At 39.3% G+C, this 576,716-nt stretch overlaps 13 protein-coding genes and 3 long non-coding RNA genes across 33 annotated transcripts; 7 read left to right on the forward strand and 9 right to left on the reverse strand.

The window, feature by feature from the left end:
- Nucleotides 1–59: 59 nt before the first annotated feature.
- Nucleotides 60–4,461, forward strand: slc47a3 (solute carrier family 47 member 3). The gene is made up of 17 exons (XM_056756023.1): nucleotides 60–182; nucleotides 313–414; nucleotides 499–567; nucleotides 648–796; nucleotides 1,096–1,138; nucleotides 1,310–1,354; nucleotides 1,428–1,525; nucleotides 1,625–1,722; nucleotides 1,944–2,057; nucleotides 2,212–2,279; nucleotides 2,352–2,460; nucleotides 2,558–2,633; nucleotides 2,912–2,981; nucleotides 3,203–3,335; nucleotides 3,417–3,511; nucleotides 4,035–4,077; nucleotides 4,156–4,461. Exons 1-17 carry the CDS (start codon nucleotides 60–62, stop codon nucleotides 4,341–4,343), a joined length of 1,623 nt encoding a protein of 540 aa, XP_056612001.1. The 3' UTR covers nucleotides 4,344–4,461.
- A 2,370-nt stretch (nucleotides 4,462–6,831) lies between these two features.
- slc47a4 (solute carrier family 47 member 4) lies at nucleotides 6,832–12,122 on the reverse strand. The gene is made up of 17 exons (XM_056757339.1): nucleotides 11,628–12,122; nucleotides 11,091–11,192; nucleotides 10,898–10,966; nucleotides 10,635–10,783; nucleotides 10,479–10,521; nucleotides 10,331–10,375; nucleotides 10,135–10,232; nucleotides 9,958–10,055; nucleotides 9,470–9,583; nucleotides 9,310–9,377; nucleotides 8,761–8,869; nucleotides 8,601–8,676; nucleotides 8,362–8,431; nucleotides 8,122–8,254; nucleotides 7,939–8,033; nucleotides 7,764–7,847; nucleotides 6,832–7,654 (listed from the first exon to the last, which is right to left on the reverse strand). The coding sequence occupies exons 1-17, from the start codon at nucleotides 11,766–11,768 to the stop codon at nucleotides 7,358–7,360; spliced, it is 1,791 nt and encodes a 596-aa protein (XP_056613317.1). The 5' UTR covers nucleotides 11,769–12,122; the 3' UTR covers nucleotides 6,832–7,357.
- Nucleotides 12,123–13,097: 975 nt separating this feature from the next.
- Nucleotides 13,098–20,336, reverse strand: LOC130429002 (multidrug and toxin extrusion protein 1). Of its 2 annotated transcripts, none has more exons than XM_056757337.1 (17): nucleotides 20,152–20,336; nucleotides 19,810–19,983; nucleotides 19,651–19,719; nucleotides 18,450–18,598; nucleotides 17,694–17,736; nucleotides 17,519–17,563; nucleotides 17,247–17,344; nucleotides 17,012–17,109; nucleotides 16,262–16,375; nucleotides 15,904–15,971; nucleotides 15,690–15,798; nucleotides 15,480–15,555; nucleotides 15,333–15,402; nucleotides 15,030–15,162; nucleotides 14,664–14,758; nucleotides 14,404–14,463; nucleotides 13,098–14,338 (listed from the first exon to the last, which is right to left on the reverse strand). In XM_056757337.1, exons 1-17 carry the CDS (start codon nucleotides 20,287–20,289, stop codon nucleotides 14,036–14,038), a joined length of 1,842 nt encoding a protein of 613 aa, XP_056613315.1. In that variant the 5' UTR covers nucleotides 20,290–20,336; the 3' UTR covers nucleotides 13,098–14,035. The 2 variants fall into 2 exon arrangements, with proteins under 2 accessions (XP_056613315.1, XP_056613316.1); XM_056757338.1 differs by having other exon boundaries at nucleotides 19,882–19,983; nucleotides 20,152–20,334.
- A 6,930-nt stretch (nucleotides 20,337–27,266) lies between these two features.
- pitpnm3 (PITPNM family member 3) lies at nucleotides 27,267–116,514 on the reverse strand. Of its 3 annotated transcripts, none has more exons than XM_056757012.1 (20): nucleotides 116,067–116,514; nucleotides 99,251–99,346; nucleotides 83,277–83,381; nucleotides 70,548–70,618; nucleotides 68,672–68,892; nucleotides 61,351–61,540; nucleotides 58,840–58,962; nucleotides 57,964–58,127; nucleotides 55,213–55,370; nucleotides 54,905–55,075; nucleotides 49,848–50,048; nucleotides 48,832–48,980; nucleotides 38,849–38,965; nucleotides 35,261–35,377; nucleotides 34,281–34,429; nucleotides 33,895–34,044; nucleotides 33,345–33,528; nucleotides 32,148–32,276; nucleotides 31,672–32,051; nucleotides 27,267–30,657 (listed from the first exon to the last, which is right to left on the reverse strand). In XM_056757012.1, the coding sequence occupies exons 1-19, from the start codon at nucleotides 116,089–116,091 to the stop codon at nucleotides 31,731–31,733; spliced, it is 2,841 nt and encodes a 946-aa protein (XP_056612990.1). In that variant the 5' UTR covers nucleotides 116,092–116,514; the 3' UTR covers nucleotides 27,267–30,657; nucleotides 31,672–31,730. The 3 variants fall into 3 exon arrangements, with proteins under 3 accessions (XP_056612990.1, XP_056612991.1, XP_056612989.1); XM_056757013.1 differs by having other exon boundaries at nucleotides 27,267–29,068; nucleotides 68,672–68,889; nucleotides 116,067–116,513; XM_056757011.1 differs by having other exon boundaries at nucleotides 27,267–29,068; nucleotides 116,067–116,513.
- Nucleotides 116,515–118,962: 2,448 nt separating this feature from the next.
- On the reverse strand, nucleotides 118,963–135,175 carry kiaa0753 (KIAA0753 ortholog). Of its 2 annotated transcripts, none has more exons than XM_056757642.1 (18): nucleotides 135,043–135,175; nucleotides 134,280–134,585; nucleotides 133,971–134,196; nucleotides 133,779–133,885; nucleotides 133,589–133,651; nucleotides 133,289–133,510; nucleotides 132,995–133,190; nucleotides 132,745–132,914; nucleotides 131,202–131,317; nucleotides 130,934–131,080; nucleotides 130,473–130,562; nucleotides 129,675–129,762; nucleotides 129,445–129,501; nucleotides 129,184–129,354; nucleotides 128,878–128,953; nucleotides 128,562–128,682; nucleotides 121,788–122,009; nucleotides 118,963–120,224 (listed from the first exon to the last, which is right to left on the reverse strand). In XM_056757642.1, exons 1-18 carry the CDS (start codon nucleotides 135,157–135,159, stop codon nucleotides 120,086–120,088), a joined length of 2,634 nt encoding a protein of 877 aa, XP_056613620.1. In that variant the 5' UTR covers nucleotides 135,160–135,175; the 3' UTR covers nucleotides 118,963–120,085. The 2 variants fall into 2 exon arrangements, with proteins under 2 accessions (XP_056613620.1, XP_056613619.1); XM_056757641.1 differs by having other exon boundaries at nucleotides 131,202–131,332.
- A 413-nt stretch (nucleotides 135,176–135,588) lies between these two features.
- Nucleotides 135,589–137,547, forward strand: LOC130429202 (uncharacterized). The gene is made up of 3 exons (XM_056757643.1): nucleotides 135,589–136,168; nucleotides 136,255–136,384; nucleotides 136,479–137,547. The coding sequence occupies exons 1-3, from the start codon at nucleotides 135,612–135,614 to the stop codon at nucleotides 137,232–137,234; spliced, it is 1,443 nt and encodes a 480-aa protein (XP_056613621.1). The 5' UTR covers nucleotides 135,589–135,611; the 3' UTR covers nucleotides 137,235–137,547.
- A 4,070-nt stretch (nucleotides 137,548–141,617) lies between these two features.
- On the reverse strand, nucleotides 141,618–155,901 carry ccdc9 (coiled-coil domain containing 9). Of its 4 annotated transcripts, XM_056756737.1 has the most exons (16): nucleotides 155,636–155,901; nucleotides 154,009–154,064; nucleotides 153,546–153,650; nucleotides 153,220–153,366; nucleotides 151,522–151,830; nucleotides 151,290–151,373; nucleotides 151,042–151,209; nucleotides 150,583–150,764; nucleotides 150,414–150,475; nucleotides 149,875–149,922; nucleotides 147,869–147,983; nucleotides 147,545–147,686; nucleotides 146,837–147,332; nucleotides 146,234–146,362; nucleotides 145,995–146,093; nucleotides 141,618–143,231 (listed from the first exon to the last, which is right to left on the reverse strand). In XM_056756737.1, exons 1-16 carry the CDS (start codon nucleotides 155,790–155,792, stop codon nucleotides 143,227–143,229), a joined length of 2,304 nt encoding a protein of 767 aa, XP_056612715.1. In that variant the 5' UTR covers nucleotides 155,793–155,901; the 3' UTR covers nucleotides 141,618–143,226. The 4 variants fall into 4 exon arrangements, with proteins under 4 accessions (XP_056612715.1, XP_056612713.1, XP_056612716.1 ...); XM_056756735.1 differs by lacking the exon at nucleotides 141,618–143,231 and having other exon boundaries at nucleotides 143,239–146,093; XM_056756738.1 differs by lacking the exons at nucleotides 141,618–143,231; nucleotides 155,636–155,901 and adding an exon at nucleotides 154,534–154,616 and having other exon boundaries at nucleotides 143,239–146,093.
- A 56-nt stretch (nucleotides 155,902–155,957) lies between these two features.
- ppm1da (protein phosphatase, Mg2+/Mn2+ dependent, 1Da) lies at nucleotides 155,958–159,873 on the forward strand. Its single transcript, XM_056756739.1, has 6 exons — nucleotides 155,958–156,083; nucleotides 156,571–156,799; nucleotides 157,093–157,217; nucleotides 158,142–158,323; nucleotides 158,428–158,652; nucleotides 158,844–159,873. The coding sequence occupies exons 2-6, from the start codon at nucleotides 156,651–156,653 to the stop codon at nucleotides 159,246–159,248; spliced, it is 1,086 nt and encodes a 361-aa protein (XP_056612717.1). The 5' UTR covers nucleotides 155,958–156,083; nucleotides 156,571–156,650; the 3' UTR covers nucleotides 159,249–159,873.
- Nucleotides 159,874–160,743: 870 nt separating this feature from the next.
- bcas3 (BCAS3 microtubule associated cell migration factor) lies at nucleotides 160,744–357,292 on the forward strand. 3 transcript variants are annotated; one of them, XM_056757181.1, is made up of 24 exons: nucleotides 160,744–160,815; nucleotides 161,506–161,594; nucleotides 161,755–161,809; nucleotides 162,003–162,078; nucleotides 162,660–162,766; nucleotides 167,053–167,134; nucleotides 170,894–170,966; nucleotides 183,995–184,102; nucleotides 184,222–184,298; nucleotides 185,988–186,064; nucleotides 186,586–186,669; nucleotides 190,209–190,379; nucleotides 192,649–192,742; nucleotides 203,258–203,391; nucleotides 207,999–208,263; nucleotides 219,808–219,958; nucleotides 231,846–231,970; nucleotides 232,359–232,524; nucleotides 232,996–233,096; nucleotides 242,097–242,197; nucleotides 243,795–243,991; nucleotides 244,391–244,488; nucleotides 343,412–343,579; nucleotides 355,719–357,292. In XM_056757181.1, exons 2-24 carry the CDS (start codon nucleotides 161,524–161,526, stop codon nucleotides 355,865–355,867), a joined length of 2,730 nt encoding a protein of 909 aa, XP_056613159.1. In that variant the 5' UTR covers nucleotides 160,744–160,815; nucleotides 161,506–161,523; the 3' UTR covers nucleotides 355,868–357,292. The 3 variants fall into 3 exon arrangements, with proteins under 3 accessions (XP_056613159.1, XP_056613161.1, XP_056613162.1); XM_056757183.1 differs by lacking the exons at nucleotides 343,412–343,579; nucleotides 355,719–357,292 and adding an exon at nucleotides 297,989–298,050; XM_056757184.1 differs by lacking the exons at nucleotides 343,412–343,579; nucleotides 355,719–357,292 and adding an exon at nucleotides 283,825–285,289.
- LOC130428893 (uncharacterized) lies at nucleotides 198,901–201,028 on the reverse strand. Its single transcript, XR_008907510.1, has 2 exons — nucleotides 200,461–201,028; nucleotides 198,901–200,335 (listed from the first exon to the last, which is right to left on the reverse strand). It is a non-coding gene; the product is annotated as an uncharacterized LOC130428893 (long non-coding RNA).
- A 245-nt stretch (nucleotides 357,293–357,537) lies between the features above and the next one.
- On the reverse strand, nucleotides 357,538–363,969 carry LOC130428892 (uncharacterized). Its single transcript, XR_008907509.1, has 2 exons — nucleotides 363,413–363,969; nucleotides 357,538–357,877 (listed from the first exon to the last, which is right to left on the reverse strand). It is a non-coding gene; the product is annotated as an uncharacterized LOC130428892 (long non-coding RNA).
- Nucleotides 363,970–364,223: 254 nt separating this feature from the next.
- tbx2b (T-box transcription factor 2b) lies at nucleotides 364,224–371,907 on the forward strand. Its single transcript, XM_056757185.1, has 7 exons — nucleotides 364,224–365,019; nucleotides 365,793–366,060; nucleotides 367,139–367,285; nucleotides 368,240–368,316; nucleotides 368,503–368,669; nucleotides 369,339–369,943; nucleotides 370,446–371,907. Exons 1-7 carry the CDS (start codon nucleotides 364,658–364,660, stop codon nucleotides 370,887–370,889), a joined length of 2,070 nt encoding a protein of 689 aa, XP_056613163.1. The 5' UTR covers nucleotides 364,224–364,657; the 3' UTR covers nucleotides 370,890–371,907.
- Nucleotides 371,908–374,731: 2,824 nt separating this feature from the next.
- Nucleotides 374,732–449,707, reverse strand: brip1 (BRCA1 interacting helicase 1). 8 transcript variants are annotated; one of them, XM_056757677.1, is made up of 24 exons: nucleotides 449,572–449,707; nucleotides 449,108–449,228; nucleotides 448,391–448,502; nucleotides 448,117–448,305; nucleotides 447,738–447,880; nucleotides 447,542–447,661; nucleotides 442,497–442,799; nucleotides 439,652–439,873; nucleotides 439,314–439,513; nucleotides 438,956–439,088; nucleotides 438,721–438,875; nucleotides 437,928–438,096; nucleotides 436,866–437,006; nucleotides 436,491–436,652; nucleotides 428,503–428,674; nucleotides 428,303–428,424; nucleotides 425,355–425,467; nucleotides 424,923–425,005; nucleotides 424,356–424,628; nucleotides 422,684–423,406; nucleotides 420,544–421,017; nucleotides 420,361–420,451; nucleotides 420,231–420,288; nucleotides 374,732–375,109 (listed from the first exon to the last, which is right to left on the reverse strand). In XM_056757677.1, the coding sequence occupies exons 2-23, from the start codon at nucleotides 449,198–449,200 to the stop codon at nucleotides 420,261–420,263; spliced, it is 4,221 nt and encodes a 1,406-aa protein (XP_056613655.1). In that variant the 5' UTR covers nucleotides 449,201–449,228; nucleotides 449,572–449,707; the 3' UTR covers nucleotides 374,732–375,109; nucleotides 420,231–420,260. The 8 variants fall into 8 exon arrangements, with proteins under 8 accessions (XP_056613655.1, XP_056613658.1, XP_056613656.1 ...); XM_056757678.1 differs by lacking the exon at nucleotides 374,732–375,109 and adding an exon at nucleotides 392,469–392,613 and having other exon boundaries at nucleotides 420,544–421,014; XM_056757673.1 differs by lacking the exon at nucleotides 374,732–375,109 and adding an exon at nucleotides 392,469–392,613.
- On the forward strand, nucleotides 381,934–395,497 carry tbx4 (T-box transcription factor 4). The gene is made up of 9 exons (XM_056757682.1): nucleotides 381,934–381,992; nucleotides 385,133–385,278; nucleotides 385,624–385,718; nucleotides 389,376–389,495; nucleotides 391,783–391,930; nucleotides 393,669–393,821; nucleotides 394,349–394,437; nucleotides 394,514–394,749; nucleotides 394,854–395,497. Exons 2-9 carry the CDS (start codon nucleotides 385,135–385,137, stop codon nucleotides 395,495–395,497), a joined length of 1,629 nt encoding a protein of 542 aa, XP_056613660.1. The 5' UTR covers nucleotides 381,934–381,992; nucleotides 385,133–385,134.
- Nucleotides 449,708–451,021: 1,314 nt separating the features above from the next.
- Nucleotides 451,022–455,868, forward strand: LOC130429220 (uncharacterized). Of its 2 annotated transcripts, none has more exons than XR_008907552.1 (3): nucleotides 451,022–451,102; nucleotides 452,915–453,026; nucleotides 455,465–455,868. It is a non-coding gene; the product is annotated as an uncharacterized LOC130429220 (long non-coding RNA). The 2 variants fall into 2 exon arrangements; XR_008907551.1 differs by lacking the exon at nucleotides 451,022–451,102 and adding an exon at nucleotides 451,166–451,329.
- Nucleotides 455,869–533,184: 77,316 nt separating this feature from the next.
- On the reverse strand, nucleotides 533,185–540,595 carry lhx1a (LIM homeobox 1a). Its single transcript, XM_056756138.1, is given in 6 exon segments — nucleotides 533,185–534,955; nucleotides 535,749–535,841; nucleotides 535,844–535,913; nucleotides 537,382–537,659; nucleotides 538,221–538,444; nucleotides 539,737–540,595. Coding segments are annotated over 6 exon segments (1,215 nt in total). The 5' UTR covers nucleotides 539,907–540,595; the 3' UTR covers nucleotides 533,185–534,575.
- Nucleotides 540,596–576,716: the final 36,121 nt, after the last annotated feature.

Raw genomic sequence — 576,716 nt, forward strand, 5'->3', positions numbered from 1 at the left:
AGCAAACCGAATGTGTTTCAAAGAAAGATTACAAATAAGTCATCAAACGAGACAACAGAATGAATATAGAAGAAAATACACCACAATCCACATGTCAAGGGTGTTTAAGAGTTCTGCAAAGCTTTTTACCAGTGAACTTTAAAACAGAAATTGTAGACTTGTGTTTTCTCGCTCTCCCTGTGGTAAGCTTATATCTGTTTTCTTTTTTTCACCTGTAAATAATGCCGTTTGTCTGGATATGTTGAAGAATATTATGTTTGAATCACAATGTGTGAATGTGAATTGAGCTGTTTTGTTTTTGTTTTTTGCTAGTTTTTGTCCTATCTGTCGGACTATTTATTAGGTTTTGTAAGCACTGTGTTCTGCGGTCACCTGGGTAGAATAGAACTTGATGGTGTTACTCTTGCCACATCTGTGAGTGACCCACAATTAAGTTATCACTTCAAAATATTTGGGCAGTGAGATATGAGATGAACGATGATGGGATGTCACCAACAGGTCATCAATGTTATGGGGATTGGCATTGGCCATGGCTTGGCAGCAGCTTGTGACACGCTCATTTCTCAGGTAGTACAGACTGTTTGAATTCTGTGCATTTATACACAATGCTGGTTTTTGTCTCTTAAACTTCTGCAATGTCTTTACAGGCATTTGGAAGTGGGAACTTACGTCAAGTTGGTGTTGTAATACAGAGAGCAATTTTGATCCTATTACTCGCGTGTCTGCCATGCTGCGCCCTGCTTATCAATACAGAGTCCATGTTACTGCTTGTGGGTCAAAGCCCAGAGGTTGCCAAGTGAGTGTTGTGGAAGTGATGTGTAAATGTGATAAGAAACCAAAGCTGGTGACATTAAAGACAATAGGCAGACATGAACGTACTGAGTTAAAATATGTGAAATACAGGTAAAAATCTAACAAATACAGTTTGCCATCAAAGTCACTCTTTGCTCAATTGGTGACTGTGATCTTTCCTTAAAACAAAAACTAAAAAACAAATCTGTTTTTCTAATTGATTATACAGTATTATATATTTGTATTGAACGGAGACAATTTAGTTATAAGTTTATACCTTCACAACTGTTTGTTCTATTTTAGGGTCTCTCAGCTCTATGTGAACATATTTTTGCCTGGTCTTCCGGTATGTACTTCTGTTTACACACATATACATCTCTTTTTATAATTCAGGTCTGATTCGGAGTTCTATCTAAAAGAAGATTTTTGGTTACTCGACACACAAGTCGAACCCATTTTTATTATCACCCGTACTTAAAATGCAATCTAAAATAATACAGCCATTTCTGCTTTACAGGCTTCATTTATGTACATTACTGAAGCCAAATATCTACAGAATCAGGTAGGAAAAAACATTAAAAAGACATTCTCAGAGAAATTGTGATTCTGAAACCTAATGAAATCTCTTTCTGCAGGGAATAGTATGGCCCCTGGTCATTACTGGGATGGCAGCAAATGCTCTTAATGTGATCATCAACTATGTTCTCCTCTTTGTCCTGGATTTTGGAGTTGCGTGAGTTTCCATGTCTGGTGCTTTTAAACAAGTGCACAGAAAGTATTACGAACTTATTTAGCGGTTTAACACTAATGACTGTGAGTATTTTATCTGCAGAGGATCAGCAGCTGCCAACACCATCTCACAGTATGCTCTGGCTGTCTCATTGCTCGTGTTCATCCGCTGGAAAGGTCTCTATAAGGACACCTGGACAGGTTAGTTTACTGAGGTATAGAAAATCTCAGTGTTTTTTTTTCATTTCAAATATTTATTCGTATTCTGCATAAATCACAATTCGAGAAATACATATGAATTGAACTATTTTAATTCAATAAAGCACTTGTGGGATGTGATCATTCATACACTAGATGTTGTAAAATGCTACTTCTGACCGTATTTCATTGAGAAATGCATTAGCGTCTTTGTCATTGTATAGGCTGGTCGATGGACTGTTTAAAGGAGTGGGAGTCTTTTATCCATCTGGCTATTCCAAGCATGCTTATGCTTTGTGCAGAATGGTGGACTTATGAAATTGGAGGACTTCTGTCAGGTCAGGGAGCATATTTTATGATTTTGAAAACATGTTGGATGTTTGTATTATATCCGTAATTTTATTTGAGAATTTGTTTTATTGTCGACATTTACATTTGTAGCAAATCTATATCAAAATGTACATTTTGTAATGTCTGCTCTTTCTATGCCAGGTCTGATAAGTGAAGTGGAGCTTGGCGCTCAGTCAGTTGTCTATGGACTTGCAAATATTGCATACATGGTACGAATGAGTTTTTTAAGCGTTTCAGTTCAACATCGTTCGAATGTTTAAGACAAAATTGTCTGTGTGTAGTTTCCATTAGGTTTCAGTGTAGCAGGCAGTGTGAGAGTGGGAAATGCCATAGGAGCAGGAGATGTTACCCAAGCCAAGACCTCTGCCAAACTCTCTCTGATGTGTGCAGGTTAAACTAACATATAACAAATCTTTAGAGCTATTTTGAAAGTCGTTTTAACAACAAGGGAATGTTATTACAACAAACATTATAATTCATTTTGCAGTATCTGTTGCAGTGGTTTTGGCAGCCATCATTGGTTCTACAAAGGATGTAGTTGCTTATATCTTCACAAATGATGAGTGAGTGCTTACATTTACTGAAAATAAAGAATACAAAGAGGACAATTCATGAAAACCCTCTCTTACTCACTCATGACACTTAAACACATGGTATGATGCATGTTTTGCAATCGATATTTTATTTCTGTAATTAGACATTTCTTTAATTCATTATAACTCTTAAATTCTCCGTCTTTTAGGTATGAACATTAAAGCATGGAAGTGCCACTTGATAACAGCGTTTTTAAAACAAAAATGAGGGGGTAATATTGGGGCAATTGTTCTCCTTCCTCCCACAGAGACATTATAATGAGGGTTGCCACAGTAATGGCTTTTTATGCTCCTTTCCATCTTCTCGACGCAACAGCGGTAAGTCATTAGTAGAGTTGTGTCAGCGCACTTAAAATCTTCATTAGTGTTAGAACCACCAGTGATCTAAGAGTTGAGTTCAAACCTTACTAATGGGATTATGACTATCTGACCAGACTGCTATCTGTCCCTCTATTCACAAATCAAACCAAGGCTAGGCTTGATGGGTTTATTTTGGGGGAAATGTGAAGCTGGTTTTGTTGCTGCTTTACTTCAATCAGGCAGCAGGTGGCAGTATAGTAAGAGGTTTAGGCAGGCAGAAGCTCGGCGCAATCTGCAACCTCTTGGGATACTTCGGCGTCGGGTGTCCTATTGGAATATCCTTGATGTTTGCTGCTAAGCTGGGAATTGTAGGTAATGTAGGTATTGTAGGTAATGGTGTTTCGTTTAAAAATGACCTGTGTCTATCCAACTCACATCCTTCTTCTCCTGAAGGTCTGTGGACTGGCCTGTTAATATCAGTCCTTCTTCAGTCAGTTTTCCTTATTGTCCTCCTCGTCAAACTGGACTGGGAAAAAGCCTCACAAGAGGTGAGAAATGAAGATTTTCCAGTTACTCAAGGAATATTTAAAGTGATGGTTCACACAAAATGAAATTATAGGCCATGATTTACTCAACCTCCTGCCCTTCCAAACCTGCATTTCTCTTTTTTACTTAAAGTAACTCCACGTAAATATAGTGCAGATATATTCATGCAATATCTTTCATTCATTAATGTATAGCCTTCACTTTTTTCTGAGCAACACTACTGTAAATATAATTGAACAATTCACCCCAAAATGAAAATTCTGTCTTCCTTTACTCACCCTTGAGTTGTTTCAAATCTGTATACATGTCTAGAAAGATATTTGGGAGAATGCTTGTAACCAAACAGTTCTTTGCCAACATTGACTACCAAAGTGGGACAAATTACAATGGTAGTCAAAAGTGCCGCAGAACTGTTTGTCATCTTTTGTGTTCAACACAACATAGAAATGTATAAAGCAATTCATACAATTGTGCGTGCTTTTTTACGTCATATCCTTTTTAATGATGTATATATTCGCTTTCAAGGCACAGATCAGGGCTGGTGTGCAGACAAGACCGACAGATATTGGTAATATGTTTGTTACATTATGAAGAATGAAAGAGCATTTCAATTGGCAGATCAGTAGACACATTGTTTTCTTGACAGATGCACAAGAAGATAGTGGTAATACTGAGAGCTATGGTGAGAATACTGCTACAGATGTGGACCAGCTAGTCATGGAGCCTAGTGTCGAGCTGACGTCAGGGATGTTTCTGCGTAGGGGACTGGCTCTGGCAGCTATGCTTGCTTTACTTGCTGCTGGTCTCGTGACTAATGTCTTTCTAAGCAGTTGATATTATAACAACTCATGAGGATCGTATGATACTTGGACAATGTATGCCTTCAAGCAGGCAGAGGGACATCTCTTATAGGGCTCACGCCACTATCAAAATGGAGGTTTGGGTCATCTACAGGATGCTAACATTCTAAGCAGTGCTTTATTTTTATGAAAATAAAAAAGCCACAGACATAAGATGTTCATGCAATTAAAAATGCCCAAAAGGAAAAGTGTGTCCTTTACCATATCTAAAGATTACTGTGTCAGCCTACTGGGGGGACTTTCTGTTCTTTGGTACAGTATATAACTACCCACTACATAGTATAGACATGTGTTTTATATTTGCTTTGTTTAAAGGTCCAGTATATAAACTTTAGCGGCATCTAGCGGTAAGGTTGCAAATTGCAACTAACAGCTCATTGCACCGATCACCCGTCGAAGAACTACAGTGGCTGAAAGAGGACTAAGATGACGTCATGTTTTCACTTCCTTGCCGAAGTATATAACGTATATATAAAACACGTTCTGTAGAGCAGTTTGTCCGTTTATGGCTACTGTGGAAACAACATGACAAATTCTATGAAAGGAGAATGTAGATAGAAATAAGTCATTCTAAGGTCATAAAAACATAACACTTCATTATGTAAGGTCTTTATACACCTCTGAAGACATAGTTATGTGTATTATTGCATTTCTGTAAATAGATCCACTGGAAAATGAAACACTGGACCTATAAAGGATTTTTTCAACAGTCAGTTTGAATCAAGCTGCCACTGCCTTCTTCAGTTCAAAGAAAAATAACCCCCACCACAAACAACACTTGTCGCCCCTGCAGCCGAATTAATCCTTGCACACATGACAGTCCCTTAACACAATCTGATAACAGCCCCAAGACCACAGTCACAACACTACAGTCACATCAGCTTCACCTTCAGCGACTGCAAAATGCATTTTTTATGTGTTAGCCCATGTCATAGGTGTATTACATCCACAAAATATAAAAGCAGTTCTTGAAAGATACATGTTAACTAACAACTGTACTGTATTTGTATACATTTTAAACAGGTTTTGGATTTGCATTGGGATTCTGGACAAACAAAAGATGAAATGAAAGAATAATGTACTGGTTAAAACATTCAAGGCATGCTCAAAACACACACTTGTTGTTGTCTTGAAAATGAAATAAAGTAATACATTTATTTCAATATCTAATGGATGTCCGGCAAAAGATCTTCTGACCAAAGAAATCAGGGCTGTAGTCAAGTCCACCTTTGTCAAGTCCAAGTCAAATCCAAATAGGTTCGAGTCCAAGTCAAGACCGAGTCCAAAAATGAGACGGTCACGACAGTGGCAGAAAAAAGAATCCTCTTCAAGACCACATACTTTATTTGTAATGATCAAACAGCGGATCAAATTAGGTCAATTTATTTACTCTAGGTTTAGCAATTTCACATAAAGCCAAAGTGCAACTTCAGATTTTCAGTCTTTTATTGTAGTGTAACAATTACATTCTGGGCTGTCAATGGAAAATTCTCAGCTTGTTGACTTGAATCAATATCACTTTTGCAACCGCAATTAATGCTGAAAAGATGTAGAAGTTTCAACAAACCATCATTATTTTGATCAGTATTTGCTTAAGTTGGGCTCTTGATTCTTGTGGTTACAATAGTGCGCTAAAATTCAATTGTTGAGGCAATGAAAACTAAGATCCACTGGGATCAGATGATAATGATTGCAGTCTTTGTGCAGTTACCTAAATAATTGCTCATGAGGGCATTGTGTCATTGAATTATGAGTATTGTTTGATACCACAGTGTGAGATCAAAGTAGTGCTATGCCTTATTATACTGTCATACTGTAATATATAGACAGAAAATACACACACAAAAAAATGAATTTGTGAATCAATCGAACATCAAGAATCTGTGTATGAAACTCAACAATAGTGAAAATCAACTAAAGAAGGCTTCATGCTGCAAGGCATACTGGGTAACATCATAGTACAAAACTCATTCATGACTCCCAGCATGCATTGCAGTTCATCTGTTTATCTGAATTGGTTTGATGTTTGTCACCATTGTTGAGGTTTGTATGATGAAAGAATTTATTTGCTATGTTCAGTTTCTTAGCGTCGTGAGCCAGAGCACCCAAATCAGTCATCAACTTTGTTTAGTATTTATCATTTTTTTACAGCTTGACACCCATCACAAAAAAGTAACCTACTCCAAGAGGAAAGAGAATTAACTTAATGAAAGTCGGACTGAAACAAACATAAATGCTTCATCAATGTTTTTTTTGGGAAGGAGAATAAAATCATGGGACTTGGTCAAGACCAAATAGAACATTTGGCGAGTCCAATGACAAAGTCAGAGTGCAGATACCAACGAGTCCAAGACAAGTCCAAGTTTACCGAAAAACGTCTTGAGTCCGGACACAACAATAGACATAACCTTTAAGTTTAAAGCAAACTGATTTGGATAAAATAAATGTAGACTTTCCTGCCATGTTGTAAAAGACTTTTATGTGCAATAAAAGTGTGGAAAGACAGAATTATTATTATTGTTTAGAAATTGCTTTCAAAACTCACTTGGCTGTAAAGTGTCAAAAAGTCTAAGTGGCCAAGTGTCAGTTTGAGTGACTGTGACACTTATGTGTGTTTCTCAATATGACAGCAGATTTTGTGAAATGTCTCATTTTTGGCAGGATTTCTCCAACAGTAACATGAATAAAATTGTCAACTCGAGACATTACTCGACAGACACTGGTGAACAGAAAGATCTGCAAAAGCCTTGTCTTCAAAGCTTTAATACACCTTATGTTTGTGAACAAAGCAAATAGATCTGAGACAAAACCGTTTTTCAACTTGATCCTGATAATATGTGCAGAACTTACTTTAAATATCTGGTATATTTATTCACAAATACTAAAATAAAAGGTTTTAATAACAATACTGGAATACCAAATACCAAAATATTGAACAGATTGAAGAAATGTTCCACAGACTACAAATATAAAACATTCATAGTGTGTTTAAATGATGATGGTGGAATAGACGGGTGTGGTGGCTGTAAGATTTGAGTACAGAGTATAGTTTGCCACATAAGTGACTTCTGGTAAAGGGACTTTGAGATGAACAACTACCCCCGCAGCCAGGATAAAAAGAGCAACCAGGGTGATCAAACCCCTCCTTAGAATGAGCTGAGAGGTAGACAGCAGCTCTGTGGGCTTCTCTTCTTCAGGACTGACTCTTGACCAGTTCTCTACAACAGTATTGGTTTGTTCAGCATCCCGATCTTGAGAGCTTACAACCATATATCCATTTCCATTCTAAAGGAAAATAAATATCATGATTATATGTGATTTGGTTGTTTAAAATTGAAACTGTACAAAGACAACATGTTTTATATAGTAGGTTATTACGTTCATAAAAAAATACCTCTGCATTGAGGACCACCTGGTAGAAGCTGTTGCGGGTGGAGGTCGGTGCTCCGTTTGCACGCTTGCCTGTTCGCTCAATTGCCTTGCAAAGAGAAGTCAAGGATTAATTACATGGTCATAAGCATTATAATAAGTAGCAAAGTGCGTTCTAATTCAATATCTAAAGGGCCTACCTCCTCTGTCATTTTCTTCCAGTTTAATCTGAAGATTGCCACTATGAAGAAAATCGCTAGTAAAAAGACAGCAATGAGGAGCCCCAACCAAAAGCCTGGAAAAGACAATATGTGCAAGTTTCTTATCGTGGAAATGTATTCTCATTTCTGTTATTCAACACTGGTAACGATAACTGAACAAACCAGCAACTTGAAGGTTGGCGGTGAACATCAAAACAATGCACAACGGGAGCCCAATGCAGTAGTAACCGAACAGGTTAGCAATAGCAGCGATCTTCTGTTGCCCGGTGCCAATCAGAATGCCCATGCCAACACACTGGAAGAACAAAACACTTAAGAAAATAAATGGACAGATCTTTAATATATATAACGTGTAAAAACTAGAACCGAAGTTTTTAAACAAGAATTTATGTCCAAACTCACCAAAAGTCCGTTGAAGAACTGAAGAGGGCAGTAGATGTTCAGAAGCTCAGACACAAGCTCTACTATATTTCTAACAAATTGCATAAAATGGAAATGTGAAAAACAGCTGTTGTTTACAATTCTTGTTTTAAATCTCAGCGTGAAACAATAGATTCAAGCGATCACTGATTGGTTAAAGTGTAGATATGCCAACAAACAGTTTGTTTTCGGTGTTTGAAACAATGAGATAAGTGTCTTACTCATCTGACGTGAACATAAAGCCAATGAATGTTTTTGTGGAGCCCAAAATAAGACCTTGAAAGATTGCCAGTACAGCTGGAAACAAAATATGTTAAGAGGACAGTAAGTGACAACACTGGTGATGAGTCATATAAAATAAAATAAGTAGAATTCAATTACCTGCACAGATAAGGGACACCTTGCTGGTGAGGATGGCTGCGGCGGTTTCCCCTGCACCGAGTGCGTTTCCAACACGAATACACGCTGCACCTTGCATACCTAATGGGATCTGGAATATCAAAAAAGGAAGTTAATAAAAAAAGTCAGCCTATGTTAAGACATCTGTTTTGGTTCAAGGGGTCCGGGTTTGGCTTTTAGGAAGTTCCAGTTACCCCCTGCTATAACAAAACCGTTCTACATTAGCTGATATATAAAAGTAGTTGTGTATTCAGATTTTTATGACTGTACGCGTGTACAGTTCATGTGTTCATGTGGTGCCATTAGCCAGTCTGTAATGTCAAGGTTTCATTTTCCTCTCTAAAGTGATCAGTCACATCATAGCCACGTATACAACTCCAACAACCAACTGATTGGTGTTCACATGCCATCGGAGAAATCCATACAAATCAATGGGAATGCTTTCAGATAAGATTTCTCTTGTTATTATAGACCCTCCTGATTTGGTTGCAGTTTTTATAACGTGTGAATGAATATAGAATATACACACACCATGTAGTTGATGTATGCCAGCATTATAACAACATGTTGAGCAGCCAGATCCTCTTCACTCAACATTCCTGTCAGAAAGAACACAGTCATGAGATCATTCAGCAACAAAAGCAATAATCTAGTGTGGTACATTTACAGATGCTTCACACCATTCATGTACCTGCCAAAAATCCTCCAACTTCATAGATCCACCATTCAAAACAGGTCATGAGGGTGCTAGGAATGGCCAGCTTCATGTAAGACCCCCAGTCCTGCAGGGCCTCAGATGACCACCCTGTTAGAAAGAAAAGAAGAAATTAGAAAAGGTTTACAATTGTCCAACGATTTTCTTAAGCGCTACGAAAAGAGACCAATGGTGTGGGTTAGTAAATAAGTAAACGTACGATTATAATACCATTTTATTCACATGGCTGGGAGTATTGTCCTAAATAGACCTGTCATAACTTGAGTGGATGGTTCATGTTAATAACTAAATTTGAAAATAATTTGCTCATTTGAGCACCTTAGAGCATTGAAGATTTTTTTATGGTGAAATATCTAATGCTGGTCATGATTCATATGTATTTGACTCAGTTATAAAAGAGATAAAAATTGAATTAAATGCTTTTAAATTACAAATTCACATATGTATTCTCAAAGCTAACTCACCTCCCCAGGTTTTCTCATGCAGCTTCCTCCAACGAATAAAACAAAACAGGGAAAAGCAGCTAAAAACTTGAGCGAAGGTGTTTGCTGCAGCAGACCCACTGAAAACAATAACATATTATAAAAATGATGAAAATAAGATAGTTAAAAAAGGTGAAGAAAGTAGATTTGTATACTCACTAAACGCCAAAATCCCACCAGTAGAGCAAGATATAGTTTAATAAAACATTGGCACCATTGGTGAGAGCTGATGCATACATCTGAGGCATGATCACACCCTGTACGCATGGATTAATAACAATTACAAAGTTTCAATGACGGAAAAAAAAAACAGAAAAGAAAGAGATTTTGAAGTTATTCTTTTTTATTAAAACACCTGGTTCTGAAGATATGACAGCTGCAGTTGATACAGAAACATGGCCTGTTGAACAAAGATGAAGAGTAATATATATAAAATGCATTATTTCATCTACAATGATCTGTCTGGGTAATGCAATTCATGAATGTCTATAAGTGGATCTTACCGGAATTGCTGGCAGAAACATAACCACATAAATCTGAGCTATCCTGAGATAGATAAAGTTAAACATTAGTTACCTGTCACTCGTGACAAATCACTGTTTACTTCATTTGAAATTTCAAAAGATAAAACATATTTATTCAGTGAGTGTATTGTTCACCTGGCCACCTCGGGGTCTTGCCCCAGCAGAAGGAGGAGGGGCTGCGTGTTCACCAGTAAAGCCCAGCAGGGCAAACTGAATAGCGTCAGAATCAAGACACCCCTCTGCAGGATGACGCCTACACGGAAAAGGTTCTTACCCCCAAAGGTCTGAGGGCAAGATGCCAGACCCAATCAAAACAACAGTCACTTTAATCTACAAGTTAGATCACTTGTCTGTTTTTCATTGAATTTGGGGGTTATTTATTTGAAAAGAAAACATACCTGTGATACCAATGTGTCACAAGCCAAAGCTAGTCCTAACCCTGTTGCTGCAGCTGTTACGTTGATGGTCTGAAAACAATTTTTTTATAAAAATAAATATTGAATTAAATGAAACAATGTTTGCCTGTTAATACAGAAAAAAGACAAACTGTGGCAGAGCGATAGAGAAGAATTTGGGGTTAAGCAGACTTACAGCTGAAGCCATGGCATAGCCTGCAAGCACAGTGTTCCCCAGGCGTCCACAGAACATTGTCACCACAAAGAAAAGGAGGAAATTCAAGAACCGACACACAAGCTAAAAATACAAAAAAATAAATATTTAGCAGACCTGGAGATGAAAGTTATGGGCTCACATGGATTACAGTTAAGAAAATTCACAGCATGGACGGAAAACAACATACATTCATGGAGCCTCATGGAAAATTGTTAGAAAGATATGTTTATTTTCCATAAAGCATGATTATTTGAAAACTTGCTTATGAAGAAAATAAACTTGGCATATTTAAAGTTTGTTTGGTAAAAAAGATATCACACAGTGTTATGTCATTTAACAAACATCTACTGATTTTTAAACATGAATGCAAAGATATTTCAAAACATGCCTGAAACTAATTCAGAAAAGCATTTGCTGAGCTTAATTCATGCAGGCACAGTTTCTCTGTTAGTTTCTCATTCTTCATATACAAAAGCAGAGCAAATTATATCCTTATGCGTATAACAGAAATCTTACCAGGGGTCCAGTCATGCGCAGAATGTGGTAGAGTTCTTCTCTATAGACCAGGGGTATAAAACGCCTCACAAATTGACAGCAAAACAGCTTGGCACTGGGCTCCATTGATGGGGCTTCAGTTCTGGGACTGGAGACATCCATGATCCTCTGAGTTCTGGTACCGAATGAGTCCGAAAACACGGCAAGGGGCCTGATCCGGTTTCACAGGCTGTGAGGGGCCCATCTAGAGATTTGCATTCACCCATCTTTAAAGGCTTAACGATTACATGAGGTGAGACAATGAGAAGCTTTGATTTAATCTACAGGATGGGAGGAGATTGTTTGTAGTGTACTTCTGTTAAAGAGTTGATAGTGAAGATTGTTTTCCAAGATCAATCAGTTATGTTAAAAAAACTATTTTTGAATTGATTTAAATCACTTTATTTTGTAATCGGAATTGAAATATTTTTGGTAGTGAGATAATAACAGAGTCAGATATTTACAGTAAATATGTAACAGAAGAAGTCCACCTCTTACTGTAACCTTTGGCATTATTGCAACCCGTCTAGTTCTACCAATAACAATGAAGGTACATTTAGTGCACATTGCTGTGCACATTGCACTTCTGGTTAGACCTAAACTACATTTCGTTACACTGTACTTGTATATGTGTAATGACAATAAAGTTGAATCTAATCTAATCTAATAACTTTCTGCACTGAGTAATGTATCTGCTTTTTGATTTTCAACAGAGACACAAAATATGATTGAAATACTTCAAAGCTAAGATTTGTTGAGTTACCTTGCTGGTTATGTCACTGTAATTGTAGATCTGTTTTGGGTAAAGTAAAGCTCAAGCCATGTGAACATTTACAAACAAATCAGTGAAGCGTCAATCTGCTTCCAAGAATAACTTTCATGAGTGACTAATATCTGTTAAACTATCTGAATTTTTTTTTTATTCAGTGGAATATGTGGGACACATGAGTGTCCACTCTCAGGATTTGATTTTAGTCCATTTTGGTACATTTAATGCTACAAAAAACACAAGAACAAAACATTAAAATACATTGAATACTTTTTACTTTTACACCAGAGACTAAAAAAGCAAATAATAGCTGAAAGTGTATCATTTCTAATACTGCAAACTATTTTTTAGAATCATGTTATCTGATTAATCATCTTTTCATTCATTCAGTGCCCATTTCTTAAACCTAGTGATGTGTTGCACAGGTTTCTGATGTGATGTGAGAAAAAGCATTACTTGTGAGAGCACATCATTCTCAAGTCATGTTAAAAAACACTTCCCATTTTTTGTATCTTGTCATTTGAAAACAACCTTTGAACTAGATCTTCACATATCCAAAAGAAATAAAAGGTTTTCGAGAAAAAAAGAAATACAGACAGAAAAATAGAGACGATGTGTTGAAACAGCTGCACTGTGTTTTTAATCAAGCTGGGTCTCTTGAGTTGAAGTATTCTGTGACGGAATCATTGTTTATTTTTATTCTCCTTTAATTCAATGTTTTCGAAAACAATTCATGTAAAACAAGATTCCCGTAAGACAAAAATCCTTCAAATGTTATCTGTAAATGTAATAATATATTGCTGCAAGTTACGCAACACTGAGACATATAAATCACTGTAAAAGATGCTTTGTACTGTAATAATTTCATTATTAATTGAAAGGACTACTTATGCCAAAAACTTAGTGTACCACCAGTCGCAGGTAAAATAATGGAAGGCTTCGAATCCCTGATTTTTACAGGCAGACAGAGATTTGATTATTCAAGGTGACCACAAAATGATTTTCTGCTTCACAATTCTCAAAAGGGGAGAGGAAGATAACAATTATTTCACTGCCAATGATTCCCTGACAATCATTGTCAAATATGTCAAAACATCATTAGCAATAATTACAATTGCAATGATTGTTAATAATAATGCAACAATACCACATAACAACAGCCACAGAAAAAGTAAGACTAAGACAAGTAAGACTTCTATTCTTTATCGGTGCATGTTTAAGTAGAATTATCATTTTTGTTTCATTCTACAATGACGCAATGTTTGCATTTATGGATTTATCTTTATCTGATATTGCAACCAATTTTTAATAGTATGGATATAAACAAAATAATATAACTCTATAAAACAAAGGATTGATCATTTTGTTTAACAAGAGTTTAATGGAAATGCTCGAGTTCAGATTGAAATGTCAGAATATTCATTACGTATTTTGTTATCTTGTCAAATATGATCACAGTTTGGAATATTGTTAAGATTTGTAAATCTAGAAGAGACACATGTGATATTACTAGGGTCTTTACTAAAGACATTTCTCATTTGTTCTCAATAGCTCTCAACTGAGGTACTGCAGTGATCATTACAAGCAACATGAACACTTTTACATTAACAGTGTTCTGGTGTCAAACTGATACTGAAGCTGAACGCATGATGGGTGAAGTTGTGGTAATGTTTGAGTCCAGAGTCGCATTTGCTCCATAAGACACTTTCGGTAAGGGCACATTGAGATGAACAGCAATCCCAGCAGCTAGGATGAGAAGAGCAGCCAGGGTAGTCAGACCCCTCCTTAGGATGATCTGAGAAATCGGGAGCAGACCTGTGGGTTCTTCCTTTTCCTGAATCACTCCCGGACCCCCATGTACGACAGAACTGCTGTGTCTTTCATCCTCATCTCGAGAACTAACAGCAATGTAGTCATCCCCATTCTGAGGGAAGACAAGAGATCCAGTTAAGATCAAAGATGCTGTGGTAAGTAAGTAAACAGACTTACCTCACTGTGTCTCGCTGTTGTCACGTCCGAGACTTTACTCTTTCTGGCCCGTTCAACTGCCTGAAATGACACGAACGTATAACACTGCGCTACCACACAGATACCATATACCATGTAAATGCGTCGGCTATAGATAATTAAATAAATGCAACAATGATATACAGTACATGCAGTTATATGGAACTTTTTTAAGAAAAATTATTATAATTCAACAAGAATAAGAAAACAATGATGGCAAATTAGATTTAGTGTTACAATACCTCTTTTGTCACTCTCTCCCAGTTAAGTTTAAAAATGACTGCGATGAAAAAGCTGGACTGCACACAGACGCAGATGAGCAGCCCGAGCCAAAAGCCTGTAAAAGCGAGAGAGGGCGCTTCTGTAGGACAGCTGTTGTCTCATTACAGACATTTTTTTAATGAATTCTGTTCTTGTTGCCCGTAACACATTTATGCAATTATGCAGTGACCTGTGCCGTTTCTGTAAATGTTCTCTACATGGTTCAACCTTACAAAATGGTGATTTGTAAAGCAGGTGGTTACACTGTGGCCAGAGAGGCTGAACGACAATCTATTTGAATTCCTATGGTGGTCACAGAATGCAAAAATAAAGAATGACGAACAAACCAATGACTTCTAATTTTGCCGCAAACATGAGAGAAATGCCGAGTGGAAGTCCGATGCAGTAATATCCAAAGAAGTTAGCTATAGCTGCGATCTTCTGCTGTCCAGAGCCGAGCAGAATACCCATGCTGACACACTTGGAGAGAAAATACAAGAATGCATTTTAATAAATAGAGGTTTCTTTGTCAACTGTACCTTCTGTACTTCCTACTTTTCTGATGAATAACATATGTTTATAGCCCACAGCTTTCGTAGACCAGCCTAAACCAGCATAAACCAACCAAGACCAGCATAAAAACCGCTTACAACAAGGCCATCAAAAAACTGAAGTATGCAGTAGATGTTCAGGAGTTTGGAAACAAGTGCCACAATATGCCTACAAATCAGACACATTCATCATTAGTACAAGAAGGTGATTTGTTGAAAATCTGTTTAAAGATAATAAGTATTTACCTGTCTGATGTAAATAAGAAACCAATCACTGTTTTTGTGGATACTAATACAAGACCTTGCAAAACAGCCAAAGCAGCTGCAATGACAAAAAAACTGACATTACAAACTATTAAAGGCCACCTAATTAATATTCATGAGCCAAGGTTTGGGACAGGCTCCGCCCACCCCCATTTTGTATCTATGCCACTGTCAATGAAACGGTTTATAAACCTGTGCAGGTGAGGGACACTTTGCAGGTGCGGATTGCTCTAGCAGTATCTCCAGCTCCAAGCGCGTTACCTACACGAACACATGCAGCACCTTGAATCCCAAGCGGAAACTGCATGTGTACATGTTAGGAAAACGTGTTAGCAGATTAGAAACTTCACATTTTAATGTTCCTTGGGGAATTTTATAGTAAGGAAAATACTGTGCATTAAATTACCATGTAGTTTATAAAAGCCAGCATAATGACTGCATGTTGAGCCGCAAGATCCGACTCGCTCAGCATGCCTGAAATAGAATAACACAAATGAATGTGTTTGATTGCATATTAATGTAACGTTCAAATGGCCTTTCACTATTTAAACCTACAATAGATTTTTCCTATGGTCCTGTAGCAATCATGCATGAAAAGCTAATAAACTACAACCAAGTTAAGCACTCCAAGAAAAGACAACATTTGTATAATTGCAGGACATTCTTCTTGTCTGTAGAGAAAATACAATGCCTACTACAAAGCAGAGTTTTCAGTCTATTGATATAATAAATGAGGGTTTTGTGCTGTGGTTTGTAAAAAGCACCTGCTAAAAATCCTCCAACTTCATAAATCCACCACTCAAAGCACATCATCATTGTACTGGGGATGGCCAGTTTCATGTATCCATCCCACTCCTGCAGCGAGTCACATGACCAGCCTGCGACGGAGAGAGTAAAAGATCACAGATATGCAATATTTAATATTTTAATAACTGGAATTTGTTAAAGACAATGTGTTGTGCACATAATCTGCTTTAGTTAGTACTTGCCACTTTCTGTTCAGTTACACAACCATTAGAACAAAGTACATGCAAAAGAAATAAAACTTGGTTAAAAATTCCAGTGTATTGCAACCAATGCCTTATTCCACCACGCCCGTCTCCCTTTCAAAGCACTACGGTGGCTGACAAAGAGCTAAGATGTTGAAGGTTTACATTTCTTTGCTGAAGGAGATAGCTTATTTACGCAACATGTTGTGCAGAGCAGTTTGTCCAGTTAGGGCTACCGTAGATACAACATGGCGAATTCCATGCAAGTAGACTGTATGTAGATAGAAAATCCTCATTCTAAGGTAATCAAACCATACTCATTATGTAAGGTCTACCTCTGAGAATGTGTATATTATGTGTCAATAGATCCTCCAAAAAGTACCTATTGGACCTTTAATTATAGGCCTGCATGTGAAAAACAACGAAACAGTAAGTGCATTTGGACCAGTGCTGTTTACATCATGCAAAGTGCTCTCCAATTGTTTTGTTGTTTGAGAGCAAGATGGTTAGTTAACCTGAGCTCACCTCCCCACGTGTAGATGTGCAGCTTCTTCCAGTACATATATAAAAACAGGAAAGCACAAATATAGATCTGTGAGATGGTGTTAGCAGCAGCGGAGCCACTGAAAGACAGAAAGGAAAGCTCTCTCAGCTGTAATACTGGACTGGGGCTGAATGGATGGACACTGATCAAACCCTGGTTATCTACAAGCATACAGTGTGTAAATCAGTGACCAGAATAAAAATTCCTCAGACTTACTATAATCCAAGGTCTAACCAGTTAAGAAGGATGTAGTTTGTCAACACATTGGCAATGTTGGCTGCAATGGCTGCATACATCTGAGGCAGAATCACACCCTGCAGGCCCAAAACAGCCAATAGTCAAACATTTTAATTGAAAGATGACAAATGACAACGCACAATGCCCTGCACAAATGACAATACACATATTCATTCACATTGTATAGTGATAAAGATCAAAATGGAGCAATTGGAGAACGGCTGTGATTATACAGTAGGTCTTGAGATCACCTGGTTTTGGAGATAGGCCACTTGCAACTGATGTAAAAACATAGCCTGTGTAAAAAAAAAGATTTCTTCTTTTCAACCTTATGTGTCATATATAGGTATCGTAAATCATGTTATATAAAGTAAATAATATCATTTTGCAGACTTATATCAAATTACGATATTTAGTATGACTCACGGGAACTGCTGGCAGGTAAAAGACCACATAGAGTTGAGCTATCCTGAGAATGAACACATTTGTCACTATGAAAATGTACACAAGGTACTGGAAATGAATTTCAAGAGAATCTTGTAAATGATAAACCGGCAGGATAAATTATAGTTTCATTTCATCCTGCTGTACTGTGAATCAAGTATGATGTGCGCATTAAAGTGCCTCATTTACTTGCAACATCGCACTTGCGTCTCATCAATTCAGGAAAAGAAGATATATGCTAGAGATGTGATTCTCATTCCTATAGAGAGGTTTGTCTTCCCTGTGCTAATAAAAACAATAAAGGTGTTACCAACGGATATTTTACATACTTGAAAATCTTCTAAAGAAATCACTGTTACAAATATTATAATTTTTTGTGGTTTTATTCCATAAAGATTTTGCATTTATTGGATGTGTATGCAAGCAAGTAGTCATACGACACACCCATAAAGAGAAACAATGTATACAATCTCATTTGGTTCTCTCACACAACAATACCATTTAATGGAGTTTTGTGAGTTCTCTGGGCGGTATTATATAACATATTTCTGTTCAAATGATTCAGTAATTTTATGAGAAACATCTGATAAATGAGTTACTTTCATTAATTATAATAAGACCTCTGTTATGTGTCTTGAGCTATGAAAGTGACACTATTTTAACTGTACATATTTCTCTAAATTTGCAACTCCCTCCCACTAACTAAATCATTGGTAGGGTGAGCAAAGAAAGATGTACCTGGCCACTTCCGGGTCCTGTCCCAGCAGCAGAAGAATGGGATGGGTGTTGATGAGTAAAGCCCAACAGGGCAGACAGAAGAGCAGGAGAATCAACACACTTCTCTGCAGGATCACACCAACATGCAGCAGGTTCTTCCCACCAAACGTCTGAAAAGAACATGGGGTCAAATGCATGTACTGTTGCGTAAAAGTTTAGGGTCACTTTCTTATTCTGTATTTTTCCAAATTTTATAATAATTTTAAACTCTAAATAAATATATGGAATAGCACTCATGTAAAAATGGGGATATGAAAATGAATTAACATTTAAGGATCTATAACGTAATAATATTGTCTTTAATTTGCAGAAACGTGTTTTTATTTTATCAAGTGGTCACATTGAGAAAATTTATAAACAGTATTGATCGAGTTTCATTGAGGGGTCTTATTGGCTGCTTTGTCCTTGTTATTTGGTCATTCATTTAAAAAACTTTTCTCATTTAAATGTATTAGAAATGAAAAAAGAACCTTGTGTGGAGAAAAACTCATTCCCTTCAGAACAGGTTTTTAAGATCATGAGAAATATTTTACTCAAGTGACATTAAATGTTTGAACACTGGTGTATATATACATGCATATAACATGAGTCAAAGAATTTAAGATGTCCCTATCAAAAGAAATGTACATACATGATTTTGCGTCCATAGAAAGCCCATTAAATGTAAGTATAATGTCTACTTTGTGGTTTCTACTAAGTTTTTGTAGATCAATATGTAAACATTTGGTTGAAATAATGTTATACTGTCATTCAATGTAACATAATATTTATGTACAAATTCAAAGAATATGCTTGACATGTACATATTAAAATATATAAAAGAATAAGGGAACACATTACATTTCATTGTGCTTTAAATGAGTAAAAAATCTTATTGACAAATGGGCAGATAGTGGCAAATTTGAAAAGAACTTTTCAAAATGATTTTTGTTGTAAATATGCCTGAAAAGATTGTTACACTGAATGAAATTTTAGGGAGCGTCTTGTGTAAATCAGGGGAAATGTTTGATATGTACTTTTGCTCAGAAAATCAAAAACAAAAATTAAATGAAATTAAACCAAAACCTTAAAAAAAATTGGAACAATTTAAAACAGTATTACAATTATTGTTTTTATGCTTAAACCATATTTCATCTTTGACCCACATATATAATTTCTTTACCTGTGAGATAAGAGTATCAGCTGCTAATGCTAGACCTCCTCCCGTAGCTGCTGTTGTGATGTTTATCGTCTGAAATTTACAATAACAAACATCCTTAACTTCTCAGCTACGCTCATGGTATGAACATTCTGACACTGAGCTTACAATTACATTACATACACCAATGCTTTGATTTTCTTTACGGGGGTATGTAACACTGCAGCGGAGGATAAATGCCTGAAACAAACTCACAGCTGAGGCCATTCCATAACCAGCCAGCACACTGTTTCCCAAGCGACCACAGAACATTGTTATGACAAACGGCAGAAGATAATTCAGAATGCGCGAAGCAACCTGCAATGACAAACTGAGAATTTTAAATGGTCGGAAGTATACAGAGTAACCGAGCCAAATGAAACTCTCTCTTTCAAGCTTTTTTCAATTTGTTAATCTCAAAATATGTACACATCATTATATCATGTTTGAGCTATACATGTGTCAGAAAAAAGAAACGGTTCATACCAGGGGTCCGGTCATGCGCAGGATGTGGTAGAGCTCTTCTCTGTACCCCGGAGAGATCAGCCTCATGGATCTACAGCAAAACCGTTTGGAAGTGGTCTCCATTGACACAACTACGGTCCTGGGACCGGGAACGTCCATTATCTCCTTACACCTGATCTGAAGTGACTCCCCAGCCACAGTTGTGCTTCTAACAGGTCACTGTGCCAAGTTTCACCATCCTAAAAGCTTACTGATTAGATAATGTCTGACAACGTTCGGTTTGAGCGAACATCTAAAATCGTGCTATTATTACAGGAAAAAACAATATTAGAGACCACCTATGGATACCTCCTGAGACAACAAAGTCAATTATGTTTGGAGTCAACAACTGCAAGCCAGTCTAATGTGAGATAATCTATTGCTTAGGGAGCTCTGAATACATTAAGTGCTGATTTTCTACATAATTGTACTTTTATTAAATAATGTTTAGATGTGATCAACACAATATACTTGTGTATAATACAATCAAATTAAAATATCTTCAAATACCACGTGCGTAATAAGACTCAAGATCTAAAAAATCTAGAAAAAAATCACGATGCTAAATCAGGCTCATTGACGTTTGTTCGTCTGTGAACTTTTCTAATTGTTTTTAATATGACATTTACATATGCTTAATTCTGCAGATTAAATTTTTCACATCCTATTCAGTGTATCATCAAGGTGTGAACATTCAGTAATTAGGGATGCAGCAAGGAGAGGATGTGGGGTCTCCATGGTAACTGTTGGATTATCATGCTGCATAATGTGATTTATGACAAAACCAAAATGCATGAAATACGCAGATACGGCGTGGACCGCGGTGTTGTATTGTTAATATTTATTAGATTCATTTATCATAACATATCTGAAGTAGGCTTACAGAAGCATTTCAGGTAGTTAAAGAGCAGTTTTTCCTATTCTGAGCAGTGTGTTGTTGAAGCTCTTCAATGACAAGAGTATTTTTTCAGTATACTGTCCACAGAGACATCTAGATATTACCAGACAGCTCAACCAAATTGCTTTGGAGGGAAGAGAAGGTGGCAGACAATGATATAGCAAGTCTATTGCAGCTAACTCAATTCTGCCCATTACGTTGATGCTTCGTCATCATTATTTGTTGCGTATTTATTTCTTTGTTTTGCTGGTATCAGCCCACATTAGCTGTGCAGATCGATACTGCTTCACTGCACACAGTTCAGCTTTTTATGTGACTTATCTGTCAGTTGTTTGTTTTTTTCCTGGTGCTTTATACAGAAGTGGACTCTCTCTGCCCACTGTTGGCTATTTCTGTCATATTGGAGCTGGGAGTCAGCAATGAAAATAAACCAAATGTAGACAAGCTGTCACCTTCTCCAGTGATTTCGGCTGCACAATAGATAAATAAACAAAATCATTTTTGTAGTTGTAGTACATATATTGCAATACAAAAATTGACAAATTGTTAGAAACTAAGATCGATGCAGAGATTAAGCTAAATGAAAAATCTGGGTAATTGTCAGATAAACTATCTGAAGGTTTAAGTCCAAGACAAACATAGGCAGTAATAGTAGAATAAAGATCAAACAGCAGAAAGATCCTAATGACATCAGGAATAAAATTACATCAGGCTGGTTTCTTTTCTTTTTTACTTTTGTTACCTTGTCTAAATTAAGTAAATGGGAAATTACAATAACAGACAAAGACAACCATAACGGGAAAGAGAAGTTATGTACTTTAGGTAAACGCAGATGCCCTGGTGCGCAGATGTGAGGGTTTGAACAGACTAAACTCGGAAAATAACAAGCTAATAATGAAAGGAAAACATAAGGCTGAGAAGGAAAAATAAACATTGTGTCCTGTTCATGCATTCGAGATTCTTTAGGCTTGTTATACTGACATGGATACTGGTGAAATTTAAGAAATTAAAAGTTCTGCTTAAACAAAAGGTTTAAGTAAGTTGTTTTGAATGTATGAGCATGTCAATGAAGTATTTGAATTGTCAACGAAAGGCGTGAAAATTTTAGATCATGTGTGGTTCGGGAAAGAACAATAATAAAAGGATATTGGAATGAGTTCATCATAAGAAAGGCAAAAGATAAGATGCCTGAAGGTCTTAAAGATTATGCTTAACAACTCAGGTACTTAAAATATCTACAATTTTCAATTTTGCTAACTAGGGAATTACGGTTTGTGACTTTCCAGAATGACTGAGAAAGTGGAGAGAGATTGTACAGATTCCAAATGGATGAAAACTGGAAAAATGGACTAAATTCAAATTCTGATTAGATTTTGTAAACCGTTTCATCTTTTGTGAACACAGAGAAATGCAAGGATGATATGTTCTGTATTTACATTTTTAATGTGAATTGTCATTTTCTAAACAGATGTGTAATTCTTTTATGTAGTGCATATGACTTTTGAGCATGTCATTGCACAATTGTTTCAGGTGACAAATAGGGAGGCTCGGAGATGACCTATTTCTGTATGCAAAACCCAGAGGCGAGTTAGCATTTTAGGATTTCCGGTTCCATGTTCCAATGTCAATGTTTTTTTTTAATGTTTTTTTGTTAAATCGCCCGAAATAAGGTCTGTGGTAAACAAAACTTCTAAATATTTTCACGTTTTATTCTATGACATAAAACACAAATATATAACTCGCTTGTGATTTTTTTAAAGCCATATTGTGTCTTAAAAACGGCGGTTGCTAACACGTCGCTAAAAGTGACTACTTCCTTTGGCGTCATCGCGCATATAAAGATCACAAATAATGCAACATGGGCACAATTCTTTTAAAACGTAGTTGTGGATTCATTCATGTAGTATTAACTCAGCAGGGAACACATTTTTAATAAAGTTTGAAAGACTTGTCGGAGGCCTAGTGGTGGTCACGTTGATTTAGAGCGACCTTAACTGTAGTCTGTTGATAGCATTGTGTCAGCTTTTTACTTCTGCCGACTGTATTTCGGCTTCAAAAGTAACAAATATGGTGTCAACTTGTAAACATTATCTTGATGGAGAAAAAGTGTCATAAACATTTGTTAAACACAGAGCTTATTTTTTGCGATTTTTAAAAAGTCTATGGGAAAAGAGCATAGGCTCTTTTAGGATCAAGGGAACCTGAGCGCCACCAACTTCCAGGTTGGCATACAAAAACACGTCATCTCTTTTGGGTCCTTATAGATTCAAAATCAATGCTCCTTTGAGAGATACGGATGATGAGTGAATTGTAAATTTTCAGGTGATTATTGGACAGTTCAAAAATGTATAATAGTTTTAAACCTCCTTGCTTCTTATCTGGTCACACAGATACACAGTGTGAGATGTTATTGTCTTTCTAAATTGCTTACAGTATATGCTTAAAACAGCATGACATGTGAAAAACACATGAAAATGGATTGATGGGGATGACATGCTTTGCGTGATTCTGTTAATTAGCTAAACCCATAGGACAAAGTTCTTTGTGAGGTTAACCCAGGCAGTGATGTTGTCAGGGACTTTGGAAACCGGTTCAGGAAGCTTGAAAATTGACCCAAGAGAAAGGATTGTGCCAGTGCAAAAGGGCTTTTTGTAGTTTTATTTTGTTTATCCCTTCTGAATGAAATTATCAGGCAAGACTAAATTAACAAATATTACTTTAAATTAGCTCACACAGACGTGCTCAACAAAAACACGTTCCCCTCCACAAAAAATGCAAAATTTTCTCTGAAATAACTTGAAACGGACAAAAGTAATTGGCATCGACCATTGTTTATTCCATATTAAATAGAAATCAGACTTCGCTTTTGATTTTTTATTCATTATAATATTGTAAACAAATGAAAACGTCATGGACAAAAATGATGGGACCACTGGCAACCACTGCAAGCAAACGTTTTCTGTAGTTCTCAATGAGACTTCTGCACCTGTTAACAGTTTGGCCTACTCTTCCTGATGTTTGGTTTGATGGGTGCCTTCTCCAGACTGCAAGTTTCAGCTCTTTCCATAGATGTTCGATAGGATTCAGATTAGGACTCATAGAAGGCCACTTCAAAATAGTACAATGTTTTGTTCTTATCCTTTCATGGGTGATATTAGCTGTGTGTTTTATCCTGTTATCCTCTTGGAGGACCCATGACCTGCGACTCAAACAGAGCTTTCTGACACTGGGAAGTATGTTTCGCTCCAGAATGCCTTGATAGACTTAAGTTTTTATTCCAGGCACCCAGTGCCAGATGCAGCAATGCAGCTTCATAACATAACCGAGCCTCCTCTATGTTTCACTATAGGTGTGGGGCTCTTCTGTTTTTGCCAAGTGGTTGATATCCTTAGGACAACATCATGTTGACCCTGGGACAACATTTAAATCAACCAATCAGATATCATAAATAAGTTTACAGCATTTAGGTGTTATCTTCCAACCAAGTGCTTCTAGACCATTGTTTTTCACTTATCTCCCTCAGATGTTAGGAGCAAGTTATGGTAAGGGTTGGGGTGTGGTGTGGGTTTAGGTTTATTTATAAAATAAAATATGTTATCAACCACTTGGCAAAATCAGTCCGAAGGTAGGTGTGGTGTTCACTTCTCTGAAAGCTTGATTTTTTTGTCTATGAACACAGAACTGATGTGATTTGCCAAAAAGCTCCAGTTTGACTCATCCGACCAAAGGACATTCTCCCAGAAGGATTATGACTTGTCAATGTGAATTTTAGCACCCAGGGAGGTTGGCAACAATTCCATAGACCGTTAACTTCTTAATAATATTTGCAACTGTTGTCACAGGAACAGAGAGCTGCTTGGAGATGGTCTTGTAGCCTTTACCTTTAGCATCCTTGTCTATTATTTTCATTCTGAGCTCCTCAGACAACTCTATCGTTTGTTTTCTCTTGTCCATGTTCAGTGTGGTGCACACAATGACGCCACACAGCATAGTGACTGGTTATATTGTTACAGCTGTGAGACGCCAGAACGTTGCTGTTACTAGTGTGTCAATCATCACAAATGCAGACATGGAACTGTCTTTATAATGATTAAACAGGAAAGCTATGTTATTCTCTACATCTGCTATCATTTATGTTTTCTTTCTAAAAGGGGAGATGAATTTTTTTGTCAATGTTGTCAATTTATGATTCCTTTTATGTCTTAATTCATTAGGTAATATGCACTTTTTTAAATTGTTAAATAAATAATTCTACATGATAAATAGAAGGCTGTGATCGGTAATCCATTAAGCACATCATTCTCCACCCGGGATGGGCATGGGCCCTTTGTGCCTCTTTACATTAGAGCAGAGATGTACAGTAGTGAAGTATTTTCACTTTTACTTTCATAAATATGTTATGGTTTTGTTCAATACAATAAAACACATGCAATTCAACACTGATCGGGGAAAAAGCAGTACTAGCCGGGTCGGGATCTGCCGATGCTTACAATTCAGGTATCGGATCTGTAAAGGAAAAACTTGTATCGGCCCACCCCTACTATGAATGAGCCACAAAATAATACTTTCTAGACAATAATAACAGTTAGTGAACATTTCCACAGTGCCTTCATAGCAGCTACTAAAGACAGTGCACATGACTTTCCCTTGAACAACAGTGACTGGAAAGCGAATCCCTCGGGGGTTTGTAGTGTTGACCCTGCAGCTGAAGAATGTTGTGTAGCAGGATATGACTATTGGCTGCTCGGCTTGTCAGTTAAACTCTACTCTTCACGAAACAGTTCTGAAAGTGACTGAACCATAAACTGTAAAGTACAATATTACAACATTTGTGTGCCTAAAAAAAGAAATGGAATGTTGGTTCATTCATGTTCAATATTAAAAGAGCAGTGGAAGTGCTCTTCAGGGCCTCTTCACTGGAATCACATCTATACTATATAGAGTATTTCATTGCCTTTTATAAAAGAGATAGAAAAACACAGCAAGTAAATTATGGTGCTGTTCTGGGACCAATCCATCTGACAAGAAAGAGACTAATGTGTAATTATTCATTATTAAATCCACCGAGTCAAAGCTATTTTATGCTCTTTTGTGAGAGCTCAAATGCGGTAACGTATGGGGACGGAGGGGAGGCTTGGGCTGCTCAGACGGACGTATTATAAATGCAATGCATGCAACGCAAATGCAGAAGACACATATGCATGCCCCCCCAATCGACATACCCGAGCATGCACCACACATCCACCAACCCGCCCCCCGTCGACAGAATTGGTGAAGGGCGGATGCGGGCCAAAAAAGCCAGGACTTATTTGTCTTCCCAGTCCAGCCCTGCTCAGAAGGTTTTCTTCATGAAGTTACATAGTGATGCCAATAACATACAGTTCTTTGGAAAAGATTCAACAATTAATGTGGCTTTAAACAAGCAATTATCTACTATATACTATTGATATATATTATACGATATACTAAAGACAGTGTATGTTAAGTGGCATGTTTAAATAACATGTTAAAAAAAGATTTACTGGGTGGCATGCTGAGAGCGATAGATGACGGGGAGGGGGCTCGTCAATAATCCTAATAACATGTTCACACATTTTCAGCGCATGTCTAGAACATTCATCAGTTAAAGCGTGTGAACTGTGATTAAAGAGCCATTTCCAGAGCACACAGAGAGAAGGGTACATGCATTAACAGTGACAGCTACCCAGAGCATTTGTTCAACTGACTCGCCATCAATATCCTTTGAGGGGAAAGTGTCCCTTGAGGCATAAGGTAAAAGTGAATGTTATTCGGATGTTAAACGAATGTAATTCTTGTTCGGTTTAGACTACTCAACACTGTGACGCATACAATTGAGTGGTGGAGTTCTTGAAATTGCTAAATATAAGGGAGGTGGAGCAGAGTGGAATCACTCAAACAGCATTTACACAGCAGAACAGCGATCACAGAGGACGATTAGCTTTGCATTTGCATACAGATGAATAAGAGTTTATCTAAAGTCTGACAGATTAATTAAAATGAGCTGCCTTCCCTTACAGTGTGAAAGAATATAGAGCTGTACTCACCTTTCAGATCGGTCGGAGAAAAGGTCACGCACACACATTTTTCTCCTTTTTTATTTATACGTCGATTTTCCCAAAAGCCGTTGTCTAACCAGAGAGCTAAAGTTTACACAAATATATCAGACAAGCTTTAAACGTTGAGTTACTAGCTGGTTTATTGAAGTGCGAATGAAATATATTTGTTTCGACAGCTCGGTATACAGGTCCAACAAAACACAGCCACTAAAATAGACCAAATGGTTTTGTTTGCCATTGGCACAGTTGTGTCTTGCACAACGTTTCAATACGAATACCATACATTTGACAACATTGTGAAAATACAAATACTTGATCACATCTGAGAGTATAGATACTGTATAAGACAAATGAATATACATATTGGTAAGGTTATATGCGTATTGTCAATTCAGCAATGACTTCAACACTGCTCGACATTGTTTAAATGATCACACACACAAAAGAATAAAAATAGAGTCTGCCTACTGTATAAAATCTCCATGGTCGTGACACAAATTACAGGCTCAGTTTATAACTTTAAACGTCAGAGGATCCTTGTGGGGAAACCAAAGGCCACTAGCACGATCTCTGCATTACAAATATATACATTGAATAGAAAAGCTCTCCAAACGTACACTCCCCTTTTGAAATATGCATATTTATGTATAAATACAGCCTCACACGGACACTCATGCCTAACCACTTTCACACAATCTTAAGAGTACTATAAACATTTACAGTTAAATATACAAGAATACAATTCCATAAATACTTTTGTTGTCGAATGACAATTTTCAATAGACAGCCCAATACAAAATACCAAAAGTCAGCAACTAGAAAAGGAAAACATGACATTACAAGAACTACAGACAGTGTCATTGTGATTTAAATACAGCACTGTGAGACAACCAGTATATCATAGTGCCAGATAGTCCATATGTTTATTGTAACACAAAGATTAAAAGTATAAGATACTAATATAGTAGGTACTTCAACAAGACCCTAGTGTGCACTCTGTCAGATAGAGTAACATGTAAACAATATCAGGGTCTGTCGTCATACCGCTAAACTGTTTAATGTAACAAGACGGCATACTTGACAAGCACATTTACTATACAATACAATACAAACTTAAAACAATTATTTGGTCTATAAAGAGGAAATGGAGAGAAAGCATTATTTTTACAGTGTGTCCCAGAAAATAAACCCTTAAAACATTTACTTGAGTGGGTAAATTGCATATGAGATTTGTCTCAAGAGAAAACGCTGCATTTTTTCCTCTCAAATAAACTGATCATGTTTTAAAGTGATAGTTCACCCCAAAATGAAAATTCGATCATCATTTAGTTACTCATCCTCATGTCATTTCAAACCGGTATGACTTACTTTCTTCTGCAGAGCACAAAAGAAGATACTTTGAAGAATGTTGTTGGCCCCATTCCCTTGCACTGGTTTTGTGTCCATACAATAGAAGTGACTTTCTTCAAAAGAAAGTCATTAGAGGTTTGAAATGACAAGAGGGCGAGTAAATGATGACAGAATAATAATTTTTGGGTGCACTATCCCTTTAAGGATTTTTAGATTTTTTTTATTAGTAAACAAGACAAAAACGTTGCAGTATTTTTGCAGTCAGCTATCGCCACAAGCAAATACATCAAACATACTCGAGGCACAAGTAAAACCATTGACGGTTATAAATATTCTGAAGTTACAGTCAGCGTATTTGAGACCTGTGAACCGTGACGGGAGCCGGGGCGGAGTTCAGGTGCGGTGGCGTTTCAGGACAGGGCCGTTTCTGTCAGGTTCTGTTGTGGGTGAACAGAAGCAGTGGTAACAAAGTTGACGTGAGGTCGCCACACTGCACAAAAGGTTAATGTACAGTTTGCAAGTCCGTCTGGTCACAAGCGGCCTGCTGACAGCCGTCCAGAGAGCAGAAAAATGCCTGGAAAATTACAACAGAGGGATTATTGCAGGAGTCAGCATCAGCGCCTGTCTCATCAGCAGGTTCCTCACTGTCCTGTGTAGTGCTCGTGTATTGCTCAGAGAAAACTTGATCGGATATCTTTTTCCTCTTGAGGGAATGTGAGACACCTTAAATTGTGCCCCAAAATAGGATAAGACCACCTGACTGACAGTTGGCATTGCAGTCGTTGGTAAACAGGATGAAGAGTGAAAAATGCCTTTAGACTGGATTCAATATTTCCATCTAATGTACAGGGTTTTCCATAGTCGGAAAACAACATTCAAAATACAATTTCTGCTTGTGGAAATATAGTTTCTACAAGACTTTCTACTGTAGTTTACCATAAGTGCATCTGAAAAACTCTTCCTCAAAAGTGCTCACTACATCAGCTTGGTGCAATGTAAACAAGCAGACATTTCAGATAGAGAATGTGAAGATGACGTCACGCCCCTTCGTTTTATGAAGCAGTTCCGCCGGCTGTTCCGGCATCTTGGGAGGCTCATACTCCGCTGTTATTATGGTTTTGATATGTACCGTAACTTGTTTTGTTTGACATATGGAGACATCGAAAGTGAAACTACCAGGGCCTTTTCAAGAACGACTCCGCGTAATTGTATTGTAGTTTTTAATACAGCAAGACCGACCTACCATAGTTATATTACTTAATGGGGTTATTTGACGTGGCTAAAACGTGGCTTATTGTTTGCTTTAGATGTAATACAATGTGTATACACAATTTAAGGTAAAAAAACGCTGTATTTTCCACATAGCACGCATGTTTGTATCTCCTCTTTGCTCCGCCTCTCTGAAACGCGCTATAATTTTAAAAAGCGAGGTGTGCTATGATTGGCCAGTTCACTAGTGCGTAGTGATTGTTCGAATACTGCACGGTACAATGAGATTTACAAGACCACCAACCTTACTTGCGTTTAGATTTGGGCGGTCTAAGTCAAATCGTGTAACGAACTGACGTAGATTCACCGGGGTGTTGTTACACAAAGCGCTTCAGGCAGGTCAGGGTGAGCATTTGCTTCTAGATAAAATACATCTTTTGTTCCGACACTTAAATTTAGCAATTTTACGTGTCTAATACATGCATGGGCAACTTATAACACACCAGAGACAAAGAAAAACACGTATTTCCGGCGAATCACCCCTTTAATAAAACAAAATAGTCAATACGCAATAGCAGCCTGGCTCCCAACATTGTGGAACTTTCAACACGGCGTGACGTCGATTGACAAGCTCTATATCCATCTGAGGGTCTGTGAATGAACCGTTAGCCAAATGAGGCTGAGATTAGAAGTTCATAATAGATACAATGTTTACATCTCCAGAGCATCAGAATTGGTTGAAAAAAACCTCATGAAAATAATTTCAGTAACAATATCATAAATTCTCTTGTGTTCCCGGTGTTCAAACAGAGAGCTCGTGCATTGAGTCAGGATTCACGCAACGTTAGATCCATAACAGATCCCTGCAGAGCAGGCCCTTTGTTGAGCAGTTTATTTTACATCATTGTCTCATGTAGTCAAACATCAGCAGAGGCCGGAAAGGATGCAAAAATGCTGTGGAGTCGAGAAAAAGGAGAAGTTGTGAATTAAAGAATGCTTCACACAGCAGTCGCACTGGAATAAACACCCACAAAAACATCCATTTCATTACAATAACCATTTGAGCAAAGTATAAGCAGTTTCCTGAAGAACCTAGCGGGCTGCGTTGGGCGTCTTTGTTATCAGGCAAACAATATTTGCCGATGGGAAAGAGCTGGATTTGAGGCATGTCCGGACACTCTATTCGTGGATCATTGGGCCCAGCTGCGGAGCCCCTCAATTGCACATTTGCATTCAGATTTAAGTGGCGGTTTTGGTGGGAGGCCGGGTCTCTATTAATAATCCCAAAGCCAATTCTACAGCGCTGATTATAAATGATCCTGCACTTGGGGGGTACCCTGATTTAACCAGAGGGTTCAGACGGATTTCTCGCTACTAATACCGTCTCTTATAACTTTTTGATATTTGACAGAACAAAACCCCTAAATCACTCAGGCAGCTCGAACAATACACAGAGGTCTTTCTGGGGTCTGAATATAAATTTGGGTTTGTGAATTCGGCGATGCTGAGATCCAATTTAAGTATATTTTACTGCAGCCAGAGTTGTGATGTGCTGGACTAGCGGTGAGAATATTAGATTTGTGCTCGACGGGGTCTCTTCATTTGAAATTTAAATTGAATTCAAATCTGAAATACAGACCTGCCGTATCTTACAAAATAGAGATCATTAAAGTGTTGGACCACCTCAGCACAAATATACAGTGAAATAAAGCTATTTCTGGAGCATTTAAATGAAATTATTGCAAGAACAATTGCAATTCTATGCAAATGGAATTATAAAACACACAGTATTCACAAAAGTAAATGCCGTTTGCTTTTCTCAATTAATTCTGTATTAGTTCCACCTGAGAAGAGCATGTTGTAAACTGATTTTGATTTATACATGTCTGTCTACATTTTCTGGGGATAATAGCAGCAGTAATTCATCAAATGATGTAATGACAGGAAATAGAATAAACTAAATCTCACCTGGTTTCTGTCCACCAAGTCGTTTCCAGCTCTCCTCTTTCCATTATGCTTCTCCTTGGTCAGGGAGTAGTGTCGCCACGGTGCATGGACCCCCGCGCCCACACGCCATGACCCACTCCCCCTCCGCCCCCGGGATCCTTGTCCGACTCGGGTTGGCTCTGAGCTCGCTCCGGTTTAGGGTTGGCCGTCATGGGAGGGTCAGGCTGCTGGACAGACATGGTGCGACGGAGGTGCGTGCGCTTGCACAGGAAGTCCGGTTTGGCGGACAGACCAAAGGAGCCCTTTCGCAGCACCATCCGCACCGAGGAGGTCTTCTTGGGTCGGGCTCTGTGGCTGAACTGCAGGGAGGAGAGGTGCACAGCATAGCCTTCGCTAAGGAACTGTGGGATCATAGAAAGAAGATGAGATCAGATATAAAGACAATAATATCAACGTAAGAAAAATGAAAGTCAGAGATGAATTTAACTCAAGTTCACCTGGCACTGGTTCTGGTATTTTTTCGATGGCCGTCCCACGATATATATCTGGTTGGGGCTGAGGCCCAGCATGCTGTAGACGGAAATGTCCTTCATGGAGCCGTAGGCGCAGTTGATTTTAATGTGACACTGCCGACATGAGAAAACGGCAAAGTGTGAGAGACAGCCCGAGGTTATGATATGAGAACGTGAGTACTCTTGTGTGAGAAAGAATGTTAGCGTGATAGAAATGGAGAACGAGAAGCACTAGTAAGGAACAAAAAATGTCAAAATGGCAATGTGGGTTATAAAGTCTTCTATAAAGCACAACAAAATCTAATCTCAACAATTTAAAACTAAAACAAAATTGCATTCCAGCTATGAAATTACAACTGTTACGCTATCAGAGTTTCACAACCCGATTATCAGAGTGAATTCCAAATTACAATATTATCATGATATCTAGTGAAATAAATAATCATATCAGTCCAATTTATCTTTCACTTTCTTTGTTTGTGTATTCTCTATTTTGGCAATGAATTCAAGGTCCAAGTAGTAGTTTTTTGGACAGAAATGCAATATTATATACATAATGCTTAATTATGTAAGGTCTTTATACATCTCTCAAGACATAGTTTTGATTTTAATATCTTATGAGCTCTTTCTATCTACATACACTGCGGGTCCCTTTAAATTGTATTCGTAATGTTGTTTCTACAGTGTTCTCAAATGGACAAACTGCTCTACAGAACACGTTTCGTAATTATGTTATCTCCTTTGGCAAAGAAGTGAAAACATGACGACCTCTAAGTCCTCTTTCAGACGCTGTAATGTTTTTAAAGTGAGGGGGGAGTGAGCCGTAGGCTGCAATTTGCAATCTCACCACTAGATGCCGCAAAATTTCATAAACAGGACGTTTAAAGTCCAAATATGAATGTAAGGCGGCAGAGAGAGAAACTTTGTAACCACTGTGGCTATTAAGTCACGATTTTAATTCGTGCTGAATTATTAATTAAATTATCATGTGTTGTATTAACTTGATAATGATAATCACGTTTTTTCACTGTTGTTGTTAACAACAGGTATATTGTGAACCTATGTAAAATGCTAACGAAAACAATGGTAAATAGAATCATTTCCACAAGTGGTCTCCAGGTTTTGGACCCCGCTGTATGTGAATTAAACATAAAACATATAACCCTGTGAGATGGGATATACCTCTTGCACCAGATTCCTAAGGAAGATGGCTTTCTGACGAAGTGGGTCGTGCACCAGCCCCTCCGAAAAGAAGATCATTCCCTGTGGGAAGTTGTGTTGAGAAAGCCAGGAGACCACCCTCTGCTTCTGCATGTCCGGACGGCCGGTGATGTAAATGATCAGGTATCCCAGGTCCTGCCAGTGTCTACACACAAAATACTAATAATTTAACCACTGTACAATCTTATGATGCTTGGTGAGAAACATTTGGGGACCGATTTTCAGATACCGATTCCGCCCAATCCTCCAACAACAGATTGCAATCGACAGGCCGGTAAATTTGCCCAAGGACAGTCTGGGAAACCTCCCAAGATTTTCCATTTGTGAATACTAAAGCCCATCTGATATGTGATATCAGCATTTTGCTATCGCTCTATTAAATGAAATCCAATTGTGCTTCACTGGCAGAGCGGTTCTTTTCAATATTGCTATTGTATCAAGAGATTCTCTCCATCTCACAGAAAAACACACACACACACGAATAAACAAAGCCACGCTGAGAATCTGTTACCTGACCACATCCACGGCTCCAGGTCGCACTTTAGGGTCACTGCCCATAATGGAGACGCTAGCTGCGAACGAACCGTCGATGCTAAAGACGACACACTCCATTCCCCGCGGCAAAACCGTCAGAAAAGCCTCTGCGCTAGTCTGGTCTCCCCTGTGGGAAAAAAGGGAAGATTTAGCTCTTGATGAAGCTGAAGATGCAGCACGTGGCCCGAGATCAGGTTATCACAGAGTTGTTCTCCTTTAGCCCTGAGGGTGGGAGTTTTATGAGTGCCAATTGAACTCGCTTTGGTATCCTCACAAATGATCCCTGCTGAGAGCGGCCGTTTTGGATACATTACGAGTAATCTTCAGGGACCCAGAATAAAGCCCCCTTGGTCTTCGACTTACTTGACGACCATTTTGATAGGATAGACTCCCAGCACCAGCTTTTTGGTCTTGGGGATGGTGTAGGTCACCCTGCCACTGCTGTTGGTGACCTCAGTGTCAAAATTTTCCCAGCGACCTGACTGTGGCTGGGTCATTACAAACACATCCACCTGACAGAGAGAGTAAAGAGGAGGATAACTAATGTTGCCACGATAACAGGAATCCTTTATTATGAATATCGTTATTAAGTAGTAGTACTCTAAATATTCAAAGGTCCAGTGTGTCAATTTTTGGAGGATGTATTGACAGAAATGCAATATAATATACATAACTATGTCTTCAGAGGTGTATAAAGACATAATATAATGAAGTGTTATGTTTTTATTACACTAGAATGAGCTTTTTTTATCTACATACACCGCGGGTCCCCTTACATGGAATTCACCATGCTGTTTCTACAGAAGCTGCTCTAACTGCTCTAAAGAGCATGTTTTATAAATACGTTATCTCCTTCGGCAGGCAAAAACGTGACAACATCTTAGTTCTGTGTCAGCCACCGTAGTGCTTTGAAAGGGAGGGATGGAGTTAGCCATTGGTTGCAATTCACAACCTCACCGCTAGATGCCGCTAGAATCATACACTGGACCTTTCAGTAAACAGTCTGGATATTTAAAACAGAAATTATGGGTTTTCTCTTTATTGTAATTTTAAATAATATTCAACACATGCAGGTCTACTAAGTAACATCACACATATGTAAACATAAACATACTGAATTATTATCATAACACATTACTGACAGTGTAAATATAACACCTTGACAAGTTCAAGAGTTTTTTTCCACACAGCATGTCTATGTACACACTACACTATACTAATGATTTCAAGTAGCAAAGTATGGCTTATTTGATATCTTTAAGATATCTTAAAAACACATATCATGTTTTAATGCGTGTTTTAATAAGTGTGTGTGTGTGTGTGTGTGTGTACAACTCTCTTACCTTTTCACCAGTTAGAGAAACCATATCAAGGGGACCATACATAAAGCGACCAACCAGAGTCTGGGGCCCATCCTCGGTCGTGATGACATCATTAACTCTGTGGTTGGCTGTGACATTCTGCAGATAGAAATACGGAATTCGATTTTCTATCATTCTCCTGCCACATAAGCATCTGGTACAAAAATATTGATATAATGTAAATTACATTATGGTGAGAAATGGAACGTGGGCGCATGACACAGATAATAACACTATGCTTCATATCTGACAGGTGAAAAATGAGAAAGAGGGGGAGGGGGCGGTTTTATACATATGCAGTACAAAGTCCATCCAAAAGAGGGTGTCACACTCAAACGCTTTAGACATCCAGTACATTTCATTTAAGTGACATAGGTGTTGGACACCGAGAGCCCGGCGAAGATAAACTCCACGGTACCTGCTGAGACAGCTGAACTTTAATGGGAAATTAAAGCAACCTCGACACAGAGCTATGCAAATTCTGAGAATAACTTCCCAAAGTCACCTTCATGCCGGCGAAGCGAGCAGACAAATGCAGAAAGATAAAACCCTAAGGGTTCAGAGAGCTTGAATGTAAAAAGAATTATCCCATAAACCCAACTTGTATAAGTCTCTCTCATACAATCTACTACGGTGAAGAAATCTAACAGGATACTCTGGTTTATCTGAACTGGGTTAGGTCTTATCCTGTAAGGATTCGTAACAGTTACCTTTGCATCACCAAAAATCCATCATGTCACTTCACGTCTTCTAAAACTCACGTTTGCTTCCGTTCGCTTTGTCACTGCTGAGGTGCTAAGTGCTTTGACATTGTTAATGTCCTGCTATCATGTTAGCATAGCAGCGTAGGAAAACCCATCCATAGCTGTGCAGCCCCATAAATCATTTGCGCACACAAACAAATTCGCTTGATTGCGTAGATTTGTCATTTAATGAAGCAGTTAAACATTTCCCAGTTTGCAGTGATTTGCATATTGATTAAGTCAGTCAATAACTCATCCTGGCGTGAGACCATACATGACTGTCACATGACGGGCTTCCAAACAAGCGCACGTACCCACGCACGGGCAGGACGCAGTGCACTGCCATTTGTGCATTGACAGCGCACAGCTGCACACCTGAGTGGATCCACAGATATTCATCGGCTATGACAGATCACAGCCAGGAGAATGTACCAGATGACAGGTGGAGAGAAATGTCGCTCATGCAAGTGTGCGCTGTGGCATTCCACAACACCGCTCCATACACAGAAGCACGATGCTGTGTAATAAAAGCATGGATGACCGTGGGATGGAGCAAACCCATGCTATAATAGAACAAACCACAGGGGCAGATAATTGTTAATGGGTGAGATACAGCAAACCTGTGGTTTGATTGGTGGCCAAAAGTGATCTCCAACTTTGGACCATTTACATTTCTGCTCTTTTATCAAATATTTGATTATTGATGCATAAAGAAATAAAAAGACGTTGAAATAAACAGATATTGTAGTTTAAAAATTGTCATTTTTTTCCCATGTATTTTCTGATAAGCAGTGGTTTGCCAATAAATTTAAGTGAAGAATACCTTTAAAGTGTTTTGTCCATTTCATACTGTTTTATTTAACATAAGGGGGCATTAAACCCAATATTGCCACCCCAGACATCACTTTTAGCCACCAATGTGCTTTTGCAGATTAAGAAAATCACACAAGAATCATGGCGTATCTAGTTATGGTTCTGAATATTCTAAATGATTCTCATGAACGACTATTGGAATGCTTTTAACTCATTCGCTGCCAGCCATTTAAAAAAAAGTTGCCAGCCTACGCCAGCGCTTTTTTACATTTTCACCCAACTTTAATGGCTCACAGTAAATTTTCTGTAAAGAATATATGGACAAACAATATGTCAAATGAAAGAATAGAGTCTCAGCTTTTAAACAAAACTGTATTCTTCTATCTTCATTTGTTCTTTTTTTATCACTCCTTAGATGTGGGTAGGTTTCTTCAAAAATGCATCACTTTGATTAAACAGCGGAGATAATTAACGTTTTTTTGTCAAAGATTTCGCCCAGCTTACACACCGCTAAAACATATACGTTCTAGGTTCTTGGATTCTGTACTTTTTCCCAAAGGTGTGTAATAGCGCCACCTGCTGTACAACAGTACAAACACTGATTGCCGTAAAAACTCGTTTTTGGCGGGGAAGCGTTTTTTTTTAAATGACGAGATAACTTGTTAATGGCTGTGAAAGAGTTAAGGAAGCAATATTTGGAAGCACCCTTACCTTTACCGTGTCTCCACCTGACGTGACAGGCGCGACACGACGTAAAGACATAAGAACCCAATATATTTTTTTATTTAGTCCATACTGGATTCGGCACAGCGTGACAAACCCATTAAGAACAAGCAGGTTGCCAAGTCGCGTTGCGTCGGTCGCGTCCTGTAGAGACACGATGTCAGAGAAAAACCACCATTTTCACATCTGACGTTGTCAAATGAACTTTAGAGGACAAGAGAAATAATTTAAATATAATTTTCAGGGAACATAAGTGCATTCCAAACTATATACTGTAAATGTATATATATACATTGAGTCTGAAAAAGTCCATTGAGTGAACGGAGTCTTTGGAAAACACATGTGAATGAAACCGCCTTTGATTTAAAAGGCTTGCAAGCACTCTGATCAAACGCTTCTAAGGCCATCAGCGCATTCAAAGCGGCTCCACATGCACAAGAAATAACTTTGATTTTAACATCAAGGTGTCGGCTGATGAAAATACCATTCGCTCTTAAAAGAGAAGGCAGCGATGGCCACACTGAAGTGTTTCAAGGTGGGCTATACTTAACTTCGATGAAGGACAGGGCACAGTTTTTCTTCATCATTGGGTTTTTTATAAAGTGAGCGCTGAAATAAACCTGCACAGGCAGATTTTAGCTGCACCTTTAGCTAATTGTGTTGCTGTGACTAAGCAGTGAATCAAGGTCAAACACGATGGTTATTTTAATAAAGAGCAGGTTTCTGCCCACACATGCTGAGCTATTGTGGCTCATGTGAAAAACTCAAAGCCCTGGCAGAGCGGGATATTTTTAGTTCCTCTACAATGTCAGGTCTCTTCTGCAATCCACACTTTTGCTTGACTGATGTGTGTGCGTGAGTCTGTTGAGATGCTATCTTGTATCACACTGATGGCTAACATTAGTGAGCAAATCTCATGCACAGAGAGCTACAAATAATGACTGAAATGTCATCATTAACATTAAATTGTCTATTAGCTTCATCTATTTCCTAGTGTACTCCTAGACATCAACAAAATTAACCTTCAACTGATACATCCGTCTAAAATGTACAGTCATATTAATCTGGGAAAATAGAGCGACGTTTATGATGACTCATCATTCATGGCACGGACTTTTTCTTCCAATCAAAAGCTCTCTAGAATGAAGATGCCAAAACCCCCTGCCAATGACTAGCGATGAGATAAATCGCTGTGATGTAACGGCTTGTTGAATAGGAAATGTTCCTTCCAAACTTCCTGTTTAATAAACATGCATGCAAAATTGTGTGTGGGTGTATGCGATGTGCTCACCCTAAGCTTGACGTGTGTGCGTCTGCGTAGCCACTTCTCTCTCGAACTCGAAGGTGAGAAGGGGGCGGAGTCAGTGTTGTACTTCTCTTGGGTTTTCACAAAGTCACAGTGCATCACCTGACAAACAATCATGTATAAATATCACTATTCTTACATTGCGGCACTGTAAGTCATTTTAAAGTCTTAATTAAATTCACATTTATTTATATAGCACTTTTTGCAATGGTGCATTGTTTCAAAGCAGCTTCACATGAACAAATCACAAAAAAATAAGAAAATGATTAGATGAAGTGGGTGTTTCTTACAATATACACCAAACAAAATTACAATGAATACTAATGATAGTGTCCAAGCACTAATGCATCATAAGATAATGCAAAAAATAAGTTTTGCCCAAAACACATTATTGGTTGTGCCAATATTGGTGTCAGCTGGTGAGGACTCACAAACAAATAACTTAATGTTTTAATAATGTTGTAACATATCTCAATAAAAGGGAAGGAAGGAGGCGGGAACGGCAGACATTAAACACAAAATTTTAATATAAATAATAACAGCCGGCGGCCCCTCACGGACGACCGCCGGCGAAATAACATAAACAACAAATATAAATATAAATACAAACGTAAAACAAGTTCGGGCCCGGTCCTCTCTCTTCGACGGTCCGGTCGCTCGTTCCTTTACTATGCTCCCATCTCCTATGTGATTCGAGGCCGGTGTGCGCTAATTCACAATTACTCACCGGACTCGAACCACGGTCTCGCCCCGCCTACTCTACTACATACCCCCATCACCCCTGACAGGCCGGGGGTACCCCCGCGACTGTGCAAGCTCCCTCCCCCTCCTTCGGGGGGGGTGGGGTGGGGGGTATGCAGCGACGAGACGAGACAATGGAGACGGGAGCCCTCGGAGCGACCGGAAAGAGAGAGGGGAGAGAGGAAAAAAAAAATTATAGTCCGGTTCCCTGACATGCTGCCGCTTGTTCCTCAACCAGCCGGAGTACTCTTTCGCGGTGCCTTGCGGAGGCCCTGGGGCTTCGGTGGACCGCTCGACCGTCCGCCCCCTGGTGGCCGGCGGTGGCTCCTCCTTAATCTGGGAGTCGGGGCGGGTTCCCCGTCCCCTGCTCCGCCCCCTTGGGCGGACGGACGCAGGCTCCGGCCTCTGGCGGGCGGTGGCCGCACTCGGCGCTTACGCCCCCTACTCCTCCCCCTCGGGTGACGGACGCAGGCTCCGGCCTCTGGCGGACGGCGGCAACTCCCCCGCTCCCGCTTGGACGAAAGCCACCCCACCTCGACCCAGGGGCGCGGCAGCAAAGGTCGCCGTTCCACCGAAGGTTTGACGGTGGCCGCACTGTGCACTTCCGTTTCCCAGAGCCACCGCTTCGGGCAGCCACTGGCGGACACCCTTCGTCCGCGCTGCCCGAACTCTCCGGCACCGCGAGGCCACTCGGCGGCGAGGACTCTCCGACAGCATGTCTCTCCTTCCTCCCGGGTTTCGGCACCACTGTAACATATCTCAATAAAAGGGAAGGAAGGAGGCGGGAACCGGCAGACATTAAACACAATATTTTAATATAAATAATAACAGCCGGCGGCCCCTCACGGACGACCGCCGGCGAAATAACATAAACAACAAATATAAATATAAATACAAACGTAAAACAAGTTCGGGCCCGGTCCTCTCTCTTCGACGGTCCGGTCGCTCGTTCCTTTTATATGCTACCATCTCCTACGTGATTCGAGGCCGGTGTGCGCTAATTCACAATTACTCACCGGACTCGAACCACGGTCTCGCCTCGCCTACTCTACTACAAATGTACAGTACACTTTTGATGGACTTAACTAAAAGATGAAATATGGCCTTTTAACAGTTGCTTCGGCATGTATAAACAGCCCATAAAAGTATACACATCACCTTTAAAAGATTGAAAAGACAAGCTGGAATCGTTTTTCATCCAAGGAAGCTAAGAATAAAAGCCACTTTCTGAAGGATAAACCTCTCTAGAAAAAAACACATACTGTAATTCTTTGAAAGCTGCTGTTTTACAGGACTGTGCAATTCTACCGATAACTTTTGCGACTATAAACACATAAAACATATTGTCTTATAAACCCGAGGTGAAAATTCAAATGCAGCGAAAATCTCTGTGATCGGTTTTCATGCTGCCGTATAAAGCACTGCTGTGAGAAACACGCAGATGAATGGTAGATGGATTTCATAACCCGTGACATTTGAACACATCACTCTTGTTCACTCTGTGGATTCAGGTGCATATGAGACTTTCTTGCTGTAACATGAGGCGGATCAAGAGGATAGTGTTCATTCGTCTTTCATATTACTCAAAAGGGTTGAGGGTTTTCTGAAAGTGAGGCCTGATGCACTTCAGGATTTTGCTATATCACATCAATGTTTCCTAGATAAAGGTGTTTGTCGAGCATGCGGACTATCTGTAGAGGCTCTAACTCATAGTACATACGCCCCGGTTTGAGCACTTGCGCTCACAAAAATTAAAGGGACAGTTCACCCCAAAATAAAAATTCTGTCATGGTTTACTCACCATCCCAAATCCGGATACATTTCTTTGTCGTGATGAACACAGAGAAAGACATTTGGGAGAATGCTTGTAACCAAACAGTTCTTGGCCACCATTGACTACCACAGCAGGAAAAATGACATTGGCAATTTTCCTACAATGTCAACTGAATAGATAAAACTGAAATTATAGCCTACTGAAAGACACCTGGCATGTTGGTAAAGACATTTTTAAAGGAACCGCATTCAGAATCACTGATAGCTTGGTCAAAACATATTTTCCAAAAGTGACTCCTCTTGTGCTGCTGCCTTTCAAGAATGAATGCAATAAAAGGTGCCCTTTGAATACGGCACTCCAGCGTGAGGCCTGTGTACATCTGCATTGATAACTACATCAGGGATTTGATCTTAAAATGTCTCTGACAATGAGGCTAAAGAGCCTTTTAATGGATGTGTCACATTTATTTGTTTCCTGACAGAGGTACGACTGATATGAATTAAAGGGCATATTAGAGCAGATATTCTTCTGCTCTGCATGAATTTAAATTTATAGCACAAAAGAAGGATTGGGAGGAAGTGGAGAGATAGGATCATATCAGGAAGAGCAGGCCAAAAGAAAGAAACGGAGCCAGACTTTTGATTGAGGACAGATAGAGGTTGTGAGTAAATGAACATCCAGAATCTTTATGTGATAAGTCAAGTCGTGCAGTCCTGGCACTTAACACTAATTTAATTCCTCTGGCATAACACAAGCAATCGTCATTAAGATGACTGCTTTGTTTTTTCCTTTAAAAAGCACAATAAAAAGGACGATTACATATTTCAAAATTATGGGAAGTGGTTATTTCTTGTGCAAAACGTCTTGGTTACGTATGTTACCTCAGTTCCCTGATGGAGGGAACGAGACGTTGTGTCGAGAACGACAGATGGGGTTCGCCCTTGAGAACCAATCAACTCTGACTACTATAGAAAAGGCCAATGAAATTTGGCGAATGCAATTTGCATGCCGGGCTCCGCCCCCGGAAAATTCGGTATAAAAGGAGGCCGGCGTGCAGCATTCACTTACCTTTGTTCTGAAGAGCCTGAGACCTCTCAAACTGCAGCAGAATACGATACGTGTTCGTGGCATAAGGGACACAACGTCTCGTTCCCTCCATCAGGGAACTGAGGTTACATACGTAACCAAGACATTCCCTTTCTGTCGGTCTCTCGACGTTGTGTCGAGAACGACAGATGGGGTTGCCTATGGAAAACGCCACAACGCTGTATCGCGTCACAATCTCTAGCGAAGCGACGGTAACAAGCCTGGGCGGGTCATCTCGAAGCTTTCGTGAGACTGTAACCTTCCAGTGTGGTGGTCGGGGGGTTCCAGAGCTTTCTTGGAGAAAGATGGGTACAGCCCTGACCGGTAACTTTCACGGACGGGGCCTTAGCTCTCTATAGGCGAGAGGCCGTCCAGATCAGTTTACACCGGGTAAGCGCGACTCTTAATCAGAGAAGCGCTACAGAGGCCACCTCCTACCCGTGGGGAGGAATATGGTGGATATAGGTATGGTCTCGTCCTTGGAGGAGAACGCATGGAACGTGCGGACTGAGTAGTTAACCGCGAGGTGGAGGCCCACCTGGGGAAGCTCATGGGTTACCAGGAGTGGGAACCATTCTCATGAGGATACATCAGACGGAACAGCCCACGGAGGGGGTGTTACAGACGTCCGGTAGCACTGGGTCCGGTTAGAGCTATCTGTGATAGCTCACATGGTATCCCAGCCTAAGGGGGAAGGCTGCTCTGCCCAGCCAGCCCCCAGGGGGTGCTTGTTTGGTGATGGATGGAATGCCTATTCTTAACCAGTGTCTGGGTAAGAAGGGAGGCTGGTGAGGTACCAGTTTCTTAGCGATGTGTTCGGGTAAGAAGAAAAGGTAAATAGCACACTGACCCAACCTGTTAGAGGGTGGAAAGGTGCTTTCGCAGGCATACGCCCCCCCGGATGCCAGTCCTACATGTCGCCACGCAGGACGTGGGCTGACACCGGGTTTACGCGAAGGTTGTTAACCCTTGCGAAGGTGTTTGGGCATAGCCCAACCCGCAGCTCTACAGATGTCTGCTAGAGAGGCGCTTCTGCCAGTGTCCAGGAGGTGGCTAAACTCCGTGTGGAGTGAGCCCTCACTGTCAATGGGCATGGGAGATTCTGAGATCGGAATGCCGCCGTAACGGCGTCCACGACTCAGTGCGCCAGCCTCTGTTTGGAGACAGCCTTCCCCTTCTGCTGTCCTCCAACAGACACGGAGCTGGTCAGAGCTTCAGAGTTCTGCGTGCGGTCCAGTACGTACTGGACACAACACTAATCGGGTTGGGTCTTCCTCCCCTATGGGGAGCGCCTGCAAGTTCACCACTTGGCCCCGGAGGGAGTAGTGGGAACTTCTTGGGCACGCATCCGGGCCTGGGTCTCAAGATAACGTGAGAGTTTCCAGGGCCGAGTTTAAGGCAATCCAGGGACACGGAGGATGCTCGGTGGTCCCCTACCCTCTTGAAGGAAGTGAGCGCCGTCAGGAGGGCCGTCTTACTCTATGAGGAAGATCGGAACCTCCGAGGGGCTCTTTGGGGGGCCCTGAGGCTCCCCAGGACCACTTAGGGTCCCAAGAGGGTATGGAGCGGAGATGAGGCGGATTCCGCCCTCTCGCTGCTTAGGAACCTGGTGACCAGGTCGTGTTGCCCTAGAAACTTTCCACCGACTGAGTCGTGATGAGTGGCAATAGCGACTACATACACTTTCAGTGTGGAAGGGAGATGTTAGTCTCCAGTCTCGTGAGAAGGGGAACACAATCCTGATCAAGCACCTCAGTGGGTCTTTCTCGTTGAGAAAGACACCAGGACGAGAAGAGGCACCGTCTAGAGGCGTGTAACCGCCTAGTAGATGGGGCCCTAGCCTGGGTGATGGTCTCAGCCGTATAGGGGGAGTAGCCATCTTAGGATCTTCTCGTCCCGTCTAGAGACCAGACATGGGTGTTCCAGAGGTCTGATCTGGGATGCCAGAACGTGTCCTTCCCCTGAGAGAGCAGGTCCTCTGTAAGGGGAATGGTTCAGGGGGAGTCGCTGTCCAGAGCATCGGCTCTGAGGCCAAGTGCGGTTAGACCGGTGTGGTGTAACCAATAACACTTGGTGCTCCTGCTCCCTGACCTTGCACAGAGTCTGTACAAGAAGGCTCCTGGGGGGGGGAGGTGTGCTTCCGCCCATCCCGCGGCCAGCTGTGCGCAAGGATATCCGTGCCGAGGGCAGGGACTATCAAGCGGGCAAATGGTGGTGTTACGGGAGGTGAACAGGTTTTACCTGGGCCTACCCGAACAGCCTCCAAATGAGCTGGAATGCACGGGGGTGGAGTCGCCACTCTCCACGAGGCATAAACTGGCGAGAAAGCACGTCGGCTGTCTAGTTCAGTTTGCCCGGGGTGTGTAGCCTGCAGGGAACGAGCGTCGAGCAAGTTGTGTTTAGCTGCTGTGTGCGAACGCCACCCTGACGATCTGTATTCGCTACAGCTATAGTGCTGTCCTCGGAACAGCACGTGCATGTCTCGCACGAGAGGCCGTAGCCTGCTCAGTGCAAGTAGCATAGCCCACAACTCTTGGCAATTGATATGCCAGCGCAGGCGGGGGTTCGTCCAACACCCCACCTGCGTGCCCGTTGCACACTACACCGCACCCCTGCAGGGAGACTTCAGTCGTCACCACGACCTGCCTCATAACCTGCTCAGAGGGACCTGAGTCCGTCGAAAAAGTCATAAAGACTAGGGGTTATGGTGCGTCGGCAGCAGGGCGGCATCACCATGCGCCTGCTGCCGGTGTGCCACGCTCTCCTCGGAACTCAACTCTGAAACCAGTGTTGGAGCGGTGTCATGTGCATCAACTCGAGGGGTATTAACCCGCGAGGACGCCATGTGTCCCAGGAGCCTCTGAATTGTTTCAGGGGGACCGCTGTCTGCTGCGGACAGGTGCGCCGACATGGTGACAGAGTTGAGTTCCATACCGAGAAAGAGGATGCTCTGCACTGGGGAGAGCTTGCCCCTCTCTTGGTTGACCTGGAGTCCCAATCGACCTAGGTGCCGGAGCACCAGGTCCCTTTGTGTACATAACAGATCTCGCGAGTGTGCCAAGATAGGCCAGTCGCTGAGATAGTTTAGTACCCGCTCGCCTTCCTCCTCTCAGGGAGAAAGGGCGGTCAGGGACAGACCGAAAGGGAGGACTCTGTACTGATATGCCCGCCTCTCGCACGCGAACCGTGGGAACGGCCGGTGTCGAGGAGGATCGAGACATGAAAGTAAGCGTCCTTCAGGTCGATTGCCACAAACCAATCCTGACACCTCATAGATGTCAGGACGCGCCTCTGTGTGAGCACCCTGAATGGCAGCTTGTGAAGGTGCTCTGTTCAGGGTACGCAGCCTTTGGGGGCAACCCGCCGTCTTTCTTGGGAACGATGAAGTGCGGGTGGTGACCCACTGAACATCTTGGTTTTGAGGGACGAACTCGATGCCTGTTTTGCCAGAAGGGTGGTGACCTCTACCCGAAGTACGGAGGCGTCCCTGCCTCTGACAGAGGGAGAGATGATGCCCCGAGACTTGGGTGAGTCTCTGGCGAACTGGATCGAGTAACCAAGACGGACCGCCCTCATTAGCCAGCGAGACAGTGTGGGCAGCTCTCGAGCTCCCAGGGACTGTGACAGGGTGACCAAGGGGACGGTCTGCTTCATCATTCCCACGGGGGGTGGTTCGTCGGCTGGCGGAGCTAACCATGTCGTGGGGAGTCCCCGGAGGGAAGGTTTGCTCCGCCTACTTACCTGCCTGGCGAGACAACGGCACGCACTGTCGGTTTGAGAGTGGTGACGGCTGTCGTATGTGTACGACCTCACGCCTCGCCAGGGTGTGAGGTCGGTTCGCCGAGCACAGTCCAGTGGAGTGTGCGATCGGCTGCAAGTAAACCCGGGGAGAACAGAAAACTCAGTGAGTAAGTGGGGCCAAGCCCTAACAAGGGCCCGGCTTTGGTGACGAGGCAGGAGTCGTCCCGTACCGACCGATCAGAGCCGTGGCTGTGAAGGTTCGGGCCCGATGTTGTTCTCCCTGGGGTCTTCCCGTCAGTGTCCCTTCTCGCGAGGAGGTTGCTGACGGGGTGGAGGTTTCCCCCTCGACCTCTGCTTCCGGGGTGCCGCCTGTGGGGGCACAGGAACCGGAGCCGATGTCGAAAGGGTCCTGGGTTGCAGGGAAGCAGACGTCACGTGAGATCTCGGAGGCCTGTAGGCGGCCGAGTCGCGGCGTGAAAAAAATGTGGTTAATTGCCACTGTCTGCTTCGCCGTCAAAAAACTGCTGAGCGCAGTCCTCGACGGTGTTACCAACAACCCACCCTGCGAGATGAGTGCATCAAGAAAGCGGACTTCCTTGCTGTCACTCTTCTGCACAAGGTATAGCCGGGGGTGTCTCTCCTGGACCACTACCGTGGACATCGTCCGACCCAGGGCCCGTGCCGCCGCCTTAGTCGCCCGTAGAGCGCTGTCAGCGGTGGCACGGAGATCCTGCATTATACCCGGGTCGGCCTTACCCTCGTGGAGCCCTCTCAACGCCCTGGCCTGGCGGACCTGCAGGATGGCCAAGGCATAGAGAGAGGAGGCAGCCTGGCCCGCAACATCGCAAGCTTTCGACACCAGTGATGCCGAAGTCTTACGTGCTTTGGACGGTAGGAGTGGTCGATCCCCCCCCAGGTGGTAGCCGTCCGCGGCACAGGTGCACCGCAGGCGGACGTTCCGACCGGGGGATCTCGAGGCAGTCCTTGGCTGCCTCACCATCGAGGGAAGTAAGGGAGCCAGAGCTGGTTTCACTGGAACGGTCCGTGAGTGGAGCGTTCCAAGTTTTACACAGCTCCTCATGCACCTCCGGGAAAAACATTGCACCCGGGGTGGGCGCGGTTTGCACCGCGCACCGACCTCGGGAACCACGCATCCCCGGGTTAGCACGGATGACATCACTTCTGCTTCCTCCTGAACTCGACCGCTGCGGGTGGAGTTTGGATTCGGCAGAGTCGGATGCCAGTCTCCCTCCGATGCTGCGAGCGACATCTCATCTACATCACACATCGTTTCCGAGTGTGTGCGTGAGGATCCGGACGGTATGCCACCGCCGGTTGGGGAACGTTCAGAAGAGCGAATCGGGGTGCGATCGGCCCGTGAGCACTTGGCTGGCGGGTTTACGTTCGCAGAGTTCCCCATATCACTAACGCTGCTAACGTGGGTGGTCATCGGGGCCGTAGCCACAGATGTCACAGCCCGGGTAGCAGACGAAATGGTGGCTGGTTCCCGTAGGAAGACAGCCACCCGTGACCGCAACTTCTGAATGACAATCTGCCCGCAGTGCAGGCAGATGTGTCAACGAACGCTGCTTCAGTGTGCTGGACGCCCAGACACCTAATGCAGCGATCTTGTCCATCCCCCTCCTCAATGAGGGTGCCGCACCCAAGAGAACAGCGGGACATGCCGCGCTGGAGAATGCTCAGTCAGTCCTGAAAAGGACTTTTAGAAAAAATCTCTAACACCTCAGGAACCGCCGAGACGCCCAGGGGAAGGTCGCTGCAGGAAGGGACGATCCGCTGTAACACGTCATAGCACCAGTGTGTAGTTGTAGAGGATTGAATCCTGAGTTGTACTCATGAGCGATGGCTCTGAAGAACAAAAGGTAAGTGAATGCTGCACGCCGGCCTCCTTTTATACCGGATTTCCGGGGGCGGAGCCCGGCATGCAAATTGCATTCGCCAAATTTCATTGGCCTTTTCTATAGTAGTCAGAGTTGATTGGTTCTCAAGGGCGAACCCCATCTGTCGTTCTCGACACAACGTCGAGAGACCGACAGAAAGGGAACTGCCCATCACAATGTTATAATGTCTAGACATTCACATGCTGGGGATGTTGCTGTGTGTTGGCTGAGGTCTTTTAAATGATTGTTTAATGCGGAACTATGTATTTGCCCGAAGGTTTTGACTGGTTGTAAGATAGTTTGTAGAGCAAAAAATACAGCCCTCATGATTCCCATCATGCTTTCCTGTAGCTCACTGGTTAGAGCACGGCGCTAGCAACGCAAGGGTCATGGGTTTCGATCCCAGGGGATTGCACATGCTCAGATACAAATATATAGTATAATGCAACGTGATTCACTTTGGATAAAACCGTCTGGCAAATGCATAAATGTAAATGTATTTTTTTATTTAAGTCCCTAGATGTTTCTGCCACCTCCCTCAATTTTAGTCCACTGTATGTTTTTCTTGAAATAATTTGCCTAGTAGGAGAAAATCCCAAAACTGCTTGCTAACCAAATTAGGCCTGTTTAAACTTTTCAAGTAAGGAAATGATAGTTACTATTGGAAGTTGTTGTAACTGGAGACACATTAAAACTGAGAGAGTGTGCAAAGGCTCTGAATGTACCTGTCGCAGAAGGAAGGCAACCACATCGGTGGACTCCCAGTAAGAAGCGTGAAACAGGTGAGGAAGAGCCACTGTGGGGAAAGTTGTCAGGACATCTGGACAGTACAGAGCATAATCCAACCGCTTAGATCCCCACCAGCTGCTGGTGACTGTAACATGCATATAAAACACGTCATACATCATAATTTATCATATTATATCATAATATCATATCATATCAATATCTCATCATATCATCATAGCATATCATATCATATCATCTCATCACATCAGATCACATCATCTCATCTATGGCAAGCCAAATTAAGTTTTAATCAGTCTCAGGATAGGAATTTTTGATGTCAACCATTCAATTTTTTCTAGTAACAATTATAATTCTTGATATCAAGAATAGAATTTCTACTAGTAACAATTACTATATTTGATATCCGTAATAACATTTTCACAAGTAAAAATGTGAATTCTTGATATCAACAATGACGCCATCACTCGCAGAAATGTGTATTCTTGATATCAAATTTTTTATTTCATTTCTTATCATTTCATCTCATATCGAACAATACATGGAAGTATGACCATATACTGTATGTCAAAAATGTGTATCCTGAGAATGATTAAAAGCTAATTTGGCTTGCCATACTCATATATCATATCTCACATATCATATCATACTTTACAATACGTGGAAGTATCACCATACACTGTATGTCTAATTAGAGACGGATAAGTCTTAAAATTAAAACCAAATGTCAATAAAACTGCAAGCTTTATACTAATCACTGTCCTTGTGGCCCTTCGCTGTGCTGTATAGAGATATGATCTAGTTTAACAGAGATAAATGCATTGCGGCAGGTTTTTGGCAGCGCTGAGAGCCTCCAACACTGGACCGCTGGTCAGAGAGCAAAAAGCATCACTAATTATGAGATTGCGCAGCACGGTGTAAAGAGCAAATCTCAAGAAAGATCAAAGAGAAAAACTAGCGGTGGTTGAAGCTCGCCCACCCGCTGCTTACTCACTGTTGGCGATGGTGCTGCTAAGTCTGCTTTCCGAGCAGCCCGACAACTGACTGTCCATGCTGGTCAAACTGGACCTGCGGACCTCGCCACCCACCCGGCCTCCTGCACTCTGTTCTGTCTGAGAAGAGGAGGAAGGAGGGGCGACCGGTGGAACCGCAGTGCCGTGCAAGAACACGTCGGGGTAGCTGTGGATGTCATTGACTGGAGGGGAAACAAAAAGCATGTTTAGACAAATACAGGCAATACCATGCAAATGTCATCCTTAAAGGTCCAGTTTGTCATTTTTTGGAGGATCTATTGACAGAAATGCCATATACTATAGATAACTATCAGAGGTGTATAAAGATCTTATTTTATAAAGTCTTTTGTTCTCCCATGTGAAAGCTATCAGCATGAGCAGCACTGCATTTATGCTCTGCAATGAATGCAATGCATTCAGTGAAACTATTTTTCTAATATGTTGGATGAGTCAAGAAGAGAGAGAGAGAGAGAGAGAGAGAGAGAGAAGAAAAGAAAGCCAACAAAAAATTATAGCCTACACCACATCTTGTCTTCAGAGATTTCCGCTTAAACCATTGCACAACCAAGACAACAAAAGCCCCCCTTTCACTCTCAATATAAATCCCCAGCATGTCAAACTATATTTGTGCAACAACCCTAAATGATTTCTGACAGAGATCAAGTGCTTTTCTATCCTCCATCTCTGAAAAGACAGAAAGACAAGCAGGCAGAAATTCTCTAAGCAATGGCCTCTGCTAATCTGTCTTTTTACAAGCCTTGTGCACGCACAGCCTGTTATTTCTGACAGGGCCAAATTGAATGAGCTTTCATTAGTCTGGCAGTCTTTGTAGACAACATCCCATTAGTCTGGACCACATACATGTGAGTGTTACCCTGGCCTCTGTTCACTACGAAGTGCACCTAATATCATTCCAGCAAATTCATGTATCTCATTTCCCAGTTTCAGTCACTGGAATGATGAGGGGTGTGGAAGATTGGATGTCTATAATAGGGGTCTGTAGAGTGGAAATGGAGGACTGGGACATGATGGAGGTGGGAAAACAGGATGTGAATTCTAATAGGGGCAGCTTTATCATTGCTGGTCATCAGACTGAGCCTACGATTTTATTGCCTTTCAGTCACGGCGTCTTCTCTGAGGCGTGGTCTGAATGCGCTTATGCCCGTCCTAACCACGTCCAGAATAAGCAAAACCTGTCTGGGTTCGGTTTTGCAGCATTAACCCCAGTAGTCTCTCTGCTTGACCTTTTCCTTGGAGTTTTTGCCCAGGCGCAGGACGCATGGCTGAGCCGTTTAATTTCTCCTGTCACTGAAGGCGCCCGAGCCAACCGCAGAATGCTAATTCTCAGGAGCTCTCGCTTTTCAAAGCGTGGCCTGGAATCAGACAGCGCTATTACTCGAGCCCTGGTTGAACATGGGAGAAGACTGCGCTTTATGCAGAAGCGCTGATCAAACTTTCAATCCAGAGGTTATAGAAGCATATAAAGCTACCGAACGTAATTCGCAGCATAAACATTTGTAAGTGATATTAGGTAAAAGTAGACTCGGATCATTTAGGATTAGTTCAGACATTGAGCATATTTAACATGATCCACTCATGTACGTTCTTTACAATACATTTCAATCTAAATGTTTAATCCAAGGATTAATTGTTTACATAATATATATGTCTGTATATCGGGCATACTGATTCTGAATTTAGTAACAAACATTAATAAACATTTATGTATAATTTCAATTATATGTTAATATAAATTAATACATGTAAATATTTCATTAAATATATATAAATGTGTCTTTTGGTGTTTAGAAATACATATTAATACAAAATTAATATGCACAGTACACAGACATATGTGACCCTGGATCATATGGTCTTAAGTAGAACCGGAACATTTGTAGTAAAAGTAAAAATACATTGTGTGGGTCAAAATTATCGTTAAGCTATTAAGTAAAAATCATGTTACAAGAAGATATTTTGCAAATTTCCTACCTTATATAAATAAAAACTATTTTTTTGTGAGTGGATGGCCTGCCACAGTGTCCCTGATTAACAACTTTAAAGGTAATTTTCTCTATATTTCCATTTATTCGCACCCTCAGATTCCTGAGTTTTAAACGGTTGTGTATAAGTCAAATACTGTCACATTATATCTCATACATCAATAGACAGTTTATTTATTCAGCTTTCAGATGTTGTAAAATCTCAATTTCAAAAAATTGACCCATAATACTGGTCACATATATTATGCAAACACAATTTTTTATTCTGGATGTGATTAAGCAGTCTGAATGGATAATATCCAAAGAAGCATTTTGTCATTTGGGTCATGATGCTTATGTAACACCATACAAAGTGAACAATATCATCTGGAGCAAAGTCTAGAACTGAGCTTCTCTCATCTTCAGTCTCTCGCCATGGTGCTTACATCATTACATCATCATTGTATTATTGCTCCTGTATGACACATCGCTTATTGCTCCCTACACTCTTTGTAAGTCGCTTTGGATAAAAGCATCTGCTTAATTATTAAATGTAAATGTTATGTTCTATGGCAAGCATCGTACATACACCGGACATTGAGAACATTGCCTGACCGAATGGATTTCATCATCTACAACATGGCTGAGCAGAAAGTCAGTCCTAAAGATTGGGTTTGAAAACCAAATTGAATTTGCGTGCAGTGTGAACAAAGCCATAGTGTTCAGAGAGAGACCACGGAGGCAGCGCAAATACATCAAAGTAGATAACTTAAAACACAAATAAATAGCCACTTCCAACGTTCTTAAGTCATCCATTCAATCCTGATTGAAACTAGAGATGAGCAAGAGAGAAAGTGACTGAGGGGACAGAAGGAAGAAATAACGCATGGACCGCAGGAATATTACAGTACAAGGAGAAAAACATCGAATGTCGAATGTAACCCGAATGTCAACAAAAAAACAAAAACGGAGTAAAATAAAATAATGTACAAAATGAATATTTATTTGCGTCGTCAGAGCATTCATCACATGATGACCTGTGCATCTGTGTTGGAAAAGACATCCCACCCGCAGATGGACATATGACGTGTGACGACAAAGATGAACAAATGAAAATTGAAGCAGCCATTTCATGTGACTATGAAGCACAGTGAGTCTAATAAACCGTGTTTTTCAACCGTGATTCATGAGAAACCTTTTACCACAAATGTCTTGTTATTTTAAATTAACTCACATTACGGTCAAGGAGAAACTGAGATTAAAAATCTTTCCTAAGTGCTTTTAAAAATACAAAATAAACATGAGCACACTAGAAGAAAAGGGAGCTTAATAGATCGCTTCAAAAATCCCGGCTTAGTGTGACTTTAAGATGACTGGGCAATCCTGACAAAATTGTAGTCCAAGTCACAGCAGGCTAAAGCATTTACCACAGCACTGTAGAAAAACAAGAGGACTTTGAGACGAGGATGAGAAAGTATATGAGCTCTGAGCACGAGGGGCCGACGGCAACTCGGAGATGAGAGGAAGAGAGAGTTGAGCAGAAAGTGAGAAACGGGCCGAAATGAGAAAAAGAACTACGTGATGTGGATCCACACATTGGTACAGGGGACGCATGCGGTCCCCGGCTTCAGGCCACTTGAAATAAAGGGCTCTGGATTTTCAGCCGGTTGCCAAATGAAATAAATGTATTGGAATTCAGGGGAAAGCGAAAACTAGAACAGAGATGGATATCAGAAACATTTCTCACATTAAAGGCCCGTTGGGTAAATCTATAATGACTCATAAAAGCAGAACTCTACACATGGGAGGCCGCTCCAAAGATACTTCATTAGGTTGACAATTATTAGCTGCTGCATTAAAACCGTGCATGTGTGTGCGTCAGTGTGCACATGCATCAAATTAGAAACATCCACGCTTCACTATCTAACGCATATTTTGACATTTTCTCCCTTTGATCGGCGGAGTGAGACTTGACATAATTAATAGTATGGGAGACAGATTCAGTAACTGTGAAAGTATTACTAATACTATAGTAGAATGGGAAGCGGTGACCTGACACAACTTCACTACAAAATTTCAAATGCTATTAGATTTTTAATGATAATCTTAAATCTATAATTTACCTTATTAGTAAGATTATTTATTTCTTTATTTAGCCTTGTCGTGCAAGCACTGTGGAGCTTGTGCATAGGCAGCAGCTTTTGCCAGAGGGGAACTGGAATCCCCCGGTTGGGCCCGGTTTCTCCTGAGGTTTTTTTTGGGTTCCAAAAAAATTTGCATACTGTTTTGCACTATTTGCCAGGCTGGGGGGGCTGCTTTAGAATTCAAAAGTTTTACATAATTAACATTGCATATAGAAATGTATAGTCTGTTTAATATTTGACCTGTGTTTCTCTCTCATCCATTTTAAATGTGTGCTTTCACTGTGAGTGCGTGCGTGTCCGTGTGTCTATGTCGATTTGTGTAAATATCTGTGCATATTGTGTGTGTGGAGCGTTTGTATGTGGGTATGTCTTTCTTCTGTGTTTTGACATTTTTCTTGTTTTTACAGGTATATGACTTTAGTTGTTTTGCTTAAAGTCAATATGTCTCATGTACAGCTGCTTTGTAACAATGGAAATTGTAAAAAGCGCTATATAAATAAAGTTGAGTTGAGAGTTGAGTTGAGTACAGAGGACACGAATTGTCAAAATTTTATCTTAAGAGAATACAGATTTAAAAACACTTTTAAATGTCAAAAAATACTGATTTACACTAGCATTGCTTAAGAAGTGCATAAGCACAAAAAGCATGTTTTTGTATTTAATTATATATTTATATTACATAATAAACTTAATCACATTTTCCCCGTTCTAAACTTATAATATAAGACAGGCAAAAAATGGTTGAAATAAGTTAAATATGTTGGCGAATATGCTAAATAAGCAGCCATATCATGTGCAGAAAACAAAAGAAGATATTTTGAAGAATGTCGGTAACCCATTGACTTCCGTTGTACAACGAGACATTTATCAAAATAAACTTTTTTTGTTCTACAGGCATTAAAATTTACTCACCAACAAGGTTGGAGCGACCATCACCCAGTGGGTAGCGCTGGTATCGGGATACAGGGAAGGGAGGCAGTTTGTGGAACTGGGAATGTAACAGGGGCTCGAGTCTAGAAGCCGAAGGGTCAGACGGGTAAAACAGGTTGAAGATTTGAGAACACGCAGGCCGGAGCTGAGACACTGCAGGTAAAAGGAAAGATGTAATTTTGGTTAAATTGATGTTACCTATTGCAATGGCAAAATTTGCCTCCGTTGACGTGCTAATTATTAAAGATTTGCCAAAATGGTGTAAATTGGAGTGTGTGAGTTACACTTACCCTGGATGGCAGGAAGTACGGTGCGTCTCATGGCCAGCACCAATCCAAGAGGACAGCCGAGCAGAAAACAGTCGGACACCTCAAAGTCAAAGCGACCTGGATTCAACACTAGACTGGTGCTGCTGCCTGGTCTCAGATCAGTTCCGTCCTGTGTCAGACTGCAAACACACAAAAGAACAAATTACATTTTCTGACAAAATAAGTCCACAGCGTTTCTGGCTGTAGAGGACTGCGGACATTTCAAGAAAGGTTATTACTTTCCTTCTGAGCGTGACTACCCTGCTGAAAGTACGTCAGCATGACAGTCTGATGTTCTGACTGACTCAATTTGCTTTTAAGCTAACAAAACTCAGCAAGGTCAACAAGCTTTGCTAGAAATGAATGTGCTATCATTCATGAGATTATGACAATCTTAATCTATTGCTACAGCAAGACACAAACCTAGTCATGCAGATATATATACACTGGTCTTAACTGCAAGTCTTTGAAGCAGGATAACTGGAATATATTTCATGTGCATCAAATGTGACCAATTACTTGTTGTCATGAACCATTTAAACAGCCAATTGTGTTTCACGAACGAGGCCCATTGACAGTAAGTAAGTTTGAAACAGAGTTCGAAATCTCCACTCTCTTTTTGCACTTGTGCACATTTTTACTATCACGCTGAAAGCGCTGACAGAAAACTCTTAGCAGCTAAAGACTCTGGCTATCTCACATCAGTCGGTGTGTGAAAAGGATGAGTTGTACAGGGACCGATGACTGGGAGAAGCAGGAGAGTTAAGGTGAAATCAGTGATAAGTTTCCCTCAGTACCAGAGCTATCGTTTCTGCGTGGCAATCTGTGCTTTAATCCAGCACCCTTTACAGCAGCCCTAGTGACTGCATAAAAGCCCAAAATATAATACATCCACATGACAAGAGTCAAGTCATAGGTGCCTATAAACTCTAGATTCCTCCAGGTTTACGGTCACTTTACAAAAAGCAGGGAAAACATGTACAGTAAGTGTCACTGTAAGTGAATAATATGTATATCTGCAATTTCATGAAATGCAAATTTTGTAAAGCTGATAAAAGAATGAAAGCAAATAAAATAGGTTTTTAAAATAAAAAATTCCTCCACTAAAAGGAAATGATCGAAGACCTTTACTACAAATTTGTGTTTTACAGAAGCTACATCCATCTCAAAAAGTCAAGAAAACAATGTGGATTAGCAGTTCATTGTAATCTGGAATGAGGCAAAAATGGCAGTTTAGTAAAGCCCTTTGTGCAATTTTTCTTTGTTCTGTTGGGAATTTAAAGGAACAGTTCACCAAAAGTGAAAATTCTCTCATCATTTACTCACCATCAAATTGTTCCAAACCACTATGCTAAACACAAACATTTATATTTCTAGGCCATTTTCTTACTACATTACATATATCAGTATTATGAATATTAAAGCTTTCCTTGATTTGTTTTATTATGTGAATAACATGAAAAAAAGTGAACAAGAAACATTTTACCAGTAGCTCCTCACCTCGCAGAATGCAACATCCAGGGGGCAAGGTTGGATCTATTGTGATTGGTCAAAAGTAGGTCCAGGCTCTTTTCACTGCCTATTGATTGGTCAGAATATTTCTTCAGCAGTTTTGCCACAACGCATGTCATACTCGTGTAGTTGCTACCATTTCCGCATTGAGTCGTAACTAAAGTTATTCTATTGAGGGAAAGCAAATTTGCTCAAGACAAACTTTATTTATTTAGATATTTTTAATAACGTATTTTATTTTGTTTAGGGTAAGGGTTTGGGTAAACAAATACTTAAAGGTGATCATTACATACAGGCGTACACTAAATTATGACATTGATAAGAGCAAACGTTGGCGACCCCAAGTTGCTACTTACCTGCTTAGTATATAAAGTGGGAGGAGTTGGATCTGGATCCAACCTCGCCCCCTGGATCTTGTGTTCTGTAGTGAGGACCATCTCCCTTTTACCCTTAAAATAGGTTGAGTAGTGTATTAACACCACTTTTACAAGTTTATTTATCTCGCACAAGGATTCTTTTACTTTCAGTTGACACTAGACACTCTGAATTATAATTAAACCTTTAGGCTTCTTATTAATTTCTCTTTGACTACAAGACAACACATCTTACCCCCTCCCTCTAACTTATTCATTCAGGATAAACGTGTCTGCTATGATTTTGTACAACTGTGCAATGACACAATCAATTGATAGCTCTAAAAGATGGCAAAGAAATGAAATGCTTCTCTACACAGGGAGTCTAGAAACTTCAATAAAGCAGCTCTGTTGGAGGCCTTTGACGAGAGCCATACCGAGAAATCACACTCGCCACATCCTTAAAAGGAATCATTTAAAAGATCAGACGAGGGTTGTTTGGTTCTCGATGCCACCACTGTGTTATTGAGAAATTTCTGCTTAAAACGCTTTATTCTGGCAGTGCCTATTCGTGAACATGCAGACTGACAAGGACTGAGACTATAAATAGCACTGCAGAGAGACAGGCAGGCAGACGCGACATGCCATCACGCAGCCAATATTGATAAACAGAGACGCAAGGAAGCGTGACAGATTTATGGATGGCGTGGCCAGGAGGACACATCTGGCTAATCTTGTTCTGGCTTCTTATTGCGAAAAAACAAAGACAAAATACATGAATAAGCAAGCATTGAAATAAAGAGGCTATGGATGCCAACATGGTTTAAGCAGCTATTAGTTCTCTCTGTTCTCTGAAGGCAAACGGTACCTGCTCAAGAACGTGTGGTGCTGACTGTCTCCATCGAGGGAGTCGCTCTGTTTGCGCCTGAGAGGGGCTTTCCTGCTGCCGGATTCGCTAGGGGCAGAGAGGTCTACGTTGCTTCTGCTGAGACGCTTGCTGGAGTTCAGTCTCGGACTGACCTCAGCGTTGTCCTGAACGTGTGGGAACAGTGTCAGTTAATGTATATGTAAATAAGCAAATATACCTGATTTCCCATGTTGAGAGAGTTAAGAGCATAACATATAATAAAATCTGGGTCATGTGCATCGTGGCACAGTTTATATAGTATGTGCTTTGTAATAAATTATAGATCAAAATTTGTGTTGCTCAGAAATTCATCATTTAATAGCTCCAAATAATGATAATTCTCAGACGCAAATGTCAATCTTACAATGTTTTTACCAAAGGTTTTCATCAAGCTGATAGGACAGATGTCAGTATTTGGTTGTTTAAATACACCTGTGAAGTCTCTTTTAAAGTTTTTAAAGCATAGTTTCCCATAGTCAGGGAAGTGAATTGTGAATAAAACTTCATATTCATAATAAATGTTTATATAAAAATCAAATTTAAATAACTATTTTATGTTCTCTGAAGAGTTATCCCTTTTCCGTTTGTTTGGTATTATTGTGTCTGGTTTGTACATTTTAATTCACAGAAATCCTACAAAGTATATTATCTCTCAAAAACATTTGATTGTTTGTCACTTCCATAAAGCATGAATTTTCCTCAATTTTAAAATAGAAAACTCATGCAAATGTATCTGATGTCTGGACTGAAAATGTCACATCCATAACACGGGATTTGCCTAGATGCATTTTCAAAAGAGTGGAAGAGAAGAGAACGATTCAGTATTTGTCTACATACCTTTAAACTTTCCATGCTGTTATGTCTGCTGTTGTGGACTGGGCTGCTGTGCCGTGGGCTGTTACTGAAGCAGAGAGCATCAAAACACAACACACCTCCCACACAATCACCCAATAGACACACCTGGAAATCACAAACACACATAGAAAGTGAGAAAGAATCAGATCATTACAGCGTGCAATCATCACAGTCAGACACATCTCAGGATTGCAACAGCACGTTCTGAGTCAACAACACTTTTAATAAGTGATACAGAAACAACACAGCTGCAACTCTTCTCTTTTTTATGTTATGTTTGATGATTATCTTTTCCCTACAGTGAGCTCAAATCACAAACAAACGAATCCACATGTGTAACTATCTTTCAACAACAGATGAGGCTGTGCCACACTGGATTTCTGGCCCAATTAAATGCCAAAATCAGAGGTATAATATGCAGGTGCTATTTGAATGGTCAGACTCCCCAGAGCATCACCACTTGACACACAGCTCATAAACAGCGGTCATCACAATAGGAAATCATTGTGCCTTCTAAATAGACAGGAGTGCGTTATTGGATTAATTATATGAGATTATACGAGCAAAAGACCCCCCCACACACACATTTTCATTTTAGAATGACTCATCATTGGTGACTCACACACCCTGTTAGAGACCCAAACACCCTTCCTGTTACCGCTCAGGATGGTGTTTGTCTTTGCAATAGTTCACCAAAAAATGAGCCTTGTCATTATTTGCTCACCCTCATGCCCTTCCTGACCATAATGACTTTCTATCCTCAATAGAACACTGAAGAAAAGTTTGCCAAGAATTATAATGCACCTTTAAAAACAACGTGCTAAATAATAACATACTTATATTTAACACATTAATGTGTTTCTTTAAAGGTCCAACGTATGAAATTTAGCGGCATCTAGCGGTGTGGTTTCGAATTTAAACCAATGGCTAACTCCCTCCATTCTCCCTTTCAAAGCACTACGTTGGCAGACACAGGGAGATGTCGTCACATTTTCGCTTCTTTGTTGAAGTACATAATGTATTTATGAAACGCACTTTGTAGAGCAGTTTGTCCGTTAAGGGCTACTGTAGAAACAACATGGTGATTTCCATGTGAGGGGACCCGCTGTGTATGTAGATAGAAATACTGTAGCTCATTCGAAGGTCATAAAAACATAACGCTTCATTCTGTAAGGTCTTTTATACACATCTGAAGATATAGTTATGTATATAATATTGCATTTCTGACAAAAGATTAGGGATGAGCGACTACAGCATTATCTGTATCTGTATCTGTATCTGTATCTGTTAACCATATGAATTATCTGTATCCGTATCTGTACTCGGACTGGGCGGGGCCTAACCAGGAAGTGGGCGGAATTTAACCCGGAAATTGGGTCGGGTTGTCTTGAGATGGGCGCCCCGCCCCGCTTTAACCGGTATGTTATTTTAAGCATGCAATTGATATGGGTTGATCAGAAATTGTTATATTTAATGCTGATTAGAAAAATATTTACATGACAGCATCAGCATTGAGCTTCAGATCAATGGTTTTGATCACGATGACAAACGAACTATAAACAGAATAAGTTTTGCAACAATGAATACAACACATGCGGTTGCAATTATGAAGTAAAATGTAATGAACAAGAGTTTTCATGTCAACATAAGTTTATTTTTTTAACTTTTAATTAAAAATTGGTTAGAGCCAGCTGACGGTTTAAAAAAGACAGGCAGAGACGCAACGCGAGTCGCATTCTACCAAGCACCACGTCTGAACAAACCCCACGTTTACCAAACTCTACTGGTTAATAATTAAGTACTACAAACCGAAATAAAAAAACAAACCTGAAGCTGAAGAAACCCTAAACGTTAACGGAAAAGACCCGCGAACCTGAGTGACTGAGGGAGAGACGGAGAGAGAGCTGCAGACACAGTCAGCAATACAATACATCTGTATATGTGTAGGGGAGGGGCGCCGTGACTATCACAGAACGCAGACACAGTCAGCTACCCAATGAGGATTTTTATTCAATCCGAGCACAGATATTGACTCGTATTACTCGTATGATACTCGTACTCGGCAAAAGTGCTTTATCCGTACCGGATACTCGTTTCAGCCGAGTATCCGGCTCAACTCTACAAAAGATGTTAAGTAACCTACCATTTTATGCATCAAACAAAGATGATATAGAGAAAAAGGTTACAGACTGCATGTTCCTCATGATTTATATTGGAAATCATCTAATGTTATAACATTTTTATGTGAAGTGGTACAAAATTATAATTAGTATTAGTGATTCTTGTGAAAGCCATAAGGACCAGTTTTTATAAAAGGAGAGCCTTGTGGTGGGTGAGAAATCATTAAATAATTGTTTCCTACTGAACTGTTTCATTAATAATGATGTAGAACCAGCCTCACCCGCACATGGTCAATACGAGTTCAGTGCAAAAAGCAAAACAGTGATTAAGATTTTAGGCCAAGAGTGGTTGTTTTGGCATTCATTAACTCACCCGCCCAGTGAACCCTTGACCTTCTGGAGACTGCAGAAAGCTGTGGTACACCTGGTTGGTGCGGGCGATAACGGTTGCCACGGCATCTTGATAGTGTGGAGAAGCAATTGCAAGCAGAGGTAAGGCTGCCAATGGGAGATGGTCAACACTGCTGGACACGCAACTCTCATCATAGCTGTAAGGATTCAGACTGTGGAAGAGAACATCAAGTGAGCATCTAGTCTTCTGACCCCACCGACAAGTCGATAAACATTGAAACAGCATATGATTTAATCCATTGGAACAGCATCACATTTTTTAAAGAATTGTTAAAACTTGCTTCCACAGAGACACAAATGTGCTTTATCACAGCACAGTGCATGAGTATGCATTCATGTGTGCATGAGTCCACACACACAAAAAAAAAGAAGTGAAAGATGGTCTTGCCCCCACTGTTGTCTCCTTGAACAGCTGTGCTAACCTCAGAGCTATCGATCAAGCATAGCAATTAGCGACCTGACGGCTCTGACAGACAGCGGAGTTCAGGGCGGGACTGAAGGATGATGGAAGAGGTACATCCTCCTTACAGCCCGAGCCAGGACTTGGGCAACAGCTCTGGGATAACTCTACCAGTCTAAAAAAAAAAGCCACCAAGTGTTGTGTGAGCGAAACAAAATGGACATATGGAGTGAATCTATGGCACTGCTGCTTGGTAATAAATTGACTGTTGAAACGGTGCCACCAGGTCCCAAATTCAACGAACAAGTGGAATGCAACCAAGTGCCTTCTGTCTGAGGAAACCGCACAGGTCTGACGAGAACACGTGGCGTCGCTTCTCTGATTATAATGACAACCTATAAGCTCATGCTAATCAGTTATCAGTGACATCACCCGCTGCTACACAAAAGCAGTTCCAATTTACATTAACAGGCTCCTTTTTTGACTCATCTGTGGTATATAACAGCGTTCTCCATCCTAAAATACCCCAAATTTTCATTCTGTCCTGCCACTCCTGACAAGGGCGAGACTATGACCCCATGTGAACAACATTTCCTGTCATGTTTACATGAACTTAACTGGCTGAAAAAGGACACAGCCATTACAGTAACAAGCCAGCAGACCAAGGGCCAGTCCAATTAGACACGGTTCACAGCGGGAGAGGGTTCAAAGAGCACCTCCAAACTGCTCAGTATGCCCCTTCACCCTGGATTCATTATTTATTTATAGTCATCTAATTAATTTTTGCTCTGTCCTAGCAGCTGGTGCATTTGCCAAGGCTTCTGTACCTCCTGGAAAGGGCTGAACTAATACGACTGGCTAGAAAATTGGCAATGAAGTTCAATTTAAAATGAGTCGAGTATTGGCAAACCACTTATTTGAAGTAATGAGGATCCTCTCTTAAAGGAACAGTTTAAAATGAAAATTCTGTCTTCATTTAGTCACCCTCAAGTTTTTTCAAACCTTTATACATTTAGGATATCTGAAAGGATGCTTGTAACCAAACAGTTCTTTGCCACCATTCACTACCCTGGTACACTCAAAATAAAATAAATGATTTCTTTAAAGTTGTTTGTTTTTCATAAACAATATAGTTTGATATAACACTTTTGTATTGGTTTCTTGTTCAAGCACAATTTCAATGTGCAACAGTGACATAAATATACTCTTTGACATTGCTTAGTCCATTTGTGTTTGGGAAAATCATTTTCATTGACTAACTGAAACTACACAGCGGATTGTGTTCCCAGAATGCTTTGCTCTTGACTGGATTTAGATTTAAAATAGTTTAAGTACTATTGTATTTGTGGTTTTGGGCAGATAAGGAGACGTGTAAGTGTTTAATGTTCTATAATGTTAAAATTCAGAAGATTTTCTGTTGTCTGTGATTTTTGGGGGATTACCATAGTGGTGAAGAGTAAAGGTTTTAATTAGGTTGGGGACGAGCACCTTTATGCCATAACACTTATCCAGCTTTACTCAGTGAGTAAATACTGCAAATGCAGCAAACCCTCTGCTGCTTCCTGCTAGCACTATACATAATATGTGGTATAAATAAAGATGTTGATTTGAAAAATACTGTGACACTGAAGAATTCATATTTTTTGGCTTACCCATTCATCTGAAATAAATAAATTAACTTGATCAATTTAAGATTTACTTGTCTGTACAATTCACCCAGTTTAAGTTCAGATAAACCATTTCAATTGTGTGAAAATATGTGTCATAATAAAAAACAATGAATCCAACAACGAATATTATGAGTGTAGGAAAAATTGCTTAATCCTAATCGTTGTTCTGTTGAACACAAAAGATAACTGAAGAATGTGGGAAAGCAAACAGTTCTGGGGCACTTTTGATCATTGTTTTCTAATATGGTAGTCAATGGTGGGGTAAGCATTCTTGTTTAAGCATTCTCACGAATACATTTCTCGGTTTTCATCAGAACAAAGACATTTATACAGATTTGGTAAAACTCGAGGGTGAGTAAATGATGGCAGATTTGCTTTGGGTTGAACTGTCCCTTTACGTTCCCTACGATGTTATTGCTCTCTCACTAACCTTGAAGCTTCACATTCAAATGGCTTGACAATGATTCTACATTTTTTATCATTCGTAGGAGACAATCTATGTCACAAAATGTAAACAAAGGGCAAACTAGTTTCTCAGTAAATGTGAGACAGAAGCAAACTAATTCTAGTTTTTCTGAAGAGACGAGTATGAGCAATAATAAAATGGATGGTTGCCATAGCAAATTGTGCCACAATGGAAACAGTAGACGTATTCTGGGTAGGAATGAGCACTTTAAACTTTTCTGTCTGGTGAGGTGAGGTGCTATGGAGCGAAAAAGAGTGTAGACGTGTTTAAGCCAATCCATCAACTAACCAGATTTTATCAGTTAAATCGCCATTTTCTAATTAAAACTTTGAGCATCTATGAGAATGCCTAAGTCTAAATCTACAAGAGTTGAAAAAAATGGATAAACTGGCAGAGAAACAGGATGAGTTGCAAGAAGATCAGGCCTCAGTCAGTCAGCCAGGCGACTCGTCAAACCTTGTGAAGACTGCCGAGGGAGTCATCGAAATGTCTGGTAATCCTTCTACAGGGAATATTATGGCAGCTATCACAAAGCTTCATGGGAATGTGGATGCCAAATTTAACAACATGGCACCTCAATGCGAGATCTGAAGAACTCGCTTGAGGCAACTAGCAGGAAAGTTCGCAAAGTTGAGGAGGCTGTGAATGTACACGAGGAAATGATTGTGAACTTGGAAAATAAGTAGAAACTTCTTCAAGCCAAGGTGGATAGCCAACGGAAGTCACTAGACTAGTTGGAATCGCGGAGCAGGCATCAGAATATCGATTCTAGCGATTCCAGAGGACTCTGAGAAACTTTTCTGTCCGTCATAAAATTGGCCTACGGATGCTGGTGTTTGTCTGGTTTCCTTACCTAACGCTGTGAATGATAAAATGATAAATGCATGCAAACATTAATCCTTCTCAAGAATGCCAGTAACTGAAACAACGGCGGTACCCATTCACTTCTATTGTATGGACACAAAACCAATGCAAGTCAATGGGTATTGCCGCTCTTCAGTTACCAACATTCTTCAATATAACTAAATTTGTGTTCTGTAGAAGAAAGACAGTCCTACAGGTTTGAAATGACATAAGGGGGAGCAAATAATGACGGAATTTTCAATTATGGGTGAACTAGCCCTTCAAGAGGCTTCAAAACAATTATTCTTTAACAAAGAATATTAAGGTTACCAAGAAGACATGCAAACATGACTACAGAGACACACAAAAACCAACACGAAAACATACATTCAAACATATACCTTACATCCCATTACCTATCACCATTAGCAGTGTTTATATGACTCATACGGATATGACCCTTGAGATACGGATGTGACCCTAGAGATCTCTCAGAAACAAAACCTTCTTATCTCCCTGCCTACACAGATGAAGACCCCTGTACTCCCTGCTAGCCTGCTCCACAGGTGATGGCTGCCGGGTCTCGAAATAGCCAAGCTCAAGCTGAGAAGAGGCAGAGGACAGATTTCTGATCAATAATACACCTTTAGACTGCCAAAAAGCTTGTGGACAAACACAAGCATGAGCTGAAATCTAAGGGCCCTTTCACAAATACAGCCGCTTGTTTAAAATCTAATTTGCGGAGAAGCTTGTTATAAACCTTATTTGTGCTCCCTTCTGAGCAATAGGAGTCCGATAAAAATATATTTATCTGGATTCAGTGACTCAATCAACTTAACCTTGGAAATGGCAAATTTTTCCCTTTCCTTTCTATGATGTCAGCGGACAAACAAGACAGGCTGGGCATAAACAAGTCCATCAGCTTCAACAGCTGCACGCTAGTGTTTAAGGTAAAATATGCCCATGATAAAAATCTTTCTTCTCTCCCGGTTTGATTTTCAGATTGATAAGTGTTACCATTGTGAGCCCCTTAAAAACTATTATTTGAGCATAATAATGTGGACAAAATATGACATCAGAATTTTTGGTTTGGAACAACTAATATCAAATCCATCAAGTATGCCCAATTGACCGAAATTATGACCGAAAAGGGCCACATTTTTTACTAGCTAATAAAGATAACAAGGACCTAAATGTTGCCAGGAGAAACATTGAGCAGACCACCGACACTCGCAAGTGGTCCTGGAGAGACAAATTAGTATCCAACTTCTCCCTATCAGAGTCGACACAGACCCCTGGAATCACGTATCGAATTGACTTGCCCACCATGTTTTGGTGATAGAAAATCAATGTGGAAGCTTTTTTGTCACAGTTGCTAATTGGAAATGCTGTGTGGAGGTGGCAAACAAAGGTTTATAACAATTCCTCCCTTCATTCCCCCCATAAGCACTAATGAGTGCGTGTGGGGGTCCGTGTGTGTGTTCCTTTGCTTCAGACCACAATTATACACAAACAGGTGTGGTGAAGAGCCACATCTGTAAGAGCATCTCATTAAAAGAGTAAAGTCATTATCAGCGGTAAAGAATTGGCAGGACAGTCTCTGCTCACACAGGCAAATCCCAAAGCTCTTACACTGAGGATACGGAAACAAACATGTATGAAAGCTTTATTGACCGAAGATGTGTGTGCATGCTGAGGAGCTCGGGAACACATAGAACTGTTTACATATGTGCTGTCTGTCAATGATTCAAGATTCAATTCAAGATTTTTGTCACATACAGTTATATACAGTAGGTATACGCACAGAAGTGAAATTAAATCTGGCCAAGTCTCTATAGCGAAAATTATAAAATATAAGATAAAAAAAAATATCCGCTTAAGTTTACGATTAAGCAAAAGATATAGTACAGATTAAAATACAAGTTAGACTATAGACAGATTCAGCAGCAACAAACAAAAAACTTTATGTGGCCCAAACTTAACCTCTCCAAAGAATCTGTTGAATAGTTGTTGTGTAATTTAACACAGGTAATATACAATAAAATATTAATATAAAATATATATAAGTAAATATACAATAAGTAAATAAGATGTAATAAATAAGATATTGTAAAGCAAAACGTGTAGCATTGAAAAAACTATTTGAAAAGAAGACTAAAACATAGGTTTAACATTAAAACTAAAAATATGAAATGTATGGAGTGGGAGGAAATAATAGAAAGTAAATGAAATAAAATGAGTGCAGAGAGCTGACTAAAATAATTTTCTAGCCGAATATATTTTTATGACAAAAAGCATAATTTCCTTATTCTGAAAACGATATGTTCCTTCATACAAAGAATTCTGCTTAATTTTGAATGCCGTACTATGAGAGGTAAATAAATCATGTTTGTAATTTTCACGACAATTGTGTCACAAAGCAAATAATTCATTTTCTTTTAAAAAATCGTATTTCTTTTCAAAGGATGAAATATAACGGACGTGTACTTGACAGCATTTGTGAGAATCAATCTTTTCTTACTGCTAATGTCAAGCAGACTGAGCCTTTCAGGAGATCAAATCAAGCACACTAAAGCCTCCTAATGTTGCCTTGGCAAGTGCCGGTTCTACTCAAGTCAACTGATCGTCTAAGCCTTTATTATGGTGTGTTGGAAATAAAAACATAGAAAACAACATGTGATTCTGAGGTTTGGTAGCAGTGTGTATGATCACAAGAAAGAATGTGTGTTTATGTGCATCTCGGAATCACAATAATGATATTTTTTCTTAAATTTTTTATGATCTTGTTCTTTATTATATTATAGTATATATCTGTTTTTTGTACTTGGCTCACGGCTTCTGAATCTATCTTTCCTAAGCATTAAACCATAAAACCATTCCAGAAGAACAAACACAGTATGTATGTCACCTCTGAACAGGGTTTATCACGTTGATCTCCGTGGTACCCGAGTGATTGACATTTTTTATTAGACACGGTGTGGGAGAAGGCAGAGATTGCCATCATGTGATCAAAATAGCTCTTCATATTTTCTGTTTGCCCTGCTCCACTCAGTGACTTGAAGGCGCTCCATCGTCACCGCTTCACCGAGGTGATGAAAAAGTACAAGAAAAGACACAAAAGACCTAAAGCTACAGAAGAAATCCGCTGAAGTCCTTCGAGCAACGGAGCTCTCGAAGCGTTGGATCCGCTTTCACGGCTTAAAGGAAGTCTATTCATCGTGAAGTTTGATTTTCACGGAAAGCATCAGCGTTACGTGCTTGTGGCTGTCTTCTTTCCTCTTATTTGTTTTATTTCTCCTAAACGAATAAGAACGTCAAAGCTGACGAAACTCATTAGGTCTTGTTAGGCAAACAATTCAGGCTAAACTGGAGCTTTTTCTCTTAGATGCTCTCTGGATCCTGTTCTTACTCAATGGGATAAAAGATGTTATGTGAAGAGCAAAGCAATTTATAGATTACTTATGAATTCAGCTTCTATTATGAATTCAGCACAAATATGTTTTTCATCCATCCATCATCATGTACAATGTATTCATTGGGCTTGTCATTTCACAGTGGATATGCACAATAGAACAGCCATAACAGTCCAACCCTTACAAACAATTAAAACAATAAATAACTCCATGGTGCTTACAAAGGCTTATAATACTCTTATTTCAGTGTGTCTTTCACGTCTCTCATATAACTCCACTATCCACTTTCACCACATGGCTCTCACATTATCATTCAATCTCAAATCAATATTTAATTTACATTCAAGTGTATTTACTTGTGTGGTAAGCAGGAAAACAAATCTCTTTACACAAGCCCCTGAGCGCTGTGGGTTTATTTAGCGATAAAGACCAGCTGGACATTAGCCATTACATGTAGGATTGTGTATTCATAGTTTTACAGCAGGACTCACTTGGACACGAGGGAGAAGGCCTCGGCGCACACGGCAGGACAAGGCACCAACTTGATGACCACGTGCTGAGCAGCAGCTTGGTAATGCGCTTCAGATACTTTGTCCAGCACTGACGACAGTGTGTTCACATCTGCAGCTTTTGCACTCGGATCTCCACCAGCCGGGTCCAGTATGTTGCCACCATGCACCACCAACACCAGCACATGAGTCTGACACTTCTTCTGGAACACAGATACGCAGATCAAAACAAAATTTCACAATGGATTCCTGTAAGTGAAAGTACAAGAAGTTTTCTAATTATTGAAATTGATCAAATTACATTCTCTGCAGAGGAATTTGAGAAAAAGAACCCATTTAAACAATTATTGAATGTCATTCAGCTGCTTTACTGAAAGCGTGCACTTGAACTGGGATAACCCCACATGTTAATAATTCACATTGTTTTCCCAGCGTGATTTGAAAATGTTCCAAATGCACTGTGTGCTTTATTCTGCTTGTTAAGTCTGACGCACCATCACTTCCAGATCCAAACACTCTATCAGCAACAAAAATGTTAATATTTGCTTGTGCTGGAAAACTGCCAAAAATCCTTGATCCTAACCTTCAAGGGGGCATCCAATGGTGTATTATGCATTCAGACTTATTAACATGGTGAAACAGGGGGTTTCTGCCAATCCCATATTAATCTTGAGTACCTATAGAGTAGTATTGCATACTTCGTATCTTTGAAGAGTATTTAGTTTGATCACGTTTATAAAAGATAGATACAGCTGTAAGATTGTTTCCGAAAACATACGGCGCGTACGGGGGGATGGGTAGGCTGAACCAAAGCACTTGCGCACCCATTGTCAACAAAACACAGACAGTGTTTCACTGACTGAAATGCAAATCAATTTATAACCTTTATATAAAAAAATTCTCCTGATTTTTTTATATGCTTTCTCTATTAGTTCAAATAAACCTACCATAAAAAGTATAGACCCTTCATTTCTTTGTAAGCAGGCAAACTTACAAAATCAGTAGGAAATGCAAAATGGAGCGGTCCCAGCGCTAAAAGATGCTGGATATCTATCGAACGGGGTAAGTGAAAGGGAGTCATACGTCTGTGTTTTGTTGGTTCCAGCCCCCTATTCCCCCCCCCTGAACACATGGTATGTTGTAAGAAATAATTGCACAACTGTGTATTTTATAAATGTGATCAAACTAAAGACTTTACGGATATTTGTAGGGTGTGATACAATACTGTAAGGACTCAAGATTAACATGAAATAAGCAGAAACTGTCTGAGTTATGGCAACTTTAATCTCCATATCAAAATCCCAGATGTTCGATTCATTATGGTGATTTTTATAAATATTGATGTCGGAGATTCCGTGAGCGTGGAGACTATAGTGTACATTGTGAGTTTATGAACGTTTAGCTTAAATATGAGATATAAATAAATAGTGCTCATAAATGGCTGTTTAAACATTATCCTTGATTGAGATGGATGAATGTTTTGACTCGGGAACTGCTAAATCACATAAATATCACACATTACAGTAAATATTACCAATTACAAAAATATTAATGTAATAGTAACACTGATATAAAAAATTAAGCAGTGCTTTATATTTAATATATGCAATTTATTTTTATTTTATTTTCATTCTATGATTGTTTTAAAAAGTATTGTCTATTTCCAGATTTAAATTAAGACATTAAATTTTGGAATTTCCATGTCGTCGCAGGCTTTTAAATTAAAATGGAATTTTAAGACCAACAAGAAAAGAAAAAAAAATATTCAGACTTTGTTTAGTTCAACACTAATGTAACGAAGTTTGAAAGTAGAATCGAGCTGAATTTCACACTCTACAACATTGAAATAACATCTTACCTCAGTTTCTTCTAGACCATCAATGCTTGTTTGAGGAAGAAATTTCGTCCGTCTGAGATGGTAGAGGCTCTCTATAGATGAGACAAAAAGAGAGATACAGAGAGACATTGAAGCCCGGTTGCACAGATAAACAACAAACTGAAGCACATTACTGATCACATGAAGCTCCACTTTTCAATAATGCAGAGTAATCAAAGCGTATAACTAAAATATACTCCAAAAACCCATACACGCATGTTCATACTTCAAATGAAGTGAATAATGAAGCAACAGAGCTTTTGATTCGCCTCAAACCACTTTATTTCACCTCACATGTTGTCACAAAAACTAACAAAGCCATATAATAAATTTCAGGATGTAAATAGGGAAAACTCACACCCTTCGAGTTTCATCAAACCTTCTCTGGCCTATAGTCAAAATCACCTTCACCATTCCACACCAGTTTCTACCTTTCTATAGTCTCCACTCTGCTCTTCAGTTTCATTTTCACACTAATTTTCAGCCCCTCTGTCAGCATGAAGCTGGAGCCCATGTCCCCTTCACCATCTTGAACCACTAATCTGCTTTCAGACGTGAAATGTTGGATATTTGCACACCACATGGTTTTCATTCGATGAAGGTCGTAAAAAATGTCTGTTTGCTCATTAATTTGTTTCTAAACAGCCCAGCAGCAGCAGCATGAAGATAAAGAACTTCTTTCTAGCACATAAAACAGAGCCGATTGATGAAATGAATCATGTGAAACCTTAAAAAGCTGTGCTTCAAAGTTACAGCACCCACTCATATTTGAAAACCACAGCAGCCATGCAGATTTTTGTTTATCTGAACTATTGTACTTTTCAAAGACGTTTTGGTGCTTGCCCAGAATCCAATCCTGTAATTTTGGAATGAGAACACGCCGGTTTGTTCAAACAAACACAGAGTTGATTTGGTTTCCCATCCAGATAAACACTTGTATGTGGGGGAACGCATTTGGACCGCCATGATGATGTCATGACACCCCGAGCTGGTATGACATCACATAGACTGTGCCCATGATAGACCAGGCAGAGTCCCTTAATGACATCTTCACTCAGTGCCAAATCACTGAGTCTCCAAGGAGCAATTGTGTTCATGAAAAGCCATACCCGACTGCAGGAAACCCTTCCTTTGAGTCTAAGCTCATCCCAGCTGCAGGCTTCCATTCACAGTGAAGAAAACAGGCAGGGAGCAGAGCTGTTTTCTTCAGTGCTCAACACTGTACACACTGCACATGAGATGCTCTGCTAGCAAGCTCAGTGCCACTTTCCCACTGTCTGCTAACATTCAAAGTAATTCAGCTTCACACATCAATGTAAGTGATGTTCATGGAGGGTCTCACCCTAGTGCAACTGCATCTGGCGCCACATACGGTAGAACAGTGGTAAAAAAGACCGATTTACAGACAGACAGAAATACAGCCAGGCAGATAGACGGACAGACATCTACTATACAAATACAATATTGTTGAGAAATGTTTCTCATGCTCTTACAATTTAATCTCTTTTGCAATCTTTAATCTCAGGAAGGTGTATGTTAATAGCAACACTTTGTCGTTTTTCGACCTTAAAAAAATGTCTTGAAAATTATTTCAGTGCTAGAGAAACTCTTAACAGGACAATTTCTACACCTGCTGCTACCTGAGCAGCCTCATAGTGTCAGAAAAAGTAAGGACTCAGATGCAGGAATTGAAAAAAAACATGAAAACAAAAAACATGAAACAAAAATAATCCAGAAACAAAATAGGCTATTCCAGCTGGGCGACACATGCCGATAACCACAAGGGTAGAGAGAATGAAATGGCGAACGGAAGAAAAGGTCCAAACCGGCTCTCTCAAAAGAGAGATGCGGAGAATAAATCCTGGTTGCAAATACTACGTAGAGAGAACAAACATCAGTAATCCAAATGTGAGAAACAAACACTACATCGCCACGCTGAGTAAAGGAAAGCAATGGTGTAAATATACGGAGGCAGAGAAATGAGGAACATGTGTGTGTTATTACCAATGCTGATGTGAGAAGCTTAACCCAGGACCAGGCGGGAGGGAGTTAAAGGGAACAAACCAAAAAATAATAAAAAATAGAGACAGGGCCTGACACATAGCAGCTACAACTACACTGTTAATTCTGTGTTAATTCTGTCCCATCCCCTGCCTGTGGAAGAGCTTCCAAACGACGTTTCTAGATTCGTTCCATCATATCTGTTTCAACAGCTTAGTAAACAAATTCACATGTATTGCGCTGCACACGGGGAAGCTTATACAGCAACAGTTATGACACTAATAATAGACAATTGCGCTTTTCAACCACATGGGCAAACCCGTGAGCAAATGTTCCATATTGTTACTTTACGTACCTGTATAGAAATATCTTTCTTTACAATACTAAAATAAAAAATAAAACAAATTTAAATAATGAAGGAAAAGCAGCCCAGAAATAATGCGATAGCTGTTCAATACTGTTTGGATGAAACCTCAAGAGTTGCTTGATAAAATGCCAACATTTATGCAAATTCTAGGCAAAAGGTGACTACATTGAAGATGATGAAATATATTTTTTATTCTATTTTTGTTGTTAGAAAATATTATAATCTTTAATTTACATATTTTCTTATGTGGAACACATAAATAGAGTACAAAGAATATTCAATTAAATTAATTCAATTTACAGCAATTAAATTTGCTTTGTCAGTAGTTACTATAATAAAGCAACATAAATATGAAAAAGAAAACTTAAGCCAGAATAGATGGTATTATAAAAACATATATTATTATTTTCCATACTATAGCAGTAAGATCTATTTGCTTACTGACATTCTTCTAAAGACCTTCCTTTCTGTTTAGCAGAACAAAGAAATTTATACAGTTTGAAACAATCTGAGGTTGATTAAATAATGAAAGAATTGAAAAAACATTTTGGGCTGAACTATCCCTTTAAATGAAAGAAATACTAGAAATACAAGATTTCTTCACCCGAAACCAATTCTAAATGAATATTTCTTAACTTTCTGAATGTTAATTCATGTAATGACGATTAATGTTGAACATCAATCTGGTGGTGTCTCTTAACATTTTCCATACACAAACTCATTGTGTTTTCTTGTCCTCTATAGATTGACAGAATAAATCACCCCTGATCATCGGCTGTTTTTAAACTATCGGTCGTGAGCTGAATCCAAATTACTTTTATTCTCCGATACAGATTATTGTCCGATATATCTGTGCATCTCTAATATTATTCTGTTGATTGTTAAACTGCAGTATTTCGATGTTGTAGTATTAACAAAAATCAGTAATCATCCGAATATAAATAAACATTAGGGCCAAAAAAAGGAAAAAATGCGTAGTCTGATTAATAACATGATGTTATGTCTTAATCACATTTGGGGCCAAAATATAATTAAAGCTATAATGAGACAATACAGATGTTCAGAAGCCAAAACAGTTTAAAGACCAAAACAGTTTGGTTACTAACATTCCTAAGAAATATCTTCCTTTTCCCCAAAGAAATAGTAGTTCAAGTTTGAAACGAAAGGCTAAGTAAAAGTAAATAAGCTGAATTTGTTTGGGGCAAACTATCCACTATTTATAAGGATAATTAGGAAAACAGAAAATGTTGTCTATTTAATATGTAACTTAAAATAAGTTTCTTGTTTAATTAACTGTTGTATAAAACAGACATGTGCACTTGTAGTTTCCTGAACAAAATAGCACTGCTATGATATTGCGCTTGTGTGATTGCATAATTAATAATGTATGAGTCAAATTTTTGCACAGATATCTTTAATTTTAGGTTATTTCTAACCGTATTCTGTACGTTATATATCACGCAGTCAGTTGTTGCCAGCATCATATTTGTCACCAGTCAACTGTATGATATGTAAGGTGAGCTACTTATGTCTGGGCCGGGGCGGGTGTGTTAAATGCGTTAAAATTTGTTATAGATAATTATATTTAACGTGTTAAATGCACAGCACTAATAAACTAATACACTTACATACATGTGTACTATATAGATAGACAGACACTACAAGACAGACAGACAATAGTTAATAATCTTCTTGTACACATCAGTAGGCACTTTGAGACCTTCTGTACTGGATCTACTTAAAACAAAATTCTGTGTTTATTCTTAGCATAGAGCTGTACTTTAGTGAATTTCATGTGAAATGAAAGGAAATTCCACAACAGGGGCTTAATACCAGAGCTGAGAGGACTCCGCAGAGAACTGCTGCTGCTTAGTTTCAAATGGCTCAAAGGGTGAGAATGTTACTGGAAAGAAATGGAGAGAAAAGGATGAAAAGAAATAACGACAGGACAATGAAATGACAAGGTGGGTGCAGAGCCAAACGAAAGGCAGAGTATTGATCCGACCCCGCCATCCGCACTGCCTCTGCTAAAGAATGTCACTCCTTCATAAATTCAATGAGAACATTGTGTTCTGATTCACTCTGCTCTGGAGTTGCCTGTCAGTCCTGCTTTACCTCATGTCCCCCATTTCCCACCACCAGCCCAGTCACCTAGAACTGTCCCCTGCTGATTTATGACATCCTGTAAGGAGAAACAGTAGTGAGAAGATGAGGGACAGAGCAAATAGAAACAGAGAGAAACTGAGGAAAAGCATGTGATGGAGAGACAGGACAGACGATCCAATAAAGGAAAAGCTACTGTAAAACTGCAGCTCTAAAAGCAAACTAACAAATATATTTCAAAATTGGGTCAACCAAAGTGCTATTGTGCAAGATGTTGAAACACACCCCCCCTGGCTGTAAGAAGTGCAGACACAAAACTTTAAGTGTGTCTCTCTTTCTGCGTCACAACCAGATGTAAAAAATCATACGAGTTTGCCATCGAAAAATTGCACAGCTTAAAAAAATAGAAAACAAACAAATCATCCAAGCACACCCACTCGAAGACATTGAGTGTTTCTCAATGGACATCAAATCGCCAACAAGTTGACAATAAGAAGACCTGCATGCATTTTTAGAAAAAAAAAGATATATAAACCCCTCTAGGTAAATTGTGTATCTATCAACCCAATGCACTACTTTCCCAAACACACAGTTAAACAAAACATCGATCTCTGCCAGGATAACCTGTACAAACCATGAAAACACAGTTAAACATTCATGGTGTTGATGGTGTTTGTTGGATCAGTGTGATTATCCTTTTATCTGTAAATAGGTTTGTATTATTAAGAAATCCTAAAAACTCCATATACATCTACAGAAAAGGAGAAAAGCTTGTCTGATAATACTGCACATAGCAACAGTAGGATTGGAAAGTAACATTTAAGGTGGGGCTTACTGGATCAACAGAGATAACAAATCTGCTTTTTTTAAAAGAATTTAAGAGAGATTGAAAGACATTAAACAGGAAGCATGTCTATGAAATGCATTCATGCGGTAAACATCAATGTGTTGCCAAAAATACAACCTGGGCTAACAGATCTGTTTTAGTAATGCAGAGACTGAAAGGAGCATCGAACAGTCAAATGTAGAGATTACATCATCACATACATCTAACCCTGACGTACATGCAGTCGTTCAGCAATCTTATAGCAGAGAGAGGAACCGTCGACGTGAATACACTAGTCCAAAAAAGAAGCTGTATTTATAACATGTCAGTCAAACTCAACTAAGAAAGGTTTGAAAATTACATGATCGTAGTCTGATCCCTAAACCATGCATGAGGTTATTCAAGTCATGTGAACATTTGAGTCCAAATTGTTCTGCACCTCCATATGCAACAGAAGTCAAAGAACAAAATCACCTGCGATTATAGAAGAATGAAGATATCTGAAAAAAAGACACACCCAACCTCTCATATCAACATGAAAACCAGCACTCTCAGTCCTCCTCAATTATAAATCAATTTAAATTGGCTTTAATGCAACACTCCAATCTCCATCAGACTAAACCAACCTCATATGAGCACATTAATGGAGTACCTCAGAGAAGACGCATTTTTGTATGCAAACTCCGAAAGCGAGTTAGCATTTTAGGACTTCCGGTTCCATCGTTCCAAGTTTATTTAAATGTTTTTTTTGTTGTAAAATTTGACCTTAAATAAGGTCTGTGGATAAACATATATTTTCACGTTCTAATAAAACACACAAGTTATAACCTCCTTGTGATTTTTTTAAACCTTTATTGTGTCTGTATAACGATGGTTTCTAACAAGGTGCTAAAAGCGTCTACTACCTTTAGCGGGGACATTAGATGTCATCACGCATATAAATCTCACAAATAATGCAACATGGGCACAAATGTGTAAAATCATTGTTGGGGATTAATTAACAGAGCAATTACTTACAAGGAACACGTTTTTAATAAAGTTTGAAAAAGTTGTTGAGGCTAGATGGCCATGACGTTGCTTTCGAGTGATCATAGTGTAGTCTGTTTAAAGCCTCTTGTTAGCTTTTTACACCTGTCAATTTTATTTACGTGTAAACATCATTTGTTAATCACAGATCTTATTATTTGTTATCTCCAAAATGTAAAATTCATAGGCTTTTGATCGAAGGATTCAGCGTGGCGCTAACTTCCAGGTTGGCCTACGTAAATACGTCATCTCTGAGGAAATCAATCATCTTGTACCAGGCTTAAGGTCTGCAACCTTTTGAAAAGTAAAATGTTTCACTGAGCACTGCACCACATCAACCCAATAAAATATTTTGATGTTCCTCTTTTCTGTGGTGCTGGATGCTGTTTTCTTTGCAGAATGAATAAATCATGCAAATTACAATCTCACTGTTTACAGTTTACAGCTTTATTTGCCCTGCCGTTGTCATGCATGTTTGACATACACATCGTGTGGTGATAACTTGGCACACTCATTCCCTTAATGATGCCTTTTCGGATGTCACCGTCATTGTGTTTTGCATGTCAAACTCAAAGTAGTGATTTTTTAATGACAACATGTTCTTGAAAAGATTCCACTCCATATAAATCCAACATAATCTAAAAACAACAAAAAGCATCACAGCTGTGTGTGTAAGGGCAGAGCATTTGAAGCGTTTACTTATATTAGGGTTGTGACTTACAGTACACTTGTGACCTCTGGATTATTAAGATAATTAAGCTGGAAGTCAACAGTAAAGGATTTGACACGGTGTGACATTTATTAAACAGGTGGAGCCTGTCACTATCACTATGATATTGGCCTTACTGTGACATGGGAAAGGTTTGTGATTTCAAGAAGGGCACGGTAGACATTCGCGACCATCTGCTTGCCAGCCATCACACCTGGTTGAAGCAAATCCCAGGTGCAGAATGTTTAAAATAGCAGCTTACAACTTATCATATTTACCATGGACAGAAATATGCTCTTTGGAAACATCCTCAACATATCCACAACGTTATCGCACACAGACACACAGACAAACCACCAAACTGCATCTATCCACAAATTCACTGGAAATGCACATATAAGCTAAATTCAACCTGAAGTCTCATGTGACTGAAGCAGAGGAGTGAGCACATTGTCCCGGTGTGTTAAGACAAGTCCATGCCTTCTCACTACAGGATAGATGAGTTCAGGTCTAACACCTGTCCACCGGGGTCCTCACCTCTACGCCTCCACATCCTCACAGAACCCAAATGCATAAAACAGGGAAGACACGCCACAACAGGGTCTGCCTGCAATGCTGATTCAAAACAAGCTCATTTCTTTAGGATACAGAATGCATTTTAATAGCATCTACCTTCCATTGACAAATGATGCCCTTCAGCTACCTTTCTGAAGTAGTGTTGTCTCTTTTATCAGAGATTGTTTACTCTCTGTTCCAGCACAGGATAATCCATCATAACAGACTGGCTTCTTTGAATTTATGCAGTGGCATATATACATGCAATGTGTATGGAATAATAAAATAAAATATTCAATATGATATAAAATACTGTATATACACATAATATAGTGCCTGTACGCTACATCATATGCATATTTTGGTTTTATGACTCCCTTCTCCACTATTATTTTTCTTGGTGGTTTCATTTCATTGTTCCTAGCTTCCCTTCTCTTCAGTTTTCCCTGCTTGGGGCACTCTACATTTAGACGGAGAAAGAAAAGCAAAGAAAAGTAATTAAACGGGAATTAGCGTGTGAGGGAGATTGTGCCTGCAAGAGGCATATGTCAAAAAACGTTGAGGCGGGAGCTCGTGTGGGGCAGAATACAAATGAGGCTCGGCCGCTGTGAGGAACCGGCAGTGACGGCCGCGGCTGCTCTGATAAGCTGAGCAGATAATGTGTGTGATTGGATCAGGGGTCTTACTTTCTGCTTTAATCACTATTCTGTGCTAATATATTCTGCCTGAGCTCTAATCACAAGCCGGACGGCATGTCAGACAGCATTTGTTTTTGCAACAATGCCATCGACTAGGTGATTTACATTTGAAAACTTGAGTAAAATGTTAAGGGGAAGAGAAAATTGAATAGGTTTTTGTTATTATGCAACAAAACAAATCAAAAGGCAATACACTCTTGTTTTAATTAACGTGACTGTGAAAGCCAGATGAGATTTGGTACTTCCTGTTCCTCTTATCAGTGGAGGCTCTTATGCTACAAAACAAATCAACCGCTCAAATCTTTTGAAATCCGCACCACTAATTTTGAATGTAGATGCGCAACAAACGCACTCATATAGGCACGAAATGTGAATCGCCCCTTAATTTCTTTGTTCTGATTAACACAGACAGAGAATGCTTGTGACCAAACCGTTTTTGTCCACTAATGACAACCATGGAAGGAAAAATGACAATGGTAGTCAAAAGTGGCCAAGAGCTTTTTGCTTTCAGACATGCTTCAGAATATCTTTCTCTGTGCTCATCAAAACAAAGAAATTGTTTAAATTTGGAACTTTATTATGAGTAAATGAAGACAGAAGTTTAATATTTGGGTGAACAGCTCATTTAAATGTATTTTCTGTATATCTGTTGCTTTGATGGACATGCTCACCCCTACTTGCAAGCAATACTAAAAAATCACTGTTGGATCACTGAAAACACAAAAATGTTACTTAGCTTTTTTTGGCAAGTCTAGTCTATTGCATTGTTTTCAGAGTTCCAGCACAGTGGCAGCTTTTGGAGAAAGAAACAGAGCTGTCCAATATTTTCCAACAGGGTTGACACAACAGGAAGGAAAGTAGGGAGGGAAATGAGCAAAGCCGGAGCCAGAGATAAAAGACAGAGCTAAAACATCATGCAGTTTAAATGGACTCTCGAACAAGGCTTCGCCAATGGACGTCCACACGGTTCTGTTTCACAGGGACTGTCCTCCAACAACCACCTGTACTCTTATAAACAAGCATCACAATGGCTACACAATGGCCATAGACAGCTACAGCAAATTAACACTTGAATCAAAATGATTGAGCAATGCCATTGATTGAAACGTAATTACATGAACTAGCAAATGTATAAAAAGAGAACCTTCACCCTAAACAGGGATGCGCAGTTTTCCAAGACTGTGATTACAGATCCCCGAACTGTATGACTATCAGGCTTCAGTTGTCATGATTCCTAAAATAATCAGGTCATCAATGAGGTCATCAAACAGTACTTTGAGAAGCTCCAGACTGATGAGATTTGAACTTGTAAGGAAGTGCAATTAACTAAAACGTCTACTTAAAAAGTCCTTAACAGCCATCGTTACATTGATTTATTGAACCGTTAAAATCGAGCAATGAGAAATGGTAGAATAGACGATATAAATCAGATTATCGAAGCACCTGCTGCTTTGAAAGAGGAAGAATAGATGGAATAAGAGCAATCCCTCAACCTCTGTGCCTTTACAAGCCAGTCAAGTACAGAAGGATACAATGAGCTTGTTTGACTGATAAAAAGCTAGACAGCGACACACAAGTAAAAAGTCTTATGTAACCGTCTGTATTACTGATTTTATAACATTTGAGATCAATGGACATGCGGGTGGTACCACCTAGTCTTTGGCTATTTTTGAGGCTTTGATTATGTTTTTGGGGTGTTTAACAATGGATGTTCATGTTGCTAATTTAAAAAACACTTTATATTTCACATATTTCAAGTCTTTTGTGCATCGCTGTGCCACTTCTACCAAAACGACTGGACTTCTGGTCTATATAAAGTCCCTCCTTCCGAAACGCTCTGATTGGTAAAGCTGACCAGGTCTTTCTGGATTGGCTTCTGTTTCTCGGGCTGTTGTGAGTGGTGGTCCCCCTCTCAGTGCACGTGTATTCAAAAACTTTAAGCAAAAAACGATAACAATGGCGTCAACTTCACTTTATCAGTTTAAAACATGCGGATTGATTGTGTAAAGGAGGTCTGCTAGTGCATGAGCAAACGTCAATCTTTGTTAGACATCGCAAAATGTTTTCCTACTATGGCGAGGGGAATGACACTGAACCGAATGGCATCAGACCGGTTATATTAATTAACAGTAATAACAGAAGCGTTAGTTTTGCTTTTTTCACTCAAATGTTTAACATCTCTGCTAACCAAACACTACTCCAGCGGCTCTTCCTCTTCTCTAAGGAAGACCTTGCCGATATTTTGCCGTATTCCTTTGGGCGAAGGTTATTAAAGGCAGTCGGAATAGTGACATCATGTTCTCGGGAAGTAGGGGGTTGTAGTCCAATTCCAGTCGTTCTTTGTAGTCCTTAAAAAGCTTATTCTGTTGAAGACAATATCTCGCTTGGCACTGAACTTTGAGCTTTATCATTTTGCAGGTATTATTTATGCTCTTACAGCAACAATACACACTAACTAAAGGTTAAAAATGGGATCACTGGTCACATGCTTTTTAAGGCTACGATGCTTTTGGAAAACACAGTCTAGATTATTTTAAGTCTCTTTGCAGTGTATTGTACTGCTCTTGTGGACTAGGTTTAGAAGGCTGAGTCTCTAATGAATGAAATCTTGCTCAAACCTACTGAAGGTGGAGCAGTGTAAGTGAAGTTTTTGTAATGAAAGTGTTTATTTTTTTCCAGGATTTTTTGAGTAATCTGAAGTACACATGTATTTGGCTGTAGGATTCTCAGAAGGCCATGATTGTCAGTTATTAGACCTAGTTTGTGTGATACCAGTCACCTATATGATATAACTGAATGTCTACTATATTGGTAAACCTTTTAAGTAACGTGTTTACATCAAAAGTAGTAAAAAGGGATTGGAGTGAATCAGTTGTATTCTTATGTTTCTGTAGTTCTATTAGCAATGCGCCAGCAACTCATAAAACATTGGTTCTATCCCAGGGAACATACATACTGATTAACGCGACGCGAATTGAGAATTTCTGGCGTTTGACAAGCGAGTTGAACAATCTGAACTTTGGCGAAATTTTGCGCCTCGTTAACCAATCAGGAGCTTGTTCTAGTAGTGCGGTGATAGCGAGCAGAGGCAAAAATCCAATACAACAATGGAGGACAAAATCATCGTTGATGTATGTGGATACCCGGAGCTGTACGATACATCTTAGTTTATCAAAACAGGATTAAAACGGATCTTGCTTGGAAGAAATTGAGTGAGCAGGTTGGACAATCTGTTAAATTGTAAAAAAAACGCTCTTTACGCGCGAATGAATCGAGTAAACTAAAAATAACTTCAATAACTCATGTACTGCACTGTACCTTTAATAACCGCACCAACTCATCTACTGCACTGTAACTTTAATAGCTAATGTCTGTAACTAATGCACACTCAAGTCACTTGCACTATTGTATAGTCTATATTGTTATCTGTTCATAACCACCTGTACATTAATGTTCACAGTATATAGCCTTCTGTCTATATTGTTCATAGTACATACAGACTGTCACATTTTCATAGTACATGGCCATTGTATAGTATTTTCCTAATATTGTATTCTGTATTTATTCACACTGTATATCCTGCACTTGCTAATTGCACTTCTGGTTAGACCTAAACTACATTTCGTTACACTGTACTTGTATATGTGTAATGACAATAAAGTTGAATCTAATCTAATCTAATCTAATCTAAAAAAGTAAATCAATACGTAATTGTTGTCACTGCATCTGCCACAAGCAATAAATCACAGGAGAAGTTCACGATCAATCCTTAAAGAAGTTTCACTGAGATGGTGAAAAATAACACACCATTTACAAACAAACACAACATTACATAGCAGAACATCCAATGAAAATATAGTGGTTTATATCAAAGCTCACAAATCACATGGGACATAAAAGCAATATCACAATAGGATGTTATGGTCAAATATCAGCGTGACTTTGATTCACCCAGACACAAAACCGTAGGTAATTATCATCATTATGAATTTGATATTGAGTTAATAAGGGTGCATAAGTAAAACTAAAGCTTGGAAACAAAAAGATTGCTGTTGCTAGCATCAAGAAAGAAACACTGACTCATACTACAAAGACTAAGAAAAATCAATTGAGACAGCTGAGAGCTAATGCCGTTTAATGCTTTTTGATGTTTGTTTCCTCTATTTTCACGGTTAATGAAAATGTCTGTTTGAAAACCAGGGGGTTGAACAATATTTGTGACATGGAGTTTAATGTCAAACATGATGAGAAGTGTTTTGAAATGTCATTTCAGATTAGAGTCTCCCTTGTACTTGAGGTTAAGTGGTAGGATTTTGGACATTTTGTTATGTACGTGACAGATTAATTAGATTCATTCAACATTTTCAGTGGCTTCATGTACATAAACATCATTTCATAAGCATAAATGATGAGTTTAAGTTCTCACCTTGAGTCTGGTCGATGTGGCCCAGTGTTTCTATCTGTTCGACGAGATCATTCGAGTTCCACTGACTCATCCCCAAAAGCATGGCCGTTTTACCCTCCAGCACCTCTGGAAAAACAACACACATACATACACAGCAAGTGAGACATGAGCAGAAACAAGCGTCAGTCAGTCATTTAGATCACGGTCAGAAAGATCGAGACAATGTCATTGGATTCTAAACTAAGCTCATTTCCGATCGGAAATTTCATGTGGAGCTCAGCGGTGCATCAAAGTCCATTAAGATTCATCAAATTATCTTTAAATACAGACACAGTTATGAAGTGATGTCTGGGTAATGGACACAGAGTGAGTGATCAGCCACTCTGCAGGTCCTTGTGAGAAAGCCCCCGAGTTCTTGATTGAGGCCTGGACGAAGATGTAGGCTTTACGATTCAGTGTGTCGCAGAATGTTGTGCGTCTAATGTTTTGTCAGTGTGAAAGAGGGGCAGCGACAGGATTCCGTCAGGCCTGCTCAACTGCATCACACACCCAAACCATCGTTTGTCTCAGGATGCTTGCACGACTGTCAGGTGAAAATCTTGTTAATTTAAAGCTGCAATCACGATCCGATCGTATCTCAATGTGGTAAAACAAGTCCCACCCTACATTTATTTTCTAATTTCAGAAGCCATTTCACTCATATATGTCAGGATACGGAAAAGAATACCATAGTTACTTCTGGTTCATGTCCACTTTAAAATAGTATTTAATATTTATAGAGAAACCCCAATTCATCAACATTCAGAAGGATCTAAAACATATTTGCATGTGTAAAGGCACCTAGTATATCTGGCGGAAATGTTGCAGACTCTTTGCACCCACATGCAGTAAGAACACTAGTCTGCATGAGATCTTATAGGATCTGAGGTCTTTCAGCTGAAAGGGTTTCAAATCATAATCCAAATACTGGGAGTTACTGAGACATGTCAAACGAAACGATTGTTGGAGGGAGCGGGAAGAACATAGATCTTGTGAATGCTGAAATGTGCTTAGAGCAAAAATGAGGAACTACAGCAGGTTGGTACCTGAAATAGACACAACCTCCTATTTGAGGAAATAAAGCAATACAAGATAACACACAAATGTTATTGCAAGAGTGTGCATTGAAAGGTGGGAGTTAAAAAGAAAACTCTATGGACGAGAGAAAACAGAATCATGTAAAACTGTGCAACCATGCTTTCAAACAGCTTGATGGGAACGGTAAGGAAAGCAAAATATGTCATTTTAGTGGGTTTATAATCTGTACTGCTGTGTAGTAAAAAACTTGTGTAACTCTTACAGTGCTCAATTCTCTTACAGAAAGTACAGTACTGCAGCTGTACGTGTAAGTGAAGAACAGGAGCTGGAGAAATCCTTTTGAAAGGATAAAAGACAGAAAAATAAAAGGGTTTTGAAAAGAATATGAACCTGAATTCTGAGAATCCTTAGAAAATCCAGCAGCTAATGAGTTCACAGAGGAATACAATTGATCCATTAACATTCTTGAACTCTTCTTTTACCCATAAAGGAGCAATGTGGAATTTTAGCAGGATCTATTGACCGAAATGCAATATAATATACAAAACTATTTCTTTGGATGTATAAAGACCTTACGTAATGAACCATTATGTTTGCACTACCTTAGAATAAGCTATTTCTATCTACATACAGAGTGGGCCTTCATACATTGAATTCGCGGCCATGTTTTATACAGTAGCCCTAAATGGACAAACAACTCTAGAAATCGAGTTTCCGCTCTTCCTTTCCTCTTTAGTTAAACATAGATTTTCACTGACAGCCAAAATTCAGCCTACTTTTAGCCTAGACCCATATTCACTGTATATTAGGGGCCCTTTATACTGTCAGTGTAATGTAACCCAATTCCGATTTTTTGCTTTTAAGTGACATTCGGATATTTCGAGATTGGTTTCAGGCCACATTCATATGTGGATATAAATCAGATATGTGCCAATGTGACTCATGTAAACGGGCTGATCGGATATTCACCCATCAATGCGAGTCGTACATAATTAATACCTTCCACACAGAGATGATCCCGGGAATATTGCCATGTTTTTGCCAGAAAACAAAAGTTAAGCTAGTTCGCCAGTTATTCTAAACTATAAAAAATTGTATTTAGCTTCATCGTGCATCAAACCTCCTAATCATCAAACTGAAACTCAAGACAAGAAAATAGGGCTGTCTGCTTAAATACAGTTTTAGGGCCCTATTTTAACGATCTGAAACGCAAGTGTCAAAGCGCGAAGCGCAAGTAACTTTGTGGGCGGGTCTCGGCGCTGTGGCTATTTTCCTGGCGGGATAAATGGCTCTTGTGCCCGGCGCAAATCTAAAATGGGTTGGTCTGATGTAGCTTCATTATTCATAGGTGTGGTTTGGGCCTAACGTGAAATAAACCAATCAGAGCGTCATCCAACATTATGGTAAAGGTGATTTCACAGTCTTTTTTTTCAGTCTTTCAGTTTTTTCAGTTTTTCAGTCGATTTTATTTTCCTGGTTCTTGACGGACAAACCAATTTGTCAGATGTCCTTATATACATATATGTCTTGCCACTATTGGGCAAAAAGGTCTGATCCTTAATTACTACAATTAGCCTGAATAATTTGTAAGCTAGATTTATGCCTATTTTTTCACATCTTCGTGGCACACCACAATGATTTCCGTCATCTCATGTGTTAATATTTTTTTAGTGTAACAATTTATGATTTGCAAAAATAACTGTTGCATCTGTGTAGATTACATGAGCAAAGTGTATGCGCGTTGTGCACGCTATACATCATGGTCAAGCATGCGCCCTTAAAATAGCATAATGAACAACGCGCAACGCGCCACTGACTTTAGACTAGGTTTTTTCTGGTCAGTGGCGCAATTGTTTAATGTAAAAGCAAAATAGCACCAGGGATTGTTTGCGGCGGAACACGCCTCCTTTTTTGCGCTGAACCGCCCCGGGAGCGCAAGTTCATTCACTAGTTTAGCGACGTGCTTCTGTGGAGGGAAAAGCGCGCTCTGCGCGGGTGCAAAATAGGAATGACACATGCGTCGGTGTACAAAGTCAATTGCGCTGGGTGCAAGAAAGGGCCCTTAAAGTTTGAAATTTCAAAATCTAAATTCATCACAATATCAAAATGATCAACAAAAATACAAATCGCTTCAATAAACATGATCGCTAAGCAAACTTAAACAGTTTGCTGAACTGTAAACCCACATGTTACATAATCAAGAAGATTAAGTCATGTTAACTTCATTTTCTAAAAAGCTTTTTTTAATTAGCCTAAAAAATGTATTAACAATTTTTTTACTAAAACTACTTAATTTCATAAATGGATAAATAAGATATTTAAGTCGCACTTTCTAAGATTTGGTAAGAACTTTAAATTAACAGTAATCAAAATTTGAAAGTTATGCATACTTAAACCAAGAACCTATTAAACTCAAAATGTTTGAGTAGTGCCCACTTTTCCGGGTTAACAGTGTGTTCCACCTAGCATAGAGGCTCGAGTTGTTCTACAGATACCTGCTTAACTTTTAAGAAGATAAATACTTTACCCAGCATTTACTTACTTTTTTCCTTTAAAAAAACATCAAACAACATAAACATGATTAACATATACCATGTTAATGTTAATTTATGATCTTTGTAATGTCATTTGCATGCTGCTTTATTGACAGGTTTTTCCTTCGGTCTGCACCTTGTTTAAATAATCTAATTAATAAAAAAACTTTTTTAAACAAAGATTGAGAAAGTACAAGTTGCATTTTTGAGCTCATATTGTTTTGTACGTCAAATACCTGTGCAGTTTATATTGTATTTTTTTTTTTTAGTTTGTTATAACTCCGCTGCGTTGTTTTAATTTGCACTACACATGTATAAACAATTTGCTTTTAGTTATTTTCATATGAATATTTATCTTATATGTAGCATACACTGGAAGAATGTAAGCTTCTGTTCTTGTTGTTGGTCGTTGTTCTGCATTTACCAATAAATAAATAAAAAGTATTTAATTAAACATTTAATAAACAACAAATGCTACATAATAATAAACCATGAACATAGCTTATTTAGATGTATTTGGCACTGATAATATAAAAGTTGTAATAAAACCAATCCGCACAATTGAGCCACCTAAAAACACAGCAGGAAAATTGCTTTACAGTGACAGCTACATTCCCGATTAAAATAAACAACATTTCATTACAGTAGCCTAACGTCACGTGTCTTAATGTGTATATGCACACAGAGGAACAAATCCCTGCACACATTATGCCTGCATTTTCCAAAATCTCTGTGTAATGGCCAGAGCTTGAAGTGAAAAAAAGGTTCTGGTACTCTCTTGTGCACTTTGACTATATGCAAACTATTTCCACATTATATTTGGACATATTGCTGGTACAACATATTTATTTACTCAAGGAAGCATTTTCCAAACAACTAATTTTCAATAAAAAATGTAATTTCATTACCCTTAATAGTTCTGCAGTGTATTTAAAAAATAAGTTATGGTGGTTAATGACGTTTCTTCTTTTCTTGTCAGTTGTTTTCTCTGAGTATAGTGTAAATGCAGATATCTGAAACGGGTCACTTTTAAAATAAGGTGTAAACGGTTGATCGAACAATTTGATATGCAGGTACATCTAAAAAATGTGAAAATCATGAAAAAGGTCAATATCTTTTGTCACTCATTTCAGAAAGTGAAACCCATATATTATATAGATTCATTAGACAGAGTGAAATATTTCAAGCCTTTATTTCTTGAAATTGTGATGATTATTTGAGGATTAAGACCCAAATTCAGTTCCTCTGAAAATTTGAATATAACATAAGATCAATAAAAAAGGATATTTTAAACAGGAATGTCGGGCTTCTGAAAAGTATGTTCATTTCTATGCACTCAATATTTGGTTGGGCCTCCTTTAGCATGAATTGAAGATGTGAGATGGTGGTCTAGTGGGTTAAACCACTGAACTGGTAAATCAAAAGGTTGCTGGTTCGATCCCAGCAGCCACCACCAGTGTGTCCTTGAGCAAGACACTTTACTCCACGTTGCTCCAGGGGGATTGTCCCTGTAATAAGTGCACTGAAAGCGTCTGCCAAATGACTAAAAAATGTAAAAAAAATGTAAATTACAGCATCAATGTGGTGTGGCATGAAGGCAATCAGTCTGTGGCACTGCTCAGGTGAAATGGAAGCCCAGGTTGCTTTGATAGCGGCCTTAAAGTCATCTACATTGTCTGGTGTCTCTCATCTTCCTCTTGATAATAGGTCAGGCGGGTTTTCTGGCCAATCGAGCACAGTGCTACCATTTGGTACCTTTGGCAGTGTGGGCAAGGACCAGGGACATTTTTAGAGAATCTTTGAGTAGTAATCTCCGTAGATATCTATGAGTATCTCTGGTAAATGCCTTAGTTTGTCCGGAGCATCCGTTAACACCTCCCCTTCAACTGTCAGTCTGCTGCCATCATTTCAAAATCAATGTAACAGCTGGTTCTACACATCCAATCAATTCGCAGTGAGAAATGCAAGCCACTTATTTTCTCCTATGAAATTCCTTTTCGCTCGGAAGTAAAAACGATCGCAACTTCCAGTTCACAGGGACTTTAAAATCCACAGACACTTTGTATGTAATAAATATTAGATATAGCTCTTTCTACAGTCTGTATATGCACGCATGATCTCTTCCCTGCATAAACATGAGAAGACACGCTGTCTCAGCCGTTGACATCTTTTTGTACTTTGGTGGCCACCGGTTGTGTTTGGACTGAGATTTGTTGCAATTCTCAAAGTCACCGCTGGTGGCCGCTAAAAATCCCAATCTAGAGCTTTAAATATAAGAGGAATCAAAGACAGGCGAGGGTCATAGGACCATGCTGATAGGAGGTGGGTAAAACAACTGGTGGTTATGTGATAATCCTATGAAGAACAACCATAGATAAGCGTGTAGAAAAAAATATCTTGTTGTTTATCTAATTGTTTTCACTGTAACATGTTTGAGAGAAGTATCAAATCATTGAGAGAAAAAAACGAATGGTCTTTTCATTTTATATTAAAATTAAACATTTTGAGTTTTTATAAATGATCCAACATAACCATATAAAAAGAACACAAGACAAGTTTTTGTGTCACACACTCAGCATAACATGTTCTCCCTGGATTATCTTCAAAAGGTCCATTTATAACAATCACATGCTCAATCCACTGGCATTTGGCAGCACAGAGCTAATGATATAAACAACTTGATTTTGGGATTCAACTAAACTTCATCATGACCCCTAGACCTAACTTATTTGCCCTCTGGGTTCTCAAATCAGCCTATACGGACATAGATGTATGTAAATGGAAGGCAAAGCTGAAAATACACTCAACTTCATGTTGAAGACGGGAAGTCTGACAGGAGAGCAGCTCTCAGATGTCTCTAGACATACATAATTACAAGCTGCTGATGCAAATCAAGCAACTCACCCCTAATGCAGAGAGGCGACAACAGAATAGATATTAAAACTGTAAGACAATGTGAGTAGGCAATACATTATAATTTGATACAAGTAATAAATGCCTCATTCCTTAGCTGATTCATCTAGGTGATTATGGACATTGTGCGCTAAAAGCCCTGGGCTAGTATCCAACTATAAAGAAAGTAGAACAGTCAACACTCCAAAAAGCAAAGCAAGAGTAAATACAGCACAAATAACTACAGCAACCCGTCTCGAGCAGAAATTTATCACAGTTTCAAATGTGAGCCCATCTAATTTTAGGCTGAACAAATGTGGTCGATTTAGACACACTGACAAATCCTATTACTCACACGCGCTCCAATAACAGATCTGAATTAGCAGGATCAGAAATTTGTCAACATGTCAGTTTTAAAAAATCTGAAAGGGTTGGAGTAAGCTTGAATTATTTTGAACACAGTCTGCAGTTAATGGCTATTAAAGGCATCATTCACTCTTCTTCGAGTTTTCCAAATCTGTATAAACTGTTCTGGTGAACACAGAGAAAGTGTTACTCTATTTGGAAGAATGCTTGTAACCAAACAGATCTGGGACCCCAATGACTACAATAGTAGGAAAAATTACTTTATAATTGTTCTTGTTCTGTAGAACACAAAATAATACTTGTAGGATAGCAAACAGTTCTTGGGCACTTTTGACTATCAGTGTAATTTTTCCTACTATGGTAGTCAATGGGGTCCAATAACTGTTTAGTTACAAACATTCTTCTGAATATCTTTCTGTGTTTAATTGTGGCTTTTTATACAGGTTTGGAACAACTAGAGAGTTGGTCATTCATTACCAAATTTTCAATTTTTGGGAGAACTTAATCTGTAAATGGCTTTATTTGCTGTGTTGGTGCATTTCCTGCTGGAGCAAAAGTCATAGAGAAAAAGAAAACGTTGATCCTAAGCTGCTAGTATTCTTATAATAATCTTCTAAATACATTTTGTAGTTCACAAGTTATCTCAAGTGACAAATGCATACTTTATTTATATAATTCAGTTTTGCCTGTATTTTTTCATTTGCTCTCTCTTCTCAAGAGAAGCCCCAATACACATAACAGTTATTGACTCAAAAAAGACTGACCCGACGGTATGAGAGGTTTAGCAGGGTGTAAAACATGGCGAGTATGAGTTTGATACATATGAAAAGGGCTCGTGTGTCAGGCAGGCTTCGATTCCCCTGCAGCTCTCCGCTCCGATCAACCGCACACCAGACTGACTGACAGGGGTCAATCTCACAGGTCAGTGGAGATGAGTCAACAATAGCCAGCCAGAGAGAATATCCACACAGACCCAAAGACAAGTCACATACACCTTCACACACATAGAAAGCCATCCAGCAATCCTAAGCCAAAATGCGTGACGATAGGTCTTTTGAGAGGTAATAGCCACATACACATAATTGTATATGTGTGATGTACACATTGTTGGATACTTTAGATTAAAAAGAAGATGAAAATGAAAAGTGTACAAAGCTTAGAGTCAAGTCAACTATATTTACATTATTATATTTTTTTACAATTTTCAATGTTACAAAGCAGCTGTACATGAAACATTGACTATAAACCAAACATTAAAGTTAACAAAGGGAACACACACAGAATATAGACATGCACACAGGTTTAAACACACCCACATGCATAAAACACAACTCCACACGCCTTGAGCACAATATACACAAGCACTGACACACACAAGCACGAGCACACGTGTATACAGCATGGTTATCTCAGAGAAGCACACATTTAAGATAAAAGAGAGAAACACATTTAAAGGGGTCATATGGTGCGAAAACGTGTTTTTGTGTGTCTTTGGTGTGCTATAAGTTACCCATCCATGTATTAGACACAAAAATTTCAAAAATCGAGCCGAACAAAAGATGCATTCTCTCTAAAAGCGAATGCTCACCCAGACCTGCCTGAAACGCCTCGTGTAACCATACACCCACGAATCTACGTCATTTCGTGGTATGACTTGACTAAGACTGTCCATATCTATACGCAAGTAAGGAGGCGAACTTGAAAATATTATTGTATCATCGCCGCCGCAGGCGTTTCGTTGCGTAAAGAAAGCCTCTTTGTTTGTCCATCCAAAAGATGTGAAAACTAAAAACGATTGGTAACATTTTATTTAAAATGCTGTTCCCAAACTGTACAGTCCAAATATTCAAGTGTGTGCAGCGCATTTCCCAGATGAGTTGAGTTTGTTGTGTGTTTGTAGCGCATGTTGTTTCTTTGTGTGATCGTGCAACGTGAAAAAAGACAACATAAGTCCTAATAAGCAGTAAAGTTCCAACTAGAGGCAACAAATTTCATGTTACAATTGGGTTTGTTGTCTTTGAGTCTCAACGAGACATGGCATTACACTGGTTGATCACGAACGGCAAATCTTTATAACGTCGTATATAAAAGGTAAAACAGGAAGCTTTAGTTTTTCACTATTTAACATAATATTTTTACTAAAAACCTTATCAATCCTTAACATCCTGCTCAAGTCCCGGTGGCAAAGTTGATGTATCGGCTTGATCACCTTCATTTTGCGGATCAGATTTGGGCTCGAATTGATAAGGAAAGTACCGATGACATTCTATCACCTGTCAGTACAATTGCTGCTTGGGAACAAAGAGGCCTTTCCGTCGCTAGCTTGCAGTATTCGACCAATCACTACGCACTGGTTAACTGGCCAATCATAGCACACCTTGCTTTTCAGAGCGATGAGCTTTGTAAAAAATCCCCACGTTTCAGAGAGGGTGGGGCAAGGAGGAGATACAAACATGCACAGTAGAGGAAAATACAGAATTTTCACATTTTGTACAGCATTAGTGTGGATTGTATGACGGTTTAATCCTGGCAGCCAAAATAAACCATTGAGGTTCATTCGGATGCGTCTCAAGAAAATAAAGTCTTGTATCATTCATATTTTTGCTAAAAGTCTCTACTTGAACAAATCCAATCACAACAATCCAGTGTTAACTAAATAGTACAGTGTGGCTCTTAAGGTAAAATGTTAAACAGTGGAATGCCATTAGTATATACCATCAGTAGAAATGACGAGTCGACATACAGAGAGGATGTGCGGAGGCTAATAGACTGTTGTAGTGTCAACAACCAGTCTCTAAACATTGACAAAACTAAAAGAGATGGTTGTTGACATCAGGGAGACAAAGATTGATCACTCTCCGCTGTACATCAACGGCTCCTCAGTGGAGATCGCACATATACAACATCCAGTTTTCACATTGGCACCAATAACTGCCCTACTTGCATATTTTTGCACTAACACTATATGTAAACGTTTAACGAGTAATTAGCAGCACAGTAGTATGATTACATCGACAATATTTCACAACTTCTTTGCCCTCTGATGTTGAATGCGGTCTACTGTGGTTTATTTGTATCACGTTTTTGCCCTAAATGTCTGTTGGTTTGTTTTTTCTTTCTTTTGCGCTTAATGTGCAGATGTGCACATCATGCAGTCTGTGTGTTTATGTCGTAAGTATGTATAGCACCTGAGGGTATGTTGTTTCGTTTCAAAGTATGCTGCACTGTATATTGTTGAAATGTGAGGCACTGCTTTCCTCAATCCTGAAAGTCTTCCAATGACCTTCAGATGACCTTTAGCCAATGATGCTGACAACAGCAAGACAAATATAAAGTTCCTCTTAACAAAGCCCAAATTTTTAAATGCAAAAAACCACCAGCGAACGCATTAAGATATAAGTATCTGGCACTCCATTCTACAGTAACATCTGGTCTTTAATTGAGGTTCTTTGGTGTGGCTCATTAAAAATGAATACGAAGTGTGTCTCATGAAATATAGATGTGGAAAGATGCAGGTTACTGATTACATTATACATCTCCAACAATCTAATCTGAACACGCACTCAAACTCTCACTCATGTGTGGGACAGCAAAACTGCACACACACACACAATATAGGTATGGATTAAAGAACTACTCCGATTAGAAGGACATTTCATCAAAAATAAAAATTCTGTCTTCATTTATTCACCTTCGTGTTGTTCCAAAAATGTATATTTCTTTATTCGGTTGAACACAGAGAAAGATATTTGGAAGAATGTTTGTAACTAAACAGTTCATGGCCACCACTGACTACCATAGCAGGAAATATGACAAGGTAGTCAAAAGTGCCCCATAACGGTTTGCTTTCCTAAATTCCTTCCATTACCTTTCTCAGTGTTTATAAGAACACTGAAGGGTGAGTAAATGAGACAGAATTTTTAAGTTTCGGATGAACTGTTCCTTTAAGCACGGACAACTTTATGCTGATTTAACAGGTGATAGGGAGCCAAGGAGATGAAATATTTTTGTATGCAAAACCTGGAAGCGAGTTAGCATTTTTGGAATTCCGGTTCCATCACTCCAAATTCTATGTTTTTTTTTTAATGGGTTTATGGTCAATCAGCCGAAGTAAGGTCTGTGGTAAAAAATAAAACTATTATAATATTTATTATTATTTATTATAAAAACTACTAGAGGGGGGCACGGTGGCTTAGTGGTTAGCACGTTCGCCTCACACCTCCAGGGTTGGGGGTTCGATTCCCGCTTCCGACTTGTGTGTGTGTGGAGTTTGCATGTTCTCCCCGTGCCTCGGGGGTTTCCTCCGGGTACTCCGGTTTCCTCCCCTGGTCCAAAGACATGCATGGTAGGTTGATTGGCATCTCTGGAAAAATTGTCCGTAGGGTGTGAGTGCGTGAGTGAATGAGTGAGTGTGTGTGCCCTGCAATGGGTTGGCACTCCATCCAGGGTGTATCCTGCCTTGATGCCCGATGACTCCTGAGATAGGCACAGGCTCCCCGTGACCCGAGGTAGTTCGGATAAGCGGTAGAAAATGGAATGGAATGGAATAAAAACTACTAATATTTTCACATTTTATTCTATGACATGAAACACACCAATGATAACCCACTTGTGATTTTTTAAAGCCTTATTGTGTCTTTAAACGGCGGTTGATAACAAGTTGCTAAATGCGACTACTTACTACTTCGTCATCGCGCATATAAAGCTCACAATTAATTCAACATGGGCAGAGATCTCTTAAAACGTAGAAGCGGATTTATTCACAGAGTAATTACTTACAAGGGAACACATTTTTAATTTTGGTTTGTGGTGGTGACGTTGATTTATTGAGCCACCTTAAGTGTAGTCCGATTATAACATTGTATTAGCTATTTCCTTCTGCCGATTATATTTCGGCTTCAAAAAAGTAGCAAATTTTGTGTAATTAGTAAAGATTATCTTGATAGACAAAACGTGAACACATCAAAAACCTTAGTTAATCACAGAACTTATTTTTTGCGATATTCCAAAATGCATAGGCTTTCGGTCGAGAAAACCAGCAGGGCACTTACTTCCGGGTAAGTTTTCAAAAATACATCATCTCTGAGCCGCTCCATTCTGAAAGCCAAACTCTTAACAGTATCTAAATTTTAGATACAAGGCAAACAGCTCTGTATCTTCTCCAAATAAATTCAGATGGGAATTAAAAAATGAGATTAAAAGCGTGACTGTGCAGTTCTGAATGACCCAGAGGGAATATGATATTACACCTCTAATAGAGAATCACTTGTTTTAATCACACTGACCAAATGTTAGCTCGACTCGGCAGCAACACACGGCACATAGAATTGATCAATAAACCACCAGGCCTAACTGCACATTTATATTACAACCATTACAACCTTTTAAGTGCTTGGTATTCATTGGCAAGCAAGACCCTTTTGTTTGTCCTGGAACTACATGATGAAAATGTCAAACAATCCAAACCCCTTCAGAGAAAATGACTGGTCGATTAGTATGTTGGTCAAATTTCATGGCCTACAAGGTTGTTCTCATCGCTTTCTGAAAATCAGTCAATTTGCTTGGGGAGATGGAGCAGGTGCCTAGTGGAAACATACAGACGTGCTCAAATTTGTTGGCTCCTCTCCACAAAAAACAAAGAATGCACAATTTTCTCTGAAATAACTTGAAACAGACAAAAGTAATTGGCACCCACGTCATGGACAAAAATGATGGGACCACAACCTTTAGAGGCAACCACTGCATTCAAACGATTCCTGTAGTTCTCAATGAGACTTCTGCACCTGTTAACAGTTTGGCCTACTCTTCCTGATGTTTGGTTTGATGGGTGCCTTCTCCAGACTGCAAGTTTCAGCTCTTTCCATAGATGTTCGATAGGATTCAGATAAGGACTCATAGAAGGCCACTTCAAAATAGTACAATGTTTTGTTCTTATCCTTTCATGGGAGATATTAGCTGTGTGTTTTTGGTCATTATCCTGTTGGAGGACCCATGACCTGCGACTGAGACACAGCTTTCTGACACTAGCCAGTTCATTTGCCATATTCTTGAGATTGCATTGTGCACTGCACAGTTCAAGGCACTCTGTGCCAGATGCAGCAAAGCAGCCCCATAACATAACCGAGCCTCCTCCATGTTTCACTGTAGGTATAGTGTTCACTTCTTTGAAAGCTTGATTTTTTTCTGTGAACAGAACTGATGTGACTTGCCAAAAAGCTCCAGTTTTGACTCATCTGTCCAAAGGACATTCACCCAGAAGGATTGTGGCTTGTCAATATGAATTTTAGCAAATGGTATTCTTCCATGGAGTCTACTTTTGCTCAAAAAACGATGGCTGGTGCGATCAGAAACTGACATACTATCACCATGGAGTTCAGCTCGTATCTCTTGGGCAGTTCTCCATAGTTCTTTTTCTACCATTCGCACTATCCTTCTGTTCAATCTGGGGTTGATTTTCCTCTTGCGGCCGCACCCAGGGAGGTTGGCTACAATTCCATGGACCTTAAACTTCTTAATAATATTTGCAACTGTTGTCACAGGAACATCGAGCTGCCTGGAGATGGTCTTGGAGCCTTTACCTTTACCATCCTTGTCTATTATTTTCAATCTGAGCTCCTCAGACTTTGTTTTCTCTTGTCCATGTTCAGTGTGGTGCACACAATGACGCCAAACAGCATTGCGACTACATTTAAATAGGCTGAATGACTGGTTACAAATTTGGATACATGTGTGATGATAATTAAAGAACTAATTAGTTTGAAATATCACTATAATCCAATTATGTATTATTTTTCTAAGGGGTGCTAACAAATGTGTCCAGGTCATTTTAGAATATCTTTGCAGAATTAACAATAATTCATCTCTTTCCACAGCTTATTTGTTTTATTCTATGACATACCAAGGGCATGCAAGTATACAGTACAGTACATGATACAACAGCTTTTAATTTCATCACACTTCAGGAGGAATGAAGCATTATTTCAATCAGCTCTAAGGGTACCAACAAATTTGAGCACGTCTGTATCTTGGCTAGTAGCTAAAAGACTGTACACAAGAAGAAAAGGTTCAAAAATGAACCTTTTGAGGTTCCTGGAGATTGCAACTGTGGGCGAACCTTAAAGGTTCTTAAGGTTTTGCATGTTGTGCCTTGAAGAGATACACACTTTGGCTATTAACTTTGCAGTTCAACGTTAAATAAATAACCTTTTTTACATTCAGTACTTACGCTCTAATTGTTGTCCATATTGTGTTGCTAGAAATGCGGTTCATCCATTTTGCAGGTGCATTGTAACCTGCGTCTTAGCATCTTACCCCCTTTCAGTGATATATCTTTATCGTTTTCTCTACTTAAAAGAAAGTAAGGTGGTGTAATTATTAATACAAAATGGTGCCTTTGTAGTCCTTTATATCTCTCTTAATAACTTTTCACAGTCCTAAATAGAAAAGGTAACTTAACTAACAGCTTTAGTCTGTATATTAATGTGCAACAACCATGTCTTTACTTTAATGTTACATTTCGTTTGCTTTATTTTCATGTTTTGATAAAGGTCATAGTTGTTTTGTTAAGGCTTACACAAGATATTAAAGCATTTCCTCTCAGTTCTGCACTCGCAAAGCAGAATTTGTAACAGTTTTGTTCTGTGCCACGGACGCCAGAGACATTTGAACGCAAGACTTCGTTCGAGGCGAAGTCGAGATGAAACCTCCCACTTCCTGACCTCACAGTATTCCAGTCAAAAATTTTACATTTTCTTAACGTTTAGCATAAGTTAGTTCCGCGCGAATCTTACTGCAAGCATTTTGGATGGGACACGTCTCCCAGCGCTCGGGCTTGATTGATCTGCCCTGAGTTCACATGTCGTATGTCCGACTGTGAGCGCAGATTCCGATGTTATTTCCAAGTAGTATATGGAAGAAGCATTCAGAGTTTGCTTGAATGTAGCACTGGGTCTGGAAATCATACATCTATGTCATTTTAGCTAAACGATTGGAGATGTTTTTCTCTGTGTTTTTCATGAGGAAATTACATGTTTCTTGTTTGTGATGGTGGTGTCCTACTCTCATTGTTTATGCATTTTAATTTTGTATACATTCATCTTTATAAATATCTAATTTAAATGTAAACTAAAGTAGGCTAAAATAAAATGAATAATAATAATAGCAACAACAAAGCAGAAATTCTAGTCCATATAGTCCAAGTCAATCTTTGAAAAGGTTCAGGGAACATTGGTAACAGGCCAGGTTCTAATTTGAACCTTTTTGCCACAATAGAGGTTCTTGAAAATAACTTCCAACAGTATGGCAAATAACAAAGGGATACTTATACAACTTATAATCATTTTGATCATTAGAAGTTCATATTTGAATTTTAAAGTTCATTTTCTAACTCTAAAGGTTAAATCGCTTCTCAGAGTGCAGGTTTGAATCCCACAAAAGCTGATCCCTGAACCCCAGACGATAAGCCACTTATCCTCCGGCTACCGCAGGCGATTGGCTATGTAATATGTGGAAAGAAAACTGTAAGTTGCTTTGGATAAAAACATCAGGGAAGGGAATGCTGAGGCAGCAATCGTGGAAGCAAAGCCAGGTCTAGGATTGGGGATTTTGAGTAATGATGAAATTTAGCTGGAAAGGCAAATCTTAAGCTATTTAGTCTCCAAGACTCGCTCGGCTTGCTGGTGCAGGAACACTTATAGCTGACAAGCACATATGGCTGCCAATTTTCATCATTCTGATAGGAAAGGCTTCTTATTTAGTATTTCTCTGCAAACAACAGTGTTTTTGTGATCTAACATTAGGAATTATGGCTTGCCACTTTCTAGTTGCTTGAAGGGCAGATGTGTCTACACTGTTCAATCATTACAGCAATCATATCAAACCACAACAATCCACACTAACAGAAAGCCACAATTTAGCGTTTGCTTTTTATTTCACAAAAAAGGCCTGCAAGTGTTTTTTGTGTGAGTTTGAAAGTGTTTTAGTGCATACTTCCATGATGATGTGTGGCGCTTGTAATTTACAACGCTTGATAGACATGGAGAGAGTGAGAGAATATTGTAGGACCCAGATGCTGAGGAGCTGAAGCCATCAGGTTATTATAAAGGGTGGGAAATAAGTGACACTTACCTCGGGCATCAAAAAACTCATCATCAGAGCTGTCAACAGATTCTTGGGCGATGTTCTGCATGCGCCAGTGTGAAGCGCTGAGCTTTCGTAGGGTCGCTGTGGGGAAAAGATGATAAAGAGATGATCAAACCAAAGGTCACGAGCGCCGCGTGGAATTAATGAATATTGTGTGACTAATTGGTTAGACATGCGTGATGACAGCGTTACTTAATACTGCTACATAGAAGACAGCCAATGGAATAGTGGTGAGGAACTAATTGAAAGCATGTGTTTTAATTAAGAACGACAAGTGTAACAATTGTGGACGAGGGAATAAAAACGACGAGAGTCCACTTTTTTTCACAGGACACTTGACTGAGTTTATGTTTTGGATGAATTATTTTCCTGCTCTTTTCTATACAAGGATATTAAATGGGGGAGTGGGAACAGCAGTGGACTAAATCTCCGGTCACACTAAAAACCTTATAACTACATACAATAAAAATTGCCCCATTTAACTTAAAAGCAGTCTGTCATGATTCCGCTATCATGTCATGTTTATTCTTATTCTTGCAGCGGAGTCATGACTAAGTCTAGGGTTTTGTGTGGGAAGGACATGGCATGGCTTAGATATTGGCTGTCATGCTCCTTCTCGTGTCTCGTCTATGGCCCCCTCCCTCTCGTCTCCTCGTTAGCTTCCCTTGAGTGTTTCATTACCCACACCTGCCTATTGTTAATTATCCTTTGTTCGTCTCCCTATTTAATGCCCTTGTATTCTCTGTCCTGTGCTCATTTGTTCTTGTACATACTTGAAAACTTTGATGTCCGTTTGCTGTTCTGAACTCTTGTTCCAAGGAGTTATCCATACGCTGTGTCCCAGCGTTCATTTCCAGTGCTCTGTTCCTGTTTTTGGATCCTTTTGATTTTTGTTACAGTTTGTTACCCTACGTGAGTTTTTCGTTCCTGTTTGGCAGTCTTGGTTTATCCCCTGTATTTTACCCCATTGTGGGTTTTGTTTTGTGTTTTATAAAGATATTTTGTTACCCCGTACTGCTGCCTGCATTTGGGTTCTTCTTTATCACCACACGTTTCGTGACACAGTCTTAAGTAAAATCAAACTTTAAATTATTTTTGAGTAAACTATCCCTTTATCATTCATCACCCTCTTGTCATTTCAAACCTGTATGACCTTTTTTCGCAGAACACAAAAGATGATATTTTGAAGAAAGTCGGTGACCAAACACAAGCTGAACCTTTTACTTCTATTGTATTGACACAAAATCAATGCAAGAGAATGGGTGTTCGGTCAACAACATTCTATAAAGCATCTTCTTTTGTGTTCTGCAGAAGAAAGAAAGTCATACAGGTTTGAAATGACAACAAAATGTTTTTTTTGGATGATCTATCACATTAAATTATGTTAATCTGATTTAAAAGATCTAACTGCATTCCATATAACGTTTAAAATGAAGCTGATATTGGTTAAACTAGAATTTTTGGTTATGCTAAATGCAGCTAGATTTGAAGAGTTTAATGATTATTTTAAGAGTTTTCAATAATTTAAATCGAAGTGGCCTATAACACCAATTTGATTGATCTTAATAACTAGTTAAAAAATTGCCTTAAATTTTGAAGTAGAGCTGTCAAATGATTTATCGTATCTAGAATAAATGTTTGTGTTTACATAACACATGTCTGTGTACTCTGCATAATAATTTTGTACTTATAAACGTATAGATATTTAGGAATTATTTGCAACATGTATTACAACTAATATTATATATAAATGTTTAATAATTTTTATATTTTTCTTGAATATATGCAAGTATGTGTATATTTTTGTAGATACAAAATTGCATATGAAGAGCACACAGACATAGATTATGTAGAGACAACTCTGGATGCGATTAATCACTTGACAGCCCATTTTGATGTTGAATTTTAGTACCAGCAGCCTAGGTTTGCCGATTCAGGCAACACAAATTCTTCATTTTACAAATTCCCATCAGTTTATTCATACAGCTAGTATATTTTTTCCAACATTGTTCTGCACAGCTGGTTAGTACAAAAGGCAACAACATTTTTTACCGAATTATTTCCAACCACTGATTTGTGCAGGAATAATCTGTGATTGCATTTTGAAAACTGTCGGAACGACATATTAATCACTAATCCAATAATCACTTTGGCTCTGGGCTGTTCCAATCTAAAGTTATTAACTTTTCTAATCCAATGACAGATACCAGCAATAACATTAATTACAAATCAGCACAAGTCAAACAAAAGTTATCCACTCAAATCATATAAAGTGGTTCATGATTTAATAATTACAGATCTGCATCAGCGCGAGTTAACATATAGGAAGAATTATTTTTGACATAATACAGCTGAACCAATAGACTCGGTCACTTCTGCATTAAAGGACCCAGTCTTTTGATCCTTTTGCGGCTTTGATTATGTTTTTTGGTGTTTAACAATGGTTCATGTTTCTCATTTCAAAAAAACGCTTTATATTTCACATATTTCAAGTCTATTGTTCATCGCCGTGCCTCTTCTAAGAAAACGAGTGGATTTCTTCCAGTCTATATATATAAATCCCTCCCTCCGAAACCCTCTGATTGGTAAAGCTGACATGCTCTTTCGTAATTGGCTTCCGCTTCTCAGGCGGTTGTGATTGGTCGGTGTCCCTCTCACGTGTATTCATAAACTTTGGCTTTTAGCAAAAAACAGTAAAAATGGCGTCAACTTCACTTTATCAGTTAAAAACATGCGGATCGATTGAAGTGTAACGGAGGTCTGCTAGTGCATGAGCAAACGTCAATCTTTGTTTTCCTACTATGGGAAGGGAAATGACACTGGACCAAATGGCGTCAGACCGGTTATATTTATTAACACTAATAACATTACATTACATTTGGGCATTTTGTGGACGCTTTTATCTAAAGCGATTTACATTGCTTTATCCTATACATTTTTACATAGGTATTTACATCCCTGGATGTAGGCTATGCGCACACACAAACACACACACACACAATATCAGTGTAATACACAGAACAGCTTTCACAGCCAATGTTTAAGTCATGGAAGCTGTTATTTGACTGTGGTTATCTTAGAATGTTTGTAGCTGAATTTTTATTACCAGCTGTAGGCCTGTGTTGAAATAGAAAGTAGTTTAGCGCGTAGCTCAGTCAAATGTTTACGATCTTTGATAAACGAACATTACTCTTCCTCTTTTTCAGGGAAGGACTCGCCCCTTTTTTTGGCGAATTCCTGTGAGGTTATTAAAAACACTCTGAATGCTGACATCATGTACCCGAGTAGAAGGCTGTAAACCTTGAAAAGTTAATTCTGTTAAAGACAATATCTCGCTGGGCACTGAACTTTGAGCTTTATCATTTCGGGTATTATTTATGCTCTAACAGCAACATTACTCACTAACAAAAGGTTGCAAAAATGGGATCGTGGGGAACATGGCCTTTAACGCTAATGGTGCGAGATATCAACCACTGCCCAAACTCAGCATTGTGAGAATGTCAGCTGCCCCCTGTCTAGCAAAACGGAGAAGTACTTTAAACCATATGTTTAAAAATTCATGGACAGCTTGGATGCTATTAGCATCTAGCACATAATGTTAAGGCTGGATAACACTAAATGACTTCATCTTTACACAGACTTTATCACCAATTTTCACCATAAATACCTTTACCTTTAAACAACAAATTAGTATGAATCTGACCAGATATCAATAACAGTTCCCGGTAAGTCACATTTGTTAACATCTGTCATATGGCTCGGATATGGAGCTTTGCTGAAAAGAAACAGACATTGCTTGGCTTTTAAAATGTATTAATTTTGTAAAAATACTGAATCGGTTCTTAATTTATTTTGTAACATAATTCACCTAAAAGTTGATGACCGTAACTTAAAATTTTGATGTTTTTTCATAAATGTTAACATTCTCTCTCAAACCTCCCATTGTTATGTTACGAGTGCGATTTTCCGATCATAAATACAAGGCTATATGTATTTTTTCAGATCCCAGTCAGGATTAGATGACAGAGGAGATCAGCGAGAGGACGACATGATTCAGAATTATGATGAACCCAGAGAAGACACAAAGTTTAGTAGCAGGACACACCAAAGGATTGCTGTGACTAAGCGAAGTAATGAGAAGAACAGAGACATCTTTTGAAGGATAATTTTTACTGTGTATTGTGTAAATTTCATATAGATTATTAAATGGTATCATATGGCATGAATACATGTTTTTTTGTGTCTTTGGTGTGGTATAAGTTGCCCATGCATGTATTACACATGTCAAATTGCAAAAATTAAAAGTGTCGGCACAAATTTTTGCATTCTATCTAAAAGCGAATGCTCTTCCAGGCCTGCCTGAAACGCCTCATGTAACCACACCCTCACAAATCCATGTCAGTTGACTAGGACCGCCCAAATGTATAAGCAAGTAAGGTGGGCGTACCTGTCAGTATAATTGCTTTGGAACCTGATGTTTGCTACCAACAATAATAGAATATCTTTATTGTCATGTCACAGCTGCATACAACGAAGAAAAAGTAAACACTAAGAACAAAGATGTATAGCTTCAGCGCAAGTTCTACCAGGAAGACTCAATTCTGCATCACTCACTACCAATCAATACCTAACCAATCACCTTCCAACATGGAACATAAAAGATCGCCACTTACCCCTTTCTACGTCCGCAGTCGAAGCAACAGTGATTCGGTGCTTAATTATGAGTGCGAGTACATGAGCTTAGTATTGGGCCGATACCGATACTGGTATCGGTGCATACCTAATTTTAACAATACGTAATTTTCACTAATCTATATTACAAGTAAATTCCCCCCAAAATGAGCGCTTGTAAAGCACATTTGATAAGCTTTTCCGCCCCCTTAGATTTTACCGGAAATACATAGGCAGCCTGTTGACTCTTTCCTCAAAGCAATTAAATATGTTCCATTATAAGCAAGGAAAATCAAGCAGTTCCTCCTCGCCAGCCTTAGCAAACAAAAAAATTGCATATGGCTAAAAATTAAATAACCACTGAACCAAACGCATTACAATTGTATAATACAATGCAATTTAAGTCACTTTGGAATAAAGCCACTAACAAATGCATAAATGTAAATGTCATGTAAATTGGACAATTTTTTATTTATTTACAGAATTTCAGTTATTCAGTGAGCAGATGCAATTTCCAAATACAAATACGAGTGATTAAACAAAGATACACAAACCACACAATAAAAGTATTTTTGTCATATCATTATTGTGGAAGAATTGTGTGTGACCTAAGCTGTCACTTCCTCTTCTCCCTGCTATCTTGTGCCTGGACCTCCGCACAGTCCTGTTCACCCTGCTGAAACAATGAGGTCTCAACTTCTATTAATGGGGCTCAGTGCGGTTCCACTGTTTTCATTCTCCCCCTCTGGCTTTTCAGCTGCTGAACCCTGCAACACCATCATGTTGGATTTAATGAGCTTTTCATCTCTCTCACAATGCCAGGAGATCAAAAGCTGACACTATTAATGTCCCCCATGGAGATTAGTATCCCAACCTTCAAATATTTCTATTAAAATCACAACGTGTTTGACAGTTGCATCAACAGCAATCTGCTTTTGCTCCTGAGGCTTTTGTCCGGACCTTACCGGGACCACGGCACCTTCCAAGCTCTGCCAAACAATGTCTGGTGTAAAAGGAGCAATGTGGAGATTTTAGCACCATCTAGTGGTGAGGTTGCAGGTTACAACCAACGGCTCACTCCACCACTCCCCCGTCAAAGCAGATAACATATTTACGAAACGCACTTTGTAGAGCAGTTTTTACGTTTAGGGCTACTGTAGAAACAATATGATGAATTCCTTGTAAGGGTGTGTGGATAGAAACTCTCATTCTAATGTAGTAATAAAAAACGCTTCACTGTGTAAGGTCTTTATTCACCTCTGAAGACATAGATATGCATATTATATTGAGCATTTAAAACTTCAATGACAAGCGACCACAGAACTTTATTTTCATGAAGCGTTTTGTGTTAAATACATGAACTATTACTTTATTACACGCAAGAAAACTCAGTACTAGAAACCTATTTCATCATAGAAAGGGCAATTCAGACTTTAATTAAATAGCACTTTATCATTTGAGCATTAAAGTAGGTACTTTTAACTGTAACAAGATTCAGTCTGAAAGTTTCTATTATGTGTATGTAAATCTCATAGAAAAGGAACGATTGTAAGATCATAATGGTGTATAACGGAAAGAGGTTTATCAACTCTATCTTGTATAAGTGAAGGTAACCAAATAACACTTACAGTATTTTGTTGGAAGCATTTAGATGAAGATTAAATGCTTTCCCATTGGGATGCAGGGGAACAAATCGGACCGTGTCATTAATGCAGTCTAAACATTGAGAGATGGCTTTTAAAGCTTTAGGTAAATAGATTTACAAAGGAGATAAAGAGGTGATTTAGATGAGTCTGAATGTGGGAGTCCAGCGAGGTTTGTCTCCATTGAGGATGGATATCTCCTCCTGCACTAAAGCATGTCTAATTGAGCCTATTCAGCAACCCCCAATTCCACATATAATCGCATTCTTCCATAATTCACCCTGGAACGAAGACTGAGAATGGGGAAGGATTCCTGAGGAATAAATCCGAAACCAGGAATGGCTTAAACCAGCGGAAATAGCTGTGGTATTGCAAGCTATAATCAAAGTAATATTATAAATCATTGCCGAATTGAAAAGAGTTGGATTTTTTTACAGTAGTCATTGTTTGGCTGGCTGCAGTATCATGTAGGCAATGCTTTTGCACTAAACCAGGAACACAATAAATCAACATGAGGTGGTATTTCAGCCATGAAATTGGAACCGTCTCCTGAATTATACATCTTTGAAAACCAACAAACTTCCTTTTCTCTAAAAGCCAAGGAACCAATCACTTGACCAACTTCCTGCAAGCTCAGCACGTGCACTTTTCTATTTAATTGCTTTTTTCCTAAGGAGGGATTGAGTGAAATTTAATGCGTACTGAAGAGAAAGTAGTCATTTAAATACACTCCGCTGCTCTCTCAAATTGAGCTCTTGAGGTTTGACTATAATATACAATTCAACTCACAACATTTGTGGTGTTGTTCAGCAAGCAAGCCATAACCAGTGCATGGTCATATAATATACACAACACAAATATACTGCGGAATCAAATGCTTATGTTCAGTTGTGTCATCATTTACTCACCCTCTTGTGATTTCAAAGCTGTATGACTTTCATTTTTCCACAGAACACAAAAGAATATATTTTGAAGAATGTTGTTAACTGGCCACAATTCACTTTAATTGGTTTTGTGTCCATAAATAGAAGTGAATGGCGCCAGTTAACAACATTCTTCAAAATATCTTATTTTGTGTTCTGCAGAAGAAAGAAAGCCATGCAGCTTTGAATTCACAAGAGGGTGAGTAATTGATGACACAATTTTCTTTATTGTTTGAACCATTCTTTCATTTTCTCTGTCATTGGGTTTCCGAGCTCAGAGCTGACCCTTTAGCCCTCGACGCACCATATAACCACCAAGCCCACACTAATGCATCGAACACTACTATCAAACACAAAGCTGAAGAATATGCACCATGACCTGTGAAAATCCAAGTCTTTAATTCTCAGATGGAGTTAGATATGATTTCAAGTCTCATGAGTGCTGTGGTAGGGCCTGTCATTAGGGTCGATATAGAGTTGTGATATGTCCCCTCTCCAAGGAGGCAGCACGGTACAAAAATGGCATTTTCTTCAAAGCACTCATGACACGACTAACAGAGAGACTGGCTCTTAATCAAAAATATAATCTTTTCTAGATAGAGCCGCTTTCCCCCAGCAATCTCGCTGTTCTCTTTCTGTAATCTCTATATCTCACCCTCCCTCTCTCCTTGCACTCTCTCGTTCTTTTTCATCCGTCTTTCCGTAACTTCAATTCACTCGTGTTCTTCAAGCCCATGCTGTCATCCGAACACTCGAGAATCTTCTCCGTCACTTCATTCATTTCCTCATCAGCCTCAATGTAAAATCCATCCTCAGGAAAGCAACGAGATAAAGGCTATTTTGACATAAGGAGTCTATTGGTTTACTGCACTACTTTAAATGTTCTGTGAAGGTGGCCATGACAACCGCATCACATCGGTGGTAAAGTGCCATGACTGTGGTGAGCTGCCACCGGCGGTAGTGCACGTCACTGTGACAAATAGAAGTGTAATAAAAATTATAGTTGCGATCAGGATTGCTATTTGTAGCCTTTCAGTTGTAGATGGTTTTATTTAAAATATTTCACATTAACGGAGAAATTATTGGCATACGTTTCCGTTGGTGCGTTCTAGCGCGGGCCTGCAAGGCAAAAACCCAGGTTATTCTTCGGTTTCTGCAATGGATCTTGTTGTGAAATGAAAAGATACATAAAGCGCAGGTTTTGCCGCGGTTGCGGAGCGACATGTATTTGTTTGTGCTCCTGTGCACATCATCTGAGCAGCTGTAAACATTTTAATCTAGACAATATCAATATGTACGTTTATGGCGATCTGAGGAAGCCTAGGTAGGTTTAAACAGTTTGTTAAATGAAATTGTTAAGGACTGTAAGGGTTAATACGCAACTGACTGAAGTTGTTACTGCAACAAGAGATTTTTTTTTTTAATATTTAACTTTCTCATATCAATTAAGTTTTTATTATTTACCGATATTTATTTAAATGTTTTATATGAGGTATTGTGCCGTTTCACTAATGGATTCACGCATTAAACATGGACGTACAATTTCAAGTATTGAACAATTTCAAGTATTTTAATAAGGTCCATATTTCTCTTCCACTCGTCATGTGGTTGCTACACGCATATGTAATAACATGAATATTATTTATATAAATAATATATATATCCCACTGCACCACCACTGTTGATTTGTCCATTACCACCGCGGTGGTAAAAAACTGCCACCGTCAAAGCCCTAATTCTGTGATCTGATTGGTCGAGGTTAGCATGGACCACTACCAACATGTGAATTTGAAGGGAGCAAAACTTAAATGGATTCTTTCAAGAAGCATTTATAATCAGTTCATCAAAATGATCAATCAACAGCTGATGCAGCTCATCCAATCAGAATTCAGATCTGTTTTAAAATTTAAAAAAGGTTTCCCTAGAGAAAAACGCTTTGCATGTCAACATTTATCATATTTTCATGTTTTTTAACAATCTCACCAAGCTCCACCTATCCTACGTATTCTATACCGCCACAAATTTCATTCTAACAACATTGAACAACTGACCCTTGTTCGAGGTCTCCCTTTCTCAAGAAACGAGTAATTAACCTTCAATTTGTGATTGCAAAAATTACTCCAAGGAAAATTCCTTCCTTCTTTGCATAAAAGAAGGAATATGTGCATGCATGTAATCCAGCAGCATATGTGTCGTGCAGCAAGTAAACACCTCCGTTTGGCAGCTTGACACGGCGCGCCGCACACGCTGTGAAACAGCACATATGTCACAATTGCACAAGAAACACTGTGATAGATAACTTGGAGTTTGTCTGACACTATCACGGTTCTGCTTTGTAACACAAAGGCTGATGTTGCCAGATCATACACAGTATACGGAGTAATTGTTTTAAACTTTCCCTAGATTTTAATCTTTATTTTCTTTTTGCATTTTTGTTTTTACTTTCAGATTAGTTTTGGTTTTTTTGTATTATACGAATGTGCACCAGAAATATCATTCTTGTAGAAATAGTATAAAATGTCTGCAGACGCTTGTAAAGCGACTTCAGTCTGTATTGAACCAATGACCATTGGTTGCAAACACAAGGCTCTATCAGTGGTCAGTGTTTAAACATTTCGTTGAAAGCACAACAACAACAAGCACTGAGATACTTGCGGTAAATAAAATGTGTTACAATGCGACACAAAATGTGCAAAGGTGAATCTCGATTGACTGCAGTATGGGAGACTGCAGTGGCTGAACCGTCTCATGCAGAGTCAGAGCATCAAGAGGGGATTGAGACTAAAGCTGCAGCGCAGGAACAGAGCCACTTGACTGGGTGTTCTTAGGTTTAGTGTCCTCACTAAATGAAACGATTCTTCAAAATGCATGAGCGCAGAAAGCGGACATTGATTGTGCCTTTACGGATTTTGCATTTGCGTTTCCTCTGTTATGTAATGATATGTTATGTTAATGAAACAGCGTTGCAATCTTGCTCGCGAGCTCTGATCAGTTTTCAGATTCTCATCTCTAATAGGGCAAGGCTGTGCAGCAAAGCACATCTGCACACAACTCTCAAGACGTAAAATCTCAGAGGAAATCAAAGCCTTTCTGTAAAATAATCAACCATAACTTGTTTTTTATTTTTAAACTCAGAAACCTGACCATCAAGACGCATGAACATCGTCTGAACCAATAGCATGAGTATGGGTCAGGATGATTGGTCTATGACAAAAAACTCATAGTTTTATGGCCTGCTATGTTTTGTGAGCTAGGTGTGCAAAACAACATATTTTCCAAGTCTTAAAAGTTCTAGATGAAATAACACAGATCAGGTCTTGGGGTATGTTTACGTAAGGCGTGTTATTGTGTTCAAGAACTACACAGTGCTGTGAAACAGAACAGAATGCAGAGGTCTCAGGATGCCTTTTAAAAAGCTGGACTGTTTGCAACTTGACAGCCAATCTTAAAAACACAACATCTTTAATGGAATGATGTGACGCAACATCCAGAGAAGTCTGTCTAAACATGTATGGCAGTAGACGCTGTGCTTCCGAGAGGATGAATTCAAAGCACAAAGAGGGGATTTTGGAAAATGGTGCTAGACACATCGACAGTCATGAGTTTGATTCCCAGGGTACACACAAACAATACAATTCGAATGAACTATATACATAGTCTCAAAATCTGATTAGTCATCTCACACATATATCTCAATTGCATCAAAAAAAGCCCTGAAACTGAATAGTCTGAAAACATAGACAAGAGCCAAACTGCAGCATTACAGACGGTCATGAAAGGCTGTCATTCTTTCTCAAACAGGACTGCAGGGTAGCAGCGAGTCTGTCGCTGCCTCTCGTGCACGGCTATTTTTAGCACAGCGCTCTATCCAAATCATTGTGCAAGTTCGCTGGAACACAGTCATTACGAATGTGATATCTGCATTGAATTGCTACATTTGTAACAGAGTGTCAGGTAGTCCGTGACAATTTAATAAATACCTAAGGCTACGAACATGAGCAACACACAAGTGAGACGTTTCCTTGTTTCTCTGGAGAATTGCCAAGAATGGGAACATCATCTCTAATTGGTTGAAAAAGAAGGATGACAGATATCAGGCAGGTTTCCACCTGTTGGGATTAAAATGCTTCAGTCTTTTACTAACTCGCCCAAGATAAAAATACTGTAGTTTTACAGTTCAACCATTCAAAGTGAACATGCACAAAAATATTTCATTAGCCAAGAATGTCATGATTCATTAGTTATTATAATACACCAACATTTTTTTATTTAAGCTTTAAAATTTAATTAAATCACCTACATAATTTAAATATTTCTAGCTGTGAGACCTGAAACATAAAAGGCCACCAGTTGGGAAAGGCTGATCTACAACACAAACACATACTGTATTGGGCTCTCATTAGTATACCAAAGGATTTCTGTTAAAGAACTGCTGAGTGCACGTCTAGTTAGTCAACGGTTGTAAAAACAAATAACTGTAGAGTTGAACTTCGTCATCTCATTACAAAAGACAAATCTTTTAAGCATCTAAACCCAACAACTAGCCTTCGCCAACATGAAGTAAGTGTTAGTTAATGTTCTTCTTCCATTCATTAGACATCTATTAAATAACACAGTATACAGTACCCTGTGCAGAACAGCCTTGAAGTTATAAAAAAATATAAAGTAAGGCTACCATTTTATCATTTGCCTAGTCTAGCAGTGCAACTCACAAGCCACGTTTCAATGCTTTAAACAAGCACAAAACGGCGTGGGTGTCGCAAACGCTGAATAACAAGGTTTGTGGATGAAAATAGACCTTCATTTCTCAGTCAAAAACTATGGTAAATACAAAGCTCTGTTTGGGAAGATCTAATGCTTGATCATCCGAGTCTTTCCATTTGACATCCGCAGATATAGTGAGCACTATTGACTAAAATGCCATTACACTGTCACGCTGTCAGCACGGCTTCAATCAAACCCCCATAAAAACAGATCAGTGGAAACAAAAAGAACAACAAAAACAGACGCAAACAAATGCTTTATTCATTTGGATGTACATCTCCAGTAAGGAAAAAACACCTTGAATGAGGGGTGACGTTAATTGGTTTGGCAAAAACAAGCAAACCCGCAATTCAATCTTGCTGCTGCGAACAACACAATCAGTATTCCCAGTTTTATTACTCATCTCTACCAAAACCAGAAAAACAAGCTTCTTGAGAACAAAAAATGCTACTCGCTTATCAGCCACTAAAAGGTCACTTCCTGAGTGGCCAACACTAAATATATATCATTGAAGGACAGACTCGTGACCTCTGCATGTCTACAGAAACATGAAACATGCAACAGCAGAGCTACTTATCGAATCATTTCCACTTCAGCATTTTAAACGTCTATTCAAACTCTCCGTTCAGACTTTGCATACCATCATCTGTCTTCCCATTCATTGTAATTATTTACAATATTCAGCTTTGAATTCTTTTCATCAGTTTCCAGAGAGCCTATTCTTTTATAAAGCCAAAGCAGATGGGACAAGCGCACAGTGAAATGAATTTCGTGCAGTGGGGATTCACATCCCTTAATAGCTTCAAGAACAAGCAAAGCTACACTTGAGGCAAACATGGCATTATGGTTTTTGGTTGAATTTCAGGTTAGTGGCTGCTCTGCTGCAGTCATATAAAGTCCCTTTAGGGCACGTTAGTTCACTTGAAAATATTAAACAGTAATTCTTGAATTATAAATGCACAACCTAGTTTAGATTCATAAGATAAGCCTGACATCATATGACCCCACTGTCCCATCACTTAAAGGAACAGTTCACCCAACAATGAAAACTGTCTTTTACTCATTTTACTTAAAAGAGCTTCATTTACTCAAAATTGAAAAATTGCTTTATACATTTCTTTGTTCTGTTGAGTACAAAAGAAGATATTTTGAAGAATGTAGGAAAGCAAACTGCTCTGGGGCATTTTTGTGTCAAGATACTGACAAGAAAGCACCCAGATGCAGATAGCAAATGAACAAAATACTTTATTTAAACAACAGAAAAACCCACAAGGGGGCAAACAGGAAAACAAGAACCAAGGGTAGATAAAAGAGACTCAAACAAAATAAGTCCCATGAGGGGGCAAAACAAGGACTAAACCAAAAATAAACAAGGCTCTCTTCTTGAGGGGGAACAAGAGAGGAACTTGGCAGACATGGATTCGGGGTGAGAGTCAAAACGAACCAGCACAGGACTGAAGAGAAGAGGGCCATAAATAGGGGAAACTAACAAGACATAATTGTACTAGGCAGGTGAGGGGAGTGAAATGCTAATGGGAAGATTATGGGAAACAATGGGGCGGGGCCAAGAGAAGAGACAGGAGAGCACATGACGCAAAGTGACAAAGGCCATGTGTTTCCACACAAAACACAACTAGCACAAAAGACATGGTTATGTCACTTTTTGGGTACAAGCATATTTCCAAATTTCTGTTAGGTTTCAAGCATTTTTCCAAATATCATTCTCTGTGTTCATCGGAACGAAGACATTTGGAACAAATTGAGGGTAAATAAATGACAGATTTTTTGGGGGGTTAACTGTCCCTTTAAAAAATAAAGTGACGTAAACACAATTTCTCTTTTAAGGCCTATAACTGATAAAAGACTGTATTTTATTTGAACGCCACTTCTAATTAACATGTTCATATTTTCCAGTAATTACAACCAAAACTAATATTAATGTTATACCATACAAATGCCATATTAAAGAAGTTTGTTTCCATCTATATTGCAACAGTTTTGAAAGGGCTTTTTTCTTTATTATTAACCTATTTCTTTTGAGGTTTATCTCCTCATTTACTCTTCCTTTACTGTTATTAAATAATCAGTGGCTCTTCCTCTGGACAATCCCAAATGGCAAGATAAATATTTATACTGTTAGCATTCTGAATGTGCACTGGTATGAGGGGGCTGGTTTTACAAAAAATTCTTAAGCAGAAATTTATGCTTTGCCATTTTTCTCTTAATTTTGAATTTAAAGGAAAAATTCACCTCAGAATCAAAATGGAGTTATTTTTTACTCGCCCACATGCCATTCACATGTTTTAAGACCTCCCGGCATCTTCAGAACACAACTAAAGATATTTCAGGTGACATCCGAGAGATTTCCAGGCCTCCTCATAGACATCATGTTTATAGTAATCAAGGTCCAGAATGTTCTAAAGACATCGTTAAATTGGTCCATCCGCTCATAGTGGCTCAATTGAATTTGAAGACACCGGGAGGTCTTAAAACATGTTGTCATCTGGGTGTGTAAAAAAATAAAACAATTTTGATTTTGAGGTGAACTTTTCCTTTAAGAAAAAAGTAAGGAATATTTTGTATTCCCGAAAAAAACCTCTTAAGACGTCTTACTTTTTTTCCCCCTGAGATTGATTAACAAAGCATATGTCATTTTATTCTTGTGAAAAAAGTGAAGCAGTTCTTAAGAAAATATTACAAAACTTCTTAAGGAACATTCTTACGAACTTCCTATAATTGATCTTAAGAACAATCCTATATGTTTGTCTTAAGAACAGTTTAGTGAGTCCGGACCATGATCATTAGTTAATGTCCATAATATATAAATGATTACCAGCTATTACCTGAATGATTTGTTGTGGAGCTGTGCACAGGGGTAATAACAAATCTGTTTTAAAATTAAAATGACTGTTATATGCCATCAACATTTTGATGATGTAAAAAATGATGTCCAATTCCTGCCTGTCCAAATCAGCAAACTCTTTGATCTGCTGCAGATATGACGTACTTAAACTACACACTAGGGAAGCAATTGTATAATTGGCAACAGACCAACATCTCTTATCCAGTGACTCAGAAACCTCTGTAAAATAAGTAACTAAACCAAAGAAATTCATAACATTAACAACCACTGCTTTCCACATTTCCCACACAGCAAATAACTTTTTGCTGATCTGGGAAGAATATACGGGAGGAGATAAGAAAGAGGAGCTTATTAGCAGTCTCAAGATATTACCTCCCTTACCCAACATATGGAAACTGCTCTAACTACATAAAATAAATGCACAGCACAGCTGTCACACAAAGTGAGCTCTATTATTTCAGACATTCAGAATGTGTGTGTATATGAAGAAAGAGGCCACATGCTGAGAAATGCAGATGTTGGAAATGAAACCCAAAATAAACTTATTTTACCAATTCCTCATCCATGTGCATGACTTTCTTCAGCAGAACACAAAGATATGAAAAACATTGGGAACCAAACAACATTGGACTTCCACTGTATGGTCACATTTCTCAAAATATCTTTTGTGTTTCACAAAACAAAGAGTCGGATGTGAACAACATGAGGCAGAACAAATGATGACAATATTTTGGGCTAAATTATCCATTTAACAAACCACGTTAAAAGCAAAAAATCTTGTGATCATAATATTTTCGAAATTCAACAGCATAAATTGTAAGATAGCACTCAAAGAAACCATAACCTTGAATCTTTGATGACATACTCCTCACTTAAGTCCTGAACAAAACCACTTTCTAAACATCACCATAACAGTTTGCATCACATGCAGAATGTGGTGCAGACCATACAAGGAAAACATTTATCTTTGGAAGTGGATTATCAATGGCTTTTTAAAGATGACATTTCATTGTAATTGCGTCCCATTATTAAACGGATACTTCAATGATGAACACAGAGAAAGATTTTTGGAAGAATGATTGTAACCAAACAGATCTTTCCCCCCATTGACTCCCCTGGTATGAAGACTTACTTTATATATATTTTTCTTCTGTTGAACACAAAATAAGACATTTTGAAGAATGAGGACAGCAAACTGGGGCACTTTTGACTACAATTGTATTGTTTTCCTACTATGGTAGTCAATGGGGGGGCAAAATCGGTCAGCCAAATGCCTAAATATAAATGTATAAGCATTCTTCCAAATATCTTTCTCTGTGTTCATCAGAACAAAGAAATGTATATAGATTTAGTAAATGATGACAGACTTTTTATTTTTATCACCCAACTAATTATAATTATCTTCATTAAAGCCTATTTTGAACAATAAGGATTTTCATTATTGACCAGGACTCTAATGAAATATAATGTAAGATGACTTGAACATGCAGCCTCAAGTAACAAATTACAAAAATCACATGTATGGCCATAGATGCAATTTATAAGAATACCCAGAGAAACATAAAGTAAAACGTCCTAATTTCTTTAAATGATTTACTCATCTTATATTCATATGACACTATTCACTAAACCCCAAATCATTCCCTGTCATCCTAAAACATCTCGACCACTTTGTGAACTGATGTCTGCTTAAAAACATGTCTCATTGAAGAGTGTTCATGACAGCGAGAAAACACTGCCAAGTGAGCTCTCTACCTGTAAAGGATTTATACGGTCAAAAGCTGAAACATGTTGTCTAGGTGAACAACCAACTAGGTTTCGAGACACATCCCTGGACCGTCACGCGCATTCCAACAGATTGACGCGCAACGTGAACACAGTAAACTGACTCTGAATGCTGATACAATGTCACATCCAAACACGCAAATATCTCTTACCCTTTCCTCTGGTTTCTTTAGACATGTTGTCCAATGCGCTTTAGACGCCCGGTGCGTGTTTGCTGTTAGTTTGGACAGTAGGGACGCAGTCTCTTCTCTCTGTCCTTGTCTGCGCGCGGGGAGGCTGGACGCGGGAGAAGCTGTTTAAAGCCTACGGGTGTTTCATGTTGAAGGATACCGCGGAAATGACATGCGATGGTGGGAATATCCATGAACGCTTAGGTGGATCCTTGTGTTGAAGTAACCACTGTTTGTGTGTGTGCAGACTTTGCTGTTGTCCTCTCTCCTCCTCCTCCTGTTGAGCTCGAGGTTCGACTGCCTCCAGCGGCTCTGCGCGAGCCGTGTGATACAACGTTGCAAGGAACTCAAGTACTTGGAAAACGCCAAGTGCATCATGCAGACTTCAGAGCAGCCGCCGTCACTAGTAGCCTATTTATTTACGTCACGCAATATTTGTCGTGCAATAACAACTAGCCTTTATTTTCCTGATGTGAATAGCAGTTCTTTTATTTTTAGGCGTCAGTTCTGTGAAGAACTATAATATTCTGAAGTTAACTTACAGTGGCTAAAACAAAGGAAAACATTCAAACTTATTAGCGTTTCTCTGTTTTACGAGTATGATGCATGCTTATGCTCGAAATATGCATGCGCACTGCATTATGCACGCATGAAGGCATCACTCACGATTTGAATACTAGTCACTCGCAACAATCAACTGATTTTGGGTTAAATATATTAACGTCTTTTATATTATAGTATGGCAATCTAATATTAACGTTATTAGAGTGTTTCTGCATCTTCCAGGTGGTTGTAATATAACAATTTATTTTATATCAACTGTACATTAGTATTTCTTTTCATTCATATTTTATTGTATATTAATTATATTTAATTGAATTAAAACTACTTAACAGTTATTGACTCTTTGCAGAGGTCTACTGAAAGTTAAAGATTCGATTTCTGACAATTTCATATTAATCTACAGTAGTATCATAACCACCTGTACATTAATGTTCACAGTATATAGCCTTCTGTATATATTGTTCATAGTGCAAGCCGACTGTCATATTGTCATAGAACATTCCTTCTGTGAAGTATTAGTACATGCCCATTGTATAGTATTTTCCTAATATTGTATTCTGTATTTATTCACACTGTATATCCTGCACTTGCTAATTGCACTTCTGGTTAGACCTAAACTACATTTCGTTACACTGTACTTGTATATGTGAAATGACAATAAAGTTGAATCTAATCTAATCATCTATTGGATACGTCGTGTCTTCAAAGAGTATTTCTTTACATCAAATTCATAAAAGAGAGATACAGCTGTAAGAGTATTTCCGGAAAAACAGGAGCTGCTGGAGGCAGTGGGACAGAGCTACAGCACGAGCACACCACACAACATTAATACCTTTGTGTTTTTGTATTATGCTTGTGAACACCGATCGCCAACCAAGAACAAACACATGACTTAGTTTGACTTACTGCGTGCAGTTCATGTCCGGCATCTTTTAACACTGGGACCGCACCATCTATAAGTTTCAAATGATCCAAATCCAGCGTTGCATCCACTGTTTATATAACGTCCATCACTGAAATGCCGTGTACAAACAGACACACCCAAACTTCACTATCACAAGAGTAACAAGCTGCAGCTGCAGGCCCACAGCGCAGACAATCTTGATGGTATGCGGGTCTCGTTTGTCGGTTTGGGTGTGGGTGGGCTCTTTCTTTCGCCTTGCCGTGCTTTTCCGGAATTTCCAGAATTGCCCAATACTAGGAATAGGATCCCAGTTACGAAACAGGGATCCAGACATTTAAAAAACTTTCCGAAACATTTTAGAGTGCTGGGGGAGTGTATCAAGCACAGAAATACCACGTCACACATCCAGCTCATTTTTTAACAAGTTGACCATGTTAAGCAAGTCAACAGTGAAAAGAAGTCAGAATGCATGGTATAGCGCCTATACGTTTGGGCCACATAACGTTTGTTTATGTTGTTGCAGCAGAAACTGTATAAAGCAGTGTGATTCTTTAAGGATCACACAAGTTGTGGTCAAAGACAAGTTAATTTCTAAATAAATGAGCAAAGTTTAGTAGTGTGTAGTTAACCTAAACGTGGCTTGATATCTCTTATCTCCAGTGGTGAGGTGACTGTGCAGAAAGTAAAGTGTTCATAAATCATAATGTCACGTTCAATCCTCAAGACTTTGAATAACTAACTCTGTCACAGTACATCTAACAGCAGTTCAGCTGATTAATGTAAGGTTGTGATCACCATGAAAAATGGTAACAGCAACGCTCTTTAATATGGTCTCATATGTGCATATACTATTATTCAACACAAATATTTATTATGTAATTATTCAATATGCACCCCACCCTGCCACACACACATACCACCACCACTAAATTTGTATTTGATTTTCAGCCCAGTCTGACTTCAGCTGTAGAATAACAGTAAGTACCCGCCGAGCAGTAAATCACAATGTGTTCTATTGATAGAGGGGAAGTAAGGAAACAGTTCTTAAATGCCTGGGAACTGCCCATGCTTTAACCCACTCCTTCAGGGACTAGGCCTATTTGTATCAGTCAGGAAACCTAGCGAAAAAAAAACTTCGGACTCAAAACATTGCAACATTGCATTGGGATTCTGGTATGAGCAGCAACAGAAACCGCCTACAGGCATGACAAGCAGAAAGATAGGTAACAATGATTACAACAGCTGGTCACTGAAAAAAATGCCAATTCTATTTATTTTGACTTATCCTTTAAAAGCAATTTCATCCACAGCAATGAGGACAACAAACGCCAGAAAGAAATCCAATAATTGTATTTGCACACATCTGTAGGTCCTTTCAAAACATTTATTTTCATTGTAACTTATTCATACGAAAGAATAAATATTGTACAGGTTCGATTTCTTTAAACGGCACAAAAATCAAGCAAACATTGTATGTCACAGCATTCGTTATAGTGCAATAAAGTTTGAAAATGATTGGCGAATGCAGTTATTTCTGCGGTTACATTGCTTATGGCACTTCTGACAAATAAGTAGGTTTTTGAAACATGAGGGAGTTACCTGCAATAGACTCGCATCTTCAACAAACAACTGTCGCTTTAAGACCAACAGGGAGAAATTAAACCTGACATCTGTTCACTGAATTCACACTAAAATAATTCATGAAATATGGAAACAACTGATACGTTTAAACAGTCACACAATATTACACGGGTCCTAATTTCATATGCGTAAACACATGACTATACCCCTTTCTGATGATTAGTCTTACTTGGTTATATAAAGGGTGTGGGCGTGCACATTTCCACACACAGCCTTTGTGGAAAGAATTCAACACATTTGTTAAGACTAGTGCCTGTGTCCTGTCAGAGCACATTCCTAAACTAACATCTGAAGTCCTGCCCTTTCCTTTACCGACACAAACTAAACACACATAATTCTAAATACATCACCTGATCCGATCATCACATTGAGCATTTAGGACAACACCTGGAGAGATTAGTGAATTTAAAAGTAGGCTTGGAGACAATTAGCTCAGAGAAAAAAACAAGGGTGAGAAATAAGTATACGAAAGAGCCAACAGATTAATGCTTATTCACCAGGGAGATGTTTTTAGGAAAAGTCTAAAAGCTTATAATGCATTGACATAGTAGCTTCTCTAAAAGCTTTGTCAACACAGCATAGCAATAGCCTAATGCATAAGGCACTGTATGGATTTTGGCACATGATGTCACATTTGTTACCTGTACAGCATCTGTTTGCGTTTCATAGTCTGCACACACAAAGGAATTGTGTTTTAAAAGAAATGATATTTTTCAGACAAAGGTAGGCTCTAAACAGTGGCTTGTTTTATTTTATTTATTTTTATTGTTTTATTTTAATTTCCCTGATTCCCTTCAACATTGATAAAAAATATATAAAAAAATACAACATATATAAATATAAACTACAATGTCATATAAAATGGAGCTGGCTGCAGTTTTTCTTTTAGTAACTATGACACTGATGCAGTGGGGGACTGGACAGGCTGGAGGAATTCTGAAGTGAAAACAGCTTCCGCATACTCCTCACAAACATCCTGGAATTCTGCTGCCACATCAGCCAGAGCCTCATCCATCAGTTCTTCAGCCAGACTGAGAGAGACAACGGAAGACAGAATTACATCATCACACATCACTCACTCTTCACTTTACTTTAAAAGAAATGAAAACTTGAGAATCTTCACATAGATTTTCTATAAATTAGTTCAGAGTGAGTGCAAAACGTAATATACTATGTTTTTTAAAGGTGTGTCATTTTTTGTAGGATCTACTGACAGAAATGCTTTGTTCAGTAAATATGTCATATCCTTCAGCAAAGAAGTGAAACATGATGCCATCTTAGCCCTGTGTCAGCCGCCGTAGTGCTTTGTGTAATTCATAACCTTACCAATAGATGCTGCTAAATTTAATAGACTGGACCTTTAATATCATACTATCATATACTTTTGATGACATTTTTTTTTGAAGTCGACATGACAATGTATGGTCACTTTGTCCATAAGGAAAATATCTGGAAAGATTCCTTAAAAGTCTATAACAAAAATCTCCTTTAATGTGCTGAAATGATTTTGTTTTTAGTCTCATAACTAGTGCTAAAAATGACTTTTCGCTACTCTGAATTGGTGTACTTCTTAGGACAGTAATGGGACAAGAATACCCAAGAAACCTAGCTCATCCCAATTCATAGCCGCTCTAAATCCCTCCTTGGAGGCAGAATTACACTACCTCTGTGTAAAAAAGCAGCGCTATCTGGAATCCACTACATTTCATTTCACTCAAGGCATCGACTGCCTCCAAGGCTTTTATTACCCACAATGAACCGTAGACTGACAGGTGCCCACACCCATTCCCAGCAGCAGCACTAATTGCCGTGACATTTCAGATCTTCTCTAATTCTCTAGAATAATAACCATCCACAGTCTCTATGGTGCTACGTTGCCCTCTTGTTTGTCCATAACTCAATCCTCCAGGTTCATTTCTCTCCTTATTTTCAAACAATATTTTCGCTTTGGATTCCTCACTTTGGTAAATGATTTCTGCAACAATCCTTCTGTTTGCCACCTACACAGCCCATGGTGAGAGGATCAAGTCCTTGGCGCCAGGATGGCGTGGAGCTTCTCTGTTCCCCTTTTGCACTTTTTTTAAAAGTGTTCTCTGCACAGAGGGGTTAATAAATATCCACCGCACTGCACCAACTTAAAAATTCTCTTAAGTATGTTAATGGCAGGGTGGGCGTGCAGGAGTGGCAGCAAAACAACAAAGATGCTCATTTGCACAGAGCACGCTCCACATTAGCACCCATCAAAAAACAGAGCTAATATTTACATTTAAAATGGCAATGTGTGCGAGGATCATAATAGCCGCCAGGCAGTAAACAATATCAACTCCTACTCGCTCGCTGTGAGAATCGTGGTGGGGCTTATGACTAATCTGTAATTGGTTGTGGTGCCAACAGAAAAGCTTTAGTTTTACTATGTGAACATCCGTGAAGGTGTCTTCAGCACAAACTAAATCAATGTAGATACGACAGGAAACTCTAGAATGATTGGCACCAAATTAAAGAGATTTAACGTTTGTTAACATATTTGGTAACATCCCTACTGCAGTAAAAGAATTAAACAGCATAAAATAATAAAGTCATCATCAGACTCTAACCTGTCTGCTATGGCCCAGGGGTTGAAGTTCCCCACAGCCTCGTGTGAGAGCAGCTGCAGGAAGGCATCGTGGTTTTCTCTGTACTTCTGAATGCTCCTCTGCATGCTGGGCGGCACACTCAGGTAAAGCCCTCCAGTCCTCTTTACTCCTGGTGTGACTGCATGACTGGGGTCATTAAATACAGAAGAATCTTCATCCAGCACTGATGTCTCTGATACCGCTCTGCAAATAAAGCAAAAGAACTGTTACCAGGCAAATCTAGTCCAAGTGTTCACTATAGAGGGGCCATTAGTTAAAAAGGTAGTTAAAGGTCCAGCATGTAACTCTTTGGAAGATCTATTGACAAAATCCAATATAATATACATTAGACATACTCTATGTCTATGAGATGTATACATAATGAAGTGTCATGTTTTTATTACCATAGAATGAGTTATTTCTATCTATATACACCGCAGGTTCCCTTACATGGAATTCGCCATATTGTTTCTACAGTAGCCCTAAACAGACAAACTGCTCTACATCTCTTGAATACGTTGACGTAACGTGACGACATGTTTGTCCTGGGTCAGTTGCCGTAGTGTTTCGAAAGGGGAGGGGTGGAGAAAGCTGTTGGTTGCAATACGCAAGCTTACCACTAAATGCCGCTATAATCTTCACATTGCTCCTTTAAGAAAGGTTAACTCTTGCCCTGTAGCATCCGAAGTTTTGTCTTAAATGAATTATGGTGTATTCTTTTGATTTTGCCAGAGCTTGAATTAGGCTGCAAAAATTCAACCTTTTAATTTGTAATTTTGTCACTTTTTAGTCCAAATATCTAAGAATTTGTAAATCATGATACATTTACTTGACAAGGAAAGTGACCTATGATTTTAAGAAAGTTGAAAATAAGCTACACATGTCTTATGGTCGAACAGCAAACATTTGCAAAACAAACTGTTGATAATATTTATTTTATTTTAATATATATTTCATATATATTAGCATAATTTATCCCAACGACAGATTTATCTCAATTGTTAGTTTTTTCCCAACAGTTTTGCTTCCACACCATAGGACAGATCAAAAGTTTACTTGTCAGCTACCCAATAACTCTTTGATGTCAGAAAATAAGTAAAAAAATGAAGTATGATTATGTTAACATACTAAAAAAATGACATTGGGGTTAAGAAAAATAAGCTTGAAGTACTTATAAAGGTCAAAGCGATTCATAAGTAAGAAATTCATTTTTGCAATGTTAATGTCTTTTTAAACAGTCATATCGTCGCTGTCCTTCTGATATCCTCCCATGTCAAATTTGCTATTTTTCAGAAAACGATTGCATAAGTTGACAAGCACTTTTTAATACTTTTAATTGGTTAGATATTTGCAAAACCCAGTGACAAAGAGCTGACTAATAATAATTGTTATTATAATTATTATTTACTGCAAAAACTATTCACGAAATATGGAGATACAAGGTTTGAGAAGGACAGCGGCAATATCATCTTACTACATATATATAATTAAAATCTTTTTCAATATTTATTATCTTGCTGATAACAGTAATAAAAAGACTTCTAAAACAGGGTAACTGTATAGAATTTCAATCCCCTATAAATCAGCACCTGTTGTGCTTCAGATGTTTATATGAACTTCAATTAATGGAATAAATGACAGTGAGGCAGCGCTGATCCAAACACAATAATAACAAATTAAAGCTCTCAATTGATATGTCCATCTATTACACTGCTGCCTTTTAAGTGAGGCTAAATCTGGAATCAAAAGCAATCGCGTAAACAAACCGGCATCATCCCTCACACGGTTCCTAGGGAGAAAAAAGCCTCCATGTGTCCTCAAAGCACCGAGCGAGGTTTATTTGCACCAGTCCTCTGACATAATCAGCTCCTGTGAGGCACAAGCACTCTTCAAGCTCACATTTAGCACATGAACCGCAACAGAAGCACATTCGCCAAGACAGACCTCACACTCCATTCCAGGTCCCTCGCAAACGCAGTCTATACACTTAATGTCCAAGGCCGCCAACCGCGTACAAGGGCCATTTATTCTCTAATGGAACATTATGGGGGCCGGCGCTGCTATTGTGCAATCACTTCCCCTTCACCATTCCCGCAAGGCACCTTTGTCCAGCTAATAGAAAACTGCTCCGGCTAACAGCTAATCCAAGTGTTTCAGATCGCCGGAAGTGCGGAATTCTCTCAAATCTTTGAGTGGCTTCACAATGGCAACAATTAAAGAAACGAAGAAGGCAAGAACCGCTGGAAGGACGGTCAAGGTAAGCGTTTAATTTAAGAATGCAAATTGGGAGGCGGGTACTTGGGTAATTTAATTCTGAAACAAGTAAGGTCACATGAGGTGTAGAAACAAATTAGCATATCAGGGTCATATATCTGCAAGATGTAAAGGTGACTAGACGTGTGCATAATGAAATGCCAAAGGCTCACTTTCTTCTGTCCAAACATGCCGACAGAAGAGCCAAAAAATACAGGGCACAATTTCTCCTCTGCCTCACAATCAAGAAACACACTCTTAAAGCTCAACATGGAATTTATATGAGACGGCACAGTGACGTGCTTGTGCATACAATCCAGTGTGTCTGCGAACGTGAGTGCCCAACAATTTCAAATCAAGTTTTCCATCGTTTTTCCACAACCGAGCAACTATTGAGATGAGATCTTTCAATCTCAGTCCTCGCCATTCAGAAGTGAGGCAGCTACAATTACCTTGTGCAAACAGACGATACGTGTGAAGAGTCTGGCCGACCATCAATATTCAGAAGGACAGATCAAAAACGATAAAGCTTTAGAGGTCCAGATTTATTTGATTTATCTGGTGGGAGCCCATCACCAGCTACAAGGTTACGGTCAAAAGGCCAGATTGAACTGAACATGTGGATGGGGAGAAAGAAAGAGAATGATGGAGATGTGACATTAAAGGCTAAAGAACAGAGAATGAGGATCAAACTGAAGACAGACTTCACCATGGGCTCTCCATTGATCTCTTAGAGCTTTAAATGAGTGCTGGGCATCAGAGACTGGCTCAGATGTGCCGGACACTCTTTCTGTGGAGACCTCCCACTCTTATAGCCTCTCTGAAAGGTCACAGATCATCAGCCGACACTCTTGAGAAGGGTTCCTGTTCTTAATCCTGCGTTCAACAACGGTTTGTGGTATTTTGTTATTGGCTTGAATGGTTCTGTATGTTCATGACACCTCAATGTCTTAACAAGAAATTGAGGTAGACTCCATTTACCTTCTTTAACTCTTCCCCTGCCAATGTCTTTAAAAAAGTTGACGGCCATCGGTCTAAATCTATCTATCTATCTATCTATCTATCTATCTATCTATCTATCTATCTATCTATCTATCTATCTATCTATCTATCTATCTATCTATCTATCTATCTATCTATACATCCATCTAAACATGCAATGGACTGTACCATAACTTTGGTTTGAAAAGCTTAAATTGTCCTTAAATTGCCTTTTTAAAGTCGCTTCAGCCATTGTGCATTCATACAAACACCTCAAAAGACCTCACTTTTTAAATAATAGATAAAAGTGTGTGCTAAATGTTCAAATGTAATCTTTCCAAAGTCAAATGTTTTTATTGTTTAACAAAAATACTTAATGTAAATCTAAACTGCAATTGATTTTTCCAAGTCTAAACAGACCTAGATCTTTCATCACACCAAAACGCCTCTTAGAATAAAACCATTTAAAACAAACACATTCATTACAACCTTCTAGCAAAATCCCTGCTCTGTTTGCTCAGGTGTATATTTGTGTGCGCCGTTTACGAACTCTGCAGTGTTTCCTTGTCAAACAGCGTGCAGTCTGTACAGGTAATCAGAGAATACACAACAAATAATAAACTGAATGCACTAATCAGCATCAATCCTGAAATCACTTCCTGTGAGCTCCTGCTACACTGATGCAAAGCTTCGAGACTCCGCCCCCTCCAGTTGCACATTTCACACACAAATAAACATTTACTTGCTTCCTGTCATAAATCCTCTGTCCGTTGGCCTTGAGCTGCCGCACTTAAATCCGAGGTCATTACCATAATGCTTTGAATAATTCATTTTTCACGAGTTTTATCTTTCGCTCCCTCATCCGCCTTTAATCGTCCATTCTGATGTAAATAGGCCAGAGAAATGGACGTAAATGCAGAACGAGAGTTTGATTGAGCCATTAGGATGATTCTAAATTACCAGTTCAATGTATAATGCAGAGAAATAATGATGGATTCCCATTAAGGGAAAGTGGATGATTGGATAGACTGTAACCAGGGATGAAATTAACTTTTTGACACACAAGGGGCAATATCTTGATCGAGCAGCAACGACTAATCTGTAATCACACACAGTAAGCAGCATAAATGGAGATCTGCTTCAAACGTTGCCTCTGGATGGATTAGTTGAGATACGTTTAGCGGCGTCCATGTCCTTCGTCAATTAAATAAAACATAAGTTGACCAGCTGGCAACTTTTCCACAGTAGGTGTCGATCCTGAAGTGAGGAATAAAGTAGGTACAGATAAGGAAAAGGTTCGTTAGATGTGCCTCACGATGAATGGACTGTCCTCATATTGCCGTATAGTTGCTATGCAAAAAGGCATCTACAACGTGCAAACTAGCAGCATCTATACACTTCTAAGTTTTAAGCACAATAGGTGTTTATGCAAATATATCACAATGGAAATGTGCACCTAATAAAGTTGTTCTCTCTTGAATGACGTCCAGCATAGCTGATCCTCTGCATTTTACTATCAGACACAGAGCAGATCTTGGGATTTCTCCAACTTAATCAAAGCGTCAGTCACTGTTCATGCACCAGCACAGGCTTAAGAGAGACTGAAGAGAAGTATCCGGGTGCCTTGACATTTAAGAGCCAGTTTTTTCTGTCAGCGTAAGTGACTGGATGAAGGAAAATAAATAAAAAAGCTGGTTCAAAGCAACCATGACTCTCAGAAGCCAATGACATCCATGTTTGCCTTTATGCCAGTTGTGTGCTGAAATAATGAACGAATACATGAGAGAAAGAGAGAGGTACTTCTCAAAAACAGGCAAGAAATAAGCCCTAACACGCTTCAAAATAGCTAATTTAGCTTGCTTAATAGGACGGTTCACCCAAAAATAGCAATTCTATCATCATTTACTCACTTTAGAGTTGTTTCAAATCTGTATAAATTTCTTTGTTCTGATGAACATAGAAAGATAATTGGAAGAGTGCATGTAACAAAACAGGTCTTGGACGCCATTGACTACCATAGTAGGAAAAATAATTTTATATACATGTTTTGTTGAACACAAAAGAAGATATTTTGAAGAATGTAGGACAGAAAACAGTTCTGGGGCACTTTTGACTACCATTGTCATTTTTCCAACTATGGTAGTAAATGGGGTCCGAGAACTGTCGGGTTACAAACATTCATCCAAATATCTTTGTGTTCAACCAAACAAAGAAATTCATACAGATTTGGAACAACTAGAGAGAGTAATTCATGGCCGAATTTTCATTTTTGGGTGAACTGTCCCTTTAAAGAGATGGAAGGAGTCAAACGAACAGCATGTGCACTGTTAGGAATGCACAAACTGACCTAATTTTGACTCCGCTAACTCAAGGTTAAGACACTGAGATACATAAACTTGTGGTTGAGTTTCCAGCCAAATCTTCTTCCTGGGACGGCCACCTGTCAAACCACCAATGTTGCTGAACTATGTTTACACCCAGAGACGTGGTAACAAAAATATTATTCTAAAAGGATTACACCATGTCATCCTTATTATCTGGAAATCCATTTCTTATTTTGATGCATGAAACAGACTGCCAACCGGCAAAAATGCACAGCCACTGAAGCATGGTGCCCACTGACCTGAGACCAGTGAACAAATGCAGCAACCCAACCCTGCATGCAGCAATTCCAGAGATCCTATTGGCATCCACTACAGGAAAACAATAGGCTCTCATAACAATGACTAAGCACCACAATAATCATCTTGTCTTCAGTGGGCCTGATGCTCCAAACTCCTCATTAGGTTTGTAGAGGATACCAGAAATAAGTATGCACAAGTCAGACTTCTGACCATCACTTACTAACTAAAAATGAGCTAAAAGCTGTAAAAGCTATACAAAATGTAGCAGACAGAATGTATGATGCGACGGTTTGTAACTACTCAATTTAAAGCCCTGAGATCAGTCATGTGATGTGCTGTGCTTTGAAGTCTGTGTCGACATAGTGCTCCTACACTGAGAGCGAACGAGAGGGCGCGGAGATTGAAAGTTTACACTGCGCTCACACCGAGCTTGGACCTCATTGTGGCGAAGAGAAGAAACAATTTTAATCATCTAATGTATCTATTGAACCTGTTCCACTAAATTTCCCATCATGCCTCTCTTCCTTTAGACAACTCATATGCCCTTAAGACTGTCCCTTTTCATTCTTTCATTTTCCTCATTAATTTAGTGAGCAAATGCTGTTGCCAAATCGTTCGGAGAGAGAAACCCGTCTCCTGCTCTGTCTTGGCACAACTATGCAAGTAGGGGGAGGAAGAGAAGAGACTGGTATATTGCTGGCAGATATTTTGGAATTTATTTGATATTCTTTTGGCTGCTGTTGAATATACCTTAAATAAACAAACATTACAGTGCAAATAAACAAAAGGGTCTGGCAAAAGTGCTGTACCTCTGGCAAATACATTGGAGACTAATTTGACTGATCCAAAGGTATCTGTCAATACTCTATAAAATCAATCAGAGCCGATAACCACTCACCCCGTCTCCACTGGCTCCTGCAGGAAGATGTCAGCTGTGCTGGGAGCATTTAAGACTGGCTTTGTCAGTTGTATCGGTTGAGGAGAGGCTGGTCTAGAGCTAGACATCTTCCTGTGAGTATCTGCAACAAAAAGGAAGTTTGACACTGCTGCCATCTGGTGGAAACCATTGTACATTTACAGCTCCATAAAATCCAGAGCATATATTTTGTTGAGACTGACCTCACAACACCCTGAAGGACAACTGATAACTCAGAATTCTCTGTTCTAAGAATAAGTGACAAATGTGAATGGTCTATCTGGGTGGTGTGTCTCACCTTTGCTTTTATCCCATGTGTAAGGATCGGAGTATGAGATCATGCCAAAACGTCTGCGTACTTCCTCCTGGTCTCTCTGGGAAACAAAACATTAAAGATAATTAGCATGAATTTATTTTATCCATTTCTGTTTTCAAAGGCAGATTTTGTATGTGTGCATGTTTGTGCCTTCAAACATGATCTGGAAACCAAAGCGACGTAATACCATCACTACAATGATGTCTAGAAATGCTTATGGCAATAATGCCATAATCGTCCCACACATCTTTTCACACATCTGCGCTTTTCACCGCAGCCCAAACTGACCTCCATCTCCTCCATCCTCAGCAGCATGCTCTCTAGCGTAGGTCCCTGTAGCCGTCTCTCAGCCTCAGTCTCAGCCACCTGTTGCCTCTCAGTGGTCCACAGAGCTCGAGCCGCATCCTCCAGAAGATCATCAAGCACAGCCTCGCTCAATACGTCTGCACTAGCCTCAGGCTGCAGTTATTTACAACATAGCACAGTGCCATCAATAAATAAAAGATGGAGTCTTGAATGTAAGAGTGAAGAAAAGTGCGAGTTCCTTACCTTAACTGCAGTCTTAAGCCGTTGTCTGAGAGCATCACTTTCTGCGCCAGCCACCTGCTGTATAAGACACAGAAAGAAACTGTAAACCTAGAGACAGACTGTGTATTCTCGTCCATGCCAACGTTTACACACAGAACAGCTGTTCAAAGCATGCCTGAAGGGGGATCATACAAATACAATGAGAAAACAAAAAATCTAGTTTTGTGGGAACATCAGATGCATGTGTTTACCTGTGCTTGATCCAACGAAGGTTGAGTTCTCTCTCGGGCGACCCGTTCAGCCTTTTCTGCCCATTGTGTGGAAGAGCCTACAGTGGTCCTACCATGCAAATAGATATACAGAAATAAAACACTATTAACCCTAACATTTGACATGAAGTTGAAAAGGAATGAGGAGGATTTGAACTTGATGTTACATTATTGAAACTCTCTAAAGAATTATAGTGTGTGTTTGGCCAACAAACTTTCTTTAAGCTATCCTAATACATTTACATTTAGTCATTTAGCAGACGCTTTTATCCAAAGCAACTTACAGAGAGTTCAGGGAGCAATAAGCGATATGTCATACAGGAGCAATAATACAATAGATGCCAATACAAAGTTACTAGTTTCAACAAAAGCTAGACCACTACCTGTTGAGAGAAAGAGAGAGGGTTTGTGTGTTTTTTTTGTCTGTTAAGTATTCACAGATGAGATGGGTTTTAAGTAGTTTTTTTAATGTGGTTGACCAGACGGAGTTAGGAAGAATGTTCCACCAGGAAGGAGTTGTGAAGCAGAAGGAGCGGGAAAGCGATTTGCTTCCCTTTTGAGAAGGCAATACAAGACACTGCTGGTTCACTGAATGCAGGCTTCTTGATGGGGTGTAGGGTGTGAAAGTATGCCGGTGCAGAACCATTGATACAGTACAATTGGATCATGTAAATATCATTTTTACAGACTGACCTCATTTTAGTTAGTAACGTATTATTGAGTGTACAGTTCTGCTTGGCTATAATAATAATAATAATAATGAGGGTGGTGCTGTCCTACCGGAGTTTATTAATGCGTTCTGCTTCCTCTTCACTCAGACGATTCAATTCTGTCAATCTCTCAGCAGTCATCCGCTCCAGCCAGGCCTGCCTGTTAAACGCACACAAACCTATTCAGTTCTACTGTCTTCACACACACACACAATAACTGAGGAATGTCGCCTTCAGCACCAAACGTCTATGTTGTAAATGAGGATCAAAGTGACAATCGTTATGTCATAAAGAGACGACCGGTACTGGTTTAGTTAGAGAGAGCTTAGCCATTGAATTGAATCACTTAAAAGAGCACAATAAAATGTGAAAAATGTAAGCCTGTAGCTAAGGCTCTCTCCAAATTAATTTTTCAAATTACCAAACCGCAAGTTTCATTTTCTAACAATAACCAATATCTACTACAGTCACCCGAGGAAATTGAAAGAGTAGGATCTGATGATCACTATACAAGACATAATAACAGCAGACCTGAGAGCCTCATTCTGGACTTGTTTCCTGTCATGTGATGAGGGGCTGAGCTGTGTGTTGTCTACAGACTTGACTTGCGGCTGTTGCTTTTCAGGGCTCTTTACAGAAGAGAACAGACATCTGGGTTCTGGCCTACTAGCCACAACACTACACACACACACACATACTGATATTAGTAAAACATGAACACAGAAATACATCAAACAGTGAGGGAAATACGTGAAGAGAAAAAATATAACAGTGTAGTAGAATGAACAAGTTCACTAACCGCTGTCGCGAAGGGGAGTGTGGAGATGTTGGTATCCAGGGCACAGTGGTCTCTCTCTCTGGGAACTGATTCTCCCTCATCCGGGATGAGACGGTGGGCTGCTGGAAATTGCAATCCTGAACATGACCGGCCTGATTAATGAAGAGTAATGTATAATTTTTCATCAACTTTATGCTTACTTACTCAACATTCTGAATGTAACAGCAGACTGAACAAGCTAAATTGTATTGCTGAGGATATGTATGGTCACAAAACGAAACTTTGTATAACTAGCATATATTACGAGAATAGTACATCAGATTTTGTTTTATGCCTTTTATCTGTTATATGACCATTTTGTGTAGATGTGTATATGTTGTCTTAAAAGTAGAGATGCACTGATTGCAATTTTCTTTGCCGATTCCAGTTTTACGATTTTATTACAAGTGAAACTTGCCGATTCTGATTTTCTATCCACAAACTATAATTGACAGTATACTATATATATAATCATATTACTTTTCTTCAATGCACTTTTTTTATTACATAAATGATTGAACATTAAAATTTCCCCAAATGCAGTTCTCCAAGCTGCATTAAATTACAGAATCTCTATGACTAAAAAGAAGTACAAATAATAAAATATTACTGAACTAAACATGTCACTTAATTTACCTTTTTCATTTTTGTACTCATCATGACAAAAGTCTAAGATAACAATAAAATACTTCAACTTTATTCTTGTCTTTATCTTGGGTCTGTAGTATTAAAAGAAGTGGGTTGATTTCAGATGCAACTTCAATGAAAAAGTAAAAAAATCTGAATTCTACTTTAAAGATGTATATGTATTTGCAGTTTTTTGTGTTAGTAAAGAACTCAATCAAATATACATCACATATATTGGTTGATTTTTTTTAACACAAGTAGAAGTCGTGTTGAATGTCATTTTATCTAGGTGAATTTACCACAGCTTAAACGTAAGACATGCAGTCAGGTTGAATGGAATTTATGTTTGTATTACACAGATTGAACGAGTTCAACATGAGTTTAGCATGTGCCAGAGTTTAGCATCACTGTTAGCAAGCATACATACCCCATATAGAAGAAGAAATAAGAGATGAACTTCAGTGCACCTTTTTGTCGGTACAGTACATGATGCGTGTGTACGCGGGTGCAGTCAGCGGATATGAGAGATGCACGTCAGTCAGCAGCATGCGGTGGACCCACATGCGAGTACAGTATTAACGAGCCGTGAAAGACAGGCTGTGTGCACACATGTTGACATGTTTCCTTGCGGCTTTGAGTGTACTGACGGCTGTGATGTTATTGCCTGCATCACGGGCAAAAAAAGATTGGCTTGCTATCGACGAGAAGTGATGCATACGAAAAACCGTCCGATTCCGGTGTCTGGCCGGTCAATCAGTGCCCCTCTACTTATAATGACTGAAGGCAATATTTCATGTCCTTAAAAATGATATTACCATGGTTTTCAATTACCATAATTCGAAATGACTTAATTCAACTATTTCCATAACTTCTTAGAAAAATATGAGCACCTTCTCACCTTAACATAGGCTGGGTTGATGGCGCTGATGTTTTTCTTGGGTCTTTGTGGTTCAATCTCTCTCTTGTGTTTATTATGCATAAGGCTCTCAAGCCCTGCCTTCAGAACTTCATTACGTTCCTTCACTAATAACTGTGAGGTCCTGTGGGGCTTCCCAGCCATTCTGCTTCCTGTATACACATACAAAATATGTACTTATGTTAGTTTTTGGGATTGCAACAAGACGACAACAGAAAGCTAGGGAACACACCAGCTGTTTTCACAGTAGTGGGTTTAGGGGGAGGTCCTCTCCGTGAGGTCCTCTTGGTTGGGCCTTTTACGGGATGAGGAGGGGACGTGCTGCGAGACACAACTTTCGCAGAAGTCTTTTCTGCAGGGTTGATATTCTGTAAGTCTGGGTCTCTCTCTATTGGTTTCTCCTGCTTACTAAGTGCTGATTCAAGGGTCTAAGCAACAACAATCAAAACATTAGTAATCGCCAATTAAATTTTTGTAACATACTGCATTTATATACAGAGCACATATGTATTTGATCCAACAGCACCTCTAGCTTCTGCAGGATGTCGAGGGCCGTCTCGGGGACAGAGGATCCTTGCCGCACCTCTACTTTTGCAGAACAGAGAGAGAGCTGGCGAATCAGCTGGCCCAGCTCTTTGCAGTAGGTGGGCACTTTGCTCTCCGCAGGGTCAGACAGCTGGTTGATGAAAACTTGCATGGCTCTTGTAGCTCCCCTGTGAGCAGCTGCTAGTCTGTCCACTGTCACAAACTTCAAAGGATCACAGAAATAAAATAAAACTCTTATGCCAGGTGCATGTTCAAAGTCTAGCTAGAAAACGTTGGGTACCTTCTTGGTTTGTTTGGTATTCTGAGAATGTAGCTTGTCTAGATCCTCTTGGATTTCTTTGACCTGCACAACAAGACAGTTTGATTATGGTTCTCTAAAGTCTACTTATAGCACATACACAATATCGTCTTCTTCATCTCGTAGATTCAATTACATTACTTTGGGTACATAAACTGCAGTGTTTACAGACCTGTTTTTGCAATACGTAGATTATTCGTGCCGACCGAGCTGCCTGTTCCTGCCGACGGATTTCCATCCTGCGCTTCACATCTGGCTCCAGAAGTTCCACCACACGACCTGCCAGTCCAGAAATTCCACATTTAAACAAAGCACAGCAGAGACACTTTCTATTTCAGAGGGCTTAGATTAGAAACAGCCATACCTTTATTAGTCAGCTGCTGTATTCTTTGAACATATGTGCTCAGTTCCTTCTGTAATTTGCGAATCTCCTGACTGAGCTGTTGTTCATGACTGAGGTCTTTGGTGGGTGGCGTCCGGCCCGGTCTAGGCTGACCGCTGGGTTTCGGAGGCGAGCATACCATCACCTGAGCACCAGGTTTTGTATGGTTCTTCTGACCTGACATCTTTGGTGTTCCTCCTGAAGATACCTTATTTTTAGGAGGCACACAAAGTTCTTAAGCAATGACAATCCTCCAAAAAAGAACACAATTAAATCTGTTTTTGTAATCACCTGAAAACTGTGATCCGTGTTGTTTTTCTGAGGGCTGGTATTCTGTGATCTCTCCATAGGATGTTCAACGGACAAACGGCTGATGGATTCCTGACGTTTTCTGCGCAGGTCTTTTTTAGCCAGCATGACCGCAGCCTGCAGTCTGTCTTCTGAGAGGACTGAGAGACGCAAGGAACTGGTGCAGCTCTCCGCATCATCCCGTCCCTCTGCCCTATGCACAAGTTTCTCTATCAGGATAGGGGAAGGGGGTCCGACACGGGTCGCTCGGTTGAGAACACTGGGTGCCACTGTGTCATTAAATTGAAGCTGGGATGATAACAATCAAACAAATTGCTTGTTCATTAATATTTCTTTTTATTAAAAATAAAATCAATCTCAATCAACTTTTGTGTCTTAAATAGTCTTATATATAGACATATACATATATTGTGCATACCACACTCCTGCTGATAAAAAAATAATGTATTGGATCCCAGTACAAACACGATTATGAGCCTTCAGGTGTTCACTATCGAGATCACTCAAAGTGTTCTTTATGTTGTGTTAAAGTAGGATTTAAAGTTGTGTTGTTGATTCATTTCTGCCAGAACCCATCATATCACCAGAGACAAGAATCCCAGAGACTATTATAACTTCCATTCAAACTAATACAATTCCCACAATGAGCATAAAATCCATTAGAAAATTTGTATTTTGTTCAGCATTTTGTTAAAGATAGACATTCAATCATACACTTCAATACATCATTGTACGCAACAGTTACCTGAGATTGCAGACCATAGATCTGAAACACAGATGGGCGTTTTTGAATCCATTCCCGGTTAACATAGCCCAGTTCCCCAATAGTCACAGGAGATCCTCTTTGGAAGTCAGAAATCATGCTGATAAAATTCGTTGCAACTATCCGCACAGTTTGAATAATCCGCCTCGCTTCCGTTTCTCACATTACGTAAACACGGCGCATTAAACGAACAGCCCGCGAGTAAACACGGCATTTGCTCGGTATAATGTGCTCATATGACAGCCTGTCGTTAACCAAAACCAAAAGCCTCGTTTGTTTATAGAAAAGTCAGACGGTTTAAAACACCGCCATGACAACAAAACACTTCTTCGTGTCTTTTTTAGAGGTGATGCCGTTTAGTTCACGTCACGCTTGGTCTCCCTCTTCAGGTTTGAATGAACAACTGAACTCAATACGCTGCTGACGTATTTCCGGGAAAATCTCAGCCAGCATATTTGCTTCCTCGTCGCGTTTGTTGCAAAACTCTTGCACTGGAATAATTTTACAGCGATTTATAATTCAAGTAACGTTATAATATATGTTTAAGCCTTATGGCTTCCAGAAAATTTAAATATCAACGGCGAGAAGATAGCAAAGCTGCGGAACATTGTTGCGTCCCGTTATGCGCAGCCTCCTCACGGTTCAACTCAGTACTGAGCTTCCACACTTTTCCTACGGACGAGGAAAAACGGAGAAAGTGGATTCACAACATTCGACGCGAGAAATTAAACATTACATCTCACACAAGAGTGTGCAGTCGACACTTTACCAGTGATTACCTGATCGAGCCATCGAAACCTAGTGGGCGTCGCTTGTTGAGGAAGGGGGCTGTGCCCACCTTATTCACCTGGAACGGCTTCTCCGTTGTAGAAACAGAGCAAAAGGATGTTAACAACCAGAATCCTGTGCCAGTGGAAGTCCGTCGTGTGGAACATGATTATTGTGCAGTTCCCAAACCCGCGGCAGCTGATAATGCGCAGGACCAGACAGAAGAACTCCGTAAAGAGGTGGAGCGACTGAGAAGACAGGTGGAGGAGTTGTCTGTGGGTCAAAGATTTTCTTTGGGGCGATTTGCTGCTTCTGACGATGATATAAGGTTCTACACTAGGTACGACCCTTAAATGACTGTTATATATGTATATGCAATTCATTTCTATTTGTGAATAATTTAAACATGTCCTATATCTACTTTAGATTTTTAACTCACAGCCATCTAATGGCTTTCTGGAAACTCATTGAACCTGCATCGCACAACATGATTCATGTGTCAAGAGTTAGAGCAACCACAATGAAGAGTGAAGCCGGAACAATGTGCAGTGCATTGGTAAATATAGAAATAGGAGAATAGAGCTTAATTTTACATTTTAAGTGCCTAACCCACACATTACATGCATGTGCAAACCTTGTTATTTTTACAGGGTCAGCCCCTGCAGCCTATTGATGAGTTCTTTCTATTCATGGTCTACCTCTCACTTGGCCTTGAGCATCGGGATCTGGCCCACAGATTCAACGTCCATCAGTCTACTGTGAGCCGAATTATTACAACCTGGGCCAATTTTTTGTACACAATTCTTGGGTCTGTCCGCATCTGGATGTCTGAGGAGGCGGTCAAGGCTCATCTACCCATTGAGTTTCAGGACTACTCGGACACACAAGTGGTGATGGATTGCACAGAACTGCGTTGCCAAACACAATCTTCACTCCTGCTTCAAAGTGAAGTCTTCTCCGCTTACACATCCCACTGCACCTTCAAGGGATTAATAGGCATGGCACCACATGGTGCAATCACCTTTGTGTCATCCTTGTATGCAGATTCTGTCACTGACAAGGAGCTTTTTGAGCAATCTGGAATTGCATCGCTGCTCAAACCCGGAATGGCCATTATGGTTGATAAAGTATTTCTTGTTGATGACTGTGTCCCATGCAAGTTTTACAGAATTGCTTACCTGTCAAAGAGGGAACATATGTCAGCTGATGAGGTGAGGGAGACACAGTCCATGGCTGGGCTTCTGGTCCACCTTGAGCGTCTCAACAATAGGGTGAAACAAAACAAGGTGTTTGACACAGTCATCCCTCTGTCCATTACAGGGAGCATCAACGAGCTGTACACAGTTGCTTGCCTCCTCGTAAATTATCAGAATGGCCCTTTAGTAAAAGCATCGGTGACGAATTAAAGAAAATATAACACTTGATGGGGATTGATGAGTTTGAATTTATTGTTCAATTTATAAATAATATAAACATATTTATAATGAACTTGTATACCATGTTGACTGCACTTCTCCAGTTTGGAGGACTGAGAGATCAGACAATTCAGCATGACACGTTTACAAAGTGGCTCCTGAAATGAACAAAATACCTTTTTAAACAAAAAGTACATTTGTGCGTTTTAATTGTATACTATATTCATCGTTTTTAGTATGAGCTGAAGAATTTGACAAAAATGTATGAGTTAATTTGAGTCTTTTGCATGATTAAAAACATGCTCTTACAATGCTCTAAAGTTCCATTAAATATCAGCTCCAGGAAAATACTGCTTCTTGTTACATGACTTTCCGGAATACTTGAGTTGAGGTTTTAATCTCTGAAAACAATTTAAATTGTTATCTTAATTTTCTCAATCAACTCTTGTGTCTTATATATATATTTACATTTACGTATTTGGCAGACGCTTTTATCGAAAGCGACTTACATTGCATTATCCTATACATTTATACTTAGGTATGTGCAATCCCCTGGGATCAAACCCACAACCTTGTTTAAGCAAGGCTCTGACCACTGAGCTACGTGAAAGCCCATACATATTTATATTGTGCATACCACAATCCTGATAGAAAAAATATATTGGATGCCATTACAAACACGATTAGAAGCCATCAGTTGTTTATTATTGAGATTACTCAAAAAATTATTTGTTAAAGTACATTTACATTTAGTCATTTAGCAAACGCTTTTATCCAAAGCGACTTACAAAGAGTTTAGGAGCAATAAGCGATATGTCATAGAGGAGCCATAATACATTAGGTGCCAATACAAAGTTACTGGTTTCAACAAAAGCTAGACCACTACCTGTTTTTTTTAAGTAGGATTTAAAGTTGTTTTGTTGAATCATTTCTACCAGAGACAAGAATCCCAGAGACTATTATAACTTAAATAATATTTAAAATAATATACTTCAAATAAATAATATAGTTGATAGATCTGATAGATTCTACTATCTTGTTATTGATCCAAAATGATACCAGTGTTGTTACATCATGTTCATTCGCCAAAACTGATACTAGATCTACTATTCTGCAGACCGGGATGTCTGAGGGGAAGAACAGCAGCCTTGAGATAAAGTGATGTTATAATAAAATGAACAAAGTTTATTGTTGAGAGAAAACATATTTGCATTCAGATGATTGTTCTAACTCTGCCTAGAACTTGAGTTCTTTCTATCTCCGTCAAACTTTGTCCGACTTCATCTGACTAGAAGCACATTGAGCAGGTGTTATTATACCAACATAGACAGTGGAAAATTACTTATCATGAACCTTGAGAATGAGACAAACACATCTATTGTGAAGACGATACAAATGCAGCACCCAATAGAATGTAGAATAAAGTATTAAGAAAAGTCATATAATAACTAGATAGAAATGAATATAATCAATAACCAATAAAGTAAATATAAAGCAAAATAATGCTTAATATTAAAGATTAAGTAAATAAGCAATTAAATACAACACAAAAATGTATGTCTCAAGTCAGAATTTCCTCATCTTTAGGAAATACACACACATGCAAACAATTATACCATTTATTTTAATACCTTACAATGTCTTTATTTATTCATCTATTACTATATTACTACTTTTTTATTTAAAATGTATATAAAGCTGCTTTGCAACAATGAAAATTGTGAGTTCGCGATATAATAAAAAAATGAATCGAAGAAGTACCGTCACAAAACAATTTCGCCCCAAAAAGCTTAATCTAAAATTTGTATCATGGCTAAACTTTAAAGTCTGGAAAGATTGTGACATTTGTACCATTTATATAACATCTTTTTTTAACTTTAAACTGACTGGACAGTTCCGTAACTCGACGACACTACCGGTGCTGGAGGCATCAACACATACAAAACAAATCTCGTGTGACATCTTTCAGATCTGTTGAATTATTATAGTGAAAAATATCTCCAGAACAGAAGATTCTTTCTTTGACCAAAGGAAACATTTGCAAATACTTAAAATAGATGTTATCAAGATCCCGACAAGTTGATAAATCAATTTCTCATCTTGTCAAAATCTTCTCAACTCTTCCACATACTGATTCAACGATCATTCAGGCTAATTGTATGTTGCTTCAGTCGGTACATTCAATGTAGTGGACATGTCAAACAAATCAAACACAAAACATGAATTGACACAAATATTAGAGAAGATTTCAAACAAATCGTGTACCGTTTAACCGGGCTGTTGGTTAATGGTCAAATATAATGTTTACATGTCTGTAAATAAGAGCAAATTTCTGCCTAATTTTAAAGCAACTCCAACCTGTACAAAAACGACCAGACGCATTACTGTTCATATATTTTCTGACACTTTATAGTGCTTTATTATTGCTATTTCATAATAAGCCAGAGAAAAAAATAAACCACAAATTATATAATCTAATATAATAAAATAGGCTATATGACATAAAAAATGCTCGATTATTACGTGTAAATAAGTCAGTGCAGCAAAAGAAAGCGTCGATAAATGAGCTGCAAGTTCAAGTTAATAAGTGATAGGCCTATGACGCGCGTATGACGGGACAACACGCACAGTGCATCAGAAACATGTGTAAAACATCTGTCTTCAAATCTCCCGTGTTGTTCACGTGCGAGTGAATCTCCAGCGACGCGTGTCATTGTCCGTGCCCTCTATCCCTGCAGGCACGAGCGGTTTGACGTCCTCGTGCTGTTGTGACTGGACGCATCTGGGGTCCAGAAGAGCACGTAGTAGATCGCTAAAAAGAACGCAGCGATTGAAACGCACAGAAAGTAAGCGATGCCCATCGCCACTTTTATCCATATCTTCGTGCCTCTGCTCGCCTGCTTCACCCTCTGGTCACCGGGATAACTCGTTATCCTCTCCGTTCCCTCGTTGGTCCTGGCAGTGCTTGCGGGTTTGTTTTCTTTCATTGCGAGATGGCTGAGAGATGTTCCTTAGAATCGGATGTGATGTTAATAGGTGCCTGAATTCCTGCAGCTGCATCCGACCCGCGCTTCATCCATGCGTTTTACATGCTTCATAGAGATGCGCCCTAGTTTTAAATGAAACACTGGGCGGAGTTTAATCTTCCCCGCGAGCTTTAGGTCCTGCCTCTTTATCCCCATCACAAATACAGACTTTTAACATCACACAAAGTCTATTATTATCAAAAGCCTCTGTGGAAAAAGGGCTGGGTATTATTATTAGTTAGATAATAAAATGACAATAGGAAAGCAACGTTGTTATATTAAAATGAACAATAAACCGGTTAAGTTAATATAGGATTTAAGGCTAAATTACACAGGATTTATGCTCATATTTTCATTTTTTTGTTGCAGAAAGTCTGTGTCAGTTCGCAGATTTGATCAGTTAGTGTGTTCGACTTTTTCTAAAAGTCTTTGATGTCCAGTTTAAAAAGAATCTGTTCCGATAATGTTTCCCAGTTGTGTTTCAAGTGTTATTGTAATATTGGTGCATTTATTCTGGGACTGTGATATGATCAAGGCGGCGAACTGGAAAGTGATACTGGTCAAGAAGATCATTTCCCTTTATCCACAAGTATCTACCTCATTGGTAAAGCTGAATTACATCTCAGCCAGGGTCTAGAATATATTTGACATCTTATCTGTACCTATTTGGCAAGAAAATGTATTATTTTATTGTGCTCAACTCCACATGTTGCTTCTGTTAATGTGGTTGAGTCAAATTGCTACTTTCCTACACAATACAAGTAAGGGATAATATGTCATCCGGTTTGTTATCGTAGAAATAAACCCCGGCTGTGTGCGATCAGGACCCGACGTGAAGACACTGAAGGGTTTTATTTTTCGATCAGCCGACTGATTGTATTCCTACAGTAGGACTATATTATCCCGCTTATTAAACCGTACTTCCACATAAGAAAAAAACTGGATCTGTTATGTGAATATGAAATATTTTTACTGATTCCAGACCTTCCGCAAGGAAAAGACTTTCAGACGTCACGGACAGGCAATTTGGTTTAATCATTTGTCAATATAACGTCAGAAAACCTGTTAAAAATGATTTTTCTGCATACGGGTTCCGTGCGTTATTAGCTTGAGAGGTTATCTGGGAATATTTGACCTGCAAATATCGCGAGTCTATCAGAATCAAGCATGATAGGTGTAATAATAGCAAGTCATATATCAATATATTTTTACTGAGATAAAATTTGAGGGCAGCGGAAATTAATTAAACTGTTAAAATGTAGGTTAGGCTTTTTGCTTAATGTGGCAAGCACGAAAGAAGACAATAAATACAACACAAGACTTTTGTTTATATAGGTCAACTAGTGCATAAGGCAAAAATGTATTTTATTCGCTATGACAGCTTTAGTACAGAAACAAATGCGATTATTGTTCACACATCATATTAGGGTGATAAAAGCAACCAAAAGTTCTCCAGTAAGTTAAAACAAATGAACCAAAAAATGGACTGGATGTAGTCTAAACTAAAAAACTTTATAAGAAAATCTAAACATTTCGGTATCATGCTACATGCACCGCTGACAAGCCAAACTAAACTTCAAGAGAAGCAATCAAATTCAATATTTACATCTTCTACCGCTAACAGGAAGACACTTTGTCTGCAGGGCGATGCAGGTACAATACAATCACAATGTCATGATTCTTTCTGCTCCACAAGCTAAACTGAAAAACAAGGAAACAATGCACGAGAGTGGAGCACTCACACAATGCATTGGAATGTCTGTCATTTAAGATCTATACATAATGCAAGTTTTCAAGCTCCAACTAAATTCATTTATATAACGGAAAACTTGACAGAAAACACACAAATATATCAATAATCTGCTGTAAATGCATTAAAAATTACTTAACATAAGCATGAAGTCAAACCAATGTTAGAACTGAGGTACAAATTCTCTGTTGCCTCAATTGTTTAAAGGGATAGTTCACCCAAAAATGAAAATTTTGCCATTCATTTACTCACCCACAGGTTGTTCCAAACTTGTATAAATGTCTTTGTTTTGCTGAACACAAAGGAAGATATGTCAGTGACCAAACAGATCTCATCCATTTACTGCCATAGTAGGGAAAACAAATACTATATGTGTCAAATGGGGATGAGATCAGTATTGGTTAATGACATTCTTCCTAAATATCTTCCCTTAAACAAAGACATTTAGACAGGTTTGGAACAGTGATGACAGCGTTTTCATTTTCTAGTAAACTATCCATTTAATTCAAACGCATCATGATCTTTGGTCAGTGCATGTGTTCATTACATAGGGCACCAATCATTTGTGGCAAAATCAACATCTATACATGTATATATTTTTTGAAAATTTCATGTTCACATGATAAGCTTTAAGCAGTACACCTGATTTTTTTTTTAAATGCCCTAGTTTACCAAGGGATTACAATTCAAGATAAGCATGACTTCTTAGACATAGACAGCAGTACAATTTATGCTAATCAACTATGCAGAAGAGTTCAATTTAGTGCTCAAATATTGGGTCCGATTGAATCAATAATTCTTTAACAAAAGATTTATATATTTTTGTGATCTAGGTGGGCTGGGTCAAAAATAATCAATGTCATAATGTTGATGATAAAGAGCTGGCAATTACACCTCTCCATGTTAAAAACCTTCATCTCATGTTCTGTGTGTAGCATGCTTTACAGAGTAATCCCAAGGTAAATGTCTGTCCTGGATACTGATCCAAGAAAGAGAAGCACAGCTTGATAACAGTATAGCCCCAACCAATGAGGGATAAGTAAACAATACAGCGGGCAGTTTGGATGAAATGGTGGTGAGGTTCGGGGAGATCTTAACCCCATTAATGTAAAGTCACCAGTCGCCACCTGATGTCTTCTCTTGCCTCTGCTTGCCTCCTCTCATGGACCGTAGACCACAGAGAAGTTTCACCTAGTGCTCTTAGCCCTCATTCTGTGAACAGAAATATAGCAAGGAGATCAAAAGATTAACAAAGATAAAACCCAAAAAACAAATCTGCATTCTTAGATTTAAATGGACCGTTCAAACAAAAAATAATAAGAGAAATGATTTCCTCCAACTTACTCATTCTGTATCAAACCCATATGGTTTACTTTCTTCTGTGCAACACAAGGTAAGGTAATAAGAATGCTAGCGACTCAAAGTCTCAGTCACTATTCACTCTTCACTATTGTATGGAAAAAAAATCAATGAAAGTAAATGGTGACCAAGGCTGACAGAGCCTAACTTTCTGCAGAGTAATGATCGAATATTTGTTGTTAGGTGAACGATTATTACAAAAACTTAAAAGTATGGGTTGTAATTGTTGCGTTTCCTTATGACTTTACAAACTCCGCAATTAATGTGTTCCTAATGTGAAACCCATCGAAGACAATGAGTTAATTTAATTTCCTCTGAGTTTCATTACCATCCTCTGATCTTCAAGTCCACTTCTAGTTTCCTCATAAAAGCTTTTCAGTAATGAAAAAAGGTTTTTGTCCATTAAACAGGCTAAATGCAGGAAAGTAATCCAATTTTAAGACATACAAGAATCATGTTGCTCAGGCAAACATTCTGCTAATAAGCCATTAGCTTTTGTGTTGATTTCAAGGGCACATGTGCACATTGGTTTAAAAAGATTGCAATTCAAATCGAGGAATTAGTTAGAAAAATAGATTTCAATCTTTCCTCTCATTAGCTCCAATTATTGACATAATAAAGGACTTGTGTGATGTCATGACAAAAATTATGAGCGGGAGGGTGAAGGAGGACAGTGACCCCAAATGACTGATTGGGGATGGAGCCCCTTGAAAGTGACATTACAAAACACAAGCATCGATTCTACTCGACTCAAATGGATGAAAGGGACATGCAGACATACAATCATACGAGTAACAAGCAGCACATTATTTATTTGCCAGCAACTTGCCCAATGTGACAACAGTACAAACTAAAAATTCAACACTCCTGTCACAACATTAAGATGTGTAAAAAACATCAAACACTGGCTGGTTTATACAGGCTCAAAGGTTAATTAAAAGGGAAAAAGAATAGAGACTAAAGAAAACACTACAGCTGTTAATCCAGCATGATGACGGCCTTTCTCTGGCTAGATTTTAATGGGACAGTTTACCGAAAAATTCTGTCATTTTTACTCAACCTCTTGTCATTTCAAACCTGTATGACTTTCTTCAAAATATCTTCTTTCGTGTTCTGCAGAATAATGTTGGTACCCGAACAACAGCGGTACCCATTCACCTCTATTGCATGGACACAAAACAAATGCAAATTGTTAGGTCCCGTCAGTGTTTGGTAAACCCAAAACTGATTTTCTATAATAAAACTATGGTGGATTTTGCCAAGGGTCCTTGTTTGAGGTTAATGCAGCACAATGCAACAACTATAAAACAAGGAATCAGGTATAGTAATCTGACAGCAATTTTGTAGCATAATTTAGAACCAATTGCATATTAAGATCCTGGTGTGATCAAATGTGACCCCAGACATCAAAACCAGTCTTATGGTCAAAATTGCAATTTTTACATCATCTGAAAGCTGAATAATTAAGCTTTCTATGGATGTATGGTTTGTTAGGATAAGACAATATCTGGCGGAGATGAAACAGTTTGAAACTTACTATGGGAGCAAAAAAAAAGAAATATTGAGAAAATGTCCTTTGAAGTTGTTAATCAGAGGTGCTGTAGCAGGCCATCCACTCGCAAAAACAAATTTTTATATATTTAAGGAAGAAATGTACAAAATATCTAAATATTTATTTATTTTATTTTAACTAAATATTCGAATGACTTTTGGCATAGAAGAAAAATCGATCAATTTGACCCATACAATGTATTTTTGTCTTTAATTAAAAATGTTCCCGTGCTACTTAAATGTACTGTATAACTTGTAGAGCAGTGGAATAATGTTTTGCTACGGAAAAGATATCTAGACGCAAAGTCTAAAAACATACAAGAACATTAAAATGACAATAAAAGAGCCTGTTTATAAATACATTTGGTCTACCCTGTGTAATATAAAGACCTACAATCCAAAGCAGTAGTTCTGGTAGAACAGCCAAGCATCTCATGCACAATAATAATGATCCTAAGCATATGAGATACTCTTGGGTAGATGTTAATAAATGAGTCAAATGTTTAAAGTTCCCTTTTGCACACAAAATGACATACAAACATGCGTTTGCACTTACAAAATTACATTCAGTTCGAGCAGCCAAAATAATTTGCTCAAGCAGTTCATAACATGCATGAAAGGGGAAAACACAAAACCCACATTCAATCATCATCCGGGGAGAGGTGCAAAAAAATCAAAGGGGTTCATGAGAGGGATCCGGGAATATTAGTGGTGCAGGAGGAGGTGTGCAAGGTTCACAGAGGAGAGAATGACAGCCAGTGTGAAGCCACAGACGGGTGCAATCAGTCCCAGAGGAAGTGAGAAGTGTCACAGCCTGAGGAGTTAAGTGCTGCATTCCCATTTGTCAAAGACCAAAGAGATAAAGCCAACAGCAGAGACGCCATGTCATGCCATGTGAGAGTTGAACACGGGGACGTACAAGAAGACATGACATTGGGGAGCAGGATAGATAGAGACTCAAGATTGCAGAAACAAGGGAGATGTTGGTTAATTGTTAGCCGTCAGCCAAAGTAAGAGACTTCTTTCGAAAAGCCACAGTCTCGAAGCTGGTAATAAGAACAGCACCTGAGAACGCTTGCTCTGATTGGTCCGCTGTCACGTCCTCATTAGTCTTTGATTCAGGCTGGCTCTGATCTGGCTCTACAGCCGGGGCTTCACTGTCTTCTGTATCAGAGTACAAAGAAAAGTAATGAATGCTTAAAAAAAGATTACAGGATATATTACAATTTTCTCTTATATGGTTGTAAACATAGCTGAATGATTAAACAAACAACTGGATGATTGAATATATTGTTTGAATTTACCAGTCTGTCTTGTGATGTCTGGGGTGGGCGGCACAGCTGGCTCTGCTGTGTCTTGGTTTGAGGGGGCATTTTCTGTGGATTTAGCTGGTACTTCCTCTTGTTGGGTTTCACAGGTAGTTGATTCCATCACTAAATATGAAAACACAACCGTGTTGGATTTCTGAGATAGCTAAGCTTCTCTTAAAGGGATACTTCACCGAAAAATTATTTCACCTTCGAGTTGTTTCAAATCTGTATACATTTCTTTATTCTGATGATATTTTATAACCAGACAGATTTTTCCTCCCGTTGACTACCATAGTAAAAAAAATACAATGGTAGTCAAAAGTGCCCAACAACTGTTTGCTGTCCTACATGCTTCAAAATGTCTTATATTGTGTTCAACAGAAGAAAAAAATTATAAAGTAATTTTTCCTACTATGGTAGTCAATGGGGACAAGATCTGTTTCGATACAAGCATTCTTCCAAATATCTTCCCCTGTATGCATCAGAAAACAAAGACATTTATTTGGAACAACTTTTCATTTTTGGGTGAAGTATCCCTTTATATGCTGAAATTTGACGAAAGTTAAACATAATAAACAAAGACCATCATCATCTTACCTGTAGATGTATTTTCACTTTTTTCTGGCTCTTCTGCATGGCTCGGGCTGCTAGTCGTATTATGTTCGGCCTTCGACTGGGCTGGACTGTTTTCACTACTGCTTGGCCTCAGAGGGCTCTCTCCAAGACTACTTTTAGGAGACAACATCTCCATTTCCTCACCCCAGTCTGACACTGGTTGGTGGCTGTCCAGCGGAAAGAAAGGACTGAGAGGTTTGGGACCCTCGGGTGTGCTGAGAGCTTCTTGTGGGGATGGAATATGGACTTTAGGTCTCGGAGCTCTCTGTTCCTTTGGGCTAGGAGTAGATGGTCCAGAAGAGGTAGATGACTTTTCTGTTGGTTTAGTATCTTTTGGGGATTCTTTTTCTTCTTCCTCATGCTCTGTTTTTTCGAGCTCTTCCTCTCCCTCTCCCTCTTCCTCACCCTCATCCACCTCACCATCACTGGCATCTTCCCATTCCTCTTCATCATCTTCAGCAAGTCCTCCATCATCTGTCTGTTACACAGAAGGCAAGTGTTTAAAAGAACCCGGAAGATATAATATATATTTTAAATATTCGATGTAACCCCAAACATTTTTGAAAAATGTTAATAGCCGGATAATGGCGGTAACCATTGACTACAGAGTTCACAAAACTTTAATATTAGTCTATTTAAATAATGAAGAATGAGACTTTATGAAACATTTTGATCAGTAACTGCATTTACCTTCTCTGATGGTAGAGCTTTGACCTTTTCAACTTTCTTTTCGTTTTCCGTCTCTTTATCTTTCTCCCCCTTCTCCTTTTCTTGTTCCTCTTTCCTCCCTTTCTCCTCTTCATGTTCTCCATCCCAGCGATTATCATGCATGCTTTAAAAAATAATTAATTTTTATGTTCAATGAAGTTGATTCTTAACATGAAAATACAGTTGGCTGAACATAGATCCATAACCTGTAGCAAACAGTGTAAAAATGCAACAAAAACTGTCATCCAAATCGGTGCAGTTAAATAAAATGAATCTTTCTCAACAGCGAGAAGCATTATTGCATACCTGTAGCTCTTGCCTTGACCCCGACCCTTCCCTCTGCCACGTCCTCCCGGTCTGGTTTTGCCCTGTCCTAAGAAGTCCCCTAAGGATGGTATCTTTGGTGGTCTCTTGGTATCTTCTGCAGAAGAGAGATAAGAGTTATATTTATCCTTAAACTATGTCAAGGGCCCAAGCAAGACCTTGAAATCAATAGAGCGTATGAAATTAACAGTGGAAAGAGATGATCCTGGGCAGACAGTAACAGATGGCCCGTTGTCATTCTGATAGATTGCTCCTCTATGCATCTTTCTTCATGCTAGGGGGAGGGGAATGGATGAGACACAACATAAATATGCCCTTGATTTGACAGCACTGTGATGAGATTTGCCTTGACGGTTATGAGGGTTTGTTAAACATTTAAAGGAAACGCATCAGCAAAGGAGCGTGTGTGCCAGAAATAGCAAGTCTTCATTTAATGTTACAGATGTCCACTGAATTAAGACTGACAGCTTCAAAATATTAAGGCTGGTGGCAAGATAAGAATTGCAACCCGAGAGCAAAAGTGATGTTAGTTAGAGCAGTGTTTCTTAAACTATTTTGTTGTAAGGCCCCCCTCGAGTAGGGTCACATCACTTTGCGGCCCCCCAAATAAAGGCTTCTTAAACTTAAAAGATGAATTAAACCGAAAATATATTCAGCAATACAATGCTGGAACATCAGTTCTTTTGGTTGGAGTGCTTATTTTTCCGATGTTTGTTTGGATAAAATTTATGATAAATGTCTATATTTCCTTAAATGCCACAAAATCGGCTCCCAAGTTGAGTTAGAGGACTGTGTCACTGCAGGGAACAGCATAAGTATCAAACAACTGACAGTAACTACCCTGAGAGGTCTAGTTTTAACCAAGACAAATGTTTACAACATTTACAGAACCACAACACATTCAACACAGGAACCCCTAAAGTTTTTTTTATATAGCTCTGTTTATCTTAAATAAAATAAGTCGTTAACACTTTACAATAAGGTTGTAAAACAGGTCTCATCTGCTTGTTGGAAAAAGTATTAACAGCAGTATTAACTATCAGTGATATCTATGGATTTTTATGTAATCAGCAAATCTAGCTAGCCGTTTACATTTTTATGCGTTTTATTCTTTTCTATTCAAATTTCTGTGAGAAGAAAAAAATATTTTATTTATCAGTCTGTTTATGTGATCCATTTTGATCATCTTTGGTAGCTCATTTAAAGGCTTTTTGAGAAAAACGGCTGGCTCTTATGTAATGAAGAGCATACAAAAAGACATAAAGGGATAAAGCCTATGACACAAGATTAGTGTTTTATAAAGTTTTGTACTGTCCTAATGTATTACTATAACTTATAAATGTACAAACTGAAAAGTGGCCTTATTTAAAAGTATGAAGGTTTCTGTGTTACAAAAGCAAATCCCAAGCTTCGCCCCTCTGTTCTGCGGTTCGGAAACTGCTGGAGGAGCTGCGGTTCTCCAGATGGATACTATTGAAAAACCAGAGGTTTAAGAGATACTGGAAGAATACTTATACGTATCTGGTATTGTTGACAAACTAGCATTTAGGGCTTCTTTGTCACCAGGAAATTTATTTTTCTATTACTGTTTGCATTTGTGCTAATGGTGATATTGACAATCCATTTTAAAGAGGAAAAAGGTCAAGAAAACTATAATTTGAGAATAAAATGAATGACCGGATGCATATTTTAAAGACTGAGATACAAGATTGAATAATGACTGGGCAATGAGCAGAAGGCAATGATCAGGAAATGTTACAGGATTATCCTCTCATCTATCCAGACAGAGATCTGCATTATCGACGACAGATAATGCAATCAAGCTAAACACACACCCACTGTAACTTATTTTAAAGGAGTGGAAAACAATTAGAAGCTATCATCGCTGTAATAGCCACAGGCTTGCACTCAGACTCGGGCAAATGTGAATTACGGAAAAGAGACACGCGTTGCACACACATGCACATAGTCCCATGCCTTAAGCTGACCTGAAAGTCCACTGCGTTGCTGTACATGGGCATTGCGCCCCCTAGATGCTGAGAGACCACACAGCACAGAACATCACCAAAGAGCCAGAGAGAAGTTTTTAAAAACAGAACTGCAATAAAACATCTAATAATAAGTGTAAATATCTATGGGGTCATAGAGCTTGTTAATCTACTTCACGCCGCGTTGAATGTTGCACCATCTTGGAAGGCTGGCTGCCTGCTAGTGCGTTTAATGCAGTGTTTTGTTTTTCTTGTTTGATGAGGAAACATAGCTACAGTAGGTCGGTCTTGGTGTGTTAGAAAATTGCAATAGCATTACGCAGAGTCGTCTAGGAAAAGCTCATGGTTCTTTCACTTTCGATTTCTCCATATATCAAACAAAACAAGTAACGGTACATATCAAAACAATAATAGCAATGGAGTATTATCCTCCCATGATGGCAGCACCACCACAACATGCAACATAGGGCGTGACGTCAGCTTCACATTCTCTTTTGACTGGCTGTATGGTGGTGTGGAAGCATATTGTTTTAACTTACCTCTCCTGTTGCTTTGATCTGGTGTTCCCTCTACTTCCACAGCTGGAGAGTCCTCCTTAAACCTGGGAAAACACCCCCAGGGTCACTAATCCACCAAATACCGTTCTTCACACAAACCTAAGCAGATACCAACATATTCATAATTACAGCAGCATGTATGTATGCTCACATTGTATCTGTTTTCTGGGCGTCCCACTCTCGTCTCCACTGGCCGGTGGCGTTACGGTGACGAGCCAATCGTTCCTCGTCAATCTGCTCGCGCTCCTTTTTCCAGCGCAGATACTCAGCTCTCTCGCGGCCCGTCATAGACAGAGTCATATCCCCTGAACCTCTGCCACTTGGCCTACGATTCTGTTACAAGAACAAAGGGGGCAAAATGTAGGATCACATTTTTTGATAATAGTACCCCTGATAGTCGATGGCATCTTATTTTGATTGACTTTACATATGCCTGATGAAGACCGTACGACTGATCTATAACTAAAAAAAATCCCTTTCCTAATATAACCATATAATTTGATTAATCAAAAGTTAAACTAACCATTTGAATTTCCGTTACATTTCATATAAATAACTCTAATGAAGAGTGTCTCATTTTACGGTGCACTAAACAAATAAGAATCTGTACCGTCCATTCTTTCTCAACCTCGGCTCCTGTCTTCACATTGTCAAATTCAACTCCACCCCAGTTGCGCATGTGACGTCGGCTTCCCTCCTTGCGGTCAACCTCTGGGACTGGTCCACTACGTCGCGGGTCATCCAGGAAGTTCCTAATGGGGTACTTCTCTCCATCAGCCTGCAAAAAAGTGTTATATGAAACAGAGACGTGACTGATGGTGTACTGGTAGATAAAAGGCTGTGCTCACCAGAACTTACCTGTTGACCGCTCTCGTATTCTGCAATCTTTTCCATCTCTTCATTCATTTTCTCTATGTTCTGCCTTCTCTTCTCCTCCCACTCCTGAAATAGGACACCAGCCGAGATTCAAAGAGCTTGTCACATACAACCTACATCAACGACACTAGCAGGTATACCAGTTGTGCTCTATTGTCTGCACTCTTACTGGTAGTCAAATATATTGGCCATTTAAAGAATGACTGACAATTACTTTTGATTTCCTGTCTGAGGCTCCTGGCGTTCCTCCGCCGCCTCTTCCTCCTCTGCGTCCTCCCCTGGGGGTGCGTTCTGCAAAGATAGGCCCATCTCCGCCTTCATCATCCTGAGATTTCCTGTCTGGCCATGGTTCACCTCTGTTCGGACGAGGTTCTCTTCTGCCCCCGCGGTGGAACCCTCTGCTCAGCCGACCAGAGGCGGTTCTGTTGGGGGGGCTTTCACCGTGAGGCCGACTGGACTCTCCTTCTTCAGGACCATCACCACGGTTACTAGTTGGTTTTCTGTCATTCACCACACGCTTCTCCTAGAAAGCAAGAGGTTTGAGCAGTTCTTAGTCTGTCCCCCTTCAATATTAAAGAAAATCTTTCAGAAATTATAAAAGTGTAGATTAAAGCCGCAAGTATGGTCCGCCATCCGCGTTCATACAACAGTACATGCGCTGGAAAAGTGCACCAGTCAACTAGGGGTCAATACATACACAGAAAGATTTTGAATACAGCCTTGGTGTTAGCTTGGATTGTTTGCAATGGCGAATGACTTCCTCTATCATTAATTTGCAGTAGGTCCGTGAATGACGTGACTCAGCGCTGCCCTCTGACGGTCTGGTTAGATCACACATACTCATTTGTATTGCGCGTGTGTCGAACTCAGACATCCGCGCTTAATCAATAATGATTATGCTCAAGAAGCTGTGCGGACAGGTTTGTTCGCGAGACGGACACAGATGTGGAAAGTCAAGTATACCCGCGGCTTAAGACACAGGTTCTTAGACGGGTGGGCCACTTGTGTTACTTGGACATCTGAAAGTCTGCACTGAATCTGGAATCCTGGAAAGGGTCTCGTAAATGATCCTACAACCAGTTGTATACACTTGACTTCATTAGACACACCAGCATCTGCAATACTTGGGAATCAGAATGAATGGATGGAGACTGGTCTCGTGTCTGTCTCGTTTCTGAAAGATTATAGTGGAGATGGTGGTCTAGTGGGTTAAACCACTGAACTGGTAAATCAAAAGGTTGCTGGTTCGATCCCAGCATCCACCACCAGTGTGTCCTTGAGCAAGACACTTTACTCCATGTTGCTCCAGGGGGATTGTCCCTGTAATAAGTGCACTGTAAGTCGCTTTGGATAAAAGCGTCTGCCAAATGACTAAATATAAAATATATTAATATAAAGAGCTACTGTACATTTCTGTAAAACTCACTTATCTCTTATTTTTCAGATAATAAGAGGTGTGACCTTCAAAGACAACGATGGGAGGCCCAATCACAGCTGCATACGCCATCTGTGTTCTAATGAATATCTACAGGTATTGATGAAAATACTCTCCAGCTTGTCTCAGTCTACCCCAGGTGGGAAATTAAAATCTCAGAGCTGCGAATAATGGGAGTGGCAGTTTGGCCTGGAGTTGTACAGGTTACACAAGGATACGCAAAGTTACACTGATTGTAAAGCTTAAAATTCTGTGGGCTAGGTTCAAGATGCATGACACCAGAACTAGTCAATCCAATGTGCACAAAGTCCCTTTTAGTATTTTGGACTCTTCCGATTCATGGGATGAGTATGTTTGTTTTGTAGAATGAATGATATGTAACGTGCTCAAAATAAATAATGGAAAAAAAGTCAAATTACGAAAATGGAAATCAGTAAACTGGTTTTCCGTGTGCATCATGGAAATATTATGCGTTACCCCAGCCACCCCAGACTCGTCAATCACTGTCAAATTTTCCTTATCAGTCTTTCTTCGTTCTGACTCAGGCTCATGGGTGCGAGGTTTGCGAGGTGTTGTCACTGCGATGCCCTCCTGCTCAGCCTTCTTCTTATCTTCCTGTATTTCCTAGCAAAAGACAAGTATGTCAAATGAATAAATTAAACTGGAACAGTTGTCCAATAACCATTATAATATGTTTATGTAATAGTGACTCAAAGCCAACGCTTTGAGGCAAAATATATGTGAGATAAAAGACAACCAGGAAGATCTATAGTAGTGCATCAAACTCCTGCAGCCAATTTTACCTGATATCTCTTGACCAAAGCTTCATTCTTCTTCCGTAGAGCTTCAATCCTTTTGTCCAGCTCAGCATCCTTCTCTTCCTTCGTCTTTAGATCCACCGCAGAAGACTATGGATGTGCACACAATAACACATGAAACACCGAAAAAGCACACACTAATGTATCTAACTGCCATACTGTAGCTTTATGCTAATCTAAATGTAATGCAATGATAAAATCAAATGGGCTATGCACACAGACATGTTACACTTTGCAGGACCTCATTATACTTAAACAACACGCAACAAATTTTCCAATAATTCATAAAAAATGATCTTATGTCCATTCTGATTGGATCCTCCTTTAACATGTGAAATCAGACATCTATGTTTAGCATGACAACAGCAGGTATTCTCAAACAGTGTTGTTCACTCCCTATCGAAGTTACTTAACTCCAAAGAAAACAATTAATGTAAGTGAGCCTCACCATGGCTGGAAGCCTGTCATAAAACAGTGGCGGTGAAAAGTTACTCTGCCTCGTACCTACAAGGCAAAGATAAGACAAATACAAAAAAAAATTGTAACAAAGACAAGCAGTGCCGTCAGAATGGAAACTATTAATCTGCACAGATTGGCACACAGAAAAAATAAATAAACGACCACTACAATAGAGCAAAACTACAATACATTAGTGGAGAGATTTGCATCATTATAAACCCTTTTACGACAGTGCAAAATCTTGCATAAGCTATTAGATCATCTTACTACAAACACTGGAGAGGGTTGAAGCACAACCCTCAATATACAGTATGTTGATTGTCTCATGATACTGAATGTAGCATTATCATCATAGGAGCCGCCAAGACAAAGATACATTGGATGTAGGGGTCGATTTGGGATCGCAAAATGAAACTAGTCAAAATAAGAAACACTTGAACACTTATTGAACTTAATCAATATATACATATATATAAAAAGTAATGCATTTTTTTGTAAAGAATACATGATTTACCTCAAACGAAGCCCAGCGCACCTTAAAGTGACTTGTAATTGCACTCGCTAAACGGCCGCATCAACTCAGCATATACTTCCGTCGCTTCTACTTCCGGTTAAAAGCTTTACAAACACACGCTTTAAAATAAAGGTCCCTAGTTTTGAAGTGAAAATAATGTTCCAACAGAAATATCTTAAATAATATAATGTGTTACGTACTATTACTATTTTTATAATAAGATATTACCGTTTTTAATGATTTTCTACAGTTCCATGTGTTAAATCTAAACCATGTTCATTCTAATGAATCAGTTTTTATTGTGTAGTAAAATACAAGAAAGCAGGCTCAGAACTGACCTTGAATTGCAAAACAACAACATCGACAAACAAGGCATTCTTACCATACATTTTGCTATCTAGGTGTGGGACTTTTATGTTTAAAAAAATGATTAAAACACAGCTCACAGCACCATCTGCTGGACAGATGATTTTCAAAACAAATTTTCAAAACTTGACACACTTTGAAATGTAATAATAAAATAATGCCTTGTACAAACGGAGTATAATTTATTAGCCTGCCATTTCAGGTTGCATTTAAACCCAAACCATATTTTCTATCTACTTTAGTTATTTGTACATAAATAACATGGTAAAACAAACAAGAAACAAGTTGTTATGCATGCCTATTGACCTTTTTATAGAAATATTAACATTTATTTTACTTTCATTGTTTTTCATACTTTCAGGCTCCATCAAATGAAAGGTCAAACAACTTAAGGATTCCATTGACCCCTTTGAATTCGTCATGGTGTTTCTGCGCATGCTCACAACATCACAGGTAAACAAAGAGGAAAGCACGCACCCGGCCTGAGTCCTACATCTGTTCAAACATAAAAACCTCTGTCGGCCTTTTTCCAGATCAGACGATGGATGGGATATTTTCATGCCGAGCAAGCCTTTATTATGATCAAGGCGGCAGGAAATACATGGAGGACGTCCTGACGATGAAGCACGAGGATGAACCGAGTGAGGATGAATTGATCGCACAAGACCTTTCTGCTGGCCAAAACCGGGACGCCTTAATACAAAACTCCATCCCTGGATCTATAACGGTTACTTACGTTCAGGACGATGAGCGTAGCTCAACTCTCCGACAGACCTCGATTCCCTCGAACCGCCACGCGAAACCCCGTAACGGTCCACCGCGGCCTGTGGCTCTTTTTCGCCGTGTTCGACGGTCACGGGGGTCCGGATGCGGCGCGCTTCGCTCGCACCCATTTATGGAATCACATCAAAAAACAAAGAGGCTTTTGGTCCCATGACGACGATGAAGTGTGTGCCGCTTTGCGAAAGGGATTCGTGTCTTGTCATCATGCCATGTGGAAGAAATTACGTAAGTTATATCATTGACAATTAGCTGAACATGTACGTGTTGTAGTTAATGGTGTTTTTTCATTGTTTATAGAAAAGCAAGCCGAACCGATGGCTCGGGTTAGAGCAGTTTAACGGTGCGATATTTTAGAGGAAAACCTAGTCTTTAATAACGGATCTGAAAGGCAGTCAGCACAGGTGATGTTTTTGAATGAGCACTCATGTGGTTAAAGACATTAGATGCATCCCGCCAACAAAAGCGAAGTTGTGCATGCGCAGGCCACGCTCAGCTGTTACAAACTTGGAGTAATGTTATGCAAATCAAGAGCTCACCCCCAAAAACTGAATTAAGTGTGAGAGAGAGAGCGCAAATAGAAACCTAAAAACCATGACAAAATCATAAAGTATTACATTTTTTATTATAAGACTGGACTGATAATGTGTTGGTTTCCATTGGTGCTATTTTAACTGCCAGATGTAAACCAACAGAACACCATTATATCCCATATACAGTACATTACATTTTAAAATGTTAAACAGTTGATGGCTCATAGTGATAACCATTAGGTTCTATATTTTTCAGCAGAAGTATATACTGTGTCTGTCATTGATTCTTGTTCTTAAAACGGTAACTTATCACAGATGTGTTTTAAAAACTACCTAATCTGCTTTCTGATACATGCAGCGGAATGGCCAAAGACCGCCACAGGGCTTCCCAGCACCTCAGGCACTACTGCCAGTATTGTTGTGATACGACGGGACCGTATGTATGTGGCTCATGTTGGGGACTCTGGTGTGGTGTTGGGGGTGCAGGATCACCCCTCTGATGAATTCATACAAGCTGTTGAAGTGACGCAGGACCACAAACCCGACCTCCCGAAGGAAAGAGAAAGAATTGAGGGTCTGGGTGGCAGGTGAGTTGTTTCAACAGTGTAAAACACACACAGCTAGTCTGAACACACTGGAGACACCTCACAGATAAACACATTTAGTGGCCAGACTGGTTTTTGTTTTGCACCATAAGCATAAGCATAAGTAGGACAGCATAACCAAACACACAGGCATTTGTCTTCATTTACATAATTAATAGCTGGGAAGGTTTTTTTGTGTGTGTTTTATCAGTTGAAAATCTATAACAAACAGCATTCCAACATGAGTTTTAATAAGGCTATGATAAGCTCTGATCATTGTCTAATCTTTTTTTTAGTGTAATTAAAAAGTCTGGAGTCAATAGGGTGGTGTGGAAACGACCAAGACTCACCCACAATGGACCAGTAAGGAGGAGCACTGTCATTGACCAAATCCCTTTTCTCGCTGTGGCTAGAGCTCTCGGTAAGGGACAATATAATAGAAATATACTGCAATGTGCACAAAGAAAATATAAATAGCTACTGTTTAATTGCTGTGAAAGAAATGCATACAAATGAATAGATTAGCTTTTGTTTTGAGAATGTTTCTTTCTAGCTCTGAAGATAATGTGAGCACGACTTAAGGTTAGCCAAACTTGCATCATACCCCTATGATAAACTGTTTTGTAGCAACAGTTAACAAAGCGTGACACTGCAGCACTCTCTGGTTTAATGTTACTCAGAGTTCAAGGAGGTTGTTGATTAGTGCCGTAAATGCTTAGTCCCGAGTCTCCCGACTAAACTTATGCAAAAAAAAGTTTCTGTTTACATAATATATGTGTTTGTACTGTGTATTAAGTACACACATGGATGTATATATTTCCTAATATTTACATATGTATATACATTTTTATTTATAAACAATAATACATATTTATTTACTATATAAATATATATGCTTATTCTAAAATTATACATTCATTTGTATACTGTATATACATAATTGTACACACATATTAGGTGAAAAAAAAACATTATTTTGAATGCGATTTGTCGAGTTAAGCGTTTTTGCAGCCCTATTGTAGATTACATTTGAGTTTGCTTATTTGCCAGATGCTTTCATTTATAGCAACTCTAGCTGCCAGTGGGCTACAATAACACCCCACAATCGAAGAAAAACAATTAGGTTTGCTATTGAACAATCAAGCATTTATAAATGATGGCTTAATATTTAAAAGAACATACAATGGCATCCAACTTACTAAATATGTCCAGTGCTTGTTTATTAAAATCAATTTGGATACAACTGCATTTACAATTTTATTCAATAGGACAACACGGTAGGAATAGACGATCACATATTTATATTATTCACATATATATTTAAAGAACACCTATGTTTCCTCAGGTGATCTGTGGAGTTACGACTTTTACAGTGGAGAGTTTGTCGTTTCACCTGAACCTGATACTGCTGTTATCAAGCTGGATTTAAAGAAGCACCGTTATGTCATCTTGGGCAGTGATGGTTTATGGAACATGGTATCACCACAGGAGGCTGTGTCTATCTGTCAGGAGAATGACAAGGCCACGGTATGAAGAATGTGACTAGAGTATATATATATATATATATATATATTTTTTAAGGAGAGGTCACAGTTGGTTTCAATAAAGTTGCTTGCATTTAATTCCCACAGGAAAATAACCCAGAAGAATATGTTTCTAATGCAATTTTGCTGGTGAACCATGCCTTGCTGAGATGGCGTCAACGCATGCTCCGTGCTGATAACACCAGTGCCATAGTTGTCAGTTTCGAGCCATACCAGCCATCTTCAGAAATCTTTCCAGAATATGAGGTTGTGTATAATCTACAGGGACCAAAGTATGGTTCTCTTCCTCAATCAAGCTCTTTGCACACTCAGGTTAGGATAGCAACAGATGTTCTGTTGCTCTTTTAATACAATTCCTAAAAAGTCAAATTTGATGGTTTGCTTAACTGCACAGTTTAAATGCATTTAGGTCTGAATACTTTAACAAAACTGTTAATATTTTATTTGAAATCAGTTTAAAAAACATCACTCTCAAAGTTCACATATAGTTTCTTTTAATTTAGGTTTCACCTCAAGATGCACCTGCTAGTGAAGTACAGCCTGTTCCAGAGGAGCAAAACGGCAGCTGTGACTCGAGCAGTTGTGGAATTCTTGATTCATCACCCAAAAGCCTTACAAACTCTGAGGACCTGCCTTGCACAGACCTTCATAATATCTCTTTGGAGAATGAGATCAATTGCGACCAGGTGCCTGCAGGGAAACGGGTGCTAGATGATTCCTCCACACCTGCGGTGAAGAAACTCCGCTGTAGTTCACCACAGTCCCCTCATAAAGAGTCCTCATGTATATCCCCACAAAAACAGAGCCAGCAGCCCTCGTCGAGGAGCAGTGACAAGGGTCAGAAACAGTCTGAAAACGTTCAAGCTCTGTTTCAGCAGCACGGCAAGACTACTGTATGTGTTTGCTGACATTGGTGTTTTTATTATGATGCAAGCTGTACATTTATGTTGAAGTTTATATAAGCTACTGAGAAACCAAAACCTGAAGCAAGTAACAATGTAAAAAAAATCACTCACTTCCATTCTGTTTTTATTTTTAAAGGAGTTTAAGTGTTTCCTCCATTGAGTGTTCACATTTAAGTGAAATTACTGTTTCCAGTTTTAAATGCTTTTGTTGGGCCAACTTTGGGGATTTTGCACTTTGAGTTGCATTGGTGCTGTCTCTGTAGACCTGTGTATTTGTGGGGCACTGTGGAAAAAGAAATGAAAAACAATAGATGGGGGAAAGAAACCATATCTTCTGAGAAGATCTTTGCCTGCAGCTTACACGTCTCCTGTTTTAAAGGTTGTTTGTCTAAAAGGATTTCACTTAAAGCAACAGTATACGTATTTTTGTATGTTGTTTAATGGTACATCATTTGTAGTGTTCACTGGTGTCAAATCTTAACCCTATGTTGATGTTACGCATGATTTAATGAATTTTTTAGACTGTTGTTTTAATGTTTTCATTAACATATTAATGTTTTTCCTTGATGGGAGAACTAAAGGTGCTGCTATGCGTAAACAGGTCAATTAAAAACGGCTTTTACAATGATGTTTCAGTGTTACACATTTTCTAGTTGATGGGTCAAACCTAAAAATGTTTTTCATGTAACAGTTATATGGTATGGTGTTTATTGATTATATTTGGACTTTTTATAATGCCTAAACTGACTACTACACGTCTTGCCAAATGAGTGTAGTATCTTGTTCAGGGATCCATGGGGGGGTGATGCAGCCTTCCAGTTATCCTGGAGTCAAGTTTTAAAGTAAAAGTAGATAAAACAAAAAACTATATAAATATAAATGACAAGTTTGTCATAGAATTATGCCTTTTATATATGTCTTCAAAATATTAACAGTTGAAACATGTTTTTCTTTTGTGTGGCTTCATGTCTAAATTATCGTAAATCGTACAGTCTCATAAATGTTATTATATTGTACAATGTAAAAATGAACAATCAAAACACGTTTACAAACTATATGGTTATCTTACATTATACTTGACGTTTTGCCTCGAATCTAGCTGTCCAATCGGTGGCCTTTTCCGAAAAAAGACGATGCTGAACGAACTGGCTCGGCTGGGGATCACGTGATACTTCGATGTAAACAAACACATCAGCGTGACGTGACAGGCATGTTTCCCAGGCTGTTGTCGCTAACGATCCAATTGTCCGCACATGGATGTGCTCAAATGAGCGTCAGCAAAGTAATTATTGCGTATATGATCCTCCACCACGCCGTAGCTTTCCTTTTAAACGACACGCCAATTTCGTTTCAGTGACAACTAAAACCCAAACAGCTTTCTTCAGCTCTAATTGGTCGTGTGTTTTCCAAGTACCCGCCTTTTGCGTAATTCTATTGGCGAGTTGTTCTAAATGCTATTCTCTGATTGGCCAAAGCGTCTGTTGTTTCCGCTGCATGTCCAGCGTCGCAGTGTACTGTGGCATTCTGTGAGGACCTTCGTTGATCCGCAATTAAAAACTCAAAGCCTTGGGTTCGTACCAATGTCACTTTGTGAAAAAATCAACTGTATCTTTGTGTCAAATTGTGTTCACACTTTTCTCGAGCAGTCGTGTATGTTTCTGTCACTGCTGGGGTTGTTTTCTTTGAAGCGTTATGGTGGCAGATAGCGGTAACGTTACTGGCTAAGCTAACCGACAGACAGACTGTGCAAATAGTTATTAGGTTGAAATGTTTATAGGGGATTGAAACAGCCAATCTTCTCTCAAAAGCGAGAATAACTCTTTTTTTACAATGTTGGCAATGTATTTTAAAATATATCAAATTGAATGAATAGTGACATTGTTTAGGTGGTAGAGGAACCATTTACATACGTAGTACTACAGTTAACAAGTCTGGTTACGAGTGGGTTTATGATTATAAGTGTTTTGTTTTCTCAGATGTTTATGTTGTCTTGTATAGATCGTTTACAGGATCAATAATTAATAGGAATGTGTTTATGCTGCAAATTGAACTGAACCAGGCAAGCTGTAGGCAGTTCATGTGTAACTTACATTAAGTAGTTTTGTGAACTGATGACATGTCAGCTGGTCTGTTAAGGTTATTACATAGGTCAGAATGCTCCAAACTAACCAGCACTTTCTAGATGAGACATCTTTTCAAAGCTGTCAAGTGTTGTGTAATGATCATGTAAAAATCATCATCTGCTTTTGATTTAATGCAGGACACTGAGTGGTTGGCAATGGCGTCCGACTCCCCGCGCAGACCAAGCCGCTGTGCTGGTGGGGTTGTGGTTCGAGCACAGGCAGCAACGTAAGAGCTTGAGTCATTTCTTGTTACTATAGCTTAATGACATTTATATTTGAAACTGTAAAACAAATCCCAAATAAAGACATCAGTGATAATTAAGAAAAGGAGTGAACATTTGATAAGTGTTGATCAAGTGTTATGAAACAATTCTTCTGTTTTGCAGGGAGCAGTCTTACATGGAAAGTGTTGTCACGTTCTTGCAGGATGTAGTCCCTCAGGTAAACTATATGTGTATTTATTATCTCACTGTTGCTAAATTCATTCGTTTTTATGTTGGTAAGGTAAACAAAATAATCAAAGCAAGTTTGAAGATACACTTTAAATGTATAATTGATTGGTAGTGAAAGAAAGAGAAATATAAGTTTTGGTCTTTAAAAATACTTGTTTCTGTCTCTTTTGTTGAAATTATAGGCATACACTGGGACACCTCCAAATGACGAAAAAGAAAAGATAGTGTGGGTCCGTTTTGAAAAAGCAGACATCAATGGTAGGTTTAACTCATCTGGATAATGTTTTGTTTGATGTCGCATTCCTTCTTCTGAGGCAAACCAAGTTTGTGTTTTTAGGCCTTGATAAAAGTTTTTAAGTGCACTTATGGGGTATAACGTGGTTCTTTGTATAGATACAGAGAGTCATATTCACTATGATATAAATGACTGATGAAGCTGGCTTATAGGTCTGCTGTGAAACATTATAGTCACTTGCGTAAAAGTTATTGTGTGTTGTGTATATATGGAAAGAAACAGGGCGAGGGAGTTGCTCCCAGTGGCCATATACAAAGCTTTATCATTTATTAGACATGGAGGAGCATTACAAAAACACACATTCAAGAATCACTCAATCAATAAAGTCCGGTGCTACAAGCAGAAACGGCAGTGAGATGGGATGTACTGTAACACAAATCTTAAATGTGGTCGTAATCGTTGATCGGATGTCAGACGTTTGAAGCTCTAGCAAAGTCTTTCACACACAAAAATTCCCACACTTATTTTTAATGTAATAAAATGTAATTACTCATTTGCATATTAACTAAGTTATTTGTCTTGTTGTGCCTTGCCATGTGTACAGATGTGGCCCGCTTACCAGAGTTTCAGGAGATGCACGGCAGCAGCAGTGACCCACCTCTTTGTCTGATGATTGGCTACACCGATGGAATGCAGATCTGGAGCATATCGGCAAGTTCTCTGTCGGACTGTGCTTGAGCCTTTGTGTATTTCTGTGTTAGTCTTTCTGTATGATTGTGTTAGTATTACAGTAATTGCCTGGTGGGCTTCTGAGATGTCCAGTTTATCACTGCCATGTCAAATTAGATTATTAAAGGGACAGTGAATGCAAAATTGAAAATTCTGGCTACAGTTACTTACACTCAAGTTGTTCCAAATCTTTATAAATTTCTTTGTTCTGCTGGACACAAAGTCGGGTGAGTAAATAATGACAGAATTTTCAGTTTTGGGCGAACCATCCCTTTAAGGTTAGTATTGCGAACTATCACATTTATTATGGGACACAACATTTCACACAGTGTGCCTGGGTTTTAATACTGGTTATAGTGGCCAAAGGATGTTGCTTGGGTATTTCACTTTTAGCCTTTCTAGATTGCCTTATGTCTTTTCTGTAAATGAATGCTTGTCATTTTCATACAAGGAAGTTATACATGGTTGTTGTCCATCAATTTGATGTTTTGTCTGTATTAAAAATAACTCACTTGGCTGAAGTGACTTACTATCTGCTCAATTGTTTTGCTGTTTAGAGGATGACATTCTTCAAAGACCCGTGTTGTTTCTTCCTTATTGCATACTTTAGCTCCAGTCCTGGTCTAGATTTAGATATATTACTGCATTTGGCAGACTTTATTTCTATTGCAACTTACAGTACATTCAAGCTATATACTTTGTGAGTGCATGTGCTTTCCCTGGGAATCAAATTCATGACCTTGTCTGTGCTAGTGACATGCTCGGCCAGATGAGTTACAATTATTGCAGACTTGTTTTTATTGTTTGGCTGCTGTGTAATGCTTTAATCCTCTTTCACCACTTGGTGTCACCATAGACAAAGGCATGATCTTGTTTTTCAATAGAGACTTTTTGACAATTGAGTCAAATAATGTGAAGACCAAAGAGTGCGAACTAAATATTTTTTACAATTTAGGTTTTCACAGACTCCATGAAGAAACATAGATAACGTTTTTGGATCAGATTCTTTAAGATGTCTGACCCTGACCCATTTGGTATAGATTGATTGTTTAACATAATGTTAAAGAAATGATGAATGTGCTGACAGTTATCTCCTCGAAAGGGTTGCTTAACATTGTAATGACATCATGATTTTGGCTGTTGATTCTCATTACAGTTTGTGGATAAATAAATCTCTCACTTTTTTTAATGTGTTGAAAGCGTCACAGTGTCTGGCTATGAGTTGACTGAAAAGTGTTTGTGACAGTTGCTTAGCCAACACCCTGAGTGTAATTGAAGGTAGGAGGAAGACAGTGTCCTTGTTCCTATGCATGTACTTCTCAGTAGACCAGAATCTTTTCCAGAGGTGTTGCTGGCTGGCAGCAGATAGCAGACAGATTAGATGGGGCTAATTGAAGTGGTGTTGGAGGGGAGGGATGACAGAGAGAGCACTGGAGGTGTCTACTCTGCTGTTATTAATAAAGCAGCCCATTAGGTGAGGAACTGTGAGGATGGGTTTTGTCTGGTTGGATTTGCCATACTTAAAGGTGAGGTGTGTAAACGTAGTGGCTCTGTGGAGTTTTCTTTCTGTAGCCTTCCTAGTGGCCCGACATGGACAAATTTGCCTAACCAATGGCATACAATGTTGCATCTCCCCTTTAACTTCCGGTACACATCTGCAAAGATTAGTCTGCGTAGATTATTTTTGATAACAAGCAAAAGTAAATAAAATTAGAAAATCACATTAGATAGCAAGGTAAAAGTATGTCTAGCTAATATTATTTTGGGTTACCGGTAGAAAAAACGTTACTATGCAAACCTTTAATGGGAAAAAGTTAAACCACGATTTATCAATTTGTTTATTCAATAAAATGAACACATAATACAATTCAACAATCCAATAAAATATATTTAATATTTATATATATAAAATAAAGTAAAATATTGCCGGACCAATAAACAAACTCAGGCCGGAAGTTCTTCGATCAGGTGCATGTGTCCGATGAAACAGTCTATACATTTAATAGAGCTTAATTTTTGTATTATTTTGTTTTCCTTTTAATTGCATTGTTGTTCTTACTGTATTTATTTATTATATCATTTGCGCTTTGGGTGGTAGAAAGACTCCTTGAATAAAAGTAATTATTATTGTTATGTCTCTAATACAGTATGTCCGAATTGTTGTTCTTCACTGTCTCGTTTTTTACAGATTTTAAATAGGCTAAATAGTTTTTTTATGAATCAGATCAGAGGATGGTTTCTGTTATAATACATCCGTCTTATTATCTCTATTATATCAAGAACCAAACAGATCATTCACAAATCTGTATCTGCCAATATGATATGGAGAGGGCATTGTCCTTTGATAATTATACTTTGTGTTCTTTGCTGTCTAAGAACACACGCAGAGATTCACTGAGAATCATTTTCTGGCCAGCCTACATCATATCCATGAGAATGAAATTAGAAACTGGGGGAAAAAACAACAAAGCCTCAATTTTGCATATTGCTGTGATAAGTAGTAATGTAATAGCTCAGTGGTTGGTGATGGATGCCACCAGTAAAGCCGTGTAAAGCAAGGATGAACAGTCAATGCACAATGATGCTCGCATTAATATAAACCTCAAAATCCGCTAAATTCCATTATTCTTCTGCCCCATTTACCAGCTGGGGATTTTGTTGTGCGGCCTTACTCTACAAGGTGGCCTGCGTGCATTTCCTCTCTCTCGCTCTTTTCTTTTCTCCCATTATCTCACCTCAAATGAACCGTTTTGTAAATGCCGTATTAATCTCCCACTTGGCAGCTACAAAGTCTGAACGCTTTTAATAAAAACACGACTCTGATCCTTCGTTTTGGAAAAGCTACTAATTGTCCAAAAGAGTGATCATCCTCTGTGGGCTTATCTGCTTAAAACACATGGATTACGGCTAGTAACTTGATAAAGGACATTTTCTGTAATTTAACACACGTAGAGTACAAAACACTTAGTCAAAATCACCTGGGGCTTAATTCTTTAAACAAAAACTAGAATAATGGACGGTAGGATTTGGGCGGCAATCGAAATATTACGGCAAGCGTAATGCGATTTGCCACTTCCAGCTTTGGTTTCAGAGATCTCTGGGTTTCCATCAGCTTAAGAATGACATGACGTTATTGAGAAGACTAATTTGATTTGTAAAATTTGCATCTCAATCAAATGAAGCTGGTCATTCTGGTTACTGGATATTGGAGTTGAACAGTTGTCACGGACAGGCTGTTGTGAGGGTGCGTTTATGGGGTGCAGGGTAACTTTTGTGTTGCGGTCTAGTTGTTGGACTAAGCCAACCTCCGTCTTCGCCTCTGTCAGTTTCTCCCATTTGGCATTGATTATTTGTCCTACAGTGTGAACAAATCTTTCTTTGTTTGCATCCCATTGTTTTTTCACTTCCCCGACCACGTTTTTGCCCCCAAATGACAAAAAGTTTATCAGCATTTCTTATTTGTCCAGCTTACAGTCACAGTGCATGTGTATGTGTATAAAAATGTCTACTAGCACTACCCAAAACCAGAGACTTTCATAAAGTCATCTATCCTGCAAAAAGGCTTAAAACATGTAATTTGTTGTGCTGCTGCTAACATCACCACAGAATTGTTTTCCCAGTCTGTCATTGGTTGAGGACGCCTCAAATTCCTGCAATTGGTTGAGGTAACATTGCTATGTCGGGTTGGTTGGGGTTTTCAAGCAAACAGCAATATTATTTCAATGCCACCATGTTTACACAATGTTTTGTGGAAATAAACCTACAATTGACATGCTAATCTGTATATTAAGCTAGGATAAGGGGAAAGTAAACCAAATAATGAACTAAATTACACACTTCAGCTTTAAACAGCATGGGTAACGTTTTAGTTAATTCGTTTTGTGGCTTTAGTCTTTTTTCCTGTCTGCTCATATCCTAGACTCCCATAACATAACATGGCTGTGTTGTGTTTTTTTTAAGTGGCTCACTTTGGTTTGTCCACAGATGTCTGATGTTTATCTTTTAGTTGTTGGGTGACTCATTATCAAACCACATCACACCCACTGCAGACCAAACAGACCATTGTGTGATTCACAGTCCAGTGTACCTATGTATGCCTTACGAATAAAAGATGTCACTTGCCATAGACACCTGCAAGTTTTATGCATAATCACTCGCACATCTGGTTTTGAATCTCATACCCGCCATCAGCTGTTGTGTTTCTTGAACTGTGACCCACTTCACTGTCAGCTGTCTTAAACAAGCCTGTTTGTTTTTGCTCAATGCAGATTAATGGTGAGGCACAGGAGCTGTTCTCAGTGCGGCACGGACCTGTAAGGACAGCTAGGATTCTACCCGCCCCTCATATAAGTAAGTATCAGTGACCCTAAATAAAGTAACCTTTCCCTCTTTATCTGTATGCTTCCACAGAGTCACTATATATACAGTCGCTGAAAAAGCAAAGACTATTATTATTTCTAGATAGATCTTGGTCGTTCCAGGCTGGTGTCTTTTGAATTTGAACAAAATAAAACCTCAGTCATCCAACAGCAATTTGAAAGACTGACATCGTGGCAATACGCATGAAAACTATGATACAAGGTTTTCACAAAAAAAACTTTATTTTCAACTTTTACTAAATACATGCACAAATATTACTGTTGTATTGCTTAAAAGTGAATATGAGCTTACTGAATTTTCCATTTTTTTGCAAATAAATGGGAATAACATTTTAGTTTTAAATTTGGGAGAATAATTGTTAGTTGTCTTTGAAATGGTCTCTTCATTTTTTTCTGCGACTGTTTATACGTTACACCGTGTCTACAACGGACAGTTGCATGACAAATGAAAAAAGAAAGTTGAGAACTAGGGCAGTCAAAGAATCCAGAATAAGTTTGTGTTTACATAACATATGTCTGTGTACTGTGCATATTAAATTTGTATTTATAAACACAAAAGCATACACATGCATTCCATTTTTTTTAATGAAATATTTAGATGTATTTATTTATATTTTCCAATAATTCTTATTATATATAAATGTTAATTAGTTTTTAATTATTTCTTAAATATATACGTGTATGTTAATGTTTTTATAAATACAAAATGAATACGCACAATACCCAGACATATACTGTATTATGTAAACACAAACTTTTATCATGGATGAGATTAGTCGTGTCGTGTTGGTCGTGTGTGGTTTAGACACGGTGTTAGAAATGTTTTATTTAATTTAACATATTTTAGTCCCAAACAGCATAAAAACGCCAAAGTCTATTTGATGTTGCATAAACGGTAGAACTGGCAGCCATGGAACAAACATGTCAATCATATGGAACAAATGATGGGAAAATTGTTTAATCATTAGGTGTATTACCAAATATCTATTATAAAGACAATTGACATGCTTGTGTCATCAAAAAAAAAGAGATTGGGAATGTTTACTCCTTTAAAAAGTAAAAAAAAAAACGTATTTACGTGCATAATAATGTAGTTAGACTGTTTATTATTTGCGTTGTTCAGCATTAGAACAGACCTGCAGTTCATTTCAGATTTTTTACATGGTTTTGTTTCCAATACTGTATGTACAACTGCTGCTGTGAATCATTATTACAACTTCCACATTCCAGTGACATCTTCATTTTCAGCTTGTCAGGCCTAAGCGTCCACCCCCGTATTGAAATATATGTTGACAGAGCGGGATCTCCTACAATGCTCAGATTAATAAACGGCACATCATTTTTATGTCATGTTTGCCACTGCCATTTGTTTCGAAAGTAAAATCAGTTTTCAGCAGTTACACGCTTTTTTTGAATCAAGTTAAACCAAGATGTGGCACAATTTATAAAGTTCCACGTCCTTCTTCCTCACTGGCTTTTCCATATATCATGTTTAAATTAAAGACTACCTCCTGTTTCTTAATAGTGCGGAGAGCTGGCCAGAGCCCCCCTGTTTTCCCATCCTAATATTAAAATCAGCCCTTCACGATTATGTTGGCATGCTTTCCGCCGGCTGGCCAGACTTTTAGCAGCGCTCTGGCAGAGACTATCTGAGATTTTTTCCTTTTCTTTCATCACGGCTCACTCATTCGCCGTCACATGCCTCCGATTGGTAAAAGACAAAAAAGTAGAACTCACGCTATGTCTTGCTAAACTAAAATATACAAAGCTTGATTAGGTGTTCCCGTTTTTATTTCTATTCCTTGTTTTTTGGAGATTTATCTGTATTTAATATCGTAGCTGAAATTATAAAATGAATATTGAAAAGTGGAAATAATATTTTAGTGCCTTTTTATTTTTGGGCATACTTAATATGATATATGGTAGGAAAAGTATACATGTAAATATATATATAAATAAAAGTAGATGTAGTTTGTAATGATTTACAAAAAACACAATTACAAAAAACATTATATACAGTTTGAATAAACACAGTTGATGCCTTCTGTATTATTCTGACTTTAGTTCATGACTGACGTTCTTTTGGCTTTTAGGTAATATTGAATATGTAAAAGACACACACACTGAGTAAGAAATGCAATGAATGGTATTGCGGTGTGACATTTATGCTCAGAATTTGTATTCTGTCCTTTCGGCAGATTTCAACAATGCACAATAAAGGCATTGAATGCGGCTGGATTGGGATAAAAGAGAATTGTCATAATAAGAAGCAGCAGACGGCCGACGCATGAGGAGAGCGATTCTCTGCTAAATCAAATGAATTGCACTAGTGGGGAAACTGATTGCAATCTGTTTGCAGCACACAGTGTCATACTGTAGTTGGGTTTAAAAGAGTAATTGTTTTCGCTGGGTGGCCGGATTTGAAAAGTCCTGAAATAGGTGTCAGTTTTAATAAGGCGATGTCTTTCCCAGAATAAAGGAGGAAGTTCCGCTTTCTCCGATTTTATGCATCCGTTCTGTATTTGACCGCTGGCAATGTTATTGTAGTGATTAATGTCCAGGTGATAGATACAGGCTGTTAAATGTACAACATTCTCTTCCTCTTGGCGTACATTTATCTCTTTGTTGAAAGCGGGCACCTAAATGGCCCTCCTCAGTAAATATATTATTTACTGAAATGGAGGAAATTTGTTTTGTCTTACAGAAAACAATTCCCTCAATATTTTGCGGCATAAATTGAAAGCAGGTTTATTTTTTTAAAGCGAAACACAAATGAAAACCACTCGTCTCGACGTCCAGTCGTTTTTTTGTTTTCGAAGCCGAGGCGCTACGGGCAGAGAGTAGCTAAAGTGAATTTCTTCCTCTCAACTGTACTTGTAAATAGAAGGCAGCTGTTGTGTTTTAGGGCGCCGTCGTATTTGCATTATGATTGGATGTCGTGACCAGTTCGTATGACAGAGAAGTGAAGATGAAGAAGAGGCTCTGTTAAGTGTTAAGGGTTAGAGAATGACACATTTGCGCTCACGCCATGCCACAGGGACCGTGCGGTCCTGGAGACGATTAGCTTCGTGGCACCCCAATTACAGCTTCACAAAAGCTAACGTCTTCTAGCTGGACGCGAATGGAAGTTTCCGCCTTCTCTTTAAAATCAAGAGAATTAGATAAATATGGGATCTGTAAACTTAATGCGACATGTCTTTTCCACCAAGTATATGCCTACCGGCCTTTTGCCATTCTGTAATTCCACAGAACCCCCAAAATTAAAGCCAGTCAGACAAAAGACTCCTCCTAAAGCTTTGAAGGCTTTCTCCAGGAGAGACGGTTTGTGTTTGACACGTTTTGCCGAGTGCCGTTTCTGTTTTCTGTCTCCAGTTAATGTCTCGCATGCTGGTATTTTAATTTCATTTGATCCCTGTAAGTTTCTGTGCGGATCGGGGCATTATTCTGCGGTCGGGGTGGGCATGCACATTCGCATGTAGAAACTGACAGGAAAAGGGAGCCTGCTTTTTCGTATTTTGTTTTATGCTCATTTTCGAGGCGTAATTTGATTACGGAGCATCTGTTGTAATGCAACCAACACGCTTCCTGTTGCGGTAGCTGCGTTTTAGGCTCGGGGTCAGTTGGTGGCTCTGGCAGAGAGACAACAGGCCTCACGTGCGGGTGGCTAATGAATGTCCATCTTTATGTGGGTCAGCGGTTAACGTTCCCTTTTCTGTTCCTACGTCTGCAGGTTCCCTCAAGACTGACAGCTTTGCAGAGAAACGACCCCTCCTCGGTGTGTGCAAGAGCTCGGGTTCTTCAGGGTGAGTGTATAACCACGACATCACATCCAGCATGGACTAGCGTTCATCACATGGTGCCTGGATTTCATTTGTGTTCTGGTTGTATTCCAGCTACACGTACATTTTAACACAATGTCTTTTCCCTTGCATGTCATTTGCAAATTGCTGATAATTTTTTTTATTTAAGTGCTGTCAGTCTAATGCAGTACTACTAAAAATACTATTCATCCATAAACTATATGCAATAAATATTCTGTAGTGAGGCTTTTTAACTTTGTACAATTTAATTCAGATTTTGATTGCTATATAGACCACTTTTTAAGATGTAAACACCGGTCCAGCAGCACTGCTGATTTCAGTTTTTCTTTATTTAATTGTATTTTTCTATTTATATTACATATATAATGAAATATTAAAGATCTTGTTTAACATTTTGATGTGGTTTGTAAATGTTCTGTTCGTTTTATTCTGTTCAAACATTTGTGTTGTGTTGTGTTAAAAACACTGGAGCAGCAATGAACTAGACTTTTTTTGGTCTTTCGAAGTGGTCTATAGTGTAATGTTCAATAAATAAAGCAAACAATACCCAAATATTACACAATACATTCACATTACTTACATCATTTTTTTACCTCTTATTCAGTAGATCTGTGGCAAATATGTTTTATTTTTTGATGAATTGTCATATGATTTATTTTAAGGGACAGTCCACCCAAAAATCTATATTTTGTGAACCCTCCCGTTGATCTAAATCTGTAATTTCTTTGTTCTGATTGTACATTTTTGGGTGAACTGATTAAAATGTTTAATCGTTCACAGCCTGAATCTATTTAATAATTTTTATCCTGCTTGACTGCACTTGGTTTGGAGAATACGTTCAATAGCTAAAACAAATCTGTGTATTAAACTTAAAACCTTTTATATTATATATTTGACAGACCAGTTGAGGTTGTATACAGGTCAAGATGTTTTGGTTTTTATAAAGATATAACAGGCTTCCATCCATCTCTTTGCACGCACAGCATGAGTGGAAATATCTAAAAGGTGAAGTCTACGTGTCATCTGGTTTATGCCGTTTTCCCATTTTAAATGCGGTCTAAAGCCCGAACCGCAGTGTGTACGTGTGTGTGACATTTCAGCGTTATGAGGTACAAATCCTAAGTACATTTGAAAACCTGTAATTTGTTATACATAACAACCTGCTTCAAAGGCCTCGACTGAGGGGCCAAGGAGTGGACTGCAGACAGACAGCCAAAGCCTGAACGACCGACTTGACCGGCTCCGTAGATCGACCCCTTGACAGAAGCACTTCTTCCTATGAGAAGTATGTCCCCTTAAGGAGAAAAAGAGAGCAGAGCGCATCAGTTACTGGCTCCTCTTCTCCCTTCAGCTACGTCTGCCACCTCTAAAACTAACGCAGCAAATCTTAACTCAATATTTCCTCCCGAGGAAATAAAATAAGGAAGTCTGTCTTCTGCACACTTTGATGACGACCACCGTTCCAAGCTTTCCAGGACCGGAGCTTTGCTCTGGTTTTCCAAATGCAGCCAAACTCAGCGTGTCCTCCCCGACGCAGAGACAGACTCTGATGGTTTGGCTTTGTGTTGGACTAATGCTGAAAACATGCCTAGTGTTGAAAACCATAAGCGTTCGCCTCCGGGTGAACGGTGTTGCCGCTGCTACGTTCCAGTAGAAGTGTTTGGTAAATAGACTTGCTCTGTATTTTCCCTCTTCTTTTTTTTGCATAGCTGCCGTGCGCTGGGTTCTTTCCCCTTACTGAAATAGTTCGTAAACTTACCAAAGTCCTCACACGATTTTTAGTATGTAATCATTTCGAAATAACAGCTTTTGTCAACCACCAGTGTGGATGCTGTCCTGACACTCAAATGGAAAACAGATTGCAGTCTTGGCCGATACAGCGCTGCTGGTTTAGAAGTCAGTTCACTCAGCTTTAGGCTTAGATTACAAGATTTGCAAATTAAAGGAAAACCAGAAAGAGGAAAAAGCATGTGTGCTAAATCCTTCGTTGCGGAATTCCAGCCAGACACACTCGACGTAATTTTGTCAATAGGGAGGATTATGTCTTAACTCCAAACAATGTATGGATCTTGTGATTTTCCAGAGCACATACGCTACCCTTCGTGCGGTGTTACAGAGTCGGTAGGCTTTCCAAATTAGCAAGGAATGCACATGCTATTCCATCCACCTTCAGCCCCCACTTTAGAAAGGATTTGATTTTCCACAGTACCTTCCTTATTATTTTCTTTTACTTATAATTAGGGCTGCAGGTATTAAATGTATTTTTGTTTCTGTTCTCTCTCATACAGAATGCGTTTTGAAGCGTCAGGTCTTGTTTATTAACAAAGCACATTTAAAGTTAACAGAAGTTGACTGATTTTAAATGAACTAAAATTTAATTTTGAATTAGGGATTTTTAAAGTCCTTGCTAAATTAAAACCATGGGTTGAAAATATAAACAATATGAATAGATAAAAACAAGCTCATATAAAGGCATAGTTCACCCAAAAATAATAATCTGCCATCAATTATTTACACATGTTTGACTTTTATTCTTCTGCAGAACACAAAAGTGATATTTTGAAGAATGATGGTAACCATACAACATTGGCCCCATTGACTTCCACCATGTGGACACAGAACTGCAAAAACATTTCTTAAAATACCTTCTTTTGTGTTCTGCAGAATATACAGGCTTTGAATGACATTGAACTCTCCTTTTAAGTACGATGGAGTGAACAGAAAATCTGTTGACTTAAAACAGAGTGTTCGGCACAACCTCAGACAGCATTACAAGCTAAGAAATTGGGTCTTACAAGATGTATTTAAGTGTTGTGTTTAACCATTTGTGAGAGAAAAAAGGGAATATTTTTGCAGAGGGTAAAAGTTCAGCTCTCAAGAGCCCTGCTTTTGTTCTCTGGGTTGTGGAGAAATTAAGTTGTTGACCAGGCAGAAAATAGTGCCCTCTCTTCCTTCCCCTCAGATTTCCAGATCTCCATGGAGAGGCTGAGGATGTGTGTGTGTGTTTTTTTGCAGTCCTCTAATGCAATCCCCTGTGCGTGTTGTTGAGATTACAGCTGGACTGCTGTCAGGGGCAGACGCACAAGGTTCAGTCCAGTCCTCCTAGCCTTAAGCCATTTTTACTTTTGAGACTACATCACAGTCTTGGAGGATTTTTTGGAGGATCTATTGACAGAAAGCAATGAAATATAGTAAAACTATGTTTTAAGAGGTGTATAAAGACCTTACATAATTAAGCGTTGTGTTTTTATTACCTTCGAATGAGCTATTTCTAGCTTGTCCCCTTGCATGGAATTCGTCATGTTGTTTCTACAGTAGCCCTAAACAGACAAACTGCTCTAGAGCCCATTTACTACCTTACTTAGTTACTACTACACAAGTGATGACGTCTTAATCGCCATTGAACTACGAGAGGAGGGTGGAGTGAGCCTTTGGTTGCAATTCCCAACCTCACCACTAGATGATGCTCAAATCACCACATTACTCCTTTAATGTAATTGACAATTCTGCTGAATTATTAAAAACATTGAGAGACACTAATAGTCATTTAGACAGAAGCACAGTGCTTATTGTTTATCTCTATTTCACATTTATTATTTGGCAAATGTTTTATCCAAATAATCTCATTGTGTTTATTGTATAACACATTTACGATTTTAGGTTGTAATTGTTTTTAACCATGACCCGGCTTGTTCTTTGCTAAATCTGTATCCATTTACTGTAAAGTCCTGCTGGCACACACTATCTGCTTATTAATTACACAATAGCTGGGAGGAGCGGAAAACCAGTTCTCTCCAGTGACTATTTTTAAAGCGATTTAGCTAAAGCCAACTGTGCTATTAAGCTGTTCTTTTCATTGCATTTTATCGAGATGCGAGGGATCCCGCTTAAGTGTATTAAATGATAAATCTCAGTGCATTTGTATTGGATGCTGGATTAAAGGGGATTGGGAAGTGATGCTTTTAGAGCCTTTGAGCTTGTTACTCTTCTGCCATCACACCCGGAACTGTGAGGTCTTTTGACTTGGTTAGAGCAGTCATACAGAGATGATTCTTATATTGGATATTGTTATAATTTGTGAATGTGTTACAACTCCCAATTTTTAGCTATGGCTTACCCAAAATGGTACGTTTAGTCAAAGTTGAGTTTCTTTGGTGGATTGTTAATAGAGATAAAGAAAGATAACGTCAGAGACAAGTCAAAGCTGTTCTGTTTGAAGGTCAAATGTGTAATCTGTTAGAGGATCTATTGACAGAAATGCAATATAGTATAGACAGTTTCATCTTATCCAAAATAAACAAACATTACTGCGCATGCGCTCTTTTGTGACCCCAATTTATTTCTGTTACACATTCACAAACAATGGAGTGTCTGTAGATTATTTCTAATAACAATCCAAAGAAACAGAGAACAACCGTTACTTGGCTAAACTTGTCTCTCTAATATTTTGAATTTAGTCTCTGATACCAAGCTTACCCGCTATATGTCAATGTATCAAACGGTTTGTTTGAATGCGTTAAAACTGCAGTATCCATTCAACAAATTGTATTCAATACAATTATTAGACAATAAAATTAGGGATGTCCTCGACTAAGGATTTACATAGTTGAATCAGAATTGTCACGTCTTGGCTATAGTCGACTGGTAGTCGAATCGCACACACGTAATAATGTTACAGCGCAAAGTGCAGATCAGCATTGATGCATCAAAAAACAATCAAAATGAATGAACAGAATTTGTTAAGAACATAATATTCCTTTATAATAAATAAAAATAAAACACGAAATAAGCCAGATTTAAGTCACAATCTGCTTACTTCATCTTTAAGCAAAATAATATGGGATGAGTATAAGGTTTCATTTTTGGTTGAACTAGTCATGGAATATGGGAGGTTCAAGTGGTTAAAATGTCTGTGTTTGTCTTTCTGTACCTGTGTTAACATAAGGCTACTTATGTAGACCTCAAAAAAGATAAGATGAAATAAAACATCTTTATTGTCTTCTGAGATGCCTAATTCTTTATTTTGGAAGTTGAGGGACGAACGCAATGTTCAAAGGTTAGTGGTCCCCACACGCACGCTCTGCTTCGTTCACTTTCTCATTACACATTTGTCTTATTTTACCATAGATACATTATATTTCGCTTTGTTTCAGTGTAATTTGAGGTATAGGCCTTATGATCCGCTGATAGATTTGACAGACACGATCTTCAGTCTAACAGTCAGGTTGCAGATGAATGCATTTCCTTCCCATGATGGATCCTCCACCCTTCAAGTTATTTGGAAAGTTCAGGCCAGGTGCATGATTGGCTCTCGGATCATCCCTGTGTGCTCTTTCATGATCACTGGATGGCCACATAACTCACGTCCTCAGAGGATGGGAATCTCGTGGCTTTGAAGTTTTCCCCCGTTTTTCAAGGGCACTTGTCTCTGATGGCTTTTCCATGAGCGTAAAGCTCCTTATCTTTCCGATTAATTGCAGAGGAGCCACACGGTCATGTAACATTATCCTTTACATGATGGTGCAAATTTAAGAGTAATGTGCAAGCTGGATTCTTAAAGAAAACAAAGTTTTTGTGCTTGCTTTCTTTTGGCTTTTTTTACATTTTTATTGGTATGTTACGTCCTGCAGTGTGATTGTAAAATTGATCTCACATTACATCATTGCTAATTTTGTTATTATTCTTATGCATGCTTTAAAAATATTTGGTCACATCTCAAGACTACTTTATTTACTACATTTTTAAGGTTATTATTTGCTAGAAAAAGTGTCATGTTTCCATTCATTTGACTTTTAAAGGTCTGTTTAAACGCACAGCAGGGCTTGACTTTAAGGATTGTCATGTGGTTGTCCTTCGGACAAGTAAATTTGGCATTCACTTGTCTGAGTACAAATATTACTCATCCAAAGATAAAAAAATTACATTACATTTCATTTGATTTCTCAATATAATTGTTTCGGATTTAGATTGGACAAGTTTGTTTCTAAGCATCTTAAATAGTGTGCGCTTAGGCCGCCTGATCTCTGTGACCGCTGTAGATCAACGCCAGTAGTAATTATTATGTTAAGGCTGTAAATTAACTTTTTTGTAACTTTTATATTATAACATTGGAGCTAGAGCTTTAAAGTTTGGTACCACAGGCCTAACAGTAGGAGCATAAGTATAAATCATCTCGCTTTGGATATAAGGATCTGCTAAATGTAATGTAAATTTCGTCTGTTGTCATCATTAAAAAAATCATAAATAGGCAGTTAACTGAAAAATTACATTGTCACATACAGATGGATAAATTAGGGCCATATCAGTTTTAGTTTACCTAAAAATTCTCTCTTTTTCATTTTTTACTAAACAATAGTATATTACAGTAATTTATCTGGACAAACATACAGCTATAGTATTTACTATATTAAACTGCAGTAAAATTCTTAGATACTATAGTGTAACTGTAGTATACAGTGTTTAGCAATTTACTACAAGGGCACTACAATTTTCAATTGCAAATACTATAGTACACTACACTACACTGGCAGTGTTCAGTTTGGCAGGACTTTCATTTTGACTAGTCTTCAGGAGGATGCATGAGTTGTAGTGATTTTACAGATAGCTTCACTCAAACAGTAAAACACTCAGAGCGATTTTGGACATGAAGTTCTTGTGTTCATATCCTTATACAGTGCAGACACAGCTAAATCCTCGACTACTCGCGTTGTATATTAAACTGTGCACATAATCCACTCAGACACGCAGAACAGCCAGATGACATTTAAATAACACGATTCTGCTCCGCATCTAGTTAACGTACATGGACGCGGTGCGGTGCACTATAGATTATTGTCACACACAAACTAGCACAACCATGCAGGTCTGTCTAATGCACCTGTTCTTATTATTCTACATCTATGTTGGGCTATTGTTATGTTTTTCAAGTTACTTGTCCAGTCGAGCAAGTAAAATTCTCTCTCACTTGCCCATACAAGGACAAGTAACTTGAAAAATGTTGAGCACTGCGCAGTTTATGACAATCTCATATTTATCTTGAGTACCTATAGAGCAGTACTGTGTACTTCGTATCTTGGAAGAGTATATAGTTTGATCACATATATAAAAGATAGATACAGCTGTATGATCATTTCCGAAAACAGACAACCTCCTGGGTGTGTGCGAGGGGTTGGAACTAGCACACAATACATCATCACATTATCCCGGCATTACTGTTGATTCACGATAAGTTTGTGTTGTTAACATAACGCATGTACGCGCCGATTCCCAACAAAACACAGACGTATGACTTAGATTCGCTTGTGGTTCATGTCCGGCATCTTTTTGCGCTGGGACCGCTCCATTTACCACTTTCAAACGATCTGCAAATCCAACGTTGTATCCACCGTTTATATAACATCCATCACTGAAATACTGTGAACAACAAACATACCTCAACTTCTCTCACTATCGCAAAAGTAACGAGCTGCAGGCCCACAGCACAGCCAATCTTGACACAGCGCAGCCAATCTTTATGGTAAGCGGGTCTTCCTATTGCTCGTCAATTCATGCGGGGGCAGGCTATTTCTTTCGCCTTGCAGTCTATGTGCTTTTCCGGGAGAATTGAACAATAATGGACTAAAAAAAATAGTTACGTAACTGTTTTTCAAGTTCGAAAACACTTTCCGAAACCTACACGAACCTTGGTGGAGAATATCGAGCACAGAAATACTACGTCATACGTCCAATTCTTTTTTTGACAAGTTGACCATGAGAAGCCAGCATGTTTAACATTGTAAAGAAAGTCAGAATGCATGAAACGGGGTTAAATAACCCCTTCAAGCTTTAAAGAAAGAGTTCACCCGAAAATGAAAAAAACTCATCGTTTATTGTTCCAAATCTCTATAAATGTCTTTGTACTGATGAACACAGAAATATTTTTGTAAGAATGCTTGTAACCAAACAGTTCTTGGCCAACATAAACTACCATAGTTTGAAAAATTGCTTTAGAAATTTGTTGTTCTGTTGAACACAAAAGAAGATATTATGAAGAATGTAGGAAGGCAAACAGTTATGGGGAATTTTTGACAACCATTGTATACATTCTCCTACTATAGTAGTCAATGGTGTCATATCCCTACATATGATGCCTATTGGAAATAGCCCAGACTACCAAACTAAATAAAGGAAGATAAGCATTTATTCTCCTAATGTCAATCATTTAATGCATTTGACCTTTTTGGTAAATATAGAGTAAAGGCTTTGGTTAGCATCTTGTCAAAACAAAATCCTGTTTACCCACAGACATCTATGATCCATCAGGAAATTTGAGAGAAGCCGCTCTCAGACCTGTCTGTTACTCTGACCTGCACAGTCAAACAGCGTCTGTTTCATCCTTTAGTAATTAAACGCTGTAAACACCAGTACACCAGCACCAGGGCCCCTGCAACAGGCTCCTCGTTTCAATGTGTTTCCAATATGCATGTGAATCTGCGGAGAGCCCAGTGAAAGGGGAGGAAATGTATTTCTGGCAGCGCTGCAGACATAGAGCTGCGGTTGAACTTTTTACCCTAATTACTTTCCCGCTAATGCCCACGGCGTGCTGGAATCAAAGGGCCCCCTCAGGCCCCAAGAAGCCTGTGATGTGGCCAGCGTTTGTTGTGTGTTGAAGCTCGGCTTGAGAAAGACAGGGGCAGAGAGAGAGGGAGAGAGGGCGCAAAATTGTGACAGATTTTTTTCTTCTCGACAATGTCTCAGTTACCACCCACCTCACTTGTTGCCTACAAAAATAGAGTAATTGTTTTCATCTGTGTTTTTACATTGCCGTACTTGGAAATAGCTGTTATAAATCAATACGAGGCTGGCTCGAGGGACCCGGCATTGTCCAGAGATCATAGCTGTGATTTGTCTGTTTTTTCATTTTTCTCAAACACCTTTTGAAAAGAAGTATCTCACACTTATAGCATCTGTTCTCCATGTTTCTCAAATGATAACGGAGCGCCTGTGAAAGGGTTTTGCCTTATCTAATTGAGTGTCACACCGGGTGGGATCATTGCAATTTAAAGCGTTAAAAACTCTAATCCGCTACAAATATATATTTATTCCCGTTTTAAGTTATGACACATTTATAGGGTTTAGTTAGTGAATTAAGCTCATTATGTTTTGTGGTAGTTTTCACAGAAGGACAGCTGGCTTTCTGGTTGAAGGCTTTATTTGTTTTAGCATGTAATTGTCTGTTCGTATTCGGAAAGCTTGTAAAGTCAGTGCAGCCGAAACGTGATGACGTCGCCTTGTAAATAGATTTATGTGCTGACACTACTCTTCATTTCCAGATTTCCTATTTTATTGGTGCTTCCTCTTGACAGTTTCCGTTCAGGTTAGTGAAATGATTTAAACATCATGATTCGAAAAGCGCCAAATGGTTGTCTTATGGGCTTCAGAGCCACGCTAAAATATAGACATCAAAAAGTTTACAAGATTATAAAAGTGATGAGTTGGCCAGCCTGTGAAATAATGATGTAATGCGTGTAATTGTAGCAACACATGTTTACAGTGATAATTAAATAAAACCTAAACCGTAGAACTGTTAATCTTTCACTTGAGAGAGTGACTTTTCCAATCTGGTCTCTGTGTCAGATGAGGGAGGAAGAGTCCAGAAAAATATTTTTTTATTGTCTTGCCATGCCGTGGGGAGATGGATTTTGCAGGTGCGCCTATTGGAAATTTTGTGAGATTTTACCCAGCTGTTAAATGGGTAATTGAGATTGTGGATATTCGTGTTTGAAGCACTGCGAGCTTGTCACTCCAAATGAAGGGTGTTGAATTTTTCAAACATGAACCTGTGAGCAAAGGTCGGTAAGGTTCATTATGTGAAGTTGCTATTACGGAGGTGGTTAAAATTAAATAAAAATATCTTTCTTTTAGTAGATGTGACTTTAAAATGGTGTTTTCGCAAGAAATAACTTGGTTTCTTCAACAATTTTTTTATTCTATTCTTTTTATGCTTTTGAAAACTATGCAAGAACTTTATTTGACCTTATCTCAATTAAACTTGATCTAGAAATATTAACTTGCCCTTTCCTAACAAAATTGTCGGAAATTTAGTGACGGAGACGAAACGGCACGTCAGAAAGTCACCGGAGAGGTCCTGATATCTGTGCTCAATATCACCTAAAAGTGTGCCGTGCCGAAACTCTGATATGATTTTATAACGATAATTGAAATTTACTGACGCTTTCAAATCGAACTCTCGATTTTCAGCGAGAGGAAATTCTATTATGTCGAACGTGTGCAGCGTCCATTAGAAGCAGGCCATTAGTTACAATGCAAAAAGCCCAACAATTGAAGTAGCCAATTTGATGATTCTTTTTTCAAGGCTATCATTGTCCCATGAATCAATCCGGGAGCATATCATTTGTGTCACATTGGCTCTAAAACGCTTTAAATTGGATTGATCTGACCCAGATTATATTGAAATCAATGAATAGTGGCTCTGAGACAAGTTTGAGAAGTTAAATGCCCCTATTAATCTCCGCGTCTGAATCCAGAGGGGTTTTTAGCTGGGCTGATAATCTCTTTTGTAGATAGTCATGTCTCTCTCACTGTGACATTAGGGATGCATGGCTGTGAAAGGTCAACGTCTGCAAATACAAATGCAGACTAATAGCTTTTACAGATTTTTGCTGTACTTTTACTGTAGAGGATTCAAATACACTGTCTGCCTCTGTTTGTTTTTAATAACACTTCAGTAGACCGTCCAGTGTTGGGTGTTGTCGCAGATGGCACGTATTCAAGTGTGCGGTGGCCGCTACATCTTACTGGATTTGGACATTTATGCACACGCTGTACTATAGCCCTGTCTAAACCTGAACACTCAATATCCCACAGGAAGATGCTCGGTTCTGAGCAGTATAAAGCGATCGCAGACCAACCACAGGTCAGTTTTGCCACGCAGCCCTACCTCTGTTGCTTTGCAGCATGAGCCGCCAAATGGCAGGACTTGTGGGAAGACACCATCAATCAGCGACGGATCTCAGACACTGAGCCGCAGCTGCAGGCTTGACCCCAGGCCTTTTACATGCGCTGCTGTGTGAAGACGGGACGTCCACCACACACAGCAAGCCTTCTGCTCCAAGACATTATCATGCAGCCTTAAAAACATTATGTGCAATCTGTCCATCCTGACCTCAAGCCACAGTACAGAGGAGAAGTGGCTCATATGGCAGCTGTCTGGGCACAATCTCAAAGAAGAGGCTGGATTGGAAATCGTCACGGTTTCGCTCCGAGATCACTCACTGTCTGTGAAAGTAATGACAAATTAAAACCGTTTCTGGCTCTTCATCACTCGGAATCAAAACGCTGAAGTATTGAAGGGTTTGACCCGCCACAGCTTTATTCATTTATGGTTTAAATACTTCCATGTCCTACAATTTGTGGTTCGATGTCTTGGCTTGTTTGTAAAAACTGATATGTGAATGTTTGAGGGGAAAAGTAGTTTCCTCAACACACTCCTCAACATGTTTTCTTCGGTGCTTGCATGCATTTGAATTAAGGATGAAAAAATGAAAAGGGACGATTTATGAAATTGACAAATTAGATTTTTAAGCAGTAAGTTTGAAAATGTATATTCACAATATGGAATGAAAATATGGAGTGTGCTGTTATTACTTTTATGGGAATATTGCTGCATAATAGACACAATAAAGTGATAGTTCATCCAAAACGGAAAATTACCTCATCATATCACGTCATTCATTCATTCATTCATCATCATTTACTTTATTCCGCAAAAGAAGATATTTTGAAGAATGTTGTTAACTGGCCCCCGTTCACTTGCATTAGTTTTGTGTCCATACATTAAAAGTAAATTGGTGCCAGCGCTGTTCAGTAACCAACTTTCTTCAAAATATCTTCTTTTGTGTTCTGTGGAAGGATGTCATACAGGTTTGATCATTTGATCATTTTCATTTTTGGGTGAACTATCACTTAAAAAAAAGAATGTAAACATTTTAATAATGAAATCACGTTAAATGCAGAATGACTTGGTACACTAAAGTTAATTGTTCAAAAGTTCAGTTGAAAGCTGTGTGCAAGGTGCCTTCTGTCATATCTGTCTTTGTAAGGAGTATTTAGCAATGTGGCTTTATTGACATCAGAATACAGGACCAGAAGCCATCTCATTTTATAATGACCCTTTTTGTCACCAGTCAGAAGACAATAGTGAAACCTTGCTTTTACCAGAGCTGTGCTGCATTAGAAGCACATTGAGAACTTTAACAGCACTATAATGTTGCACATGTTATTGCCAAATGCTAATCCATGATGCATGATAATATTCACTCCTTGTGAAGCGGCAGACAGTCGGTCGAATTAAGCGTCAGACACAGCGAAATCATTAGTGGTTGCTTCCAAAGCCAATTGTTTTGTCAATAAGGAACGGGCTATTGATCATCTTCATTTACACGGAGTGCTCGATCAGCTCAGAGCCGGTGTCAATAACCCTGTCTGTTCAGTTGTAACTTACTCTGTAGCTAGACCCATAACATCTTCCCTGTGTACTTGTTAGTACACCTCCGTATGTACACTAAGCCACGGCGCCCACTAGACATCTGACTTGTGGTGTTGCGATCCAGTTCGATCGGGTTGGGCAATGATGTTGTACATATAGAAAAATCCACAAGAGTGATCTCAAGTGGAAAGTGCCCTGCATAGCGTCTTACAGGAAGCTTTAGGTTAAGATGGTTAAGATGCTTGAGGAACACCTAACGAAGATTAATATCGTTTTCTTTCAACGGCACCACTTTCACTTAGCTCCCATATTCCTTTATAATCCTGCACAAATATCTCTGCGCCGTACTGATGAGGGATTCAATGCACCACCTGGAAAACAATAGATATGGATTGGATTAATACCCACATATCCTAAATGAACAAGTCACAGCTCCAACTGTCGTCCTTGATTTTGTGATGAACGTTCTCATTTAATATGGTTGTTTAGTCTAACAAATCACTGTTTTTAATGCGTTTTGCAGGACAAGTCCTCCTTATTGTTGTGTGGACCTTTATTCTCTGAGGACTGGAGAGATGGTGAAGTCGATACAGTTTAAAACGCCAATCTATGACATACATTGCAACAAAAGGTGTGTCTCATATTTTCCGTACTGTTATTTGATGTCTGTGCTCTTTGCTGTATAAACATCGATGCTTTTTCCTTTTTCATATTTTCCCATTAACTCGATCTCTATCTCTTTGGACGCAGGATCCTTGTCGTCAGTCTTCAAGAAAAGATCGCTGCGTTTGACAGCTGCACCTTCATGAAAAAGTTCTTTGTCACTAGTAAGTACTTCACGTTATAGATGTGTCTGCTGAACTTGACCCTTCTTGACCTTCTTTAGTCTCCGACGAACTTTACCTCTTTGATCTACAGCCTCGCAAAACGGGAAACCCAGTCTTGATTAATCCCCTTAACACACTGGTTTCATTAAAGCTGCAGAACCCCAAAGAAACCCCATCATATATCGATACGTGCTGTCACACCAACGCCGTGTCATTTCACATGGCTATTCAATATCAAAGCTCATCCGCAACTCCACGGGCTTGCTTGTTTATACAGACAGCCTATGTTTAACAATGTGTCAAATCAACACATTACAAGGAACGCTCTGTGTCGATGTGCCATCACGCTGTGCAAACGATAACAAACAAATGCGTTATGTTACACATGAAAAAAACGCCACTTCCTCTCCTCCAATTTCCTGTTTAGTGTACTAAATGTATGTACTTTGACCTATGACCTCAAAGCAAGAGTGAAAACAAAATGAGCTTTCATCATAAGTGTTGAGTATTTGTATATCCTGCTTGACATAAACGCTCCAGTCAGATTTGGAAGCGGTGCACGTTTCAGCAGGACCCCCGTTTTCCCTGTTCTCCTGTACACGATCATTCCTCACGGTTTCTGAGAGATTCATAAATACAAACAAGCCATGTCACCATGTGAAACCAGGCCCATGCTGCCCACTTAAGCAATCGTCTGTTGTAAATTGCCATTAGTGTTGTTTTAATGGCTCTCATTGTCTATCCGACTTCCCCGTCAACGTCTGCGCCACAGGAAACGGGCGCGGTCAATAACCCTTTACATCATTAATCGCTTCTCTAAAGCTTCCTCGACATTAAAAGACCAGGACTAGACCTATTTCTTCAAGTGACAGAGAGCAGGCATTGAAAAATACAAGCTGGGAAGTCCGTCTCCCCGGAGGCATTGTGCCAAGCATGAGTTCCGCCGGCCTGTTTGTTGTTTCTCATCACTTTCATGTTTCTTGAGGGTTTCGAGGGCAGCGTTGAGTGAGGTCTTCTCTTTCTAGCTGGAAGTAAGTGTGAGGTCGCGGAACAATGGTGAAAATCCCCCGGCCCTACACACAGGATGTGTTAAACATACGTTATCTCACTGCATTGGCTCCCTCAGCTTGGAAAGACACAAAAGGCTTTTGCATTGCTGCGTTTGCGGCTTACCTCAAGCCCCATTCACCCTCAGTTTCAGATCCTGACTGTACAACCTAAATTACCGTCTGCGTATATTTTATATTCACTCCGCGCTATAAATTGCTGTCAGCGCGCTTCACACTGTGATGTGCACTCGCGTAACCTTTCCATGTGTGGACAGAGAAAGAGTGATGTTTCAGAGCTTACTTAATAAGTGTATTATGTCCTTCTATTTTTTTGTGTAAATGGGTCTTACAAGTGAATTGACTGCATCATTATACTGTTCTCATTCTGTACTGATTTTATGGGTGTATTGCTCTCATGGGCCGGTATGTCTGGTAGGTAATAAGCCGAGGAGCCATCCTGTGTCACAAAATGCCATAACCCCTGCTTAGCCTCTGGTGTTATTGTTAACCCAAAGCACTAAAACGCTAGACTGTAAAAGAGCATCTATACCTTCCTAGGGAGGATGCAGAGGTGATGGATTACTTGTGAGCTGTTATTTAGTTTACCTCCACTTACTGTCTGTTCTCTTTTGTTTTGTAGGCTGCTATCCCTGTACCGGGCCGAACCTCAACCCTATAGCCTTGGGAGGACGGTGGTTGGCGTACGCAGAGAACAAGGTAGCACAAACACCCAGTTTTTTAAACGACACCAGATGCAGCCAAAACACGACTCGAGCGACCCAAATGATTTTCATTACATATTGCACAGATCGTCATTCAGGCAATCTATGTTAAATGCACAGGGAATAACAATGTAATGTGACATATTATTATTAAGTACTTTTTTAATTTGCCATCGTTCATGGTAATGGGTGCGGTCTGCCTGCCTCTGAGAGCCAAGTTGTTGCCTAATAATGGACATATGGGATGTTGTGCATCTGGGTAAGGGTAATGAGTTTCTGGCCAATGGCAAGCGAAGTGTTGAATAGGTCTGGGACTGAGACCCTAGAGAGCGTGCGTCGTAGAATGGGCTTGAAGGACTGTTTGTAGTCCTAATGGCATCCTCTTACTCACCGTGCCCGCCTGCAGACGTCCTGGCGCGGCCTGTGACAGTCCTCTGTGGGTTAATGAGTGCTTGGGAGTTGAAAGGTTCTGGATGATAATGTGACTCTGTTCTGTCTCTGTTTGTGTGTGTGTAGCTGATCCGGTGTCATCAGTCCCGTGGTGGGGCCTGTGGAGATAATGCCCAGTCCTACACTGCCACTGTCATCAGTGCTGCTAAAGTGAGTATCACTCCATAGACACACTCCGCAATACTGGTTACAGTCACCTCACAACCACACTTTATGAGCAGGATTTTTATTCAGAAATCATTAGTAATAAAGGTTGCAGTATAAAATAATAATCAACTTTAAAAATAAACACCATGGATTGGGATGCTTTATATTTTTTAAGCTTGATTACCTAACCTGTTGTTTCTCAATTGGGGCACCAAAAGGAGAAACCAATATGAACTTTACAGATTAAATATTTATTTTATTTTACAGATTTTTTTTTTTTTAATATTTATTTTATTAGTATTATTTGTTTAAATATTAGATTTTTTTGTTTAAATATATATATTTTTCAATTACATTATTTATGTAACTAATTCTTATTATTACTATTATTATATTTTTAATTACTTTAGCAATTTTTGATATATCAGTGAAGAATAATAAGAAGCGTGATGAGATCAGGGATTGAATTGGGTCCCTCACATATCCACGAAGCACAGTTATTACCAAGCATAATAGATAATATCTATAATAAATTAGCATTATTTTAGATGAAAATATTTTTGGTCAGTTTTTGACCACTTATTTGATAAAATATTTGACAATATTTTTGTTTGGCAAGTGTTCTTCTTGAGCCCTGACTTAATATTATGTATTTCTGCAAAAAGTCTTAAATGATCTTGATTGATCATAATTTGTTTGAAGATACTGCTTATATTACAAACTTTCAGATATTTGGTTATATGCAATAAAATGAATAGATGTTTGCTTGAATTATGTTTCCAACGGCTTTTTGTTACCCTTTTGTAACACACTGGCACACAAAGACACAGTCTTTTGTACTCACTTTGTCCTACACATGCTTTGTCCCCACTTGCGGCAAGATTTTCGCACAAACGATTTCACGCATGTCTTGCTGACAGTCTTCACATTCATATGAACATTATTACTTTTGTTTTATAAAGATTAAAGCCAGACATTCTTCGGTAAGATCTGACATTTATAACTGTGCGCGGTTTGCATGTTGGTCCAAGAATGGCACTGGCGTAGCATCCCCACCGAGTGTAAAAATCGTTCAACATGGCGATGAAATGATCCATTCATTTTAGCATCTTGTTCGTGCATTTGTAAAGCACTGAATACAATATTTAAAAAGAATGTTTGTTTTTGTTCCACCAATTATTGGTCTAGTAATCCATACATTTCGCGAGTTGACTTTTCACATGAATGTATAGAAAACATGTTTTAAAGAACCTTACTTAGCAACATTGATGTAAAATGCTCCAAAGTTTATTAGATAGCGCAAGAACACAGACCGACCATACACCATCCCTCTGTTAAGATGCATGATTTTGGATCTCATGGTAGCCAACTTATGTAATTGCATTTTGCGCATTTGCTTGTGTACATTCCGTCATGCTTTCTTTCCCGTTGGCGCTAAATGAAGCTCATAATCCGAACCGCGCTCCCCGTATCAGCTTCAGAGTACCAGAGAGGTCTCAGGGTAGGGATTCTAAGACCCACTAGAGTTCATTTAGTGGTGCCAGAACCTCAGTGCTTAACCTTTCATATGGTTCCAGTCTCCTCTCTCGCTTGCTTAATTGATTTATTAGCCCCACATCTGTATTCCCTGGCCGCCGGCCTGATCACCGGCTAACAAGCGCTAACGGCTTACGTGAGAGAAGTGCCATTAGCCTTAATGGCGGTATACATCAAAAGGAGCACAGCAAAGGTTAGCGGGGAGCAAAACAAGGTTAAAAAAGCCTCGATACGCAGACAGGCCGTCTGCAGACGGGACTGTGATTTATAACCATCTCCTCCGCTCTGACACACGGTCCCTGTGCTGAGTGGCTCTGAGTGCGGCCGTCTGGGCGCTGGAGGGAGGGGGGCATCTCCCATCAATCCGGTAACCCAATCACAAAAAAGGGGGAGGGAGGCTTTTGGAAAATTGAATTCTTGCATGGCACCGATTGTGTAAATGAGCGGGATGCGACCAAAAAAAGAGACGTCGCAGGGTCGGCTGCGAGTCTGCTTAGGTGCCCCAGGGCTCTGTTTCCAAACCTGTGCAGTTGTGAACTATGTTTGAGGTAAGTAGATAGCACAGCTTAAGCGGGGCCTCCTCGGGTTCTCACTTAATGGAGTGAGCGGCGTGTGTGCGGGTAAGTGTTTGTATGCGTTTAGGAGTGTGTGTACGCTCGTCTGTCTGCCAAGACCCCGGAGAGCTTAATCAGGCATTCAGGCCGAGCGGCAGCATCAATACCTCGTGGCGCCTGTGTTTGTTGGACCCTTTGGAGAATGCTCTGACAAGCCCACTAACTGACTGTGTGTAAATTGCCTTGCCCCATCAATTATTAAGAGAAGCGTTTGCCTCCTAATTGATCAACACTAATGTGTTTTCTAATCACTGCAGTTAGAGTTTTTAGTGCTAATCCAAACAGTCCCCATTGATCAGGGGAGGCGCGGGGAGGGGGCGGCCGGTTGGTGGCAGACACTGTACCGACCGAGTCTGATTCCAGACTCCTCATGTGCCAAGTCTCGGGCTTCTCATCACAGTTCATATCGCTGAGTAAACATGGACATGGACGCTCAAACATTTTATATTAGGATGCGTGTCTTTCACACACCTGTTTGTTGACGTTGCCTCATGTGACATCAAAATCAAACATGTTTTTCCTCTAACTGCTCAACAAAATCTCTGGATGTGGGAACCTTTGTGTGCGGTATCGATTGCAGTGTTGCAATAACACTTGGGATTGGTTCGATTTGGTTGGCACAAATGGTTTTTTACTGCTAATTGAACTTTTACCCATAAACGCAACATTTGCTGTTAACGTTTATGTATATAGACACATAAATGTTTAACAAAAAAATAAATAAACAAAGAACAACAGCCAAAACAAAGAGAAAATGCACAAATGTTTTATTAATTCATGTGTTTTATAAATATAAATAAGGGCTGTCAAATGAATCGTGATTAATCCATTCCAAAATAAATGTTTGTGTTTATATAATATTTATGTGTGTGTTGTGCATATTTATATATAAATACGCAAACTAACATGCAAATATTTAGGACATTTGTATCATATATATACACATTTATTTCTTTAAATAATTCATATTTATGTAAATATTTGGTGTATATTCATGCATGTCTGTGCATTTATAAATACATATAAATATACACGCCACACACACATATATTATATGAACACAAACATTTATTTTAGAATCAATTAATTGCGATTAATTAACATAAATCGTTATATTTTAAACCTATTTAAGTTCTTTGTATTGTGATGCACTTTTCTCCCCCTTGCTGAAATTTGAAAAATATAATTCTTCATTACTGTAATACAATAGTAAATTGATTTATTTATTTATATTAAAACAACCATTATTTAAGTTGAATAAATCACACATTCTCATTTTCTGTAATGCAATATTAGATTTACCAAAAAACGAATTATAACATTCATAAATAATTAAAATGAAAGCTTTTTTGTTGTGAATTTCTCTCATTTGTTTCTCTTGCTTTCCGTCAGACATTGAAGACAGGCCTGACCATGGTGGGCAAGGTCGTGACTCAGCTCGCTGGTACTCTGCCTTCTGGGGTGCCCGAGGAGGAGGGCACGACCCACAGCGGCACCCGTCGTAGCCCTCACCAACCTGGTGTGATCACCATTATTGACACGCACACTGTGGGAGAAGGACAGGTATGAAACACTCATTATACATCATAATACACTTCAGATCAGGGCTTCAGATAACATAATGATCGTGAATGATCGAACACAAAACCTATAGCAGAAACCTCTTGCTCTGTTTACATTACACGCTTCTCACGTTTGACCTTCATCCGAAGAGTCCAGATTCATTCCCCTTCTCCTCCGAGATGAATAATCCAGTAATCCCATTTATAACTCATTCAGTATTAGAGCTTCTCATAGCCCAGAGTGTTTTGTCATCACCTTGTCATAAGAGCACATGCTCCACCATTTACTCACAGACTCCGTGCCAGGCCACAGTCTCCTGATCTCATGATTTAGACACTTCCTGTGGCTGTTTCCCTGTTGGCTGGCACAACTGTAGCCTTCTAGCACGAGATCACAGGGAGGTCATTGGAAGAGCACTGAGGCCTGAATATGTGTAAAATGTGTTTTTTTAAGATCTGCTGTTAGGGCCGAGCTGAAAACCTTTTTTAGGCATATGATCGCTTTAATAGAGCATTATGTTTAAAGGCCAGCTTTATTATTTGTAGTTCTCCCGTTCAAGGATTTTTACTTGGAGAGAGGTTAAGTTGGAACAGGTTTCGCTATCCTTTTTTCCAGTATTGACGCTGACCCATGTAAATGGATCCTCACATTTTACGGGCTGTTAAAGTTTGATGCTTAAACCCTCTGTTCCCCAACGGGTCTACCATGAGCTAACCCGCATGATACACACATTCAGAGGTGTGCCTCTCCTGCTCTATTTTATTTTAAAATGCCCTGAGTTTCCTGCGTTCATACCTCCCATTTCCAAAAGCTTGTCGCACCAGAGCAAACCTCACAGGAAACTCCGCTCTTCCCAAAGCAGACTCTGTCTTATTTGTAGCCCTTACACAAAATAACTTCATCAAATTTACTGTCAACGCTATTTTCTCCAGCAACGGTCTCTGGTGTTTTATTTTATTTCCCATCTCCCCCCTCTCACATTGTCAGGGGACACGCCCCTACCCCTCATCATCTTCCACCTCACACAGCTATTTGTTTCTCGTAAAAAAATTCATTTGCACTTTGGAGCTATGCACGCACGAGTACTTTTCCAAAGCGATACTATATTCCCCTACAGAACAACATTGTCTGTTTTTGCCCCCAATAAAAGCGATCTGGTTTGTGTCACGGATGCATTTTTTGCAGTCTGAAATACGTGTCTGGGTTTCAGAGCGAGGCTGTTTTCTGTTTGGACTGGATCCTATTAAAAAGCTGCCTTGCTCCTTAATGCAACACTCTGCTAGATTTATCACTCTTCTCTCCGGCTGTCTCATGTCTGGGCTTAGTTATAATCTCTTTCATGAGCACATCTAACAGAGAGAAACTGACCAGAGAATAGCCCCTTGTGGAGCATTGCTCTTCACTTTCATTCACTCTTTATCTGGTTTTTCTTTCTTTGTGTAAAAAATGATACAATGTAGAATAAAGTTTTAAAGGAGTAGTTCACTTGAAAATCCGACCCCATTCACTTTCCGTAGTCATTTTTTCAAAGGGGGCTAATTTTTGAAGTGAACTACTCATTTAACAAATACACGGTAATGATACATAAAGGGTAGATTTACATATTCATGTAGACACTTTTAGCTTTTAACAGACAAGATAGAGTTTCCTCATGGTGTGTGTGTGTTTTACCTCCTTTCTCATCCTGTCTGATGATGAGCTGTTGCATTATGGAGTTTGGCATAACATGCACATTGAGCAAATTGGAAATGTGAATTTGTTTTGATTTCTTTGAAGCAATGTTCCTAAAACACACATATTTGCAGACATTATTTAAAGACTGAATTGTACTGAAAACCAAAATCAATGTATTTTACGGACCATGAGCGATTTAATGCTAAAATCATCTGTGGTAGATTAAAGTAGATGCAAGGATAGTTGTTAAGCACCCGCAAGTGGCAAAATGTTTAGGGGTGAACGGCACACTGGAGGTGGAATGGATGACGATCATAAAAAATGTTTAAAATGGAAAACGTTTCGTCCCATTTTTGGTCAATACAGTGGAACACGACTTGGAGCAGGCGTTGTTTAAACAAAACGCCAAAACACATCTGCGTTACTGTGATTACATCGTGTGTAACTGTGAAGATCAGATTGCCCAGGCCGTAGTTATGCCAATGACCAGCTATGTGTTTTAAACACTGAGACTTGAGGTAAACAAGAAGTCAGCCTTTATTTGTGCAGATCCGTCAAGTTGCTATAATCGTAATGTGTGTTTTTTATGTTTTAGGTTCTGGTTAGCGAGGATTCTGATGGAGAGGGAGTGATTGCACATTTTCCAGCACATGATAAGCCGATATCCTGCATGGCGTTTAATCCAAGCGGTAAGTGAACACCTAACAGCGACGCCTCAGTGAGTCCTACCAAAGCACAAAACTCCAGACACTTGGGCGGCAGACATTTCCATGCTGTGTAACACTGTTGTAATGGTTGTTAAAGGGGACATACAGTACGGGAGAGTCTTAAGGGATAGTTTACCCCAAAATGACAATTCTGTCATCATTTATTCACCCTCAAGTTGTTATAAACCTGTATACATTTCTTTGTTCTGCTTGACGCAAAGAAAGATATAATTTTTTTTTTTAGCAATTTTTACCTCTGGGACAACATTGACTACAATAGTAGGGAGAATTAAAATGGTGACCTCATCATCTTTCCCAAGAGTCACTGTCTGCTCACTTGAGAAGAAGTCTGTTTTATCTGCTGGTGAACCTGCCCCGGAGCAGACTCCGTTGTCATTTTAACTCTCAGTCGTCTGTTCTTCTTTTTCATCTGGTCTCACGTTAACACATAGGGACTCTTCTGAGCTCATTGATCTTGTTCGTGTCTCTCTCCCCTGAAGTGTTTTGGAGATTCACAAAGCTCTCAAAATACCTAGAGGACTGAACAGGTACGGTTTCAACCCACAAATAGGAGACGTTCTCACTCTTTTCAGAAGGTGTGGAATAGATTCATAAATCATAAATTGAACATTTAGTCAGCAATGTCACAACATTCTTTAGTTATATTCGGGGATGTTATACATCACCTGCGAGTAAAGTGACATTGAAATATGTGTTCTGAGTTTGTCACACAACAGAAAAGTGTGTTTTACCACCCAGCCAAATTTGAACATGGAAAAAACATCCAAGTTAAATAAAATAAGTTGTTTCACAAACAAGCAGGACTTTCTGCTCACAAACGCTGTGGACGTGTCTGCTGTTGGTGCTGAAGCCACGCCCACTCTAATCGATCAACCTGAGTCCCCAGCCCAGTAGGCTGTATGTGAATTATGTGAATACGTTTTATGGGAGGATTTGAATACACACACGCGCGATTTTCATCCATAGATAATTCACAAGCAGGTTAAAAGCTATACGTATTTGCGCGTTGTGGTAACAAATAGCAGCCGGCAATGTTCACAGATAGCATTTATGCACGGAGGCAGCTTAGAGAGACAGGCTTCATGGCAGCGGAAGTCTATTTGAATTATAAACAGAGAGCGTCTTTGTTATGACCAATCAGATATCTAAAATAAACAATACTAATTTCTCTCTAGAAATGCAATCAAAAGTAATCGAAAGTGAAAGTTAAACCTACATTTATACAAAACTATGCTCCAACCGGGGTTTCGGCCACCATTAAAAATTTTTGAGCTTGACCCTTCTCGTCCAATCAAGTTCCTCGCATGTTGTTATGGAAACGACAGGTCTACACTCCGTCATTGGTTAGCTGTGAAAAGGTTCTTGACATGGACTTTTTTCTGAAAAGTTAAACTTTTTTCCAATCTCAAAAGACGCTTTGTGTTGCAGGAAAAGACGCTGGCTGCAGGCGTTTTAAAAAAGCGATCCGGCCTTTTTTTGGAAAAACGGTTTACTCCATAGGATAATAATTTAAAACAGACGCTAGCAGCTTCTATAAAGAAGAAGTCAAGTGTGAACACAGACAGCTCTGTCTATTTGTAGTGGTTCAATCTTGATGTGATAAGGTAGATGCTGTGATTGCTGATAGCGGGTGGATTATCTGCTGGTGCTCGTCTCAAAATTTGTTATTTTAACATCATTCACTGAACCACTTTACAGTAACGAGCAGTAATCCTCCGTCCATTGGCGTCTGCGTTACCATTTGCTTATTTGGCGTGAGATTTGTTTAGTGATTTGTTTCGCTCTAATGATAGGGGAGGGGCTATGCATGCTCGAACAATCCATTGCGTCATCAATCCCCCGCTTTAGCACTGCCCCAAAAAATCCTGAACATACAATCTGAGAAAAACGGTTTAAATCCACAATTCAGTACTACATACTTCTCAGTCTTGTGTTTCAGCAATACATTTAATACTATAATGTGTTTAGAAACAATTCTCAGAATTCTCTTTACCCGGACTTTAAGCAACAGTGCCTCTTGCATTAGTGAGTACTAAGATACTGCATTGACCATTGGATTTCATGGAAGATGAAAAACCAAGACTGGATTCCTCCTTAACCTGACCTTGAACGAACGTCCGTGCCCATTTTGACGAGACCGTTATCTGATCACTTTTCAATTTTAAATGTAGTCATGTTTGTTTCTCCGGATATGCAGTACGGTCACAATGGCTCATTGTGAGGCGTTTGTCACAGGTCCTCATAATAAGAACGTGCTGAAAGCTACTGATAGCCATGGCACATGTCTTTCAGTTACTTGTCCTTTTAAATGTACAGTACATTATGGCAGACCACATTGAAGATGAACCAGGAAAATACATTTTTCTTTAGTTTCCTGGTTCTCAACTCATTTACAGTTAGTCATGTAGCAGACGCTTTTATCCAAACTGACAAATGAGGTAAACAATGGAAGCTATTGGGACAACATAAGGACAACACAAAGCATAAGTGCAATAAAACTGGTCTCATATAGCCAACCACAGTATACAAGCTACGTTTTTGTTTAAGGATAGAAAGAGTAGAAAAGTGATAGAAGTCAGAACTAATCGGTAAGGTGCTGACGGAAGAGATGTGTTTTCAGCCGAATCTTAAAGATGGTTTCAGAATCTGCTGATCTTGTAGCAGCGGGCAGGTCATTCCACAAATGTTGAACAGATCCAGAGAAGGTACGTGAGAGTTGCCAACACAAGACGTCGTTCATTTGCATTCGTAGGGATCTGGAGGGTACATAAGTCTGTATTTGCAAGTGAACATATGGGGGTACCAAACCAGTGGTGGTCTTGTAGGCCAAGAGCAGAGCTTTGAATTGGATGCGAGCGACTATAGGGAGCCAATGTTACTTAATGAAGAGAGGAGTGACGTGTGCTCAACTTCAATCTGTGAGCTTTAAATACTGGACTTGTTAGTCCTTTTAGTTTTATATTCGTTTTTCAGGATTACTGAACAAGGTTTGGTGTTGTAAAGCACCTGTATTGAACCTGCAAGTGAGTCAAATCTGGAGAATCAGACAACAATAGTCTTGGCTTTGGACGGAACATGTTTGTCTCTAGGTGGCGCTATTGGTTAACCTTCAGACCTCAGAGCAGCAAGCAACCTTTGGCCCAAGAGCATGTGTGAGGCAGACCTGTAGTTTGAATGTGAAGTCAATGTGTGTTTACCACTGTCACCTGCATTGGGGCCGTATTTTTTGATAGAAAACTGCAGTGGAATGAAAAACATGGCAAACACACTTTCAACAATCAAGGTCTAACACTAAAAGAGATCAGGGACATTAGTTAAATAAATATTGGTGCAAATCTCTGTGTGTTTTTCTTAGATCTTACCGAGTTGAAGGTCTGAATAGAAACTGATAGCAAATACATGTCCTATCGATCTAAATTGCTGCTGAGTGTCACTAGCGAATCACATGATCACAATACGGATGGCCCAGTTTCAGTGTGATGGGACTGTCACTCACCCTAACAGACCAGTGCTGAATCCTGCATTGTGAAGTCTTAGAATGGAAACTTTAAAACAAATCACCATTTTAGATAACAGCAGGGTGCTGTATACTTCAAACAATTTAACAGTACACCTGTCAACTTCAAAATAATGGGATGTGTCTGTTATCACCTCATTTTCTCAGGCATGAATCTAGAGATTTTAAAGTGATAGTTCACCTAAAAATGAAAATTCTTACATCACTTACTCACCCTTCTGTCATTTCTAACCTGTATGACTTTCTTTCTTACGTAGAACACACAAGAAGATCGTTTAAAAAATGTTGTTGACCAAACAGCGATGGCAGCCATTCACTCACATTTGTTTTGTGTCCACACAATGGAAGTCAACGGGTGCCACCGCTGCTCGGTTATCAACATTCTTCAAAATATCTTCTTTTGTGTTCTGCAAAAAGTAAAATTCTTGTTTTGAGTTACTGTATTAAATAGTTTGGCACCAAATAGGCTGGAGAAAATCTCCTTGGTCCTTGGCTCCTTGATACAGAAAACTGGTTAAGCGTTCCCTCAAGAATTTACATCTTTGTTATTTACATTCCTGAAATCATTACACACATTATCAAAAACAGGTCTCTTAGATTTGCAAGAAATGCCATATAAGCACTCTCAGGGAATGTACGCAGCTTGATTTTAACTAGGGGCACATTTAACCTCTGTTACTCGGCTGTACTTGTCCTAAATGAACTTTTAAAGCCACAGGAGAAAGTTTCGCACCAGCCTCGGGCAACCACAGAATGTTCATGGAGGGAAAAGGCTGAAATGACTATGTGGCGACGGGACATTGACTGAAACGTACGGAACACCACCAAAAGACGAAAAGCAGTTATGTAAGAAATCCAACCCAACAGTGTGTTTTGGACAAACAACAGAAAGTGAGGGTAGAAAATGGTGGCCCGTCTGCGTCCCGGCGCTTCTGCTGTGGTGTTGGAGGTTCTATTCATAGATGTGTAATGAAAGGATGTTGCTTCGAGCGGCGGTGCTCTGGACTCACTGTAACCAGAGTGTCCGATAATCACTCCTTGTTCTTTTTTTGAAGTAAAAAGTCGATAGTCGAGTGAGAAATTGGTGTAAGGAACCGTCACATGTAGCTTGAGGGTGGAAAGATCTCACAGCCGTTGAGACTCACTGTAATTGAACTGATAAGCATCAATGAAGCCGCTCTCGCGAGACAGCTTGGTTTAGCGCTGTTCATTTTTTGGCTTGTAGACCCACTAAGGGGGTTATGATCTGAAGTTTGTCTGTTGCTGATGATTTCTTGACCAAAGCTAAACTTACAGTGGGGTCCGCAAATCTGTTTCCAATTTTAAGGAACAGTGTAATAACAATGTAATGAGCAATTGTTCTAGGTCACTCATCGAAACTAAGTATATGTAGATATGGTCATATTTTTTCCCTTTTTTAAAGCACTCGAGGTGCTCTTTGGAACATTATCATGTTATGCAGGGATAACATACATCATCTGTGCATTCCAGCTCATTTGTCTGCTGTCTTAAAAGGACATACCAGTGAAATAATCTAACTTATCACTTATAATGTTGACAATGTCAATTGTAATGAAAAATAATGACAAATATAATCAAAAAAAATGTTGTCCCCCACTGTACATTTAACTTGAACATCCTATTGTTTCCCTTTGTCTTTATATTTTTTCTTCATTGAAACAATCTTCACTCAGAGGTAGCAGTTTAAATGTCCAGTGCGTAGTTTTTGAAGGATCTATTGGCAGAAATGCAATAGAATATACACATAACTATGTCTTCAGAGGTGTATAAAGACCTAACATAATTCAGCGCTATGTTATAATGACCTTAGAATGAGCTCTTTCTATCAACATACACCCAGGGTCCCCTTACATGGAATTCACCATGTTTTTTCTACGTTAGCCCTAAACAAACAAACCGCTCTTTTTGTAAATGCATGATCTCCAAAGAAGCAAACACTTGAAGACATCTTAGTCCTGTGTGAGCCACCGTAGTGCTTCAAACGGGAGGTGGGAGGGGTGGACTGAGCCGTTGGTTGCAATTCACAACCTCGCCCTAGATGCTGCTAAATTTCACTCACTGAACCTTTAAGAATGGATCTGAGCTCCTCTGATGCTTTGAAATGCTTGTTGGTGGGGTTTAATAGATGTTGATGTTTTGTGGGGTTCAAAGGTGTCAAGATTCACACTCTGTGTGTTTTAATGGAGCTGTGACAGTATATCAGATTTCTTTTGTTCCGTGTCCAAGCACAGAGGGACAGTCAGGAGGGGATTAAAGACCCAGCCTGCGATGTAACACTTTAATGCACATTGCAAGCAAAGAGCGGGCATTAGTGGAATATGCCTGGAGCATGAGCTCTACTTTATAATGGCATTATAAAAGCTGGTGATGTGCGTATTTATTTTTGTAATGTTCCTTTTCCCACTTAAGCTTCGGCATACTTTTTTCCAGATATCGAAATATTGCACAATAGCTGTTAAAATCCCAGCTCATATAAATTATCCGGCCAACCTCCCACCCCCTTCTTTTGTGTTGTTATTTTTTCAGAAGATGTATACTGATTTGTCTATTTTTTATCTGCATGCAGTCATGTGTTGAAACATACATTTTGGGGTTTTTACTTTTTTAAGAGTCAATATTTTACAGGAGATACAGAATATACAAAATATTCAGTTCTAGACATATCAACATAGGCATTTTAGTACAACAATAACATTGTCTGCCGCTGGCTGCGTTTTTAATGATGTTTCCAAAAGGTGATAAAAGCAGTGTCATGGGAAGTCCGTCTCTCAGTTTGTAGCTGTAAAATTCTGGTCAGATGCTTTTTTTCGGATGCTTTGGTTTCAATGGAAACATCCTCTCAAATCCCCCCTTCATTCCTCTTTGCAGATTCCTGGTCCGAGGCTCCTTCTCTGGGTCACCACCAGTGTCTAGTTTGTTTTTGTAGGAAGGATTGCCTGTGTGGACCACATTTTTGCTGACAGCTTTATGCTTTTAAACTTTTCAACGCTTGTGTTAGTTTACCGAGCCAGTCGGTTTTAGCCTTAAAAGTTCCCCCAGATTTGCAAAAAGGATCCAGGGCTTCTTTCCCAAACACCTTGGGTGTGATGAATCGTGCATTGTCCTGAGAAACTCTTAAGCTTGTTTGACAAATGAACCGCATTTACTTAAGCACAGCATAAATAATTGTGAAACTTGGTTTGATATGGTGAGTGTTTCATAGGATTAATTAGCCAGCGAAAGCCTTTAAAATGAAAGAGAGCAGAGAAAGGAACAGGAATTATAAGAAAGGATTAACTTCTTGCTTCCTACAGTCTGTATCTTATCTAGAGATTGCGATTTAACTAATTTGTCTGGTGCTTTTACATAAAGCACATCTGCTTTAGGCTGACCGAGCTTTAAAAAGAGACGTATTTTCCACATCTGAGTGTGAAACAGGTTTCACTGTACTTTTAGGCATCATCTAAATTAACAAAGGCGGTTTGTTTCTAAAAAATTGAGAGAGATCTGAGAGACCGGACTAATCTCAGAAGTTTATTCCACCTACATTTTTATATTTTAACAATTGGTTTGGTGTTTACTTGTGAGTGTTCGCTGTGCTGCTATTGTGTTTTTATGTGGTTGCAGTGTTTTTTCATTCCTTGAGATGAAATTGTCACTTAAAAATCACTAACTCAGGTTTGAGAGCTTTATTTCTTAGACGTAGTGTTCGAAGAAATGCTCTTAGGATTTTCGAAGAATTCTCCCAAGTATTATTAATTGTTTTATAAGTTTCCTGCTTCTTCATTTGTTTATTGCATACATTGGTTAATTTGTTACGGTTTTCAGCTTATTTCACACATTTGACTATATTTAACTCTTTCCACAGATTCATTCTACTCTCAGCATTAGATATGTGTGTGGGTACCGCGTGGGCCTAGTAATAGCGTGCTGTTCCATCCTTATTGTATGGACGTGACCTCGTGGTCACCTTGGTTACACCGATTCCATAGAAGCCGAATTTCGTTGAAGTGTTGTATTAAAGCAATGATTGCCTCCTGCCGAGAAAAGGCCTTTATGATCTATTAATATTCAAGCGCTTACAGGTGGTTTGGCTGTAAAGCAAATACATAAACATTCTCCTTCGTTAGGCTTGAATGCGGATCAAATGAAGCGTGGGCACCTTTTCCTCCTCCCACTTTTTTATTTTTCCCCTCCCGTCCTCGAAGCTCTCAATTGAATTGTGGATGTGGTTTTGTAGCTAAGAGCGTTGAGTGCCACTCCAAGCCAGCATGGCCACAGGAGCAGTCTGCCATGTTTAAAGAGCATATCCTCTGTACCGTCGTGCCTAGATAAACAGCGTCCGTGGCCGCAAGACGCTGCGAGACGTGCTCGTAACTAAGCCCCTTCTGGAATCCGCAGCAGTCATCCCTGCAACCCAGAGAAATGGAAGCCGCCATTACTTCTCGCCTGGCTCACCGTTCCAGGCCTCGGTACGCCGCCCGCCCCATCCTAAGCTCCACGCACACACGCACAAAAGCAGCCTCCAGGTTGGGATCAAACAGCCCAGCTTTTAGAAGTTCCCACTTAGTCTGTAAAAGATTAACAAGTTATTGACTGCATGTTGACCCATGCAGGTCTCCTCCTCTGCTTAGTACTGTTATCTGATGGTTGGAGTGAGGGTGGCCTCTGGACTAAGTGAGTGTTGCTTGCTCCGGGCTTGAGTGGGTGGCTTTGATGTGAGATGTGCAACCTTCTGTGTGTGTGTGTGTGTGTGTATGTATGCGTGTGTTCCACAGCTTTTTATAAACACCTCCGTAATGGCCGCATGACGAGAGAGGCCGTCCAGCAAAAACACGCGCAAGCATTCGATCGAGGGTCGTGCATTTACGACTGACGCAGGCAGCCGCAAGGACAAAGCGCAGTGATTGAAATGTTTATTTGTTCCTTCTTTCACGTTAAATTGTGTAAAGTTCTCATCATTGGTTGTAGAGTGTCCCGATTCCCAGCATCCTCCCCTTTAAGGTTTATCCACATGTTTATAATTTGAGATTTCCTCTTTTTCAAAGGTCTTTGGCAAGTGTTGTTCATTTGAAAGGGATACTTTTCCGACTTTGCCAAGTCGGAGGGCCTCTGTGTTCACTTTTCAGGCTGCTGAGATCATCGAGTCAGTCGGCTCGGACACTTTTAAAATAACTTTGATGTGAATTCGCAGATTGCTTTCTTGTTCAGGGGAAACCGACAAAACACAGCAGGAATGAAAATAGAAGCCGGCGCATTCATAGTCTCATGATATTTGTAGGAATTGATTCGTGTGGAGGGACGGATTTATCTCACACGCAGGGAAACCGTGCGGTTTTCGCTCACATTCCTTGCTTAAGGTCATAAATAATGCATTTGTCTTGGAGACGAGGCGTTATAAATAGGACGTGTCAAAAATCGCGGGTTCCTTAAATGTATGGCAGCTCACCAGCACCGAGAGGCTCTCTTTTTAATTTAGCTTCCCGCAGGATAACCAACTGACGCCTCTCAGCGAGGTCCTGTATTTCAACAAGGCCGCAATAGCCCCAGAGCTGGGTTTCCAGTCTCGGCTGGCTTTTGGAGAACAGAGTGTACCATCAGCAAACTCGCGTCCCGGCCAAGCCTCATCCGTCAAAGCCAGGGTGAGGAGCGAGCGGGCGGGCGGCAGGCGAGAGAGAGGAAGCTCCCAGATAAACATACCGCAGCGCCTAAACTCCTAATCACTCCGCGCTTCCGTTTGTAGCCTCTATAATTAGAAGGCACTCTTTTCCATGTATTCCCAGTTGACGCAAATGCTTCTTGTGGCTTGGCACCTCATTTGGGGCGTGGGTTACTTTATGGCCAGGCCGTAACTTGGTTTAGTCTTCTGATACAGCATAAATAGCTAACCGCTGTCTAATTCACTGGCCGACTGTGTTTTTCTTTCTCGTAGGCGCAATCTCGGCGGGACCCTTCCTTCGCCCACCGCATCGCTTCCCCCTCGCTTCCTGTCCTGCCGCTCGCTTAGATGACAAAGCCTCACCTTGAGCAGATGTTAATTTCGAGTGTCAAATCTAAAACGCAACATGGGTAAAAATAGAGTGGATGAGCTCATCCAGGACGTCCTTTGTCATCCTATTTTTCGCACACGTCGGCAGGCGTTTCTTCTGATCTTCCTACAAGCTTTTCAGATTTGTCAGACCACCCAATAAAGACGCAACTGAAACCCCTCTGTTTTAAAGATCCAACATCGGAAAATCGCTAATTATTGTCATGTTAAATTACAGCAGGCAGATTGCTAGGCAGATGCTAAATCCATTTTAATCCCAGTCTCGAAGAAAGTTTCCAAAGCAGCAGTGACCTGACTTTCATGTGTGTGGAAAAAATAGCCTATAGTCCCGTCACACTGCTTTTAGGAATAAGTGTGTGGAGTTGCGTTTTCACGGAGGTTAGATTTGGTTTTTTTCTGGTGCGGTTTAGTAAACGTGTTGTTTACAGTAAGAACTTCTACTTTGTGTAGTTTTTCTGACTTCAAAGAAAGTGGGAAAATGAGAGGCTGTGTCATCAGAGGTTCCACTTGGGTTCTCCTGCGGTTGTGTTTAAAACGGATCCGCGTACTCTCCGGCCCTGACAGCTGGAGGAAGATCTCGGCATGTAGTTAATTCTAGAGCACAAATTGCAGTGGAAATGCTATGGAACATGTTTGCCCTTTACAACCCTGTAAACGTGTCTCATTAAATGTTTAGTTCTTGAAGGCAGCCACGGTGCCATCTTTTTGCAACTTATGTTCTTCTCGGTCAAGTTTAAGTCCGGAGTTGTTTTTTGGGGAATGACACAAGCCAGATGCAACAGAAGCACCAGGTGTTCTAACCACAAGTCAAAGTTGGGACAGATTTTGAAAGCTCAGATTTATCACATTTGATTGCTCATCAAGTTTCGATAATGATTTGAAACATAAGTTGTTTTTTTCTCTCTTTCAGGTATGTTGCTGGTGACTGCAGACACACTTGGCCACGACTTCCATGTTTTTCAAATCTTGACTCACCCATGGGCGTCCTCCCAGAGCGCAGTTCACCATCTGTACACTCTTCACAGAGGAGAGACTGAAGCTAAGGTAAATCTGTAGAGGGTGTGCACGTGACTTTCCCACGAGAACACCACGTGAACACCATTTTAACACGGCAAAACACGCTCCCTTGAGTGGGAAATTTCTCGGTGAAATGGCTGCTTACAATGATATGTTGCGTGGAATAGCGTTTCCTGATAGTGTCCGATAGCACCTGGTTCCTTTGTAAGTCGTAAGGATCACGTCGAGTCCAACTGCTTTTAATTTCATCAAATAATTGCATGTTTTAGTCCAGGTTTCTTTGTTCTAGTCCGTGTTTTATCACTCATTGGAACGTATCCTGGCACTCATGTCATTCCAAATCTTTGTGACTTTCTTTCTTCTAAGAACAATAAAGATGATATTTTGAAGAACTTTGGTAAAGAAACGACATTGACCCTCATTGGCCTCCATTGTATGGACAACCACTGAGACATTTCTCAAAATATCTTCTTTTGTGTTTCACAGAATAAAGAGCCATAGACAGGTTTTAAATGACATGAAGGTGAATAAATGATATCATCATTTTTATACTTGGATGAACTATCCCTATAGTTTACAAATAACCCGTACCTCATGTTTTATGGTGTGACCACAAAAAAGTAGAAAACAAACACAATTATTTTATATTATTTATATTTATCATATACATTTGCGTAATGTATTTTCATTGTTCTTCTTCTTTTAAATGTTTGTGTGCCATAGGACACATTTCTCAACTACCCTTATTATTTCGTCAATGCCACACTGTCTGGTATACTGAAAACTTCATTACACATACACATACTGAAACACAAACTCACATCCTCTAAATGGCGGCTATATCAATAAAAAACTTGGATTTGCAAGTAATGCATGGACAGTGTGGGATATGAATCACACTTCAAAGCTCACACACACACACATGTAAACGCGTGCTTTGTGGGGAGTTATAGGGATGAAATATTGCCTTTCCGGGCTCTTTTAATCATTAGCATAATCATTTAAAGTCTTTGTGGGCCACCCACAACTGTTTACGGTTGCCTCCACTTGTACGTCTCTGGAAATTTGCAATTCAAACATGCTTTTCATCGTCCGTGAATCCCTGCGTGTTATCTAAATACTGTCAAGAGACATGTACCATCGAGCTTCACACAGAGGAGAACACGGCGCTTCTCTGCCGGTTCTGCTGTATGTAGACCAGCATTTATTTTGCAGGTGTAAGTGCAGGTAAAGCATGAAAGTAACCCCCAAGGTTTTTTCTGCAAGACCTAGTTGCTATTCAAATGTCTGCCAACTAATGGGTAAGAACATCAGGGCTTGTTTTTGTGTAATGAGATCTTTCACCCCCAGCTCAAAACAATATTACGTGGTTCCATGTGTAATATTTCTGCTCTTGGCAGTTGGTCTTTTGTAATTTTCCGTGGTCGCCGAATCCAGTCTTCTACACTCTGGAATCCAATGTCCTGATGTAGTTCGTGTTGTCAATGTGTTTTCAATCACTAGGACTGTTCAAGAAAAGTTGCTAAAAATACCTCAGACAGATGTTGAGAGCTTAGATTGTGCTCCTGACTGGAGTTTTTACTGTTGCACCTCAGGGTCAAGCTTCAAGCTTATAACACCTAGGATATCTTGGGACGTGAGGTCGTAGTCAGGGGACATTCTCACTGCGCTGTCGTGGTTCAACATCAGCTCCTGGACTTTTCTTTAGTCATTGTTAATAGACCGTTGGTAGTGCCGAAGAGCTTCTTTAATTTTGTCGTTCTAGCTCAGCGTTATAAATCCAGAAGCAACTTTTAAACACACTAAATTTCGATTTTTTTATTTGGAACGTGAGCAAGATATATGCTTTCAGTTGTGTACTTTCAAACCCGGCCCATTAGCCTAAATTTAAAATACAATTGAGACCGTTTTCTCATAACATAACAAGGTGTAGTGTGTCTAAACCTCTGATTTTTTCATATCCGTTTTTTTCCTTTAGGAATGATCTTAGTAGTCATTTTTAAAAGTTAATAGCCGTCTAGAAGAGTAGACGGCATGTTTTATTTCTATAATTATTGTTCGGGTTGAATAGTTAAAGGGGACATCTGAGGACATGGTCTGGTCATTTGCATCTGCCAAGGCTTGGTAATCTATCTGGGCGCTTTAAAGTTTAATTTACTTAACTTGTGATCTATTAGACGATTGCACAAATCAGTTTGGGAATTAAATCCAGTGATTTCGTTTTCTTCTTTCCCAAATGCTGTTTCATCTGTTTAGCCTTGCAGCTGCTCCACCACAATATCTTCTCTAGTTGGCAAATTGTAAGGTTTTATTTGCTTAACTTAAACTAATATTTATCCCGAAAGGGCTTAGACCCTTACTTGCTCAGCTAGTGTCATGTTTGGAAACGCACACAAACCTGCTCTCTGCTCCGCTTCCTAGAACTTACGCTCGCACCGTCCCACTGACACTTTCTGTCACAGCCTGCTTTCTAAAAGCATGCCAGACATATTTGTCCCTTTTAAATCCTTTTTACATGACAAATATTAACACTTCATTCAAATGAACACTGTTTTAATATTTTATGTGCATTTAAATGTGCTGTGTAACTCGGTTAAGCAAAGTCAGGTGTTGTCTGTAGGCAACACTTGTAGTTTTCAACTTGCATTGCCCTTTCTACATTACGTTAGTGATGTATTAAAGGAAAAGTTCACACAAATATAGAAATTCCGAATTAAAGTTAATTCATCCTCACATTGTACAAAACCAGTATATGATCCTTTCTTCTGGAACACAAAAGAACATATTTTGAGAAATGTCCATGCAATTGAAGTCAAAGGGGTCTAATTTTGCATGGTTACAATTCTTTTTTCTGCAGAACACAAAATAAGATATATATAAAAAAACAAAGTCAAACAGGTCTGAATTAACACTTCTTATTCCAAAATTGCATTTGTCCCTTTGCCCTTCAAGTGGATTCCACGCCGGGTCAAATATGCTGAACTGCAAGCAGTGTTCTTGCCTGTGGGTGACATTCAAAGTTCTTAATTCTGCTCCTTTTGTTGAGGCGTCATTACCTTACCCAGCACCTCCAGGCATGGCAGAGAGCGTGTAAAACATTCTCATTTCGCCTTCTCTGTGAGCACGGGGCCGAGGTGGCCCGCAGCTCCTCTGAGATGGAAGAGGTGGTTAATGTGTCACCGGCTCATGCCAGGTTTGCTGCCTGGCCATGCGTTGGCTTTGATCTGGCATTGTAAACAGCTCAAACTGCAGAAAGCAAGCACCCTCCGAGACGCATTATCTTTAGCAGAACAAATAAAAGAGACGATAATGCCTCGTGGGCGGACGCAGGTACCCGGCCTTATCTGGCTGTGCTTGTTCTGACTACCAGGAACGACCTCAGTGTGCGTGAAGGTAAATAACTCGCTGCTGATGGCCGGCGTTGCCCGAGGCCGTACACAGTTTTAGATGTTCGGAGCAGCACATGACTGACCAAATAGCTCATTTGATTTGTTGCCCCTCTTGTGTCTGGTTAACTATTTTAAAGTACTGCTTTGGTCACCTGAAAAAATGCACTAACAGAGCTGTAAAATGAAACAATGGAATGGCATTGCTAGGTCACTGGTCCTGAGTCATCGCTGATCTCTTGATTGGCATCTTCACCGTAAGACTGATGTGAGACAGATAGAGCAGAATGGCCTAAAATCAGACGGATCGCCAGACAGATGCATTCCAGAAACTGATGGCTATCCATAAAAGTGTTGTAGAAGAGCATTAGGTGTGTCTTGCCGATGACAGAGCAAGTAGGGTAAGGACAAGTGTAAAATTGCTGGAAATTTCTCTTGAGGAAGGAGGTTCACACAGGACATGGTCTTGTGTTTAAACATATTGCTAGATTTTCAAAATTTAAAGGGATACTCCACCCAAAAAAAAAAATTCTGTCATCCTTAACTGGACCTCAAGTTGTTCCTAACATTTCTTTGTTCTGATGAACACAAATAAAGATATTTGGAAATAGATATACGTGACATTTCTGAGACATAATAGACTACCATAGTAGTTTTTGAAGAATGTAGGAAAGCAAATAGTTCTAGGGCACCCTTGACTACCATTTTTTTCTACTATGGTACATTTAAATATATGCATTTTGGAAGATGCTTTTATCCAAAGTGACTATTTTTGCATTTGTTTCTAAGTATGTGTAATCCTTGGGATCATACCCATGACCTTGCCGTTGCTAACGCCATGCTCTTACCACTGAGCTACAGGAAAACTTGGCAGTCCGTGATGTCAAAAAGTTGCTTTCCAAATATCTTTCTTTGTGTATCTTTCCTGCCAGTAACTTAAATCTTTTGATCAGCGTCAACACCTTGGCGTGATTCATTCCTTTCGGTCTTCCCGTGACACACTTTTGAGAGATTTTATCTATGCCTCTTAACTAGAAACTCTTATGTCACTTACAAGTTAAAATACATGAAATACCAATTGCCACATAAGGCAGTCTTAAATTGTGAAAGGCATTGCTTTAAAGTATTGTATAGAATACAAGCCTCTTCTTTCAGATTCAAATTATAAATCAAATCGATGACAGGCTGTTGTAAACAATCAAAGCTAAACCCCACAATGTGTTGAGCGTGTCCTGTTTGTTCTCCTAGGTGCAGGACATCTGTTTCAGCCATGACTGCCGTTGGGTGGTGATCAGTACTCTTCGTGGCACCTCGCACGTCTTTCCCATTAATCCGTACGGTGGAGCGCCATGCGCCCGCACCCACATGTTTCCACGCGTGGTCAATCGCATGAGCCGCTTCCAGAAGAGCGCTGGGCTGGAGGAGATCGAGCAGGAGCTGAGCAGTAAACAGGGCGGCAGGTGTAGCCCCATTCCTGGACTTTCTAGTAGCCCGTCTGGATCACCGCTACATGGTGAGCAAACACATGCTGTTTTGAGAAAATAAGTGGTGTGTATTGTGACAGGTTTTACCAAGACATCTCAATCTTATATTAGGATGCTACAGGGATCGTGCTCATTTAAAAAAATACTGTCATATGCACATTCTCTCTCTCTCTTTCCCTCTGTCTCTGAATACATACACGTCTCTGTATATATACAGCCGTGGAAAAAATTAAGAGACCATTCCAAATTGTCTTTTAATGAGCTTTTCTAGATGTATTGTGGCCATTCCAGTCCAGTGTCTGTTAAATTTCAACAAAATCAAACCTCAGGAGTGACATCAAACAGCAATGTGAAAGACAACATGACAAGTCAAATGAAAACTGTGATACAAATCCAGGTTTACACATGTAAAAACTTTTGCTAAAAACATGTACAAATATTACTATTCCTTAAAAAAAGAATATTAACTAAAATTTAATAATAATACAATTTTTTTTACACTGTATTTGAGGTCTGTAAAAATACAGAGCAGCTTTTGTGTTTTTTTGACCTATTTCTCCAGTTTTTATTTTCTGCCAATAAATGCAAATGGGAACAATATTTTTGTTTGAGATTTAGGGGAAAATTGTTAGAAGTTGGCAGAATAAATCCAAAAATAGAAAAATATAAATAATAACATCTGAAAACAATTTATAAAAGGTCTCTTAATTTTTTTCCATGGGTATATGTACAGTTCAGAAGTTTAGGGTCACTTGAATATTTTTTTTTCATGATTTAAGAAAATGAAACAATTTGAATTCGAAGACATACGGAAGAAATTATTAATATAAATTATGTAGAGAAAAATGTCATTTATATATAACATTATTGTGTTATAATTTTTTGTTTTGCAATAAGAAAACTATGTAAAAAGCTTTGAAATTAGATCACTAGGACTAAACAATAAAAATGCAGCCAATAATGGTCTAGAATAGATGGGAGCTGTTGTTTAAAATTTAAGCAAATTCTAGGCAAAGGTGGTCTACTTTAAATATGTTAAAACAATGTAGTTTTTAACTAACAAATAATTTCCATTAGTACATTTGTGTCTTTCCGTCATTTTAATGAGAAGTAAATAAGTGACCCTAAATGTTTCTGGCCATTTAGGGGTTAATGAAGTCACCCCAGCAGACCTTGTGGTTTTGCCCATTCACCTATGTCACAATACCGTGTGATGTTTGTCAAACACTGTCCCTGGCTGCAAACATACTCACACTGACCACATCTGACCGTACGTACACGCACACACACACTTCTCATGTCTGTGCTGATTTCCACAGGAGCTGGCTTGCCGGTCAGTGATGTTTGTTTATCAGCACTCCTCAGTCCACAAAACAGAGGTCTTCTGATAAATCAATAGCCTGACCTGTACCTGTTGCTTATATACACACTGGAGGCTTCAGTCAGTCATGGGGTGTTTACAAAACTTCACAAGTTCAACAGAGGCTCACTTACTCTGTCACTCAAAGTCATTTGTCAAAGTACACCACACTGACCACTTTTACACAGACAACAATAATCCGATATTAACACGATTAGGACAATACTCTGTTTAAGAATGGACCATGTAAACAGAGCTTTTTGATTAGCTTAATCCGTTTAAACTCATATTTTAGTTGCAGTATCGAAGTGCGATATAGACATGTACACAGCTTAATCGCACTATTACCGGCGCGTACGAACTTTCGCGGCACTTTGCGACAGGTTACACACACGCACGGCAGTAGACAGCCATTTCGTTTTACGCCAAACAACATGGCTTCAAGCAAGAAAGCACATTTTTGGTCTGAACGGAATACAAGAAAGATGCCAACAATTCTAGAAAATAAAAATGAAAAGCAAAAAGTGTATGTGGTACCATGGCGAAGACGAACTGTTTGTTGATGGATGAAATTATGGAGGGAACGTCGAACGGCATCGCTTAGGGACGTTATAACGTATGCCATTAATCAAACTATGTAGTGTAACATGTAAAACGGAAACATGAAAGGAATATTCTTAAAGCAACTCATGTAAACACCTTTATAGTAATATTAGCCTACTCAGAATAAGGCAAATCATTTGATAACTGATGTAAACGTGGATGCTGTGTCTAAGCCAACATTACATTACTTGTCTTTGGTAAAAATCAATTTTAAATATAATAAAAACGATTGTTTTTGGGTGCTAAAAATTTATTTTTTATAGTTGAACTTCTTGTGACTTGACACCTTGTATTTAAAAAGTGCTTTCATACGCTATTTATGACGCTATAAAAGTAAGATGTGACTCAGCGCCCAAAGATGTTTGTTTGACACATAGACCAGTGGAAACTGAATGCTGCAGATGTACTATAAAATAATTTTGTTTGGGGGTGTGAACTGCCCCTCGGTTTAGTTAATCTGATCATTTGCGATTTAATTTGATTTAGTTAACGGGCAATATTAATGTCATTCTTAATCATTTGACTCATCTTTTTTGTGCCTGTCTAACAAAAATCTATAAAGTTTTGTCTGTTTCCACTTTGAGCCGAGCAAGGCTGTGACATCACAGTGCCGGAATGCACAGCGTTTGGTGTAGGGCCGGTTACCAGCAGCCGTGAAAGTGGGCCTCTGAAGCCCTGTCGTAAATCAGACTCACTTTTCAAAGCCCGGCATTAGAAGCACCTGTCAACAATTAGTCCTATCAGCTTTAGCCCGCTGAGCCACGGTGACAACGGGGTTCTGAGGTGACATTTTTTGGACTGGGAACAGGACGGGAAAGTCGAAGAAACAGCAGGCCACAGTGGCGTGCAGTTTATGTGTCTTGAAGGCAACCTTTGACCATCCGGATTTTATAACCTCAAGGATTATTCCTAAATTTCTTAAACTTGTAGATGGAAGGTTAGGAGGATGTGGCTTCGAAATTAAGATGAAATGCTATGGAGTGAGTGAGTGAGTGAGTGAGTGAGTGAGTCAGCGAAAAGTGGCATCCACTTACTTCAAAATTTTCCCTAACTAATAATTTTTTAGTAACTATATAACTTGGTTTAATTACCTTGTTTTTATTTATGAATTATTTTTTATGATTGTTTACAACTACTATCACTTGCTTTTAATATGAAACTCATAATAGGAATAACAACTGAACAATAGGACTTGAACATTTAAGAATGTTTGTGAATTGCACACAATCTGTAATTCCTTATTCTTCATTCACACTCTTAAACTTGATTTTCTAAAAATCATAATGAAGACAGAATTTCAACAGTTCAAAACAAATCCTTTCTAGGAAACATTTTGCGGCATAAATAAGTTTTTTTTGTTGTTTGTTGCAATTCTGAATCCTTTTCCACAAATTTTGCTGCAGAGATTAGATACGAGACACAAAACTTTCCGCTTGCTTTTCCGTTTGTTTTGTACAATTTGGGGAGTGTGAAAGGAGGCGGCAGGAATAAATGATGGATAACCGAAGCTGCCGTGCACTAGCCACAACAGTGGACCCGCGATTGTCTCCTGTGACAACTCATTGATTTAAGGAAGGAACTAGAACCGTACACATCCTTCAAACCTGGCACTCTGTAAAAATAGAAACTTCTGTCCCAGTTTAAGTGAGGATTTTTTCTATTTTAGAGAGCACATTCCCCTGCCTTTGGTTCATTGTTAGATAATTCGACAGGACCTTCTTTGTTCAGTCCTAACAGAAAGTGTTAGTAACACTTGGTGCTATTTTTGGTAAATTGTTCTGTATGTATAGACTACCTATAAAGTGCATGAAAGCTGGAGCTAAATCATTTTTTTAGGCGTCACTTGTTCTATGGCTTCCTTTCATTCTGGGCTAGCTTTGTTTAAGACATACTCCGTCGCTTTTGGTCGACGTTTAGCTTGTTGTTGGCTGTGTGCGAGGATGTGAGAAGTGCAATGGAAAGCTGGTTCTTTCTCCTGCGGTGGTCACCATTAACTTCCTTGCTACAGTACATAAAATCTATTATAAGTTGTTACAACTTTGTGATCTTTTTGTGGATTTTATAAACAAGGCGCAACAGGAAACAATTAAATCACTGTTATTGAATGAAGGATAAAAGGATGCTTCCTTTGAGTCATTTAATGTCAATGCACAGCTTGCTTGTGTCTAACACTCATTTTATCAGTAACGTCTTGTTTGTGTCATCCATCATTGTAAAGTAAAACACAGACAAACATAGATGCTTTTATAAAGCAGATGACACAATATTTAGAGCAAAGCGATGTGGAAATTTCAGCGCCGTGGCTTCGAAACTCGACGCCAATTTATTCTGCACGCCATCCAACATGGGAAACTCTGCTTTTGCAGCCAAATCCGTACAGTTGCGTGAAGGGTGTTACACAGTTTTGTTCATTTTTTGTGTTAAATGTTCAAGGCAGATATTAAACAAATTTTCTTGTGTGATCTAGCAGTTGTTGTCTTGTCAGAGATGTGGCTTTATAGCACTATAGAAGTCCTCAGTTTGTGTCACACTCGGTGTGTCCTGTACTGAATCATTTACAATCAACAAATCACTTTTGTTTACTTCTGTGTGTTTGTGTGTGTGTTGGACATCTAGCCAGATGAGCAGATCTGATCTGGACAGGCAGGGCCGGCAAACACACTGTCTGTAATCACAGTCTGCCTCCTCCCCGGTTTGTGCCGCACACACTCTCAAATTCCATCTTAGGAACACCTAGTCAACGTACTGCAACACCCTGACTACTAAAGATAAAGCGGAGCTCCGCTCACCAAAAAACAAGTCTACAATCAGCCGGGGATCAAAGAGCCGCTCTTGTTTTAACATACCACAGCCTGGCATCATTCATCCTAAAGATTTATTATTCTGGTTACTGTTTTACTTGTGAACGCAGTACCTTTCCAGGCCTCTGTGTGGCGCTATGTTCTCAGATTTTTCTCGCAGCCCACTATTAAATGGGACTTCCTTATTCCACACCACTGACAGAGAGGGAAAATACTTAAGGCTGAATCATGCACACTACCTTCTTCTGTCTTGATATGAATCTAATTCAGCAGAAGGGCTGGAAGTTAGTCTATAATTTGTTCTGAGTTGTATGAATGGCCTCCTCTTAAAAGCAAACGCTAGTGTTCACTTCCGGACCCTCCCTTAAAGATGCATGGTTTTTATCATTTGTCTGACAAGATTTTTTTTAGTAGCAGTAGTGGTTATAGTAGTAATAATAATTATAATCATTATTATTATTGTTGTTGTTGTTAAAATAGCTTTTAAAAATGGTCAATAATCTTTATCAAGTGATTATTTATTTAATAATTAAATTATATTGTATTGTATTATATTAGTAATAACACTGAAGAGGGTTAAATGATAATAATAATAATAGTAATAGTAATAAAACACCAGCAGCAATGAAAAAAAAATATTATTCTTAGTTAATAAATAAATAATTATTTTTTATTAAAACAATGTGATATGTGATTCTTTTTATTTGTATTATGTCCACGTAATGTTGTTCTACCCCTGGCACAGTGGTTATAAACATCCATTGAGGTTGTGCTTCTGTTTGGCCTGGGTGGCCTGGTATGTTTCTTTTGTGGGTCTCGCTCTCATGTGAAAACTTTTCGAGTGGGCTGGTGCGTCTTTATTAGACAAGAGTGAGCCACGATGATACACTGCCCTTTCCCACTGTGAGGAAATGTGATTTTGACACTTCTCATGACCTAAGTCCTTGTACTGTCCCACACTGAATCTGTACCATGATGCAACTCAGCATTCCCCTTCTCCATACCAGCAGAAGTCTGATATGATTCTGTGCATATTTAGTTCAAAATTAATACTTGAATAGTGTTTCAGTAATATATTATTTAAAGCTTGTACAACCAAAACCGCAAGAGCCACTTTTAATTTTAAGGTTTGCAAACAGATGGATTGTGTTACTTTATGGCCAGAAAAGCTGGTGGATATGCAGGTTTTTGTAGAAATAACACAATTGTGACTTGTGTTAAATGTCTTATTGTAGTCAAAACCACCTTTGTTTTTAGATTTTGGCAGATCTGCCGGATAGATGTTGAAGTTGGACACTGGATATTTTAATGTTAGAAAATAGTCATTGGTCCAGGCAGGTTAAAATTATCACTTTGGCATGTGTTTGGAAACATAATAGAGCAATTAAGTTCTAGGAAAATGTGATTAGTTTAACGTTCTGGTTCTTGGAACAATGTTTTAAATAATTATTGAAGGAAACCTCATTTGTCAATGCGGGTTAACACGTTTGAGACACATGAACAGGGCATTTTGCTCCGTTTTCTTTTTATTTGGTTGCTGTGGTACTGTGCTGTAGTCATACTGCTCTTACAGTCTAAACCAATGTTTGTTACTTACTAAATCATATTAACATTAATAGAGTAAATTCAGGTTGACTAAGACACTTTTCAACATTATACCTATAGATGTTCATATTGAGATACTGTATACCAGTCTGTGAAAACCAGCTTCATTTTATGTGATTTACTGTTTCTACTTAAAATATAATGTTGATATCTTAAATATTGACTGAGTAATGTCAAAGATTGAAATCATAGGAATGAAATCAATTTTGAAATCAGTTTTGATGCTCATCATCTCATTTTTGGACTAAAGCGTGCTTAAACCACATATATGGGTCACATATATAATTTTATATATACAGTGTAAAATGCATTATTGTAAATAAAATATTATTTGCATTTTTATTCTTACATTATTGTTAGTGAAATTCAGCCGAAAGATGATATATTCTAGTATATACTACCCTTTACAATGTCTCTTATATGTTATTATCCCCCATGTTCTGTACAATAGTCTTTTATTTTAAATGATTATTTTAGATTCTTTAAGACTGTAAATCTTATTATATTGTATTGTTATTGTGTTGAATGTCTGTACTAGAAGCTTCCAACACCAAAGAAAATTCCTTGTGTATGCAGCACACTTGGCTATAAAGCTCTTCTGATTCTGATTCAGAAAAATCTGAAAGATTTAAACCCATATTTACCAATATCGCCAGCAGCATGGTGCTTTGAATTGAACTTGTTCTGTAAAACATGCCTGTTTTGTGGATGGAGCAGCATAGGGTTTCATTCAGACGTCTGTGAAATGACACTGCAGCGTTCATGACTGGGAGCAGAGAATATGGTCCTCACTTACCCATAAGTACATTGACATGATCGAATTACGTGCTCCTGATCAGAGCCACATGCTGAGGTGCATTGATTGAGTCTGCAAATGCCTTCCTGTTCATCTTCTCATGCGCCGCTCGCAAAGTCTGCTCGTCTGAGGTGAAACATCCAGAGCTTCCTCATCACACACACACACACACACACACACACACACGCAGTGGCCTTGCAAACAAACATGCTCACATATGGTTTCAGTAAGGATGTTATCGGAGTCAAAGAAGAGTGTAGATTCCCACTGTCACCAAGGTGCTTCTCTGATGAGCTGTAAATGTTGACTTGTTGTAAAATATTGGATCGGATTTCAGACAGCCTCATAGCGGGCACATTTGAACACACTTTAATAAATGATGTGCCTGAATGCCTTTAGTGCTTTTTCTGCCGCTGTACCGCATTGTGCGATCAGGCAATTATTTATGTCATGATGTAATGACTTGTAATCAGATGGCAACTGCAATGAAACCAGTATATGGAATGAGGCAAATAGAAAACATACCAGTTTTAATGTGGTCTGAAGTCTGCCGTCGTTACAGTCACACGGTGCAGAGTCTGGTAATAGTCAGGAAGTTTCATATAATGTTTCTTCTCATTAAAGCGGATGGCGTACATCAGGAAGAGAGCGTATTGCAACCCCAAAACTTTGCAGGGGAAAAAACCCTCCGCTGTCACTTTAAAAGCGCTCTCATTCACCCCTGGTTGGGGAAAAATGGTGGTTTGTAATTTTCTCATAAGCTGGTTTGACCCCACCAAGAGCCTGAAAATAGCAGCGAGGAGATGATGCTGTGAAAGAGGCAAACGCACTTCACCAGACACGGCTACTGATGGCTTTTCCACCGATGTATCATTCTTCTGAAAACAGTAAATCTTGTAAAGTTTCTTTTCTTTGCAGCATCTGCGTTTTATAATGGTTCTTTTAATTTGTTTTCACTGCGTCCACCGGGATTGCTTTTATCCGGCGTTTTTTGGCCTCTTCTTTTTCTTTCCTTTTTTCCCATTGCACTTGTAGCGCTCCTCCTATAAAAGTGTGTGTTTTATAAATGATAGCTTTGGGAATTGGCGTAGACCTGACATGACAACGGCGTCCCCCTGAGTGCGGCGGTACCATCATTGTTCCTTCTCCTCTTCACCGTTCCCTCCTCCCCTCCCTTTTTAATCCCTGCCTCCTGTGAACTACTCTCGGTGTGTCTGGGAAACCTGGTCGAGCACAGAACGGATGAATGGATGAAACCGAATATATCAAAGTATTCCCCGTTTGGGAAAACACAAGTTTTCTAGGAATGCAAGTCTTCCTGGAGATGTTCTGTCAGAATTGAGGCCTGGCACTTTCTCAATGTTTGACACCGGAGTTGAGAACCAAGAACCGGTTCTGAATAAAAAATTTGTATTAAAAATATCATCACATAATTTCCATGATTTTCTGTTAATATTTCCTTGTTCGACTGATTCAGTAGACTGAAGTACGCTTTAAAAAAAACAGTTTGTTTCTACGCACAAAACTAGTCTTGATTCCTCAACAAATCATTATTAACTGTTTCTGTCACATATTTATATTTATAAAATATGATTATAAATCAGTTTACATCATTTATAAATCAATTAAAGCGGCATTCCATAACTTTTGCCTCTTTGTCGCCATCTCTGTTTGATACATAAAATTGCAGCATAGTTTTCATACGGATGAAAATATGTCTACTTTACGTTGCTTATAAAAAGTGACATTTCCCAATGCAACCCCACAGCTCAAATTATAAATATTTATTATTGTGAATCAGAGTTAGGAGACAGTTTTGAACACTGATTTTTTTTAAATTCATCAGTAACAGTTTTTTGTCTTTACTTAAACCAAAAATGGGTTACAGATTGCAGCTTTAAAGAAACAATTCACCCGAAAAATAAAATTGGTCATCATCTACTCAGCCTTGAATTGTTCCAAATCTGCATACATTTTTTTGTTCCGATGAACACAGAGAAAGATATTTGGAAGAATGCTTGTAACCAGTTCTTGGCCACAGTTGACTCCCATAGTAGGAAAAATTTAAATGGCAGTCAAAAGAGTTTGCTTTCCTACATTCTTCAAAACTTATTTTGTGTTCGAAAGAACAAAAAAATGTATAAAGCAATTTTTCCTACTCTGGTAGTCAGTGGTGGCCCAGAACTGTTCGGTTACAAGCACTCTTCCAAATATCTTTCTCTGTGTTCATCAGAACCAAAAAAGTGTACAAATTTGAGTAAATTAAGAAAGAATATTTGTATTAACTGTTTCTTTAAAGCAGTTATTTCTTATTTTATTTCATTATTTTGCTGTATTGTTTTAATATTTGTTTTAAATATGTATAGTTAATGCCTTTATAGATTGCATTCATGATGCCTCTGACATATAAAAAAAATGTAAATATGTTTTTTTCTCTGGCAGTAGAATGATACAGTAGCTTTTTTCCTTAAATTTACAGAAAGAATCATTAATGGCGACATTAGGCAAACAGAATGAGAATCATTCAATTCTCTACCGTTCCCATTCGATAATTAGAAAAGCCAGTTGGCAGCACATTGGCGACGGTCAAGATTACTATTGCAATTCAGGTCAATGTTTATGTGATTTAAAAAGCGCTGGTGGTTTTCGTATATCTGCGTTTTGACTTTTTCTGCGAAACGTCCAAATCGTCTTTAAACAAATGGACAACTTTACATTTAGATGGATGGGTTGTGTTCATTGCTTTATTCGATGCAAATAGAACAGCTTGGGAGAGAAAAACAAGATATCAGTGACAGGGAGCCCAGGTCTGTGCCATTAGAAGAAAATGCAAATGGGGCGGAGTGAGCTTGAACAGAGGGGTCAGGTGACAGGGTGACCCAGCTGTCCCCTTGGAGTTAAACATGCGAAGGCTATGGATTAACATTGATAGATCTTCTTTCCATTGGCTTGTCGTGTATCACTGCGCTGGCCATCACACATGAGTCATTAATCAAATGACGGATACAAAGGCAGCGTCGATTTGACTGGCCAGGCGCCTTGCCTCTCTCTGACGTGCCAAATTCGGGGCTTTCCGCCAGGCCCTGCCACATTCGGGTTTCGTCATTCCGCGCCTGAGTTTCACATCACCCGCAGTGTCCGAACAGCGTCCGAGCGGCATCCGAGTGAGGCGTCTGCTCGTCGAGAAATTTAATCTCGGCCGCCGTAATGCCGTTTGCGAACGTTTACCGGGTCAAGGATTTAGTGGGGGTTAAAAAGTGCAGACCAAGAGAGTGTGTCCTTCTTAGAAAGATGCTAAATTCATTAAGATTTTTCTTCCTCTACTTCTCGTCTTTGTCCGTCAGAAGCACCATTATGGGTTTTCAGGCTGCTTCCTGTTCAAATTCCTTTTTTTTTCGGCCGCTCTCGCACACAAAAGGTGGCTGCGCTTGGGGTGTAGTGGTTTTGAAATGTGAAGGGCTCTTGAGATCCGGGCCCCGTGTGGAATGGCTCAGGGGTTTGTGTAATGTCTCCAGCCAAAGCAAGCCTTTATCGAGGGCCATGAGGCCTAAATGGCCTCTCTTTGGTTAAGCACAAAGACAGCGTTTCTCGGTATTAGAGAGAGACAGAGAGGCTGGCTAATGATCTAAAACCCCTACAACACTGTGGCACGGCTGCACTCAGTGCTTTTGCCCTCAGATAATCATTGTTTTGTGTCTCAGGTATTTCTGCAACCTTCTGAATACCCTCTTCCCTGTGATATTACAATGGAAGCAAGGAAAATGTTCACAGAGATTATTTCGTAGGGCCAAAAATTGTGTGTTGAAAGGAAAAAGAATAATGGAGTTAGAAAAACAAAAAGCAGTACTTATTATTTCTGTGTGTTGAGTGTGCGTAGCATGTGCACTATATGGATTTTGGGGTTTCGCGTTCTGAAAGTAAATCCAAGTTCGGATCTAAGATCTTTATCTGATGATGGATAAACAGTCGTGTTTGTTTCTCTCAAAAAAAAGCAATTTATTACATTGAATGTATCTGTGCTTTCCTGAAACCTCTATATTTCGTAACCATTTTTTTTTTGCCATAAATCCTTATGATTAGTCATCCTTTAGGTTTTGTCACTAGGTTTCCGAAATATCTAACCAATATTAAAGTATTAAAAAAAGATTAAAAAGTGCATGTCATTTTTGACAACACAGTATTTATAAAAAAAACAGTAGTTTTTTCCATTTTCTGAAAAACATCGAATTTGGACATCCAAGGCTTCACAAAAACAGCGACGACATGCATGCGTGTTATAACCTTTATTGTTGACTAAACACCGTTTTTATTTAAATACTGAGAAATACCCTACATAGATTTTTTAAAGTCTGTATAAAAATAATAATTTGACTGTATTAATGTCTTACTTTTCTCTATTCTTTTGCAGCCAAACTTACCAGTCAAGAATCCTATAACAACTTCACCAACAACAACATGGGTAACCCACGTCTGTCTCCGCTGCCCAGTTTGACCGTCGTGCTTCCTCTGGCTCAGATCAAACAGCCAATGACCTTGGGCACCATCACCAAACGTACCGGGTGAGTGTTTTTTTTTTACACACCCTGGATCACTTCAAAGTGACCTGACGCAGACCACAGTTCATTTTAATAGCACTATTTGCAATACAAATCGTTATTTTAAACTATAAATATTGTACTGTTTTCTAAATAATACCGGAACTCCTATTTATTTATTTGTTTACTACTCAACAGAATGAGCACAGAAATAAATTCCTCGATACGCGAAGGCAGGTGATCTGTGCAGGTTTGAAACTGGAAAGACCTGCTGCCTTCATTCTTACTGCCACTGTATTCTGCCCATTGTCTCTTACACATTGTTCAAAACAATAAGATATAATCCCTCTATTAAGGACTATTAATATTACAGCCGTTGCGGACGAAAGCGTTCATCCATGTCTCATTTGCGGGAACAGTGTTGGATATTGAAACGCACTGGATTTTGCATGAACTCTTGACTTGCGCCGGACTTAAGTGCCATCAAACCGTCATTTGCCAGATGATTGCCTGAATTTACACAAACATGCAAACCTGGTTTCACCCGCATATGGAACTTCGCTGTACGCGGTCCAATTATTCCAAAGCCAGATGCATTACATTTACTGGACGTAGCATGCGGTCTCTATGTAACATGAAGACGGCGGTAAAGACTGGTTGTCGTATCAATGACTGCAGTGGGCATTTACATACTGACTAAACATAATTATGACTTATTCCAATTGTTTATTTTTATTTAAATACAAAGTTTGAATAGGAAATTCGCTAACGAAACACTGGAAGGTCGGGTCATTGACTTCCAATGGGCAGATGTGATAGATGCCCTGGTTCTCGTTGTCACGGTTGTTGTCATTTTCACAGTCTTGTTTTAGAACGTTGTGAATCAAAAGTGTCTTAAGCGCCTCAAAAGTCCATCAGTTTGGAGTCTGAATCATTCAAAGCGCTTATTGACTTGATTCCTGGGCTTGAAAACCTCACATGCTCTAAGTCCCAGTTCTGCTCGCATGCTGAACCCAAGACTGCGTGTTTCACGCTGACATGTCGGACGTCAGAGTGGTCTTCTGTCCTCACGTTGCAGTCCCAGTTCAACCCTGATTTATCTCTGAGTCTGTCTTTCCTCCGTTAGCTGAGGCTAGCATATGCCGTGGCTGATGAGAGAAGGCCTACGTTGCGCTCTGTCGTCTATGTATGTCAGCTATTTTCCTCTACCCTCCTGTCTTTGCTCATATCCTCCTTGCCCGTCAACATGCCCCGAAAACTCTGCCATTCCCCAGCCACAGCTCTGAGTGCTGTTGATCTGAGGGTAGACGGCCTGGCCACCACCTGGGAGGCCTCCCACCTTACAAACAGAGCGTCTGTATTAATGCAATTGGACGTTTGGCGTTGCAGCTGAATCAGACTGCCAGCGTGATGTGGGGAATGCATTTTACCTGCGTGTGAGCTACATTTTGTTAAATTGATTGTATACGAATGTACACTAGTGTAGATGTACATTTTGTATAGTACACTCACCCTCATGTCATTTCAAACCTATATGACTTTCTTCTGCAGAACACAGAAGAACATTTTGAAGAATGTTTAGCGGCATCAGCTCACTCCACCCCTATATTTCGAAGCAGTTTGGCAGCTTACGCAGAACTAATATCTTGTCACGTTTTTGCTTCTTTGCCAATGGAGTGACATATTTACGAAACGCGCTCTGTAGAGCAGTTTGTCCGTTTAGGGCTACTGTAGAAAAAACATGGCGAATTCCATAAAATATGACCCGCTGTGTGTGTAGATACAAATAGCTCTAAGGTCATAAAAACATAACGCTTCATCATATAAGGTCTTTACACACCTCTTAAGACCTCTTATAGTTATGTATATTACATTGCATTTCTATCAACAGATACTCCTAAAAATGACACGCTGGACCTTTAATCTGAACTCAAATCTGAATTGTAAGTCAAGCACACAGAGAATGTTTCGGTTTGTTATCATCCAGACTTTTAGATATATTATTTATGTGTCATTCAGTACAAATTGTAATCTATATATCAAGCTTGAATATTAGTGGTTAGGCTCTTGGGTGAGTGTAACAGTGTCTGATTCAATTGCTTATTTAGAAGCTCAATGTGTGACCTTTTTTCTGAGAAGCACTTTAGCTGTTCCCCTGATTTCAGCTGTCAAATCTGTCAGTGTATAGAGATCTCTGGCTCTGATAGGAGCCCTGATGGCATCACCGCTGCTTTCCATGTGTCTGCTAAATGACACGTATCCTTTCTGATTTACTTTAGAATCACTTCATCAGTCAGTGCAATAGCTCCTCCAGCCCTCATGCCTACTGATGTATTTAGTATAAATAAGTCTGCGGCGTTAAGGTCTTTCCACATACAGTCCGAAATTTTCGTATGCGTTTTTTCGTATCTGGCTCTCATTCGTACGGTGTCTCTGAATTGTTACAAAAGGCCACTCAAAATGCTTGACGGATGCGGAAAACGCAGAAAATCGAATCCGGTCCGAATTTTTTTATGACAGACGAAAATATTGGAGGCAGTGTGTCAATGTGATTCGTATTTATTTTTTAACGTGCTGAAATTTCGGATGCAAACTTCGGACTCAATGTGCAATGGGCTCTAGTGCTAAAATGACATGAATAACAAATCTTTGAATGTGAATAAGTCTTTCTGTATTACTGGTTGCATTTTGCATTTGGCATATCGCTTCTCTCCTTCTGAAACCTTGTCCCTCCGTATTTTGTGATTTTTATAAATCATAATTATTAGTCACCCTTAATGTTTATCACTGGGTTTTGGACATATCTAATCAATAAAAAGCATTAAAAAGTGCTTTTCAACTTTGACAACATAGTATGTAATCATTTAAAAAGTACAAAGTTTTTTCCAATTCCTGAAGATTTGGACAGCCGAAGTTTCGGAAAAACAGCGACGATTGAGAAATGATATTAAGACTCTTGTGGTGTAATAATGTAATCTACAGAAAAGGTTAATATATGAATATATGAACCTGAAGGATCATTTTGGTGGAAATGTTCTCTCTATAACAGCAGTTTGTGTATTATTGTATGGTTTGGATCAGTCACAAGTGTACAGCGGCTTCCTCTGACCTCACAGATGTTGAGAGGCTTAGTGTAATATGGGAATTGAGCTGCTTTTAGGCCATTGTCTCAGTGCAGTAATGACTGTCTGAATAGCTTAAAGCTACGGGACCATGTGAAATGTCACCGTGTAAACCATTCACGCAGATCACCTCATTTTAATGGCTTTGGAAGTGCGACACTGGCCATGCAAGCAAAGAGATAAACCTGTGAAAGATTATTCGCTAGAAGTGCGGATGTTGCCCTTGGCGACCACCAGCTGTCATCATGCGACTTTTTTCTTCTTAATAGACGTACTATGTGATCGTCGTGTCCCTGTAAACATTTCGCAGTAAGAGACACTCATAACACTCTACGGATTTAAATGAAATCTGCTTTTTGGCTTGCTTTTAAGGTATTGTCGAGTCACCTCTCAGACTGTTTAATGTGTGTTAGATAATACAGTGGTGTTCTACTTTTTTTGTTCTTTATTTTCTATAGATACTTTATGGATATTTCATCTCACAATCACACTAACACCAATTGACCATCAGTGATGCTTAACGCACATGAAATAAAGTGTCTCCATGGAAACACATTCATTTAACTCTGGCGTCCATTTATCGTCACAGCTGGATATTTACAGAGTTCATTTAGCTGAAGTGTCTCGCTCAAAGATACAACCGTAATTTGCCACTTGATGCAACCAAGCAACCTGCCGGGTTTATAGCTTAGCTTGGCCACAAGTATTTTAAGCCCTGTGTGGATGGTTCTCCCATAATTTTAAATTCTGTCATTTACTCACCATCATGTCAAATTTTGTTCTCTGAAATAACTTTTGTATTCAAACATGCAAAAATACAATCTACTATGGTAGTCAATGGGGCCCCAGAACTGTGTAGTTTCCCATGTTCTTTAAAATATTGTATTTTGTGTTCAACAGAACAAAGAAATTTATACAGGTTTGAAACAACTTGATGGTGATTACTGACACTGTTCCTTTAAGTGTATAATGTTGAAATCAATGGGGAAAATATAAGATTCATTTGCCCATAATGTTAGGCTAGGTTTGTTTGGTCTGGGGAATTCTTTATGATATATGAGCTGTGTTTGCCAATGAAACATAGGAAAGATTCAATGTCTATGTAAAACAAGGTTTTCAGCCCTGCTGAATAGTAAACTCAATCAATGGACCGTCATATGTTCACTTTCTTCTGCCAGAGGGCAACAAAGTTAGATTTCTCATTTTATTGCTACTGGGAAACACCATTGGCTGTAAAATGTTTACGGTCATTCATTGGCCTGGCTGGTGATTCACTTTCCGTCTGCTTTGTAATACCGTAACATTTAATATTAAATAACATCTCTTTAAAAGATGAGCTTTTCATTGAATTCCTCTATTGAAATATCAGATGGCTCTTGAGTAGATGACCAAATGAGTTTTGATAAAATAGACGTATGTTGATCATTATGTTCATTTGTACGTTTTTATTATGTTGATATGATCTGGAAATAAAAGATGCATTAAAATTCTTCTGGCTTTTTAGGTTGTGTGTTCAGTCGAATCAATAATAATGCTTTTTCCATCTATCTCTGTGTATCTGTTCCGTCATGAAGACCCTACCTGTTTGGGGCTGGATGTTTTTCCATTAAAACTCCATGGTGAGTTTTTCCAATTCGCTCCCAGCATGCTCTGTCCTCGCTTCAGCCAACGACTGCGTTCATTCCATCTTTCATTGATTTCCACGAACCTTTTCTTGCTTTATTTTCAGTTCATTCTAGCACGCTGTGGGAGGAATCGTAAGATGTGCTTTTTATCGTTCCTTTTTTTTTTCCATTTCTTTATGTGGATTTGCTGTTTGACTGTTTGACATTTTTTATGGCCACACAAGCTTTTGTGTATTTTTCATTGCTAACCTAATTTGTTTGAATTGAAAAGGTTGTCTGTTAAATGGCACTGTAATGCAAGTTAAAAGAGCAAATTTTCTATTAAATGACAAAGCAGAAACATTAGCGAATTACATAAATGCATTTGTTGGTCGTAAGGGAAGATCTAAGGCTTCGGCCTGTCATTTTAGTTAGAGTAGTCTGCTTTGGTGTCATTGATTTCGAGGCAGGGAGAAAAGAGTTTTTTGTTCTCGAGTTCATCACAAAATATTGTGTTTTGCTATGTTAGACAACATCAGAGCTGTGTTTGTCAGGCCGTCCTGCAGTTTAAACGAAGCTTCCCTTCAAAGCGATCGTGCTTTTCCTTGCTTCAATTTTCCCAAACAAAGATTGTTTATCCAAAAATTCCTTTGTGTTCACATTCACGTTGTTGTCATTATGATTGTATTTGGTTGGTGACATTTAGAATAAGGCTGAAAAGATGATCGGTAAACTCTTGATGGTGGCCGCGTCAGATGTGTTACATTCATCTGTTTTGCGCTGTTTTTCATGCGAGTCTTTATTTAAATAATACTATAGTCTCAGTATTGACAGTTTTTGAAGTCAACACAGATGTGCTTTTTTGGTTTTAATAGATAGTTTGTGTACTTGTGAAAATATGCATACACAATACATTAATGTAAACAAAATAAAAGAGAGGAAATGTAAGGGACTAGAGTGAACTAGATTGAACTTGGACACACCGATTTACAGTTCTTTTTTTAATTTTGCTGTTTTAAGGCAGCGAAGATGCTTTTAAGCTGAATAGTTTTGTTTTCATACAGCATATAATTCACTCAACTTGAATAATCATATTTATCACAATGTTTTTTTCTGCAGTCTTTTGAAATCAGATGCTTGGTGCTATTCTGAAATATCCTTTTAGATTAAGCTTTAAAAAATCTTGGCAGAATGGACTTCCTTTTGTGGACTAGCCCCTGTATCCTTTATCCAAAACAGATGAATCACATGTGCTCCTGTCCTTACGCACCATACAGTATACAGTTCCTCCCGCTCAGGTTTCAACTTTTTGTTGTGGTGTCCTCACATACGTTTTAATTAGATCTTTTTTCCTGTCCTGCTCCACTGTGATCTCAGAGGACGGATGCGTTTCAAAGCCTCGTCATTGACGTGATAAATCTTGATATTCCCTATGGGTTCCTTTTGAGTGAGGGGAGCACAGTAATGTAAAGCACAGTGATGTGAGATGCAACTCGAACTCGGCTTCTCATTCGAATCGCACGATTGACCAAACTAAATCATCCGAATGTTGATTGATGTTGTATTGAATGTCAATTAGCATTCTACATCAATTAGCATTTGGATGTAGAAAAGAGACAGTAAACACTACTGAATGTTTGGTTTCAAATACACAAGGGTGAGTAAAGCATATATGGTCAATGAGGGAAAAATTGAGAATGAAATTCATTTGTAAAAGATGCCCATGATGAAAATATGGGGGAAACATAAAGCTTTATCATATACAGACTTGACCAAAAAGTATGTACTATTGTCAAGTACCTCTAAGCAACAGTTCACCCAAAAAATTTAACTTCGGTCCTCGTTTAATTACCCTCAAGTTGTTCCAAATCTGTATAGATTTCCTTGTTGTGATGCACACAGAGAAAGAGTTTTGAAGTCTTCGCCAGCATTGACTATACCAGAGCAGGAAATTTTTTAAAAAAAATTCTTTGTTCTGTTAAACACAAAAGAAGATATTTTGAAAAATGTAGTAAAGCAAACAGTTCTGCGACACTTTTGACTACTTTGCGGCTCAATGGTTTGGTTACAAGCATTCTTTCAAATATCTTTCTCTGTGTTCATCAGAACAAAGACATTTGTACAGATTTGGAACAGCTCGCCTCGATGGCGAGTAAATGATTTAAATTTTTGGGTGTACTGTCCCTTTAATTCAGTAACATCAGGTTATGGTTGATTTCATTTGTTGTCATGATGATCATATTAATAAGTAAAACAAAAAATACACAAATCTCTGAACATGTTGGTTTGTAAAACGTACAGACCGCTGGATAACACATATTTACTGGCGTGCCTCTAAGGCAGTGGTTCTCAAACTTTTTTGGTGTAAGTACCCCTTTTTATGATTCTTTCAAGTACCTCTTGACAACAACATTTTACTTTAAAATACAGTGAAATGAGACTCAAACCGTTATTATATCTAAATGTATTAATTATTTTTTTATGCATCTTTGTGTAGTCTTAATTTCATATACAAATACTATTATCATAATTTATTGATTTTCATTATTTATTCCTAAATGTCAGTTTCTCTCACGAACCCCCTGCAGTACCCCTGCAGTACCCCTGGTGGTACGCGTACCCCCTTTTGAGAACCACTGCTCTAAGGAAATGGAGACTCATGCCGAATCAGGCACCTTCTTCAACAATATCTCAATGAGGTGGAACACTGGAAATGGAGGGGAAAGTTTCTGTTCCTCTTTTGGTTTTTGATGTTGGCCCATTCCGAATGGCTGTTATTAGTGTGTGTGCGCTGCGACCGCGTTCCCTTATCCCCATATCCGAGGATAAGCTGCTGTAAGAAAATAAATGTGACGTTGAGAGATATGTCTGCGTTCTGTGTGACCCTTTCAAGAATGCTGTAATACAGATCTCACTGCCTGATGTACACTGACCATATGGTCAAGTGTGTAGAGTTTTCCCTGCATTCCTTACAAACTGCGTGCGGGCCTACGCATCGTAATGTTTCTTTATAAAAATGACCGTTGTCCCCTAATAAGTTGGAATTAGATCAATACGCTCCCATAAAAGACAAAATTCGAGCGAAAGCGCGTTGATGTATTTGTTTGTTGCGAGCTATGAAAACAAATGGAGGCTGTAACCCCCCAACCCATCTTCAATGGCGCCTCGTCTGTGAGTAGGACAGTAATGCGAATGGGCTTTGATGGTGGACATCACAGATTGAATTATGCCCTTGAGGAAAAGCTATTAGCTCAAGTCAAGATTCCTCGTATGTTTAATTTAAAGTGGAAATGACATGCAAGAAGTCTTTTCGGTGAATTAGTTAGAGAGCGAGAGGGAAAAAGATTCAAAGGCTCTTGAAAAGCAAGGAAAATGCCAGTGTGGTGTGGGAAGGGAGGGGTGCGTTATGAACGAATCTGACTTCTCTTTAATAACGTCTCCTCTAAATAACTAAATATGTTTATGCTTCAAAATTGATCGATTTTCGGATGTGCTTTTTGTAAACTGCTCGCCGTGCCAATATTTATCTCGAATAATCTGTTCAGTTAAATGACCTGCTGAATGGCTGAATCTTGAGTCATGTTCTTAAGCCACTTTAAGTGAGACCGAAAAGAAAAGAGTGATTTTAAAACACAGACAAACCAACGCCGCGGTTTCTCTGAAGAGTTTCAGATGCAGTTCAAAAAACACCATCCATCTTCATAGTGCACTTAAATAAGAACATGTTGACCAAATCGTCATTTGACCAAAGCCTCTTCAAAGAGCGTTACCCATACTTGGCCAGCTTCAGAACTCCACTGGAAGATGAGCTATCAGATTTTTTGGCTAAGAGGCCTGAATCTATGCCTGGCTTTTAGCTGAGAATGTTTTTGGTCTCATCATCATTACTGGCAAGATTTTATATACCTTGAAATGTATATTAAGAATAATGTTATTTCCAGATTTGTTATGCAAAGCACTTAGTACTAAAAAAAGAACGCATTGAGCAAAGTATATGAAGTTTGTGGCGAACAGTGATTTCGTAGAAAAGAACGTTTAGTCGCACTGAAGTTGCGTTGATTTTGTTATTAAAACCATCTGTGAGCACATCTTGATGTCAAATTTAAGCACCATCCAGACTAGTAATTTAAGTATTTAAAGGGACAGTTCACCCAAAAATGAAAATTCGGTCAACATCTATTCACCCTCTTGTCATTTTAAACCTGTATGACTTTCTTCTGCAGGACACAAAAGAAGATATTTCGAAGCATGTTGGTAACCGAACAACAGCGGCACCCAAACGGTTATATTGTATGAGCACAAAACCAATGCAAGTCAATAGGTACCACCATCGTTCAGTTACCTACATTCTTTAAAATGTCATCTTTTGTGTTCTGCGGAAGAAAGAAAGTCATACAGGTTTGAAATGACAAGAGGGTGAGTAAATGGTGACAGAGTTTTCTTTTTTGGGTGAACTATGCCTTTAAATACTATAAACGTGTAAAAATAATCTGCATTTTCTATTTGAAATATCATCTTTTCACCAGCATTGCAGTCTGTTAAGCTCATTCGCTCTCCCTGTTACCTTGAACTCTGTGGTGGGCAGGACGGATTTAAAGTCTTTTTTGAGCTAGTCCTCACTGTTATTCCCCTAGGGTCAGTAATGGCCAGGACAAAGGAAGGACTTTTCAAACAGGTTAGTTTGTGATATCTGACATCAGAAAAGTCTGCTGTCTCATTATTATATCAGGCACGCTTGGGAATGCTGCTTTTATTAGAGGGAGAAAAAGAAAACTTTGTGTTTTGCTGTACTCAAATCTTCACATCATCCGGCGGTTCTGTGTGTTTTCTTAGGACAATATCTCCTTTTCTACACTGAAAGACGGGGTGAACCGTGGTTACTCCGGCCATCGCCGTCGCACACATATTTGCGTCCAACACCAATAAACGCATGCCAATATCTCTCCCAATATTTCTATATGTTGTCTTTGCAGACAACCCTCGGTTGGTGTCGGTTAAATGAAGATGTCAGCATCACTCCTCGTCCTAAATGTAATTTACGACTTGATGACAGTTTTAAAGGAAGTTACGGACTGAGATTGCAGCTAAGCAACAGGTCACTCAACACCTATTAGCGTAATGCAAGGCTGGAGAGTCCCGGTTCAAACGCTGGACAATCCATTCACATTAACTCTCAGTCCAGACTTCACGCTCTAGAAAAAAAAGGATTTCATTACAATCGACAGTTTTCGCTGGCAGCTGTATGTCGCTTTATAAACTTCAGGACGGGGATGAGGAGTTTTCTTAAGGTCTTGGGATGATGCATATGCTTTTGTAACGGGAGGTTTGAACGAGACCGTATTGAAGATTTTTAAGGGTTCGTTTATCTAAAAATATAATAATTGTTATTCTCTGTCATGTTGTTTGAAGCCCCTTTGATTTCTTTCTTTGTCAGAATGTTACTGCCTGACTCGGTCAACATTTAGTTTTATTGTAAAAAAAATGTATACAGGGTTCAGGTTTTACTTTGTAAATGCAGGAGTCACACTAATACTTCTCTGCTACTGTTCTAGGATGAATTCCATATGTTAGCCCTTATCACTGCCTGCAACCACTTTCTCTCTTTGCTTCATCCCTATGTTGCTGCCGTTAATAATAATTCAATAGGCCCTAATCATTTTTTTAAATGTCAAGTCGGAGCGAGGCCTTACGAAGCAGCTTAAGAGCCTCCATTTGAAGCAGATTTATCAACAAATGACAGCCATTATGTGGTGTCTGCACCGTCTAGACGCCTACCGTGTGTGTGTTTAGCTTCAACAGCACCATTATACACGCTAAACAGAAATGTAAAACAAGAGCTGACATTGATGCAGTGAGGTTGTGTTTTCAGATCTTGTCAACTGTGGGTGAAGTTCCAAAGTAAATTGTAAAGTATTTTAGGGAAACTATTATAACAAAAAAACCTTAGAGTTAACATTTCTTGATTTTTAAGGTCTAGCAAAACGTAGGTGGGGACTATGTGTAGTGACGTAAATCTGCGGCGGTTTGCGAATCGGGCTAGGGGACTCGGGCGTGATTCAGAGTCGTCTCCCTTTTTTTCAAACCAATAACCTTTTTCATTCACATTCAGCTTACATTCATAGACGGAAACATTATACACTGCATCAAATGTAATTTACATGATTTCGTAATATGTATTTAAATATGTGCGCATAAAAACTCTACAGACTATAAAATGCCATGTCCGTTAATTACCAATATTACTTTAGGCTTGTTTTTTGTCTTTGTTTTTTTGTCAAGTACTACCATTATCATTATTATTAATCATTTTTGAATTATGATGTAAGGAAAGCTTCTTTGCGACACTAAATAAAGTGTGAAAGGCCCTATATAAATAAAATTGAGTTGAATTTTATTGTTTTAAAGGGACAGTTCACCCAAAGATAAAAATTCTGTCTTTCATTTACTCACCCTCAAGTTGAACAGAAAGATATTTGGAAAAATGATTGTAACCAAACAGTTATTGGCCACCATTGATTATAGTAGGAAAAAATGCTTTGCAAATTAATTTTCCTGTTTAACACAAAATAAGATATTTCGAAGAATGTAGGAAGCGAACCGTTCTGGGGCACTTTTCCCTACTATAAATACGAGCAGTTTTTTTGGCTTGTTTCTAGATTCACACAGTTATGTATTTAGGCTTTTTAGTTCTTGGAATGTACAAGTGCATCATACTGTACTTAGACCGGAAACATATTTAGTTTGGTTTATCGATTGCACCTGTACTGACAATCTCTATATGCTGATGGATTCTAAACTTGCAGCAACATGAAATGTTATAAAACACATTTGATTCATGCCTTGGTATTTGGACAATAAGTCTGTATTCAAACTTCTGCTTTAATCTTGGACCATGAACTGTGGAAATCATAAGATAACCTGCATGAAATATGAATATGTGACGTATTGTGTTCATTATTTACTGTATTATGTTATTGCTATATTTTGTTTGCGGATGTGCAATTTTTGTGTGAAACTCTTGAGAGATGGCTTTTATGTGTTGGAAATCTTGCCTTGACTTTTACATCCCAACTGTATGTCTGTTCTGGTCAGTGATGTGACTTTTTTCCCCCTATTTTTAATTCTAGATGTCATCTCTCTCTCTCTCTCTCTCTCTCTGATTTGTATCTGTTTTTGTTCTTACAGCAAAGCAAAGCCGCCTCCCCAGATCTCACCCAGTAAGTCCAGTGGTGGGGAGTTCTGTGTGGCTGCAGTCTTCTCCTCCTCCCGTTCCTGGTTCATTACCAACCCCAGTATGAAGCGAGAGAAAGGTATGACAAGGTCTAGATCAGAATGCATACATAAAACTTTATGATTTCGACTCTTTATGTTTGTTGAAGCTGCAAACTCCAAATTGAATTGCAAAATTCCTAATACCCAACCCCAAACTTACACCGTTGCGTGAGTCACCCGGGGCGTGTACTGTGTGCTGTGTTGGGCTGAACAGGATTTTCAAATAAACACGGCAATGTTTTTATAACGCCACAGTGTTTACATGTGCTGGGAATATATTTGTCTCTCCACTTTAAGCTGTGATATTTTTAGCTGTTTTTAGAAAATACCATTTAAAGAAATAACTAAAAAATCTATATCGCTGGGCTTTGAAACTAATGCAGTATTACTAGTATTCATTTGTTCTTGTCTTTTCCTCCCGGACAGATCACTCTCGGCAGGCAGTCGTCGAATCACTCTACATCCTGAGTTGCTACGGAAACCTGGTGGAGCACGTCCTAGAGCCTCGGCCAATCAGCACGGCGCAAAAGATAGGCGACGACACGCCCCTGGAGTTAAACACCTGTCCGAGAGCCTGCTGGAATCTAGCCAGGTCTTGCCTCGAGGCTATTTTACCACACCTATTCACCTGCCTCTATACTTCACCTTCAGCCAGACAGAAGCACCTGACAAGCCACTGTCATCATATCATTTACATAAAACAGCTCAAACTGCCCCCTAATGAGGGCACGTTAACGGCAAGCAAATGATTAACGTCACGTCATGTCACCGACCCAGACGCCGAGCGCAGTGCTATAATGCAATAACGCATGTGCATGAAATGGAAACAGGCAGAAAGACACAGGGGTTGCTCTTAGAATGGCTTTCTGATCTAATTGTAAATGTTAAGTGATTCTATGGAGTGAGCTGTATAGCCCGTACTGCCCACATGAGACAAAAAATGGAAGCTCCGCCGGGCTGCAGGGAGCTCGGTCCATTATAGGCTCAGCTGGTGACTGTTATATACATCTGGCTCTTTGATATGCACTTCCTAAATTGATTTCTCTGTGTTTGTTTTGAGTAGGACACCGCAGTGGAATGAGCTACAACCACCTTTCAACAGCAATCACCCCTTGGTGCTGGCCTCAGACTTTGTGCAGTGCTATCAATACTATCTGGCTGGCTGTAAGTATATGCGTGTACGAGAGATGTACTGAGCATGTCGCTCGTAAAAAGTTTAGTGTAACATAGCATGACGTGTGATTGATGCTGTCTGTCTCACCGGAGACGTTCGGTTTCGACATTATTGGTGCCGCATGCTGTGCGGGACAGTCCATTAAAACATTTTTGTTTAAAGACACACCACAACACAAGAAACACGCACAGCAACTTACAATCTCTCCCTTCTGCCTGGTCTCGCAACGTTTTTTTTATAAAGGTCATGGGAGATAAACCTCACGTTTTTCTGTCTCCGATGGTGTCTTGAATCGGGGCTTTGTCGCCCCGTCCTTACCCAGAAACTCGTCATCATAGCGGCAAATTAACCCGGTACTCAAATTAAACCAATTAGTGTGGTTTTAAACCCATGTAATTTAATAATAAGCGTATAGAGAAAGGGAGCTCTTTGGGTTGACGTATGAAAGGCAGGAGAACGCAACTCGAGGGCAGAAGGCTCACGGATGGCTACACATTTAATATATCTTGAATAAGTGAGCATTGTTGCGTTCGCTGGATAATCATAAACATTAATGAGTAATTAGCTGTCTGAGTCCTTCGGGCCAAGCTTCACATTTGTTCTCGGCCACTAAAGCTGAACAGCTCAAGGCCTAACGGGTAGAATATTCTCAGGAAGTTGCTCTAATCGCCGCGCATGTGTCAGAGCGATGAAACGGCCGGCCGTGAGCGGCCGTGGCAGCAAGGCGTGGATGCCACCCACCCGGGGGAAAACAAAGGAATAATGAACTTGTTCAGTGCGTAAACATTAATGTCAAATTAAAAAAGCCAAAGATCTTTGTTCTGTGTTCTTTGCTGTTACAGCAGCATCAAGCCAAACTGATAGTCTAGTGTCGCAGGAGAGTTTGCGCGTATGCGTGTTGCGTTTTTGGCCAACGCCTCTGGCCCACGACTTGCCACCTTCGATTCCTCCCTGCATTGTGTCACGCATGTGTGAGCATTAACCATAGTCATATGCAAAGTGAGTGCAGAGTGGAAGTGGTCCAGGCGGCGTCTCGGATGTGGAGAGAAGCGGCCTTGCTTTAATTCAACAACTCGAGTTCAGTTTCATATGTAGTGGGGTGAATTTGGAGACATTATTTTAAGACATTGTGCATTCAGAAACAGCTGTGTTCAGTTAGAGACAACACACAAAATATCTTGTCTTTAACTGAACACATATTTGTGTTATTTCTGGGACAACACATTTTGTTACTTCTTACCCAGCTTGTGTTGTCCCTTTCATTTATTTAACACAAAATCAACACAAAATTATTTAAAAGGATACACAGTAAAAACTGTAATATTACAATCAATTTTAATTTTTTAAATGCTGTAAAAATGTTAAATTACAGAAATACGTTGATAAAAATATATGCTATAATATTACAGAAAAATGTAAAAGTTTGGTATTAAAATCATACAATGTTAGTTTACAAAAAGATTTTTTTTCCCTTAACTGCTGGAATATTATCGTTTTTTATGTGTTTCTTTGTACACTAGAGGCTTCTCTCATTTTGGCCAAATTCTGGCAATCCCAGAATGCGTTGTGGCAAGCTCTGTGAAAAAAACAAACTTGACAATTTAATTAACCTGTCGGAACCCAGACACATTTCCCCTAAATGGAAAAAAAGAGAATAATAAATGAGGGATGTACTGTAAAACACACCAAATGAACCACATAGAACCCCTTTCCTGCAATTATTTTAGAAACGCAGTTTCTGCTGTTTTAAAGCTTACATTCCAGTGTAACACATCATCACAATATTTTCCTAACTTGTTTAATGTCAGTATATTTAAGAATCATTGTCAAGCCAGGTTAAATGTCTTCGGTGCATTAGCTCTGTGGTTAGTTCACCGACATATAGTGCCAGTGCACGTGCGGCACGACGAGTTCGATTCCCATCCCGAGCGTCCTTTGCCGGTCCCACTCCCCTGTCTCTATACTGTCTTTTCTCCACAGTCCTATCAAATAGAAGCAAAAAGAACGGTAAAGTGTAATACAGGACATGTTATTAAAACATTAAAATTCTCAAGTGGGTTGAAGGGACTTCATGCGGTTAAAGTGAAGGATAAATCTTAAAAAATTCTTACATGAATCCACATTTGTACATTTGTTCACATTGGAGTTTCACGTTCCTCTTGCAGTGCCTGTTTTTGTAAAAAAATTGTCACATCTCTGTGTTTTCTGTACTTCATATATCATTCATTAGGGTGGCTCCTCTTAAAAGGCTCCCTATGTAGGGTTTCAGAAACGAGTGAAAGAATAAAACCAGATCTTTGTCACTGGTGTTAATGTTATCAGTCTGCCATTGACTTCCTTTGTAATTACTTTGTAAATGCCCATTCTGAAGAGAGGAGAAGAATAAGAAAGATGGCGAAAGAGAGCTTAAGATAGCGGTGGGGCATCGGTAGCGGAGGGTTCCCAGGCTCTATGGACTCGGAAATGGGCGGATGTTCGCCTACCGTGGAGGCTCGCAGCATCAGGGTGGTTTGATTGACAGCTCTGGTCTTGCTTCTAGATAGGATGACCTGGCTGATTAAAAATGCAGCATGCGGACGGTAGGGTCAGAGAAGCTGGAGCCTGCGCGACTGGTGATAAAAGCAACCGTGGCGCCACTTCTTGGTCACTATCTCCACCTGTCCATCTGCTCAGGCTTTGGCAGCGCTCGGGAAGGGGAGCATTACCCGGCCTCTGCTGATGATACCCAGATGATGGGCAGATAACAAGGACGCACTGGGCCAGTGATGTTGCTCCTTTCCTTCCGACAGCGCTGAGGGAATCCTCAGCTCGCGACATTAGCTGCCGTTTAGCAGAGAGCTCGACGGCTGAGAGTCTGAGAGCTCTCTGATGAATGAAACTGGATTTTTTAAGGAAAGGTGCGAGGGTTTCATTCATAGCTCCAGGAAGATACAGGCAGCCTGGCTTTTGATCAGGGTTTCCGTGACCTTTCTAGCTTTTAGCACACCTTGTTTATTTACCGTAATTGTAGTTTTGGAGAATTAGATAGAGAATAGCTGTGAGCTGAATTTACCCGACACCTCTACCAGTGTTAGCTAAGCTGTTTTCAAGGTGCGCTTAGACACCTTTGCAGAGTTTATTCTTAGGCTTTATTTCATTCCTCATTCTGTCAGCCCTCTGCGTGTACTTGTTCTCCTTTGTTAAGCCTTTTCTGCTTGCTGTCTGTCACCTTGAAAAGAAACTCAAATTGAATACAAGGTTTTATAAACCAAACACGGAGGCCATGATTCTTCACAAGACTGTGTTTATTAAAAATGTTGTAAATATGGATCTTTTAAAGATACTTTGCTGCGGTTTGACAGAAGTTAATAAAAACATTTAATTAGGTTTCACAGCTCTGTCACTTAAGCTGTAAGTTAATTTGTAACCCAACGGTTTTCCTAACCATGGATCGAAACAATACAGTATTGTTATAAAAGTTTTAATATTTTAAGGATATTGATGTTATTAACCGTGCAACACTGCAAAAACAAAATGGCTAATGAGTTAAATGCATATACGCAATATACTGTTTGTATATTTATATATATATACATACTGTACACAAAAAGTTAATTGTCATTTATTAGTAAAAAAAACTGAAACGACTAAATAATATGAATAGTCTTTATTCGTGTTTTTATACCAAAATTTAAGTCAGCACTTCTTTCAGAAGACAGAAATGAGAGTAATAAAGATTAGCGTTAGGATTAGGGTTTGGTTTAGGGTTAGTTACATGTAATTATGCATAATTTATAGTAAAAACTATAGTAAATATATGTAACTTGTGTAACAAGGGCACCGTAAAATAAAGTGTCACCAAAATCTTTCTTTCTACTAAGGACTGCAAGTTAATAACTGGAATTGGGCATCTGAATAATAAATGATAAAGTCCTTGCCTGTCATGTAAAACAGTACTTTTGAAAATTCATGGATAACAATTTTATTTTAGCATTAGAAATACTACTATGACTAGGTAATTTGGTCTGGAGTCGTTGGACTGGTTTTGGGATGGTTTTGATTGGCCGTTGGGCTGGTTTTGGAACCCTGAAGTTTACACATATTGTTGGATTAACTGTTACAGAAACCAAAAACAATATTTGTTTTCACTAGTACTGTTTGGGGCAGTTGTGGCACAAACCTTATACTTGGTGATGGTAGTGTAATAGATGTGTTATATATATATAAACATATATACTTTCTATTCTATTTTGTAGATGGAGCTCAAAATCTAATGAAAAAATTATTTAACAGATACAGGTTAATTTTTTATCACTTTGTTGTTTTAGAAGTTGCGGAATGAAACCCTATATCAGTCATCTAGGAATTGAATTGTGAGATACTCTGTTAAAGAGTTTTCCTATTCATGTACCCTAAGTAAATGCATACGATTTTTGACTTGTATTGTATCACCATTTTGTAACCCTTGTGGTTGTCCTCTTAATAATTGACTATCTTACATTTTCTTTTTAGTGGCATAAGTATATTAAAATTGAGTTTTTATGCCATTTTTTTGTTATTTTTATTCTTTCATGTTTTGTTAAAGGACAATTCCATTTTTTTATATAGCGCTTTTCACAATGTGCATTGTTCCAAAGCAGCTGTAGAGGAGCAAATAAGAAAACAGAAAAACACAGAAAGGTAAAACACAGCACAGTGCATGGTGTTTATAGAACAAGCAAGATCATTCTAATAAATAATATTGAATTAATAAATAGATGCAGTCTCCATTAAAAACAATATTTAATAAAAAAAGAAGTAGTGGAGTGAGAATGAAATGAACTACTGACCACCATTGATTCTGTTGCAGATGTAAACGCACACACCGTTATGCACCTGAACAAACATCATTTAACTGAAAGTTCATTTGTACATGGTTTGTGTGTCGGTGGCCAAAGCAAATTTGTAACCAGGTTGTCAATTCAGGTTCATGCGGTCGGTGCTTGTTTCCTGCTCGGATGTTTCGGGGACTCTCAATGGTAGCCGATAACTTGCTCTTAACAGTCCAGCAGGCCTCGACCTCTCAAGCCAGGCCATTATGAAGCCAGTGTAACCTGATCTACAGAGCCAGCTACTGTTCTTATGCTTCAATTATTTATTAGTCAACACTTATTGTTCCCTTGGGCCTTAGGAAGGGGGGGGGGGCGTCAGAGAGAGCTCGTGTTTAAGAGGTAACGTGGTCCGGCTCTGTTCAGACCCATCAGAGGTCAGTAAGTCATTTTACGATTTATAGCTGCATAATGGAGCATGCTGGGATAGTGCAGGAGGATCTCTTGGAGTGGTGCATTTTCTCTTTCGAGTGAAGGTGTCTGTGTATCTGTTACTCGCACAGTAGCTATCGTGTCATAAACCTGGCAGGAACAACTCAAGTGTTTCTGAACACCTGGCGTGTGAGTATGCGTGTCTGCAAGACAGACAAGAAGAAGAGGGAGCGAGAATGAAGGGCCCATGTGTGTGTCTTCCAGATGAGGGCTTGACAACTTTATTATTCGCTGCTGTATTATGTACATGGATAACAAAAGCATGTGTTTGCCTGGAGGTGGGAAGGGAAACCACTGATTGTGCACATTAGTCTGAATACTTGGCACCTGCTTAGCACAGCCTCCGAGTGCTCCATCTGTCTCTGTCTGTGCTGTCTCTGCTGTTGACAGTCTTTATCTGTCTCTCTCTCCCTCGCACATACTAACCCAAACATACACATTTGGTTTCCCCAAATGCTATTTATAAATTGAACGTTTTTAAAGGTTGTATTTTGAATATCTTACAGTGCAATGTGCTTATTACAAAGACTCAACACGGAGCAAACGGAGGTTTAGTACTTTGCTTAACGGAACAAACTTATGGATCAACCTCAATAAATGGGTTTTGAACCTACAACCTTTCAAAGACCAGGGCAGAGCTTTAACTAAAGGCGACACCACCTTGCATTTATTCTTTACTGTTATCTTAGTCAATAGCGTGTGTTGACAAGCCCGTACCAAGACATATATTAAGTAATGACAGACTGATAATATGTGTCGGGTTTCAGTGTGTTTTGTGTCTTAAATTATAATACTAAAGAACATTAATAAATAAATAACTGTAATTAAAAATAACAAATAGTTTTTAAATATATTTTTTAATATTTATCTGTTACTATTGATAGACGGACAATTTCTGTTTCTTATGACTTAAATAATAACAAAAATCACAATAATAAATAAACAGCACTAATAATTATAATAAATGTTGTTTTTAAGTATATTTTTAATATCTGTTATTTTGGGTCAGTTATGATAGACAGTAATATTTGTAAATAGACGTAAATAATTATAGTAAATCTCCAAAATTAATATAAATTGATATAATGTATTATTAATAACAACAGCTATATATAATGAAATAATAAGTTAAATAATAAGATACTTCAAAGTAGTTTATATATATATATATATATATATATTAATATATTTAAAAAATTTGGAACATTGTTTGAATAAATTTTGTAGTGAACAAACTAGTGGTGGGCATAGATTAATTTTTTTAATCTAGATTAATCTAGATTAATTCCAAAATTAATCTAGATTAATCTAGATTAAAATGGCTCATTTGAATTCTGCCGAAGGCATTCAGAATATGTGTGCTACCCAAATAATGACTAAAAGTAAGTCTTTGAGAACGGGTTTCTCAAGCCAGGTGGCGCATTAGACCAGGGGCTCATCTCCTGTTTCCAAAATGCATCACAAACTGCTTGAGAAAGCTGTTCTACTATGATAATTGGTGATGAAAATTAAATTATGTTCAATAAGATGAACTTGTGTTTACTTCCGCATTAGCTAAGGGATGATTTGCGTTTAGGTGGTACTTGAGACTGGAAGAGCTCCTACAGTACATCTACATTTAGTCATTTAGCAGACGCTTTTATCCAAAGCGACTTACAAAGAGTGAGGGAGCAACAAGCGATATGTCATACAGGAGCCATAATACATTAGATCTCAATACAAAGTTACTGGTTTCGGTAACACTTTATAATAACTGCACGCTATGAATCATTAGTTAAGCATCAGTACATAGTTAATTAATCATTTATGAAGCATTGGCCCCACATTAATAGACATTAGTAAGCAGTTTATAAATACAGCTATAAATGCTTTGTTCTTGATTTATAAGCATGTATATAATATGCTTAATAATCAAATTTTCATACTTTATTAAGGATGAATTCATCATTTCTAAATTAAGGATTACATTACTTACAAACCAGTTAGTTAGGAGTTGTCAGTGGTCCATGAGATCATTTAGAAAGTGTAAGTAAATGATTAATAAACTCTTTTAATGCACATTTATACATCTTATTATTCTGACATATAGTAACAGTTACTTAATTTGTTAATAAATGCTCTTCTAACACACATTCCTGCTGTAATTCATGATTACTTAAGGTAGTTATAAAACATTTACTAGTTGTTAGTTAACTTTTTTTGTGAGCTCATCTAAAGTGAGGACTATGTATGCCTTTTAAAGCATTTAAAAATGAGAGTTGCATATCACTTCACAGTTATATTTTTCCTGGAGGTTTGCAGGAATTAAACTTTTTTCAGAAGTTTATTTTTCATTTTATATCAATTCATTTAATGTTAATTTATATATTCGGTTGTACAATTTTAATTTTGCAGAGGTTTTTTTTTTTTTTTTTCATTAATATGTACAGTTGTACCGTTTAATTTCTTTTGCATCTTGAAATAAATATTTATATGTTCTGTATCCCTCTGTGTTGTGTTTTCCTATTTCTGTTTAGAAGATAACTGAGCCTTTAACTCTCATTTGTAAATGCTTTACAAGGCATACATAGTCCTCACTTTAGATGAGCTCACAAAAATAGTTAACTGACAACTAGTAAATGTTTTATAACTACCTTAATTAATCATGAATTACAGCAGGAATGTGTGTTAGAAGAGCATTTATTAACAAATTAAGTAACTGTTATGTCAGATTAATAAGATGTATAAATGTGCATTAAAAGAGTTTATTAATCATTTACTTACACTTTCTAAATGATCTCATGGACCACTGACAACTCCTAATTAACTGGTTTGTAAGTAATGTAATCCTTAATTTAGAAATGATGAATTCATCCTTAATAAAGTATGAAAATTTGATTATTAAGCATATTATATACATGCTTATAAATCAAGAACAAAGCATTTATAGCTGTATTTATAAACTGCTTACTAATGTCTATTAATGTGGGGCCAATGCTTCATAAATGATTAATTAACTATGTACTGATGCTTAACTAATGATTCATAGCGTGCAGTTATTATAAAGTGTTACCCTGGTTTCAACTAAAGCTAGACCAGAACCTGTTGAGAGAAAGTTTTTTTTTTAAACCAATTCCGCATTGCACAAGGTGCAAACAACCTTAGTCTTGTAGATGTTTCTATTGGGAAGCTTCTTAAAAATTAATATTCCCTGAAGCAAACGCGGCGGCTTCATAGCTGCATCCATGTTAGCACGTCACGTTTGATGCGGTAATTTCACAGTAACGTTATGTTGTGTTCAGACCAAACGCGAATGGTGTGTCAAGCGCGAGTGATTTATATGTTAATGCAAAGAGCCAATAGACCTACTTGCTGCGCGAATCGCGCGAATGAAGCCCTGGATATGAGATGATGAGGCGGCTTCTGCTTCCGCGAATGACACGAATCACGCGAGTTGAAAAATCTCGTTCTCGCCCCGTACAGTGCAGTTAAGCTGGTATACATCCGCGCTAAAATATCAAGGTGAAAGTCATCATAGCTTGCGTAGTATAGACCCAGCTCCCAACCCAACTTTGAGAATAGATTAACGGCGACATTTTTTTTATCGCGCGATAAGAGTCTCACTGCAACGCCGTTAACGGCCCACCACTAGAACAAACACATTGTTATCGCTCGCCCATCTAGTAAACTGTATACTGTCGCACCTTAATAGTCTTTCTATGTCTGTTACAGTGGTACCACCTGGCAGCCCTGGCCCCATCACTCGGCACGAGTCATACGACAGCCTGGCGTCCGATCACAGCGGTCAGGAGGATGAGGAATGGCTCTCACAGGTAGAAACCTCCTACATCCTCCATTTGCATTAGCTTAACATCATCGTTAATATACAACACTCAAGCCACACACGCGTCACACATTTCAGGGAAACACTTTGAGTGGTAATGCATCACCCTGCGATTCTTCTCGAGAGAAGCTCCCGGCAGAAGTCATGAATAATTTCTAGCCCCATTATTAACTGTGTTAAGTCTGACCTGACACGGATGCTTTTAGTCCTTTCTTCTGCCTTACTGTTGCCATCCAAACTGAAACAGCATGTGTTATCCACTTAAAAAGAAATAAATATGTTGATTTTGTATTTGGCTTTGAATGTGATTGATTACATAGGTCATGTATGTTTTATGATTCAGTATTCTAAATAATGCAGATGCCGCCAGTCCAGCATGCACGTGACTAGCAATCCAGGCCTGTGCGTCCCAGCCAAAGGTCTTAAACCTTAAGGTTGTTAATGCACCAGCATTAGTGACCGCATACATCCCCCATCACATCCCGCCTGCCTGTAATGGCACCATTAACACATGCCAGGGCAGCTATTGGTTAAACACAGGCTCACATTGCTCTATTTATCTGCTTTATCGCAATTACTCTGCGTTCTAGGAACATAACATATAAAAAACAGGGTCCCCTCCGAGCTGCAAGGGCAATTTGCTGGGCTCAAGGCAAAGTGCGGTAGGAGTGTAGATGGGGGCAACATCTGGCCCAGCGCTAGTGTCCCATCTGTTTGTCTCAGGGCTGCGCGACACTGACGGTGTTAACTACGGACAAAACACACACACCCTGGCCTCATTTATACAGATGTGACAGGAGGAGGGCAGAGGAGTTGACCCCACGCCATGCTTTTTCAGAGATGATGATGCTGCGAGGATGGATGGGCTACTCCTCTGTTCCTCCTCATGTCTCACTTGATACTACGCGATGTTGGTGATGGAATATCTTTCTGTGCCACATTCATGCGGTCCACTGGGAAGAAAGAGTGGCGTGTGGCTGACACACATGTAATGCCCCATCTTCTCCCATGTGCACACACGTTCTGTTATACAGACTGACATGGCTGGTCCAAAGAAGACACTTGTCTATGTTAGCTTGTGTGCGTGCGTGTTAGGGTGGCATGGTTTGATGTAATATACAATGTAGGGGTGGAACTGTTTCAGTCAATAATCGTTTATGCCCCATTATAATTGCCCAGCAATTTAAAAAAATCTAACATTTTACGTTTTTAATTGTCTTCTGTCAAAATGTAAACATTTTCTGCTGGCAAAATAATATTGGCCAATATAATAGCTTGTAATAATGATAATAATTAATCATGGAGAAACAAAGTTTGTGTTTACATAGTAATATATGTATATATACTGTGCATATACTTTTGTACGCATACACATATATGTGCACATATTAGGAAATATTTAAATGTATTTATTTCATTTACATTGTATATAAATGTGAAATAATTTTAAAATATATGCATGTATGTGTTTATAAATATAAAATAATATGCACAGTACACAGATATGTAAGCACATAACATATTCTGGATGTGATTAATCCTTTGACAACCCTAGTCATGTTGTCCACATGTCATGTATTTTAAAGGTGGAGATTGTGACCCACACCGGCCCTCACAGAAGATTGTGGATGGGCCCTCAGTTTCAGTTCAAAACCATCCATCCGTCAGGACAGACCACAGTCATCTCTTCCAGCTCCTCTGTACTGCAGTCCCATGGGCCCAGCGACACCCAGCAGCCTCTGCTTGATTTCGACACGGATGACCTGGACCTCCACAGCCTTAGGTGTCGATGCCAAACATGCGTTCACGCACATTTGTGCTGAATTTACGATCCGACTCGCGTTACTAACCACAGCACAGAAATACACTCTCACCACACGCTCTTTGTATATTAATATGCCAGGCAACGATTCTTGTAACTCTAAGCAGCATACGGTTAGAATAATAAACTTGCTCAGCAGAAGCATTGTTTATTAATATTAATAAATGCAATTATTGAACCTCAGCGTGTTTTATCGTATTGATGTTGCCACTTTTAAACCACAATGACATGCGTGTTTAACAGCTTCACGTTTTGATACACATTTCACACACTCGCATTACTGTTTTAGGACATAGTAGTAATGTATTGTAGTGGAACCTGAATTAAAGTCTCTTGATATTTCTCATCCTTGTTTTGCAGGATCCAGCCAGTGCGCTCGGAGCCGGTCAGCATGCCTGGATCCTCACGCCTGGTGGCCGACCGTAGAGGACAGTCCACAGTTATAGATACTGGCTCGGGTAAGATCATTGGCCAATGTTTTGCTTTCTCAACAGAATGGGGCCGTTTTTAGTGTAATAAATGTGTTCAACTATTTATTCAACTTTTGCTTGCAGATTTGAGTCATGCAAATGCTCTGTCAGGAGTTCAGATATCAATTTGATATGCTTAAGGTTGTCAGAATACCACCAGTTTGGTCAGTAAGTGTTTTATGTGGATTAGATCGATGTTGTGTAATGCATTTACAGCGTTGTAATAGTCCGAAACACGGTCAAGTTTGCACTTCCAAAAAAATTTTTTCATTGTGTAGATGAAGAAACAGTCTGAACAAATCAATTTTATGGACTCAAAGTACACTGCATTGTTTGCTCTTTTGCACTCGCACCGAGTGCTGTTTTGCTGCGTGTGCTCGCACGTCCACTGCATGCGTGTCGTAGTCCTTCATGTCTCATTGAAATCAAAGCATATCCGGCCGGCCGCGTTTGTCGAGCTGGGAAACGCAGTTTGTCAGTGGAAGGTACTTTGTGTCGACTGTCGTGATGTTTAGCGCAAGCATTAACCCCATCTCACTGTCAGTAGTTCTCATCTTTAAGATAGCACTGACTCTTAGCCGCGTCTCCAAACGTACCTGCTGTTCTTTTGCATCTTGCAACTTCCCGTCATAAAAAGCGTCTCATCAGCAGCTCCTCCCCTAACCCTCACCTCCAAAAGAAAGAAAGTAACCAGCTTTATCGCACAACACGCACCACTTCCTCGTCGTCTTCACCTCCCCTCTGTCTCTTTTTCTCCTGGCCGTCTGGTGAAGAGCTCCAGGAGTCAGTTTTATGAGCCGATGCTTATCTGTCTGTGTGATTGCTCAGCTCTCAGGGCTGCGAGCAGTGTGGCGCCTCATCTTATCAGCGCTCATCGCTTTGTCTTTGTGCCTTCAAAAGGCTGTGCGGTCCTGTTTGTCCCGCGAAGCCTAGATGCACCTCCACTGCCGTGATCTCTCCCGCTGTCCCTCTTCAGTTCGGGCTGTCCTCATCTGATACCGCTTTACAGGATAGTGTTCTTGTTTTGCTTGCTGTTTAGGTTTAAAGTCCACATAAAATTAAAGGTGTCTGTTTACTTTCTTAATAAATTTAGTAGGTCATTTGAGATTAACAAGGAAGAAGTTTGTACTGTATCTTGTGATATAAACAAGAACTACTTGAGACTAAAACTTAAGATTCTTGAAGGGATAGTTCACAAATTCGACCTATATTTATTCACTCTCATGTTGTTCAAAACCTGTACCCGACTCTTTTGATAAATTGGTTTTGTGTAGAGTACATACAATGGAAGTGAATGGGGGCCAATGTTGTTTGGTTACCAGCGTTCTTCAAACCATTCAGGTTTGGAATGACACGAATGTCAGTTTTGTTGTTTTTATATTGAAAGCTTCCAAATCTTAAGTCACCTATAAGGTTTAAGGAATGTACGATGCCACCAATGTATGCAGCAAGGCAGTTTCGGATCACACTGTGGTCATTACAAAGAAGTGCATAAGACAGATCTGCTGAAGGTGTCGCAGCTTTACTGGATGTTATCTTTTAATAATTGTTTCTCCACGCTGTGTTTGTGTGGCGTCTTGTGTGTGTTATATGCCACCCCTAAGGGAATCAGGGCTCTCTGTGACCCTCTCTACCGGATACTGACACTAAACCCTTCATAAGCAAAACGCATCTGCTTGACACACAGTATCAGGAGGCAGTGTCTCAGCTTCCCAAAATCAATCGGACATGTAGCCGGCATTATCGATACACCTATCTGGTCCCAGAAGCGTCACCGAGTCCCCACTAGACTACACAGCTCATTGTGTGAGAAAAGACAGCAGCCGCATAATCTATTTGAACCCATGATAAAGCAAGCAGAAACACAAGTCTCTTTTGATTGTATTTTGTTATGACTCAGTGGCAGAAACACCCTGTCATTTTTTAAGGGTGAGCACTTTTCCTTCCTTGGCCGGTTGTTATGTGTGTGGCGTCGGAGATCGCGTGATGAGTGGGCGACAGTGCACGAAAGATGTAGACCTGTTGTGAGTTCGCTATCATGTCCTGGAAGAAGCTTTGCTGATAGCTGTTAGTGCGTCTTGTATCGGAGGTGAAGACGCATGTTTTTGTTTGCGCTCATCTGTGTGTGTGTTTGTTTGTTCTTGTGGGGTAATGCAAGTAAGCCAGTGTTTAGATTTAACAAAGGTCAGACAACAGAGCAATAGATATAAGGCGAGACTTTTGCACTGCTGTAGATTGTAAGTTTATTATTAACGTCATGATCCATTTTTCCAAAATATGATATTCATTCATCATCAGAATTAAACATTTTCACTTAGATTTCAAGGCATTTATTGTTTTTTTATTTAACTATAATTTATTTTGTCTCTTTTTTTTGTAAAATAAAGAAATTATATAAATGAACTGCCGTAATTAAATTTAGAAATGAATTTTGTGAGCATTTACTACCAAAATCCCCCGGTTGCAATAAGACGATTATAATAATGATTTATAAATTTGACATTATTTGACTTAAACCAATGAAAACATTGAAGAATTTTAGGTTTCAAATAGAGGCAAACGTTCTGGATTGCAGCCTTTAATGAATTAAATCTTATCTATTTTTAAAATATATTATATAAAAATATATAAAAATTGTAATATATATAAGAAATACATTGGTCCGGAATAACTTCTGGTTTCAGTTTTATAGCACTAGACAAATGTCAGAACAAAATACATTTACAACCAAATCAAAATGTTAAACAAATATCTTTAAAATTTCATTATGTATGTAAGATAAAAAAAGAATAATAAATAAACAAATGAAAACTTTAACCGGAAGTGCTTCTGGATAAGTCTTATGTGTATATATATATATATATATATATACAGTATATATGTTTAAAATCCTAAATGAATCCAAAGAGTTTTAAAAATGGGAAAGGGGGTCAGATCTGTCTAGAGAGTCACCTCTTAAAGGGGCAGTATTCTTAAACCTGCTGCTGTGACTCCTGTCAATCAAAGAAACAAAAGAAAAGAGCAATTCAATGTGTTTTTATCTAATACCTTCAAACAGCTCTCAAGTCAGGTGCAGAATGTATGCGTTTGTGAGTGAGTGACAAAACAAAGCCATCTCTGTGTGTTGTAGTATAGTATACTCCTGTGTGCTGGAATTGCCTTGAGGCTTGTAAGCCAGGCCTGAGCGCTCCCCTGGTTTCCTCTCCCAGCATGGCTGAGCGCTCAGAGAGCAGGCACCTGGACTCTACCTGCGTCCAGCAGTAATGGATCCTCACCCGTAGTCTGTAATTACCTGGATGGGCATAAAGGTGGCTTGTTGTCAGAGATACTGCGCACATTCAGGCCAGAAGGATCCTGACGCGGTTCGAGGAGGAGCCCGTGCCACATGATCTCCTCCAACAATGAGAGGTGTTTTTGAGACGCCTATAGATAGGGGGACCGTTCCCGTGACCCAGCGCTCTCCTTGCCGCCCTTGCCTGTCTCTTTCAATAGCGGCCCGCCACCTGCCCCGGGCCCCCTCTCCACCACACTCACTGACTCTATTCTTCTGCCACTGACCTGGAAGTCCCCGCCACAATACAGAGGCTGCCACGGACGCCTGGCCAGATTTGCAGATCTGACTGTGAAAGATGCCATTCTTATCATCAACCTACAGTCTGAGAATCAGAGGTCCAATGCACTTATCTTGCACTTCCATCTACCCCTCCTATTCCTCTCTCTCTCTCTCTCTCTCTCTGCATTTAAACTTTTTGACATAATTATACATACTATATAATTCTATTTTATTCTATTCTGTTTTATTCTGTGCTTTATTCAGTTCAACTTTGTTCTTTAAAGAAAAAGAAATCACAAAAAGAGGAAAATTATTACATGAACAGAATACATGAGAATAAAAAAAAAATTGAATTGTGAAAATTGAATTTTATAAAGTACGATAGTAATTAAATTAAACTAAATTAAAGCTATTATATTTTATTTTAGCGTTTTCAGTGTAGACCAAATGTTTCTCTCAGGTTCTTAAGGGTTCACCTTGGCATGATTTGAAGTAGCATTGAAGGAGTTCTGGATTCTCATTGGCTGCTTTTTCGTTATTATATAGTTGAAGTCAACATTTCAAAAACAGTGTTTTTATTTATAAAGTCGCTGAAAAAATAAATGATACCAAAAAAGATGTTAAACAATACAGTGATGAACATTAATAGTATTCTAGTTTCTCATATTCATTTCTTTCCTCTGCGAAGGTGAAGCATTCAGCATTTGCTCTCTCTTGTGTAATATTTGTGTCTTGCTTGAAGTCCTATTTTGAACCGGAAGATTTAAGCAGTTTTTGTAGTGTACAGTACAATGAACATGCTCATTACCGCTGCGGACTTTCTGCCTGGTCTAGTTTTGCATGTGCCTGTGTGTATATCGCAGTTGTTTTGTGTGTTGATTTGTTTAAGTGCCTTCTAACCCAAATATTTTTGGGTTTGCTATCCCTAGCAATCATGCATTTTCTTCCGAAAATGTAAAAATCTATTTGTATAGCTGTCACTTTGACCCTCTACTGTATGTGAAAACTGAGGGCAGCGTTGTGTGTGTGTGTGTAGTGCCAGAGGCGGGAGCAGCTGCTCTTTAAAGCATCCGAATGGACAGCAATGTGTCACGCATCTGCTGTGTACTCTCAAAGCTTTTACTTCTGCTGCGAGCAACCATACAGTCCACACATGAACCCATAAACCACTGCTGCTCTGAGTTGTGATTTGAAGAGTCTTTTGGATGGTTTCCAACCACTTTTGTTTGCTTGAACACTCTATCTGTGGCCAGGGGGTTTGTGTGTGTTTTAGGGCGTTATCGGGGCACATCTGGTCAAGTGGGGTTAGATGTTGGAGGGTGATCAGGTGACGTGCAGACATTGGCACTTCATGTGCCATTAGGAACCTTACAGCCATCACGGCAAACAGAAGAGAATGAGCTGTAGATCCTAAATTCAGTATTCCACAACACGTGGCACAGCTTGTGGTAGCATGTAAATCTCTGCATACATGTTTACAAAACAAACATAAGATTGGCCTTCCTGTGATAAGATAAAGTTGCGTTCCAGCCCATTATTGCACAAACTAGAGCTTGACCTTTGCTGTTTTTCGTTGTTTTTCTTGTTTAAAGCTGACGTGACCGTGTTGAACGATTCAAATCAAATACATCCAAATGCTCGCTGCTAAAAAAACAGTGTCTGTCATGACTCGTGTGTCTTCTAAAAACTTTTACCTGGTGTTTATCTAGGGTGCATAAAGTGATTCTGTTCTGTTGAAATAGGGACAGATAAGGTTAAAGGGATGGTTCACCCAAAAATAAAAATTCTGTCATCATTTACTCACCCTAATGTCTTTATGACTTTGTTTCTTTAAAGAATATTGGTAACCAAACAACACTGGCCCTCATTGACTTCAATTGTGTGACACAAAACCAAAGAGACATTTCTGAAAATAGATAGAAAGTCATACAGATTTTAAATGACACAAGGGTGAACAAACGATATATGACAGAATTTTTATTTTGGGTGAACACATTTTGAGTTATCTATATGAATGGACAGTCCTTAGGTGTGACAATAATTTTGAAACCTGTACATCTCATGGTCCTAAAATGTTTCCCATTCCTCTCACAGTAGTTAGTACACCACAGCCTGTGAAAGTACCTACTTGCTTGAGGCACAGTGTGTTCTGTCTCCATCTTCCCCACTGTATTTTTGTTGTTGCGTGTGTGTGCGTGCGTGTGTCCCGCTGTCCCTGCCTGCCACATCCGAGTGTACAGGGGGTACAAAGTGGGGCCACAATTAAAAGCTATGAACAAAAGCTCTCTGTACTGAAGTGTTGGCCTCAGCGACTCTGCATATGCCTGTCGCTCCCAGCACACCCCTGGAGACGCTAATGAAGTCTGACAACGTCTCCGTACGAGGCTGCATTATCTTCTCCCAGCATGCACTTTCACTCCATAATGTATCGATCGGGCAGCTGCGATGGTATTTTTTACACCTCAGAGCCGGCGCCTGTTCACCGCTTCATGAGTCGTTGCGCCAAGCGTTCGGCAGCAAGCAGAAAGAGCTGTTAAAAATGAATAGCGGATGAAAATTGAGAAAGCACTCCAACTCTTCCTCGGCGCTTTTAAGATAGGAGACAGCATGTCTGTCGCATTTGTTTTGCATTTTAAACAGCCGAGTGTGTGCGATTAATGTTTGTTTATATTTCTCACATTTCACAGTAATGTTTAGAGATTTCTTACAATGTTTTATATGTTAACATTTGAACGCAGTAGATACACAAACTAACAATAAATTATACTTTTGCAGCATTTTTTACTTTAGTTTATGAGTAGATTTACACCGTTAAAAGTTTTATACAGTCCATTAGTCATTATGTTATGAACCAACATTTTTATTATAAAATATTGAATTATAACCAAATTTTTTATGATGTAATAATATATACAACTATTATGTTTTTTAATCATAAAATATTTAATTATAACCTATTTTTATAATTTATTAATATATACAACTTTAGTGTATTTCTGTTTATTTTGTATTATCGGATATTTAATTATAACCTTATTTTTCATTATATATTAAGATATACAGCTTTTGTGTATTTTGTGCATTTATTTATTATAAAGGGAAAGTGTAAGAATAAGTATTTTTGAAATACTTTTTGTCATTTCTTTAACTATTAAACAGAATAGGTACTGTTTATTTTGCTTCTCGAATGTGATATTGACCTCAGTTTTATCCCTAGTGGGCGTGTGTGTGTGTCCGTGTGCGTGCGTATGTGTGTGGAATGAGCTGCTGTTGAAGGATGACTGGAGGCCTGTTGACAGATGTGAGAGGAGAGTTCCTCTTCTGGAGGTGAGGTAATGTGACATGGTCAGATTGTCCTGGACAGCCCCTCCCTTCTCCAGGTGTGTAGGTGAGGTGCTGCGGGTCATTTCCTGTGCAGATGAGTTTCAGTGTGGGAAGATGATTTGAACTCACCTGCCCACAGAGACATCCTTTGTTTATTCATTTAGCGCCGCAGATTAACCCCCGCCGGCGGGCCTTCCTGGAAACCGAATCCACGAGACAGTGAAGAGGTGAGGAGCCTCTGCCTCTCTCTCTCCTCACCTGAAAATAAACGTCTGGTCATTTAGCCCTGTGTGTTTCCAATCAGCCAGGAACGTCTGAAATGTCTTGGATGGAATCTGCCGGAGCTTCCTCTAAGTGAACCCTATGAGATACGCGGCTCTGACCGCTCATGCATTACTGTTTAACATAGCTGAAAATCAGACAATTATTTAAATGAGTCTTTTTAGGGTTTACTGCCATCACCAGTTACTGGGACAGTTCACCAAAAAATGAAAATTCTTTCATCCTTTACTCACCCTCATTTAAAACCTGTACGACTTTATTTCTTCTTTAGAACAGAAAAGAATATATTTTGAGAAATGCTTTCCTGTAGCTTAGTGTTAAGAGCATTGCGTTAACAACGCAAGGTTGTGGGATCGATCCCAGGGGATTGCACATACCTAAGTATAAATGTATAGGATAATGCAATGTAAGTCGCTTTGGATAAAAGTGTCTGCCAAATGCGTAAATGTAAATGTCTCTGTGGTTTTGTGTCCATACAATGAAATTCAATGGAGGCTAATGTTGTTTGGTTACCAACTTTCTTCAAAATATCTTCTGTTGTGTTCTGTGGAAAAAGAAAGTCATACACGTTTAAAAAGACACACGGGAGTAAATGTGGAAAGAGTGTTCATTTTTTGGTGAACTATCTCTTTAACAATTATACTTATGGTGGTGAGTTTTGCACGAGCAAGTCCACACTCACGTTTCTTCAGAAAATGTAAGCAAGCTCTTTGTTAGATATTCTGTCTGGCCTGTCCTTTCTCTTTTCCATATGTCTGTTCTGTGTTGTTCTCAATGAGCTGAGGTGCGCTGGCATCATCGGCAGAGAGAGCAGGCGAGGCAGAAAGTGCACACCTCACACGTTTGATTCACAATCGGTTTTGGCAGGCCGGGCAAGCAGGAGATGCGTCTTCGTAGCATCGAAAAGGTCTTGACAGTTTTCTTAGTGAGCTTTTCTTTTTGTCTAAAGGTATTCGTTCTGTGGGCTAAATTAAGGCAGATTTGTTTGAAACATTTGTGTGTCAGCATTGGTGTGTGTAGCTACAGAGGAGAGACGTTTGCTGTCCGCTGCTGTGCAGACTTCAGAAGACTCTGTGCCTCCCTTTCCCTCGGGAATGTTATCAGTAGAACAGGAAGCACGAGTTATCACATTCTTGCTCCGCACGGCTTTAGAAGAATCCATTAATTTGATGACAAGAGTGCAGGACCAGATGTGAAAATCTCGCTTGATTTGAACTTTGCCCAGATCTTATCACGGTAATTTATACCTCATTGTCTCAGTACAGGGCTGGAAAGCATCATTTCCAGATCATTCTAATGCATTTCTTTCCCCGCACCCTCCCCTCCTTGTTTAAGAGGCATAGAGAACCCAAGTTCGTGTTAAATTATGAAAAATGCATTCATTAATATTCCTCCTTTTCTCTGAAACGGACTCCGCATGTGGACTGTCCTCCCTTCCGTGCGCCCCCATGCGTGACGCTATTCAAACGAACTCGAAATGCGTCCCTCCTCGGGCCACAGGGCCCGTTGCCAGCTACACCCGGGCTCCTTGAATTCCTGCACACGTCAGTGTGAACTGTCTGTGCACGGAGACGTGCACACCGGGATGAGTGGAGCATGTTGCCACGTACTTATGTTTTACTGACTGACTCACGTCCACTGCGGTCAAACAAATGCACCACTCTTGTTAGATCCACTGCTGTGCCAGTATTGAACCCATTCGGTTGCGTTTAACTTTGCCAGCCGTAACGAAGTCGCATGGGAGCGGAAATGTATTCAGGAGCGGCGAAACACGCAAAGCGGTCTTTCCCAGAAACATGTGTTTTCAATGAACTCCCCAAACTGCTCGCATGTAAGCGGTGGTCAGGCATACAGAATAATTTATTCTGCTCTGGATAGACTTGTCATATTAATTATAGCCCCGTCAAGAAAAGCTGGCTGGCAGGTTGGAGTCACCTCAGTTATTTTTGGAAGCCTTGAGAAGGTAGCGCAGTCTTTCTTTGCCTGACTTGTGGAAATGGTTTAGCAGTCAACACTCGGCCTGGACTGTGTACTGCACTCCTGTACAACCAATGCCTTTGAAGTCACGGTTGAACCCCCTCGGGCCCAGTGAAGGTCTCAGGCCGCTTTCTTGTCGTGCGGGGCTGGAGTGCACAAGCATTAATGTGAACCCATCTGCAATGCAAATGTGCTCGCGATCTTGCGCTGTTCATTTAGATTAGATTACGTTCAACTTCGTTTTCGTTGTGCACAGTTCAAGTACAGAGCCAATGAAGTAAAGTTAATCTTATCAGAAGTGCAGAAATAGTATGAATATCACAGTATGAATGTGTTATGTTGTTGTGCTTTATTATTTTTCATAATTTTTGCAAATTGCAAAAAAGGAACACAATAATAGTAAGCTCATTAAAAATATGAATTAGCACAAATTTTACTTCAAATGTGGTGTTGTAATCCAAAATCAATCAATTGTTTTTTATTTCTGCCTATTCACTATAGTCACCCTTTGCCAAAATATGTATTCGTATTCTATTGGAACTTTAGATGTGATGTATAACAATAGAAAAATGTCAATAACATTTTAAATATGTTAGCACAGTTACATTTTGTCTACAAAACTAGTTTCAGAGCATACAACTTCCATACTGTATAGAAGGCTAAATTAAGTATGATTCATGAAACATGAATAGTATGGCAAAAATACAGTAGGAGGGTCTACTTCTCAGCTGATATTTGTGAATGTGCATGGGATAGACACTACTCTATCCCATGATGACACGGGAGCTGGGCAATGGTGAAATTACAAAAGTAAATTAAATATAAAATTGCGGAAAACTTTCAGACGGATGTCCTTTTAAATAACGATAAAATAATTTCTTGTGACTAAACATCAATACTAGAACATACAGGTCACATGACTATTAAATAGGGCGGATGCAGTATCCGATATTTATTCATCCCACTCATACTACATAGAACCAGTAGCGTTGTTAACCACCACGCAGATGCGTAGGGCCCCGCAAGCTTGGGGGTCCAGTAGTGTCTACAAGCGGTAAAATCATTTGTATAGATATACGCAAAGAAGCAAAAACGAAAGCAAAAGAAATGTAGCACTAATTTTAGCAGAACAATGTAATGAAAAGAAGAATCTTGCACCTTTTACTTTCTTATACGGTAGCTAAAAAGCATTCTGTATTATTCTGAATGTTTATTCTTATAACAAACTGTAGAGAATTTTGTTCTGTTATGTGGTTCAATGTAAAATAAATCCAGTTTATATTTGTATGTTTTTATGTCTCATTAATTACATGTACTCAATACTGCAATTCAAACAAAAATGTTAGGCAATGTGTGGAGGGCCTCAGGTCTTGACTTGGCTTAGGGCCTCCAAAACGGTAAACCCGCCCCTGCATAGAACAATTGATAGGTATTTACTTATTTATATTCAGTACGTACCGTCACAGTTTGCCATTTCGGATGCAGCTACTGTCATGTTTTTGAGAAAAATGTGAAGTTATAAGAAAGTAGAGACCAAATGACAAGAAGTATTATACTGAGAAGTGACATTTATTTATGTATTACTCTTGGAAGCTATGTTTAATGCAAGGTGCTGTTTGTGCCCGCCAGGCTTATTTCGCTGGCATCTCAAAAACCCCCCTGGTGCTGCTGGTGCCACTCAACTACTAAAGGAGGTCAAAGCTGCACCTCAATTGTCTTAAGCAGTAGGAAGATACAGTAATGAAACCAGTCCCTGGGTCTGAAGCCTTGGGCAGAGAGTGCGTCTCTCCATACTTCTGTCGCCCCAAACTGAGTGCTAAGCGGAACATAATCCAGTAAATTATTTGGAGTAAACACCACACTGACCCCCACAGCCAATCAGAAAACAGAAAGAAGAAAAAAAGCAAGAGACATTGAGCAAAAAATGTCAAAACAGTTGTGAGTCAAGCTCTACAAATACGTATAAATGATTCTTATTCTATTTCTACCAGCAAAGCGTCAGCTGGAACATCTAATGCATCGTCCTGCCTGCAGTCGTTTTGGTTTTAGCTTTATTTGTGCATCCATTTGTTCATGTGCAACGCAGTCACTTCGATCAGGAAAAACGTTGTCTAGTGTCTTGAAATGACCACTGGAAATATTTCCAATGAGGCTTGGTTGTGAATTCTAGTAAACACAATGACTCGAATTAAGCGGCGAGCATTTCGAGTCATTTTAATAAATTAGCTGCACATGTTCCTCTCGCAGAACTAACACACATTCAAGTGGCACACCAACATCTGAAGGTTCATCTCTAGGATCAACACCTTCTGCTCAAATGACATAGATTCTGATTGTTGTTGTCTGTACTGTAAAATCCCAGATCTAGCCTCTTCACTTTCATAGATCTGGAGGATAATGTCTCAATGCCAGTCATAGTGTAATTCAGAATTTTTAAAGCATGTTGTTTTTTCAAACTCTAATATTTTATCTATTTAGATTCGTTTAAATGTATATTTGTAAAATTACTGAACATTTTTTGAAAATTCACAAAACCATAGAAAGCCTTTACAAACCATCCAATTTGAATAATCACTCATGACTTTAGAAAAATGCAGATAGCGTGCATGCTTAGTTTCACAGGTTACATAAAATGTACTCAACCCACCATGAATACCTTTCAAGTTTGCCAAGGATACTTTTGTAAACCTGCAAGCAAACCAACGTAAATGCATTGAGATTCTTCCCAGTAAAATTTTTGGTTTCTGGACTATTTAAAAAGCAAGCACTGAAAATGATGATGCTCGAGTGAATGTAAACAAGTGATATGCTAGAAAACAAAGCTGTTAAATTCCTGCAAATTTAAATATAAAAATGTTTGTTTTTCACAGTTCTTCCCATTTTATTTGGGGGTAAACCATTTCTTCCATATTGATTCAATCATGTTATTTAATAAGTGATAATTGTAATGCACGTTTTACTATTTTGAAAAACGTTTCAATTCCTCGATGTTTCGCCAGATCTTGTTCCACAGGAACTCACGAGATTTAAACGTGACAAGATTTCTCGTCAAAGTGGAAAGCTATTATATTTGTAAGTGTAATATAAGTGTAAACGACATTCATTACGAGCCGATCTCAATATGCACCTACATTTTTTGCATGAAGTGATTTTCAGTTGAATCAAAGACCATTTTGTGATATACTTCATCATTGACAATTTATTTGTGTAAAAATCTTGTTCTCATGGACCCAATCTCGTGTCTTATCTCGTGGGGTGTCACACTCCTATCAATCCCCCCTCTACATTAAACCTGAGGTCAGGTCAGCATAATGTTGCAAGTGCACCATTGCGTCATTCTAAATAATTTCTCGCCATTTACAGTCAATGAAGATAACGCTATGACCCTTAAAAGCTGAGGGAATTGTAAAACTATCTTATATGAATTAATTCGATTAGTCCAAATTTGTCTACAAACTTCCCAAGTTTTGAGATAAACAAAACATGCTCTGATATAGTACAACGTTTTTTTCATTTTGTGGAAGTCATTGGGGTCCCAAAACTGTTACTATCATACTTCAGAATACATTTTAGTGGGTTACTTCTTGACCCACCCATTATTAGTGGTCAATGAGAAAAAGGTTTAGTTTATGAGCACGACATAAATGACAGCTTCCTTTGTTTAGGCTTTATTTCCGCTTAAATTGTATTAAAAAAAAACTCATACAATTGAACTAATTGGATCGGGCTTGTTGTGCAGCTGATAATATTTAAACCATAAACATACCATTTATTAAAAAAATTCGAATAGTTTTCACAATTAACAGATTTAGATTGAATCTAAGCGATCTGACTACATACATTTTGAAAAATAATTATTTAAATCAAATCAAAAGGATACAAATACATAATTACAAACTATGCCATGATTGTTTTTTTTTTAAAGGCCACCCTCCAACTTGCTCAGGCAGCTGGGCAGGAAAATCAGGATACAATTTGGCACTTAAGGAGACTAAACGATTTCCTTCTCGCTGATGATTTCTACTGGGAAATGTGTCCGCGCACTGAAAATTACATCCGGGAGAATGTTTATGTAGCTTTTTTTACCAATTTCAAAAGAATGAATATTCTTCTAACCTTTAACACACTGCACAATGCCTCTCTCTCTCTCTACACCCATTAACCCCCTTTCCTAGCTGTGAGCTCCGCTGGCATTTTTACACAACTCTGTCACTGCCTTCTTGGCACATGCATTTTCTTCAGGAAGTTGGCAATACTCCCATAGAAAACTCTGAAAATGTGGCCTTTAAAGAGCACTTTTTTCTAACCTTGTGCCTGAGATTCATCATGCTGAGCTCTGTCACCCCAGCCCTTTGCAGATGTAAACAGAGCGCATTGCCTATTCTTTAATTTTGGCGTCTCGCACCCAATTGCACCCACTTTTAACCCCACTGGCATTTTAATGCAGTCTGCAGGGAAACCTGAGCTCTGTCCCAGACAAATCCAAAGTGAAGGTATTTGAAGTTGCATTTTGTTCCACTATACCAGTTAAACATAATGAAGTTTTTGCTCACTTATATTATGTCATAATATGGCAGACTAGGCCCTCCACCTAGAACTCAAGCTCTTTCTCACATTGTTTTTGTTTCCTGTTCCTCTCTTTTTCCTCTCCATTCATCATAAAACTCCAGTTGTACACATCCAACTGCAGAACACCGCAACCCGCTGTCTGGAAACAAAGAATTTAAGGTCGAAACCATTGGGCTGTTAAAGCTTTTAACAGGGCTGACAGGAAAGACGCAGATAAACTGAAGTCTTGTGTGAAAGATTCTCACCCATCTTGTCTACCTCAGACTGATCACACGGTTTCCGGATCTTTGATTTTCTTCTTAAATCATTGCGCAATTAGAGCTTTGTGGTCCTAATGTGAAGCAAGTTGAGGATTCTGGGCTGAGTTTTCTCAGATTTCTGATTCATTTGCTATAAATAAGCCCAGGGGGAGCCAGAGGTGTTGGGTCACTTACTGTAATGGCTGAGGAAATGGAGGAATGCTTGAAGAATGACTTCACTTTTGTTACATTTTATGTGAGTCCTTCACACAACACTTTTAAAAACACAGGCATAAGCAATTATTGCTACTTGCAAGCATCACTGTTACTATAACACTTGCTCATGCTTTGGATTAGAGATTTTTAGAGATCAAACCCCCAGGAGCATATGAACCTTAAAGGTATACTTCAACCAAACATTCTGTCATCATTTACTCACTTTCGATTTGTTCCAAATCTGTATAAATGTCTTTGTTCTTATGAACACAGATAAAGATATTTGGAAGAATGCTTTTAACCAGACATATGTTGCCCCCTATTGACTACCATAGTATTAAAAAATACTTTATTTTGTGTTGAACACAAAAGAAGACGTGTTGAAGAATGTTGGACAGCAAACAGTTCGGGGCACTTTTGACTAGCATTGTATTTTTCCTACTATGGTAGTCAATGGGGGGCAAGATCTTTTTGGTTATAAGTATTATTCCAAATATCTTTCCCTGTGTTCATCAGAACAAGGAAATGTATTCAGATTTGAACTTGAAGGTGAGTAAATTATGACAGAATTTTCTTTATTGAGTGAAGTACCCCTTTAACACTAGGTCTTTTGACTAAGTAAGCAACATTCTAGAAACCATCTGTAACATATATCGAAATCATTTTTAAATAATTCAGTGTTTTTGCACATGCTGTATCGCAATTGTTTGTAATAATTAAATGATTTTTATTGTTAAAACAGTCGAATATATTAAATGACTCGTGTGACTGAGAGACTGATGCTTTTCAGTGTTTGTAAGTAATTTTTTTTATAATTTTAATTGACGACAAAATTAAGTTTTTAATAGTAATTTTGTAACATACAAATTACTTGCATAGTTTTTTTATTTATTTTATCTTGTCAAACATTGCGTGTCATTTTTTAGCATCTATTTACAGAAATGCGGAAAAACTGCTCTTCAGAGTGCGTTCTGTAAATACGTTTTCTCCTTCGGCAAAGAAGGAGAAAACATGTGACAACATCTCAGCCCTGTGAGAGCCGCTGTAGTGCTTCGAATGGAAGGGGGAGGGGTGGAGTGAGCCGTTGGTTACAATTTGAAACCTTACCACTAGATGTCGCTATATTTCATACACTGGACTTTAATATCTGAATATCGGAAGCAAGGAAATGCATAATTGCTGTGTAAAGCGTGACTGTGTGTGTGTCGTGTTGTGTACATGCATGTTTGTGTGTTTTCTTCTGAGAAATTCCCAGCGGAGCATTTGGTCTGTGCTCTGTGCATTTCAGACATATGGAAGTCAGCACGGCCCCACTCCCTTCACAACAGGCTAGTGCTTTCACTTGATTATATTATCTGTTAAACATTTTTCGTTTTTTCCTTCAGCGCTTTTTAAAGGGGTGCGGTATGTGACCCTTTCTCTGCTGAGAGGTCAAGTGGTGATTGCTGATGTTGTCTGCTCTAAACACATGTTTAGCTCCGCGCCGCTCGCCCGGTTCCCCAAAACGTTTGGTAACCATTAAGTTACTTCCTAAGTCAGTTCCGGAGTCAGGCCTCTGTGGACTGGGCATGAGGAGAACTGTGAACCTGTGTGTGTTTAGGAGTGTGTGGGTGTTGAGCATATTTGTTTGGTTGTCCTGCTTTTTTGTAGCTGCACAGAACAACATTAATGTTTGTTTTATGTGTTATTGGAACACGTTTGTCTGCTTGGATGTTTAGCCACTTATTCTTTTTACACAGCTGAATATGTGTCTGGCGTCCGTGTGAGACGTGGCATTGCTCACGCGATCCTGCCCCAGACAGGAAGTGCCATGGTAAGCTCTGTTATGATAGTAGATCAGCCAATAAGAGGAAGAGCAGTGAATTTCACATGGGAGCAGAGCCGTTGAGTCTGAGCGTAGCTGCCACCTCAGGGCCCAGCGGCCCGGCAGGAAATGAAAGGATCATTTAGCTTGTGGCAGATGAGCAGGAGGGGAAAGGGAGGGACGTGTGAAGAAGAGACACAGACGCCCGATTTTAAACCTTCAGAGATTTTCTTGTAGCTCTGTTGGACGGTCAAGGGTTCAATCAAAGAAACAAACTTAATGTATTCCTTTAACCTGCTGTTTGGTTAAAGCATATACCAAATGCATAAATGACCACAGAAAAGGAGGAGAAAGCTGTAAGCTTGACTTAGAGGTTGTGAGCCCAATAGTTACGTGTTGGGATATAAGAACAGAACAGTTGGCTGAGATTTTTGCCAAGTCAGACCAAAGGTGGCTAGCTTTCCTGGCCTCCGCAGTGAATGTTTTTACTATTTTGACACCTCACCCTGAACCCAGGGCATAGCCTCGCTGCACTTTAACATTAGCTAAGGCAAGCATTACTGTTAAAGTGATAGTTCACCAAAAAATGTTATTTCTGTCGCCATTTACTTGCCCTCTTGTCATTTCAAACCTGTATGACTTTCTTTCTTCACAAAAGAAGATTTTTTGAAGAGATTCATATTTTAAACTGATGCGCAACACCTGCTGTTCGTAGCTGCACTTAACCAGGCGAAGCTTATTTCACGTCGTAAAAAAAGAGCGCTTCACACACGGATCTAAAGTTATGACGGACTGCTCCTGTGAGGAACTGTTGAGTTTTTCAAGGCCATCTTCAAAACGTGGACCGCTTATCTCAAGCAAATAGATAACAGACATTAAACATCACTTAGACTTAATGTGCTCATAGTTTAAAAAGAGTTTGCAGTTTTAAAAGGGAGTTTTTTCATCAAATAGATTTATGTCATCATCAACACACTGTATGGTCTTCAATAAAAACGTGAGGCAGTAAACTGGATTTACAACGATTCTTTGTTGTTTTTTACCGACGTGTTGTCAGAATCGTTTGAATATACCACATCATGTGGACTCCATTTCTCATCTGAAATGCTTGATGTAAAGTAGGCATTTCTTCCACTTATCGTCTTTTTAACAAATTGTAGAGAGAATGTTAAAAAAGGTCAAACGGCAGCATTTGCATGTGATCTTTAGTATACTGTTTATCAGATTAATGGCCTGCTTTAATATATGTGCACGCGGCCCGTGCAACCCTTTGCAGTTATTTTTTAAATACAAAAAACTGATTTACAACATCTTCAAATAGCACACAATCGACATCATGTAAAGATATTGAAAACCCCCCATGGTTTTCAAATTGCTCGTTGGTTTACGGTCACAACAACAGAATCAATAAAGTTGCAAAATATCCGTCATAAAATCATTATCTTTTTCTATAAAGTAGTGGACAGTATGCTGATCTAGTTTGTAAGTGCCGTCAGTGTGTAAGTTCACATTCTGATAAACGAATGACTTGAAATGCATTGAACTGGAAGTTTCTCCCGTCTATTGCGCAAACATCATGGGGCGTCGGAATAAGGTGGATTGTATTGACACAAAACTTATGCAAGTCAATGGGTACCGCTGATGTTCGGTTACCATCATTCTTCAAATTATCTTTAGTGTTCTGTGGAAGAGCCTTGATGCCCGATGACTCCTGAGATAGGCACAGGCTCCCCGTGACCCGAGGTAGTTCGGATAAGCGGTAGAAAATGGAATGGAATGGATTGGTTCTGTGGAAGAAAGAATGTCATTCATGTTTGCAATGACAAGAGGGTGAGTAAATTATGACAGAATTTTCATTTTGGCCTTATGTATTCCTTTTAAATAAATGACTGAAATGAATGTCTCACTGTTAAAGAGCATCCCAGGATGAGACCTCAAGAAGTAAACTTCCAAAAGTGCCGTTTTGCAAATTTTAGCCAAAGGAAGGCTACTTATCTTTATAATGGCCTTTTCATGCAGAGTACTATTTGTGTTATCCTATAGTATTGTTGAGTTCAAATTTATAAAAAAAATGAGTAAGTGACCCTAAGCTTTTGAGCAGTAGTGTAGTCACATTTAGAGAGAGAGAATGTACATCATTGCTCATGCATCGCTGCTTTGTCGAGCTGTGCTCAGGTAAAACCGCAACGAGGCTGTTTCCAAAGTAAAAGGGTAAAAGGCTTAAGTGTTGTCACTTGCAAGAAACACCTTGCTACTCCAGAACTGCGCTGCAGCAGGCGCCAGGCAAGATGAGATGACGTGCTGTCGTCCACGGCGACACGGGGCGCAAGAAGCATGTAATTTCCCCGAACAAGCTGTCTTTTGAGTGAGCCCTGCACATTTTCAAAGGGTTTGTAGGAAATAGTACAGCGGAAGCCTCTCATTGGCCATCACCTGTCTGAAAGAGACTTTGAGCTTGAAATCAATGTAGCAGCATCATAGCGAGTACATCTGTCTAAATGTTTACAGAAACCAATGAAATGCGGACGGCCAAAGCAAACAAAGATACTGCAGAATCCACGAAACAAAAGATGTTGGTAAGGTTATCCTATTGTATGGCCCATTGTTCACTGGCTGGAAGTGGTACACAGATTGGAGATTGGAGCTGAATGGGTGAGATGACCTGAGGCTCACTGCTCAGAGAAGAAAAAAAGACTCTGTGTGCCATTAAAGGAGTGATTAGGATGCCTGCTGTGACCCTAGGCTGATGACGGCCCCTGGACTAAACAGGCCTTTACGCTGACTGGTTTTCTGGATTCGTGTCCCCTGTCTGCCCACAGCGCTCCACTTCTAACTCCTTATGGAACCATTGAGCAAGCACAAGAGAAGGTGCCAGGTCCAAAGTGCGTCTGCGTGTGTTCGCATGAGTAAACGTGTGAGAGCTCCTACAGTGTGAACAGCGAGACGACGTCCAGATTATAGGCGTGACCGGTCTTTGGAAAGGATGATACTGAGGCCAAAGTAAATATTCTTTTCGCTGGTTTATTTCTTATGACACTGCTGGAATGTCCCAGTGCATCCTGGGTGTTCCACTCTCTCACTTGTTAACAGCTTTCACACAGGGTACCAATTAACCTCTCACATCCTGTTCCCCAACAAGTTTTTTTCATTTCACCAAACTTCCCCGGCTTCTACTCCTAGTGACCCTTTTAACGGAAACGGCTTCTCAGCATGTCCAAGTCCTCACACAACATCTCCATTAAACTCTACGTCCTCAATCTGATTCTCTTGACCTTTTGACAAAGGCCAACGGCGGTTTCGATTCAGTTCGCTGCACTTTGGTTTCACACTGTGGTAACCTATTTAGAGGAGCAAACACATTGGAAGGCGTCAACGATGATATAATGGTGGCGTGAAAAGGCACATATCGCACAACCAACATGACGTTTACTCACTGCGCACCCGTATATTTTGCGGCCGATTGCACCTTTGATGAATGTGTGGAGTGTGAGATGTAGAGCATGTAACGTTCAGATAAAGACAAGCGCACCATTCTGTGACTGAGTACAATAGCACCACATCACTTTGTGCCGTTGAAAGTAAAGAAATCAGGTCACAGGAGAGCCTCGCAGTCAACTTCTAATTGGTTCTCTTGCTTTTGGCGTCCATTTTGCCCATGGCACAAACCATAACTCGTGTACCCTTTTGTGCGTAGGCCTGCTTGTGTGTCTTTGTTCAGACTTCACTCAGCCATTGTCGAGGCGGACACCCCACGCTTCTCTCCTCCCCGGAGCCTCGGATGTAATTACGGAGCTTGTCTCCTGGCACTTGCGGTCGGAAAAAGTCACCAACAGCCGAAAAGAAAGTGTCCATTAAGGCTCGTCTGACTCGACCCCGGTGTTTGCAAGGGGGTGAAGCGAGGCGCAAGAACGTGGCGCGGGCAAGTAGCAAACACGCCTGTTTACTGGAGCATGCTGCAGCCTTCCAGCTCCCGCTGCCTGAACCAAGAATCTACCATGGGTGTGGGAGAATTTGTTTTTTGGCGCTGCCTCTTGTGAGTCAGTCCACATCAATATCAGCCGGCCGTTAATTACAATGAGGTTTAGCGTAGCATTAGGTAAATGTCACTTCACAAGAGCAGCTCGAGCAGAGAAAGGGCTTCTTCAAACGGCTTTTACGCACCATGTGTGTCCCTGTCAGCTGGTGGAGATGCGTTTGGGAAACACGTCTTAGTAGGTATGCCAGACTGGCCCTCACACTTGCAGGAATCATATGGCTTTAGAAGGCATTTCATTGGACAAAAACTGGTGTAGTGCAGGATGTGTCGTCACGTCTTTAAATCTTTTTTCTCCAGATAGAGAAGCTGTAATGCATGGACTGTTGTGTAAAGTTCAACCAAAAATTAAAATTATGACATCATTTACTCGCCCTCTTGTCACTTCAAGCCTGTGTGACTTTTTTTATTTTGAAGAACAATTGGTTACTGAACAACAGTGGGACCCATTGACTTGCATTGGTTTTGTCATTGGTTTTGTGTCTATACAGTGAAAATGAATGGGTACCATTATCCCTCAGTTTAATTTTCCAAACGTCTTCCATCGCTTTAAAACAAATATCATAATGATAATCAATTAGACCACAGAACCGTCCTCTCTATGAGGGTATTTACAACAGCAACAACAGTGCAATTGGCTTTTAAATCATTTGCGAATGACTGAGCTCAAAGCATATGCCCTTGGTGTCTAAGGGGCACATACACGCTACAGTTAACCATGTATAAGGGAGCACTGCAAATCCTTTGAATTTATTGAAGATCGCAACTGAGAACATGGAGAAATAATGCAAGGGTTGGTGTTTCAGCAGTGGGGAGAAGACTTGTTGACCACCAACAATTATTTTTGATTTAAGTAATGTTACCGTGTAATTAACAGTTATCAAAGTTTTATAAAAAATATATTTCGCATTTACAGACTTGAGGGATGATCTTAAAACATTTAAAGGGATAGGTCACCCAAAAATAACAACTCTGTGATCATTTATTCACCCTCATGTCATACAATACCTGTATATTACTCTCTTTTGTGGAACACCAAAGAAGATATTTTGAGCTGTCTCTGTGTGTCCATACAATGGACGTTAATGGGGGCCAGTGTAGTTTTGTTACTAACATTCTTCAAAATATCTTTTTTTGTGTTGTGCCGAAGGAAGAAAGTCCTACAGGTTTCAAATTGCAAATGGGAATGATGAAATAATTAAATTAACATTTTTGGGAGAACTATTCTTTAAGTGCAGTCCAGGGCCTATCCTGCACATCAATTTAATATTTTCTTGGATGAAATTTTCTAATTTTAGGAAGAACATGATGTTTCTTTTCACAAGCGTGGATTCTGTTTTAGTGCCACATTGGGTGAAATTCACTCCTGTCACAGCGGATAATGGACAGCTGACAGGCTGGTATAGAAACGCGGCTCGGGGCAGTTTCGGTGGTCACATCACACGAACTCCCACCATGCTAGTTTATTCCCATTGTAATCCACACTCATAAACTCACCACGGCAGACATTGATCACCACTGTCAGTCGCCAGCCATGTCGTGATGAGTTTAAATCCAGATGCTAGGCATGCAAATGCCGTGGCGTGACATTAATAGTCATTTTGCGTTTGCATGGTTGTGTGTCTGCCTGGCAGTCTCATATCTCAATCCTGCACTGAAGAAAAATATAGAGAAAGTGCACAGCTGGACGTGTACAGTTTGCCAAAGCAGTGTTTGTTTGTTATGCCAAATTACACACTTTCCTTTTGTTCTTTGACAATAAATTAACCATAACATGATATAAGTGTTTTTCTGTTAAAAAAACAGCCTCACACTCCCTACATGGGCTTGTCTTGTTTTTGCTTTAAAGCACACTCGGAGGAGTGGCCCATACCGTTTTTGGAGGGGTTCACAGCTGGCAAAACGATGCATGCGTTTGTTTGGTGTTTTAAGGAGCAAACATCTGACACTGCTCGGACACCCCAGGAATAGCTTCCTGAAAGCCATCTGCCGTGCGGAACGCAGAGGCTTAATAAAATAACGTATTATCTGTGTTCAGTAGAACCTGAATTTGACATCATTTCCTGAACCCTCAGCTTTGCCGGAGTTGTTCTTGTTGCTGTGGATCTCTGGTAGGATGTTTGTAATGGGCTACAGATGTTTCTTGAGCACCTTGGCCAGACTGTTATTCTTGCCTATGCTGAGTACTTATTTTACCCTCCTCATTTCATGCTGCACTCATTTAAAACTTTCCCAGAATTCCAAGCGCTGATCCAGTTTTAGGTGCTATTTAGTTGTGCAAAGACGGAAATGTGATGTTCTAAAGGGGACTGACCGTTTTTTAATAAATGTGTATTTCTTCTATGTAATACAGGGAAATTTTTTTATTAACAAGTGTGCTTAGGTTTCTTTTTAATATTCATTAACTAGCCGTGTAACAACTTTGAACAAGATACTTATATTTATTCATTCGGCAGACGCTTTTTTAATGAATCTTTAATGAGAATTTTTTTAGGGGAACAAAGGAAATTTTAAGGGTCACCCTGCTGACACAATCTGTGTGTCTCTTTCAGAACACAAAAGAAGATATTTTGAAGAATGCTGGCATCCGAAAAGCGGTTGTACCCATTGACTTGCATTGGTTTTTTGTCCATACAATAGAAGTGAACGGGTACCGCTCTTGTTCAGTTACAAACATACTTGAAAATATTTTCTTTTGTGTTCTGCAGAAGAAATAAAGTCATTCAGATTTGAAATGACAAGAATATGAGTAAATGACAGAGTTTTCATTTTTGGGTGAACTATCACTTTAAGCTTTGCATGAAAGTCATTTGTTGATGTTTTGGATTGTCAACTAGTTGACCTGTGAGAACATACTTGCACATTGTTCTGAATGTGAGCTAGATGAATTTGCAAATGTTGTGGTCTGAATAAGGGCTTAGCATTGCACCTCTGCATTATTAAATAGGATCATGTCCCATCCAATCTCCTGCTACAGATATCGCGATTTATCGGCGCTCTCTAGAGAACACAGCTAGTAATGTAATTCTGATGCGGACAGCCGCAGTACAGTCACGTCTACAATTAAAATAAAAATACCCCCTGCCCCCGAAGGGCTTTGGCGGAATTTCACAGTACCAATGTAACCAAGCTCAGTAGTTTGATCCAGTGTGAACGTTTTCAATTATGCTGAATCGAAGAACTCGCTGTGATGTGCGGTAAAACGGGCAGAACTTTCTGTTGCTCAATCATAGATGGATTAATTCAAGAGAACTTTCTGACTTTTGACTTGATGCTGTCAACCTGACACCGTGTGATTATGTGACAGACAGAGTCTCCGAACAGTCAGCGTCATCTAAAACTACTCAGTAGTGAGTATTGAAATAATCCACCAGCCGTCCTCTCGCAGTCCAGCTAGCTTGTTGGTAGCAATGTGAACTGAACGACACATTGTGAATTCTGTTTTCATCAAAGTTAAATCAGTGCTTCTTTTAAGTGGTTTCTAACGGTTCAAATTGGAAGTGGCCTTTTTCGAACCTAATATATAGAAGACTCTCAAGGCCATGTGTTTGTGGGCATGCGGCGTGCCTTCCTTTAAGGTCACACACTGCGCTGCCTGTCGATGAGTCACATGGTAAAAGCCGCAGTTCACAAACCTCATGAGCTCATCTTCAAGCTGTTGCACCTGACCAGCATTCAAATTCGGTGGAGATGAAGTTGAAGCCTAAGGAGGAAGGTACAGCGCTGTCGTTTAGTTTTCAGCGAGGCAGTGAAGACTTCATCTAGTTGAAGTTGGTCTAACTGTAATTAGTCTGTTCTGTCAGTATTTATAGTTTTACCTCTGGATTGCCTGGAGAGTACATGGGAGCAATCTGTGATTGGCAGAGGTCCACATATGGAGCTGGTCTACAGACGGTTGTTTGATGCTACTTGCCGACCTCCATATTGAAGAGATTTCCAATGGCAGCATCACCCTTCTCTTTAAAGCGTGCCGTGTCACATAGCATTGCATTCAGTGCTGAGTTCAGTAGAAATTAAGGTCAAGTCTTTTACAGATTTAGTAAAAGTGGTTTCATTTTATTTACTGTGGCTGGCATGTTGATGTCACATGAAGTTGAACCAGTTTTAACATAATTTTTGTGATTTTCATAAAAACAGGTTCGTAGATAGATCTACATTCTTAAGAATAAAGGTGTGTCACGATGCCATAGAAGAGCCTTTTTTGTCTGAATGGTTCCATAAAGAACCTCTATCACCCAAAGAACCTTTCTGTCTTTTGTGGTGAAAAAGGTTCTTCAGATTATAAAAAAGTAAGAAAGAGATGGTTACTTAATGAACCTTTGTAATGAATGGTTCTCTGTGGAACCAAAAATGGTTGTTCTTTGGAATCGCTGAACCTTTTAAGGTTTTGTTTCTTTTACTGGAAAAGACAACCACACAAAAATCACACCATTATTATCTACGATATGAAGCTGTCTTGTAATTTCTTACCAAGCTGGAAACATTCCCATTGTCCCTATATATTCATACTCCTGGCATACAATTCAGTATCTCTGTCATTTGTACATTGATAAATAAGACGTGGTCTACCGTAATCACTGCCAAGATGTAATAATGTCCAAGTGTGCGTCAATTTGAGCGTGGCTCGAAGTAAGGAGGTGCAAACAGCTATTTCTTTTATTCTACATTTTCTCCACTTTAGAGGATGTTTGCGGTGGGTTGAGTGGAACATTAAAAGTTTATTTCGCCAAATGTAACCAATTTTTAGATTAAGTTTTAACATCTGGGACAACCAACCACATAACACAACCAGTGCATATTGTGAACCGTTTTTGAGAACGCCGGAGCCCAGTACTGTGAAGGTTTCTGCCAGTGAGGCTGGGTTCTTACAAACATGACTACTTGGCTAAATGAGGACATAGCTTCAAAGCTTCAAAAGCTCTTTTATGAAGCTAATCATCATACTGTATAGATTTTTTGGGTAAATGCCGCATTTAATTTGGCATAAATTATAAAGAAACAAAAATTCCTAGACCTGCATAAAAAACACACATTCAGACTCCAAGACATACAAAAGTTGATTTATTGAAACTTACAGCTATCCTCATTTTCATTCACGTGAATTGCAGCTCACTCCACCCCTCCCTTTCAAAGCACTGCGATGGCTGACACAGGACTAAGATGTTGTCACGTTTTCGCTTCTTTGCTGCGCTCTTTAGAGCAGTACATTTAGTGCTACTGTAGTAACAACATGGCGAATTCCATGTATGGGGACCCGCGGAGAATGTAGGTAGAAATAACTCATTCTATGGTAATAAAATCACAACACTTCATAAAGTAAATTCTTTATACACCTCTGAAGACATAGTTATGAATGTATATTAGATTTCTATCAATAGATCCTCCAAAAAAATTACACATTGGACCTTCGAAGAACAAGTTTTGTCAGATATAAAAAGTACAAATTTAAAATACAGCCTTGGCTTTACAGTATCAGTGAAGTGAACACACACATGTACACTATTGTATATAAAACACATCTTGTTCTTCTTTTGTCATTCTAGATGATGGTTATCTTTTGATTCTGTTACAAAATCTTCCCTTTTGCATCACCTGGGTTTTCTTTTCCCGTCCTCTCTCTTGCTGACTGCCGATTGAGCATTTCATCACAAATAGTCTCAACCAGTCAGTCAGTCTTCCTCTTCGTTCTCTGCTCTTTGCTGGGCCGTCTTCACCTTTCCTGACAGCTCTGCTCTTCATCACCAGCTATGTAAAGTGACAGTTCACATCCTGAAGCTGCATCGGGGGTTGAATCGCTGAAAAAGAGCAGCGGAGCATTCACACACCCTAACAAACCCCCCCTACACCCATCCAGACTCTCATTCTCTCTCTTTAACACACACACGCATTTACACCCGCTCACTTCCACTCAGACCCCAGTATGAATTCATAAATGCATTTGCTCCAGTTCACTCTTGGTGCTGCGGGGGCATCCGTGGGTCTGCGGCGATATGCTGGGAGGGGGCGCCCGAAAATGCTTTGCACGTTGCTGAAGCGCACACAGCCGGCTGTCGGATGAGAAACAGACGGCCACAGACACGTACAGTGAGTGTTCAGCTGCACGGACGCTTCAATGGAGTGTGCTTCTGTTTGAGAGCCGCAGTTGGACTTTCAATGTGCTCGGAGAGGCCTGAAGGTGTAGAATGAGCTGTTAATCAAATGCTGTTATATTATATAAACTACACAAGTTAAAACGTGGATTTTGAAATGGACAGAGCTGAAAACTCATGCCTGTGAGCTCATGTGGGATAGTTTGAATATGGCTTGCAACATCATGATCTTGTTACCATCTCTCCCTCTCTCTCTCTCTCTCTCTCTCTCTCTCTCAGCAAAGTGTTCTTCACAGCAGTGGCATTAAAATATCAATTTTTGGTTCTCCAGTGGGAGTTATTCTTTGCTGTACTGTACAGTCAACTTTGCTTTGCAAGTAATTTTAACATACTTTTTTGGCCAGTTGTGAGTTTATATAACTGAGGAACAAGTAAAGCCAAGTTAATTCAACTTAAAAATGTAAGGTTCTTTTATAGATCCATACAGCTAAAAATGTTACTTCTATGACATCATTTAGCACCTTTATTTTTACAGAATGTTGTCACCGGCCTTCTGAAACCTCAGATGTCCTGTTTTTAAGGAAACTGTGCATTTTAAATGATTAAAAACGTTGTCGGCAAAGTGAACAAGCACCTTTGAATATTTTTTATTGGTTAGATATTTGCTAAACCCAGTGACAAACATAAAGGGGGAGTAATGAGGATTTACGGCAAAAAATAAAAATCCCAAAATATGGGGATACGTTTCAGCAGCGATAAACAAATTTAATAGCAATTTATTTAAAAGCTTGATAAAAATGCTATACAAGGCTGATCAGAATTAAGTTCTTGTAATGTAATGATTTTAAATTCCAAGTTTTTTCGCTGTAGATTTTCTGTATTTTTTACCCCGAGCCTGAGATTTGTAATATATAACCAAGTCTGGCAGCAAGCCTGGCTCTAGACTCAGCAGAGAACAAAGTTGAAAGTGTCTTGGGATCTCATGAAAATCAAAAACAAATCTTCAGGAGCACCAAGGTTAAACCGACAGGCCCAGTGGCCCTTTGAAGTGGAGAGCAGTATTGTTAATTGTCGGAGCCGGCTAAGCGAAAGGTGGTAACAATTTAACAAGAGTGCAGGGCAGCAGGGCGCTGGATGTGTATCAGGTGTTTGCAGATGTTGTGCGCAGAACGGGAGAGGGCGATTCGGAGATGAGAGGCCAACCTAACAACCAATAAGTCTTTGTTTGCGCTGCCAATCGCACTGTAATTGGCCAGGGAGAGAGAGCGGCCCTACAATTGGACGGTTGGACGGGTTGCTGCGGCTATTTTTACAGTATGCTATCAGACAGACGTTAGCAATTATACCTCTGACATCTATCTGCTCCGTACACACGCTGTTCTGTGCACAGTCGATTAGAGGAGAGCTCTCTCTCTCACCCAGCAACAGGTTTCAAATGTAGCGTGGAGGATGAATGAGTCTCATTGGCTGCGGCGTTCTGTGAACAGTCATAACAGGCTGGGAAACTTTCTCCTCGGCTCTTTGTCAGATTGGCGCCCCGAGACGCAGGTTTGGGACACCGGTGACATTTACGGTCGCTCGCCTCCCATTTGAAACTGTGCCTGTTGTTATGTTTTATGTTTGCCAAGTTTGTGTCTGGTTTGACTGGACTGTTTCCACATGTTAGAAATTAACAACACCTGCATTTCTCGTTGCTGTTAAAGGCTTGTTTTGAAATACATGTACAGTTTATGTTTTTCAAAAGTCTGTGGATTTTAACAGGCCTAGCATATGGGTGGTAAAGTATGAACATTAACATTTTTAAATAAATATCAATATTTGGGCTGTCAAACGATTAATCGCATTCAGAATACAGGTTTGTTTACATAATATGGCTGTGCACTGTGCATATTAATTGTGTATATATATAAACACATACACGTACACATGTATATTTAGTTAGGAAATATTTACATGTATTTATTTATATTTAGCAAAAAATGTAAGTATATATAAATCTTTATTAATGTTTATGTTAAATTTTTCTTAAATATATACATGTATGTGTATGTTTTTAAAAATACAATTATTTTATTATTTTATATTAATTATATTCATTTTATTATAATTTTTAGTAATGAATTACTAAGCACGGTATATAATGTGTATATTAGTCGTATATTATGTGAACACAAACTTTTATTCTGGATACGATTAATCACGATGCTGTTCTTTTGAAACCTTGTATCTCCATATTTTTTTTTTCATAAATCATTGTTATTAGTCTCCATTTATGTTAGTCATAAAAACACTTCTTGTATTACAATTACACGAGAATTCAAAAATGTTTACAGCAGTTTTAGGTTTTGTGAAGTATGTCACATTGACATTGCATGTCATGTCAACAACCTGCATATAGTAATAGCAGTTTAGAACCTGAGAAGTACTATAGGGCTTTGCTGCATTTCGGATCATGATTGTATGCGCGTGTGTGTGTAGAAATTATTATGTTGAAACATCATGTCACACTAATTGCTTCTGGAATCTCTACAAAGCAGCAGAGAGGCTCATAGCTGCTCCTGTTCACTAAGAAATTACAGAACTCATAGTTAAAGGCTCTTTTGCAGGACTCTTGCAACAGCTGTGACTGAAATAATCTCCAATGCACACGAGTATCTGTAGTTAAAATTCATTTGACTTCATTCACAGTACACAGTCGGGAGGCTGCTAGAGTAAAATATGGATTTTAAATTAGATGTTGGATTTTAGGCCTCTGACAACGCTGGTTTGAGGCTCTCTGCTCGTCTTGTTTGTCCTTCGCAAAGGAAGGGGGTTTTAGTGAGAAACAGTAAGGTCATGTGGGTGTGTGTTGGGCTCATTAGTGGTTCAGAGTGTGCTGGATTTGACTGGGTTGCAGACTTCGGACTGGACTAAAGACAAAAGCGGCGACAGAGAGGCGCAGAACCCCCAGTGAGCAACACACACACAGAGTGTTGATGCTCAAACAGAACTGACACGCACAACAATCTCTTTATTTTCTTCTCTCGCTGTCTCGTCTCGGCTTCCAATTCACCTTTATGGTGGTGGGCAAGTGCAGTTAAAAGGCTTTTATTTTGTACTGTCCTTGTTTAGGACAGCATTTTTAACAAGGACAAGATATATTTGCACTGCAGTGAAACGTGAAAAACATGAATTCTAGAAATTCTTGCTGTTAATCTTAAATGTATGATTTATACATTTATTTATTGCATACTTTTTTAAACCATCAAATGTTTATTTTTTTAGTTAAGTTCGATTTTTAAACTCTGTTTTTAAGATGGACTCTTGCAGCTGTCCTCTGTTATTTATTTTTCTCATATTTAATGTTTAGTCCATACTACCCTGACAAGAACCAACATACATTTTTGAAAGTGGGACACCTGGAACTTCGTATCCGGACAATAATTCATTTTATTTTGTATTTTAATTATTATTATTAATAATAATTGGTTAGAATCGTATATATATATATAGCGTACGTTTTGTATCATTTATTTGTATTATTTTACTATAATCTTGTGCGGTATTAGTTTTATCTAATCAGATTAAGGGAATATTTCTTCATTTTGATTTTCATAATACCGTGTTATCTCTAATCTCATATAAATTATATCAACCAGCCCTTTGATTTGTACTTTATGCTTTGCTTTGTTTTAAAGAAATAGATCACTTCCTCCTCTGTGCTCATCCTTTTCTCCACTGTGTTTGTCTTTCTCTCTATCTCTTTCTCCCCCCGCTCTTCCTTTTCCCAGTGGGGGTGTTGTTTATAGAGCATTATAATTTATAACTGAACAGAGTGGATTTAATTTCAGCGCAGAGCCTCGCCAGCAGGGCGCCAGGCTGCAATCAGAGGAATCAGTGCGCTGCGAGCCCTGTTGAATGGAAAGTATTATCACCGGCCACAAACGGACACTGTTTCTCCTTAAACAACTCCCTCGATGCTCCACGGGTCCGGCTTCTCTTTCACTCCAATTCCTGTTCCTGTTAACCACCCTCCCTCTTATTGTCCTTCAGTGCCACTTCCCCTGCTCTCTGTGTCTCTCTGTCATCTCACTTCCTTTACGTTGTGTTTTTCTTCGGTGTTTGATGAGCTGTTCGGACAGCCTTCCTCTTTTAGCTGATCCGTGTCAATAGTTATTATGCTGCATTACTGAATATATCCAGGCCGCTCTGGCACTCGAGTTGTTTATACCTCATAATTTCCCCTCTGGTACGCAGATTGAACGGTTTCTCTCACTCACACACATACATGAACAAACACATGTACACACATTAAAGGGATAGATTGTCTGTTTCTGACCAGGGGTACTATATTAAAACAAAAAAATGATATTCAAAATCTGAAAAATAAAGATAAAGTTGCACTATATTAGACAAACATTATTTTCCTACTATTGTTGTTTTTTAACAGAATAGCTTGTTTAATTTGTCCTTTATTTATTTATTAAAAATCGGTTTTATACATAAATATCCCATGTTAATTGTCTAAGAGGTTGACACAGCTTTTTAATCTTTCTCTCTCTCTGTACTGTACTCCCACTGTTCTCTCTTTGCTGTCCACACTCAGCAGGGCTCGATTATGCTGATCATATTTTAAAAAGAGCGCAGCAGCCTGCTCTCTCTCTCCTTCTATTCAGCATAATTAATACCTCGCATTTACACCGACTTAGATGAACTCCCGCCTTTTTCTGTTTCCTTAAACCCAAACCGTGATCGCGAAAGGTTTGAAAAGCTTTATGGACTTCGAAGAATAACACACCAGTTTAAGAAAGGGAGAGACCGAATGAGAGGGGGTGACATCAAAAGCCACAATTAGCTCATTACTTTACTTGAAGTTTAGAGACCACATGAAATAAAAGGAAAGTCATTTCTTTTCCTGGATTTTTTAGAGGGAAGTTAGCAGGACGGGTTCATAGGAAGGGCTTGTCTAGTAAAGTCGTACAGTATGAGCGTTTTTATTGTCAAATCTCTTTTAATAGTAGTTATTCTGTTGCCTGTTTTTGCAGTTGGTCTGTGGTGTTCTTTAACTTCTCTCGCAACCTCATGATTCCACGTTATGTTCTGTACATGAGCTAACATTTTTCTTTTAGATCTTCCATGTAGGATGATTGCTAGAAAATGCTTTATGTACATTTCCAGGTGAAAAAAATACTGTAGTTAAGAGCATTATTTAAGGCGACTTCTTTTCCTCCCTCAGCATCAATCCAGCACGTCTTTGTTCATTTTACGCTGTAATTTTCCCCCTCTTTTTTCTATGTCCAGTCCACTGCGGTTATTACTAGGAACTCAGAAGAAACAACCAGCCTGTTCCAGAGTCTAATTGCGACCGCCCCTTCTCGCTGCATTAGGACTGAAGAACGTCCAGCCTTAATCAAAAGTTAACTATTCAGTGTAGGAGGTGCCCTGGGTGATATTAGGGCGCTTCATTATTGCTAGTGTGTGTGGGTAATTTGCAGAACGGCCCGAGTCAATGGGAGTTTGCTTTGCTGGCGCTGGATGGGGGAACACATGGGATGTGCCTGAAAGATCAAAACACACACTTGATGAATGTGAGAGCGGAGCCTGGCAGAGGAGGGGAATGCCCTCTAATCCCAGCTTTGAATCACTGATCAAGGTCGTTCTCAGTTCATTAAATTCTGCTGAGAAGCTTGGCCTGACTAAGCAGCGCGCAAGTACACAATGCACGTCCTCGCAAACACTTGCATGCAACGGTCAACCCTGCTGCATTGAAGTCATTTTCACCTGCGTTTGGCCGGAGATCAGTGGGCTTTTCGCGAAGCGTAAATTATGATTTGTGAGCGTGTCGGGGTTTATAAATTAGTTGCAATGTTTCCCAAGGTCCGAGACATTCAAAACTGATTAATAGTTTACAGATAAGCTGAACCCGATGAGAGAGCGAGCCGAACCCCCACCCTCAAGTCATAAGTCCGCTTTACGCATGACGTGCTCCACCTTTCTGCCCATCTGTCCATGGATGGAGATACGGAGGTGTGGGGGGAGCAGTTGGGGTGGAATTGCTGGCTGTCACGCGGTCAGGAAAGTGCAGGGCATCTGGCCATGGCCTCAGGACTTGGGCAGATCTTGAGTGTAAAGTCTTGTCATCTCCCGTATGGCTGAGCCCTGGGTAACAGAGATGTGAGAGTATGGGGGAAACCGTCTGTTTGTGTTGAGTGTAATGTACTCTGCTTGTGCAAGCATGTAAACGTAATGCAACGTACATGCCGGGGTATTGACACATGCAGCAAACCGTGTGGTCCCGTCACTGTAAAGCAAACCAGGAGCAAAGGGGTCAGTAATTCAATTAATGCATTTTATTTTCAATTAAAATGGTTGTTTCAGATCTCCTGTGCTGATGCTTGGAACAGACAAACAGAATTCATGCCTCTGGTTGGCGAGTCTCGTTCAGTCTCTAATAATAATAATAACAATAATATTTGTTACATCTATATGGATGTTCCATATAACATCTAGATGTTCTAGAGTTTATTTCTTGAATTCAGTAGTGTTTCGAAGTTTAGAATCACTCGACTGAAATGTTTATCATCATCTCAAAACCCTTCATTTAAAAGCTTATTGCTTAAATTATAAAATGAAATTGTTGAAAATGTATTTAATCAGCTTTTTTAATTAGTTTACTCCTTTAATCGCAAAACTAATTGTTTATAAAAAATATGAAATGGGTGAATCAGAAAATATGTATATTTATATAAATAATAAATAAATTATTTATTTAAAGAAAATATATTATTTTACTATTTATAAAATATGTATTACTTAAATACATTTAAAAATACTAATATTGTTGCTGTCAGGTAGAAACCTTATATCTCCAAAAACTTTTCATTTTTTTTAAATAATTAAATACTGTGCTGTCAAACTAGTTGACAAGCCATTTTTAATACTTTTCAATAGTTTAATATTTGCAAAGCCCACAAACAAACATAATGGGTGATTTATGAAAAAAATGATATGGAGAAGTTTTTTTAAGTTTACAATACGAAGGATTTTAAAATATCATACTAAAAAAGTATGTATATATTTTAAAGTCAAAGTTTTGTGTATTATTCTGTTTCCACTCCTGAGTGATTCAGATTTCCTTAAAAATCTCTCCTGCCTCTTAAATATGGGCTCCGGGGTCGGATGCTTTGCCAGGGAAGCCTGATGGTACAGTTAAACGACAATCTCACGAGCTGGAAAATAAGGAGCGGACATTTTTCACAATAAAACTATCATAGCATGATTTATAAAAAAAATGATATGGAGAAGTTTTTATAAGTTTACAATACGAAGGATTTTAAAATATCATACCAAAAAAAGTATGTATATATTTTAAAGTCAAAGTTTTGTGTATTATTCCATAGCTTTGATGAGTTTACTTCTATGCTAAAGTGTGGCAAAAGTATGTAAAAACAATTAGTGAAGTAATATAATAAAAAAGTTATCCTAAACTTTTTATCAGTGGAGTATTTTTGTTACATTGGGGTTGACTGTGGTACTTTTGGTTCATTTAAAGGGTTTAGTTCACTCAAAAATGAAAATTCTGTCATCATATACTTACACTCATTTCATTCATTTCACAGCTGTATAGTGAAGTCTCTTGTGCAGAGCACAAGAGAAGAAGTGAACCCACTGTTCAAAATATCTTCTTTTACGTTCTGAGGAATAAAGTTATTTAAACATGAACTCACCCTCATAAAATGACACAAGGGTGATTAAACGATGACAGAATGTTACTTTTTGGTTGAACTATCCCTCTATCCATTCAGCAGAATCTCCACCTAAAACACTACAGAACAGGCAAAAAAAGTTCACAGCTTTGGACCTGCACGTGAGTCACATTTATCTCAGCAGCAAGCTTTGATTGGAAGAGTCTGGGAAGCAGAGCGTTATCTGCCTGAACTGCAGAGGCGAAGCACGCTCTTTAAACCACATTTGGAGCGAACATGAGTTTACATCAAATCTCTGATCTTCCTGCAGGCGCATGGTAAGAGGGGGAAGTTGTTTTAAGTGCGGAAATGGCTTAACTTGATTTAACTAACAGCTTCCACATAGTCCGCTGTTAAAGATGCGAGGCTGTCTTAATGCACTGGACTCAAATCAAACCCAGAGACATATACTGTACCGCACAGAAAGAGCGCAGTGTTCCACTGCCACTCAAAGTAAATATCCCAGAATGCCTGTTGCATTTAATTTCATTTTCATGTAGTGACAGATGCCTAGCGTGTCGCTAGTTCTTTTCCCTCATTCTTATTTGATTTCATTTCATATTTTACAGCACACAAACACCTCTTTCATCCTCCTCCGTAAGCCCTCAGCCAGAGGGCCGAAGCTATGATGCGTCACATAAGAATGCTGCTATGATAGTTTTATTGTGAAAAATGTCCGCTCCTTATTTTCCAGCTCGTGAGATTGTCGTTTAACTGTACCATCAGGCTTCCCTGGCAAAGCATCCGACCCCGGAGCCCATATTTAAGAGGCAGGAGAGATTTTTAAGGAAATCTGAATCCCTCAGGAGCGGAAACAGAAAGTTGAGACAGTTTTCCCCCCAGAGTCACATTTGTATGATGCCTTGGCGATGCACTCCATCACATTACCTCTACCTGGCCGAATATGATCTTGCGTATCACAGCCAGGTTGGAGTGAACGAATGTTGCCGGCCGAGCTGCTTCATCGTTTTGTTTTACGTTTTGGCAGAGGGCCGTGACGCACCGGCTTGCAACTCATTACAGGGGGAGTCTGGGGCTCGTCTCTCTAATCAGCGGCACTGCTTATGTCTTTGGTGTTGGACCTGGGGAGAGCAGCGCCAGTCCTCCCAGAATCCATGTTTTCAATAAAATCTCTCTGACGGCAGCTTTGCTTCTGCTGTATCAAAGGCTCGGGACCCACAGGGCATAAACTAAAGCATGAGGAATAAGAGAAGAGTTTCAAAGCAGGGAATATAACAGTCTGTCTGTCTTATTTTATTTCTATCTTTAACTGAGTAATAAGTAAAACTAGTTTTGGCCGAAACCATGAACACAACAGCCAAACATATTTTCTGTGTTCCAGAGTTATATTGAGCGTTCCGTTTAACTTCGTTATATCGTTTTATTTCACTGCAAGGCAAGTTGAAGAAAAAAATAACATTTTAGGTATTTAAAAAAATGGTTATTGTGTTTATAATGTTCTTTTAACGCAGGTCCAAGAAACGGGGTAAACACACTGATCTAACTAAAGCCAACAATCAGTGTGAGCTAGACTTTTTCATTCTCGAAGTCATGAGTTTCTGTTAGGAAACATTTCCGAATGATGGCAGTTTAGACATGTCAAATGTTTTATGCCAGTACGTCAAATTTGGTTGTTTGGATCGTGTGCCTTTTTTTCCCCTTTTAGAGTTATTAACAACAGTGTTGATGTTTTGTCTTTCTGCCTGCTCACTGGGCCACATTTGTTATATTTGTGTTAGATTTACGCTGTAAAAATAACAGAGGCTTGTTCAGGGGACATTTGTGCGATGTTAGTCAGCCATGAATCACTTCCATCAACATCAGATAATTTACGCTCATTCACAGTTGCTGTATGATACTCATAGTGAAACCCTGTCTTTGTTTCCACACTGAATTAATCCATAAAAGACAGAGAACATTAATATCTAATTTACAGTATTTTAAGCATTCAGGGGGTGGACACGGAATGCATTCAGATGCAATTGTGTCCATGTTTGCCTGTTATGCAAATAAGTTTACCGTCTCTTAAATCCGTTTTGGCAAATTAGCTGAAAATGGGCGGCCGTAAACAACTGTCCCTGTTGGACTGAGGCGTCTGTGTGTTCCTCGTGTGTGTGTGTGTGTGTGTAGGATAGGAGGGAGAGGAGACCCGTCGTGTTGTACTGACTCGGTTTTGTCCCTCAGGCTTAACCCCTGCTCCTCTCTAGATTAATTTTGCATGGGTATGTGCTTTATGGCGAGACGTGGGCCGGGGGGATTTACCCTGTTTGACACCTTCTCGAGTACAGTATGGGGATTGTCCTCGACTTGCGCTTGCAGGATTGTCTGTCTGTCTTCGATTATGTACGGAGGGGAGGTGAGGGGGTGTGCTGTTGTGGTCTGTTTCTCACCCTCCCTATTCTTTTGGGATGTGCATTTCATAGCTTTTGACTCAAATCTGCAATAGGATCTTAAACAAATGCATAATTTCCTTAAAAAAAGAAAAAATATATATTTTTAAATGTGTTTTATGCATGCATACTAGGACTAAAGAGTTTTGCGTAATGTTGTGTATAAAAAAAACTATACACTCATTTTAATTGAATAGGAAATTAATAGTTAATAAAAATAAAATATATTATTTTTACTAATATAATTAATCAGTTGGAGGTAATTCCAAGTACAATAACGAAAAAAAACGAATAACTATGCACATTATATGAGTTATGATAGTAGTTATCATTTATTATATTAGTAGCAGCTAGTCCCAAATTTACTTCCACATATTTTTTATTCTAGTACATTTATTCATTTGGCAGACACTTTTATCTAAAGCGACTTACAAGTAGTTACTCGGGTTTTTTGGTGGACATGTGGCATTTTTTGTAAGGGATATTCAAAACTGAGCTTTTATGAATTAAGTTTAGTTCATTTTACATCTCTTAAAAGACCATTTAGCAAGTGATTATACTTAGATGGCAATTATGGAATAAAATAAATATGTTCTTAGCCTGTGTGGTGTTTAGGTCTTCGGTTAACACCTGTGCACCTACTTTATGTGAATTAAGTAACAGACATGTTTTGATCTACATTGTAACCAGGTTTTCAAACACATAGCGCCCTGATCTGTGTTCTTCTCAAAGCTTAACTGACTCTTAATCTCTGAGTTTGATTAACCCATCGGCTCAGACTACAGGCCCACGGGGGCTTCCCCTGGCTTTAGTCTTGTCTTCTGCTGAAACCTCACTCAAACACATACAGTATAAATGGAGCAGCATGGTCAGAGTTTCAGACCCCGTTTAGTAAAGGAAGAATGAGTCATACTGTAAAAACACATCCAACAACTTTTTTCAAATTTTACTTGCCCTAAAGCTTCTCTATGGGTGGGTGATGAGGGCATTTGGCCTATGACAAGAATAGTGCTGTGAACTGAAAGGAAACTTTCCCCGCTGCACTGGTCATCACTTGTTGTTCTGCTGTATCAGACATTATAGATATTCTGGGAGGGTGTTTCTTCTCAGCTGGGCTGTTGGAGACTTTGCACATTCTAGATTTATGCAGCGCTTGGTGTTTCCTGCCCTCACTCCAGCCACACTCCTCCTCTTCCAGCTCCGTGTAGCTGCATATCAAACAGACAGGAGATATTTATATCCTCCTCTCTGAGCCTGGGGCAGAGGCCCCTCTCTATTACTTCTGGTTGAGGGCAGCTCGTACTACCTTTAATAGTTCAGTCATATATACAGCCATGGCTAAAAATGTTTTTATTTTGGAATTAAATATTTAATTTAATCAGCATTTCTAGATGTAATGTGGCTATTCCAGTCAAGTGTCTGCTCAATTTTTAACAAAATCAAGCGTCAGGAGTGACAAAGTCATCCAACAGCAACGTGAAAGACTGACAACATGAAAAATCTATTTTTTTTACTTATCCTAACTACATGCAGAACTTTTATTGTTGTATGGCTCAAAAGTAAATATAAACATGTTTTTCTCGTCGTATTTGAGGTTCGGAACATCTTTTCTATTATTTTGACCTGTTTCTCCAGTTTACATTTTCTGCGAATAAAAGCAAATAGAAACAATAGAGACAATATTCTTATTAGTTTACAGAATGTAACAAAAATGATTATTTTGCCTGAACACGTACCTATAAATAGTCAATTTAGAAAACTGAAAATAATTTTGAAATGGTTTCCGCAGCTGAGAGATATATATGAGAGAGAGATAGAGATAGAGAGATAGAGAGATAGAGAGAGAGAGATTGAAAGAGAGAGGGAGAGAGATTGAAAGAGAGAGAGAGCGATAGAGAGAAAGAGAGAAAGACAAACAGACAGACAGACAGACAGACAGAAAGAGAGAGAGAGAGAGAGAGAGAGAGAGAGAGAGAGAGAGAGAGAGAGAGAGAAAGAGAGAGAGAGAGTGAGAGAGAGAGAGATAGAGAGAGAGAGAGGGGGCTTTAATCAGACTTTAATCAAGAAGTTTCTTGAAATTCATGTGACATTCTTACATACTTCACACGCCACCCCTCATAGTGTTATTTCTGTTTGTGTCATATTAAATGTGGTACTAATCACAGTGTGAAAACGAATGTGATCAATATGTCCTATGACCATGTTTTTCCATTATTCTTACTTTACAAATTATGCTGTTAGAACACTATAGTCACAGTGACTCATAGCTAAACAGTATTGAAAATAGCAGTAAGTTAAAATGGTAGTATTTTTGTACATGGTCATTGCTGTAATACGAACAAGAGCATGTTGTAATAACTGTATATGCATTTACTGTCCTATAAAGCAAAGACTTGCATACATGAATATTGCATGTTAATGAAACAGAAAGAACACCCCCCCCAAACACGTGCTAGGCCAGTGGGTGAGCAAAATCCCCTTACTGACAGGTTCTAGTGAACATCTATTTTGGCCCTGTGAGGATCCGCACTTTAGCACACAGAGCAGTTCATCTGAAGGTCATGACGGCCTTATTTTCTTTTAATTGAGTTAAGATGGGCAAATAAAGGGTCTGCAGGCTAGCACAATCATTACCGTCACTCAGCATCTACACACACACACACGCACGGCCCACTCACATGCCACTTACTAGCTTTCACTCTTTTGACAAGTAGTGCAAGCAACAGTCAAACACACGTGTTTCTCTCGTGTTTTAAACACATACTTATTGCATTCATTTTTTTATTCCTGTCATGCTTTTCTTTGATGTTCTGTGAATCCTCATGGCTGTTCACCTCAGATCTTTTGCTGGCTTTTTCTCTAGCTTCTCTCTGGTGTTAATGTACAGTGTGCGTGTGGTGTTAATGCAATTACCGGACAGAGTGGGATTCAGTGGCAGTATGACTTTAATAAGCTAATAGCACAGACCCTTGACAGGTCCATGAGAGTAAATACATTAAACGGCTAAACGTTGCCTTTTTCCCTTTCTCCACATCACACACTCAGGAATGATGGAATAACTTGCACATTAAACGCGCGTATGTTTTTCTTTTCTTTCTTTCTTTGTGTTTTTGTTTCTCTGCAGGTGTATCCTAATGGACCAACTTTCTGCTGTTAATCATTACCGCTTTTTTGACGCTATTATTTTTGCCCCTCTTGTTTTTAAGCATGCGCATGTACTCAGTCCACTCCTCCCCTTTCATCCTCATTTCCTCCCTTCATATCCTTCATTGGTTTGCCATCCTTGTGTATGGGAGTAAAGAAGAAAGGCGAGGAGTTGAGGAGAGAGGAGAGGACTGGAGAGTTGGAGGGTCGCAGCCCAGCGCATCACCAACATCCCCCCTCCTGCGTCACCGGTCCTGTGAGGCATAGGGACACTAGTGCAAAATATGGATTTTAAAGCAACTAATTCCCAGATGGACTTTATCTGTTTTTCACAATAACTGCACTGATTTTAGGGAAAAATCTGCAGAATGGATTTAGGTAATAAAAATTGCTCAACAGAACACCAGACACCTTTTTTAGCCGAAAGCGATAAGCAAAATACTTAATAAACAATTGTGCAATGGCCACAGGGGTATGTAGAATTTTTTTAATAGCAGATGTTTCAATTCAGAGGAAATCTGACTGAATGGCAGCGTACACGTGAATTCTTGTCTCTGATGGTGAATTAAGGATGTTCATGTGGCCAGACATCATGAATTCATTGTACTTAGATATGCAGTTAAAAGGATCACAAACCGATCTGAGTTCATAAGTAAATTAGTAAATCTGATACAAAATAAGGAACAAGAGAGAGAGGCCTGTAGGTAACACCTGAAGCCATCCCAAATGATCTGTTCATTAGCTTTCTTAAAGTGATAGTTCACCCAATTTACTGTCATATTAAACCTGTATGACTTACTTTCTGTTGAGGAACACAAAGGAAGATATTTTGAAGAATGTTGTTAACCGCCACCCATTCACCTGCATTGGTTTTGTGTTCATACATTAGAAGTCAATTGGTGCTGGCGCTGTTCAGTAATCAACATTATTCAAAATATCTCATACAGGTTTAAAATGGCAAGAGGGTTACAGAATTTTTTGTTTTGGGTGAACTATCCCCTAAATGTTAACATTTATCATCTGTAGTGGAGCCTCAATGGGTGCCAAGCACCCACTGCCAAATAAGAAACTACTTTAAAAAAAATCTAAAGTCTTCACAATTTTTTTACAGTCGTGATTTTTTTCAGTATGATTGATTTACTAGTCTCAGCTTTAGCTGAATAAATATATGTAAACATGTATTTTCCATAAACGTCCTCTTTGTGTGATCTAGGCTTTATCCTCAAACCTAACCCTGTTTATTTGATACCATAATTTAAGAATTAACTTTTCAATGCACAAATATCCAGTATTGCTGCTTAGTGTAATCTGTTTGAAATTTGTAAAAATACAACTTCTGGCTGTTTTGTTCTGTGCTGTTGTTACTAATCCCATGTGTTGGACTGGTGCCATTGTGTGTATATTTAGTGCTTTCCTGGAAAAGACAAATAAAAAAATCAAATATTTATGTTGAAAAATGTCTGATGTTTCTGCTTTTATGCACCAGCTTGTTTGGAGTGTACACCCTTTTTTGTAAATACCAGCTCGTTGGAGCAATGCCCTCCAACCTTGAAATAGATTGTAGACATAACCTGTGTCTGGCTGTGTTCACCGTGTTTACGATTTCTTTGTGCTTTTAAATCTTCATTGCATTTTTAATTGTTCGAACTTTGTAATCATCTGCAGGATGCTTGGCGTGGCTGTTGTAACTCTCTTCCGTGTCTGAACTGTACCAACTGTTCATGTTTTTTTTCTGTTTTCCTTGGTATCACACTACCATAGTTCTTACAAAGTACTCAAGTAGTCTCCACACTGGCATAAATTTGCAATGTCAAAGCTATTCATATTTAATCTTTTGATTTCAATCGTTGTTTCAATGTCTAAATTGTATTATAAGAACAGTGACAGTCTAGACTCTTCAGCTCTGCAAAACTGTAGTCTTTGTAAAAAAAGTTCTCGGAATTGGACGTGAGCGGGAAAGCCAGAAATGAGCGGCACGTGATTGTGGATCATGGTTGAAGTGTGGAGCGTATACGGCTGTTCAGGGTCCAACAGTACATTCGCTCAACCCTCCTTCTATCACCCCATGCCCGGCCTTCTCCACAGCGCCGTTCAGAAGCCGACGTGTGTTTAGATAAACCTTTGATATTGCATTTTATTCCTCTTGGCTTCGCATGCTGGCAAAATCCGTTTTTTTAACTCTTTCACGCCGCTGTGCTTTGTAATCGGCCAGGATGATTATACGATCAGAAATATGCACTGATTGCTCTGCGTGTTTATTCTGGAACCGGATCTTTGGCCAAAAACAATACCAGTCAAAACAAAGCATGGGTTATGTGGACTCGCAGTAATTTGCGCTGTCTGTGAAGAGGTTTTTGCCTCACTTTGAAGTGTCCAGTGCCCAAATTACAGTGCTGCCATAATGAAGTATTACCATGCAATTACCCAGCGGTGCTTTACACACAGCAGCTGAGAGCAGAGAAAGTGCAGAATGATGTGTGCGTTTTGTGCTTTTTTTATTTGTGTGAGTTTGTGATTTTTGTTTCTGTGTGTGAACGGGAGTGGGTGGCCCTCACCAGAGTTGGCCATTCCTGATGAATTATGGAGCGCCAGCAGTCTCATCAATACTGCAACGACGGCACAAACATGCAGCCCATTGGCACCATCTGACGCGTTAACGGCTGATGTATATTTCATTAACACCAAGCTTTCCTGCTTCATTTAACAGCAGCCGTAAACACGACAGAGGTTGGTGACGGTTACGTCTGGTGCGCAGGTAGCGCAGGGGCTTTAAAATTTTCACAAGGCTAGACCCCCATCACTTTGCGCTTGGCCCCTCGGGCTGCTACCTTCTCGAAGCGAAACCAGGTCAGCGCAAAGCACTAAGGAGACGGCTTTTAATTTGCTGCCACTCGCTGTAAGTTTGGGGAGTAGTATTATTCACGTTTCCATGGAAACCAAAGTTACGCATCATTTGCAGTTGACTCAGTTGAGAAGGTTGGCTCCTCCCTTTTACAAAGCCCTTGATTAAAACCAAAGAGAGAGAGAGAGAGGGGTAGTGATGAGACAAACCACATGCTTAGTGACTCATACACACCAGACCTGCAGCAGATGCCCCGGCCACTCCAAAATCTCTAATCAAATCTGTTTTCAGTCCGAGTAGGTTGCGTTCGCAAAGAAAAACTCGCTTTTCGTGTCAATCAGAGCATCAATCACAGCTGAGCAGAAGGAAAAGGTGAGGAGCCTGTCACGTTACCAAATAAAGATATTTTAAGAACAGGGATCCCCTCCCTTGCGCTTACCTCACCACTCCAATAAAATGGTCACAGGCACATACCCTCGGACAGTCAGGGTCAGTCCAGGCTGAAATGAGAACCATGCCCCAGCACAGGGAGGACGGGCGCGGGGTCAGCAGCTGGTGGAGGATATGGCAATCATTTATAAAAATATGCTTTCTCAAGCCCACAAAAACAAAAGCCCCAAACTCAACAGCTGGGAAGGGTTGGGAGTAGCCCCAAGGCTGGCAAGTTCCCTTCCAGATGGAGAGGTTAGGCCGAGGCTAGCCAGGCAGCTTCACTTAAACTTCCGATTCCCATTAGGCCCAGAGAAGATTGCAGGGGAAGGGAAGAGGAAGAAAAGCAATGAGCATGACTGCTCTGTTTTTTCGCCCTGCTTAATCAAATAAAGCAGGAAGCTTCCGAGACGGAAGAATTGTGTTTATTGATACTCATGCGGACTCGCCGTTGTTTGTTTTCAAAATCCTCTCTCTCGCTGTGTTATGTTGGTTCTTTTTTAGCTGCTTTTTTATACTTTAAGCTTGAGTGCTTCGTTTTTTTTATTAATGCTAAATTTAAAAAAAATTAACCGCTGGGAAATTGAGAAAAGCTGTTTCTCAAGTTAATAGGCAGCCCATTACATTTGAAAGTAATAATAGGTGCTGTAAGAAATAATGGTATGAAACAGGTCTTAAATAAAAATTGATGACCTTCTCTGGTCTTCTGTTGATCTCCTCGCAAAGTAGCAAGGTCCTGCCGCGCATATTACGTTACACCGATTTCAAACTGGAAATGAGCGATTGTAGGGAACTCAATGAAGACTTGCCCCTTAATAACGGTAATGCACAACCCCAAAGGCTTGGGAACGGATCTTCGACGCGGCGCATAATGCGTATCTTGTGTGAGCCAGTGTCAAGAGCTGGTGGCTATAGAGAAACACGCAGGGAAGCTGACACGGGGTCCACACAACCTGACAACCTTTTTAAAGAGTACATGTGATATTCATTGAGGGAGACTCTGATCGTTTACCACTAGAAAGCCAGACTGCTGATGTATTAGGCTCTATGGATTCTGAAGGGATTTAATCAATGAAACGGCAGAGTCCTCAGCCAAGTTTTTGCCGCTTTTTCAAGCCCCCCAGCAGATGTCATATTCACTTCTTTGTAGAAATATGAAAACTCCATTAAAACCTTCTCGGAGAAGGTAATAGTGTGTTTTGTTTAGAAATGAAACAGCTCTTCGGATCGATTTTTAAACACACTTTCTGTATTGGGGCAGTGGCTAAGTTAGTATGAAATGTGGATTTAATTTTAATACACATGTGTAAAAGCAATTGAGATCAGTGGACTGGAGCACTCTGAAGATATTACCTCCACCATCAGTGTAGACCTTTTATGGATACAATCTCTATATATTCATGTTCTGGATTCTCATGAGGAAGTGATGACTATCAAAGTTGCTTTTTCACATTAAACAGAAGACATTTAAAGATTTATATAGTGCATTTGAAAGGATCCACAGACTTTTTTTGACATCCTGTCTTTGATGGCGTCTGTGAGACACACGCCATCGTGCCTGTGGATGTCAGTATGTGTGTTTTTCTCCAGAGCCTATCCAAGGTAACCCAGCACTCCCATAAGCCACCGGCCATCGACCCCTTAGGGCTCTAAACACACTGGCAGAGCTGAGAGGTCGTGACCTCGGGGCCTGCTGGGGTCAGGGTGGCGGACAGCAGGGGCAGCCATCACAGGCCCATTACTGGAGGAAATTGGAAACACTGACCCCGCTCAGACACGGGCAGCATGCGCTCTGACGCCATTTGTAGCGCCTAATTGTGCCATAATTAAGATGAACTGAAGGGGGGAGTGGGAGAAACAGACAGGAAAGAGAAATGCTATCATCACATTTCACATGCACACAATTGAACGCTCACACTGGGTGGAAGTGACTGCAGTAATGTGTGTGTTTTGTCATGATGCACTTAAACAGACTCTTTAGGTTGAGGCTGCAGTTATACCAGCTGCACAGATATTATTCTCTTGAACTGTTTACTTAAAAAGATTTAAAAAAGATTTATAATTTAGAATTATGTGTTTGTCCTATAAGTCACATCAGTCAATGTGACACTTTCTTCTGTGGAATACAAAATGAGATATTTTAAGAAATATGTCCATACAATTGGAATCAATGGCCAATGTTGTTTGGTTACCAATGTGCTTCAATATACTGTACTTATTTTGTGTGTTATGCAGAAAAGAGAAAGTAACCCGTGTTTAAAATGACATGAAGGTGAGTAAATGATGAAATAATTTTCATTTGTGGCCCTTGATCACAAAACCACAGCTAAAATAAAGAAATAATATAAACATTTCGTACTATTACTTTGACTTGGTTGACAGAGTAAATGTTTCTTTATTGTCAGGATTCTTGACTCTTTTGGTCCTCATCCGTTTTGACAGGATTTGTATTAGACCATTAGCCACAAATTTAGAGCTTATAAACAGAAATGTCCTCTTTAGAGAAATGCGATATGGCACTTAAAAAAATATGCGTTGCTTTAAAGAACAATCTTAGACATGTATTACATGAACAGAAAGGGGAAAAATCGTGAGTTAAACTTTGCGGTTTGCAATTTTGCCATCAACTTATATTACATAAAACAGGCCTGCCACCACAGCATAGCAGTCTCGTGTAACACAAGATGGTGAGTTTTGGGGCCGCCGATCTTTCTCCATTCGCATGTTTGAAATGACAGGGCCTCACCTTTTAATGAAAGAAAACAGCTCCCCTACACGTTCATTTCAGCCACGTTGAATTAGGATAAAGAGCTCTGCGCTTTCTCAATCAAACTCTCATACTCAAAAATGTCACAGCTCGCTTTCACACCGTGCGCGAACTGATGCTGATCAGAGACATGTGAGATCAGATTCTCATTTGAATACGGCACCACATATATCCGTGAAAGCTTGAACTGGGGCTGGTGTTGGGGTGGATCAGATATGCTTTTTTGTTTGCGTGTGTTCGTGTGTCAGAGGGAAACGGAGTGTAAACTAACCAATGGCCTTTGCAGAACAGGCCACATTGTAAACAGACACCTACCGGCAGCTGGGCATTTGGCAACAGTACGGGCCTGCGTGTAAAGGAGACTGACCCCTCCATCTCACTGTCTCCACCCACACACACACACTCACTCACGAGGTCTGTGTTACCCCTTCCTGTGGCTCGACCATGACTCGGCCAGACTCCCACAGTGACAGACACTGTTGTGTTTACTGGCTTTCCGGAAAGCTCCACAGGAAGAGCACATCCATCACTTCCAAACTTTTATTTTTAAATCAACACTTTGTACGGTTTATTTGTACCCAACAACAGGCAGGCGTGATTTATTTTGCTGTAGTCTAAAGAGAGTGTCTCCATTTCGTAAAATAAAGCGCTCAGAGCACTTGGAAGAATGTAAACGGAATGCAGGAGAAATTATACAAATAGCAGCGAGCTCTTAGTGGAAATGTTTTCTCTGATGCTTGAGACATGGCAGAAAACACTTGAACTTATCTTTTCTGTTCCTTTAAGCTTTTGTGCCTGTGATGACACAAGCATTTATTTTATCATCTGAACATGCTTTTTTACTCAAAGTTTTCTTTATAGTGAAGATGGTGCATTTAAAACAGCAAGCGCTAATCACACATGGACCAGATATACCCCAAAACCATTGTTATGTGCAGTAATGTCATTGTGACAACTGCAACTTCACTATCCCCGAAACTTGTTTTTTTATATGCACATACCATGTGACGGTAGAAATATATGAGCCAGTGGAGATGATGTTCTTACAGTGCAGACAGCACTTTATAATGTTCATTGTAAGGGGAGCGATTAAGTTTTGATTTGGTGCCGGGCTTGTGTCGGTGTAAACACACTGTAATTGTAGGATGTTATAATTTTTTTACAGTTTCAAATCTTTAAAAACTTTAACTCTAGTGTTGCATAACCTGAATCTAGCCACTACAAAATGATTTAAACTGCTTATGAAAAGGAAAGACATAGAATACATGGTATTGTATTACATAGTATTATTGCATTTTTTCTTAATGCAGTGCACGTTGAACCTTAATTTAAGTTTTTATTCATAGCTGTGTTACAAGTTTGTATTTTGAAAGATGACTGAGTTTATTACAAATGCATCAGTTTAACCCTAAATTGAAGTAGGAGGGCATCAGAAATGCTTGTCAAATGCTTGTATTTCATTGGTACTTTATAGAAAGAAAATATTTAAGAAATGATACATGGTTTAAAAACATTTAGAGAATTGCTGTAGCATTGTAGAATTATTAATCAAATTAGGTTAATGGCCCTTTGTACTGGTGAAGGGCTTGTCCCCGTAATTGGTGCTTGCAGCTATAATTATTATTATTATTTGATTACTGTGTTTCCGTGTCAAGCAGAAGCTGTTGATTGTTTATTTGCACTATAAGAATATGCACAGTATTAATACCATAACAGTGATCAACTTAGTTATCATAGTTACTTTTGCTGGGTTATTTATTGTATTATAATAATACTGTCTTATATAATAATATTGTCATTATTATAATTTTGTCTAAAAGCCAAAATAATGAATTACTAATAAAACAGTTAGTTTTCATTTCATGTGGGCTTGAAAACTACAGAAATCTTGCCCAGGGGCTTCTTTGAGTTCTGAGGTCGGGTCACCGTGAAATACTACGTGAGGGTTTAGTTTTGTTTGTGGGTCCATACTCAGCACGCACATGCGTTTCTCGACACACGAGGAATCAAAGCAGCTGCGTGTTTGCGGGCATAAATCAGCATCGCTCTGTCTCTTCTCTCTGTAATTACGCATGGAGAGAACTGTTAATATCCTGCATGTGGTTTTTCTGTTCTGTGCTCTCGCTGTCCCGCTCTCTGATCATCACTCCTATACAAGCTCCGCTTTATCATCACTGCCAACACTTCTCTAATGAAGGCCTGTATGCAATCACCAATACACACCAGAGGCTCACAAATTACAGCCGGTTTGTTTCCGCAGCCTAATGCCGGTCCGTGGTCCCCCCTTCGACTTTCAATCTGGCTAAAATTAGGGCCCATGGCCTACCGTGATTACCGCGTTGTTTCTGTATTTCCATGATGGATTTTGGTGTAGGTTTAGTGTTAAAATGAACATCGGATCTCGCTGCGGCTTTGAAGGGGGAGAGGACATTTATTAAATCCGCATGGCCAGATTTAATGTGCCTTCTCGAGATTCTCGAGTCTTCTTTTATACAGCGGCCCACTCTAATACCCTAACATCCACTTAACCTAAACGCCATGCTGTCTCCTCCAACTGTCCACACATGTTTACTCCAGTTACTCGTGTTAAATGTCACGCACATTGAGGCGGACCTGGTCTGTCTGTCTGTCTGTGAGACAAACACACACACTGAGGGTATAAGTAGCTGTCACTTATCACTAACAATGTGAAAAATGTAGTGAATTTGATTAAAGTGAGGAAGACAGGAGGTAGAATTTGAAGAGCAGGCCTGGCAAAATGGCATAAATGACTATATTGGTTGTTTTGCTCCAGGCATACCATTTTTGGCAAACTTTGACAGACTTCTTAAAAGCGTTTAGCACATGACTTATTATTTCAAAATATTATGTTGTTGCATAAACTTTTTTGATGAATTATGTTCCAAGAGCACGTAAGCAAATGTCACTGTATGCGATTCAGTGTAAGAAAGTATAGATACTGTTGTCGTATTTAAAATAAATAATTCAATTACGTGATACATTTCTTTGTTCTGTTGAACACAAAAGAAGATATTTTGAAGAATGTAGGAAAGCAAACCGTTCTGGGTCACTTTTGACTGTCATTGTCATTTTTGATACTATGATAGTTAATGGTGGAAAAGTACGGTTGGTTACAAGCATTGGAAATATCTTTCTCTGTGTTCATCAGAACAAAACAATTTTTATAGATTTGAAACAGCTCGAGGGTGATTAAATGATGACCGAATTTTTGTTTTTGGGTGAACTGTTCTATAAGATTTTGTACAACAGATCAACTGAACACACCCCTGGTTTTTAAACAACTCTACAGTCACTGTACAATATATATATCATTTTCAGACTTCAGATATCAAGTTTTTACCTCAAACATGGCAAACCAACTAAACGGATCTATCAAAATGATTATTTAATATTACACGAGTCTATGTTATTTGGTTCAGGCTGAATTCATATATAGGGTAGAGATTAAGAACATTTGACTTTCAATTCAAACTTTTGCTCAGTTATAAATTGAGTTAAAAACCTTATACTGTTTTCCCCCACTAATCTCTTCATGTAACAACTTCATAAAAGCAAAAAACGTACATAAACATAAACTTGTCTCTTACTTTCTTGCTATTATTCCCATCATCCCCAGTGTACATTCTCTGTGTCTATTATATATTACGAAACCCTAGGGCCCTGTAAACTGATACGTATAACTCTAACAGGGCTCTCAGACCGAGGCTCCGTCGAGTGTAAATATTTGGAGTGTTGAGAGTCAGCGCAGTCACAGTTACAGTGAGAAGTTCGTCTCTAATGCCTGGTGTCGAGAGGGATGCAGCGAGCGTCTGCTGCTTCACTTCTTCACCTCTGTGTGTTCCGTCTCTGACCCCCAAAACCAGACGCTTGGAGTCTCGCTTGCTTCCCAGCCTGACGTTTGTGGCGGTGGAGCAACTGGACAAAGTCAGTGTTGTATTGGGGAATGTTGGAGATTGTTTGTGTGTGGGGTGGGGAGATGGATAGATGGCCAGAGATGAGTTGTACTTTACTTGCATTAGAGGTGTAAAAAAGGAAAAAAATACGTATCTTGTGGGAACGGGGATGCATAGAGATGAGAGTCCCAATTGCCTTCCCTGGCTACCCATGGACCGTCAACTAGGACCCTATGTACTCGCTATATACTGTGCATTACACATAAAAGGCTTGTTTTCTTTTTTATATGTGTGTACAGGTTTGAGATGGGTCAGAGGAGAACACAAGTGTGCGGGGAAGTAAAAAAAGGCAGGCATTCCCACTGTGTGCTATTGATTTGACCTGTACCTGACCCACTGCTAACCTTGCTCGAGCTAACGGAGCCCAGCATGGAGTCCACGTTGCTCTGCTCAGACCCCGAAATGCACAAGCAACTTTACCCTCTTCACCCCACATTTAAGTGCTAAATACGAGACAGCCGCACACTCTCTCCAAGCAATCCAGCACCACTCCGTCATTATTTTAATAAAGTGTCATTACCGCAATTATTGAGGCGATTAGCTTGTTAGAGGACCCTCTTGCACCATCCATCAGAGTGTTTTCAGAGAATAACACAAAAACAAGTGAGGTCACGGGCAGCTAGCTGAAATGTCAGGTCACAGCGTAGGCAAGAAGGCGTCGCCTAAAAACACACCCAGTGTGACTGTATTCTCCATTGCATTTGATTAAAAGCTTTAATACACTTTAAGGACCTGTACGACGCATCTCTTTATGAGTTTGTGTCTGTTTTCGGCTTCGCCGGAGTCCGTTTGAGGGCCAGCTCTTGTGCAACGTGACAAAACGAAAACTCTGTTAACTTCAAACAAGGACCTCGGGCTCATACTCTCAGTGGGCAGTTTTTTTTTTTGCCAGCATTCTAATAAGCGGCGGCCCCTTGAGTGAAGCATTTACATAAAGCCACACTGTTCAGCCGCAGTGGCTTCTGTCCTGTAGGCGCAAGGAAGGAATTTAGGGATCTGTCATCTGCCAGACATCAGACTCCCTGCCCTGTTCCCCACATCTCCCCAACCAGATTCTTCCACCTCTTTTTTGGAGTGACCTCTTTGTGTGTGTGACGCGTCTCAATGGCATCTTGCTCATTCAGGTTCGGCAATCGGATATCAGAAAGTGAATACCCACACCGCTGGTAGTAAATGGGATGTGGTATTTTTTTTCCTTTTGCAGTTTTTGTATTTCTATATAACAGTTTGGGATATATGCTGATTATATTTTTGCTCTGGTGAAAAGTTTAGTGTTAGATTAAATGTTTCTCGTGGTCTTTGAAAGCTTTTATATGATTTTATATATTAGCTTAACGTTAAACAATGTGGCTGACTTGGACTGAATAATAAAGAAAAAGCAGCCAATAAGCTGCCCAGAATAGATGGAAATCCCCTCAATACATGCTTCACAACGAAAATTTTAGGGTAAGACCCCAAGAAGCTGGTTGATAAAATGCCAAGAGAACATTTCCGCAAAAATATGCAATGAGTTACATCACTTAAAAAAAAAATTCGTATTTTTCTTTTTATAAAACAATAGTTCAATTTGTGTTATTCTATAGTTTTTATATTTTTTTACCTTTTTACATTTAAATAATAATATTAATAATAATAAAGAATTGTGACCCTAAACTTTTGACACTAGTGTGTTTTTATTGATTATGCTTTAAATCGTCCAATTTAAACCACCGTCATTACTGCTAAACACATACACATTATGTGCTGTTTTTGAGTACCTGGCAACCCACCTTACAAAATACTGTATGTAGTTTTGCGCTTCCCTAATGTGTATCTGTTTAAACTTCCCTTGTTACTTAATAGAACTGTAGTGAGGTAAAGGGGCTGACAGGAGGAAAGTGTTTCTGCTTCAACACAAACATGAGCCGTGTCCTTGCGTGTATCCTTATTTAACATGAAAACTTAATGGTGTGGGCAGAAAAAGCTACTGATGATTTCGGCAGAGCCCCGTGCATGATGTGCAGAGAAAGGAAAGAAGTCTCATCTCCTCGGCCAAAGAAATGGAGATTGAACAGGACAAGTCATTAAGTTTTCACCAGCACGCATTCAAAGACACCGCCTTGCCTGGGGCTCGCTCACCTCCCACTATGGTAAGAGCAGCGCTCGAGACGCCTGCCGGGACAGGATGGGTATCATGGAAGCGAAATGTACAGAAAATGAGCTTCGAGTGACCCATAAATCTCAAGCACATTTTTTGTTTCACTTTCACCATTGTTTTTCAATGTAGAAAAAGATGATTTTAAATGACAGGGTTCCGGCGTATCTCTCTTTTGCAGTAATGATAAAGAAAGTGTTATAGCTCGGGCCTTGACTGTTCCAGCCCTGCCACGCTGCGCTCTTGACCCAGCGCTCTATTTACTTTAGCACAACATTAGCTGCAGTGGGTGTACAACAGATCTTACATGAGGAGTAACTTTGCAGCTGTAGTGGGAGATTTGTTCAAATTAGACCTCTAGAGATCATATAACCTAAGTGGAAACAAATGTTGTCACTTTTCCAAGTCATCATCTTCCACAGCAGACGGGACGGGGGGCAGTGCGACATCCAAAGCTCCGTGCTCTCGTGAGTGGGAGGCCGAGCTATGCCCAAACCCGTCTTGATTCACGAGACGGCGTGTTTTAGATGGTAATGAAAGACCGTCAATGAAACGGGCTCCTGTGCTAATCTACGCAACAAGCTTGCCTTTCTCACGGCACTGCGACGGGCAAAAAGAGGCGCCCCTTTGTGACGCCGGCACACGTGCTATCGCTTTCTGCATCTAGTAAAATATGCCCCATTGTCCTGAATGTCAGCCCAGCAGATCTCCAGACCAGCAGCATTCTTCAAGTATGTGTCTTTGTAGACTCACATTTTGCTCACCCTCCTTTAGCCGATTAACTTTATTTGAAGAAGTCTCTCAAGGAGAGCGAGGGTGGACTCCTTGACTTATTCCACCCCGCTCGTATTGCGTCGTGCCCCACGGAGTGTTTGTGTCATACAGTGTTTAGTGACAGACCACTGTGTGTGTATTGTGTCCTTTAGCCCTTGGCTCTGTGGAACACATTGTGCAATGGAACACATTATGGCCAGTAGTCGTGGGAGGTCCTGCAAGATGTGATTTGTTGTGAAAATGGTGGTAAACGAGAGAAGAGGGTCTATATTCGAACCAAATGCTTTTTTCTTTATTTTTCGTGTTTCTGGTCATGTTGTTGCCAGCGACAGAATGTTTTTCATCAGTTTACATCAGTCTAGTCACTGTACAGCCGTACAAGCTTTGAGATGACAGCGAAAAACATTTATTTATAGGTATCTGAAAGCGTGTAGCCTGTTGAACTCTCTGTTGTATTACAGTTTGGGCAATAAAAACCTCTACTTGAAGAACAGAAACAGAACAAGTCAGAAGGTTCCTGTTACTTGTTCTGTTTCAGCATAAAAGTAAACGTATTAACTTAGCAAGTATGAAATAAAACAAATAGTACTATGTGAATTATCTTACGACTTTAAGAACAATGTTTAGCATCTTGACAGTTAGGCGCCTTTAGGATTTTTTTTTAATCTGGCTGCTTTTTCCTCATTATTCTGTTCAAGTCGTTCATTGAAAGTGTTATTTTCTACAAAAAAAATTAAAATGATCTAAATTAGCTTCTATTTAAAAAAAGCACAAAAGCATTGCCTTTTTTGAGGGTTTTCTGTGTGTGTGGTGAGCACGCATGCTCTGGTTTACTGGCCAGGAAGATAACCTGCAACTTAGCCAAGCTTTTTTTTACCAATTGTAAATTGGCTTGTTTTATAATAAAAATATCAGTACTCAATAATAGTACTCAATTATATATAATCCATTGTCTATTAAAACATCTGAAAACATGTTATTTTTGTAATATAAAGTGTACGAACCTGTGAAGTTCTTTTTAGGACGTTTTTATACATTATATTATTATTTTAAACACTATTTACAATTTGTTGTTTAGCAATGTCAATATACTTTTTTCCCAATCATCATTGTTAAATAATGTTTATCGCCCTCAGTGTGGTTTCCATCGAGAGTGTAGAGTTAATGTGATCTGGCCATATGGTTGCTGTGGATTGACGACGGATATTTGACTCTGTGTTGTAGTGATGGGAAGCAGTGGGCCGTATGCCACAGTGATACCGAAACAATAGCAAGACACAAGCTCGTGAGGTCAGCTGTGTGCACGGTCCCTGCCTAGAGGCAGGAAGGATACATGAAAAAAAGGACAGAAGAGAAATAGCCAGAGGAAAGACAAAAAATAGAACCAGTCCTGAATGGATATTGCTTGAAGAAGACATCTTCCCCTCCATTGTGCGGTGTGCATGGCCACGATCCTTCCGAGAGGTCACTGTGCACTTTTGAACTTTCACTATGTAGACACGAGCCCGGGAGAAAATCCATGCCGTTTCCCACAAAGTGAACACATGGGGCGAATGAGTCAATGAGATCATAAATGAGTGAATCTCTTACATCAATAAATTTAGTCTTTTCTCCCAACTCCAGTTTTCTGTTATTAGATCCATGATATTAGAGTGGCATATTGAATATTTTATCGACTGTCTATATGCCCTCTGATGACCTCCCCGACATGCTAACTTCTCCTCTCAAAAGAGACTCCGTGTCACTCTGAATCAGGCAGCCAGGCGTGATGCTCCCCGCACATTTCCTGTGAATAAACTCCTGCGCGGCGGGGGAGACGCAGAGCAGAGGTGAGCTGGGAAAAACACGCACGTACACACCAGTCCCTCCTGAGAACGGCCTTATAAAAATCATGAAAGGGCTCAGTGAGACGAAGCCTCCTTAAACCTTCTTTTATCACACAGCCTAGCTGCAAGCGGCTGTTCTTATTGAACACTAACGGGTCATATCACGGCTCTCTGTGCCCAAATAAAGTCATCAGCCTCAACTTCCTGTTAGACCTCATACAGTAAACCAAGTTCTGTATATCAAGTAAATGTGGAGTTGCTTCTTTTGCAGAAACTGCTGATGGTTGAACATTATAAGATGAGATATAAGTCAATATGAAACAATCGATTAATTGCGATTAATTGATTGCAAAATAAATGTAATGTTTTTAGAAGATTTGTGTATTTATATGTATATATAAATACACAAATATACATGTATACTGTACATTCATGCAGTATATTTATTGTGTGTCATGTGCATTAACATTTGAAGAGTTTATTTACTAAATCGGATTACATTTTTAAAAATCATGTATTTTGTTATCATGTGTTCATTGTCTTTTATTGTGTTGTTATAACTTAATCAAAGCAACCCAGACTGATATAAATTGAAATGCACAATAAAAACATTATTTTTAGCATTATAACAATGCATTTATCTGTTTTTGCAAAATAACTCTTAATTTTTTTTATGTATAAATGTACATATATATATATATATATTTATTATGTTCATATTTGTTATACAGTATATACATGTATGTGTGTGCATTTATACATATACTGTAAATATACACAACATAGTCACAAACATTTTCTTTGGAATCGAATGACGCGATTTGACAGGTCTGCTTTTATTACATGTTGCTTGTCTTTGATCATTGCGTGTTGTTTCCCGTTACAATTTTTTTTTGATTTGTTACATTGTTCAGTGTTCCTTCTATCACCTTTGAAATGCCTTTCCTTTTAAGCTCACATCATCAAGTCCTCCTCTTTTTCAACCCCTCCTATTAATTCTGAATAAAATAGTATGTGCCCTGCAGTTATTATCTTGTAAAGTATTCTGTTATATTTTAAAATGCTTCATTACTCCAAAAAAATGTCTTGCTTCAAAAAAGATTGTCTCCTAAAAACTAAGTACTTGTAACAATATGAGCTTTTAGTCATGTCAAAAAGCTGTTTTATTTTACGTGAGCCATGTTCTCCCTTTCATGATTGCATGTATTGCACATTTGACATCACATCACACGGTAACGTATTATTTGTAGTTGGCTAGTTTGCATGTGCTGTGTTATACATTGTACATCAGCCTGTAATTTCCTGAAACAATTGGTCACACTGTTCCCGAACATATAAAAACTTAGTGCGTATGCACTTTCACCCCCCGCCAGACCAGACTAAAATGTCAGCCGCCAGTTAGCCTGTCACTGTGGTCGTTTTACAGGACTCATTTCTCCAGCCCTGTTTGACTTGTTTGTTTGCTTTGCGTGATGTCTCCCAGAACCCATAGTCGCCACTAACGCGTCTTCAAAGTTCATCTAGTCGCGCCACGTACTCCTTCTGTATCTTTGGCTCGTCTGAATTATGTCAAACGTCCCCATCTGTCCTCAGAACCGTGGTGAGACGCGCAGTCACCCAGCACCCTGCTCAATGCACGTCTTTGTGTTGAAGCTTTTATAGGCCTTGGCTCGGGTTCACAGCGTCATTGAGGGACTCAGACTACACAACATGGTTACAATGCTGACTAAAGTTCGTGTCATATCTGCAGCGGTGTTTAAACACAGTGGTGTTTGTGGTCTCATATGGCGTCAGATCGGACTCCTTATGAGACTGTCCAAGCCGCTGTTGTGTGAGAGATGGATTGTCTAGAAAGATGTGTCATTTGTGTAGTATTTCTTAAACTGTGTTTACACCGAACATGATCGTCAAAACTGAGTGACTCACATTATGGAGATACTGTTTACACTGCAGGCGTCTGTTGTGGTGCGGCATTGAGCAATTCGCTTTGTTGGCGACGCCTTTTTTTTGTTCTGTGTGCAGCTACCACTTCCATCATCTGATTGAAACTAAATGACTATTTATGAATATGTGATGCCATAAATTTAATTCGTCATTGAAGTAACTTGGCTATCTGGATGTATGTGTGACAGTAAATGAATTTATGTGACTGTTGTGCTGGAGTGGTCTGTTTGTGCATGCGTGCGTATTTCATCTCCCGTCTTTCCCTCTGAGTTCTACAAGAACTTAAACCACATATTGATTCCTCCAGGTTGAGCGTGCAGTGCTTTCAGAGCATCAGTGCATCAGTAAGAGACATTATCAAAGCTTGTGCATTCAACATAATAAAAAGCCACGCTGGAAAAACCTCCACGTCCGCAGAGATTTGGCTGGGAGTTCACCCGCCTCCTTTAGAGATTCAGTAAAAAGCTCTCTCTCTCTGACATCTCTCTGGACTCTTCCCTCCTGAGGTGTTTCCTTCCTTGTAGCAAAAAGTGTTAAAAAGAGGTCAAAGAAGCAAAGTGAAGTTTGCCGAAACGTTTCTCCGAGTTGCATTATGGGCTCTGGCGATTGGGCAGATGTAGTGAATAAATAAAGTTCCTCTCGAGCAAAAAGCTTCTGGAGGTCAGACCAAGCGTGCTGAGAGAGTCACTATTATCCGCCTAAATGCTCCGAATGTAATTCGGCCTGAGGTTGGAACTGTAAAAGTGAGACCGGCGTGTTTTTTCCCTCTCCTTTTTCCGCCTTCCTTTTAATACGTCGGAGTGTTAGCTGGCCGTTTTAAAAGGTTTTAAAAGGTTCAGGAGTGAAGGTCATATGATGTGCTGAAGCGCAAGCCCCACCTCTCAGCGCTCTGCCTGGAGAAAGCGCCATAAAACTTTGATGCCCAAATTAGGTTGTTATTCATCTTGCACCTTCCCGCTCACAGTATTGACAGCGGCAGTGAACTGCTGCAGGGAGATAGCATCTCAGTGTTTGGGCCGGGCACTCCGCCTCGCGGCCGCTGACAACATCAGAAGTGTTTTAACAGGGTTTTAATGGCCGGCCACTCCTGCTCCTGGGAGCATTGAAAATAGCTGCTGTGAAAAAAAAAACTCTTGGGCTGATGGGAGCTGACATGGCCTGCTTTTACAGTCGCCTTGGTCATGTGACTCCAGAACATCCAGAAGTCTTTTTTCCCACTTCTATGGGAAGATGGCAAAAGACAGACATTTTGCTTCTTCTTGCATCTCTCACTCTCAAACCTGATCATGACCTGGGCATGTCCAGACTTCCATGCATTTGTTTATTATAATTTTCATAAAAATTTAAGTAGATATTAATATTTTCAGAGGAAATGCACGTAACGCTCGTCTATGTAAAACACTTGCCGGGTGTTTTTATTGCATTGCTTAGCAGTTAATGGGTCGTTATGGGTGGTTACTATGGTGTTTTGGGTGATTGCTTTTGGTCACAGGCTGAACCCCAAGGCTTTTTTACATTCAGTCCCAATGAGTCCTTTCGGTGAACGTTGTTTCTTTTTCTCATAAAAAAACAGTTACTGTGATGTGCAACTAATAGGGGATAATAGGATACGCATTCTTTTGCATATATCTATATATATATATACAGTAAAAAGGGTGTCATGAGAGCATATTTGTACAATATTTGCATTTAATGACAATAAACTATCAAACAATTATGTATATTGTACAAAATTGACAAAACACATATGGTATTCATCTGGCAAGGAAGCAACATACAGTACTGTATATCAGGGGATGGGTTATATTTAAACATAAAAACATGAAGCTTACAGAAAACAAATACATACTGTACAATGACTACAGTTGTATCAGTTAAAAGCATTTTGATAACATTTAAGATGTCTTTAATAATATATTTGTATAAAGACTCAAGCAAATTTGCCCCTGTTATCTGTACATCACACTAACAGTTTTCATGAGAAAGAAAAACGTGTGGACTCCAACTAGTGATGTAATGATGAACGTTATTATGGCTTCTCCTCTCTGTCCACACGTTCTCTCTCTGCCGCTGTCGTTGTTTTAATGGCTGGTCATTAAAGTGTGTGCAGACAGAGATCGGGCTTTGCCCTTTTGATAGGGGCTGAGTGCCCCTGACCGCCCCTGCCGGCCCCCTACTCCAACTGCCCACTGTGGAAACCTTGCTCCTGCATTGTGCTGCTGAATGGGGGCCCTGTGTAGCGCCGTGGCCCTGCTGGCTACACTCATTAGCAGAGTTTGGCGACACAGGCCCCCTGAATGAGTCTGCTTGTTGCCACACAATAGATAAGCCCTGAAAGTAGGCTCAGGGTCTGGCTCCACGCTGACACCTCTCAGCGGCCACATGGCTCTCATGGCCACTGCTCAGCTTTCAGCCGGTGCCGAATTGCTTTTTGTTGATCTGTTTTGTACAAGTCGGAGAATCATATGGACCATCATATGGTCGGGTTATGTGTGTGAGCTGGGAGTTGTTGAATAGATGAAGTTGGGTACTTCCTGTGAAGTCATAAAGCACACACTTTACCACAGGCTCTCTTGCAAGCACGCATAACCACACAGTTCTGCTTGCAATTTAAAGCAGATCAGGTCTAATAACCATCTCCTCGGTTGTCTGGCGAAAATTCATAATCTGTAATAAAAGCAAAACGTTCAAGCTCCCACGAACTTTGAAAAGGGCGTCAGGTTCATCTCCCACGTCCTCGCTAGCATCCATTTGGGTGGCCACCTTGAAGTTTTCCGCATTTCGCTCATAGTCTCATTGCCTCCGAGGTGGCACAGCTGCGAAAGTTTGTTTTCACCCCATCGTCTTCCATTATCTCCGTTAATCAAATTCCTGCTTTTGATCACAGCCAAGGGTATACGCGGTCAGGCTGGGGGGAGCCGGGGGGACATCAACAGGGGGCTTTCATGTTTCCCATCTCCTCTTAACTGAGCTTCATTGTATGAGTGTGGGTCAGTTTAAAAGCAATTGCACCAAATCGTGTAACGTGAGCCGTTGAGCGCTGGGCTATGTTGATAAGACCCGAACAGAGGGAGAATAGGTGATAGCTGGGTCAGATACAGGGAAGTGTCTGTCCTCCTGAACATACAAGAGCCAAAAATGTGAAATGATTGCTTTCGCTGTGAGTGGTGCTTTGAGAGTGTGTGTACATTCCTTACCTCATTTACATGTTTGCGTTTTTGTATGTTCATGTGTGTGTTGGTCACTTTGGTGACATTGGTCGTGCCCCCCCCAGCAATTAAATTGATTGAGGTAATTATACAGTACATCTTTTCCTATGCCCTTATGTCCCTGACACTGATTGGCTGACCTTTGTGTGGGCCCTGCTCAAGTGAAAAAGGTCAGCGCCTCCATCCAACACTATGAGAACACAGTGTATTCAGCAAACAAACTATAGTAGTGATACAGTGGCTCATTCAGGCTGTTTGTTAAAATATCTAAACTTGCCTTAGATAACAAACTATTAAGCCAAAGGCATCTGCACTTGATACATTTAATCAGAATTAACGTTTTAGATGTCTTTTTTTTCATATTTTGGAAATTACTTTTAACCAAACTGTCCACATGTCATTTTTAATAGATGTATGTGGATGTGGGGCAGGCTGATAAAAAATTAACGTATCCTATTAACTCTGGATATTTTCCACTAACATTTGACAGCGGGACAGTGTTGGTATACTTTCCTTTCATTTTAAACAATGTATTTATTTTTTATAATTAAAACTTTCAAAACGTTGGTAACTTTTTAGAAAAAGGTTTTACAATATGGTTGTAACTGTTAACTTTAGTAGATGCATTATCTAATATGAACTAACAATAAGCAACATCGTTTTTTGATCATATATTCAAACTTGTTAATGTCAATACAATTATTCATATTAGTTCATTGTGTGATAACTAATGTTAACAGTTGCAGCTTTTAATTAAATAAAATTATCAGTAATAATGAAATTAACATAAATAATAAATGCTGTAGAAGTATTGCTCATTGTTAGTTCATGTTAACTAATGCATTAACAAATACAACCTTATTGTAAAGTGAAACCAAAATATACATTTACATTTATTCATTTGTCAGATACTTTTATTCAAAGCGACTTACAAGTAGGAATGTATTTTAGAGGCAAAAGTGACTTTTAGTGACATGCTTTCCTTGACATGCCTTTGTCTTGAAAATATTTGCCACTTGTTGCACAATGTAATTACATTCAAACATTTTGTCACTTATACTTTTTGAAGACGATGTACTACATGTTGACTTGTACGTGCTGGTTTGTATTTAATAACTCAACATTCACATGCCCTTATTGTAACATTCACTCACTATCTCAGGTCTTGACCTCCTGTTTTTCCTCTCTTGTCTTTCCAGCCCCCCACCTCCTTCCCCTCTGTACCTTGCCTCTTGGTCTGCTGGTCAGATGGGCTGGGTGAATGCCAACAATCCTCCAACCTCTCACATGCTTTTCATTCACAATATCACGCGTTGTAATGCCCTGACCCCTTCATTCATGTTTTACAAGCTGTTCATTAACTCTCAGTGCCCTCTTGCTCAAATTTATGAGGCTTTAGCAAGTTTGTACATGTTTTCAGTAAATTAAGCAATTGACATTTAAAGGCCTATCAATGGCTTACAGTACAAATCTCTCTCTCTCTCACTGAGATGTTATGTGGTAGAGGTATCATTATCTAAAAAATAGCAGATTTCTATGAAATTTCTTGCTTATATAGACACTTAAACCTATGCGTATGTTCAGTACATTTTAGTTTGTATAATTCAGCTTTTCTTTCATATACAACACAGACAGCCAAACAGAAAGAAAACAACACACGCTTTCAACCCCAGTCAGATCAACAGTGTGTGATCATGTCATTAAGTGGCATTACTGCATTAGCTAAGTATGGTTAATGGCCACAGCTGTTTTACAGCATCTTGTGATGCTCTTGTGATATCTGTGCTGATAATTGCTGTTCTCTCATGAAGAGCCCCTCTCATTTACAGCATGCCGTCTTTTAATGCTCGAGCGCCTATGTGTGTGTGCGTGTCAAGAGCTGTGTGGAGTCGGGCACCTCCTCGTGTAGACAGATGCACACACGCATGCTGGGCAGGTGCTGTTGTCCTCAGGCAGTGAACTAACACCTGAAAACTTCAGCTCTATAACAGGCCCTCCTGTGTGGCTAGGTGTCGCTGGGTCTGTTTTTAGCCCGTCAAAAAACTGAGGGATGAGTCACGCTTGTGTATGCGTATGCGTGTCCAAAGCAAAGAATTAGAGCACTTTTAAATATTATAGGAAGTAAACTGCTAATCTTAGTAGTTCAAACCGATAAATTAACATTATATTCTCATGGATTTAAGGGGCCCTTTTTTCACTTAAAAAAGATGGGCTCTTTCTCTATCCAGGTGACAATTTTACTGTATGTGCTCACTGGGTGTCTTAACGTTTGGTTAGGAAGTAAGCAGGATGTTAAAATGTGTGCCTTTTCCTCGAGCACATCTGTGTTTTGCCTAATTTTCAGATTTATGATTTTGTAAAGTTGGCTTCTAATTGTATCTGCAGGGACCAACGTCAACACGGTTTCCTGTAATTTCTTCCGTTTTATCTGCTGAACGGGAACGCCGCACCATAATTTAAAAGAGCTTTCACTCTGTGGCCGAATAAATGACAACATGTGCCACACTTTATGCAAAATAGTCAAAATGTGGCCTGGGACACTTTGCTTGATTTACATAACAGAACCAAAGTTGTAAATTTTGTTGGTGACAAAATACAGTCTGCCCATGTTTTAATTGACCTTTTTTGGTGTCATTTTTCGTCGCAATGATTCATCCTCACCGTGTGTCCATTGTCATTCTTAACTTGTTACGAGCAGATGAAACTCCCCGCCATCCGTGTTTTCCTTTCATCCCAGTCAAATCGTTTAAAAAAGTGTATCTATACAGCAAAGTCCTCGCATCAAAGGCTCTCTGAACTATCTCACTCACACGTTCTGCTCTACTTCTTTATCTCATCCTCTTCCCCACAGAGCTCTCTGAGAGCTGCGGGTTCAAACGTTCAAGTTCGGTGTCGAAGATGTCCTCCGCTCACACCTCCTCTCCCCATGAGAAACACGAGCCTCCTCCGACCGCGGGACTGATGAGAGCAGAGGCAAAGGGGAAAAACAGCGGCTTGGAAATGGCTGTCAGGGGCCCGACTAGCTAATGGCTTTCGCAGAGCTATCACCCTCAGCTAGCATGTCTTCTCCATTAGCGAATTCTGTTCTGATGTGCTAAAGTCTTGTTTTCGCGTCTTTCTCTGGGTGCTGTGGCACTTTGGTGTCTCTTTTTAAATGAGTGGACCTCTCTCCGATGGCCCTTGACTCAGCACCGCGGCGCGTCTGACCAGCGTGTGTGCGAAACTAGACCGTATATGTGTGCGTTTCTTCTCTGCACTGTGAATGACTCTGTGCTCAAATAAACCGAGGGGCCAGCCATTGGCTTTGATCAGGGCTTTGTCATCTTTATGAGAGTGTTGAGAGGAATAAGCCAGGGCCAGCAGCGCGGGACCCCAGATTAAAGAAGGCCAGAGGCGGAGGGGTATGCAATCCTCCCCCTGGAGCTTAGCACCACATGTAACTCAGTAACTGTTGATGGGTTACGTTGGCTTTACTTAGGTCTGACTTTACTCTATCTTCTTTTTTCAGTAGGCACATAGTATGGCTTTTAGACGCATTAGTCAGCGTGCACTCAACGGCTCTCAGCATACGCCTTTCACACGGATGAAAATGAAGCATCAATCCACACGCTCGTATTTGTTTCTTTTCCCAAAGAAAGAATGTAAACTTTATGCCGTTGTTTTAAATACTTAATGATTTGTGTGTTTAGTCACATATGTAAGGGTGTAAAGAAAGAAAGAGTGTATATGTATGTGTTTGTGGTTTTGTGTGTACGTGCGAGTATGTCAGTGTGTTTCTGGGAGTCTTCAGTGAAAGACTGTGGTGTGTGAGAGATTAAAGAAGAGGACTGGGTACACACACTCTCCACCCCCTTAAACACCACATGGTCCAGACGGCTTGTGCGTTTGTGCCCCCTTTCCAACAGACCGGCTTTCCACAACCGCCTTGACCTCCTCACCTTTCAACTTTACTTGAACTTCTGGAAAATTTTACAAGGAGCGAGCTAAAAGAAACAAATGAAGGAAACACGCTTATAAGCTTTCACACTGCATGCAAACCGCACAGTGTTAGTATATACACTCACACACACACAAACAAACATAATATATAACAAATTCTCCACGAATAAACATTGATTTTTAAAGATGTAGACCTTTGAACCCAAACCCTGCTTTCGCCGTGCTAGCAGGGGGAGTGGTAGATTAGCTAATCCTGTCGCTGTGTATTTGGGCTTTTGGCCTGTACGTGCTTTCGGGGTAATAAGCTTACATGACAGGACTAAGGGTTAACATTGTTCCCTGTGTTCACACAAAGGCTGATTATTCACTCGCAGAGATGGAATGCCTCAGTTCAGCTAATAATGAGACCGAAAGTGCGCTTGGTTGAAGTTGGTGTGTTTCTTGTGAGGAATGCTACTTGTATCTGTTTGCGTGTCTGCTTGCATGTTTCACTGTTTTCCTTTGTGGTAGTCAACTGTTTTCGTAGTTGTGGAGAAATGTCTGATTGGTGTTTGCTTCATGGCATTTCAAACAGATAAAAGGGCCTTGTAAGACCTTTTTAACAGTTACAGTTTTAGTTCAATTCATATTTTGAATTAGCTTTTATTTTTATATATTTAGTTTTCATGCTAATTTTAGTACACATTTTATCATTTGTCATGTGATTTTGCCCTTTTATTATATATTTGTTTTATTTTATGTTGCTATATATGATTCACTTATTTTATAACATATATTAAGTTTTTATTGCCTCAGCTTTAACTTATTTTAATAAATCTTTCTAATTTTCATTTGGTTGAAGTTTTTCCAATAATTAGGTCAAGATTTGATTTTTTTAGTTTCATTTCAATCTTTTTTTGTTTTATAGTTCGAGTAAACCAAAGTATTATAACCTTGCTTTCCACACAAACTACTAAATATTTTCAGTGAGGGTTTGGCCAAAAAAAAACATATTGAAACTTAACAGTAGCATACATGCCTGTATCTGCACACATGAGGATAAATTATAATGCAGATTTTATTGGTCATATAAAAAATAAAGCAAAAAGAGATCTTTTTGATGTCTAAAGCCATAATTGCATATAGAAGCAAAGAGTGAATTGGTAGGCACTTTACTTAAAAATAATACTTTTATATGTATGATTTACAGTACATATTAATAGATGTTAAAAAAAATCTTACTTTTAAAAACTTTTTCTTCAATGCTTTGTACAGTGTTCAGATGCATTCTGTAAAAGTGTCACGTGTTGGTACAGCAACATCAATTGGTACAGCAATTTTCTCTTATTTCCACTCCTAGTTTGTTCTGACTGTTATCAAAATAATTTATGCATTATTTAACATGATTTTTGTAAAGTAACATGTTTTCTCAGTTGTATGTGTGGTTGTACTGTATGTGTATTGCAGTAAGGCCAGGAATGGTGTATGGTGGATGGGATTGTGCATTATTCCTCTATGCTCTCTCGCGCTCTTCTAAATGAATAAAGCTGCTCTTTAGCCCTAGGCAGTGCTGCTGGCTGAATCTGCTCTTATCAATCTTCACTGAATGCACACACAAAAGAAAGATGGAGAGAGTGAGAGAAAGAGGTGTTAGTGTGCACCGAAGAACCCCTTGGAGATCCGAGCACACCTCAGTCATCACACAAACTCGAGTACAGATTCGAAAACACCTTCTTCCATCTGCCTACATTTTGAGTGCTTGTGTGTGTTTGTCTGTTTATACGCACACGCTCACTGAGCTGATAGATCTATTTCTGTATCTGCACAGATACAGAGTCTTTCCGAGTAACGGGAATGGTCAGTTTTTTTGTGGAAGCTCTTGGATGCGGTCAGAGCGGTAACCAGCGCTGACTGCTCGGTGGCGGTCAAATTAGATTGGGTGTTACAAAAGCATCTAACTGGGCAGATTATTCTCTCGAATAATATTGTCCGAAAAAGTCCCCGAATGAAACGTGAGCCGACGAGGGGGACTTCAAACACGCGGCAGCTGTTGATCCGCGAGGGTCAGCTGGCGGTCAGGGGCTTGTGTGAATACTTCGGTCTCATCAGGACTCTGACTGCAGCATGCACGCTGTGCTCACCCTCACTCAAACCCTCTCCGTGTGTTGACTGTTCCCTTCCCAACAGCAGCCAGCAGCGACCTGTTTATAGAGTGGAAGAGAGCAACGGATGGGAGCGGGAGAGAGAAAGATCTCAGCGAAGAAGCTCTGGAAGGTGTTGAAAAGTGGGCGGCTCTTATTTTAGCATGTGCTTCTGAGGGCAGCCATTTGAGAGACGGAAGTTGGTTTAGAGTTGTAGGCGAGACTGAGGTCAAGAGTGTCAGAGAGGTCTACCGGTAAACTCCACCGTCTCTTTTTGCATGTGGCCCAAAGCCTTGCGGTTACCCTAAAAACACAGCCCACATTTGCGTCGATTCTATACGAGGCTTTTCTCCAAAATCTAATTTCCGAGCCCAGAAGAGCAGACGTTGCTCGATCACAGTTAAATGGGCACTTTTGGTGGGCTATGACCTGCTCATTGGCACAGGGTGACCGGTAACCCTATACCCCTGCGGTCCGGTTCTACCCTCAGGTCTGTCGTAAATCAGAGCCAAAGCAGCAACAGCAGGAGGGTCCATGGCCTGTGGCGCTACTGTCACACCCCTGAGCCCAGCTGTAATCTGTCTGCATCCCTGCTATAAATCTCCTCCGGTGCGTTAGCCACACTGTCTGATGCGAGTTGCTGCGGGCGGTTCGGCTGCGCAGAGATGGGTCCCTGTTAGGATTAAGAGCTTGGCAGATTCCTTATTTAATTATTTTTTGTTGTTGTTTTTATGGTTGTGTTTTTGGTAATCTTTGCCTCTGGTGATAATCTGGAGGAGTGTGACAGATTAGGAAGCAGAAAAAAGGAGATGCAGTAAATATTAAAACAGCTGGGTGAGCAGCTATCGCATGACCTTCAGAAGCCGGCCTGTGCAAAGCATTACCAAGACCCGAGGAAGCAGAGAGAGATACAGAGGGTGCATTTTTCTCGCTTTAATGCTTTCGCTCAGTCCTCTTACCCTTTCGGATTCATCCGGAAAGTCTGTTTCTTCTCTCCTCTTATCCATCTGCCATATGTGCCTTGTTGTGTGTCTTCGCCTTCAAAATCTCAACTATGCAATATAGAAAAACATAAACCACTGACACCTTTTATGTTTGTATGTCTATCTTTCGTTTCACCAGCAAATCAGCTTTTGTACGGTACGGGTGGTATGGCCTTTAATGTGCCACGAAACGCTAACCGTGTTTGACCAATGTCCATGAATTTATAAAAAAAATGGCGCTGCTTATGTGTCTAGTAGTCATAACTTGAAAGCCAATATTGATGATCTGGTATAAACGATGTGGTGGTGTCCTGGCTCGGTTTTGGCTCTTTCTGTCCCCGATGGTTTTCATAAAAGTACACGTGGGCTTTGTTAATGTGCAGGATGGATTACAGTTAATTGCAGCCGGTACAGTAAGACCAGCACTGCTCTTGGCGAGGAGTGATATGTTGGAAAGAGTTCTTCTGACTGTTCCAGTCAGTTTCAGACTGCCTGTTTTGGTCAGCAGTGTTATTTTCGGCATGTTTGAAACCGGCTTTCAAACCAACGAATAAATGTGACGCTGTCGATAAGCGTGTGACATGGTGGCAGGCGTGACTGATCAGGAACAGAAACTCAGGGTTAATGCAAGTCTGAGATTTCAGAACCGACTGATGAATGAATTTGACAATTTTATTGTTGCATTTGCCTCTCTCTCTCTCATATATATGTAAGTGAAAATGTCCTTTCTTCACCATACACAAAAAGGGTGAAATGGATTAGCCCTGAGTTTTTCCGGGTTGTTTCTATCCATTTTGTCTTGGACAAGGCCCTTCATGAGAAGAAACAGAAAGAAGCAAGAGGAGATTAAAATGTGTCATTGTTTCTCTGAAAGCTTATTATAAAGGTATTAGATGGACAGAAGGGGGTTCGCGGCTCCAAATCAGGCGCCTTCCTTTTTCTTCCCAGCTAAAATCCAGCTGGCTTTTACCTTGCTTTACAATTAAGGATCACCTATTAAATCCTTCACAGAAGGTCTAAATTAGTGTGAAAAATCCGAGGGTCACAGTACGTGTGTGTGGGTTTCTGTGTCACAGACCTTCTTGTTGTCTTGCTGGCTCCAATGCTTCATGTAAGCTTCTCTAGACCTTCACATAATTAGCTGGATTCACAGCCCCTTTACCTCAGACTTCCATTTTCTCACGAAACAAACTGTCTTGTCCGTTTACTTTGAACAGCTCCTTTATTTGTTGTGGCAGGTTGACGGCGATCTCCTTCCTGCCTCTGTGTACGCTGCTTAGCCACCGTGCCGCCAGTAGTCTGATCCCAGAACAGTGCGTGGCCAAAAGAATTGCAGGAATGGCTGCTGCTGGGTTTGAGAGGCCACACATCAGCTCTGAGAGTGTTTTGACAGGACAGATGTTCCTTTGGCATGTGTTACATCGGACAGTCGTTGTCATTGAGGCTCTAAAGAGCAGGAAGTCATCTGCATTCACATTCAGAACTGATCTCATGGTTTTTGGAAAGGTCTTGCGTAGCTAAGATTGTATTTCATACAGCCTCTTAACCTCTATGGAAATTCATTCATTGAACCTCCGATGTGGAGTTAAACTGTTGAAATTATTAGATTAGTGTGGTTCTATTATCAAGAGAGTTTTCTCAAAAAAGTGTGTTGTATAGAATTGCATGTCAGACTGTATTTTAACTGACCGCCACGCATAATGAGTCAACACCATCTCTTACCCTTTTCATTTTGATTGCTCCTCTTTCACCTTTCCTGCGGCTCTACTTATTTTCTCTGGTTTTATCCATATGCTCATGCGGACCACCTAACCAGCGCCATTTGTCCAGATTATTTAGAGGGGTTTAACCTTGCAGCCTCTGTAAAACAGAGACATCATTTAAAGGCTCACAGTCTGTGCTTCCCTTAAAAGCCAAGCCTGTGGCCATACATCAGAAAACAAGAGCTGCGCTTTGATAGCCGCTGCCATTAGACAGAGTCTTGTAAAGGGGCTTTGCCGTCGGAGGCACTCTGGAGATAATTGTACAATTAGCAAAGATGATTGTGTAGAGCTTTGATCAGGAAGCAACATGCAACTCCTCAAGATATCAGAGTCACAAGAAAAGATGTACTGACAGGAAGGGAGGGAAAAAGCAACAGTGCTGTAAACTTTTTTTTTTAAAGGTTGATGGGGTAAAAGGGTTTTAGCATGCTAACGTTAACTGTAGGTACATAGTAACCCTCTCTTGTACCCGCCATTAAAGTCACGAATGCACAGTGTTACACAATACATTTTAAGAATAGAATAAAGATTTTTTGGTATACTTTAGTATAGGGAGCAATTCTCACTATGAATTGGCTGTTTATTAGCACTTAAAAAATACCATATTCTGCATACCTATTCTTACCCAAACGCTATCATACTAACTATTTAAACGCACCAAATTATGAGTTTATTGAGGCAAAAGTAATAGATAATGGTTTGTTAATAATGAGGATTGGACCCTAAAAAAAGTGTGATTTAAAAAAAAAATATGTGTAATATTTGTATGTGTACACAAGCAGACAGATTCTTGCTTGTCTTGTGACTAAATTTCATGTGACAATTTGTCATGAGAAACGAGAACCATTGGGACTTGAAGTTATTGGTTTGCATAACAAAACATAGGTCAGGTCAAGTGAGAAGTTAAAAATGTTAATTGTTTTTAATTGTTTTATTGCTTTAGAAACTGCAAGATTAAACCCCTTTAATAAGAAAACATTTTTGGCCAAGTAATAACCAGACAGTATGCACACAGTCCAGCATTCTTAACTACAAAATAATAATGTTGTGATCATTTATTCACCCTCATGTCGTTTGAACATGTATATGACAAATTTTTCTGTGGAACACAAAGAAGATAATTTGAGAAATGTCTCTGGTTTTGTATCCATACAATGTATGATAATATGCGTCAGTGTTGTTGGGTTACTGACATTCTTCGAAATTTTCTTTTTTTGTTTTCTGCAGAAGAAAAATGAATACAGGTTTGGTTTTCAATTCAGGAGAAAGTAACTCTGACTTGAGGATGGCCTGGTGGGCTGCATCGTTCAGCTTGGCACTCCTCTCGCCTCCTTAGCTTTTCACATAACCCTAAGCTCTGGAGGGGAAGAGGCAGGCTGCGATATGCTCAGGGAGCGCAAAGCACTTCCAAAATAGCACTGGGTAAATAAGATTGCATGGGAACCAAGCGTTAGCTTCGTCCCTTCTCTCTGCCACATTTAGGCCTGTCCTGCGGGGGTCAGGCCTCTCCATTCCTCACATCCAGATATGAGTGACACCCTGAATAAATCACACCAAACTCGAACTTCTCCCCCCTCGACCACCAAGATGGTTTCTAATGGGTACGTTGCCCACTGGGGCCTCCTGTGCTTTAATCAAGTCTCCATGGGCAAAAGATGACAGAGAGACCACCATGCTTCATCTGAATGCTCATCATGGTTTTTCTAGCATGTTAACTCAACACTGACACCAGGCGAAACAGTTGTGCCTGTCTTTGAGTTCTAAAATCTTTAGCAGGAAGAGGAGATTAAAGTTTGAGGTCTCGAGTATTTAAAAAAAGAAAGGATGATCTCCATCCACGGTCATTTCATAAATAAAGTTTGATCTTCTAGTCTGCGTTGTATCATTCAGGGCTTATCTGCATCGCTGAATGCTGCTTTCATGTTTTTGAGGTTTCTGTGTTTATGTAGTCTTCATATGCCTCTAACACAGACCTCTTCTGGGCTTTGAAGGTCTTTAGCATTTTAACTGGCTTTAGTAGATCTCCGCACTTAAGACTAACTTCAACAGCTGCTCCGTGGCCTGTTCTGTGAGTAATACACTTCTAGTTAGTGAATCTCTGTTTGTGTGTGTCTGTATGTTGCGGACCGGAGGTATGGGATAGTGTTTACACTTTTTTAGGCCACCCCAGAAACACACCGCCATTTTCTCCACCAGAAGGGCCTGTGTCTTGGCCTGGCAGGCCATCGGAAACCATCATAGAATAGACTTGTGATGAGAGGGACATAGTGACACCCTGGACCACACACACATACACTCACTCCCGAAAGTGTGTCAGAGCCATCGCCTCATCTAATTAACATGCTTATGAATCTGTGTGTGACCTTTTTCCCAGAATTCCCTTCTATGCCAAGGTGCATGACACTTTCATCTCAAATGCTCAACATAGGTACCCTTACCGCCAGATAGCCTCACACTATTTGCTTTAACTTAATTGTTTTCATTGTATAGTCCATCCTCACCCCTCCTCCACACGCCCGTGTACATTAGACACTGCTGCCAACATGAATGTGGCCCTTAATAAAGAAAAGAAAGTGTTTGTGACACCTCGGCTCACCGGTATGGCACTGCAGTTCTCTTGTCTCCTTTAGTCCTCACACATGAGCACCCTCGGTGTGGCACAAGGTTCATTCAGCACTGTTCAGTCACTCGAGGTGTCACAATTCGTAATTACCATGGCCGCATACACACGAGGCCCCTGCGCTGTGGTATGGGAGACGGCGCCTGTCAACGCACCTGTACTCGGGCGGGCAGGCCGGGCGTCTCCTTTGGATGGCTCATTAAAGTGATTTGATATGAGGGCTGATGCAGCCTGGAGTCAGGCGCAGCCCCTGGCTGACCAATTCAAAACCCTGTACATCGTGGACTTTAAGCACAGGGTAACAGCTCTGGGAAAAACCACAATCGGGTGAGCTAAAAAATAGGGTACAGGCCTGGGAACCAATGGCTCCAAAGAGTAGAAAAGGCCAGACTGGGGCGTGTGGAGGGGTTGGGAACGTGAGGCGCAGTGTCCTGCCAGGCTGCTCTTCCCGCGGGAGCTTCGGACGAAGAGACACTCCGAGGCGACCGCCTCTCTTTCTGTCGCGGGGTCAGGCCCCCTCCACAACTTCCCACCAACTCCAGCTCACAGTGACAGGTTAAAATTAGACTCTCTTAAACTCAACTAGTGTGAACCAGAGAGTTTGATAAAGCATGCGATTTTCACACAGTAACTCTTCTCTGACAGTGAGAGATACTATCCGTTTTCTTATGGCCACCACGCTGAGAGGCAAAGGATGACGGGGCTTTTGCGTACTCTGTACTGAACTCCTTGTGAACCTCCTCTAAATGTATTCGGCTTTATTATGACGCCAGTTTCATTTTAAAAGCTGAATCATGCCGCTTCAGAAGCGATTAAAACCCAGCGGGGGCGACCTGTGTGATGTTCACTGTTGTCTCTTGAAGTGGCCCAGATGCACACTTAGACAACCTGTTGGTTATAACAATGTTTTTCTTCCTTTTGTTATCCTCCTCCGCTCACGCTATCCCATGTTAGTCATCCCAAATTACTCGCAGGTACGCACACTGGAAGACTGACCACTTTGATTCTGTTTTTTTCATAGTGCATTTTTCTATGGCACTTAAGCTAGATTTTGTGATCAAATATGATGTGTGCTAGTATTTAAGATGTAAGTCAGACTAGCTTTCCAGATGCCTCATACAACAACATTTTTACGAAAAGTGGTGCTGTAAAAACTCCCCGTTCTTAATCCAAACAATGGTTCAGCAATAATGTGCCCACATGCTACCAAATAAAGCGAGTGTTTGCCCGCAGAAGTGGAAACCCCTCTCTGAGGTTCGCGGTGTAAGTGCTATTGACCAGTCCGGTCCGGATCAGGCTTCTACTGGGCTTCCAGTAATAGGGTGTGTTTGTAGGATCGATGCATGTGAGGCCAGTCAGCATGTGTGTTTAGACAACTTTGAGGAGATAATGGCTGTTGCCGCTCAGACACGCCGACCTAATGGAGACGAATGATTCCCATCCTCATTAACGCAAACCCAATGGACAAGTTCGGTGTTAATGTGCTGTTGCCATCATTAAAGGTGTGCTTCCAAAGTGAAAACAAGAGAAGAGTGTTTTCACACTTGAGTGTACAAGTGTTTCTTTTTGAATGATGACATATAGCAGACTGCAGCATTAACAGAATCTAAAGAATGCAGTGTTTTAAAAGTGTGTTAAACAAACATACATATTCAATTGAGTCTAACCAAACCAAAAAGTGTAGCGTGATATGACTCTATTCTTAAAGTTCACCAAAAAAATTCTGTATACTCTCTTGTCATTTCAAACCTCTGTGACTTTCTTTCTTCTGCTGAACACAAAAGAAGATATTTTGAAGAATGTTGGTGACAGTACCAATTCACTTTTATTGTATGGACACAAGACCACTGCAAGTCAATTTGTACTGGCGTTATTTAGTAACCGACATTCTTCAAAATATGTGTTCTGCAGAAGAAAGAAAGTCACACAGGTTTAAAAACATTGTTGGGATCAATCCCAAATCCCAAATTTAAAAGACTTAAACATCCAAAATGTGAAAATGCAGCACGCAATCTTAACTAACATTATTGTCAGTTAATGTGGAAGCTAATATAGTTATAAAGTTATTGTAATATTCCTTGTTGACGTCAGTAGGGAAGAAATGGTTCTTTTTAATCATGGAAGATGTGCTTAGTGTGTTTTTTGTTTGTTTGTTATCTACATATTTGGTTAATGTTCTCCATCGTGGCAGACCAAGCTTACAGAGAGAGAGGCTCCAGAACTCGTGAATGACGCTGGGATGCATTAAGATGTCTGTGAAATTCTGATGAATGGGGATAAATGGGATTCGCCATATCGTGCAGTGCAACAGCCAGGAGGAAAGCGAGCAGATAGCACATCCTTCTCACATTCATCAAGCTATATTTCACAATCGCTTCAAAACGAATGACCAGAGCCGCCCCGTCTGTTCTCCTCTCTGACTTGTGGGAGTAACAATTATCAGCAAACCGAGAATGTGTGAGCGTTTTAGTGCATCAGGGCCTTATATTCTTCATTTCTTACTTCTCCGGATTCCTCGGTATGCCTTATTCTGGCAGTAGCTACTTTATCAGTTCAAATAGTTTAGCCGTAAAGGTCAGCTCACATTTCTTAAAGTGTCTAAGCTTTGACAAAGCATACAATACATGTGTTTTGCGATCTGTTTGTGTGTGTGGGTGGGTGGTTGCGCGCGTTTACAACTGCATCATAATCATCATCTGTGTATGATTATGTGATACAAACACTGACTGTGTGTGAACACACTGTACTGAGACCGTGTGTGTGAGAGAGAGACATCCTGGTGTAGGACTGGCTGGAGGGCAGGGTATAGCGTGCATGTGGAGTGTCCGTAGCAGGGGACGCCAGGCTGTCTCCAGGATCTGAGGCGCTCCCCACCAGCACAGACGCAGGAAGAGAGCTCCATAAATCAGGCCAGATTAGAGGGGCCGCTAGGCCGAGCTCCGCAGACTGTGCTGCTAAATGTCAGAGCTCCAGAGATGGCTTAAACAGCCCTCTGTAGCTTCTCGCATTCTCCTCACATTTTATTAAATCTGGCCTGTTGAGAATCAAAGAGAGAGAGACGTAGGTGAGAGAGAGAGGAAGGATGAGACAGGGAGGGTGAAAAATGATGAGCTTTCCAGTAACAGCGACTGGATTTACAAAGTATCTGTTGTGTTAGATAGCTGAGACTAATCTGAGCCTGGGGAGAGAAACAGCCATCCTGCTCACACTCTCATTGGCCGAACAAAGGACCCTCCGTGTCTGCACGGAAATGCAGCGTCACACGAATCATTCTCGCACACACATTCTCTGTCCATCTCTCTGACTTTTTTCTCACGCTCGCAGACAAATGCTCTCTGTCACAAACTTTCTGTGTCATTTCCCGCTGCCAGTATCAGGTACCACGTGTTTTCCTTATTATGAGCTCTGGTGTCGGAAGACTTCGGGGCACACAGACCTCACTTATGACGACTGGGCATTGTTTTGAAAATCAAATGGTCAGCTGTATTTCAGTGGCCTTATGGTTGTGGGGACTTGTAATGATCACACTTCGCTGAAGCCTCTTATGAGTTGTCTAGCTATATATGCGGTTTCATCGGACACGTGCCTGGCCTGAAGTTAGCTTCTGGACTGTGTTTGATATATTATATAACAATGTATGTTATGTTTAATTTACAACAACATTCATTTTGATATTTTATTGTATATTAATTGTATTAAATTAAATTAAAATTACTCAACGGTAATTGATTCTTTGTCTACCAGAAGTTAAGTTCGGACCACACAACGTTTGTTCAGTTGTTGCCGCTGAGACAGTCTATATGTATACTATTTTGTCTTACCATTTAAACAATAATGTCTGACGCTTATGTTTTGTGATGTTGTATTTGTTCAAAAAAATCCCAACGATGGGTTGAAACAACCCAGTAAAGGTTTGTCCATTTTTGACCCAACGGTGGGTTGAAATAACCCAACGTTTATCAAAGTGTATGTTACAAAGTACTTTTGTGTTTAAAATACAATTTGGCTCTCATTCATTCATCTGTTTTTCTACTTTTCAACCCATCTTGAAAAAAAGTGTGGGTCACAGGTCCACATAATTTTCCAGCAAAATCTCTCACCATAAAGTAATGGCTTTCTTGTTGTTCTTTCCTATTTTGGGTAAAAGGACTGAACGATATCATTGTGTTGGCTCATGGACATTTCTCTCCATATTTTAAAGATAATTATATTTTGAAAACTTTTTTCACCCCATCACAATCCAATTGCAGTTTCTAATCCTGTCCTAATGATAGCTTATGAATGTAATATAGTGTGCATGGTATCTTTGGCTGACGCTGAGGGAAGTCCTTCGAAAGTGACACCGTGCCAATGAAAATACCAGTAGCTATAACCTAGTGTCTTCTCTCGTGTCTTTATGTTAGTCATGTGGACACAGTCTGTAAATGACAATCTTTCTTGCGTTTAGCTGTACTGGCTATGATATATTTATCAGGATACTCGCATCTAAGGGCCATGGGAACTGTGCGTTGCATGAAGTCACATAGATATTAGTAAAAAAAGTTGTTAAAATCTTCATGCTTCCCCCCTCCCCCACATCGGCATGTCACATGGAAAGTATTGATCCACAACTTCCCAAAGTTATTTATAATTGAAGATAAACAAGGAATGCACATATGCCTGGGAGTCATGTCGTAGGGTGAGGGGTTCGGGGGGGTCTTTTTGCGTTGTTTTCGGGTTTTGTTTTTTGCCTCCGAGGGAAGTTCTCAGGGGGAAGTTTTTAAAGCACAAATGAAAAAAATAATAAAAACAAAAAATCTGATAAAATAAACCAAGTGACACCAGCCCACGTAACGTGGGAAGAAAAGTGTTTGGGTTATGGACGTAACACATCCTATTATTATCCTACTGTGTGTGACTAATCTGACCAGCGCTGCCCTCAAACACAAACGGAGCTGTTTGAGGAAAAACGCTACTTCCTCTGTCAGCACACACACACACGCAGACCATCTAAGGCCAGACCATTCCCAAGTCTTATTTCTTTCAGCCTTTATGGGAATGCTTAAATATAACTCAGGCAGCCAGCAGAGACATAATAACCAAATAAGCTGAGCAGTAATTTTTCCCACTTCAAGGTGGTCCAGCTAATCTTCCGGACCACTGTCACCCTTCTGGTTGGAAATTGGGCTTCTTGCTGCCCTTTTTTTTTGTATATCAGACTGGTGCACTTTTACAGTAAATTGTAGGAACATTTAACGGCATAGCAACTAATTCACATTCACACATTAAACACAAAGCTGGAGTGATATCCTAATTTTTCCATTGTCATATCCACATATATATCCTCTTTGGGAACTAATTGGGAGCCCCCTAATATTTAAGACCTAGAATTGCCCCTGCTTGCATCATTATTCCTTACTTCGAAAGTGAATTCCGACTGAGGTTTACAATTGTTCCGTAAATGAGGCAGTGAAGAAGCAAATGGGGTGATCTCATACTGCTCAAGGTTACCAGGGCTTTCTCGACCTCTCAACACCTATCGTCAACAACCCCACCTGCCCGGCTCTCACTCCACTCTCTCAAGGCTGATATAAACCAAATACTTCCCCATCGTACGTTATCCCCCTCTTTCATCAACAAACTGTGCTAATGACTTGTGCAAAGCTGTTTGTTCTTGCTCCTGCAAAAAAAGACCTTTGATGATATATGGCAGTCTCTGGTGGTGTGGCGCTTGAGAAAGCTTTGACACTTGGAGGGCCTCCCATCGCCTGCAAGCTGATTCAGTGGCACTGGTCCTCACGCTTCACGGTCTAAAACTGTCACCATGTGTAGAATTACAACAATTAGCCTGTGATTTGTGTGAGACGGTGGCCCGAGGCCGTAGACCACCCATGCGTTGCTGCTGGGGATAGGTGCTGGTGATTCAGCCCTCTGTAGATGTTGGTGGAACCATGCGTTCATCCAGATTGAGCAGCTGCTTTGCCTCATGTCAGGAAAGGTGATTTTATAAAGAGAGGTCAAACTTTATGGCTTCTGGGGGTTCTGTTTTGGACGCTTGACTGCATTTCTTCTTATTAACTCAAGTTTATAATTTTCCATAATGCATCTAATATATGGAGTGCTTGTTTAGATGACAACCCTCTGTGAAACAGTGATCCATTACAGAAACTAAGGACCTTGAGAGCTATGGTCAGATGCTAGTTGTGGAATTGAACGCCCTAATTATTGGCCCCTTTTAAGTCATTAGTGATATAATAAGTGATACAACACTTGTAGAAATAACTTAAAAATCTAAAGTTATTTCAAACATTGTGAAGAAGATTTTAAATTTTGTATGTAATGTTTCTTTTACAACGTGCCAGAAAATCTAGTTAACTGTATTAGCAAATTGACAGTGATGTCGATCAGTGTTGTAATTTTGTTTTCAGTTTTATTGTAATTTTCGTAATGTTCTAATTTAGCTTTTGGTATTTTTATGTTAATTTTCATTTACTTTTCAACAATATTGTTACATGCTTTTTAATTGTATTATTTTTTTTCCTTGTTATATGAATTTATTTATAAGGCGACATTTCTGATTTTCATTTTGTTTAAGTTTTTTTGGACAATATGTGTGTTAAAAATGAACCCATTCTTTGCACGTGGTAAGTCAAACTAAGTCATATGTCTGTGTTTTGTTGGGAATCGGCATGTAAGTGCATAATGTCAAAAACACGATGGGATCAATGCGATTATGTACTGTATTGTGCGCTGTAGTTCCGACCCCCTGCCTGCCTCCAGCAGCTCGTGTTTTTCCAGAAATAATCGTACAGCTGTATCTCTCTTTATAATTTTTTATCAAACTTAATACTCTTTGGAGATATGACGGATGCAATACTACTGTATAGGTCAGTGGTTCTCAACTCTAGCCCACGAGATCCACTTTCATGCCGAGTTTAGTCCCAACTCTGATAAATTACCTGAATAGGCTAATCATTGACTTCAGGAACAGATGCGCTCAACTTAATGTTGGGCTACGCAAATTGTTTGGCATATCGCATTAAAGTACTGCAAGAGTTTTTTTTAAACTCACGTTTAATATGAAATTGGCAGGAACTGTGTGTGGTCTTTAATGTTGTGTGGTGGTAATGGCTGGTAGACTTGTGTATCTAGCATGTCTTTTGCTGGGACTCTTTACTTGTATATGTCGTTGCCCAGACTGTTCAAGTCACAATTGAAGTTTATGGAGCTGCTCATGGGCTGGACCAGGCATGCTGGGAATACATTTTCTGGTCAATATATTGCTTTTTACTGATCATCTCACCTCAGGTTTAGCCACTGGGGCAGTTCTCACCTTTTAGTCTAATCCCTCTTTTGCTAGTTTTGTGTGTCTCTACGCTGTGTGCGGATCCTTAATTTTCAATTTGAGGCATCAGTGTGATAGCAGCAAGGTGGGGTGTAAAATTTGAGGTGAAATGTGTCGGGGTCCTTACAAGTTTCTTTTACAAGCTAGGTATAGTGAAGCTATAGGGAGTTCAAAGCAGTTAATCCCAAATGTATTTTAATTCAGAAATAAAAAATTTGAGACCATGTAGTTAACTTAATGTTTTTATTTTTAATAGCAAGTAGTTAAAGTATATTTACCCTTATCAGAACATAGTTTTGATAATAATTCTAAATAATAATACCAGTTGGGATAAGTTGTTATAACTTTTTATAAAGGTTTGACATTGTATCTTATATCATAACCACGATGCTCATAAAGTATAGAGAGCTGTAAGCCACAGAGCCATGTACCGTGTAGATATAAGACAAATATGTGAAAGCAAAGACAAAAGTGTCTCCAGATATTCTGCACCTTTGGACATTTCTGTGATGGGCCAAATTATCGCAGACCAGTGACGGCTGGAGTTAAAGGGCTCCATTTACCATTCCCTACTATCTGAATGGAGCATCTAACTCTTGCCTATCCAACAAGCCTTCACTCACTCTAATTGCGAGTAACTATTAGCCTTTGAAGAATGCCATAGATTCCTCTTGTCAGACTTCAGAGTCTGGGCCTGAAAAGAACGGCCTCGATCCGTATTCATTATGCTTTAGCTCAAGTGTATAAACAGTGGCATTAAGTCATGGAAAGTGATGTTTCTGAGAATAATGCGTGTTCTGTGTTCCTCTAATGCTCCTCGTCGATTTAAAAGTCTAATTTTTGAGTTCTTGCGCAATTTTATGCCCTCCCGATGCTTTCGATAGAAGACTTAGGCCATTGCCTTTCTCTGTGAAATTTGCTCTCGGTGAGGTATGATGCGCCTAATGAATATGGCCCTGAAACAGCCCACCCTTTCAGAGAGGGTTTCCTTTTGTGCCCCCATTCCACGGCATGGTACTTCACAGAAAAATCCATTGAAAAATGCCAGGAGAGTGTATCTCATGACCTGAAGAATGTTTTATCTGCTCGAGTTATCGTTTTTCACTTAATGACAACCATTATGGCCTCAGAGCAGCAGAACAGGCACCAACGGCATAAGAAGTTTGAGGGTTTTTTTTCCTCTTTCCCATTCTCTCTCCAAGGTGTAATGCAATCTAACCTTGGGAAGAGGCCTGGAGTGGCTGGAGCCGTAATGTGTAAGAGGCTCCTCTGTTAAAAGTGGCGTCGCTCGGGACGGGGCAAGGGGCGAGGAAAGGCTAAGAAAGGGGTCTGCTTCTTGTCACTCAGGGCAGCCCCTGCCCAGGGAGTCTGCAGATCCTTGTGTTGCAACCCAACACGGCCATGTAACCACGCTGACACTGCGTTCAGCTGGTACACAGTGAGATAACTTATTTACAAGAAATCAAGCAGCTTAATTGTCCATTAGATCACTAGTAGACCAGAAGAACGTATCCGAAAACCTCTTAGTGAAGTTCTCCTGGACATGCTGGGTGACCTGGATGGCTAAGAATTTGGAAAGACAAAACCTTTGCTAATACCAGCAGCGAACCCTTCTGTTTTGTTTAACTTAAGTGAATAGAAGCAGAGAGGCTCCAAACCAATATTTGGGTTTCTCATTTTTAATGGGCCATTTGAATAAGCCTGGTTATGACCTCCTTACACCGATCACAATGAACAGGGCAGCAGGGGGATTAGCTTCTATTTTCTAACAACTCTCTCTCCCTCTCTCTCCCACTCACTCACTCACTCATCCACCCTCACATAAACAGAGATGGACATCAGAGATGGACCTTCTTGGGAACATCTCTTGTGTCAAGATCTAATGTAACACTTGTGTACTTGAGGTCACCGCAAGTTCAATTATCTTTGGCCACCTGTTTGCCTCTAACATTTCGCCCAAACAACACAGATCATCTAATCGACATGTTCTCAAATGTTAACACACACGATCTGACACACTCAGCGGTATTTAAAAGCATAAATAGAAATTCAAGATATGTTTTAAGTTTAATTATGTCCTACAGTATGTTTATGTTTGTGTGGATTGCAGACGGAGAAGTTCTATATAACCATCTGTCCATGTGTTTGCATTCTCCGATTGAGTTGTCAGACAGGGTGCTGAGAGCTGCCTGTGCTTTTGCTACTGCGGATATATTCTCTCAGGGATTGGCCTTCACCCCTGTGGATCAGGGCGTAAAATTGCCGGCCCCTTTGCACCCACATGTGTTGATAAGTCCCATTAATATCTCACTGATCCCTTACAGCTCAGAAGCAGTGTGGGAACTCTAAGCCCCATCATGTAGAAATGGGTATCTCTCCTATCACCACCATAATATCGAGTAGGGAGGGAGTGGCAAGCGTTGATCCCCCGGTAGGCAGGATCAGGGAACCGTATGTGAGTCTATTAACCGAGGGGGGATGGAATCGGGTCTGAGCTGGTGACAGGTGCCTGGCCCGGCTTTGGCTAGCCGTGACCCTCCGTGCTGGCTGGCGCTGCCCACCTAATCCCCTGCCAGCTGTTGCAGTTGTCGTTCCAATCAGGGTAAAGTGTCGGGGCAGGTGGCCGCTGGTTCAGGTAGCTCTGGCGCATGCTGATCGGCGGATCCGTGTGGCAGTGACAGAGCTCTGCTGTCATGGGGCTGCTTTGTGCTGACGGCCGGCCCCCTGAAAAATCTAGGCCACATGTTTCTAGAGCTGTCAGCGGCCCGCCAGCCTCCCATCCATTATCCTGCTGACACTACATGGCCGCGGTGTAGCTGCTGGCTGTCAGGCCCACAGACAGACCGAGAGGTGGGTCAGGGTGTAGCCGGACACCCCTGTCGGTGGTGAATGAATCGGTCCATCTCTATTAGGCCGAGTTGTCACGGCGTCATCCATCATGGCGGGAGGTTGTCTGTCTGAAGCGTTAGGTCTGCTGATCAATGGCAGCAGAAGTTGTTGCAACAGGATGTTGTGTCTGGAAGCTGATGGATAAATCGTTTGCCCAGGCCTTACCTTGAACTACAGGCTGAGTATCTTGGCATTCTGGATTTCTGGAACTTTCTAGTTGTAAATTAGCTTGCGTGTTTTGGCGTAGACATGAAGACTGCAACATAATGTGACAACCAGATTCGCTTGGCAAATGTAAAGTAGACTTTCAAGTAGAATTATCTTATATTTTAAGCTGTGGAGCTGAGTCTATTACAAAGATCAATATGTGCCGTACATGAGGATGAAGAAGCTGAGTGCCTCCCTATGATCGATCAATAAAATGGTTTCTCCCGGATAGTTTTAACATCAAAGTCAATAACCAGCTTTGTAAATTGCTACATTAGAATAAAGGATCACTGGGGTCTAACCTTTCTGTCCCCAACCCTCCGTATGAATTTGTGGAGAAAGCAGCTGTCAAAAAGGAAAGATGTATGCACACTTCTGAAGTTTCTGTGAATAACTAAAGGTTTTGTGTGGCATTAATATTACTTCTTATGTAAAAATGAATGGAAAATGAAACGCATTAATTCCATTAAGTGCAAAAAGACATGTTCGGAGTCATCCGTGTATGTTTTCGATAAACATTACTTTCACTTTATAATTATTTAGTATGTCTAATTGTGAATATATATATAATTTATAAAAATTTAAAATGATAAATGATACTTATTTCATTAATAATATAAAATCATCCAAACTGCCTATATTTACAGAATGAAATTAAAAAATGTTTTAATTAAAATGATTTAAAAACTTTTTTTAATTAAAATGATAAAAAACGTTTTTTATATTAAAATTGACAACAAATCAATTTTTTTTTGCAAAACAGCAACTTTCTGTTCTGATACGCAATTCGGGTTCAAACAAGAGAATATGATCAAGGCAATTTTTTTAATACTTGGCATTAGCACTCAATTGCCCCTTAAAACCCTGCCTTAACAGACCCCCGCCATCTCTACAAGAGACATTTTATGCACATGCCTTCATGTCGAGTGCATCTAATTATATTTGTGGGTTTTTTGGATTATATTGTGGGCACACAGACCTTATATGTGGTTTCCAAAGAGTTGAGTACAGTCTGTATGCGTGATTGTCTACAACCATGTTTGTCGCTGGCGTGCCGGGGTTGAGGTGGTCCAGCAGGGTCTGCCGTTGATACTCTCCATAAGTATCCAGTGTCCGGAGGCAGTGTTCGAATGAGAGTGTATCAGTTTCCATAAGACTCTGGCAGTGGGGATTCGTCTGTGGTTATTGGGCCATACAGACAAGCTTTAACAACGGTGTCTAGTGCTGGAGCGGTGGGGAGAGGGTCCTGCCAGCCTCAACCCGAGAGTCCCTCAGCACTCTTTACAGTAATAAAACAGCGCAGTATCTGACATCCGACACCCCAGATCAAACCCCATTACATTAAGGAAATATTAGACCGGAGCACCAGCCTGATGCGTGCACGTCATAATGGCGGACGGGGCTAGATGGCTCGGTCTGGGCTCGGGGAAGAAACAGACATGAATTAAAATATGTATTTACCCACCAACATTGTCAGCATGTTGGCAGGCTGCTCGCAGAACTGATGAACACAATCTTTACATAGACCAGAGCAAAGATCGATTGCACCGTATCACTTCGGGTTGCCTGTCAATTTTTTATTTTTTTCATATTTAGAAACCTATATTTTGATTTTCTTTTATTCAAATAAAACCCTGAAGTTACACCTGCACTGTTTTACTTGACAAAGCAAACAGGCATCTTTCCTCCCATCTACAAAACCCTTCATCACGCTGACGTTCCTCAGCGCCCGGGCGTGTTTTAAGCCCCTCTGAGCTCGTAAACATGATTTTAGTCTTTTAATATTCCACCGCTCGCTGTAAAGCTAGATGAAATAGCGCGGCGAGTCGCCCCTCGGCTTTCGCTTTGCCTCGTGAGGTTTGACTTATGCGATTAAGAACATTTGCAGATCAGGAGAAGCTGAAGTGGTCATTCTTGAGCAGCGAGAGTGAGCGAAGGCTGATCTTCATTAGAGCGGCGAGCGAGGGACTGATGGCTGTTGGACGTCGGCAGCCTCCATGATTTAAGTGTCCTTTCTGCCTGGCCTCTATAAGGGTCACGGCGGGTCTTTGATGTTTCATTATGTACGGCGCTCCATGAACAAAAACATGCAGGCCACATCAAACGGTCGCCGTGCTGAAGCGTCAGGAGAGGCCTCCGCCTCCCGCCCCTCGCTCTTAGCACTAGATTACTAAAATCGGCTCTGTCAGAGACGAAAGCCAAAACAACATCAACGCGCCCACAGCAGAAAAATTACACCGGTGTAAATCAAGGAAAGCTATCAGCTGGATGAGAAACAGATCTGCTCCCACTAAATCAGACAACACCTGTGGGGTTACAGCCGCAGATGCACAAATGCTCGAAACGTCTTAGCTTTTAGAGCATCGGCTGGACAGCGTTATGCATTCTTTCATCTCTCCTTTGTTTGCTTGTTTGTCGTCCTGAAAGATGACTTACAGTAAAGGAGCTGCAATGTCACGGACGAGGGGTCGTTGGGTCTCTTATGTCGTGATTTGATTGTGCTCCAGTAGGGGTTAAATAGGTTAAGAATCTTAACTGCACTAAAGCCTTTGGAACGGTTACTTATTAATCTCTTTCACTTCGAAGACATTAGCGGCAGGTTTAGCCGGATTTACCTCACCAGATAACACGGCCAGATTTGTCAGAACAGCAAGGGGAGATGAGGCAGGGCGAAAGAAGCCCTGTGCCCAATCCTTCAACCCTCTCTTTCTCTTTTTCTACCCTACCTCACCATGCGTATGTGAGAATTGTGTTTAGGTAATCCTGCCCGACTTTGTCGGAGCAGTCACCCATTGACCCACTTTTTTTTGCATGTCGTATTGAAGTATATCCCAGCCTCAAAACTGATATCAGCATTGGGCATGTGGTAAGTGCTAGTGTGCTCTGCGAGCGAGTCTAATGGATGCTCTTTTGTTTATCAGAAACGCTGATTAAACCACCTGAGCACCTTACTGGAAATCAGTTCCGCCTCGGATTGTTTCTTTTCATTTGATTAGTCATCATGTCTAGGATTGTTAAGCCGTACTACAACACCCCTGAGGATTGTTATGTGCAAGTACACAGCGTCTGTGTTTTCTGTTTATCTGAGTCATCACTGATGCACTGTGTGCTCTTCAGCGTTAATGGAGCTCTTAGTCCAGATGTGCAATTAAGACGATGGGAATTTGTTCGTGTTGTTTTGTTCATTTGTTTAACAGATTGATCTTTTGAAAAATATAAGAGAATTCAGCTTGATAGTGGTGTATGGTAAATAGATTTGTTTATGTGCACGACTGATCCATCAAAAACCTAATAATTTATTAATTATGTAATCAAAATAATAGAAATGCTGTTGTTGTTGTTTTTATTATTAAGTTGGGGGAGAAAATCGTACATAATTTGTTTTACATTTTGACAATTCTTAAAACAAAGAAAGGTTATGATGAAAAATGATTTGTAACAAATTTGTTACCTTGTTTACTTTTTCGGTCACCCAAATTTTTGTAATGATAATGAACCGATTACTCATTAAATGCATAAATATCATTAGTGGTCTTAGTCCAGAGTCCATCTCTGTATGGAATATTCTCAACTCATTTAACTTACCTTGAAAAATCTATTAACACACGCTTTAACCTTGTCTCTCAAAACATGCCTGAAGTTGTTTTGCATCTAATCCGGCCATTCACGGGGTTTTATGTTAGTGCTCGGGTGCACTTGGTGCGAGGTGATCAGCTAGAGGTGGGAAAACCGCCACTTGTATACGGGAGATGCTACAGGCTTAGATGTTTGGCTGAAGGGTAATGGGAGGTTACGCTGCATCTCACCTCACCAGCACTGGGCTGTAAATGGGCGTGTCTGTGAAATGGTTTTTATTGTTGGTTAATCTGTGGACAGTGGCAGGCCCATTTCACACTGAATTCCACCCTGTGGGGCCGTGGCTAATTGGACAAATTTGCACAGCGGGGAAGGAGGCACAGAACGGCGGGAGGCTTGATATATGTGCAGAGGGCTGCGGAGCACTTGGAGAAGCTGGCCGGTTACATACACTCACACTTCCACCGTGAGATAAATCTAAGTGTTTTTGTCATGCGTTTGTGAAGGCTTTGAAGATTTTGTCTGATGGACTTTTAGGTTGGACATAAAAAGTACAGAAATCACTTTAGGGATCTTCTTCTTTGTTTACCTCATTTGTAAGTCGCTTTGGATAAAAGCATCTGCTAAATGGCAAAATTACTGAATGTAAATATAAATATAGTGAGTTTTTAATTTGTGTTAATAGATTGAATTTATGCAAACCGAACATTAGTTGAATGATGAATTGAGTACTTTTGCATCCATAATGTAAATACATTATTGTGTTGTTTTTTAGACTACTGAGACTACTACTAAGATGATTATATTATTTTACATTACATTAACAATCAAATAAGTAAAAACTAGCCAAAATGTAAACTAGTAAATTGAAATCACTTGTAAAGCCAATTTCATACTTGAAAAAAAGTAAAGGGATAGTTCACCCAAAAATTACAATTCTGTAAAAACAATTTTTAAATGGTTTGTTTTCCTAAATTCTTCAAATTATCTCTTTGTCTTCAACAGAACACAAAATATGATACAATAATTTTTCAGAAATCTCAGTTTCTAACATTTTCCTAATGCTACACATTTATACAGGTTTGGAACAACTTGAGGTTGAGTAATTCCATACAGAATTTTCATTCCCCCAAATTGTTTCTTTAAAAAATGAATTTTTTAAATCTAACAAATTATTCTTGATACTTTGTAAGAATATTGTGTTTTATCTTTTCCTGAAAGCCTGCTTCTGAAAACCTCTGCTTCACACTTAAAAATCTCTGCCATGCTTTTTTTTACATGTCCTTGAAAGACCACACTATTTCTCTTTCTTATTTTACAATAGCCAAGTCCCCTTTTATCATTCTTTTCACCCATGATCTATTTCTGCTTTGGTTTTTGAAGTTCTGAGTGGTGCTTTAATTAATAGTTTCGCTGCCTTGCAGAAGGTCGCTCGACCGCGGTACCAGTTATATGTCATGGGAGGAAAAAATACTGTCGGTGAAGGCTGTGAAAAACAGGCCAAATTTAAATGGGTGGCAATGGCAGCGGTCGAGTACGTGTGAAGTCAGTCCTCTGGAATTGAGATGCCGTAGGCTCCGGCGTGGCCACTCTTCCTTCGTGTGTGATGTGTGTGGCTCACAGGCAGCAGTTTCATCAACGCCCTGGACATATAAATCTAAGACCGGAACCACAGCACCAGCTGGGCTCCTGTTCTTAGCTCAGCCTTGGCTTGGTGAAAAAAACATGTAACCTAGTCGCTTTTTCTCTGTACATATGCAGATCTTTACATCTTGACCCATCTAATTGGAGATTTTTGCACCCAGATCAGAGCAGGCTGCCCAATCCAAATCTAACAGTGAGTTTCTCTGGCTCTCTTGTTGTTGTTTTATGCTCATGACTGTAGTGCAGACTTGGGGCTGGGCCCTGGGCCCTTTGATGTGTGTACTGCGAGGGAGGGTCATGCTGCTGAATGTCAGCCTCCCTCCCTCCGGTGCGGCAGGCGCGTATCCGTCTGCACTTTCTCAAGCCGTCCTCTCTTCCTCTTGCCTCACCAGCCCATCTGGCTTGAGTTACCTCATATTACTGTTCCAGCACTTTGGTTCATCCTTTTTTGTTTCTTTTGTTCCCCTTGTGTCTTTGCCTACTTTTTTCTGTCATTTCTTCTCACCTTCATCTGTGCTTTGCATTTTTTTCCCTTTCTATTGTAATTTCTTAACTGTTTTGTTCTGAAACTGACAGTGGCTGGACCGAAGACAAAATGACATTGTTAAAGTGCCGTGAGACAGTTTGATTTGGTTAGCGAGGATGACTGAGGCAATGCGTCACTGTTTATAATTCAGGTTGTTGTAGCTGGAACATATTGTGACAAAGGCTGTACTCTTAGCTTGACTCTTTGAGCTTAGTGGATATTTAGCAATGATTTGGTTGAAGCTCAGAGAAATATCTGGGTCTTGTTTCTGCCCGAAATCATCTGAAAACAATAAAGTAATATTTTACAATGAAGCAAGCAAATAAACCCAGGACTTTTTTCATTTAATTTAATTAAAAAATACATATATTTTTTTAATTTATTTTTTCCTTTTTCAAGATGCTTTTGACATTTTAGCTAATTTATTTATTTAATTTATTTGATTATTTGCTCTCAGTGGATATTAGCAATGATTTGGTTGAAGCTTAGTGAAACGTCTGGGTCAAGTTTCAGCCCCAAATCATCTGAAAACAATATAGTAATATTTTAGTATTATTTTTTGCATTAAAATGCTTTCATGACAGTTTAGCAAAATACCTATTTTTATTCTTTATTATTCATTAAAAAATGTATATCAGTTTTGGCATAATCTTTTTTTCATGACAGTTTAGAAAACACCTGCTTTTATACCTTTTTATTTGATTTTATTTGTTCATTGTTGTTTTGCATTAAAACGTTTTCTTGACCATTTATCAAAATATCTATTTTGGTTTTTATTTATTTATTTGCATTGTGCCACTTAAGCAAAAACCTCTTTACCTATGAATCTAATAAAGCACTCATTCTCATGCAGTTCAGTATACATTTATTCCTTTACTTCATTCTAAGATAACTACTTTAGTAGTTGTACCGACTTTAGTAAAACATTTCTGAGAGTCACCAGGACCTATAAAGGATCTGAGCTCACATTGTCTCCATCTGTCCACTCTGGCTGTGGATTACTCCAGCGTCTTTTTCTTTAAACACATCATAGCGGTGTCTCCACGCACTCATCGGCCTCTGCGTCTCTCTGTTTGTAGTGGTGTGGTGCTGAGCTAGTGGTTAGGATGATATCAGGCCGATATAATGAAGCAGTTCTCCCTCTTCCGCTCTCAGATGATGTGGTTGTGGTTTCTGCAAAGAGGTCGCTTTTTCAGACGTTAGCTCAGAGCCCATTGTCCGTCAAAGAGCCCTAGAAGACAAGTAGGCTTCCAGTTTTTCACATCTTTTGCTCCCCTGGAAAGTTTACACAGGACTGATCGTTCCTTTTTTTGTTTGTTAAACATACTTTTACGCCTTAACTATTTGTTGCCTCACTTTTACACACCACAACAGGTCACCTTCATGCTGATAGGTTCAAAATCCATCCCATGCATGTTGACGAAGAGCGGTTCTTCTGTACCTTCACTCTCTTCCCCTGCTGCAGTCCGGGCAGAGGAAACCACTGCTTTGATCAGGGAAAATCCAAGCTCTCTTGCGGCCCTGTGGTGGATCACATCTAATTGTGACACTCATTTCTACAGCTGGGTTTTGGGTTGTGTTTATATGGAGACGAGTGTGTGTCGCTTTCCGTGTGTGTGCAAACCTTTTGCGCCCGTTGTGTCTCTTCAGTGAGTGAATCATCGCTCTAGTTTAAAGCTGTGGAGACAGAAGCTCCTGCCAATGAGACTGAGATCACTCATCCAGGACATGTGTGGTGTGAGCTGACCAGGCCATTTATCTTCTACTCCTAACAAACATCTTTCTCACAAGTTATAATTCTTGTTAAAAAACCCATTTGCATCCTATTAATTTCATATTGTTCTAAGGCGGTCAGAAGTCAGCTAATGTGGAAAACATTTTCCCTTGTTCTTTTGCTAAAAGTGTTTGGGCCGGGTTATCTGTGAACCTTTTTCTCCATGCCTTGCGTGTTTGAAGAACATTCTCAGAGGAGCAGTTGATGATTTAAAAGACGCAGATAATTTACTCCAAACCTTCTTGGATGTTTGCGGTGTCTGCTTTGTTTGCTATACATGTTGAAGCATATAGAGTATGAGAAACAAAATGACGGATTTTCTCTATTAGTGCGTCTCATCTTGTTTCATTTTTAAACAATTTCCAGCCCTCCTCAGTTATTTTGGCTCTGGCATCAGCATCAGCACCGCTGGTTGGTCTGTTCTCAAATCAGATTAACCCGTTTTTTATTTTCCACTTTTTTACCCAAATGCTAGTGTTCACACAGCCGCCCCCCCCCCCAAAAAAAGATCATCCATGTCTTTCATTTAATATTCTTGTCCATCTGGAATCATTTTATCATTGACATGTACAAGTGTTTGCTTTTGTGAATATGCTGTTCTTCTAAAACAATGTTTTGTTTATTTGTTCATGCACTTTGTGCTGCCAAAAGTGGTGATACTGTAGATCGATGATGTGATGTTAACCAGGGCGTAGCTGAATTTCATTTATCTAAAGTTGTGTGTTTTGTTTGATTTACTTTTCACGTATCACTTATAGATAACGCTTAAGAAAAAAACTTTGCAAGAATTTTCGGGTGTTTTTATGATAACGGCACGTGTTTGTATGGGAGACTGGAGGTGGGATGGTAAGACACCATTCTAAAGGGGGGCTAGGTGGACTTTTAGGGTCAGAAAAAGAAAGTGACCCGGCTCTGCTGGTTGAAAGGCAGACCGTGTTTGGCTTGGCCTGGTCCGGAGCAGATCAATGATCTGTAAAGTGGATTTGTTATTGCCTTGTTTGCTTTGGCAGTTCTTGAAAGCGTCCGTCTGATTACAGTCCCAGATGTCATTGCACACATTACCGTTCCGCGTTACTCCTTCTAAGGGCTTTCTTCCTCTTTTTTTAGCCTTCTTACACTATTTCTTCACGTTCATGCATATCTATGCAGGCTTGGCTGCTTTCAGAGTTCGGCCATTCAGTTTTTGTTTAAAAATCTAATTTTAAGTCGCTTAGCATCGATTTGGTTGGTTGTCCTTGACCCTTTGTAGTTCTGAATGAAGGGGGTGAGCCGCTATTGTTTAACTATTTGCAGCTCAGCATTCCAAGTGGATTGATATACTTTGCTTTCATTTAGTAATGGACTCTTATAATGGTGGATTACATCTTTACGTCTCATTCTATAGCTAACACTGGCTCAGGTGTAATTGAATGCACACAATGTCAGCTGTGTGTTATTGGCAAGTGAATTTGACCAGCTGTTGGTCTAAAGCCAATCATGTCCAGTCATGTCTGTGTCAGTGCAGTATATAAATAGGTAATGATCTGCTTTAGCTGCGTCATAACTAGATTCACTGTGTGTCTGTGTGTGTACCAAATGTCCCTGCAAAAATAGTAATACCAGACATTTTTGACTTGAGACATTTGTTGGACCCTGTTGGGAAAATTAAATCAAACTATATTATATGAAAAGTAAAAATGCAGAAATGTTTGTGTAAGGGTTAGGTTTAGGGTAAAGAATATACAGGTCCCCATAAAACATGGAAACCCACCATGTGCGTGCGTGTATTGTGAAACTTGTTTGGTGATGGTTTAAAAGCTCGTACAAAATCCTCTTTTAGTAACCAACATTTAAAAAAGATAATTTCTCTCTGGGTATTTTCTTAATTTTTTTTGTCTCACACCACTGGCAAAATGTGTCGTTATTATTTTAAGTATATAACAAGAGTCAAAATTAAAGCAAAAATAATTTGGCCAGTCTGGAAAGAAAATAAAGAAGTAAAATGTGGCACGTTTCAAAGTGAGTTCACCCAAAAATGAATTCTGTCATCATTTACTCACGCTATTATCTTTTCAAACCTGTATTACTTTCTTTCTTCCGCAAAATAAGATATTTTGGAGAAAGTTGGTAACCGAACAGCAGTGGCACGCTCAAGTGAATAGGGACCAGTTAACAACAAAATATCTTCAGTTGTGTTCTGCGAAAATAAGAAAGTCATACAGATTTTAAATGACAAGAGGTAAAAAACGATGACAGATTTTTTTTTGGGAGGGGGTTGAATTATCACTTTAAGGACAAGACAAAAATACATATTATTTAAGAAAAACATCTTTACATTTTAGTTTTTTCGAATATTACTAGCTTTTTCAGATTACTCCTTCAAACCCATCTCACTGGAGACACTGGACTTCGAAGGGCTTGCTGTGGCTGTGATAAGCAGCTTTGAGAGCTGAAGAGAACGAGTGTGGTCCCAGGTGGACGACTGGATTTGGCCACAATCATAATATCAGATGCTCCTTACTGACAGTTAGAACCCGAATCAAACACTGTCCCTCTCCTCTCTAAACTTAATGACCTTTGAGACCTTTCCTCCTTCCCTCGCCTCACCAGTAAGATTAATTCCATGTAAGAGGGTTTAGATTTCACAACAGGAAATCAACTGTCTCTGCATGGGACGGAAACAGTTCTTACAGTCTGCATAATAACCCAAATCGGAGATTAAAGACACATTAGGCAGTGATTTCTCATTATCAAATGGAATTGTGACAGATTGGGCAGCATGTCCAAATGAAAATCCTATCTGCTCCGCCTGCTCTTTTTTTTCTGCCAACGTGACCTTTTCCTGGACCCTTGGGATGGATGGTTTTCTAGCTGCTGGGTTGATTGTTTGGCAGCATGGGACGGTCCGGGAGGTTGGCGATCAGGGCTGTTATTACAGCGAGGAGGTTCCGCTCTGTGCCGCCACATCAGAACGCAGAGGCCCGGTGCTCGGCTCTAGTGAGAGCATGCTACACACCCACTAAACCTGTAATTAAACTCGAAGCGTAGCGCAAAAAGTGTTTGTAAGTGATTATAAGCAATATGTTTCACAAAATTGGGCCTCTAATCTTCTCCACAGCTTGTTTTTGTGCTTCGGTTGTGATTTTTTTTGTTTTTTATAGCTGACAGTTTCTGTTAAATATAGCAGGACCAAATGTCTTGATGTTTTACATTGTTAACATTAGAAAATGCATTAGCTTACATGAACAAACAATAAGCAATATATTTTGTCTGCATTAAAAACCCTTGTAAAACAAGTATTCGGGTTAGTTCAGTGCCACTGCTAATGTTAACAGTTAAAATGTTTGATTTTAAAAATAACTAACATGAGCTTAGATGAGTAATTACTGTAGATATATTGTTTATTGTTAGTTCATGTTAACTAATGCATTAACTGATTGTTAACAAACACAGACGTATTCTAAGTGTAACCTTTTAATTTAAACTGTCAATATTACAATTGCTTTTTAGCATAGCTTGTCCAATCGAATTTGAGAGACACAGCTATCTGTTTTATAAATCCAATTCATACTGTTTTTCCCAAACATTATCTGATTTATCCAAGCGTCAGATGCTGCAGTGCGGCGAGAGAAGAATCCCTGAACCTCATACCTGGCGGCCAATCAGGCCTTTGTTCCAGTCAGGTGTAACACCGGCTCCAATCAATCAGATCACTTTCTTTCGTAGCGCGGCCTCTGCGGTGCACATCACCGGCCTGATAGATAATGCCATCTGACAAGGCCAGGGCCCTGTGGACGTGTTTGTGTGTGGGGGGAACGCTGGAGCGCTAACCTCCCCTCTCACAGCCAGCTGAGACCTCTGTCCGCTGCACGTCTTCACCCTCTCTCTCTCCATCTCTCTCACTTTCGCTCATTTTCTCTCCTCCCCCCCATTGGTGGACATGAGACAAATCGTTGGCCGCACGGTCCTAACTTAGTTAGCCGAACAAGCCCAGGAATCACCGTCGCCATGTCCGTCTGAGCGTCCCTCCTCATTACAGATGAGCCCTTCGAGTGCCCCGAGCGTGACTTCCCCTTTCTGCTCTCATGAGAATATCTAAATAACGCCTCTTATTCGGCCAGCTTTAAGGCAACAGTTAACCAAATGTTTATGTTGGGTCATTTCCCAACTGGAAGTGTCAACTATAGAGACCCTTTGAAGGCAAACAATGGTTTGCATGATGCGAGGCTATCAGCAGTATTGCAAAAGTGCTCGACTCTTATTGGCTGACTGATGCTATTAGGTGCTGATTATTTTTTTGAGCTCTAAAAGTGTAAAGTAGGTTTAGATCTCTTCACTGCATTTTGGTTCTGTGTCGATAGTCTTATAGCCGACATAGCAGAAGACCCGACTGAGCTTCGCCAAACTTAATAAACACTTGTTTTATGAAGAATAATAAGGTTTATGAACCTAAAGTCATGTTGCAGCTACTGTAGTCCTGGCATCTGTTACAGAAACATTAACTTCCAAAAGTATTTTGTGCATGCACTTCACCTTCCTTGTGTGTCTCTGTTGTTTAGAGTTATTAGAAGCGAGCGTGTGTGACTGCGGGTTTTAAATGAAAGAGAGTATAGGTGTATGTTTGTGTTATGTGGGGATTAAGGCCATGTCCATCCGTCAACTGCGGGCTGGCAGACTCAGGCAGCGCGGGGGCTCGGGTTTCCACCGGCAACAGCGGTCTGATGGATGGGGTCTGCAGGGATGGTCTGTATTGTGATTAATGTGGATACTCGCCCCCAGCGCCAGATTTCACGCGTCTCGCCGATCTGAAACACCACTCGCACACAATCCTTGACGACACCCTAGCTTTGTGTGAGTTTGTGTGTACATTTTTTTCTATAAGTAGTTGTTGTATCATGATCAGCTGAGTCGAAACAATCCAGTTTGCATGTCTGAGCAAACACATCCGCATCTGAGTGACTGATTCTTGGAAAGTATCCGCCCATATCTCCAGTCGCCAGAAGCGATTACCTGTGAACTCATGCCATATATATACACATCAGCCAAGCTCGGGGTAATGGAGAAGAACAGCTTACATCTAAGCGTCTGTTTTGACTTTGAATAGAGTTTGATAGTGTTTGTAGTGCTGATTGTTGAGCCAGGCCCTGTAGTGTCATTGTTTTGCTTGTGGTTCGGTGAGGCCCCGTAGGGTTTGGCTTCTGCGATCACGGGAGGGACTCGATATATGTTCCGGCCTGTCAGAGAAATAAATGCACTCAAGTAGCTGTGAAACACATTAGCTTCTCAGCATAAACAAGACCTCTGCCTCATTAAGTTTCACCGTAATACAATACTCTTCCATATCAATTAGGCGTCTCAGGCTCATGCCGGACGGCTTCTCACTCGTGTGCTCTCCATCATTAGCTGTGCGAGGCCACGTTCTGTTTACACGGACTTTGGCGGTTTCATTTATTAAAGGACTTAAGAAAAGCCCTGGGTAACATAGACCACACCTAATATGCTATCTGCGTTTAAACCTTGAAAAATGTATCACATGAATATGCTGTAAAGTGCTGAAAGACCCATCTGATCAAGACTCGGCTGTGTGTGTGTGTACCTTGCAGAACCAGGCCATGGGAGTCTGTTCCCTTCACCCGAGCTGTCAAAGAGCAGGAGCAGTTTGTCAGCAAACACACCCTGCGGGTCTGCTCTGTGTCAAGCGTATCACTCTCTTTTAATCATCGACGGGGCCGCGCCGCTCTCCGTTATTGATGACTGTGCAATGGCCACGTCCCCCGATTTGAGGTGAAAAACGTGTGTCGGCGAAAAAGACAGAGCAGCGTTGTCCCGAGCGAGGTCATGCTCATTTCTGCCCTCGTTTATTATCGTAATCACAAACCTGCTGCACGAATAGCGAGCGAAAACCACAAAGACTGCGGCAGCCACGTTACCCGCTAATGCCCGCGTTTGATGTTGAGTTATGGGCTTCTGCGGATTTCTGAGACCGACTAATTAGAAGAGAGGATTGAACTTGGAAAATTTAGGTGAAAGGGAGAAGTTCAGCCCCACCCCTGCCCTGGACTCTTTCTTGTGTGAGTAAAAAGAGAAGTGGACCAGTGGGTTTTATATTGTGGTCATCAGCACTGATGATACCCTTACCAATCACAACATTGCCCCTATTGCTTTAATCATGAATGCAATGAGACCCCTCTTAGGTTAGCAACATACACAGAGCAACACCACCTGTGTCCTCTATAACAGATGAGGGTCGGGAGGGCAATGGAACTTTATGCTTTTGTGTTGTGGCATTGTTGTTCCTGAAGTGTAAAAACACAATAGTGTGTAGATACCACCTTCTTACATTAGGGGTGCATAGGGATACATAGTCGAACCAGTGCACAGAATGACAGGTTCCGAAAGTCTGCGCCAGCACCGTGCTTGCTATATGCGGTGATATTGGTTATATTATGGTTAAAGTTTTTATTTGTGTTCTTTATTTGTCTCATGCAGAGTAAAGTTAAGTGTAAGTTACAAGGAGAAGAGCAAAATGGGATTCCCCATTGCATCACACCTCTGCGAAGATTCGACTGTGAGATTGGTAGTCGAAATCAGGCTCCTCCTATCAACGCATTGAATCTTCGACTATTCGGGGTCACACTTCAGCTAGTCCCTTTCTTTTCAGTGAAGACAAATCTTTTTGAGTTTTTAATACATTAAATATGTTTTTTAATATATGTTTTATTATTTAATAATAAATTATATAAATAAATCATATAAAATAATATTGATAGTAATAAACAACAACAATAATAATAATAATTTTTAATAATAATAATATTTGATAATAATAAGTAATATGATTATACCGCTAATAATAATAACTATTATTACATTTTAAGTTATTTATCTTGGAAATGAATTGAATTGTATTGAGTTTTGGGTCTGTTTGTTCATCATTCTTTGCCAAGTATCTTTCTCATCTCAGCGAAATGAATGTTTTATGACAAATGTTATTAGAGGACTACTACAAAGGGCAGAGCATGAAAACATTAGAAAAACATAGACCTCTCTTAATCTGCCAAAGCTGTTATGGGGTGTTTGGAAGCCCAAGCAGGATTTTCTAATCCAGATGGGTTCGAAAGAACCGGCCATCATTCAGATCCAGCGCTATGATCATTTCACAACCCTTTTGTGTTCTGCAGGAGACAACAGGTTAATCATCTCTATTAGTGGCATTATCGCGGATTTAACCCTCATTTTTCCATCAAGAAGGGCATGTTCACACCCATAGCGTGAATAGAAAAGGAGTTTTTATGAACAGGAGACACAATATCTCTGAATACACTTTCACACTGACAATTTAAGAGCTGCCACACACGACGCTTTAGATCTTCACTGCTCTCTTTGCTATTAAAGGTTTAAGGCTAATTGTCAGACGGTGTTGTGTTTTCCTATGTTTGCAGACGTGGCTTTTAGTGCAGGGTGGAGAGATAGAGAGCCGTGCCTGAGTGAGTCGGAACCCATTGTGTGAAAGAGAGTGTAAAAGCCCGGCGAGGGCATTGATGGGATTACTCACACTTTTTCACGGCCTTAAGAGAGAGAGTAAATGATTTAAAAGGAACTACAATGTGATGAGGAAGGGCTCTCGGAGGTGGGGGAAAAGGCTTCCTTATGGATGCGTATCTGACTGCTAATCCTCAGAGCTTACATCAACATTAACATTCACACGTCTGAACGCTTCAGCTATTGGGTTCGTATCGCTCGGGCTGCGTTCGTCTGCTTCGCTGTCAGTCTGGCTTTTTGGGAGCGGTTGATGCTGTGTGTGTCTGTATACTGGCAGCACTTTAAAGTGAGCTCTGATTGAAAGCCAATGAAAGCAGGGTACACACCAAAGAGCTGGAGGGCAAGGATATAAAGCCGGCCTGAGTGCCCAGTGTCGCTCTTATCTGGAGAGTTGGATGGCTTGATCTCTTCAAAGAGGACTCTCACTCGAGCGCAGCCATAATCAGCTGATAATAAAGTTTACTTGGCTAACCACAGGCCTTGGCCTCTGATACTTTCCAACATACCGTCACCATATTGCCTTGTTTGCTCTGAAGACAAATTAGCTGGTTACCATAAAACTGTGGCTGAGCAACCCTACAGCTGTGGGTTCGATTCACAGGTAACACACAAGTAATGATAAAAAATCTAAATGTGTACTATTCATTTTGCCGTAAGCTGCTTTGGACAATTCCCCATCTAAACCCACCTCTCATATCACATCCTGTATATTTGATCTTTTAAATAACATACAATTTGGAAATGGAAAAGAGTGGTCTTATTTGCAAGCCTAGATAAAGCAGATGCCATCCTGACACCATTTGATTTACACACTGCCCATTTTCCACCAGCTTGTTTGTTTTTCAGACACAAGTGACCAGCTTTACGCAAGTCTGACACACTTTTCTGGGGATAATTGCTTGTTAGCTCAATTTCATTTATGGTCCCTTAATAAAACCTAATTGAATTAGTCCCACCTCTGCCTGATGGTACTCTTCTTGTGGGTGTTTACTGTTCTTGTCCCCCTGGTATCCCAGAAACAGAATTATGTAGGTTCCACGCATGCCTCAGTGATCCCGCCATAACCCGAGGCTGTAAAGGTGAATGCTCTCTGAATTAAATGACCAAAGTCTCTATGGTGTGACATAAGTAGTTCTGCATTTGCCAACATCAAGAGAGAACGAACCGACATGGGTTTTATGATGATGAGAAACTGTTTATTTTCCCTTCAATGTTAAAAGTGAACACCGTGTCTTCATATCTCTGTAGCTCTAACAGGATTTTCAAATGAAGAATTAAAGCGAGAAAGACATGTGAGGCCGGAGAGAGAAACCATGTGGTTCGTATGGGACATGTTTTTTCTTCTGCTGTCTGTGTGCCCGTCCAGGACGGGCGGCAGGCGTTATCTTATTGAATTGGGTGAGGTTGAGCTCTGAGGGGTGTGAATAATGTGGAATGAAGCCTGTGGCAGCTGTCAGCCACTCTGATGAAGAGATCTTCCCTATTGGAGAAGATGAACTTCTGACCTCACATCCTTTGAGTCTTTCTCTATCAGCTATTTGCACCGACTCGCAGTAATGCACTCAGCATGAGCCGTCCAGCTGAGGAACAGCCTCCCAAACCTATTTAAATGGGCCCTTGGTGACTTTAAAATGATATGACCCTGACCTTGAAACCTGGTTCCTCGTTTGTGAACCAGAAATTGAATATCGCACGAGTAATTTGTTTAGTTTTAATCTTGCTCACCTTCTGATATATCATGTAGTGTTTTCGCTGCATACAGAGCCTTTTAGTGCCGTGCTGGAGCTCTTGCTTTGATGGCGGGCCTGTTGACTCGGGCGATCTGGGTGCTTTGAGGAGTCAATGGCAGACACAGGACAAACAGCTTTTTATGAAGTGGTATAAAGTTATCTGCTGTCTTTGAGTCTGGCCGGGCTGGTGTTTTACAGCAGATAACAGCAGGCCCCTTGCTTCCCTATCAGTGCAGCCACCGGCCGCCCGCGCTCCTCGCTCGCCTGCGCATTAGAGGCTGTCAGAGGCCTCGAGTGTTGCTGAGGGTTTGCAGGGGAGCCCAGACGAGGGCAGATAGCCGTTGGCCTGCAGATCAAAGGGTCTCCCTACAGGCCATTCTGATAAAGCTGTTGAATTTCATGCAGCAGGTATCTGCAATAGAAAGACACCCTGCTCTTACACGTCTGAAGAGACGAACGCATTCGGCTTCCTTTCTTTCCCTCACAACCCCTCCTTATGCAATATCGCCAGAGCAAGGGTGCTTCTTGGTGTTAAAAAACAGCTCTCCATTTTTCTTTGAAGTCCCACTGTGGTGTTTTCAAGGGTCACTCATTTCCTCTTTGCTATCCCTGTCAGAGGAAGGAGGGGGAGTCGGCTGGGGTCTCGAGCTACTATGTGTGCCAGATGAAACACAGAGATGTTTATGACCTCAGTGTTTTTTAATGCATGTACCTGCAGAAACATAAAGTTTGAATGGCTTTGCCGAGTAAGACATTAGTGAGACAAGAGACGTTATGAGGAGAACATGACCCCTCTCCATAGCAATGCTGAAATGATTAGACATTATGGAGCAAAATATAAATGCATGGTTGCCAAGTTGAATACAAAATTGTAATATAGAATATTTAGGGATTGAAGAGGTATATGTTTGACTATAACCTCCAAGGAGCTTTACAAAGGTGAACAAAACTTTTCACAATCGCATCTACTTGATGGAAATAAAAGTAAACTCAAAATGAACTATGATGCAATGTGAGTGTAAACTTGAAATGGTGTGCTTTTCTCTCTGCAGGCACGTTTGACCGCAGTGTCACCCTGCTGGAGGTGTGCGGCAGCTGGCCGGAGAGTTTCGGTCTGCGTCACATGTCCTCCGTTGAAGCCACCGAAGAGGGGCTAAAGGAGAGGCTGGCGGACGCCATGTCAGAGTCGCCTAACAGAGACATCGTAAGCTCTGGGACAGGTGAGAACATACACACTCACTAACAGTGTAGACAGAAGATCATGTAACTTGGTGATGAATTAAAGTTGTAGATTTTATCTCAAGAAAAACGACGCAAAAATGTACATCTAAGATCAGAGTGCACCTGTTCTGCATCACGTTTAAATAGATTTAAAGGACGGTTCACACAAAAATGGAAAATCTGTCTTCGTTAACACACCCTCGAGTTATCTGTATAAATGTCTTTGTTCTGGTGAATACATAAAAAGATATTTGGAAGAATGCTTGTAACCAAACAGCTGTTGGTCACCATTGACTACCTAGTTGGAAAGATTGCTTTATAAATGTATTTGTTCTGTTGAACACAAAAGAAGATATTTTTAAGAACATAGGAAAGCAAACAGTTGTAAGGCACTTTTGACTACCGTTGTCACGGCCAAGAACTGTTTAGTTACAAACATTCTTCCAAATTCATTCTTTCTCTGTATTTATCAGAACAAAGACATTTTGAGAGATTTGGACCAACTTGAGGGTTAGTAAATGATGACAGAAGTTTTTGTTAAATAACTGGCAAAATTACCCATTAGCCAAGTTCAAATGCAAATGATCTCTGTCAGAGGTTCATGTGCTAAACTCTATCTCGTTCGATTTGCTTTCGCTAATACCTCCAGTGACTATAGGAATCAGTTACAGAAGAACACACTCCCTGAACGTCTCCCTTTCTTTGAATTACGCAAAGATAAGAATTCATTTTAGTGACGTGCTCCTGATGTATTTCTGCGATTCCTTGTCTCGAAAAAGGCGCACATCCAAGGTTTTACGATAACAAATTAGGTCATTCACGTCGAAGGAAAGACCGAACGAAATGAGGGGGAAATTGCCACTCTTGACAATCCAAATGTTTAACTCATTTAGGAAGCTGCTGCTCTCTGTCCCTCCCCCCGCCTCGGAACAAGACTTTCTTTGATATCTGAAGAAGATGGAGGTTGGATCCTGCACGCCGCTGCTTGGAGCAGCGAGGTCACAAGGCCCTAATGCATTTAGCATCGACTGGCCCTCTCTCGTAGCGCGTCTATTAGGCACTAATTTGATTTGTACCTATTCATTTGCAGTCCCTGCAGCAGCACCGAGTTGGCCTTCTCCATAATTGGTTCTGTCTCTATTTTTGCATCATTAGATTAAGCCCGACTCCCGGACACTTGTAGTCTGCGCTTGTCCGTCCATTTATACAGCCTAATGTAACACAAAATTCATTACTGATCACATTACACTCAACTTTTGGCCCTACGGGCTGGCGGATGAACATAACGTTAAGCCTCGTCTGAAGCGGGGAACTCAGGGAACAGACGAAAAATGGATCGTTTAAATAAGCGGCGTGGTGGCTGGGGACACAGTTCTGGAGCCTTTGATGAGGGCAGGCCATCAGTAATGTCAGTCTGTGTCGTTTTCACCCAGACTTCAGGACTGCAGCCTTAGGCTGTAATAGATCAAACCGTTCTTGGGTTTTTGTTGAAGGTGCTTGTCAAGGTGAGTGCTGAGAGTATTAGCTGAATGATGATCATCATATTATGACTAAGGTTGCGTCATATCTATACAGTAACCCTCGTTCTGCAAGATTTAAATGCAACACAGTGTTTTATTTGAAGTCCTGCAATAACCTTTCAATAAACCCTAATGTGAACCTAGCACTGACCGTAGTTTACAGTTTATGATTTCCCATAGATCAGACCCTCAGGCTGATGTGGGATTTATCTGGTCGCTGTGGGAGTGTGTCTGGGAATTGTGGGTGAGCCAGTGCATCTGCATATGTAATACCTAAGCAGACTTCTTTGTAGTCGTGGGATGCCCCATTTAATAAGGCAGGTTCAGTCGAGAGACTCTTTGAAAGGCTAAAGCAGATGGTTCAGCACTTAGCATCTCCTCACGCACAGGCTCTTCTTCAGAAGGAGACTTTAGTGTCAGGGGACAGCTTAGGCTCTTCTTCTTCTTTATCAGTTGCTAACTACTTCTCCATGTTTCATTCCATCCCTCTCACTCCAAAAATTGAAATTTCTTCCCTCTCAACTACATGGTGAGAAGCAAAAATCAACGCAACAATGTGACTCCTGCATACCATAACGCAAGACTCAAAACGTAGAGGAACAGAACGTAAACTAAAATGCAGTCATCTTTAAATTTGATTTTGGCCAGCGGCATAACGTTACAAATTGGATTTTTCTTGTTGGAGCTAACCCAACATAAATTCCATTTACGAAACTGAAAGAGGACAGGGCTCAACCCTGTCAGCCACCGTGGCCCACACCATTGCTGCCAGTGTTTATTGAGGTTGCACACTGGGATTATGTGTCTGTCATTCCTCATTACTTCAGCCGCCCCAAAAATCACATTTATATCTATTTCCTTGTTAAACTCACAGTGCTTGGAGGCAACAAGAGCTTGTGCTCAAATGCCATAAGCAAAGAGTTCTCGGATAGCAATACAAGTATCTCTTGTAAACATAATGCTACGCTAATAGCATTTGCTTTAAAACATCCTACAGATTTGCACAGTGCTTTAAGAGCAAATTGAAAACGTATAGAGATAGTCTGTGCGTTCTGTGTGGTCTATTAGTGGCATATAAGTGCATATGGACATGTGAAAGTTTATAGGGTCCTGTCTCGTTCTCTGGATTTAATGTACATGTTCATTTAAAATGATTAAGGCCGATGGGGATTCATACACTTGACGGAGAGGCCACACTGTTCCAGCGGGACACACCACAATACCTTTATTGTGAAAAGGATGAGAGCGACAACTCTCAAGTACCCTCTCTTTCTTTCTCTCTCTGGACATCCCAGAGTATTCAGTTCGACCCTCAGGGCACATCTTTACTGTCACAGAAACACACACCACGTCCAACATACATTCACGCACCCTCTCCAATACAAACAAAGTTTCTCAAGTGGACACATATGCAGCCACTAATGACCGCAAACACATGGTTGCCCCTCAAACAGTCATGCTTGGATGCTGGTGAAAGAACACGCGCACGCAAATGTAGCTTTCCCATCATAAACGGACACACAAACACGCGAGCTGTGGCCACCGCTGAGCGTGACCGACCGAACTTGTGATGATTAGAGCTTTTGTCATGAAACGAGGAACAATGCACTTATATCCGCCAGTAACACTACTCTGTCCATCCAAACATACTTCACTAGACACTCCGGGGCGCCAAAAATCTGTCTTCCTCTCGATGGGCTGTTAGCAGTCATGAAGCAGGATGTTTGTTTTTCAATCCCTCAGAAGTCATTCACCACTTGGTTTTCTAGCCTATGCGGACTAGCTTGTCATAATTTTGGAATAGTTTGTAAAATTGGCTTTAGGGTTGAGTTAATTATTCGAGTTGGTCATCAGCGTATGCCGCATGGCTTTGTTGGACTTGCTCAAGCTTCCATTGAGTATTGTTTGGATGTGGTCCATGGTGATTCGATATTATCATGAGGATACGAAGAAACCACCAATTTCAGCTTAATTATTACGTCTGCGTTCTTTGCATCTGTGTATATGTAGTCTGATGAAGTCTGAAAAGATATCTATTGATTTAATCAGATGGTGAAAACAAGCTTTTCCTGCCGACTGACAGCTGATGTGAGAGTTGTTGCACCTATCTAGAAAGATGTTGCATTGTGCCGCGTACGTAAGCCGTGTTCTGCATTATATCGGATGTAACTGTATACAAAATTTGAAATCCCACCAGCTTCATTTTATACCTCGGCTCAACCCTCGTTGTTTGCTTACCTGGTTAATGACAGTAACATTCAGTGTTTGAATTGGACCGAACCACAAGCAATCATTCGGCAAATCACAAGCTATTATCAGACAGAGCGTTTCGTGCCTTGATGTCACGGCTCGTTTTAATGGCAAAAGATAGCCATCGCTAGAGCAACAAGGCACAGCTGAAAGCACAGCAGCCCAACCACCCTTGGTGCAAAGGACTTATCCGGCCGCTAATCAATCATCCGCCACCTAAACTCGGCACACGGACGACGGATTACGCAAACAAACCCAGAACTAATCTGGGTCTGCTCAATCTCCTGCCGATCCTCGGCGGAGTTCAAGGGGAGCGTGTTATACCATAAAGTTGTGTTGAAAGGCTTTGGCTTTGGCGTTAGCATGCACGTAGCATTGCTAGGAGTGTTTAGCTGCTTGACAGTGTCTGATACGTGTGGATGGTTTGATTATTGTAGCGTATATGCAAAAATTACATCCATATGTCATTTAACTCATCTTTTACTTGATACTCCCCCACCCACTAAACTGTGTCAGTGCTCACAATTTCCGACCTCAATAGTTGTATATATGCAAGGCCTTAAGAATATGGTTGGCTCTGTCGAAAATAGGGATCAATATATGGATGTTAGGTTATCACTGCTATCTCTCTGAAACCTTGTATCTTCGTATTTCATGTTGTTTATTTTTTAGCATAAATCATCATTATCATTAGTCACCTTTATGTTTGTCACTGGGTTTTACTCATCTCTAAGCAATAAAAAGTATGTATTATATTATATTACTTTACATTACATTATATTATATTAAAAATAATATATTTTCAATTTTGAAGAAAACGTTTCAAGAAAAACTCAACTTTATAAATTGGGACAGCCTTTGTTTGGCACTGGCTCTACACAAAATATTTTCCAAGGCTGAGTCATCTTGAACCATGTCCAATCATCCACACTATTTGTAACAAACTATACAAGGTGTTCACTTTGTCACATGCCGGGTTCATATCGTGCTGTGATTAAAATGCAGCTTTGCATTAAAGAGACTAGAAAATAATTCAGAAAGCAAGGTGGCATTAGAGCATGGCTGCATAGGGCAACGACCAGCAGGGGAGTGAAGTGTGAAAATAGGAACACAATCATTATTTCCTGCCCTCAGCGGTAACCCATTCATTCCACGTTCACTCTCTTCAGTCCAGCCGAGGGTTTGAGAGTAATGTGCAGCGACAGGGTGAGACGATGAAGAATAATTCCTGCATTCACAGCCCCTGTAACAGTCTCTCTTTCTCTCTCCTCTTTTCTATCAGTGACACTTTGGGTCTGGATATCATTGCAGATTTAAGACGTTGCTTTCTTTCTCTTGCTGGTCTTCTAGCCTATTTGCTAAACAATACGTTTTTGGAACTATACTGTTTAAGTTTTTTTGGAAAATCTCACATGTTGTTTAACAGCACAGTGAGAACAGGAGCACAGCAACACAACTCTGCTAAAATAATAACACTTGTGTGTTTGCCAGGGCGCTGCCGGTTCAGCAGCAGCGCTCTGTGAGAACCGCTGGATCCCGGCTCTAAGCAAATGGGCTTTTTGTGGGATTTTTCGACACTGCACTTAACAGCTTGCTCAAGGGAACGACAGTCAGTAAATAGCATCCCTGAAAGAAAGAGAAGAGGCTCAGACTGAGAAAGAAAGCAATACAGCTGACAAGGTGCGAGGCACTTTTAAAAGATGTTCCAGGATGTCTAGACATGGTGTTGGTGAAACATGAAGAAAGTGTCAGGCATTTGAGAGGCTGGAGGTAGGTGTCAGTGAGACATGCTACGTGCCTCGGACCTGTGATTCCACAAATGACTTCTAGGTCATTGACTGCGTTTAGATTCTCAGGAGAATGAGTAATAGTGCGATATTAACACCTCAGTCTAAAACCCAAATCTAGTCCACATTTTATCTCTAACTTCACCTTTCTTTATCTCTCAGACTGTCTTTAAGGATCTGAATATGCATATATTAAAGAATTGTGTATTTATTCTACACATCTTCATACCTACGGAACAAACTTCTGTAACTTCTTCATTAAATCCAGTATCTGCTTTTAAAGTGCACGTATTCAAACGCATCTCTTCACACTTTGCATCTTGCCCGTATGCTCTGTACATATATCTGTAAAAGCATGCATTAGTTATAGAGGACATAATGGAGGAGTTTCTTGGAGGCGCAGCTGAAAGGCGTGACGGCGCTAGCGGTCCAGGCGTTACCGTGCCGATATGAGATCACTGACCTGACTGCAGCACTTTCCAGGAAAGTGAAAAGAGATGAGAGCAAGCGAAGCATGCTAGAGAGCGTGTGACTGTCGCTGCGTCTTTTCCTCACACACACACTCGCGGCGCCGTCGCCTCTAATGGCCTCACACTTTAAAAAGCACTCGTGCACACTGCCCTCTGCTCTGTGAATAAACATTTTCTCTCTTCTCAAGGTGTTCCGCCTCCTGCAGGTGATCGCCCACATTGTGTGCTTCAAGTGAACAACATCTTTTACCGCTATTGTTTAATTGGTTAGTGATGATCTGACTAATGCAAAGCAAAATGGCAATTATGCAAAGCGGATAAGTGGATTTTATGTGTGTGCTGCTAATGTGTTCATGGCTGGTAGATGAAAGCTGAAGGGATAGTTCACCCAAAGATGAAAATCTTTCATCATTTACTCATCCTTCTTTCTTCCTGGCTTTCTTTCTTGTGCAGAACACAAAAGAAGATATTTTGAAGAATGCTAGTAACCGAACAACACTGACCCGCATTGAGTTCAATTGTAGAGACAAAACCACAGAGACATTTCTCAAAATATTTATTTTGGTGTTTCACGGAAGAAAGAGTCACAAACAGGTAATATAACAGGTGAATAAACTATGTTTATTGTGTGTAAGAGAGAGAGCGTGCAAATATTTTATATATGTGACATAACTCATACATGACCTATACGTGTATATATATATATATATATATATATATATACACAGTTTTATTTATGTGATTCAGGCTGTAGAGATTTAATGAACTTCACTCCATCAGTATGCGTGCGTGTTCGATGTGTACCGTCCCCACATCTCAGGGTTTCAGTCCTTCAGATGCACGGCATGACGTTGAGCTCAGTGGCCGTCACATTGACCGGGCCCATCAATCCAAGAGACATAAAGTAATATGGACAGCAATTAAATCAAGTAATTGAATCAAAACTCAAATTAAGCCACCAGCCTGAGTGGTTTGTAATTGTAAATGGCAGGAGCCTTCCATCCCACCGGCTTAAATTTGAGACCTGCGCCTTGAGCAACTATTTAACCAATTACTCCGGTAGCAGTAATAGACCTTCTTAATGCTCGCTGAATCAGAGTGATTTTGTTTGACTGGGCTTTTTATTGAGGGTCTGTGGTCGACTTGTAGACCGTCTGATAAATAAAGAATCAGTCATGTTTGTTATGTTAATGGCTTTCGGTCGCATTTAGATCGTTTGAAAGTTTGCTAACACTATATACTATTCAGAAACATAAATAAACCAATTGTGTTACGACCGCCGAAGAGTCATTATTGGTGCTTGCTGAGGATAAACATCACAGTTATTGTTTCTCGGACTTAATGAGGGCTAATCGAACAAACTAAAAACCACAGGAACACCCTGGCAACCGCATAGCAACCCACCTGCTTCACGTTGATGGGGTTTGCATTTGCAAAGACCGCTGACATTTTCTTCAGAGAATCTTTGTCACTGTCATGTTGTTTCAATGACATAACGCTATTTCAAATATAGGGAACGAAAAGTAAGTCTGAGCCCCAAAAAGTTATATTTTAAACCCATAAGTAAACGTGTGAAGGGTCATTCACACTTGTGTGTTAAAGCTGCAGTAGAGCCGTGTTGAGTTTGGACATTACATGGATGAACATGAATAAGCTTTCATTTCTGAGGTATGAGGATCAGTAGTCATCGTGTTCTAGTTAGAAACACGGTGGCAAAGCGAGGCCGGCGCTATCCGGTCGTGATCGTGGTTCCGAGTCTGATTCATTTTTCACGACTTTGAGTTGTATCAGTCATTCCTTGCATTGCTATGTGACAGTTTAAAGAGAGAGCATCGCTCAGTTACTTTTTAGCACTTACTGGAGACATGCTCTGCATGATTCATGAATAGTGTGCAAACTTGATTCAATTTTCGGAAGAAAGTGACGCTTGCCTCTGCAAAACACTTGATAGGTACACTTTATAAACCCCTTGTGTTGTACTCATCACAAGACTTTCAGTGTGTGTATGCGTCTGTGTGTGCTTTGTGTGTGTTCGCGTGTGTGTCTGATTGGGTCTTGTTTGTTTGGCATGGGCTGCAGTCCGCAGTCTAAACACCTCTGTCGCTTCCAGTCTGAAAGGGGGTCACACTCACACACTATTAATATCCCAGACAAAATTAGTAAAGTGGATACATGATGAGGCCATGTCACAGCGATAGTGTCCCATGTACTCCCACAATGCCTCTAAAGCCCCTCAGCTAGAGTGTCGCTAATGCCCATCTTTTAAGAGGACGACTTCCTTAATGCCAGCTTTTCATTTGAGGGATAATCTCAGAGGGTCTGTGAAATAACTATCAACAGTGCGTATGTGTCTGGATGTGTGTATTATTTTACTTGAGGGTTTAGTTGAGGGTTTACGTGTCTCTCCTTGCGGTCAGTGATGAATCAAAGGAATGATGTGCAGGCATATGTAAAATCTGATTGAAGAGAAGAGCGTTTGTATGTAAGGGAAATGTACTAGTACAAATAGATTTAAATAAAAAAGTTTAATGCTGACAGCATTTACTCTATATCAAAATAGTTGTATGCAAGTATTTGTATTATTTTAAAAGTGAAGTGTGAAGTGAAATTTAGCAGCATCTAGAGGTGAGGTTGCGAATTGCAACCTACGGCTCACTCCACCCCTCTCTTTTGAAGCACTATGGTGGCTGACACTGGACTAAGATGTTGTCACATTTTCGCTTCTTTGCAGAAGGAGTTAACATATTTACCAAACACGTTCTGTAGAGCATTTTGTCCATTTTAGTGTTTATTTTAAGATATGTCCATCTAAGTTATATTCTATTAAGACACCTCTAACATTTAAATTTGTCTGGGACTAAGCTTGTTTAAGGGCTCTTTATATGCTTTTCAAAGTGTTTAGTTTTCTTTTAAAGCGGATTTAACACGCAGTTTCTACCAATATCATATTAGTATTGCATACTTTGTATCTTTGAAGAGTCTTTAGTTTCATCACATTTAAATAAGACAGATACAGCTGCAGGATTATTTCTGAAAACAGGCGACCTCCTGAACGTGTGCAAGGAGGGCAGAGCTAAAGCACGAGCACATAATACATCATCGCATTATCCCTGCATAACAGTTGATTCACTATAAGTTTGTGTTGTGTAACTTATGCACGTACATGCAGTGCATGCTCCTTCTCCGTGGTTAATGTGTGGGGCGTGCATGAGAATGAGATGCATGAGAAGCCAGCACATTTAACATGGTAAAGAAGTCAGAATGCATGAAACACTGTGGTACCCCCCTTTAATGATCAGTTAACTCTTATCCACCAAACCCCTCCTAGTGTAAAGTACATCAGAGGACTTGAGCTGCATGCATGCCCGTGTGTTCTCTTTCACGCATTCATGTTCTTTACTGAGTGAATCTAATGTGTAAGCATGTGCTGGTTACCCACAGCAAACAGCGCTGCAGGATCTTCAAATGTCTGTGTTACTGTGGACTGGTGTTTACGGCCTGAAACCAGCCTGCTTGATAGTGTCAATAGAGTCTTGTTGCTGGGGACCAGCCACAGGAGCCACAAAACAATCAAACATAACTGTGCTGATCCAGGGAGAGGGGATAGGAACAGAAAGAATCTGTTTGCTTGTGTAATGTGTGTATGGTTATTGAGTTGTGCTGGGAGATTGTTTGTAGTGCATGTTTAATGTAGAATTTAAAAGATTGCCGCTGGTACAAACTATGTATATCATAAAATTGAGAGGTGGGCAATTCCGGCAACATGGACAGAACATTCTGCATTATGGACGTGACATACAAATGCTCAGAGAATGTATTTGTTATTTTACTAAACCCTTGTTGATAGAGTCTAATCATCAGAAAAATGTAAAAATGTAAAATGTTCTATTTTAAAAAGGGAAATAAACATGCGTTATGGATGTTACAAAATAGGACATGAGTTTTTATCATGTCTTATTTCAAACTTTGTAGGATTTCTGTGAATTAAAATGCACTAACCTGAAGCAATAATACCCAATGAATGGAGAAGGGATCCCTCTTTGTAGAACATAAAATGTTACTTTAATTTATGTACATTTAATTTTATGTTCATTTATGAGAAATATGTCCCGTTATGGCAGTTGACCGACTATGAAAAATCATGCACTGAAAAAAAAATGCTTGAAGAGAGACCTCACATAGGTAGTCTATTTGAACCACCGAATGTTGATATCTGTGCTGTTAAAACCGTTGGTAAAAACTATATTTTTTCATTGTAAGGTTTACATTTTCATGGGATTGCCCAGGTCTGGTCCTGGATGTTGATTGGTCAATAGATGTGGTTTATTCACAAGAAAGTACAGCTGTGACCCATACACTGAGCTACTGTTAATATTAAAGTATAAATACTGTAAATGCAGCGATCGTGAAATTTGATTACAAAATGTTCTGTTAATAGAAAAACCTTTTGCTGTTCTCGCTTATAAATACAATAAGGCATTTGATATTGTTCATATTATGAATATAATCACAGCATTGTGATTTAAAGGCATACTTCGCCCCCCAAAAATATATTCTAGTCTTCTCATATCTTACTGCTTAGAATAATTAAATTAAATTGTATTTTATGTGAAAGAAACCAGAGCTCACCCCCTATGTGTGTGACATCATATGTCTGCACTAAGCCCAAAAGCATAATTATAACGGAAACGCATCGCTGCTGGTGCTCTCCCTTCCACGCAGATTCACAAACAAACACGCGCCGCCTGCGGTCCTCAACAGTGTCCGGTCCAGGTGTGGGCTCTGACCGTCTGTGCTCTGCCTTTAATTGCTACAAGACTCTATAGCATCATCCAACCGCTGTTTTATTTGCACTGTGTCACTGTGCTATCTGTCAGGCACACGAGGAAAAGCGTAGCCGTCGTCTCATCCCTGGCAAACTTCTTTTACTTTGAGCCTGCAGAATAGGATTTACGATCACCTGTCACAAGGCTATGTGCCTCGTGCACACTTCCCAAAGCAAACAAACAGCTCTTTTCCTCCCCCATGGACGCAAATCATCAGAGAGAATGTGACCACCCAGTCCCTACTATCATTTTAGCACCATACTCTGTGTGTTTGTATGCCAGACATTTTGTACACACACCAGATAATATCTGAAAAATTATGGACATGACCGGACTGCACGTGATGTATGTTCAAAACACTGCGTACATCACAGCTGTTATGAGTCTGTGCCGGTGTGAGGTGATGGTGTGTACGCTGAGAGTGTGTTAACAACATTCACAACATATAGCTACAATACAAATCATTCCAAAAACTAAGACGCTATTAAATGTGACAAAAACAGAATGTTTGGCCAATATATCTATATATATATATAACAGCATGCTCCTTGACATGTGATTTTTTTCTATAAATGCATACAGAGAAAGCATTTGTTTATATGATAATTTATTATATTTTATCCAAAGTTTGAGTTTGAGTTTCAGCAGCAACAACACAAGCAAATTTAATGTAGCCCAAACATTAAGTTTTATTAACATTTAAAACAGTTAAAATACAATCGAATATTAATTAAATATAAAATAAATTTTATAAGCAAACACAGGCCGGAAGTTAACTTCAGGCCAAGCGTGTGCGTGCAGTGAAACCATCTATATTTTTATTTTCACTTGACTAATTGCTCTTTGAAGAACTTTTTATGTTTACATATTTTTGTCAGATCTGTGAGGCCGGAGAGTTTTTCCTGATTTCATAAACGCAATCCATTTCCCAGTATTGCAAGAACTTCTCAATGTGTTGATTGAGTAAAAAGGTCATTTTCTCCACTTATGATTAGACACAAGTCCAGTTTTATTATCGTTTTATGTCATCATGAGGGTATAAATGTCTGTAAGCAATATACAAGAATGACAGTAACTCCCTCTAATGTGTTCTTAAGTCATTTTGAGGACTTGCTTTTGTCTCACTCCTCCTTAATGTAAGGAAAACAACTGAATCATTAAAGAAAAGAAGTTAAACAGAAATCACTGCGGCAAACCTTTAAGAAAACAATTAATTGAATGCATGCATGTTTTTCGATAACTGCTCATGTCGTGTTGTATTTTGATTGTCTTTCTATCACATCAGAGCTGCAGAGGGAAGGAAGCATAGAGACGCTCAGCAACAGCTCCGGCTCCACCAGTGGAAGCATTCCCCGGAACTTCGAGGGTTACCGGTCCCCCCTCCCCACCAATGAGAGCCAGCCCCTCAGCCTCTACCCCACCCCGTTCCCCTAAAACCAGCTCTCTGTCACCTTGGAACTATCTTGACCGCACCACAATACCCTATCGAAGAGCCCACACCAGCTTTCTCCTGCGTGTCTTACCCTAATGCCTGTTATTTCAAATGTGGATTGTCCTTAAATCAAACTAGGCATGCAGAAAAACCCCTGTTCGATCAGGAATTAAGTGTCTTACACGTAGTGCTTCTCTGACAATGCACCCTAATGTAATTTCACTTTCCTCAGATGAATGTTGAAGTGATTTAGCCTCTGTTTTAGAGAGAAGAGAGCTCTATATATGGTCTACCGGTCTGATGTACTGATGAAGACTTGGCACTTTTCTCAAAGATGTGTCATATTACCATTATCATTATCAACTGAACTTCCAGTGTGCGCTGTTGGTGTGTGTATCTTCATTGATTACTCTTTGAGCGTGTGTGTGTGTGTTTGAGTGGGTGTGTCCATCAAATCTATTTTGAGTAGATGAGTTTAAGAAGCATTACATTGAGTGACTTACTGATCAAATTGATAATTGAGCTGCATTATGGTTTTCTTTTATACTCATATCTGCCATAGTGTTTTGATCTGTTTTAGTGTACTGTACTTACTAGCTGAAATGTATTGGACATTTTCTTTTCTTTGATACATTTGGTTATGTTTACAATTTAAATGTTGTGTTACTTTATAGTGTTGTTTTGTATATTTGGCTTTTTCAACGAAATTTCTTGGACTTCATTTGGATTTGTAAAGATTTCTTTTTTTTTAAAAAGAGATGTTTGTTTACAGATGTTTCCATGTTTGATTTGTTTTAATGGATTTGTGCTTGCAGGCCTCCAGTATCCACAACACATTTCATTCAGTTCAGATGGCCACCCAGCACACACAATCATCATCATCCATATATCAGTATGCATAAGCTTGTTTGTTTAACAGATTTATACTGAGAGTAGTAGAAAGTCCTTAAACTTAGCTACATTTTACACTTAATTACTGTTTATATATTTCTCTAAACCAATACAGAGCTATGAAATTTTCAGAAGAATTGCAGTTGTAATTGTCAACTTGTCAAAACATTTAACGAGACGCTGTTGGCTGACAGCTCATTGCATGTTGAAAGCTTGAGAACCTGGAAATCTGATGCGAAAACGTGGCAGGTTGTTTACCCTAATTTATAGGCAGAATTAGAGTTGGCATGACTTCATGTCACAATGCATTGCACATGCTTTGTATGGACTGTTTTTTGTAATGACACCTTATCTCATCAAACAGGAATTCATGCAAGTGATATTGGTTCTTTACATTTGTGTTTGTTTGCTTAATACAGTATATGAATTTTGACACTCTGTTCAGTAATTCCCTTATTAATGTATCTTGCTTTTCATCTTCTGTCCAGAATATATTTGTCAAAGAAAAATAAATGCATTTGAATTATAAAATATAATCACTACCTTTGTTTAGCATAATGTTAGCATACAGTTTGACGGTTTAATTGATTCCGTTTTAACTTGATTTCATTATCATATAATATAAATTCATACATGTAAGCAGGCATTTCTCAGCAGTAATTGCACCTATCAGATTAATGTAGAAAATGTGTTGGAGTGCTATTGTTTAATAAAATCTTAAACCGTTATGGGCAACTTGACCTGATGTCCACATGGCAGACAAAACCACTGACAAAGCTGGTGTTGTTTCATCACAGTGACCTTTATTATGTACAGTCACACAAGCAGAGATATCCGATTCTTGCAAAGAGCAGGAATTTTTTTTCAACAAATACCATTAAATTTTCAGTCTTTTGGTGTTTTCTCTGCCCTCCAACAAGAACTCGCACACAAATGTTAAATGTAAGTGGACACAATAGACACAATTAGTTTTTTCTTGTTTCTTGTCTCCAATGTCACCAAGACGTTGTGATGTGGACTATGTTGAGGACAGTGTCAGGCCTTCCACCTTTGGTCTAGTAGGTCGGCCTCCTTTCTCTCTCTCCAGACCGGCAGTGCCACCTTATCACTGAAGCGTCAGCCTATAAATACCAACAGAAGATAGAGGAGACATTTCAGTGAGAGGTGTCAGAGGTTTCCTCGTGTCTTTGGGTCACAAGGCTGCTGTGCAAATTTGTACATTTGCTTTCGAAAAAAACAATCTATAAACCGTCTGCCGTTTAGACTTGCAGTGGCACTGATACACAATCTACAATGAGTTAATCTGTCATGGGTTGTTAGATATCCATTTAGGATTTTGTGGCTGTTTGTTCCAAAACACTCATTAAATCATCCACACGTTGTGCGTCCCAAAGGGAACCGTCTTTAATAAACATCTCTTTTCTGGCACTCCTGCTGGTCTCCACAATTCGGATGGCATGCATCTCTTAACTATTAACTAAAACATCAAGTTATTGCACTGCTTCTCTTGATCCAACAATATTAAAGTGAATGTTGTTGTTTTTCGATTACAATCACTCCCAGGAAGAATTAATACGGAAGCTGTTGGGATTGGAAATTAATTCACTTTTCGTAAACGTGGGACTCATTGTGTCTACAAAATTCTACAAATTATGGATTAAGGTGAAAATAATCATTGATAAATAGGCCACACATACAGTTATTAGAAAATACATCTGCTCATCTTTGCCTAAATATCAGTTGTATTGTGAACACATTCATAATACGCACCTCAATTTTCGACAGAACGAGCTATGATGTTGAGCACCTAACACCTATACTTTTACAGTATATATTACAATACGTTTTTATTGTTTTTCGGGCGTCTGGGGATTGATTTTAAACTGATTGACTGTTACCTTGCATCACATAGATAGCACAACTCCTAAGCTTTGTGTTGTAATATCTGTTATCAGACGACATGTGTAAGGCACTCTCTTCGATAACTGAAAGACAACAAACTAAATATCTAACAGCTCCAGAGTGATTAAAAAGGTCGACGTTGACACTATTTTTCAATGAGCTGCTGAATAGTCTCGATTACATCAGTTTATCTTCAGAATCCCAACACCTCGCGCGTATCATCAGACGTCTGTGCTGCTTACAGATACTTCTCAAACAAATGCCGAAAGATAAAGTACAACTATCTTTTCTTTATCTGTGTCATTCTCACTTTTTTTGAGAGGACGCCTGTTCTTGCAATGTTAATTGTTAGTATTGTGAGATTTTTTTCACTATTCGTTAATTTATAATAATTTAAACTGTCTATTATATCCGCGGGGAAAACTAAACAGTTTAAAGTGCAGATTAAATAAATATTATTAAACAAATGTTGAAAAAGTAACACCAACACTCAAAAACAGACATTTTACTTTGACAAGAGGTAAAGAAGAAAAAAGTGCGTCAGTAAATAATTTCAGAAAGCTCTATACAAATTCGAAACGTTCGCCTTTATGTTGCTCTTTGTGGATGTAAATGTGAAATTGAAAATGTTAAACGAAAGGAAACAAATATTTTGGTAACGAGTATTTGTGATTAAAAATATTTGTGTACAAACATGATGAGGATTTATTAGAGCATATTTAGCCGATACTGTAGTAAATATTACTGGCGTCTAGATTTATCTCTACATCAAATAAAAGTGTATATTATCTTTTTCTGAACCACAAGGTTAGTCCGAGTATCATATGTTCAATATACAAAATATCAATTCAAATATAAATCACTTGTTGCCTGAGATGGCGCATGAGATATAACCGCTGACGTCAAATTATGGGGTCAGTATCACACGAGAAAAACTCAAGGGACCAAGCGTGTGTTTGACCAAAGATAGGCTGCAACAAATACATCACTTCATTTGATTAAATTTATGGATTGTAAGACACTGTTGTGCTGTTTATTGAATCTGACAATATAAAAAACCACAACCAACGTATTCAAATTAGGCTTGTTCATTTCCAAAAAAAAAGATAATTTAGGTTGCAAAGAAATGTGATACCAAACATGATTTAGTATAAAATATAAAAGCAGTAATTAGTCCCATCTATGCCCGAAACATGTTCACTAAATGAGTGGGAAACATTTTTTGTAGACCTCGATTTATTGTCTATGATGATGACAATACATGGCACAGAACGGTCCGCAGAACCAGGTGCACCTATTCCCAGAGGAACCTACAGACATTAGAGCGCCCCCACCTGTTACCTGACAAAGGTGTACCTTCATTCAAGCTTGGTGAACGTTAATGACTTGCTCAAAGTCATATTGTGAAAGCTATTTTTCTTGTTTTTGGTATTTTTGAGGTGTAGTTACGAATAATTGATTCGACCACCTGACGTCCTTGTGATGATAACGATTTCTGGATTGTATGAAAAAAGTGAGAAGGGCCTGCTAAAACACAATTGATTTATAAATTATTCAACGTTAGTATTTTCAAAAGATATTGTTAGTTCATGTGATTTATTGCTCTCGTATTACTATAGCCTATAGAACTTATCATATGTTTTGTGGAAAAAAACAATAAATAAATAAATATTCTGTAACTTCGCTGTATTTTGCAAATCTGCTGCATTATTTGACATGATAATTCTTAATATGTGTTTGAAGAGAGTAATAGTGGCTATGTAAAGGACTAGTGTAGACAGTAGTTACACCAGAGCTGTCAATAAAATTGTTTTGCATCATTCAGATAAAGTCCACGTCCAGAGGAATGGCACAAAAAGTTCTGCTGACTCGGTTCGGTGATATAAAATTGTCTGTGGGATGAGCAAATTGCCTGATTTGGCACGGGAAGATCAGATACACCGTTTTAATGAAAAAGAAGAGATATGGGGAAATCTAAACAGGGTATTCACAGATGGGTCGTAAGAATGGAGAAGAGTGAGAGCGAGAGAGAGAGAGAGAGAGAGAGAGGGGAGGAGGATAGGAGGAGAAGAGGGGGCTGCTAGCTGGTGGAGGCGCTGGGTATACATGTGACAAGGGGAAATATGAGGGACTTTGACAGGTCTTAAACGGTCTGGCGCCAAGGCCTCAGTCTACTGGCTAAATATAGCAGGAGAGATGATGCAGAGAGATGGGAAGAGATGATGAAAAGATGAAAAGAAGGAGCAACAATGTAAAGGCAGAAAAAAGAGCACCGGTCATTTAATGATCAGCCCTAGAGGGTCCTCTAGTTTCATATATGTGAAAGATATTGAAAAGGTTTGCGTTATCTTTTTTGCAGGAACATATTAATTTCCTCAGAGCCCTGGAAACACAATTAGACACATTGTCTTACAGCGGACAAGTCTCAAGGACACACAAAAATGACAGAAGCAGATCATGCATAAAATTTTGACGCTGGGCTATTTTAAACCAATGAAAATTTCCTCTGGTCACAGCCTTACACAAAGACGCCTCTCTCCGTTTACCGATAGCGCGACAGGAAGTCTTTTCTCATCGCTGCGAATAAAATTGTTCATCGTTTTTCGACGCCTCGTTGTTTTGACAGTAAACAGTGGCAGCGAAGTGAAAAGTTTTCCAGCATGAACGCTTTTTAAGTCATGTGTGATAAGAGCTCAGCGCATGATTACATTCTTGTCGGTTTGGATGTGTACAGCAGGAAAATCTGGAGTAATTACAAAGACTCTGTTGATGTGATAACTTCCTTAAGTATATACATAGAAAACCATTACCATTCCCATGTGTAGTTAATCTCCTCCCAATCCAAATCACTCAAAATCCAAAGATGACTATTGATTCGATTTATTTTAAAAACATATAGTACAAACACTAAAATATGTATCCTGATGAGCAATCGTTAATATTTACATCAACCGCACCAGGTAGGCCTGCTGAAAACCATGAGAAATTAACATTTTTGTGCAAATGAACAAATAAGTTTAAAAACCTTTAATCACACGATTGTCCAAATATTTCAACGCATACATATGATTTGCTACAAAATATTTACAAACTTTACGTTTTAAACTCGCCATGGAGGTTTGTAAAACGATTTACAACAAAAGTAAACTACAAAATTAATAAATGTACATATTCAAGTATCTGTATGGAGATTAAACATAATATTAAAAACTACCAAATGAAACTTACGTTATTCTAAACATGCATTCACAACGAACATTTGTTAAAATGGACGCATTTTTGCATTGCTTTTAAACATTTTGTTAAATGCATATTGTATTTTAGATGGCATACTATTTATTTGTAATGTTTACCAGTTCGTTTGTCTATTTTAGCCTATTACTAAAATCATGCTAATATAAACGCAAATAAATTCTGTCCTTTTGCCGTCTGCAAAGGTGTAAATGTGAGATATGTTAAATTTGTTTTAGGTAGGCCTAATTTTGACAAATAGGCTAAGTTTCATTTTACGGTAAAAAGTATATTGTGCATATTATTGTATATCCTAGTATTATTGTTAAATCCCATAAAGTCTTTGTTTGTTTTGGTTTCTCTCATGGCTACAGCAACAAGTGTCTGTCTGCATTGTTTACCTGTCCTCCTCTTTAAGATGAAAATTTAACGACTGATTTTTTTTGTTTTATTGTTAGTTGCAGTGAAATTAATAAATGGTCTTTTAACTCATTATACAAGAAAAATATTTACCGTGTTGGGTTGCAATTCGTAAAGCATACTACAACGAATTTTACAAAGATCTATTTTGACATCAAGCAACCTCTTAGGCTCTATAATTTATGCTCTCCCAAACATTTTATTTAACAAGATATCTTAAGCAACCAAACTTAACGCAAAAAAACGTTCTCTTTTGAACAGAAACTGCAGATAAATATGTTTTTATCAAGTACTGACGACGTTTGCATTCAGACGTTATCCTTAATAGCGTTTATTTTGCATGAAAGAGCGCATCTGTTATTATGAGAAATAAAACATTAGTGCGTGTATCTATTAGATTGTGTCCGGCGCCGTGAGGGTTAAACACATAGTCTGTCATCATGTTCTGCTGATTCGTATCGAAGTGTAAAAGTGACAACATTCCGCAACCGGTTGTATCCTTCCGCACAAAAACATAGTTTAGAAATGTATGCATTTTGAAAATATTGCTGGCTATTTCATCTGACATCCCGTTGTTGTACATGCCAGTTTATAATGATCAAAAGTCATTTTCAGACAAAGAAAACAAGCACAAGACATAACTTTGCCGTGAATGGTTAAAGGATCGGAGTGCACGTTCGAGGATTTTGGAGTAAATATGAACTGACAAGAGACGGTCCTTTCTGCGGTGCGTCAGCCGACTGGCGCCAAGCGGCTATCTAACAAACCCAATCCAAGTAAATCTAGAGTCCACTGGTGGACTTCTTAAAGGTATAGACTACACTTATGGCTCGACCTACTCCTAAACTACAGGTCGAACATGTTGGTACGTCAAACACTGGCAATAAGTCCGTTTGAAACTTGAAGCAACTGAGATATAGAGATGTGTAGTAAAAGTGCTTTTATCCGCTCGCCCTGATATATTTCAATTATGTTACATGCCCTACAACACGTTACTCTTCTTAAACATACAGTAAAGTTAAATTAAAGATAACAACGATGTGGCGTGTTTGCCAAAAAGCCTACCTTTTAAAAATTACAGTTAGAAGAAATGCAGCACTCACCAGAAATATCATTCTTTAGAGTCCATAAACTCTTTTCCTTTTTCTTCGCTACAGCGCGGGGCTGTGCACTTTAAATGGCCCGGGGCGGAATTTAAAGCACCAATGTCCGGTTATTGGCTGCTGTTCCTCACATGAAGTCAGTCGCGACACACTCACGGAGTACGGAAATAGTTATTCACACAGTGTAATGCTGAATTCAATTTATGCGCACAGCAATGTCCTTTAACTGTGAGTGTACTGTGTTGTATTCTATTACCGACATGCCCTTACGCGTCATTTTTCTCACACGTACAGCGAATAGATACACAATCTGATGTGTTCTTATTGCGAGTAATTCGCTGAATTTACATTTTTAAAAGCATGTAACATCTTTGCGCATCATATTTTTTATAATACTTTGCACTTTTGCGTTATCGTTTTCAAATCAGAAATCTAAATGTCGTTTTCGTGTCTCGGATAGTGAGTTTGGTTCCTCGTACAAGAAGGCATCGTTTCATTCGTAATTATAAAGCGCAAGCCGATCGAGGTGCTGTCTCTACCGGCTAAGCACTGAGGGCTGACCCGGTGCTTGGCTTGGAGACGGGGGTGGGATTTCCCGATCTTTTCTGTCATTGGTTAATATTTTATTCTGTTGACATGTTTTCTTACTGCTAATGCTTCCGACACCTTCTTGTCCACCCCCTCTTCTTGAGCCTGGCCGGAGCTGTCAAAACCACGCCTATGGAGGCCCACAATTGGTCCAGAAAGCGTAAAATCAGCAATCAAGGGGGCTTGGTTCATTAGTGTTGGGATCAGAGCAGGAAGGACATGTGAGATAGTTACAGTTGTACAGTGGACAGGGAAAGAACTAACCATTTCAACTCCGCGTCTGTGTAGAATGACTGCGCTTGAATGGACATCCGCATCGAACGCGTAACATTATTTTTATGAGAGCAACTGTTGGAGAGCAGGAATCCCCAGATCTGCCTTGAGAGCGTCGTTGCGCTCACTTTGACTGATATTATTACGGGGACTTGGTGGAAACTAGCAGCAACGGGAGTTAAAGTGGAAGATCATTCTTCGCTGCGTTTGATCGTTTAAAACGTCAACTATCGCCTTTTCCGATTCACATTTTACACGGCGTTTAAAACTGCTTCGCTGTGCTTCTCCTCTTAGTGAGATTCTTTTGGATAAGCGCTTCTGTTTTTTTTTTGCCAGAGAACAACACTGAGTATATTTTTCACTATCATTTTTTTGGATGCACCGATGAGAGATCCAGTTTTCACAGGGACTGCCATGGCTTACCACCCTTTCCACGCTCACCGGCCGACCGACTTTCACATGTCAGCATTTCTCGCGGCCGCGCAACCCTCATTCTTCCCGGCGCTGACCTTGCCTCCCGGGGCTCTCACAAAGCCGATCCCGGACCATACCCTGGCCGGAGCCGCGGAGGTTGGGCTCCATTCAGCTCTGAGTCATCATCATCAGGCGGCTCATCTGCGCACTCTCAAGAGCTTAGAGCCAGAGGAAGAGGTGGAAGATGATCCAAAAGTCACACTGGAAGCGAAGGATCTATGGGACCAGTTCCACAAATTTGGAACAGAAATGGTTATTACGAAATCTGGCAGGTGAGCTCACAATTCGCATTTGCTCTGTTTTAGTGTTGTTTCTGTATTATTTATATGGGCAAAAATACTATTTTGATAACAGTTTGATGGTTGTGTAATTTAGCAGGTCAAATAAATAATTACAAATTTAATGTCATTTGTACCTCGTTGTCGTAAGTAGTTTCTCATTTATTTCCCTACTAATGTCTCATGGCCTGAATTGGCTAACCTAATTATTATGTCAAGGAGACTTCAGAGCTTTCATATCTTACTGTCAGAACTATTCACCTGAATGATTGATCTGCTCATTTGATTAATGAAAGCGAAATGGGAAATTACCATCGATTCGTGTTCTATCTAAGCAAAAAGAGAGCTTAGTCTTTAAATCGTCTTCTTGTTGCTTATATCAATATGAACAAATATTGTCCCTGTTTGGACACTCTGTTGGCACTGTTAATTCGTTAAGAAAAATGTCTTCCATCTACCCATGTTCTGAGGTGACAGCAAACTACTTTATGTAAAATGTCTGTCACTTTCATGCAAGATTTAAGTCTTGCGGCGAACTAAATTTGCTGTGTATTCTGAATTTCAATTGAATATTTTGTCTGTGATGAAGCTGATTTAAGCGAGAGACTTAGTCAGTTTAAAATATATCTCTAAAAAACGTTTAATTTTTGTAGGTTCCTTTGTATAATTTGGTTGGGTTGTTAAAACGTTAAGCTTGCATTTGCCTACGATTTGCTTGTATGCAAAAAAATCTGTACATATTCTCATAATTGTCACCCTTTCTATAGGAGAATGTTTCCACCTTTTAAAGTCCGCATTAATGGACTCGATAAAAAAGCCAAGTATATTCTGTTAATGGATATTGTGGCTGCCGACGACTGCCGCTACAAGTTCCACAACTCTCGCTGGATGGTAGCGGGAAAGGCCGACCCGGAGATGCCAAAGCGAATGTATATACATCCGGATAGCCCAGCTACTGGGGAACAATGGATGGCTAAGCCTGTTGCTTTTCATAAACTCAAGTTAACCAACAACATTTCGGACAAACATGGATTTGTAAGTAATCAATTTAATAACCTTCTTATTTCCATTGCATGCATGCCTATTACAATTGAATTAATTGTATTTTTGGTGGGCTTTAATACTTTACACGAAATCATATTTGATAAAATATTTCGCTATAAATAAGTGTTGATATTTTGTCTTGGTTCGTGAGAATTTGAAGGCTTTGTAAATATATAATTTAGCTCAGATTATTTTTGAGGCCCACACTGGCACATGTCGCGAGTCTTTTCCTCCTTTGTTTCGCTGGATATGAGCGTTTCAATCATAACTTTATCCCTCATGAATAATGATGACATTGTCAGTCCGGTTATGCAATATAAATACTTCATCGTGAGTTTTTCTTGGCTGCAGTTTTTTCTATTCTTGATGATAGAGTCGAAGATCACTATAACTTTGAGAAGGGTGTGGAAATGAGAAAAAATAGGTAAAAGGAACAAAAATCAACTAGGCTAGTTTACAAATAAGCATTGAAAGCTGAAAGTGAAATTCGAGAATTGCTTGTTGTGTAGAGGGGAGCACGGAAACAAACAGCAGACTGAGCGACCTGTCCAGTCTGAGGTGTTGTTTGGTTTCCATGAAAAACGTTGAGGCGAATGCAACGATGCTGACCAATGCTCGATCTATACAAATAGCGTGTGCACTTCTCTCTTACTCCGACTTGCAAACAAAGCCTCTGAAAACAAATTAAATATTTACATTAATGGCATAATCATTTGAAACGTGTAAAGTGAAACACAAAAACTATGTATTTCGTAGCTATATTTATCTAGGGTATATTCATATATGTTTGCTGTTGTTAACATATTATTTTCTTGAATTATCAAAAAATAATTTATTTTTTATTTTTTGTTACAATGAAAATGTCAATCCTTTTGAATGGCTAAAATCTACCTGCCAAATGTTGTTGTGTGATTCAACCCAAACAGTATTATATTATAAAACATCTTTTTACCATTACACTAGCCTATGTTGACGCAGGATCCAAAAATTTTAAGATTTTTAAGCTTGGTGAAAATTGACCTATTTATTCACTAATTATTTCCATTGCTATTTCTTCCCTTCTTTTTAGACAATCCTGAATTCAATGCATAAATACCAGCCCAGATTCCACATTGTGAGAGCCAACGACATTTTAAAGCTTCCGTACAGCACTTTCAGAACATACGTTTTTCCTGAGAACGATTTCATCGCTGTCACAGCTTACCAAAACGACAAGGTATGTACATTTATATTTTTTACGAATTAAAGCAACCGTTTCCTAAATCTTACATCAAAGCTTTACAAATGTGCACCTGTTGTGCATATTGTGATCCTCCTATTTTATTGCATATTCATAATTTAATGCACGTTTTGTCGAGTATTTTACAAATTGTATTGTTTCTATTTAAATGCATAATTATAACATTTCAAATTGCTCATATGCTTTGTGCTACTTTCAACCATTGCTGATGTTAATTGTCGTCTGTGTCCGAGGGGCCTGGTGAGCTTGTCTGTATCGTAAAGTTTATGACATAGAGTCACAATCGATTAGCAGGCACTTAAGATCGGCGGTGTGTCTCGGAGCTACACACTCTCAGGCGCAGGAATCAAAGCGTGTCAGTCTCTAAACGTAAAAGCAGTAGCAATCTATGGACGTTAAGGCCCTGGTTTCTTCTGAACTTATAGCCTACAGCGTCCAAATCACTTGAACAAAACGAAAATGGTTCTGTTACATCGCTTTGTATTTTCATGGAACTTGTAAAAACTGGCAATGATTCAAACCGCACAATTAATTATTAATAGTAAGCCGGCGTCACACATCCAGTCTGCCTCTCTTGTTCTCTCTGTTGTGCTGTAGAGAATAACAATTTGACAAATGGAAAATGTTTACTGTTGGAATTTTCTCAGGGGGGTCGTGATGAGATTTCTTTTTCATTAAACATTTTAATAATTTAATTATCACTCGGAGATAGTCTGCAGCGTGTTTAACGGTGTTGGGATACACGCCATATAAAATGACTCGCTTGTGTATTTTAATTCGGTATTAATGAGCAATTTGTAGTTTGTAAGTTGGCACTGCAGTACACAACAACAAGACAAGCATGATACCGATGTTTGATCAGAAAGACTGCTACAAATTACACCAATATGCAAACAACTAATGTGCATGTGTTCTTGTCATTGTATTCAGATAACACAACTGAAGATTGATAATAATCCCTTTGCCAAAGGCTTCAGAGACACGGGGAACGGAAGGAGAGAAAAAAGGTATGTCTGAGACTTCCATAGTGTGCGTGCACTATTGCGAAATGTATTTAAACTGCATAGGATCCATGACACACTCCGGGCCTTGCGACATTATTTTGTTTCATGGCTTAACTTTTAGTCAAGCATATCAATTTCCTCTCTTTTCTGTTTTTGTAACTTCTGGACTTTGTTTTATTCCTGTTTCAGGAAACAGTTGACCCTTCCGTCATTACGCATGTATGAGGATCAATGCAAAGTGGACCGCGATGGCGGAGAGTCTGATGCTTCCTCAAGCGAAGCTGCAGCGGGTAGAGATGCTGGTCATTCACCAGAACCCGTTTCAAGTCCTCTCACATTTAACCGGAGCAGCAGAGGTAGGTCTAAATCTATAGATCAATTATGTTGTTATGCTTTAGGATCAGTGAGAGAAAACAGGCCTACGTATCGTGTAATTTACAAAACGTTTCGTTTTGGTTTCAGTGGTTTTGAAAACGATTGAATTAATTGACAAAGTAATTTAAATAAAGCATATACCAAGATAATTGGTCGACAAATTAGTGATGTGGAAGAGCAACAAGTTTGAAGCCAGAGCTATGTTTCGTAGAAAAACATTAGCTTTGTTTGAAGACAACGTAATAATTGAACAGTCGTATTTAATGTTAATTTATTTTGTATTTTTTGGATACATTTACATTTATTCATTTGGCAGACGTTTACTACAATTTTTACACGTCCCGATTACTCCTTATAGGTGTTCCCCCATCAATCCCCTCAGGCCTATTCCAGCCATCACACTTATTTTGTGACTTAATATTTATAGTGATAAATGTAAATGATTGCTAATTGAATGGGGTTTTGTTTTTTTGTCACTTTTAGACAAGTTGGCCACGTTTTTTCTGTGAATGATTATTGTGCTTAGGGGATATGAATGAACATAATATGCTGTTAAACGTCTGCCCCTTCCTGATTGTTAACTCACTACAAGTATATTAAGACATCTGTGGATGCATGGGTAATTGCTAATAAAATATTTACTTTTGCAGAGGACAAAACATGCAGTGACAGTGAACACGAACTGGACAACCAAGATGAGCGATGTGGAGGCTCAAGCAGTCCGGGGCCCGAACCGCCATCTCCATTCCGGTCGAGATGTGAGGAGCGTGGACGCGAGAAACCTGTTTTAGAGAAGAAAGACGATTACATCGACTCCAGAAAATCAAGCGATTCAATATTTAGCATCAGAAATCTGGAAAAAGACAAAATAGAGAGCAGGCCAAGGAAGGACACAGACTTGTCAAAGAAGGACGTGGAAAACAGGGGTCTCAGCAGCAGTAAAGACAGCTTCTCCCCTCTAATGGTACAGACAGAAAGCCCTTCGCATTTTGGGGCAGGGCACCTTCAGAGTTTGGCGCTCTCCGGCCTACACAGTCAACAGTTCTTTAACCCACTAAACTCCGGACAACCTCTATTATTTCACCCTGGACAGTTTGCCATGGCACCTGGAGCGTTTACAGCCATGGGTATGGGACATCTATTAGCTTCCGTTTCAGGAGCTGGTCTTGAAAATGGAAGCCTGTCGGCACAGGGTACCGGAGGCAGCGCGAGTTCTTTTCCGTTTCATCTGTCTCAACACATGCTCGCCTCTCAGGTGAGTCAACTCTCTCCATTAAAATTTAAATCGTTGTCATGATACGCCGTGTCTGGTTATGTTAGCATGTGAATTTTTTTTTTGATTTGTTAGGATGTGTCTTGATTTCATAGATAAGAAATTATTTTCCTATTCAACAGTGACTTTCAAGAAATATTCACCTTTATGACAATTAATTACGAATGATTTAATATTACAAAAAATATAGGCCTGATGCTAAATCATTTAAATAATAACATAAAGCACACAATTACACAAAATTATTGAACACCTCATTTGTGAACAAAATTAATACATTTTACTATATATTTATATGTGAACGTGTAATAATAAATAACATTTACTTCCATTGATTTTGTTAGCCAATGCCTAAATTATCAGTGAGGAATATAATTTACGTTTGTCTCAAAAACAGGTTACAGTAAAAAAGCTCTTTAAATCTTCTCTTAAACTCTTCAAGCTGTTGTATATTCAGGCAGCTAACGAATTTGTTTTCTTTCAGGGCATTCCGATGCCAACCTTCGGTGGACTTTTCCCGTACCCGTACACTTACATGGCTGCGGCAGCTGCGGCGGCCTCCGCCCTTCCAGCTAGCAGCAGCACGGCCTCCTCGCTCTCCAGGAACCCGTTTCTGAGCGGATCCGCTCACCCGCGACTGCGATTCAACCCTTACCAGCTCCCCGTGTCTATCCCGAAAAGCACAAACCTGCTTACCACCGGATTGCCAAGCGGCCTTAACCCCTCATCCGAATCCTCAAAGTGCTGTAGCAGGGAGACGAGTCCTGTGCCTGACCAGCATAACCACAAACCAGGTGTCAGTCAGAGAACCGGTTCAACTAAAACAACGATGAAGGAATCCATCAATGAACTCCAGAACATACAGAGACTAGTAAGCGGCATAGAGAGTCAGCGGGACACTTCCTCACCTAGGGATTCTCCCAAGTGATCAAGCGACCCTAAACCTATCCAGGGCATGACTTGAATTGCCAGAGGATTTTATTAAGCGGTTCTCTGCGACACATTTCATTACGTACTGTTTTACGCATGGATGACTGAGCGGAGAAAAGCAAACAAGTCAAGAAGTAAAAAATTTTTGAAGTACCATATATTGGACTTGGTGCTCTTGCGGTGGATATCTACGTAGAAAGTGATGCGAAGACAATCTACAGTGTAGCCTCATTGACTCTGTGTAGAACCTGTTGACAAGACCACACCAATCTTTTGAGGGGACGAGAGGAATTGAGAAATAGAATAAAGTTGTACGTGTTGTCAATAGGATCACTTCTAGTCGCAATATCTAAAGGGTGATTCAAACAAGATCTGTAGACTTGAAAACAAAGCTTCAACCCAAAAAGGAGAACAAAACACACAAAACAAGGAAACATTTAAAAGGATATTTCAAAAGGGATGATAAGTGGACCGTTAGATCCGACAGGCAGACATACCTGAACTATTTAATGTAATTATTAATAAAAGAAAACCTAATTCTGTAAATAAGCTACAAGAACCTAAGAATATGCAAATTGGTATTAATTTATTCAAAGCTGTACATTTGCGTGTACATAATATTTAGAGTTTAACTCATTGCTTTTTTTTCCTCACAATGGTTATTGTAAATGAAAGTTATAGCGTTTGATGTTTGGAGACAGAAGGTGTTCTCTGTGATGCGTTGCTGTTTAATCTGCCTGTGACACGCATTGAAAGCGTGCGCCATCATTGCATTGTAGCAGTCGCTGTAAAGACACTTATTACATCGGAGAAACTTATCTGCGGGACTCACAAGGTTTGGAAAGCCTCAGGTTAATGTACTCCAACACAGAAGAGACCGACATTCCTCTTCTTGAGCTGTTTATATAAAGAAATATGAACGTGTCCCGTCTTGCTGGCTGTCCGGATTTTTGTTGTTGTTGTTGTAGGATTCTTTCACAATTTCAATAAAAAAAATCAATGTTTAAATATTTTAACTGTATGCCACTTAATGCATTAACAATTTTAAATAATGTCGTTTTAACGTTTCAAGAAGGTGTTTTATAAACATAAACATAAAACTGTTCATATTATAAAAAAGTCAAATGCACTACAGATAACACTGAGCAATCCAAAAACAATTTGTTTTAAACAGCAGAAAGCTGGTCCACACAAACACGCTTTTGGATAAATGGATATTTCCGTTTATGACTTTTGTGGAAGGACAAAGAAAACTCGCAGCAGGGTTCACAAATTTTTGTGTATTGGCCCAGCTGAAGCAAATGCTATTGCGCCCTCTGTCGTGCACTCCACAGTGTAGTTCACTATGAACTTTGCAGCCCTCACCAATATCAACGTGATTTTAAGACACTGGCAGCTACAAAGTCGTATTTTATTGCATGTGCAAAAATGTTAATTGCTATAGTTTTTATTGTTATTTTACAAACAGTTGAAACAACAGCAACACAACAGGCAAATCTATTTCTACTACTATCATTACTTCTAACACAACATGTTATGATGATGATGCTTATTATTAATATTAATAATACTAATAACAAACAATGTATAAACTTAGTTAAAAAGATACAATCAGGGAACAAGAACCAGAGGTCTGAATTAGAATTCCTTATTGTTTATAGAATTTCCTGTGGAGTATAATGCCACCTATTGTAGGCTATTATTTTAACCTATTTATAGGCATGGAGCTGTAATGTACGATTATTTATAGACAATGCTGGAGTCATGAACAGCACCACCCTCGACCCTCCCCACCTCCTTTCCTTCATTCTCTTTGAGCGACCCAAATATGCTGTGCGCACTTTGGCAACGACCATTAACCATTTGGGGGCAACCAGAATCGTCCTATAGACAATTTAAGAGATTAGATATGCTGTACAGCAGAGGTAAAAATTAGGGGCAAACTAGTTTCATGTTATAGTGAAAGGGTTAAGTGCTGCAGCTCGGGAGGTTAGGGAGGATGAGTGTTTGGACGCCTAGTCACTTTGCTGCAGACAGTCCTTTGTCCAGCAACCGGCGCCTGTCGCCTGCCTGCCGGCCATGCAGCCTCCCCACACCCGCGTACAAAGGCTCAGATCCCGAGAGTTACAGCTCCTAATTAGAGATCCCCCCTTGTTTCTGTTCTTTTCTTTCTCGTGCAATACCCACAAGCCCTCGTTTTCATTAAGGGCCCATTGTTGAACGCTGTTATGTTCAATTAACAGAGCGAACAACGCGACGTTACTCTTTGTCCAAACGAATCAGTCAATGACCAATCAATCAATAAGAAGTTATGGTGCTGCCGTGTAACAGAAATACAAGTGATTATGTTTATGTATTTATCTTTAAGTTAACAGAATCGGAAAGTGAGAAAAACCACACCTGAAGCACACTGACCGCAGGTGACACAGAAGCCAATTACCAATCGTCTCAATATATTAATACAAAAATAGACAAAAGGACCTTTGACAACGTGTGGTTTCTCACAGTACCTCTGGTAAAGTTCTTTATCTGCAGGAGCTGAAACTGAACACTGAGAAGCTTGAAAATCTATGAAGGCACTGAGGGGTTGAGATGACTTGTTGCTGATATCATTCAGTTCTTCGAAACACAGAAATAGCCTACTGTATAAAGAACAGAGAGCCAAGAGACGGACACTTTGAATACACACTTTGGAGCTATGTTAATTTAAAAAGAAAACACAAAATTAAAATGATTGTGTATGATTCCAATATGGTTTACAAAAATGCAATATTTTTAAATGAGCATTTCTTTTGGGCATTTGGGGGCACTTTGTTGTGACGCAATGTTCAATAAAACAAATATAAAAAACATATTAATGCTATTTAAATCATTATATGATTATATTTTATGTAAAAAATGTATCATATTGGTTGGTCAAAAAATATAGCAATTTAAAAAAATTAACACGATACAAATGTGACACTTGTTCTGACGATTATAAAAAAAAAAAAAAAAAAAAAATTTAATTTTTAATTTAAATTTGCAGGGTTATGAATTATTTCAAATAACCAAAATGAAAATCGACCAACCAAAGTGCTAGGGAAAAGTTAACAAATTTGTGTATTCGGACTTTTGACTAGTGGAATTGAATTGTGAACTTTTATCATTCTCTATTTTTGCATTCTCCCTTCGATTCTGATCGTGTTATTTTCATAACTTTACATAAAAATCATTGTCAGGTTTCTCAGAGTTTCTCAGTTAACTTTTAAGAGTTGACTGTCTACATAATTTCTATCGTTTTAAGTTGCGTATTATGTAGCTGTATGAGTCAAGTAGCTACGCAGCAGGGGAGACAAGACCATTCATTGAAACAAATTGTTTTCTAATATTGTGCTAAAACACACTATTTAAAAAACACATTATGTAAAAATCGGAAAGTGATCCATCGCCACCTCCTGGACATTTTAATTTAAATACGAAATAGGCTTGTGTTAATATTTATGTTCATAGGGCGTGTTTTTAAAGGAAAATTTTCTAATCAAAAGCTCAAATGATGCAGGTGAGACACCATTACCAGGAAATGTAGGCGATGACACGATCCACTACAAGAAAAAAATCATAAATAAAACACAAACGACTACATGGACCCCAGACAGTTTTCTTGTCTAACATTTAATAGCAAGACATTACATGCAGTTCAACTGATTTTATATGTAAAAGTGGGGTTTTTAAAACAAAACAAAAATATAAATTAATACATTAATTTCGTTAAAAAATTAGAAATGTGAAAAAAGGCTGATTAATGTGTTAAAAATCAAGATGTCATATTTTGTTATTTGTTTTTATCTGATGCATATAAATTTGAAGTAACCTGTCCTACTATATAAACACAAGTCAGAGGCACGCTCAGTCAACGTGAAAAGGAAAGTTGTATTTCTGCAGTATAAGAAACAACCACTAGATGTCCCAATCACCCACTAACGTTTTTCTCAATTTCCAGAAAACCACAAATCAAACCATTTTTTTATCACAACATACGATTTCAAAGGAAACACAGTTGAGAATCCCAGCTGATATATATATATATATATGTGTGTAAAAAATATGGTCTTTGAATCAGAATGTTATTCTATCCGAGAGAGGCATCCTCAGAAATTACCACAACAGACAGATAAAGAGAGATTTCCATGTCTGACCCTGCAGAAATCATTTGCTCTTTGTTCTTCAGCTCAGGTCCTGCCACAGAGAAAAAAACACAGAACGCTGAAAACTAACAAATGATCATGATGGATGAAGCGTTAGGCCTTATGAGGGTATCAGTATCTCACTAGCACATCATCAAACATAATTCTCTCACTGTGATACAATGCATGCATAAACCAGCTCTAAGTTAATATTACCATTAACAAGTTCATGTTGTTAAGTGTAAATATCCAATCTTGTGAATGCCTGTTGTTGGCTGGTATAAACATTAAAACAGACATGTGTTTTCTAGTACAACCAAATGATTTTAAGAGCTACATGCTGCATGATAACTCTAATGAAAAAAAGATGCTGCCAATTGTCTCATTTTGACCACAAAAGCTCAGCTGTTTGTGATCATCACTGGTTTGAAAAATAATTTGAATACCTTCACTATGTATTTTGGTCAAAATTATAGGATATATAATTTAAAAATATTGCTACATTACCAATATTTCAACTCTTTTTGGAAGTTGACCTGAATTTTTGCATTAGACAAATACAGTCAGAGATGTGCAAAGATAAGAGATGAGAAAGATAGACACTACCAGAGGCTGGGAGTTCAATGTCAAAGGTCATTTTAAGGGTTTCTGGTAATTTAAGGATTATGTCCTTTTATGTCTTTTTGTAACTGATATAATGACATTTTTGGGGGAAAGATAAAGAGTTCTTGTCCCTGTCCCACAAACCCTTACGATAGCCACCTACAGAACAATTTCTCTAAAACATTAAAAAAATAAAAAGGAAACCGTCAAGAATAAAAAATAGGTCCGTGCTTTTAAAGACAGCACAAATCACAAATTGCAAATATATTACTTCAAATAATTAGTAGACATAAGCTATAATTTGTTATGTCAATAATCATAATTAACAAAATAAGATTACTTGCTGTTAAAAAATTCAAATAGTGAAGTTTACCATTTAAACCGTTTTAACCGTTTAAATGTGGAGGTTGAGGTTGTAAAAGACTAGGCAGTGACGTGGAATGATTTATATCTTAAACATAAGGACATTTTCAACAGGATGCTGTCTAATTATATGTCTTTGAAATGGTATAATCACACCACACTACATATTAATTAAGGTTGTTCACAAGGTTAAAACCTATATGTAATTGTAGTCTTAAACTAGCAACCCTCATTAAATTCAAAATTTCTTTAAAATGATAAGTATTGCGACCTTGTTGCCTCAAAATTAAAACCACCAAGAGTGAAACACACCCATTTCAGAAATGTTCTGGTGTTCGGGAGCACCGAGCATGTGATGACCACATTTATAACAAGTTACAGCAGAGGTTATTGGTAAACTTAGTCCCGTGCCTTATGTCACATGGTCAGAGGTCAGAGGGTAGTAATGGCGGTGATTAGCATGAAGCATGGCTGCCCATAAACCATGTGATGTCTAATAGTCTAAGTGATAAAGACAATTAATGACTAAACAATCAATTTATAATGACAACCACTATAAACAACTGAATTTAGATTTGACTGCTGTAGCAAACGAATTCACAGAAACAGACACACCTTAAAGTTAACATGTTAATTTGTTCCTTTTTTTTCCTGCCATACATTTACATAATGCTATGAATATCTTTGAATGTTACGAAAGATATAACAAAAAGTGCATCTTAATTGAAAAATAAACAGTTCTGCAGTCTGAACTTGTAAAATATTTTATTTGTCCTTTTGTCTCACACTAACAACTATTTGTTTTGGAGTGTGCTGCAAAACCCCTTTTGTGACACTGACAAACTATTCAAATCTGTATTTTTCTGAAAAAATTCAGCATGCAAATGCGACATGACACAGCACATTAAGTGTTTACAATGACACTTTCAACCTTTGCAAATCCATACTGCAGAAATACACAAATGTTTGTTGTTTGAAAGCAACGGGCCTATGGGTCATGCGGTATATGTTTTCCTTAAGGCTCTATTCAAATATTGAGCCAGAAGATAAATTACTGTGTCTGTAGCTGACAGGTGCTGAAACATTTGAGAACAACACCTGTGCACAGCATAAGTTGAGCGCAGAACGGAAGAAAGATAGTTTAGTTCTCTAAATCTAGACTGAGAATAATTTCATATGTTGTGCCAACAAAGAATAAAAATAAATATGTATCCTTGAGCCAATGTTTAGTTAGATTCCAACAACACCAAATTCAGTGTATATGTTTTCTGTGAAGATATTCTGCCAGCAGAATCTGATGTCGCAAAGTGCTGTTGGTTTGGCGGTTTTCTTATACCTGCAGTTAGAATCCAAACAATGACAGAAGTTGTATAAGACCGAGAAACATTTCGTTTCTGCGCTGCATTATTCCGTATAAAAATTATTTTGAGGGACTATTTTAGATAATTTGGGTTAAACGATTTTTTAAACACACCCTGCATCATAACTCTAAACCTCATAATATGATTTATTTTAAATATGACCTGACCACTTATATATTAGATTATATAAAACTACCACACACAACCAAAAATGAGCCATCAAGCCATTTTCGATGCACTTTCTTTGGGCCAATCAGGATCTATTTTCCTTTAATTGGACATTCCTAAATATGTGAAGACATATTTACAACTTTATACATATATGTATAAGCAATTCCAAACATAGTGTCTGTAACAGAACAAACGGAGCAGAGCCAAAAATAGATAACATAACAATCAATATTGTCAGCAAAGACAATTAAAATATTAACTATAACAAATAAAGTAAATAACCAAATTATATATTTTCCACAAATTATATACATGTGTTCTGTGCTACGTCTTTCGGAACTGTGTACAACTTTATCAACAAATATTTGCTAATACCTGGCAAAACCTATTAGCTTTCATAAAATCCACATGAAATCTTGCATTAAAGCTTTAAATCTGGTGTTTGCATATCATCACAAATTGCAAAAAGACTCAATCTGAGCAATAAAAGATGATTAATACAAAACTGTATTTGTTCAACTTAATTTCAACATGTTTTAACAATGACCTTTTAAAAGCATGTATTAGATTTGAGTTTTATTTAAGTTTTTGAAACTTACAAACAGCGAAAACTGATTTGATTTTGTAACCAGGCCAGTTTGCCATGCACTGTGAAGATCTTCCCAAGCGTTCAATGCTGCACACACAGGAAGGGTGCTTATGGGAAAAGGGGTTATGGTGGAAGAAAAGATCCAGCATGCATGCTAAACACTCCGACAGGACACAGACATCTGAGCTAATGACTGTGGCAGTATGGGGTTATGCTGGTTCCAGGGTGGCGGGTCGGTCGGAGGTTCTACTATGAAGCCATTGTGATGTCATTGCTCGACACTGACTATCTGCCGCCGGGTAAAGACAATGTGCTAGTGTAGAGCCAACTGTGCATAATGCCCTTCTGAGAATTATGGTAAGAAATTATCCTCACTCAATAATTTCATACTAGACTGGCCGCTGCTTTACCACAGTATGGTTATACAGTGTGAAAACACTGGATCTGAGCCTATATCAGGAGAATTTTGGAGAAGTCTGAGACCATTATGTATTGTATAGAATGACAGGTTTGGCTAGAAACCTTTAAAAGCCCTATGAGATGAAAAAGGGGTAAACAGTGGCGAGTGAGAGAAAGAGTAGAGCAGAAATGGAGAAGAGGAGGGTCTCTCTACCTCATTCAGCCTCATTCTTTGTTGTTTATTAGCTGAGACCCCTCTTGCCCATGACCAATTATACAGGCAAATGTTTTTGTAAGGAAAAAGAGCCTGCACTCCCATAGACATTAATCACTCACCAATAGTTCCACGAGGACATTCAACACTACTGACAGATATCGAGCAATATTCTTAAAATAGTCAACCTAAATATTTTGTCAAATAATAAAATCAATAAAAATAATAATAATAAACAGACAATTTTTTTTATTTTACAGTTAAATGTGCAAAAATAAAACAAAACTGTAAATGTTTTTAAACTTCATGTAGCCTATGTGTATTATGCACTTAATAATTTAGAGGCATGGAAATATGAAAAGTAGTAATGATGATTTAATGACAATAATTTACAGCAAACGTTACTGTAAATTGTCCAAAATTAAAGTTAAAAAGATATTTTCTAATAATGTCATTAAAACAATACTTTTTCTATGAACTGAAAGCCACGCAAACCGAAAAGAGAATTTTGCCCGTTTCAAGCTAAATTAACCTGCTAGTAAAGTAGTGGTAAATAAATGGAGTTAAACGGATAGATGTAGCTTGGACGATGAACGTTTTGAGGGTGAATATTCTGCTCTGTCGACTAATTCGATAAGGAGCGACGTGGAAATATTTAATTTAAAGGAAAAAATACAATTTAACAAAAAGTGAATATAAAGTGAATATAAAATAATTAGACAAATGGAAGCACTGTTTTTTTGTGGAAAATTTGCTAGACGCCTATATAATGTGAGGCAAAGAAAACGAAAAATGTTAAGTCTCGCGGAAAAGCATCAACTGTAATGTGTGAGTTTTGAGCGCATCGCTCTATGTTCATTCGGCAACACCCTGCTCTCAATACATAAGCTAACCCTACTCCTGTTCCTAATTTCAAGACCACGTGATGGTGGGAGTGAGTGAAGTTTAAATTCCCTTTCAGAAAGGCTGCTCAATTCATCCCCTATAAAAAATCATCCCTTTTATAGCGACATCTTACATGCCACGCTAAGGTATAACTTGACTGCTTGAGAATACCCAAGAAAGCGCCCATCTTGAGCGAGAGTCTCATCCTGAGATTCACACAAACACACCCAGAAGGTCCAGCAAGACCAGTGAGGTGGAGGTAAGACTCATTATTTTTAATCACGTGTGATAACGGCAATACACGGGGACGCTTGAATATTTAAGTAAATAAATCCAGCATTAAAATGTTGTTTTCATGGGACTGAATTTGTGCGTTTACAGCCTATAGGCCTTGGTTTTAGATAAGCACTATAATTCCTAACATTTATCTTACTGGTAGCTGTGAAATACGTGCTGATAATGTGCTATTTATTTTTAATCTAATCAAATCTTGTTTTTGTTTTATTTTAAACTATAGCAATTTTTCATCTATCTTTCTTAAAAGGAGTATAATAACATTGAAAATAATTACAACTGCATCAGCTTGAATTAATTAGATTATGTTTATATGTTTTAAAATGTTCTATTAGATCTTGTTAGCTAGTTTTTATTGTTTTTCCACCACTGTAATATTTAATTTAATCTCAAATTTTATCATTGAAAAAAATCCATATGACGCATTTGATGCCTTGGCTACGCATGTGGGCCTTCAAGTGAACTTAAGCCGACTTTTGGCGTGTTTACTTGCTAGTAACTCGCAGACATTTTTACATCTAAACTACCTTATGAGAAATGGTTCAGTGTGTTTTAAGAGGCTCCACATTATTACCACACACGTTCTATAACAGTAAAGTGAAACAGTGAAAATATTACCACGAAAAATACCTACAGTAGCATTGACTAGAAAAATAAATTCTTATCGAATGTTGATAAATAAAACAATTACTGTTTTTGGAATTTAGCGCTAAAATAAAAAAGTTCTCTACGTCTATTTAATTAATCTATAAACACAGCACACATAAAATAGAAGATTGAATTTTATCTCTGAAAAGCACAGTAGTCTACGTGCTCCTGAATTTAATAAATTAAGGTAACATGTAGACAAATCTAGAGTCATTTATAAATCAGAGGACCTTCTAAATAATTCATACCAACTATTCTGTCATCCCGAATTGCCCTTAGTATAGTCACTAGGGGTACAACAAACGACTTGCAATTTCATCACACTCCATTCAACACTCATTCGAAATACATGATTTAAGTCATGAATGAGGCCTTTCTCCTAACACCGAAACACCTGATTGTTGGCTAAATTTGTATCTGCCGAATTGATCAGATAACATGTTTGGAAAATTACATTGGCGAATATGATAAACAGCTCAGAGACGGACATATTCTAGCTGTTGCCATTGATTTGGTCCTGTCACCAGTAGATATAAGTCAAAAACCCCACGGCCCTCAAACGTATCCAGGTGATTTATTGATCTTTCAGCCTTATGCTTCGACCCATTTACTCTAAAACCGCAACCATATTTCACTGGAAATGCTTAGACATTTAAACAAAATCCTCAAATCAAACACGCCTGCTTGTAGGACCAGAACAAACAGGCTAAAAGAAACAATGACAATTTTAAACTGTGAAATTGATAAATAGCTTATGATATAAAATGTACACATATTCCATTATGTCTTAATAGTCAAGCATGCGTAACGTCACATGCTATCAGTGCACATTCGTTTTATGCCTTCTTTTCCACACATACAAAAAACAGTGGCATCATTTAATGTAGCAATGGGCTTTTTGGTCAGGGGAGAGAATAAAGAGCGAGCATATCACGTTTTACAATAAATAGTTACTACCAGCGAGAAGACTATTCGTTTGCAGTAGTGAATGTGACTGAACTCTGCGCATCGCGTTGTTTCGGGTTTGGTGTTATTGAGAGCAACGTCAGCAAAGAGGCACGGGGGGAAGGAGGGAGAGAGTGAATGAGCCAAGTTCTTCACCCTTGTGTTTTAACAAATCAAGCTGTTCTGTGGATACTCGCTTTCCAAGAAACCATCACGCACCCGAGTTCCTCCATTTGCATCTGAGACGAGTCCTCTCCGGTGTTTCCACCAGCTCTATTTGAACAGAAGCAGACCCCGGGGAAGGGACAGCTCTATCTTCTCATTATCAGATACAGGGGATGCTGAGCAGTGCACTGGACCGAACGAAACCGGGACGTAACTTCCTGCTGTAATGTCGTGCCGGGCAGAATATTGCGGTTTGGAATGATATGGAGGATTTCAGAACGTAATATTTGTTTATGAGGTAACGTTCAATTTGTTCTCAGAAGGTCATATCCCGCTTCTCTAATATCTCAGTATCGAAATGCACGTCTCTCGAGTGTTCTTAAGATGCATGGAGGGCTATAATGCGATTAGACGCATGTTGATCTAGATCCTTCTCTAAGTGAGAAAACGCGTCAGACCTTTATAAACAAAACATGCTGAATAGGGACTCTCTTTATAGTGATGTAAGAAGATTGTCTTGAAATGCGACGCAAACGAGTGAACGTGTTTTAAACGTCTCAATCTACACACACATCTGACATGTTACTCAATTAAACGGTGTAACCTGGACTGTTTGGTTTATTATGAATCCTGAAGGAGTAATCTTGCTCAACATGGGTTGACTCGCAATTAGTGAAATAATAATGTTTTTGCAGTCTTAGCGCGTAACGCCTTTCATATTTTAAGAAAGCTTATTTTAATCGATGGTAAACGAAGTAAAGTGATGCGAACCTTTAATAATGCGCAGTTATTTTTGACTTAATCCCCGACACATCCCTTCGCCGCCAGGGATGGAGTCGACCTAAAGGCCTAAAAGCATCAGCTCAGTTAATTCGGAGGGTAACACGACATTGCTTCGATAACAGTAAGATGATCAATATATATATCAATATATATGTATAAATAGAAAATTGCATTGCATTGTGGACTACAACCTCGAATCGAAACACAGGAAAATAATGTGACAATAAAATTATAAATTCAAAGAACACTTCTCAGTCAGTAATATGAGGTATCTAGGCCTAACTATTTTATTGTGCAGAAATATTATTAAAAAATAAATAAACATAAGTTATTTTTGTTCGCTGATAAAATATATAAAATACATTATTATCCGATGGAATGCACATTTTGCTATTTTAGAAAAAGAAATCGGGAAAAACACTTAGCCTGTGCAAACTGTAGCTATATACTAAATCGACGGATAGCAATATGCAAAAAGCATAACAGCTCTAAATGCACTCTCCAAACTGCAACCCAATCCATTTTCTCTAAAATCCATTTCACACTGAAATTAAAATTATACCAGATACTAATTACAAATATTATCCCAGTATTCAGAATACAATTTTCTGCACTTTAATTATATAACATTAACAATTTGCCAACACCAGCAGTCCATATACAAATGAAAGACATCGGATCTGTTGCATTCACTCATGTATGTTATTCACTGTTCCAGTTTTTTCACCAGCTATTAACCAGGACAACTGAATCAGGCCATTACTAACACAGAATATTTTTCAAATACACACCATGATGATGCAAAATAACACATTTATGCAGCATGGGTGGGATAATAGTAACTATAAAGACACCCAGAATAGGATTTTCTCCAATCACGTGCAAAGAAAAACTGTAATGTCTGGCCTTGAAAGTAGTGGACCGGCCTGTTTTCTTTAATATTCATTGGCAGACAATAAAGATGCTGGACAACATGTATCCAAGGGCATGTTGCATAAACAGCTTAGACTAGTCTTACATGGTAGTCATCAACATTTTCTTCAAGATAGGTCATAACTTCTTTAAATCAGTTAAATAAAAGATAGATTGGGGTAAGTGAAATATGAAAAGTAATACTCCTAACTAATTCCTAGTCTGTATGATAGCTGTTAAAACACACAACATTTTGCACAACATGGCTCTGGAAACCCCAGTGTGCACAGAGCAGAATCTGCCAGGAATAGTTTAGCGGATTATATGTCTGGGGTGACAGTGATGTAAACATAGCTTTTGCTCACCGGACTTGGTTAAACAGTGTAAGTGAAAGGCACATTTTAGACTGGAAAAGTCCAGGGTTGACTTGCTGTAGCCTCATGGTGCCTGTCAGACTTTATCTTTATTGGCTTTGGCAAACGTCTAGCCAAGTTTACACGGAATCCCGCTCTTCTTTTATCTGAAGGGTGCACACTCACATTGTTTACACACGTGAGATTAGGAGTGTGTGGGAGGGGGCGGCTTTCACGGTGAGAGTTGTTTGGTGTCTGTCGTGTATAGGCAGAGGCATTGTAATGCAGTACAGTACTATCCTCATGTGGGACGTATCTTCAGTGTGATGGCTGAGCATGAGCAGAGAAGGGGCGTGAGAGTGGGGCTAAGTTTGTGACCTCTCTTAATGGAATCAGCAGTGTTTAGCACCCTTCCATAAAACTGAGTTGCCCGAATGCTGGAAGTGTAAATATTTAATCTAGCGATACTTTAGAACAAACGGATCTCGACCCTTTCCTTGAAATTAATTGGCCAGGTCATGTTATGAGGACTGACTTTCCCCCACAAAATGTAAATGTTAATGTAGGTTATATCTCATATTTTGCAGCCCACGTCTTAGCTGTGTGCATATAATCAATTACAGTAGACTTGGGAAGAACAAAGAGCAACAAAGGCATCTGTGGTATTTTCATTAACCATATATCATTAGGTACTTCTTGTGTTAAAATAAGACCAAGGAAGATTGTTTTTTGGATAGTTATTTCGGTCACCCTCTCTTTTACAACAATAAATACGAATGAAGGAAAATGGATTTATGCTCGCGGGAAATCTTGAAGAAGTTAATAGTTTTCAAAGATTACTTTGAATATTTTTTTCGTGGTAGACAAATGCAATCATTAAACTGAACAAATGCATTAATTTAGTCATATTGCTCTTAGAAATTGTGGATACATTTTACATTTTCAAATTATATTTTGTGTAAACTTTTCCTGAATTACAGACGTATTGCTCAAGTGACTGAACATATTTAAAATTATGCATTTTAATTAAATTATTTTAGGCTTGATGATGTAAATATTTTTGTCTCAGCATTTAATTTTACTTTGTTTTCTCTCAATCATACACTTAAAATTTCATTTCACATTTTTATGTATAATATTTATTTTCCATGAAACATTTAACATAATATATAATAAAAACTATAAAAATGGTATTTCTTGAAATTAAACTAAATTGATATGACTATGAAATTTAGAGTGACAATTTTATTTTATTCAGTTTATTAAAGTTTTTTGAATACTTGTAAATCAAAGCGAACATTGATCACTCTAATCAATAGGGAAGATTCTTTGCTGGAAATATTCAGAAAAATTCAGCCCACATTTAGTAAATACTTATTTCATTTTACAGATATGCTACAGGAGAAAGCCTCAGCTGTGGCTGATGAAAGCATGACCGTGGCCCATTCCAGTGGCCACCCTGAGCTTACCAGTGACTCCTCAAATTTGGCCCTGCCTACAACTCCCAGCGTTCCCCAGAACAATGAGCCTGACCAGGTAGCCAATCAACTACACTTATTTTATGATCCTTTATGTTGAAATGTTCAAACTAGTCTTAACACCTGCTTAAGATATTGCATGTAACCTAACAGATGAAGCTATTCCTTTACACATTTCCTGACACACTGAAGCATTAATGATAAAAGCAAAAGACATATTTTTTATAATTAGTTTTCAATAAACTAATTCTAATACTACATTGTATTAAAATATATTTTGTTATTTTATTTTAAGCAGCACTTCAATATTCAACATAAGGCAGCTTCCATATTTTTAATGAAGTTAACTATCTAAAATAAATTACAACCACCAATTTATTCATATTTGTGTATGTAACTTCAGAACATTGAAAACATCAAAGTGGTTCTTCATGACAGAGAACTATGGAAGAAGTTCCACGAGGCCGGAACGGAGATGATCATAACCAAAGCAGGCAGGTAAGAACAGCGTAATTTCCAACCTCATTTAAACAGACATAACAGAAAGTGGTTTATCTAAATAGGTCACTGAAATACAAATTAAAACCAATAAAATAATAATAATGTAATGTTGATATTATCCTATCATAGCGAGACTGAATTCCTGTGCATACAAATATTTAATTGGAAACACAAACGGCTGCCCCGTGTATTAGATTTAACGTGCCCTATGGATTAAGAGCAGGACCCTGGATATTAAGCAGAGAATGAGTCAGTGGTCTCTGCCATTCTTAACCAGCAGTTTCTCAGGGCTTCTCAGTGGAAAATACAAAAGGTCACCACAATTTTTCTTTAATGCTGTAACATTGTGAGGGATGGGCTTCCCCCTGTCCAACTGATAAAGTGCTCTAAGAATCCTTAAACCCTTTGAAGAGCGAAGCAATGTTCGGTCGCACAGCTGTGCACATATCAGGAGACTGTACTTCCACTCGGCTTCAACAACAGATGGGCTCATTTCATTTTACATACTTTAGTATATAATGGACACCAGGCTCAGTTAAAGATGCTCAATATGTCAATCGAGCCATGAAGCAGGAAGAGCGTTTTACCGTTTTACTTTATTTTCTGGGGGGGATATGACTTGTAGGACATTACGCAGCCATTCACTCAACTGTAAATCTTGAGAAAACTTGCCAGGTTTCTCCACGATGGCTCCCATTACACAAAATTGAGGCCAATTTCATGCAATGATTCTCATCGTGGTCTTGTGTTACATAGTGAGCTTGAGCCATGTCAGCGCGGTATATGCGGTTTGACAGTAAATGTTTTCACCAAAGAAGATTTCACTTTTATGAAATTTCTCTAATTCAATTATTTCTCTCCCTAATGCTGTAAAAATAATTAATTGAGAACATTAATAAAATAAATGTGATGAATATTTTAAAAAGAGCATATTAGTACTGTATACAATGTGCAACAATCCTGCAGCCATGCAACTGCTGCTATGCAGAAAAACTGGGTCATACACAGCAGCGGCATCTCTTAAAGAGACAATCCACACAGCTGAACTCTGCTACAGCTCCAGTAAAGCCAAAGCGATTGGACTGTTGTTGAGCATACACGGACGTGGCCCAATACAAAACATGACTATTGAAAGCAGCCGGCTGGTGTTAACTGTACACAGCCCGTCAGAGCGAACATCAGCGGGCTGATGAGAGAGGCGCGGCGCTCAATTCGATGGCGTCTCTCAGGCCCTGAAGGACCTCTCTTGCTTTATCATCCAGCGCCTTTTGATCTAAGCGCTGCTGCGGGATCGTGCAGATAGCATGAATCACTGACAGGGCAGGCGCGTGAGAGCGCTAAAAGAAACAGCTGGCATTATACGTGTGCTGACACTGAGATGATACACTCTCAAACGTCCATTTCTCAGTGTCTACCTCACACATATACACTGAAGTGCAGGGGCCAAATTACCACCCAATTTGGCCTGTGAATGCACAGTGCTCCTACTAAGATTACTAAGGAAAGGAATCATGTTCATCCAAAAGAAATTTGACTCTTGTGACTATTATGATAATGTCCACAAACTTAACTACTGAAAACAGTATATTATGTTTAACTGTTCCCATAACTGTGCACAACTTGACTATACCTAGAGCAACATAATGCATAAAGATTTATCACAGATCCACCAAAAGACCGTATTAGACATGCCATGTGATCTTCTGTGGGAACCAATATCTACATATGGCAAAAATGGATGCAATGTAGATCCTGCACATGTGACCGAAACTTTTTAAAAAACGATTTATTGTGTACTAAATTCCAGCACTGTTAACATTTTCTAAATCATATTTCAAAGCACACATCATTTTTTTGTTATTGTCAAATTTTTGCAATATGTTTTAACGGGTTATTTCATCCAAAACAAAACTCCTTCCACCATTTATTCACTCTCATGTCATTCCAAACCACGGCTTTCTTTTCACTGTACAAATAAAACAGAAGTTGATCTTTTTAAGAACATTGATAGCATGGCCCCCATTGTCTTCTACTGTGTGGATACAAAAGCACCGGGATGTTTTTTTAATGTTTTCTTTTGTATTCCACAGAAGAAAGTCATACAGTTTTTGAACTGTATTTTTTTCTTCCAAATATCTGTCTCTGTGTTCATCAGAACAAAAATAATAATGATACAAATTTGGAACAACTCGGGGGTGAGTATATGTCGACAGAAATTAAATTTTGGGGTAAACTGTTCCTTTAAGTGCAATATGGTGCACTTTACTCAAAAAACACCTCTTTAGCAATTATTTACCCAGAGTGATTTACATGATTGGGTTACAGGCCAAAGCTTTACCTCTCTCTACCCTGAACTCTCTCACTAGGTATTAGAAGAAGTGCTTTTAGGGCCTTTCCTACACATCGCAGGACTCTGAAATCTTGCCTTTGCAAATGAAGTAAAAACGATTCAGCACAGGGCACATTTGTTTGCTGTGAATAAATTTATGACTGCGGGTGTAACCTTTCAAAAAGCTTCAAAACGTGATGCTCTGCAGTGAAGCTCTGTTCTGGAGGGAGTAGGGTGGTGCAGTGGTATGCTGGGGTTGTTATTCAGCAGCCCGGTATTAAAACGATCTTCCATTAAAATAAAAGAAAGAGCTTTGAGTTTATAAGAGGGCTAGATCTTTTTGCAACTTTGCCGATGAGATAAAAACAGATCCTTTTTATCTCGTGAAGAGGTCACTGAAGGTATCTATTGACGTGTTTTATGACCATGTCTGCTATATTAGCATATTTCGTCTGTCATCTCGGTATCTGAGCACATTGAGTTCCCAGATTTTATAGAGCCGCTCCATTAAGACAGAATCAATCTTTAAATGTATATATCTGCCCAAAAGCAAATCAGTACCAGGTACAGTGGAACGCGGTTCCATATATGGGGTCGCTAAGGATAACAGTTCAATTTCATGCTGTGGGTAAAACGCTGATTGTAGACAGTATGTCAAACCGAGCCATTGCTGTGGGCTGCTTTTTCAAGGATTGCCTGGAGATGCTAAGGCTCTCAGCCTTCTCGAAGACTAAAGTGAGCTTTTGTGATTCTTAAACAACTAATCTGTACTAAAAACAGGTTAAGCTGTTATCTGATCACTAATTGCATACTGATCCTCCCAAAACAAACACTTGCCGTGATTCTCTTGCACTTAAGACCTGTTAAAACCCCCAAAAGAGGCGATAAGACAGTCTCATCCATGCTTACTGTCAGCGCTCAGCTGTCGCTCACGCACCCCAGCCAGAGCCCAAGTTTCATTAGATTGTATGGAGGAAAAAGCTGCTCCTGTAATGAGCTATAAAGACAGTATTGTGTGAGTGAATGACACAAATGAGATAAACGTTTGGAGTAGATTGAAGGAGAATGACTTTAGCAAGGGTAAATGCGGCTTAACACTTGCTTTACAATTTAGATCTAAGTGTCGTCTGAGGTCAAGAATAGAGTTATATATTCACTAAACAAAATCTGTTGTGTTTATAGAAAAAATATAATTATTTTACCTTCTGTACTAATGCAAGCAACTACAAAAGTTTATAATTGAAAAAAGTGACATCATTGGTACAGTATCTTATAAGGGTATAGCACAATTTGTAATTCTGGTGAATTCGTCTTCAATCTTTTAGGCGGATGTTTCCCGGCTACAAAGTGAAGGTCACAGGGATGAACCCCAAGACCAAATACATCCTTTTAATCGACATCGTTCCAGCTGATGACCATCGGTACAAGTTTTGTGACAACAAGTGGTGAGTTCATCATCCTTTTGTCTGTTTAAAATGACTGGGCAGTAAAATGGTGACACTGGTGTTGGGAGGGGAGTCTGGAAAGTCTTCTGCAAATCTGAAAAAAATCTGTGTCTGACTGTGGTCCCTTGAGGCAGCTGATCCTCAATGACTTTAAAGTAAAAAAAATCTAAAATTGTTTTATAAAAAATATACTGTATATACAGCCGCAGAAGAGACCATGTTAAACATTTTTTTATTTGTTCAGAATTTACTATTTATATGTGTTTCGGTAAAATTATTATTTTGGTTTCATCCTGTAAACTATTAGCAATGTTTCCCCCAAATTTCGAATAGAAATTGTTTTAATTTGCAAAAATCTGGAGAAACAGTTCAAAATAACAGAAAAGGTGCTTTGCATTTTTCAGACCTCAAATACTGCAGAGAACATGTTCATATTCACTTTTAAGTAATACAACAGTAATATTTGTTCATGTATTTAGGAAACGTTCAAAAAATATTTTTATACCTAATTTTTTATCACAGTTTTCATGTGTCTTGTCATGCTGTGAGTCTTTCACATTGCTGTTGGATGACTTTATGTCCATCCAGATGTTTGATTGTTGAAATTCAAAGGACACTGGACTGTTATTGTCTGCAATACATGTAGAAATGCTGATCAAATGAAAAATCTGAATGGTCTCTTTTTTCCGCACATTTTTTAACTTTGGGATTAACAACAAAAATATATTACATATATTACAATAATAATTATGAAGGTAATGGTAGGAAATGCAATTTTTAAATAGTTTAAATTTTAATACCTACGAATATATATGTTGGTAATGTTTGCATTAAAGCAAACATTACACACACCAACATTTTGAAGGCCTATTTATTAGCAAAGCATGTGCAGTCTACATCACAGCAGTTTATCTATGCAATACTATATCTGGCTGTGTAGTGTCATTAGCACACAGTTAATTACCATAGGCCACAGCAGGCAGTCTGTCAAAACCATTGGTCTTAAACAGCTGGGTGATGCCTGTTGTCCTTTTTGTGACCCTGCGCCTCTGACGACAAGATATGGGCACTATCTACTTATGCAACTAAGCAAAAATTGGCACTACAAATAAATCAAATCCAGACTGTGAAGAAACAAAATAACTATGGCAAGCAAATTTCTATAAATTGCATGTTTGGTCAAAAGAACTAGTATTTTATGACCCTTTTTCAAAATCTGCGGGATGGGCTGGAATTCAGCCATTTGCCAGCATCGTTTCTGGAAATCTTCAGCGACACCTTTGAGGCGCACAATTAGCGGTGATGTTATGGTCAAAGCAGCCATCCCAAGTCTTCGGGAATTACTCCCATAATGCCATGGACATAACCGCTCACGCACAGAATCTGTCATTAATGTACAGATGTTCTGTATAAAGCAAGCCTGTTCTACACTCTGCCACTAAAACCTACAGTGCTTGAATGATGCTGAAAAACAACCTTCCTTTAAGAAGCGGTATGACCATGGCATGATGTCAAGAGGTGTGGGAAAGCAATGTACAGTTAGAGCTACAACCGAATCTTTATTTATCGGCATATGACGTAGAATCAGAATGTTGCCAAGGCAGGGCAGTTTGAGCTACGGGGGCAACCTCAGCCATTAAAGTGCTCTTTGTCAAGAGCAAAATGTTGATAATTTTGGGGAGCACACTGATACCAGAACACGTATTTACTAGTCCAGAGCCTTTAACAATATGATCCCTATGTTTCTCACTACCATCTTGCAAAACTTAATTCCAGGTCCTATGAATTTACTAGTATTGTTAGCTCCCAATACTCTTCAATTGACTATATGAAGGTTAGGCTAATTCTTGCTTTTGTATGCCAACTACAAGCATTTCTAGTAAACAGACAGTCTACACTCGCTGCCTTTAAATTTTGAAAATTTATGGTCAAATCAACATTTTCTGAAGCGCATTGGTACTCAGCTGTTCTTTCTTCATGTCGCTGAAAAGTTACTTTCATGCTTTTTTTACATTTAAACAACTAAATGAATGATTAATCATAACCATTAACTGACTATAATCTGATTATAAACGACATATTATGCATTTTATATTAAGATTTCCCACACCAATGAGGAATGATAGATTCACCACATTTTTTCCAGCTGGCTAACAGCGGAAGTTCTTATGAATGTTCCATGCATATGACCTGTAAAAACTGCATTAAAAACTGCATTTTTGATTTCACAAAAATGATAAAGTTATCTAAACTTTTGGGAGTCAGCTGGTTTTACTATTTTCTTTAGGATGGTGGCTGGAAAAGCAGAGCCTGCGATGCCTGGAAGACTCTATGTCCACCCAGACTCTCCAGCAACAGGAGCCCATTGGATGAGACAACTCGTCTCCTTTCAAAAGCTGAAGCTCACAAACAACCACCTTGATCCCTTTGGGCATGTGAGTGACCTTAATTGAATCACTTTGTACAGATGTGAAAAGCAGTGATAGATTTAAATAAAAATCTGACATTGTAGTTTGAAACAACACTTGAGATTAGACTGAAAAGGTAAAAAGTAATAAGAAGAGTAGAGAGAGTGAAAAAGTCATTCAACTTTGCTTTAATTTTGACTCATGACAGATATTGCTTTATCATTTAGAAAAATAAAAAGTTATTTCGGCTCAACACTTCTTCATATTAATAAGTTTGTCCGTGCTTTACATAAGATTTTGTACCTGCCTGATCAGGACTTCTGTAGAACTTGCAAACTCAAATGTAATTTCAGACAGACTGTGAATGTGAATACACATTAGAATAAACACACCTCACGTGAGGGTTATACGGTATTGATCATCTGCAGAAAGTAAGAGAGAAGAAACCGAGATAGTTAAGCAGAGGTGAGTAGTCCATGGCAGCGCTGCCCAGAAGGACCCTGTGGATCTAGCTTGTCTAGGACGATTACATCAGTAGCAAGCTCATTAGGTTCATAACCTGTCGGAATGGCAAAAAGTTGGCCCGTCAGGATTAGTCGAATGTCTAGGAAGTGAAAAGGGCGAGTAATGAGCCCGGCAAGAGGCTGCTAAGCTCTACTGACGCCCACACCAGCGGGAACACTGCTGCTAGCCGAGAGCTCCAATGCACCCTGGATAGGACAAACGACACAAGTCACAGTCAAAACACACACCAAAGTCCTCCTACATCACACCAATGTAAAATAAATGCATTGTGTGTCACATGATCAAATTCAGATGACATTGTTTTGGTGGACTAGTTCTGCTGCAGTGACTTTCATGTGGTTTGCTAGCTGTGATCTATTATGGTTCCCACAACACCATGCTTTTATTTCATTTGCAAATACTAAGCCACTGACCGTGTAGACACCCAACACCAAAAAGTATTTACAGGCTCGCAGACAAAACGCAGGGCCATCGAGCTTCTAGCCCGCATGACATAACTTTTACCCCCCAAAATAGATCTTGGATTAAAAAAACAGAGATGAAAGACACAGGGCAGACTCGGAGCCGGCATTGATCTTACAAAGGTGCTTGATTAATACACTTAGACAGCAGACATCCCTGTATCTGAATACCCAGTGCAGTGAGTATCACATGGTATTACCTCAAGACGCCAGCCAGCCAACCAGGCAAAGGTCAGATGTGTCTGCACTCACCCAATAAGGCACCCAATCCATTCATTTGATCAGGGCTACTGTCTGCATGTCCAAGCAATGGGGATGGGGGGGTGGGTTGTAGGTCGACGGTAGGGATTGACCTGGGCTTGACCTTTGTGCACTCTTGCTCCCGACTCCTCTTAAAAAATTGCAGCAAGAGGAGAGCTGCCTCACTCTCTGTCTGAGAGTCGGCGTAACAAGGGAAAAGCATTGATGCTCATTGGCCCTGACAGAACTGTGTTAGGTATGACCCTAACTAAACGCTTCACTGAACACACAGATGGACTGAGCAGACTGGTGCTAGTACACTGTGATCAAATTCACACACAGAAAAGATCCAATTGGATTACTTGCATGCAACGCAACACAAAAGCACTTAATATATTATTGATCATGATGTAGCAGGGTAATTGTAAATGAAGTGTGCATTTGTATATAGATGCATGTATAACTATGTAAAAAAAAGGAAAATGCTTAATCTTTCTGAAAAATGTCATCATGCATGATTGCCTTTCTTCTCCTCACAGATCATCTTGAACTCTATGCATAAATACCAGCCCAGGCTACACATAGTGAAAGCTGATGAGAACAATGCCTTTGGTTCTAAAAACACGGCCTATTGCACTCATGTCTTCCACGAGACGTCATTCATTTCGGTTACATCTTATCAGAACCACAAGGTACCAACAGAACCTGCGGTAGCCTGTTAACTGTCACCCGTTCCGTGTACGGGACACCTAAGTTTGTGTCAATATTGTGCATGTAATTTCTGATCGAATCATGACAAACTATATATTATTGGAAAGGTCTTCGACTATACTTAGAATACAGATTTCTTTGGTGTTTTTTTAAATAATTTATGTAGGGAAAGTGTTTGATTCTTTTTATAAAAAGAGTGTGCTTAGTTTTTTGTTATCCTTTTGTGACCCATATTTTTCTAATATATTTTTTAATCAAAGAAAACCATAAACTGAATTTTTTTCTTTTTTACAATAAACCTAACAACATACCTTTAATTTTTCTTTTTGTCTGTGTGTTTTTTTTGTTGTTGAAATAATCAGCTACTTTTCTATTTTCAAACGAGACCAACATGCGTTTTTATGTGTAAGCTCAAAAAGGACTCTGTTAACAGGTACATAGAATGACACATACAGGAATTCAATAATGTTGAACGCTCACGTGGGATTTCTTTCTATGCGTTTGATAGATCACCCAGTTAAAAATTGAGAACAATCCTTTCGCCAAAGGCTTCCGTGGCAGTGATGAAGGTGATTTGCGTGTGTCCAGACTTCAAGGGTAAGACTGTTATTTAAAATATACTCATATATTGCAACAAATGGATGTTTTACTCATCAAGTGTCCCTCTTCCTAGGAAAGATTACCCTGTCATTTCTAAGAACATGGTTCGACAGCGGCTTATCTCATCACATAGTCATCTGTCAGGAAAACTGGGTGCAGGTGTGTTGAGTAGCCACCCGCAAGTGGTATCTCACTATCAGTATGACAGTGGAGTTCCTCTGCCAAACCCTGATTCCCAGGAATCACACTCCAACTCCTTTTCATCCAGTCGAGAATCAAGCCTTCTTTACCACTGCTTTAAGCACAGAGGTATGACAACAACATTATACACCATTTTAAAAAGAGGCCCTTGCAAATGGATTAGCTGTCCTCTCTAAATGTAAAAGGGATGTTTTTCCAAACCTTTCTTTAAGATAATACAAGGCACTTGGAGCTGGGATGCAAACGACCCTATCTGGAACCATCAGCCCCTGCAGTTTCCGAAGAGCACTACTTTCGCTCCCCTCCAACCTACGAGCCACCCCTACTGTCCCATCCATACTGCAACGAAGCATTGGGTTCTAGAGAAGCATGCATGTATGGGGGAATGGAGGGAGAGGCTGGCGGTGCAGTGGGTACGAATGACCTACCAGCCCCCTCCCTGAACTGCAACATGTGGGCATCGGTTCAGCCGTACCCTCGCTACGGCATGCAGACTGTGGAAGCCATGCAGTACCAACCTTTCACTGCCCACTTCAGCAGCACAGCCACTGCTGCTTCTGTGGTGCCTCACCACTCTCCGTCCATGCAGCGACCGCATCCGCCACCTCCCGACCTGGTCACTTTTACCACACAGCGGGTACTGCCGCCTACTTTATCATCGAATTCTCCCTCTGGCCCCGCCTCCCGTGACAGAGCTGCACATTCCACCCTGTTTCACCGGAAGCCAGCGTCGCCGTTGTGTTCGCAAAGGGATTTCACAGGCTATCCGACCCAGAGCCCCACATCAACACGAGAACCAGCCTATCAATACCAAACTGGATTGACCAGTGTTGGACCACATTGGACTGACAGCTAAAATGAGACAAACCAATTGTATCGATCATATTTCTATTCAGTTTAGATCATAATATTCTCACTGAACAATGCATTAGAGATTATTTTTCCATACAGCCATGAGGCAAATTGTAAATCAAAGTCAAGCCATACATCTATTTAGACTCATAGAATAGAATGGATGCAATCTGTGGCAGTGTGTATTTATTTGTAACCGAGAGAGAAATGAGTAGCAGTGGTTAGGCAAAGCAGCTCTCCTATTTTTGCCAAGTGGTTGATATCCTTAGGACAACATCATGTTGACCCTGGGACAACATTTAAATCAACCAATCAGATTTACAGTTTTTTTCCCATTGTTTTTCACTTATCATTACCCTCTGATTTTAGGGGTAAGTTATGGGTAGGGTTGGGTTTTGGTGTGGATTTAGGTTTTATTTATAAAAACGTTCTCCTTCGGTTAACAAAATATGTTGTCCTGAGGACATCAACCACTTGGCAAATCTGTTTGATCTAGGCAAAGCACAATAAAACAATGGGTACAAACAGAAAGAATGCCAACCAGCTCTGTAAAAATGATTTTAGTAAATTATATAAATGAGCATAGTTTTTCTAGTTAACCTTAAACCTAGTTACTCAGGCTGGCGTCGTTCTCTTGAAAAAGTATGCAAAACCTGTGCCAAACAAAAAGATGTTTGAGTTATTTTGCAGGCTGTTATTATTAATCTATGTTATTTTCATTAACAAAAGAATCAAACAAAAAGGTATTTTTCCATTGTACGTATACATGGTCAATGCAAAGAGAATTTCTAATGTACTTTATATGTTTGTAATACATTCACATCAATGACGATTTTATGCAATAAAATATCTGATCCTCTACCACCAGGAAATTTTTAAAATGATAAAATTCACAAAATTCTAACAAACCTCTGCTCCATAGTACCTGTTTATGGATTTTAATAAATGTATAGCTAGGTAAATGAATGCTGACTCAAAACAAGCCATCAAAGTCTACAGCTCAATACTCTTGGATGGTCTTCTATGCTCTTCCTTTTTCCTCCGTTTCTGTTGGACACTGTCTCTGAACGAAGTGTAAGGCTGAACTCTATGTGCTGCTAGAAAAGGGTTAGAGTTGCGAGTCTGGCACCAAACCCATTGTTCAATATGTGCAATTAGTGCAATGGGACATCAGAACAGTTCCTTGCAACCAGATGGGAGCTTATGGAACGATCATTAAGCCAAGAGGAGAGAAGAATAGAGAAGAACAGAGACCTCAGCTGAAGTCCAAACCCCAACAGGCTGAGTTGGAAAATCCTTAAAAGACTGAAAATGTAAAACAGCCTATGCAGGCAGGCAGCCAGCCACAAGGCAAATTCAAAGAGGATGGGGCATCACTGGTAAGCCTGAGGTTCTAATGAGGAAAATTGGATGTGTTAAGAGAGCATATGGTTGTGCATTTCCTAACACTATCTCGTTTACGTTTGGATCACTTACAAAATTGCAAAAAGTTTTTTTTTGCACACCAGTTGAATAAACTGTTCCTTTTTTGGCCTCCCATGATTAGTTCATTATGTAGCACTGTGTCCAAGCACTCCTCTTTAAAGATGTTAGAAAGCAGATTAAAGTACAGCAACTTCTCAGTGGTGTGACACAAGCTATATTAACAAAATTCTGTTATTATTTTAACACTTAAGTTAAACCACTCACAGTGAGAGAAGAAAACAGAGCAGGTTCACAAAGAGCTTGATCTTCAGTTTACAACAGGTGCAACTGTATATTTTCTATCAAGTCATAGTGTATGTCGTATATATGTGAACCATGAACTGATATATGGTCATGTGCTACTGACACATGTTTGTCATGATACTCATTTCCAACTCATGAGAGCAAGGAGATCTGCGGCATATGAGGGTGTGCGAATGTTAGTGTACAGAATCTCTTAAATGACCCAACACAGCTGTTTTAATCGAAAGGTGTATACAAATATATTAAACATAAAATAATAATAATAAAACAAAATGAAAAAGAATGATTCCAGAATGTTTTGTATGCGCAAATGAGATATTAATACCAATCACACTAAAGAATTTATAATACTGGCCATCAGGGGAGAGATCAATTTGAAAAATAACATGAACATTTTATGAATCAAAATAAAATAATTGCTGTTGGATTTCACTTTCAATTGCAGTGCTAAAAACTGTGTATATTTTTTTAAACATTCATGAGGAAAACATTTTTATGTGAAAAACTATAATATCACTGTATTTTTTTGACGCCCCAGCTGCCAGAAAACGTTCACAGGATTTTTTACAGTGCATGGAACCTAAAGTACTCTTTTCCCACATTATTTAAGTGTGAAAGCATTTTATACAATACATAGCATTTTATACAATACATAGTATTTTAATCCATAACAGAAGTGAAAAGGTTTCTGACTTTATTGAAATACAAAAAAAGAACAAGTTGGCTAATTTGTACAAGGTTTCTCAGAACATGAGAAAAAACATGTATCTTCAACATACATTACCTTCTTAGATAAAAAATAAAAGGGGCATCATGGAAAAAGGCACATTGGTCCCTTTGAATGAGTCCCAGTGGACTGCTGATGAAACCATCCAGATTTGAGGAAAAGGGAGGGAAATAAGAACATCAGAGATCCTGGCTCTTTTAAAACATCCAAAAGCATTTTGATTTACATAAGTGATAAACAATCCAAGAAGGGATTACATAAAGCACCAACAGAGTCATAGGACATATGAGAATGAAATAAATATCCATTGTTTGATACATAACTTTAATGTCTTGCAGTGCAGTTTCTGAGTGGGTTCAAGTACAGGGAGTGTCATGTGGTACTTTAATATGCTTTTAAAAACTGAAATGCTCTGCCTTACCAAATCCCATCTGATAAATCTAGGAACACTTAAAAAGAACAATCATTGTCATCTGATCAAAACTTAGCCGGCCTTTTTTTTTAAACCAAAGCTTTGGTAGCACATAAAAAGGCAAACTGGACCTCTAAGATTCATGCGATTTAACTTTCCACATAAAAAGCAGTCTATCTCCATTAAAAGAGAGCCAGGTTTAAGCCTCACATAGAATACTCTCGCTAGTAGTATCTATCTAAGTTGAGACCGTGGGGCATCTGGAACTCATTGGGGAGATCCAGTTGTACCTTTCCCTTGCCCTTGCAGCTTCCCACTGTCGTCCCTAAATCCCGTCTGAGAGCCGGCAAGGCTAGGGACTCTCTGACCTAGAAGCTTAAGTCACTACTCCTTGTAAAATTTGGAACCAACTCCACCAAGGTGCACTCAGAAGTGTACTTTAAATACTTGGGAGATTTAATATCAACTTCATTGTGGCCTTTCTGGAGCCCAGTAAATAGTCAATTAGTGGATAATTCTGATTCAATCCACATGCGTTCAGATCCGGACAGCTTTGCAGGACCCGACAACACTTCCTGGATGAAAAGACAGGGTGACTAGAAAGGGAGGGCCACTTCAAATTCCTCTTTTTAGTCTCACCTGCCTAAAGCATACGGCATAAAAGTTTTTACATCTAGGGACCGCTACTCATTGTGTTTTTTTAGAGATTCAGGGAAGAAAACTAAATTGTAAGAGTTAAAAGTTGTTTGTGGTTTTGCAGCATCATGGGGAGAGGGGATTGACTGATCTGAGACTAGGGGGTGGGCTTTAGGAGGGCCAAATTGGGAGATTCAGAGGTCTAAGTCAAGTGCTGGAACTATGGCGGTGTCCCTTGATCATAAAGTACATCTGGTTGACTCCAATAAAACATAAATCCAACAGTAGAAAATTGGGGTCCAAAATCACTGAGTGGCTTTGGATAAAAGCAACAATAAAAATTAATAATTGCAATAAATACATACCACGGATTAGAGTTCACTAAGAAAATGCAGGATGGATTCATCTTTTATCCATTGGATTAAATAGAGGCCTATGTGGCTGATATATGGTGTGCTGAAATGGCAGAACAACACAAAATTTGGAGAAGGAAACTCCACTGTAGGCTTGTTTTTATAAAAGACTAACTAATCACAACAAAGCTTTGCAAAGTGAACAATGCTGATCCCAATCCAAATTTGTATTTCAATGAATGTCTTTAAAAAGCAGGACATCATTATAATAAACTGTTGGGGTGGGATTTGGGGAATACAAATGCATAGCATTCCAATGACTTCATTTGTGTGTCACACATGTCTCCATTTTTAAAGCCAGTTAATGTCTCAGCTTGTGAACCTGCTTGTGTTTGTGTAGTACGGGGAAAATAAATTGACTGTAAATGAGCCCATGAAAGCAGGATATGTATCTTGTAAGCTTTCATGCAACTCGAATGTTCAATACTCCACCTCTTTGCTCTGATTTTCTGTGGAGTGTATCCAGCCAATCAGGTGTTAACACACCAAGGGCGGCCCCTTTCTTAAGCCCCCAATCCTAATACGGCATCTTAGTGTGTGTACAGCAACAAGAGGGAATGCAGGATGTGTTACATGTTGTAAACCAACCAGGGTTCTTGCAGCATACGCGTGACCCATCGGCAACCAATCAGCTCTCGCTTCTCATCTTTTATCTATAGTACAGCAACTGTACAGGTCAAGGGAAACAGGGATCATATTCCTCAGTCATGTGACCAGGTGAATAATAACGCATTGGTTGTTTTGAGGACAAGAGTAAGAAATTACATGCTTCTAAAAAAAGGATCTGCGATCTGCAAGGTCCCAACTGATCCCCTGTCAGGTATATGATGTAAGAGCCAAATGACAAGACTACGTTTACAACAGCAGATTTCTTCCTCTCGCAGGACCAAGTGTTCAAGTCCCACATCAGAACTCCTTTAAAGGCATTAGTCATTTAAGGAAGTGGAAAACCAATTTGTTTTAGCTGGAGGCACTGTTTATGCTTACCTCGCATGGACCAGTTCTGTTACTACAGCACCTATTCCATTTATTTTACCAAAATAACAAATGAATGAACTTATGACTTGACAGAAAAGACTCAACAGGGGCTATCTGGAGTGGATACTACTCTGCCTTTACGAACAGGGACTGGTCTATTCGTATATAGACAGGTTAGGGTGTATAGAAAAGGAGAATGGCTGCCACTTTTCAACCATCTGGAGTGTCAAGCCCCTCTACTGGCTTACGACTGTTAGTGCAGTTTTATCATGGTGGTTTGTATAAATAAATCTATATAATCTGAATTTCATCAAACTAAAGTTCTATTTAATTAATCCATGGTTGGTTATTTATAACACACAAACCATTGAGGCACGAAATTTTCAATGCAAATGTTCTTCAATTCCTAAAGTAACACTTCGAAATTCTATAGTTGGGACATAAATACTTTTGTACTTTTATTAGAAAGTACATGAAGATGTTTGCTAAAGGACAAAAATGTTAGTTAATCTATTTATTACACATCTATGGTTTTATCACACCATGAACCCGAAGGCCTGTGTCTATCCCAGAATCACCTCTGCCACTTTAACATTGTTCCTGGGAGAGGCTTCCAATCCCATATACTGTGAGGGAAGATCTTGGGATTAGCCTGGAAAAAGCAAATACAAAGCCTCTGGCTAATACATTGGTCATCTTAAAATCCCAATTGAGATTTCGCCTCCCAAGAGCTCACCTCCGGCTACCGCCTGCGCATAGATCAAGTGTTTAGTTTGACAAATGCAGCTTACAGGAGATCAGGCCACCAGTGACTGACAGAGAAGGCAGAGAGGATAAGAGCAACTAGAAGTGATTACCAGGCTAAAGGAGGAGAAGTACAATACAACCTTGTTTGTCATTTTGAACGCCTTGCCAGCCAAAGCCTGTATTGCGAATTAGCCAGGTCCAATGAGCAAATAAAAATGACTAAAGCAGATTGGCCTTGTGAGTCACCTGCAACATCCACCCGGCAACTAACTGAAAAACTCACAGGTTCAGGATAGCAGGATTTCCAATCAGTTTCATCAGCGATTATCTGACACATTAACCGAATGAAAGCTATTGTGTTTGGGAATCTGCTCAACGGAAAGTGCAAATAAAGTAAATAAAACAACACACTGAAATTGAGAGTCATGAAAGAAAACCTTAGCACTTTTCTTGTATTTTAGACCGATTACAAACACAGCTGCAGAAAACTTTAAGAGATCATTCCAAATTTGCATTTAATCATATATTAATCAATTTAATTCTAGATGTATTGTTGTCATTCCAGTCCAGTGTCTGTCAAAGCCATCCAACAGCAACGTGAAAGACTGACAGCATGAAAAGACACATTAAAACTTTGATAAAAATGTTTTTGGATATCACATAAAAGATATTTTAGAAATTTTGATAAATACATGTACAAATATTACTTGTGTGCTTTAAAGTGAATGGACTTTAGTTTTCATGTTCTACAAATAAATGCAAATAGAAAAAAAAAATTTTTATTTGCAATTTATGAGAAATATTGTAAGTTGTTCAATTTGTTGTACAAAAATGTTAATTTTAGCACAGAAAAACTGATTTTGAAATGGTCTTTTAATTTTTTCGTGTATAAGAAATTAAACATTCATTAATAAAGCAGTTTATCAAATTAGTGTTCAGTCCATTTTTTAAATCATTCTCTTTTTTAAAGAAACAGAGAAAACAGACTATCATTTTGACCATGGGCAGGTAAAATACTGTAAATAATTTTTAATAAAATAATAGTATAATTGACATTTCTCTGAAATCACAGTATCTTACACAGAAGTAGAACACCTAGAATACTTATTCAGCTGACTATAAATCATTATTTGTTATAAAATTTCAATTTATTTTATTGATACTTTTTTATTTAAGATGAAATTTAAATTTTCAGCATCAGTTGGTGTTAAAGACGATAATACAGCATACAGTGGTAAAAGGCTAAGTAATTATTGTAATATAAACAAGTGATACCAGGACCTGCCTAATCAAGTGTATGAATTTAAAAAAATAAAATGCTTTCTATTTCTAAAAGCACGAATGGTCTTTCCAGGGGTCATTGGCCAGAAGCTCTGACAACTAGTGGCACTGTACGTGCACTAAACCAGAGATGGAAGACAAACTACAGGATTAGTCCTCAGTTAAGGCTCAAAGAGTCTTTACAGGTGATTTGAAGCTCATCCTTGGTGGCTTACGTAAAGCTGTCCTGAGCTGATATGGCTGGTCAGGACAGGTGTCTACTTTTTTGTCAACAAACTGAACAAACTATCAGGTCTGTGGTTGTTAGTAAGTATATAATGAAGATACCAATGTCATAACACACATTCTCTATCCATTTTTTTTTTAATAATCAGATGTGAAATTATGAAACCTTTGTCGAGGTGACCCAGCATGCCCCAAAGTTTGCTGTGACTTCCTCTAAGTAATGAGGGAAGTACAGGTTAGATTACAGACACAGATAAAGATCAAAAGATAGGGTATACAGCAGCATCAGTGTTTCTACCATCCAAGCAAAACAGATAAAGTGTCAATGAATGAAGTGCTCAAACACAACTGAGACACGGAAGGAATGATGCGTTTGCAAAGAATGTACAAAAGGTCACAAGATTAAAAAAGGCCAGGCTGTCAAGACTGGTGCCATGTGCACATATTCTCTTGTTCATTCGATGGTTTGTCTCTTCTGGCCATTCCTTCAGTGGGTGGTTGTGTGTTTGTAAAGGGGCTATGCAAACAAGGCTACTGGGCTGTGACCACTCTGAATGAGTTTAAAAATCCCAGAGAGAGCAAACAAATGTTGTCTCATTCAAAAGAGTGCGTTTATTTCAAGTGTTATTCAGGTCCTTATTTAGGGTCTATGGCTTAAGAGACAGGGCAAGACAAGACAGACAGCTATTGTCTTGGGTAAGAAATGCTTTCTTATGTTGCTTATTTGTTCCAGTTGCCTAACTTACTGACACTAATAGAGATGCATCCAGATTCTCTTGCTGACTGAAGGGAAACATCTGCACACAAGCAAAACATCAGGCATGCAGGTGACAGCTTCATAAAGAGATCTCGCATGTAAAGTTGTATGTGCATAGGGATTATACTGGATGACATGTCTCATTATAAATATAATTATAATGAAGACGGTTTGAATATTCCTATTTCATAACAGGAAATCTTTACACCGGATTTCATTGGTCTCACTTTCATTGCATGAAATAAGGATTTATCAATAAAAACTTAAAAAAAAACGATTAAAATGCAACTGAGAGACGTGTAAACAAGATTCATAGAGTGAAATTAAAGGAGCCAGTCTTTGCTGTTTTTGAGTCTTTGATTATGTTTTTTGGGTGTTTAACAATGAATGTTCATGTTTCAAAAAAACGCTTTATATTTCAAGTATATTGTTCACCTTCTTTAACAAATCGATTTCTTCCGGTCTATATAAAGTCCCTCCTTCCGAAACACTCTGATTGGTAAAGCTGACCCGGTCTGTCGTGATTGGTTCCCTGCTTAGAGTGTGTGTGTAAAGATGTCCCACCAATACCATATCAGCGAGCTTCCGCTTCTCAGGCTGTTGTGATTGGTCGGTGCCCCTCTATGTGCTCGTGTATTCATAAACTTTGGCTTTGAGCAATAAACAGTAACAATGGCGTCAACTTCACTTGATCAGTTAAAAACATGCGGATCCATCGAAGTGTAACGGAGGTCTGCTAGTGCATGTGCAAACGTCAGATAGTAGTCCTAAAGGGACAAACTGCTTTCATAAATAAGTTATCGGCTTCGGCAAATAAGCAATGATGTTATCTTAGTTCTTAGGTGTCAGCCACCATAGTGCTTTGAAAGGGAGGGGGTGGAGTGAGAGGTTGGTCGCAATTCACAACCTTACCGCTAGATCCTGCTAAATTTCATACACTGGTCCTTTAACTTTTAAACTGCAGAGGTCATGAACATTTATCAATGTACAGTATCATAGATCAACAACAGCAAAATCTAGAACATCTCATTGAACAAACTGTACCAATAAGCTTCCACATCTGAAATATGGACATTTGACGAGGAGAGGGAGCTTGAAGACACATTCTTCTCTACCGAAGAATGTCACTTAAGTATTTAAATGACCCATGACGGCATCTGCTGAAAGTGAAACTGAACTCCGTGTCAAAACATTCTGTCATTGACGGGGCATGAGAAGACACCATCTAAGCTCAATAAACAGCACTACGCCATTCCCCTGAATAAACCAGCGACAAAGAAATCCAATTACAGACTTTTCCCATTAATTGAGAGAGAATTCGAGGACAAAGGGTCCCAATCAGGTCAGGTTAAAAGCACTAGACAGCGAGGACTTCGGTCAACAGAGCGGCATTGGCGTAACAACTCTCCACGTTTTTCCTTGTGGTCTTTGTTGCCCACTCCCTTTGTGTTAATCTTCCTGTATATATAAACATTATTAACAGTATATATATATATATATATATATATACTGTTTATATATAAACAGTATATATATATTATTATGTTTATATATAAACATTATAAAAGACATGCTGCTTTTACATTACAGAAGACGCAGAGTACCCTGATGATGTATCTTTTCAACTGAAAGAATAAAAGCAATATGTTGGCGGGTCTATTCACATTAAAGTTAGCAGAACACAGTGGGCCCGATTTATGAAACGAACGTACGACCGTTTTCACGTAAACTTGGCATTTATCAATATGGACGTGAGCGGTTGCTATGATCAAATCTCACGACAGGTCTCAATTCGTATACGAAAGTTTTGAGATAGGGCGAAGGTCTGTGTACGCGTTTTCCTTTTGATTACTTTAAACAAATAATGTCAAATAGAAAGATGAGTTTTTTTTTCATTTAGTAGGCCTATAACAATGTAAAAATAGAATCGGATGTGATTTCTTATTTTCATAACATTAATAAGGAATTTTCTTTTATATTTAACCTAATAAAATGATCATTTAAATTGTTTAAAATTACAAGGTTAACGGGTGCTGTGATGTAAACAATCTTTCATGAGCATTACGGCTATTTACCGCAATTAAAATGCACAAGTAAAAGTAAAACATTGAAACAACTACAAGAATCATAATACAAGCAATGGGTAAGTTTACATATTTGCATGATGATAGCTTCTTTGTTATACAAATGAGCATTTTAATCACAGAAGACACGCATGCTTTGATGTTTATTTATTTATTTGTGAGATGTTCGATGAGGTGGAAGATGTGCACTGGGTCACAGCTCGAGGTTGCCTGGCTTTGAGGAAGGCTCCAGGCCGGTTTGTGGGGGCTGAAGACTGCTGGTCCTGCCTCTGACAGATCTGAAAGAGGAAAATTAAATGAGGCAAACATAAAACTGTGTGTGTTTGATTTAAGCAGCCTGAAATGCAAGATTAGCAGCATTATATTTTAAACCTTTATCCTGCTTAGAAACATGCATCTGTTTCCTCCGCCACAGACCATTTTTCATCAGATAAGTGAAGAAAAATGTAGGCTGTAAAAACATTTACATGTAAACATTATTGTATAATTGCGCCGCAAAAATGGTCATTAATTTATATCTATATTCGTTTTTACATTTAAACATTAGTGTAACAAAGTTTTTCCAATAATGAATTCAGAATAATTTTGTTTTAATTTATATTCAGCAACCAATGTTATTTAGAGCAACAACAATACTTTCCGTGTAAAAATAATAGTGAAACACTTAAAATAAAATAAAACATTTGCGGTCATATTTGCAAAACGTAGGCCTTAATATCCAATAGTAAATATCCAATAAAAAATACAAACCTCAGCTGTAGTTCGGTTCACTACACCAACGCTGTTGACCGCATCATTGATCTCTTTCCAACCCGTTGTTTTACTTCCTTCGATTCCGCTTTTCAAGATTAAACTTTTTTTGGACCGAATTACGCTTCCCCATGTCATAATATCTAGATGCGATGGCATCTACATCCTGAATTATAGATCCATGATATGTAAATAACGACAGATTTCAGCCGCCACGTTTATCAAGGTACGATCAGTCGTGCGATGAGATTGGCGGCATACGAATGTTTGATGAATCACACGTAAACCCTGTCGTAAAATGATTTCTGCGAACAGATCTGCGCTCATTTCTAGATTGAAAAATGAGGCCCATTGTGTGCCTGTGATGTTTTTCTCAGACCGAAAAAAATTCTGTTTAGTCTGATTTGGGATAACAGTGGCTTTTGGAATACAAATACATAATGTATAATGAAAGTTCCCATCATTAGGGATGCAACTTTATCTTTTTACACACAAAGTCAACCAATTTATCCCATGTCATGTGATTTACGAGGTGATAAAAATAAAAACATGATATTGATCGATACTTATTTGGCCATGCATTATAAAATGCATATGGGAACTAAATTGGAAGAATGCTTATAACCGGACAGATTTTGCCCCCCATTGACTACCAAAAGTAGAAACAAATACAATGATAGCGTCCCAGAACGGTTTGCTGTCCAACAAAAAAAAAAAATATAGTTATTTTTCCTATGGGAGTCAATGGGGGGCAAGATCTGTTTGGTTATTAGCATTCTACAAAATATCTTTGTCTGTGTTCACCAGAACAAAGAAATATATGCAGATTTGGAACAACTCGATGGTCAGTAAATGATGAAATAATATAACATTTTGGGTGAAGTATCCCTGTAATGGAGAAGTTCACCTTCAAAATATAAAGTCTGTCATCATTTACACACCCTTCAAACCTGTATGACTTTCTTTTTTCTGCAGAACACAAAAGAAGGTATTTTGAAAAATGTCGGTAACAGAACAGCACATCCCCCCATTCACTTCTATTGTAACCAATGCAAGTGAATGTGGGCCAGTTAACAACTTTCTTCAAAATATATTCTTTTGTGTTCTGCGGAAGAAAGAAAGACATACAGGTTTGAAATGACTAGAGGGTGAATAACTAATGACTGAATATTCATTTTGAAGGTGAACCACAGCCACAAATTGCATTCTGTTCTGTTCTATTGAAGTAGGAGTGACACACGATTAATCCCATAAAAAATAAAAGATTGTGTTTTACATAATATATGTACTGTGCGTATATATTTAGTATTTATAAAAACAGACACATAATAAGGAAATATCTACATGTATTTATTTATATTTACAAAAAACTTAAATTATATATATCATTTTTGTTAAATGTATCTGTCCCTAAATGACACAACAGTATGTCTCCTTCACTTTTTCGAGATTGAACCTGCACACATCCTTGTGTCACCTTTTAGGTGCCTAAAGTACACCTTACACCCTGTTCTAAAAATGCATGACAAATAATCTGGTCGTGGACAAAGTTGATTCAAAAAGTAAATCAGTGTAAAAGGACAGTAAAATATGCTGTCAAATACAAGAAATGGGTCCTTGTGAGATCATTGTTTTAAGTTAAATGAATCAAGGTAAATCAGGAAAACAAGATGTTGCGAAAAACCATGCAAGTCAGTTATTACCAAAATACCAACATCAGCGAAGATACGCTTATAAAAATAACTTACAAGTGAAAACATTGTGCAATCTGTTGAAAAGAGATGAATGACACCAAGATTACACATAAACAGGCCCTGTGATAAAAGGGTATTATTAGCATTGTTAGAGAAAGGGATCTGTCTCTGTGATTAATCACTTATTCATATTTATCTTGTGTTCCCAAACCGAATAAAAAGGGCAACGTGACAAAATTGACAGGTCGCAATGAAGCTTATATTGAAAATTAAATTTTGACATGAAAAAAAACAACACTTCAGTAATTTTAGATATACGGATTCTCACAAACACATTTGCTCACATATTTACATATACAAGAGCAATGCATTTCTAGCCTCTCCCCAAATTCACTGGCCCACTTACATCTCCCAGGTCCCCACCCTTGTTTGCTCTTGGATTACTCTCATAGCTTCTGATCCCATCGGTCTTTGTGCCATGTGTTTGTGTATGCGCTGTGAGCGTAAGAGTGTGAGAGAGCACAACTCTTTTGTTCATGTGATAGCATGTGTGAGAAGGGGAATCCTTAAGCTTTCTCTGTCTTTACCAGTAACACCCTAGCTGCCATTAGCAATCCAGTCGCTTATATAAAACAACACTCCAAACTCAGTTTGAAAGTGGCTCAACTCTTAGTGGGGCAAATATTGACTGTTGGCAATTAAATTTCTGTTCATATGCAAGTTTAAGTGGAGCTCTCAAGCCACGGGCAGAGTGGAGCAGATGACGTCCATTAAACAGAGTTCCTTGACTAAAAATCATTTTTATTCTTTGTCATGAGCAGAAAACATCCAAGATGGGTAAACGTGACTTACTGTACACCTACTGGGTACTAATGACTTATCATTTTCACCAATTCTTGAGGTTTAATCTTTTAACTATATGAAACTAGTATTTTATTTCAAATCAAACAGGATTTCGAAAGGTCATGTTGGTCTAGACATGGGCCCTGACAGGTAACTGTGTGTTGAGCTGTTAACTCGCACTTCTGTAATAGCGAGTAAGTCCCCTGGGAAACCGTGTTGTTTTAGTCCCACAATTAGTTTTGGGGGGTCTGAAGTGTGTGCTTTTTCTTTGCCTCTCCGGCAAAGCGCCCTCATAATCTTCCCTTACCCTTGAAAACTCCCAAATCCTTCCAAGTGCGTCACAATACAATAGCTTGTCTCGGTAAACAAAGCATTTTCAGTGAAAACTGCTAGGCCAGACAAATTATTTGCTTGATACAAAGGGAAGATATTTGCTTGTGTTTGCATTGTTAATTGCTGAAAGCTTCCAGGAGTTTGAACAGCTTAGCCGGCAATGGATGAGAGTCAAACGCAGATGTCCTCGCACAGGCAAACTTACAGACAACTAAGTCTTTGGAAGACCTTCACAGAGGGTAAATCGTGCATCAGTTTGATTAAGTGCGACTACAAGAGACAAAGAGCAGGTAAGCGAAAAGTGTAGGCAGACAGCGCCCCCTATCTAAAAAGAAATGAACTACAACGATGGATTGGTTTAGTGAAAAAGGTGACATTCAGTAAAGAGACAGGCTGAAGTGAGCACAGTGACACTCCTGACCTCTAGAAGACGAGGGTGATTAGAAATGGCGCAACGGACAACGGGCAAACTCTGGGATGCAACATCCCTCCTGCCCACTTCACTGCATAATTGGACACATGACTGGAGATGCACAACAGGGAGCAGAGGCCTCATGGGCAAAAAGTGGGTCACCAATGAAAGCCAATTAACAGACAATGAGATTGTATTCAAATAAAGCACTCTAAAAGAAGGGTAATGGAAAAAGAGGTGCTTATGCCTGGATCATATGACATATAACGTGAATCCAAAGCTGGAGCATACAGCCAAGCATCCGCTTCAACCCCGACAGGGTTAACAGCTTCAGATCGTATGTACCTCCCAGGACACAGGAGTGTGCGCTTCGTTCACACAGCTGTTGGAGACACCTCTAAAGCTCCCTTTGTGTCTCTGTCAATAATCCTGTTTGCCTTCTCATTATCTCTAGCTTTAACGCCTCAGTCTCGCTCCTAATTCTGCAAACGGCCTCCACAAAGACATGCCGCTCAACGGCACAGCAGGATATGCCGTACGGCAATTATCAACATGTTCTCTTTTCCAATGGCAATCCCTTGTCTCTCGCCAGTCTAATAGCATAAATGCAAATATTAACACATAGTGAAGGAGGAGACGGGATTGCGAGGGCTACGCATGATGACAGTACTGTCGTCACACAGCCCCTATAGAGGCTTTAGTAAGCTTGATTCTTCAGCCAGTCTAAGCATGTGCCCTGCAATGTTGTACAGAGCAAAGAGGAAGGGAAATCTGATGTCCTGCTGATACAAAACAAGCAAACCAAAGGTTCTGATCAGATTCAGGTGTATGGGTGACATAAAAAAGCATCCAAAGAAATGATTTGCAATGAGGCAAAAAATGTAAGAAGAGCCTTCGGTTGTAGACTTATTCACACTTATTTGAGTCAAAGGGAGATATGTTTTGAGAGGCTCATACATAAACAGTGACATGGACAGAAAAATAGCTGATAAATTCAAACATGTTTGTGAAGTCAGCGTGTTTGTTGTGAAAGACATGTAATTGAACAATCACATAGAAATAATGCGGAGCATACTGACATCTACTGGCCTTGTATGCAAAGCCTTGCCACTGTTAATTCATTACAATTCTTGTGTATACAGTGCTGTCTAAGCCAACATAAAAATCTGAACATAAAGTTTACAAAAGTTAAGAATTCGAAATAGATGTTGACCTAAATGGTTGACAACACACATGTTGTTCTTCATTCTCAAATCATGTGGGGTAACATATCATCAGGGCAAATCTGAGTAGTTCATGCCAGCTGGACTGCATGCTGTCATTATGCAAAAAGTTTTGTTCAATAATAAAATGTTTCTATATGTTAATTATTATAGAAAGTTTCAAAGCAACAACAACAGGCAAACGTTACTGAGCAAGGTTATTTGAGTTTACTAAAATAAAAACTTTGAAAAAGTTTCTGTTCATTGAAATCAATCAAATATTGACCTAATTATTATGGAAAAAACTTAACTAAAAGGAAGAATTTAAATGTTGCCTCAAACATAAAATGAAATAGGTTTAAAGCACTAAATTATAATTAAAAAAAAACTAAATAAAACTAAAATAGAAATTAATATTATGTAGCAACATACCAAATAAATAATAAAATTCCAATCAAATACCAAAATTGTTGAAACTTTAACTTAAATTAACATAAAAATCTATAAGGAAAAGCCAATTTAAAATGTTAATAAAACTAAAATCAAAACTATAACAACTCTGCTTTTTGTGGTCCAAACTTCACTTCCGGAAAACATCCGCAAAGACTAGACTTTGCAGATTATTTCTGATTACAAGCAAATTGAAAACAAGTAAATTACATTTGCTAGCAAGATGAAAGTATGTCTATAGCCAGTATTATTTTGGGTTACCAGTAGAAGATCCATTTCTTCGCTAAACTCTAATGGGTAACACTTTAAAATAAGGTGCTATTAGTTAACATTTGTAAATGCATTAGCTAACAATGAACAATTTAGGTTTTCAGCATTTATTGATTCTTGTTCATTTTATTTTATAAGTTATACGTTTTCATGTTAGTGCATTGTGCATTAACTAATGTTAACAGTGACAACATTTGATTTTAACAATGTATTTGTAAATGCTGAAATTAACATAAATCAAGATTAATAAATACTTTAGAAAATTTGTTCCTTGTTAGTTTATGTAACCTAATGCATAAACAATTGTAAACAAATAGCACCTTATTGTAAAGTGTTACCCTTAAATGTGACAAAGTTACCCAATCCATTCATCAATTTATTTAATACATACATACACACACATATATGTATGTATTATTACTGAATATTAATAATTGAATACAAATAAATAATTGAATATTAAATTACAAAAATGCAAAACAAAGGCAATTGCAATTGCCAAAATAAAATTACACAATACACCCAAACACATTTGTATATCAAAAACTAAAATGCTCATGAACTTAAAAACTTTTTGATCTAAAGGTGTATGTTTTAAATTAGTTTGTACACAAAATATAATAGTGCCAACATATTCATTTATTTTATTACAAAGCTAAAATTGACAAAACATTTAGCAAAAAGTAGACAATCGAAGTTTAGAAGAGATTATTTCTGTAATACTGTTTAAAAAGCATCCCAGGATGAGAACTTGAGAAGCTGCATGAAAAGTACATTTCTTTGAAAATATACATTTTTCTTTTATTAGTTACAACATGATTCACAACGCTTTGTTTGTATTGTACAATTTTGAAGAATTTACTATTATTCTAAAATGTGGAAAACTTGTGAACGGTAGTGTATATTTATAAATCTTATGAATTTAAAAAAATGTGAATAATTAGGTTTATAAACATATCACAACCACACAAATAAAACCCGATACTGAGTGCCTCTGTTTTGAGCAAACAGAAAACAGGTTGATATCAAGCATGAATGCACTGCGATCTCTAAACATAATCGATAACAAAGCTTAACACAGCACTTTCCTGTACACTCAAAAACAATGCTTTGTTGGGTGTGATTGGAAAGTCAAAGAAAAAGCAAATATGGATCCTAGTGCGAATAGAAGGCCACAATACATCAGAGCTGCGCTTTAATGTAACACCTGCTGTCCAGGCCTGCGAGTCATTGTGTCCCTAACAAGGCACTCATGGGCATAAAAGTGCATCGCTCCCCGGTCGCTTTTGTGGCCAGCCATGACAGTGTTTGCTTACGAGGTGTTCTCCTGGTGCGACAGCGATGCTCTCATTGTCAGAAAGCCCACGGGCTTTGTGCTCTGACACGCAGAGGAAGGGAGGGGAGCCTCAGATGCGTGAGTGCGTCTGGACGTTAGCCAGTTGAGCTTCTCAACAGCGAGAGGCACCTGTGCCGACACCTCCCCTTGTTCTTTTACATAAGTAATCCCTTGCTTGGCTAAAGCATACAAACTTCTGAGCGCTGCTCCATTCAATGCATAAGTATCTTTCATCCTATTGGAAAATTACAACACTCACTTGTTTTTAGTTTCTTAGGTATCACCTCTGTTGTTATTAAAAAGATTCTGGCTCGGGGTTGTTCTGACACCATTTTTTGCGATTCGGTGCTCAGTCTGTTGATTCTGCATTAACTTTGATGGTACAATCTGAATCACACCTGCTTCATACCTATATCTCTACTATGTGCACTATATGGTTTATCCAATATACATACACGTTCATGTGTACACCTGCATTTTTAATGTGTATGTTTAACGTCTGATGTGTATATCTTGTGTATATACTGTCCATAAAAAAGTGTATATTGTCTTTTTTGTACAGTCTGTCTATTTACACTTTGCACGGTTCGTCTGCACTAAACACGGTCAATTAAGTCTGTAAAGTCATTCAGTTGTTTGTCATACAGTTGTCCGTCCAACTGCATTCTACTTTGTATGGAGTACGCACCCAAGACTTTTACTCACCACACATGGTGATGTGACAATAAAAGTGAGTCGAGACCTTTCGTAACTGAACTATTCAGCAAAACACACCAGAAAAGTTAAACATGTAACACGCAGGGCGATTGATCTGAAAAAAATGCCACGATTCAATGAAACTGAAAAGATAAAAGTCAACCACTCTGTAAAAAGCACACTTCAACACTTTCAATTCCCACTGAAAGCTATTCTTCACAACGTCCAGCTTCCGACGCCAATTCATTAGTCCTTCATAACTCATCCCGTCTCTATTGTGCCGAATCCTTTGAAAACTACAAGACATTTAGCACCACCGGCTTGTGCCCACATGCTAATCTCTCCTCCCAGCTCAAAAAAGGCCTTTAACCGGTTTTAAGATTCATCAATTTAAAAAATAAAGGCTCCCAAACTTCGCAGTGAGTGGGTTGGATGCAAGGCAACAGTAATAAAGTGCTAAATAAACAATTGCCTTTCCCATGATGTTTGTGCGATGATGAGTCAAGGCAAGTGTGGAGCGTTGTGAGAACGCGCATGCATAATTCAGCCAACCCCAGTCTCTCGCACCGTCCGTCTGTCAACGCAGAGAGATCCTCTGCCACTTTGAAAAGTCTCAGAGGTCCCCCTCGACACAGAGCAACGGAGGGGAAGAGTGCGTCGTAGAAGACGCGCCATTGCGGTGTTCGTATGCGTGTCTGTGTATAAATGCTGCATCTGAGCTGTCTCGGCCTGCACATTAGGGCAGATGTCTGTCAGCAGAGCTCATTTGCTTAAACAAACCGCCATGGCACTCCACATGTGGCCCCTATTCATTAGCGTGGCACTTCAAGCCCTGCGTGTTTTGACACACTGTGTCTCAAAGCTTCCAATATTTACACAAGCCGAGACCACCTACATTCTAGCGAGCACACAAATTCGCTTGCAGGCACACATACAACACCATTCACTCCTGGCACTTCTAAAGCATTCAATTTTCACTTAAGTTTCCTTCACTCATTTGCAAGCTCTGACACTTAACCAGAGAAAGGAGGAGTCACGCATTCTCTTACAGCCGGGAGATTTTTTCCCCTAAAGAAACTTCTACAAACAGATGTGGCATCCATCATTCCGGGGGCTGGCAGCTGGATTAAACAGTAGACGATTGATTGGTTTCTCTGATCAAATCTATCAACTTGTCAAGAACATGCTTGCTGTTTACTTAGTAATGGTTCTTGGTGCACCGCACAGAGCACTTCTGACTTCTCTATAGGGAGTGCCTCTGGCTTTGTTATAATTCTTATTTTAACTACAAGTAGTACGTATTATTGCGGGAAAAATCTGGAATGAATGGAATGAAATTGTTACACAGAGTACGACAATTCCTGGCAGCCGAACAGACATATATGTTGAAATATTCAAACGATCTAGCATGGATGGGAAATGGTGTGTATGAATAACAGATATTTGGGGGGAAAGTGTAAATTTGTGGATTTATGGAGGTGTAGATTCTGGTTAAACCACAATTAGTATGCACATAGAGCCATAAAACATTTCAATTTGTAATTCACTGAATAATCTTTACACCAATAAGAGCGAAGAAAAGTATGCATTCATCACTTACATTAAAAACACGTCACACTTAAATACAAGACCAATATCTTCTTAAGTCTGAATCTGAACACAGTCCAAAAACAGATACACACACGGGAGTATAAGAAAATGTACCGGGCCCAGGATCAAATTTACGACTCGAGTTGAACTCACAAAAACTAGCTTGTCTGCGGCGTTTAGAAGGCAGCAAATCAATAACAGCATGGAGCTCCTACAAGCATCAAGGCTCAATGATGGTTTACCCTTAAACTCAGCAAAGAAATCAAATTCAGCCCCTCAACATATCAAAAAGGCATTAGACGCCCCTTCAAAAACATGATTATTTAGCACTCTGGTCAGTAAAGCTTCTTCTGTCCTCCAATAGGAGACAGCACTAGAGCTTACTGCATTGCATTAAGACAAGCAAAGCTCATAGCTCAGTTAATCCCTGCTACGGTCAGTAGCTCTCCTCAGAGATGTGAACTTCACAAGCTCTACTCAGACTACTTGAAATCAGAAACACATGGTGGAGACAGACAACTTTATAGGCATCTACATCACAAAACAAGGAGTATGTGAGGTAATATATGAGCCGTGTGACAATAACCCAGAATAGAGGATCAGGCCAATGAGAGACTGCTATACAACGTCTGGCTGTATACTTTTATCCAGAGCCGCATTTTTACCCGAATCATGCAGAAAGAATTCCAACAAGTCTCTGATGAATCAGAGACAATGGTGACTACTGGGACTTATTGTGGTTTAAAAAGTTTCAAAACATGAATCTAATGGAGAAAAAAAAGAATTAAAAGCAGATTCAACGTCTTAAAAATATGCAAAAAAGCTTTGTTTCTACTGTTGATGAGCCAGTTTTAAATAACCTTCCCACTGAAACACATAAGATGCTGGGCTCCAAAATGTTCCTAAAATCTAGTAAGAAAAAAGGCCCCCCACAGACAAAGGAAGGCTTAAAGCCCATCAGCATCTATATTAAAAAGTCAATTTTATTGATCAACTTATTCCAAGTAAAGTGTGTCAACAGCAGACTTTTAACTGTCTTAATTAGCAAACAACACATGATTACTCTCTGCCATAATGAAGAAATCAATTTCCTGCTAAATGGAAATGACAACACAGAGTTACCAAAGCAATCTCAAGCCTTTCATTGATGAAACTAATGGCCACTACAGCACTTGAAACTAAATTAAAGAGCCATCCATTAGTGTGCAAATCTTCAGATTCACTTATGTAACCCGTTCTTTACGTGGAAGTAGAAACAAGCATTTTAAGTGTTTTACGCAAACATATTTCATCAACATAACAAGACTGTTCCAAGAAAACACAGCTTTGACTGAAAAGATAACTAAATACTGCAATACAACAATAAACCTAATCAGTCAAAATCTAAACAAAATAAACTCTTCAGAAAGAAAAATATTTATCAATTTGAGCAACTACAACATTAAAGCCCATGATATAACCCTTCACAAAGAAAAAAAAACGTATTAAAAGCTTTGCCAGGATGAACCATAACAACGAATGTCTATACCCAGATCAATCTACTTATCAAATTGTTAAATCAGATTAAGTGTCTAATTCTGAATAAACCTCTGAAAGAAATCCAGCTTTATTGTTCAAGGAGCTACAAAACTATACCCCAAGCCAAGATCTGACAGCTGTGTCTTCAGCCGGACTGAGAGGATGTTTCAGGAACAAAATAGTCCAACAGCCCCTCAGACTATTTCGCTTTGTTCTTATCATATTAAAGAAAGTGTAATAACAAGATAATTTGGGGAAAAATTTGTTTCTATGAGAATGTTGATATCACCAAACAGGACTTTGTTATTGATGATTATTTGCTATGTACAATCTCGCAAATTGTGTTAGAACCAAAGAAATCACACCAACAAAATACATCTAAAACATAAAAATATGTATACTGTACATATGTCTACAACCACTGGTAACATCTCATACTGCTGCCTTTTTGTTTTCATTTCATCATAGGAATCCCAAATTTTTGTGAGTTAGACTGTTTCTTAATACGCTTGTCTCCTCATGAGCTAAGTATCGCCAGAGATTACAGGTCTAAACCTCTAACACAGCCTAAAGGCCATAAGGGTTTTTTTCGATTCTGAGCTGTAAAAACTGGCATCCAAGCCAGGCCAAGATGGCAACATGACAGGCAGATTAACCAAAATGAGGATTAGCTATCCATTTCATTATAGATTACTCCTCACCTGCCAAGTCGCATCCCCCTTTTATAAAATAAGGATTTATCGAGACTGGTGCAGACTGTTGCTGCAGAAACAAACATTTAGAGACTAGGCAACCACCTGTCCACAAGCCGCTCCTAGTTAAAGCACCCACACCATATACACAGCAGTTAAAACAACACCGCACCGCACCCTTTGCCCCTAACAATGCTATCACAGCTTCTGCTGCGTGATGTGAATCCTCGGGGACGTACAGCTTCACATATACAGGTCAACCTACAGTATCATCACGCCATGTGTGCTGCACTGACCATTTGACAGAAGAGAAGATCAAGGTGCAAATGCAAGATGGACGATTGTGGAATAAATAACTTTTATGTGAAAAACTAGAGCAATAAAAGTCCATATGGACTCTTTAACTGAAAAAAGTGTCAGTGATCTTAAGCGACAGTAATCTACTGCATAAAAACATGCACATTAAATCATAACAAATGGATTAGTAAAAAAGGGAATAAGTCACTTTCAAATGCAATGACACAACAACAAAAAGAATGTGTGATTCGCATATTTGATATTTTAGAACTGAAATAAACTTGGCAGCACCTCGTATCACCAACTTAACGAAACAAATAAAGTTTGAAGGGATAGTACAACCAAAAATCTCACCCTCTTGACATTTCAAACCTGTATGACTGTCTCCCTTCTGCAGATATTCTGAAGAATGTTAGTAACCGAATAATAGCGGTACCCATTTGCTTTAATTGTGTAAACACAACCCCAATGCAAGTCAATGGGTAACACCATTGTTTGGTTACCGATATTCTTCAAAATATCTTCCTTTTTGTTCTGCAGAAGAAAGTCAAACAGGTTTGAAATGACAAGAAAGCGAGTTAATGCTATGCCTTTAAAAGAGACATAATGTAACCATTGTTTTCATTTAAAAGAAATAAAAAAGGCACACAGATCTGGAACTATGATAGAATTTTGATTCATATCAGTTTTTGCAACATATGAATATACACAATAATAAAACAGCTTAAACATTAAAAAATAAATAAACCCTTTTTAATGCTTCCTCAAGAAGTGAGATGAAAGCTCTACTCTGAATGGTCACATTTTATATTCTGTGAAGCGTGATGATTTCCTCTCATGAAACAAAATGATCCAGTTTAATTACAAATTTAACGTTAACCTCTATAATGAGGTCGGGGTCTGTCAACCTCCTGCCCCACATTAAAAACCACCAAACTACGCCGTGTGCGCTCAGCTCCCTACGGCTGTGAATAATGGCCAATTATTTAATGTGTCCTCAACGTCCTGACCCATTATGAATTAAAGTTGGACAGTGTTGAGAGGTAACGGCTGAGACTAACACCTTCAGGCGAAGACAATGGCCCAGCAGCAGGGATTACAGTGCCGGACAGGAGCCGGAACCCCAGTTACACACCAGTGGAAGCATTGATTAACGTGGTGCGATACTGGCGGTGTGAATGATGGGATACCTCTGGGGAGCGTGTTGGCCTGGTGACACACGCCCAGAAGGAGGTCAGGCCGGAGGGGTGAAAGATATGTCTAGATGAGGGTGACGAGAGTTTACCGCAGCCTAAATTTAAAGCAGGCATGACAGGCTTACATAGTCAAATGCATGTTCAGGCGCAGGTAAAACAAAGATTTCAGGACATGCTTTACCGAAGCTAAATAGGTAGAGCATGGTATCAACAATGGCAAGGTCAATGGGTTTGAAAGTCATTGAATGCACATACTAAAAAAATTAAAGCTTGTATGTTGCTTTAGATAAAAACATCTAATAATGTAAATGTACCGATGTCAGATTGTTCTCATACATGCAACTACCACTAATAAGAGCTTATAATTATATTATAATCATCTACTTTATCTTGTTCTTGTTTAACTGTTCACATTGTACAGTAAGCCATATAAAAGTTTCAATATATTTTTTTACATACAGTATCTCCAAAATAACCCCCATATACAATAAGCAAGGAGTGAAATGCGGTCAGCTGAGGCCAGACCAGCAGGTGCGATGAGAAGTTGCACGGATCCTCATGAATACACCTCAGACTCTATGGATCAATAAACTTATGTTCATGTGCTTGGGTGCAGCTTTTAATAGCCTAATAATAACAGACCAATAAGTACTTGTAAGATCTTGATCAATATCTGACGGAACAGTAAACTGATTTGTGGCATCATTCGACAAAGCCATCACCAGATTGCCCTGAACAGTATTATGGCATTTAATTTGTAATCTAGATATAATGAAGCATCTGAACTTCATGAGTAACGTTGTTCCTGTCCGTGGCGTCCCTTTCGTGTTTAAGTACCTGTCTGGTTTGGGTTTAATTAAAGCTCAAGGACCTCCGATCGATAAGGATTGTTTTTTACAAGTTTGAAGACTTCGTTCCATATGTTGTTGTATAAGGGTGGATATTCACAGTATGCCTGTGCACATTCACACAATAAACTACAGTTTTCATATGCTTTCTTTAAAGTAAAATAGCCGCCTAAAACATTTAAAACCGGTCATTTACATTTATTTATTTGTCCGGAGCTTTTATCCAAAGCGACTTACATTGCATTATCGTGTACATTTGTTTCAAAGTATGGGCAATCCCCTGGGATCGAACCCACGACCTGCCATGCTCTTACCACTGAGCTACAGGGCCAACTTCTGTTCTCAAAATTACATTTCAGGCAAAAAACAGCACAGATTTTCTTTCTTTGTAAATTCATTATTAAGTCCTATCTTCCTGTGCGTTTGGTCAATAGGGCTACAGTGAACTACATGGATAGGGTAAGGTGGCTATGTTTTGCATGAATAGCGTCAAAACCACATTCCAATTGGACACCAAGGGTGTGTCAAACTGGGTTGTGGTTCTGTCAAATGACACTGAAATTGCATTTCCAGATCGGAGAGTAGTGTCTTTTGGCAACAGCCTTAATCTTATTTTACTTACCCTGGTATAAAGTGTGTAATTGAAGTCCATTTAAAGAGGCAGATCGACTGGGTAACCACTGGAAGAGAAGAGCTCTGTCACACAAAGAATATTCAACCACTAAGTTACTACAGCAAATAATCAATCTAACCTCTGTATTTGGGAAAGTCTGGTCTCAGATGCTATTTTAAGCCTCTTTGGCTGCTGGTTCTTTCTTGAGTAAGACCTCATAACCTTGATACCTTTTTTCATGGGATTATAGAAGAAACACTACAAAGTACAACATGACTTTGCACACCCAAGTGTCTAAGCATACAAAAACAGATGTTCCTACCTGTTTTCTTGATCTCTGATCTGTCATTCAGAGCTGGTTGCGGTTGCTTTGATGTTTTAAAAGTGTCCGTTTGGCACTTTTTGTTCTCTAAAAACTCTGGAGTTAAGACCACAGGAGATATCCCCAAGGGACTCTGGGCTAGGGGCTGAACTGTTTTTCTAAGTTTCTGCCGCTTCATTGACACTAGCGCTGGATGTGCTCGAGCATGGCTGTATTGTGGTCTTAAAACTACATTTTCTACATCACTACTATTTTGAAGTTCAGAGGCCTCAGCGACATCTATTTTCAGTCTCTCATTCCTCCATGTCTTAGTCTTGCTCAGGCCATGGCCTCTCATTTTCTGCCTAAGGTTTTGTTTGACTGACTCCGGAGGCCTTGATCTGGTGTTTCCATGATCTAACTGTAGACGTTCAGCTTGGGTCTTGAATGGCACTGTCTCCCTGAACCTTACCAGGACGTCTGAACTCTGACCTGCTGAATCAAGCACATATACTTTCTAAATAAACATGAAAAAATATCCTTCTACTATTACAATGCCTGAATGCATTAATGCCTAAAAGAGTGGAAAGAGCTTTCGTCTACAGGGCAGCTCGGATAAAAAAGCATTTAATTGCGGACAGAAGGGCCACACAGGCGCTGAATTAGACTAATTCAATTAATTGTATTAGTTTAATAAATGGCTGACTGGGGCAGGGTCCAACTGTTTCGCAGTATTGCGTGGCTGCAGACAGCTTATTAGGACGTCTTGAGCTACACATGTTCTCACGCCGTACTCTTTAGCATCTTTATTCAGATTGATACTAATGGCCTGTTCTCATCTCGCTGTGCAATTACAGTAACAAACTGGCTGCCTCTGCACAGGGCAGATGAAGAGGGATGAGCTTTAATAACATTTCTGCTGTGGACTTTGAAAGCCCCCACATTAACAGCACTGCAGTTTAAGCTCATCTAACAAGACAAATCTTGTCAGGCTAATGGTGGTTAATTTGGCTGAGTCCCCCCGCCCCATCTCCTAACTATGTACAGTATCAAAAAAAAAACATCATGTTTAATATGTTTGAATGTACGGGTTAACGTATTTTACGGTGCATTTTTATGATCTTACGATGCTCGGTTAATGCTGTCAGTGACTACAGCTTTCAAAAGAAATATCTATAATGCATTACTGCTCAGCGGAGACTGCGTGCAGCAAATGACCCCAAGATTCTGTCACACAGAGCTCTTGAATATCCGTGACTAAATCTCTATTTATGACTCTGAACCGTGTAATTCTTTCTGTAACTCCTAATGGACAGAGCCAGTAAAATAATCGTTTTTGATAAAAGTAACATGTACAGTAAAGACATTTTTTGGCTTATTCAATTGTTACGGCGTATGGAACATTTGTTTTTACATTAATGACTCATTCTTTGTTGTTTGAATTCGTGGAGACAGTCAGGGTGTGGCAAGAGAAAACACATTTGGATAGAGATGTTATAAACAATAGAGTGGAACATGGAGGTCCTAAAATCCCAAAGCCAAAAATAAGACAAGTGAGAAAATAAGAAAATTAAATCGTACTTTATTTACACATATCACGAAGTAAAAAGAATTTACAATATTTTTTCTAATGGTTTGGCTATATAACATAGTCAGCTGAATGCTTTTGTTTCCACTGATCTCTCAGTAAAAGCCAGATGAATAGAGAAAGCTTCCTGTGCCTGTTTACAGACCCGCCGGCCCTTTAAACGTAGCTGCCCCAGCCCCAGCACTACACAGCTGCCCCCTGTTTACATTCAGAGTTCACACAAATAAAACTTTAATGGGCTGTAATTTCTGTGTAAAAATGAACCTCTTATCCACTATTTTATAGTGAAATCAACCCCTTCACCACCACCTTCTTCCAACGCCGCCACAGTATATCTCATTGAAATCAACACGGTCGAGATATCACATGTGAAATGGAAAATGTGCTTATAGCTTATTTTAATAATTTTGAAAAGATACATATATATTTCCTTGCACATTAGAGACAGATTAGACATTCTTTATAGAGAGTGTGTGGAGAAAAACATTAACTTCTTTCATTATTAGTCATCAATTGTGACTATGCAAGGTTTGTTGGCTGGGGGCACATATTTGAAGTAGCTAGTGAGTTTACCTGATGTTCCTGGCATGCTGGGCCTTTTCTGTCTAGATCTGGAGAGCCTATGTGACAGGCTACTGCTGGAACCCTTTAGAAAGGAAGGCCCATTCTCAAACTCTGCACTAGAGCTGTCTGTCTGCTCTAAATTACGCTGAAATAATGGATCGTCTGGGACTGCGCTGCTTAAAAGGTCTTTGGACAATGTCCTCCTGGCCTGCTCTGAGCCAAAGAATTCCTCAGAAAATACTTCAGCTTTGCTATTAGCGGGACTGTCGTTGACTTGTGTATTCAGAGGAATTTTCTCCACCTCTGTAACAGGCTTTTCCTCCTTCTCCTCCTCGTTTCCTTCAAACAGCTCAGGACTGTAGAAGATGCTCTGTTCATCTTCCTCTATGTCTTCAAGATCAGTTCCACTGGTGTCCTGCTTGGAGGTAGCCACAGAGAGTTTTTGGCACTCAGGTGGAGGACCATTCACGTTTAAGTCAGGAGCATGACTTGTTTGTTGCGTTGGTTCAACAGGAAGTCTTGGAACAACTTCCTGTTTTTTGTCCAATGATTTTGCATCATGAGAAACCACTTTCTTTGATCGTTCCGACTGAAAGATAGGGGTCCTAAATGGGCTGCTGACCGGAGTGGAGGAGAAGAGATGGCCCGGAGTCAGCACTGTTCTTTGAACATTACGTTCTCTATCTGGTGAAGTGATTGGTTTGGATGGGTGCTGGAGATTCTTTTGATCACCTGTGTACAAACAGAAAAACACAAAGAAATATGAGTGACAAAATAAATAAAAAAAACATGGGTGTGTACCAGCTTAAATGTGTATATTTGAAACCAGATTCTTTGGCTAAGACAACACAACTCTGCATTGTTCAAGAAAACTCAACACAAAATGTTCTTTGGCCAAGACAATACAACTCCGCATTGTTCAAGAAAATTCAACACAAAATGTTTTCAAGCTCAATTAATTTGTGGAGCGCTGGCACTATATCATAACGTAGGCTTCAGTTGTGGGTCTGCATTAAGTCTGTACGTGTTCAATGAGGAGTGCAGTTCCTGATTTGTTCTCAAGTGTGCGCAAATACTCATGCTCAATCTACCACAAACAAAGGTCAAAGTGATTTCATTATAAGCAACAGTCAGACATCTGCTCATCCCAGTGCTGTTCAGTCAGTCGGGCCATAGAGTCTGACAAGGGCAATGAGGAGTGAAGAGCAAACACACACATACACGTACATGACACACAACCACTGTAATGTACACACGCATCCATGCCCTTACCAGATGGCGTGACTTATGATTTGAGATATCAATAGTATGAACTGTAGGTGCGTAGCACAAATAGTCATAGCATCCATTAAAAACAATATATAACAATATAAAGTACAACAAGCATTCAGAACAAAGAAATTGATACAGATTTTGTACAGACTTGAGGGTGAGTTAGTGTAATTTATATTTTGGGGTGAACTGTTCCTTTACTCACAACATACAGTGTCCGTCTTAAACAATAACCGTGAATAGGGACATATGCTTCAACACTCCAACAATCACAATAACAAAGAAAATGTGTTGGAAAAAAGTAAACAAAGAATAATGTTTAGTAAACAAAATTTCATTTTTGTTTATATCCTTTTAATCATTGTAGATTTGATTTCCCCAAATAATATACCTGTTTCAATAGACTTACTCTCAGAGTTGGCATTCTGAACCTCAGTGTGTGGTTTTGGCTGTGCTGGCTTTGGGTCAGATAGATTGTGGAGGCCGATTATCTCAGGAGGGGGTGAGGTAGCAGTGAAGCTGACCAGTGAGGGGCTGGGCAATGGGGGGGCAGCATGAGAATACGTCTTTTCAAAGGTCTCTACTGCCTCCTGCTGGGATTGCGAGAAGGACTCCAAGGACTGCATGGCGCCTGTGAAGGTGTCATGGTGCCTCACTAGTTGACGCACCCATTTTGACAGGCCTGAGAAGAGGACATCAGCGTTTGACAAACATTTAACCACTCCACATAGCCACTATTTTCATAACACTCTACCACAGTACAGTCCACGCGTATAGTTTTTCAAGTAAATTATGTTTTCAACCCATCGCTGTTACATGTAAAAAAGAAAAGCCCTTATGTACACATTATCTGCCCGCAGCCCACAGTCTAACATTTGTCTAACACTATCTAACCCCTACGGCAAGTCACTATCTCCACCTAGTGATACAGATGAGGAACTACAGAGGGTGATACAATTATTTTGAAAGATTTTACCTGTGATGTATCTGTTTGGGTTTGCCCTGAACCGATCGTCAACCAGAATCAGCGCCCCCCAGTCGTTTTTATGCCTAATACACCTATGACAACAAAATTTCATGATAAGTTGTAATTTTCGAGCAAATTCAAGGTCATTTAGAGCAGTGGTTCTCAAACTTTTTAGTTGTAAGGCTTGTGTAAAGTGCATCACTTTCTGGCCCCCAAAGTAAAGACTTACAATCTTAAACTTAGAATTTTAATTATACCAAAAACATTTTTAGTTATAGTTTTACAATGCTGGAACATCAGTTCTTTTGGTTGGTGGTCTTATTTTTCTGATGTTTGATTGCATTAAAAAAGCTAATAAATGCCACGGCCGCAGCTTGAGAACCACTGATTAAGAGATTAGATTTCATGAAATTCATGTGGTATTCTGTAGAAAACGCATACCTTCCTAATGCTTGGTTTAGCGCCCGATATGCTTGAATCTCATACCAGCGACCACCAGGCAGAAGCCCTCGTGATTTGGCATGCTGGTCATTGTATTTCATTTTAAGTTCAACCTGCAAATGGGTGAAATAGAAAGAAACAAATGATAATTTTGGCCCAGTTCATATTTATTTTCATACTTCTTATTACTGATCCACTTGGAAGTTTGGGCTGGTGATGGATGATCCGCAGAGGGCAAAGCTTCCCCGAAGATGACACCCTGGGCCTAAAACGCATTTATACTTGCTTGCCCACACCCCCTGATTTATTTCGAAGTGGCGGAAGAAAAGGGCCAACAGACAACAGGCATCTGATTTGCCATAAAAATGCCAGGGATGCATCCATCAATTTTCACCCGCTGCCCTCACGATTTTAACGCTAACCTTTTTGAATTGACAAGTGAAAAGTTCAAATCCCGTTGAATGGGACAGGACGGCAAAAGCCTTTAACCATTTGTGACAGGTACCGTGTGTTCTGACGCGCCCGCTCAGAGCCAAACCTGCGCGAGGTCACGATCGTGGCAGGTACAGCCGGTACGCATCAGCTCGGTCACGTCACACCACACAAAATTGAATCCATCATCCACCCTCCCAATGTTGTCACATATTCACAAAAACACGGGCAAGTGAAACGTACACGTTTATAAACACGTGCAGCTCAACCGAGAAGCAAACGCTTCCGACCGAAGCATCTGTGTGCTAGCTCATGCACGATCTCAATCTCTTACCCAGTGGAAGGGTTAAAAGCATCCGGATAGAGATCCTGTCGTCGAGTAAAGGCCGCTACCCTGAGGCTGACTGTCATCTAAATCCAATCAGAGTCTATTTCACTATCAAGGCCCTTCACCGCAAGTACTGTGTCAACGCTCGATTCGACGTGACAGCTTGCATATGTGAAAAAGGCAATTCTTGCTGCTAGCCAAATCTCTTCAAAGTGCAAGAAACCAAAGCTGGAAGGGATTACGAAAAATGTCAGGAGATAGCCCACTCTCACGTCTGCTTCAACCCCTTTACCTGTTCATCCTTAAAAACAGACATTTGACCGACAGGCATGCATTGCAGTAGAGCGGAACGCTGACATTGTTGCACCCGTCACAAAGATCCTAGAGTCTACTGTCTGTCCCTGTTAGGGAGTTACAGTTATAACCCTCATCTTGCAATCCACAGATGCTCAATTAAAAAGAAAATCAAAGAGAAACAAAGATACAACATTCCACACAAACCTTCAGAATTTAACGCAGTTTCCACTGTCTTGCACAAGCTGTTCATTAGGCATTGAGACGCGGTATCAGTTGGAATAACCATTTTACTGCCTTTAAATCGGAGATTGTTTTTCTTAGTGAGACAAAACATGTTCCTCTTGTTTTTATGTTCACCAGAGGCTATTTTTATGTGTGCACCATCGGCTTACAATTCATTCTATCCTCAAGACTGTTTCAAGTTTACCTTTGATCTTTCTCCCAATAACAGCCTAATAAATGTGATACTCTCATTTTAGAGCCTGTTTAATGGCCGCTCTAGTCTATCTGGGAAGGCTGTATGGGAATCCAAACAAGACCTCTAGTCCAATTGGGTAAAAGAAAGTACGTTCATGCGTGTTGCTTTAGAAGTGTAAGGTCATGGGTTTGATGTATAACTTGAATGCACTACACTACTTAAGTTAATTTACCTTCATGTAATTGGAAAAAAATGTATCTAAAGCAAGGCCTAAGAATGTGTGGACATCTCTTACAAGAACTTCTAAACTGCTTAGCAACCTCAGTTGTGAGTGCAGATGCAAACGTTAATGTGTTTATGTCAGACTGGCTATGAGCAAAGAAACCATTTCCAGTAATTAGCTTCAGTATTTTCTCGCTTTACATTAATGGGGTCATATCCTAGAAGTCATAATGCTCCAGGGGGTCAGCCCCAACCCCCATACTCAACCCACCCAGCCACCTTTCTTCTCTGACCAACAGATTCGCAACCAGAGGAGCTAAGCAAGTAGACTGAAGAGTCTCAACTCCTTTTGTCAAAACACTAAATCGGGAAGGTTAAAAATAAATATCATCCATTGTCATTTGAACCATTGCTTCCCAGTATAAATTAAAGACAGATTTCAAGCTTATAAAAACAACAAAACTTAAGATATATGTGGAGAGATTCATCTCACAATTATAGAAACAGATCATGTTCACACGTACTTGTATGTTCAGTAAAACCTTGCAATCCTTCACCTTTAAACTAGATTAGGAGACAACAAAAAGCATCACCTGTGTGGGTGGGGAGGGGACGTATGGAGGAGAAATCGAGGGCAGCAAACAAACACGTTTTGAGTGCTGTCAACCACTTCATGTGGCATTTGAGACAAGGAGAAGCATTACGGTTGGCCAGGTGCACCAGAACCTCCCCCCACGCTTCTTACCCCCTCTGGCACATCAACTCATGGCTTGCTCAGAATAAAAAAAGCCACGTGATTAATACCTACCTCAGAATGCTCCAAATCTCAACCAAAATGGCAAACTCAATCAACCTCCACTGGAGCAGAAGTGAAAAAAAATCAAAGCACTTTCCCCAGAGGTAAGGGTACAACCACGCCAACAGCTTCGGCTAAGGTGAAGGGCTAGGAAGCGTCAATCATCTGCACGTATCCCCACGGTGACAGACCCAGTTAGGAAAGCTTCAACGTACTCTGACAGCAAGGTAGGCGGAGGGGGGAAGCTTAAAGGTCAGGCCTATCTGCTAAGGACAGGCTAGACACAGCACAATCGCTGTGGAATTCATTTACGGATCACAGAAAGGGGATCTGCTGTTCTTTTCCGGTTTCAAAGTAACTTTAAGAAAGTTTTGTTACTTTATAGGTAGTGTGCAAGGTCCGACGTAATAACATACATTTATAAAAATGCTACTAGAGGTTCTCCTCATAGCTACCTGCAAATCTTTGATATTTGGGAAAGGGATGCCAATAGTGACCACCGCTCTGGCGTTGTCATCAGTGAAGTCTAAGCCCTCGCTCACCTTCCCTCTGCAGACAGCGACCAACAGAGCTCCATCTAAAAAAACAAACAAACACAATCATCAAACGTGGCAACAACACCTATGAAATATAAATTATTTTTGTCAACACCAACCTCTAGTTCCACCATCGGCTGCTGTTCCACCGATGGCCTTATAGTAGGTCTGCAGAAGCTCATCAAAGTCACCCTTGGCACCACCACGTGGCTCCGTGATCACAGTCTTCCGCTCCTCAAGCTTCTCCCACAGGCCTGTGTTCATCCAGCGGTCCCTCAGTTTATCCAGCATCTTGTTAAACAAATACAAACAGAACCAATTGAATGTGAGCAATTCATTCATGCATCTATAAGTAACTAGACGATGCTTTCATAAGGCCAGTTCACCCAAAAAGAAAATTCTTTCATCATTCACCCTCATGTAATTCCTACCTAAATGACTGACTTTCTTCTGCAGAACACAAGAGAAGATATTTTGAGAAGTTGGTAACCAAACAACATTGGCCCCAATTTACTCCAATTGTATACAGAGACACAAAATCACTGAGTCATTTCTCAAAATATTTTCTTTTGCGTTTCACAGAAGAATCATACACAGGTTTTGAATGACATAAGGGTGAAGAAATGTTGACAAAAAATTGTTATTTTCAGGTCAATCACTACACTTTCAATATGGCTCTCATTATCTATATCCTCAACAAAGGAGGAATGTCTGACTCTGGGTTGCCCTTGCTTGCAGTATATTCATTAATAGTTGCAGGCCTCCTCATAGAATTGTAAACTGCTGGTTGGACAATCTTGTATTTTCAAGAATGATGTAATATAAGCCGTAAAACTTTTAATGTGAAAAGCCTGAGAATTCATAGCATGACACAGATGTAGCTCTTGCATGTTTTCTCAAGCTCTTCGAATTGAGAGCAGAGAAACCGTGAGTTATAATAAAATGTTACAGTTGTGTTGTTAGTGCAAAAAGTCAGCAAGTCCCACGAGAGGAACACTGATCTAAAAGCCCTTTCCCTTACAGAGAGCAACTCTCCTATCTGCTGTGCACATTTTCCTCTTGAATAAACGTGTCTTCACAATCGAAGAGAATCTTCACTGGTTTGGAAATGTGTAAGAAGGGTCAGGCAAAAGTTCTTCTTGCGATGGGAAAAAACTTCTTGCGACACGGCAGGAATTTGTGGCTTTGTTCGGGTGAGAGTGAAGTAATGCCTAAGGGCTTTGTATTATAATCAAAACACATGTTTGTTCTTTAGAGGACAGAGAGCTTATACACGCCAACACTTTAACAAAAAAGACAATGCTGACGTAAGAATGTTGACATGGGGGATAGAACTACTAAATATTAAATCACATCTAAGGTGGCCGAGACTTCTGCACCACTAAAACTTTACACGGTGAGGTAACATGCTTGTTATTGTGAAATGAAGCAAGGACCGATTTGATCTGGTTCGTGCTTAAAGGGAAAAACAAGCAAGGGCGAGCACCATAAATAAAACATGACGCTTGTGTTGACGTGACATCAACTCGATCCCTTGAAATGTCAGTTACAGCCTTTGACAAAATTAAGAAACCCTTCCAAAGACCATTTTAAGTTTTTTTTTATTTAAAATTATATTTATGTGTTAAGGTTTCATTTTGTGAACTACTAACAATATTTCTCCCAAATTAAAACATAAATATTGTTTCTATTCCTCGATTTTTGTCATAGTTTTCATGTCTTGTCATGCTGTCGGTCTTTCACATTGCTGTTGGATGACTTTGTAACACCTGAGGTTTAATTTCGTTGAAATTTAACATTCACCAGACTGGAATGGCCACAATACCTCTAGAAATGTTGATTAAATAAAAATTTGGAGTGGTCTCCTAATTTTTTCCACAGCCGTTTCATTGAACACGCGTGCGCCAGGACTGCAGTTAACTTCCGTTCTGTGTTCGGCTACTGTCTAATAACAACTATTTAATTGTTCCTTAATTTATGTTAATATTAATTTATATTATTAACGATTTGTTGAATTCTATTGTATTTTCATTTTATTAATTAAACAATTTGTTGAATGGGTTCTGTAGTTAGGTCGTTTTAAAAAAACCGATATGGTACATTGACATCTAGAGGTTGATCTTTGTTTTGCAGTCTAAATTCAAAATATTGGAGAGACAAGTTTAGTGTAATAAGTAATGGTTCTTCTCAGTTTCTATTGTTTGTTATAAGAAATTATCTACAGGCACTCTATTTTTTGTGAATGTGTACTGGAAGTTTAGAGGAGCCCATGAACACACGCATGCGTAGTAATGTTTGTTTATGTTGTCACTTAGAAACCGTCTATAAGGACTTGCAGAAAACCAATTGTGCTGCAATTCAAATGTGAAAAAAAAACTTGAATTATTCACGTGTTCTGACCTATTTGTCAGATATGTTGACCCATTCCCGAAATATGAGCTCTGCATTTAACCCATCCAGTGAGTAGTGAACACAGGCACAGCAAGTCGTGAACACACATACACCCGGAGTAGGGGGCAGCTATCTCTGCAGCGCCCGGGGAGCAAGTAGGGGTAAGGTGCCTTGCTCAAGGGCACCTCTGCCATAACCCGCCGGCCATAAGAATCGAACAGAGTCCGACTCCCTAACCATTAGGCCACGACTGCCCCTAACAAAGGAAAATAAGAAAGGAGAACGAAAGAAAACAAACAATAAAAGTAGATAGAACTAATTGGGTTGGATCACTATATTAAGAATCATGAGTTTACCTTTAGGGTCAACGTTATTAATTTCTGCTGAGTCTGAAGTGTAGCCCAATAATAACCCAAGCGCAACCTGATAATAAAATGCTTGCCCTTAAAACATAGGCACATCCACGCACAAAGACTCCTTGTATAAGCTTGTTGTTTATATTCCCAGAGCTGTAATTTGTAAACCCTTATAAAAGCGGGCGAAATACAATACAGTGCCACTCCAGGAGTCCCACAGCTCAAGGGGTAATGGTCCTAATGCTTTTATCTCACAGACACTGCGAGTAAACATCGGTCCATGTCTGCTTCCATGCAGCCATTTCATTAAAGACACATTTTCCACATCCCTCAACTTGACAGACAAGAGACAGTTTCCAAGCCAGAAGTCAGAAGCGGTCACTATCTTTTCGATTCCATGGAGCCTCCAACAATCCTACCATTTTTATGGCAAAAAACTAAAACGGCATTGAGCTGATACAAATAATTTACTACCCTTTTAAAAGTGTCAACAATAATGGATTACATGGAGAACATCCAGTGTTGCAGATCAAAATTAACCACTGTGAGTGTATGCTTGTGTATAAAGATACTTTATACACAAGCTAGGAATGGGAGTTTGTGGGGGTGGCGGTGATGGGATGAGCACATGGCCTTCATGCCTAATTCACGGGCATTATCTGACAAGCCCAGGACTGTTTCCACAGGGCCTAGACCAGTACACAGCAGAATGAAAATGTCAATCTGCACACTTGGCTGAGGCTCAGGTGCACAAACATGGCAGAAGTGACCCTACCTCATTCCCTTCTGAGGTCACTGACAGTGCTATCAAACAGAAAGCACGCTCCAAGACAGCATGAGAGAACTTGTGCCAAACAGACTACAATACATCACAAGTGGCATTTAAGCTTAAATTGTCATGCCGTTGTGTATGACATGTATATAATAATATGCAATTGAATAAAATCTAGTAATGATATTGTGACGTGTGAGAGTATCTGTGTATGGCAATTCAGCATTACAAATAAGAAAGACAATACTGCATTAGAAGTTATATCATCGATTACAATACAAAGCAACAACAGTGATTCATGTATTGTATCATGCCTTAGTCAGGAGGACCAAAATCTCTCATCTAATGATACAGAAATGAAGAAGAAATGCAAATCAATATTTTAAAGCACTGAAATATTTCACCTTATGATATTGTACAGGTCTATTTTTTAATTTATATTGAGATTATTTTAATGTCAATTAAAAAAATTCTGGACATTTTGACGTTTTATTGGACGTACTTAATCTGATTATTGGAAATAATTGCATTGGTGCGCAGCAATAAGTACTTTATCACAGTAACATGTTTACATGACGTGAGCAAACTTCTTTATTCCTGTTTACAAATATGTTTTATTAGTCTGATTATTTGCTATAATTCACAGCATAAACGAATTAGGTATGTATTACCGGCTATCTTTTTAATATATTTGCGTCAAATGCAAAACACAGTTATGTGGATTTATTTTTATATAAATTTACAAATGTTATTTTTATGGCGCTGTGATGAATATAGCAATATAATGGAAAATGCCTCTGCAACAATGTGGTGTACACTGTTATGGCCGCATAAAAATATGGGGCAGAGACTGCTGACAGACTGCCATGAATTTGTGCTTAAGGTGCGCGAAAGATGCACATGCGCACCTTGGTCAGAGCAGCATAAATGCGATAAAGGTGTTTAGATGCATTCTTGTTGCGATTTTAAACCGGTGAACACCACATATGTTACTTCGATTGTGCTTACAGCGATTATGAGACTTACATATTAGGGGTCACAGCAAACACACTTTAGCTACCAGAATGAGTCCACAGTCATGATTCCTAAAAGCAACTAAAAAGACATTTCAATGAAATGTGAATGTCTCAGAGATGTCATAACACAAGAATGGTTTTCAATGTCTAAAAGCAGCTGTTGATAAAACAAAGTGGAATAATGAGTGTCTAGTGAACATGCAAAGGCACAACAAAAGGTAAATAATACATCCTTGTTACTTGACTAAATGTATGCATCGCTTGGCTCGTGCCACCATGCTAGACTGAGTCGAATGGATGTAACTCTCCGAAGGGACGTAGTGCCGAGGTGACAAGGCACAGAACTGTGTGTTCTCTCTCTAGCTCTCACTTCTTCCACCACCTTCACATTCATCTATCTATTTTTCTTCAACCTTGACGCCATGTGGCGACACGTTGCTGTTTCTTCTTTTGCAAAAGGGCGTTAAATAATAGACAAAGTTGGTTACAGGGTGGCATAAATGAAACATAGGCCCCTAGTGGCGGCAGTAGAAGACGTGTAGTGGCTGTAAATAATTCAGCTGTCAAATATCACAGTGACGATCACGCCAAGGACGAGGCAGAGCGGCGCCCCTGCCACCTGCCTGTGAGCACCCACACTCCTCAGCGTTGACGCAGACCAGGCCATTAGCGCGAGGCCGACGGTGAGAGCAGAACACCGGAGATAAAGCACACGATCTGTTGAAGTATGGATCTGTTTTTATCTAGTCCAGAGCTATAGCTGGAATAAGGGGTTGCCTCACTAATGGACAGCTTATAGAAACGGAGTTCAGCACTTGAAGCGGGACATCAGCAACGGGAAAACATTTACTCTGATACGCATCTGAAACCAAGTGAGCGGTGCTCAGGGTTTGAGTAGGACAAGTGGATCGATCTCACTTGCTCCTATGACTATGTAAACATTAGCCAATTGTGTGGGACTTGGTCCAGTAGACAGACGCGAGCGGTAAGATTCAGCACCATTAGCTGCTAATGGGGCTCTGTATCACAGTTTACGCTTCATTTACAGCTCAAGAGGGTAATGGCAATAATGCAAAGACCGACTCTGCCTTGTTTCACAGAGTGGTCAAGAGGCCTGGCAAAAAGCCACACGTTAGAAATGGAGTAAGTTGTTGTCATCTTAGATGCTAGAACATGAATATGAGACCGTTATGAAACCAAGAAACAGCTTTCTTACAAATACAATCTCTTCATTTGGATAAAGAAAATAAGTCCAACTTTAGGTACATTAAAAGTATTTTAAGAAACTGCCATGGCAATAAAAGTAAAAGTTTATCCCAAAATAAAAAACTGGATTCATTTATTCATGACATTCGAAACCTATATGACTTTCTTTCTACTGTGAAACACTAAAGTAGATATTTTGAGAAATGGTTTTGTGTCCATTCAATGGAAGTTAATGGGGAAGGATGTTGCTTGTTAACCAAAGATCTTCAAAATATCTTCAATTTTATTTTTCAGAATGCAGTCATACAGGTTTGGAATGACATGAGGGTTTGCAATTTTAATTTTTGGGTGAACTATGCCTTTAAGACATTTTCTGGATGTAGATTCTTGTTTGTAATTTCCTATTTTTCTTAACAGTGATTTTTATCACTGTAGTGTAATCCACTAATTTACCAAAAAAACTTACACAAACCTTTAATAAAATCAGAAAACACCCATTTACAATAATGGGATGCATATTTGTCAGGAAAAGTGTTTCCTTTTAATTAAATTAAATCCACAAAATAATAATTACTGACATCATACAGCATCAGTGTAATTGAAATTGATCAGAGCACATGTGCTATACTATCTCTATCATTACTGATGAGAATGCAATCTCAACCTTGTCTAGAAGACTGTAGACAGTATGCTGAGAGGCCTTGGGGGCTCATAACCTCCATACGTACCCCCTGCAGTGCACTTTGAATTTGAGAGGATGCAAGTCGCACAGATACATCTACCACCCCTCCTTTCCACCCCCAGCCGAAGCTCAAGCACCAGGCGCCAGCTTAGATGCATCTTCACACAGACAGCTTGGCGACGTCAGCTCTAATGGCCCTTATCTTAATCTGCTTTAAAAGCATCCTGCATTTCCACAAGATCTTTTCACCTTTGCCAACCCACATTTAATAAGCAGGCCATCCCCATCTGTTCTAGCCTTTCTTGTCATGAGGTCGTGCCAGACAACACGGGTCTCTGTGGTTAACTGGGGTCCAACAGAGAGGGTCTGCGACACTCTAAAACCTTTAGAACCATAATGGGTTGGTGCGTATATCTGTGTGCGTTACGTACGATAGTATTGGGGGGCTCGAGGGTGGTATAATGAAGCACAATTGGTGTCATGGGGACACAGCTGGAACAGACAACGGGACATGCAGGTTATGGCCCCTAAAAGAGTGGAGAGATAGCGATCAACAGGAGTGTTGAGAGGTGTCTGGAGACTGGAGCTCTGGTCTGCTCCTTTGAAGACGGGACTCTCAGGCTCCAGAACCTCCACAGTCTTCAATGAGCCTCTAAACTGCTCAATTTCCAAATTAAATATTAATCCACATGGAACATTTATACTTTGGTATGATATACAATATGGCACTTTTTTGTATATAACTGTATATATGCTTCGTCGGGATGAGTAAATGGAAAATCCTATAGCAAGTATAATATATCATTCCTCTTGACATACACTTGCTATTAAACGTCTAGGGTTACTTACTTCTTTATACATATTTTTAGAATATCAATCTTTTCAAAAGTATCAAATAACACAAATTAAACAATTACAGTGACTAAAAAAAACAAACTAAATCCAAACTCATTACCTGCTTTTCCTTTTTATTTATCTGGTATTAACATTTTTTAAACATCTGAATAGTGATGAAGGACGACCTAAACTATATTTTGGAAATGTAAAGCAATCCCATCAACACTAAGATATATACAAGCACACAAAGACATTTGAGAAAGTTAATCATCTCCCATGAGGGTACATCATGACGGGCAGCTTGAATGGGAGTGAATTATTTATGACCTAAACGTAACAAACAATGGGGAACAAAGTATTTTTCAATGGCTTTCAATAATAGAGCTAGTTATGTGAAAAGGGATACAGGAAAACCGTGAGCCAGCACTCAAGGGTTTGTTCACTATCCATAATACATTACAGCAATGTATTAGCGCATATGGTCATCGGCCTGACCGCTGTTATTGAATTCTTATTGAAGTATGTAGATTGTGTAGAATGGCTTTGTGGCTCCTCTACCGGAATGTCAGGCAGCAACAACTTTTATTCATCGTTTTTATGGTGGTGCTGAAGAGAACATCAGCAGAGGTTCAAAACTGTGGTCTCTAAGCCCTCCCAGTGGCAGCTTTACAGAGCTACAGCTACTCACAAGCATTCAAAGCAACAAAGCTTGCAGTATGTGCTAAGCTGTTTGAAATATTGAATATTCTGGTAACTTGACTAGGGTCAATTTCATTATCAGCCAAGGTGAAAATAAGAAACATGACAAATAATTAAATATACTACCATAAATACTGACTGTACATACCTTGTAGGACGGCAGGAAGCAAAGCACCCCGCGTTTCACTGTGTGGCACACTTGCAACAGCAGGGCTCCCACTTCATCCTGAAATGCAAAAGTCTCTGCATGCTGGAATGTGGCACATAGCTTTCGACCCTGAGGCCCTGTACCAACGGTACCGACCCAGACCTGCAACATGCACAAACAGACAGTATTCTTAAAACTGACTATAAGTTTCAATTGAGTCCATGTTCAAACATTTCACATAAAACTGTTCCTATACGCTAATTGAAAGAGATTGATAGAACCAACTCCAAGGTCACAAGATCAATTCTCAAGGAACTTTCATCTTGAGGTATTCTAATACTAAACTTTGCAGGATGTCTTAAGCATGATGCTGACCTGTGACTTGCTGATGACATGACTGGCCTCCAGCTGGATGGAGAACTTGATGCCCAGTTCAGAGGAAAATGAGCCCATGGGAGAGAGGGTGCCTGAGGTCAGCACAATACTTCGCACTGATTCGCTCAGATCTGAGAACGCCTGTCGTGACAACCATAAGAGTTTATAATACATACATACACTGAATTTTTTTTATGTGCCTTATTACAGTAGATTTTATGAATAGAAAATATTGAAATATCATTAAAAGAATTATGTTCCTGTTTTAAACAAAATTTTGAGTTAAAATGACAAACTAATTGACTAACTTTGGTTGTTAAGATTTTAATTATTACGTTCGAGTCATTTTAATTGAACAAATTATTAAGTAAATCCAACTCAATTCTATTATGTTAAACTCACTTAAATTGGTCAAATTAAGTTTACTTATTTTGAGAGTTTTGGTATAATTTTTAAGTTTGGGCTTCTTAAGTGGATTTGGTTGTTCAGAAGAGTGTTGCTTGTGTCTAGGCTGAGGGAGGTACAATATTAGTCATGAAATGCAAATCAATTTATAACCTTTATAAAACTTTTTTTTAAAGAATTAAACTAAATCTACCATAAAATTATAGAACCTTCATTTCTTTGTAAGTAGGCAAACTTACAAAATCATAAGGGGATCAAATAATTATTTCCCTCACTGTATCGAGCAGTAACTGTGCTAATGCCAGTACAAAGACCACCAGTCTCTCCGCACTTGACTATTTAATTTGTAACAAAAATATATTTCAATATGAAAGTAAGTAAGTGAACACTGAAGTTTGAGTTAGACACATGTTTTTGTTGAACAATATATTTTTTTGTTTACTTTACGTTAAATTTACTTAATATTTTAACAAACACTTAATGTCTTTAATAAGTAGAATATGCTTTATTCTGGTTAGTAAATTGTACTTGAATTAAAGCAGCAGATTTTACCTAGAAAATATTTGCTCAAATTTAGTAAATTCTACAAGGTATTTTTTTCAGTGTCCAGCAATGATATCATAATACACACTGTACTTAGCCAGTAACAGTTCTCACCACGGCAGGGTTGAGGCACCAAAAGCTCAGGGTGTGCACCAAGGTTTTTTTGCGGGTGCTTTGCCGGCGACGTTGGGGCCGTGCGAAAAATCCCTGAGCGTCAGGCAGGTCTGGCTGGGTGGTCCACATATAACTCTGCTGGAGGGCTACACGGTAATCACCTGCAAATCTGCACACACCAATGAGCACAGACATTAAGCAGAAGCAACATATGAATGGTGAAATAATGATTAATTATTATAATAATTTCTTTAACTTCATTGTTAACGCTTATTTTATTACACAATTTAAATAAATATTATTTTATTTGGTTGTGTTATTTTCAGAATATTTAATAATAAAAAATAATTTGGCAAACAGATCACAACATTAAACAAATCCATTAAATGCCTTCATGAGTACAGTTTTCTTTCCCTTGACATTCTAGTTATAAAATAAAAAAATCTGTCATCACTGACTCACCCTCTTTTCATTTCAAACCGTATGACATTCTTCCTTCTGCAGAACACAAAAGAAGATATTTTGAAGAATGTTAACTGGCCCCCATTCACTAGCATTGGTTTTTTGTCCATTAAATAGAAGTAAATGGGGCCCAGTGCTGTTCAGTAACAAAGTTTCTTCAAAATATCTTCTTTTGTTCTGTAGAGTCATACAGGTTTGAAATGACAAGAGGGGGAGTAAATGATGACAGAATTTTCATTTTTGGGCGAATTATAACTTTAACTCACAAAATGTGGAGCTGGACACACAATTCTGTGAGTTATCCATTAAAACTATTGCTTGTGAAAATGACCTGCAATTATGTCTGAAAAGGAACTCCAGCACCATAAAAAGGCTTTTGAGCATTGACTGAGTGTTGGAGCTGATGGTGGGAACCTGCACAAACTCCTCTCTTCCTTTCACTAGCCCAATTCGCTCCTCCTTCTCCAGCACTGCTGCAAGGTTTTTCTATGCAAAACATACACACATCAGAAAAAAGTAGAAAATTGTCAGCATGCAGAATTTGACGGCAGCTAGAGGAACAATACCTGCAGCAATGAGAAGGTGTCTGCAGTGATGCCTAAGCCATGGAAGATACCAAGAGTCTCTGTCCCTGTCCAGACCTTACAAGAAGACTCATACTCACGCTCTTCCAAGCCACTGGAGCTTTCCTGCACCCAACTACATGCACATAGAAAAACAGAAAGTGAACATGAATTTCTGTTATATTGGTAAATTTGATCTGTTTGGCTTTATTTGTTGATATTGCAAATGAGATGGCAACAACATCAACAATGATTACAGACACTCTAAATCCCAAAACATCAAGCATCAAAATCTCAATTAAGCATTTACGACTCGTCCCATGATGTTGAACTAAAGTGTGAGATTATAATGTGACTATACTTGGCAAGGCTGCAGCAGAAGGCCAGCAGAGGCGTGTGCTGATCTCGACGAATATTGTGCGTCACCATTCCTTCGATCTCATCTCGTGCCAGAAGTAGTTGGGCGTGATTCAAAGTAAAACTGGCACTCTCACGGGCACAGTCCTCAATGTTATGAGCCTCATCCAGCACTACAATCTGCTCCTTCAGATTAATTTCCAACTGGCAGAGAAACAACGTTACAGTTATCACATATAATCCCATATCAAATATTTCAAACGTCTTTAAACCAGCATCTCATGTTTTTTGTTCAACAAAAACATAATCTGAAGTATTCAGATAATGTGGACTGATACTCACACTCTCACGGATGAGGGGGTCCAGAAGATAGTTGTAGGGACAGAACACAATCAAGGCATCCTGCATGAGTTCCCGAGCAGCGAAGTATGCACAGGAGCGAAGTTTACCGCCGAGACTCACCAGATCCTCAATGTCCCAGGCCTGGTGCAGCCCATGAACCCACTGCAATGAGTGCTGATCTCGCATTTTATGCACATTACGGTAGTACTGGCATGACAAGCCCTAAAATAACATGCAAATACACAGTTAAAAACAGAACGACAGAGAAAAACTAAACAGAAAAAGAAAGCAAAGGTTTGTTAGTAGACAAAAAGACCAAAAAGCTAATTCCTTAAACCAAACTGGCCCATCAGATAAAAAACATCTAATTAGATCAATTCCTCATGAAAACTGTCCTTATTATTCTACAATGTAAACAGATGTTTCCCTGCAGACAAGGAAACATCTGCATTGTGGCATAGTTCACCTGAGCCTATATCTTGCTGCTGAAAAGCTGATGGCAATTTCCACTATACATACTCAAAGAGGGATTAGCCTTTAATGAGAGCGCGGGATAAACGTCAGCCCATCCATGGCATTTTTATCCCCCTGTTCTCTGACTCTTATGAAGGTGATGATGGCAGCACTAAAGGGTGTGGGACCCATTGACAAGCGACTGAAAGGCCTACAGTCTTCAGGCATTCAACAGGGGCAGGACGGCAGAATAAAAACGGGGAACGGGGCTCATAAGAGGACACAAGAGATGGAGCCCCAGGGAGGATGAGAACACAGACAGCTCATTCTCTCATCTCTCCTAGCGGGGTTGTCGGCACGGTCTTCACCTCTTTCATGTGCAGGGATGCGACACAGCGGATAGGTGAGCGGACACCTGTGGTGACAGTGCAATAGGTTTCATTACGCAAGACGCCCGACGGTCATGGAATGAGCAACACGGACAATATGGAATCTCACATTGGAACAAAGTGCGTTTGAAGCCTTTGACAAAAGTGCACAACAAAAAGACCTATATGACTGATTTGGGGATATTATCGCCTGTAACTGCTGTCAACAGCTTTGGTGACAGAGATTAAGTTTGACAATCCCTGAAGTGAGGGTTTGTGTTACAAGGTCGTTAATCCAAAGGCGGCTCGTCTTCTTTTCGTCTGACAGTGTTACAGTGAAAGGAGAATTCAAAGAATAAGTGCCACGCTTGCTGTTTGGCCTGCAGGCCACAGCGAAGATCAGGCAACAACGTATTTGTTTGCACAGAAAAGAACGGGTCAATCTCTGTTCAAAAGATTCAATTCATGACATTTAACGGAAAACAAATTCACTAGATTATCAGATTATCTCAACACTCAAAAATTGGATTAGGGCACAAATCATAAATTAAAAGGTCAGAGGCTGCTACGTAAATAAATGAATATAATTTTTTCTTTAGCATTCTAGCAAATCATTCCTTAAATATGCCAGAGTGAAAACTATTATCGTTATGTGTCTCCTTTAAATGCACTTAAAACTCCCTGCAAAAGACATTTAAGTAATAGTTTACCTTAACATGAAATATATATTTTTATTAACTCACGCTCATGCCAACCTGTACAAAAGAAGATATTTTGAAGAATGTTGGTAACTGACTATGCCTAAATGACTATTATACTGACACAAAACCTTTGAGATATCTCAAAATATCTCAATCATGTAATGGTTTTGAATGAATCAGGGTGAGAGTTAAATGATGACCAAATTTTTATTTTTGGGGTGAACTATTCTTTTAAATTAAAGTAATAGTTCCCCCAAATATGAAAATTCTGTCATCATTTACTCGTCCTCAGTTTGTTCCAAACTTGTAAAAATGTATTTGTTGTGCCAAACACAAGGGGAAATAATAGGAAGAATGTCAGAAACCGAGCAGATTTCGTCCCCCATTTACTGCCATAGTAGAAATACTATGGCAGTTAATGGGGATCTGCTCGGTTACTAACATTCTTCCAAGTATCTTGCTTTGTGTTTAGCAGAACAAAAAAATATATACAGGTTTGGAACAATCTGAGGACGAATAAATGATGACAGAATTTTCATCTTTGGGTGAACTTTGGGTCATCTTTTAAGTAAGATTAAATTAAAATGAGTACTAACTAACTACCTACTAAAGGGACGGTTATACTTGACTTTCCGCATCCGTGTCTGAATCGCGCAGCTTCTTGAATTGTCAGCTTCTTAAGCATACTCAATTGCGAATAAGTGCGAATAGACAAGTTCGACATAAGTGCAGTTCGTCACCGAGTGGACTGGGCCATTAAAAAATCTTTTCGTGGATGCGCTGTTGTACGCGTTGTTTGTACGAAGATTACATCATGCAGGCGGCGCGTGGACACCAAGACAATACTTTGGACTTAACTGGTTGTTCTTTTCATCCAGTATTTTTATTCATCATCAACTATCTGAGTTATTGCCATCTGCTAAATCAATTATTGGATGACCTCTAGCATAAATAATGGAAGTACTAGACAAAAGAAAACAGAAGTTAGATGGGGTGATCTCTTACTACACAATTACAAACCCCTTGTTCATGTCAAGAAACAAATGAGACCCTAAAAGCAACATAAGATGAGGTTTTCAGACAAACAACTGCCTTTGAACTAAAGGTCATTAGGAATCTTTAGGATCCTCTCACAATACCTGCTAATTCTAACAGATTTCAGGGTTCATATCTCATAAGAGGCCCTGAACTCAGTGAACCAGAATGTCTTAGACTAACTATTGTACCCTCTGGGGGCTCTAATGATGACAGATGAATACAGAACCACTGCTCAAAGGTGGTTGACATGTCACGTGATGCAACCTGGGAAGGGGGGCGACTCACATTCTTGGCCTCCAGCAGCTCCTTGCAGCGCTCGTTGCGATTGGCATGAGGTACCACTTCGGGATGCACGCAAGTGTGGTCACGACTAGAGAGGATAGTCATGGCCACGCTGGAGTACATTGTTCGCTTTAGCTCCCGCGCGATCTGTGTGATCTGCTTATGAGTGCGTGTGCCGAAGAAGATCTTTGGAATCGTTTTCCTTCCGCCTCCCTCTTTGTCTTTTTCGTTGTCCTTGGTCTTTTCAACCGTTTTCTGTCCTGCTTTGAGGTTGCCACAAGGACAGAAAGAACAAGACACGGGAGACTGTTGGACACAAAAAGAGAAAAACAAGTCAACCGCAAACGTTACAAAGAGAAACAACCTACTCTAAGCATCGCAACAGCGCTTGTTTGCCAAGCCCGTGAATGAGCTTTTGTTTAAGCGGTCATATAGATAATCGTTCACATAGCAGGGAAATGCTATAAGTCAAGACAGAATGACCCCAAGCAAGACTGTAATTTTAGACCATGCCATTGTTCATGTTACCGGCCCCTGATTGGATCTCTTAATGGCAGCTTTCACACAAAGGGCCATGCTTGCCTGCAGCCAGCTCCAGTGGTGAAACTGATCTTGAGGACGGTATGAACATTTTAAGTGTCCCACTTTCCCCTGCCATTCACGGGACTGACATACAACTTATGTGTTACACAGGTGGTGTCAAATAAAGAGTCACTGCTTTATTCTGTGGAGACAGCGGTATTGTCTGAATACTGAAATACAGCATTCATAAAACACGAAAAGCTTATGTTTGAAAAGCCTTAATCTCAAAGCTTTTTCTGAGTCTGAACATTTAGCAGGGACTGCCCACATTAGATATTTCTGCACCTTGGAGATTAGAAGGATCAATCTACATCGATATAATTATAATTAAAGTTTCTTCATTGATGATAGACAGACTCAGACGGAGTTGTGGGTAAATCTGTTACTAAAGCTCTGCACACTCTGTTAGATAAAACTTCAGGTAACCAAATGTGTAACCATGGACCACAAAACCAGTCATAAAGGTATTTTATTATTGAGATTTATAGTCTGAATAAATCTGAATAAATACTGGAAGCCTGGGATAGGACAATATTTGGCCCAGTTACAACTGTTTGAAAGTCTGGAATCTGACTCAAACTCAAAATATTAGAAAAATCGTCTTTCATGCTGTCCATCAGAGGAATTGTAGAAGGCCGCTGCTAAGAAGAAAGAGCTTTGTTTAACACTCTTTACTGGTTTACCGATTTAATGACTTGTGGAGAGTAGATGAACCTGAAAGCGGAAATTCAAAGCTTTACATTGATACCGAACTTGAGTGGGTACTTCCAAAAAGCGGGCACCAGATGGCGAAGTTTGTAGGTGTGTTTCAGGCTTTTTTGTTGCGATTTTGCTGCATCCACTCACAAAAATTGTTTTTATATACTTACGGGGAGAAATTTTCAAAATGTCTCCATGGTACCTAATATTAGGGATGCACCGATGTGTTCATTTTGGCTGATAATGATATCCAATCATTTCTTTACATTGGAAACCGATATACAGTATCTAAATATTAATATAAAATTCCCTAAAACTGAAACAAAAGGCAAAAAGTGGACAACTACTTTTATTTATAAACATAAACTGACAAGGTAACCATAACTTCTCTTTTCTCCCTTAGAAAATCATGTTCCAAGCTGACTTTAGACTAGTTAATAATTCTTCAACCTACAAAGTCTTCTGGTATATATTTTTATTTAGTAAACAAATTATAGACATTCTTCCTAAGCAACCCAAAAATATTTCTTAATAGTCACAAGTCTAGCAGGTCTCAAGACAGAAAGCATTCAGACACATTCATAATTTACATATTCATAAATACCGTATATACATACTGTACCTACATCAACAATGTTTTAGGAATAGCAGTAAGTGAATGTTCATGACAGAAAGATAGTCCTGTCTGTACAGTATTTTAACTGTGAGGAGTGTGCAGCTGAAGAAGTTAAACCAGAAGAAATGATTTATGATTTTTGACTGATTTTATCGACCGATAGCGATATGATCGATAATTTGTCGTGCATCCCTACCTAATATCCTAATGATTTTGGCCGTAAAAAACAACACACAATTTGAATTTACTGTTGGCTATTGCTACAAATACACAAATAACCTTATGACTGGTTCTGTGGTCGACATTTCTGATTTGAAAATATGTGCACCTTTAATGCACTGTAAGTCTCTTTGAATAAAAAGCTGCTTCTGCCAAATTATAAAATACTTGCAATGAAAGAGGCATTTCAAGCTTTTAAAATTAACAAGAGTCAATATTGCAGAGTATTTTTGTGGGAGATTCCAGATGGGCCTGTTGATAGGTATGCCAATATAAATATGTTACACATTGGTCAAAAAAGCCAAAGTCTTTCGAAATAATACTACCTTCTCTTCTTCTCCTTAGAGTGACAAGTAAGATTAACCCTCATAAACAAATGCTAAGTCACGGCGTGCGTTACACCTTCACATCAGGGATCAAGCTGTCCCCTGAAGAGGTCCAGCTCTGGTTACCCAAGCTGCCTCTCAACCCTTGTTTGCCATTAAATATTACAGTACGTGATAGAATGGAAGCGAATGTGAGCCCATCCGCCGGCAGGACAAAGACCAGATCCGACGTGCTAAATAAACAGAGAGCTGGCAGCAGCTAAGGTTACGGCTTCGTAGGACGAGTTACGCGCTGGGGCTCTGGTTCTCTATTGATCGCCTTACCTGTTGCTGCCACATTAAATAGGCCGGTCCAAGTATCATGCCTCCTATACTGAATAATTGCTTATTCATTGTAGGGGGAGAGAAAGGGCTGATTGTGAATGGGAGGCCTTGTCAGCAGCCGTGCAGGAAACAGCTGACACAAGGGTATCCGTTACACACGGCCTGCCACGGTTTCGGCCCCTCTCGCTACCACACAGCAAATAAGACACCCCTGGAATGCAGATAACAGCCTCCATTGGCCGAACCTGCCGCCACAGACACATTCAGGCGGAGTGGTGCATTCTTTCTCGGCGAGGCCCTGATGTCAGTGGAGCAGAGAGCTATGCCTCGGCCCTCTCCAGACCTCAACGACAGCTCGCAATAAAACAGTGCGTTGCATTGTGTGGGAGCGTTAACCCAGGCATGCTGTTCCAGTCAGGGGCAGACACCTGCAGATGCATCTAGCAGCTCATTGCTCCACTAATAAAATGCAGCCATTGTTCGGGTGCTATTAAACGAGCACAGATATTGGGGGGAAAAGTCTTCGGGGGTTTGTAGCAGTGTGGGTGTCTAATGGCAGCGTTCCACAGCTCATGTGGGACCTAACAGCTAGTTACAGTTCGGGGCCAGCACACATACGACAAACACATCAAATGCGAGTGGTCACTTTATGGCGTGCTCGAGGTGCAAAACGTAACGGATACGAGACGCTGAGGTGGATCCCGTCGAGTACTAATCAGTTACTGCTGAAATATATGATAAGAGCTGGGTTTCTTCCTTCAGACAGTGGCGTTTCTGTTTGCCAGGTGAGGTGTGGAGAGAGCAGCTCCTGTGTTTGAGATGGTGATGCTAGATTGTCTGCACTTTACAAAGGGCCCTGCTAGAAGATGCAGGTCTGAGTGTGAGCGTGAACAATAGACACTGCATTTCAACAGACTTACTCTGAGGGCCCGACACCTGAGAGACTGAAATCTCACACTGTCCGCCTGCCCGGGCCAGTGCACCCTCACCATACAGATGGACAGAGAGGTAAAAAGATAGCGGAGCAAGAGACAGAGACAGCAAGTGAAGCATTTCAGCGAGGTCTTTACTCCCTATAACCCTCCTGATAGCTGCCCTGGAGCACCCCCACCCCACAAATCCCCAATCTCACAAAGCACCTGTTTATCCCTGGAGCGCCGTAACCACCGGGTGAACCCCATTCAATATTTATCCCGGGCTTTCACAGATCACTGCCAAGCAAGGCAAACCTCTTAATTAAACTAGAGCTCGCTTCAAAGGGCCCATTGAAGATGTCAGTCAGCGCTGGCAGGGGCCGAGAACGGTGTCAGGTGAGAGAGTGAAACCTAAAGCTTTGCTTTCTCTATATCTCGCTCCCCCACACCCAGCCTGCCCATCAAGCTTGAGCCCGCCTCCTTTTGGTAACCTCAGCCAATCCTGAGCAACGCATAATACAAGTCACTCTCTTTCCACTGAGCCAGTTGTAAGCAATATGTCCTTCTGTGTGACAGGCGATCACGTTAACACAGATTCTTTTCACCACAGGCTATGTGAATACCTTAGGTGTTTGTTACAGCGCATCAGATTATCTATGAGGCCTTTTGGTGAGTGCAGAGATGCTCTGCTGAGTATGGCCCTATATAACAGCCTCTCTTGTCATTATCACAGCCTTCACAAGATTGAGGATTTCCCCATGTTATGGTACAAGCCTTGTATGAAGATGTTTGGAAAAATGAAATCTTTCCATATTTGTTTAAGAGAATTAAATTACAGATAAAAGATATCAGATATACACAGTACAGTCTGAAAGACTGAATGACCTGTAAAGTCTGTAGATTAAAATCCAGAATCACCCAAACCTCTAAAATATCCCCACTTCAACATTTATTCATATATTTCTGTAGGGAGCATTTTGGAGGAAGGATCGTTTATGATAAAGCAACAACATTTGCAACTACTGACTATGGTGTGACAGTCAGCAATTATACAATTGCAATAATTTAACACATCTAAATCATCTATTTATATCATAATTAAGTATTCAACATGATGGAGTGTAAACTTCAATAAATTCAATGCCTTCCCAATTGAACATTTATCACTAATGAACCTATGCTGCCACCCAGTGGCCAGAAGTCAGATGCTTTTGCATTCCAATTGCCATTTCTAAAGTCGAAAAAATGTGGTGCTTTACAGATAACGGATAATAAAACATTTTTAAACCTTCAAACACTGGCCCAATTCATCATTTACTCTCATATTTAACAAATATACAAGTAGAAAATTGTCTGAGGTGCACTCACACAACACTGTGGATGTTCCATGGTCCTTTGTGCTCCAGCCCCAGGTCTCTCCAGATCCTCCTCTTCATCATCATCATCAATAAAAATCACCCCTCGCTCAAGACATCTCCGTTTACTACTCTGTGGACAGAAAAGAGAGACGACTCCGTAAGCCTGTGAAAAATGTCAAAAGATTAAGGGTTATTTGTATTAGTACCTTTTGCTCTGTTGTCGGTGTGCGAAGGCGCTTCTTGTCAGTTTGAAAATCATCATCTTGTTCTCTGTCAGTGGTAATGGAGGCTTGAAGTTTCTCAGAGAGACGGGAAGACAATGTGGACCTTTTTGGCTGGTCACCATTGACTGATGAAGAAAGAACATACTCAAGAGAATGCCATAACAGGAGACATCAGATTGGAATCAGGGTTGAATTTGACAGACAAAGATGACAGGTAGTTAAATTTAATACAAAGACAATAAATACACCACATTGTTTTGCAATTTTTATCGATTGCAAGAATAAAATAATAAATAGTTTGATGTGAGGGTGGATTCTAAAGCAAATGCTGTCTCATTTCATTTCAGTGAATGTTGCTCACCTCCTTTTGAAACAGGGGTTGTAGCGTCAACAGAAGTACCTTCACCGATCGGATTACCCAAAGTGGGTTCTGATTCCACAGTGCTGGAAGAGGGATGAGCATCTCGGTTATGGCACACACACTGACATGGAGTTGCCACTTCTGGTTTCTTACAGTCACTTGAGCCAATACTTGGATCCTGCTCCTTAGCTTAATATTAAGACAAAGAAACATAATTTAAGGTAATATAGAAGTATGGTCTTCATAAATCATATTAAGAGATTTCTATACAAACCAAACTGGGATTGCTGCCACGCAAGGGCTGAACACAAAAGAGCAAGACTTTTCCCGCTGCCAGTAGGACTCTCCAGCAGACAGTGCTGGCCATGGTTAAGCCCACGAATGATCTAGAGAGGACAATCATTTTTTGCTAGTGTTTTTAGCGAAGAGGCTAATATAACAGATGTGCATGCAAATGTTTTTATTATATATTTGTATCCATATATGTGACGCTGGATCACAAACTAGTCTTAAGTAGCAAGGGAACATTTTTAGTAAAAGACAAAAATACATAGCATGGGTCAAAATTATTGATTTTTTTATTTTATGCCAAAAATCATTAGGATATTAAGTAAAGATCATGTCCCATGATGATATTTTGTAAATTTCCAACCTTAAATATATAAAAGCTTTATTTGTGTGAGTGGATGGCCTGCCACAGTGCCTCTAATTAACAACTTCAAAGGCAATTTTCTCAATATTTAGATTTTTTTGCACTCTCAGATTCCTGAGTTTTAAACGGTTGTATATCAGTCAGATACTGTCCTATTCTAGCAACTCATACATCAATAGACTGCTTATTTATCAGCTTTCAGATAATGTAAAAATCTCAATTTCGAAAAATTTACCCATACGGTTTAGTTGTCCAGGGTCACATATGTGCTGGTACAATGTAAGGTGCTATCAGTGTGACATTACACCCTCCTGCTGAATTCAATGTCTCAGATCTTACCGAGTTCATCATGGCCAGCTGAGAGGGATAAGCTTTGCATGGGAAGTTTATTTTTACTCCACCTATGGTGTACTCCACTGGGGCTGCAGCCATAGTTCCGTTTCTGTGTTCCCGGGAAATCCTATGAGACAAACCATAGTTGTTTATAATGTGACTTGATTTGATTGATTCACTCGTTAATTTCGCTCTTATGTAAACTGACAATTTATTTGACAAATCTCAAGTATCTTAACTAACTTATCAATGCAAGTTATACTGTGGGCAGCTACAGTGTAGACCAAGTGTGACTATATCTAGATCTGACACGACTTACTTAACTGATAAGTTATTATTTTAACATGTTATCGACAACACCTTTTTTTCTTGAGCATACAAGCACCTAGCTGCTTTCTACTAACGTTTTATGAATATAGCTTCATTCCTATGTATGAATAACATCATTGCTAAAACAACACATTAATTACCTGATAACGTTCGTAAAATAGAAGATGACAAACAGGTTACTTGGCAAAGAAAGGTTTCATTATTGTATGTTATAATCAGTGTAAACATAAATGAAACTGGAAAATGAAACTCCCGCCTTGCAGCGGAACACAGGACGTGCGAATACGTAATGCACGACGTCGGCTGTCAAAATAAAAGACATCATGTTAAAAGTCTTAATTTAACATTAAAAATGTTGATGTGGATAAATACTTATTACAAACCCTAACCTTAACCCTAAGTCGTAAATATTATTGAATTTATTGTTAAATAATTGAAAGTCAAAGGTTATTCAAAGTTATTATGATTAAAGGTATTACAGTAATGTTAAAGTCCCAGCAAAATGAAAAAAAAATGACGATCCCTATTTTTTCATGAAATACTGCAGCGTTTATTGTAAATAGATCATCAATGTGGGTCATTTTATTTTTAAAATTCGTGTGCCCTCATAATCTTTAATTAAAAAAAAAAAATCTAAAAATGCACTTGAATCCTGTAATGAGTATCCATCTGAGATGACGTATGTTAGACGGCTTGGGCGGAGCATCCCTCTTCTCCCCTCTCAACTGTCGGTCTGCTGAGAGTTCTATTTCAAAATGCAACAGATGTTTATAAACATACAATCAAATCTTTCATAAATGAAAGAAAGAAGTGATTTTGTTATCTTTTCACAGGCTTCTGTGGCTGCTATTTTCGATTCCTGCTCAATTCCCTGTTTTACAACAGATTTTTATGTATTATTAAATATGTACACGTTTTTAATGCAGTTCAATTTTCTAAGGTGTCACTTTTTACATTTAATAAAGAAAATAAGGAAAGGAAATGAATAAAGAAAGAAAGAAATACATGTATTAATTGTTCATTGTTTCTATATCAAAAAACCTTAACAAAATATGTCAATGTTGTCCTGCAATTCCAATGTGCTGTTAATTATATCATTAATAATCTAATTTATTAGCTGTTATTTCAAAATAAAACACAGGTCAAATTAACTATTTTTTTAAGTTATTCAGCAAAGTACACAAAATACTTGAGGAATATAGATAGACGGATCGATAATCAGTTAATTGTATTAAAATATGTAAGAATACTGTGCATATTCTGAAGTGTAAATGACTGACAGATCTATAGAGATCAAAGAAGCTACTAAGTAGCTCTATTTCTTTTTACTAACTTATAGACTTACACACGTTTTTTGCTATGGCTCTTCTAATCTTCTCATCACATTTGTTGAAAAATGTAGGCCTAATTATATCTACTGTGTGCAAACAAACTTTTGCTTTTTATGACTGCAGAATATTTTATGTCATTCCATAGCTCTAGACTTTATCCAACAGTTTTTCTGAAGTCTGTGCTGTTTTAGACAAGAAACTAATGTGATTGTTGACCGATGACATCAGCTAAGGGGCGGGGCTTTGCTTATGAAGGCTCTTAAAGAGGAGTAGAGTCCTTTAATGGAATCGATTCCATATTTTGGAGTCGACTCTCAATTATCAACGACTAGGAATCGAGGTATCGATTCTTTTAGCTTGAGGTAGTCAGTCATTGGTCTGTATGTAGGCTGTGTGTGCGCAATCGCGTATCTCCAATTTGAAGATTACAGGCCTGTGTTATGAAACTTTGTTAGAATATCAATATATTGCTTTAAGCATTTTATTTAGAGCAAACAATAACCTAATTTGCCTCAGTAACTTGCTAGAAAGCAGCATAGGGCAAACGATGAAGCATGGGGTGCTGAGGTTTGTACATCACAATTTATAGGTCTTTTGTAGCATAAAGTGCTGGTTTTGTTGTATAAATTGTAATTGCAGATGCAATTTATGAGGTGAGCAAAAAATCTGTTGGTGTGTCCTTAAACGATAAAAACGAATTGCAAATGACTTTTTGCCGTTCATCAAGGCCACAATGATCTAGGTTTTAAACTTTGTATTCATTTGATATAAAACAAAGTCTTCCAAGACTTTTCTTTATCAGCACTCTGGATGGCACTAGTTAATAAGGATGAGACAGGATTATGCTCAAACCTTATGCACAATCTCTGATTATGGTGATCTGAAGATGCTTGGTGATGTAATTGCACCTTGAAAATGTGCCCGTAATCCAGGGATTAGCATTATTAACATGCTCAGAGTGCTGTAAACATAATTTCCATATCACTCAGCATTTCAGATGCGATATTTCTGCAGGTTTTGGGTTCAAATGTGCACAGGGTAATAGTTCCCGAGACAAACTGTATATTTTACAGTGTATTATAAAACTTACAAGTATACCACTGTTTTTTTGTATAAATATTATTAATTTCAGTTTTTATTAATATAGCGCTTTTCCACATTGTTTCATTGTTGCAAAGCAGCTTTACAGGAAGAAAAAATAAGATATTAGTATTAGGATTAAAGTAACACGAGTCCATTTTTGCTCTTGATTGTTGACGGAGATTGCCTCGGCTGGAGCTGGAAGTAGGATGGCACACATGAAGTCCACAGGTTGTGGCATGAGGATGGCAGGTGATTATCTTCTGCTGGTGCTACAGTAGTGTAATCTGTAGTTTCCTCTGGATGGGTATCCTGATGCTCAGTCAGTTCGCAGGCTCTCAAACGAGGATGACACCAGGTGGTCCTACTTGAGCCGGCCTAACCTGTGGTTACGTAGGGGGGAGGGCAGAGAGAGAAAAATTAGCGTAGCTGCTGTTCATTTACTTATAAACAAGAGATAATACTGTTATGCATCAGGCTTTGCTGAAAAGATCTAGATTTAAATTGAGAGAGTGTGTCTGACACTCAAATAGTATCAGGAAGGCTATTCCAGAGTGTTGGTGCTACATATGAGAAAGCTAAACCCCCTTTGATGAATTTGGTTATTCTAGTAGGTACTATCAGAAGTCCGGAGTTTTGTGACCGTAGGGTGCGTGATGGGTTGTATCGTGGTAGAAGCTCTGTTAGAAACGCGGGAGGTAAACCGGTTTATGCTTTATAAGTGATTAGAAGTACTTTATGTAGTCTATACAGTACTTAATGGATAGCCAAGTGTAGGGATGATAACATTGGTGTTATGTTGTCAAATTTTCTTGACTTTGTAAGAACTCTTGCAGCTGCATTTTGAACTAACTGTATTTTTTAATGATGATGCAGGACAACCACTAAGTAGTGCATTACAATAATAAAGTCTTGAAGTAATAAATGCATGAATTTGTTTTTCTGCATCCGAAATACTCAGAATATTCCTCAATTTGGCAATGTTTTTAAGATGAATGAAGGCTGTTTTTGTAAAATATTATCGATGTTCCATAAGAATTGTAACACCTTTTGCCCTTTGTATATGCTCTAGTTCTAGTGATTTTTATCACTCCCTGCTGGACCTGTGGGACATCTTGATTTACCTTCATAATCACGAAGAAGCAACTCAGCAACATCACCTACATCAGTCCTCCAGCCAGCAGGTATATGACTTAAGCGGCACATCTGCTTAAACGCTCTGTTATTTAAAATGTAATCTTGATTAGGTTGTATCTAATGTATCTTTGTACTTGATTTTTAAGTTTGAAGGAATTTTTAGATAACATCTGTGATTTCTTTAGATTGAAACTGTATTTCAGTTTTAACCGGTTCATCTGAACATGTTGTTTTCATAGTGTTAGAATATAAATAATAAAGGTAAACTATGTAAGTTCCAGAAAAAAAAAACGTATTATAAAGATCATTTTCTGGAACTGTTGTAAGCTATCAGCTGCATATTAATGCTGTTGTTCATTTTGCTCAATTTGGAAATATTCAGCAGAGCAGGGCAGTATTGTTATACTGTTGTTGAGCTCTGATGTCGAAGAATGATTGTGTCTGTCTTTATATTGCATTTGCAAGAGCGTCTTTTTTACATTTTAGCTTTGCAGTGACGGCTGGAATGTGGTGCATATTGCTTGTGGTGTGCCAAGTATTTTTACTTCTGAAAAATAACTTAAAAAAAATGTCTTGCTGATTTTGCTTGAGAGTTAGTAACAAAACCATTAGAGTGGAACAAGATTAATGCAATTGTTGTTTTGTGTTCCCTTTTCATTAAGTACATTTTTTCTTGTTTTCAAATTCATAAAGTTTAATCTCTGTCTTTCATATCATATGACATTCACAAGCAGCAAATTTAGACTGTTTCACACAACACTGCAAAGGTGTCTCATTCACTCCTTTCTTTAAAATACATAGCAGAACAACTCTTTGGCCACATGATGGCAGTGTGATGTAAGGACTAGCCACATACCTAGACTCCTCTTTCTTTGTTCTCTTGCCAACACATATTGTGTGGTTTTTGTATATAATTACGAAGAACAGAAAAAATGTATCCTCGGGTTAAAATAAATAGCCTTTCACAGTTAATTTAATTGACTTTTTGCACATAATCGAGGTAATTTTGTCTCTGCTCCATCACAAACAAGAAAAACAGCGCCTTTGCGAACGTTTGCCAGCGCATACATTAAAACAGTGAGTCTGTCAGACAAACTGCAGTTTTGTGGCCTAATTGCAGCACTTATTTTATCATAATGGTATGGGTCTACAAATAAATGTGTTTTTCCTGAGAAACAAATGTATTTTTGAGAGGTTCTGAACGACACAGATGACCAGGCAGGAACTGGTTCGCCTGTGACCCAGTCAGTTTAAAAATAAATATTTAGGCTGTACAGCAGGGCTATAAAGAGAGGGAGACCCTGTGGTGTTTCTTTGCTCGCTCGCTCACTCTGTCTGAATATTCCACATCGAGTGTCACTACAGCGGCATGGTGTAAATTGAGGTCACAGTCACGCTTTGTTTTGTTTGCTACTCAGACTAACTTCTTAATCATCTGGCCCCCTCACACACATACACATTCACAGTCATCTGGTAGCTGGGTGTATATCGCAAGACGACGCTTTCTTGTTACAGCGAATGCTGCGTTGGTGCCGGCTCAGGGCAGGTACCCCATGCAGACGTGTTTAATTGTGTGCGTTCCCAGTCCACTATGACAAGTACATGTTCACATTGTGCCAGGAGAACAAGGGCAGCTTCGCCCAGAGTGTACCACTATATCTTCTCACGTGTGTAGGGGGTCAGAACTTAGTGGTCACGATGCTGATTGTATTGAGGCCAAAAGATGGCTTTAGTCATCTCTGAGTACACAGTTTTTGGGGGAAAAATGTCTGGTTAGAATAAAAGTTAATGTTGATAAGATGTAGTTTCTGATTAGCTGAGCTGTGTTCAATTGGGATCATAAAAAAATCCCTTAAAGTGATGGGTCACCCAAAAATGAAAATTCTGTCATCATTTCCTTACCCTCTTGTCATTTCAAACCAGTATGACTTTTTGGATATGACATTTAGGTATGACTTTCTTTCTTCCGCAGAACATAAAAGAAGATATTTTGAAGAAAGTTGGTAACTGAACAGCACTGGCCCCATTCACTTCGATTGTATAAACACAAAACCAATGCAGGTAAATGGGGGCCAGTTAACAGCATTCGTCAAAATAAATTATTTTGTGTTCTGCGGAAGCGTCATTTAGCTTTGAAATGACAAGAGGGTGTGTAAATGATGACAGAGTTTTATATTTGGCTGAACTATCCCTTTTAAGAAGCAGACAAACTGTACTCTGCTAATATTAAATTGCGTAGATCAGACACTTTGCGATGCCCTAAGAACACCTCTTACCTGTGGTTGAATCACTGTTATGCACAGCTTCTTGTCTCATAGGTTTGCAATATACCAGTAGTTCTTTTCCAGTCCAGAACACATGAGCCATAGTCTCAGTGTTTTGATGGTGACTTCTGTAAACGAGAAAGAAAGTTGGGTTGTGTTTGACTCCTCTCGTTTCCACTCCTCTTCTTCCTCTCATCTCCTCTTCTCTCCTCTCTGTCTAGGATGGTAAATAAGGTTGGGTGTGTGAGAATCTCATTACCAGGACACAAAGCGGCATTTCCTCTGAGGATTGAGCGAGGGAGTGAAGGAGGGGGCGAGCGGCCAGGCTCAATCACGACCGCGCTGATGGGGAGGGAGAAGGAGGCAGCTGGGTTCCTGCTCAGGCCTTCAATTTCCTCTGCAGTCCAGCCACTCAAGTGTGTAATTACTATGGGGTGTCATGAAGGTGCGATTCCTACTTCTTGTAACACTCACCCCCCAGCTCTCGGTTCCCCATGTCCCCTTGCACTCGCCCCTAGTAAACACCCCCTATCTCATTTCTGCATCAGGTGAGGGCACTAGATCCAAATACGTCTGGTGCTTGGATAGACATCCCAAAGCACGGCCTTTCCCTGATGGGAGTGCCCATTTTTCAGCTAGTTAGTGGTCTGCTTTCTCTTGCCGTTTGTTTGTTTATAAAGCCTATATCCCAAGGGGTGTTCAGGTTTCAAAAAACTTGTTTACAATAAGCATTATTAAAGATGAATGGTTTTGTCAAAATTATGTTTACGGTTTTACAGTGGCATTATTGAAAGATTAATTATTGCTGGTGGTTTTTGTGCATTGGGATTTCCAAATTCCAAAACCTGATTGGACAGACTCTGACCGCCCATTATAAAATGGCCCTCTGTGCTCACTGGGTAATTCCCAGAGGTCCTCCGATCCACACTTCTTCTCAAAGTGATCATGCCAGATTGGCATGCCCAGGCAGGCATAGAAACACATTGCGTCTCATAGCAGCTACTCCAGTTTTAGCCAACAGACTGGTGCTGGGGTGCGTGTGTTTGGGTGTGAGAAAGAGCTTGTTTGAGGTTCGTTATGCATTGGGGCTGGCTCTGATGCTTTGAAGCTGCTCAATGACCGCACTGGGCCCTCTCACAGCGGGAGGCGGTGAGCGATGCACGCTTGTCATTTGTATACAGCTGTTTCTTTTATCTAGTCCCCCTCCCTCTTTCCACTAGCACCACCCACCCCCACCCTCTCACTCTCTCAGCCTGCACCTTTCCCTCTGCCCTTTTGCAACTTCAGCGGCATTTACTGACAAAGAAGAGAGTGATCATCGGTTTACTGATAAGCAAGCAAACATGACTAGCCTGTGCTCCCTGGCTGCCTTGTGCCCGGCATGTATATTGCTTGGAGAGATGCGAGGGTTCGGCGTTGGATGGGGGTAGTTTGGGGAGCTTTCTCACCATCAGCCCAGAATGTTCTGGCCATGCTCTCAGTGAGAAACAGGATGCAGGTGCTCTGAAGCTGGTGTCAATTGCTGCTAATTGGTGCAGCAGGGCATAGATAGTAAATAAGAGGGCGGTGTTGTGATTGAGTGTTTTTGTGCAGCAGGGTGTGGTAAAGTTGCAGTCATGGTGTTTATAGGTAATGGATTTTCATAGTCTGTGCTATTTTTGGCGGTGATTGCAATAACTGAATGATTTTCGTACATCATAACACTTCACAATAAGGTTTTATTTGTTAACATTAACAATGAACAATACTTCTACAGCATGTATTTATCTGAATTCTTGTTAATTTCAGCCTTTACGAACACATTTTTTAAAGAAAAAAATTATATCTGTAACTAATAGCAGGTGAAGCACTGAATCCACATGCAGATAAAGGGTTCATATGACACAGCTAAATCGAATATTATCGTTTGTTTTAGATGTAATGCAATGTGTATTCTCAATTTAAGGTTCAAAAGCGCTGTATTTTCAACATGCCGTGCATGTTGGTATCTCCTCTTTGCCCCGCCTCTCTGAAACGTGCAGAGAATTTACAAAGCTCATCGAACATCAGGTTCCAAAGCAATTGTACTGACAGGTACGTCCACCTTACTTGCCAAATCATACCACGAACTGACGTAGATTTGTGGGGGTGTGTGGTTACACCAGGTGTTTCAGGCAGGTCTGGATGAGCATTAGCTTTAGATGGAATGCATCTTACGTTCAGACACTTTATTTTATTTTGTCTCTTTAATACATGCATGGGCAACTTATAACACACCAAAGACACATAAAACACGTGTTCACGCAATTTGACCCCTTTAAACATATCCGTTTTTCACTTGGATATAGTTCTTGTTGCTGGGCGCTGTCATAGCTGCAACTTTGCTTATTGTGACATTTCGCTACTTGCACCTCTATTAGCTTTTTTCAACATGTTGGCACAGTGGTGTGACCTGCATGGTCACTGGCGTGGAGTCCTTGGTGTCAGCGGTTTGAATCTGGCTTTGGGAGTGTTCTGTGCTTGTGTGTAAATCGAGTGCTCCGAGTTTGTTTTCACCTATTCTTCTCGATCTGGCTGTTTTTCACGCACGCTTGGCCCCGTATTGCTGCTTGAAGCTATATTAGTAAGATGTTACCGTAAATATAATTTATGTCATTTTCATTTTTCAAATGCATTTGTATATAATTTAACTTGATTTTTAGAAGCTTCAAAATATCTGAACACTGAAGGTAACCTGTGACTTCTATTGTATGGACACAAAACCAGTGAATGTGCACTGCTGTGGCATCATGTATAACTTGATACCTCATTCAAGTGCTCCAGGCAGACAAGTCCGCCATCTTGGAGCGGTCCACTAACGTCACTCACAGTTTGCTATGATGTCCCAACACTGCGCAGCCATGGCTGTGAAAACCACAAGATTAAATTCCTGAGAAATTGGATTACCTTTCATTGTTGTCATGTGTTAGTGCAGTAGATATAATGTTTGTGTTTACACAACGATATGTTTTCATAATTATAAACAGTAAGCTTGCAGTGTTTTCCCACAGGTTTTTTTTATATTTGTGACGTCATCAGGTGTTGGTGTTGGTGTTAGCACTTCATATCTGTTTTTCTTCTACTCTCTGATCGGTCACATTATACTGTATTTTACATCTGAATGCTACCAGCAGTCACTTTAACTGCTGCTAAAATCCTGATTTATAAACGCAACATCATCGGACAAAATCACAACACCGTACATCTACATTATAGAGTGGCTATACTGTATGCTGTATCATGGACGCTTCTTTTATTTTAAATTCAAGTGACAGAGAGGCGAAGGGCTCGCACACACATGGAGCTCATCGGAATAGAGTGCATGGGAACATATAAGAGGGGGACATGCATGCGGCCATGTGCCACTCACACCAAACAAGTCAGGAAAGCGAGAAGATGCGGATACGCTGTTTAACCACTAGTTAATCGACCACAGATACAGTCATTATCACGGATGGATAAAAAAATGAAACGCCAAATATACTTGGGCGGGATTAATTTACCTGGGCATACCGCCAAAGTCAATGCATTGTATGGGAAAAGCAACAGACCGGCTCGCACCATTCCAATATGGCGGACGACCTATGTATAGCGACCCATAGAAAAAGACGCTAATGTGGCATGTAGTTATTTGTATCTATGGGTTCGCTTGCCAACATTCCTCAAAATATCGTCTTATGTGTTTCCTCAGCCAAACCCTAAATTATCTATAAAATCAGAGGAAAAGGATAGGTGAATAATAACAATGGTGTAGAAGCCCCTTACCTAAGTTGGAAGTTTAAACGTCACATGTACTTTTAATGTATCCCCTAAATCTGATAGATATAGAAATAGATTGAAATGTTGTCCCAGATTTTACATGATGGTTTCCCAGGTTTAACATGATGTTGCCAAAGGACAGCTCTCAATTGGCAAAGTGTATTGACAGCGCTTGTATTAACTCAAGCACAATCATGGACTTTCAAGGCACGTACATGTAGCATCTTTTCCGCATCAACAAGTAATAGACAGTAAACCATACAGTATAAATACTAAAAGTGACCTATTGGTCTCCTTCCATTCCTTTGTGTAAAAGGAGAGGTCAAGTTCTTTTAAACAATCTTGTCAGACATTTCTTGACCAAATTCAATCAATACTGACTTATTTCCATTTGATTACGTTGATGGATGTGTTTAATTTTTCAGTGGTATTTATTGTGTAGTCAAACCAGAGCGATGGGTTAAATTTGTGTCGGACAGAGGTGATTTAGCACAACAAATAAGGAGACACTCATCTCGAGCCTATTATAAGTTTTTGATTAAGAGTGGACAGCTTGGAATGAGTCATATACATAATCTGGCTGTAGTTATGTCCTGATTCTGATACATAGACTGCGGGAAATCAGCAGCTATTGTGTATTAATCATGTACTGTATGTTTGAATGATATGTATGTGGAAGGAGGGAAATAGAAAGTGATTTAGAGAAGTCTACGAAATTTGCCCTGGCACATGAGAGGGGGTAATATTGACGGATAATGGCTTTCTTCTCTCTTGATTGGTTTCTTCAAACCCTTCATTTTTATTATCTTCCAATATCCACTGTCATCTACACAGTAAACACTGTTTTAAAAAATAATTGCTTTTTTTCTGTAATCAGTTTTCCATTACTCACAATTTACAGATTTATCGTTCATGAAGATCTGTTTATATGGACCATTATCGCGAAATAGTCTTTGCAGCCTGTGCTCTTTTACCGCGTGACCGCAGACCAGCAATAGTCTGATCGTGTCTTCCTAGTGGAGACAGAAAGGGAGTTGTGGGAAGGTGTCACTGCTCAGATCTTCATCTCTACATCCTCCACTCCCACATCTGCACAGGTCACTGGTTACGGTTATTCAAACTCTTTCACACTTCCTTTGCCCCCCTCGTCCTCCCGCATCACTCTCTGTCCATCATTTGGATGGAAAGGACAGAAGCATTTATGTATGTTTGGTTTTATTGTGTCTTTATGCTCGTCACAAAGACTAAACTCTCTCAGCGCTCAGAGTTTGGGGTGACTGCCTAAAGCCTCGAATGCTTCTGATTATAGCCCACGTCAGCTCCTCGAATCACTGTGGCTTTAACGCTTCGTCCATCCCACACCCTTCGCTCCTGCTCTGTGGTTTGGCCCAATTCTGTATTGCAGTGATTTAGTCTGTGGATGCTCTGCTTGCTCTCAGTTTGGCAGAATGCTGTTAGCACAATAGTGCCAGGACTGAAGAATATAGCAGGTGGTGTCCAGTGTTCTGACAATAACAGGACAAGGTAGCAATCAGAACTTATTTGAAATGTCATTGTTGAGAGGACGGTTGATGTCGTTATGCTTCTGTCAGGCTTTGACATAGCGTTGTGACGTCCACAAAGACTTAAGACAGTCTACAGCTGGACCAGTAGATTTTGTGGGCATGTAAATCTAGAGGTGCTTGTGTCTGGTTGTAAAGAGAATTATGTGACCCGCAAGAACTTGTTGTTAGCTTGGGGCACTTAAAGGACATTGAAAAATGTGTTTATCATTACTTCATACAATTTTTATGTTCCATTTTTAACCATCGCTTTTAACAAAGATTTTTTTTTGTCATTTCTACCCGATTCAACTTGATTTTCTAAATCAATAATCCTAAAATTAAATGATGTTTAATTAACAAAGTTCGGGAGCAGCCGGAGCAGATAATCAACCCGGCGGATCCGCTATCAGCAATCACTGCATCTACCCTATCAACTCAAGCGAGCTCTTCCATAAATAGACAAAGCTGTCTTACCTGCGTTATCTCTACAAGTCTTCAGCATCCCTCCACCACCCTGGATCCTCTCCTCCAGAGCCATTGTGAGAGAGAGTCACATCTTCTTTGTTGACTCCAATGGAACAGTTTTTAAAAAGTTTCTATAGATACCGGTAACGCATGGAGCTGCGACTAAATAGACTGAGCTAAACTTTTAACCCAATTAAAGACGAAAGCCATATTATGATTAAAAAATGAAAGAAATAAAGCATTTAAATAGAAAACATAACTTCCTGGATCTATCTGAAGGCTCCATGAATCACGTGACACGGGCTCTTGATAATTCCCGGAAGTTACTAGTTACGCATGGAGCTGCGACTGAACAATTTTGGCTCAGTTTTTTTTATTGTTTGAGTTCAAGGCTCTCTACAAAGTTACAATATAACTCAGATTTTTTTTTATTCACGCTTGTGAAAATGAAATATCTTACTGTTATGTTAAATTATTTCAAGTATCTAAAAAATTCTTAAATCAAGATTTACTTGTTTACATTTTTAATTGTTTTATACATAAACTTACTTTAAGGAGCAATGTGGAGATTTTAGCGGCATCTATCAATGAGGTTGCGAATTGCAACCAACAGCTCACTCCACCCTCCCTGTTGTTCCGTTTTTGCTTCTTTGCTGAAGGAGATAAGATATTAATGAAACAATATTTATTATGTAGAGCAGTTTGTCCTTTTAGGACTACAGTAGAAATAACATGGTGAATTCCATATAAGGGGACCCGCGGTGTACGTAAATATAAATAACTCATTCTAAGGTAATAAAAACATAATGCTTCATACACCCATGAAGACATCATTTATATTACAGTACGTTGCATTTCTGTCACTAGAAATAAATCCTTTAATTCTTATATCTTCTTTCATAAAACAAGACTTAACATCTTAGGTCACCTTCCATTGTTAAGTAAATTAATCTTGATTTAAGATTTTTGGATATTTGTACTAGAAAACTAGACAAAAATGCTTATTTGTCAGTATTTTAGCATGTCCTTTATAACTCATCCCTGCTTTCTTTTTCTTTCTTTTAAACCTCTTTTTGCACGAGAAAATAAGTCTTTTCTGCCACCCAGAGATTCTTTTTTCTTATTGTCTGATAACCACTTGAATGCCTCTGGCTAGCTTGGATAAAACCCCATTATTACAAGAACACCAAAATGCATGTATGTAGTTTTGGTGTAATTTCTGCGTCCCACCTATTTCTCATTCTGAAATGAATTCGAGATGGAAATAGAACCAAATTTTCAACTGGAACGTTGAAGGAAATGAAATATTTAACAATGGTAATTTTCCTTACTCGAATTTACAAAATTGTAGAGGAGCTGGAGGAGCAATTTAACACGGAGGCAGAGTACAGGAGCTCTCCCAATCAGACGTAGTGAGATTTAGTCTTAAGTTGCCCTTTTTCCTCCTTCGAGTGGAAGTAGATGGGCACTGAAATGGTCTTAAGAGGAAAAGAACGACACAAGCCGAACATGGTTAAGTGAACTTGTCTTACAATCACCAAACCCTTCAGTTGGCACCTTACCATCAGAGTATATTAATATATATGACAAATTACACTTGCTAACTTGTTAGCATTATCTGTGTTTTGTGAGGTCATCATATGGATGCTGTTGATTTTGCAGTGCGGGCGTTTGTGGCCCTGCTTTGACCCTACAGACGACAGAGATTGATGATTCGGCTCTCAGCATTAGCGTGTCTTCCTTCGAGAAGCTGAGACGGCACATAGCAAAGGGTAGGGCTCTATGTTAAGAGGATTACTAACTTGAAAAAGGTAGCCGTCATTTAATTGAAGGCTTACCAGAAGCTGCTAAAAGAAAAGTCAAATTGAAGGTATTTCCCTGCCCAGAACATCCTGAAGGGACCACATTTGACAAAGTACATGTGTTTTTCCCTCCACGTCTCCTCCAGAAGCACGCATCACGCTTTATCGTGGAGTCTCAGCCTCTTAAAAAGGTTTACACGTTTCGGAATGTTAATCGCGCCTTCAACTCGTATTTCTCAAATGCTGTGATCTAGGCTTCCGTGGGGTGAATCTTTTGCATGCAAGGTTGTGTCAGGGCATTAAACGGGAAACCGTCTTGCTTTACGAAAGTTTGGATAAGAAAACGCTCTCTTTCATACACCATTCCAGCATAAATCAAAAACTATGTAGATTCTAAAGCAGCCAGTGTATTGTTTTGTCATTGTGGCATGATGGTCTTGTAAGCGATATTTTGCTATATTTTTATGGCTATACTATGTCGTGGAATGTGCCAGGGCAGCTCCCAGCCCTCGGAAAACCATCCGACGTGTCACTATGAAAAGTGGTCTTGTAAGAGAAACATAATAACAGTAAAATGAATTTACTGTAAAGGCTGCCACGCCGTTGTGCAGGAGTGTGTTTCAAAGCGGACCACATACAAAGACAAATGCACTTTGAGCGGTAACTGGGCCTGCTGGGGTTCTTCTATAGATGATATGGTTGATATCGCAGTGAATGACTTCTTTAGGATCGTAGGAGGAGTAGGATGGAAAAGAAACGCTGCAGGTAACTGATGACCTAATCTGGCCTTCAGACCCTGGGCTGTGATTCTGAATCAGACACGGAGAAGACAACCACACACCCTTTATTATCTGACATACATGCCCTGATTGGACTTGCTATGGAGCTTTTTTGAGGCGTGTGTATTTGTATCCTTACATTGGGCGAGTCTGATAGAAAATCAACACTGTTTTTCAATGATACTGGAGCTTGAGGCTGAAGGATGAGCCATAAAGAGATTATAAGCAGATTGCCTACTAACAAAAATGCTTTTTTTTTGTAGGTTGATTGAAGAGCAAAGTCAACATGAAATCCATGCAACAAGTTTCCGCTTTTTAAAATATACATAGAAGCTGAAAGTCAAGTTCACCCTGGACAGCATTTGCAAGTATACATTTTTACATTGATAGTGATTTAATGCTGGTTAATGTTAATAAAGGTTACAGCAATAAATGAAAATAACCATGGTAACTACTGGCAAGATTTCAGAAAGGCTAAATATCGCTAGAGGTGTCACGGTGTAGGTTGGGTTCAGTAATTAGCTGTATATAAAGGCTGTAGAAGTCCACGCTAATGTCCTAATTTAGATTTCTTAGTAAACGTGTGTTAGTTGACAATTGGGTTCATGTGCTATCACTGCTTTGCTTTACATTTGCTGCTCATGCTGTCTGTGGATCAGGATGGATGACTGGCTCATTTTCGCTCTTTAATGCAGGATTACTGCCTTTTGCCATCATTTGATTAGACAACCCAGGGCCTTGATTGCAAAAAGGCAGATTTGTTTTGTGGCCCTCAAAGGTAATCACCAGCATCATTGTGTCCCTCCTTCTGCAATTGTAAGGCGTTCGTGGCACACGCAGAAAAGGTGCTGTCTTCAATTGCCCCTCGCCTCCCTCCCCATCACCACTCCTCTCTCTGAATTAAATCCTATTAAATTAGCCTTCACTCTCCATGCAGTTGTTTTTGTTTGGCTTGTGTAAAGATTCTAGCTGTGTGTGCCTGCTTCGTGAGTGAAAAGTGGATTACATTTCCCCCCCTCCTCCTTTCCAGTCAGAAGTAAAAGCGTTGGTACACCTCGCGCATTTGGCTGAATGTTAAGCGCCGATTGGCTGGCGTCCACGCGCGGGGTTTGTTACAGAAATTTTTCATGCTAATGAAAATTGCAGTGTGTTATTTCTGTAGTGCTGTCAAATCAAGGTAAGAGCCACAGAACCTAAAGTGCCAGAGATACGCCGCGTATTTAAGTTCAATTGCTGCCTTACAGACGAGGAGTGGGGATCGCGTCTGTTAGTCGGTATCGCTGTAGAAGATTGGAGCAGTCGGGCTTTCTGTTACCCATCATTCACAATCACTCTAAGCATCGCTGAGCTCCACCAGCTGCTTTTCTGTTCAATAACACATTTCTACATGTGTACATATAAAAGAAAACAAATAGCAGACACTAATATAGTCTATCTGTGTATATGAATGTGAAGTTCAAAAGCCTTACAACTTTTAGCGTTGTTCAAACAAACCACCTTAAAACTAATTTATTGGCAAATTTGAGTTCTTCGAACACTTTGTTGCAATTGCTTGAAATCAAATAGCTGCAGTTTTCTTGTCATGGGTAATGACTGAAAATGAGTAATGAATGAAAAGTGTCACATTATTCAAAATTATCCTCACTACGATGCATATTAAGTCAAATAAGACACGAGAAATGTGATGAATCACATAGACTCGTTTGGGGTTTTTCCGCTAGATCACCTCTTGTATTTACAGTGCTTTATTTGTGCACCATGTGTTTGCCAATTAGGAACTCACCACTGTTAGGCACCCAATTTTCTGCCCTAGCTGGGTAGTTAGCGCTCATATTAGGATGAGTCTCTCTGCGATCGCTTTCCAATCTCCTGGTTGGCGGGGTGCCGCATCGGGCTAATTTAAGGGAATTATTGTGATTGTTTCCATAACGCTGATCAGATTATTGCCCAGCGGGGCCCACTTGCCCTGGTACACTTATTTCTTTGATTTCTTTTTGTCTCTCTCTCCCCTACTTTTTAAGTGTCTATTAGCAGGATAAAATTTGTATTTGAAATGAAGGGTGTTTTTTTTTAATAGTTCTGATCCAACATCAGCTGAAGTTGAGACTTAAAGGGATACTCCACCCAAAAATAAACATTCTGTCATTTATTGCTCCACCAACCCTCACCCCCCACCAATGTGTTTTCTGGGACAACAATGGACACCAAAAGATAAACATTCACTCTCATGCTGGTTTTTGTTGGTTTAAGATGGTCTTCTAAACTGGCTAAGCTGGTGTTCATCTGGTTCAAATTGGTCTCCCAGGCTGAGGGGCCGGTTGCATGAACTACTTATTTTTTCGTCATAACTTCTTAAAGTCAGTTACATGACAAGGAAAATTTGTCTTATTGAAATCTGAAAAGCAAGACTGATTGGTCTAAATATTTGCTAGTCAGTGAGACTAGTTGTTTAGACGCAGTCTTATCTTAGCGGCTAAGTTTATGCAACTGGCCCCAAACCTCACAGACTAGCTGAGACCTTAAAACCATCTTAAAAATTTTTGTGACGTCTTGTGTGCTGTGCATACAGTGTATGTTTCACAAGTTGCAAAGCAGAAATTAGTAGGTCGTGAGAAAATCTGTAGCGATTCAGCATGGGCCAGTAGGTTTAGTTTTTGTTGTTTGTCTAAAATATAACCAATATGTCCAGCTGTCCTTCACGGACTTCAAGCTAATTTCAAAGATTTAAGTTTCAAAGCACAAATGAATTCATTGACCTAAATGAATGTACCTTTGGGAAAAATATAAAGTATATCATAGATATATAATATCCACTTTGCACGCTATATGAGATTATAGAAATTGCTTTTGAGCACAAACTTCACTTGTTTAAAATATGGTTTGTATTGAGAATTCTGGTGCTAAAATAAAATAAAACGGGAATGACATCATTCCCTTTCCTGCCCAAGTCCTTTTTGTGGCCTCGGTGAAGTTGAGCGGCCTGATGTTTTGATCAATGGTGGCTTTTCTCTCTCTTTCCTGGCCTCAGTTTGCGCCTCCTGAATAGGCTAACTCATTACTGTAATGAACTTTATAATTACTTTGCCTTGCTTTGAGGAATGAGTCCCATTTAATAAGATTGCCCTTTATTTCATTTACTTGGCCTGGGCACTCCACTTGTGGCCATTTTCCATCTCAATAAACCCCTTATCCTTCAAACAGTCAATACCTTTCTATCAGAAGGCAGAGACGCTCTCCTGAAGTGATAGTTTACGTCTTTATATGCTGGTGTATTTTCTGTGTTGAGTCTAGCCTTTACCAAAAAATGCTTTTGAAATATATCTAATAGTGTTTAGTGAGTATGCAGGATTGGCGCTCTATGTGAACCCTGTGCAATTTAAGTTATTCATGTTCTGTCTTAGAGGATTCAAACTATTGATTCATACTACTGTCACCTTGCACACTTTTTACATTTTGAAAAAGATATTATATGAAATTTAAAACTACCACAAAAATAGTTTTAAGAGCATCACTTTTGTTTTTATAACATAGCATTAATCTGTGAAAACGCATCAATGGTCAAAGATATTTGAACTTGCACTCTATATATATGACATGTAATTTTGAGGCATCCGTTGCACGTACACAATAACACCTTTACATTTGTAAAAGTAATGTGATTTTGTAATTCTGGTTGTATAATCATGGTAGTAGTTGCTTTAGTGTGGAGTGGGAACAAGGAAGATTTCATTTTCTTCTTATTTAGAGTTGTCAGACGGCATTAAATAAGCATCCAGTTGCAGGGCACTGTATTCACCCTCCTTAATTAACACTTACCACAGTAGATATAAGACGAGTTCATTCTTGCCTCTGTATAATAGAACCATCACATTGGCAGGAAAATTATGTCTCTTTACAGTGCTCTTTATATTTTTCGTTCCTTTTAGAAGTGATTTAGTTCTTGGTTTGGGGGGAGTGGGCCGTTTATCCCAGGATTCTGCCGTGTGTCAGTTTGGTCTGCCGGTGGCTTTTGGAGGGCAAATTTTCTAAGTTAGAGTTTCTTTAAACTCGGTGTACCCTTTTTTTAGGCATTTGGTCGTTTATCAGATAGATGTATAGCAACATATATATAACTAACAGTAAATCAGTTATAATAAGAATATTAATGAATTGAGCAGGTGAAATTATTTTTGATGGTGATGTAGGTGGATCGTTTGAATGCGTTCTGAGAGTATCTCTGTTCCTAAGTCTATTCCTTTTCATTTTACTCAGTTGCCCCATTGCCAAAAGTAAACTTACTATGTGTGTTATGATAATTTACAAGCCAGCATTGTATGTAAAGAGAAGCAAAATACAAAAAGACAAATAAAAAATATATTTTAATAAACATGTTTATTATGCAGAACTGAACTAACTTGCAGATAAAATAATTTGGCTATCTAATGAATTGTAAATGTTCACCCACAACAATTATGTTGTTATATGCAAATATTAAAAATGAAGCAACAAAGAAAGTTGAAAATGAATTGTGATCATCCAAGAACATATAAAGGATGAAACCTGTCTTCATGCAATGCTACCAACTGACCCACAGGTGTCTCTCTTTTTCTTCCCAAATGTTGGATGTGGTTGTGAACTGTATCTGTCCCCCTCATTCCATTCCGCACTCTTCCTCAGAAAATAGAATGCCTGTATCTTACAAACCGCAGAGCCCATCTCTCTAGTCATTCAGAACACAGACCCTTTGGACTACGAGATCTGGAGGTGTGAGCCACAAAAAACACAGGCGGCCATAATAATGTCCCTCGTGCATGAGAGCAATCTTGCACGTTCTTGTGTGTGGCTGTCCACTGATGCGAGCGACTCTCATTTTCTGGTAAATTGCAGGGCTGTACAGGTGTAATACAGCGTCTGGGCGGAGAGCTGAAATTTGGAGGATGTTACAAGTGTATGTTAATGTCTAGCAGTGCATCTTTTCTCTCTGATGGTGATTGCTCTTTGGTCTGAGTCTGGATACACACACAGCTGTATTTACTGTAATATATTCTGAAGACCCAGAAGAAAGTAATGTAGAATTGAACAGGGGACGTCTCTTTATGGTCGTCATTAACATTAACCCCAGAAAGCGAGAGGGCAAGGCAGAAGGTTAATCCCATGCACTTTAATGGATCGAGACAGTTATAATAAATAACATCTTACCTCTGTATCTCAGTTGATTGATGGCCATTCAGATATTACAGGAATCGGTGGACACCTCGCTGGCATGATGCTTTTAAAATTTTGCAGATTTGTATTTGCTTATTCATTTTTTTTCTGCCTAAACCTTAATGTTTGTATTGAAAAAATCTAAAAGTTTTGAGCCATGGGCTAGCAGTTAGCACACATGTTGTGGCATGTTGAGTCATTGTGCTCACATTGGTTGCACTAGTTCAAATCTGGCTAAAAACGTTTTCCCTCCCTGTATCTGCCTCATTTCCTCAATAAGTGTCCAAAATCTCAAGATTCAAAAATGTCATATTTTTCCTACATTATGTGAATGTTATAGTTTTTCTATATAATATATATTAAGACAAGTGAATGCATAAACGTTTATCATTTAAAAATGTTTGCCATTTAAGGTCTTGAAGCTTTTTTACCATCTAGTCAAGTGGCATTTTCAAGAAAATGAGAGTTGGTTGTAGGGCTATTCACAAATAATCGCATTAAGAGGAAAAAGTTTGTTTACATAAACATAAACGTATATATGTTTATATATATATACATATATATATATATATTAAGAAAAATAATAAATTAAATAAATGTGTATATATAATTTTATATATATATATATATAATAACAATTATATATTAATATTAATATATACATCCAAATATTTCCTAAATATATACATGTATGTGTTTAGAAATGCAAAATAAATATGCATTGTGCACAGACATGTATAACTATGTTTAACACAACTTTTATTCTGAATGCAATGAATCTATGCTTATCGTTAAACAGCCCTAGTTGGTTGCTTGTTGTATATAATACAAGATTTACATTTTAGTTGGTTTTAAAGTAATATAGTTTTGAATTATATGTTAGTTTAGTTTTTAACAACTATAAAATCAATGCTTTCCTCTCATTCTGAGCATGTAGAAATGGTTCAACAGCCTCCTCTAGTAATTTCGTACAGCACATTTTCATTTAATTTTTACATTATGCAGGTGGACAGAGGTTGGAGGATCTGTCCCCAGCCAGTCAGCTGCTCTGTTCCTGGAAGCTGCCAGGATGCCCCTTGAACCCCTGCAAGGTGGCAAGCCTTTATGTAGGTGAACGGGGTGCCTAGGCTTATCTCACTAGAGAGGATTTATGCAGAGGAAAGGTGCTTCAAATACATTGATTTGGCAAGAAGCTCCCTGTCTTCACTATGTAACCTCCCCAACCCCAGAATGCAAGTTCCCGTGTCTCACTTTTAGGTGGTGTCAGCACCAAACTGTGTTATCGTGTGAATGCTGAGGAGCAGACCAGGTGAGAGATATCAGCAGATCTCAATGTTCTTGCCATCGCTCTGCTAATCAGCTCCAGCAAGCTTTTAATCACTCTGACAGCTGCTTTCTGTCCCTGGTACTGGTGCAGGTCCACAATGACACAGATGGAGAAGAGTTGTTCAGTCTAGAGTTGTTAGATGGTCACTAACACCTAAAAATATTTTACACTCCGAACCTTTTCTCAAGCTTTTTAACCCCTTTAGACAACCATCTGTACTGGTGCTTTAGAAAACCCGTCAACTGATATTAATCTCTGAAGAATGATACTCAACTCGAGACATTTTGAGTTCTGAATATTTGCATACAGCCAAAATATTTTGCAAGAGAAAAGCTTTCTTTACTGAACCAAAGAAATCCTGAAGAAGCTTTATTTTAAATGTATATAGTACATATAGCTCATATAGCTAGCTCAGTGGTTAGAGCATGTTGCTAGCAATACCGAGGTCATGGATTAGATCCCAGGGATGTAAATCGCTTTGGCTAAAAACGTCTGCCAAATGTGTAAATGTCTATACATTGTGGATATATACTGTATCCTCATTCACACATAGCTAAAAAAGCATTTCTCTTAATCAAACAAATATCTGATCCATATTGCGTGTGATTTTTACAAGCCTGCATCTGTTTTTCAACAGTTCTTTTATTTGCTCACATTCACCTACGAATGCAAACACATGGCGCAAACAGAACTGCAGACAAGGTATGTAGATCCCATTGCCATTCCATGTATCGGTGTAAACCAACACCGTGTCACACCGACTCTCTGCTGCTTTCCACAATGCTGCGTTGCGTTGCCACGGAAATTGAAATAATGATAATGTGTCCCTCTGACTGCATCAAAGTATTGCCACTTCAAAAAAAAGCCGGGAGGCATGAAATGCAAATGACAATGTGGAGCAGATGGATTGAATGTTGTCGCTTTGCCCTCAATGAATCTTAAAGGAGAGGTTGGATGTGACCGCGTCTGTGTGTGTGCGTCTGTGTGAGACAAGAGACAGGGTGTCAGAGTGTTGACTATAGGGGGTATTTTCAGGTTTTTTGTTTATGCCTTGCACACATTTTGATCATAACTGAAGTCATTGCATAAGCTGTCCTCGGCTCTGATGTGTTTGGACTTGACCCTGTCTGTGCAAGTTGTGTTTATGGTGTCTGAGTTCTGAGGTCTATCGGGTCCATATGGAGAAGGTTGCAATTAGCCAGTAATCAGACCACTGTTTTGACTGCCTGGTTTACTGTTTGGTTTTAGGATATAAATGTTTGTAGGTGTGGGGTATTCACTTTATAAATAAGGTTAATTAATAGACATTTTATCAGACATTTATAATATGTTTATGATATAGTAATGGCCAAAACTTTTGTCCAGTTTGGAAAATTGACATATTTATAACTGTTAAAATAAAATTGTAGTCAGTGTAGGCGTTATGTCTTTTTGGGTTTATTGTTTATCACTGCTTGTAGTTTATTTAAATAAACGCCATTTTCCCTTATACTTCATAGTTTGGTTTTTCAAACACATTTAGCAATAAATACCTTAAAGGTGAACACAGTGTCTACACTGGTTTTTCGTATAGTGTCATGTCGCACCACATCCAGTGCGGACAAAATAAAAAATTATAATGGGTTCTAATGCATTCTATTGTCTTTTATCGTGTTGCGTGTTAGTGTTCTGTCCATTTTGTACCATACACCTCATATTATGTATAACTCATAGCTTAGTTCAGCAGGCAACATGTTACTGTTGTCTAAATTATGCTTCTGATGCATTAAAGTTTAAATTAATTTGCATATTTATTTGAAAAGCAAAAATTGAATTATAAAAGGTTGCTATAAATTAAAAAAACACACTTTTAACTTTATTGTTTTAAAAGAGCAAGGTCCTATTTTGGTAACATTTAATAGTTCAGGCTAGTTAAAGCAGTGTTTGTTAATATTTGTAAATACAATACTAATACATTTATATTTAAATTTATTCCCTTAGCAGATACTTTTATCCAAAGCGATTTACAAATAGTTTAGGGAGCAATAAGCGATATGTCATACAGGAGCAATAATACAATAGATGCCAATATAAAGTTACTAGTTTCAACAAAAGCTACACCACTACCTGTTGAGAGAAAGAGAGAGGTTCTTTTTTTATTTTATTTTTTTCATTTGTCTGTCAAATATTCACAGATGATATGGGTTTTTAATTTTTGAATGTTGAATGTTGTGAGAGATGTGGTGGACCGATCCGAATTAAGAAGAATGAGTGTTTTGTTATTGCCAAGTTGGATGGTGAGATCATGTTGCATTGTGGGGTGTGCCGGAACCCACGAGTAGTTCTGTCTGCAGGGTTCAGCTGGAGGTGATGCTCTTTCATCCAAGCTGAGATGTCCGCTAGGCAGGCTGTAATCTGAGCTGCTACAGTGGTCTCGTATGGGTGAAACGAGATGTAGAGCTGGGTTTCGTCAGCATAACAGTGATACGAGAAGCCATGTGCCCGTATGATGGGTCCCAAGGATGCTATGTTAATGGAAAAAAAGCAACAGTCCAAACACCGAACCCTGAGGGATCCCAGCGATCATGGGGTGAGATTTCTAGAGATGACAGGGTTTCTAGCAGTATCTGGTGATTGACAGTGTGAAACGCTGCAGATAGGTCTAGCAGAATCTGGACCAAGGATTAAGTTTGGATTTTGACATGGTCAACTTGTCAAAAAAAAATTGGTTGTATGATGTAGTATTTCCGTGCTCGATAGACTCCCCCAGCGTTTGTATAGGTTTTCGTAAAGTTTTTTTCGAGCATGAAATTCCATTTCATAATGACTATTCCTAGTCCCTTATTGGAGAATTCTCCCGAAAAAGCACTCCCACGTGTCAACCTGCGAGAGCGAGATGAAATATCATGCCCACGGGTCAACTAGGCTGGGCAAATTAAAACAATTAATTTTTTTTTTTAAATGTGGTCAATTCGATATCGATTCTTAAATGCTGTGTATCTATTTTTTTTTCTTTGATATTTCTGCAAGCACAGAACATTCATTAATGTGAATGTTATTTCTACTACTATGCACTAGATGTCACTTATATTTTTACAATGGGTGGATGTAACAACAGGGAGCGTATCCTTGGCGAATGCAGGTGTGTCGTCGAACTACACATCACCTTCACGTAAAAGGCAGCGGTTCATATGATTGCAGCCTCTTTTACACCTAATTATGTTTGTTATATCTTAAATGTAAAATAACCTTACCCTGTTTGATCAACGTATGTGACTGTTAGGTTTCAATAAGTTTTATATACAGGTTTGTGGCTCTTCATTTTTTTTTATTCACCATTGTAATCTGACGTTAACTGAGCTGTTTTAGAAATATCTATAGGATTTGTATTAAATCTATAATCACTGACTCAATGGAGTATCCAATTGAATTGAGAGGTTCTGAATTGGAATCTGAATCGGAACATCAGAATCAATACCCAGCCCTGGCATCAACCATGGAGAGTGGGAGAAAGAGCATGGCCATCAATGTGCTCCTTTGTTTGTGAAGTTCAGCTGTGTTTGTTTGTTCACTGCATTTCGGTGAGAATGTTAAATAAACAGTAGATATAACACTGGATTTGGAGATTGTTTGAAACTGATAGATGGCACGTTCCCAGAGCGAGTCAAATGTCAACGTGTACGTGCATAAGTTACACCACATTAACTTATTTTGAATCAACTGTTATGCAGGGATAATGCGATGATGTACTGTGTGCTCGTGCTTTAGTCCCATCCCCCCATACGTGTTCAGGAGGTCGCCTGTTTTCAGAAATAATCGTACAGCTGTATCTGTCTTTTATAAAAGTCATCAAACTTATACTCTCCGAAGATACGAAGTATAGGTATTCAAGAATTATATGAAAATGGCAGAAACTGTGTGTGTGTGTTACATCCACTTTAACTTATGTCAACTTTGGATTTTGATAAATGTAATAATAGGTATTAATAAATGCTGGGTTGTTCATGTTAACTAATATTAACACTATAGTTTTTCAATGTTAAAGTGATGGTTCACCCAAAAATTCGGTCATCATTTACTCACACTCAGTCATGTCAAGTTTCTTTCTTTCGCAGAACACAAAATATATTTTGAAAAATGTTAGCGATGGCAGCCATTCACATGCATTGGTTTTGTGTCCATACAATAGAAGTCAAAGGCTGCCACTGCTGTTCGGTTATCAACATTCTTCAGAATATCTTCTTATGTGTTCTGCAGAAGAAAGTCATACAGGTTTGAAATGACAAGATGGTGAATTCATGACAGAATTAATTTTTTGTGTGAATCATCCCTTTAACTAATATTAACACATTTTATGTGAAGTCTATTTTTAATCTCTCGAACCACAGTGCACTTCTGATTTTTTCATTGAATGCAACATAAACAATATAATTTTTTAATAAAATCTACACTTCCACTTCCATGTAATGCTTAAACATGACAATATATAATTCCAGAATCTTTTGAACGTTCTTTAAAATCACAAATGTGCACCTGAATCTTGAGTTGTTTTTTTACCAAAACAAGAATAAGGCGGATTCATTTGTTTTGGGTGGTGTGTTTGTGTGTAATTACTGCAGTGAAGGGGATGGAAGCTGATGGGGTTGAAGGTGTGAGTGGTTAAACAGCAGTAGTCTCTGAACCAGCCTGCTGGAGGAGGACTGTAATATATTAAAGGGAGGCAGAGAGAAACAAATTATCCTGGTGTCTATGTGTTGGTCTACTCTCTCTCTCACACTCTTAGTGTTATATATTTTCACACCTGAGTGAATCCTCCCAATTCTTACTCTCTCTCTCTCTCCCCCACTTCATTTCTCTCTCACTCTATCACTCCTTTTCTCCTGTTCTATGTCTTCCTCGCTCTCGCCTGTGCCATCTCTCCTGCAACATATCTCTCTCTCTTTTTTCTGTCTTGCTAGCTTTCGTCTCTTGTGCCCACACATATTCTCTCCTCTCTCTCTCTCTCTCTCTCTCTCTCTCTCTTTCTCTCAGGTCATGTCACAGCAGCACCAGTTGAAATGATAGGAGAAAGGCGTGAGGTTGTTATTTGCATAGAAATAGCATGACGCCCCAGGCAGCTTGGGAGAAGGACACAGAGATCATTTGTCTAAAATTTTAATGAAAACTTTTGCTGAGGCAGAGGTTTTTTTCTTTTTCTCCCTCATCCCCACCCCCCATCTCCCTGTTCAGTCTTCGCTCGCACCCCACCTCCCCATCTCTTGCCCCCACGGTGAATTAACGTGGCTCGATTTAAAATTAGATGACACATCGCAAATCGCTGCATGCCAGGATGCAATAACATGTAAATTTCAATTTGCGGGCTGTAATAGAAGAGCGAGTTGCGGCTGTTGCTGCTGCAGTGGGCCGGGACGTGCTGTTTTCTTTCTATTGTGTGTGTGCTCGAGTCACAGCCTGAGCTGGCCGGATAGTTCATCTTGCGCCAAAGCTTTTATTTGGGCAGCTCACTGACCAACGCCGCATGAGTTCAGAATGAGGAAGGCTTTGTAGAAAGTACAAGTTTGTATGTCTGAGAGTGTGCAGTGTTTCCATTTGTTACTGGACTTCAGAGTTCAGCATGCAAACACACACACACACACACACACACACACACGCACACAGAAACCAGAATCCAGATAACACTGTTGCTGATGCTTCAAGGTCACAGTTTATGGTGTGTTATTGTTGAAACTTTCGCTCTAAACTTTTTCAGAGTATAGAAGTTTTTTATTATTATTTGCTTGAAAATTCACCTTAATCAGAGTAGACCGTATATTAATTATGATACATTTTGGAATTCAAAAGCAAGAAAAACATTTTACGCTACAGAAACCTCCTCTTGAGTTGTGTAATATGTCTTATATATGAACATAAATGTCGTATGTTTGATTGTGTATTCATACACTATTGAAAAGGTTCGGTTGTGTGTGTTGGTGTTCATGTTGGGCTGTGACTCTTCCCTCTCAGAGTGCCCTTGGCATTATGTGACTTTCCCCCTCTGTGCCCACAGGGCTGATGCTGGGCGTTCGAGCGGTGGCGTGGCTGATATGGTTAGACAGGGCCTGGGGCGCTGTGCCAAGACTGTGCCAGTGTCTACCTCTGACCTGCTGGCACACGATCAGCACGCTTGTGCCATCCAGCCTGCTAACACCCCACTGTACGCAGCGGGACGCTACCACAAGCCCTATCCTGCTCCTCTGTGTAGAGAGGACAATGAGAAAGTGAGTAAAAGAGAAAGAGAGAGAGGGGAAGAAGGAAAGACTTTACTTTGACTTTTATATTATGCTTTGTTAAGCAAGTCCCTTAAACTGAATAATTTCAATTATTATATTTTGTTCTTACTCTTTGCGTCATACTGTAAAAGTAACATTTGGAACTGATGATATCTGTATTGTTAACTATGCGTTCCCTGTATATTAGTAGGAGGTGTATGGAAATTAATATAATTTCGGTTTCAATATATAGTTTTGATGCCAAACATACAGAAACGAAATTATCTATAAGACTCATTGTAGAGGTCACTCTGTATCTGTGTCATTGAGCTCACTGGCGGACGTCTGTTCTCCTCTCTAACACCTCCACGAGGGTGCTCCTCTTGGGGCGGACTGGGTTTCCCCTTCCTTGCATAAGAGCTCTCATCCTGCTGCGCCCATGAGCATCACAGCATCTCTCAGACACATGGGCGCAGTGGCAGTCGAGTGGGTTGTCCTCCAGGGAGCCTTGCAGGAGGGTTGACTTAATCCACTTGTCGAATTGACTAATCACACAACCACTGTATGATTAGCAGAACAACCTAAAGACAAAAGACATGGCGTATTTGAGAGGGGGGTCACTTTCCTTCATCCCCTAGCTAGAATATTAATGTGTTTCCTGTATGTGTATATGCATGTGCATCTACATCTTCATATGACAGTGTGTGTGTGTGTCGCCTCTGTTCCTAGCTCTCCAGTGTCAAGGTGACAGTGCAGGCTGCCACAGGGCCGGGGTTGGCCTGACAGCTTTAGGAGCATGCTGGAGATTTGTAGCCGTTCACATAACCAATGGTGGTAATAAAAGAATAAATGATGGTTGAAGAGGTTAAAACAAGGGTTGGGATGGCCACCTCTGCTGCTTTTACCACAGTGATCCCTTACGTTCAACATCCTGCCCCCCCCTACACCCACTCAGCTTTTGGCCTCTGCGGCATGGCATGATGGGACGGGGGGTTAATGAGCCCTGGAGGCCACAGGGTCAAAGCAGGAGTGGAAATGAGTTAGCCATGCCTAGAGCTATCATTCACAGACCTTTCTCACCTCTTGTACACGTATATATATATACAGTGTACTTACACACTAGTAATATCTACCTACAACCTTCAATACACATAGAAAGACTTGCCACATCATTTACACTCTGTCAAAACGTTCAACTTACTCATTCCTTATTGTTCTTTTTTCCATGATTTAGAATAAAATTGAACTTAACTTAAACTATAGACCACTTGTAAACATTGGTCAGCAGCACTTTTGGTTTCTTCTTTATTTTTAAAGTGTACATGTATAACTCAATTTTGAAGGTAAGTGTTAAAAAACTAAAACAGGAAGTTCTTCTAGAAAGGTGTTGGAACAGCATTGGACCTGCATTGTTTACGTCTTGCGAAGAGGTCTATAGAACAGCACAAAAGTAACTATTTTTAATATAATATTAGAACATTTCTCGTTTTGTAAATTATGGTTGCCAAAATTATACAACTACAATATTATTTTCAGTTTTTCAATATTACCCATTTTGTACACTACAGTCAAAAGTTAGGAAAAACTTGATATTTTTCCACCATTTAGAATATAGCTAAATTCATCAAAACTATAGAGTAGGACAACTGTAACTGAGGGAATTATTTTGCAGATAAAAGCATAAAAAATAAATCAAAATTTTGTTATATTTTAGCATCTTAAAAGTGGACTAATTTGAAAAAAAATATTTCTATCCATTTAGGGCTACTATATGCTACCCTTTTAAGCTTTTTTCTACTTAAAGAAATGCATATGTTGGCACAATTATATTTTTGTCTACAAGAGTAATTTTAAACAGCTTACATTTTAAGATTAAACATTTTTAGGATTATTGGAAAAATTTCAACAAAGTGTTTCGAAACGTTTGACTGGAATTTGTGTTATTTTTGTTTCAGTTTGAGAACTTGACAATATTTTTTCCCAAATTCCAAATGAAAATATTGTTTTCATTTGCAAAAAAATAAAAATAATGAAACTGGACAAATAGGTAAAAAAAACAAAAAAGATACAATATTTTCAGATCTTAAATACTGCAAAGAAAACAAATTCATATTCAAATTAAAACAACACAATATTAAGGTTTTTATATGTATTTAAAGGTCAGTTACAAAATGAATTTATGATATCAACTTTTAATGCATCTTACAGAGGCAGATGAAGGCCATAATATTTTACAAATCTGAGTGTAAACCGTTGACAAAATAATTTTTTGTCACACACAACAGTTGTGGGTAAATTGAGAAAATGCTCTAAAACATAATTTGCAATTTCTTTTTTATTAAACACATTTTTTGTCACTATGATTACATATTACACAACAAGAGTAGGAAATCTTTCTCTCTTTTTGTTTTCCTAACTCCTGTTTTCTCTCTTACTCTCTCTTAATCTCATTTTTCTCATTTTTCTTTAGCACTTTCTCGCTGTGGCACCCAGCAGGCTCTTCGTCACCTCACCTGTCGATACTCAGGAGGGATGGCGTGTCAGGCCGGGAAGGGTCCCAGTATACACACTGGAGGTTACCCAGCACCCCCCGGGGGCTTGTGTGCTGGGGCCCTCTGTGACCGCTGGCTGACAGAGTGCTCTTTAATACCCAATCGACAGTATTGACGTCCCCCTCCCAACACAAGGCCCACAGAGCTTGCGGAACCACCCCCTGTATATGATTTTATTGATCCGATGCACTGAGACCCAAGCCCTGTTGACATGCACAGTTTCACTGCTCCATAATATACAGATTAAGAAAGGGATTACAACACAAGGGGCAGATAGCAAGCTCGACAGGTCAACGCTTCGCATCATCTGATGGGCGAATGCAGGATAGTGAGACTCTTTTACATACTTGACTTCCTATTCATCGACAAGTCTTTGTCAGTAATAATTTTGAGCATTTTGATATATTGTACGGGGGGTTAGGGGTTGAACGACCTAAGATTTTTCGACTATCATGTGGTAAAACTTGCATCAATGTTGACAGGTCGATGGCATCATTAATAAATAAAATAAGAGCTAGGATTTTTTTTGCAACAAGATTTGGTGGGTGTGGACAGTAAGACACTCGTGTGTTGCGGGCTGCGGTAGAATGGCTGGATTCCCGTAAAAAAGCCTCTAAATATATAGTATCTTAATACAAATAAACTGTTGTTCATTTATTGCACAAGAGCAGCAACAAAACTAAAATAAGATAAAACGGTTTTAAAGCACGAGGTCTGTGGTAGCGGTGTTATGCAGTAAAAGAGCAGCAGGTGGATCTCTATAATAGCCAAATGTTACTTCAGATCTGAAGCGTGTGTACAGACCAAACTTCCCTGACATTTACAACAAGTCAACTGAAAGTGTCATGTGCACTAATTGATAAAACAACAGAAAAATGTGTTGAGTTTGTTTGTGACGGCCTAGGAATTAGAACAACTGCAATGCAGCATACTAGCCTAATGCAGCAAACCCTTTATCATACCGGACTTTCAAACGCAGCACCTCAGTATGATAGACATTTTTTATTCTGTTTCTTTCATGTTTTATTATAATCATATTTGCACGTAGAAGCTACGCACTGAAACGTAGTCTTGACCTGTGAGCTTTTGTGTTGTCAGAACAAATTGTTGTGGATGAAAACAGGAACATTGTGAAAGTGCGGCAGCAGGACAGGATGATATATATTATTGCCGGGAGTGTGACAGAATCCTGCTGAACTGGGTGGGAATGACATCCGTACTGCGCGCAGGTCCTTGGAACAGTTGTGTCAAACAAATCACATGACCCTCGACATCTAATAGGGGACGCACAGACTAGTTGACATCAATGCTCTGGCGCGACATTTAAAGCTTGATGTCAACTAATCCAGTATTGTACAGTGATACTGTAGTAGAGACTGGTTGGAAGTTGTTTGGGGTCAGTTGCAGGTCAGATGTGACTTATTACATACCGTATAGCGCTAAATTAAAGGGAGAGTTCACTCCTCCAAAAAAATCATTGGTTCAACTTTTTCGACATTTGAAAGCTGTGTGTTGATCTGCAGAACTCAAAATAAGAAGAATGTTGGTAACAGAAAACAGTTAGTTCCCATTGACTTGCATTGGTTTTGTATCCATGCAATAGAAGTCAATAGGGACCAAAATTTTTGGTTACCAACATTCTTGAAATTTAATATTTTCTATAGTCATACAGGTTTGAAATGACATGAGGGTAACTAAATAATGAAATAACTTTCATGTTGGGCAAACTATCCCTTTAAACTTGTTTAGCATCGCAGTGTGCTATATCGTACTGTATGTTTTTTTCTCCAGAGATTTGCCATCATACCACATACTGTACTACTTGTTCAATTTCAAGCACCAACACACCTGGTTGCACTCGGCAACTGATGACTGAAGATCTCTAATTACCTGATGCAGGTTTACTGTATGTGGAATGTTGATGTGAGCTCCCTGAGGTTTGGGTCAAGAGCTGCTGATCCAGAATAGGCTGCGGAGTACACGCTGACCCGTTTCAGGCTTGACACAAACCTCCAAGTGCAGAACTTAACATTCTAAGCAAATAACTTTGGAACTGTTCTGTTTTTCCTGGTTTATTTCATTGGCCTGGCTTGGCATGGCATCGACTCGTGCTCTCAGGGCATGAGTTGAGCTGGGAAAGTTTGGAGTTCCCTCTGGGTGTGATTGATTGGCTGTGCTGATGGTGTTCGACTCCCCATTGCTGCAGGCATATGGAGACTGCATGTCCGAGCAGCTGTGCTCCCAGGGTGGCACCGAGAGGGCATTAGGGCTCTCGGTACACTAACACCACCATCACACAATCACCACCCCAGTGACCCCATCAGTGAGGGAGACCCTTCTGTTGTGAAGCCCATGTGGCCTCTCTATTTCTCAAGACTTGCATCAATAAACTTGTTGCCACCAAGAAAGAATAAATAACAAAACTAAAAGCTTTCAGTAGAAAGGCCAGCCTCACAAAAATATTTTTTTGTGCATATGTGTGTCCTTACCAACTGTTTGTGCCAAAGACCCTAATAAGTTTCTGATTGAATTTGTGCCTACTAAGGTACCTTACAGTTTGCTGGCAGAACGCCCCAAAGCTCGACCGGCCCCACTGCCCATTCATCACTCTCCATTCGAGGCCCTGATGACCGCATGGCCCTTGCATTTTTACCATACCATTAAAATACTTGTCAGCTCATTCAAGGATAAAAAATTGTCTCAAACAAAAAGATTCTGAATTCGGCTTACACAGGGAGAAAAAAGTGCCTCTTTAGACCGATTCGCTCCTGGGATCTGTGAGCATTCCAGTAAATGCGTGAATCTAAAGCGCTTAGCGATGGCAAATAGACCAAGGACACATATGAAGGAAAATGTGCGCTGAACAATACTGCACCTTCATCTGAATGACCTTCAGTAATGGTCAGGCCTTTTACCAAGCCTTCACATTGTTTTATGATAAAAGAAAAAAAGCCCTCGTAAAGGTTTTCAGAGAATGCTTAGACACACACACACATATACAAACATTCTTTCATGCATGGACACATTCACACACAGCTTCTCGGGGATGCAAAAAATATATATTCTCTTATACAGTATATAGTAGTCTTTATATACAGATTCATACATGTATTGTACATTTGTGATGTGTGTGGAGGCTTTGTTAAGCAATCTGCCAACACATATGAAAGGGAAGTTTTCTGTATTTCCAAGGATACATTTTCCCCACAATTTCTTTTCTGTAGATCATTCCTTTTTATTATATCTGGTCAATTTTGCCTTCATCATCCATATCACCTATCAGACAAATGCTGCAGCAGCATCTTTCTAAATGGAGTGACTTCATATTTTAATTTAGTGTTTGCTGTTAAATGTGTGAGCGAGAGAACGAGCGAGAAGACGAAAAAAGTAAAAAAGGTGATGATTTGTGGCGATAAGTTCAAGCGCAGATCCGCGAGGTTAAAAGTTAAAGTAATTCATTACGGCAGATAGTGGCGTAATATTCTTCATTCTGACGCCCAGCACGAGCCGCCCAATCACGGCTATCGGCCCGGAATCCGGATGCAGAGATAATGGCAGAATTGATGGTCATATTTTACAGTGGGTCATGGCAGAGCAGAGTGTAGAACATTGTAATTACAAGTTTGGTGGAGGGGAGAGATGTGGAGAGAGGTGTGGGGGGTATGAGAGGTCTTTGTCTGGCCCTAGACAAGCAGGCAGCTTAATTGAATGGTAACCTTTGGAAGCGTTGTACTAACACAGCCGTGAGAGAGAGAGTTGGTGAGGATGGGAAGTGCTGAGCGTGGCTTTTTAAGGGCGTTCCCTTGTATTCGGTTGCTCATGTGTCTGATAAACATGGACCTGTTCCAGCACCACTTGTCACATAAGGCTTCATGTACACACTTCTTCATCTCATTCCCTAGACGTGAAATATGTTTTTTTATTTTTGGATAAAATAACCCTTTATGTCAGTTCAGATATTAAACAGCAAAAGCAGTGTTGCGTCTTCATTGCTATAATTAAAATTATATATTATAAGTATACTACAAATTGTTATTATCTTTCATTGTCTTTACCCAAACACTGAACACTTACAGCTATATATAATTAAAAAATATTAAAAAATACCCATTAAATGCCCCAGCAGCATGCCCAGACACCACCTTGTGTGTCCCAGGACCCCTCTCGCTCAAACTCCAAGGACGCTCTTCTTCTTACAGTCTCACTACAGCCCTGGACTTCACAAACAACAGCCCTCAATAACAGGATCTCCCTCTGCCTGTCCTCATCTCCCCTCTTTCTCTCTCCCTCTTTCTTTACCTAACTCTCTCCCTCCTATTTTCTTCTCATCCAAGCTAAATGGATTGCAGTCTCATCATAGTCCTCGTTTTAGAGTCTTCCTCTCTTTCATTTTCTTCATCCCCTGTCTCTCCATTTTTTTTCTTTATCCCATAATCTATTTCTTTCTTTCCTGGACAGTTTCTTTTCCAATGTTCTGGGCTAATAGCAGAAGGGAGAGCCTGCAGTAATACGAACAGGGACAATTTGGGCCTGTATGGGATATTTGTGTGTATGTCTGTGTGTGTGTGCCGGTACACATGCATAGACACTGTTCCGATTGAGCACAAACACTTCAGTGGTCTTGATGAGCCAATTTCATTTCTATCTCCGGATACTCATTTCCCTTTAATGAAAAACACAACAATTACCTCAATGCTCTGAATAGCCCACAGAATTGGTTTGAGGTAATGATTTTTTTATAGATAAGGTAGAGATGGACTCCTCTCTCCTTTTTTTAGTTTTGTTAGGCCCTATAGGATAGCTGAATATAAACTTTAGAGTCTTTCTCAAACTTTCTAAAGTCTCAGTTCTGTCATAACAACTAGGGGTCGACCGATATAATGCCACGGCCGATTTATCGGCTGATATTTGGATTTTTGAAATCTTTCTGTTTGGCCGCTAGATTCTCTGGTTCGGTCACTACAGTGAATTAGCATTTTGTTCCTTAGGAAGTTGGCTTAACTCAACCCTATGTGGCTCCCCACAGACAGGTTGGCACACGATAACAAATCACTGTGAGAACAACATGAGAGCAGTCTGCTTCATATGCTTTGAAGGGGTCATATGGCACGAATATACACTTACACTTTGGTTTGTTATAAGTTAATTGCATATGCATGTATTAGACACGTTAAATTGCAAAAATGTGTCAGAACTAAAGAGGCATTCTATCTAAAAGCGAATCCTCGACCAGACCTGCATAAAACGCCTTGTGAAACTACACCCTCACAAATCCACGTTCCACGTTAGTTGGTGGTATGAGTTGACTAAGACGTCCAAATGTATACGCAAGTCAGTACTGTCATTAAAATTGCATGATGTTCCAAATATGGTAAGAGGCGTTACATTTACGTCACATGCTTGCAGTATTCAACAATCACTATGAACTGGTTAACTGGCCAATCATAGCACACCCCGCTTTTCAGAGCGATGAGCTTTATTTAAAATCTGCGCGTCTCAAAGGGGCGGGGGAAAGAGGAGATACAAACAATCACAATAAGTGGAAAATACCGCGTTTCTGAAAAGTGTTGCCAGATTTGGCGGTTCTTTGGGCTTCTTTTAAATGTGTAAGACCGGACAAAAATGCATTGGGCGAGTGGAAAAAATTTGGGCTGCTTATGAAAATTAAACGCGCCCAGGGTGCTTGTCTTTTCTTTGCTTTTGATTAGTCAAGATATTTCAGAACGTTCAAAAATCATGTGTAGTGCAGTCATAAACACATTATTCCTTAACATAGCCGATAAAAGTACCCATACAGCACTAAAAGGGCACTCAAGTAAAAATACACTGTTTTTAAAACTTACTGAAGAGAACTACTCAATTGCAGTAATTTGAGTATTTATAATTCATGAAAAATTTCCACGCTGCTGCTGCACAGAGCAAGTACAGAGACTTGCTACCGCCAATACATCCACAACATGCTGCTGTGTGCATGTAAGGAATGCTGCTGCTACACATATAAAATGAAAAAACCCCTTAAAGTTTACATAATCACCTTGCAGCAGATCTATACCTGTGGAGCTGGGGAAGGAGGAGGGTTTCTGAAGCATGCTGCAATGCTACGAAAATCACCAGACAAGATTTAAACGTTGAGCAGCAAGTTCATTGGCTGCTGATACAGAAAGAACCAATCAGCTGTGCTGTGTGGTGAAGTTATTATGTCAGATTGGGTAAGACTATAGGACTGCTCCATCTTGAATTTTTAATGGCAGAACTTTCTCAGTCATTTTCTTTGTTATAACGTCATTTACATTTACTGCCCAAAATGGCTTCTATGTTGATATTGTCTAGAACTGGCATTTTGTATTTTTCAATTAAAGGTTCAATGTGTAATTTTTTTGGATGATCTATTGAGATAAATGAAATATACCTTAACATGACCTTAATATTGAAGATATATATTTTTTATTACCTTAGAATGATCTATTTCTATCTACATATACCGCAGAATTGGCCATGTTCTTTCTACAGTAGCCCCTAAAAGGACAAACTGCTCTACAGAGCAAGTAAATATGTTATATCCTTCGGCAAAGAATGAAAGCTCCACGATATCTTACTTCTGTGTCAGGCATCACAGTGCTTTGAAAGTTAAGGGGAGGGACGGAGTGAGCCATTGCTTGCAATTAGCAACCTCACTGCAAGATGGCGCTAAATTTCACACTCAAGACAATTTTTTCTTAACTCTGAATGTTTTGCATCCCAAGTATTAGTTAGTATTAGTATTAGTATGAGTCATTTTAACTCATACCAGACAGACAGCAATCTGCATTTCTCAGCATTTCCATACCTTCGTTCATCATTGTGGATGGATTTTTCACTGAGCATCTCGCAGTGCATTTTGGAATACTTCTCTGTAGTCAGTTCTCTAGAATTTGGAGCAAAGCCAATTAGACTGCCTATTGTTTGTCATCCAAAGGTTGAAACTGTGGCGTAGTAACCATGGAAACCAGAGTCGTTGACACATTGGTCTCAGCTGACCCTGCTAACCTGGCTAACCTTCACCCAAACGCTTCTTTGTGAGGCTGCTACATCACAGCACTGTAACTGACCTCATGATGACCCTCTGACTTCATTCAACCTTATTTCATGTAGACGTAAAAACAGGCTCGTCAGGTGTTGCAGACATGAAATACCGTAAAGAGAACACACAAACAGAGCTCATTGGTCGTATCTGGATAGATACTGGATTTGAATTTGTCATTCTGTCTGTATGTAGACCCCCAACACCCCACTGTTTTGGTTGATGATGTGCACATACATCATTGAATGGTTTGCTATCTTGTTTGTTTACCTCAACAGTCTTTGGTTTGTGGAAGGCTCGTTTATTTGGAAGGTTGAGCAATATTTCTTGCTGCTGTTGTGTTCTTTCACTTTTTCTTTGCATGTGTTTTAAACAGCGATGTGTGACAACGGCACTGGCAGAGAGAGAAAGTGTGTGTGTTTCAAGACAGCGTGTCAGATCACGCTTTAATGGCTTTTTAAACGGAGACAGCTAGGTGTCAAACATGCCTCTGTTTAATTAATTTTGTTTGTCCTGTGCGGCTTTTGATTGTCACGGGCTGCCGGGCCTCCCTGTTGGGTAGAGACAGACAGAATGAAGGCAGACTGTTGCAAGCCGGGAATTGGGCTGTCTGTAGGGTCATGGCCTTTGTAGTGCACCAAGAGTGAGAGTTCATGTCACGTAATCATTTCATATGCCAGTGATTTATATTTTATCTTCTCATGTCTGAATCTTATTAGTGTGAATGAATGTGAAATTCTATACAGCAGTTGAAATAGACTAAACTTCTCATGTTATGTGTTCAGGTAGAGTTACCTCAAAATATTTGGATGTTACTCTGCTGCAGCACAGTGATGCCATTGAAGAAGCAATTTTGGTTCCCCAAAGAGACATTTATTCAAATGTTCTTATAAGAACCATTTTTTTCTTACTCTTTAATAAGCTAAAGATTTTTTTTCACAACAAAGTCTTATAGGTTCTTCATGAAACCATTTAGCCGAAAATGATTATTTTATGATATCATGAAGCGTATCATCGTTAAAACCTTATATATACAAATTTACTGTTACAGAGCTTTTGCCAAAGTTGACAAGCACCTTTTAATACTTTAAATTTGTAAGATAATTGCAAAATAAAAAACCTAACCCATTGGCATAGATAAAGGATGACTGATAATAATGATTTATGGAGAAAAAAAATCACAATCAGAGATGTTTATTTTTAAAAGTACGGGGGGCAAAGCATCCTACTATGGTCATGGGTTCAATTTTCAGTGAAAAAATGTGTAAAATGTATAGCTTAAATCCACACTTGGTCATTTTGTATAAAAACGCATGTCAAAATGATAAATTTTAGCCAAATGCATGAATGCACATATTTCACTTTTTTAATGACAATTTTTTTTTAGATATATTTCATTTAAAGTTCGAAAGCAAAATATTTTTTTTCGAAGAATAACTCTTTAATATGGATTTAGTTTTACGATTTTTTCGTTTTCAGGCCTCTTTATGTGTGTGTTTATATTTAGGCCTACTGTTGTATGCTCTCTGAGTGCAAGCATCCATTAATGTGTCCAACCATTTATGCATATTTGTGCTTTATGATGCAGTGAATTGTTTGAGTGTGTGGTTGTATTGTGTTTGTGCTCATTTGATACAAGTGTGCTTTTTGTGCACGTATGTTTGCAAGTATACACAAAGCGCATTGTATTCTGTTTGCATACTCTGTGTGGGTATTTGTAACAGAGCGCACTAGGAGCGCCGGTTTCTTTGGCTCTGTTTGATTATTCATAGAAAATTGTGTTGGGGGGCTTGTGAAAGTAGAGAGGGGAGGTGTGGGGTAAATAAATAATAAACAATCACAGCACCCCTCGCTGCACACACCATGAGGAGCCAATCGCTGTGTCGGCCAAACGACTTGGAAATTGTGTGTAATGAGTAGGAAAAGATTAGACGCAGCTCTAGCTAGCCTGTAAATTGACATTAGTAAAAGAAAACTCTTTACCAGGCGGGTTCAGAGCGCTAATTTAGTCCATAAGAAAAAAGGGTTTGAGGAAATAAGCCTTAAAGGAGAAAATAGGGAAAAACAAACATGCAAAAAAGAGTGCAATTTAGCTGCAATGTGTCCTGTCTTGCATTTGATTTGACTTCCTTCTTATCACGAAGTTTTACGGCATAATGCAGAATCAGATTAGCCATGGAGAGGGGCGGATTGCTGTGTTGTTCCATCACAATGTTATTTATGAGAGCTGCTGTTGCCTGTGTCCCAAACGGAGAGGAATTCATGCATGAAATGCAGTGGAAATGAACACCCAGGTTCTCTGCATGGCACCATGCACCGCTGCAAGTGAAGTAAACAAGAGTTGCCGCACGGGTGCTCTGCTTTCCACACCTTTTGTTCTCGCTACCATTGTTTTTTCTGGATTTGCTGACTGATTTCAAGCCTTTATAGACTGAGATATAAACTCTGTTCCTAAATCTAGTGAATGCTGAGATATTCAAGATTTGACTCGCAAGTGAGTTTGGTTTTAGCATGTTTCTTGGTTTATGACACTTTGTTACTCCAATATACATACACATCCCTAGGACATACTAAACGTAGCCTGTTAACTGTCACCCGTTCCGTATACGGGACACCTTAGTTCGCGTCCATATTTCACATGTAATTTCTAATCGAATCATGACAAACTATATATCATTGGACAGGTCTAAGATTCTAGAATACAGATTTCTTTGGTGTTTTTTTATATAATTTATGTAGGGAGAGAAATTGATTCTTTTTTATAAAGAGTGTGTTTAGACTTTTTGTTATCCTTTTGCGACCCATATTTTTTAAATGTATTTTTTAATCAAAGAAAAACATATATATTTTTTTAATTTATATAATAAACCTAACAACATACCTTGAATTTTTTTTGTGTGTGTGTGATTTTTGTCATTGTACCAATAATCAGCTACTTTTCTTTTTTCAAAATTAGACCAACTGTAAGTCTGTATGCCAAAGAATTCATGAGTTACCGCCATTTTAGTTCCAACATGCGTTTACATGTGTAGGCTCAAAAAGGGCCCCGACAGATATCAATATGTTTATTTTTATCAGCATTTCTTATACCTAGTTTTTATTAAGTTTATTGTATTTTAGGATTGTGGGGAATTTGTGTCAGAAGAGTGCATGTGATGCCTCAAAAAAGGGCGGTCACAATATCAGATTTTAACTATAAAGTTAGTGTTCAAAAACGTTTCATGATCATAATAATGCAATGTGTATTGAAATGTATTTTTTAGATGAGTCAATTGATAATGCTATAAGTCAAATTCATTTTTATTGCCGGTCAATTCCGACATCCCAATCCACAAAATGCCACCTTCGTAGAAAGCTCACAAGGTTTTGGAACCAAGCCATGTATTATATTCCATAGTTTCAAGGTATGAATGACTTTTAGGAACAATGGTATCTGGCCTTCTGTTGCACACATTAATTAAAATGTAGTCAAGTTAAAAAATTGCACTTTGGCAATTTACCTTCTTAATTTCAAAAGAACCTGTAGTATTTTTCCCAGCTGCCTACTGATCATAAAGTTGATTTCTTTTAGGGTTAAAAGATGATCTTAAGATGGAAAGAAAGGCTCTTTAGCATATCAAGTCACTGTTATCTTAGCTCAGCCGGCTGAAGAAGTAAGGTATTGAAAGGGTTAACGCATGTTGTTCAAGTGAATGCATTGTGTGAGAAATTGTGTGTAAAATGTGTGAGATTCGAGCTGCTTGCTGCATGTATGTGAGGAGGAGAGAGGCTCCAGGCAAGACACTTTGCTCCACTCATTACGGTTTCCACACTGGGTTCTATCGTTACTGAAAATTTCTGTTTGCTTTAATCTCTTGAAAGCGACTTCGCCAGCAGCAACTCTGATAATGAATGTTATGACAGTCTATGTGAGACCAAGGCTTCTCACAGTGAAAGTAGTAACAGAGGCCGTGAGGATGGTCAAAAAACTCCCTCCCTTGGCCATTTGTCCTCTCTTCCTCTCTGTCTGAAGGGCTGTGTTGACAGACGGCTGAAAGGGTCCATGTTTTCCAGAGCAGTTTAAGGAGTAAACATCCAGTGATCCCGCAGTTCCGGCGCCACCCACAGCAATTCTTGGATCTAGGCAGTCGGAATAATAACAGTTTTCATAATGGCGATAATAGCAGACGATTACAAAAGATAGAGGGGGAAAAACACGGGGTTGGGATGGGGGAGGGAGAGAGAGAGTATAGATTTCACTTGTGTTGTGCAACACAAAGGATTGCATAATTTGAACCCCTTTCTTTCTCTCTCTCTCTCCATTTGCCTCCATCTTTGATTTTATTTCTCTCTCGCTCTCTCTTACAACCCCCATCTTCCACCTCCCTCGTACTCTTTCTGGCTAATTTAAAATTTGTCAAACCAGGGCGTCTTCTGGATCGCTGGCCTTTGATATTTTGCGCACTCCATTTGCTACAAACAAGCCGCGGGCCCTGGTTCCTGCTGACTGCTGCAGAAGAACCTCGGCTCCATTTATCTTGCCCCGGCCGCTGAATGCTTACTCATTACAGAAGGCCTCACCAGGTTAACCCTCCCATCTCCAACAGCATCCCGCCAGCATCTCCTGCCACAACCACTATCATTACACAGACACAGACAGCCCACTGGTAAACACACACTCAAATGTCTCTAAATGGACACGCTATGACTTATTTAGATTAGTGCAGCCGTGCTCCACATGCAACTGAGACGCGCTGGTGAGGGCACCAGTCATTTGCATTGATAAAGCATTTTCTCCAGTGAACTCCTGGATTGTGTTTGACCTCACGAAATAGCAATAGTTTGCTTTTGTATCATGAGTTTGCCGGTGCAAAAGCATTTTACAAGGTGTTGTTTTTGTAATATATATAATAAAAACTGCAGTACCTAAAGTGAAACGGAATGTTTAGATGGACAAAATTTTGGTTTTGGCTAAACTTACTGATTATTGGTTATCGTTATTGATTGTTTTTCGTCTTCTACTTAAGTGAACTAATATATGATATAAAAATGTTTCTGGTCTATTTTATTCATTAAACCCAGTGCGGTTTACAAAGTAGTCATTTGGTTTAGGTTTCTATTTATCACCTGTATTAATGTTTTTGTTCTGTTCAACACAAAACAAGATATCTTAAAGGATGGGGGGTGAAACTAGACAGTTCTGGGGCACCATTGACCACCATAGTATACGTTTTTCCTTCTTGTAGTCAATAGTGCCCCAGAACTGACTGATTACATACATTCTTCCAAATATCTTTTTTTCATTTTCAGCAGAACAACAAAAGTTATACATGTTTGAAACTAGTTAATTATGAGTAAAGGATTGTTGCGTGAACTATCTCTTTAATGCAAGCATTTTTTTTTTGCACAATAAGTTTGTTTTATCTGTTTGAACTTCTTCAAAAACTGCATACAGAGCGAAGTGTTGATATATGTGTACATGGCTTGAACTGGCTCATCTCCTCCCTGTGGTGTCTGTAACCCTTTAGAGGCCCTTCCCCCGGGAAACGTGTCAATCTAGGCGTCCGCAGATCAATCAGCCGCTGATTATGCTCTTCATTCTCCACCAATTGATTTTATTCTCAGCTGAAAATAGGCATCTGCTGTCAGGCCTGTGTGTATGGCAGACTGTGTGCGGGCTGACGAATTACTTTTGACAGGGATCAATCTCACAGCTGATGGGCCAGGGATCCTGGGAGCTGACGGTCTACACCGCATAACAGTGAGAGAGGCTCATCAACACCGCTGCTGATAACACCACACACACACTGATACTGATACTATACTTTCTCATGTTTTTATGTTCTATCGCCATCTTGCTTTCCCTATATTACAAAAATACTTTTTTTTCAAAAAAACATAAGCACTCTTGTGGGTCCTGGTTTCAGTATTTAATCACGTGTGCCACCTGTAATGTGTGTATACACCGGTGTTGGATAAGTTATCTTACAGTTTTAAAGTAGCTATCCTGCTCTCAAATGCAAACGTCTCACTCTACTCATTCTTTATTTAGATGTTTCCACATTCAAATAATACTAAACTCCGTAAAACTATTAAACAATTCGCCTTGGAAATATAAGGTTCTATTTGACATTTTGGTCAAAACTGAGTTTTCACAATTTATTTATATGTACATTAAATTATGTTTATTATTTATATTGTGTACATTTTGGGACTTTGTAGAAAAAAACCTTTTTGTATTTTAAAATTCAAATGGAATTCAAAACCTTTGAAGCTTGTTTTTCTTTCAACTTAGAATGCAGATAGAACCTTATCATTTCAAGGTAACAAGGATCCATAATGGCCTCATACTGGCCACTACTTTCTCTTCACAATTTGTCCAAATCGAGCATTTCAAAAAAATATTTTTTTAATACATTTTTATGATCATGACGAACATTTCATTCAAGTATTTCAAAACATTTTGACTGTAATGTAGCTAACTGCATTTAACAAATAAAGGTCACATGTAACTCTACTATGTAATTCTGCAATAACATTATATGTAGCGCAAAAACATAATCGTTAAAATGACAGCTTTACTGTACAATGGCGTTTACTTTTCAACAAAATGAATTGAACTAGAACAATTCTGTAATAATTTAATTAAATATACACTATCCATATATGTTATTTAAATAAATAAGATTGAAGGATTACATCAATTCACTTTACATGTTTTAAATGACTTTAAATTTTAGGCTTCTTAACATTTGAGAGTCAAGACAGAGCACTATAAAATGTGACGAAACATAAATAGTACTGCGTTGTGTGGCTCCATTGCTTTTTGTTGGAAAAAAGTAGCTCCTGTGAAAAAGTGTGAACAGCGTAGTCAAGAAAGTAACTTCTGTACTTTTTGTTAGTGTCACTGGTAGCTTTTTACACAAACACACACATTCAAAAAGCGAACCAGTCATCTCTAAATCTCAAGCACAACTCATGGCAACTAAACACAAGTTGTCCACTGTAGTCACAGTGACCAACAAAACTGTTGACAGACAGACTCACAAAATCAGAGAGAGAGCAGATTTGTGTGTGACAGCATCGCTGTGTGCTGCCGGCTCCTCTGCGCCCCAGTGGGGCTACATGAAGGACCGCCTCCAACTAGGAGATTTCCCTGCCCGATTCTCCCCAATGGAGGACCCCTCTCTTTGCCTCCTAATTCATAATTATTTCAAGTGATCCTCAGGCCTGGGGTCATTTAAGTAATTACTGAGCCGATTAGATACTTAAAGGGCATTTAGAATCACTCTCTTCACACACCACAGACCCAAGGGGAGTGTTTGGTTGGCCGAACATGGTTTAGCCAGCAGAGCAGTGCTGTTGTTTAAACAGACTGTGATATTTTAATATGTTGAATTGATCTTAGATAAATGCCTACAGTATATCTAATTGTTATACTTTTGTATCTCTGTTCATCAGATTTTGTCTGTTGTCAAGTTAACTCTCTGTCAGCTAAAAAGTAGATGCAGATGACAAAGTGATGGTCAAAACTGTCTGTCATGAAAGCATAGACAGCCTCACATGCATTAGCCAACACACACATGTTGTTTTTTGAAAAAATCTGCTTGGTTCACAGTATTTCATATTGTCCAACACACACAAACATATCCATACATTGTGTTTTGAGTAACACTTTTAAGGGTTTGTTTTGAACGTTAGTAAATGCATTAGCTGACATGTTAAGTTAGCAACCCTTTCGGTTGCAAGTCCGAAATTTGCAACCGAAATTTCCACATGCTAGAAAATAAATACGACCTCACGTTGTGTCAATCACATTTACACACTGTCTCCGATAGTTTCGTCCGTCATGAAAAAATCGGACAGGGTTCTGCGTTTGTCACATCCGTAGCTAGCATTTAGAAGGGTCATTTTTAACAATTCTGAGACACCGCACAAACTAGCGCCAAATACGAAAAAACACAAATTTTTGGACTGTATGTGCAAAGACATTTACAATGGACAATGTAGTTTTTCACCATTTTTTTTAAATAAGTTCATGCCAATACAATTGTTCATGTTCATTACAACTTGATTTAAAAAATGTATTAGTTGTGCTGAAATTACCTTGAACTTAATGCTCTAGAAGAATTGTTTTTTGTTAGTTCAAGTTAGCTAATGAACTACTAATAAATAAACTAATTTTAAGTCGGTTTGTAAAGTCTGTTTTATTGTAACTATAAATTAAAGGACCAGTGTGCAGTTTCTGGAGGCTCTATTCACAGAAATGCAATATACTATACATATATGTGTTCAGAGGTGTATAAAGACCTTAACTGAGCTATTTCTTAAATGCCTTGCATGGAATGTTGTTGACATGTCGCCATGTTGTTTCTACACTAGCCCTAAACTGACGAATTGCTCTACGGTTGGTTGCCGGTCGCAACCTCACCGTTAGATGCGGCTAAAAAGTACACACTGCACCTTTAAGTGCTTAAAAATAGTTTTGCCAGACACATTACTAGTTAACAAAGCTAGCTTTACTAGTCAAAGGCCTTTTTTCTGTAGGCTGGTCACAGAGATAGCATCAAGGAGTTCTTGCTCCCCAGCAAACGGTGCCCCTCCCAACAGCGTGCGCACTAGTGAAGCCTTTTAATTATCTCCTGATTACCTGTTATATCACCTTAGCTAATGGAGAGCGCACCCCAGGGGAGACATCCAATCAAACTCTCATCACACACAATGGGCTTCTTCACACGAGAGAAGTATTTTAGTCATCTGAGAGATTAGCGCTGGAAATATCCATCTATTTATTCATTCATATACCAAATTTCCCTCTCCACCCCCCCACATCAGCATATATCGAGCTCTTTTACTCTTTGATTGATCAGAATGATAGGGATGCATTGCCTGCCCAAAGCAATAGAGCTTCTGCCAGAGCCCAGCGTATCGGTGAGGCAGTGGAAATAGATGTCTGGGTGAGTAAGGATGTTGTACCTCCATCCATCATGTATACTGGAACCAGATTGGCCTTCAACTTTGTGCTTCTGTATAGAGCGCCAAGTGTGCTGCATTGCTTCTTCAATGTGCTGCATTCGTCTAGGCAGTTATTGTCATTTCTTTCTGTGGTTGCATGCGGGAAGAAAACGTTCTGCTGTTTTTCTTCACTCCCACAATCATCTTAAAGAAGCGTAAAATCTGCTTTGCAACCTTCTTTATTGGAGGAGTAAGAAGTGGGAGCAATAGAGAGTGATCTGAATATGCTCCGGAGGAGAAAAAAGGTTGATGCAAAAACACTGTTGTGAAGAGCGAGACTTGTCTCATGTAGAGAATAGTCTGTCAGAGCTTTACTCTACATAATGGATGGGAATTTCATGTTATACCTCAGCAGTGTTTAAGGGTGTTGTGCACCAGCAAGCCTGACAGTAGTAATTTAGGAAATGTGATGAGTGTTGATCTCACTTGAGGTTGGGGATGAGGTAGATGCAGGTGCTATTTAAACACACTGGCTCTTAAGTGTACATCTACTAAAACCACATTCCTTAACATAAGCCTGGTTTAATAATATGTCATTAACATGTAATAACAATTAAATTGTATTTTGTGTTCTAGATTTAAGATGTTGACCCAAAGAAGAATTCTAGCTTTAGCTAGAATTTTTTTAGCTTTGTATCTTATGTTATGCCATATTGGTACTGAAGTGTTAATAACTTGTAATAAAATGTTGACCAAAAAGAAATTGGAAGTTTTCTAGCTTACGATTGATTGTATCTTAATGCTGTGCCATAGTGTTACTAAAGTGTTATTAACATGTAATAATGTAATTGCATTTTGCGTTTTAGATTTAAGATGTTAACCCAAAAGAAGAGGACATTTTCTAGCTCTAGATTGATTGTATCTTAATGTTTTACCATAGTGTTTACTAAAGTATTATTAACATTAAAGTGTTAATAACTATGTAATTGCGTTTTGGATTTAAGATGCTGACCAAAATGATAGAGGACATTTTCTCGTTCTACATTGACCCTATCTTAGAGTTATGCCATAGTGTTAACTAAAGTGTAACAATGAAATTAAATTCAGATTTTAAGTTTTAACTGCTCTGCCCAGAGCACCCCTGTCTGTCTTGGAGCTCCAGCAGGCCTGATACCCACCATCTGCAACACCATGCCCTCAGGCTGCAGCTCTTTAGCCCCACTTCCTGTGGATGTGTAGATGAATGACTGATGGACCTGACACCTCGGCTGAACTCCAGCTTCCCCTTTCCAATTCCTCCCTCTGGGTGTCCTACCCCAGGAGCCTCAGTAGGGCAGAACCCAGCTTGACGAGGTCCACCCGCTTGTCTGTCAGCATAAAAAGCTCCTTTTCTCTCATTTTCCGTACCAGCTTTCGCTTTAGGAACGGTGACTGGCAGCGTGGTAATGAAAGCGCAAATAAAGCGGCATGCTGAGATGATAGAAGTGTGCCCAGTACTCCAGACTCGCCTTCAAACGGTAGCGGCGCTACAAAGAAGATATGAGGGAAAGAGAAAAAGAGAAAAAGGAGGGGGGAATGGAAGAGAGAGAGAGAGAGAGAGAGAGAGAGAGGGAGAAGCCCTGGAGTAGAGCCAAGTTCCCAAGGTAGTGTACAAGTATCTTTAGAAGCTGCCGTCTTGTTAGCTAATACATTACACCAATCGTAGCGAGCTATCTTAAGCTACAATTAATCTGCACCCTGGCACGCGCTGATAGGACAGCAACATGCTGTTTCTTAATTAAAAGCAAACGGATTAAAAATGATTAATAACGGTATTAAATATTCTCATGGACTACAAGCATGGGGAATCTGCCTTTCTTATGCAGGCTTAAAACGAAGAAGTCATTAACGCTCTCACAATCTTCATAAGCCAGAGCTTTACTTTGTTTGGGATCAAAAGTTGCTTACCTCATGCATATGCATTTCTCTATCACAGAGAGTCAAAAAGGCATCGCCGTGGCGTTGGTGGCTGTGAAACTTGTTGACTTTTGATATGGACATTTGCGCTTTTCTTTCATATCCCTGTCTGCTTCATTAACCTGCTCCTCACCAGGTGCCCCGCACGCCAGTGGCAGGCAAACGAGGGAGGCGTGTATTTGCGCATGTCTACGGTTTCGTGCGTATGTGTGTGGTTATTTGCTTGTTTGATATCTGTGTATGTGTCTGTCTGTCTCTGCGGATGTTGGTGTGCACAAAGAATGTTCTGCAGATTGCGTTTAATAAAATGACACAGATATTAAACAACGCCACATAGCGTGCGAATCAGCGATTGGCTTTCTCAGATGTGTTTATTGAAATTGGACCACTGAAAATGGGCTTTGAAGGAAAAGGATAAATCTCTGGCAAACTGAATATTAATAAACTCATGACTCATTGAAAATCCATGAATTTTATTCAGGAAATGCAATTGATTTTTAATAATAATTTTCTATGGATAATTTTATATTAGATTTTTTTACCTATCAGACTGTTCGTTGATAATACTGAAAGTGTCTGATGTGTGAGTTTATTTGTGGATGTACTGTATGTGGGTGCGTGCACACAGACATGCAAATCAACATCACTCTGTGTGGTTGACTTAGATGGATGATTGGGGAAAGGAGCAAGGAATTATGAACAAGGTGATTTTTATTGTCTCTGTATGGGGAGTTATTTTCACTCGGCTGCCAAATAGAAACAGGTAGCAGACGGTCATGACAGAATTCTGTTTAGAAACCAATTACCCGAGTGCTTTTCAAATTGATTTCATTTGTGGCACCCGTGTGCTGAGGCCGTCAATTCCTGCCTCTGTCTGTATTACTGTTACGGTTAATAGTTAAGGCTTTTAGGCAAGTTCATTTGGATTGGTTTGATAAAATCGTTGATTTAATTTAATTGTAGTATCTAAAATTCTAAAAGAAAAGGAATTAAAAATAACACTTTTGTAAAATGAATATACCGTGTATGTTTGTATCTCCTCTTGCCCGGCCTCCCTGAAACGAGAAGATTTGTAACGAAGCTCATCGCCTTAAAAAAAGCGAGGTGTGCTAAGATTGGATATTTTGTACTGTTGTACTGACAGGTATGCCCACCTTAATTGCATATACATTCGGGCGGTCTTAGTCAAATCATACCACGAACTGACGTAGATGTGGGGCGGGGTGTACAAGTGGCATTTCAGGCAGATCTAGGTGAGCATTCACTTTTAGATAGAATGCGTCTTTTGTTCTGACACTTTAATTTTTGCAATTTTGAGTATAAAAATACATGCATGGGCAATTTATAACACACCAAAGACACTGAAAAACACTTGTTCTCGCCATATGACCCCTTTAAACATTTTCAGACTTTAGTTTATGCATTTATTATCTACATTATTCATCTAAAGCTTTTTATACATCATATACACATGGTTGTAGCCGGTTAACTGTCACCTGTTCCGCATACGGGACACCTAAGTTTGGGTCAATATTGTGCATGTAATTTCTAATCGAATCATGACAAACTATATATCATTGGAAAGGTCTAAGACTCTAGAATACAATTATTTGGTGTTTTTTAAATAATTTATGTAGGGAGAGTAATTGATTCCTTTTTATATAGAGTGTGCTTAGACGTTTTGTTATCCTTTTACGACCCATATTTTTAAAATGTATTTTTAAAATGTATTTTTTTAATTAAAGAAATACATTAACTTTTTATTTTTATAATAAACCTAACAACATACCTTTAATTTTGTGTGTGTGTGTGTGATTTTTTTGTTGTTGCAATAATCAGCTACTTTTCTTTTTTCAAACGAGACCAACCGTAAGTCTGTATTTCAAAGAATTCACTAGTTACCGCCATTTTAGTTTCAACATGTGTTTTCATGTGTAGGCTAAAAAAGGGCTCCGACAGTTAACAGGTTTAAAAGAAAGCAGTAGAAAACTCCCAAATACATCGGTAAGAAATCAACTTTTGCATGGGTATAAATGAATATATTAGAGTAATAGTTCAACCAAAAATTGAAATTCTATCATTATTTACTCACCACAATGTTCTTCAACATATATTATTTTGTGTTCTGTGGAAGAAAGAAAGTCATACAGGTTTGAAATGACAAAAGCACATTCAAGCATATGAAATAAAGTATATTCTTGGCAGCGTTGGGTAAGTTACTCTGAAAGTTACTCATTACATATTCAATAGTGTAATAAGATTACTGTCCAAATTGCTCTGTCCAAAAAGTATTTAGTTACTCATTACTAATTACTTTCTATATCCTACATCAACCTTGATTAGTTAAGTGATTCAAGAATATACATGAAACGGCTTATTGAATTCATTCAAATAATATTATTACCTGACCAAAGTATTACAAATGTGAGAAATATACATTAAAGCACAGATTTTAAAGTAAGACTTTGAATTTTGAAGTCAATTACGCTATTGCACACACATATATTTAACGAAGTATTTAGTTTAATTACATCAAAAGTAACTGTATTTAAATTACAGAAAACATATGAGTAATCCCTTACTTTACTTTTTCAAGGGAAAAGTAATTAAATTACAGTAACTAATTACTAGGTAACTAGTTACACCCAACACTGATTCTTGGACTATTAAAGTTAATAAAATAATGTAAAGAAAACATTAAAAATCAACGTGAGCAATAAGCAGTCGTTATAATGAGCAACCTGAGTGTAGAGTGAGGAAAGTAAAGGTTAGAAAAGGAGAAAAAAGAAAGGGGGAAAAAGAGAGGAGGCGATGAATTATAAGGAAGTTTGAAATCATAAAGGAGGGGGGCGGGGAGAGATGGAGGCATTCATGCATTCACTCCTTCACAGCTTGTTCTCTCTTCAATGCCAGTCATCAATCATCTGTAGATTAATGATGGACACACATGTACAGGAGGCTGCGGCTGGGAGGCGTGTTCAGACGTGTGTTTGTGAGTAAAAGTGTGTGTGCTTGCTTATGGTGTGATGTTTGGTGGAAGAGGGGCTCTTAATGAAAGCAGCTTCATGCATGGCCTAGCTTTAGCTGAGGGTTAGCATGTCCAAGCATGTCCAGTGTGGCACTTTTGGAGTGAGGACTTTAATTTAGTACTTTATATCCCCTTCTATTTCATAAGCTATGCTTATAGATTCATCACCATCCTGTTATTTCCAGCTAACTTCAGCGTTTGACACATTGACCAAAGATCATGTTCATATTGCACTTACAACTTGAACATTCTCCATTTAAAGATCAGGACATGCTTGCATGCTGCACACCGTTTCATAGAGATTAAGTATGGACTAGTACATGTAAAAAATATATATATTATCATGACTGACATTAATAGACATATCTATGCTGTCATTATGAAACCTCACATCTCCATATTTTGTGATTTTTTTTCTTCCTTAAATCATTAAGATTAAACACCCTTTGTCACTTGGTTTGCTAACAATTAATCTATAAAAAGTATTAAAAAGTGCTTGTCAATTTTGTCAACACAGTATTTAATAAAGTACAATGTTTCTTCCATTTCCTCAAAAACAGAAAATTTGGACATTGACGTTTCGGAAGGACATCAACGATATAATAGAAATCAATGTGGAATTACCGTCAGTCTCATATTCGTAAATACTTGTGGCTAGCAATGTATATCATGGACTGAACGATTCTTCCAAGCTAATCTGACCAAACCGTGCAGATATTTAGATGGCCAAGATAGAGACGATTGAATTTCACTTCTATCAGAAAGCGCTCTGCTTCACCGAAGTGCCGTCAGCAATCTAGACATCAATAAGTGCGGTGGATTGATCATGAGTTGTGAAGAGGGGCTGAATCGTGCGGGGGATACATGCATCTTTAGAAGAAGTGCTTAATTGATGATCAAACGCGGCAGGTGTAAATAGCTGTTGCGTGTCCGCTTAAGAGTGTGCGTGTGTGAGAGAGAGCGGCCGAGAGAGAGCTATCAAAGCACAGAGAGATGCTCGAGAGGCCTCATTCAGGGCAAAGCCTTTCAAAATGACCCCGGGGTCAAAACTGGACAACTGTACACACACCCTCACAAACAAACATGAAAGACTGAAATCACACACACACCTCTCACCTCGCTGAGCATTCACACTCACCCTCAATCAACAAATACACACAGAACACATTTGCACATGCACACATACCGGATGGAGACAAAATTGCCCTTTCACAAACACATTTTGTGGTTTGTTTAACCACGAGGAGAACAGGAAAATTGAAGGCAAATTAAATGCAATTGCTATGCTGAACCAATTTCACATATTTTGTATTGTACTATTCGGCATCCTTTCGAAACGTTTAAGTTGATGTGTTTACTTGAAGATAAAATTTCAACCTTGAGCTTTTTGTACCCACAGCAATAACCAGTTTGCAATAACCCAAACTGTAAATATATGTGTGTGTGTTCGATTTCATTTTTAATGCTTTAATAAAAAACAAATATAATTGTGCTGTGATTGATTTCCATCTGAAACAAACACTTTTCTGTCATCATTACTCACCCTCTTCACAAAATATATTTTGAAAAATATTGGTAACTGAACAATAGCATCGGACAACCCTTATTCTTTTTGCATGGAGACAAAACCAATGCAAGTCAATGGGCACCGCCGTTTATTGGTTACAAACATGTTTCAAAATATCTTCTTTTGTGTTTTGCAGAAGAACAAACTTTTACAGGTTTGATATGACCGAAAGATGAGTAGATAGTGACAGAATTTTGCGTGAACTATCAACTGAACATTAGTTCAGGTGTGGGGCTGGCAGGGATTGAAGTATGGACACTGCAGTCATACTTGCTCACGAAGTCTCCTTAGAAATATTATAGCATGATGGATTTATCTGTAGTGCCAATGTAACGTAATTGAATCAGGTGATGCTAATTCAACGAGAGGTCAATCAGAGCCCCATTTTTTTGCTTTGTATGAAGGGGTGTGAAGTACCAGTGAGAGGCTGGTTGGGCGGTGTGCGTTTCCCGTTCTTTAGTTTGCGACTGCATCCTGTTTTAATGCAGTCAGTCATGTTTTCTCAGTTTTTATGTCATACTGAATTGATTGATATTCTTTGTCGTGTTACATTTGTCCTGCAAAGGGACATTTTATACTTTGCTACCAATTGTAAAAAGCACTTTTCTAATTCTTATTCAGTGTTTTTGTTTAATACCTCAAATTAAGATATAAATTATATATAATATGCATTTTACACTACCTGGGGCATTCACTTCTGCATAAATGAACGTAGGAACTTACTGCATCTAAATAATATAACTTAAAGTAGATCTACTGTACACTTTAATGAGGATCTAGTCACTTATATCTGAATTTGATTATGCAGTTGTTGATACTGTAGCATCTTTAGTATAATCTGAATGCAGTTTGTCAGTGTTTTCTTACATTGTTTGTCTTATATGCCCTCATAGCCCCGGTCAGTAAGACTCAAGCATGTGTGGAAAACACATTTTTAATTTATAAATCAAACTTGCGCAGATTACACATTATGTTTTTTTTTCATTTTAATCGATCAGTCATTCATTGATATACAGTATGTATGAGTAGATCTTAAGTTGTTTGAATTTATTGACAATCTGGATAATTTATTACATAATTCTAGTTTTAAAGGTTTTTAAAGCCAAAGCAAATCTGAAATCTCTTCAGATAGCCTGCATACATATCCCTGGGGATTGTGTCTGTTATCTAATGTCATGCAACTTGTGCACCCTAAACAGAATCACTACTCAGAGAAAGACTGCAGTAAAGCAAGAGCGTGTCAGTGACACGGATATCAGGAGTTTGTGTATGCAAGAGCCTGGTCCCGAGAGTCGCCTAAACCTCCTGCGTAATCCAGCCTGGGCGCTGCCTACACCTCCAAACGCTCGTAAAAAGCTGCAATATTGAGGAAGTCGGGCATTCCCTGCTTATCTTCAAACCAAAGCCCTCAATGTTCTGTCCTCTAATGCCTGATGCTTCCCTCCTGAAGCTGATCAAAGTACTATTTTCTAAATTTCAAGCTTTTTAACTTCAACGGTCTTAAGAGGGATGAGACAGATCAAACTAAGGCGATGAGAGAGGAGAAAAAAGGGAGAGCAGGGGAGAGGGAGAACATCTTTGTAGTCGTTTTCTCTTTGTTTTTCCTCTCCTACTTTTATACCGGGCCGCTAGATAGGTCAGCTCTATTACCAATCCGCCAGCCCACAAATATTTAAAACAAATTGAATCGCACACCCAATACCCATCACAATTACGGGAGGCACAATAACTAAATTAGCAATTCAACACAATAATTGGAAATGCGGCTTGCGCGGTCCCGGCGGCCTCCCTGGAGGGCCCCGCTGATCTACAGAGGCACGCCGGCGCCGCTAATTCCACAGCTAATTACAGACGCACAGCAGAATGAAGTTGTTTGTCTCCAAATACCATTTTCAGTGTTGAGACAAACAGGGGCCATGCTGAGATAGACTAAAATAAAGCGCGTGAGGTCACATTCTTTTGTGCAGTTTCTTGTTTGTTATTGTCATTTGAAAGAAATTCGATAATGGTTATGACGTTTTCAAACAGGGATGTACTGTCGTTTTTGGATCAGGCTTAAATGTGTTACAAGCTGCTGACTTGTATTACGATGATTTTCTGTTGTTATTGTTATTATTAGGAAAAGATTAGAAAAAAAACACCACATCCAATTAAAAAAACTTTTTTGTCGTAGATAGTGTATAGTGTTGTTAAGACTCACCAAAAACTGTCAAATAAATCGTCTGGCTAGTAAAACATGGAAAGAAACTCCCTTGTTGACAGGATCATATTGTGGTATCATCCATACATGTGCAATTGCAACCAAATATCAACCTTAAGATTTTATTTTTTACCAATGGTTTTCACCGTAAGGATAGGACGGATAGCAATATCTGATGACTCAAATAATCATGTGAAGTCGCTCTTAAAGTGTTTAAAGCTTTTTTGTGTTTTTACAGCAGTTTTCCATAATCTGGTAACATACCATATTCCTTAAAAATTTGCTTGTGAAAATGATCGTTTTATGTATTATATTTTCTATAAAGAGCCGTCCCTTCTTTTTGAGGATTTTTGCTTTTGGTTTGCACATTTTAATTCACAGAAACCCAAGTGTGTCGTCTCTCAATAACGTACAGCCTTTTTTGTCACATCCATAACACATTCATTTGTATCTATTTTAAAATAGAAAACTCGTGCAAAGATGTCTGAACTCAGGGGTTAACTAAAATATAAACAGATGATTTAAAATATTGGTAATTGATACATTCTATGACAATTTGTATTTCAAGTTTTGACTGAAATGTCACATCCATATCGCTGGAATTGCCCATCTATGATATTCAGTGAGGACTGGCGGTCTAGAGGGACAACACATGTCCTTCATTAAGTGATCCCAGATTGGCCAAGCCAACCAATCACAAGTCCTTCCTTTTACAGACCTTGTTGAAGAGCTTTGACACCAGCGTTAAATCAGATCATTGGACTCTGAACTAACATATCATATTTACTTGCCACTGTGTAATTATATAATCCTTTCACATATCGTATATATAATCTCAGCTATATATATAGCATATCAGAATTTTCTGAAAGCTCATCTCCTTGGCAAATTAACAGACCACTGCAAACATCAAACTGGATTTCATATCAAAAGTCAAGGCTCCATACAGCCCAGATTATATTGCATATATGTGTGTATTTGTGTGCATGTGCACTGATAGGAATTGCGATCCCCTTTAATCTGTAATCTGATTGCCCCGGGAGAGTTAGGCTGCAAAAGTGCATAAACAAACACGAGGAATCGAAACTGCTTGTACTGGGTTTGAATGATTAATTAAAATCAGACCCGGAGATGACAGGAAAAAAAACGGATTTCTGGAGTGAGGTTCTACCATGAACATTAGGACAGAAATATATAGAGGCAGAACGACAGAAAAAGAAAGAGAGACGAATAGATAGCGGGAGCAGGGCCTCTTGGCAGCTGCCCTTCCCAGCTCAGCCCTTCAGAATGGGGGACAGCAGATTGAATATTTTAATAGGATGGATGAGAGCACATCAGTGGTAGGGAGAGGATTCAATCAGGCGCCTTCGCCAGGGTATCATTTCAGTTTCATATGTTTCCCTTGACTTGACAGTACTTGAAAAACAATGACGGTGACCCAGTTGCAGGATTCTAATTAGTATTAGATATGCAACAGTTGAGATTAGAATGCAGCTCCCTTTATGGCGGCCGGGCTCTCTGATTACCCAGACTGCACAAGTGTCAGGCCATGATAAAGGCAGGGAAATAGGGATCCAGATAGCGCTTCATCAAGACCTAGCACATCATTTCACTGGGGGTATTTATTTCTAAATACTTCTACTCGTCCTGCCAGACAGTTATTTTAGTCAGCGGGATGGAGGATTTTTGACCAGGAATAAGACCATTTTCTGTGTTCAAATGTGTCTGTGTATAGCTGGTAGATGAGGGAGTGTTTTAGGAATCTGAATAATTCATTAACATAAAAAGGTTCATTGGTTGCAGTTATGTTAAGTCAGCATACTTTATGTTCAAGGTGCCCAATTTCTGTTTGCTAAACATGCATGATCTTATAAGTAAAAGTTTAGTATTTTGATTTAAAGTTCTCAACTCATTTTAATTTATCTTATCAAAACAAGGAATTATGTTAACAGAGCTTAACAGGAATTCAAGTTTTAAATGTATCATCCAACATGGCTATGGAAAGGCATTACACTTCTAAACAACGATAACCACAAAACTAAAAAATGTAACAAACTCTTCTGAATCTCAAGAATTAAGTAGCATTAAACCTTTCAGATGAAGGCATTAAAATAACACATAATTAAATAAGTTACTCTCCAAATGTAGTCTTACGCAAAACATGTTGGTAGCTGGAAATCTTCTAGTTTGAACAATTCTGTGTTAAAGTGACCCAAAAAAGAAAATTCTGTCATCATTTACTCTTCTTGTCAATTCAAACCTTTATGACTTTTCTTCTTCCGCATAACACAGAAGTAGATATTTTGATATCTTCACTTCTATTGAATGGACACAAAACCAATGCAAGTAAATAGGGGCCAGTTAACAACAATGTTCAAAATATCTTGTTTTGTGTTCTGCAGAATAAAGAAAGTAACAGGTGAGGAAATGATGCCAGAATTTCAACACGACACAAATCATGCATGTCGCTCAACATGAATGGATTAATTTAGATGACTGAACAAGAAAATGGTCTAAAATAATTTAAAAACTTTGTTTAATCAACATCTTTGATTCCTGTTTTCAGTGTTTTAAATGCAATAGATCTATATTTTCTTTTTAAAACTACACATGTGAAGAACACTTGAAAAATGATTACAATTTAAACCATTTGTCATTTAAATGTCTTGTATCCCTTCTCCTGGTTCTCTTCAGGTGAGAAGCCAACTTACAGTTTAATTACTTTCCGACAAAAATATGAGTCTAAGCCTTTTTTTCATCTCAAACTTGTGTCTACAGTTTTTGATGTAGAATTTGGATATATTTAAACAGGTGCTCTTTGGACGGAACATTACATCTAACCCTCTCAAAGCTAAAAAAAGTTGTTTGAAACCCATGACTTCACAGCTTGGGTGGAAGAAAAGTCTGGAGACTGTGGCTTCACGCTGACAGATCCTTGTTCTGGACCCTCCACCAAAATCCCATCAACTCCCTTTTTTTCTTTTCTCAGTATTAGTCACAAGTCAAGGATCAGCCGTCTGGCCACTCACTCTAATTAACCCAGCATACACACACTCTCACACACTCGCTCGCAGCAGGTAGCGGCTGAGCGCTGGGATGTTGGGTCAGTTGAAAGTCCACAGAGCATTTAATTAAAACTTTCTGAGCATTCTGCCTAATGGCAGTGACTGTGTAAAGTCAAGAGGCGGCTTCATTTGGGCATCTGAGCCCGGGTCAGTGGCTCGTGTTGTGACATCGCTTTAATCCACTGGTCCTCGACTCCCCTCAGTGGGCTTGACATCTCGCACGTGCAGTTTGCTGGTGGAAAGGTCAAACCGAATGTCCACCGCATTACTAGTTTATATGGGACAGCTGTAATGTGGGCTAATAATCTGTCCTCACATATGAGACACCAAACTGAGAAATTAGCACACAGACACAGCGCTGGGCACTTACAGTATATCTACACATACACTCACTCCATTTGAACTAACTTAACTGTTGTGTGTTTGTTGTTCAAGTGTGTTCAAATGCTGTTTTGAACACTAGATGGCAGTGTTGCACACGTGCTCTCAAGTATTGTAACTATATTAAAAATCTATAAAATTGTACTTATGTGTACAAGGAAAGAAAAAAGGTTTATATCTGTAGTTGGATTAACTGTCACAAATTGTGTATAAATAGAAGTATAAATAATGACTCAATGTTTACATTGAGTGAGTGAGCAAGTTTGTATGTGAATGCATATACTCCTTTCTTTTAAAAGTAGTATATTGAAAAATATTTTATGTATAGACATGTGACATGTATAGTCTTTTTTTTTAATATTGAGTACTGAGTTTGGGAAGTGTTCCCAATTTCATTTTGTGTGTGACACAATGACAATAAAGAAAGCTAATCTAATCTAAATACTATAATTTACACATTCGCAATTTAGAAAACTAGTGCTAATAACTATAAAGTCAATTGAATGTATATGTTTTTAAATACATAGTTCAAATATAGTTCATTTTTTGTTATTGCTGTTGTCATCCTAAATCAGAACATTTTGTGACAATGTAACCATATGAGACCATATGAGAAATTGAAATCATAGTAAAATTGGTGACTGAAATCAAACTTTGAAGCGTGTTATCTTAGAATTATTTTAAGAGAATTTAGCCTGGTTTTTCACAAATAATTTAACATAATGGTTTTAGATGACAATTTCTTACCAAAGCGGTTAAATAAATCAAATATAATGCATTTCTTATAATTTTGCTCAGTGAAATAAAAATTAGCAGAACAATAGATTTAAATACTAAGATTTAGCAGAACTATAAACCCTGGTCATTATCAGAATGTGAATGTTCTATACCGCATGACCACAGGGTTTCTCCAAAATATAAGAACCTGTAAATGTGTTAAAAGCTATAAAATTTGTTTAGTGTGTTAAAATATATTTCAGCATCTCTCATTAACACCAGCAGGCCTTAAAGACTCTTTTCACACTCATTGGTTTTTACGAGTGAATTTCACTAAACACCCGCTGTGACGTTGTTATGGCAAGCGAAACAGTTCTGCTTCATTTTCATAATTTAAGTCATTAATGTCAGACAAATGGACAGAGAAAAAAAATGCTGAAATTGAGAATGTTGTTATTAGGCAGTCGTGAAAATAATAAAAAACGGTGATGTTAAAAAAATGTATCAAACAGCAGCCATAGCTTAAAGTGTCAGGTTTATTTAGATATCCCTACTCTGATGTATCAGCACCGCTCAGGTTGTGCAGCCCCGTTTTTTCACAGGTTTTAATCAATTTGGTAAAGAAGTGAATGTTCGAAACACAATAGCACGCTAACACCCAAGACCTTGATATTCTTCAGGTGCCATAGCTTTGCCTTACACGGCTACCTTGATCTGCCTCTCTTTCATCCCTCTTTGTTTTTGCTCTGTTGTCTCCAGCTCACGGTGTGCACGGACGAGGTCAGATGAAGGGCTTTCGGGCCTATTCAGTTTGCTCAGTCCTGATGTTGTAAATAACACACAGAGCTCGTTGACCCGGCACAGACTGCTGCCCGGCAGCCAATGGGCTGGTAGAGCTACTTCTAATAACCAACACAGATAGTTCACAGATACGCACAAGCACGAATCTGTGTATCTTCTGTATTAGACTACTGTTCTTGTATTTTTTCATTTAAACCGTTACATACCAGCAGGGAGAAGATGGCCTCACGGTGAAAGTGAAAATCCCACTCATTTAAATAAATGTCGTATTGGCACCATAGAATTCAACTTGATCTTGCAGGAATTTGTAAACATTTTTGATGGCGACTAATTCATACATGTACAATTAGTGGGAAAAAATCTATAATAATCCTCACTTGTTCTGAAGCAAATCGTATACATTCATATTAATTTATACTAGTGGTGGGCATAGATTAATTTTTTTAATCTAGATTAATCTAGATTAAAATGGCTCATTTGAATTCTGCCGAAGGCATTCAGAATATGTGTGCTACCCAAATAATGACTAAAAGTAAGTCTTTGAGAACGGGTTTCTCAAGCCAGGTGGCGCATTAGACCAGGGGCTCATCTCCTGTTTCCAAAATGCATCACAAACTGCTTGAGAAAGCTGTTCTACTATGATAATTGGTGATGAAAATTAAATTATGTTCAATAAGATGAACTTGCGTTTACTTCCGCATTAGCTAAGGGATGATTTCCGTTTAGGTGGTACTTGAGACTGGAAGAGCTCCTACAGTACATTTACATTTAGTCATTTAGCAGACGCTTTTATCCAAAGCGATTTACAAAGAGTGAGGGAGCAACAAGCGATATGTCATACAGGAGCCATAATACATTAGATCTCAATACAAAGTTACTGGTTTCAACTAAAGTTAGACCACTACCTGTTGAGAGAAAGTGTTTTTTTTAAACCAATTCCCCATTGCACAAGGTGCAAACAACGTTAGTCTTGTCGATGTTTCTATTGGGAAGCTTCTTAAAAATTAATATTCCCTGAAGCAAACCCGGCGGCTTCATAGCTGCATCCATGTTAGCACTTCACGTTTGATGCGGTAATTTCACAGTAACGTTATGTTGTGTTCAGACCAAACGCGAATGGCGCCTCAAGCGCGAGTGATTTATATGTTAATGCAAAGAGCCAATAGACCTACTTGCTGCGCGAATCGCGCGAATGAAGCCCTGGTTATGAGATGATGAGTCCCGAATGAAGCCCTGGTTATGAGATGATGAGGCTGCTTCTGCTTCCGCGAATGACGCGAATCACGCGAGTTGAAAAATCCCGTTCTCGCCCCGTACAGTGCAGTTAAGCTGGTATACATCCGCGCTAAAATATCAAGGTGAAAGTCATCATAGCTTGCGTAGTATAGACCCAGCTCCCAACCCAACTTTGAGAATAGATTAACGGCGACATTTTTTTTAACGCGCGATAATAGTCTCACTGCGTTAACGCCGTTAACGCCGTTAACGGCCCACCACTAATTTATACAAATCAGCCCCCTCGTAAAATAGTCACAAATTGCCATGCAATGGTGTGGAATATCATAGATACTTGAAATTATTGACAAAACAATCTTAACAACACCCAACAACCATCCAAAAACCTTAGCGACTGAATAACAATGCTTTGCAACCACCTGCACAAACACACACGCACACGTACACACACACACACACACACACACACACAGGAGAGCTGCCCTGAGGACACAGGAGTCAGGCTGTCAGGACCAGCCAGCACGCATCTAATCCTCAATCCCCGTTTGAAATGCAGAGCCAGGGTCAAGGATTACAATAAACTCTGATTATCAAATAATTCATGCATTCTTATTCCATCAGAGTGCCCTACACTGCCACCCCTGAATACAGAGCTGGAGGAAAGACACAGGGAGGGCCACAGAAAAGAGCAAAGAGAAAGAGCGAAGAAGGAACAAATGTGGAGAACAAGACATGGTCCTTCAGGCCACAAGGCTGGTATCTTCACACCCTCAATCTCCTTCTGCATCTTGTCCTCACTCTGATCCCACATCAACCTGAGGCACACAACACCGAGAGTGCCATCTGTCAAATATCTGACACGTTCAAAAAGAAGCTATGATAGAGGCATTTCATGCCTGGCTTCATGTGAGCTCTTGTGTGTGTTTGTGTATTCATGTGCCGTGCAGGTTGAACATCACCTCCTTACCGTGCAATCCCACAGAGGGTCCCCGTCCCCTGTCCCCTGGCTGGACATTAGCATTCATAGAGCCAGTAGGCCGTGTCATTCTCCATGCCCCCCACCCCCATCGAGACGTGCCGAGAGATTCCAGCTGCTCCCCGCGGGTCACCCGCTCCGGCTCTCTCGCTCAGACAGTTCAATGACCGCAGCAATATTTACGCAATAGATCACAATTATTACTGTAGTGTATTGATCGTATGCAGATGAGGCTAACCTTGTGCACGGATCAGCGAGGGAGGTTAGCGAGGGTTTTGCTTCGCCTGTGCATGCCGAACGCGGGTCGTCGCCTCCGTTCTGGTTTTTGCCATCTAAACACATTGACTGTGAAATCTCACATTTGCTTGCTTAAACAGCGATAGAGATCTTTTAGGTCAGGGCATATGTTGTTTCTGGTTAATATTTAAATTGCTTAATATCTTGGAGATCATAATCGGGGGAGATTGTAATCTGGGTATTGTGCTTCGGTTGTTTTTGTCTTTCTGACTTGATTAATTGTTTGATTAAATATTTGTCTTTCTATTGCTCCAGTCTTTGCATTAAACAACTTTGCATTTACATGCAATAGTTACGCTTACAAGAAAGTACCACCATTTTTTTCTGGCAAGTTTTTTTTGTAAAGGTTATTGTTTACCCAGTAAAGTAAAGTTATCATTTATTTATTCATGTGTGTCTATGACTATTTCTTCTGTGGAAAGAAGAAAATATATTTTAAGATATGTGGTTTTGTGTCTATACAGTGGAAGTCAACAGGGGTCAGTGATGTTTGGTTACCAGTTTTCTATTTGTGTTTCGCAGAAAAAAGAAAGTCATAGAGATTTAGACAAGACATGAAATTATGAAAACATTTTTTTTAGGTGAACTATTCCTTTAAAGGTCAGCAGCTAGAGGTGAGGTTACGAATTCCAAATAACCGCTCACTCCACACCTCCCTTTCGAAGCACTACGATGGCTGACACAGGACAAATATGTTTTGTTTTTATTATGTAAGGTCTTTATACACCTCTGAAGACATAGATATGTATATTATATAATTTCTGTCAATAGATCCTCCAAAAAAGACATGTTGGATCTTTAAGTTGTGCGAAACAGACATTTTCATCATGTCCTTGTTAATTTCAATTGCTTCTGTTTATTGCCTTTAGTCATTGAAACTGGAAGAGATGAGCTTCTACCAGCATTTTGAATACAAACTTCACTTTAGTCAAATACCTTCTGGCTCTAAGTGGCTCTGTGGTAAGTCCCTGTGGTAGTTCTGGCAGTTTGAGGGAAGTTGATTTCCTGTCAGCGCTGTTCTCAGCAGATGCCCGGCTGAGAGGACACAGGCACTGGGAACAACACTCCATCTCCACTGCCATGGCACTGGGCACTGTCTGCCACTAGTGCCCCCTGCCCGCTTCAATCAATCACACAGCCATTTGAATTCAGTCCCCCTTGTTTCTCAGGCCCAGCATCTTGAAGTCAAGACGTGTATGTCCTAGACCAGGAGTGGCGAACCTGTTTGGCATGATGAGCCAAAAAATATACATTATCACTAAGAGCCACATATGTGGAAAAACAAGAATTTTTACACAAATTATATATACAAGCCTACTTTTTTTAACATTAATGTGACAACTGGCAGTCTTTTGTTTTCACAATACTTTTAAGGTTTGGCTTGTATTTCAGTCCGAGTCACAGATGTTAGTCGATGGCAGGATTCATCAACAGCAATGCTCAAATACATGCACTTCTGAAGATCTGAATATAAATTTGTTTCAACACTGTTATTAATGACCGATATTCTTTGTTCAACAGTGAGTCGTGACAATTGAAGATCTGTTACCGAACGTTTCAAATGTTTGTTTTCTGGACAAAAAACATCAATAACATCATTGCAGCACTTTTTAACAAAGTCCACTTCACTGTATGGCTTTTTAGCACGCGCAATGTTCCATGCAAGCTGATATGATGCTAATGTGACTGTCTCTGAATGTTTGGTAAATTTCTGAAAGAGCTGAGTTTGCTTCTCTGACTGATCTAGAAAATTTTTACCTTGTGCTTTCGAAGTTCACTGTCTTTAGGAAGGATGGAATGTGGTGAAATGGCGGTCAAGATTATGAAGCCTTAAAATGCGACAGTGAAGTCTGGCATATCAAGAATGGTTTTCAATTTCTTTCAACAACAAAAAATATAAATCCTCCCATTCAGATTGAAATGTTCTGTGCTCATCTTCATAATTGTGTTTAGGTGTATGCAGTCGAGGCTAGCCGCTAGTAGCGCTTGACGTTCAGTACAAAAATAATTATCAAAAAAAAAAATTTTTCATTACAAAATTAATTAGTATACATTCTGTTTAGTTTAGTTCGGTTAAAAATGATTTATAAAACATAATACGATTTAGAAGCAACTTGTGGATAGATGATTTACAAGCCTCAAAAATGCAGTCAAAGAGCCACGGGTTCTTCACCCCTGTCCTAAGTCCTTTGTTTCTCTCCTGTACATAGCATAGATTTAACATATTTTAATGTGCTATAACATTTTTTTTTGTCTATATTACTAGAGAGATACTGTAAAAACTGAGGTTTCCTGAAATATAACTTTGACTCTCATTTTGGCAACCTTAGACTATGTGAGCTGTAAACAGAATGAGAAAAATCACAGGCTGCAGTCATATTCAATGTTTATCTGTACACAGGCATTTTTCTCTATGTCTGCTAGTCGTTTCGCATGTTGTGACCTTCACACATTGCCACGTGTTGCAGTGAACAAACTGTATGTCCTGTCAGCCTCAGTATTGTTTACAACCAAAGAAATATGGCATCTAGTGAGAATAAAAATACACTTTAGTGTTTAATATCAGCATTCCAATAGAGTTTCAACAAAGTTTACTGTATGTTGTGCAGGGTTCAATGCAATACATCTGTCTATTCATCATCTGGAGAAAAATGATTATTGACACGTTTTATATAATGTCAACCAAGTAGCACTATATGCTCTCGTTGGTAACCAACATAGTTTCTCTCTCATAGACCCGTAGAAATTCTCCCGTTTTTCCTCTATAAATGCACAGCACTTGGGACGGATCCTTTAGATGTTAGAGTGGGATGAGTGAGCTGTATGATCCCACATCTGACCGTGCTAACAATGGACCCGAAAGACTGATGAGAGGTTCTTGTTTCAACAAGTCCACTTGAGTGAATTTACGGTTTTGTGGAGCCGCCCACTTGAAAGCCTCTATTAAAGAAGCAAACATGTATCTGTTGTTCACATGGATAGCTCGGAATACAATGCGTGTGTTCCGAGATGGAAATGTGTGCACGCGAGTGGCAGTCTTCTGGATGCGGAGGTAAAGAGATCCAGGTGTTTCGCGCTGCAGCGCTTGTGCGTCCAGGTGTATGCGTGTATTTGTTTGTGTTTATGTATTCTCACGGAGCCGTGGCTATTAGTATGATATTCTCATATCCTCTTTCTATCATTTCCCTGGAAATCATCTGAACCACCCAAGACAAAAGGAGACCTCTAAACGCTGCTGCCTATCTCCACCACACGTCACTATTAATCAAAGTGAATTAAAAGCCATGCCAAGCGCTATGATTTATGAATATATTACTGGCCTAATTTGTATTCTGTAGACCGTGGTTGTTGTGAAACATCCCTATGGATGACTAATGTTTTAAACAGGCGGGAGCCACATGTGAAGCAGTCAGATCTTGCAAAAGATATAAGGAATCAGACTTTGTACACCTTATAATGATCGAGACTCTTTGAAAAACGTGAAAATGTTCTTATAAGTTTATATCTGAAAATCACATTTATTTGGATTGTTTCTATTCTGGTGTAACTTTGCATAGTAGGCCAGTCTTAATTTATATTTGCGTAATTAAAACGAAATCAGTGAAAACGGTACATGCAGCGATTGTGATGTAGGTCATTAGCTTAAATGTATTTTTATGACCTGTACGTATCATTAATCTTAAGGTATAACAGCAGCCGTGCAGTTGTGAAAAATCCCTCAGTAAGAACAATCCATATGCCAGCAAGGTGATTCTGTCGAGTCCACTAAGTTGCACTCAGAGTTCACGGCTAGTTACCTACAAGCACGTCTGCGGGAGGGGTTTTAGCTACGGGCATACAGTATATAGAGAGACACCTTTTGGAGAATAAAAAATTACAGCCGACCGAGGCTGTGACCGAGCACTGACGTTTCCGAAGAATGGAGATCTGATAAGAGATGGAAGGCTGAGGAATAGGGCTGTGGAAGAGAGAGGCAGGTGGATCGCCTGATGAACGATATTAATCCCTTTCTCACTGGCTCTTATCCTTCATGCTGTTCTGGTCAGCGAGTGCAACTGAATTCAGTCCATTGGTTTATGGAATACTCTGTGAAAGTGGGTGTGGGGGAAGGTGTGCATCTTTATACTCTAGCTATGCAGAAGTTTCTCTTCGAAGATGTAAAGATAAAGTAATGCACAGCATTCATGCTTGACAGAAAACCATTGACCTTTCTTCCCGGTGATAACTGTGCTTTATATTGCACTTTAATGCGTGCAGGGACATTGCTAACTGCCTGAATGCAGTTGTATTGGTATACTTCAAGGACACTTTTTGGGTTAGACCTCGTGGCTGTAAAAACTCAATTAATACCAATAACCATTCAAAAAAATGTGTTAATAAACACAAAAAATCGTTTTCACAGTACAGCTTTTTGTTTCACTGTGTCGTGACCAAAATGCCACAAAAACATCTATAACCTCTCCAAAGTGCCTTGAGCTCTATAACCTCTCCATAGTGCCTAGAGCTGTTTATTATCCTCAACTATCCTTCCGTGTCATTTTCTATATGATAAACAAAACTCGGTGTCAGTCACACATGCGCCTCTGTTATCATCTTAACCCTTTTTGAAGACTTATTTAGCGTCCAATCAGCTTCCATTAGATAAACCACCCCATTATGACATCAGGTCATGTCAGTGCGCGATTCTGGGCTACGGAAATAATGGCAAATAATTGCAGACTTTGTGGTGACAACAAAACAGAACTCCACTTGATTGTATGCAACCTTTAAGTATCTATACACAGTCAGTGTTGCTAAGGGGGAGGGTGAAAACATTGACGTGACCAGGTATTAGATAAAATAAGAAGAGTGGTCACAAACACATTCAACGTCCTCCAAAAACACATTATCTATAAGGCAGCGCGACTGCATAACGGCAATTAGCGATTCGTTCAACTTTTACCTCTGCGGTAAAGGGGGCTGATTCACAGCTGCCGAACTCGACATGATTCACTTCGAGGCATTCTATGAATCAATTACGGAGGAAAACAAGAACACGGCCGGTGACCTTTCAGATGGGGAAATTAAAAGAGCAATTCTTGCTCATGGGAAAAGAATTAAAATGTTCTTTCTCACCTTGAGTGGCAATGCTTACCCTTTAATTATACTTACATCATGCGGTAGCGGCCCGTGTTTATCTGGTGCCGCTAATAAATGAACAACTTCAATTTCTCTCTATCACACGTGACTGACTAGACTGTTTGAGTTATAATAAGTTGTGTACTATCATTCCCCTGTACCTGAACTCCTGAAAGCGGCATTTGCTGTGTAGAACTATGCATTGTAATATTAGTTGTAGTTGTTGAATCAATCTCAAGTGCAGCAGCGGCTTTTGTGGCAAGTATCAGAATATACACGCTGGCTGTTAAGTCACTGTGCAAAAGCATCCTTTTTTGTCTACCGACCAAACCCATTGACCTTTAGTTGCAGGACATCTTGATACATGTGATACAAATTACATAATTTTACATTATTTTCATTTAATATTACATATATAATCATTTTTATTTGTTATATTTCATGTATTATTCCCTGTTTATAATTCATAATATTTGTTTAATATATTTCTTTATATATAGACAGCAGCAACATCATAAGAAAACATTATGTGGCTTCCATGAGACCTCCACAAAGAATCAATAACTGAAAAGTCATTTTAATTTAATTTAATTTAATACAATTAATATTTGTTAAAATATGAACATAAATTAATAACATATATTGAATCAAAAATAAATTCTTATCTCCGTTAACTTCAGGTCAGATGCGTGCATCCGATGACCCTAATTTATGTTTTTTATTGATTTATTTACTTTTTTATGCATAGTTACTATGAAAAACACACTCCCCTTATAATGCAGCCACAAGTGGTCACAGCTTTTAGACAAATTTCTAACAAGCCCAAATAGCTGATTTTAAAGATTTAATCGTGTCTGCTTCTTTGATCATACAACCAGCCTCCCAACTTCTTTGATTCTAAATTACTGTAGTTGTACTGTGTTTGGGACTGGGGGTTGCTGATGGCTAGAGGTGGAAAATGGGTGGAGGGGTGATGTTGATATCTCTGATTCTGTTCTCACTTTTGTTTGGGTTGCTCTCAGAGGAGAGCCAGGTCTGAATAAATACTTTTGTTTATTTTACTCGCTGCGTCGAAGCAAGTTTACTTTAAGGTTATTCACCTGTAAAAATATTAATAATGGAAGTGAATATTTTGGAGCTGATATCAAAAAATAAAATTAGAAAAATATAAAAAAACAAGAGGTTTCGGTTAAGGTCGTCTTCCACCATATATTTTAAAGGCGAGAGAGTTTCTCAAACATATCTTCACCATACAGTTACATCAGCTAATGATTTGTGAGCCAACAATCCCATCAGTCTGCGGGGGTAGCCTGAAAACCTGAGGTTGGCAGCCCGCTGTAATTCCAAGCATCGAAGCCATTCTGTTCTCCCTCACTCCCTTTCTGCTCACCCCCTTTCTTTTTCTACGGCTACTGTTTTTTTCCCACCTCTCTCACTCCCCTGTTATTTGTCCAGGTCTGGAATCTAATGCACCCGTAGAACGACAAGTTTATTATCATCAGAACACAGAGAGCTTTTCCTGTGCCATGTTTATCTGACCCATTCCCAAAATTTCAGCGGCCGCCAATCTATCAGTTTATCACCGCTACTTCATCACCGTCACTCCTGGCAGCTAAATACAAGCTCCAAATCCGCTACTACACACATCTGCGCCATTGTAAAGCTGACGTGTGGCAGGCTCAGTAAACAGGGTTGCCCGGGGCCAAGCACAATAAAGCTCTGGTTTCTCACGGAGCCAAACTCGCCGCTCTCTGCAGGGGCCACAGCTCAGCTGCCACACATGAGCACAAAGACCTGGAGGTACACCTGCACACGTGTATACACACACACACACTACAGCTGTACACATTAATGCATCAGCTTCACATCACACTGCGTATCTCCTTTACTGGTGTCTTTAGTAATTGCATTTCTACCTGTGGTGTAGCGGTTAAATGATCTAAGGCGGTTTTTGGTCATTTAACTATAACCAGAATATTCCAAAACTATACTTCTATTACAGTATATATGAACCTAATATGTGAACGCCAGGCTGAAGTCTCAAAATCGATTAGGAGTACCAAAGTAGTCATAGACAAAAATTGACGAAATAATGGTGAAAAGGTAATGGTTTTTACATGCTGTAAATGAGAGGCGATATGATAGATTACGAGATACATTACTCAGATTTTCAATTCTTATACTGAAATAAAGGATTTTCTATTCTAATGATTGATTATTAGACACTACGTTTTACTATTTTGCACAAAGAAATACAGGAAGGTGTCTTCCTAAGCATTATGTACTGTAAATCTTTGAGCTGACCTTACTCAGTCGATATTAACAGATCTCAAGATTATATTTACACAGAATTTTCTTTACAGTATGTAGAAAGAACTTATGTAGAAAACTGTAAATCACAAAAAAAACTTTTGCTGGTTTTCACACCCAGGCTCGCAGATCGCTGCTGTCCTTCTAAAACCTAAAATATCAACATATTTTGTGATTTTTATATTTGACATAAATATTTTTTTTGTCACCTTTTATGTTTGTCAATGAGTTTTGCAAATATCTAACCAATAAAAAGGTTTAAAAGTGCTTGTCAACTTTGCAAACACAGTATTTTATCATTCAAAAAATTCCTGAAAAACAGCGAGTGTGGACATCTGAGGTATCAGAAGTAATAATCAGACATTATTTTTTGGGGTGATCAATTTAACAATTTCGTTCAGCAAACTATGTGAAGGAGCTGAACTATAGCTGCTGTGGGAAAACCAAATTTTTGTAAGGATAATAATAACCAAGACTGCCAGAGATTTTACACATCGGCCATTGAAGTTAAACCGCAAAGAGAAAGGACGCAGTTAAAGAAAGTGAGAGGATGGCTAGCAGCGTCACAGATGTCTGTTTTTGAGAAAGAAGCGGAGGTAGCGGAGTTGCCAGACAGCTCTCTAAGTGATTAGGTAGCTTTACATTAACCTCGTGCCATATTTAGCATCGGCAGGGTGCCGGGCCGGGTGCACACCTCCAGGGCCCTGCCAGATGTTAGGAGCTGCTGTGGAACACATGCAGGCAGCAGTCAGCACAGCAAGAATATATTCTGATCGCGAGCGTATCCCCCAACAAACTCATGTCCCTCCCACACACTCTTTCTCTCAGTTTCTCCCAGCAGATGCTGTGCTAACAAGTGCCCCCCCTTCATATCCACCTTGCTGGGACTCTCCCGTCGGGGGGTGACCAAGAAAAAGTTTTGACTGGCAGGACCATTTGTTTTAATCATGTGTTTGCAGACTCTTGCATGACCTCCATTAGTTGAAATTTTAATTGAAATTAACCCCCACTACTACCCCAATTAACCCGTTCCCCCAGCACACGTGTGCACCACTCTCCTGGCATCTGTTTCTGGGGAACCAGGGCAAAGAGAGGGAAAGCGCCTTGTGACCGCTAACACCAAGCATTTAGTCAGACCTGTACATACATAACACATACATGCACACGCACATACACAAGACCCACTTCCTGTGCTCACCTGAACTTGTCAGATGGCACCAACCAGACCAGACGAAGGCAGAGAGGGAGCGTAACAATTCCATTATGTATTTGTCTCTGTGACTTGGTATCCTCGTCTCCAGATAGAAGCTGGCTGACTTTGAGTGACAGCGGACTAGAGATATGATATTTGTGTGTTCACGGATTGTGTGTATACTGTATGCTTGTGTGTGTTTGTGGAGGAACAAGCGCTGTGCCCTTGGGCGCTGAGGCATGATTTATGACACACGTGAGGACTTGCTGACTGAAATGTTCTCTGGAGTGGCGACACAGCATGTACTGCTCAGTCCCATTCTTTTAATGCGCACATACATCTACAAGGCTATCCAAATGACCACATACCATCGGCTAACATTATTTTCTATGTTATTATTAAAAAGGATTTTGGTAACAGACTTATCTTGACACGGTTCTTACAGAAAACCTATTTCTCAATTTTTTTTTATTAAAACTCCTCCAAATATTCTCTGGCACATATAGTTGACTTGTGGAACCTTCTTTTTCACCAAATTGTAGATACATTAAGTACACACATTGTAATGTTAAATGATCAGTCACACAAAAATGAAAAATCTGTCTTTATTTACTTACTCTCAAGTTGTGCCAAATCTGAATAAATGTCATTGTTCTAATGAACACAGGGACAGATATTTGGAAGAATGCTTGTAACCAAACAGTTTTGGCCACCATTGACTGCCATAGTAAAAAAATGCTTCTTTGTTCTGTTGAACACAAAAGGAGATATTACTAAGAATGTAGGAAAGCAAACAGTTCTACGTCACTTTTGAGTATCATTGTACTATCATCCTACTATCGTAGTCAATGGTGGCCAATAACTGTTTGGTTTTAAGCATTCTTCCAAATATCTTTCTCTGTGTTGATCAGAAAGAAAAATTAATACAGATTTTAAACCACTCGAGAGTGAGTAAATAATGACGTAATTTTTATTTTTGGGTGAACTGTCCCTTCAGTCCGTGATACATGATTACCCCTTTAGGCATCAACTCACAGAAAAATAAGCACTTCCTTCTGCAAGATATCTTGTATCTGTGTCACTCTATGAAGGATGAAATAGCAGTGCCCTGAGCCCTTGCACCGAGCAACAGCAAAGCCATCTTTCATACAGGCCCCCTCCTCATCTTGGATAGCACCTGAGCATTCACCCCAGTTCAGCTTCAGCTCAAAAGTTCAAATTGAGGGGTGATAGGTGCAGTTCCAGAGGGGCTATGCCCTTGAGCAAGGTTCTTATACCTTAAACTAAGTAGCCTTATCTGCACAGTAGCATACAGTTGAATTGTTGAATACAGTGATTTTTTGCAACTATTAAAATGAGAGTTCACCCCAAAATGCTGTCATCATTTTATACTCACAAGTCACGCTGCATACATCAAACCCGATTTTTTTAGGTGAACTGTCCCTTTAAATGTGTTTGAGTGTCAGAATAGAGAAAAATGTATCAGTTACACTTCACATCCTAGATCCCTACCAGAATTTAGACAGCACTGTATAGTGTCTTTGTACACCCTGGATATAGTCTCTTAGCACCTGCTCTGTTGGAAGAAAATTGAGCTTGAGCTAGGAATGCCTTGTAAAATATTAACCTACCTGCAAATGCTCTGCAATTCTGCAACGAATCGGCATCTTACGCCAAACCGATACATCCACCGGGAACAAATTATAGTCGGGATTAGGATTGGAACGCATAACCCAGTGTTTTATCAGCGGGCCCATGTTCCAGTGCTGAGCTGCTTATATTTCAGGTAAACATAATCCAGATGCTGTGCAGCAGGGCTAGATTCAATTAAGATACTGGACAACTTTGTTAATACAGCCATATCTTAATACCCCTGCTGCAAGTGGTAATGAATCTGGCTCAGAGAATAGTCTGAAACAGGACCTAGGACAGCAGCCACAGTCTGCTGAACAGTGAGACAGCTAGCTGTCTCAGGTGTGCCTCGGCTGAGAGCTGTGCCGACCAGCTGAGCAGTGTGTTTTGCTTAGGGGCTGTAGCTACTGATTTGCTATCTGTGTCATCTGTGCTGTGTTATCGCTGACAGTGTCCTGCACTGCCTACATTTTTTAAGCAAAATCTGGTCATGTCCAGCTATGGAGAATAAATGAAAGAATAAACAACCTCTAACAATCCAATAATTCTTATTTTTCTTCATATTTTTATGTTTCAATGTAACTAGAGATGCACCGATTGGAATGTTCTTGGCCGTTTCCGGATTCCGGTTTTATTATAAGTATAACCTATAATGGACATAACACTGTATAAAACCATATTTACTTTTCTTCAATGCACATTTTTTTCATAATAACACATTTTATTTTCATAGACAAATTAAGGAACATTGCAATTTTCCCATATCTCCTTAAATGCAGTTCTCAAAGCAGGATTTTCTCTCACTTAAACAACTCTGCAATTGAAGAACTCTGTGACTGAAAAGAAGTGTAAATAATAAATATAACTAAACAAATGTCACATGTGTACTCGCCTCACAAAAGTCTAGGATTACAAGCCTATGAATAAAATGTCTTCTTGTCTGTTCCTTTTTTCATGAAACTAACAATTCTTTATTTTCTGAAATATAAAATAAACTGTCTTCATCTCGGATCTGTATTAAAAGAGTTGGGTTGGTTCATTTTAGCTGTAACTTCAAAAAAAAAGTAAAAATCGTATTAATTAATTATTCTCTACAGATTTAAGTGTATCATCACATTTATTGTGTTAGTAAAGAACTGAATCAGATAATCACATAGGCTATATAGGTTGATTTATTCATTTTTTCATATTTCGGTTTTTAAAAAGAAGTAGAAGTTGTGTCATTTTACTTAAGTGAAATTACTATCGTTTTAACGTAAGATTAGCACTCAGGTTGAATGGAATTCATGTTTGTTTTACACCGAGTGAACGGCTTGAACATGACTAAAGCATGTGTCAGAGTTTTTTAGAATCACTGTTAGCACACACACCCCAAGTAGACGGAGCAACAAGTGATGAACTACAGTGCACCTTTTAACTGTACAGGACATTATGCGTGTGCAGTCTGCGGATATGAGAGATGCGTGTCAGTCAGCAGAGACTCACGGTACTGGGTACATTCGAGTATAAAGAGTCATGATAGACAGTCTAAGTGCACGCATGTTTACATGTTTTGTGGCTTTGAGGGTCCTGACGGCTCTCTGGCCGGTCAATTGGTGCGCCTCTAAATGTAAAATGAGTTGGCATTAAAGGGACAACAAAATTTCTTTCTTCCGCAGAACACAAAGGAGTTTTGAAAAACACTGGAAACCAAACATCGGCGGTACCCATTCACTTCTGTTGTACGGCACAAAACCAGTTCAAGTCAATGGGTAGTCCTACTGGCGTTGTTCAGTTACCAATATTCTTCAAAAGGTCTTCTTTTGTCTTCTTTAGAAGAAGACACGTAAATGATACACGTAAAAGGGTACGTAAATGATGACAGAATATTAATTTTCAGGTGAACTATCCCTTAAAAAGCAAATATTGTACATCCCTTTTGGCCACCACTGTAGGTTATGATTGCCTCAGTATTGTACAACAAATTTGTGGATATCTTAACTGTAATGTGTGCAATGTGTTGTTTCATAGTGTGTGGCTTTAAGGGGGGTAGCAACAAGGCTAATTTGAAATAAAATAAAAACACAAATTGCTACTGATTCTGTTTGTTGTGCACTTTATGCATCTTTCTTGTATTCTGTCTCCTGAAATTATGGCTAATATATATGCACATTTACAAAGAATTTCACTTGCTGTCACAGCCACAAAATGGCATTGCAATGCAACAGCTTTTCCAACAAAAGATTTGTCGTCGACAGGACTGCATGCACTTGGTTCCCATATTAATATTTATCGACAAAAGTAGCCTGGTGTTAAAACTGGCCTCAGGGGCATTCGGCTGGATTTGAACCCCAGGCGGGCATGCTGACTCGAAGTCTCATTCAGAAGATGTGCAGCAGATGCTTGTCCTTGAAGGAAAGGCGGTAAAGCCTTCTGGAGTCAAAGAGTGAGAGAGAAAGATGGAAAAGAGAGAGAGAGGCACGGAGGAAGGAGAGAGAGCGACTAGAAAGAGGCAAAGCTTGAGATCTTTCATAGGGTGGATGATGTACAGCACACTGACTCGCACAAAAGTGTTTCCACGCAGTAGAGCAGACAATCCCCTCTTCAGGAAACAGAGATCAAAGCAGAATTAAGTAGTCAGAGATGTTGCATGCAAATTTGCACTGGCCTCCAGCAGAAAATCTTGCGGTGTTGATTTGGGTGTTGAGCAGCAGGGTGTCAGATGCCCGGGCAATGGAGTTCCACAGACTTGGAAAATTGATATTTTATAGTGCACATTGTAGCACATTGTAGCTTTTTTAATCAAGGAGGAGTCTATGTGTTTTTGATGTTGGAATCAGAGCATAAAACAACTAATTATTCAATTATCTTGAGAAAAAGAGAGCACTGCACATTTGTTCCAAAGTAGTTGTTTGCCTTGTAGTTGCTGTATGTTATATTTGTGGTTCAATTGTTTAGTTTACTCAAACTAAATAAATGTGTAAACAACAATGCACTTTCTTGGCTGAATAGAATGACAATTTGGTAACAGTGTATTCTAATGAGCTACTCAAATGCAGACAGCAAAATAATCCACTTTCTGCTTCTGTGAGGCTGGTCTTTAATTTGTTTCGGTCGTACAGTGACAAACCAGGAGGAGGGGGGACGCGGGGCAGACTTACAGCACAGATAGCGGCAGCCCACGACAGAGACTACAGCGAACTGTGACAGCATGTAGATAGAGAGGCACAGTATGGGGAGAGAGATAGAGAGATACATAGATGGATGGAGAGAGCAAGGCAGAGAACCAACAAACAGAAAAGGAGTGCAGCTATGCAGAGGCGCAGCTGAAGAAGGGGCGAAGAGTCTGGTGTAACAATAATTCATTATTTGTCTTGTTTTACAAATGCCGCTCCTCGAGACATTCAATTTATTGTGGCGCGGTGGAGTGTCGTCTCCTTGTGAGGAGGTGTCAGCACCATGGAGTGCTCCCACATCTCACCGCGTGACAGCACTCCTGATGCTGAGAGGGGGGTGACAGTGGGGGGGACGCTCACGCAGGCGGACACATGCAGGCATATGCATGCGCACTCACACATACGGATACTATGGCGGGGTGTTAGTGAAGAACGAGGCACCAACCTGTGTCCAACAGGGGCCTTCTCTCTCAAACTCCACCCCCTCTGGCGAAGGCAGAATGGAATTCATTAAAATATAAGTCCTCCTGAACTGCACCCATAATCCGACAGATTAATGGCAGGGCATGAAATCTGCAGTTTACGTTGACAAAAGTTACAAGTTGGGGGAGGGGCGACAGGGCCTGCAGTGGATTACGGCAAGCGGGCCTTAATGCTGGAATAATTTGATGTAGCTGCCAATTTGCTGCGCACGCACTCACCGGCACAAATCCGACTTTGCAGCGCACTTTTCAGGAAGTTTTGTGGGTGAGGAGAGCTTCTCCAGCACGTGGCCAGACGACCTGATTCTCTGAACACGCAAAATATTTATCTTCCGAAGAGATGGCAAAGAGTGTCTAACTATTACAATTTGTATAGTTAATTAACCATTATAGGTTAATTTATGACCGTATGATCCTTTTTGACCCAACAGCATAATAGGAGTGTTGTTAACAAAACCTATACATTTCTTAGAGATGCACTAATACTACATTTCTCCACTGATAGCGATAGCCAATTATTTAGAGTAATATCTGCGAACAATACCGATTATGAAGACTTAATGAATATTTCTCAACTTTCGGAATGTTATTGATTCATATAATGATACCGATACAGATTATCGTATACATTTTATGAATTTATTTAGTGTCATACAGAAAAGCAAGGGTTTGTCCTAACTCCACCCACCATGTACCTCAACATAAACAGAACTCCTTCAAAAGGCTAAAGATGGGAGTGGAGGACCGGGGTGCAATGAAAAGGATTATCTCTTCAGCTACAATCATAGGACATTTCCAAATTATCACTCAAAATGACAAAGAGAATCGGCGCAGGTGACCCCAGAAACAATCGACCTCATTCAGTCTCTACACAGAGCCCATCATCTCCCGCCTCCATCCACAATTAATCCCAGCAAACATGTTTGATTGAATCTTTTCAAGCAAATCCTTAGCTCGGGCTTTTGTTAGTTCACTTCTTGTCAACATCCATTAAAATATGCTTTTAATTCTTACGCCGCCACCTCGGAAGAAAACGTAGAGGAAACGAAAAGGAGGGAGAAAAAAGTACCCGGCGAGCGATCTCACCGTCTTCAACTTTAATCAACTGTACGCTGGCATCCCCCCCGCCCCCCGTCCCATAATAATATGCTGTTTGGGATTCAGTAGGCAGGCACCACATCAATCATTCCGCCGATTTTTTTTCTCCCGCTGCAATAAATATGCAAATGAGGAGAAGGCAGTCACTGGTAATTTCAAGCTCAGCTCACTAGTGTTAAAAAAGGACACGAATTTATTAATTGCCATCGGCCAAAGGAATCCTATTTCTGTGGGCATTGATTACAAAGAGGCATGAGTGATTATCGGGAATGCTGCGGGCTCTGCGCCGCACCGCGAGGGGGACGCTTTGGAGAAAAAAGAACAGATTATCACATCCGCCGCCACAATAGAATCCCTGACATAATGCTCCATGGCGTGAGGCGAAAGGCCTGCGTGAATGCAGTTGGGGGAGAGATTTAATTGTAAACTAGACTTGTGATAAATGACAGACATAAAAATGTGGGCATACATGATCTGTGCCCGTTTACTCCGGTATTCGAACACAACCGACTCAACTGGTTCAGCTAATGTGAGATAAGGGCATTAGGAAAGTAAATATTCTTCAATTGATGTCATTCATTGTTTTTATAGAAACATTTACTTTACACATAGAAATTTGTATTGAAGTAGAAACTCAAATGTATGAGATTCTAACACTTGGTTGTCTTGTACATGTATATTGTTACTGCTTGTTAGAATTCTGCATAGGCCTACATGTGTCTGTATTTGCTGGGCAAATGTGCTTCAGCAATCACTTTGTGACTTTTATGGACACACCAGTATGAACCTGTCAGAGGAAACCTACACCTGACAACATCTAAATTGATGTCCTGAGACAAAAGTTTAAAAACAGCCACAACATAGAAAAACATAGTGAGAGAGAGAGAGAGACAGAGAGAGAGAGAGAGAGAGAGAGAGAGGGAGGCGTCTGTCCAAGACATTTCATCTTCCATAAATAATGGCCATAAACTTTTCCGGTAGCACCAGCTAATTAATTCCTGTGCTATACACAAAAGGAAATGCTGGGTGACAAATGGGAGCAGGGCTTGAAAGCTGCCAGGTCTGCAAAACAGTTTCTTCTTCAATTTACAAGCAATTTTGCTGTAAATCATCAACCAGAACTGGCTGCTTTAGGACACAGCCTCTGCTGCTACAACATACTAAAACTGTGTTGCGGTTATGCAGGAGAAGGAGAGAGAGAGAGAAATATGGCAGAATCCAGATGTTAATCAATCGTGATTTATCTCATTGGACTGGAGATGAAAGAGAGCATTCGTTGTCCATGTTGTCGTAGACATAAACTTAGTCAAATTCGTCTGTCTTTTGGTTTTGTTTATTTTTTATCTTGAATGCATATAGTTTATCAAAATTTATGCACGAAGATGTTTATTAAAAAAGATTTAAAAACAATTACAATTTTAAAAACAACAAAATTAAATATAATATGTAAAAGAGATGTGTTGACAGACAGACCGGTGCAGATTCCGCAGTAATGCGGTCGCTGTACCGGTCTGTCGTGGTGAAGAAGGAGCTGAGCCGCAAGGCGAAGCTCTCGATTTACCGGTCAATCTACGTTCCTACTCTCACCTATGGTCATGAGCTGTGGGTCATGACCGAAAGGACAAGATCCTGGATACAGCCGGCCGAAATGAGCTTTCTCCGCAGGGTGGCTTGGCGATCCCTTAGAGATAGGGTGAGAAGCTCGGTCACTCGGGTGGAGCTCAGAGTAGAGCGGCTGCTCCTCCACATCGAGAGGGGACAGGTGAGGTGGCTCGGGCAACTATTCCGGATGCCCCCTGGACGCCTTCGCGGGAAGGTGTTCCGGGCATGTCCCACCGGGAGGAGACCCCGGGGAAGACCTAGGACACGCCTTGGTGTCCCCCCGGAAGAGCTGGAGGAAGTGTCTAGGGAGAGGGAAGTCTGGGCATCCCTGCTTAGACTGCTGCCCCCGCGACCCGGCCCAGGATGAAGCGGAAGCAGATGGATGGATGTTAAAGAGAGAGTTCACCCAAAAATGAAATCTGTCTTGAATAACTCTCTCTAGTTGTTCTAAATCTGTATTTATTTCTTTGTTTGGTTGAACACAGAGAACGATATTTGTAAGAATGCTTATAACCAAACAGTTCTTGGCCACCATTGACTACCAAAGTAGTAAAAAGACAATGGTAGTCAAAAGTGCCACAGAACTGTTTGCTTTCCTACGTTCTTCAAATATCTTCTTTTGTTTTCAACAGAACAAAAAATATATAAAGTAATTTTTCCTACTATGGTAGTCAATGGGATCCAAGAACTGTTTGATTTTAAGCATTCTTACAAATATCTTTCTCTGTGTTCATCAGAACAAATACATTTATTTGGAGCAACTCGAAGGTGAGTAAATGATGACAGAATATATTTTTTTTGGGTGAACTGTACCTTTGAGTTGATCATTTTGATCTTATTTTTAGTTCGTACAAAGAACTATATATCTTCATACAGGATTAAGAACTAAATGTTGATTCAGCAGTTCTCAGTAAACAACTAGCAAACAAAACGTATTGCACTTCAACAAAATGCCAACATTCGTTATTAATCCTGAGGTCCATTTATTTACAGTTATCTCACAAACTGTACTTACATTTTAAATGTGTTGATGGAGTCATATCAGTCTTTTCTGCGGTCTCTAAGTGTTGAGCCCTTTCTTTTTGTGACATTTCATTTTTCTTCTCTCGTTGCCAACCTGAAGTATATAGACCCGTTCTATTATAATAAACATCTCATTGAGAGCAGTAACGCAAGAGAATAAAACATAAATAGCATTTATACCACTTACTCTCCCAGAGAATTCGGGTCAGGGTCTGAATCTAATATTTAAACATTTTTCTCAAGGCGAAATATAAATGACTGCGTGATGGCAGCAAATCACGCAGAGAGAAAAACTCATTTGTTTGCGCCACAGAGGTGAAGAAGCAGTCAAATGAAATGCTTCCTGAAATCATCCTTTTAAAACGCAAGCCCTTTCTCCTCCTTTAGTTTAGCCCCTTAAACACACATATCAACAAAATGTTGTTTTTCCCTAAAGACCAATAGAAGCATCCAAGTGCTTCACACAGAACTGTCCTAGGCCACTTGGCGCTAATCAGAGCACAAATAACGGCCTGTGAATTCATGTTATCACATACTGGAGTGCTCTCGCCTAATGTCTGTAATTGAAATAAACACGAGTATTCAAAATAACACACATCGTCACATCACTCAGCACATTTTACAGTAAATTAAGGGTGACGATTACCACACATAGAGTGCATTACAGTAGAAAGCTAAAGGGAAATGCAGTCACTGTGTCGTAGCTGATATTTTCAAATGCTCTTGGTGTTTATGAGCATAGGTTTTCCTCCACATTGTTTTCCTCACGGTGTGGACAGTGCCATTGTGTGGTGACCTTGGGTAGCACAAGCAAACAGTAGATCTTGAGACCTGAATTGCCCGGCAATGGTAGCAGATTTCTTTCTGTCACATTTCCCATTGCTTTCTGAGTTTTCCCTTTTAGTAGCTCGGCAGAAATTAGGGACCATTCGAGTAAAACTTATACCATTCATCTTTCTGGCTGCCACAGCCTCTGTGTTCATAAATTACATTTCACAGATCTCTCTTATCCAGTCTTCCTCATAATAAGGTCTATAAAGAAGAGGGGATTCCAAGCTGATTAATTGTTTCCAGCTTTTGTTTTTAATTAATTGCTTGGCTACTCCATCATCCAAAAGTTCAGTTAGAGCTGAGGTGAAATGTGTGGATGGCTTTTTGTCTGTGCGTTTATATATTGGATATTTGTAAATAATATTAATTATCAATAGCATACATTTCAGTAGCTTTTATAACTCAGTTATCCGTGAATAAAACGACTTATGATTATATCGATTGTCATTTTTGTCGTGTTATATTGAATTTTTGAATCACCATTCACTTTTACCTCTCAACAAACATAGCACAAAATTCTCCTCTTTTTGCAAACAAGTCAACAAACATTCTATAGGTTTATTAAAAAGAAATTATTTACTGTGAGTTTCTCTGTATTCTGAATCAGGTACAACAGCCCATACCATGAATCTAGCCTATGTTAATACAATGTACAAATGCATGGATGCACCATTCCCACCACTCACACAGGTACAAAAAAACAATGCCAACGAGACACACTTTTGCCCCTGCACACCACACCACTCAATTTTCTCTGTAATCTGTCATCTTGCCTGTAGTTTTAATTCCTGTTAACTGCGTGGTTGCATGCCACTGCTTCATTCATTTTAATGGAATTGAATAACAGCGCCGCATGGCTGCACTCGCACAAGGCCGCTTTAATTGGAATGAATGTTTAAAAATGTGAAAAATATTCACGGTGGTGGTTTTCTCCCAGAAAAGGCCACATTTGTTTTGGGTGACTACTGCCCATTTCAAAGGCCATTTTGGACACATATCTGTAGACACTGCAAACTCTGTTTGAGGAAATGGAGATGGCAGATTCAAACTGAAGTAAAGGCTCTAGAATTCAGTTTGTTACAGTGATTAGCAGTTACACATTATTGATTTTCTAATCAATACTTTTATGATGCAACACAAGGGTAAAGAGTATTCATTGTGTATATCATAAAAATGACAGACAAACAAATCAGACAAAAGCAATGTAAATGCACAATATAAGTAAAGGTCCACTTTAGAAATCGCAATATATTAATATTTTGTGTGCAGTAAAACACAAAATAAAAGATCAATGTCCATCTTCTAATGGGATGAAACAAATCTGTCATGTGCTGGGTGTGTGTGTGTGTGAACAGCTCAAGAAATACTAGAAATACTGCCATTATCGGTTCCTACGTGTTTAATATGACCCCAATTGTTTTTTAATGCTTAACTGATCATTTAAATAGCTAACACATGGTTAACAAAAGATAGGACAAATAAACAGATAAACAACAAATAAAAAAATTACTAAAAACACATACACTCAGTTGAAAAGGCCATGCGTATAACCTTACAAATGTAATTTGCTATGCTATGATAAATTTATATGGTTCGCAGGTAAAATCATTGTAATCCCATTAGTCTTTATCTTTCCTCATTTATTTGATACGGAGAAATCATATTGCAAAAGGGCAAAAGATATCAGATTATATTCAACATTCTGATCATTATCTAGTATATTCTGTCATGTTTTGCCAGAGTAGAAACGCTCAACAAAATTATGTTACTGTTTAAATCTGCAAAATGTCCTTTGTGTTCTTAGCAAAATTATATATCTGTACTCTATTTTGAATACATGATTTCTTAGAATTTCCTCTACAGAAACAATTATTCAACTGATATTTCCAAGATCTATATAGGAGACACCTTTTCTTTACTATATATCTGAATATTACCTTGGAACAGTAAAAAAATTAAATAAGAACTGTTCATTGTATTGACTTCAGCACAACTATTGACTGTAAAGACATAAGACATCTTGTTAGTGTGTGCTCAAGAAAATTAAAGACAGCAATTAAGATCGGCCTTAGTTTTCCATGGACGTTATATGATTAAAGAACATTACATTTGAACTTTTTAAATTTAAATTTGTTTCTTCTTTTATCAGAATGAAAATGAGTAATGTTTTTTAATATCTTAGATTTTTGATACGTACAATTACAGCAATAGCACAGGCATAAGGGTCATTGTAAGCGCTCATTGAGTGCAATAGAGTTCTTAGGTTTTCACTTTTTGTCAGTATTTGTCAGGTTTTTACACAATTGTTTTATATGGCATGTTGAAAAACTTTGGAATAAATAAATGCATAAAGATGCCACCACCCATCAACGCCAAAAACAAACTTTGACATTGAAGGGATGCAAGCCTGCATTTAAATCCTGCAAAAACTGTATTTATAAAAACATAAAGCATGTATATATTTAATGTATTGACAAGGTCAGTCCGAACCAATAGTCAATGTTCAATCAATAAGAGATTTGAATTTAAAGAGCTTTGGCCTCCTGGGTGACAGAGTATGGAGTCAGCGTTGTGGTTAAGCCTCTGGCTCAGGAGGGCCCCCAGGCCTGTTTAACTCTCAGGACCATGATTAATTCATAGTGGATTATGTGCTGGGTGTAACAGGGGCACTTTGGGCTCCTTCACGCTAAAACCACACACTGCAATGAGATAAAGGCCTTTCCCGCAGATAGCTGGCTCAATTTGATGCCCGTTTTGCCTGCCTCTGTACCTGTGAAGCATCCTCTTCTCACACATACACGTTCCCCAAAGAGATTTGAATCGCTGAATTTCCTTTGACTGTTTTGTCATCTTTGAATTGAGATATGACATGAGATCAGTTCAGTGATTGGTTTGTCTCTTCAGAACTTGTTTTTTCTTATAGCTATTGTCTCAGATGGCGTGGTGTTGCTCTGCATATCTGATGTCGCTGGTAAAGTTCTGTTTGGCATTAAATCATTTAGAAAAACTTAACATTGGGCAACAAATATTATTTTGGCCAGGCAACTACAATATTATTTTAAACAATGTCATTTTTCTTTCCTTTGAAAGATTTTTACTTATATTTTTTCTAGATTTATCAGTTGTACATAAATGTACATAATGATCATACATCATCATTCATACTAAGTGACTTCTAACCCTGCTTGTGCTTAAGTCAAATCCTACTATCGTCATCGGAGGCCAAAATTCCCACAGCATACTGAAAGTGGAAAACATGAAAAGCAACAATAATCTACGTATATATAACCCTAACACAAAGGCGCAATTTAGATTTTTTGTAAATTTTCCATGTCATTCTAGTAGTTTAGCCATACTTATAGGACTGCAAACTGGATTTTACAAAAATGTTGTAGGAATAGCAACCAATGCAATCTTCTATACATTTTTAAGCAAGAGTGGCACACTCATGAGGCAGTGATAAATAATTCTTTCAGTCTAACCACAATGCTTAACAGAATATCTCGAGACATGTAAGATCCCTTTTTTTCTTGTCTTTATAACATCAATTTCAGCTAGTCCAAGGAAGAGCACCTATCATCCAAATATTATATTTTCTAATTTTATTAAAAACTCACAAATTTGTTCAACATGTTATATTTATACAGTGAATGGTCTAATATGCACTGGAGGTCACGTAAGCTTAGGTTTATTAGAACAATAAAAGACATACCATGAGAATTTGATATTTAAAGAAAGTAGCAGCTGCTCGCTGCACATTTGACCATCAATTTCAATAGTTTTCATTTTCCTTTAAAGACACAAAAATAAAACTTGTAGGTCTAAGTATGTTATATTAACAATTTGTGAATCTTTTTTCAGCAGACTAAAAAAATTAAGAAGTAAATACTTCTTATTGTTTTTTAAACACTTACACTTTGTTTCAACACGTTCTGCGGATAATGGTGCAAAGCACTTTTACAGTATTTGTGCTATGTTTTTATTTGGCAACTGTCTACTTGTATTTTTTTCCTTTTTCCATTTTTTGTAAACAACATTTTGTACAAACTAGCACAGTGAACCACAACCCCAGCAAACTTGTTTTTCATCATACAATATAAATAAAATTAATACAAAAAGTTTGGTTGGTTGCTTGGAACATTTTCTTCTAGATCAAGAGGTTCTAAATCATGGTTGATACTTTTACTCCTGAATTAAATATATTACGTAAACAGTTGACTGTTCTATGCCCCTTTCAGACCCTTGTTAAAATACTTTTAGAAGGTAGACTTCATTTATCAACGTTTCAAGTTCTCTTCCATTAAATAAAGGGTTCACCATCCATACGAATTGTAACATTTGCCTTTTGAAGGCTAACTTCTTCGGATTTGGTGGAATTCTTGGGAAAAAAAGAATGTCCAGAACAAGAAAAAAAGCTTTTTCTCCCTGGCCTTCAGAAACATATTTAGTGTTGAAAAGGTTGTTTAAGTGTCAGTATGGCAGAGCCTTGAAAGGCGAGGAGGTCTGAGGAGTTTTCAAATAAATAAATTAGTCTGACGGCTTAGATCTTTCCTGGAGTCAACGTTGCAGGTTAGTGTTATATCAGCCGCCTTGGGTGATTCTCTGTAAAGCTGACAAGTCTTTGACAGTAGCTAACGCTGTTAATGTGTTACAATCACTGTTTTTAGAGTGACGATTTAACCAGCGGTATGTATTGAGCCTATGAAGGGACACTGCTGTGCTAAGCCTCATAGCAGAGTTCATACAGCGACTGGGTCAACAGTATCAGTATCATTTCTTTCTCTTCTTGAGTTCTGACTTTAATTCAGAGGGATAAGAAAACGAAAGAAACCGAACATCAACACAATAAGTTCATGAAGGGAAATGTCAATGGCCATGGTGCCTTTGCTGTTCTTTGTACTTGACAAGACATGAAAAGAAAGAAACGGAACAAAAATGAAAACCATGTGTGTCCCTGTTCCTCCCTCCTCTGTTTATCATAATTTCTGTCTACCAAAATGTCCGTTCACAGTAGCTACCAGACTGTGCCCTCGTTCATTTCTGACGGAGGGTGGGAGAGGTGGTTGCTGTATCCACTGCCGTTGAGAGAGAGGGATGTGAAGGAGGGACTGGGTCCAAAAACATCTGAGGACATACTGTGCATGGGTCCTGGTATCCCTGGCTCCGGACTGGGCGAGTCACCTGGGTGGTGAGACATGATATCTGAAAAGCGCTGTACTTCACTAGATGGATGGTGGCCAGGGATAGGATGTTCCATGCCCCCTAGTGGGGTGCCAGTGGGTCCTGATGATGGGACAAAGGGGAGGTCTACGGGAGTTTGGGCCTGTGAAGATGGTGGGCCTTGGGGAAAGTAGTCATAATTCCCTCCTGGACCGTAGTACTCACTCTGATAATCTGCAAATTCATAAAAAATGGTTCAGACAATTAGGTTCAGAAACAATGAGCGAAAAAATGATTGTCTAATAATACATCAAATATATGGCCTGTATTGTATGTAAAATTATGGCACTTTACATGGCCACATTATATGTTGCACTTGAATCGCAAATGTTAAAACGCTAATTACAGTGAGAAGAATTCTCCTTTATCTGAACTGCTGCACATAAAACATATCAATAACTGCTTTGTTTTATACAAAGGGCGTATCAATTACAATTTAAAATGTTATATAATTATATCGTTAGCATTGTACTTAAAAAGGTTTATTCATTGCAATGCCCTAGAAAAACTATTTCTGTTTCCCCAAAAACAATTCCACTATTTTTTGCCTTATTAAACCTTTTTAAATAACCTTTAGGCAGTTTTTATTTTTAAGAGTAGATATGATTTATTACTACATTAAAGCGAATAATGTTCAATGTTTCATTGAAGATATAAAATGAAGTATAAACAAACTAAATAAAATATCGGAATGTGCACGCAATTGTGGATAAGAAATTATAAACGGAAGAAACTGTCGAACGCAAATAAAAACTGTATAGCATTCATATTCATAATGCTGAGCATTTAAAACTGAAAACACGAGTGGACAACTTCCTGAAATCCGGCATCTGTGTTGTATAACTCCACTATATGTTCATTGAATAGCAATTATCAAAGGCATCTCAGAAAGGCGTAACAGATGAAAACAGCGCTTAGGAAACATATTTTAGACAAACATGTGAGACAGAAAACCATCAGCTCTTACCTCCATAATATGAAAACGGGCCATTTGGGATTAATTCTCCAGGTTCGAGTCTGTCCACCAGTGTTCGCATTCTTCTCGGACTGCGAAAGAAGCGTGTCTCCTCGCGCCGAGCGCGCTCAGCTGTTTCATGCGCCGTTCTTTGGACCGCCGGTTCTGAAACCATACCTGGTGCAAATAATGGAAATGTATTTTACAAAAAATCTGATGTATTTTTTTTTCCAAACGTTGTTAACACTAAGTGCACATTGTTCATGTGTTTTTTTGTATTGGGAATATGAAATTAACATTTTGAAATGTGAAAATTGTTCTCTATTATGTGAATTGTGGCAAAAACATATTTTAAGGAATGAACTTAAAATGTATGTGATATATTTTGTTCTGATTTGATATATATAAAATATATGATATCATTTTAAACGTTAAGAAATGATCTTATTGCTGTGGACATAACAACGTGACGTTCTGACGTAATGTTTACAAGTCAACTTTACGATTTTACAAAATCGTTTGTATATTCACGTTGTCTTGAGGTAGGCCTGTGAAGTGACCGAATACATTCGTATTGTAGTTACAAGATTACTCCTAATTACCGTCACTTTTGGAGAGTCAGATCTAACCTCACTTTAATGATCTTTTAACCCTCCATTTACTCCGACTGAGGGGGCAGCAGCGGGGACTTCAAATCTCTAATTAATACTTAATAGGAGGGTTGTTACCGATATGTTAACCGGCTCTATGCAGTTATTATTTCGTAATCTATATATCCACCCTTGAATTCCTTTTGCTAATTACAGTTTACTCTGATGGCTTTAAATATCTAACCTCGACACTCTATTAATCTCAGTCCTTTCTCCCCAGTCTTCTTATTTTAAGACATTATCCACAGCACCAGTCTATCGTTGTTTTTACGACGATATTGCTTTATCTCTGTTCTCATCGGATCTCTCAACCCGAAAAAATGACCAGATAGTGGGCCAGAAACGATGATGACAAATCCCATATAGTTGTGTGGATAGTTAAATGAAGCACATATTCGCCTTGGCTGTGCTCTCATTTTTCCAGCGCTCTCTCGACAAAAAACAAGGATCGATTCTCAATTTCTCAGAGAAAACCACCTAGTATGAGGTACTTTGACAGACACAGGGACAGATTTCTGCGTTTCCACTTGACTGAGAACCGTCACAGCATGTCTAAATGTGGTCGCAAAACGTGATGGCGCAGCGTTGCCAAGACTCCCATCGTTCTCACCAGTCTCATGCCAGCTGGCGTGCCTCTCTATCTCTCGAGTCAAGTATAAAAAGGCTAACCATATAAATGTTACTTCCAAATATTACAGATGCCAGGGAAACTGTCCTCATTTTAATTCAAATAGTCTTGCCTCAAGGATTGGAAAGGGGACGCGCAACGAAGGTGCGTTTCTGCTTTTTTTGATCACATGGGGAGAATTACATCCAAGACGAGAAACTTGTACCACATGAAACTTGTTATGGAACCGTTTACTACATAAGAGCTGACATATATACGGAGGACTATATTAATATGTTTGTCAACATTTTTTTTATATTATTAAAATATTATAATTACCGCCCACGCAGCAGTGTAAACTTTTTTCTGAAATAATTTGTCCGTGTACCTGAATAACTCGCATGTTGAGTCCCGTCTCCTGCGCCAGTTGCTCCCTTATATGTCTCGTTGGTTTGGGGGTTGCCGCGAATGCCGCTTTCAATGTCTCCAGTTGTTTTGCTTTAATGGTGGTACGCGGTCCTCTTCGTTTCCCTCCGAGATTCTGGTCATCGTTTTCATTATTACCCGCTTCTTTGTCCGATAGGTTAGCGATTTCTGCGTCCTTGACGTCGTCCTGTAGCTGGTCTTGAGAATCTGGCGATAAACTAGGATCACTGCAAGCTGTAACTGAACGGGGGAAAAGGGCCGTCGGGGACAAGGAGTCGAAATAAAAATCTCAGAATTAGACATGGGTACCAAAGAATTGTTAGACACTAAACAATAGAATGCAAAATAAATAAAAAAGATAACAAATAATTTAGTAAAAAGAATGAACGAAAAAAGAATAATCAATAAAAAAGTAAGAAACTTATTATTTATGTTTTGGTAGATCTGATTTTAAAATTGTTCAATGCAGTAGTCTACAGCAATGAAATTCATTATTAATAAAAGCCTTGTCTGTGCATGCTCTGACAATAGGCCCCAAAATTCATACAGCAGAAAAAAATCCTTATCATTATATGGATGCTCTATTTTTTACCATTTCTCCCATTTTAATATAGAAATAATGAATCGAATCGAATATTTGGATATCCATCTTTTCCTTCATATTATACAAATCTTGCCTTTTCTTTTTTCTTAACGAACCTTATATATTTTATAAAGTAAACTATACAAGTTTTATATAGACCCGTGTGTAAAACAAATAAAACAATAGCAATACAAATATTATTTAATAATTTTTCTCACCTGAAAGAAGACTGGTGTCTTTTCCGTTTGTGCTGCTTAAATAATCGTCTTTACAGACAAATTTATTTTCGTCTATGATGTACAATTCCTCCCCTGTGGATAGTTGCTTGTTACACATCATGCATGTGAAGCAGTTCAGATGAAACACTTTGCTCCGTGCCCTTCGGACCAAGTCATTCGGCGAGATCCCCTGAGCACAACCAGCGCATTTTGTTCCAAAGCGCCTGAAAATGGGAGATGAGATGAAAAAAATAAAATAAGTTTACTGCCATCATAAAACAACAGGAAAAAATAGCGTGAAACAATTTAGGAATACCTCAGACCAGGACAAAGGGATTAACAAAATTTCTAAAATAAAGTGTCTAAAATTGTTTTTTTGATGACCTGTTGTTTTGTGAATATTTGTATCACAAAATATTGTTTGTTATTTGTTAATGTCAATGGAATATTAATGCAAACCAATGAATACATTTAGATGCATTGTTTATTTTATAAATTATACTCGTTTTTAATGTATTATTGTTTGGGATGTATTCGTGCAACTGAAAAACATGCGCACAGTGAGGGCGCATTTAACGTGTATTAAAACATCATTCATAATCACACATAACAAAAGGACAAGTGCATTCCGTGCACAAACACTACTGCAGTAAATACCCACCACTTAATTGTGACAAATAATGTGTATTCTGATTTTCTATACAGATTGTGGATTCCGAGTCTGTGATTACATTGTCTGAGGGTTTCCATCTCAAAGTCGTTTATTATTCAAATCCACTTATCACATCTTAACTCGAACCACTGCAAACACACGCGACTGAGCAGACAGCCTGCCACTGGGCCGCGTTACACTTTCAACTACCCTGGCAAAGCATTGATCCCTGCGGCTTCCCTGGCTGCCATTCGTTGTAAACAAAGTGTGATTTCCTTAAAACCCTTGCTGCGTACGACTACACAGTCTATTAGTGTATCTGCGCGTCATTTTGCATAACAATTCAAATTAACAAGCATTTAATTAATGGGCACCCTAATCAAAGAATCAAACAAGTCAGTCTTGTTGACAATATAGGGATCACACTTTGTTGAATGTAAGATCACAATTCAAACTTGGATGTTATGTGCAAATACCAAGAATCATGTAATTTTTACAAGTGATTTTAGCAAGTTTAGTAATGTGCCTGATTAATAACTTGTGTTGCATTTTTATCAAAGTCTAAAAGTGATGTCTTTTATTTCTTTCCAGTACATGAAAGCTTCATTTAACCTTATTATGTTTTTATAAAAATGTAGGAGGTTGTTTATATTTTGAAGTTTATATGACCTGTGTGTTAAAATAAAAAATATAATATATATATATATATCGTATAATTTATTTTGTCATATTATTGTTATTGTTGTATAAATCTTGTTAACAATTATACTAGTCTTTGAAGCACGGAACTATTATATTAACATTTTCACAGCAATAAATCCACAGAATTAAAAAAAACGATGAGCCTAATTCACGCAAACTTACCTGAAGAAGTCGTTTTTGCAATATAGTTTTCCTTCTCGAGAGAAGCATTTCTCTGTTAGGTTACATTTGCACTCGCAGCATTGCACGCACTTAATGTGCCATGCTCTGTCCAGAACATTCAGGAGAAACCTGTCCAATATAGGCCTCTCGCAGCCCGCACAGTGGACCATCGTCTTTGGATCTGCTCCCACAGTTACTGCCGTGGTGACCACAACTGGAGTCAGTTTCTACTTTATCTCTTTCAAAAGAGAGAAGAAAGGAGTTGTAAAACCGAAGGATGCTCCAAGTCCCTTAGAAGTCTTCTTGAAAGTCTTCTCAAAAATATCAAGAAGTTTTAAAAATATTCACCACTTGTGTGTATGATCAACGCGAAAACCTTTACTGGTCCAAAATTGAGATGGTAAAAGAGGTAGTGCTTCACTTGTCAGTCATTATTTCTCATCCTCCATTCAACCAAATCTTCAGATGAAGCAATGAAGCCAGCATAGAGGAAATTTTCAAAACACCAACTGTTCGTTGGTTAAAAAGATGACATCGCTGCGCATAAGCACGTCGTCGCTGTCAATAAGATGAAGCATCGGTGAAGATGATATTAAAGTCTTTCATAAACAAGCATCTATTGCAACCGATCTTGGACAGAACTGGCACACGACACATGCGAGCCTATCAGACACATCACAGTGCACTTTACCATGTCCACGTATCCACTGTTTAGGTCCCTCTGAAAGATGGAATATCAACGCTTAGAAAACTGCGTCTCCCTCTGTAACGCGCTGTTTCCTCAGTAAGATAGAAGATGTGAAAGATGCTAGTATGAACAAGACGTGTGTGACATCTCGTTGCAGGACTGATGACGCTCCCCGAACAGCCTCCGGTGTTCTGCATGTTCCTGAAAGCACACGAGCCAACCTTATTCACAGCCTCCTGACGTCACGTAAGACAGGGGCCAATCAGCGCCTTTCCGTTCAAGTAACCATTAGATATCCCCTCACCGCTTTACCGGCACACTCTGCGCTATTTATAGGGAACAGAAGACACCAATTGTCAAAAATCCCAGAAACTGTCATATCTTAGTTAATGTGGAGACTCAGAAAACCAGACCACCGTATTCTGAAAATCTTTTTCCTAATGATTTTTTTTAACAATAATCGTCTATTCTGACGGAGCCGTGGAACGAGAAATCCATTTGATAAGGTACATGTCTGATAATTTACGCACTGTTTATGTATAGGTGGATGTCAACATTTCTGTATAGGAAGCGAAGCTAGGAATGCACGCGGAAACTGTTATAATTGTGACATGTATGTCTTAAGGATGCTGTTCGTGTTGTAACTTTTTCGGTTTGTGTTGATGTTAACTGCGCAAGCAGGCAATTATTTGACCGATTTTTGGTATGTCATGACAACGCAGCATTTGTTTCTGACAAGTGGTGTAGGATCAAGTTTATTTAAATAAAACAATTATCTATGTTTGTTTTAATATGATTTATGGTTTTCCGATGCTTTCCAATACGCAATGACGTTCACTTTATTAGTCACCATGGTTAAACACAGCTGCTTTCTTTTCTATTTACTAACACTACATTTATATTCCTAACTGTTTTACGAGGCAAGCATAAACCTAAAAAGGGTCGTGGTACTTAACAAGGATGCATAAAGGGCTCAAGCAGACAATTGCTTTTAACTTTTAAATACTTTATTAAATCAACGAAAAGACACTTCAACACGTATCTCTTCTTTGGTCTTTTGTTAAACGAGAGAAAGTGAAAGACATGAGGGCTCTAAACTTTACAGGATGTTAGATCATCTCAGCAGCTTCTAATGGCCCACACACCTTATGGTGTTGCGTTAGATCTGTTAAGTCCGTTCTTTTTTTTAACAATATACATCGTGTTTTTTGTAGTTAATGTGCAGTCAATAATTAAAATGTCTTAAAAGAACAGTATAATTATACGAGGGTTCGTATTAGAACAATTTCAGCTTGTGTGGGTTATTTTTATTGCAGCCTATGGACAGCATTTTGTCTGCAACCTCTAATTGTTACTTTATCTCGAATATTTTGAGCTAATGTGTACTTTGTAATTAAGGCGATATTTTTATGTAACAAAATGTATAATACATATTTACAAATATGAGAAGTAGGCTAGATTTGTTGCTGAACATCAACCTGAAATCTGATATATTTTAACATCATTTTGTTGTTAATATTTTCTGATTATTAAAGAACACGATTTACTAATCTTATAGCGCAACCTCTCATATCTTTCATCACATTTGACACTGATACGCCACTCTCATATAACACGCGCGCAAGCACACACACTCACGCGCCCCTTAGCTATTTATATTCTGTCAGCATATATTGTGCAAACGTTTCAGTCTGGAATCTGGAATCAATACCATGCAACATTTGTGCATATGGGCCACTTCTCATGTAAAACGGCATATTGAGTCTGGTCCACGCTATAGCAGCACAGGGCCTTGCAACCCAGAAACAGCTGCCGACGAGCGTCTAGGGAGTGCTCTTCTTTGACTGTGGGACCCTTTGATGACATGTGTTGTTTCACGAATAATAACAGATAAAAGATGAACACACTCTATCTTTTGCCACCACCACCGCTCCTTTTTCTCTTCTGGTCTTTTCACTCATTTAGGAGCATGCAATATCTGCTGGTTATTTCAACTAACATCATTGCCTGCACTAATAGGAATACAGTGCGAAAGGGTAAATGATCAGTTTATCTTTTGCTATGTGCAGGAAATATGTAAATTTGGAGATTAAAAAATAATTTACACTGACTTTTTCAATTTTGGCCATGTTGAAAATATTCTAATGTAAAATATTGGTATTGTTTTTGTACAACTGCACTGCCAAAAAAAAACAAATAATAGTTTCCTTCATATTATGTTTTCAGCGTTATGTCATTTTATGACTTTAAATGACTTGACTTTATTCGTTTGGAATCTATTCATATATTTTTTAATTTATTAATTTAATTTTAATGTTCGTTGGTTTTCCTTCATGTTTAAGCCTTATTCGTTAGGTGCGCTTATTTATGGTGAGGGATTTTGGGAGAATATATTTTAAATTGGTTATATCAATAGAAACCTGGGCAAATTAATTATTATTTCTCGGTAAACGGTCCAGATTGAGTGAAACCTAAATAACCATATGTATATCTAAATTTCACTAATAATAAGGAAAATCATAATTATAAATGTGTAGATTCTGAAAATCGGACCTGCTGACTCATCCAGGGTGGACAAAACGTTTTCAATAAGTGACATCGTCAGGTGGACGAGTGTCCGATCTGAAAAACCCGACTGGTCTGGAGATGGGCCAATGCTAGAGGGAGCTATCGATCGAAAAATTCTCACCACTGCGGGCCAACTGTCTGTCAAATACACTCGTTGCATTACGCATGCTCTTAGGACCAGGTATTTCGTAGGACAACTCTCCCTATTGCATAAACTAAACGTAAAAAAACGAGTGAAGCAAACGAGTGTTCGTGTAACTCTAATTAAATAATCTTAAATTTGCTGTCACGTATTTTTTCAGAAGTAGCTTGCTAAGTGATGGCTTTCAGGTTTTCACATTTAATGAACACATTCACAAAGAATTTAATAAAATAAAATCTGTTTCACAGATCTCGCAAAAATATAGAATCCTTTAGATTAAATATATAAACGTTAACACATTTTAGGAATCTTTATTTTATTAACTTATTGATGGATTTAGACCTATACCTCGTTGTTTTTAATTATTCGTTAAAAAATTAATTTTCCCAAACAGCTTAAAAACAATGTTGTAATTTAGCTTTAGGGTATTTTTTTCGCCAAGCTATGTAGCCATATAGCTACGATACATTAACTCAGTTAGGCAGTGTGGGCATAGCAGTGTGTGATCGTTGGCCATACAGACACGCTGTGACTCCGGTAATAAAGTGAGAAATATTACCCCTTACTCGGGCTTTGATCAGCTGGCGCACCGGGACATCCATGAGCTCTAGTAAAGGGGGGGCTCTGGGCCTCAGGCCCCCTCCATGTTGCTCTGCACCACTGCATGTTTGTTTACACGTTTTATCCTGAAATGACTGTTAGTAACGTGCTCTGTAAAAAGCTGGTAGAGTATTGCATAGGTTAAGGTAAAGAACGGGACTGAGAACCACCATATATTTAGATAGACATTTATACAATGTGACATACAAATATGATGGTTAATATATTATTGCATCTGATTTTTATTATTTTTGAAATATTTTTATAAAGCCTATTGGTTTTCCATGCAACCACAAGAACAACATTCAAATAAAAAATACAAATCAGACAAAATTCCAAGGGAACATTAATAAAGTAATATCGTTCAAAACGTTGACATGTACGAAAAATAATTTAAGACATTAGCACTGCATGGCCTATAATGAGTCCATGTACTTGGGGTGTTTGTTTTGTTTACAGGTCACAATTTATAGATCAATTTAAATATGACTGCAATGAAGCGTGTGCCTTGCGTTACTTTCATGAGAATGTCTTTATTTTCGCAGTGTGGACAATGGGCGTGTTGCGCTCCAGTACTGCCTTGTGTCAATCTACTCGACTCTACCGCGCAGTGAAGTGATGCGCAGCGACCAAACCTGGACCCACAGCATGTCCAAACCGATTAGGGGTCAAAGACGAATGAAGCAAGACCTCTGCAATTATATTCCTTACAGTAGAACTTCATTGTCCAATACCCATCTTCACATGAAATATTACAAGACAATATGAAGTATAAACAAATCTAAAATTGTTTATCTAAATAACGTGTTAAAAAACAATTACGTCGGTGAAACTGACCAAGTCAAATGAACTCCACCAAGTTGCTCATTAGAGTCCAAAAAGCAAACACAATCCAACGGCTTCAATATTGAACAACAACTTAACATAAACATTTTCCTGACTTTCCAACTCTGTCGACGACTGGCGAGAGAAATTCGATTGAGGTTATAGATCTTCTCTTCTAGTCCCATCACTGGAACAGCTGTTATTTCTCCCCTAAAGCCGATAATCAAACACAGACACGCACCGGCTTGACATTCCAGACCAGAAATAAAATAAAACTGTGCTTTTATATTCAGATTTTAACCAGACGACTACAGACTGGTTGGGAAATAAAATTATTTTAATATTTCATATCGTCATTTTATGGTGTTTAGACATAAAATATAAGCTTGTTCGGGAACTGTCTGACCTATAATGTCTCAACATTTGTTTGCAGCTATAAAATAAATAAAACCGTAGATAAAACAGTAGCACTCTACAATAAGGATTTGTTAAGATTAGAAAATGTATTAGCTAACATAAATTAACAATGAGCAATATAGATTTAAAGTATTTGTTATTTTTTTAAATGCTAAATTAAGTCTTCATTAGATATCATTGTGCTTTAGCTGATGTTAAAAGTTGCTACCTTTGATTGTAAAAATGTATTCGTAAATGCTAAAATTGACATGAAATAAAATAAATTTAGAAGTATTGTTAATGTAAGCTAATGCATTACAATCATCATCAAATAGGCCTTACCATATACATATATGTTTTTTTGAAAAGGGGTTTTAACATATAACATTAGCAACAATAACCATTGAAAAAAGTACCACAACAAAACCTACGTCATTATGTGATTAGAGAAATTATGATATTATTCCCCGCTGGGCGAGAATGGAAACGAGCAGTCTTTGAGAGTGGTCGCTCTAGTTTAGATTAATGGTTCCCAGCGCTTATTCTGCAGTGCGGGTGAAAGGGCCAGGATCACTAATGATTATAATATAATGTGTGGTGATAACCACTCCTTTTGAGATATTATCGCGCAGTGGGCAATGCTCATGGGACAGACTGTGGGCTGAAAATCTGTAGATAGCTACTAAACAGGAGCACGGAAGCTCCAGGAGCGCGCACAAGTAGGCCTATAGCCTTGCTTTCTGATATCAACAACCTCAATCTGATTTAAAACATCCACAGTGGCTGAACATTATTATAAAAATAGTTATTCGGTGTTTATGTCTTAAAGATATTTTAAATTTAATATTTACTTTATTCTAGGCTATAGCCTATGCAATTGTGACGCACTGAAAGCTTACAAATCCCTAAAAGACGATTGACTCTCAAACGTAATGTTTCAGTCCTTTTAATAAAGAAACTATTGAGTCTTGATTTCCCTTTGTTATGATTTTACGTTTCACTCAGTTGAACGAATCAGCCAACCACTTAATAAAGCACGAACATCAACTTAATAACACGAAAACACCGCATAACCAAAACAAATAATTAATGTTCCAAATAACAAAAAGCAAGTTTAGAAAAAGAAAATATCAACACGACTTCCCATATCAATCTGCTGCTTCGGATCAATATGCCAAATAAAGCAATCCGACTAACTTCACCGAGAGTCGGGAGCGAACACTGGAAAGGGGGGGATCCTAAAGGACCACGGGAGACAAGGCCCTGGCAATCCCTCCTCATTCATCTTCATTGCTTTTGGGTGCACAAAAAGCAAGCCCTGCATAAGGTAAAGCCACCATCAAAGCCATGGCTTTATTTTATATCCTATAGATCAGGAGGGAGACAAAGCTTTATTTTCGCCAGGAGAGAGATATTTTACCTCCGCCGTACGGTTTTATGTTGGAAAGGTGTCAGACAGACGAAATGAATGGCTAATGCATAGGCAAAGCGCGCTCGCCCCAGCATGCCTCACGTCAGCACGCGCTGCTGGGATTTAGAGCCGGGCGCGAGACTGAGCGGGAGCATATAAATGCAAGATGCTCTCAACGAGCAGAGACACATAGGCTATGCCTACAGAACCATTTTTAAACCAATACGGCCAGCGTTAAAGTAATAGTTAAAGAGATTTATAATGAGACTCCAGAAAGGATTCCTTGCCATCCTCCATATATCCTCACTGTTAGTCATTACCATCACAGCAGCATGGGGTTCGAATGGAAATACGCGGTAGTAATTTATAACTAACTACATATAAATAATGAGCATGCATTTCACTCCGAGTTTCGTTCAGCATGCTTGGTCTGAATAAATTATAATTCACTGTAAATAATCATATTTTGCACCATCTCATTCTGCTAGGGATCCTCTCCAAATTATGCAGGATCTAAACAATCGTTTTCAATTCGTTATATAGGCAACATTTTATTTTATTGGGGCAGTTTATTTTAAGGACTGGATTATCTTCATTGACTCTGGCTATTTAAGGAACATGGCGGTCCTATATGACCAAGACTATCCACAGTAGGGTCCATCCACTCGTGTTCAGCTATAACAGTCTAACGTTTAAACAGTAAAATGAACTTTTGAGTCAAATGTTTTTAAACTTTATAGCACATGCTCACACAAATCCTGTCATGCTAGTATTATCTGAGCTTTGTTGTTGTATAATGCAAAAGGCGTATTGTGGCTCTAGACAATTGTTGGATAATAACACTGGGGTCCAAATCAACACTCTCAAAGCCAATCCCTCCAACTATAAAGAGACGTGACCATTTTTCTATCATTTCAGTTGGGACAAAAGGTGAAATGAATGGAAGAAAACTAAGAGAATAGCGCACGTTGCACTAAAAATGTACTTATTTTCAGCAGACAACAAAAGCCAATACACTGCTTAGAATTCCAGAGAAAGCCATTTTGCTGCTGGCCTCCTGTTGTTCCTGGGCCATTAGTTGAATGAGGTGCTGCTCCACTGTACACCAGCAGTTCATCTCTGCATGTCATTCAGTGTGTTGAGATATCTGCACTGCTTTACTCACAGACTACAGACTTTCATATTCCCTCCTACTGTGTCCCAAGTGCTGTAACAGAGGGTGGGCATGCAAATAGTTTTCTCCGTACGATGAGCTCAGCTGAGACCGCTACCTTGTTTGGAGCGTTTTTCTCCATTTGCTCGTGCCTGAGTGGGTCATCAGGTAGGCATGGCGGGGTGCCGGGCTCAGGGACGAGGGAAGGTGCTACGCTAGTGGTTATGGGTTGAAAAGGTGAAGAGGTCATGACCTCTGGGTGTTTTATGGGGGACTGGAGCTGATTTGTCTTCACCAGAGCATGCTGTTGGCATCTTCACACCCTTGAGTTGCTAGCTGGCAGGGCAGGACGGAATAGGGGGGTTGCTGGCTGTAAATTAGCACACTGGCATGGTGACAGGCGGTCGGGCCATGGGAATGGCACCCACCTTGACCTGTTTGCGAGTGCGCCGGGTCTAGATGGCAGGGACAGCTTGAGTGGACGTTGTGTTTGAAAATACCAACTGAAAGAGCATACAACCCTAGGCATTCTAATGAGTCTGAACATACTGCGGTATAAGGAGTGACCAGGAGATGCAAGTCTTCTAGTGATAAAGCTTTATCTCAATATCTGTGATATTAAATGACACTTAAAATTACAGCATGTGAAACAAATCTCCATGATTAACCATTCGGTTAATTTAATGTAAATTTAATGTTACAATCCCCTATGTGCACTCTAATGGGAATAAGAACACATAACACAGGTTTTCACTTGCAGCTAGATTATGTGTAATTTGACATAAAATGCACAAAATTAAGCAATTGGTTGTAAAAAAGCCAATTAAACCCGATGGCAGGGAATGTGACATTTTATACAAATATATATTGATGAAAAGACAATTTATAGCACCTTTGAATCGGAGAAATTATATCTGCCCCGCTCAGCATTTCCCCATTTGCTTGCAAAAGATCTATGGGTGAGACCCTCACAGTATATGGGGTCTTATTGACTGCTGTTGTGGTGTGAAATATCCCAGCTCTTTAATATGTATTCCCTGCTCTGGACAGAGCTCGGTCCTCGGGGTGCGGGTGGGAATTAATACTCAAATGCTGCTGGCCTTCTAACAAATCATGTAATTCTTGTTACCGGAAGACAAACATGCCCTAGATGTAATCAAGCCTACGGGAATTCCCTATCAGAGCATCACAGGTTCATAGTCCCTCTACTTTCCCAACCAGTCTCACTGAATGGCAATCAGGCCAACCAGCAAGTGTGTGCATTAGCCTGAATATAAATCTCATACAGATTCAATTTCTAGAGTTTCCAGGGTGTTGCAAGGGAGAGATGCTCAATAAATCAAGTTCTATTTAATACACGGGGCATTATCTTCTCAAATGTATTGCTGGGGTTACTTTCTTTATTCAACACAGATTCAAATTCACTTATTCAAAATAGCACTTCTATGCGTACAGAGTATCTGATGGAATGATGTCTAATTAACTCCAGGCTCGGCTTGTTTTATACCCAGAATATTTTTCTTAAAGTATCATCCAATATGCAATAACTATTGAATTATATACTCTTACATAACTTAAGGACTGTATGTGTGTGTTACTACAATTGATAGATACCTTGTTTCTTCCTTAGTCCATGGATTTCCACTTGCTAGACCGATATAAAACCTGTAGCTTGCCTTTCTTAAAGAACGCTGAAAATTAGAAAATGAGAATGAGCAGGTGGATAATATGACAAACTTTTTATTGCCATTGTTGATTACATGCCTTAAAGGACATAGACATTTATTTCACAATTAAAATTCTGTCATTATTTACAAATTCTCTCTCGTTATTTAACACCTGAATAACTTTCTTTCTTCTGCAGAACATGAAAGAAGATATTTTGAAAAATGTCGGTAACAAAAAAACGTTGGTCCCCATTTAATTGCATTGGTTTTGTGTAGGAAATCATCTTTTGTATTTAGCTGAAGAAAGAAAATTACACATTTTTCGTACAAATCACACAGTTTAAAATGACAACAGGGTGAGTAAATGATGACGGAATTTTTTCGCTTTGAAGAATAACTATTCCTTTAAATGTCAACCTTTCAAATGTAGATTCCAAGAACATTGACGCTGTCCTTCTGAAACCTTGTATCTCCGTATTTTATGTTTTTTTTTGCCATATATTATTATTATAAGCCTGCCTTTATGTTTGTCACTGGTCGTAATCTAACCATTAAATATGTAATCATTTAAAAAGTGCAGTGTTTTTCCATTTCCTGAAAAACTGTGAATTTTGACAACCAAGGTTTTTGGTAGTAAAGCAACGATATGTCCAATCTTTTCCATGCACATAAGGAGATAAAGGATTGGATATGGTGTGCTCCGCTGCCAAAGATTCCAGACCCAGGAAAGAACATCAAGATACGCAACTGAAAGATTGACGGATTGATTGCAAACACCATTCCTCCGAAGTACCTTTGGCACACGATAATGTAATTGAGCTAGCCTCCTCACGATGAGGGATCCAGACAAATACCTCTCTCTTGTAGCACTGCACAGACAAAAGCCAACTTGATAGGATATTTCTTTTCATTGGTCATGTCCACAATGGGATGAAGTGGTCTTCGTGAGTCCCACAGGTGTGCTGTATGCTCCTGTCTGTTTGTCAGCCTGAAGAGAAGTCCCATGCTATTCACCTGAGCGCAATCCTCTGTGTAAAAGCTGATTGTGGCCGTGTTATCGACTTCCTTGTGTAATTCTCTACTGAAAAAAAGGGAAGTGGAAAGTTTTATCTCTGTCAGGCAGCAGTGGGGAGGGGTGAGAGTTCATTCTCTGTAAGCTTGAGACACTGAAAATATTAGTGGCAGAACGGCTTTGCACACACAGAAAAGCCCCGTAGATCTTCGGTGCTCCTTGCAGGAGATGGAGAGCAGAATTAACGCAGCACGAAAACACGTGAGCACCGATCTGATATTGCACACAGTGTTTCCAAGATTTTTCCCTTTTAAATGGCTTAGATACTTTTCTTGGATCTTCCATGGATCAGCAACAGAAATGGATTTGTTTGTAAATAAAATGTGAGCGGATTGACTTGCATGGTTTTAATGATTATCAAAGAGCTTTTGAAATATTATGGGAGAATCCAACAATGTAAGAAACAAAATAGTTATGTGGATTTATGGTGCTGTGTGCACAGAATTCTGGCGTAACAAAGCAAAATGAGTAAGCCGTTGAAATGGTGAGTTTTTTTCTTTGAAAAATCTTCAAATGTTGCATACATCTTTGACTTTATTTCATTAAATATAATGTATTGCTTTGCAAAGAATTGGTGCATGTGTCTTTTTTGCCTGCTGTGTGTCAATCTCAATCTCTTTTACGGCATATTTCAATTAATACATTTTAGATTGTTTAATTTAGGTTGTTTTACAGTAAATTTAGTAATTTACAGTAAATTATCATTATCATTTTATGACTTTTGTAACAAGATCTGTCCTCATAACAAATTACGATAAATAAGCATTATCAATATAATAATAACACAGATATGATCCCACTGATATATGCAAAAAGAAATATACTGTCCTACAGAGTTCTACGAAACCACACCACAAAGTCCAGAATGTGAGCAGTGCTTAGTGGTAAAAAGTGCAAAAAATCCATAGGCTCTTCAATTAGTTTGTATCTAAGTTTACAGCGGAATGCTTTCTCCCTATTTTACCAGCTTTTTGTCCTCTTTTTTTGCATATGTTCTAACAAGACACACCCCCAAAATCCCCCCTTCCCATGATGCCCTTCCACCTTTTGTGCTCTGCTCCAAATACTGCACGTACCCAAAATAAGAAACAGCAAATCCATTGCCTCTTAGCAGCAGACGTGTTTACCATCCCATAATACTTCTCCCAGATTTGTTCAGCCCTTTGGATTGCCTTTTCTGCTCACATTTCCCCTCCGCTGTTATCACGTAACAAAGCGGCTTCTTCCCCCATGCATCGCAAAGCTCAGAAACCCCCGATTGTTACAATGGTAAGTATCGGAGGCGTTCTCCATTTCCACTGTAAAATCTAGAGACTAATGCGACACGACCGCGCCACGCCGGGGGAGATTGCTGTCAACATTCTCTAAAAACTGCAAACTCAGATTAGAGTGCTCTCGGCGGTGTTTTTAAAAGGCCCTCTCGCTTATTCAAGCCGAGTGTGAAATAATCTGCATCTATTAAGAAATAGAGTATGGAGGTAATTGTTGTCAACCTTGCATGGTTATTGGTACCTTCGTTTTGTAGGTGGTATAAATGGACTGAAAGAAGCATGAAATGGTTTCCCCCGAGTCTTAATACCCAGGTAAAGAATTCAGTGTTTGGTTTTGGAAAATATGTAATTTTCTAAAGTAAATGGTATATTCGCCTAAAAGGGCTCAGTCTGGAATACCTGTGGCATGCTTTTTCTTTTTTGCCATGGAGGTGGGAAAGATTCATAATACGTTTCTATACAACTGCTGCTCTTTATGTTCTTTGGCCTATCATTGCCCTGCTTACACCGTATTAAAATATATTTCACACATATTTTCCCATATTGAATAAACAGCTGTTTAAAAGGAATTTCGTAGTTACCTACGTTAACAAAAGCTTCATATGTTAACTAAATTATCAGCCTGGCTAAAATATATAAAAATGCCATATATATAAAAACTACACAAAGTCATAACATAAATGAAGTGTTTTTAATGCAAGAATTGTATTATATAGATAACAGAAGTTGCATGGCCCCTCGCGTTACATGCATATAAATGCAATCTGCTTAGAAGTGTCAGATGGCTAAGCTTGAAGTCCTGGCCACGGACCTGCCAAATTGCCCAACAGAGCTTGTATATGTGTGCATTCAACAGTGTTTGTGTGTTTTGTGTGTGATGGGTGGCTCACGCCACTATCCTGCCACATACACACACGCACAGTTCAGGTTCAACTGCATGGGAATCGCACCGGCTACACACTGTTTGTTTTGGACTCAATAGCGTCTCATTTACACGTGTTAATTGCAGCTAATTGGTTCTAATTGGATGAACAGGAAACCCTCTGGGACCATTCATACCTTTAATTTGAGGTAAATATCATTAATTAACATATGTTAATTGGAACCAATTAACTTTGATTAAGAGATGCCAGCAATGAGAAAACAGTACAACTATCAAAATTCCATCAAGGCAGTAAAACGGGGATAGATACGGATACATTTTTAGGATGAAACGGCCGTTTGAATGCAGCATCTGGACCAGCGCTGTTTGGGTGATGAATGAGGAGTACCTCGGCAAAGCTCTCAGCCTAGCCGGCTGTATGGTGTACCGTGCGACCCCTGCCCCTATTGCACACCTGCGCAGGAAGCGCTCCCATGGACAGAGGGCATCTGTAGGCCCATGACGGGCCAGCGTGTGCCGCACCGTCGGAGCGCAAGAGATTAGAGGATCTACTGCTGAGACCGGCAGATAGGGAGGGGAATATGGGAAGAGGAAGAACGAGAGACACAGCTACAACCATGGGAGAAGAGGTTTAAAAAACCATTCGAACCTGAGAATAAAAGAGAAAAAGTTTTGAGCACATAGAGACAATGCTATTGCTTACTGCATTCCACATAATCCAAAGTGACAGCAAAACTTTTTAAGTAAGCCTTAGAACAAAGGGTGAATAATCATGAAGGCATGAGGTGGCTGTGCGTAATTACTGACTTGAGTGCGAAGTGTGCAAAGCGTTAGACACTTTCAGCCTTGCAAATAACTAAACGATGCCTGAAGTTGATTTTCTTCGAGTTAATATGAGCATATGGGCAGGCAGACTGTTGGAGGGTTTTAATACGTCAGTGATTTTGGCCGGCAAGGGCAGGTGATTCCCAGTCGGGCGAAAGAAGAGGCGCTCGTCCTGCTGGGCCGGTAACCTGTGTCAGGGACCTGGAGTCTTGTGTTGACATTGACACAAACACATGAAAACAGGGGCCTGGCAGGTATCGGGCTCACACTGACATCAACAAAGCTCCACACTCCCTTCTCCTTCAATGTGTAAAGTGTAGGACACACGACAAGTCCGAGATTATCAACCACAAGGGACACAACTTTGCCTTTTCTGACTAGCGAGGCTTCGCAGAGAGATAGCGACATGGCGTACGTGCTACGTCTCTCACAGTGGCACGTGTGCTTGTAGCCTCGAGCGCTGAGGCATGGTGGCAGAGGCCGACGGTGCCCAGTAGGGAAAGGTGTGAATGTGTGTCAGATGGTACAGCAGGCAGGCTGGCATCGAACACGTTAGCAAAGCTGGCACAGCCGTGCCGGTCCACTCAGGCAAGGAGAGCTGGGGCTTAGCCCAGGCCACATGCTACGCCACCCAGGTAACACCAAGAAAGCCAGCCAGCCACCCACCTGCCCCCTCAGCCTCCCCGCATGCCCTGGGGCAGCATCTTACATACCAGCCTGCCTGAATCACTGAGCCTGCTAATCATCTTACCCCCAGACACACACGTAGCCTTCTGTGTGGAACTTGTCCGTGTGGAGCTAGCCGTGCCTGTAATGGCGAATGAAAAGGTGGCACCTCCTTGACCCATATTTTGAAAAAATACAAAAAAATGAGACATAAAAATAAGCGGATATATCAAATAAACCATTGCAGTGATCTTAAAACTATTTATATTATGTAATTGTGGAATTATAAGCATGTAGGTATTGTGAGTGTGAGAAACAGTGTGCATCAAACTAACCTTAAAGATAACCGGTGAGGTCTGATAAATCTATCAAAAGCACACCGCCTGTCATCCCGGGCCTGCTTTTACATAAATGCTGGTCAGGATGACATAAACCTAAAACAAAGACAGAGTGTTATGAGGGGGGTCAAAACCCTCCTGTAGTTACACATCATGAATATTTATCAGAACTTGTTGAAGTGATCAGAAAATGCTGAAGTGAGCGAGAATATAGGGTCTGTTTTTGCGTGCATGTACACTTTCGAGTCAGTATGCGTTCAGCGCACCCTCGTGCGCTCGGGTGTTTGCACGATTGAGGTTGGGTGGGCAGCATCAAAAGATCACTAAGGGACAGCAATTCCCATGGCAACAGTTCGTCAGGTAGGGGGCTAGGGGTTCAGCAGCCCCTGAAAGTCTCTTGAGATGGAGGGAGAGAGACCAAGAATAGAGGGACGCACACTTGACAAAACAAAGACAACTCACTCCTCTGGTTTCATGCCACATTTTTTATTCATAAACAAGCTGCTGGCTGTAAAGACATGATAAAGCTGCGCAGGGTCTCTGCTGAGATGGCCACCCATTTGAATGCAAAGCCTCAGCTGCGCGAAATCCTCCCGAGCCCCATTATTCTCTGGATTTTGCCGCTATTTCCGTCAGTCGCTAAGCTGGCCGTGGATCGAGACTGGAGATATGTCATCAAAATGGTTTCATTCAGCCACTAAAGGCCATTAACATAAAAATTAAAGAATTATAAAACAAGCTTGAATGAATGAGGGATGAATAAAATGAATCTCCACTCGCCTTGACTATTTTTCTCCTCCCTTCTCATCCCACAAAGTGGAGGATTTCCACATTCTTCCTTTATTGGATTAATTGCCTTTATTTGCTGTAAAAGTGTTTACCACCAATTCCGTTCTGATGGTAGAAGAGAGAGGCAACGAAGGGTGTGTGGTGCGTGAATCTTTAATATTTTAGATTAAAAAGAGATACCCAAAAATGGAAATTCTTTCATCATTTATTCACCCTCTTCTCATTTCAAACCTGTATGACTTTCTTTTCAACAAACATGGCAATCATACAACATTGGCCCACCTTAACTTCCATTGCATGGAATCACGACAATTTCTTAAATTTCTTGTGTTCTGCCAAAGAAAGAAAGTCAAACTGGTTTGACATGACATGAGGATGAATAACTAATGACATAATTATCTTTTATGGGTGAACTATCCCTTCAACAGGTAAGGTGTTTGATTCCATAGGGACTGTTTTCCAGTCTGAAATCTCTGTTCTCTTCTGCCGTTGGCTGGTTTAAAGAATAGTCTCCATAGTCAGCCCCCAAATCACGACATTGGAAGAGCTAATATTGTTGTGTCATGCTGGTAAAAAATACAGAGCAGTATTAAAATCACCAAGCCAAAGTGTTTACACTTTTCTACAAAATTAATCTACGAATGGATTATGTGTAGTCTTCGAATCTTAAAATGGTTGATATATTGTATAACCATGTCTTCTCCCTTTTACACAAGCACGCAGAGACAATAACACACAAACCAATTGTCTCAAATGAATTTTCTCTATCCACCTAGAAACCTGAAATTCATTGATAGTAAACCATGATTTTTATAAGGTACTTTTTCCACTAGTGACGACAATCAAAGTCTCTTCTGTCTTTTTTTGACATCTATAAATGTGTGAGAATATTTTGAAAAATAGTCAAACCTATACTCACTCATTATCATGTTAAGTTAAAGCAAAATCCAAATAAACACTGGAGTTGTGTGGCCAAATATTAAATGCTGTTCATTTTTTTTGACATTGTGAATGCATGGGGCATGTTACCTGTCTGTCTTCTGATTGAAACCCTTCTCTTCCCGCTGTGATCTCCTCCCCTCTCAGCATCACACTTATGATTTATTTAGTCTGTTGTGTTGTGTGTGTTTGACTGTTGTTCTTGTTTTGCCTCAGTTTGAAAGGTGTTTATTTTGTCAATGACTTGAGTGTTTGCCCAGCTGGCGCAGACGTGCCAAGGTTGTGCCAGCACAATGCCTTGGGTATGGGCTTATGGCTTTGCGTGTGTAAGGTGGGGGGTGGAGGGTCTGAAGGGTGGATATGGGGGAGTCCGGATGACGTGGCAGCGGGCCCAATCCTCCGCACCCCCCAGCTCCCCTGCCCCTGCGCGGGCTCGCAGACCTGTGAGAGCCTATCAATGCCAGTCCAAACGTCGGCAAAGAAGAGAGGCTTAGCTGTAATCCGTATTGACTGCCTTGTGCTTTGTCTGCCAATTTATATCATGGATTTGTCCCACTCAATGATGTGTTTCTGTCAAGTTCTCCCACATTAATCCATAACATTATTAGTTTTCAGTACAGCCCTAATTATTCCAGCTCTGACCTAAATCGTGACAGAATAAATGAAAAGAATTTAAAAAACAAACCAAATGTCTAAATACAAACAAACTGGTGACAATAGTGTTAATTTTAAAGACGTTAATGTCAAATGATTTGTTTTGTCTTCTCAAAATGAGTGTGAAATGAAACCCAGAGGTCTGTGGTATGCAGGGAGCAGGAAGGAGGTCCCATTCAACCCTCGACTGCACTGACAAGGAAAAGTGCGGCACCCTGCTGCTAAATCTGTAGATTACAGTAAACTTCCCCCTGGCATTGCTACCTGAGCCAGAACCCAAGGGGAAACAAGCAGAGACTAATTTGAGGATGTAGTTTAGCTCCAGGAGGACTTTATCAGCCCGATGCGTCAGACAGGACAGGGAGTAGTTCTGCCTTTAGCCCCAGCCCAGCGTGGGTGCCCTCGCTCGGTGAGGTAATACCTTTCTTACTTTGCGTCCATAGACACCAGTTCTGCAAAAAAGTGCCAAGAAATTCTGAGGTGCTTCTTACAGTTTGACTATTATGCTTCCCTTAACCCCTTACTTTAATCTTAATACAGATATTTGAAAAAGAGTATATATAGAACAACATTTTCGTTGTAAGGCCCCCAGCCGCTTTGTGTAGGGTACATTAAACCAAAAGCCTATTAAATTATACAATGCTGGAACATCAATTATTTGGTTGGTCTACTTTTTCTGATGTTTGATGGCACAAAATGTTTGATAAATACAGCTTCTCTGTAGATCAGTGGTAAGAGCATTGCGTTAACAACGCAAGGCTAGGGTTTTGAGACCAGGGGATTGCACATACTTAGAAACAAATATATAGTATAATGCATTGTAAGTTGCTTTGGAAAAAAGCGTCTGCCAAACGTAAATTCCTATATTTCATAAAAATCCACAAAAACTGTGCCCCCCCTGGATCCATCTTTAGGCCCCCAGATTGATAACCACTGACATAGACACTCCATAATATTTAATTTTAATTTGAATAAAGTTTGGACATTAAAGTGTTGATTCAAAAAGATTCAAACACTCCTGTATGATTTCTTAGTTTTTGTTGAACAAAGATTAAACTCTACTAAACTAGTTAAACTAAACTAACTATAGGTGTGTATGAAAGTGATTAATACTTTAAGCATATTTACAAAACTAAAATAAAAACAACTTCAAATATCATTGGTTTCTCGCATGTGTCATAAATTTTGTCATATGATATTTCGTCAAGAGACACAAGAACCAATGATATTTGAATTTATCCTTGTGTTGCCGTATTAAAATGAACACCTGCATGTGATTGTTTGGTGTTATTTATAAACCAACTGGACTCATTTGAGTTGGATGGATGTGCTTTTTGAAGCTACACCATTTTGGGACCTTTATATGTATAAGTCATGTATTTCTGAGATGAAATGAGGGAGAAACAATTCTGAATGTTTATAATGAGTGAGCTATTCCTCTAAGATGCAAAAATTAATGAAGTTTGATTAAATGAAGAGAAATATGCACTATCCACAATAACTTCATACATCTACAAAACTAATTATGGGAAATATTCAGATATATAGTGAACAGTACAATAAACTGTCTGCAGCCCCTAACTAACATATGTGCTGTTAACAGCAGGTTAAATATAGCATCATCCTTCTGGATTCTCTGGATTACAATCAACTTTATTATGTGATTACAATGAGCAATGCAAAGTCATTATCAAATCAGCCCTGAGAGACTATACGCACTGTTAATATCATGTGTGCAATCTGCTTTGTAATCAAAGGAAGGATGGTTGATACTGCTATAAGAAGCTTGCAATGTTAATGTGAAATAATACTTATAATTATAATTGTATATATATTATGCATTTTCATGTTCTATATATGTAAATATATACATATATATTCAACAAGAATGATCTGAGGGAATCAAACCTGTGATTAAGTCTTTATGTATGTACCATGATGCAGCTTGGCGCAATAGTAAAGCATGCATGCAATCTCTCTCCCATTTTTCAATTTCTAGGTACTTTATTGGCATTATTTCATGTTCTTACAATATTTCCAAAGCATTGCACAAATTACAAAAAAGAATACAAGAAGTACAAACATTAAAGTGAAATTAAAATAAGGTGTATGTAAATAAACAAATTGATCAAAATATATACAATTTAAATCTATATAAAATGCACATTTTAAGCAAAACAGTGTATGTGTGGATTGATTGTAACAGATTAAGGCAGTAGTTTGTTTCTGAGGGTGTGCAGCAGCTGATGTGTGTCTCGTCTCCCCCAGTAACATCTGCATTTGTTCTGTTTCTGAAGAGCTATGAAACTCTGCAATGAGCTTTGACATTTTGTCAAGTGTTTCTCTCTCACCTCTTTAAATTGATCACAATGAAGGAGAAAGTGTGTCTATGTCTTGACTTCACCAGTATCAAAGTGGGCACAGACTCGTTCTTCCTTCGGAAGCCATGATGGCCAGACTGTGATCACTGAGTCTGTATTTGATCAGTATCCATTTCTGTTTTACATCTCCAACAGTGTAGAAATAATCTGCCACATTATATTTTCTGTTTAGGGTGTGATAACATTCTAGTTCACATTGGTTTTACTTTCCTTTTCTGAATGGTGTAAATGTGACTTTTTACATTCTTTGGTAATTTGGTTTATTCTGATTTGGGTTTGTTCAATAGTGCTGGTCTGAAGTTTCAGAGCCAACTGTCTCTCTCTCTCTCTCTCTCTCTCTCTCTCTCATTCCCTCTATCCACATCAATTTGTTGTGCTGTGTGGTGTCCCCCACGTCCCCTCTCCTGGGCCGATGCTCACATCAACAGTGAGTTGATAACACCACTGGAAGAACCCTGTTTGGAATTTAGATTAATGTGTGACTACCAGCCAGATGGAACGATAAGAATAAAGGAAAATAAGCCAGGAGAGCCCTCGAACAGGAACAAAACAACAACAAAAAAGCAAAGCCACGCCAGTTCCTCGCTCTCTTACTGTAAACACTCACCACGGACGGGTTTCAGGTCGTATACCTGGAGAACTGAATGACAGGCCATCTGAGGTGGAGGTGTGTGTTTGTGTGTGTACTGTAGGTGATCACAAACCTCAGGGCTTATCAGATAACAGCACACCTTTAATGGGCCTGTGTGTAAGTGACGGACGACAAACAACCACTTTTGTCTTATCTGCCATTGTTAGAGGGGAAGCTAACAGGCATTCCAGCAGTTCCAGACGTGCCAGGGCCCGGTTCAGCTCCCGCTTCAAAACTAGACTCCCCTGATCCATAATAACCTCCTTCGCCCGAGAGCGGCCCAAATCCCATTTCGGCATCACCAGAGGCGGACATTCGCTTCTGGCTCTTCCATTGCCATTATCACCGAGCAGCACATCTCCCAGGTGAGTGGCAGCACAGGAACGAGCGGAGAGGCGACAGGAGAGAAAGAGAAGTAGAGAAAAGAAACTAAATGAATGGAAAGCGCTGCGCTGGCTTGAAACAAACGTACAAAGTAGAGCAAACGATTTGCTAGAATAAAGGCTATATGAGACCAGTTTCTTTTATTGCGCTTATGCTTTTTGTTGTCCTTATGTTGTCCCTATTGCTTCCATTGTTTACCCCATCTGTAAGTCGCTTGGATAAAAGAGTCTGGTAAATGACTAAATGTAATCTGACATATCAACGAACGGATCTGTCAAACTCTCTTAGTGCCAGCGGGTTATTACAAAACAAACACATTACCAAACCTGGTACCAAACATAAAGCATCATAACCTTTGTTTACGGGTATCACCCCTAATTTTAGAAACTTCAGCAAATGTACAATTCAGCATCTTTATACCATCACATGAGGTCTTGTATGTCATGACAGAAGTTATATAGATACAAAATACAGGCTCCACCACCTCCACTGTCGGTTGAAAAAACGTTCTGCTGAGTTTCGGTTCGTTACAGACCAGGTCTTTTCCCTGCCCCTCCACCTGTGTCCCAGCCCTCCCTTCCTCTCTCCCCCAGGGCAAGAGGGTGCTGTTAGGGGTATGTGCGGATGAGGGAAGAGGGGGCGGGAGGGGGGGCTTGTTGTCAGGAAGGCTGATCAGTGGGAGTCAAGGTGCAGCAGAGCAGATAGCTGAGGTCTATGCATACTAAACGGCCCGGCAAGGGGGGCCGGCTGCTCCCGGCTCACCCTTATCACACCTCTCGGCTCACTTTATCAGATTAGAGCCCCCGGCAGTCGAGACGAGCAGAGAGAGAGAGAGAGAGGGTTTGGGGGTGATGGGGGTGTTATAGGAATGTCAAAGAAAACATACAAGGAGAGACAGTAAGCGAGAGAGGAATGAAAGATAGAGAGAGAAATGGAGGAGAGGAGAGACGCCACATTCTGTTCCATGTCAAGCGTGAGTACAGTTAGGATGTGTAACACGACTGGCTACACACTTCAGTGCTCTGCCCCTGATTGTCTCGCAATCAGACTCTCACCTCATGCTGTTAGTGAATTACTGTTACCAGTCGAAATGAAGGCGGAGATTTCTATGCCCCTCCTCACATTTCCTTACAAAAATAAGGTTCGGCTAATGATTTCCACGATGTTGTCCTCAGACATCTAAACATATGGCTGTATGTTTGCTAATCGCAGCTTCTAAATAATCGACACAGATTAGTCTTGTAACCTAATTAGGCAGCATATCAGTTATAGACGTGTGCCAAGTTCCTTCCATGTTTAGCTCACTTATTGAAAGATGCTACATCCCATTTTGTGTGTAATCTAATATTAAACCCTCAATTTAGAGCTACCGACCGGTTCCGCCGTATGTTGTGTGCGAACGCCTACAGATTCATCATGGATCATTTGTCGTACTTAAAGAGATTTGCGTTGCTGGCTCTTATCTGAACCGTTTTCTCATGTTTGTTTTTCGTGTCAAACGGGAGACTGCTGTGTAATCGTTTTTGCTTACATGGTGCAAAAAGTATAACACAATAACCATGGGTTGATTCAAATTTGTGCATGTTTAGCAAATTTATGAACGTTGTCATGGATCTAATCTACTGCATGGGGCACATGTGTCTTTGTGATCTTGGCTATGTTTGCTAACAGAAGCGTATACTCGTCAGTGTCCTAGATCAGTCATGCCCTGAGGAGCGTGCCCTCTGCCACTCCATCTGCCCTTTGAGTACAGTACAGTACAGTATCTCGAGTCATCCTGACACCCAGAGGACAGTGACACTAAATCCATTGATTAAACAAGGGAACATAAAGTGAAGTTTTACAACAAGTCAGCTAGAATGTACAAACACAAAAAAATCTGGATTGCTCACCCGTTGCTCTCACACAGCTCCATATAGTTAGGTATATACTTACTCACCCATTATGTAAGAAAATAATATTTATATATTACTTACCTTATATATTATTTATATATAGTACGAGTAGTCCAATGGTGGAATTTAGAACTCAAGTTATCTCTCATTGATGTCTGAACTTTTGCTCAGATGCATCTCTTTATCTGACATCATTTTCTCGTGTTCAACAGAACAAACACATTTATACAGATTTGGAACAACTCGAACATAAAATAATATATTTTGAAGAATGTATGAAAGCAAAAGGTTCTGGGGCACATGACTACCGTGGTCATTTCTCCTATGGCAGTCAATAGTGGCCAAGAACTGTTTGGTTACATTCGTCTTAGTATTAGTGTTTAACCAAGCAAAGACATTTATACAGGTTTGGAACAGCTAGAGAGGGAGTAATTTATGACAGAATTGTCATTTTTGTGTGAATTATCCGTTTAAAATCCTGAAAAAAATGAAAACAAATAAAAACGTTGACACAGTAAAAGCATAAACCAAGCTTAAAAACTTGCCTCAGGTAATCTCAACTATAAAGACAAAAAAATGTAATGCCAAATGTTTTGCTGTCTATCAAATTCTCTTTTTGTATCTTATCTGAGTGTAGTACAACTGATCTCTATTTTAACATTAGAAACATGCATCTTTTACCTTTGGAGAAGTCTCAATATACTTCAGATTTCTTCTGAAACTGCAGAAGAAATAATTGAGATATTACAAATTATTTTTTCTTTCCTATTTAGGATGATTCCTATAAACAAAACAAGCTTGTTTATTAAATCATATTATATTATATATTATTATATTTTCTTTTAGGGATTTTATGTCTGGGTTAATCGTGACACTTTGAATGAAGAAATGTAAGTATATCTCGATCTAACTGAAAAAAACAGGGTGTCTGGCAGAAGTGCATGATGAGCTTTCCTGTAGCACAGTGGTAAGAGCATATCGTTGACAACGCAAGGTTGTGGGTTTGATCCCAGGGGATTGCACATATCTAAGTACAAATGTATAGGTTAATGGAATGTAAGTTGCTTTGGATAAAAGCATCTGCCAAGTGTATGTTATGAGGAAGTAACTTCTTTCTCCACAGGTATTCGCTCGCTCTTGAATCAGCCACGGTGTAACGCAGAGCGGCGCTGTGGGCGGACAAGGCCACTGAGAAGGAGAGAGAGACAGAGAGAGTGCATGTTGCAAGCTCCAGGCTGCAGGAGCAGAGAAGACCCGAGGGAGCCGCCCCGCGCTTGCAGCCCATGATGATGATTGATGCAGGCAGGACACACATGCCCCAGCCGCACAGCAAAATTAAAAGCCTATTTTGTAAAGTTGTAAAGGAGCAGAATGGCACAGGGCTAGCAGCCCCCCTTTCTCTCACTGCCGGGGTCCCGTTTAGTGTCTTTAGTATCATCTACTCCTCGGGGAGCAGACAGAGGGACTCTTACACGCCTCTCACTCAAGCACATGAATGCGCGCACACACTCAACCTCCTGTAAACGCCCTCAAGACTGGAGCGTGTCTGTGTGATGAATGCTTCATGTGAGTTTGTGTTTGTGTGTCTGGCTCACAGAACACAGACATAGTGCATCACATGAGATTTCATAAATTTGAACTGCTTGTAGATTTTATTCTGAAAATAACCCACATGCAGGCTGGCTAATGCAATTTGTCATACGAATAACTGTTACTTACTGTTTATTTCTGTGTAATGTCACAACACGTCTTTTCAAAATATGGTTACAGTTTGAGAACCGTGCAATATAGTTTTATGCCACTTGCGGTGTAGACATTACATACAGCAGCTTTAGTCAGCACTCCTGTAAAACGAGGTGGCGATCTAATACTGCATTGCTAAATGATCCCATTTTTGGTTTACTTGTCAACAGGCCATGAGAAAAGAGCTCTTGATATCTTTTTGAGCATGACACTTACTTGTTTGTATATCATTTGCAAATCATTTATATACAATGTGAATTTAATTGACCAGACAGCCCCAGAGGCCCCTTCACCATCCACCACCCTGCTTCCCATCTACCCCCACTTCCTCATCCAGGCCTGGCAGTCTGTGCCCCACCCCCAACTCCGCCCCCTTGGCTGGCAAAGCCAGGCCGGGCTATGAGAGTGACAGGCAGCCAGAGAGGGCCCAGACGGCCTAAGAGGAACACACTGGAGAGGTCAGTCCCATGTCAAGTGGGGTGTGGAGGCCAGCTGAGGAGCTCTGCGTGCCCATTGTGCTAATTTGTGCAGCCAGTGTAGACGGCAAGGACAGGGCAGGAAGAGGAGGGGTGGGAGGGGTCAGAGACATGCTGAAGGGCGGCAGGGGCCAGCATATGGGGCCCGGCTGAGGAGTAAACTGTATAGGGCCGTTCACTCCAGCACACATTCGTACATGCACACACAGTGCAATAGGACACTTATGCACACACAATCACATCAGGCACTGCTCAAGTGGGCCCATGACATTCACTCATCCCCTCCATCTGCAAAGCTGTCTATGAGCTTCTCAAAGGGAAAGCATCATACTAACCTTTCCAGACACACAACCCTCAATGGACTTGGCAGTAAGCTGTGACTAACTACCAGCAGTCTGTGGTAGAAGCTTTTTGCCTTGAGGGAATGTGTAAACATGAAAACAAGACTTGCCAGTGTAAACACTGTACTGATTGATGTGCAGATCTACTGTGTGCAGTACACAACACCATGTAAATGTAGTTTTTGTAGACTTCATGTTGCCAGATGTAATTTAAATCAGTACGAAACACAATTTTGCTCATAATGGGTTTCATTCACAAAGAGCACACATGCCAGCGCCTAAAAATGTATGTAGACATTTATCAACTAAAGTGTATGTAGACATTTATGAGATCAATAAGTTTGTGATTATTTTAATTTATAAGGGAAAAGAACCAACCCAAACCACACATAAATCACAGGCTCCCAATGTCCATAAAAATGAACACATTAACACTCTAAAATCGTTCTGATTTCAGAGTAATAAAAATGAATTATTGCTCAATCTGTATAACAGGTGTAGGATATGCAAACGTAACTTTATACGAAGACCTTTCGGCAAGAGAGCATATCTTTAAAGACGACAAATGGATGAGACTGACAAATGTCTGTACAGTGGTGAAGGCCCTTATATGCCAATGGTTTGGGCGTGTATTGTGCAAATTTCTGACTGCAGGCACACCTTCCCTCATTTAGAACTATCCAGACTCATTAGCAATAGAAATGTATGTGCATAAGCACTTGTTAAGATTTCAGTGGAATTTTTATATAGTTCTCCTTCTCCGCACATATAGACGGTTTCAGCAGGAACAACATAAACAAGCATTATGTGGTCCAAACTTAACTTCCGATAGACCTCCATAAAGAATCAAAAACTATTGAGTAGTTTTAATGTAACTTAATGCAATTCATGTACAATACAATATTACTATAAATTAAATATAAAGTAAATTCGTAAATTATAACTAAACACAAACTGGAAGTTAACTTCGGGCCGTGCGCAGGATGATACCATCTATAAGAAAGAACAGATGCATAGAGCAGTTAGTGAATAAGACCCAAAGTCCTACTTCATGTTGTTGTATACAAATCAACCACATCTTGCCAGCTAAATAATAATGCTTAGTTTAAAATAATATTAATATACCGATGAACTCACATTACAATGAAAAGTCAATATTCCCATGGGAGTATTATTGCATCAACATCAGGCGATTTGTTTTGGGTTGAGGCTGAGCTCAAAGCACTGGCCGTGTGCAATGTGCACCTGCTGAGGCGGTGCAGGCTGTCCCCGCAGGAGCCGCTGCTCAGCCACCTCAAGGAAACACAGAAAGCGCTTTATGTGCTCTGCATCCCAATGCAAGGAAGAGGAAGGAGGGGGGAGCAATTTCTTAGCTGATAATTTTCATTCACCCCTGAATCAGGTATCAGCCTATACTAAGGTGAACTCTCCCCCCTTCCCCCCCACAAGCATTCAGCCCGTTTACAGTGGGGTTACGACCCCAGTTGAGTGATGGAAGAATGGAACTGAAGCCAACATAAACCACAAACAGCCCCCCTAACGCCAGCCCCACCCACCCACATAGGCGGAGCAGGGGGCAACACCGCTGTCACAATCAATTGCGACTGAAGGTAGAAATAAAGCAGATCTCCCCTACTGGTCTGTAATAGCGGTCGCTGCAATATCTACATCACTGACCAAATGAGCTGCCATGCGAAAATATTAGGCAGGGAGCCAGCAGTCAAAAGAGGCAATACAGAAATTATACCAAAGAGAGTTTGGCTGTCTGGCCGGCTGATTGCATTGTGAGACATTAAAGTGCATTGCGATGGGATAAATATAGAGATAGCATAGCGCTTGGGTAAAGGTATTAGCGCACAGGCAGACACGCCTCCATAAATCTGTATATATCCTTCTTTAAAATAGGGTGTCTGTCTGATTTTGTATCTCAAGCTTTTATGTCCTGGCTGCACCCTCTGGGCCCCAACTGGGCCTTGTGTCACAAACAGATGGGCGCCGCACAAAGGGCCCCCTTACCTCACCAAGCTGGTCCCCAGCATGCCTGATTAAACCCTAATACCAAAGTTAGAATTGATACAGTGACTCTGTGGTGATTCAATTAGTGCAGTGGGCATGAATGGAGCCATACAAAAGAGATGGGGTACTTACAAAGTCATTTCAGTTTGATTATCATGGCATCCCGCACGTGGAAGCAGAAAATTACGGTCTCACGTATCGGAGCTTTGATATCCTTTGGGGCCGCATTCGAGCCTCCATTCGAGCTGGATGTCACAGTTGACAAAATCACGTATCCTTGATGGATTTGAGCACTGCCAAGCAACCTCTTGGTAGTGGAAGACACAATACAGCACAAAGCCAGCAGTTCGTCGGTGGGTAAAGAGAGGAAAGGCACTCAAAACTATCAAAGCTGAGACAGTCAATGCCTTCCGGTTCAACCAATTCAGAATGTAAACTGCTATTTATGTGGGTGACAAATTAGCAAAATTTTGACTAAAGGCTGTTATATAATTACTCTGTTAGCTCCTGTATTGAAAGTTTTTTTTTGTATAATTTGATTTAATCAGCGCACCATGTCTGCATTCTTTTCAAGCAAATCATTAAACTGAAGCGAAAAATATGGAAATTGCTTAAAGAATAATAAATACAAACACAGAGGGTGGTTCGCGCTTAGTTGTAATAAAATAATAATTTCTGCATTCAATTTCTGATAGACACACACAGAATCGGACCACCTGTGGGACAATGCGTGTCACCAGCATCTCTCCTCTGATATTAGTCTGTGTGATGTAAGATTTCTGGGATGACAATAATCAATACAGCAATTGCAATTGGCAATGATGTATGCACTAACCAGAAGTGCATTAGTCAGGACAACAACACAATGTGGGTATCGACAGCGGGGAGCCAATACGACAAGAGTAAAGGCATATAGATGCATGACTGTACAGGGGACAACTTGGAGATACAGAGATCTCAGACATCCAGAACCGACTGTCAGCACTTTATCTATACAATACAATACAATACAATACACATTTATTTATATAGCCCGATTTTAAAGTGCTTTACAACGTGCTAAAAAACAATAAAAAAGGAAGATAATATGTAGGCACAGTAAAACTTAAAATAGTATAGAATATACACAGGCTGCAAAATGTGTTGCGCTTCTAAAAATCTAACTAAAAGTCATGATGTCAGGGGACGTCGAAGGCCCAGGAGAAAAAGTGGGTCTTTAAGGTAGATTTATTTTTATTACAGTTTGTCCAGAGTGGACTAACTGTAGACAAGACGACAGAGCACCAACATAAAGAGAATAACAATAGTCAAGCCTCGATGTAACAAGTGCATGTATTGCTAAATCTAACTTCTTTAAAGACAGGAATGGCTTTTCTTAGGAGAGAAGCCTGATATGGTAAAAACAAGAATTGACGATAGAATTTATCTTCTTATTAAAATTAAAATTATTTTCTAAGATTATCTACAAATCCTATAAAATCCCAACAGCCAAATAACATTCTGCTTTCTTGTATCTTTTAACAGTCTGTAAAACAAGCATGTTGGCAACGAGAGACATCGGCTGTGGCAAAAGTTGCAGACACGTTGCATTTTTGTTTGTCCTGATCTTTAAAGCACTTCAAACGAATGATGCTTTAATGCTCAAAATTAGTATAACTGTGTATACTGACTCTACTGTATATTAAGGGTGTCGCGATATACAGGATTTGAAGATAATTCAGTACTAGAATAATTTAAGTAGTTATATTTCAAAAGATCATTATTAAAACATTATTGTAAATCCATTTGGCCAACAAGTCATGGAGTGAAATTCGGATGTTGTGACAGCCTTATACAAATGTAAGTTTAATGAAAAAATAGCAACAAATGATTAAAGCTATGTTTTTTGATGATTAATATAATTAAAAAGCATTGCTATAGCTTTATATATATTGCTGACAGATGAATACAAAGCTCCCAACATCTCTGCATGTCATCAGAGTTTTAGGGAGCGTGTGTACGTGTGCGTGTTTTGATGTGAAAGAACTGGGGAAGCCTCTTATCATTCACTTCTCCCCCCTTCATTTCTCACTCTCTACCTCTCTATCTTTGTCTGGTCTTGCTGATATGCTAATCAGTGTGTAAGTATATCCTGTCAAATAATTACAGCATGTTAATACCATCCACATCTCTGTATAATTTGCTATATGCATAATCGTATTTAGCTTTTTCCTCAGAATATGAGAAGAAATAATAAAAAGCTAGCCTTACCTTTGGCACGTTAATCTTCTTGATTTAATTTTGGACTCATTTAAATGCGTTAACAAAGTCAGCAAACTTCAGAACCTTTAACCACTCCCCCTGAAGCTCATTGGACAGCCGGCTGTGCAGAAAACAACAAGCCGTTTGTGTTTACTGAATCAACATCTTCAATTTTCAGGTGCATAATGAGTATATAAATGTGAATATTATGCAGAAAGAGCCTGACTCAGTGTAGGTCATGTTAGGACGAAGCACTCATGGAAATGACAAGTATGGAAGATAATGGTGGAAGGGACTCACCAAATAAGCATTTGTCTTTGTAGCTTTTGTGAGGCAGGGCAAGCCAAGGTCAGCAGCTGAGTGAAGCGTCTTTGTGAGACACGGGGCAGGGGCGGACTCGCAAATAGCAAACTGGACAAGGGGCCACGTGTCGCCGGCAGGATTAACAATGGTCATTTCACAGAGGAACATCTCTTTTTTCTCATCCGTTTGTCTCGAACCCCCACAAGACCCTCTAGCCACTTAGGCCTGCCCTCTCCTTGACATTTGACCTCTGACAGCTCACAGGTGCTGGCCTTACACATACTTATGACAAACACGTATTCAGGTCTCCTACGCACACGGAAAACCTTCCATGCAAACCCCTTTGTGGCCCCAAACACCCTCAAGTCTCTCCCTGTGACCTCTCTCTTCCACTTTCTCAAAGGCTCGGAGAAAAATGAGAGCAGTTCATGTTAGGAAACACTTTCAATTTGTCTCTAGGTAATATGCGAGGTACTGCATTAAAGACAAATAGCACCCCCCTATGTTTCCTTTATCACTGTCAAGGCAATTAATAGGCCAAGAACCCTTTTACTAGGTTACCAGACAGAGGGCAAGAAGAGGAGGCTCACACTCATCCTACAGTATCTCTGCACCAACGGCAGGATGTGGCATTGATGTTAGTACATGATTGTTTGCTAGATCAGATTCTTAAGGTGATTCTGTTACCGGTCAATGCATTTTAATAGCATCTGTTTAGAAACAAGTCTAGATTTAGATGTATTATTTATAGTAAATATAATAAAACTGCTAAAAAAACAGCTGTCACCATAAAGATTTAATCTATAACTAGGGACAGTTATCAGTGCTTCCTACAAATATGACATCACTTGTTATCACATAACATGTATTATTATAAATGTAACGTTGCTTAGTTAGTTAAAGAAACAACCAGCCCTCACTCTGATGCATTTATGTCCTGGTGAATGATTTTTTATTTCAAGGAAGTGGACGTTTATGTGTAAGTGTGTGTAATAGAACGATAAGGGAGGCCGGATCTGATACGGGATGATAAAACACTTTACTGATGTCGGGGTGGATTTTTGCATTTTGCAGGGGACGAATTGGATGTTATCTCTGTCTGGGGAACATTTTTCCCCGGAGGTTGCCCTGGAGCCATAGCCTGTCCCTGCTCACCCACAGACACCCAGCTAATCTTTTTGCGCATTATCCACTAACATGCACCCAGAATTTGTGAAATATAGCTGAATTGCATTTTGGCAATTCAACTCCCGGCACCTTTTCTTCGAAAGCAGTTTTTGCCGCTTAAGAAACACAGATTAACACAGATTGTCTATACAGCGCTTATAAAGCAGTGTATTTTCCATTTTTGTAATAAATGATATGCCATTCATTATGTGATTTACCCAAATGCAAAATGCATCTGGATCCTAAATCTAGATTTCTTTCTGGAAAAGATTCCTAACAGCCAATCGTTGCCCTTAGATTCAAAGACCAGGGCTGTGATTGGTTGATTGGAAGGACTTTTGCAAATCGTTCTGTAAATTTATCTTTTCAGTTCCCATTCATCAATCACAAATGAATTAGAAAGTAAAACGTGCAAGATGGGGCAAAGGACAGTTAAGGTCTGTGCCTGTATATGTGTGTGGAGGAGAGAGATGCTATAGGCTTTCCAGCAAGCCCTAGCCTGATCTCTGACGGCTGCCCGGCTACTTTACATGTCTCATTTGAATATATTGATTGGGCCATCTGTAAGCCATTTATCTCTTTCAAAGAACCGTTAGAACAAGCCACCCCTCCTTCTTTCCCGCCCACCGTGTCTCCTCTCACATTTACACATGCACACGCACGAATGCTTGTACGCACACGTGCGTCCGCGTCACAAAAACACACTGGTTCGCGGACGCCTGGCCGAACGTTAGACACATTCAGACGAACACTTGACTTATGCGATGTAAACAAAGTCACTACTCCAACATTCTAACATTTAAATGTACAATGATACATCATTACATAACAGACTGCAAGCAGATGTTTACTATGACTTTATCCAACCGAACGTATCATGCGTTGTTCTCCGTGGAGAGAGAGACTGGGTTTAGGACCATGGACAGCGCTCTTATATCTTCACTCAACCCAGCAACATGTAGGTAGCTAGAGTCTTTTTCATTATTATTTTAAAGTTAATGTAAAGGAAAAGGCTCAAGAGAACAGTCATTATTTGTCTCTTGGCCTGTGGCCAGCTGTGCAATGGACTAGACATCAGACGTCCTGATCTAAAGAACTGGTTTCTGTTCATTTGCTCTCATTTTCGCCTTTCTATGTTTATGCATCATTGCAGGAATCAGCTGATACAGCACTAACCTGATTGGTCAGATTCCATGTTTTGAACACATATTGAGACTCTGGTCTCATCAGGTGACGCTGGTGATGGCAACAATCATGGTGGTTTCTCACAGTGTCATTTGAATTTTTACTAGGCAAGCCGAGCTGACGGTGACCTTTCTGCAGTGCATAAGTGCAGGCCCAGCAGATGGTGGAAAATTGGACGGACTGTCTGGGCCATACGGAGCATATGCAGTGAGTTTGTGGAGCCTCTGCGTAGCACGAAGGCGCCCGGGACGTGGATACCCGCCCGGTGAGACTGGCACAGCTTGATGACATTGGCACAGTGCGAAGGTACAGCACACCACCCTTCGAGTGCTTGTCTCCCTTCTCATCAGTCGTTAGAACACAACACCACTTATCACATTCATCGAAACAATCAGTTTCCTGAGACACAATTGATGAATGTGCTTAAAAAAAAAAATGTATCATTTTTATGTTGATTTAGATTACGAATCCAATAATACATATACTGGAATGTACTTTAGTGTTCTTATAGCTCAACGGGTTGAGAATGTTGTTTGTAACACCAAGGGTAGGGGATCAAGACCAAAATGCACACTATATGCATATATTACATGGATTTCAATGCTTTTAACAGGTGCCACTACAATCGCTTTGCATTTGCCAAATACAAAATGAGCAGTTGCATTCTACACTCTATTGTAATAGAAGTAGCAGTGTCCGATTCTCCCCTCACAATGTCCGTTTGACTGGCACCTGCCCTGACTGTTGTGTTCACACATCCAAGTTTAGGTGTGCAAGCATCTCATTGTACTATGTCCTTCTTCTCCTATCACTCCACATCACCAGCGCTCTGTCTTACTTCCAGATAGCGCCCCCCTCCCACCCCTCTCAGATGTCAGCGTCTGTACACAATTCCTGCGCTGCAAATCTTTCAACTGGATGGATGAATGTCCACAGCCCATTCATCATTTCTCTTATCATCTGCCCTCGCCGCTGTTTTTACATCATCCTGCAGTCAACTTGACAAGTGATGTTCCTTGCTTTTCTCTCTCTTTTCCTTCTTCCTCCCTCTTTTCCTCTTTTCCCCACCCTCTGCCCATATCTCCCTGCTCCTTTCTCGTCTCCACTCTGCACCGCTGGGACCAGTGCGGCTCCATCCGTTCTAGCAGTAAAAGGCCTATAAAAAGCTAACACGCAGAAAAAGGGGTAATGATGAAATTTAACTGCTTGTCTTGCCGCACCTGAGGTCCAGCGTGGCCCCGGGGCCTTAAATCGCTCCCCCCGTCCCTGCCACCGGAGGGCCAGGTGCACTGAACCAGAACTGCCCTACCGAGGTCAATGCCACTGCAGAGAGGGAGAGTTATTTCGTTTTAAAGATGTGATATAGATTTTGTGGGATCTCATTTGAGTCCGAATAAAAGCGCTGGCCAGAGGAAGTTTGAAATATGGCCGTGGAGAGACTGGAAAAGAGCAGTAATGGTAGTGATGTTTAACCTGCACTGGGCCAGATGACTGCTGGTACAGAATTGCATTCCGGTCCACACATCGGTGTTTACAGCAGAAATGAACAAGTCACTTTGAAACTGTAGCTTTATACGATGTAGGGAACACATTCTTAAAAGTAATTATACCATAGTTGAACCAAGGTACTATTTTTCAAACAAAAGTAATGCTACACAACAAGATACTTAAAGGGGTAGTTCCCCAAAAATTTAAATTGTGTCATCATTTACTCATCCTTTTGTTCTTTTTAAACCTGAATGACTTTCTTTAGTCTGCAGAAAACAAAAGAAGATATTTTACAAAAATGATCATACAACATAATTTATTTCTGCAATTAGACCTCAAAAACAACACAGATCTTATTTACTGTGACAGCAAGAAGTTTATTAGTTGAATTTTATTATCTGTATTTACACCATTAACTCACTGAGCACTCTAACACCTATAAAAGTACCATAAATGGTGAAGAACGGCACAATGTGTTGCTAAAAGTACAAACTGCAGGTTTTTTATGCAGGACCTGAATGTGAACAGTGTGATTTGGATGTGTGATTGAACCGGTTCACTACACTTACTTGGACCTCCTAATGCTCCTTTGAGAGAGAGGACAGTTTGTGAAAGCATGATTAGTTATTCACCCTTACATGGCTACAAAAGCTATTTTGGATAAAAAAATGTGACATTTAAAAACAGTGATGTACGCTTAATATTAATATGTATGCATGTTATTCTACTTACTGGAAAAAATAGGTGAAGGAAAACATTGAATTATTTACTTTCTAACACTGGTTTATAATGGTCTATATTGGTCTTCTACAGATAACGGTGTTGTTAACCACTGAGTAATGCTTTCCTGTAATATTCCGTTTAAGCAAGCAAAGGGTCTCAGCCAAACAATTTATGCTGTCATATACTGGCTTTATCTGGGCCCTTCCCACTTGCCCAGCACAGTCAGGGTGTTAGGGCATGACTATTTTCAGTCCAGTGACTGACTGGCCCATGCCCAGATCTCACTCATTGTCCCCGAGTTGAGATCTTGGCACGCTGGTGGCCAGGGCCCCGCCTCCCACCTGTCCCTGGCTAAGGCACAGGCCTTTCTCTCTCTCTTTCAGCTCACGGTCTCCTGGCCTGCCGGCATGGTAAATCGTCCTTTGATGGGCCGACAGGGCTGGCAGAGGAGGCAACCGAACTGCAGAGATGAACTCGAAAGACAGACAGCACAACAGGGAGAGGGAAAATAACAGAAAGAAGATCAGCATCACTAGTTTAAGTCCAGGCTGCATAATCTTCTTCTTATGGAATGTAATGGTAAACAGCTATTGTCAGCCCCCCATTCAATTCAACTGCTAATAAGTTAAGGTCATATTGGCCAGGACTCCCTGGAAGAAGAGATTTCTTTTTAAGTCTTTTTAAGACTTTCCTGGGAAAATAAATAATAGTTGAGGTGGCGATGTAAGGTAGGTTGCATTTAATACAATATAGAATCAAACTTTTACATTTATTTAGCAGATCTAACAATAAAACTGAGTTCCGCCTTCAGTTTATAAAACACATATTGTTCTGATCATGGATGCTTGTGCTGAAATCCAAATACAACATAGTGATAGTTATGACATGTTTATCTCAAATTTAATTTGAATTGCTACCATGCTTAATATCCATACCTACATTCCATGTGTGATTTTGAAAAACTACACTAAAACCACAATTAAATAGTAAAACAGACCACCCATCAGAGCTATGCGTGTGGGGTTGCCCAGTACAAACCGATTTACCGCTCTTAGAAATGACTTATTATTAAAAGGATTATCATGACACTCATACAAACACAAACATGATAATCCTCATTAAAACTTGGAAAGCCCCACCAATGCAATCCAACTGACGCCCCTCTAGGATAGGACACGACCACAGTAGCCAAAACACCCCAGTCCCCATCAGCCAGGAGATATCAGACCCTGTCATCCGCTCATCTATAGAGGCGGAGCTGCAACGGACAGACATGCAGAGAGGCAGGAGGACAGAGGAGAGAGAAGGAGTAAAGGGTTTCGGAGACGAAGAGAGGCAGAGAGAGAGAGAGGTGTAGCAGGTGCTGGATGATGCAAGCATGGGAAGAGAGGTTGGGAGGAGTACAGATAAAGACAACGAAAAGAAGTGCACGGCAGAGAGGGAGAAAAAGAGAAATAGAAACGGAGCCAACTTGGTTGTGGCAGAAGGGCCCCCTGCTTTTGATCTGCCAATTCCAATGTAATAACAGATAAATAGACAGGGCTCTCTGGGATACAATGGCAAACAGCTTGGGCCTGCCAAGGGAAAGCGAGCTAATGCTCTCCTCCATGCACAGCCCCTGCGGCAGGCCTGGCTCTCTCAGCCACACTGTCACACTGAATGATAAAGCAGACAGATTGCTCAGAACGGCAGACACTTTGATACCCAGCAGCCCCTGAGGCGCAGCCGGAGTGCCTCTTTAGCCATTCACGAGTTAATGTGCCAATTTGTTTTCCAGAGCGCCTCGAGGAGAATTTATGGCGATGGACTGAGAGCAACGGGTAAATACTAATAAAATGCTCTTTTTGCAGCAATTTGTTTAATTGGCCACAGTGGGGATGGGCTCGTTGAGTTCGAGTGAGATGACCCCGAGAAGATAGCTGTGCAGATGTTCGCCGCACCTCCCTTAACGGTGATCTAAGCGCCGGCGTCTCCTCCTCTAATCACCCACCCTCGGAACACAGATTACTGCTCCTCTAAACCACATTACCCATATAAGCACAGTTCGGAACGCAGTGACCGAGAAAGGTGTCTCAAGACCCTGTGTTTTGATTCTTTAAAAAATCCTTTTAGCCAAACACCTGAGTTTGATTGCTACAGGAGAGAAGAAGGAGAATGACCTTCAGTAGCGGAGTCAATAGAACGGGGATGTTTAAATCTGTGTTTAGCGTCCTCCGATTAGCATTAGAGCGGGAGATTTGGAGTCGTAGCTTGTCTTAAAGCTAGCCAGAGACTAATTACAGACCCCTTTGTTCTGCACATTATCTCTACAGTTGCACTCTAAATCAGGCATGGATATTCTAGATATCGAATTAAATACTGGAGAAATTAAACACACGTAGGATAAACGGAAACTGCGAAGCATCTGCGTAAAATGCATGCATTTGCACATATTTCTTACTCACAGAATAATTCAAAAAGCGTCAAACAATACAGACAAAATAAATAAATAATTTAACTAAATTATTAAACAAAATTTTGTATTATAAATAAATACATACATAGCCTATAGAAATACACATTTTTGTTAAAATATTTAATTAACTTTTTTTGTATTATTTTTATTATAAATAAATCATTTTTAACATAAATTGAAATAAATGTATACGTATTTTTTTTATTTTTTATTCACTTTTGTATGTTTTATTTTTTCACATTCAAATATTATAAATAAAGAAACAAACAAATGATTCAATTAATAATATTTGTCGAAATATTAAATTAAATATTTTTCTTGAATTTTATTATAAACAATAAATAAATAAATATTTGCAGTCTCATTTTATGTTATATATGATATGACATATTCTGTATGGTTGTTAAACCGTTACCTCACTTTTTCTCCAAACCTACCTTCTGTTTCACCTCAAATGATCAAAACTGCAGTTTAATATGAAGCCAAAGCAAAAAGCAGCAGCCCTGCCAAACTGTGGTCTAAAAAGTGCAGAGGCCTGTTGTGCTGCAGAGAGAGGTGTGTGGGCTCTGATGTCAGCGCAGGACCCGAGCCTGTGTGTGAGAGGTGTTAATGGGCCCACGCAGGGCCACAGCTGAGCACTATGCTCAGTCTCGGCTGGTGGCCT

The sequence above is a fragment of the Triplophysa dalaica genome, chromosome 9, assembly GCF_015846415.1.
Source record: "Triplophysa dalaica isolate WHDGS20190420 chromosome 9, ASM1584641v1, whole genome shotgun sequence".
NCBI lineage: Eukaryota > Metazoa > Chordata > Actinopteri > Cypriniformes > Nemacheilidae > Triplophysa > Triplophysa dalaica.

Bases quoted from the DNA above. Each gene is read 5' to 3' on its own strand.
- slc47a3 (XM_056756023.1), top strand. From the start codon at position 60: ATGAATATAGAAGAAAATACACCACAATCCACATGTCAAGGGTGTTTA. The intron at 2,461-2,557 runs GTTAAACTAACA...TTCATTTTGCAG, and splicing joins ACTCTCTCTGATGTGTGCAG to TATCTGTTGCAGTGGTTTTG. The intron at 2,634-2,911 runs GTGAGTGCTTAC...TTCCTCCCACAG, and splicing joins TATATCTTCACAAATGATGA to AGACATTATAATGAGGGTTG.
- kiaa0753 (XM_056757641.1), bottom strand. From the start codon at position 135,159: ATGATTTCTGACTTCCAAAGAGGATCTCCTGTGACTATTGGGGAACTG. The intron at 129,502-129,674 runs GTAAACACATGC...TGTCTTATACAG, and splicing joins CTTCGTTGGATCAAGCACAG to CAGGTGGCTGGCGCAGAAAG. The intron at 128,954-129,183 runs GTCAGTTTGGGC...TTTGTTTCCCAG, and splicing joins TGAGGATGGAGGAGATGGAG to AGAGACCAGGAGGAAGTACG.
- bcas3 (XM_056757181.1), top strand. From the start codon at position 161,524: ATGGCGTCCGACTCCCCGCGCAGACCAAGCCGCTGTGCTGGTGGGGTT. The intron at 161,810-162,002 runs GTAAACTATATG...TTGAAATTATAG, and splicing joins TGCAGGATGTAGTCCCTCAG to GCATACACTGGGACACCTCC. The intron at 208,264-219,807 runs GTGAGCAAACAC...ATTCTTTTGCAG, and splicing joins GTCTGGATCACCGCTACATG to CCAAACTTACCAGTCAAGAA.
- ppm1da (XM_056756739.1), top strand. From the start codon at position 156,651: ATGTATGTGGCTCATGTTGGGGACTCTGGTGTGGTGTTGGGGGTGCAG. The intron at 157,218-158,141 runs GTAAGGGACAAT...ATGTTTCCTCAG, and splicing joins CGCTGTGGCTAGAGCTCTCG to GTGATCTGTGGAGTTACGAC. The intron at 158,653-158,843 runs GTTAGGATAGCA...CTTTTAATTTAG, and splicing joins CAAGCTCTTTGCACACTCAG to GTTTCACCTCAAGATGCACC.
- slc47a4 (XM_056757339.1), bottom strand. From the start codon at position 11,768: ATGGATGTCTCCAGTCCCAGAACTGAAGCCCCATCAATGGAGCCCAGT. The intron at 9,584-9,957 runs GTGAGTTAGCTT...TCTTTCTAACAG, and splicing joins GCATGAGAAAACCTGGGGAG to GGTGGTCATCTGAGGCCCTG. The intron at 8,432-8,600 runs GTAAGACACTTA...GCAATTTGTTAG, and splicing joins TTTATGTTCACGTCAGATGA to AAATATAGTAGAGCTTGTGT.
- LOC130429002 (XM_056757337.1), bottom strand. From the start codon at position 20,289: ATGGACGTTCCCGGTCCCAGGACCGTAGTTGTGTCAATGGAGACCACT. The intron at 19,984-20,151 runs GTATGAACCGTT...TTGTCATTGCAG, and splicing joins TGCGCATGACCGGACCCCTG to GTTGCTTCGCGCATTCTGAA. The intron at 14,759-15,029 runs GTTTGTTCGTCA...TCGCTTTTACAG, and splicing joins GGCAAAATTAGAAGTCATTG to GCTTTTGGCTCGGGCTGCTC.
- LOC130429202 (XM_056757643.1), top strand. From the start codon at position 135,612: ATGGCTTCCAGAAAATTTAAATATCAACGGCGAGAAGATAGCAAAGCT. The intron at 136,169-136,254 runs GTACGACCCTTA...TATCTACTTTAG, and splicing joins GATATAAGGTTCTACACTAG to ATTTTTAACTCACAGCCATC. The intron at 136,385-136,478 runs GTAAATATAGAA...TTATTTTTACAG, and splicing joins GAACAATGTGCAGTGCATTG to GGTCAGCCCCTGCAGCCTAT.
- pitpnm3 (XM_056757012.1), bottom strand. From the start codon at position 116,091: ATGTCTAAAGAAACCAGAGGAAAGG. The intron at 48,981-49,847 runs GTGAGTAAGCAG...TGCATGTTACAG, and splicing joins TAGCAGCACCATCGCCAACA to TCACCAGCAGCTGGTGGGGA. The intron at 35,378-38,848 runs GTGAGCACATCG...TTCTATCTGCAG, and splicing joins GCACACACGTCAAGCTTAGG to AATGTCACAGCCAACCACAG.
- brip1 (XM_056757677.1), bottom strand. From the start codon at position 449,200: ATGGCTGCAGCCCCAGTGGAGTACACCATAGGTGGAGTAAAAATAAAC. The intron at 437,007-437,927 runs GTGAGAACTGTT...TTGTCACGACAG, and splicing joins GGTGCCTCAACCCTGCCGTG to GCGTTCTCAGATCTGAGCGA. The intron at 421,018-422,683 runs GTAAACTCACTA...TGCTTGATTCAG, and splicing joins CAGCATGCCAGGAACATCAG to CAGGTCAGAGTTCAGACGTC.
- ccdc9 (XM_056756735.1), bottom strand. From the start codon at position 155,792: ATGGGTGCGAGCGAAGCGCGCCGCATCCGGACCCCCGTGACCGTCGAA. The intron at 151,831-153,219 runs GTAACGCATAAT...CTTGCTTTCTAG, and splicing joins ACGAGTCTGGGGTGGCTGGG to GAGAAGCGTGTGGTGAATGA. The intron at 149,923-150,413 runs GTAAGTTAAAAC...GTGGTCTCTCAG, and splicing joins AGATCAAAGCAACAGGAGAG to CATCTAGGGGGCGCAATGCC.
- tbx4 (XM_056757682.1), top strand. From the start codon at position 385,135: ATGCTACAGGAGAAAGCCTCAGCTGTGGCTGATGAAAGCATGACCGTG. The intron at 393,822-394,348 runs GTACCAACAGAA...TGCGTTTGATAG, and splicing joins CATCTTATCAGAACCACAAG to ATCACCCAGTTAAAAATTGA. The intron at 394,438-394,513 runs GTAAGACTGTTA...CCCTCTTCCTAG, and splicing joins CGTGTGTCCAGACTTCAAGG to GAAAGATTACCCTGTCATTT.
- tbx2b (XM_056757185.1), top strand. From the start codon at position 364,658: ATGAGAGATCCAGTTTTCACAGGGACTGCCATGGCTTACCACCCTTTC. The intron at 368,317-368,502 runs GTATGTCTGAGA...TTCCTGTTTCAG, and splicing joins AACGGAAGGAGAGAAAAAAG to GAAACAGTTGACCCTTCCGT. The intron at 368,670-369,338 runs GTAGGTCTAAAT...TTACTTTTGCAG, and splicing joins ATTTAACCGGAGCAGCAGAG to AGGACAAAACATGCAGTGAC.